This window comes from Melospiza melodia, chromosome 10 (genome assembly GCF_035770615.1).
Source record: "Melospiza melodia melodia isolate bMelMel2 chromosome 10, bMelMel2.pri, whole genome shotgun sequence".
Taxonomy (NCBI): Eukaryota; Metazoa; Chordata; class Aves; order Passeriformes; family Passerellidae; genus Melospiza; species Melospiza melodia.
The window spans coordinates 13,264,750-13,841,465 of record NC_086203.1 but is presented as its reverse complement, the minus strand read 5'-3'; the positions used below and the strand labels follow the sequence as shown (position 1 = coordinate 13,841,465).

The 576,716-nt window shown below is 41.9% G+C and overlaps 2 protein-coding genes and 1 non-coding gene across 16 annotated transcripts; all 3 read left to right on the top strand.

Annotated features, from left to right (window-relative positions):
- Positions 1-32,560: 32,560 nt before the first annotated feature.
- Positions 32,561-128,839, top strand: IARS1 (isoleucyl-tRNA synthetase 1). The gene is made up of 35 exons (XM_063164433.1): positions 32,561-32,631; positions 34,264-34,353; positions 37,026-37,145; positions 37,587-37,743; positions 38,189-38,308; positions 41,034-41,116; positions 48,968-49,085; positions 51,581-51,728; positions 52,884-52,971; positions 56,900-56,960; positions 58,721-58,816; positions 63,377-63,499; positions 64,939-65,030; positions 69,261-69,359; positions 79,476-79,602; positions 84,268-84,341; positions 85,580-85,774; positions 90,181-90,267; positions 90,957-91,040; positions 94,415-94,562; positions 97,386-97,506; positions 101,195-101,286; positions 102,011-102,088; positions 102,466-102,587; positions 105,187-105,289; positions 105,419-105,502; positions 109,373-109,547; positions 111,029-111,132; positions 111,415-111,510; positions 112,306-112,482; positions 115,956-116,067; positions 117,008-117,133; positions 123,181-123,324; positions 124,214-124,366; positions 128,246-128,839. Exons 3-35 carry the CDS (start codon positions 37,027-37,029, stop codon positions 128,326-128,328), a joined length of 3,789 nt encoding a protein of 1,262 aa, XP_063020503.1. The 5' UTR covers positions 32,561-32,631; positions 34,264-34,353; position 37,026; the 3' UTR covers positions 128,329-128,839.
- LOC134422723 (small nucleolar RNA SNORA84) lies at positions 34,892-35,023 on the top strand. The gene has a single exon (XR_010028914.1). It is a non-coding gene; the product is annotated as a small nucleolar RNA SNORA84 (small nucleolar RNA).
- A 17,646-nt stretch (positions 128,840-146,485) lies between the features above and the next one.
- Positions 146,486-554,451, top strand: ATP2B2 (ATPase plasma membrane Ca2+ transporting 2). 14 transcript variants are annotated; one of them, XM_063164426.1, is made up of 25 exons: positions 146,486-146,560; positions 247,309-247,360; positions 283,805-283,904; positions 378,667-379,154; positions 432,576-432,773; positions 455,679-455,936; positions 456,939-457,064; positions 458,363-458,488; positions 461,798-461,893; positions 467,820-467,861; positions 469,448-469,612; positions 471,691-471,905; positions 474,044-474,286; positions 499,602-499,843; positions 500,811-501,045; positions 506,749-506,928; positions 508,299-508,386; positions 514,747-514,853; positions 515,507-515,698; positions 524,154-524,367; positions 527,651-527,862; positions 529,402-529,509; positions 533,144-533,326; positions 539,420-539,591; positions 550,848-554,451. In XM_063164426.1, the coding sequence occupies exons 4-25, from the start codon at positions 378,956-378,958 to the stop codon at positions 550,871-550,873; spliced, it is 3,627 nt and encodes a 1,208-aa protein (XP_063020496.1). In that variant the 5' UTR covers positions 146,486-146,560; positions 247,309-247,360; positions 283,805-283,904; positions 378,667-378,955; the 3' UTR covers positions 550,874-554,451. The 14 variants fall into 14 exon arrangements, with proteins under 14 accessions (XP_063020496.1, XP_063020498.1, XP_063020502.1 ...); XM_063164428.1 differs by lacking the exon at positions 550,848-554,451 and adding an exon at positions 546,182-546,234; XM_063164432.1 differs by lacking the exon at positions 461,798-461,893 and having other exon boundaries at positions 539,420-539,506.
- The last annotated feature ends 22,265 nt before the right edge of the window (positions 554,452-576,716 follow it).

Sequence of the window (576,716 nt, the reverse complement as noted above, 5' to 3'; positions counted from 1 at the left end):
TCTTTGCTGAAGACAGGTGCTGTTTTTAACCAGTGTTTGATTACAGCAGGTCTGTTGATATCCATTTTGTGTAATCTAAAAATAGCTTGTTCAGCTAGGGAGTGAGGACATGCTCCCTACAGGTCCAGGGAGCCTGAGGCTATGGCTTCGCTATGTTCAGAAGGCATTTCTCTGCTTAGCTTTAATCCAGCTGGACTGAGTACAACAGTACCCAAATAGAAACACAGAGTTTGGAGTGGGTTTACAAACTGAGCAAGTGTCCCGGTTTCCCAAGAGGCTTCTAAAGCTTGAAGCAGTCAAATCTGGCCCTAGCCTGGCTGCTATAGCCATTTTACTGTGCCTTTTTGTAGGAATAAAACTTTGTGATGTGACTGAGGAGTGAGAATACTCTTCAAACCAGAACAACAGAATTCAATTTTATTGGCAACCTGTTTGTACATGCTCTTATTTATTGTATACCTCTTGTGTATTGTTGCAATTCCCAAAAAAGGCACATCCTGTAATTTCCATGTGTGATTCCTGTGATAAGGGACTTGTGACATCTTGGCCAGTTAATTTTTGTAATTGCAGAATAAATTTCCTATTCACCACAAATAAATCACGTTCTAGTGCTGGCTATTTAAGTCTGACTTTCTGCTGAACACTTCCACATGCTGGTTTTGAAGATGATACCTAAAGCTGTTAGAGTTGTTTTATTGATGGACCTGAATTAATTCAACATCCTTATTAATTCAATCTTTTTAATTATATGTTGGGAATTTTCTCAGGAGCTTGGCCTGCTATTTCACTTCATTCACTTTGCTACCCCTTTATATGATCATTCACTTTGCTACCCCTTTATATGATCAAAGTGTATTACTGAATCCCATGGGCCCTTCAGGGCTTGCTCCAGCATATCAGTTGTCAGGACATTAAAGCTGGTAATTTTATTAAGTTTCTGGGGTTTGTTCCAAATTCAACATTGCTTTGCATTAGAGTGGGAGCTGAAGAGGTAGGATGTTAGCTTTTCCATTTCATATCTTAAAGCAGCAGGTATTTTTACAGCACTTTTCCCCAGGCTATGGCACACCTTTGATTTCCAATACAAAGAGTTACTCCTGGGACAGGTGAGACTTTTAGACACTCAGGTACAGTTTTGTCTGTGTTGATTTTAATACACAGGTCCCACAAAAGGGAAAACTTTTTCTTATTTAAAAATTGAAAATAGTCCCCTGTAAAGGTATTTTAGTTGTAAAATCAAAGCTTGTTTTCTTTGAGGAGGGGGTTTAATTTACTTTCTGCCTTCAGTTTAGTACCTTTTGAAATTGCCTCACCTTTGTTTCCCTGCTTTCCTTCTTACAGTGATGACGCACTTGAAAGGGATTTTTATCGGACAATACCCCAGCAGGGATTTGAACCATGTTCTGTTGCTTTGGAAACCAGAAGTTACAGAAGACAAGTTTGCTGGGCTTAGCATGAAACGTTTGTGGACTACAATTTTCCACCCACACACAGCTCAATTTGAGGGATTTTTAGGATCTTGGGCAAACCTGTTACTGTTGTTAGCTTGAGTGGGGATGGCCATCAGGGATAGCAGCTGGGGACAGCTTGCCATGCTGTGCTTCAGCCTGCTGTAACAGGGAGCAGGGCTTACTCTGTGGGCAGGAGCAGGCAGAGTGTGTGCAGCAGCAGCTCTCCTGGCCAATTGCAGAGATGCTCGGCGCACTGGAAGCATTTGTGGCACTTCCTCTGCTTTTATTTTTAATATGCTTTTCCCTCCCCACCACATAAGGTGATGTCCTGACGCTTTCACTCTGGTTTGTGCAGTAGAACTTGGTTAAACCAAACATCTTCTGTTCAATCATTTAGCTGTGACCTGTTTATGCCAGGAGAAGGTTCTGTATTTTGTTTTCCTTTGCCTTTCTCAAAAGCTGTGCTGCAGGGTCAGCTGTGCAGTGCAGCTCAGTGAAACGTCTGAATTTCCACGTACACAGTTTTCAAGCAGACTTAGGAGACACTGAAGAAATTTCATTGGCATTTACTGCAGTTTGCCAACATCCATTTTGATTAGTGAGGCTGGAGTAGAGGGGGACAGGAGAGCTGGAGAGCTGCATCAAATGGTGCTGAGCTGTGGCTGCACAATCAGAAGTGGCTAATGCTGGTGTCAGTGTGGATGCTGGGCTGGAGTGAGCATCCTGCCAGGCAGCCTGGCACCCTAAGGAATTGGAAAGAGGTTGAGCAGTGAATGTAATTCACAAAAACTGAGGACCTGAACTCTGGCCCCACCTTCCAGGTATCTAAAACAGCTGCATAATACCACAATGGAAGAAAGGGATCTCTGAATCTCCTCTCTATTACTCTGTGTTTTGGAACAGAGGAAAAGGCAAAAAAATTGTTTAAATTCAATTCTCATTTGCTAAGCAAATGGTTAATTGTTCACCCCTCCTTCCATCTCCAGCCCAGCTCTCAAGTTCATTTGAGAGTGTGGTGGCAGGCAGGCTCTGCTTTGGTGACAAAGTCCAATGTCCAGTACCAGCAGCTGAGTTCCAGGTAAGACACACGTGGTGTCTCTTTCAAGCCAGGTTCTTAAGCTCAGAACCCTTTGTCCTGCTCAGTAACTTGACCTGCTGTGTCTGACAAGTTCCTGAACTTAGCTTTATGGTGTTTCATATCCTGCAGCCTTGTTTGCCTCTGTATTTCAAACATTGCCTTACCCAAAGTCAGAAGCCCTGTTGCTCAGCTGCCAGGCTGTGAGGCAGGTGAGGACACTGACCTGTGGGCACACAACAGGCCATGGCACCCTTGGGGAATGAGGAGTCTCCTTCCCAAAGAATAAGCTCACTGGGAGATTGATTATGTGTGGTGTTTCCAGTGCTTATGTGAAGAAAGGTGGAACCTTTACTTTGTTTAATGGTCAGCGTTACATTTGTCCTTTGGTAACTTTTTTCTTTTTAGAACGGGGAGTATCAGTTGAAAGTTAGTCCTTTGCCCCTTTGATTTTTTAAAAACAAGTGTGCAAATGTTGAACTTATCATTCATTTCTATAAATAGAATATTTGTGGGGGTTTGTTTCACCTGAATGTGAAAAAAACCCACATTGTTTTTGTAAGGCTACGATATTTGTGTTGTCACATCTTGAATCACCAATAATGCCAGATAAAAATAATAAATTTTTCATTGTGCTCAGTGGTAAGACAACTAGTGTGGTCTAATAATGTAAAGTGCTTACCACTAGAACTTCTCTACACATCTTTAAAAAGCCACCCCCGAAAGAACAAAACAAACACCAAGAAACACTAACCCCCAAAGCCATAATGGGCCTAATTTTGGTTTATTTCTGAGTGCACCCTAAGAACACCCCCCACTGCAAGCCACTGAACACTGAGTTCTTTAGCAAGCCAGAGCACTTATTCCCATGCTTAGATATTCCAAAGTATTTGTGTGTGGGAGCTGTGCCCTTGGGTCAGATGCCAACGAACTGCACAGTACCTGAAAACCAAATTCAAGTGTCTGCAACCTTCTCCCTGCTGGAATCTCCCTGGGAAGGAATTTTTGCCGCTTGTGATGCAGTACCTGTTCTACAGTAATTTTCACAAACACGTTCACTCCTACCTGACATGCAGGGTGCAAGATCTTATTTTAGTTCCCCTCTTTGTAGAGAGGGCTGTTAGCTTGGGTTTGCATGTGGCACTTGAAGTAATGGCATAGAAACCATCACAGCTTTTTAAATTCCTTCTCTTATCTTGGCTCTCCTCTGTGCTGTCAATACAGGTAAATGAAGTGCAGTCATGGTGGAGGGAAAGGGCACAGCACGAAGGGAAGCCATTGATTTCAACATCTTCTTCACAGGCTTCTCACATGAAGTTGCTTCCTCTAGGAAATTCTACTCAAAGAGCACATGTGCAGTCTCAGTTTTTTCCTAGCCCAGTTTTAGAAAAAGCTTAAATTTGAAGAAAACCCCCCCCAACATCTACAGCCTTTCCAAGAGAGATGATCTAAGCGATAGCAAAGCTGAATTTGATGTGCTGTCGTTTCCCAAAGGCAGGTGTGAGGTTTGAATTTTTTTTTAGGTTAAAAGCATGTTTTATGCCTTAGATCCACCTAGATTTTTATCTCCTAGACACCTTCTGCACACACTCCTCTTCAATACCTTTGCATCAGCAAAGTGACTGATAAATGATGATCCATTTATGTCTCAGTGCAGGTAATTGTGGATGCTTGGATGCTGCCATGTTCTTTGATTTAACTGGGAACATACCAGGTTCTAAGCATGCATTGTATGTGTTTTGTACTGACAAGAACATTAGGGAGAGAAAAGCATAAAAACAAGAGGTGCAGTCACTGTTTTAAATTCTAAATGAATAAAAAGTTTTGAGGTTAAGTTGGCAGTTAAGTATTTTTTTCTGTTTTCAGGTTACAGCTGTTGGAGTTAGTGGGGGAAAATGTGTTGTCATATGGAATAGCCTCATTTATTTTGACAAAAAGCAGTCTTCATGGTGTGAAGGGAATGGTGGGTAGTGAAAAGAGTTGGATTACTCAACCTGTTGGCACCTACCAAATGTGTCAGCATTTTACACCAAAAGAAAAAAAAATTAGACAATAACTGAGATAAAAGGCTTCTTAGATTCTGTATGGTAACAAATGCATGTCTGTTTATATAACCTTATTTGAATTCTGGGGGATAAAGTATTTTTTAAAAAACGTTTCTTTTATATTGCAGTAGTGCTTTAAACTTAATTTTAAAGACAATCATTTTTATATAGGAAAGGAGATACAATAAAAATAGTTTTTATTGAAGCAATATCTAGAGCTCCTAAATTTGTTAGAAGTGTAATTTAACAACAAATTTCCAACTTCTCAGTCTGGAAAAGACAAACTGTATGACCACAGAGAGTGGAAAGAGCAGCTCCTCTTCCTGACAGGGTGGAATTGCCTGTTCTGTATTTGTGCTCCTAGGCTCCTTTCAATGGTGGGATCTGCTTCAGTCCCATAGAGTAGAGAAAATTACTCATTCTTGAAAACTCCACTATTGGTTTGATAGTCTGTTTTAAAGGTCTGATTTACCTTTTTTTCTTCTGGTAGATCATGAACTGAAACTGTAGCAGAGAGCTTTGAAGGAATTGTTTCCTGTGTCTGATTTCTGAAAGGATGATCTCTGTATTTGCTCAGGTCCTGCTAAACTTCTCTGCTGTGATGAATCTGCACAGGACTCTTTCAAGGCTGGTGTGGAAGCCTTTGCACCCTGGCAGAACCTGCCAGGAGCATTTTATCTATATTGCAGTTGAATTGACAAATACTTTGTTTCTTTTGGTTTTGTTTTTTTTTTTTTTTTAATTTTAGATTTTGCAGCTTTATCATTCTAGAGAACAGTGACATTTTATTTTCTAGATACAAAACTAATTGTGGTAAAGTCACAAATGAAAATCTTTTGTATTGGGACAGAAGCAAAGATAAAGTGGCAAAGTATACTGGTTTTAAAAAGCTTTTCTTTCTGTTCTTGGAAAGCAATTTGACTTCTTTCCATCTCCCCTGAACTTCCTGTTCTTCATAAATAACCTCCCAACAAATAATGCTTGTCCTTATACCCTTTCAAAATCTCTCTCTGCCTATCGTGGGCAGGACGCTGGAATTCTTTTGTTCTGAACTAAGATAAAAGTCTTGGAACATGACAGTGGGAAATAAATTAAGCAATTGTTAGAGGGCTGTTTTGGGGTTTAATAACTACACTGGGCACTGTTACTTTAAGCGTCTGAGCTATAACAAACCAAACAACATTCAAGGGAAGAACTGTCAAATGTGGACACAAGAGTGTCCCGAGGATGAGTGTGAGAGTGGTTAATGTCTGTCTCCCCTGGGCACTTCAGCTGCCCATTGAAATGTGCTTTGTGTTTATTCAGCTGTTGCCATTGGTGATTCTCTTCCTTCACTGAGGATTGGGCATGGAATGCCCCTGGAACAAAGCAGTGCCTTCACCTCCAGGCCTGGCAGGGCTGCGCTTGTCCTGGGCTCTGGCTTCTCCTGCTGTAAACAGAGCACATCAACTCTGTAGCCTTGGCAGCAGGAGAATATTTTAAGAATAACAAATAAAACTGAGGTGTCAGGCTCCTGCAGGCTGTCAGTGGACTTTTGTGCCCAACTGCCCTTCTTGGTTTCCCTTTTTACTTTTTTTTTTTTTTAAGTTCTTCCTAATCTCTGCTGTTAAGGGGGAAAAAAAAGAGAGCTGTGTGAAATACCAAGCTGTGTTTCGTGTCAGGTACATACAGGCAATGTGTGTATTTGTGATTGTAATATGTGTGGAAACCGACCATGGGACAGTTATAAAGATGAATTATAACAATAACTGAGGAAAGTAAAGCATGGAAGAAGGCCTTTGAACTTATCCTTTGTTTGCAATTAACCTTTATAGATCTTAAGTTGATTTAGGAGCATTTGAATTAAAGCTTTAAGGATGTTGCTTTTTGACAGGAACTTTCTGTTTGTAGCTAAGCCTTAAAGAGTTTTGCAATAATAACGTTCTGAAGTATAATTTTAGAATATTACTTATAGTAAGGATCTTTGAAACTATAGCTTTAGAATATATAAAAAGGAAACATGCTTATGTCACGCCTTAACAAAACAGAGAAAAGCAGCTTGAGAAAGGAAGATGAACATCAACTCCAGGATTAAAAGTTTTGCCCAAGGGAAGCTGTTATGAGATTTATAGTCCTTGCAATTAAAAGGTGGACCCACATGTGGAGAGCTGGACCACACCATCTGGGAGATTTCTTCCTTCTTTCAGAAACTAAACCACCACCATCTGCATATACTCCTTTCTGGGATAGATCCTGAGAAAAATTAAATCACAATAGGTATAGAATTGTGACGTAAAAATTGGGAATAGAAACTGCTGATGAGTAAAAATTGGGAGTAGAAACTTCTGAGAAAGCTGATGAGTACCCCTATAAATACCTGTAAGCCTCAGCTATGGGTGTGCAGTTGGAGGGAAAATTTCCCCCACTGTACCCAGTGCTGTATTGCTCATACTTGACCACATTAATTAATAAATTGATTGCTGCTTGAATATTGGCCTAGTCAAGCTTCTCATTTATAACAGCTGTCGTGCTGTGCTGAGGTTAAAGTGACCCAGCTTGGTGACAACAGGGGCACAGCAGAGCCCCTGGCAAGCTCTGCAGATCCCAGCTACCAGAGATGGTCCAGCAGGGAACAAAGGAACAGCAGCACGGCTCTCGGGGTGGAACTGGGCTGATTTTATTTGGTAACTGTGGGATCTCAGCACCTCAGGACGGAGGTGCAGAGTGGCCAAGAACACCCTTGGGGGGCTCGGGAGTCCTGGAATGTTGCCAGAAGTGTCTGGTGGCTGGACTTTGATCCTACACAGGAGATGACACCTGTATGAGGACTGGGAGGATTTCACTGGGGTGAATGGTGAAGGGATAAGTTAATTAGAGTGTGAGACACAGGGTTTAGGATTTCTGTACAGGGGGGGTCTAAAGAAGTAAGATGGAGGAATTGGGGTGTGTCCTGTCCTTCTTCTTCTTCTTCTTGGCCTCCATCTTCTGTGGTGATGGTGGCACTTTGGGATTGGTCTTTACTAGAAGTGCACCGGTTAATAAGGGTAGAAGGTATTGGGGAAAAATGATAAATATTGTACACGTAACTTCGGGTATAAAGATAAGTGACCGCCCCAGGGGCTGGGGAGTGTGCCCATGGCTGACTTGCTGAGCAGACCTCTGTTGGGCCGGGAGAAAATCTTTTAGATAAACAATTAATAAACACTGAGACCGAAACAAGATCTGAAGTCTCTCCTCGTCCTTTGAAGCGCCGGGCTGTCCAAGGCCACCCTGGGCCTTTCCAGGCCACCTAAACAGCCGAGAAACCGAGCAAGTGGCATCCCTGAGCTATCTCCGGACATAAATCAGCCGGGAAGGAACAAGAAATCTACAGGTAACAGCCTCCCCAAGACCAAAATCCCAAGACACCCAAGACCTAGACTCGAGGCTTCCAGAGGTTTTCATAACATGTTTTTGGAGGAAGGGTTTAGGGCAGCAAACCTCCAGGGGTATGGTTGGGGAGGGGTCTGAGGAGGGGTATTTTATGTGGAGGGACACCAGGGAACGGAATAACTTGAGTAAACCAATAAGGTTCTAAGGGATACCAAACTGACAGGGGAATTTCTGGAGAGAGGGCAGGTTCAGGGAAGGATTGACATCTAATGGCAGGAGGAGCAAGGAAGGTTCTGGAGAAAAGGGTAGGGATAGAGGGGATTGACAGCTGGGGAGGGGAGGGGGAACAACCAGGACTGACACTTAACAGAGCTGAATAACAATGAGGGTGCAAGTCTGATTTTAGAACACTGGACACAAAATAGAGAACCTGCCCCACTCCAGGAGGTAGGGGGAGGACAACACAAAGGGATTATAAAATTACAAATAAACACTAGGCATGCTAATAAAACCTAGGGAGAACACACTACAACAGAGAGCTGTTTATCTCAATAGCATTTCCTATTGCTTAATCTAGAAAATAATTAGTAGGATTATCTGACCCATCCTCTGCAATCTGAAGTCCCTGATTTCTATCTTATTCTTCTGCTGGTTATTTAAAAAAAAGAAATATTATCAGAAAGTGAAAATTGTCCTGTAGGAAAAGCAGAGGTGCCAGCCTTGACCCCTTAGAAGATAGTGTCAGTTTTGTAATTTTGTTCATTTATCACAAGTACTGTAACTATTTCATATCAGGCCTCCCCCCATTTAAGTTTTGGTAAGAGTTTATTTTATAAACAGGAGCCTGAATCAATTTACTGCTCATCCTGCCATCCCAGACCAGGGTAACAAGCCACAAATAACAGCTCCAGTGGCTGCCCCAAAAATGTGCCAATACTGGAAACGAGCAGATCTTTTGCATGAGCAGGTTGCCAGCCTTCTTATTGGAGAAGCAATCAGGATCAAGGGGTTGTTCCAGCTGCTTATTTCACAAATAAATGGACAAGATGTTGATCCACTGAACCTTATGACTGCTGGCATTGACATTAAGAGGCATTGACACTCAGAATACACACAGAATATTTACAATATCACCTCTTACAGTGACAGCCACAAACACAGTCCTAGTCCATTTCACAGTCCAACTTCTCTCCTGCAGCATGTGAAAAAGCTTTAAAACGTCCCAGACAGCCTTCAGGGATGCGCTCATTACCCACTTACTCCAGAGCTTCCAAGGATTCTGTGGAATACCAGTTGTTCTGGAGCCCAGCAAACAGCCATCATTGCCCTGCAATCCTTTCTGGAGCCAGGTTTCAGACAGAAAATACAGCAGCTGTTGAAATGCTGACTTTTGTGCTGCTGATAAAAGGGAAGATTGCAAAACTAAACACCTAACAGTTGCTAGTGGCGTCTCATTTCAGCTGAATTATCAGCTAATTATGGAATCTTCATTTTTATCTTTTTTTTGCATTGCCCTCTCTGACTTTTTCCTTTGGCTGCATATAAATGGCAGAAAGTCAGCTGAAGACTTGTTGATGCTGTGATGGTTTGATTCCCTGCCTTCATCTGATTGTCTGGGAGTGGAATCTGATCTGTAGAGTTTGCTTTGCTCTCATATCATCTTCTGTAGTTCTAGGAATATAAAGTTTGGTAATACTTGGATTGCCAGAAATTTTATGGCCTTGAAGTGTTTTAAAATTTAATGTGTAAATGACCTGTTTTAATGGTGATTACTGAAGTATGGGACAATGGAAGTTTGATTAATATGTTGTTATTAGTATGTATTTTAATTAACAAATAGCTGGACAAAATACAAACCAGTCAGTTCTCTCCTTTAGCTCTAGAGAAGATGGTTGGAAGGGACCTCTGGAAGTCATCAAATCCAACCCCCAATATTTTTAAACTCTGTGGAGCACATTCATTCCTGATGGATAATTACAACAAACCTTGAAAAATGAGGGAGAATACATGCTTGCAAACTTGATCAGGTTAGGGTTTTTAAAAAGGTAGTTCATTGTTACTTTTTAATTATTCTTACAGGTTTTAGTTAAAATTCAACTTTTTAAAATTTTTGAGTGCAGAGGTATTTGAACAGATCACATCCACACGAGTGAACGAATGTAGAGCCCCAAAGAAATGCACAAATACAAACACTTTAATCTACTGTAGTTTTTAATTTATGGCCCAGCAGTTTCCAGCAACAGGCTGAGTATTTCCCTTTTGTAACAGCCTTAAATTAACATTTTATGCTTCTTTTCTTTAATAAATACAAATCCAACCCTGAAAATTGGGCTGATGGAGTCAGTGGTTGCTATGGAAATGTTCATTTGGTACATAAAGCTGGAATTGGATGTTTGTTTCCCCCTGACTTGCAGCTTCCCCTAATCCTGTCCCCATTGGGAACAGCTGCCTTTTGCATCCAGAGGGATGATGTGAGTGTCCTGCTGTGGGCACAGTGAGCCAGAGCAGCTTTGTGACTTAAATTGGGGATCTGAGCTAACTTGGTGAGTCTGAGGGATGAGACAGGGCTCTTCTGCTGCCTCTGAGGTGCAGCTGGCAGGGCCTGGGCCAGAGGCCGGTGGCAAGTTCAAGTGGTAAATGTTGTTTTCTAATTCAGCTTCACTCTGTACAAGATTTAGATCCACTTGTTCAGTGTTTTTAGGACAAGGGCTATTCTTACATCTTGTATTACAGCAGATTTATCAGCAGACTATGCTAAAGCTTGTTTTATAGCAGTGCAACTACATTTTACCCATGCTTGTTTTAACCACTGGTTGTCCTCTGTTCTTCAGAGGAGATGGGGCAGGACAGGACATATTTTGGGGTTGGAGAAGAACTGCACTTTTGGGAGCATGCATGTTTTCATTTTGATGATTGGGACAGCAGGAGCTCCAATTCAGGATATATCTGAGTGTTTCCCATGGTTTTATCCCAGCACAAATTGCTGGTCTCTTTCCTGGTCATCAGATGAATGAGTTTTCTTCTTTTTCCTTTAAGGAAGAAGAACTGTACTGAATTGCAGTTTTCAGGTTGAAGTTTTACAGCACAAGGGAAGATCCTTGCCTCTTCTGCCTCAGTAGTGAATGAGGCAAGCCCAGGTACTTATTTATTCACTGACTACATGTCCAGTGCATGTACTGGGGACACATTTTCTAAAATTAGAGATACATCTTTAGAAAAAGAAAATCAGCTGATATAATTAGAAAAACACACCAATGTCTTCTTATATCCACCTTCCTCAGCCCTTCCACTCTTAAAGAAATCAATGTACTTTAGCCTGGAGAAGAGAAGCTTCAGGGTGACTGAACTGTGGCCTTTCAGTACCTGAAGGGAGCCTACAAGAAAGGAGAGACTTTTTACAAGAGCCTAGAGGTACAGAATAGGGGGAAGTGGCTTCAAACTGAGAGAGAGGAGGTTTAGATTAGATATTAGAAAAAAATTCTTCCTTGTGAGGGTGGTGAGGCCCTGACACAGGGTGCCCAGAGAAGCTGGGAGTGGGAGCACTCCATCCCTGGGAGTGTTCAAAGCCAGGCTGGACAGGGCTTGGAGCAACCTGGGATAGTGGAAGGGGTCCCTGCCCATGGCAGGGGGTGGCACTGAGGGTGGCACTGGATGGTATTTAAGGTCCTTCCCAACCCAGCCCCTTCTGTGGTTGTGTATTACTTAAAAGTTAAGTAATAGGTGAGATCAAATCCAATTTGAGCTCATTTTATTTAGATGTACTCCAGTCAGACTGGTGTACAGCATTTATTTAGATGTACACCAGTCAGACTATCTCAGGCACATAGATGAGGCTGCCAGGAAAGGTGCAGATTTTAATACAGCGTACAGGTGTTTGCCATAAGCCTTCTAATTTAAAATTTCCAGCTGAGTTTGAGTTTTGCCATTCCTGCTGAAATGTGTTTGGAGGATTGTGTGCTGATGTGGGTGGAGGGAAGAGGTTCAAGAGGGGGTTTGTGCTCTGGGGGAAGGCTGAAGTTGGCATGTAGGGCACCAGCCTGTGCTCTGCACTGCACTGGAAACCTGCTGTGTTCCAAACATGAGGAACTGGAAGGAAAAATGTGGTTGCAGAAGTTAAAAGGTGTGGAAAGGAACTCTGCAGAGAAGCTCTCTTGGTGTCCTGAATACCAGGGATCAGATTAGGTGTGGGGGAAGGAAGTGTCTACTCCTGGATTTAGGAACCAAGGTTGCATCTTTGTGAAGACAGACCAAAGGACATTCTGAACCATCTGACCCACCACCATATTTTCACTGCCATCTGGTTGTAAGGATCCTGATCCTTCTCCTATCACAGTTTTCTCCTGCTTCAGAACTAGTGAGATAAAAACCCAAGGCTTTCTTTTTGTGATTGTGAGTACAATCTGCTGCATCCCTATTCAATATTTAACATATATTGTTTACTAATGTCAAATCCATGCCAAACCTACTGTGGAGTGGTTATCTTTGTACAACTCCAAATAAGCAGGAATGCCAAGTCATGGGAGGCACTTCATTGCTGAACAATTTAACAGGAGTTTTGTATTAACTGGGATGGGTCTTTTGGAAAGAAGTCAGTGTCATCTTTATCTTGTGAGGCTCTTTGGTTAATTGGCATGATTTTGTATTAATTGCTGTCTTAATTAACACAGCTGGAAGTTCTTGCATTGAATAGAATTGATAACATTGATAATGTTTGAAAAACCTAGAGCTAATCCACACTGAAATAATTTTACAGTCCCAGAGAATGAAAAGTCTAATTCTGTTTTGTAACACTCAATAATCCTGTTTGTAGTCTGAAAAAGTAATGTGTGTCATGTAGCCTTGAAGGCTGGTGCTTACCAGCTGTTGCTCCTTCTGAGTATTAGAATTGGGTTCCAAGTCAGCAGCTCATTAAAATACCCCCAAACCAGCTCTCTCCAAGCTGATGGCTTCCAACTGGAAACTTAAATAAGTCTGTGATAAGGGAGAGCCAATGCAGACATTGTGAGCAGCCTGTCATGTGCCCTGAGCTGTTTGTTTTAGAAGTGCATAATCATGAGAACTGTCAAAATCCACTGGAGTTAAAACACTTGTTCTACTTTTACCTTGCTGAAATGGCAGACCTCCCTGATAAGAACATTTAGATACCAAATCCATGGTTATAACTGAATTGCAGCCACCACCTGGCCCCCTGACATACTCTGTCCAACTCTGGCTGTCCTAAACACATCCCTAAATTTGAGATTGTCATTTCCTAAAAGCTAATTCTGCCTCCTGAAACACTCTGTGTAACTCTGGCTGTCCTAAACACATCCCTAAATATGAGATTGCCATCTCCTAAAAGCTAATTCTGCCTGTAGTGCTGAGTGCTTACCTGCTGGCATGTCCTTCATGCCCTGAAAAGCAATTTTCAGTGTAAATCACTGGCCATAAACCAAAGCAAACAGGCTGCTGTGCACACACTGCAAAGCACAGAAACGCTGACGTGCAATTACTGAGGATGTCCTCCTACGTTATTTGTGATTGTTTAAAAAGGTGCCAGTCTGAAGTAGCTTGAAGTTGGAGGTGGGAAGGGTCTGGGTAGGAAAACTTGGCATGGGAAGTGGCCTGTCAGCACAGGAATGGAACAGTCAGGGAACACTGACATGGGCCACGTGGGCACTTGCAGAGAGTTTGTCCTTTTGCACAATTAAATTATTTTTCCTGTTGGCAAAATTCCATTTTTCTGTGGGTCTCCTTTAGTGGATTTTGGCCCCATTTGCTGAGACAGGACTGACAGTGGCTCCTCCAAAGAATTGGATGAATGAGTCCCCAGTTGGGGACAGAATCCCCTCTCCATCCCCACTGGAATGGGAGCCAGGAAAACAAAATACACCAGGACCTGTTGTTGTCATCCCTAGCTCTGTGTGTGGGTGATGGACAATGTAGCAGAGTGCTGAACTCTTACTCCTTAAGCCTTTTAAGATTTAAGTAGTATCATTTGTACAGTAAAGTTGTAGTAAAGCTCTTTGCCATGTCGCTCTCCAAAGAAATACAATTTTTTATTCACTGGTAGTCTAATATCTTTTACCAGCTCTGAAGAATAGAAAAAAATATTTGGAATATACTTCTAAAAATCATGGGAAACTACAGGGGAAAAAATTAAGAGGTCTAAGGAGCTTTGAGAGGCTTTTCCTTCAGAGAACTCCAGGATTTTCTATATTGGGTGGAGGTTATGCAGCTGTTTTATCCTAATGTTAACATATTAAGTTACAGGAATCTTTCCACTTAATTGAACAAACACAGGAGAGCATTTACGTAACTGAAGATCTGCAACTGCCAGCAGAATTAATTAGGAGAGGAATAATTAGGCAAATAGTAGTGTCCAAATAGAAAAATGTATTGCAATCCCAATAGAAATCTCATTAATGCTGTTGTTTCTGATGAGCTGTGCCTTTTGCAGTGCCACAAAGGGAGGCAAATGTGGAAGGATCTCAGTGGGGTGCCAGCTTGGGTACGAGGCAGAAACAACATCAAGGTTTTAAACTGTCTGGTCTCATTATTGTCACTTAGTCATGGCTGCAGCTCCACTGTCTGCTCAAAAGCCCCCTGTGAGTGAATGAGCCACTTCAGGGTGAAACAGGTACAGAAAAGAACATTTCAGGTTAGTATTTGCTGTGGAATTGTTGCTTCACGCATGAGAAGCAAGCTGTCTCTTATGCTGAGCAGATAATCCAGGAAAAAATGAGACAAGTGGAGCTTGTTTCAAGTACTTCTGCTTGAGTGTTTCAGTTTACTGCTTCAAAGAATGGAAAAGTTAATGAGCACATTATCTTAGACTTTCCACTGTAATGTCACTCATGCAGAGGAATTAAAGAAAGGTTAATTACTGTGATGTCATATTTATAGTGGCTGTTCTAGGAGGCAGGTTCCTGCTCTGCAGTAGCAAGGTCTGTGCCATGATCACTGAGGGAAAATATCTTAGAAATAGTTATCCAGCAGGGAACTTGTGTTTTCCCTATTTCCCCCTTCTTTTGTCACCTGAGAATCTTTTTAGCTCTATTACAAATTAATGCATTGTAATTCTGAGTGCATTTTTCAGACTTGTTTCATAGGTGCGTTGGAATGGACTAAAAAGTGAGAATAGCTTTAATCCAAACCTATTAAAAAAAAAAGCCTTTCACAAATAATCATTCAGAGATCCCAGCTTGGAACAAGTGTTACTTCCTCAGAAATAACCTCTTCCATTCCTTACAGCTGGGGCTGGGGAGGCTAAGGGAGATGTTTAAGGGTCACAAATGCCATGTGAGGCAACACTGGTAACATAAATTGTCACAAAACTCCAGTTTCTAACCTAAGCTGGAATTCTGGCTTTTGTTACTGTGCCAGGGAGCTATAGGTCCCTCCTGAACTGATCTATTAACAGGGTTTTGTTAACATTTTGATCAAACTACTAACAGCTGAGCAAATTAATTTGATTTTTAGTGATGGGTAAATTAATCTACATCAAAATGTTTTAGGCTGGAAAAGTAGTGCTTCTCTTTGTCCCAGTGAAAGTTTGCAGTAACAGTTGTGTACATTTTGTATTTATCTGTTCCCCTTCTCCTGTTAGCTGTAGTTGCTGATGGTTTTCATTAATTTGGTTTCTTATTATGGCAGCAGCTCTGAATAAATATCAGTTAGGCCAGCCTCTTATTTATGTGTGTGTCCTTAGAATGTGACTATAAAATATTCATTAATTCTGGATTCCTGGGGCTGTGTTCAGACATGCACATCTCCTCCTTAGTGAAGAGAGAGAGACACTCAGGGGAGATTTTTATGACTTTTACTGTAGACCCAATGTTTGAACACAGGGTGCAGAGATGGAAACAACTGACTCTCAGTCTCTGAGTACTCCATACTTTGCTGTCCAGTCCAGAACACCTGCAAATATGGGATTCTGATTTTTTACAATACACTGAATTTGATGCCACTTGTTACCTAATCACTTGTAGCATTAATGACAAAGTCTTTCTTATGCTGCTTTCTGAGCACAACCCTTTTGTCCTGCAGCCCTGAATTTCCAATATTTTTAAACTCTCTGGAGCACATTCATTCCTGATGGATAATTACAACAAACCTTGAGAAATGAGGGAGAATATATGCTTGCAAACTTGATCAGGTTAATTCGTTGTTACTTTTGAATTATTCTTACAGGTTTGAGTTAAAATTCAACTTTCTAAAATTGTTGAGTGCAGAGGTGTTGGAACAGATCACGTGCACAGAAGTGAATTTGCAGGAGGGTGAGCAGAGGAGCTGTGCGGGGCAGGAGCAGCAGGCTGGTGCCTCTGGCAGGAGCTGGCAGTGCCCACCCTGGAGCAGGAGTGCCACACGTGCAGCCCTTCCCTGCAGGAACACCCTCACCTGCGTCAGGGACAGGTGTGCAGCAGCTCTGGTGCCTGTAAAAATGCCATACAAATGCCAGCTGCTGTGCAAACACTGCAGCCAGAGAAGGAAGGGCTGCTGCTCTCTGTAAGTGTTCCTGAACAAAACCCTTCTGGGGGACAAGTGGCAGGGGCCAGGACTTCAGAACTGGAGAGATTCCCTGGCATGAGGCATCTCTTCACAGCCAGCACAGCACAACTGGACAATCCTAGAATGGCCTGGGCTGGAGGGGACCTTAAAGCTCATCTCATTCCCACCCTCCTGCCATGGCAGGGACCCCTTCCACCATCCCAGGTGCTCCCAGCCCTGTTCAGCCTGGCCTTGGGCACTGCCAGGGATCCAGGGGCAGCCACAGCAGCTCTGAGCAACCTATGCCAGGGCCTTACTCCCAAACTGGGAGAATTTTTTCCCAATATCTTAACTAAACTTACCTTCTGTCAGTCTGAAACCATTCCCCCTTGCTCTGTCTCTCCAGGCCCCTGTAAAAAGTTTCTTTCCATCTTTCTTGTGGGCTTCTTGTAGGTACTGGAAGGTCAAAATAGACTTTCTGTGCACCTAAGACAGACCTGGATTACTGAACCCTCTAGAGCTATTGGAATCCTGGAAAACTGGAGAAATAGAAAATAAACCTTAAGTCAGAGAAACAAGCAGAAAACTCTTCTTTTTTTGTGCCTTTTTTTTTTTTCTTTCACTAGAAAGGAAATGGTTCCTGAAGCTTTTAAACATTTGCTCTGCCTAAATTTTAACCCTTTTTGTCCATGCCACTTTTTTCTGATACCCAAAAGTATTTTTTCAAAGTAGAATCCAGGCTAATGCAAGGAGAGGAACTGTAGATTATTGAATAATGGGGCAGTCAAAATAATGGCCACAATGTGAGAAATAAACAGGCAATAGAAAGTTAGTGCTGGGGAGCATTTCTCAGTACCTCAGGAAGGTTAAAGAGCTCAGGTCTCAGTAAGTGTGACTTTCCTCTGTTGTGTCTCAGCTGATGAGCATCCTCCTTCTGGCCCTACTGAGTCTGTGTCCTGCCTTCCCTTTTTCACCACTAAATCAGAGGCAAAACATCAGGTTCAGGTTGTTTAGCCATTTGTATTGTAAACCTCTCATGCACTGGCTTTCATGTCCTCACAAAATAACAGAATGGAAAAAAAAGAAAAAGAAACCAAAACCAAAAGAACAACCCAGTGCAGAGGCTAATGACTGAAAAATCAAAAAGAGTAAAAGGAATGAAGATGTGAGAGTGAAAAACACAGAGTTACTGAGGGAGGAGAGGGTGAGGGCAGGAGTTCAAAGGGTAACACTGCTCAGCAGGAACAGGAGTTATTTCTAGAAAAAACACCCTCAAACATTAACAGATCTGGTCACACCGGTGGCAGGAGGTGAAATGGGGTATGGCACTGAGCTCTGCTGCATTCTGTGTGTGAGACAGGAATCCCTATGGATTTCAGTTCCCCTGGAGCAGCCAGAGCAGCCTTTGCTACCCCTGGAGCTGCCCTGCCCCGTGTCGAGGCTCCTGACCCCACATCTGCAGCTGAGCCTCACTGGGGTCACGTCTGCAGGGGTTAAGTGGCTGCACTTGACCTCAGAGGTGTTTTCCAACCTCGGTGGTTCCACAAATCCGCAATGGTCCCTCTGCAAAGGCCCTTTGACACCTGTTGGACTCTTCCAAAACTCGTGCTCCCTCTGTGTCCCACAGAATGCCATCCTGGGAGCTTTGGCAAGGTGGGGGTCTCTGTGCAGGCTCCCCAGCCCCTCCTACAGCACAGACAATCCCCTCACAATTTACACAACTCAAATAAATTAGTGATCGAAGCCTTAATGGCTTGAAAATGTTCCTCTGCCTGGGGCAGTGAGGATTGCTGGGGGGCTCACTGTGTCCCCTGGCCATGGAAATGAAGGGTGCTGGATACTAAAGAGGGGTGCTGGCTCCTAAAGAGGGGTGCTGGCTGTTAAAGTGGGGTGCTGGACCCACCCTGGGGCTGCTGAGGGCACCCTGAGGCAGCCAGGCTCGGGCAGGAAGCTTCACCATAGCCTGGATTTACTGCTCATTCAAAGTCACTGAAAGCCAAGCTCCTCCTTCTGATCAGAAGCCAACTATTTTTTTTTTTTTCCTCTGTGAGCTTAACTGTTTCTTGCTCGTGCTTAGCTAGATTTTAAAGCTGTATTTTAATGAAAGTTAAAGCACTGTGGATATTTTTCCCCTTTTCCCAGCAGGTCTGGAGGATGTGCTCAGCATGGAGGGCACAGAGCTGCAGCTCCTGGGGGAGCAGATCCCCCTTCCCATCCTCAGCTCGGTCTGTGCCATCTCAGTTCAGTGTCCAAAAACTTTCCAAAACAACATCCAGGGCTCAGGGAACACCAGCCCAGCACACAGAAAGCAGGTCAGCTCTCAGGAGCGTGGGCAGGCCCCATGCAAGCCACCTTCTAAAATGAGAGGTTGTGTTTGTGAAAAACGCCAATCACTTGATTTTAAAATTTTAAAAGTTTAATAGTACTAAAATGGTTATAAAACAGTAATACAATTAGAGTAATAATAATTTGGACAATTTGGATTAGGACAATATGAGACAATAGAGACAAAGAGTTACAGACAGTCCGGGTACCTTTTTCTGAGCACGGAAAAGGACACACACGTTAACAGAGGATTAACCCTTAAAAGCGGTAACCTGTTGCATATTCATACACCTCATACATGATGCATAAATTCCATTCAAACACAGGATTCTGTCTGGTCATTGTCAACTTCTTCCTCTGAATCCTAACAGCGCCTTGGAGGCGGGAAGAAGTTTATTTCTTCTGATAATGGGGCAATAATTCTTTTTCTCTGAAAGATTCAGGTGCCCTGTGGCTGCTATCTCGCTGCGAGTCCTTTCTTTAAAAAAAATATCCTACATAGCATTGTTTCTATTTTAACATTTTTTTTATAACCCAAAACTATATTTAACACACTACCTAAGAAAATTAATACATTAATTTTAAAGCATTACTTTCTAACACAACACATATAATATTCAGAGGAATCATAATCAAGGAAGAAACTCATTTGTACAAGGATTTTGGTTTAAAAAAGTTTCTCAGAAAAGCTGAAAGTGCTTAAATGTAAACCTCTAACTTTTTTCCTTTCCTGCTATACTACTGCACAATTCAGCTCTTATTTTTGTTAGTTCTTGTATTTCCTGAATGTGAGAGCAATGCAAAATATGTTGAAGTAGAACATGAGGGCTTGGGAATGTAATGAAAGTATGGATTTATTTCTAAAAAGAGAAAAATAAAGTCTAGCAGAAGTTTTTTTCTAACTTTTTCCCTTTCTTGCTATACTATTGCACAAGTAAACTCTTTGTTAGTTTTCATATTTCTTGAATGCAGGACAATACAAAATATGTTGAAGTAGAACCTGAGGGGTTGGGAATATAATGAAAGTATGGATTTATTTCTAAAAAGAGGAAAAAAGTCTAGCAGAAGTTGGTTGTATATTCTTTGACCAAGCAGAGCTCTGCAGTGGGGTTTGCTCCACAGGCTGTGGCTGACAGACACAGGGACAAGGCCTCGCCCCCTGTCAGAGCCATCCCAAACCCCAGAGGATTTCAGAGGGCTCTGCAGAGCTGCAGGAGCGCAGGGCTCTGTCCTGACAAGTGCAGACACAGCTCCTGCTGCTCTGCCTGGCTCTGGCAGAGCTGAACCAGCTCCAGAGTGCTGCTGTGAGGCTGCCCTGGCACCAGTGCAGACCTGCCTTGCATGAGGTTGTGCTGCAGGACTGCTGAAGCTTTCCTGGCCCAAGGAACTGAGGGAAAATGGGTGATACTGAAGCAGCTTTAGAATAGTTCCATATTTATGGTACTTGTTAAATGTTTCTTGTGTTTCCTCTATGAAATATCAGGTGGCTTAAATCCTAAAACAGCAGAACAGAGTGAAGGCTTAAATTTAGACTAATTCAGAGAAAGCAGTGTACACACAGAGCCCAGGAAGAGAGGTGGGACAGATTGCATTAGGGATGAGCCCCATTTGTGATGACAGATCCATAAACGAATGGGAACGTTTAGCATAACAATGTGCATGTTGGGGGGATGTGAGGGGACAAATGGTAGGAAGCAGATGTGTGCAGACAGCAGCTGGAAGGAGCCCTGCTCTCACCAGTGATGTGTTTCCAGCTTAAACTTGGCTGCCTTGTGATTGTTTTTGGTCCTCACATCCAAGCAGTGGGAAGGGGAAGCTGTTTCTTGTTCTGATGATCAGCCTCTCTCACAGTCCCACTGAGAGAAGGGTTTAGTGTGTAGGAACTGTAAGGAGGACAAGACAAGGAGAGATCTGAAGGAAAGGGGAGAAATGGGGTCTTTAGGAACAGCAGGGAAATGAGAAGGCTGGAGCAGGAGGATGCTACAGCAAATGGAGTAATGTGAACACAAGAAATGATTTCCAGAAATCAGAGAGGTGAGGAATCCCTTCTGATCACTATGAGAAGGCTTGCTTCAGCTTTCTAAGGCTGGATTTGTACCCCTGCAATGGCACACATTTGGGCAGCTATCCCTCAAGAGAGCCCTGAAAATGGGGTAATTTACTTCTAAGCTTCCTCTTCAAGTGTACCCCAAAATATTCAATAATCAAGTGCACCCCCCAATAATCAATGAGTAAAATCAGTACTAAAAGGAAATCTTCTAATTTTGTTAGTGTCCAACTCAGGGGTTTTTTGTAATTAATAGGATTTTGATTGATATGCTGAATTCTGGCCTATAAAGGGATCAGAACACAGCAACACTTGCATTGTGTGAATGGCAAAGGTAGAATAAATATCTGGCTTTACTCTTCCAAGCCTTTTAGGACCAACTTTCCTCATGCAAGTGTTAGCAAAGAAATAATCCATGCATGCTTATGGATTCTTTCATGCTTGCATGACTTTAATGATAATTAAATAGTACGTCTGAGATCCAAAGGCAAACCAGAGTCAAGTGTGCCTGACTCATTTCTCGTCTCTGAACAAAAATGGGAAATATCAAACCTCTGTGTGAGGCTGTATGATGTTCTGGTAGCTTTACCCTGCTCTCTCATGTAAATGTTCTTAGGTGGATATCTGATACTTGCTGGATTTTGTAGTAATTGGTTACAGAAGGGAGAAAAATGTGTTCTCTTGTGCACAGAGAGAATTTCTTGATGATCTGAAATGTGCAACTGAGCTTTTCTTATCTGCAAAATGGATTGAAGCAGTTCTGGAAGTATGATTTGTCTTTTCTCATAACATGTGTCAATGAAATAGTGATGCAGGAAAACTGATGTCAGCAGCATAAAATAATCTCTTTTAATACAACATTTCCTTGGTATTTGTGAGACCCACTCTGAATGTTTCTTTACTCCTGTGTGTGGTGTCCCTGTGCTCATGCAGCTGCTCTGGTACTCAGTGATGGTGTAGATGGATCAGGACTAAGTAATGGACTAATCCACGGAAAAAGCAGGTTTCAGTAGTGATGGCACCTTCCTGTGTGTGCTCTAAAGCTGAGCACTGGAAGTACTTTACCACAAGCTACAGGATAATAACACTTGTGCAGATGTTTTGAAATGTGTATTATTATTTTTCTTTCCTAGCTTTGTCTCTTAGGGATCATGCTGCTGTCTTTTCATCTGTCCCTTATAATAATTTATGGAGCCAAGTGTAGAGATCTCAAAGGTAGGACACATCAGTCATTTTTCTGTACAGGGAAATACACAGCCTGGTGCTGCATTAAAGAATGCAGCATGAGCCCAACCTGTGCATCAAAGGACCCACAAAAGAAAGCCCCAGATTTTCCTCCCAGTTAAAGCTTCTCCTCTGTCAGTTTTCAGACGGTCATCAGAGAGGGATGAACTGGTGATGCAGAAACATTTGTGATAAAAACATTGAAAATAATTCAGTCAACAACCAGGCACGAGCCTGCTGGAAAGCTGCCCCAATCCAGGGCTGGATTTTAGCTGGAACTCTGCTCAGCACTGCATTTCTTCCAGCAGCTGAGCTTGGGGTGATGTGACTCCAGGACTGCAGTGTGACAAGGAATTGTTGCCCTCCCTTCCCCATTCCCCCTCTGGCTTCTCAAATCATAAATGGGTTTTCTCTCTGTACTGGGTATTGATAAGGAGTACCTGAGAGCTGTAATCTGATTTTCCTTCCTGTTTTTTTTTTTTTTTTCAATTTGGAAGCAAGTACTTTTTGCTTGTTTACAAACTGCTGGGTCCAGTTTTATGCTGTTAAATAGAAGATGGTAAATCCAACTGATCACCTACATTCAGTTAACCACAAGAAGTTTTCCACCTGGCAAGCATGCAACATTTGAAATATTCCTTCCTTCCCGATACTGAACAAAAATTCTCTCTATTTAGAATTGCATTTAATTGTATTTTCTTGGATACAATTTTAAAAAACGGAAACATTTATTTATTGTAATTGATCCATAGATCAATTAAAACTAGGTAGGTAAAACTAATTTAACAACCAAGTAACTTTTGGTTGGAATGAGGTGATCTCAGTTATAAAATATGACCTTCCTAGGAGCAAGACATTTTCAGGTACAAGTCACCTGTACTTTTACAAGCCAAAACACAAAGATTGCATTTGTAGATAATGAATGTTTAGATAGCATCAGTGACTCAGAGAGAAACTGATTAGAGAGGCTGCAAGAGGAGATGCAACAATTCTGTGTGGATCCCAGTGTGAGGAAGAGATGATTATTGCAGAAACCTTCAGGTCAGAGAAGAAACAACCTGGAATGCAGGAGAGGTTATAAAACCCTCAGTGAGGTGAGATAAAGACTGGCTGTTCAGCAGATCTAATACAAGAGCTCTGGAGGCATTGCACAAGCCTGATGGAGTCACTGTGTGGGGAAATCCAGGGTGAACTTGGTGTGAAAAACGCCAATCACTTGTTTGTTTGTTTTTTTTTTTTTTTTTTATTTCAAAAGCTTAATAGTAATAAAATGGTTATAAAAATAGTAATACAAATAGATTAATGATAATTTGGACAATTTGGATTAGGACAATATGAGACAACAGAGAGAAAGAGGTACAGACATCCGGGTACCTTTTTCTGGGCAAAATAAGCCCGGAAAAGGACACCTTTTAACAAAGGATTAACCCTTAAAAACAACAGGCTGTTGCATATTCATACACCTCATACATGATGCATAAATTCCATTCAAACACAGGATTTTGTCTGGTCATTGTCAACTTCTTCCTCTGAATCTTAACAGCGCCTTCAAGGCGGGAAGAAGTTCATTTCTTCTGATAATGGAGCAATAAATTCTTTTTCTCTGAAAGATTTAGGTGTCCTGTGGCTGCTATCTCGCTGCGAGTCCTTTCTTTAAAAAAAATATCCTACATAGCATTGTTTCTATTTTAACATTTTTTATAACCCAAAACTATATTTACCACACTACTTAAGAGAATTAATACAGCATAACTTTCTAACACAAAACATATAATACTCACTCTAATATTTGCAAAAATCCAATCATAAAATATGCGTTTTTTCACATTGGGGAGCTTGTTCCCAAAGGATCTCGAAGTCTCCTTGCTTTGAGGGAGTGAGGTGTTAGAGGAAATAGAAATGTGCTGAGGACACATCTGATGGGGAGCATGGTTTGGTTGGTTTTGCTGTGCAGAAAGACTGCTGGGCATTTGACCTGCAGTAAACACAGTGAGACTTCAAGTAGGTGCCACATAGCTGGGGAGTGCTCATCCATCTCCCTGCTGCCCTGACAGATTCCATGGGCCAGGGTGGGCACAGCGGGGTGACAGGGATGGTTTCACTGCGCTGGCAGGGGAACAGCAGAACCTTTCACTGACCTGGGAAATGAGCTCAGCTGACAGCCCTGCTCCATGCAGAGCCGTGCTGAGGATCCTGTGGCAGCAAGCTGTGCAAACACAGGAGGCAGAGGATGTTCTCTGTGGGGCACACCTGGCTGGAGATGGCCCGAGGCGGGGAGCAGGCCTGGGGCTGGAGCAGCACAGTGTGCCTGCAGGATTCCTGCTTTGGGGCTGGTAAGGACAGCAACTGCATGACAGGGTTCACTTGTGGAGGGAAAAGGAGTGGAGCACCATAACTGGGAAATGCTGGCCTGGACAAGTGTCTGTGGTAGCAGCCAGGAGGAAACTCTGCTGTGCCCTGCTCCTGGCAGCAGCAGCAGCACTGCTGCCCTGACTCACTGGTCAGTGTCACAGACATGTTCTATGAAAATCCTTTCCTTGGGGTTTTTTCTCCTGAGAAGCTGGGAGGCCTCAGGAACAAAATCTAAACAATGATTATCTGCTGCTGTGGAATGCAACAGGTGCATCTGTGATTGGTCTCATGTGGCTGTTTCTAATTAATGGCCAATCACAGTCAGCTGGCTTAGACTGGCTTAGAGAGCAGAGCCACAAACCTTTGTTATCATTCTTTCCTTTTCTATTCTTAGCAAGCCTTCTGATGAAATCCTTTCTTCTATTCTTTTAGTATAGTTTTAATATAATATATATCATAATATAATAAATCAGCCTTCTGAAACATGGAGTCAGATCCTCATCTCTTCCCTCATCCTCAGACCCCTGTGAACACCACCACAGGTGAGGGTCTGGCACACTTCTTACCCCTGACTTAACCCTTGCAAGAACCCTGGAAACAACAAAATGAGCCCATTTCCTTGATGGAAAGAAATCCACATTTCCTTGATGTTCTGGGGCCTTGGACACTTAGTGAAGCAAAGATCAGTGGCTCAGTGTCCAGCTGGGTGGGCTCTGGGGATGTTGGTGGGGCAGAGCTCCTGTAGCACTTCCCTCCTTCAGTCTCCTCACCCTGCCTGGAGTGCTCAGGCTCATTTTTTTTTTTTTGGCAGAAGTTGCTGGTTATATTGAAAGGAACTATTCTGGAGCCTGGAATTTTAATTATTTTGAATCAACTTTTGATTAAATTGTTGCTATTAAATAAAGGATTAATCATCTGGAAAAGACCTTTAACTGGCTGGGAATAACAGCCAATTATTATAAATAAATGGGGTGTTTATTTATTTCAATCTGCTACTGTTACACTTTGGGTTTCTTTTCCTGAAGAAACACGGGGAGGAGTGGCACATAAATTAAAATTTTATCCTGAACTCCTTTCCTTATTCTGAATTGCATAAAACATTTGATCTTTCTTCACTATGAAATTTCAGGATAAAGGGATCATTAACATTAAAGATAATATGAAATGCAAAATTGTTTGTTGAAGAGGAGATAGAAGCTTCTTTTCATGTGATACTTTATTTTTCTTGTTTCCAAACTAAAAATGGCCTGTTGTGGCTGGCTGTGATGTAGCAGCACTACAGCCAGGAGGGGTGGTGAGCTGCACCCAGTTTGATTGAAGTTTTTCTTTTTGTTTTTTCTGCATGGTGAAAAAGGGTATCCTCACCCAGCTAAAATAAATTACACTTAATGTGAATTTTATTAGCCATTAATTTTTGCCTTGAAAAGAATACAAGAGCTAAGAAAAAATAACCAGAGACATTTGAATGTAATTGGAACATATAACAGCAAAATGGTCACTGCTTTTACAGCAAACAGTTCAAAAATTATTTTTATTACCCCATGTTGAATTGAACATCCTCAGATCCATGACAAATGCACAGTTGGAAATGAGGGGTGACAGGCTGATCATTTTCTTCCACTCATGGTTACTTTTCCTCCAGGAATGTGGCTGAAAACCTTTCAGAGCTGTGTAGCATTACTGTTCCTCAGCAAAAATCAGCATTTCTGCCGTGCTGGAGGCTTCAAACAGCCCCACAAACTGCTGCTGCACCTGCTCAGCAGTGTGCTGAAATGGCAATAATGAATAATAAATGCTGCTGCCTCCTTCAGAACATTACCAAACCCTTCTTTTCTCCAGGAATGTTTACAAAACCCTAAGTCATTCTGTGCCCAGACTGGCCATAAAAATCCCTTACACAGGTTGCAACAGAACCCTTTGTGTTGGAACAAAGGCTTTAATTTTTCTTCTGTTTGCCTTGGACTTCCCAGTCGTTTGTATTTATTTATAAGTGACTTCCAGCTGGACCCCTAACAAAAATTCACCAAAGTAAAGACTTGATATATAAGGTTCTGGTCATCACATTTGCTTAAATGTGTAAAGCTCACCTGTATGAGAAGTGTGTCTATAACGGGAAAACCTAGGAATTTATAAAAGTTGTTTTTGTAAGGTTTGAGTTGAGCAAGTTTGTTGGCCACTGCGTTGATGGGTGATCTTCTGGACCAACAGCTTTTGGTTTCTTTTCCCAGCCTTGATGTTGAGGAACTTGGTTATATGTTGAATTTCAGCTTTGTTAAGTATTTTCAAATCTAGTAGGAAGGTGTTGTGTCTGCAGCTATTGCAAGGCAGACACTTTCCAAACACTCAGGAAATTCCTAATTCAAGTGAGAAGGGAAGGAAACAGGGGAAAAAAAAGACAATTAAGCCAGATCTGAGTAACACAAGTAACACACCAGGGAAAGGTCTGTAAGAGAATTCCCTTTGGGAGGGGAGCAAGGCTGGGGCCTGGAGGAACTTCCAGGGTTTCAACAGGAATGGATCATTGATGGCAAGTCTCTGTCTGGGGGAGAGAACCTTCCCCAGTGGAAAATCTCTGTAATTCTGTCAGGCTCTGTGTGACCTGTAATTATGGCCCTGTGCTCTTTTATTAATTTACATTCCTACTTTGTTTTGCTTGTGTCCAAGCACATCCATATTATGATGCAAATTCAGCAGCAGCACGAAGGCCAAGCTCCAAGTAAGTGTTCCTAAGGGAGTTTTTGTCATACTTGTTCAAATCACGAGTCAGGAAAAAAAAAAGGAAACATGCATTCAAGCCATTAATTTAACATGTTAGTGCAGATCTGGATTCATGAATAAAATACAAACTTGCTGATGACCAAACCAGTGCAAACTTAGGTTTATTTACCCGTGTGAGAGGTTTATTTCTCCCTGTGCCTCTCCTGGAAGTTCCCATGGAGTGAAATTCCCAGAATAAGCATGGCTGTAATGCAACCCTGCATCAAACAAACTGAAGTTTGTGTGTATAGACCACTTGGCTAATTCCAAAGAAAATAAACACGATGTTGGTCTTAATGTGTTCAGCAGCTTTGTTTCTTAAGAAGAATGAAGAAAATTGTGTCTTTGGACATTTCTTTCCATGGGATTACAACTGAGGTACAGCGAATTTTGAATATTTTGTCTTAAAATAGTTTCTTTTGGAAGGATAACAGTTAACTCCTGTCTATGTAATTGCAAAAAACATCCCACAGAAGCCCAGAATGGTTTGGGTTGGAAGGGTCCCTAAAGATCATCCAGTTCCAACCCCCTGCCATGGGCAGGGACACCTTTATCTGCAAATTCATCTCCCATTTGTCCTCCTGGCACACTCTGATTTCAGCGTGTCTGCAGTGGGGGAAAGCACAGGGTCCTGACAGGGAGCCGAGGGAGGCACCATGAGAAAGGATGGCCCCGCATCTCCCGTTTCAGACCTGTTAAAACAATGTCCCTCTCTTCTCCCCTGGCAACAAGTCCCAGGAACGTTCCAGCTACCTGCTGTAATTTTTAACCGTTTCTAGTGGAATTGATGCCTCCTCTTTCCCTTCTCAGGGAACTGGTCAGTTTAATTTTGATCAGATCTGCTCCCTGCACGGTACTTAAACTTAACCCTGACTGCCTCTGGCTCAGTTGTTTCAGCTGGTGGCCCTTTAAACCTCTTTCCAGACATTTGTTGGTAAAATGTCTGTAGTTGGTAAAACAGAAAGAAACCTGCTGTCAGGAGCACGGGCAGCCATGGAAGCTTCGGCCAAAGTGCCCCCAGCGAGGGAGGGTCAATAAAGACCTGCAGGGCCGGTCAGTGGCTTTGGTGTTTCCCTTCCCGCTGTGCCCGCACCGAGCCGAGCCGGGCCGGGCCGGGCCGGGCAGGGCTGCCGAGTTTCGAGCTGTTGTCTCTCTGTGCTGCCGCTCCCCCCGTGTCCGTGTGTCAAGGGCCGCTTCCTCGGCCGCCCTCCGCGGTCATTAAACGACTTTGCCGCCGTAAACCACAATCGGGGCGAGTGCCAGGGAGGCGTGAAACTTTTCCGCCGTGACTTTGGCCGTCACCGCCCCCGTGCCCGGTCCCTGCCCGTCCCTCCCTCCCTCCCTCCCGGTCTCTGCACTGCCCCCGACGGCGACTCCGGCTGTCCCCGCTCTCCCCCAAAACCCAAAAAGCGCGATCCGCTTTGATGTCGCCTTCAGAAAAGTTCACTTTATTTACAAGGGGGGCTCCCCCCTGTTTACACGCGCCCATTTGTAAAATTAGCCGACCCCCCTGACAAAAACGCAAAGGAATGGCTGAGAAATAAATAAACCTCTCCCCCCCTCCGAGGCGGAAAGGCTCCAAGCCAGCGGGGCTCTGCTCCCCCCAGGCCCGGGGCTCAGGCGATCCTGCTGCAGAACTCGTCGAAGTCCCTCTCCATGAAGAGCTCGCTCTCGATCACATCGTCCTCCGAGGGGAAGTACTGCTGGCTCTCCTCCTGCGGGGAGCCCGCGGCCGCATCGGCCCCGGCCCGGGCGGGCGGGGAGCGGGCGGCGGCTCCGGGCTCCCCCGCGCACTCCATCAGCGCCCCGCGGGCGTTCTCCAGCACCCCCAGGTACGAGTCCATGTCCAGCGGGTCCATCTCGCAGTCCGACCCGCCGCTCTCGGTGCCCACCGAGTCCGAGCGCAGGTGCATGAGCTGGTACTTCTCCCGCATCAGGAACTGGTTGGTGTTGCGGGGCGCCCGCATGCCCGGCGCCCGCCGGCCCAGCACATTGACGGGCCGCAGGGAGAGCAGCACCCGCGGCCGCGCCGGGCGGTGGCAGCGGCGGAAGGCGCGGCAGTGCTGCTGCTGCAGCTGCTGGTAGTGCTGGAAGTGGCTGTGCGTGCGGCTGCCCAGCAGCTTCCGCGCCCCGCCGGGGACCCTGCCGCGCCGCCCGGGCGGCCAACGGGAGCGGCTGCCGCCCCGCCGGGGCTCGCCGCCCTTCAGCGGCGTCGGGGAGGCGCCCCCCGGCACCCCCTCGCCGCGGGCGGGCTCCCAGGGCGGGCACACGATGAACTCCGCGCGTCGCAGCATCGCGGCCCCCCGGCCTCTCACATGCTCCGAGCCGCCGGGACGCCCCCGCCGCGCTGCTCCTGCGCCGTCGCCTCTCCGGCGCGTCCTCAGCTTCTCTCCGGGCTGAGCGGCCGCTTCCCAAGAGCCCTGCGGGGGCCTCTGCGGACGCCTCTACCTTTTCACGATCCGCTCTGTTTTTTTCTTGAGCGGAGCCCGTTGGCAGCGCATAGCCTGGCTGAACGGCTGCGGGCTGCGGGGCAGCTTGACGGGTTCCAAGCCGCCTCTTCGGAGATGGTCTCGCCTACTCCCCGGCCGGGCGCTGCCGGGCTGTCAGCGCTGCGCCGGGCACGGCGGGCCGGGGCAGGGCCCGGGAGCGAAGCGAGCGAGGTGAGGGGAAGGCGCCGAGGCTCGGGGACCGCACAGGGAGCGCGCGCACCGCCCGCCGCCCCGCGCCCACTGCCGACGCGCTCCCGCGCAGCCCATACTTATCACCTCCGGCGCAGTTCAACGGCCGCCGCGCCGCGAGGGGAGCCGGGGCGGCACAGCCGCTCCTCAGCTGGCCTGTCCCCGCCAAACTTGGCTCTCCGCGCCCGGGGAGTGCGAGGGCTCCGCGGCACCGCAGCCCGCACGCTCGTATCTCCCGTGTTATCCCGGGTTATCCCGAGATCTCTTCCCCCTTGGGCGCGCTTTGGCTTGGCCCAGAGCTGCGGGCGCATTTTGTTCATCTCCTATTCACGAAGGCCGTTTACGCTCAGCTCCCCGCGCAAGCACCGTTGCCCGCCCTTCTCTTGCAGCAGCGCTACGCAAACCGCGTACGGCGCCCGGCCCTTGCAGCGGCGCCACGCAAACCTCTACGCAAACCGCGTACGGCGCCTGTACCTAGCACCGGCGCTACGCCAACCGCTACGCAAACAGCGTATGCCGCCCGTGAGGGGCTCTGGGGTGGGGTGGGGGGATGGCGGTGAAATGGCCGCGGGAGCAGCGGGGAGGGAGAAGGGGCAGCCTGAGGCCGGCACCGGGCGCTAGAGAAGCCGCGGCCCTCAATGCCAGTGCCCGCGGCCGCCCTTCCTCTGCAGCTCCAGGCTGCGGCCGGCGCCACCGCCGGGCAGCGGTGACCTTCCCGCGGGTCCCACAAAATGGTGCCCGCGCCTTCCCCCTCAGCCGCTTCACGCCAGGGGGGTCCCCTCCTGAGGCTTCACTTTTTTTTTTTTTTTTCTTTTCTTTTTTCTTCCCTTTAACCTCTCCGGCTGAATCGGTGCTTTTTCATCAGTCTAGAGTGAAAAACAAGAGCAGAGACATTCATTTTTGTAATTTGGGGAATGTCCCAGTTACTTGTGCTGGGCCTTGGTCCCTCTACCACAATTTTCCCCTGATTTTCCAATCTGTTTTGGGTGGCGTTTTTCTGCCCTGCACGTAACTAATCTGACTGTGACTTCCCCTTTCCCCCCCTACCCACTCCCTCCCTATCTGTTCATGGAAAACAAGCCCAGTGTTGCCCAAAGGCTCCCAAGTAAAAGCTGTGCACGAACAAGGGCAGCAACTCCCATGCGGGTAACATTTTATTACACTTTAACAGTGAAGGGCAAAGAAGTACCAAATAAACTGAGGGAGACAAGGTAAAAGTCTGGATTTGAGCTAAACATGTAATGAACCTCGCCCAAACCAAATTGCCCACGTTTGTCTGTTTCACTGCATTACAGTGTGTATTTCTAAGCAGTGTTTGTTTCAAATTCCATTCAGGAATTATATGGTGTTCCATTTAAACTCAGCTGGTGTTATCACCTGTGTGTTTTACAAACTAAAGGCCAAAATAGAAGGGCTTGGCACTGGAGCAAGCAGCAGCTGTCTAAAATGTGCAGCCTCTGAGGATGTTTATAAAGAAATGCCACATCATGGGGTAGAATCCACATCTCCAGTTGTCACAGGCTTTTTCACAGATGTATTAGGCAGCAGTGTGGCTTGAATAAACTTCTGCCACTCCAAACTTCTCTCCTGGATACAGAACATGCCAGAACTCTGTGTTTGTACAGGGGACTCTGCCCTGGCAACCACATGCAGCCAGTCTCTCCTGTCTGGCTGGTCAGCCCAGCTCAGTCTGGCCTCAGTTCCCATTTTCTCTTCTGTTTCTCTCATTTTGGTGCAGATTGAGTCTGCATTTCTTTTAGCTGTTCTAGAAGGATGTAGGAAATTGTGTGTAGAAAGGAGCCTTGTGCTACTTTGTACAGGAGAGAATTCCAGTTAATGTGCCTCCCTTCACATCTGGATTATCTCTAATCCACACACTGACACTGCCCTGCACAGACCACTGAATTCATCCTGCACCCAGTCCTGCAAATCAAAACATAAAGCTTTTAATGAAACCTTTATTGGTACCTACATCTCTATAAGTAAATAAATTTTTAGAGCAATTTGAAATAATTACAGCTGAACTATTTGTGCCATTATTGACCTGGCCTTCATTCCCCAGGCTCTGTTCTGGGCAGGGTTCAGGTGTGCAGGCTGGGAAATCTCCTTCCCTCACCTTCCTGCCTCACTTCTATTTTTCCTTTTCCAGAGCCTTTTCACAGCTGATTTCAGCACTGGAAAAGTGGAGGAAATGTTTTTTTGATGTATCATGAAACGTTTTGTAATTTCTCAGTGGTTGCCAGCCAGCGATAATATTTTTTCAAACCGTTTTCTTTGACGGGAGAACCCATCTACAGGTTTGGTTTTAAAAATTTATTTATTTACTTAGCAGCAAAGGAGGGACTTCTGTTGTAGCTACAGCCTTAAGAATTGATATTTTGAGGTATTTAAGAGAATCCCTTTAACGGAGGTAAGGTCGAGCTCCCAAGAGGGATTCAGTGGAGGCCCTTGGTATCCAGTTACTGGGGGAAGCCCAGCGTTCTGCTCTGGGTGGGTCAGAGCCGGGCGGGGTTCTCAGGACGCCCAGCACAGCTCCTGCCCGGGTTTGGGCTCGGCTGCCCTGCCACGGACCGAGCTCCTTTCACCCCCGTGCCGTGAAGGGAACTGCCGGCCCCGCCCCTGCCCCGCCCGACCCCTTCCCCGAGCCCCGCCCCCTCCCCGCCCCGCCCAATCAGGATTTCCCGAGCTGCCTCGCACCGCCGTGACTCACCGCCCCGAGTGAGCTCGCACCCAATGGGTGGCCGCCTTACAAAGCGCCGTTGTGCGGCCACACAGAGCCGCGCGCCGATTGGCCGTGGCCCTGGCGGCGCTTCCGGCCATGCTGCGCCGGGCGCGATTGCATCATGGCGGGACGGAGGTGAGCGGGGGGGCCCGGCCGGAGCCTCGGCCCCTCACGGCCCGGCCGGGCTGAGCTCCGTGCGGCCGGTCCGACACCCCAGAGCGGGTCGGCTCCAGCGCCGTGCCGGGGAGCGGCTCCTTCAGGGTGTCCCGGGGGGCGGCGGCTCCCGGGTCGGCAGTGCCGGTGCTGTCAGGGCGGGAGCGGCTCCGGCCGGGCTGGCGGCTCCCTGCGGCCTTGGGCGTTGTTAGATCGTGTGTTCTGTGTGTACAGCGTCCCGCTCGTGTGCGTGATTTACTGCCTGGCTGCTGTGCGGATTTATTGCTTTTTCGGCAATTTAGGGATTACTTATAGGAGGTGCTTATTAAGGGGTAGCCTGGTGCCTTATTGCAGGGCTTCCTGCTTAGCAAGGCTTGGGTTCATTAGTTATTTGTATTGCAGGGCTTCATGCTTAGCAAGTCTTGGTTTCCTTAGTTATTTGTACAAAGAACTTACAGTCCCTTACAATGTGTAATACCTTAAGCATTCCCTTCAATATCCTTTTAACTGGGGGGTTGATGAATGCACCCTTTTTATTGCTGCAGCTGCAGTGATTTTGATATCTCCAGCAAACCTTGGCTTCCACACCCTTTCTGAGGCTTTAATTCGGTTTGGTGGTGACACCTTTAGAAAGCAGCTGTCAGGTGATAGAATTAATTTGTCACATGAAAGCAGTGTTCAGTAACTCAGCTGATGCTGGTTTCTGAGTTTTTATTAAAAAGATGTAGTTCAAAGTTATTTCAAGATAACCTAGATTTCCTTTGTTCCCAATGATGTTGCATTTTTAATCAATGTAGCAGGATGACAACAAGCATTTCCTAAGCCAGCACAAGATACAGTGTAAAACTGGGCTCTTGCATAGCATGAAATATTTGTATCTAAGGACAGCATTAATTGATGAGTGTGCTTATTAAATGTTTTAGCAATGTTTTAATTGGCCTCTCAATGTTAAAGGAAATCCTTGCAGGGGGACAGCTGGGCTGGTGTTGCAGTTTTATTCCCTGGATAAGACACAAGGTTTTCAGAAGCAATGTTTGTTCTGTAGCTCAGCGTTCTGTTCCCACCCTTCCTTCCTTTTGTTTTAAACTTTGCTGTTTGCACCCCTTCTTGAAATGGAGAATTTTGATGATCAGGTAAATGGTTTAGACTGATGTTACTCCAGAACAGGACCTGAAAAGATAGAAATGGGTGCTAGATGTGGAAAATATGGAAAATGGAGCATTGTTTAACTTTGGAGAAAGGAAGCTCCTTGTCTTTGGAGGGAGCTTTGGTCTCTTATAGAATAGTTTGTGGGAGAAGGTGACTGGAACAAGAATAAGAGACTGATCATAAACCCCTGGAAATCAGAAACCTTTTGTTCACCTTTAGTTCATCCTGTGTTTTTATATTTATCATTTCTCAGGCTACAAAATGATTAATATAATGAAATCCACTTTGTTTTAATCACATATCTGATGTATGGGAGTACAGCAATATTTCTCAGATGTGGGTTCACTTTATTCATAGTGGTGTTTTAACTGAATTTTTATTGTTTCTTAAAAAATTAATATTAAAAAAAAGTTCATGGGAACTTTTGCTTTTATGGTTTTAATGCATGTTTTTTTTTTCTTGTAGATAAGAAGCCCAGCTTAAGTCTCTGACTGCTGTAGCACAATCTCCAAATTTTGACACCTTTGCTAGTGAATGTTGTTATCCTCTAAAAAAGTGAGTGTACTTAATAAAAAGTTAGTTAATGGTGCATTGTCTTAAACTTTAACAATTCTTGTCTGCTTCATGTGTTTTCTGATCTCTGTAGGTGTGGTGTTGTATGAAAGTGGGTTTTATTAGATGTGTTTATATAATTTTTGTAATATGGTTTGTGATGTTTTTGCTCAGACTGTGTTCAAAGTAATGAAGTTATTCTCCATTATTTTGTGATTGAAAATAACCAGATTGCTTATAACAAGCTTTTTTTTTCTGTGCTGTAGGGGTATTCACACCTCTGTCTATAGAATGATTGTTGTACTTTGGCTTTTTTTCTCAGCTGAGCTTGAGCCATGGCAAGATTTTCAATGTGCTTTTTGCCTTTTAAGTCAGTCTGTTTAAAATTCTGTTTAAAATTCTAAATCTCCATAACATTCTGGTTTGTATCTTGGAAAATATAACGGGGAGTGATGGTTGCACATTAATTCCCAGCAGTATTTCCCCCCCCTGCTTCTGCTGCAGTGAAGTGCTGCTGTTGCTGAGGGTGTGGGTGGTTTGTGCCCTGTGGTTGCTGGACACTGCTGTGCCTGTGCAGTGCTTCAGTTGGAGAATGGGCCCACAGTGACCCTGGGGCAACGCAGGGAGGCTGTGAGCCCTGAGCAGCCTCCTCAGCCCTGCCCCAGGCACACCCCAAACCAGCCTGCCTCTGCTTCCTCGCAGCTGGCCAGGCTCCAGACACTTTGTAGCTACACTGATTTGGGAGTTACACTGATTTATGCTGAGCTGGGGCTGAGCAGAACATGCAGATCCCTGAGCTGAGTTTGTATTTGAGCTCCCCCAGACAAAGGGAGGAATGGTGAATCTGACTCCCATGTCCTCAGAAGGCTCATTTATTGTTCTATGTTACTATATTATATTAAAGAATGCTAAACTATACTAAAGAGTACAGAAAGGATACTTACGGAATGCTAAAAAGATAATAATGAAAACTTGTGACTCTCTCCAGAGCCTTGACACAGCTTGGCCCTGACTGGCCAGAGAGTGAAAACAACTCACATGAAACCAATGAAATAATCACCTGTGGGTAAACAATCTCCAAACACATTCCAGACTAGCAAAACACAGGAGAAGCAAATGAGATAAGAATTGTTTCCCTTTTCTCTGAGGCTTCTCAGCTTCCCAGGAGAAAAATCCTGGGCAAAGGGATTTTTTGAGAAAATGTGACATGGAGCTGAGTAGAACATGCAGATCCTTAAACCTCAGGTCAGCTGGCTTGTGGGAAATAAAAGCTTTAAGGCTGAATTATTTTATCAGTTCCATTGTCTCTGTGATCAAGTCACAGCCTAATCAGTGCTTTGAGGTTCAGAATGGTGAAAACTCCAGGTTGTGTAGAGTAACTCACTGTGCTCAGGCTGGTTATTACCTTTCAAAATACATCCAGGCCATGTCCACATGTTCCTTGTCAGCCTCTGATTTCCCCTCCAAATGCTGTGTTGCCTGTGCTCCAGGTCTTGGGATTCTCAATTATAATAATGTGATAAAGGATAATTTGGGTTTGTTAGTGGAGAGAATGATTTGTCATGAATACAAAAGTGATGGAGTTGGTCTGTAGCACATTTTTTCATAGGGGTTGAAGCCTTGAGCTGGCAGTTTTTGTGATGTTCTGGGTTCTGTTTAAGGAAATGTTTTGGAGCTCCAGCTGTAACTGGAAGAATTCTCGTCATGCATTTGCCTTTGTTGCTGCTTTATGGTTAGTATTTACAAATCTGAGTAAATCCCAAAACTCAGGCCTTGTGCTGTTACTTGTAATTCTCTAATGCTGAGTGAAACTCAAAGCTGTAGTAGCTACTTCTGGTGTAAGTATGCTTAGGAGCAGCAGCACTGAAGTGAGAGGTGGAAGAACCCTTTTATTCTCTAGCATCATCTGCTACAACCTTCATAACCAATTTTCTCCTCTTAGGGAGCTGCTGCCTTAAAACAGAGCTTTGTTTAGTTCTTGCTGTGGCATTTTATTGACATCTGACCCCTTTCTATCTCATAGCAGCTCTGGAACCAGGCAACTGCTGTGTGTTCCTAATAATGTTGAGAATTCCTCTTCCCTGTGTTGCTTGTACACAAGTGGCCTGTACAAGTTTTTATGTACTTCTAAAACTCATGTTCATCTTTGCAGTTTTTCAGCTGTGTTCTCTGCAGTCTGGCTGCTTTTAGGGGCATCTGAGATTGCTGGCACAGCCTGATGGAAGATGCTCCTTTAAACATCTAAACAGTTTGTGAATAGATGAACAAGGAAAAGTTGCTCCTTCTTCAGTAGTTGAAAGTGAAACTCTCTGATACAAACTGGTGCTGAAGGGTCAGTTTGAACTCAGAGGCTTTTCCTGAAGAAAAAACCCTGTAACCAAAACATAATTTACCCTTTGACTGTTTTCTCTGGGAAACAGAAATAAAAACATGATAAAAAAGGGAACAATCCTGGTTGAATGAATGGAGAATCCTTTTCCTGTTCCAAAACTTTGGTGTGAGTCAGTCAAAATTAGGCTTTTTTTAGAATGGAGTGCTTGCTTCCATGCCTGCAATGAATCAGGCTCTTTGGATTGGTGATGTGGGTTTGAAAGATAAAAGTTGTATTTGTGGAGTTATTTTTTCTCACTTCTGTTCAATGTGTCTTTTTCTCTTATCGATCCTTGTTGGGAAAGAATGGTTCAACAAGTCCCAGAAAACATAAACTTTCCAAATGAGGAAGAGAAGATCTTGACACTCTGGAAAAATCTAAATTGTTTCAAGGAATGCCTGAAGCAATCAAAGAACAGACCTAGGTAAGAATTGTTAAAAGCTGCAGCAATTGTGTGTGGCAGTGCAGGGCTGGCTTGGCTGTGGTTACTCTTTGTTTTTCCTTGGTTCTGTAAACAGCAGCTGCTCCCTTTGCCAGCAGCAAGCCTGGCTCTTTCTGCTGTCCCTTTATATTTCACTTGGTGAAGATCAGCAGTGTTCAAACCCTTGTAATGAGCCTGTAATTTCCTGCCTGGTGGGTTGGTAAGAGAAATGGGGAGGGAAGCAAGGAGCTCTTCCCGCTGTGCTGGGTGTGCCGTGGAACAGGCTGGGATGTTCCCTGCAGTGCCACTGCCAGCCCCTGATGATGGAGGAGGAAGGAATGGGCATTTTCCAAGTGCAACACAAGTAGTGCAAGCATGGAGTCACCTGTCACTGACCTGCTGCTCAGTTTTTGCAGTTTTTATGAGGAATGTTTTGTGTTGTAGGTTCAACTTCTACGACGGCCCCCCGTTTGCCACGGGGCTGCCCCACTATGGCCACATTCTTGCAGGAACCATCAAAGACATTGTGACCAGATTTGCTCATCAGAGTGGTTTCCATGTTGAGAGGAGGTTTGGCTGGGATTGCCATGGCTTGCCTGTGGTATGTGTCATGAATTTACTGCAGATACTTCTGTAGGTTCTTCTTTCCCTGTTGTTCCCTGCTTATCACTCATATTTGTTGCTTTTATGCCTGACATTGCTGCTAAAAGAGGAATGGAAGTTCTTTGTCCAGTGTATTTCTCTGGCTTTTGTGTGTGGTGAGTTCAGGAGCTTCCTTCTGGTCATTGCTATGAAGCTGTATTTATTTGGCTCATATTTCAGAAAGTGGTGTTTTGTTTATTTTACTAAAGAAACTAAAGAAACAGTCACACCAGAGTGAGCCTGTGAAATCCCTGCCTAGTTCAGGTGCAGCTCCCATGAAATCCCAAAAGGTTAAAGGAGGCCCCTGAGCCTCATTAGAATGCACAGGACACATAAAGTATCCAGGAGAGTCCTGAAGGCTTTTGCTAACTGGATGTTTTGTTTGGTTGTTTTCCATGTTTCAGGAATATGAGATTGACAAGACTTTGGGCATTAAAGGGCCAGAGGACGTGGCAAAGATGGGCATTGAAGCTTACAACAAAGAGTGCAGAGGGATTGTCATGAGATATGCCAAGGAGTGGGAGGTGAGTGCAGGCTCAGTCCACCTTCTGCTGAGCATTTCTAAATGTGTTTGTGCAGAAGTGTTTCAGGTGGGGGGGAGCTTCATCATTTTCTGTGATTGTGTGCATAAATCTCATGCCTTTAAGCTCCTGTGTTTCTCCCCTGTGATCCTGAAAGGGAACAAAAAGAGGCCCTTTGTGGCTTGGAACAGACACTGCTGTGCTGTCAGGAGAAGGTTACTGGCAGGTTACCTGGAGCTCAAAGTGTCTGATGAGCTACACTGAACAAATAACAGATATGTTGAGCATTGTCTCTTTCTTTGTGTCTTCTCTTGTATAGAAAATTGAAAGATCTGTCTGGTTTTCTAATGGAGCCATTAAAGAAAATTACCATTAACCTCACTGCTTTTCTGCTCCTCCTTCCTCACAGTCTTTTCACTGCCAGAGTGCAGGGCAGCAGCTTGTATTTTTGGAAGAACAGAAATTCTCACATCTGGTTTTGTCACCAGAGGTGTGGGTAAACCCTCAGTCTTCCCAGAGAATATTGGTGTCAGCTTTTCATCCCAGGAATACAGGGAGAGTGTTGGTGTCTGCGAGTTTGAAGAATGGTAGTTCTCTTAAAATTATTTCCAATAAAGCTTCATCTTAACCATATTTTTTTCCCTAGGCAGAACAGTCCTATATTATTTTAATTTTTTCCTCCTGCAAAGGCTCTTCTACTACATCCCACTCCTCTGCATGTTTCTAGTCCTGCTGTATTTCTTTTCATGGAAATAGGAGTTTCTTACTTGAGTATCACTTGCCTCTTGCTCTTGGGAGCATGAAGACACCAGAGGTGCCTTGGGTGGAGTAACTCTGGCTGGATGAAAAGCAGGCATTTTGTTTTTTTCAAATGACACTCTGAAATGTTGTATTTCAAACCCATCGTGGATAATTCTTTGTTGCTTTTAGAAATAAAAACAGCAAGATTCATTCTGGTTTGTTGTGGTGGTTTAACCCCAGCTGGCAGCCAAGTACCAAAGAGTGGAGATAAGAACAGCTTAATTGAAACAAAATAAAATATTAGAATGATGTTAATGATAATAATAATAATAATAATAATAGTAAAAGAGGACAGAGGGAGGAATAAAAGCCAGAAAAACCAAGTGATGGCCAGCCCAGTGATTCACAGCTCCTGGCCAAGTCCCCCCAGTTCTCTGCTGGGCATGATGTCCTGTGCTGTGGAATGTCCCTTTGGCCAGCTGGGATCAGCTGTCCTGGCTTTTCTTTGTCCTGGCTCTTCTCCCACCCAGCTCCTTGTGCAGCTCCTGGCTGGCACAGCCTGGGAAACTGAGAACTCCTTGTTTGGGACAAGCAGGACTCAGCAGCACCTAAGCCAGCAGTGGGTTAACAACATGATTCCCATCCTAAATCCAGAGCACAGCACTGGACAGCTATGAAGAAGAAAGTTAACTCTGTCCCAGCCACACCTGGAACATTTGTGGTTCATTTTTCATACCTTTTAACTTGCTGTGCTTCAGCAGCTGGTGTTTTTGCAGTGCTGGTTAGTGCAAGCACTTGATCTTTTGGGTGGTGAATGGATTTTGTGTTTTGTTTTGTTCACACATAAACTTGTGTGTGTGTGTATTTTAGATGATAAATAAAAATAATGAAATTTGTTTAAACTGAATTTTTTTGGAATAGTGCTGGGAGAGGAATTACCAACATTCCTGTTGGATTGTTTGTTTTCTGCCTGGAGTGGTTAGCAAATATTTGAGCCTTATGAAAAAATAGTAAAGGTTTCTTGGCTGTGTGAGATCTCACAATGCTGTGACCAGACATACTGCTCCAACTCTGAATCCTTGTGCTAATCAATCCTAGGCTGTGGATCTTATAGAGGAATGTCAGAGTGGCTGAAAGGTCAGGATGGAAACTGATCCATGTCAGAGCTCAGGTGTGGTATGAAAATGCAGAGCTGAGGGAGTGAATGTTTTGTGTTCCCTTGGCTGCTCTGACATTCAGTGTGGGCTCTGTTAGCAGTGTCAGGACAGCTGTCCCTGCCTTGGCTCTCTGCAGAGCTGGGGGATTTGGGTGGCTGTGAAATCCCACTTGTCCCAGTGAATCCCACAGCTGGCTCATTCCTCATCAGTGTCTGAGTGTGACCATGGCCTGTCCTGAGCCAGGGGTGGCACCTGTCACTGCTGGGGCTCTGGCAGCCCTCTCGTGGCTCTGGGCAGGCACAGAAGGCAGCTGGCCCTGGAAGGGTTTGAGAACTTGTCATGTATCAATTTCTCTCAGCATTGCTTTGTCTTCAAGTTACATCATGTTTGCATGGAGCTGAAAGCTGAGAGTTCTGGGTTTTCACTGTCTCTGCAACAAGTAGTCTTAAAAATAGAAGTGTGACCACTGTCATGAAGAGCAATTTTCAGGCATTTGAACCTTGGCTGAACCTTGAGGGGATCCACCATTTCTATCTGATGGATGATCCAATGATCTACTGTTCCTGCTGTGTTGAACACGTTTGCCTGTTGTGTGACCTTGGTTCTAAATACCCATGCTCATGGTTTCATTCCTTCCTTACTTCTGCCTGTATGAGTACACTGTTTGGAACTATTATCAGGCTAAAATACTTTGTAGATGTATTTCATTGAGATGGGACAACACTGCACTTAAAATCCAGCTGATTTTTATTTTACAGAATAAATATTTGTAATGTATCCTGCTGATGCATTATTTAAATGCCTTTCAATCTGTTTTTGTGTCTTAACAGTTCAGTGTTACCAGATTAGGACGCTGGATTGACTTTGAAAATGACTATAAAACTCTTTACCCTGAGTTCATGGAGTCTGTGTGGTAAGTGAACACTCACTGCTTTGGGGATTTGAAATGTGAGAAAGGCTTCACTCATTGCAAACATGTATTGGTCCACGTGTCACTGGAACTGCTCAGAAAGTGCCAAATGCAGTTAAAACATCAGGCAGAGGAATTAAAGTGATGTGAAATCTCTTGATGTCCAAGTGATGGAATGAATTTTCCCATTTTTTCCTTCTCCAGGATAGCAGGGCTTTGCAAAATAAAGTGCACCAACACTGCCCTGAAATCTTACTGCTCCATGCCAGCTTCAAAGCACTTCTGAAGATCTATTAATATGGTCCTTGGTTGGTTTAGGAAATTACATTCTAGCTCTGCATTCTTGATGTTCTTCACACTGTCAGCTGTAAATGGCAAACTGTCCAAGCTCAGTTTAGCTCCAAACCTCTCCTTCAAGCCTGATTTTAGAGGCTGTGAATCTGCTGTTATCTTTTTCTTGGCAGCACAGTTTGACAACTGCCTTGGACTCCTGGTGCAGAGCTTAATAAAATTTGGGTGTTTTGGCAATGTGTTCAGGTTGTGTTGGGATTTCAGAAGACAAGAAAACCTTCCAGGTTAAGGATGAGCAGGTTGGTTTAACACAGTGAAGAAATGGCAGCTGTGAATCCTTTGGGTGATAGAATCACAAGGTGAATTCAACATCCATTGAAAAGCAAATTATGTGCATAATGAAGTATTGAATATTTGGTAATGTTAGCATTATTAATCAGCTTTAATTGTGTAGTTTCATAAAGTTCTGCTACTGGATTGACAGAGCTTTTAGATGTCCCTGCAGAGACATCTAAAAGAAGCCACTGCAGAGACTGAAGTGCCAGTGAGATTTCAGTGAGCAGCGGAGAGATGGTGGGAAGGCAGCAGATGTTTAACTCACTCAGCTGAAGAAACCCTGCATAATTATAAAGCCAAAACTGACAAGAAACCTTCATTTTGTAAATTACAGAAATACTTAGTGGCATCTCAAATCCTGTTTAACAGGCAGCTTAAAAACCAAACCTGCCTTGAGCTAGTTGCAGGGTGTCTCTCAGCAGCCCAAGCCTTTTTTTGGTTATTTTTTTATCCCACCGCCTCTTCAAAAGGCAATTTCTGGTCTTTGACCTGTGTTACAGAGATCACCTCCTCTAATGCCTGATTTGATACAAACTCTACATTATATTGGATCTGAAAACTCAGTGAGATTTCAGGAAGCATGTAGGCAGACAGCCTCTTAATTTTGTACTTTTTTTGCTTCCTGATACTGTTAAGTTTCTGTTAAATCCTGTAATGAAACATTTTCTGTTTTTAAAAATTGGGGGGTTTTTTTGGGAAGTCTCCTAGGACTGTCTCAGGGCTGAAGCAGATGATGCTTAAAGAGAGCTCTGTCACTGCACTTAGAGTGATGCTTTTGGCAGGGTAATGCCCAATTTCCTAAAAATTAAATAAATTAAAAGGTGAGCCAGGCAATCATCAGACCCACAAGGTGTTACTGAAGTTACTTTGCATGTCCCTCAGGAGTGTAATTTGAGCTGTAGGTTCTAGAATGCTCCTCTCACAATTGATTCAATTTTTTCTGTGCTCCTTTTGAAATCCCTGAAAGTTTTAAATTTAGTGTCCAGCTATGTACAATGGAGAAACTGCAGCTTAATTTCTGCATTGGCTGCCCTGGAGACCATGTTGGCCTGTCCAGTGGTTTGACCTTGCTGTTGTTCTGTCTGTGGGAGTACAATGATGATTTTAGGTCCAAAAAAAAAATAACCTGGTTATGAAAATGGGAGTGGGCATGGCAGCTGTAAGTTTTGTGGTTAAAATATGGTGAGGAGTTTCTCTTTAGTCATATAATCAGCTCAACCAGTCTGTTTAGGTTGTTTTTTTCTGGTCTGTAGCTTTTCCTGCAGCTCTGGAGTGGCCTCAACTGGAATTTCTTTGTGACATGTGGTGTTTTCTTCCTTGTTTCTGTTGAGTTCAGGGAGAAAATATAATACTGGTAATAAATGTTGTTTTCAGTGGTGGCTGATTTGATCCAAATCCTTTAGATTTGGAGTATTTAGGACTCAGACACCAAATGCATCTGTTGTATGGTATCTCTACAAAACAATAAGCTCAGAATGTTGAAGAGCATTTCTTTATCTTTATAATTGTTCTGGTGGAAATGACTACTTTGTTGGCATTTTGATGCTGTCATATGATGACTGACTAAACTGAATTTTTAGCCTGCTAAATTTTGACTTAAAACAAAACATTCACTGGTAGAATTGTGGTATCCTGGCAGAATTTTTCAGGGGAGGATTGAAGGTTGGTGTCAGTGAGAGGTCATACTGCACTGGTTTTGCATGTTAAGATCCAATCAGCTCTGCACATACTGTATAACTTAAATAGAATTAGAACTTAAAAGCTATGTACAACTTGTCCTGCAGGCAGCTGGATCTCAATTAAGAAGTGCCCTTCACTGGAACAGTGCAGTGAGTGATGTTCTTGAGCTGGCATGGCACAAACATGGAATATCTTCTTGCCTTTTCTTTGTACAGCCACAAGGCACATCCAGTGAAATGGAGAGGAGTTTGGGAGCTTAAACTCTCACTGAGGTGGTCTGAAAGAAACCTTTGGGAGTTGGAATAACTGTAAATGATTGTCCTCAGTGCTGGGTGTGGGTTCACCCCTGGGAAAAGCAGCCCGGGTGGGATGAGGGGATGTTCTGCATCCCCAGGTGATGTCAGGGCTTTTCCTCTCCTCCTGCTCCTCTGAAGGGTGGCTCGAGCAGATTCCTGTCACCATCTAGTGCCCAAACGAGCAACTGCGGGCTGAGCCTGGTAGAGACAGCCCTTGGTGACAGAGCTGTGGGAGGAGCTGCCCCGGAGAGCTGGGCTCACACCCTGAGACAGGCCCAGCACCCAGCACTAAACCAGAATGATCTCAGAGCAACAGATCGCTGAATAGAAATTCTCCCAGTAGATTTCTAGAAATAGATTTCTCCTAATAGAAATCCCTGTTGTGTTCTGTGTATTCCATGACTAATGATTCTCTAGAGATACTGGTGATAAGAAGTGTGGTTTGCCCACTTTTCCATGAGTTACCTGTATTTTTTTCCCCTCATTCTTGTGTTTCTTTTGTGCATTAAATTCTCTAGTCCCCTAGTTGTTACCTTCTCACCATTCCAGTCTTGTTGTATCTCCTTACCTGTATTTTGGAGGAGGAAAACTGCAGCCCTATGGCTGACCTTTGGGATAAGTCTAGCATCAGTTTTAGATATTCAAATTTACTGTTATGCAGGTATTTTGCATTTCTGGCTTCATCCAGAATCTGTCAACAAACACACAGCTCTGAAGGTTACAGCTTGGAGGGTAGACCTGGAACAGGATGATCTCTGTATGCCAGGATTTTAAAGCTTTCAGTGCTAGTTTAACACAGAATTTAACAACTTCTGTACTCAACAATTCCTAGGCCTTGGAACAAAGAAATGCTTTTCCTGCCTTTCTTCAGGAGCTGTCTTTCCAAGCTGCTATTCTAAAGATAGGTTGTGTTTGTTATTGGAATTCATGTTCCACTTAGGCTTATGATTTTTCTGATTCACATCCAGTGTTTTTCGAGTACTTCTTATTTTTTTTTTTTTGTCCCTAAGCATCTGTTTGTGCATGTTGCTTTCATTTTAATTTCCTCTTGTTTTTCAAGTGTTGTCCATGAGTTGTAGGAAAACCTTTTCCTCAGGATTTCTGCTTCCCATGGTGCTGTTAGGATGCAGTGTTTGCTGAATTTAAAATGACAGGCTTCTTACATAGTGTGGTGTTTGTGCCTGGATTTGTTTGGTGGGTCTACAGAGGTTATAAAATTGTGCTTTTATCTTGATGTGAACTGATGTGAGGTCACACAGCAATAATTTTGTCCATTTACCTGAAGTACCATGGATATGTTGAAATCATAGACCTCTGGATCCTGCTGTCCTAATGGCTACAGAACTCTTTACAGAGGAAAAAAGGGGGGAAAGCACTTTATGTGTTTGAAAATAAATCTCAGTTATGAGGTAGTTTTGTGGAAAGATTGGAGTTCTCAAACCCTTAGAAAACCCTCAGATACTGATCATTGCAGACAGAGCCCCTTGATCCCTCAAAGGAATGGCATGAAGGGCTTGGGCAGCTCCAAGATCAAACCTTCTCTTTGATGTGAGCTGGATGGAGGTGTCTGAGAAGAGCAGCTTGCTTTTGGGTATGAGGGATGCTGGATGTGGGATGCCAGGGCTGTTTGCAGTGCTGCATTGACTGATTCAGTATTTTTTAGAAGCAAAACTTCCATTTGCAGGGGTTTGGTTGTATCCATGTGCTGTTTGTGTGCTGTGTGTGTGACTTGGTTGAACAAATTCTGCAGGAAGGTTCTGGATTTTTGGGAGTTCTGGGGAGAGCAAGGCTTTGTTATTGATTGGGCTTGACCCCTATGACACTTCAGGAACAACAAACTCTTATCACTTTGGAAGTTAAACACTCCTTGCACCTTTAGGGACCAGATTCTCTCTGAACAAGAAGCTGAAATATGCATCTTGAATTTCACCTTTTCCCAAACTGCATTTTTCTTCAGTAAAGGTCTGAGTGCTGCTCCCACAGCCAAGAGGATGCAACTAAATTTATTTATGTGTGAGGAGAAATGTAGCAGAATTAGAGGAACAGGATTTAATTTCTCATTTCTGTGAGTAAATGCTTTGTTTGTTACTAGAAAGGAGCTCTGTGGTTTCCTTAGATTATTATTTTTTTTTTCAGAAGGCACTGCATTTTCAATTTTGGCTTACAAACCCGGGTCCCTTTGTTGCAAAGTGTCAACATTTTTCAAACATAAGGGTTAAACCTTATGTGTTTTCACCATGTTTTGTGAGGTAATTGCCTAAAATATTGTGATGATTTTAATCAAAGTATGATCTCTACCTGTCAGTGACTCTTACTGTCAGGACCATCTCATCTTTGGCAGGTGGGCTCTGCTGCAGGGAGCTCTTTGGGAATCAGCTCTGCTGGTCACACACCAGCAGCTTTTTTGTTAAGGAAACCATTTTAGGTGCTTTTTAAGATAACAAAAGAATTTGTGTAGTGGTAATGAGGGCTATAGCATCAAACAGCAGACTTGACTCAACTAGAATTCTGTTTATTCTGCTGGAATGGTTGTATGAGGGGACAGATTGTGACAAACTCCAAAGAGGGCAGGAGGGATGGAGGAGCTCAGGGCAGGGATGAAGCTCAGGGCAGGTGTAGCCATGATACTTTCTGAAAAATCCTTTCCTTAGGATTTTTTCTCCTGAGAAGCTGAGAGGCCTCAGGAACAAAGTGTAAACATTGATTATCTGCTGCTGTGGAATGCAACAGGTGCATCTGGGATTGGTCTCATGTGGTTGTTCCTAATTAATGGCCAGTCACAGCTGGCTCAGTCTCTGTCTGAGACACAAGCTTTTGTTATCATTCTTCTTTTTCTATTCTTAGCCAGCCTTCTTATGAAATCCTTTCTTTTATTCTTCTAGTATAGTTTTAATGTATATCATAAAATAATAAATCAGCTTTCTGAAACATGGAGTCAAATCCTTATCTCTTCCCTCGTCCTCAGACCCCTGTGAACACGGTCACAGGCAGGAATGGAGCTCAGGCAGGGATGGTGGATCTAGGACAGGGCTGTGCTCAGGGCAGGGATTCCCTCAGAGCCCACCCCTGCTCGGAGTGCACAGCTGGAGCCTGGGCTGTGCAGTGGGGTGGGATTGCCACAGGAGGGAGATGCTGGCCTGCACTGGGAGCTTGGCAGCTCCACTAGTGCTCACCTTTCCTGAGCAGCTCCCTGAGTTTACAGTTATATTTACAGCTGAATTAAATATTCAGTGTTTCTCTGGGTAGTTTTTGTGTGCTGTTAGTAGGCAGTGTTCTATAGAAAGGCAAGTGGAGCCTTTTTCTATAGGTGTTTCAGTTACTGTTTTTGAAAGGCAAATAGAACACCTTCAGTAGGAATGCTGTCACTTGTCACAGGCTGCATTAATTATGCTCTGAGGGGGTAAGCATACATTTAAAGTTACTTTGACTCCCACAAAAACTTGTGCAGTTAGCCAGCTCAAATTTATATGCTGAAAGCTGGTGAAACTATATTCAGGGATCATTTTTATAAAAGACTGATCTGGATTTATACAAGTCTAAGTTGATAAATTTAAAATCTCCACCTTAAAATAGTCACTCACTGCCGTGTTTCAGATTTAGGTTGGGGGTCAGGCAGCCACATCTTGCTGTTGGTGACATTTCTTGTTTGAACAAGGTTTCTTTGGAGCTGTGTGTAAGGTAAGGCACCTTTGCAGGAGTGCACAGCTCTGAGAGACTCCTGGCTTTGGCTCCTCTGTGGCAGAACTTGATGCTGCTGAAGGTCTCAGAGGCTTTTTCCATCTCAGACTTTGGATTATATAATTTTTCTGATGTTAATGACCACTCATAGCAGAGTTTTTGACTTCTATTGGAGGCCCATGGATGAATTTGATTGGACTGCACATCTTTTCTGTGTGACATTCTCTATTTTCTCCAGCTGCCTAATCTGCAGTGTAATAATTATTCTGATTAAAGCATCACAGGAATTCCATGTCAGCAAGCCAGGGCATGTCTCTTGGTATTCTTATTTTGGGCCACAGATAAAATCAGTGCAATAGTCTACTTGTGGTTTTTGTTGAAGATGATAATTTCAAGCACAGAAGACAAGACACTGACTGAAACACAGGTCCAGATTCTCAAGCACAAAATGACAGCCTGCAGAAAGAAGTGCTGCTTGCCAGGACTGGGTTGGTTGCTTAGCAATGAGCTATTTATCTGCAAAGGGACCCAGAAAAGGGATCAGGATGGTTTGAAAACATAGTTTGAATAAAGGAGCTTTTAAAGTCAGCAGAGTTTAACAGTTTTGCTGTGAAATTCCAAACGAGGAGGCTCTGCAGCAGCTCTGATTTGTGAGTTGAAGCTGGCAGGATTATTTAAGGCTTGGCCTCTCCTGCCTTACAGCCTGCAGGCTGTGCCACTGAGTGTGCAAGTCAGCAGGATGGGAGAAGCTGATAAATGCTGATGATCCTTGAGGAAACCCTGGGCATTCAGGGTTTCTCCATCACATGGACACCTTGAGTTGTGTGAAGAGTTTCTCTGCCAGCTTCCATTCACCTTGAACACTTTGTCACTCGCAATATTAATATTGCTGTCTTGATTATTTCAAGAAAACATAAGGCTCCAGCTATGCTCCAGGCTGAACTGATGATTTCCTAAGCAGAGTTAGACCTTGGTGTGAGACTGATGTCTTGGTGAGGATCTGAGTTCAAAGTAGAACATTAAATTGCAGCACTGAGTTCATGGTTAACTGTGGTCTCCTGTGGAAATGCTTTCAGATGAGCAGGATTTACTTGGGCTGGGTTGCAGATGACTCTGATTTGTGTCTGTGTCTCTGCTGTAGCACTGGTTGCTGCAGCAGAAAATTAAGATCATGTGAGAGGTGAGCAGCCATGTCACTACAGCTCTTCTATAAGTTATGACTGATTTCAGCCTTGTTCAAATTACAGGTGATCTTTTTATTTAGGAAATCTGAGGAGGGATTTAGATGGAACACAAATCCATATTGCTGGTTAATCCCTGTGCTATGCACCACTGCATGGAATACCAAGCTCTAGTTCCAGCCAAAGCTAAAAATCTGCCAGAAATGCAGTTGTAATCAATTATCTCTCTGCCTTTTGACTTGCAAATATTGTCTTTAGTTTATGGTGGTTTTTTTTTTAAAGTGTCATTCAGAAAGAAACTCCAGCTAGAGCAGGAATTGTAAAATAAATGTTACAGTTTATTTACTAAATGTGAAACACCAAGTCATTTCTTCTTCCTTGTGTACTTCCAGGTGGGTTTTCAAGCAGCTCTATGACAAAGGCCTGGTGTATAGAGGGGTTAAGGTCATGCCTTTTTCTACTGCATGCAACACCCCCCTGTCCAACTTTGAGTCCCATCAGAACTACAAGGTAAGTTGCAATCAGATTTCTCTATTTTCTTCTGTAAAGCTTTTGTTCTTTTCACTTGGTGGTTCCTAAACATGTCATTACACTCCAAATTGGTGGTAAAATCTAGGTAAATTGGTTATTTTTAGTCATATTTTGATGTATTTGATTGGATCACTTGATCTTAGACTTTTTCTTTGGTTACTATACTTACAGATGTTTAAAGTACCCACTTTTTTTGTTGTGGCAAACTCCTCCCTCTCTGTGCTCTCAAGGCTTTATTGTAGTAGTGGATTTTCAGAGCAGAGCTGCATTGTGCCTGTGCACATCTGGAAGGAAGAGGGTCTTTGGCAGGGTTTGAGTCTTCTGTGAGGAGATTTGTAAGGAATGTCAAAGACTCTGTAGCTGTAGGATAATGGTTCTTCTAAAAATCATTAATTTACATTGGGAAACACCAGAAAATGTTCTACCTAATATCATGCAGGGTTTACTGTGGTTTATAAAATGTTCTTTTAAAAATGAGTGACGAGATGAAGCAAGTGCAGCTTCTCACTTGCAACAAACTCATGTTCATGTATGTGAACTTGTGTCCCAATTTTCCAAATTCCACGTTAGTTAGTAGACAGAGGTTTTGTATCCCCTCCAATCCTGACCCAGGCCTCCACATCCTCACCTTGTAAATCGTCCACTTGCATTGTGAGAGCAGAGAGCTAGCACAGATTGTACATCTGGTCTCTATATCTTGCCTAAAAAAGGCCAGTTTTCTGGCCAAAAATAGTGGTTTTAAAACAAATGTTTAAATAGACTTGGAGCACAATGCAGCCCACAGATACCAGAGAGATACCAGAGCTTTCAGTGTTGCTGGAGGGCATTTGTACTGAAGAAAAAATGGTTTGTGATTTATGAAAGAGAGATTTGCAAAGAGATCTTGATATTTGTGACTGACAACTGAAATAATTACTTTTCTTATTGGCTGACATTTCATACAGGCTCAGATAAATGAGATTTCTTTAGGAAAAAGACTTTTTTGAAAGTTTGTATGTGTGTCTATGTTCTCTTTTTCCATAATAAAGCTTGAAGCTCTTTTCTCTACTTGAGTCTTAATGAAATATTTAGATGCTGTTTCTTACTCTAGAACCAGAGGTGTGTGTGGGTGGGATGCTGCTCTGCCACTCTATGCACAAATTACCTTTCTCATCTGCCAGAAGTGCTGTTTGGAAGTTGTGGGTCTGTGAGCTGACAGGATGTGTTGTTGGTGAGCACAGTCATTCCTGGGTGTGAGGCAGCTGTTGCCTTTCTCTCAGTGGGAAGCAGCCTTTGGCTGCTGTTCATTGATCCTCTGAGAGCTGGGACACAGATCAGGAGCACAAGAAGCACCTTCAGAACCAGAGCTGGGTGTCCAAGGCACACCAGAGTTGTCAATGCCAGCAGCTGGTACTGCATTAAACTGAGGAAATGGTGTCTGCAGGTGAAATTCTAACAGCTAAAACCCTACACAATACATTACCTGCCAGCCTGGAGGGTATTTTTATACTTTCCCAGTTGTTTTTATCTCCTTGGTGAGATCAGTGAGGAGCCTGCAGTGCTGCCTCACCAGAACCGAGGGCTCCATCTCTGCCTGGTACTGAGCCTGGGCCATGGCTTATGTAATATTTATGTTTTACTGTTGACTGCACCAGATGTTCACAGCAAATTCCCTCTGGAGCAGCCCTCAGCTCAGACAGAAATAGCTGCCTGTCCCATGATGCCAGTGAGTGTTCCATGATGCTGAATGGGGAGCAGAGCCCTGGCCACAGCACCAATTTAGGGCTGAGGGTCGCTGTGCATGGCACCCTCTGAGCTGCCATGTGGGATTCCAAAGGGAAAATTTCACATTTACAGGCTTAGACTTGTTTTTTTACAAGCAGCTTTTCATCATATGTGAAATGTGAAGTGACTGAATAAGGTTGTAGTTGGCTGAAAGAAAAATTTCTTTTCAGGGGATTTTTAGGATTCATTTGAAGGTGAAGTTTTATAGTGTAGCTGACAAAGGTCTCCTTCCCTGAGGTTTTTTACTCTTAAATATTGACATACCCTTGTTTTTTAAGTACCCCAAATGTTTTTCCCCCCTTGTTAACAACAACTCCTTAATTAGAGATGAATCATTTTATGTGATGGCTGTTCTTCCTAATCCCTGGCTGCAGAAGAAAATGTGGAAAAGGCTTTTTTTAGCAGTATCTTAAGTATTTCTCAGTATCTGAGAAACTGCTCATTTTCCTGACCCTTGAGATTGGTTCTGAACTTTGAAAATGGGGTTATGAGAGGTGCCTATAGGAACTGCACTTGTCTTTCTTTGGTGTTTTGGCAGCAAATCTCCCAAATCTCCCTGCTTAATGGGGGATTTTAACCCTGTGGCCTGGTTGGACTGGCAGGCTGCACTGGTGTAATGAGGAGCTCAGTGATTGCTTTATTCTGACTTTAATGTTCCCACTTCACCTTTTCCATCCCAGATGAACATGGCATGTTAAATTGTGTTTCAGGATGTTCAGGATCCCTCAGTGACTGTGAGCTTCCCTCTGGAGGAAGATCCAAGTGTTTCTCTTGTTGCCTGGACCACAACTCCATGGACCTTGCCCAGCAACCTGGCCCTGTGTGTTAACCCAGAACTGCAGTATGTAAAACTCAAAGGCAAGTGTGGAACACCTCTTCCTTCAGGGCCTGTGGACATGTATTTATGTTTTGTATTTTAGTCTGGTTTATGTGAAATTTACAGAACTTTCTGGGGTTGAACCAGTGATAGTGTGAAGGATGAGATCCACTTTGGATGTGGCTGATGATTTGCAGCTGCTCTGCTCTTGTTATTTACCATGAATTGAGAGGACTCTTCCCTACAAAATACAGATAGATGAAATAAAGAATAATAAATAAAGGTGTGTGTGTTTGTAGTCTTTAATTATACCTTCATCTACAAACACCTCTCCCCTTTTTTTAATAAAGTAAAATAGTGAGTAGGAATTTCCAGTTTCAACATAACCTCGTGAATCTGTTGTGTGTTAAACATGAGGTTGTGCAGGCCTTTGCAGTGAACTCCACCTGTTTGGGTTTTCTTTCTTTGAAGAGAACTAAGTATGTTTCAGTTTTCAAAAGTTTTAACATAAATTTGGTCATCTTAAAAAGAATACTGGGTATTTTCAGAAATAATAACCTCATTTCCCTGAGGCCCTGAGCTGGGTTTGGATGTCTCTGGCTCACTGCTGTGGGACAGTGACCCTAAGTTAGCAGCCTGAATAAAATTTGGCCTTGAAGTTAGGAAATCAGGCTGGTTTGGGATAGAAAATTAGTTTTCTTCATAACATTTCACTCAATTTTGATGTTAACTTTCTTTGTTGGTATATACTTATTTTATAAAGAAATGCAAGCATGTAATTGAAATAGCAAATCTCAGGAAGGCTGCATGAAGTGCAATCATTACCTCACAACTTAATAATATTGATTTAATGCAGTCATTGTCCATTTTCCAGTTTCAGTTACAATTTACTGAAACTTCTCAATTGCTTTTTTATTTGACTCAGCAATAATAGACAAGCTATTTCTGCCTCTGCAACAACAAAACACACTGAAAATCAGTGGCCTGGGTTTTATCCTGTGGTTTCTGTTTAAACTTAGCCTTTGGAAAGTGTTCCTTAACTGGCTGTGTGGAGAAAAAGTAGCTGGAAAGTAGTAAAGGATTATTTGGGCAGTTTTATTGTTACAATATCTTGCATACATTGAAAGGTTTCATAATGGTGCAAATGAAGGATCAAACTGAGATTTGTGAAACTCCTGTTTTATTTTATATTCTAGATAAAGCCACAGGGAAGATTTACATTTTGATGGAGTCCAGGCTGGTGGCACTGTACAAATCTGACAGTGAATATCAGATACTTGACAGGCAAGTACATAAATTATTATACTTGCTAGCTTTCAGTGTTTTTCTAAATGTTGTTAAGAAGATGGATTTCCCTGCATCTGTGTTTATATTTCAAAAATCTATAAAAGGAATTGAAATTTGCTGGAACAAATTGGTCTTGTATGTGAAGCTACAAATAGAAAAAAGTTTCATTGGGTCCCTGTATTGTGGGGAATAAAGGTTCCATAGTCCACCCTTCTCCTTTGTGTTTAGATAAAGGTAAAAGTTTGAGAAAATGCTGGAGGTGTGGTCCAGGTGCCTTCTTCCTTCTTCTACACATGATGTAAAGATTTAAAGGGAAATGGGCAAAGCAATCCCATTGGTTTTAGCAAATAAATATTACTTCTCTAATTAGTGGCAGCCATTGTTTTCTGCAGGGTGCTTGCTCATCTTGATTAGGTGGAAAAAGAGGAATTATTTGAGAAGTCAGGCTGGGCAGGGGGTGGAGATATTAAATTCTGTAGCTCTTTAGACAAAATGTCTGCCTTGGCTTCTCTTAAACATTTTGTATAAACCAGCAGCCTGTTGAAGAGGTCAAATACAACAAATATTTGTTTGTTCACTTTATTCAAAGAAACAAACAAACCAGGAAACCCTATAAAACCCCACATAACCACAATAAAAAAATAAAGACTAGAAATGGTTTTGAGAATAACACCCTTCTTCACTGGCATCAGTTATTTCTATTTTAGTCTTTTTATCAAGCATTTGAAAGCTGTAAATTGAAAAAGTAGAGGATATTTCAGCTAAGCAGTTACATGTAATCATTAAATTAGGGAAATGCAGAGCTGGAATGTTTAAGATGTTTCCTGTTCTGATGGTTCATACTGTGACAGTTGAATAATTTTAGATTTCTGCATTGATTTCTGCCCTTCCCCCCTCTCTGAGAATGCTCTTAATCTGTCACTTGGTCTGTACCAGTTTAAGCTGGTGTTCAGTTTCTGAGGATGATGTTCAGTGCTCTCATTCTTCAGGCTTGGCTGAACTTGTGATCTCTGGAGTTTTTCCCTCCCCTCTGAGTCATCAGTGGAATCACTGAACAGTGTCAGGCTGGTCGTGCCAGGCCCCACTGGGGATTTTCTGTTGGTCTGATACTGAATTAACAGCAACTTTCTCTGGAAGTGCTGGGGTATCCTCCAGTTCCATATCTCTGTGTGTTGGAATGATAAAGTGTCAAAGCTCTCACTAACATTGAGACCTAAATTTGATCTGATTGCTTGCTGTCTAAGCTGGCAATTCTGCCCCAAAAATTTTGGCTTTGTGTGGCTTGTTCTTGACAAATCCACATTTTATATTCTTTAGCACTTCTCTTACTAGAAACTGTCCATCCCTTGAAGTTGAATCAGGTTGTTAGATCTGTCTCAGTGGTTTTTAGGTCCATCAGTGCTTCAGTTCTCTTGGGAAATACAGATACTCTATTCCTTTTTGGTCTTTTGAAACCTGTTCAGAGTGTCTAAAAACTTCTATCAAAACCATTTTATGTTCTTAAGTATTTTCAAATACATTTGCTTTAGGCTTAAAAAAGAAGCAAGGTAGCTCATAGATTAAATTTGTTGATCTGTTGTCTTTTGTTTCCAAACTCTTCTTTTAATGCAATACTGCAAATTTAACTTCAATGTGAATGCAGTCATTCTATATCAGGAGTGCACAGAACATTTTGGCCTTCTTTTGATGTGGTGTCTTCATCAGAAATTGGAAGATCCTGCTCTTTAAGGCAATCATGAACATTTCAGGTGTTGTATTTATGTCCCTAACACCACCACTCACCCCCTCCAATCTCTGATTATTTTTAAATTTATTTTTTTAACCTCTGCCGATCTGTAAGGCTGCTAGCAAATCTCTTTGCAGAACAGTATATTTTAATTCTTTTTGTATTAGTGCTATGGTCTGTTCTCAAGCTGATTTCTTTTCTGGTTTTGGTCATGCTCCAGTTTTTCTGTTATGTAAAAATTAATTTTCCCAGATGTGAGACAGTTAAAAGGTAGCTGGTAGTTGAATGGTTCTGTGAAAGATTTAGATCTACAAGTATCTAAATTCATAGAAATGAAATTTACCACTTCTTCTTTTAACTTTTTTCTTCCTTTAGCTCACTTTTAAATTCTCAAGCAGTCAGGCCCTTGAGGGAGAAATTGATAGAACAAAATCTGTATCAGGATCAGGCTGAGGTCAGGAATGGTCTGATGAAAATGTTCAGTGTCTGAAGTCCCCTGAACTGGCTGCTTTGCCCTCATGAGTGTGTCTGGATGTATAAAGCCAATTTTGGCCATTCAGTGGATTCCTGTTTTATTTAGCAGAGGTGGGATGTGATTGCTGAGCATTTCCCTCCCCTTGTGTTAGATTTCAGTCCTTTGCCATATTAAAAATTTAATTTCTTCACACTGTTTTCCCTGGTTGTCTTTTTCTGGATTCTAAAGAATCCAAACCAGAGATTTCTGATCTCCTGAGAGTGAAGGATTGCTGAAGTGATTTTTAACCAACCTTATTGCTATACCTTAGGTCACAAGAAGGCACCATTGTATAAATTTTCAACCTGAAGTCCAGGACTTTGAGAAACAAAGCACTTCAGATCCCAAAATGAAAATCAGGAATGTGATCCACAACCTTTACCTTTCTCTGACTTGTGTTAAAAAAATATAACTACTTTATTTTTTTTTTAAGCCAATTTTGGTGCTTCACATTCTGTATCTGTGTGGCTGAGCACTGGGATGCTTCTCTCTCATCTGATCCTGATTAAGCACCTCAAACATTCCTAAAGCTGTTTGTAATGTAAAAACATATAAACCATCTGCAAAGCTGAGGCTTAAAATAGAAACCTCCCCTATTCCTAGAGGATATATTGTGTGTGCTGAGCTGGTATGGAGGGGCTTGACAGCTGGCCTGCAAGCAAAGCTGAGTTAATAGTAGAAATTAATAGAAGAATCAACAATTGACGACTTTCAAGTGTATCTATAACAAGGAAGAAGACAAAGCATGGAAACCAATTAGAAAAGATACATGAAAATTTTTGTAAGCTAGACTACTTTCCTTTCCCTGTGTGGGCTTGTTTTCTTGAACTGGGCAGTAAAAGCTGCTGCAGGTCCTCCCTGTGCAGGGAAACAGCTTTGGAAAGTCCCCCACTTTGAAAGAGTCAAGTGTTTTATGGTTTGGCCATTGTTTGGAAGTTGTAGATCAAGGCCAGAGCAGAGAGAGACCACAGCTGGGACACAGTCAGAGAGCCAGCCCATCTCTTAGATTAAGTTATGTTTTAAGTGGATTTTCCTCCTGAAGTTGGACAATTTAAGCACTTCCAGGGGAGTTCTGAGCTGCAAATCCCAACCTAAGCCGTGCCTTTGTCAGCTGCTGTCAGGGGCTGAGGGAGCCAGGCTCCATCTCTGCTCCTGTGCCTTGTTTGGCTCAGCTGCTCCCCAGGCAGCCCCGCCTGTGTGGGGTCATTCCCTGAGATCCCTCTGGAGAGTTTGGATGCCCAGTTTGGAATAAGGAATGAGATACCTGAGCTTCACAGGCTGCAATGCCCTGTGTCACAATCTCCTGTACATAAAACTTCAGGTGTTTTGGTCATTATTTACTGCTCTTGGACATGCTGAACTTTAGGGCTTTGTTGCTATGATTATTGTGTTTGATCCAGAAGATTCTTGCCCAGCTTTACCATAAGGAGCTTGTCATTAATGCTTAATTCCTTTATTAATTTACATTGATTGTTTGATTGAAGCCCATCAGGTACAAGTTGTTGACTGGTAGCAGAGATGCATAAAAGACATTGGTTTTTCTCCAGTTTACCACAGAGGTGGGAAGTAAATTTAAGGAAATTATTTTCTTCTTCTGAAATCAAATTCAAATAAATCAAAGAAGCAAATAGAAAAAACAGTTTTTAAAGTTGTTAATTTATGTTCTTGTAAATCCTTCTCCTCAGGTTTCCTGGTATTGTTCTTAAAGGCAAGAAATACAAACCACTCTTTGAATATTTTATTCAGGTAAGATGAACCAGTTTGGTGTTTGATACAGGATATAAAGACAAAAATAAAACCCATTCTGAGTATTCCTTGTTCATATTATAAAAAGATCTTGGGTTCTAATAAGAAACTCCAGATTGTATTAAATAGTGAAAGTTTGAAAAACAGTGTTGACTTTTTTCTCTAATTTTTTCCTTTAAGTTTTAAATGTACTCAGTGTAAACACTGGTTGATAAATAGAAGTTTGATTTCAGATTGAAGAGAAACTTCAGTACATATTAACCAGTACATATTAACAAATATTCTCTCCTTTTCTCATCTGGTGAGTGTTGTCTTCCTCCTAAGCCCAGCTTTGTCTTCACAAGGGAATGACTTGGATAACAGCCACAGACATGTCATTGTCATTTCCCACTGAAGATTTAAAATCCTTTGCTACAACCCTACTGATGTATCAGATTTATCTGGATGCAGCTTTTCAGCTGCATTAAGTCTGGCATCATAGATGATAAAAGAATATCTAGAAACAGGAGAGTTCCTAGAGAATTTTTCTAATTTTTTAAAAAAACATCTGATTAAAAGGTGATTAAAATCTGATGAAGAGGTGCAGCACTGCTGGCCAGGCAGCTGGGAACTGCTGTGAGGGATTTGGCCATTTGAGACATTTCCTGTTCTGAAAGATGTGCAGGAGTCAGCAAAGGTGGGAAAACCTCTGCAGGGAGCAATCTCTGATCTTTCTAGAGGAAAGTCAAACACAGCTGAATGTGGAATATTGGACTGTGCATCTGAGGGTTGGAATGGATAAATTTTGTGAGTCCTGTTGTACTTGTAAGGAGCAGATGGGGGCATCTACAATTTTTTATTTAGAATGGAGATCTTATCTCAAAATAGCTCCCTTCAGAACAAGCCAAACTTAATATTTTGTAACATATTTGGTTCAGCTGTGACTGCAGTATTTATTTTACTATTTTTGTTTTAGGGAATAGTAAATAACCCTTTATTTTTCATTATCTGTATACTGAACACACTGAAAATTCTCATATCTTTTCTTAGCAATTTTTTTCCTGGATTTTCTCTTCTCTCTGTTTTTAGTTGGTATTTACCATGCTCTTATTCTCTGGAGGAAATAAGGAAAATGTGTGACTATAAAATCAAAATTTTATTTAATTCAGAGGTATAGGGGACATACAAAAATGCAGGGAAACTTTTGTACCTTTCTTGGTTTCCCCACATTCAGGAGTGTATTGATTTGCAGTCTGTTAAGCACAGAACTGTGTGAAGATCTGTGGCTTGAGGAGTAATTGACTTGGAGGCCTTCTGGAGAGGTGTGAGATTTAATCACACTTGACACTCTTTAAATGAAGTACACAGGTGTCTGGGCTATGGGAAGTCATTAAGTCATGGCAGGGATGTCACATTTTACTGTGTCACTGATTTTTGATGCACTTCTTTCCTCTTTTGTGTGGCTTGTGGCTCTGCCAGGTTCTGAGCAACTCTGTTTTGCTCTATGTGTGTTAATGAATATCAAAATAGAAAAATAAAAATATTAAAAATGAATTAATATATAATACATAATATATAATAGATCATATATGATATATGATATGATATATGACATGATATAATAAATAATATATAATACATGACATGATACATGACATGATACATGACATGATACATGACATGATACATGATATATATTATATATCTATAAATTATATTTATAATAAATAATCAATGAGCAAATAGTAAATAATATATAAAATGATATTTTTGTGTTACAGTGCAAAGAAAATGGTGCTTTTACTGTGGTGGTGGATGGTTATGTGAAGGAGGAGGAAGGCACAGGGGTTGTCCATCAGGCTCCCTATTTTGGTGCTGTAAGTATCAAGTACACTGTAGTGTATCTGTGATGTGAATTTTGGCCAGCACACATTGCTTGGTTTTCCAGCTCCTGGGGACTCTCTCAGGGTGAGTGATGTTCAACAATCTTCCCATTTGCTGCTTAAAAGTGTAAGAATATAATGTAGCTTTGTATTCTCATGAACTCTTCCACTTAGTGCCTGTGCTAGGCTGGAGATTTTTGTGTCCCCCTCTGGAGTTTGTGTTGTGTGAGCTGAACTCACCACTGGATCTTTTGGGGGTGTCACTGAGCTCAGCTTTTCTCAGTCTGAAGCTGGAGCTTTGGGAAGGGCTGGTCTGTGGCACTGGTAGTGAAAACTGGCTTTGCTAAGTGATGATTTTGGTTGGGAACAGCAGTTCTGCTCAGTGTTTCAATTTCATTACTCACTGGGCTTTTAGAGAATGAGAAAATGCTTTCACTGCTTTTGTCCTGAGACTATCCCTTGGTGTGAAAGGATTTTGTTGCACTCCATTATTTTTTTTTTCCTGTCTTTATTGTCCCTTCTCTCAGTCTGTTCTTTTTTAAGGCTAAGAGGAATAATTTGTCATGGATTTAATCATTTCAGTTTTTAGACACTTGAATTAAATGCACTGTTTTAGGCTCATTGTCCTTTCTGTGGAGTGTCCTGTCTTCAGCCATTATCCAAAGATGCCCTCAAAAAACTTGCAGTGCCTAGCAATTAGCAATCCCTGGACCACGAGCTCTGTCATAATTTCCAGAGAAACTTGGCATTAGCAACAGGCCTCTTTGTATTCATGTGAAATAGCCCATCCTCTTCCATCCTTTTTGCCCTGCATTTTGCTGAAGGGAACATCCATTGTGGTGGTGTTTCCCTTGTCAGGGTGATGGTTGATATGAAAAGATGTTCCAGCTTAATATAGCTCTGAATAAAGCAAATTAGAGTGGGTTGTGTTAGCAGTTAATGAAGGAATGGTGGTGGCTGGTCAGTGTCCTCAGGAGGGTAAATCCTGTCCCACTTCTCCTCAGACTCTCCCCTGCAGCTGAATCCTGGGTGTTCCAGAGGGTGGGAGTTCATTTAGAGTCAGGAGCTCTTGCTGTGGGAGATGGAGGGGAAGGAGCTCTGGAAGAAGCTTTCCCTGGACAGGAAAGAATCACAAAATCCCTAAGAGTGGATTGTGTATTTGCACAGTCCAGTTAAATTTATTGGAAACAGCTTGTTGGAAACCTTGACTGGCCTCTTAGAGCAAAGATTATCTGCCCTCTTTTATTTGATTTTTTTAATAAGCCCACTGAGTTTTGTAAACACAGAGGAAAAAATATTTTACTCTCTCTCTCCTCTGGGAAATCAGCAATTACTTGTAAAACATTTTTTTTATGAAAAAAACCTGAGAGTAACAGTTAAATGCTTCACAAAGAAAAAAATACATAAAACATTGTGTGAGGAAAAAGTGCACAGACATCACAAACAAAACCTTGCAGTCATAGCTAAGGAGAGGTTTGATAATTTTGGTGCCTGAGTCAATGGGCTGTGCTGCCTTCACAAGGAAAGTGCACAGTGTGTGTTGCACTTAAAGCTGCTGCCTTCTTTTTGGGGTGCATGTAATTCAGTTTTGACAGCCCCTGGATTATTTCTGTTCAGAAAAGCTCCCAGAGGTGCTGGTGTAAGCTCAGGATTTCATTATTACACAGCAGGCTCTGTGCAGAATCCTGCTGGTATTGCTTGTTGGCCTTCAGACAGGCTTAGCTGAAGGAAGGGAGATGGTTCATGGTAGCAGGCAGGGTTCTGTTCCTGCTTAATTGGCTCCTCTGCACCTTCCTGTTGAGGTGAAGGTGAATAAAAAAGGAATAACTGCACCAGGATGGTCAGAGGTGAGGAAACAAAGCACAGTCCTTCACAGCAAGCCTTGAGTCTTGTCTCTGTCCCTTCCCATCAATATAAGTGAGTCCCTTTGATAAATAAATTTGGAAAGACAGGGTTTTATTTACTTATTTATTTAAAATCCTACTTATCCTAAAATCCTACATGATACATGTTCTGTATTGCTGATAGCTCAGCAATGTATCCTTCTCCAAAAAAAATAGAAAGTAAAAATTCACTTCCATTTAGTTCCAGGTGTTGTTTCATTGTCTTGTGTGATGCCTTTGCCAAATGCAAGCTGCCACACCATATCAGAGCACTCTGTTATTTCAGTTCAAAAGACATCAAAATTAAAGCTCACAGAACAAGACAAACCTGTATTAAAAATGCTGTAAACTCATTGTACCTCCAGATTAACATGACACTGAAATTCAGCTGCTCAGGTATTTCATCATATGTAGATGTATGTGCAGTCAACTTAAAAGCTTTAGTAACACTTGAATTTGCATACAAATTTTTAATTTGCAATGCTGCTAGTGCCTGCTCAGGCTGTGACACACAACTTTCATAGATCTGTTACTGATGCACTTTTTTTTCAGTGCCTGACACTTTTGGCAAAAGTGATGTTTGTTTTTGCTAAGAAGTGCTGAAGGTGAACATTTGACTTCGTGTTCCTGTTATTTTGTTAAAATTTCACATAAAAAGCTTTTGATTTCTCACAAATGAGCTGTACTTATTAATTTTGTATATTACAACTTCTGTGTGTTATCTTTTGAGGGATTTTGGGGTGCAGGAGTGACCACTATCTTGGAATAGTGCAGGAGTAACTCCTATCCTGGAAAAACCTGATGTTGATCTTGGCTTTTATGTGAGCAGTAGTGTTGTGTGCCAGAAACTGTCCTCACTGTTGGAGAGGCTCTTCTGGGTCACAAGGGCAGGGGCAATAATTATGGGATGCTTTCTGCAGCTGCTGGACAGGTGTCCTGGTTTAGGGCAAATTTGGGAGAGAATCTCCAAAGGGGGCCCCTCCAGACAGCAAACCCAACTGGTTTGGGAAGGATTCCTCAGAGAGAAGTGGAAAGAACTTGTTTATTTAACAGGCACAGCACCCCCAGCACACTGAATGAACAATACCAGGTGACACCTCTCTGAAAAAGATGACAAATTCAGAAAGTCTCTCTTGGGAGTGGTTGCTCTGTTATCAGTCCCTCTGGTGCTGGGGCAGCTGCTGCAGCCACAAGGTGCAAATTCTCGGTGTTTCCCAGGTTCAGACTGGAGCTGGTTTGAGTAGGTCCAAAAAAGGAAAGGAGAAACAATCCAGGAAGAAATTTGGACTGTCTAGCTAAACTAGCTAATGAGCAGAAGCAAGAGGAAGCAGAAGCAAAGTGAAAAGGAAAGCAAAAAGCAAAAGCAGCACCATGTATTGTGCCGTCTGTATGTCTTTCTGATAAGAAACCAAACCAAAACTTTCACTCTTCAGAGCCAGTCTTGAAGGCAAAGAACATGATATCCAGCATAAACAAAACACAGGAATGAGGATACAAGCATCATAACACCACCCTAGGACAACAGGGCTGGGAGTGCTGAGGCTGCAGGGATTCTGTGTGTAAGGCTTTGGTCCATGAAGCAACCAACTTCCCCATCTGTGGATGGATTTCATCCTTGTAAAACACAGCAGGTCTGGCTTAGGAGAATGGGAGCCTCAGGGGTAGTGGGGAGAGCTGGAGGGGCTGGGTGAGGCCACAAAGGACATGGGAGCCCTGCCCTGGCACCCCAGAGCTGGCTCACCTGGCTTGGTCAGGGCCAGGGAAGGAGAGCTCAGGGAGCTGTGGAGCCCTGCATGTGAAATGTGCATTTACACCCTGTCCTTGGGCAGCCTCAGAGGGTGCTGTAGGTGCAGCTCCTGTGAAACAGCTGCTGTGTATCCTGGGTCAGATACAGATTTACTGTCACTTCAGCCTGGAAGCTAAAATCTAAACTTTTCTATCCCCCTACTGATTTTGTTTTAATCTTTTCTCCGATACCATTGTTGTTCAGTCATGTTCTGGAAAGTCTGAAGCAACCTTTTTTTTTTTTTTTTTTTTTTTTTTTTCCCTTACTGCTACAGGAAATTAAAAATTTAAATGGAGACAGGCCAGGAAAAAAGAACTATGATGTTGTCCATGTGTGGTTCTTGGTCAGTAGCATTGCCTATGGGCCAAAAATGATTGAGAAATACAGGTTTAAAGGCTTTGGCTCGTTAAGACATTCAGAAAATGGGATTGCTTACGTGAAATGCCAGAATTAGATTGATTAAAACAACCTGCTTTCTGAAACATGCCCTGTTGGCTGGAGAGCTGGGCAGATCCAGGCTCAGGATGGAGTGATGGATTCCCTTGCCATGCAAGGGTTGCCTGAAGCTGTTCACTCCATGGGTGTGTGTGTGCTCAGACACATAAAATACATGTGTGTATATGCACTGATGTGCAGAGAAACACATCCACATATCCCCTGTACTAGGGCACAGCCTGAAGAAATCATAATTTTCTGCATGAATAAAACTACAATCCTGTAAAAAAGGACTTTTTCGTAAGCACTTGGGATTAGTGAAGCCTGAGTATTTTGCTATTCTTGTCCAGTCATCACATTTTCTGTTGAATATTTCATTTCTGTTTCGAGGGATGGATATCTTAGCCAGTATTTTGTATTCTTACAGCTTGCTGCTTGTCTCTTTTGCAGGATGATTACAGAGTCTGCATGGATTTTAATATCATTCAGAAGGACTCTGTGCCTGTGTGTCCTGTGGACGCATCAGGCTGCTTCACAGCAGAAGTGACTGACTTTGCTGGGCAGTATGTGAAGGTCAGTGGGCCTGAAATACTTTATTCAAGACATTTTATATATAGTAGGAGATTTCTTTTCTTTCCCTGTGTGGGCTTGTTTTCAATGTGTGACTGGTATCTGGATAAATGAAAATTTGTTTTAACATTTTTTTAATTTGTTAATTAAGCAGCTGAGAAAAAAGTTGAAATGCAAGTGATGATGTGGTGAGAGGGCAGAGGAGGATCCTGTTTGCAGACTCTCACTCACTCTGAGCTTTCTCCTGACACACATGTCATGTCCAGAGTCTCCAGGCACATCTGCAGGGCCTCCCTCACCTCTGGATGACTCTGGATTTCCAGGTGCCATCACTAAGTTTCTCCCAGCCAGTTAATGTAATGTGACTCCCTAGAAAAGAGAAATTCCATCCTTTCCCCACTTGTGGGCTGTGCTGCAGTGGGAATTTACTTGCAGCAGATGCAGGAGAATCCCTGGAAAAGGAAACCCCCAGGAACTCCACATTGCTGCAGATGCAAATCCCGAGCAGGGAGTGCCTCTTAAATTCCATGTCCTGAGAAAACAAATTGCTTTTAGCCCTGCTGCTCCAGTTTGATAGCAAAGCAAGTTCTGGAAACAAACGCCATGCAAGATTTTACAGTCTTTTCCAATTAAGTTGAGGATTCAATCAGTTGTCTTTCCTTCCTGCTTTGTGCATTAAGGCAAATAAGAGGACACTGGAGGCTCCATGTTTAGCTTCTTGCTGGTAAAAATCTGAATGCAAGGCTCTTGGAAAATTATCTTATGATACTGAATTTTTCACTCGTGGATATTTGTATTTTTTTTTCCTTAATGTCATATTGACACTTGTATGTTCAGTAGATTGTCTTGAATTATCAATACATGAAATTGATTGAATTATCAATTATCAAATTTCCAGCTTAGCATGAAATCCCAGTTAGTTAGGGAGGTACTGTGAAATATGCTTCAAATTCTGAAAATCAGTCATTTTAGAGGAATGTGGTATCAGGAAGTTTAAATATTAGGTAAAAAGCACTGTGTGATTTCCTGCCACAAAATTAGAAGACTCAGTCATTAGGATATTAAACAGTGTGGTTTCTGGCTTCTATTGGTGCTTCAGAAAATCTAAATTTTACACACAGTTTTGTGTATATGGAAAGGGAGTTAAGGGTATAAAAAGACTGATGCTTTAATTTATGAATTTTAATGTATTCATATAGCAGAGACACATTGAAGACACTGTAAATAAACAAGGTTTGGAGAGCAAATAACTTTGCAAATTTAGTGTTTTACAGTGCCCCTGCAGGAAATGTATAAACTTGATAGCAACTTTGTGTGTGTGTGTGTGTAAATGCTGGGTTATGCATAGATTTTTTTATAAAAATATATATAATTTGAATATCTGAGACAAACCCTGTGGCAGCTTAGAGCAGTGTGCATTCCAAGGCCAATGTGTGTTTCAGGATGCAGATAAGCACATCATCAAATGGCTGAAGGAGAAGGGCCGGCTCATCCACAGCACCACCTTCCAGCACAGCTACCCCTTCTGCTGGAGGTAAGCTCACCCCTGCACCTGCCTTCAGCACAGCTTCCTAACACACAAATTCTTCAGCTTTCTCCCATATTTTCCCCTCTTTTACTTAATTTTCCTGCCAAAACTAAAAGTAACACAAACCGAGGTTATTAGTTCAGGCGAGCTCCAGTTTTGGTTTAGTCATCAAGAAATTTTTCTTTTTTTTTGCCATAAAACTGATGAATTTAGGTGTAGTGCTGAAATTTAGTTTCTATTCATGGTTTTAAATGTAGTTTGTAGTTTGTGTTGCTCATTTCTTGGGGTAGAACTCCTAACTAACCACCTCTTGTAAAAAAGGTTATTTTTTAAGCAGCTGAGTGATGGGAAAGGATTTTTTTGATACCCTTTGAATTGTATCCAAATAAGCATATCACAGAAGGTCTTTAGATGTTGGTGTTAAAGCTTTGTATGTTTTGAATGAAATGGCTGAAATATAGCTCTTCTGTACCTTGTAGAATGACTTATTTCTTTGAAAGAAGCCCAGTTGCCTAAAATGTGGAAACATCTCCCTAGGTGGAGGTCTCTGGGGGAAGTCTCCATGTGGAATTCTCCATGGGCCTTCAGTATCAGTGAACAAACAAGTTTTGTTTCTGAGGAGTACAGGGCTAGACAGATTTAATCTAGAAATGAAGCTTGTTTTTATTAGTGTCTTCCCTGGTTTGAAATTTCCATGGTTGCTGTTGTAAAAAATCACCAAACCATTTCAAATTAAAAGAAAAAGAACCTTCAGTAACCTTTTAGTAGAGTATTGAATTCTTATTATGAGCAAAGACAGACTTAAATTAAAATATCTAATTTAATTATCTGAAATGGCTTGAAGATTTTAAGTCTTATCTGATGTATACAGCACCTGTACTGAAATAGCTGTGATAAAAGCTCATCTCTCTGTCTGGCTCTGACTCTGCCAGGTGAAGTGTTCTAGCAGGGTACATTTATCTTTAATTTATAGCAAAAATAACCTTTGCTTGCTCTTGAGCAGCAGGATTGGTTTGTTTCTAGCAGCTGCCTGGAGGAAGAAGGGAAATTGCTCTTCAAGTGTTACGTGCTTGATGATTTGGGACAGCTCTTGAAAAATGACAGGCCCAAAATCAAGCAAGGCTTGTGTTTTTCTTGTGCAGCAACTCAAATATCCAGTCATGGCCTTCTGAGAGAAAAGCAGGGATGCAGAAGTGCTGATTCTGTATAAGATCCTTAATCCTGCCACTCTGTTGACATTTTTGTTGATGGATGATAAGTTGCAGGCAGCACCTAGCAGCAAATTATCCGGTGGGAAGAACCGAACAATGGATGCTACTTGAAAAGCTCATTTCACTGCCATCACAAATCAAACCATAATTGGAATATGCTAAAAGTAGAAGAGTAGTTCTTAACTTTGAACATGGTTATAAGTTATATTGATTAATGGAAGAAAACTTTGCAATCAGACTCTTCTTAATGTACTCCTGCTTTTCCCTGAAACCAAGCAGTTGTTGAATCCTTGGGATGTTGAGAAATTTGCCTTCTCTTTTCACATGTCATGAAATCAGGATCCTTCTCTGTTAAGTAACTTTCTGTCAACTAAACTTTATGAAAAACACAACAGCTTGGTAAGGACAGAGTAGATAATTTTCAGTTAGAATTTGTCTTTATTAGAACTGGTGAAAATGGAAGACATTGGTCAGAACTGGAGATCTTGGGAGTCTTGAGATCTTGGGTGTCCCTCACAGCTCCTGCCTGCCATTCCTTTGGGAACAGTGTTGGGAAGCTCCTCCACTGGCAGATGTGGAGCTTTGACTTTTCCAAACCAGTAAGGCAAAGCCAAGAAGCATCTTTATAGCATGGGCTCAATCATTGATCATTTCATTCCTAAATTACAAGAAAATGGAATAGGATCACAATTAATGTGATTTGATTCTTGTGATGTGTTTCTAAAGGATCTGTCTGTAAGGGGAACAAGACTTTGTTCAGTTGGGACAGAGAGGAATGGTAAGGCAGGAACTTTGTGAGCATTAGACTTGGATTTAAGGTCTGTCTGGGTGTTTTTCCCCTTGTGTTGATGGAAAACAAACCCAGCAGTGAGTATTTCTCATTTGATAGCAATGAGTATTTCTCATTTGATTCTACAGTAAAATCCACTTGGACCTGGATTCCTCAACCTCCTCACCAGTCATGAGGGGCATAAACATGGGAGGTGTCACTGCTTGGGCAGATTTTACTGTTTTGTTCTCTGCAGTCTCCTGCTGAGGCACTGCTTGGTAGTACCAGAAGAAAAATATTCAGGGAAACTTTGTCCTCTCCCATTTATTGTTGTTGTAGGAGGAGCAGAGCCCTGGGGGTGCTTGGAGTGGTTATCAGGTGTTATAACCTCTGTATTGGGTGGGAAATGTTCCCCTGCTGGGCCTTTGGTACAGATCTCCCAGCCAGCCCCACCTGCTGCTCTCCTCACCATTGCCCCAACCTTCCTTTTCCAACATGTGAAGATCATGTGAGAAATTTTAAATATAAATTTTTAATATCAATTTTTTGTTCTCCTTGTTTGCACTTACTCAAGACCTTGTGATCATCATTCTTCAGCACATCTGAAACAAGATACTCAGTGAAATCAAAACACCTTGTAGCTTGGGGAATGTTTTCTTTTTTACTGTGTGAGCAGTGAACTCAACTGTTCCCATTTTTTAAATTAAATTAAATTTGTAGCAAACCATCAGTAGGTTTGCCTTTAATAGCTAGGACACAACTACATTATTGTTACTTTGAGCTTTCACCACTTCCTTTAAGGTTATAGGTAGTTTAACACTTAAGCACATGGAAACATACAGCTATAGTTAAAATGGAAAGTCCTTTGAAGTATAGTGTTAAAAGAAACAATGTGTTTTTTATTGTTGGGCTTTGTGCACTGTGAGTTCAGCTTTTAAGGTCTGAACAACCTTTGCTGTGGGTTTTCTTTCTTTTGTGGGTCAGGCAGGTGCGCCTTTAGCAAGTGCTGGCACAGTAGCAGCTTGAATTTACATCATAACCAGCAGTACTTGGTGGATTTCAAATGTGTTATTGCTGTGGGTATAAGTGAAATGAATTAAACTTTGGCTGTTTGTAGTGCTCACTGCACATGGGAGATAACAGGAGTTTCTCAGGTGAACTTTTGTGTATTGCCAAGTTCTGAACCAAAGTGACTCAAACAAAAGTAATATTTTTCAGAAACATTTTGTAGAGTGGAATGATGCTAAAGGAGAATGAGGTTCTTGTCTCAGTGTTGTTTTCTCCTCTGTACCCACAGATCCTATCCTCTAGGGCTCTTCTCCCTCCTCAAAATGGAATAATGGGATGGATGGGAAGGGTTAGAAATGTCTGAGCCCTGCTAGTGACCTGTGCCCACTGCTGGATCCCAGGATCCTTCAGAAGGATGTGCTGCCTGAACAGTTATTCAAGACCTTAAGCAGTTATTGTGGAACTGATAAATCAGAGACTGGGTTGGGACACTGCAGTCAGATGCTTGGAGATACTGATTTTCCCAAGCAATTTAGGAAATTGCTCAATCTGTGCTCTGGCCAATTGTGTTTCCATTTCTAAGCAATCCCAAGTTGTGAAACTGCTCTCCTCCCATAAGAATTTTCTTTTATTGCTTATTGAAGTAAGGAATATGTTAAGATATATTTGAAACTTCTTTTATATGCTTATCTGGATTTCTTGCTTTCCCTCTCCTCCTGGAATAGAACTTTCTTCTGGTTAACCCTAGGTGCTGTTACTTCTTTATGATTTGTGATTATTATTTTAAATGCAAGTAGTAAAAGCACAGCATAATGTTCCCTGACTTTTCAAGCTCATGTACACATAAAAAGTGATGCAGAATGAGCTCATGTGGAAGACTGAAACATGACTCATTTTAATAGTTGCTGAAGTTCATCATGTTGTACTATGTAGGAGCACAAATTTCAAATTCAATATCGTTTGAACATTCTCATGATTGCTCTTGCTATACAAATTCCTTGAATTACTGGGTTTGAAGGCTGTAAAATATTTTTTCAGGACTGGATTTCAAAATAGTAGCTCACATAAGTGTAACAGTTTATGTAATTTAACAAACCAAACAAACCCCAGCCTTTAACTGTGATAATATTTCAGCAGCACCCTGTGAAAAGGAGACTGTCATGTGCAAAAATAAATATTAAAGAGCACTTTATAAATAATGTAGCATTTAAAAATGTGTTTGTTTCTTTTATTCCCTTCCCTGCACAGGTCAGATACCCCGCTGATCTACAAAGCTGTGCCCAGCTGGTTTGTCAGGGTGGAGCACATGGTGGAGAAGCTGCTGGAGAACAATGCCCAGTGCTACTGGTAACGTGTCCTGCAGAAATCTGATTTATTCCTTTCCCTGGAGCTGGGGGTTGTGTGTGCTGGAGCTCTCCAAAGCCATTCCCCTGTTCCCATGCTCACTCTGCTTCATATTTCCACTCCTTTTCAGCCAGTGTTGCTGGGACCAGTTCTAAACAGAGTCTTATCTCAATTCTATCAAGGATTAATATTCCCTAGTCATTTACAGAGAAATACACTACAGGGTCATTAAGAATGCCCTCCAATCATGGTATGCAAACCTAAACAATTCAGCATGAGAGAAACTGCAGAGGAGAATCATCCTGCAGAAGCAGAGATGTGCTTCCCAAAAGGTTCCACCTGAGGCAGTAATAGAGGCAGCTTAGGGCTGTGTATATATTGTTCCAAATTAAACCAATTTTTAGACAAGTTGTGGTTTTTTCATCTAGTTATTACAGATAAGGTTGATTACTTCATCATAGGTGCATTTGAAGAAAAATCCACACCCACTCTCCCCCTAAACAGCCACAAAAAGCTCAACCCAGCTGCCTTAATTGTTGTAGGTAAACTCAGTTACAGTTTTAAAGAAAAAAATTCTATTAATGGCAAAAATGAAATCTTGACATGTATATAGGGAGTGTGAAAAATACTCCCTATATTGTGTGAGATTTGTGTAGAAAACAGCAGATGAGCTTTAGATAAGAACTTAAATGCATTATTAATTACAGTAAAAGGGGACTCTTGGTGCTGGTGGCCTTTTAGGGAGTCAGTGCTGGGTTTGTGGTGTGTTAGTAACAAAAGGACCTTGTCTTCTGCACTTTCAATAGCTGCATTTTTATTTCCCTTCCTGTCATCCATCACTTGTGCCTGGGAGGCTGAGACCTCCCAGTGAGCGAGGAAAACTTGGAGATTCCAACCTCATTCAGTCTTTTCTTCTGAGGGCTGCAGGGAGAGTTGGGATTCCACCCCTCTCCCACCTCCTTTGCCTCTTGGAAAGAAGGTGACTCAACCTTCAGTGAGCAATTACAGCTTGTGCTGCCTTTTTTTTCATGGACAGTAGCTGGCAATTAAATTCTCCATGAGCAGCTTTTGCATAAGTGCTGACGTGGTGCAGGCAGTGTAAATCCTGGGATGTGAGGGAGAAGTCAGTGATCCAGAATGGAGCCTGCCCAAAAATGCTGCAGCACAAGCCCCGTCTGCCTGTGTCAGGAGAGTTTAGAGATTAGGGAGTGCTGTTTTCTGTTTTCCACAGCAGAACATACTGTGATCCTCCTTTGGGGCAAAAATAAGCTGGAGAGGGGGTGAAAGTGTTTGTTCTTAGCTTTAATTAGCTTCCTCAAGATGCTTTCACTGTTGGGATGACAGTAGACCTGCATACTTAATTTTCACATGAACAGAAGAAAAAATGTAATGATCCTGTTAAGAAGGGCTTGAATGGATGGGTTTTGCTTTTCCAGAAGCTGAGCTTCAGGAAGGAGCTGCTGAGTGACCTCCATTCATCCAGGAGACACTAATTAGTGAGAATTACTGCTCAGTTTGAGCCTCATGCACATATTTGGGGTTTCAGTGGTGCTTTTGTAAGTGCTGATAGGGGGGATATCAGTGGAAGCAAATGTTGGAGCTGCTGTTGCAGAGGTTGAGTGAGAAGAGCAGACAATGCCATCATTTGGCAATTTCCAAAATGCCTGGAATTACAGCAGCCATTTGTCCTTTAGGCAGTTCCTGAATCTGAACACAATTCCATCATCGAACATAAAACTGGTTCCTCAGGACTCCTCTTAAAACCATGTGGTCTTAAAGATTTTGGGAAGCTTTTTGTTGGGAATGTAGCTACAAGTAGAGATGTATGATCACAGAATTATTAATAAATAATATGTATTTCCAGTATGTGAATTCACAGTAATTTGAATACTGGGTAATCTGGAAGTTGGCTTTTAAAATCCAGCTTTTGTAAAGAATAAGGGAGTGTTTTTGAGGTTTTCTTCATGTGTTCTCCATTGATGCCAGTTTTGTTTGGGCTTGTAGCTTCTGAAGTTGGCATTGAGACTGCTGGCCTTCTGCAGTATTCATTTATTTAAATTTTGGGAACTCCTTCCTTCCCCAAACCTACTTTTTCTGCTTTTGAAGAGACTTGATCTCTGAAAGTGTCACAGGAATAATATGTAGCTTTTAAAAAATTTATTTTTGGACTCTCTGGGGCTTCAGCATGTCCTGAAAATGAGAAAATTTGGGATAAATGCTTTTCCGACTATATTAACCTTTACAAAATGGGTTTGACTGCATTGCTTTTTTTATTCCTCCAAATGACTGATAGGTATATTGTCCCTTAAGAATAGCTGCCCTCTTGATAGATATCCTTTCTGATGAAATAGATTAAACATACTTGGACAAACTTTGCAACCTGATTGCATTTCTAATTAGTTTTTTAGTGAATTACCCAACTTATAAGGCCACAGTCATTCAAAATTTATTAAAACCAGTAAGTCTATTTTCATTTTTCAAAATGGATTTAACTATCACTTCCAATAATGGCTGCATGAGTAATGTGCCAGCATTTTTGTAAAACCAGAAGCCAAGAAACCCTCTCTGCTCTGTTGCATCCTTATTTCAGTCAGACTGGGAATTAACTTGTGCTGGATGTTGATGAAAATGCACAATTGGAACAGTATTTAGGGGGCTGTGCTTCAGCCTTTAATTGAAGTTCCCTTACTGAATGTTCTTTACTGTGTAACTGAGATCTTATTTAAAGAAAATTTAAATTAAAAAGATTCTCTTCTGTTTGGCATTCAGGCACCCAGTGCTGCTGTATTTGAGATGAAGAGGGGCAGGTTTGGCTGCTGTAAAATCCAGATTTGTCAGATCTTGGCTTTCTATTCTCTTGATAAGGAGAGTTGGATGCAGCACCAAGGTGCTGTCTGGATTTCAGCCTTGAATGTTGTCACCATCATTTTCTCAAATGGTTTGTTGAAAGAGCATTTTTTATGTACCCACAGACTAAACCAGGCCATGTCAGATTATAATTACAATATAGGACTAATTCCTGTCATCAGTGTTCAAAGTTGGTGTAAATTGAAAATTTACAAGTTACTGAAAGCAATAAATCTGTACAACTTCTAATGAGAATTCCAAACTGTTGTAGCTCATCCTTCTGGCAGTGGATGTTTTATTTCCATTCTTGCAGACTGATAGAAAAGATTCTGTTTAAATTTTAGCTTTGAACTCTTTTTTTCTTTCTTTTAAACCTCCCTCACTTAAAAGTTCTCCTTCAGTAACTCCTGAAACATTGACCTGTAGCTGTTGCCAAGTTTCTGATGTTAAAGACATTGTGCAGTTCTGACATTGTTTGCATAAGATGTGCAGCACTTGCAGGAGTGGAAAAATGGGCATCAGTGGAAGGAAAGCAGTGATGGGAGACAGTCAGGGACTTCAAAGCAGCCAAACCTTTTGTTCTGGCATCTTCTCACCACTGAAGAACTCAGGTGCTGTAATAAAGAGCTTGATGTATGGTTGAAGGTATTATTTTCCTGACTTCCATCACTTAAGCTGTTAGTTCTTGCTGGAAATGCCACCCACAGCACATTTCTGTAGTGAAATTAAAATGAGAGTTTTGCACTCACTCCCTGCAGCTCCAGCCCAGGTGTCATCAAGCACATCAAGCTTTGGAGAGGCTTTTCACCCTGGTCATTTTCATCTTTGAGCACAAAACAGTGTCCCAGCTGTGGAAAGGTGAGATGTGATCAGGAATGATGCCTGTTTGTGTCAGAAACCCCGAGGCTGTGCAGAGATGGGCTGTAGAGCCACAATAGAAAGCAAATGTTTATTTTACTGAACTTGTCATTTTTGCTTACGTGGGAATCTGAGTCTGAGGCAGGGCAACAGAATTTTAAGTCATAACAGGATTGTAGAGCAATGGAAGAAAATCAGTGAGTCCTTTTACCTTCTTTTGCTGCTTATTTTTGTTTTATAGAAAGTCTCAGGACATTTTCTTTCTTGGTTTGTTAATATTAATACATTTCATCTGAACAGTTTGAAATGTATGCTGTGTGTAGATTTTTTAATTTCTTTCTTTTCTTTAGTATCACCTTGCAGTTGTAACTCTTCTTTTTGAGTCATCAGTCACACTTTTCTTACTGGGGAATCGTGACTACAAATGAGATCCTTCCTCTAGTAGCAATTGTGATGTGTACAGCAACGTGGAGTCACTAGATGGCAACATTTCCCGAGGAAAAATCCAAATTACTGCCATTGCCTACAGCAGGAGGTGGAAAAAATTGCTGCAGGGTTAGCCTTGTGTTTGTCTAATTTAGAGAGGGTTTTATTACTGTCTGTTATCAGACATGGCTGAGGATTAGAAGTGAATTTGGAGGCTTGTTCACTGGATTTTGATGGCTACTGTTCTGCTGTGCCTCAGTTTTGGTGTTTGCTCTCTGAGGCTCTTGTGCAGGGCTTGCTGCTGATGCCATGAATGCAGAGGCACCTCTCCAGCCCCACTGAGGGGGCACAAGGAAAAGCTGCTGAAATAAACCTCCCAAATGCCAGTTCACAGAGCAACTCCAGCACTATTTCCTTGGGCATCTGATAAATCTGTGACATGAGCAGTGTGTAGAATATCTGCCCCTGTCACAGGAATGCAAATGCATTGATAGATGTGCATTGAGATGGATCCTGGGTGCTGATGCCCTACAAAATACTTTGTGCCAGCAAATGTTAGAACATTCCCAAGGGAACTCCGTGGCTTGTGGCTGCAGGGGTTGTTGATGAGATAAGGGGTGTATCACAGTGAGCCATGCCTGGCTGTGGCAGGGAGGTGCAGCAGGGTGTCAGGGGGGTGTGTGTGTGTGTGTGTGTGCCAGCCTTGGAGGTCACGGCTGCGTCCGGAGCCGTGCCGCTGGCGGGGCTGCAGCAGCACTGCAGGCACACCAAACGTGGGGGTTGCCATGGGAACCAGGAGAAAGGAGCCAAGAGGAACATTGGGAGATGAAAATGATGGAAAGCACAGCTCAGCTAGCCCCTGTGAGCTGCACCGTGAGCAGGGTTTGTGGGCTTGCACCACTGCAGCTCTCCCGGGCTGAGGAGCAGAGCTGCTGCTGCAGTGGAAATTCTGCCTGCCACACACTGACCTTTCCTCCCTCCCCCCATGTTTAATTAGGTCCATGATATAGATTGGTGCTAATTAAAGTGTCAAAAGGCCATGAATAGTTCCTTATTTTATCTCTTTGAATTAAAAACCATTAAAAATCAATTTGAGGGCATGCTGAAGGAGGCTTGTTATTAGAGTAAATTAACATAAAGGAATTTAAGCCTTTGTCTTCTAAGGGTTGGTTAATGTTTAAAAAGAAAGCCAAATTCTACACCTAAAATAAACCCCCCAGTTGGTATGCTAGGAATTTAAATAAATCTGTACATATTTAGTTAGATGACATAGAATAACTACTTCATCACCTTTGAGTTTGCTGATACAACTCAGCTATCTGCTGCTAGAGTAACTTTCTCTTTTCCAGGCTTACAACTGATTCCTGATTTCAGGTGGCACTTAAAAAGTTACCAGCTTGCCAAAGAAGGACAGATCTGGGACCATCCTCTCAGAACCAAAGCTGTATTAGAGTTCTTAATCTGGTATTAGGTCCCCTAATTCCTACTGCTTAAGGTAGTATTTTGTTTATCAACTTTACAGTCTTAACTCCTTTAATTAGCAATTATGAAGTAAATCTTACCCAATACATAAAGGTGCTGTGGTTTTGCAGAGGATATCATGACAAAATGAAGAGTGAGAAAAGGATTAGTTTATCTTTATGTAATATCTGAAACAGCTTTTCATGTTGAGCTGATGCTAAAACACGAGGCTTGTGCAGGGGCAGTGTTTTATTTTGGCAGTGCTGTTTGTGTTTACAGAACAGAGGGATGGTGCTGCTTTCAGGCAGTTCCTGCATCCTGTGGCTGGGGCATGGAGAGGCAGCTCAGAGCACACCTGAACTCTCAGATGGAATAAGGAGCTCAGTTCAGTATTTGCAGTTGTGTTATGAGCACAAGAAATACACCTCAGAATATATCTACAGAAAAGGAGCAGATGTCTTTATCCTTTTAATAAGTTTCCTTCTGGATAATATGATAATTTAGAATATTTTTTATTTGCATCCTGTACATTTTTCCTCTGGAGACAAGAGTCAGAAAGCAAATTTCTGTATTTAATTGATGCTGTTCCTTGCATTTTATTGATGCTGAGAGCCCACTGGCTCAGCCTGTGGTAGCTCACTGTCAGCTGACTCAGTTCTGCTCTGGGATTGAGGGTGGTCAATATTTGCTGTTTTCAAACCCATGCCCACATTGCTTGTGTGACTTGGGTGCTGAGTGGTGCATAGGCTGAGAAGGCAAAGAAGATGGTTCCTGTTGTAATAAGTTAATAAATGCTGTTAAAAGGCTGGGTTTTGCTTTGCTCTTCATGGGTTTTTTTGGCTTGTCAAATGGAATTTTTATTTTAGACACGAAGAAAATGAGTAGCTACCAAGAAAGGATGTGGGAGTTGACTGTGCAGAGGACTTAGCAATGCATGAATTAAGCAAAACCCCACATCTGCTTCAAAAATAGGAACAAACAGTCAAAAATGGACACGGAAATTTGCAGCAAATGAATAATTTTCATTATCTCTAACTTATATGATAGAGTTTTGATGGTGGGAAAGTAAGATAGACATGAGCATTCAAACAGGTTGGAACTGATGTACTTTGATGCAGAATCTTTTTAATGTATGATTTGGCAAAACAGTATTTATTCCTTTGTGTTGTGGAGTTCAGTTCCCTGAACTTTCCAACTGCTGCAGTGTCTGCATGCTGAAGTTTATTTAGTGCCCTGTCCTGGGTGCCAAGAGGAGAAATTGCAATTGTCCCACACTGTTCCACAGCCATGAATCAAGAGCTCCCTGACCTGCTGAGGCAGCAGTCTCCTTAACCTTGCTAAATGTCACAGAAAGAAGTATGAAATCCTATCTGTGTAATTTTGCAGAGAAATTTGAAGGTCAAACAAATTGAAGGTCAGTTGGGGAATAAAAAAAAAAAAAACAAACCAACAACCCAAAAAACCCATTTCTCACAGCTCAGTTTGAGGAGCTGCAGCACTATGGCTTTGGGAGAGATGGGGCTGCTTTGATTTTTCACTTGCAGCCTCATGGAGCAGTTGGGTGCTGGGGTTTGATCCTCTCTGAGGTGTGAAGGTGTCCAGTGCCAGTCCAGGGCTCTGAACAGGCACAACTGGGCACAGCCAAGCTCAGGGGTTACCAGCAGGAACCTGAGATTTGTGTGTCAGCCTGAAGGGGTTTGTGATGGATGTGGGGTTAAACATGAAAAATGAGTGCATTGCTATATGGGAGAGGGCTTTTCATTTATCCTCCAGCTGCTTTGTGTAGATGGAAGAGTGAAAAATGCTCCCTCAACTAATACATGCCTGTGGCAGGATGGTGTCTTTATGAAAATTTAACAGGAGAAATATACCAAGAAAATATCTAAGAGTAGGATGAAAAGAAACTGAAAAACTCTATAAGAACACTAACCTGGAATTGGTTTAAATAAAGATCAGGTGTTTATAACAACATCATTGAGAATACTCTTTTTTCCAGCCTAATATTTAATATTTAAGTATTAGGGAAATATTTCAGTAGAAGGTGCCTCTGATTTTATTTTTTCCCCTGTGATATGTAGGTGTGTGTTAAGCTGAGCTCTCTGGAGCTAAACCTAGTGAGAATAAGTAGAAGAAATGGGCTCCAGACTGGAAGGGCTGTGCCTGGCATGGCTGTTCCTGCTGCAGATCCCTTTTCCAGCCTGATCCCAGCTGGAGGCTGTGCCTGCCCTGGGCAGCACCCACGGGCAGCATCTCTGCACAGGCAAAACCCAGCTGCTCTAAGTAACACTTCCTTTGAGTGATGGGCTCAGAATGGGTTAGGTACAGGCTCTTTCTGTTTGACTTGATGCCTGTGCCACTGTTATTCCTGCCTTGTACCTCTGAAGAGCCACAGATCATTGTTCCAAAATTGGTTGGTAGGAGATGAAGTGGTTTGTGTTTCATGTTCCACTGAAAACTGGCAGCAGGGTCAGACAATTTTACCAGAAGAGGTAAATTATATGCTTTCATAGCTCACAGAGAGAGATCACACCACATACATTTTTGTGGTTAATGTCCACTTTGGGGATAAAATTAATTTTTCAGGCGTGTTTTGAGGAGGCAGAGTTGAAACTCTTAGCATTTTAATGTCATTGGGGGATTGTCTCAGCCTCTAGCTATGTTAAATGGGACTAATGATTTCAGCTAATCAGTGTCTAACAACTTCTGAAAAATGGAAACTAGTTTAGGAGTGATGTAAAGAGAAGTTTTCCACATTAGTGGAACGTTGGGCAAATGCTAATGAACTTTGTACAGTTTCCACTTGTGTTTGGAGAGAGGGTCTCCTAAGGTCAGCACAGAGAGTTAATAGTAATGAGTCCCACGCTGAACCAAATTGGGAAAGCCTGTATACATTCTACATTTCAAAGCAGGGCTGCACATGTCATGTGAAACATGACTCACTGAGTTTGTTTGAAATTGTTTTATATTAGATTTTTGTTGGAGAAGTGTTACAGGAGACAACTCTGCGGCTGAAAGTAACTCCAGAAATAGCAAAGGAAGCTCTGGAACCCCAGGCTGATATTTAGTGAGGCTTTTAAGGGTACTTTTTATCCACTTGAGACAACACTGCCATCAAGGAGTCTTTAGATCTCCACACGGCATCATCATGGGTAAAACTTTTAAAAGAGAGTGGCTTTTATTTTCATCAATAGTTTGCCTTTTTTTTTTTTTTTGTTCACACTTGTTTCATAAATCTCCTGCTACGGGCCAAATCCTACCTCAATGTGTCATATGAATCCATTCTTTCAATTTCCCCTCTAATGGAGCCTTTCATCTTTGTTACTCTTGGGACTGACCTGTGATTAAAAATCTTCTTTAAAAAGAAATACTTGACAAGAGGACCAAGAGCTTCAGAAAGCAAAGGTGGAAGAGACCCTGTGTGCTTTGTAGCTTGGCTGCTCCCCCTTTGGAAACTGTGGCTCTCCTAATCCAGCTCAGACTTTGGGAAGGGCCTTTCTAGTTAGACTGGGAAAACAAACCCAGCAAAACTTGCCTTGGGTTGCTAAAATCTCAGTTCCAGAGCTGCTTTATTGTTGTGAGCTGCTCATTCAAGCTTCTGTGTGTCTGACACTGGCTTAAGGTTGCTCTTTCTGTGAGTTTAATTTCAATTTGGTCTTTTGAAATGCACCTTTAGGCACGAGGGGAGCATATTGTTGACTGTGAAATCCATTGCTTTCCTTCATCTGCATATAATCATTGGGTAAATAGTTAATTGTTTGTTTATATTGTGGGAGAAAATGGTTCTGATCAAGGCACCAGGCCACTTAGCACAACCAGGAACATTGGGTTCTGGCCTTAACCTTTGAGCTCCAAGACACTTTCATACAATGAAAATTTGTCTTTACCATCCCTCAGTGCCCATTAGTGCTCAAAATGAGGTTTTAGCAAGCCTTGATAGGGTTCTGTGGTTGGGGGCGTGTTTTGTTTCTTAATTGGGTAATTCAAAGTGAGATGATAAATAGCTTGGAAAGGATTTTTTGTATGATCTATCAGCCTGATTAATGTTCGTGTACCTGGATGCCCACACATAATCCAAGGTGCCTTTTGATGCTGTTGCTCCAGGCTTTTTAATAATGGGAATTTCATTCAACCTCAAAATCTTTTTTCTATATGTAATTTAAGCAGCAGTGTTGTGATCACCCTTAGCCATAACCCTCCAGTGTTGGACTGTCCTGAGCACTTTGGCTGTGTTTCACCCCTAATGAATCTATTTTATGTTGCCATGTTTTCCTGAGTTACTTTATGGTAAAATGAACCTGGTGTTTGTCACTTCTGCAGCTCACCTGGGGTCAGAAGAAGGCAATGTTGCGTTTTTTGGCAGCACCTCCTCAGGCCTTGCAGCAACCAGAGCTGTAACATGAACGTGCTCCAAGTCAATCAATGCTGAAATGAACTTCTTGGAGGATAAAATAAAATAGAACCAATTCTTACCAGCTTTCTCTGAAGTGGCAGTAGTGATAGATGAACACTGTTGGTTTTTTGGCCCAGGGTTCCAGATTTTGTGCGGGAGAAGCGCTTTGGGAACTGGCTGAAGGACGCTCGCGACTGGGCCATCTCTCGGAACCGCTACTGGGGCACCCCCATCCCCCTGTGGGTCAGCGAGGATTTGGAGGAGGTGAGTGAGGAACATGAAAGCTTCCAGCTGGCAGAAACCCTGCCTGTACTTGTTGTTTGCCTGTTTTGCTCTATCTTTGACTGCTGCAGCCTGAAGTGCTGTTTACATGTTTGAACAGTAAATCTGTATAACCCATTTGTGGGTGTGTAATAGGTGATAGATCTGTGCATATTTATGGGTGCCTTGGTGTGCCTGTACAGGTATTCCCTGCTTTTGCTTGAGAACTGCAAGCAATTTTTCTTGGTTTTTACATTAAAATTGATCTTGTCTTTCCCAGAAGAATTTGCAGTGATGGCAAATCTAAAGGAAATAATAAATGCAGTGAGAAAATGGCAAGGAGGAGTTTTTTTTTTTTTTGGAACTCCTTTAAGTCTGCTTTTGATATTCTGGTGGTTGGTTAGTTCAAGCCAAATGAGTTGCTGAAGGCATAAAAGCCAGTCCACCACAGCAGAACAGCAAAGATACATATTTGTAGTGCCACAAATGTGAATGTAGCAGACTGTAAAAATATGAATCTAGTGGAATGATGAAAATGTATAATGGTAATGCTAGAAATGAGCTTTGTCAAGCTGTAAGGTACCCTGCATTGGTAGCAAGATGGAGAGGGCACAAGTGAACACTTAACAGAATTTTGATGGTTTTAAAATTCTTTCTGAAGGTAGAGTGGGTTTTGGGTTTTTTGTGGGGGTTTTTGTTGGTTTTTTTTGCATTGGGTTAGTTCCACTAGACACACATGAAAAGCCTTCCTCATGCAAGAAGCAGAAAATGGTAATCAGTGTCAGGGTGTGCAGGGAAGGTAAACACTGATGGCACTACCCCAAGCCTTTATTTTTCTCTCTCTCAATTTGAAAAAGTTTTACTCTTCATTTTAGACCTGAAAGACCTCGAGTAGGAAAACATCTGCTAGAGAAGTATTTTATGATCTTCAACTTGCCATTGCTTAGATGTGCACCATAAAGCATTTTTTATTTCCTCTTCACTGGGAATCTTGGTAAGACAGGGAGATACTCCTGCAATTAGGATTTAAGTATCTAAGAAAGCCTTGGCATTTGGATTCTGCTTGTGCTGTGAGTGTGTTTGTAAATTACTGACAAACCCAGTGCTTCTGTCTCTCATATAACAGTTCCAGTTTAGTTTGAGGACTGACAATTTATACACACTTTTTTTCACATTCATCCAACATTGCTCAGTCCCTTGTTCAATATAATAATTTCTTTTAGGTAATAAAAAGGCTTTCAGTGTTGTGGCTGAAAAAAATTGTGTAAAGGTTTCATTACTTCCAGTCCTTGCCTCTAATAATATTTCATTTTCTGTCCAGTCTCCCCATATCTGTATTCCTGTGTGTACTGATTTTTTTGCTTTTCTAGGTTTGATTTGTTAGTTTTTAATAACAAAATGATGTCTAACTTGGAAGATTGACCTTTCCTTTGAAACAAGCTGCAAATATTCCTCAGGGCTCAGTGTTCTGAATAATGATGGAAATACCAACAGGTCTATTATTTCTATCCATAGATGTTACACATTTCTGTTTGCTCCAGAGCCTGAATATTGTGCTTTAATAGCTGAGTACAGTTTCTGAACAGAGCTAAATTTCAAGTTAAGGGTTTTTTGAAAAGTATTTTATCTTTTTGTGTGTGTGAGATATGGCTTGAAAAACAAATAGGGCTGGAACTGATGTGGAACTTAGAGCCTGGGTGACATCTGCTCTCTCAGTAATGATATTCCCTCAGAATTCCTGACTCCAGTGTTACTGCAGCCTGGTGTGGGATTGCACAGCAGCCTCTTCGTGTCTTGCTCTCAGAAGAACACTTTGTTGCATGCAATTATGCTTTGCATATTAAATCCTGGAGAAGTAATAACAATTCCTTATTTAATATACAGTAAGGTGAATTAATTGGTATTAAAGTGAATTTTATTACAGATCAATAACTGGTTTTGCACAGTTTTATTTTAGTTTTCTTTTAGCATAATTATCAGGTAGAGACACATAATGGAAGTTAAATTCTGAAGCTTGTGTTTATTGCCACATTTTTGCAGACAGTTTATCATTTTAAGCTTTCAAATTCCAACCATTTCCCCAGTGGAGGAAAACATCTCATTTGGATTAGATAATAAAATTTTTTAATATAACACCCAAGTTGGTAAAGCAGATATGGGCTCACTTGATAGGCCTTGCATACAAATGATAGTGTTCAGTATTCAGTGATGCTGTGAAGGTTCCCTGATTATTTCCTGGCTTGTCACCCATGGTAACCCTGCCCCGGGCTGGGTGCCCTCAGTCTGGCCCAGCACAAGGAGAGGGCTCTGCCTCTGCTCTCCTGAGGGTGAGGGAACCTCTCCTGGTTGCATTTCTGGGCCACTTCTGGCCCACTGTAGCAGTCATTTCTTCCCCTGTTGAATATTCATGAGATGCTTTCTGGAGATCTCTCTGCCACACCCTGCAGGCTTCTTCCTTTCTGTGGGCACTCCTTCCTCCAGCTGTGGTCCTGGGCACAGCTGAAATGGCAAACCCACATAAACAAACATTTTTATCCAGCAGGGACTGCAGGGCTGTGCTACAGGAGCATTGAGGTCCATGGCTGCTGCTGGATGGATCTGTGCTCCTGTGGACATGGATAATCCTGGATCTGATGTTCATTTTGTTGGCAGGGGTTAACCTTGACCTGTGGGTTCTTGTCAGGTCCCATCTGCTGCAGCCTGAGCTGCTGCTGGACGTGGGGGAGCTGCTTCTGTAGCTGCTGTGAACCATAAAATGGAGGAGGAGCAAATGTCTGGTGGGCAGAGCAGAGGGCCCAGGCTGCTGGGGCAGCCATGGCTCCTGAAGGGATGGATCCAGAGCAGGATCCATCTAATTGAGGAATTTAATTGGAGAGCATCAGCCCGTGTGTGCTCCTTGCAGAAACGAGGGGGTGGGCCTAATGAGGGATGGAATTTGATTAGCATCTCTTTGCTGCTTTCTCCTCTTGCCTTTCAGTGTCTAACGAGCTCCCCTTGGGACACAGGAGCTCCTTCCTTCTGCCTTGGACAGAGGCAGTCTGACTCAGTGGGGGAGATCTGTGTTACTCTGGGGGTTGGTGGATTTTTCATTTCTTCCATGAATGATTTCTGGGTGCAGTTGTGCATCAATATTCAGAATTTTGCTTTGGCATTGAAGAACTTGTTCAAAAAGCACCAAATAATGAGCAGCTTTTCTCCCAGAGCTTAGTGTGAAAGTATTTTCAAATACATAGGTTAGTGAAGGTGAAGTTGTATCCAAGGGCATTTTTTTAGCCATTTCTCTATGAATACCTTTTCTTCCTCCAGCAGTGCTGAACTAAGCACCTGCTGCTGCTCACTTGAGCCTCTGTGTTTACTTGTGGGGCCACATGAATGAAGAACAGATCTGGGTTTAAAATAGTTTGTTGATGAAGATGTATTTTCACCTGGAATCAATCCCCTGGTGTAGTTTGTGTGCATTCTGCAGCCTCTTGTACCTGGCTAGTGGAATCATTGTCCTGCCTCATTTCCTACAGGAAAAAAAAAGATAAGAATGAAAACATCACATTTCCAAAGTACTTTAACAATAGCAAATGGTGATTAGTAATGCAGATCAGCACTTGAATCAGACTGGGAAAATCATGTCTTAAAACCCAAATCAGACTGAGTTTCTGTCTTTTCTGTAATTCATGACAATTTTTTGCAATGAAATACACCAAAACCTTTCAGTTAGTCACAATTTCCATGTGTATACATATGCATATGTTTAAGACTTGCTCACGGAATTGAGCAGTGCTCTGATTTTTTGTATCTTAAGAGCAACTTCCAAAGTTATTTCATGTGGAAAACGTCTGGCCTATTTACAGCTTCTTTATGGTGCTACATTTAACTCCTTCCCTGTCAGATCTGTCAGACCCTGGGGTTTTTCTGTTGCTAGTCTAAATGGAAAAGATGGCATGTGGGACAGCATCTCCAGAATCCAGGCCTGTGCTGCAGCTTGTGGCTCCTGAGTCCTGGCAGATGAGAGAGGCAACAGGGTCTGGGAGGGCTCATTGCAGTAAAACATAAAGTAAAACCTTTGCTTTTCTGCTTTGTCATGCAGTTTTTTAGAATCATTGTTTCATGATGTCAGTGCAAATCTGATGTGGAAATCAGCATTTTTCCTAATAGCATGTTGGTGCACAAGAAAAGTCTTTCTTAGCAACCCCTTTGGTAGCTGTGATGCTTTCTTTGCTTTAAATAAAAAGCCTTTTAACATGTACAGTTTTGTTTGCCTGGAATGGAACCCTTATGGATAGTGAGCTGCTTACTTTAGGGGAGGAACCTGGGGTCTGGAACTCCTGTTTGTGTAAAGTCAGTCATTGAATTTTCAGAGGTTTTTGGTTGTGTTTGGTTTGGAGAAGCCCCCCACATTTTTTGATAACCTGCCAAGATGCTGCTGCTTCCAAGTCTCCAGTTCCTGTGACATGAATTGTATTAAATCAGGGCAGTGGTCTTTAACATCATTTGAGGAAGGAGAGCCTTGTGCAAAATTTGTATTGGTTTTTTTTCAGCTCTGTAAACTGCTACAGGAGATAGTGCAAGTCTCCTGTCTGATATTAAAAAAAAACCAAAAAAGACCCAAAACAACAAAAAACCAAACCTGCTGTGTACAAATAACTGGCTAAATTTCTGTAATTTCTCCTGCAGGTGGTTTGTGTTGGTTCAATGGCAGAACTGGAGGAGCTGACTGGAGTCAAAGTGACAGATCTGCATCGAGAAAGGTGGGTCACAGAGACTCTACTGGGTATTAGAAATAGATAAGCAGACATAAAAAAACCTTGATTTTTTTTTTTTCCCAGAACCCTGGGAAACAGATTTAGGGAATAGACAAGTTGTAACAGGACTTGTGATTAACACATATAAATGTCAGGTTATTTTTTTCTGTTGAAAAACACTTGTTGAACGCTGTTAATGCAAAAAATTACAGAGACTGTTAAAGGAAATACTTTGTCTGATGGTAACAGTACTGGGGGGAAGGGGAACTATGGGGAGAACAGAGGACATCTAAACTACAATAACATAACTATACATCACTAAAGCTTTTCTTAATATTCACACAATATTAATTGTGAGAGCCAGTCATCTCATTATCCATCTATAAGACTAAATCTGCATGAAATTAAACCCTGGTGAAATGAGACACCAAGTGCACTTGTTTGGGTTCAGGGAAATCAAGTCAGCTTAGGACATCATTGCACGTTTTATTCTTCAGAGGATTTGTTCACGTGACCAAGAGCTATTTTCCTTTACTGATTCACTTTAAACTAAATGTTAGATCACTTCTGTTCAATAGACATAGGAACGAATATGTCTGAGGGAGAGTATTATTTAATTCAGATCTTCTTTCTGATGGTGTTGAATTTGCAGGCAACCCTGACATGGCAAGAGATGAGAATCTTGACCCCATGTTTCAGAAGGCTGATTTATTATTTTATGATATATATTATATTGAAAGAAAATGATATATTGAAAGAAAATGATATATTGAAAGAAAATGATATATTGAAAGAAAATGATATATTGAAAGAAAATGATATATTAAAACTATACTAAAGAATAGAAGAAAGGATTTCATCAGAAGGCTAGCAAGGAATGGAAAGGGATGATAATTAAATCTTGTGACTGACCAAAGAGTCTGAGACAGTTGGACTGTGATTGGCCATGAATTAAAAACGACGGCATGAGACCCATCACATATGCACCTGTTGCATTCCACAGCAGCAGATAATTATTGTTTATATTTCATTTCTGAGGCCTTTCAGCTTCTCAGGAGAAAAAAATCCTAACAAAAGGATTTTTCATAAAATACATCCGTGACACGGTAGCAATGACAACCCAGAGATACATAGCACACCCGAAACAAAGATGACTGAGTCTTTCTGTTGTATTTCTGTTAAGGTTGAATAAACCATTTGAGTTTTAAAGGGGGTGTTTGAAGGTGGGTGTGTCCCTTTTGCAGCATCGACGCGCTGCACATCCCGTCGCGCCGCGGGAGGGGCGCGCTGCGCCGCGTGCCCGAGGTGTTTGACTGCTGGTTCGAGAGCGGCAGCATGCCCTACGCGCAGGTGCACTACCCCTTCGAGAGCAGGAGGGAGCTCGAGGACGCCTTCCCCGCCGACTTCATCGCCGAGGGCATCGACCAGACGCGGGGATGGTAATGCCTGCCTTATTAGCTCTGGGGGCCTCGGGACTCTGGCTGGTCACAGTGACCCCAAGAGGTGTTAGAAAGTCTCTTTTCCCAGCCTGGCGGTCAAAGGAGGAGTCGGAGCTCTTCGTTGCTCGGTCTCAAGGTTGTTTATTGTTTCTTATCTATAGAATTCTTTCTCTGACCTGCTGAGGTCTGCTCAGCAAGACAGTCAGAGGCACACTGGCTACCCTCAGGGCAGTGTTATCTTTTTATACTAAAAACGACGTGTACAATATTTACAATAACTTCCCAATACCTATCACCTATTTAGACAGTGAGCTTCTACTCTCAACCAATCTAAAAGTGCCAACATCACAGCAGAAGATGGAGGCCAAGAAGAAGAAGGACTTGACACAGCCAGCTTCTTCCATCTTGCCCCCTGAACCCCCATTCTAAAAACCCCAAAAATCTATTTTTCACCCCATGATAAATTCACTATCATTCTACTTAATCTGTCATGGCTTCAATACTTCCATATCTTTGGGTAATGCTGTACAGATAACTTGACTGTTTCTGTACAGGTAAGTGTATAATTAATTTTTTAAACTAGAACACAAGGTGGCCTAAAACTTGGTGATGAAAAAGTTGTTGTAGAAGTACAATATTAGCAAGAAAACTTCCCAGCTGTTATGGAAGACATCAGTAGGTAATAGGGCACATCTTAGGCCTGGTAAGCAAAAATCTCAGCAGCTGAATGATCACAGAACTTGAGTTATCTACTAGAGACAGAGCTGCAGTTGAGTTGGCTGAAATGGAAGTCAATGTGTTGAGGATTTCAAGCCAATGTATAGCCTGATAACTTTTACTCTAAGATTGAGTTTTGGGTTTATATGAGTGCAGAAAAAAAACTAAATCAAACCTTATGTTGTAAAGATTGTATAGTTTACAAAAAAGTCAAAGCTTTCAGCTGTAAACTACATCTGCTTCTTTCACTCTGGATAAATCCTTTTCAATCATCCATGAAAAATTTTGTCTGATTTTCTGTGGTTAATGTTCTCATACATACTTGTATGCCTGCATACAGCTTTAATTCTAGCATTGCAAAGTGTTTAGTCCATGTCTGAAGTTTGAGGTTGACTGTAAAAATTGACAGATGAAGATGAATTTTTGTGTTTTCTGGATTAGTGAATTTGACTCTGTCCAAGCAGAACTTTTCCATCCAGTAACTTGAGGTATTAGAGCTAAATAAATTCCTCTGCAATACAGTTGGCACTTCCCTTTGCCCACTCCTCTACCCCCCAACAAACCAAGCAACCAAAGCAGGCAGGATGCCAAATACAACTAAATTTCATGACTGTAGTGAAATGTCTTCATTTTTCAACTCCTTTATTGTGATGCAAAAAATGATCTAGTACCTCAGTAAACAATCAAATACTGTTGGGTAGCAAAAGGAGAATAACAAGTTAGTTTTCTCTCTTTATTCTTTTCATCTGGAAAAATTAGAAATAATTTATTTTTTAATGGAGGAACTCAGGATGAAGATATTTGGTGTGAGCCCTCAGACTTGTGTGCCATAATCAGGGTGCAAGAGGAGGCTTTCCCTTTTCAGTCTGGGGCTTTTTGTTCTTAACATCAGTGTAAGAGTTCCTGGGACTCTTAGCCAGAGCCAGGTGTGTTTCACCTGTTTGTGGTGGGAAATCAAAACACCCTCCTCAATTCCTGCTGCTCCCACCTCTCCCAGGTTGTTAATGAGCTGGGGCTTTGCTACCAGCAAGTGTTGGGTGATTTGTAGTAGAGCACTTGTGATTTGTGAGAGACAGGAGGAATTAAGATGTGAGGTCTAAGAACAAGGAGCAGGGGTGAGTTCTGAAGTGCTGGGAGCACAGGATGATGTGATTTGTGTTTGGCACATCCTGTTAGAAGTGTGAAGATTGAGAATGGAGATTGGTTTTGTGTCAGGTCAGAATCTGCAGCTGCTGTGGAGTGAGGACTGGGAGGTGGGGAAAGGCTCAGGAGGTGCAGGTCTGGTGGCTTCTGGTTCGCTCCACAGAAAAGGAGAAAAAAAATCAAAGGAGACAAGGGGAAAATTAATGTGAAGAGGGTGATTGTCCAGGAAAGTGATATTTTTGATGACTTTCTGCATGGATAGAGAACCAGCTGAATTATATTTGTTAAAGCCACGGGACAAAATCTCAGAGTAGTTGGGTTGCAAGACTGGCAGTCCAGGCAGAGTGGTAGGAAAGGCTCTGCCTCTGTACAGGGAAATGTAGCAAAGATTTATGGCTGTGGTCAGAATGTGGTGGCCTATAGGGAGTTCAAATCTGGAGGGTTTGGCATGAACCACAGGATCATGAATTTATCCACAGATGTTCAAGAAAAAAAAGGAGCAAAGTTTCTCTCCCTGTTTTCTCCTCGGTGGAAAGTAGAGCAAAGGAGTGAAATCCTGTCCCTGTTATGGCTTTTTTATTGTTGGTTGAGTGGCAGGTATTTATCTGCAAGGACATACCTAGGAACAATCTGAGATTTGGTGAATGGAAGGTGAAGCAGCAGAGAAATTGAGGAAGTTTTCAAGAAACAAGTGTGTCTGTTGACAACATATTTCAAAAATAGGTGCAGAAAGACACTGCTTTAAAATATTCAGAGTGAATGAGGTGAATTCTAAAAGCACAACCTGAGGAAGAATCTGAAGAGTTCCATCAGAATATGTGGATCACAGGTTTTCAGAGACAGTCTTGTAGCTGTCATCAGCTAAGGCACCTCATGCTGAGGCTCTTTGGGTTTGACAATTTGAACATAAAATTTGTGATGTATCCTTGGATGCATTTTTTCAGTGCCCACAGTCTGCCTGTACAACTTTTCTAACACAGAGAATTAGGAATTCCTGAAGAACATTGAAATCTCTCCTAGTTGGTTCTGCTTTGTGATTTTTACCTGCAAATTCAGGTGCTCTAATAGGAGAATTTGTGACCAGTTTGCAGAAAGTGCTGGGAGTTTGTCAATGAGGAACTTTTTAGTAAGTACAGAGGAAAAACTGCTGTGTTTGTAATGAACTTTCAGCCCTGTAGGCTTGAGGTGTCAGTCACCTGAGTAAATAGTCAGATATTTGTGTTTTGGGTTTTTTTTTTAAAAATCAATACAGAGATTTTGAATGCACATGTTTGTGTGCAGATGGAGGAGTATTGTTTAAAATTAATGAAATTAAAGTGCAGTTTAATAAAGAGAATTTGTATCCTGCAGTCTGAGTTGAGGTGATTTTGAGAGTTTGGGGTCTGGATGAGATAAACATCAGAGTTGTCATGGAAGTCACTTAATAAATGCACACAGCAACCTCTGCAGAGGACCCTCAAGTGTCAGAATAATGCTTTTGCAATTACAGGCTGCTTTTTGATAAAAACAACTTTGGAACATACAGATGGATTTTTTTCCCCCCCATGAAGTGTTTCTCCTCTAAATCTTCATGCAAATACATAGTTCTGAGACATAACCTCCTGTGCCTTATTATAGCTTTTTTATAATCACCTTCTCTTTGAAGGTTGCTAAGCAGTTGTCAGTGTGATGCCTGTTTTGAACCAGGAAAGCTGTGGCCCACCCTCCAGTTACTTTCTTTAAAGTAATTACCAACAGTGCAGTTCCAGCAGCTCACACAGCCCTCCTTTGGTGAAGGCTCTGGCTCCTGAGTGTGAAATTATCACATCATCCTGCACTTCCACTTAATTTCCCAGATATAATCATAGATCAGCCTGTGAACAATAGGTGCCTGTGCTTGCTCCAGCACTGATTTCCAGAGTGTCCAAGTTTATGGAGTGATTGTAAACACATCAAATAGAATGGGGAGGAACCACTGCTGCCCTTTGTTGGGGGAACATTCTCTTATTTCCTAGTGATGGCTGATTAAAGCAGACAGCCACAACCTCCTTCCAATCAAACCTTTGGCAGCATTGGAAGGAGGCTTCTCTCATTTTTGGTAACTTGTTTTTATACTTTTATACTATGTTCCATTGTTCCAGGCTGAAGAACACACAGTTAACACACAAACAAAAATGTGCTGGTCCTGAGTGCTCTGTTTGGTCCTGACAGGTTTGCAGTGAGCAAATGGGAAACTTGTTCAGGGGCAGAATTCCCTTTTTTCTGCTAAAGAGGGAAAATGCTGCAGTTTTCTTCCTCATGCTCTTCCTAATGCTTCCTATTAAAATTTTTCTGCCTTCCTGGACTAGTAGATCCCAGCTGAGCAAACAGCATGATATGCTTCAAATAGGAAGATCTACATTCCATGGCTCCTCTTCTGACTCTTTGCCACATAAATGTTCCCCAGACTTAAAATTTACCTTTGCCAGAAGAAAGCAGCATAATGACATGTTTATTTTATAATTAAGACATGCAGGCTTTGGTTTGGTGTATTTACAAAGTCCCATTTGTGTTGTCTCTTGTTTCAGGTTCTACACTTTGCTGGTGCTGTCCACTGCTCTTTTTGGGAGGCCTCCTTTCAAGAATGTCATTGTCAACGGCCTTGTCCTTGCCAGGTTGGTGTCAATCAGCTGCTTCCTGAGCAGCTTTTTAGTCAAAGAATGTTTCAGATAAGACCTGCAAATTGTAAATGGAATGTGAAATGGGCTTTGGAGCTGTTAAGACTTGCCAGGGTGATATCTGTGCTGTAGGAGATAAGAGGCATCTGAGAGTGAGAGCCTCACACATCCCAGCATCTGCTGCACTGGGCTCTTCCCAGCAGGGCCAGTCCTGCCTGGAGAGAGAAAATGAATAGCAAGAATAGGGAAGAAATTGTACCTGTTATGCAGAGTAAAGGGGATGATAAATGTAGTTTTAGATGTAATTTAAAGTTAATTATATTTGTTTCCCTTTATTTTCCAATGAAAATTTTTAAAAAAATCAGTAGGGTGGAGGGATTGATTCAAAACAAGTGCATCTTTCCTCAGCTTGGGTAGGAAGGACAGATTTCCTGCTTAGATTTGTAACTTGGGAGCCTCCTGGGTGGGCTTTGGTTTTTTCAGTTTTTTTTTTTAGGTTCAACAGTCCTACAGAAAGGATGTGCTAATATATAGATATTTATAATTATGTCTCTGCCACCAGGAATGTACTAGGCCAGAAAAACTGAGCAGGATTTGAAGGTCCTTTTTTCTTTATCCATTAAAATAAGTGTTAAAAGTGTTAAAAAAGTTCTGAGATTTGATGCCTACATTCTGATGTTTTCTAGTGATGGCCAGAAGATGAGCAAAAGGAAGAAGAACTACCCTGATCCAATGCACATTGTGAACAGTTATGGAGCTGATGCACTCAGGTGGGGTTTCTCTGCTGGATGTTCTGTGGGATGTGTTGGCTCCCTGCTCATGGCAGATCCATACCAAGAGGCTGCTTGGGTGGTTTGACAGTTAGCAGCAGGAAGAAAGTTCATTTTAGAAGCTTCTAGACCACTGTGACAGAAGTAGCTGCAGGAGTGGATGACTGCAAAGAACTGGCAATGGATGCAGTGCATGTCTCCCTCCCTAAAGGCCAGGGGATCTGCTTCTTCCAGCACTGATAGTCTGAGCTGAGCCACTGAAAATGGGAATAAAATATTTGATAACAACATTACAAGTCACTGTTAAATCATTGGCTGTGAGGAGGGTCTATGCATGATGCACAAAACATTTGTTTCCTGTTTGCACTATACATTTTCTAGAGAGAAAGTGCTTTGTGCTTGTGGATGTAAGTACATCATTTGCACCTAATAGTAGTGGCACCACAAGAGCAGAAGTGGAGCAGCCTAATGTGTGTGGATAAATTATCCTGGTCAAACAGAGATTAAACACAGTTCACGTGCTCCTGTAATTTTAATGAACCACTTGAAGTGATTACAGAGTCACTTGGTGCACTGACTGCATGCATCAGGTGGTACCTTGAGGTAAAGCTACATAAAAGACATTTTAATAACTGCAGGAATGCACCAGTTGGGCAGTTCTCTGGAGCCCTGTAATTCTTGTGTATACAAGAAACCCTTCAGCTCTCACACATTGTGTTTTACAGCTGCACACAGAACTGATGGGCTGAATGGGAGCTGAGTGTTTGTTTGGGGAAGGTGGTTGTTGCTTCTAGATAATTTAACAGAATCAACGTGAAGTTCTAATTGTTTCAAGCTTTAGCATGTTTACAATGAAGAGTTGAGTGGAATTCTTCCATTTAATCAAGGTTGCTCTTTACAAATCAACAAGGTGTGGTAGCAGGGTAGCACTGAGCTGGTAGCTGCAATAATAAGAGTGAAAAAGGTTGGAGTTACTCATACTGGAGATTTTTAAATCACAAGTGATGTTTCTGTTGAAAAAAAAACCAACCCTGCCTTTTTTATAAACAAACCAAAAAAATCTCAAACACCAGAAGTTACACTTCCATTATTCATGGTTTTTTTTTTGAAATTTCTAAGAAGCTAATTCATTTTTCTGCCAGTGTACTCATTCTTTAATGTCACATTTATTTATACCTACACCCACACAGAGAGTAAAAAAGCATTGCAGCCTGGGCTCATTTCTGGAAGGAGCTCTGCAATTCAGTTCTCTGCCTTTTCTGAGGTGCTTGATGTTCTCTGTTTATAGCAAAAGCTACAACTGAGGTTTTTTCCTTGGCACTGTTTCCCTGCAGAGTTACTTTAGCTTTTGCAGTACACAAATATATATATATATTCTAACTCCAGCTTTGAAGTATTCTCAGCAGTTGCTTGATAAATAGATCAGTGGAAAATATAGATATAAGTTGGTGAAATGAATATGGAATTGAGCAAACAGCAGAAATAACAGCACAGTAAATTTAACAACTCAACTTGAGGCTTCGTGAAATTTGAATCCTGAGTGAAATCTTTTAGAAAGGCCAAACCAGTTACATTTCAACATTGCTGAGACCTGGGCTGGTGACCTGTCCAAGCTGAGCTGTGTCAGAAGGAATTTGCTGGTCCTGGTATTTCCAGCCTTTGCTTTCCTCTGTGCTGGGTGAGGATTGCTGTTAGAAGGGAGCAGTTGCATCCTCCTCTCAACCTGGTCTTCAAATGCAGGAGCAGTAATGCAACAAGCTGCTGGTTTGAGGGGTGAAGAGATAATTCACTTTTTTCTCATGCATTGTCAGCAAACTCAGTAACACTGGCTTGATCTGAGGAAGATTTTTATTTCTGCCCAGTGGGTAACTGAATGGCTGTAACTAAACCGATGGAGCTCTGGTTTTTCTGTGGACCTTATTTCTCTGTCCATACAATAAATGGATCTTTGAATTAGAGTAATTGAGGAAATTGCTCTTCTTGTAACATTTACATATTGTAAGGCAGGGTAGGGCTGCTTTATTAAAACAACAACCCCCCCCAAAAAAAAACCAAAGCTGCATCACCACCAAACTGTAGCACATAAATAATTGTGGTAGAAGGAAGGTGTGGTTTAAGGACAGACCTAAATTCCAGTTTCATTTAAGGACTTACTATTCATTGCCATTAATTGTTCTGTTCTTGTGTAAATTCATAATTTGAATTCAGGTATGAATTCACTTGGGTGATCTTTGGGGTCTGTTCCCACCCAAACCATTCTATGAATGTGTGTTAAAAAATGTAAAAAATGTTGTTGGTTTTTATTTTTCAATATTTTTAATTTTTTTTTTAATCCAGTACTGAAAAAGCCCATTTCTGTGCTGCATTACTGTCTGTTTATTCTGGCAGCTCTATTTTTATCTATTAGTTTTAATGCAAGAATCCCTCTCTCCTGAAGAATTTATGGTCTGGTATTCTTGAATGTGCTGTGTCAAACCCCATTAAGATTTTAAAGCCTCTTAAAGGAAGTGCCTGTAAAGTTATATTAGTTTAGAATCATGATTTTAAAAGTTTAAAAATGTGAGAAAATGGGTCAATAAATTTGGATTGAAAAATGCCATAATCTTTAAAACGAAAAAATGTTTGGTTTGGTTTTCATATTTGGAAAATTAAATGAAGTGTGTCTAAATCAAGTTTGGGTTCAAGTTTTTCTGACACCTGAGTAAGGCTTGGTTTCTCTTTGATTGAACTTGATAGATTCCAGTTTATTTCTGAAGACAGAATGTTTATTTGGGGAAGAAGGTGGGATTTTTTTTTATTTTTTAACTGAGAGGCAGCAAAGAAGCTGAGGGACGTTTCTGTCCCTTGTATCAGTAGTTGGTGTCACCTGGATCCTCTGCTTTGGTCCCTCAGAGCTGCCTTTGGATACAAGATTTGTATTGCAGGAGGTACAGCCTTTGTTCCCTTCTGGGGCTGTCCTTCTTGAAAATGTTGATTTCTGCTCTTTTCCTTGGATCTGCCTGGTTTGTTTTGCTCCTTAGTTCTGCCAAAGTTTTTCATAATTGAGGAGGTGAACAGGATTGAATAGAAAGATACTAGTGGTTAAGGAATTCAAAATATTACCACAACAATCCTAAAGATGAGCCACACAACCTCTGCTTGTTTTACACCGTGATGGCACCTGAGCATGTGTTAGCACAGAGAGTGAAAAAGAAAATTTCAATTCAAATTCTGTGTGCAGCATCTTAGAAAAACTCCTGCAGCAGTTGCTAGTAAATGGTTTTATGTTCAGTTTGTTACATGCCTACAGTACACCCATCTTTGGAGTTTTTCCTGTGAAACCCTATCAGTATTTGCAGGTTTAAGCTTTGAACTATTGTGCTCTTATTTTGCAGGTTGTACCTGATCAATTCTCCCGTGGTAAGAGCAGAAAATCTGAGGTTTAAGGAGGAGGGGGTGAGGGATATCCTGAAGGATGTGTTCCTGCCCTGGTACAACGCCTATCGCTTCCTGGTGCAGAACGTGCAGGTCCTGCAGCACAAGGTACAGGGCAGGGCTCAGGGCAGGGGGCTCTGGAATCACCATGGCAGGGAAATTCCTGGGCTCTGCTCCTTCAGGGTCCAGGGAATTACCATGGCAGGGAAATTGCTGGGCTCTGCTCCTTCAGGGCTCAGGGAATTACCATGGCAGGGAAATTCCTGGGCTCTGCTCCTTCAGGGCTCAGGGAATCACCATGGCAGGGAAATGCACATTGGGAGGGAGGTCTGGGCTCTGGAGGTCATCTGATCTTTACTCCTTGATCTGAGATAGATCAGACTGTTTATTATACTTGCTCCTAATCTGTTATTTGCTCATTGTACCACGCTTTATAAAGTTGTAACCACCTGCATCTTTGTATTATTGACCAAGTTTATTAAATAGAAAGGAGGAGAGGAAAGTGAGGGACTGCCAAGACATGACAGCTCTCATTTCTCAGATCAGAGTGCTGTTGAGTCCCTTTTATTTCACATCTGTGGGATGCTGCTGCTGCATTCAGACTTGTGAAATAGGAATTCCAGACCTGGTGTTTGTGGGGTCAGGGCACACTGAGCAATTACCTGCTGCTCCTCACCCCTGGGAGCACCAGTTAAAGCCACGTGTGCTTCAGGGGATCCTCCTGAGATGTCCCTGCTGAACATGGGTGGGTTTTCCTGGTGGTGCTTCCAGAGCAGCTGCAGGCAGCAGTTCCCACTGATCCTGCCTTAGAGCTGCTGCTTTTTTCTTGCTGTTCCCTGTGTGGTGTGGCCAGCACAGCTCCTGTCCAGCAGCATCTGTCACTTGGGCTGCAGGTTCCTCTGCACTGAGAGCAGTGCTCAGCACCACACACACTGTGCAGAACTGCAAATCAGTCAGCAAAGTTATTTGCAGTAGTGGCTGCTGTGACAGTTTCTTGAGCTAACTCATTTACAGGAACTTTAATTATGAATCTGCATTAAAATGCTTAACTTGGGAATACTCAGTCCTGAATACATTAGCCACAGCAAGGAGATTGTCTTCTGTCATATGACAGTAATTTTTTTAAAAGTTGTATTTAAATGCAACTTAGAAAAAAGATTCAGAAATGGAATGGAAAGAAAGGCAAATCACAAAAGCAATAATGCTTTAGACTTGTAGATTACATTTGAAGTCTGCTAAAAATGCTGGATGAGTGACAGGAGTTTCTACACTTTGAGTGTGAAAGCAAGATTAAAATTTCTTTCTTATAGTAATTTTTCATTAAAATTGAAGAATTGATGTGTATTTTGTACAGTTTCTATTGAAACCAATTTTAATCTTTTAGCTGAAATTAATGATGGCAGGTTTAGTGCAGACTTTTATGGGAGAGTGGGAGCTGAATGAAGAGTCCAAACCTTGCACTTGCTGTGTTAGCCTGGGCACTGTGGAGCTGCCATTTGAATCAATAAAGGCAGCTCAATTCACAAATCAGTACAGTAAACAGCTGACTTAAACTATTGGATTTATCTGTTTCAGCAACCTCTTTGGGGAAGAAAGTTTGCTAACTCCAGATCCTATTATTCAACAAGTCTTATTATCAGGATCCCTAGACAGCATTCATCAGACAAATTTAGATGTTACCCCCAAAATACACCTGTTTATCCTGTGTGACCTTTGAATTGTCTAAAGTGACCTTTATAGCTTTTTGCTGTGATCCCATTAAGTCTTGCAGTCAGCTCAGTTGGGGATGGAAAACCCCAGTGGAAAATCCAGGTACTTGAGGAGATAGGTTTGGTAATTCAGTATTTTCAGGATTTTCTCTTTCTAAATAGTGAAATCCTTCCTATGCACCATATTAGGCAAAAGAATGTGCTATTGGATGTGGTAATGCTTAAATTAGATTTCATTACGTTTAAGCAACTTCATTGTGTTCTGCTTCCTGCAAGAGTGCAAGTAAAATCCCAGTGTCCTGGATCAGGTATAATAATGATTTAATGCTTATTGTGATTCCCCCTTTAATTATAGTTGGTTAATGACTGCTGACCTCACACTGGGATTGTTCCTCTTCTGCATTTCTTTCCTATGAATCTTCTTCTTTGTACTGTGGAAGTGCATCTGTAGGATCTGGGTTTAATAATCCAGACAGATTTTTTCATCTGGACTCTGAGGGAAGGGAAAGTCTGAAGGCTTTTAAAACCAGCTATTAAATACTGTTTGTAAATTAAAAAAAAAAAACAAACAAAAAACCAAAACCTGTTTCCAACCTGTTGTAAGAATGTGGGAAGGAGTCAGACATGGTCTTGCCTGCAAAGCCCTGCAGAACCAGCAAGGTGATGCCATTTCTCAGATGGCTGCAAACATCAGTGCTCTGGAAAGCAGCAGAAATGCCCTGTGTGCATGTTGGATGCTAAAAATTCCACCTGTTTTTTCAGGTTGCTTCATTCATCTGTTTTTCAGTGTGTTGAGATTGTCCCATGTTCTTAAAAAAGTAATGGTCTTGTTTCTAGGCCTGCTCTCCAAACAGAATCCATCTGCACAGTGAATTCCTTAGAAATGCCTCAGACCCTCCTGGATGAAGGAGCTGTGTAAATTCCAGGATCCTGGCCTGTGTTTGGAGCCTGGGAAAGGATTGGTGCTGCTTTTTATCTGCTTTAACAGCCCAAATCACCAGCCTCCTTTGCAGTTAAAGGTGCTGGAGAGGCAGCAGTGAGACACAGGTTTTGCACAGCTCCTTCTCTTACATAGCTGTGTCTGGAATTTAATGTTTGCTGCTGGGAAACCAGTGGAACCCAGGGAAGATGCCAAAGTACTGCTAGCTGACAGGTAATTGGATACAGAGGTTTGATTATATACCCTGATGACTTGGAAATCTGCTTTGTGTTTTGATGATAGGATGAGGGAAGAGAATTCCTTTACAATGAGAACACAGTTAAGGAGAGCAATAACATCATGGATAAATGGATTCTTTCTTTCACCCAGTCCCTCATCCAGTTCTTCAAAGCTGAAATGGCAGGTATGCATTTTTGCTCAGGGGGTCTGGGGGTGTTTTATGTTGGTTTGCAGAACTTTTCTTTCCATACAGAGATTCCCAAATTCTGTGAGAGTCTTTGATAAAAGGAAGGAAATCTTTAACCAGCTGCAATAATCCATGGAATGCTTCTTTCATGGGTGTGAAGTCTGATTTTGCTATGCTTGTTCATGAGATTTCAAAAAATGATGAGGCTTTTTTTGTCACAGCTAATCCTGTGAGCTCAGGGATGGAGCTTGTTGCTGTAACAACGTCTGCAGTGCTTGGAGCAATTAATAATTTTATAATAGTCACTGAAAGACAGCACTGAAAAGGAAGCCAAATAGAATTTGGAGAAGCTGTAAAAAAAGGGATAAAATGGGCAGTGCTGAAGTCAGCTGAATAAAATAATTTTGATGGGTACATGAGCACTGGCAATAAATTTTTCCATGGTGTGGTTCCATGGGGAGGGTTTCTTTGGAATCATGCTGTGGGAATCTGTGCAGCAGAGTGGATGGCATTAGGATAGCTGTAAGAAGATACTGTGCAGGTTTTTTTCCTTTATGATGTTTTTTTCATCATCCCATACCTCTTGATGCTCACATTCCATTGGGACACTTAATTGCAAAGAGGAGATGCTGCAAGAACCCCCTGAAGTAGTTGAGAAACCTGCAGATGGGATTTGAAGAGGTTTTGGTGCATTTGAGGGCACTGGAAGCCCAGCTATTGGAGAGAAGGTGGCTTTGGCCATTGTCACTCCTGTTCATGAATAAACAAATAACCCCCTCAATACCTGTGATCTTAAGTTGCCCCCAGAAGAATTTTTTAGCAGCCTTGGGCTTGGGAAGGAAGGTGTTAAGTGGGATAACAGGCAATAAGGAAATTTCTGATTGGCAGATGTGAGTTCAGCAGGACACAGGACAGTCCTGCACTGCCCTCATCTCTTGTTCCCCCCCTGGCTGGTGTGATGGTCACTGTCACCAAGAGCAGAGCAGTTTATCTGACTGTGACAGGGGAACCAGTTCATTTGGTACCTGCAGAATTCAATGAGCTCATCTAAGAACATTTCATGAAAGGAGGAAGGAATCCTCAAGCTGCCCAGCCTAGCAATATGATAAAAGCTGGCTCTCATTGATGGAAATGTGGCTTCTTTTCCTGCAAGTTGTTGTCCTTGAAATTTGATGGTGGTTTGTGTTGAGCTTCAAGTGTTGCCAAGCAGAAATAAGCAGAGCCTATGCAAGTTTATGTGCTGCTTGTGAACAGGAAAATAACTCTGAGGGACAGCAGAAAATTCATTTGTGAGTTTTTGAAGCTGGGATCTTGGATCAGTGCATAGTTTAAACAGAAATATTTGTAGGAAGGTGAATATGGGGGTAGAAACTTGAATTACCTGCTCTGGATTTCTGAGAGGAAGATGAAGCTGAGAAAAAGAGATGTGTCAGTGGCCATCTTTATAAAATAAGATCCTTCCAAGAGGAGCAGAGTTTCTGCTGGAAAATGGCAATGCCAAGACTTCCAAGGCAGTAGTGTTGGTAGGAAATACTGTTGTCTTGTGTTAGATGAAGATAACATCCTGTGCTCAGCAAATGAGTGGCAGTCTCATGTGGAAGGGATTAATAAACAGAATTTTTCAATTTATTTTTCTGCATAAACTGTGGATTCAGTCAGGCAGATCTTAATGAGATGAAGTGAATTTGTGTACTGTGACATGATACTCTAATCTCTTTTGCAAACCTATTTTGGGATTTATTTTTTTTTTTGGAAAATATTTTCTACTTTGTATCACTTCAAGTAGGAAAAATGTTAGGGAGAGACAAGGAAAGATTACAATGGTGACTGATACTATCAAATGCTCAATAAATGAGATAAATAAAAATATAAATTCCTGTAGCTGGAGGTCATGGGGTGTAAGAACACACAGGTTTGAACCTGGCAGTGCTGAGGAGACCCCAGTGACCAGGGAAATGCTGCAGCTGGGCTCTGCTTCTTCCATTTCATCCAGTGTCTTAGAATGGAGCTGAATTTTACACCCAGCTCCTGCCTCTGGAGAAATGCTTCCATTAAGTCCAACTTGTGGTAATTCTGTCCCAGTTTCTGCTGGCACTTGGAGAGGTGGCAGCGTGGGGTCAGTGTGGGATTGACTCCCCTGCAGGGGCTGAGGGGCAGGGAAGGGGCTCAGTCTGTGCCCCCTCCAGCTCTGGGTGCTTGGGAGAGCCTGGAGAAACTCCAGGCAGGGGGAAAAGCTCTGCTGGTCCTGCCTGGGGAGCTCTGCCTCCCAGGAGTGTGTGCAGCTGGAGGAGAGGAGACCCAGCCCCATTCCCAATATTCCTGGAAAACGGCACAAGTTACATTGTGTTGAAACCTGATGTGTTTCAGGGGTGTTAAAATTCTGTGTTAAAAATTAATAAGGTTTATTAAGCTTTTATTTTCTACTAAAGTACCCAATACAAACACTTATTTTAGTAAAGCATCTTTTCTCCTGATGACTGAAATGAAAAGAAGTCTGTAGTGTCTCAATGTACATCCATGGCTTTTTCCTGACTCACAAAAAAGTAGATTTCACAATTTGGTCACAGCTGTTGAGAACAGAAATACATTTTTCCAGGCTAATACTGTATTTGTTGTTAAAGATACACTGTCCCTGAAGGGTGGGATTTTTGATTGTTTAAAATTTTGTTTATAACAGTCCTCCTAACTAAATAAGGCATAGCTAGAAGAAAGGTTAGGATTTTTTAGAAATACAGATTCCCCCATGAATAATGTCTTCCTCACCATGGTGTGAATCTTCTGGGCATTTCCTTTTTAGGTTTAAATCCCTATTCTTTGCCTTTAAAAACACTTCTGCTCTACAAAACACAGTGAAAAGTGTGGTGGAGCTTTTAAAGCCAAGATCCATTTTACTCAGTAGCTGCTTGATTAATGAAACTGCCTCAGAATGGAACTCCAGAAGCTCTTGGCTTTTAGGGAAGTTAAATAGAAGGTTTTGCTTAGAAAATTGAGTCCTGTGTAAGGTCTGTCCCCCTTATTCCCCAGTTTTCTCAGGAACAGCTGAAATTTGTTTCCCTGTTGCATAGTGATGTTGGGATGACCTTGGTGCTGGCAGATTTCCATGATTTCATTTACACAGAACTTGAAAATACAGCTCTGTTTATCTCTTACCTCATCAGCCTTGCTGCTACTTCACACTTTAGCTTACCCTGTTACTTAAATAATAGTGAAAAGCTGTAATTAATTCAGGGAGACTTGGTTGAAGTAGGTGTCTCATTTTAAATCTGCTGAGCAAAAGGAGGAAGCGTTGGCAGTAATTAAGAAAATTTTATTTTCTGGTTCTGCAATAATTTCTGTTCAACTTGCAGTGCCTTGGCTGTGTTTGCAGCATGTGCAAAGGGAGGATTTGCCCAATCCCCTGCCATTAATAGTCTCTTATCCACTATCCTCTTTACCAGTCAGAAAAAAGCATAAGGCTCCCATAATGTCTGTTTGTGTTGGATGAGGGAAGCAGTTTGGGAGGGGGGAAAGTGTTTATCTTGAGCATGAGAACAATGCTGTGCACATTCAAAATACAGCTGTGAAATGATCAATATTTAGTCACTTTTTGGAGCTTTGTGCTGTGTTTAACCCCAAGACTGTAGAGGATGATGTGGTTTCTAAGTGAGGAGCTTATTTGACCTGCAGGACCCATTTTCCCTTGCAGCTTACAGGCTGTACACGGTGGTGCCCCGGCTGGTGAAGTTTGTGGATGTTCTGACCAACTGGTATGTCAGAATGAACCGCAGGAGGCTCAAGGTAGGGATCAGTGCTGCACTCCTGCCCTGCTGCAGAGTCCTGGCAGCCCCTGGCAATGGCTTTCATGGCAGCTCCACATAAAATCTTGGCTTGAAATGCTGTCACTTTGTGCCTGAGAGTGGCACCAAAATGAACTGTTCTCTCTCCTCTGTGCTTTGTGGGAAGAGCCACCAAAATGCCCAACAATTGTGTTGAACTTGTGTGGTGGTGTTCACAATATGAGGGAAGAGATGAGAATCTTGACTCCATGTTTCAGAAGGCTTGATTTATTATCTTATTATATATATTATATTAAAAGAAAATGATATATTAAAACTATACTAAAGAATAGAGAAAGGATTTCATCAGAAGGCCAGCTAGGAATGGAATGATAATAAAATCTTGTGACTGACCAGAGAGTCTGAGACAGCTGGACTGTGATTGGCCATGAATTAAAAACAACCACATGAGACCAATCACAGATGCACCTGTTGCATTCCACAGCAGCAGATAATCAATGTTTACATTTTGTTCCTGAGGTCTCTCAGCTTCTCAGGAGAAAAAATCCTGGCAAAAGGATTTTTCATAAAATGTGTCTGTGACAGACTTGCTCAGTGGAATGGACCTAAGTTAATACAGTTTGGAAAACAAGTGTATTGTAGTAAGACAGGAAACTTTGGAAACCTATTGAAGTGCATTTCCTGATCCTAAAATGTCTATTTTTCTTGGTGAAATCTTCATTTAGGGCGAGAACGGGACTGAGGACTGCATTATGGCCTTGGAAACTTTGTTTAGTGTCTTATTCTCCATGTGCAGACTCATGGTAAGGGAATTATGCTCCACCCTCAATAACACTTTAAAGCAGTTTATACAAAAGCATCTTTATAGGACAGTTCATTTTCCATCTTACCTTTTCTTTATCTGCCCCATGGTAGTAAAAAGGCCTGTATCACCTTATTGATAAGGACACATCATAATTTCTTCCCTGATGCCCAAAAATAACATTTAAATATCAGGCAGGAGGTAAATAGGTAGTCTGAATTCCATTGTTTATTTCAGTCTGCATTTTGAATAACATCCCAGTTGCAGACACTGTGCAAGCATTGTTTTTGCTGAACTGCCCTTATGTAATTCATGGTATGACTGATTCATAATGTCCAAGCAATAAAGGCAAGCTGGTGATTGAATGCAACATTACAGGCACCATATACTCCATTTATCACTGAGCTGATGTACCAGAATCTGAAAACCCTCATTGATCCAGCCTCGGTCCAGGAGAAGAACACTGAGAGCATTCACTACCTCATGCTCCCCCAAGTCAGGTAAGAGGCAGCTCCTAGGTGGCAAAATTGGGATTTGGTTATTTGGTTGTTTGTTGGGGGATTTTTGTTAATTTTTGGGGTTTGTGGGTTTGTTGTTGGTTGTTTTTTTTTTTTTTAATTTTGATTTCACAGAACAGTGCTTCCTCACTTTTGTGTTTAAAACTGCATGACAAGAAACCCAACTACTTTATTAATGTAAATATTCATTTTTCTCTGAAAAAACTTTGGGGTGCTAGTGAACATGTTCTTTTCTATGAGCACAGAATGTTTATATTTTGATTAAGATCTGATCAATTTTAATCTCTTTGCTGTAGGAGAACATTTTCCTTGCAGTGCTCTTCACACTCCACCCTCAATTTTAGCTGAGAATTTTCCCTCCATATTTAGGCAGTAGATTTGTGTTAGCTTAAAGGACTGGAGATAGGAAGGAAAGCAATTAGGAGGAATGCATGTTCCCAATTCATAATATTTTTTTATGGTGGGCAGATATATCCTTTTTAACTCCTCAAACTGTGTGTTGGCTCAAAGCTGTAGTGCCTCACTATGAAGGGCCCTGAAGGATCAGAGAGATCACTGCTATTGCAGTGGATTTAATTCTTGCAGCCCTGTCTGCTCTGGGTATCTGAAAATAGGAGAAAAACCCTCCCTTCAGCATTGCAGCTCAGTATGAAAACCCTCAAGGACAGGGGACCTGACCTTGGTACTTGACAGTTTAAAAATTTAAGCCTTCTCTAATGGTGAGTCTTTTTATGGCTGCTGCATGCTTTGAGGAGGGTGGATGGTCTTTGTGAGAGCTTTAATAGTGAGAGTTACTTCAACAGGGAGCTGGAGATTGGCATCAGGATGGTGCTGATTTTCTGTTCCCCGGGCAAGTGCTGTGAAGAATGTATAATCAAGGAATGCCACTCTCATCAGGGAGCTGCCAGGATTGGTTAGGGCTCCTGTGGAAGGGAGTCAGGGAAGGATGGGGAGCTGTTTGCAGGGACTCAGTTCAGGCATGGGTGTAGCACGAGCATTTAAAAGTGGCTTAGTCACTCTTCACTGCAGTTAGTGCTGACTTGCTGCTGCAGTGTGCAAATGTGGGATGTGTTTGAGGCTTGCACCACTTTTCTCTGTATTGCATTTTGTTTGGGTTTTTGTCTGTTACTAGTTTGTGGAATTTATTGGATCCCCTGTGTATCAGTTTGAAAAAGCCTTTTCAAATCCAGAATATTATTGGAGTTTCACCTGCAGTTGCAAGGCACATCACTGCATTTACTTGGAAAGTTTTCTGATACAGCACAAGGACAATATTGTCAATTAATAGGAAGAGAGATTTTTGGATGCAGTTACAGAAAATACCACTTTACCAGTATGGGGAGTGCAAATAAAGCTGAAGGACTTGAGCTTGGCCACATTCACAGCTGAACTTGACTCAACACCTGTGTTAAACCCCACTGAGGTCCTGCTTGGTTGCTCAGTGTCTGAGCAGATGGATTGCACTAAATTTTGTGGATTTGCATTCAGTCTTTGAAAAATACTCTCATGTTGTGGCTCTGCAATCCTGTTCAGTGATATTGAAATAGTGTCACATAATCCTGTATGAAGCTTTCTGGGATAAAATATTCCATCTTGTAATTTCCACATTTCCAGCTTGTTGGAGGATCATCCTCAGGGACTGGCTTTTGGAAGAACAAAAGCTTCAAAAGAGGTAGAAGCAACTCAAAGCTTTAATGCTGCAATGGGCGTATTTCAGTTTTGCTTCAGCAGCTCTGTTTTTTCTGGCCAGTCCTTACTGGAGTTGTGGTTTTCATCCCAGTACTTCTGCTCCTTAGATTACAGCAAGTATCTGTGTTCATTTAATTTTATTCATATCTGTCTTTTTAACCAATACCTCTGCTCTTGCTTTGATACCTGAGTGGTTTTAAAGGAGCTGCCCAATTAGTGCATCTGCTCAACAAATCAGGCGAAACACATTTTCAGAACATTTCACTGCTTGTACATTTGAAAGAAGATTTAAATGTCAATTGCCTCAAAAAAAAAAAAAAGGAAAAAAAGGCCAAAAAGTTCAAGCCCAATCCTCTCTCCACCCCACCCCCAAAAAAACCCTAAAAGGCAAAAAAACACCCAACCCTGCCTAGCCTCAACATGGAAGGGTGTTAAAAGAGCTTAGAAAGATGTTAAAACTCTAAGACATCAAGCTCAAATATCTGCAGTTTTTGGAGAAGAGGATAAATTGAGATCCAGTGAATTGTTGTTACAGGGAATTCATTGTGGCTATAAGTACCCTCTTTATAATATCTTTCTGCATCTTCTTATGATATTATTAATGTAAATTGTATTTTTTATTGGCTATTACTAGAACAGGTTGTATGAGTCAATCCTCTGCACCTTGTGAGAGGTGCTAACAAAAGATGTAAAAATAGCTCTGCTATTTGTTTTCAGCAAGTTATTTCCTCCTCATCTTCTCCACAAAGACAGAGGAAAAGCCTGATTGCCCCAACCAGGGCATAATTGAGTCTGTTGCAGGAAATGTCAGAGAAAGGGGTAAAATGTTTTCCATCTGCTCAAAGAGATGTGATGAAAATGCAGCAATTATAATGTTTCCTTTCTAATCTAGGGAGGATCTCATCGACAAAAAAATTGAAAGTGCCGTTTCTTGTTTGCAGTCTGTGATTGAGCTGGGACGAGTGATCAGAGACAGAAAAACCATCCCAGTCAAGGTTAGAGCTCCTCACATCTCCTGTCAAACCTTGGGAATGTGTAACAGCTTTGTAACTTTGGGATGAACCTGGGGAAACTGAATAGTTAAGTTTCTGCTTTTGTTTTTTTTTTTTTGTTTTTTCCCCCAGTACCCTTTGAAAGAAGTGGTAGTTATCCACCAGGATCCAGAGGCTCTGGAGAACATCAGATCTTTAGAGAAGTATGTACTCGAGGTAAGAACATCATGTTTAAGGGGATTGTGTCTGTTGGTTTCCTGAGCAACCTCCCTGTTGATCATATTAACAACTCCCAGGTGAAATGAATTTCCAGGAGAGCTGTAATGAAAGGGGTGGCAGTGGGTCATGTGCCAAAGGCATTCAGTGTTGAGAAATACTTAATCCTACAAACTGACCACTCTGGGCTGAGAGGCTGCTAGAATCTGACCTGTTTGCATTCTTTAAAGCCATGAAATCCATCTTCAAGGGTCAGTGACACAAAATTCTTGTTCTGTTTCCACTGAGCACTGGCACTACAGGATCTGAGGGGTTTTCTCTTGTGCAAATGGTGTGGCCATTTCTGTGCCTTTTCATTATCCTGTGCCTGTTCTTGGCAGCTTAAGGATCCTTTCTTCCCTTCACTGTAACAGCACATCTGCTCATGTGCCTAAAATATGCCCTCCTGTTGTGGTTGAGGTTGCCATTGTCAAGGGCAGCTGCTTTACCTTGACAAAGAGAACAAAAATGTGCATCTTCCCAGAGAGGATCAGCTCACCTCACTTGGCTTGGTGAGGGCAGCCATGTCAGTCAGGGAATTCAGGAGATGAGGGACTCTGAAACTTGTGTTACATACAATTCCAGCAACAGGAGCTTTCCCCAAGCCTAAATACACATCTATGAAAATCTCTGAAAATTCTGCTGGGGGAATGAGCACTGGCTCAGGAAGTCACAGCTCAGTGCACAGGACCTCTACATCAGTGCTGTATGCAGCTTGCTTTTAGTTACTGTGGGAGTTAAATGCCCAAGAATTACTAACTAGAGGAATTTTAAATTAAAAAATAGTAATTGATTTGCAAGGGGCACTATAAAGTTTTTCTGTCATGTGAACTTAATGATTGTTGCTTTTAGACTTGGCAGTTATGATCCCTTGCTTCACAATTGCTGTTATTATTAATTATAATAATTTCAATATCCAAGTCTCTTCAACAGCAGAATTCTGTGAAATTCAGGCTAATGTCTGTCCCATTTTTTGGATCTGAAAAATGGATTTTAAATTCTAGATAATCCAGTTTTAAGGGACATGAGGTTTGCTTCCTCAAATTACTTCCAAAAGAGTGGTTGCTAGAATTTTTGTCAGCTTCTACAGCTAATGAAAGGTAACAAAAGAAGCTAACAATTTTTAAATTATTGCATAATTGGATTGTACATTAGTATGTTTTGATTAGCATTCCTTTCCTCCTGCAGACAAAAGTGTCTCTTCTGGAGAGATGAGTTAAAACAAACTCAGATGCCTTTGTGGAAGCACAAACACAAAGTGCTGTCTATTGTCCTGGTTTTATTATGTGTCTTAAAATTCAACAAGCTGCTGCTGGAGCTTAGAGTGTGTTTTATTGTACTGCATGGCAATCAATCCTGTTGTTTACTGGATGGTGCAGAGCTAAAGAGGTCAGTGATTACAGGCAGGCTGGGCAGCATTGCTTGGGCTGCATTTGCAGCTTTGTTCATCAACCTCCTGCCTATTCAGAGCTTTAGAACCTTCAGTGATTGCCAGGAGTAAATTTGCAGATGCCAGAGGTAATGGGTAAGGAGAATTACACCATTTAATTTCGTGTAGCTGCTGACAAAAGAGTGGGGAAAATATACTTGTCAATTCTTCAGAAATTTCATTCATTGCTTTTGCAGAAAGAGCTGTAGTCTTTGATCTGCAGTGCTCCTCTCTCATCTTCAGAACACAGCAAGTCATTTAAATAAATGGATTTTAATATTAGAACTTGCCAGATTGTAGGGTTGTCATGCAAAAATAGCCAAGCTGATGAAATGAAATAAACCCAGAAGGCTTTTAGCAACTGGACACAGTTGCATTTTATTCATTTCTATTTGAGGCCTTTTACAAGCCTGGGTCAGGACTTTTCTTCCCAGCTGCTTCCAGGGAAAGGTTTTCTCTGTGTAAATTTGACTCTGTGCACAGTCAGAATCTTGTTTCCATCCAGCCTTTGCATTCCCTCCAACCCCCAGCCCTGTGCAGAGCTGCTGTAAAACAGAAAATTGACTTCTCCATCAAACCCAGGGAGTGAGCCTGTGACAGGGCTGAATTATCTGACAGGAGATGTGGCTGGAGGGCCCAGCAGTTTTTCATTTCTTACACTATGACATAATGAGTACTTATTTTCCTTTTTAGGCTGCCTGCTTAGAGAGCCCAGCTGAAGCACAGCATTTCTGATATTTCTGTCTCTGTTCTGAGGACTGGCCGTAGCTGGGGCACATGGCACCAGCTGAAGGCTCTTACATGTTCAGGCATTCCGTGTTCAGCTCTTCAGCTGGTCATGGGAAGGGCTGGTTGCCTCACTATGTCCCCATGAGACTTGAAAGATGTGTTAAGGAGCTAATTTTGAGTAATTAGGAAGATAAAATTAAGAATTATTTTAAGTCAAAGCTCTGAGACTGGTGTAAACAGACCTAAGATACAGATTTGCCTGTTTTTCTAAGACTCATTCTGGGTTTTTAAATGGATAATATGTGGAAAGAATAATTTCCTAATCTAATTAGTACAGAAAACTTGTCCTGATGGAGTTGGCTTCTCTGATTTATCTAATCAGGCCCAAAGTAATTTTTCAATTTGTGCTATTTTTTGGATTATTATTTCTTTTCCCCCACGAGGTTGTCATTTACAACTCGTGGGCTCATTTCCAGCAGCACCCCATTGAAACTGAATTTCTGAAGTGCATAATTTTCATTAGATTTCCTAAAAGATGTATTAAATAAAATTAGATTCAGTTGTGTTCTTGGCTCCTCATGTCAGTAGGACTTCCTAGGGAATTAGGCTGCAGCTCAAAGGTTGTATTTAAACATTATTTCTCAATCCAAATGTTTGGCTACTTGCTAGTCCTGTCATGCTGATGCTGCCATTTACTTCTGCTTCCTAAATGCCTTGCTTGTTTGCCAAGTGCACCTGGGGATGCTGTAGGATGGTGATGGGAGCTCTCACCACCATCCAGTGGGCATTAAACACCAAATGCTCCAAGTGCTGGGCAGCCTGGCAGGCAGGACCTGCTGGATTGCAGTGAAATGTTTGTGCAGGTCTGTGCCTCGTGTTTTCCAACCCCTGCCATATTCTCTCCAAAGAGTTCCAGCCTTGGTCTTTCCTCATGTGAAAACAACTTTGTCCTCTCAATCAGTTGTGTAAAACTTCCCACAGCACCACCATGTTCCCTTCAGATATGGGAACAAAATCTGCATGTGCAGCTCAGAAAAATGGGCATACACCTTCCTGCAGTGTCTGGGGCCCCTCCTAAAGTCCATGCAGGTTTTATAAAGCTGTTTTGGCTGCAGGAGCTTTTCTGAGCAGGATGGTTTTCTGTGCAGTGAGGAGCTGCAATGAACAGGTAAGGAGGAGACAAAATGAGGCCATTTTGTACAACCTCAACCATAAAATGGTTGGTAATGATTTCCTGGCTCTGTGTGTTCTGAAAGGACACAAATTCTGTTCCAGCAGAATTTCCTCTCCTGATCTCTGCCAGGCCACTGCACACAGAGGGAATGGGTTCAGCTCTTGGGCAGCTGTGAGGGGGAAATCAAGAGGGCTGCTGAGTTTCTAAACATAGTAGGGCTGAGATGAGGTGGAAGGCTAGGCCTAGGCTGCTTAGGGCGAAGGCTGGGTAGAAGCTTAGGTGGAGGTAGGACATAAAGAAAGTTAAAGGGGCTGATTAGAGGCAGGAGCTGCCTGTTAATAGCCACACACCCTGGAGGCTGAGGACGGGCTCTGCTGCTGAAGGTGGGCTCAGGGTTGGGTTTGTTTGCTCTCCCAGTTACTCTGTCCATAGAGACAGCCCTGTACAAATGTCTCACGTTGACATCAGGAGCTGATCTGTGTGCTGTGTGCCCCTGCAGGAGCTGAACGTGCGGGCACTGACACTCTCTGCGGACAAGGCCCGGTATGGCGTGCGGCTGAGGGCCGAGCCCGAGCACACCGTGCTGGGCCGCCGCCTCAAGGGCGCCTTCAAGCCCGTCATGGCTGCCATCAAGGAGCTCAGCAGCGAGCAGCTAGAGAGGTTCCAGGAGACAGGTCTGTAGTGGGACAGAGCCCTCAGGGGTGGCAGGGTGTCCTTCTGTGGGCTTGCAGAATCACGAAATAATGAGGTTGGAAGAGACCTCTAAGATCATCGAATCCAGCCTGTGCCCTAACACCTCAGCTATACTGTAGCACCAAGAACCATGTCCAGTCTTTTTTTAAACACATCCAGAGATGGTGATTCTACCACCTCCCTGGGAAGAGCATTCCAGTACTTTGTTATTCTTTTGATGAAAAACTTTTTCTTAATATCCAACCTATACCTTCCCTGACGCAGCTTGAGACTGTGTCCTCTGGTTCTGTCAGACCCCCACCTGTCTGCAACCACCTTTCAGGAAGTTATAGAGAACAATAAGGTCACCTCCGAGCCTCCTTCTCTCCAGGCTGAGCACCCCCAGCTCCTTCAAACATTCCTCCCAGCCCCTCTCCAGCTCATTGTTCCCTCTGGATGTGCTCAGTGTGCCAAGGTCCTTCCCAAACTGAGGGGCCAGAGCTGGGCACAGCACTCAGGGTGTGCCCTCAGCAGTGCCCAGTGCAGGGGCAGAACGACCTCCCTGCTCCTGCTGGCCTCACCATTCCTGATCCAGGCCCGGATGCCCTTGGCTTAAGGGATCTTAAGGCCTGCTTCCCTCTTGTTATCCCTCTTCACCTGTTATGAGGAGGAAATTTGTGTTTATTATTTCCATGTTTTTTTGGTTTTTTTTTTTGCAAAAAAAAAGTTTAGAAATGATTGTGGACACTGATTTTAAACTGTTCTTCTGTGAAGTGTTCCTTCCTTTCAGAGGAGGTTTAGGGTTGATAATAGGAAAAAGTTCTTCCCCAGAGGGTGTCGAGCACTGGGCAGATTCTTCAGAGAATGGTCACAGCCCTGAGGCTGCCAGAGCTCCAGGAGAGTTTGGACAGTGCTGTTTGGTGGGATTTTTGGGGTGTCTGTGCAGGATTTGAACCCAGTGATCCCTCTGGGTCCCTTCCAGCTCAGGATGTTCTCTGATTTTAAGTGCTTCTGTAAAGCCCAGATGAAGCAGAGAACAAGCTTTCTGTGAGACTGAATCAGATTGGAACTGAGTTTTTGTGCAGTAGCTTTTATTCCAAAAGCATTCCTTTGATTCCAGAGTTACAAGTGGGTGTGAATTTTGTAGCTATATCTGTTTAGCAAACTGCTTAAATGGAAGTTTGGAGTTGGTGGGGTATACAGGTTATTTTTAAGTTTTATTCCATTCAGATGGTTCCACACAAACAGTTGCTGAAGTGCCTGTGTTTTAGTGGGCTCTGCTGCCTGGAGAAGTGCTTCTGTGAAAAATGGAAATGTGGGATAATTCACTGCTGCTTACTAGTGCTTAACTGCTGTTTGACTGCATTGCAAATATATACATGGCACATGTTTGAAGGCTGATGCTTGGTTAAAGCTTTCTGAATTTAAAATTGGGGGTTTTGCTTGGATGGTAAGAGCTGCTCTCCATCTGCCAACCCTGCAGGCAGCATTGTTGTGGAAGGACACGAGCTCCATGGGGAGGATCTGCGTCTCATGTATCAGATGACAGAGGGATCTGCCCAGTTCGAGGCACACTCCGATGCTCAGGTATGTTATTGGTTATTTCCTCTCTCTCTTTTTTTGATTGAGGGAAGAGTTCCTCAGGAAGCAGTAGGAAAATGGTGAGGTAAAAGCTGGCTTGGGTTTGTTAGTTCAGGTAGCACAGCACATTCCAGGGGTGTGTGAATCCTGGAGCTGTTCAGCGCTCTCTCCACCATCGTATTTTCCATATGAGGAGCTCTCTAAAGGCATCCTGAGCTCCTGACAATATTACTCCCACCTTGTGTCCAGTTTGTCACCTGTTCATCAATGTTTTGTGCCTTTGCTCAGGTTTTGGTGCTGCTGGATGTGACCCCAGACCAGTCCATGGTGGATGAAGGCGTGGCCCGGGAGGTGATCAACCGCATCCAGAAGCTTCGCAAGAAGGTGAGCACTCAGTGGCGTGGGACAAGGCACTGCCATTCCCTTTCCAGCAGTCTGGGCAGTATGTACAGACTGCATTTTTAATTCAACATGGAGCCCTGTATCATTTACTCCTCCTGTATGGCTTTCTGATTGGATTCCCTTGCAAGAGCTCCAAAGGATGAGTAGAGAAAATTTTCATGGAAAAATTTTCATGTTATTTTGGAAAAGATCAGTGCAGTTAAGGCTGCATAAATCATAGACTCATAGAAAAGTCTGGATTGGAAAGGACCTTTCTTCAGCATAAGACTGAAAAATTACAAATTTTACCAAAATAGATGTCCTTTACATTATGTATATTTGAAAAAAATCTGTGTAGATTTTACATATATATATACATATACATATATATGCACATATACGCACCTATGCAGTATTTTTAAAAATATTATGTCTACACCTATGTAGATTTATATATTTTAATGGTTTCTTACATATATAAAACTTGAGGATTTATTTCTGTATAAAATATAACCAGGAAGGATTGTGGCCATGAAAACTCTCCCATGTGTTACTGCATTTAAATTCAGTTCTGTTCATAATTTATTTTCACTATAATGAATATTAATATACTTAATCTTGCCTAAACTCCCATCTTTTAAGATTCTTTATGTTTTTGTAGAAGGATTGTTTTCTTCCAAGTCTTTTGTGGAAGCTTTTAACAACTGCTTGAAAAATTATTTTTTTTTTAAACTTGACAAGTATTGCTGTCTTGGTGTGTGGTTTTGCTGTCAGTAATGGTGTCTGTGTGTCCTGCAGAGGAACCTGGTGCCCACAGATGAGATCACAGTGTACTACAGGGCCCTGCCAGAGGGGGAATACCTGGACACTGTCATCCAGCAGCACGCTGAGTTCATTTTTGCCACAATAAAGGCAGGCCTGAAGCCTTACCCGGTGCCTACCTCAAGGGAAGTTCTCATCCAGGAAACAACACAAGTAAGGAGGAAAAGCACTGCTTGCATAGTTCATCTTATTTGCTTTTAACCCAACAAGCTGCTCCAATTAAAGCATAATGGTGTCAATATTTGTTTGTGGGATAGAGCAGATATTGTTTTCTATTTATAACTTTTTGTATTAGTCTTTCTTGGTTTATCAAAGAAAGGAGTTGGGTTCTGTATGCGTGGTGATTTTGAGAATGAAGCTGCTTGGATACCAGAGTAAATAACTGAGGCAGTTGTTTGTCTGAACTTAATACACAGTTATTTGTATTTGGATTAGTGTGTTGTTTGAACAGCCAAAATGTTGTTGCTCTGATTTTCTTAGATTAATAGTCTTTTGTCCTAGAACTACTCCTTTGAGGCTGAATTTGGCTTAAGACCAACTTGTTTAATATTTAAGGATGTTTTTTCCTCTGCCCTGTGTTGCTGAAGTTGTCTGTTGTAAAAGTGTAGTTTCATATTTCAAATCAGCAGCAATTTCTGTTGTTTTCTTTGATTGCTGCTTCTGACATACTTGATGATAGTTTTGCCATGGTTTTACTGAAACTTACTCTATTCAAAAGACATTCCTAGCAGAACTGTGAATGAGCTATTCTTCAATATAAATGTCCTGCTGGACTACAAAGATTAATTCACACAAGAGTGTAGGATCCATCAGACTTGAGATTTGATTTACAGGATGACTGGGAAGGCAGGGAATAGCTGAAAGGAAAGAGCACATTTCATCCATCTTAATAGTGTGTGTAAAGGAAATGTTTTATAGTTATTAATGGCACTTCTGAAGTTGTACAGATTTGAAACAAAGCCCTGTTTGGCCTTTTTCAAAACTATCAGTTTCATCTAGTGACAGACAGGGGGTAAACACTAAGTAAATACTGTGGTTGAGAAATCACTGAAAATCTTTAACTTTCTTCTAAGTACTTATTTGATACTTCTGATAGACAGCATCAAATCTGAATTGGACAACATCAAATCTGAATTGGAATGTAAAAGCTGGAAATACAGTGCTGGGAATCACCTGTGTGATTGCCTGCCTCAAATCCCCTGAACCTGAGCTTTAGTGCTGGTCACTGTTGCTTTCCATGAAAACTTTAATGCCTGTGCAAGTATGGCTCCCCCCCACTTATTTTGCTCTTACCTACATCTAATTTAGTATATTTTAGTGAAGAAAACCATTGTGGAAAGATGAGTGTACTGGTTTAGTCATAAACACTGCTCTGTGTGTAGAGATGAAATCCTCCCCTGCCAGCAGGCACCTGACCTGGTTTTTATGGCTAGAACTGATGGCTGTCATCTAAATGTCAGCAAAAACCAGGCAGTCCTTTCAGTTGTGGAGATGAGGAGCTAGTGTGTGACCCTGGGAGAGGTTTGTGGGTCAGGCCACGCATTTGCACAAATGTTGAATTTCAGACAGAGAAAATCTACAGAAATCTTCACTAAATGGCACTGTTCTGGCAGCCAGGTCTGTGGGGTGTTGATAGCTCAGTTCAGAGAAATGCAGTTGTCTCATTGTGGGCATCCAGCTGAGAGGGCCTCCTGCCACCTTGAAACCTTGGAGGGAGAGGGTTTCACACAAAACCATGAGCAGGGAATTGGGCTTGATGTTCTCTCTGGAGGAGAGAAGGCTCCAGGGAGAGCTCAGAGCCCTTCCAGTGCCTAAAGGGGCTCCAGGAGAGCTGGAGAGGGACTGGGGACAAGGGATGGAGGGACAGGACACAGGGAATGGCTCCCACTGCCAGAGGGCAGGGCTGGATGGGATTTTGGGAAGGGATTGTTCCCTGGGAAGGTGAGGAGGTCCTGACACAGGTTCCCAGAGCAGCTGTGGCTGCCCCTGGATCCCTGGCAGTGCCCAAGGCCAGGCTGGATGGGGTTTGGAGCACCCTGGGACAGTGGGAGGTGTCCCTGCCCATGGCAGGAAGAGTGAAATGAGATGGTCACCAAGGTAAAGCACCCTCCAACCAAGCCACCCTAGGATCCTACACAATGCTGCCAGTCCTGAGGGGGTACAGTCTGTGTGTGGGACATGGAGGCACAGAAGAACAGAAGCAATGCACTTGTTCATTATTATTTATTTTAAGGAGTCTCAGTTACAGGATCACAGAATGGGTTGGGTTTGGGAGGGACCTTGGAGATTATGTAGTTCCAGCCCTACCATGGACAGGGACAGTCACCCCAGGGAACTCCTTGTGGAGGAGCTCTGTGCCTGCTGCAGCCTTGGCTGTGCCTCTGAACTGTTTGTCACACACTCAGACTTCAGAGTGGATGTTGCAGAGAGAACCAGATGACTGAGATTGCAGTGCCACTGTCAAGTGCTCCTTGGGAGTTGGTGTTCTGGGCCTGCAGAGATGGATTGCTTAGGGCAGGTGCTTGACTCTGCTCTGCTGCAGCTCCTTTGTCACATCCAGAGCAGTAACATGAGAAAGCCCTTCCTGAGAAAGCCTTCATGGGAGTGTGTAAGTTAAGCCAGCTGTGGCAGGATCATTGCATCAAATTTCTGGAAGTTACTCAGAGGAGTAACAGGAATCTGCTTGCTGTTGAATATATGTGAGAATTGGAACAAAAATGAAATGCACTCTGTTCTTTTTATATTTATTGTGATTACATTAAAGTCATTACTTCTGGGAAATTATCCTGGATCAATTTTTGATACAAGGCTTTAATTCTGAGCTCCTTTCCCAAAGACTTGCTCCAAGCCACAACAACAAAAAAACCAAAGCAGTTTCTCAGAAACTATTGGGGCAGAAAAGTAGGTACTTGAAAAATGAATTTAGAGTTGTTGGTAGAATGGATAAACACAGAATGGCATTTGTTGCTGCATAAGTGTTTTACCCTACTTTGTAATAGGACTAGAGTAAAGAATGACACTTCCAAATTTGTCTGTCACCCTTTGGACTGTGTCTCTTGCCAAAGACCATCTCCAAATTTACAAAACAAAATTACTTAAATGGTCTTTTTGTACCAGTTATTCATGTGAGTGATTTCTGGATCTTTTTTGCAAGATCCATGTTGGATTCAGGTCTGACAGGGTCCCTGGTGCCTCCTGGGGAGACACTCAGAGGCTGGTGGTTCCAAGGCAGTGTGACCCAGGGGGTTCTCAGTGCTCCCCCAGGGAGAGTGGGGGCTTCTCCAGGCAGTGACTGAGAGCAGGGCCCTGGTCAGTAACCTGAATTTCTCTGGAAGAGTGTTCCTCTCAGGCAGAATTGCTTTGGGATTGTATTTTGGGAGGGTGTCCTCAGTGCTCATCACTTGTGAAAATCAGGCTGTTTGTTCCCTGCTTTCCTGACATCTGGTACAGGCAGATTGATGTCTGAAGCACTGTCACTGAAGGCAGATGTAGGAAAAATCCCTGCTTTATGATAAATCACATTTAGTATAAAGCAATGTCTTAGTGTTGTTTATTGAAGGAAAACATTTTGCTGTGTTTGTTTAATAAGCAGTATTGAAATAATGCCAATCTCTGTCTTTCCCCAGCTGAAGGGATCAGAGCTGGAAATCACCCTGGTCAGAGGAGGGGTGTGCCAGCCTGCTGGCCCAGCCTGTGCCTATGTCAACCTCAAAGTTTGTGTCAATGGGACAGAGCAAGGTAGGAATGAACATCCCCAGCTTGCTTTGGCAGGGCTGCTGGGAGGGAGAGTTTGGAAATGGAGTGGTGAAGGCTGGAGCCTGAATTCATTTGAAAGGTGGTGCAGCCTCCCCTCAAATAGGACCTTGAAATAATTCTTGAAAATAAGTTTATTCAAAGCAAAGCCACACCTGTCCATGATTCCTTCTGAGGGAAACTCTTCTGTGTGGGCAGGAGTTGTTATTCCTGAGAGTTTGTGTGTCGGTGTCCTTGTGGGGTCTGCACTCTCTGGGTTTGGGCTGTGCTTGAGAATTTGTAATCCCTGCTGCAGCTCTGTGCAGGAGGTGAGGCCTGGATGTGGAGGAGATTGAAAAGCTCAGATATGAAGTACAGAAATGAAGAGAATACTTAAAGCCAGATAATGGCCTGACTGGTGTGGGCAGTGGACATGGGTGCAGTGATGTTGTTACAAGAGTGAGTTAGATATTAAGAAGGGAGAAAACTAAATGCACTTGGGGAGCTTTTTTCTTGCATGTACTGCCAGTTTATGTATGGAAATAATTGTTCCTTGTTGGACATGGTCACAGAGCTGCTCCCTGAGTGAGAAGGAATCCAGCTGGGAAAGCTGGTGACCATCTCAGAGGGCACAGTCTCAGCTTTTAACCAATATATTACCTATAATATTAAATTATAGGCTGGGTTGTACCTTAGTAACACACAAATGGGACTGCCTTGTTAATAAAGGCAAATAGAACTTCTGCACCATAAATCTGAAGTACACATCAGTTTGTTTCTCTGTTTTCTTTCCCCTTTCCCACTAAAAAAAAATCTGGAAAGATGCAGTGTTGTCAGTTTTAAATTGACTTAGAAACTCACTGGAAGTAATTAGCATCATTAGAAAATCATTAGAACTTGGATATTGCTTCCAAACTCCATTTTAATTTCTTAATTTTGGTTTTAGATGGTGTGTTGCTGCTGGAAAATCCAAAAGGAGATAATACCTTGAACTTCACTGGACTTGTAGATGCTGTCTCCTGCATTTTTGGTCTTAAAAATTCCAAACTGACAGTTTTTAATGGAAACACAGGTAAATGGAGTATGACAAGGAAAATTGAAAGTCTTTCTTGCACCAGCTAGGAGTAATTTACTGTATAATTATTTACTGTGTAATTTATATCTATCTAGCTAGCTATATCAAATTGACAAGAAAATGGGTAAGGAAATATTCCATTTTATAGTCCTTAGCTTATGAGACTGTGTTTATAGTCACATCAACATGTTTCCAAAAGCTGCTGCTAAATGGTGCTCATCTGTTATCTTGCTTCCATTGCAGTTCTCATCAGGACAAAATGTGATTTATTTCAGTGTTTGCACTGGGCCCAGGCTGTGCTGGATCTCCATGGCGAGCTGCCATCAGCCTTTCCATGCTTTCCCTAATGCCTCAGTAGGCAGGGTGAGAACCTAAGCTGAATGCAAACTGTGATCTGTAGAAGAAAAATGTTGCCTTTCCACCCTAGAGAACCTTGAGGAGCTCTACATTTCTTCTTTTTTTTTAGAAAAACCTATTGAATAATCTTTGCAGCTTGAACTTTAAGGCAAAAGAATGTAAAAAACAACCCCAGAAAACTATAACAATGATAATTGGATGGCCACAAAACCTTTTATTAGTGTTTTAATGGGAATATTACTGAGGCACATCTGAGGGGGAGGTGCTTGAGTTGGCTGATTTGAGGTGCCCCCAGGGCTGCTCAGGATCACCAGTTCATGTCCACCAGTGACATCCATAAAGAAATAGTTTGTGTCACTGCTGCCATCTCAGTCCTTAGTTTCCTTCTTGTCCTCTCCTGAGAGTATTTCTAGGAGGATTTTGGGGGTTTCCCATCTGGTGTCATCCATTAACTCCCTGTGATAAATCTTTCAAGTTGTGCTCAGCTCAGCTGAACACAGTCCTCAGTCCTGTCATACAAAAGGATTAATCTTTGCTTTCAGTCAGAGGGGATTTAGGGGAAATCCTTCAGTATCTTCCTCAAGTTCCAGTTGTGTTTTGGAGAAGGAAATGGTTTTCCTTGAAATCCTTTTCCAAGTAGGAGGGATGACAGTGTGGTCTGTGCCTGCAGAGGGGAGTCTGTACCTGTATTGTTCAATGTCATTACAGATAGTAAGAGATGACTTTCAAAAGGCCCAGAAAAGTTGGGAAACTCCCATCTCATTAAGTTTAGAAGTAATTTGACTCCATATTTGGGGTTTTTCTGCCATTTATAGGACAAAAATATGCAGCACAAATCAATTAATGCTGAAATCCCAAAGGGAAGTGGTGGAGAAAGTTGAAACCTTCCCTCTTCTTCTGCTGTAGTAACAAAGGCCCTTTTCTTTTTCCTCCTTTCCTTTTCCTCCTTTCCTTTTCCTCCTTTCCTTTTCCTCCTTTCCTTTTCCTCCTTTCCTTTTCCTCCTTTCCTTTTCCTCCTTTCCTTTTCCTCCTTTCCTTTTCCTCCTTTCCTTTTCCTCCTTTCCTTTTCCTCCTTTCCTTTTCCTCCTTTCCTTTTCCTCCTTTCCTTTTCCTCCTTTCCTTTTCCTCCTTTCCTTTTCCTCCTTTCCTTTTCCTCCTTTCCTTTTCCTCCCTTTCCTTTTCCTCCCTTTCCTTTTCCTCCCTTTCCTTTTCCTCCCTTTCCTTTTCCTCCCTTTCCTTTTCCTCCCTTTCCTTTTCCTCCCTTTCCTTTTCCTCCCTTCCTTTTCCTCCTTTCCTTTTCCTCCTTTCCTTTTCCTCCTTTCCTTTTCCTCCTTTCCTTTTCCTCCTTTCCTTCTCCTCCTTTCCTTTTCCTCCTTTCCTTCTCCTCCTTTCCTTTTCCTCCTTTCCTTTTCCTCCTTTCCTTCTCCTCCTTTCCTTCTCCTCCTTTCCTTCTCCTCCTTTCCTTCTCCTCCTTTCCTTCTCCTCCTTTCCTTCTCCTCCTTTCCTTCTCCTCCTTTCCTTCTCCTCCTTTCCTTCTCCTCCTTTCCTTCTCCTCCTTTCCTTCTCCTCCTTTCCTTCTCCTCCTTTCCTTCTCTTCCTTTCCTTCTCCTCCTTTCCTTCTCCTCCTTTCCTTCTCCTCCTTTCCTTCTCCTCCTTTCCTTCTCCTCCTTTCCTTTTCCTCCTTTCCTTCTCCTTCTTTCCTCGTCACTTTTGCTCCTTAGGAATCATTTCTTGCCATGCTGATTTTCACCTTTCAGTATGTGTCAGTGGTCTGAGCAGAGCAGGGTATTTTCCCTGCCCACTTATTCACCATATGGAAATGCCCTTGGAAAGATCAGATCATCAAATTGGCATTTGTGGCAGTGTGTCACATCTCAAACAAGCATTGGTCAGCAGATGTGGCTCCATGGGGAGTCTCAGCTCAAGGCATGTGCCAGGAAAACATCCTGAAAGGTGTCAGAGGACAGAACAGAATCCCAGTGTTTGCTTTGGATACAATCCATCTGCTCTGGTGTGGGTAACCTCAGGTGAGGTCTCATGGTGACTCCAGGGCTTGGAATCAGCTGCTGTGTCCCAGAGGAATTGCAGAGAAAGGTTGTGCACTCCAGACAAGTAATTTCTCAATTGTTCCCACGTGTGTTAATAAAATTGGGACCCAGCAAAACCAAATTTCTGGCTCCTCATTCCCTTCCTGTGGTTTCTAGGGCTGTCCATTGTACTTGCAGTAATTTATGATCTTGTTCTCTAATTGTAATGAGGGTTTCCTTAGGGTTGTGCTGTGGCACATGACCAGGCAGTTCTTCTCAGATGGGTCCTGTGCCTGCTTTTCAGTGCAGCATTGGAATAATGGGATGAACATTTCCTCCCCAATAGTGTGTCAAGGTATTTTGAGGAACTGCACCCCCCAAACAAGGCTGTGGGACTTGTACTGACCTTCAGAAAATAGAATTTGTCTCTTTCTACATTAAAAAAAATAAAATTCAAAGGGAAGAAGCTGGGCTCAAGTCAGATGCTAAAAAAAGTTGCCTGCAACTTTTTTTTCCTCTAAACTGCTGAAAACTCTCTAAGCTTCTTGTTTGGGAAGCTTGTAGACTTGCACTCAGCTTTCATGCAAGTAGCCCTTAATGAAAAAGATTTATTTAAAACACTTTCAATATGTTTATGGGAAGAAATGCATCTGTAGGTCATGTAGGGCTTAAAAAAAAAAAAAGAGAGGGGCAAAGAAGGTGGGGTAAAAATCCCCTACAAGGTTTTGATCCATGCCTTATTCCATCTTTATAATTTTCAGATGGCTGATTTTTTTAATCTTCAATTTTTAAAAGGCTGTGAGGCTGTAAGGTACTTTAGGGCAGAGCATTAGCACTTAAACCCCACTGCAGGGAGAAGTGACTTTTAAAGTGATTTTGATGAGCACTTGGAATACCTGCTTGCCTTCAAGTCTGTTGATATCCAGGAAGAAATGATCCATTTTTTCTTGCTCTTGTGAGTGGGCTCTGTGAACAGACTCCTCTGTCAGCCTGAGCTCTTCCCTGGCAAATGTCAGTGCTCCTGGAATGCCAAATGCTCATTTGTTAATTGGGCAAACCCCCATCACTGCAGCTCTGCCTCCCTGCCCTGCATGGATCCCCAGGGGTGCTGCCAGCTGGGGAATGGCAAACTGGGAGTTACTGGGGCCAGGTGTTCCCACTCTGTCACCCCCTGTGCTCTCTCTTCTGTGGCCTGAAATGGTGCTGGTTTGGGAAAAACCTGCCCCTGCCTCCCTTCCTTTGGATGGAACCTTGGTAATTCCTCTCCACTTGTTGATTCAGTTGTTTTCTTGCTTTCAAAAGCAAATCCCCTTCCTGTGCTTGAGACAGGCCAGAACAGTGCTTGACTTTTGGTTTCTTTTTTCTTTAAACTGTTAAATTTAAATTTGTATATATTTATATACAAATATATAAAAGTTGATGTTTAAAATACACATTTTAGAATCTTAGGTGCAGCCTGAGGTCTTTTTGCCTCCTTGAGCAATCTTGTAGACACTCCCAGTGCATCTCACTCTGTTCTGTGGCACTTGACAGAATTTTGAGAATTTGTGATTGCTGTTCATCTTTTTGTGGGGTTAGGGGCTTTTTTTGGGAGCTGGGTGGTTGGTTTAGAGGCTTTTTATTTATAAGTTTATAAACCTACAAAAAGTATACATTTATAAATTATTTCCCTTGAGATTTTCAGGTGAACTATATAAAATGAGCTTTGTACAGCTTAGGCTGCCTGACATGTGGATAAGGCTGCTGTGGAATGAAAACCTGTTGGCTGGAGCTGACAGGTGTGCCTGTTCCATATGTACAGGAACACACAGTTCTGACAAGAAATTAAATGCATCAGCTCTCCCTGGGTTTGATGATTTGATTTCTGGAGCTCTTTGCAGCACAGAGTTATGTTATTCCTGTGTATTTTAATATCATGCCCATCAGTGGCTCTGACCTCAAGGCCCAGGCAGTGCTGCAGGATTCATTTTTGTCACAGAAACCTCATCAGCGTCTCCTCCCAGCACTTCCAGGGGTTGCTTCTGATGTCCTTGGAGATGGAGCTGCTGGTTTGGGTCTGGCTTTCCCCCATTCTCTCCATCTGCCTTCCTGGAGTCATGTGCTGGATCATGAGCTGTGCTGGCATTGCACACAGATACTCCTGTAGGGGGCTTTATTCACGAGCCATGACTTGAAATTTTTTGGTTTGTTTTTTCTGGAGTTTAAGATATTTAATATCAATATTTCATTTATTATCAATATAATGATTATTTTATTAATAATATTATATTAATTTAATGCATTTAATATTTGTTTAATAGTATTTATTTAATATATTTAATAAGTATCCTGATGTTGCATAGTAACACATTCCCTGTGCTGCTTTGGCCAGGGAAGTCTGGGTGCAAGCAAAGATCACAGCTTTTCATATAATGAGATAGGAATAGAAAATAAAAAATAAAATTTGTCTTTTTCTACATTAGAAAAAGGTAAAATTCATATCCTGATGTTGCATAGTGACACATTCCCAGTGCTGCTTTGGCCATACAGATACTCCTGTAGGGGGCATTATTCATGAGCCATGACTTGAAATTTTTTGGTTTTTTCTGGAGTTGAATATATTTAATATCAATATATAATTTATTATTAATGTATTAATTATTTTGTTATTAATATGATAATAATTTACTATATTTAATATTTATTATTAATAAATAGCCTGATGTTGCATAGTAACACATTCCCTGTGCTGCTTTGGCCAGGGAAGTCTGGGTGCAAGCAAAGATCACAGCTTTTCATACAACGAGATAGGAATAGAATATAAAAAATAAAATTTGTCTTTTTCTACATTAGAAAAAGGTAAAATTCATATCCTGATGTTGCATAGTGACACATTCCCAGTGCTGCTTTGGCCATACAGATACTCCTGTAGGGGGCATTATTCATGAGCCGTGACTTGAAATTTTTTTGTTTGTTTTTTTATGGAGTTTAATATATTTAATAACAATATATAATTTATTATTAATGTATTAATTAATTTGTTATTAATATTATAATAATTTACTATATTTAATATTTAATATTTATTATTAATAAATAGCCTGATGTTGCATAGTAACGCATTCCCTGTGCTGCTTTGTCCAGGGAGTCTGGTTGCAAGCAAAGATCACAGCTTTTCATATAATGAGATAGGAATAGAAAATAAAAAATAAAATTTGCCCTTTGCTACATTAAAAAAAAGTAAAATTCAAAGGGAGGAAGCTGGGCTCAAGTCAGATGGTAAAAAAATTTTCTGTGATTTTATTTTCCTCTAGACTGCTGAAAACTCTCTTAAGCTTCTTGTTTGGGAAACTTGTAGACTTGCACTCAGTTTTCATACAAGTAGCCCATAATGGCTGCTGAATGGTTGGCTTGGGTGAATAATTTCTTGCTTGTTTGAAGTTAGCTACCTATTTTTATTGCATAAATCACTATATGCATAAGAAATGTTATATAGGAGCTAATTTCCACAGCAAACCAAGCACTCTCTTTGTGTTATTATGAAACCCAAATGTTCCTGCACGAATCCCATTTTTCCAGCAGAGAAGCTCTTTCTGGAGGACAGGATGGTGCAAGAGGAGGCAGTGGGGCAGGAGTGAGAAGCTCCCGGGCTGGCCTGACTGGTGTCCCTTTGTGTTGCAGAGCTGCTGAAGCACACAGACCTGCTGGGGCTCAGTGGGAGGACTCTGCACGTGACAGCAGGGTCAGCTCCTGGCCTGCCCAGCTCCCCCAGTGCCCTGCTCTGCCAGTACATCAACCTGCAGCTCATCAATGCCAAGCCACAAGGTATGGGGGCTGCTGGGCTGCTCCTCACGGCAGCTTCTGCTGCTCAGCTGCAGCTTTCCATTGCTGCATGGAGATTTTGGTTATTTTTTTTTCCTAGTGTGTACTTTCTGATAAAAACAATCTTCCCTCTTCTCCTGAGAGCAAAAGGAGAGCCAGTTTGAGATAAGGGGCAGCAGTTAAACATGAGCCCCTGGGCATTGTTTCCCTGTTTCTGACCATCAGCTCACCTGTGCAGTTTATTGTAAAAGGCTGAGTGTAAAACAGACCAAGTTTGAATGAAGAGTCAGCTCTTCACCAGGACACTGGAAACAGCCTGTGAAGCAGCTCTTAGTGCTATCTAAAAGCCAAGTGAATTGTATTATTCATCTGGTCTGGAGTATAAATATATGTGTGTGTAATTCTGTTTCCCACCTGCTGTTCTGGCACTTTGAGAGCTCACATGGGAGCAGCTGAGTTGTTTCAGTAACTTGCTCTTAGCCTGTGCCCTGGTATGAGCCCTTTCTGACACTACTGAGAGCTTGCAGGAGCCAAAAATGTGGTTTTTTTACAGGGGATTTGATCATCAGTACATGCTTGGTGAGCTTCTGCACGTAGTGGTTTCTATGTCCTGTTGAAATATTTCATGTTTCCCAAACTCTGTGTCATCCTGTTGACCCATGTAAAGAAGTTTTCTTCTGTTGGTCAAGCTGTCAGTCATCACTTACATTTCTGGCTCTGTAATTAATGAACTTAAGAGAATATCTGTAGGTTGGTATTGCTAATTTGTCTCTCAGTACCATGAAGAAATAGAGGTAAAATGGAAGAAGAAATCCTAAATTTCGATTTACTCAGATAAATGAAGTAATTTGATTTCTCACCAATAGTGACTCAGCTGTTTTATCTTGTCCAGAATGCCAGAAAGGAACAGTGGGAACTCTGCTAATGGAAAACCCTGTTGGTCAGAATGGATTAACCTACAAAGCTCTTCTGCATGAGACAGCAAAAGTTTTTGGGCTCAGAAGCAGGAGGCTAAAGCTGTTCCTGGATGAAGCACTAACTCATGGTAAGCACAAACTTTTGGTTTGCCATCTGAGGATCCTTGGAATTTATTGTTGAGGAGCAGCTCATGTAACCTGAGATCCAGTTTAATTACTAAATCCACACTGTTCACACACTGGTTTGTAATTTTGCCCAGTAATTCAATATTAGCATAACAGAATCCTTTAAGCAAACATCCAGATGTAGAAGCTCTAAGCTGTAATGCATTCCCCTCATGAAATGGCCAAGGCAAGGCGTTGTGAAAGTTTTTTCCTCCTGCAGTAAAGGTCAGTCAGCAGTGCCCTGCTGAGTGATGAACAGGGAATCTCCTCGTGGAACTGAGTCTACAGCAGGAATATTTTAAGAATCTGTTCAAACTTTGAGCATTCAGGTTGCTGCATTGTCTTGGAGGATTGGAGTGGGTGGAAAAAAGTGTTGGACCTCTGTTAGAGGAGTGAGGTAGGGCACAGCCATTTGGGATACCTGGGAAGCAGGAAGGTCTGAAATGCTAAAGAGCCCCCCAAACCCACTGACAGATGGGAAACAAAAATCTCTGATTCATGAGGAAGGTGTGACTGAAGCTTCTGTGGTGCTGAAAAATTGGACCAGGGTGATTTGGGGCTTCATTTGACAGAGAGAATGGATTGCAAACTACATGGTAAAAACCCAAACAACTCCAAACAGGGATTCTTGGAGAATTCAGCTGAGTGGAATGATGCTGAGGTTTCTGTCTGCAGTGTGTCACAGTGATGTGATTTACAGGCTGTTTGGGAGGGATCCATGACAGTTAGTGGCTTATCCCTCATTACCTGTCCAGAAGTTGGACATCCTGCTCAAACTGCCCCTTTCAGGGTGGCTGAGCTTCCTCAGGAGGTGCTGTCAGTGGGGAGGGCAGGAGGGGGCAGCTCTGGTGCAGCTGCTGAGAGCTGGGGTCACTCAGCTGCCCATGAGGATTTAGGTGGGATATATTGAAATCTGAGCAAGGAGTGGTCGTGGGAAGGGGGTTTCTTGGTTTGGGTTTTTTTTTTTTAGCTTTTACTTCATATGACCTTAAGTGTATTTATTTAAAAGCCATTTTTGTAATTCAAATGGATCTCAGATGTTGATGAAACTTTCTAGTGATAGTTTAAGCAAATGCCAAAAATAATGTGCTGAGTGGTGTTAACAGAGAACTGGAGCCTGGAGTGTTTCAGCACAAGGGGTAAAAACCAAGAAGATGAACCACACTTGGTTTGCATAAACTGAAAGGTATTTTTGTGTGCAGCCTTGCCCACCTGGGGACTCAGGGATTCAGGCACTCAGAAACAAGGGATGTTAGGCACAGTTCCTCTTTGGTTCAGCCCCAGATGATTCTGTTCAGACACTGAAATAACCACTGTAGGAAACTGCAGAGCTTTGAAAGAGGCAAGGAGCTGACAGGACAGGAAAACGTACAGACTGGCAAAACAGCTTTTAAGGCTCAGTTGAAGTGAGGAATTTTAAAATGCCTTTACCTGAAAGGGAAATGGGTTAAATCACTGTAACATTTGTAGCATGGATTCTCTAGAACTCTTTAAACTTTAGTTAAAGTGTATGAAGTGACAATTCACAGTGATGTGAAAGATCAGATTTGATAACTCCTTCAAGGCCAAAACAACAGATTTGGTCTCTTTTAAAACTCAGAACACAGAGAGCTTGGTCCCAGAGGTTTATTTGTGCAGCTAATGCCTTGTAGCCACACTTCTGCTATCTCAGATTTAATTCTCAGCATTCAGCTCCTTGAATAACATTTTTTAAGTTTAAACACTGGCATAGCTGTGTTTTATCTTCACATCTCTTTGTATGACAAATGAGGGCTGCATATAAAACACTTTGATGCCTCTAGAAAACATTAGGTCAATTAGTGTTTATCTATATTGTTGCAGCTTTGTAATCTCCCATTCATCTTCTGATCAATCTGTTCAAGGTCTTACCTTCAGAACAGCAAAGTTCAGTCTCTTGAGTAGGTTTTGTGTGCTTTATTCTAAAAATAAAAATGTATTTGCTGTTAACAGTTTGAAGTGTTTGATGAAAATAACCCAGGAATTGGAAGGTTGGTGCCTGTTCAATAAAAAGGAAAAACAATCACTTGGTGGAAAATGAGTTATTGGTTTTGAAGAGTTATTTTTATAAATGTTGTCCAGGCAGTTGGGCATCTGCTGTCTATTGCACAGACACTCAGCAGCTTTTCAGAAACAAACGTGCTTTTCACTCCCCTTTGTAATGTTGGAAAACATTCCAAAAAGAAATGTTCAGGTGGTGAGTGTTGCTTATTCCTGAGCTGGAGAGACAGAGGCTCCAGGTACCTGATGGTTCCACACTGGGGATGGTGGGGACACTGCAGGTGCTCCCTGCAGCCCTTCCCTGGAGCCATTGGCACAGAAAGGAAGGTGTCCCTACACTCTGTTGATAAATCAAATTTCCAGTTCTTAAAACTAATTGTTGTGATAAATACTGTAGGAAATAGGTTCATGTAAGTTCCTAATTTTTCAGGATCTTATAAATAAATATGTAATTAGAGACTTGGAGAGCCAAGTTCACAATTGGTTTGGCTGCTTCTGCAGACCAGACTCTTTCACATCCTGGTGGGACACATTCCTGGGAAGGAAGGTTAGTGAGGGAATACAGCCCTGATTGCTGTATTGGATTATAGCTCTGTGGATGCATATTCAGCTGCTTAAAGGGTGGTATTACAATGGAAGAGAACTCCTGAATAGCACTGTGATCCATGAGGACTTCTCAGTTCTCTCATTGACAGATGGCTTTTAAAATCAGTGCAGCTTCTGTGTGTTGAGGCTAAAAATGAAACATTTTTCAAAGCAGGATGGGGCAGGACACTGCAGAAGGGTTCCTCCTGAAAACCCCCAGCCGGTCTGGGTGTTATTAATGTGTCCTTTGTGCTAAGACTGGTGCCAGACCTTTATAATATCTTGTGTTTGCTGGGTTGTCTGCAGGGTTCCGGGGTGAGAGTGACACTGTGACCCCAGTCCTTGTTAATCTGGGTTTCACCAGTGTTCTCTGCTTACACCTGCCAAGTTTCTTATCTCTCTGAGCTTTCTCAGTGCAGAGGCCTCAGGGTGTTTGATACTGGGCTGACTTTTGTTCCAAGGCTGTAGCTCCCAGTATTCCAAACACACTGCTCTCAGTGGGGCAGCTGATGGCTGCTGGAAGCAAAGTCAGCAAGCACCAGGCTGCTTGGGAAAAAAAAATCACATTTCACAAGGTAATGGTGAAAGATTTCCAGCTCCTGCAAGTTTGCAGGTGACTTTCCCTAGACACAAGTGGGATTACTCTGTGTTTGTGTTTCTTGAGTAATTACAACCCCTGAGTCAGCCTGTTGGAAGCGTGCTCTGTCCTTCAGAGGTTTGTTGGGATTTTATCCTGTCCCTGTTCCAAACTCTGGGCATGCAGCTGTGAGAAGACTTAGGGAATTGTCCTGTATGGTCAGAAAGTCTTCAGGCATACTCAACAAGATTCCAGCAGTAGTTCTTCAGCAGGTACTGGTACAATCATTACTTTACATGTAAACTGTGTATGAGGGGCTGTTCATATTGACTTCATATCATGGTGTTAGAGTTTTCTGAATTAGGTGCTGCTCTGTCAGGATGTGAAGGTGAGAGCTGTGGGCTGGTGTAGACTTTCAAAAATTTCTACTTTGGAACATAAAACAGGCTCTCCTGCTCTTGCAGGGACACTGGTGACATGTGGTGACCCTTCCTTTCATGCCCTGGGCTTTAAGAGGAAGGAATTTTGAGCTGAGCAGTTTCTGTCCCAGTCCCACAGCAAAAATGTCTGAATAAAGCAAATTTTTTTTTTTAAAGTTCATAGTTCTCATGGTAAGAAAGAACACTAACTCTGTTGTTTCTCTCTTCTTTCCTTCTTTCAGAGATCACAAAAGATGTTTCTATGAAGAACCTGAACATGAAGACCCTCTATGTTCATGTCATACCCACCACAGCTGAATGTTGAGAATTCCAGATTTATGACCATGTAGACTTTTTTCCACAAAAAATGAAGTCAAACGAAGTTATTATGCTTTTTAGATGAACATCCAAGTTGTGTATGGTACTTTTAACATCTCTAGTGGCACACAGGATGTTTTCTACCAGTGCATGTCTAATATGCTGCTCTTTGGTTTCAAATACGGTGTATTTTCATTTTGTTATCTTAATATGCTGTAAAAGCTGTTCAGAAACCTTAGATATCTATGCAGTAATTTGCCTGAGAGAAATGGGACTTGTACCTCAGTGATGCTGTTCTCTGCCTGTCCTTTGTGCAGAGGGCATCTTTTCTAAACCATGGCTTACCTACAAGGCTCTCTGATGTATTCCCACCCTCCCACAACAGCTTTGTAACTTATTTAAGGGTTATCTGGATTTGTTCATTCATACTCGCTGGGTTTTCATCAAGTGTGTGGCTGTTGATTTCAAATACCCCTTAATTTCAACACTTGGAACAATAAATTTGCTTCATCTCCTGACTTTTGCTCCCCTGACTTCAGAGTATTTTGCTTCCTCAGGATTTCTGAAGAAGAGACATTTTAGAGCTCCCTATGGATCTGGAGCAGCCAGAGCCACCTGAGATGTGACAGTGCTGAGCACCAGTGGCTGTTTGCATTGTGCTGCTGACAGGTTTGGGGGCTTGTTTTGATGCAGAAGCAGTTTCAGACTGAAAACAGTTGGGGTTTTAGTTTTTGTAGCTTGTCAGTGTTTCAATGTTCACTCGTGTACCTGCTGGAAGGAAGGGGAAGGCAGAGCCCCCCTTTGGCAGTGCTGGGGTGTTTCTGCCTGGTTCAGCTGGAGCTTTGAGCACACCTGGGGGTTCTGCACCTCCCTGGGGCAGGCAGAGTGAGCCCTGGCAGTGCTGAGAGCAGCAGCACACACACTGCAAACAGTGGAGCAGCAGCCTGTCAGAGCAGAGGTTTCTGAGCACCTTTTTCCATTACTCTGTGAGTTTCATCTTTACACTAGGAGCAAAACCCAGAGCTGGTTCATGATAACTCTGTGTTAGTTGGAATAACTATAAATAGCTGTTCTGTGTAACTCCTGTGCACTGGTGGACTGGACCAAAATTGTAAAGACTCTTTGAAGTGAACCAACTTCCTGGCATGCAGCTTACACATAATTATTTTATCAGTATTAAAAATGGCTGTGCCCCCTGAATCACTGGCCTGTTCAGGTTCCTGTTCAGGTTAATGAATACTGGACATTGCCCTCTACTTTTACCTGGAAGTCAGCTGCTTTTTAGTGACACAGTGACATGGAAATCCAATTTGTATTGGTTTGTGAGGTTTCTTTGTCACATCAAAGATGTCCAGGTTTCATCTTCTGTAAAAGCAAGATTGCTGTTTCTAAAATAACTTTGCTTTATTCTTGATGGAGAATAAAGGGAGATGGTAAATGATTGCAACCTAACCTCATTCTTAATGACCCAATCTAAGGTCACAACCACTTGCATTTTTAGACATTTATTTGGGATTTAGCATTTTGTCCTGTTTCATCTCACTCTCCTTTATTCACTGCACACACTTCACCATGTCACTCTTCCTTTTTCTCCTTTTTTTTTTTTTTCTGGTGTATGTGTGGTTGGTTTTGTTTGTCTTGTTTTTGTTTGTTTGTTTAACTTGATCTACTTTCTCTCCACATCAGCACAGTCCTTCTGGGTTGTGATGACAGAAACCCAGGTGTGCTCCAGCCTGCTCACATCACAAGGATGGAAATGCCCATGGATGCTCTTTCTGTGTGGTAGGATCAGTAGAAACTAGCAGAAAGGAAAATTCAATATACTTAGGACATGTAATAGAAGAACAAGACCAGAGCTGATCAGAGGACACTGCTGGAAATGCTTCTGGGTCCATTAACTTTACATCAACATTTACATCAGCATAAGTAGCTTATAATAAAAAAAAAAAATTGGAGGTAGAATTAGGGTTTAATTTTCCTTTCAGATGCCCCTGTTAGATGGCTGTGATCTCTTACCTGCACAGCCATGAACATTAGGAACAGGCTGTGACCCATTTGGGTGATCTTGTGCTGTCTCTTACCTTCCTTCTCCACATCCATTTTTAGTATTCCTTTTTTATTCTTCTGGATAATATCTAATCATTGCATGAGAGAATTTATCTCTTGGGATCTTGAAGGGGGGGGAATGTTTTCTAGTAATTTTTTTATTGAGGTTTCTTAATGCACTTCTATAACATTATCTAGGTTGGCCTAATAATAGTCTCTTGGCTTGATGTGATATTCTTGAGGATTTATGTACCTCAATTAGCTTCCCTCTTAAATAGCTTGTTACACAAATGAGGTCCCAGACCACTGCTGCATAGAGGAGCCATGAGCAGGGCACTCCAGAGCTGTGTCACAGCATTTGCTGTCCCTGGAGGAGTTTGGAGCCTTGAATCCTGGTGTTGCTGCCTCTCACCTGGTGGCATTCCAGCTCTCCTCCTGCCTGGAATGTGTGCAGCCTGCAGGAGCTGGGGAGCAGGAGGTACTGACACAACCCAGATCCATTGTTGTATCCAAAAATCCCGGTGCGGCAGCTCTGCAAAATGGGAACAGCCCCAAAAACACGTGCACAGAGTTGTGTCCCTGCCCACTGAATCTCTGGGAGCTGCTTTGAGCTCCAAGGGGTTTGTTCTGCCCCAGTTCCACCAGGCTGGGATTCTGCAGCTGATCCCAATTGGCATCCTTGGCAAGGGCAGGGCCTGGCACTGAGCAAGCCTGAGGGCAGGAAATCCTCAGGCTTGGCTGAGCTGAACCAGCAAATTCTGTGACAGGAGAGCAGCAGCACTGCTCGTGTCAGTGCAGTCCCTGTCACTCCTCAGGAGCCATCACTGAGCGTGGCCAGGCTGGTCCAGCCCAGAGTCACCCCCCTGCCTCCCCAGAGTGGGTGCAGCACTCAGAGCTGCATTTCTGCCCTGCTCAAGGTGGGTGCAGCACTCACAGCTGCATTTCTGCCCTCCCCAGGGTGAGTGCAGCACTCAGAGCTGCATTTCTGCCCTGCTCAAGGTGGGTGCAGCACTCAGAGCTGCATTTCTGCCCTGCTCAAGGTGGGTAGAGCACTCAGAGCTGCATTTCTGCCCTGCTCAAGGTGGATACAGCACTCAGAGCTGCATTTCTGCCCTGTTCAAGGTGGATACAGCACTCAGAGCTGCATTTCTGCCCTGCCCAGGGTGGGTGCAGCACTCAGAGCTGCATTTCTGCCCTGCCCAGGTGACTGTAGGTGTCCTTCTGCAGGTAACTTGCAGAGAGAAGAATGGTTTTAAGGAGAGAAAAGATAAACAGGTTTCTGTTCCTCTCCACTCAATCCTGCAATGAGTTGAGTGGCAGCAGATCAACCTTTCAGCCCTTTTGCAGCTCAGAATCTTTCTGATTTGTGCCAGCAGCAGTGGAGTTCAGTGTCCTCATCATTACTGGTTAAGCACAGAGCAATTATTCAGTCTGTTAAATAATTTCTTGCTCTTTATGTGATTTCTTACAAGCTGGACTCTTAACACTGATTAAACAGATTGAAAATACACTGTCTGCAGCTGCATTACAAAAAGTGGCCTGCAAAAGAGCCTCAGATAATTTCCTTTCACATCTTTTTTCCACAGCACCATCCACACACAGGAGCAGCTTTGCAGGGGGAACACAACTTTGCTGAGTTAATTTTGCTCTTGCTGTGCTGTGAGTGGTGGGCAGCTGGGGTTGGAGGGAGGGACTGTCATCAATTATCTAATGTTTTCCCCAGTTAAAATGTTTATGTAACAAATATAATTATAGCTTTTATGTAATTGAAGGGGGAAAAATGTTCCTATTTCAGTATGTCTGGATATTTCAGTTAATTTCCAGTCTGTGTCTGTACAAAGTTCTAATTAGGGGGTCACAAAACTCCTCAGAAGACTTCTGAAGTTCCTTGTAGATGGAATAAAAACTGTTCCTAAAGATATTTAATTTTCAAGACTTCGTTGGGAATTCTGTAAACACTGTCCTAATTCTGCAATTTGTTCTAGTTGTCTTTAGTGCTCAAACCAGTGAAAACAGCTGAAACCTTGCAGACAAGCAAAATGTAGCCTGGCAATTAATATTTGCTGTGTTTGATCAGGTGTGACAGCTGGGCAGCTGTGCAGGGGGTGCTGCCATGGGATATCCTTTGTGCTCTGCCTGAAGGGGACAAACATCCTTCTGTTTGCAAGGCAGCAGCTTTGCAGAGGTGAAGACTATCAAAATATAGACCTAGGACTTGTGTTCTGTGATTAATGTGCTGGCAACCCCCAAAATCATGGGATCTTTGGGACTGCATTGCTTCTGGCTGTGTGTGCCAGGCAGGGAAGTGGGAGGAGATGAGGCAACGTGGAAAAATTGAGATCTTAGACTGCAAATCTTGCTGGTGATACAATCTAAACAAGGATGAAGGATCTTGAATATTCCTGAAGGCAGTGTTTGTGAGATGAAAAAGAGAAGTTGCTCACTGTGTCAGCTGAATGAGCCAAAAGCCAAGCTCAGGCTCTTGGAAAGCAAGAGCTTTACAGCAAAGGGAGCTGCCACGGATTAGTAATTAAACAAGGACCAGTAATTCCATCTTCTTGCCAAAGAACACAAGTACCAAAAAAAAGCAAGTGCTGTGCTGCATAAACAGGATTGTCTGCGAGATGGTGAAGTAATCTTTCCACTCAGTTGCTGATAAGGCTCCTCCTGCAGCCCTGTGTCCAATTTTGGGAGCCCTGCCATGAGGAGGATGTTGACAATTTGGAGGGAGGCCCGTGAGGAGAATCAGGAATAAGGTCTGGCAAAGATGGCTTGGGAAGGATTGCAAGAGTTGGCATGTTGATTCTGCAGCAGGGAAGTCTGAGGGTGAGATGGGAGGAGTCTTCCAGTAAATAAATACTAATTGCAAAGAGAATAGTAATGAACAAGTTTTCAAGAGGCTTGCAGTGAAATGGGATGGGAATTTAGGCCACACATGAGGGGAAGCTGCCTAAGAATTAATCCTAGGATGGGTGGCCTGAGAAAATGACAGGGTTTTTCTGACTCACTTTTAAAATTTATTTTGTCACTTAAGGAAATGATAGATTTGCAAAAAAAAAATCCTGACAAATTTCAGCCTGATATTAGTCTCACCCATAAAAATTAGTGAGTACAAGGAAAGAATCTGGTTGTTAGTTCTAAATGTGGTTTTGTTTTGATATCTACAATAATGTGTTGATCACATTGATATCTGAACTCCTCTGTGCACCCTGTGGCATCCTCATCACCCTACTGGATGTACAAGCCAGATGCAAAAATGGATTTTGCTGGCAATATTTGGGTACCTTCAAGATTCTGCCATTCACTTGGTGTTAAACACCATGCAACTTAGACCAGCTCTGTAAGAGGAGTCAAAGTAACAGAAATAAAGCACAGAAAGGGGATTAAAACCCCAGAACAGCACAGATTATATTTATTTCTGTGTGTGATGACTGCTTGCCCCAAAGGGGACAAACCCAAATATTCACCTTATGCTGCAAATCCCTGGATGATCCTGTTAGTTTGTGGACTTGGCAGGAGCTTACTCCTGATCTTAATTCTGCAAATTAATTAGAAAAGTGTCCCAGGTTCCCCTTTTTTAATGGTCTTTGTAAAAAATGCCTTTCCCTGCTGCTTTGCCCTCGTCTCAGGGACATAAACTCACAGTTCAATACTAACAGAGGAGATGAGCTGGTAAACAGCCACAGGTGTTTCTATTTCCACCACCTAAAATTAAATTAAGGAGTAATTGAGTATCTCTTTGAGGAAGAAAGTCCCAAAGCAGCTGTGTAGTGTGTGTGCCACAGCCATGGCTGTAAGCACTGGTGCCATGGTACCAGCACATCCCTATTGACTTGCTCCAGCTCTATTGATGGGCAGCACTTGGATTCTTTTCTCACCTCTCTCTGCTGCTCCAATGCCTGAATTTTACAATGCAGAGTTCTGAATCTCAGTTCTACAGAATGCCTTGAACCTCTTCCCCTCCATGGCTCTGCAAACCTGTGCCTTTGCTTTGATGCCTTTTTGGGACGACCTAAATTCAGAGGCCAGCCAGAATGAAGGGAATAAAAAGCAGTTCTGTTTATTGAAGGGCCTGCAGGTACACTTAGGGCAGATGAAGCCCCCCAGGGGCTACACCCAAAAATGGACAATGTTTCACAGGTTTTTATACTTTTATAAGTTTGGTCCATTTGCACATTGGTGGTTAATCTGCCAATTCCAGCTGCAGGTAATGAAGTCATTGAGCCCAAGTTTGCTCCCCCCAAGTCCCTTTTCTTCCCATCTCTGGCCCTGAGGCAGTGAGGTGTCCTTGATTGCCAGGCCTGGAGAGGAATTGTTGTGTCTGCCCAAAATGGGAAAGCTGCAGCTGGCACTGGGTGTGGGGTTTGGAGTTACACACTAAAGAACTGCAGGAGTGCAAATAAATGAAAAATAGACAAGCTAAAATGCTAAAGCATCAGCTTTTAGCACTTGTGTATATTAGCCAAAAACACTGGCTATTTCAGGCTGTACATATTCCAAAGAGATGCCTTCCTTCCCCTGAGGAAAACAGCAAAGAACCAGGAACATCCATCATTTTAAAAATGGAAAAACCTACAAAGAGATACTGCAAATAGAGACTTAATGGTCTGTTTCCAAATCCCATTTTGCTGTCAGTACCATCACACAGAAGACACAAACGGGGAAGAGCAAGAGCGGTCTCAGAAAACAGAGCTGCACAAAATTCTCAAATATTTTGTTTGACTTGGATTATTGTGTGAAACTCTGCTTTCAGCTGCTCTCTTGGTGGATGCACAGGCGTGTCTTGGGTAGATGTGATAGATGTGCTAACCTGGGGCTGCACAGCACAGCCCTGAGCATCCCACAGCGTTGTTTCCCTGCTCCCTGTTTCTCTGGCTGCACCTGGGAATGTTCTTTGAGCTGCTTCTGGCACACTGGATTTTCATTCCTGCCTTTCCATTCCAATTTCTTGTGTGTGGACTCCAGGGATGCTCACTCAAAGCTTCATTTGCCAAGCAGGACTTGTCTGTGCTGACGCAGAGAGGCACAAACGTTGCCACTTGTTTTTTTTTCTCCCCACCATCAGTGACACACTTGAACTTCTTAAGGCTGGTACTTATTTTCCTTTGCTGTTTTCCAGAAAGGCATGCTGCAGCTGAGAGTTCAATAATGTGCATTTAGATTTTTAAACATTGAAGTGTCTCCTTGAAGACCAGGCTCTTGGTTTGTCCCAAGGCAATTTCCACTCTCAGATTTCTTTTGTGATGTGCAGAGAAAAAGTTGATAAACTCATTAATTACATCATAAACAGTGAACTCATTGAGGGGGAAAAAATCCAAACCCAGGATTTCTCTTTAAATACACTGATTATTTTGTAGGTTTGCATTTTTAGAAGTGAACACAAGAGCTTGAAGCCTGTGAGACTTGTCCTGTTTTTCCTTAGCTCAGTAGCAGAGTGCAGGCTCTGGCTGCTGGATCCTCCCAGAGCTGCCATTCAGAGCCTGGATCCAAATTAATCTTTGTTAGATGATGTAAAAACAGCAACAGAGAAACTGACCCAGGAGTCAGTGGCAGCAGGTTAATTCTTGAATAATTTCCATCACAATAGGAGAGGGAAGGGAAAAGGAGTGAAGTGGTGGCAAAGTGAGAGATTTTCATGCAAGTGTATATAATAAAGAGAAAGGGAAGATAAGGGCACCAAACACAGAGTGCATGGAGTCTCTTCCTTGCAAGGTTGTCTCCTTAAGCTCCTTTTTTTAAGGTATTAAGAGTTGCAAGAGGCCAAAGTAATTTATATGGGGCAATAATATCAAACAGGTTTTATACACCTTTGTAATAACATGCCTAAAGTATTGCCAGTTTAAAGCCTTTTCTTACATGGAATAATCACTTTGAAAAAATGTATTATTCCCCAGCAGTAAAAGCATGGAAAAGCTGCAATGTGTTATATTAATTCAGACATGACAAGAATAGAGAGCATGATACAAAGAAGTGCATTTGGAGGAATAATTTTTTATAACTGTTGGTCAGACCTACATAAGTTAACCAGGAGTTTACCCTTTGGGAATCAGGAGCTCTGTAATAATGCAACACAACACAGTAATGTGAACAAACAAAGAGACTGTACAGGTGAGGAGACATTAAGTCAAGGAAAATTAATAGTTCCACAAATTAAAAATATTTTAAAATTAAGGATTAAAGGTGAAGGACTTGAGAGCTGTGGTTACTGGTACATGTGTACTTGTCTGAGTGTCATGGATGGTTTTCTGTTCCATAGTCTGTTTTCCCCAATATAAGAATGGTATTAAAAATCACTTCCCACAGCTTACCTGTAATTACCATTTTGGGAGAAAACCATCTAACATCCTTCATCTTATCGTTTTTTGCATCAATTTGTAAGGAAAACTTAAACCTGACCTGCTTCTGTCAGCTGAGGGTGAACCATTGTCCAGGAGTTCTTAGCAGAACTCAGTTACTGAAGTAACTTTTAAATATTTCATCAAATATTTTGTATTAAATATATTATATTAAAATTTAAAATGTTATTAAATTTTATATTATTTTATATTAATTATTCTATATTGAATATTAAATATTCATAACAATATATTTATTTTCTTTTATTAGTTTATACTTTTTAATATTTTATTTAACTTTTTTTCAGGTATTGCTAAAGGAGAATGTGATTTTTTTAAACTCCTTAAACTATTATCTCTTTCACAAATGGATGAACAGAAACAACTCTTACCATGGTGCTCCTTGTGGGCATGGAGAGTTGGTTCATGCTGTGTCAGATCATGCACTGTCACGTTCTCCATTGCTACACAAGGACAGGGAATGAAGAATGAATAAAACATTCTCTGTGTGGTGCTGGGATGGGCATTTATTCTGTCCTTGGTATCTTTTTTCACTTACTTTTTGCTTTGCCCTGTTAAAATGAGATGTAACCAATGGTGGAAAGGCAAAGTGAGCTGGAGAAGCCTCAGGTTTGTGTGCAAACCATCAACCTGAAAAGGGTCAGAGGGTTGGGGTTTTCCTTCCCCTTTTTCACCTCCTTCTGTCCTGTCCCTGCCCTTTGCTCAGCTATAAAATGCTGCAATATTTCACAATCATTATGCCAAAAATTGCTATCTGGAAACCTTTGTTTGTCTTTGCTCTTCCCTGTGCAGACCAGGATTTATTGTTGGCTGAGCATCTGAACACAGGAGCCCCACTTTGCCATGAGCAAGGAGAGATTACTTGTCTTTGCACACTTCAAACTTGAGTCATGTCCTATAAATACACTGCTCATAACAAGGATTTAGGCATGAAACAGTCTGTACTAGTGCTTTAAGAAGCAATTTTGTGTTTTTCATACACTTGAAATCCATGCCAGGCTAATCTTGGAGTGCCTGTTCCAGCTTAGCAAGGTCACATCAGTGCTTTGTGCAATCACACATGTGAGTTGTATGTAACTTTTTATTAACTCCTCAGTGTGCTAAAAACCATGAATAATTCATTTCCCTGCTGTTTTTATCTAACCCTATGATAAATGAACAGGAGAGGGGGGAAAAGATGAGAGACTGGTGAAGCTTTGTCATGTATGCCTGGCACTGAGGAACAACCAGCCCTGCCAGCTCACAGATCCCAGTAAGTTACATAATTAAAGGAATATTAATCTGTACTAAGCACATCTACCTCAACACCCCCTTAGAACTGCAATAATTACTGCTTTAGCAGAGACTCTGATTAATATATGTCAGTGCAGCCCATTAAAAGTAAGTAACGTGTATGTAGTCTGAGAGAATTTCTAAGGAGTAGATGAAGATTTTCTGGGTTTTTTTTGCATTGGTTTGGGGTTTTTTCCTTTTTCGTTTTTAAATTTTTCCTTTTTTTTTCATTTTCTTTGTTGGTTGTGGGGGGTTTTTTAGTTTTTTTTGGGTTTTTTTTGTCTTTGGGGGTTTTTTTGCTGGGCTATGGAAGGTGGCTGTTTTCTGATGTAGGTTTACTCCTGTGAAATAAAGCAACCTTTTAAAAAATATTGTATCTTCATACCCAGGTTTGCTTTCTTTGATCTGAAATAACTGAGTATACCCTTAAGTCTGTCCTCTGTGCATAAAAGCAGGTTGCAGGAAGGGTGTAACCTCTGGGCAGGTGCTGCTCTGCCCTCTGTGAGTTGATTTGCTGCCTCATCTAAACCTTGAACATTTGCCTCAGTGCAGAAATTCCTGGATTTTCCCTACTGAAGCTCCCCTAACGCTGACTCAAACGTGTATTTTCAATTTTGCCAGTTGTTGGAGACTAAATACAGACACAACTAATGAGCATTGGTTTAACCAAGAAATAAACCAGAGACAGGAGAGAACTGAAAGAGGAAACAGAGATAACTTAATTTGCAGGACCAAGGCCTGGCTGCCTCCTTCCTGTGGGAACAGCACAGTCCATCTTTGGGACCTCCCTCTGTGCAAAGAGCTCAGAAAGGAAAAAGGCTGGAGAAACCAGAGCTGCTGGGGGGAAAGTGATGGTGCTTATCCAGCCTGTTCATTCCAGGCAAAAACAAACGATGGAGCTGCAAAGGGGAGGATTTCTGAAGGGATTTCTGAAAGAGCCAGGGAGTTTTCAGCCTGAGCAGTCACCCCAGAGCTGTTCTGGTCAGTGCTCACACCCACCAGGAGCTTTCCAAGGGTTGTCCCAGCTTTTGTTTTCCAGCACATCCCAGCTCAGTCCTCTGCTGAGCTCCAAGATTCCTGAGCAGAACTGGGACACTGCCTGTGAGCAGGAACGTTTGTCCTTCCACATTCAGGAGAGATGGGACATCAAGTTTATTTCTTTAATTTTAAATTCTCCTACTCAATCAAAAATGGTTTATTTTGGTAGAGAGTTTTAAATGGTAATATGATACATAAAAGTGATGTTTGCCTCATTAGGAAGTGTTTGTGAGTGAGGACAGGGTGTGCATCAGCCTGGGAGTGAGAGCAGCCCAGCAGGACAAGACCATTTGCACTGAAGCCTGAACCATTCCTAGATATATATAAAATAAATAAATGAACAAATAAATAGATAAATAAATATTAGATACTAATATATATTCTATATTATATATTATTATACTATATGAATATACATTATATATTATATGATCTATTAAATAGATATTATCTACAATAAACATAAACATATAAATATAAATACATACATTTACACATATATAAAATATAAATTTATACATATACATACATATACATACATATATACATATACACATACATACATATATATATATATATAGATTATATATACATATATATACACATATATAATCCCATTGTAAGAGAATAACACTTCTCCCAAGAACTTGTTTGTGCTGGGATTTCACTTACATATAGCAAAAAGTTTAAACCATTTCTAAGAGGTAATTAAATCTTAAAATTTCAGGGACTGGGGGAACATTTTTGTACAATGCACTGGCATTTTGTGTCAAGCACTATTCCCAAGGTAATTTTGATCCAACTGTCAATGGGAAACACTAAAGATAAGGGAGGATTTTCAAGACCAATAACTGCAGAAATTCAGACCACTCCAGAAAAGCATTTTAAAATAAAATTGATCCCAGTGTTTATCCATGGTTAATTAAAAGTTGTGTAGAAAGTTATACTGAGAGAAAAACTGTCAGTGTATTGCTGTTGACAAAGTTCAGGTTTAAAGCTTTAAATGACAATTTTAATATCTACAGGAATAAGAAAGAATCAGAATTTATTGGCTGAGAAAAAAAAAAGCAAGTAGTTTTTAACTGGGAGTAGTTTTTTGTCTAAAAGCTCTAGATCAATATAAATCAATATGTTGCTGAAATGCTATAATTCAGAAGGTTGAATGAAAAATAAGGGAAGGTTTGTAATTCCTCCATCTGTAATGTAATCCACATGCACACTTTTGCCTTTCTGCTGTTTGCACTCATCACTGTAATTTATGCCCAGGATCATTAGACAGATATATGGATTTAATTATAAAACAATATCAGAGGTTAATTCTTAATTAATCCTTAAGTGCATAATTTAAGTGTGTAGGCACCTTAAATTCTCTCTGCAGATAATGGAGAGGTGGAAGGGGGGAGACTGAAGGAGATCTGGAATTGCCAGCTGGGTGTGCTTATTTCTGTTTTCATTGTTTTAGGTCTGTGAGCATACATAAATATCAACAATATAAATACAAATAATATGAATATAAGCATAAATATAAATATAAACAATATAAATATAAATGTATCCCACTCTTTGCAGAACTGAAGGCTGCAGGTGAGGCCACACAAATGCAGATCTGTCCCTGCTGAGCCATGCAAGGCCTCTGTGCTGCTGTTTAAGGTGAGTTAAACCTCACCAGCCCCTGGGACAGCTCAGCCCACCAGGGCTTGGGTAATTCTGGGGTTGATTTGGGAGTGCTGGGTGATTGTAGGGTTAATTTGGGGATGTTTTGTACCTGAGTCTGACCTGTTCATCTCACCTCAGGGCTGGCTTGCAGTGGCTGTGAGGAGATCCAAGGTGATTTTTTGTAAAATGCAGTGAGAAATAAGCCCTGGGCTCATTAGCAGGAGGTTTGGCCAGAAGCTGGAGAAGTGAAAAAGCAGATTTCACTGGTGATAAATTGCAGAGCAGCCTAACAGCATTGTTAACTTCCTTCTGCAGCGCCATGGCTCTCCTGAGTGCATCCAAGGGCTTCCTGACGGTTTTTCCTGGTATCTATGGCTTGAAGGAATCACTAAAAATATATGCTGACAGATCTGCCTTGCCCTGGTGCTGGTGTTAATTAAGACTTGAAGTATGAAAGGTAAGGGGGCTTCCTAAAAAAAGAGCAGGATTGTAATTTACAGCCTTCAGTCCAAAGGAGATGCTGTAAAATGTTGTAATTCTCCAAGCCAGTGAATTATTCTTCCTCAAACAGCAGCAAGTGAAATCTGGCATTTATGAAATTAATCTGAGACCACATCTAGGTTGGTTTGCCTTGCTAAATTCACTTTATTTGCAATATAAATTTTATGCTATTGATAAATATTTTAGGTATTTTTGTGTAGTATTTTTTTCTGGGAACTTCTGCTGCTACCATTGGTGATGAAAAGTATTTAAATCAATTATTCTGCTCCCCCTTAGGAAGCTGCTGTAGACAGCAAGGACTGACTTGTAAATTTATAGGAATGTTGAGACAAATTTGCCGATACTCAGCAGGTTTTCCAGCACTGACCTTTAGTTGCTGCTTTGTTTTCACTGCTTTGTTTTTTTTAAATTTGATTTTTCTCTTGCTTCTGAAATGCCCTATGCCCCATGTCCAAGGATTTAATGCTCTGCCACTTCCAGGATCCTTGGTACTTGCACTAATTTTGCAAACTGGTGCCTATTTCAGTCAATCAGGATTTTTCTTGGAAAAGAAAATAAAAAATTTTTTGATAGAAAAATCAAAAAGAGAGGGACATGTTTGAGATTATTTGTGATTATTATGCAATTTGAAGTTGTCTTTTCTGTTCTTAACTGTAAAATAACAGTACTGTGACTTAACATTTGGTAATTCACCATCTTTTGCCTCTCAGAGTGTTGTCAGAGTTTTTAATCCAACACTTGAGCATTTTCCCTTGTGTACTTCAATGTTAATAAAGAAATAAAACAAAATATCTAAGTTGTTCTCAAAGCAATGTCATCCTTACTAAAGCTTTTGCTTTTGCCAGCTGCTTTCTCACAATAATCTGTGGGATGAGTGGTATATAAAATTTGGGATTTTTTTACAGCAGTCTTGCTGCATCACTTAAGAGGATTGTCCAGGTGTGTGGCAAAAAGGTTTGGATATTGCAAAAAGCTCTTTTGCACAATTTACCCTCTGTATGTAAAAGAACTGTGTGACTGCTAAGGAGTGCAGGGGTCAAAAATGTTATCCTGCCCCCTTTTATATACATATAATTAGCAGATTATGACAAACCAAGTCAGATTGTGCATCTGGCAAAACTAACTTGTGGCCCTTTCAGAAAAGATATAATTGTAATATCATGTTGTCACTATCCACCATATTCTTCTGACTTTTATGTTGTGGTGGCTTCAGGTTGACTGGTCAGGGTTTTTAATTTAATTAAAAAAAATTTAGAGTAAAGGTGTTGTGGACACCTTCATCCATTGAGTTCTAAATGAGGGAGATTTTAAATTTAATTTTAATTTTTTTTTTTTTTTTTTAGAATAAAGGTGTTGTGGACACCTCCATCCATTGAGTTCTAAATGTGGGAGAAAATGGCCTTTTATGCTGTTCCTGCTTTTGGTTGCAAGATCATCAACTTTAGGTCATGTTTAACAAATTACAGCTGGAGAATTGCTTCTGCCAGGGAAGCACCAGATTTGTTTTGATATTTGTTAGCATTGATAGAGAAATCCATTGGTAACTTTTAGTCAGTTTTATTTCTGTCAGGGTCAGCAGTACCAGCAGCCTGGGAGCTCTGTGTGCGACCTGAGGAATTGCTGAGCATCAGGTGGAAGTTGAAATGTCTCTGCTTTTTGTGGGGCTGGACCTGGGCCACAGCAAGGTCATTTCATGTCAGTGCAAACAAAATGTGCCCTTTGCAATTGACCCTTTTTGCTTTGATACTGAATTAGAACAGCAAAAGGATGGATCCAGAATATCCCAGTATACCTAATAATCCTCTGGTCAGTCTGCATTTTTTCCAAACAAAGCAGAGGGCATGTTTTTGTTATCTTCTCCTGTTGAAACATTAAATGCAAAAATCAGTTTCCTCACGCTGGTTGCTACAAGACATCATGGCAGTATCACAGAGTGTTTCACTGACACAGCCTTTGTCTGGCATTACTTTTGCTCTTAAAGCCAGCAGATATTTAGGGCTGCTTGGCTTTTCACTGGCAGGCTGGTGTGAGGGTGTGAAATTACTGCAGGAGATCTCACTGGCGATTCACAGGGATACATTTTCTACTCTATCAGATGCTGGACTCGTGCCACACTTTGGTGGCATTTGATACCATGGGAGTTTTTCCTCAATAGAAGCCATGGCTGGGCCTGAACATTCTGCAAATGAAATGCCCCAATTTGTTGGAAAAGCTCCAATGAAATGTCCCAATTTGTTGGAAAAGCCCCAGTTTGGTGGCTGGGAGTGCAGTGTGGGCGCCCCAAATGTCCTCCCTGCTGCTCGTGTTTCACTCAGGGCTGGGTCACCACTCCTGGAGGCAGCACCTCTGTGGCTGAAGGGTGAGCACAGCTGTCAGGGCTGCACTTTGCTCTCTTGATGCACAAATTGCTGTTTTTGGCAGATTCAGAGTTCTTCCCTTTCATTCTCAGTGCTGCCTCTTGGCACCAGCAGCAGTTCAAAGATAAACTGTGCGTGCAGGAGGGCTCATAGGATAGAAGATGCTCTGTTTATATGTGGTATCCAGACATCACAGTTGTGTCCTTTCACACACACATATAGTTGCAGAAATTTCCCAAAGGAGGCTGAAATACCAATAGCTGCTCCATTCTCACATAATACAGCCAAAATCCAAGCTCAACTGGCACCCATTGTCACTTCCTTTCTGAAATTTCCTTGAAAATCCTCTCCTGTTTTGTTGGTGTGGAAATTAAGCTGCAGGTTGTGAAAATGATGTGAAGCTAAAACCTGAGAAGGATAAGTCACTGTTGGGTTATTCAGACTTGAGGCAAGCACAGTGCCAGAGTTTAGTGATTGCATGATCTCTGCTCATTTTCATTCTTTTGGTGAAGGAGTTGCCCCCCGCTATGCACACATTACCCCTTTAACCAGGAAAATGAGAAGAATTTAAAGGAATCTCTAAGCATCACCTTAGGTGAGAGGAGGTGCAAGGAATTTAGGGAAAAACACAACACAAACAGCCCTAATCTCTAAAATATAATAAGAAGCGTTACATTTAGTCATTAGTTGATGTTGTTACTGTTAACATCACACTTTAAGTGTTTTTAAAACCTGTATGCAAGAGGTTGAGTTCCTAGAAATGCTGTAGTAACAGGAAAGATGTGCTGAGGCCCCTGTCATGTTTATAAAACACATGGGGACAGCTTCTAAAGCTGGCAGAAATGTAGAAAATTCTACTTCACTGTCTGCATGGGGAGAGATTTCCATAGGCAGGAGATGTTGAAATGAAGAAATCTGCTCTGTCATTCATTGCTTATCAGAAGTGATAAACAGCCAGACACTTCTGCTATTTCACCATGATTGACAAAATCAGTTGTGGGGGCTAAAAACATCTCAAGATGGAGAGCAAGCAAGGAAAGCAATCATTTGTTTGTGCTGCTGGTGCTATTAATTCCAGCTGCAGTAGCTGACCTTCTGAGGATGCTCTGATGTGAGAATCACATGATGGAGACTGTCCTTCTGTGGGAGATTTCAGCCCTGAGCTCTGCTCTGGGAGCCTGTGGGTTTAACAGGTGGAGCTGGGTGTGGAATTCAGGATTTCTGTGAAAACAGTCTGGGGGATGTCATGTTTTTGTACAGCACAGAATTGCCAGTGAAATGCATTTGCAGGCAGCTAGTAAGGATGCACATCTAATGCTTTTCAAATGGCACTCCAATCATCTGCTTTAAATGATTAATAAGCACGAGCTGAAAATAGCACTGCATTTACCTAATGTTTGCATGATTATTTTTGTAAACTTTTCATTCAGGCTTTCTCTGCCATCTTTCTAAGCATTGTCAAAACAAAAAACTGCTGCTTGATTAGTTTTTCTCAGTTGGTTTGATCTTCCTCATGACCCAGGGAAATGTAGCAGGGGAAAGCTCCCTCCCTTGTTCACTCTCACTCGACAGTAGGCATGTGGTTTAAGATCAGATGAGAAAACCAATCTAGATATTTGCAGAATACTTACAGGTTTCTGATTTTCTTCCAAAGCTGGGAACTGAACTTGGTGAGACCTACAAGTCTGGATTTTGTTAACAAGCTTGTCTGAAAGCTCTACAAATATACTGTAACATCTTCTCCTGGCTTTCAATAAGTTAGAAAGAGTTTTAAAAGATGTGGAGGGATTTGTACTTTCATGTTGCCTGTCCTACTTTTCCCTTTAGTCCTTGCTGAGATAAGGTTAAAACTGGAATTTAAATGGTGTTAAGGAAGAAGCCAAGATAGTAATCAGAATATAATTAACAGTGTATCATTTGTCAAACAACCAGGGCTGGGCAGCGCTGCTATTCACCAATAGAAAGTGGTGGAATACTTCCAGTTTTCCAAGTAAAATGCTGGTGTTGTTCACTGTAGCAGTCTGCAGGTGCTGTGTGATGTGTGTGCATCCCTCCCACCACACAACTCCCATCCCACCTACCAAATACACATTTCTGCTCTTCAAATCCCCTCTGTCTCCGTTCAGCTTTGGGGACATTTGGTAACTGGTTTTAACTCTCAAGGTGAAAAGATTATGTGGCACAAGAGAACTGTTATGAAATCTAACTTAAGCCCATGTGTAAAACCAGAACGTGTTGGTTAAATACCCGGCATTAACTCCTCTGGCAGCATTTCAAAGATGCCATCCTCTTTGCAAACAGAACCAGTATCTTCAAATCTAAGTCACGGGGTGGGGTTTTATTACTAATTTTCTAAATCTGGAGGGCTGATGCTCAGTCTGTGCAACGCACATCACCCGTACATCACAATCCCATTTTTTGTACTTCCCCAGGTGCTGCGTCCCAGGGCGGCACTCTCCATCTCTCAGAATCCGCGCCAGGCTTTCCCCTTGAGATTTTTACAGAATTCTGTCAGAAAACCGCCGCGTGTTGAGCAAAAATAAAAGCGAGAGGAAGGCGCTGGTGTCAAACGCTCGGTGCTGAACAGACGCGGGGCGCCCCAGAGCCGCGCTCACCTGCGCGCATCCCCCGAGCCCGCGCACCTGCGGAGCCCTGCGGGAGCCCTGCGGGAGCCCTGCGGAGCCCTGCGGAGCCCTGCGGAGCCCTGCGGGAGCCCTGCGGAGCGGAGCGGGGCGCGGCGCAGCCTCTCCCCGCTGAGGGGAGCCCCAGCCCCGCCGGGGGAGGCTCGGCTCGGCTCGGCTCCGGCACCTCGCGGGGTGGGGAGAGCGGCGCTGCCCGCCCCCCCCGGGGCTTCCCCGCTAAGTGTGACGGAGCCGCCGCCTCCCGGCGCAGCGCAGCGGCCCCGGCGCAGGAGGAGGCGCCGTGCGCGGCCCGAGTCCCCGGGCGCTGCCGCCGGTGAGGGGACAGCGCCGGCCCCGCGCTCCCGGCGGCTCCGCTCCGCTCGCCGGCCCAGGTAGGAGCGGCGGCGGCGCCCCCGGGGCCGCCCCGAGCCGCGGTGACCTTGAGGGGGCGGCGGGAGCGGAGCCGGGGCCGAGCCCATCCCGGCACAGCGGGGCCGGGGTAGCGGGATGCGGCCGCAGGATGCGCTCGGGCGGGGATGGAGGCGGCTCCGCGGGGCGGGCAGCGGCTGCGGGAAACCTCTGCTCTCCGTCCGGCCCGAGCCCGGAGGGCTCTCGGGGACGGGAATGGGAGCGGGTCGGGAGGCGGCGGTGGCCGCGCTGTGCCCCGGCCGGGGGCTGGGAGGCGGCCGCGGAGCCCCACGCTGCCCCCGCCGCTGCTCACAGAAATATGAATTGGAGAGAGTCATAACGAGGTGTTTGCCCGCAGCCCCGCTGCCCGGCGGGCTGATGGAAGGAGAAACCCTCCCGGGAGCGCCCGGCTCCTGCCGTGCCGCTGAGCTCCGCTGCGGCCGCGCTGGGGCTTTTTGGGTTTGTCTTCTTCTTTTCCACGGGGGGATTGAAATGTTTCACAAGCAGTAGTTTCCAAAGCCTGGCAGTACTCCAGCGGAGCGTCTGGAGCGGCCGAAAGCCCGAGGAGAAGGCGGCGGGAGGGAACTTTGCCCGGCCAGGTGCCCGGGATGCGGGCTGGGGTGGCCGCTGCAGCCCCGGCCGCCTCCACCTGGGCATGGATGCCGTCAGGATGTGCTTTCTAACCCCACTCGACAGAATCGGCTCCTCTGCTGAAATCCTGGTGCGGAGACTGTGCTGGAAACGTGAAATGAGGGGCACTGTCTCCGTTCTGTACCTTTGAAAGGCCTCCTGTATTGTAGGCAGAGAAAATCTCTTGTTTGCTGAATTAAACTGTCCCAAAGTTTATTACTTTCTGTGTATTTCTTGCTGACTCTTTTCGCTGGTAGGTTTTTTTTTTTTTTTTTCCATCTTACTGTTCAGTTTTATCACATTACACCAACCCGATTCTGTGCTAATACTTTCTTTACTTTCTCTTTAATTCAAGCGTATTTTGTAGTAAAGTGCTATTTGAGAAGCATGGGTACCAAGATAAGGTGCTGGGAAGATAGGCAAGCTGAAAGCAACGAAGAGTAGGGCTTGACTGCTCCCAAAATAAGCTAAAATGTAAGTTTTTAACCCGTGTGAAAGTTGATAGTGCTGTAACTCAACTCCCCAAGAGTAAAAGGGAATCTTTTAAGGAATTCTGAGTGTGGCTGTAGATACTGTGAGCCCTGGTTATGTAAGCAGTGCTTTGAGTGGCTCTGCACACACACACGCTGTCATGTTCTCAGCAGCACTTTGCTTCTGACCCTGTCCCCTCACCTACATGGGACTGATTTTCATGTGCTGACTCAAGCAGCATTCAGCATTTTCATGACTTTTCTGTGGAGAAGAAGTGGTTTGTCTGTGGTATCTCGCTAAGAAAGCAGCTCAGCATTCTCTGCAGTGACTTCATGGTCTGACGTTAAGCTCAGTTTTCAAAGTGAGCATTGCTCTTCCTAAAGCAAAATAATATGAATTAAATGCTCAGTTTAGTGTCAATATTAACATAGTCACTTTAACGCTTTGTGGAATGAATGCAGGATATTCTGTTACCTTGAATTCCTATTTGATACCATCACCAGCACTGTTCTTTGCCCGCATGCTGTAAATCCAGGACCACAACCCCTTGATTATCCAGGCTGTTGGGTGTGACATTGATCCAAATGTCTGGCACGTCCCTCTGTCCTGTAGGCACACAGTTTGGGGTGGTTGGAAGTGGGGCTGTGCCCCATCCTCATCCCCAATGGGCACAGCTGTGGCAGTGACCCATCCTCATCCCCAATGGGTGCAGCTGTGGCTGTGCCCCATCCTCATCCCCAATGAGCACAGCTGTGGCTGTGCCCCATCCTCATCCCCAATGAGCACAGCTGTGGCTGTGACCATCCTCATCCCCAATGGGTGCAGCTGTAACTGTGACCCATCCTCATCCCCAATGGGCACAGCTGTGGCTGTGCCCCATCCTCACCCCCAATGGCTGCAGCTGTGGCTGTGACCCATCCTCATCCCCAATGGGTGCAGCTGTGGCTGTGACCATCCTCATCCCCAGTGAGCACAGCTGTGGCTGTGCCCCGTCCTCACCCCCAATGGGCACAGCTGTGGCAGTGACCCCTCCTCACCCCCAATGAGCACAGCTGTGGCTGTGACCCATCCTCATCCCCAATGGGCACAGCTGTGGCTGTGCCCCATCCTCACCCCCAATGGGCACAGCTGTGGCTGTGCCCCATCCTCACCCCCAATGGGCACAGCTGTGGCTGTGCCCCGTCCTCATCCCCAATGGGCATAGCTGTGGCTGTGCCCCATCCTCACCCCCAATGGGTGCAGCTGTGGCTGTGACCCATCCTCATCCCCAATGGGCACAGCTGTGGCTGTGACCCATTCTCATCCCCAATGAGCACAGCAGTAACTGTGACCCATCCTCATCCCCAATGGCTGCAGCTGTGGCTGTGCCCCATCCTCACCCCCAATGGGCACAGCTGTGGCTGTGACCCATCCTCACCCCCAATGGGCACAGCTGTGGCTGTGCCCCATCCTCACCCCCAATGGGTGCAGCTGTGGCTGTGACCCATCCTCATCCCCAATGGCTGCAGCTGTGGCTGTGCCCCATCCTCATCCCCAATGGGCACAGCTGTGGCTGTGACCATCCTCATCCCCAGTGGCTGCAGCTGTGGCTGTGACCATCCTCATCCCCAATGGGTGCAGCTGTGGCTGTGCCCCATCCTCACCCCCAATGGGCACAGCTGTGGCTGTGACCCATTCTCACCCCCAATGGGTGCAGCTGTGAGCAGCAGGTGAGCAGCATTGAAGGTAACGAGGCAGGGGCACTGACCAACCAGGGAAGGGAGCAGAGGGCACACAGGTGCAATGCATTAACAGGAGGGGATAAAAGGCTGGGCTGAGAACAAGAAGGGCAGTTACTTGCAGCCTTCTGAAGTGGAATGATGTTACTGTGTGTGGGCAGACCCCTGAAGCCTTCTGAAGTGGTGACTGTTTGGGTTGAAACTTTCTGAGTTTTTTTGGAGGTACTCTTTGTATTGTGGCCATCTCTGCTGCAACATTATCCCACCCTTATTCTTTAACCATTCAATTGCCTGCTTTCTGATCACGCTAAGTATATTTTTAATGTTTTTGCCAAGCTCCATAGGGAGATAATGGTGATATTTATATGGTGTCCTGTGGTGCTGTGACCTCCATGGGTTTGGTCTGGAGGAGTGCAGGGAGGAGGCTGAATGGAGACCTATCGTAGCCAGTGGGTTGGGGTTGGTTTGGCTTCCCCAAAGAGGTGTTGGGTGTTACTGGAGATGCCTCAGGTCTCCCTTCCTGGCCTTTGTCACTGTTTCAGAGGGCTCTGAGTCTCCTCTATGTCCCATGTCACATACCAGGCACCTCTGACAGTGTTTGCTGCCTTTTTGGAGCTGCCTGAGTCAAACCTGGTGCATTTGTCTGGCTCCTTATCCTTGGTTATCCAACAATAAAGCACCTTAGGTCATTCACCACAAAAACCTTGTGATGTGCCTGGGAAGTTGGGCTGTTTGTCTGAATATTGATAACCCTCAAAGTGCTTGGAGTTTATCTGCATCAACAAAACCTGTGTATTCTGGTTATTGTAGGCAGTTTAAAGGGGAGCACATGAATTTAAAAAGGACTTTCTGATACTCAAAACCCTCTAAAACTTGGATTGTAACTTAAGGATAGGTTCAGGACTGCAGCTGGGGAAAAGTCATCTGCAGTGACCAGAGGAAAAAGCAGAGTAATTGTACAAGAGAGAAGTGATTGTTTTAGTGGCAGTCTGATGGGAGATGATAGCAAAGGAGATAATTGGGAACAGAGTGGATGTTTACATTTAAACAAAATTGTGTGTCTGCTGAAATCTTTTGAAACAAATGTCTGAACAAAGCTCAAACTTCTGGTGATGCTTATCCTTGGAATGTGTGTGTCAGGCATAAGAATTCAGTTTCCAAACAGCTTTACATTTAATGTACACTGTGCAGGAAATGGTTGCAATTTGCAAAGTTCACGGTGGAACTTAAGCTGTCCTTGGAAAGAAAAAGTTTGTAAAAAGTAAGTTAAATAAAAATTTTATGAATAGAAGTGGCAAATGCAAGAGGACAAGTAGCTTTACTTATCTGAGACAAAAAATATAAGATACTTGAGAAAGGAAAAGTGAGAATGAACAAGAAAGATGTGTGTGTCACAGGATGGCAGAGGTGACAGCAATGAGTGTCACAATTGCTAAGATCCAGCTTGGTCTCAGTATACTCGTGCTACAAAATTTTTGGTTAAATCAGAATGACTTATCTCTGAAAAAAATGTTTATAAATGGACTTATTTAGCAGTGAAATATTTCAGACTTCCATTTTATGGGTGTGACCAATTTTTCACATCTATGTTATCTGAGGCAGCATTTCCTAAGGGGTGTGTGACTCCCATATTGCTGATGGCCCCAGATCCAGCAGCATGGGCTTGTATCCAAGGGTCATCATGTAAAAGGCTGTTTTTTCACCTCTTTTGGAAGTTATGCTCAGAATCCTTGACTATTTTGTAACATCCAAATAAAACAACTGGTGTGCTGCAGGGGCGCCCTCCACACACTGGAATGTAAACCAAAAAAGCTTTAAATATTTCTGGGAGGCAGAGGTTGCTACAGCTTTAATTAGTGCAATAGGAAGTGTGTTTGGAGAGTTCATTGAACACCTTTAGCTGTGCAGAAAAGGCATTTCTGAAGAGCCTGCTCAGGTTAATGCCCTCTGTGCCTCCAGAGCAATTCTCCTGTGGATGCTCATTTATCTGCTCCCAGCCTTTCTCTCCCCTGACCCAAAGCCTTGCACTGCTGGGTTTTACAGTCCCTCCATCACTGCTGCTCCCATTCACACCCCCAGAACTGCTCAGCTCCTGAGGCTGCCCCATTTGGGGTGCCAGAGGCTTGGGAAGGCAAGGTTGGGGTGCCATGAGGGAGCAGCAGCAGTGGGGCTGTGTGTGGGGCTGCCCAGTTGCCATAATACAGGGACCTGTGTTTGCACAGTGAGTTTATTCCCTGGGTGGTGGAATGCCTTTAAAAAGTCTCAGCAGGGAGGGTGTTCAGAGCCAGACCTGCCTGATTTCATTGGTGCTCCGAGGTGTTTCTGCTGTGGGATTGTGTAAACACAGAAACTGGCACAGGGGCTTGCATGTTCATCAAGGAGTGATGCTAATTGTTGAAGGGATGGGGTTTGGAGCTGCAAGGCTGAATCACTTTTCCCCCTCACACTCCAGCAGAGTGACCTTGGATGCACATTTCAAGTTTTGAAAACCTTGTGTGTGTTGTGAAGCCAAAATAATGCAGCTGTCTCTGTTCAGAGTTTCTATTTCAAAGATTGAGAAATCATTAATTCCACAGTGTTTGGGGAATTGCCTTGAGCCTGACTTATTTATTAAAAAGGCTCAAATAGCTTGTATTGAACTTATGAAAATTATACCTCCTCTAAAATCATCCATCAGGGATGAAGATTGCTCCAAGACACTGCAGCTGCTGCTGCCCACTCCAGCTGCATCTCCTCATGGGATGCTTTAGGATTCAGGAGTTTACTGGTGAACAGGATTTCTCCTGATGCTTTATCAGTGATCCTCATGCCCAGCACACTCCTTTTGTTATCTCATGATGAGCAGGAGATTCCAAACCCCTGGATAGCTTTCCTGTGCAGAAAGAGTCACCTTGAAAGCATTTGCTGATCCTGTGGATTCTGTCCTGCTTATTGAACAGCCATTCTTCATTAGGGACAGTAATTCCCACTGATGGGAAATCTTCCATCCTGGAAGGTGTGATTGCATTCAGAACAGCTGAAAATACAGACAAAACATGGCAATATTTTAGATGATCCTGCATTCCATTTTTTGTGACTCAGGTAATTTGTTGACATTTTAAAGTTTTTTTGTACTGCTGTTGTTATTTAAAGAGGTTAATACTGTGTAAGAGGATTGAAATAATAGGAATTGTGTTTTCAGGGAATGTTCTCTGTAACCCATACTGGAAACTCCCAATAGCTTGATGATGGGTTCCTAGAAATTATCCCAATAGGCATTTCAGAATATTTTTAAGAAGAAGTATGAATGAGGAGATTTATGATAATCAAGATATGCTATCATCAGTTTTTTTTTGCAATTGCTGAAGCTTAAAGTAATTAGCAGAAAAATTAAGAATTACATTTTTTGTCATCTGATGAAAAGGATATGTGCATTTTTAGGTGCTGGCCTGCAGTTACAGGAAAAGCACAATGGAAGTTTTGAGAAGAAATTTCATTATTTAAAACAAAGTGATGGCATTATTAAGTGTATTTACAACTGCATTGAATTTGTGGCCTTAGGTTCAAATGCAGTGTTAATGCTTTACTTTAGTCTACAAAATCTTCATGCTCACCAGCATTTTTCCTCATGTGTGAAGTATTTTACAAGCCTTAAATCAGGTCATGTGAAGAAAAAATAGAAGACTGGCCTGAGTTTTAGCCTATAAACAGTAGAAAATAATTACACGAAGACGAAATGTTAAAATTCTACCTGGAAAAGATCTATTCCACATCATTGGGTTTTTCTTAATTACAGGAGGTGTCCAAAAGCCCTGACAAGAACTAGGCCCATTTTTTAGTTAAGCTTGAAAATGTCACAAGAATCAATCTGGAAGATGTAGAACGATTCTTCTAGAAAGGTTAAATACTCTGAAAAATTAATGTGTTATCTACAGCGGCCCTGGTGGTTCTGTGTCAAGTGCTAAAGGATTGGAGAGCAGCAGGAACAGGGAAATGCCATTATGGGCTGTGAAGGTTGGTGTTAATGGGTGTGTTCCCTGCAAAGACACACCATTACACTGCTTTTTGTGTCACCCAGTGCTGCTCCCCTCATATTTCCCCTTGGCACTGCTGACATTTATTGCTCCCCAGCTACATAGGATGACAAGACAGAGTTGCATTTACTGTGAATTTTCTTGTGATTTTTTTTTTTTACCACTCATGTTCTGCAAGTTTCTGGACAGTGGAGAAGAATGGAAAGGTTACTGTGTGAGTGGCAGCCCTGTTAGACATCCTGGCACAAAATATGGCATTTTTAAAAACACCATTATACTGTTTTTTACTTATAGTCACCTGTGGCTTTTAGAACCCTTCCAACAGAACTCAGCTGATTTCTGTTTAGTGTTTTTCTTGATGTTAAGATTTGCACTTGTTCGGCTTGCACTTCACTTTTCAACAAGTCCATCAATGCTTCAAGTTTGAATTCATTCTAGTTTGAATTTTGATCTTGTTTTCTTGTGGTTGGAGATGATATGAACCCTACCCGTTTCCTTCACAAAAATTTTTCTCTCCTAGCATTTTTTAATGTATGCACTGAGTTGTGAGATGAATTCCATTGGCAGTGAGTTTTAGCAATCACTTTTAATTTGGGTGGTTGTTTGGTTTTTGATTTTTTTTTTTAAGAAACCACACCCACTAAACTGCAATTTCCTATCAGTCCTTGCATCCCATGAAAATACCATGTTGGCCAGTTACAGAAAGCCTTACTGCAGCCAGTCTGGTACTGGGGTTTCCCTCTGTAGTAGCCCAGTCACCTTATCAAAAAGGAAATGTCATTGCTTTGATGTTCTGATTATTTTCAGGCACTTAATCCTTGAGGTACCTCCGTGGTGATTTAACTTGTTCCAATTTCCTCTGTGGTGTAAAAGGGAGGTGGTTGAGTTTGCAGTTTCTTCAGTTTAGCTTTGCTGCTCCTTTTGGAGCTGCACACTTGGAGTTTTTGCCTCTGCACTGTCCTTTGGGAGCTCTGCCCTCCCCCTGTGCATTATTGAATATAATAGCTAATGTTTGGGGATGGCTTTGGGTAATTCCTTAAGTACTCTGGGGTGAACTTCATCATTCTCTAGCAGACTGAGTGTGTCTGGCTGCTTTTGATACTTTTTAGCCTATTCTTTCTTCAGGCCTCTGGTCCTGTCTTCCCCGTGAAAATCACTTTAGAAACATTTTTGCTTTTCATTATCCTTTAGAAGGAAACATAAAAGAATATGAAGGAAGTACTGAATGCTTCAGCTTTCTCTTTGCCATCTGTTATTTTCTCTCCTTTCCCATTAAATACTAGAGCCTCTGCTTATTCTTTTCTCCCACTTACTTCTGTTGTATTTATAGATCCTTTTCCTATTGCCTTTTATGTCCCTCATTAGTTGTTGATCCTTTTGTGTGTTGGCTCATCTGGATCAGAACTGAGCAGTTTGTGCCATTCTAATTCTTTGTTGAATGTTCTTGTTTCACCTTTTGTACAATCTCTTCTGCAAGTCAAAGCCTTTGAAGGTTCTGGGTGTAACAGCCTCTCCCAGTGTTTCCTATATTCCCCCTGCACTATTTTATACACTTTTCATTGGTCATTGTCAGTTTGCCTGAATTCCTTGATCCTCCCTTTAAGAGATGTCACAAATCGTTTGACTGAGTTTGCTGAAGTTGCTGCCCTGAATTCCACTTCTTTCTTGTGCTTCCTTTCAGTGTGTCACTGGTCAGTTCTCTTTGCTTGTGATGATGCTCACTTGAAATGTATTGCTGCCCTTAAGATCCCAGCCAATGCTTTCCCTTAAATCAGAATAAAATGCAGCTGCAGCCTTAGCAGTGCTTCCATGCTCAGCCCTTTATCTTGTTAGCACAGCTCCAGCTTGGTGATATCCTGAGTTTCCTCCTCAAGAAAAGACTGAAAAAATGCAGGTGTGTGAGGGCTGTGGCGTGGGACGGGAGTACAAACTGTGTGTGTTACCTGCTTTGTTAGGGGACATTTTGTGTCTCTGTACTCTTTACTTGTCCTTGTGGGCTGTTGTTTCAGATTTAACATTCAGCTGTTACAGAGTGCACATAACCTGCCTGCTTCAAGGGTTAATTAATCACTACTTGTAAAGCTGCTGGGAATTTTGGATAGAAAATGCTGCTGTAAGCACAAAGCTCTGGTCGTACGTGTAAGATATTTGTAGTGTTATATGTAGTATAATAAGAGCATTAAAGCCATTTACTTATGTATAAGTGAAGTGTGATGTGTTCTACACATACACAACCAAGTCTATTCTGTACATCAAAATATCGGGTTTTTTGCTGCTGTTCTTGAGGACACCTTTCTGAGAACCTTTGCATTTCAAGTAGGAGAACCTGCCTAGAACCAAATGCCCTGTAGCTAAAATTTCGTCCAGTCCTAGGGAGAGAATGTCTAGACTTAGTACCAAGGGCTGTGTTCTTGTAAAGTAACATTTATGGCCTGATTGTCAAATAAGTTATTGATAATGCAGTGGGAAGGCTTAATACATTAAGGGCAGGATTTTTAAAAAGACGAGAAATGGAAGCCAAATGGAATTTTAAGTCTTGTTGGCTTGTCGATGGGATTTGTGCATCCCTCGGTTGGATGTTTTTGAAAATAACGCTGCAAATTGGTGACTAATAGAGATCTTTCCATGATAATGGCTTACAAGTTACCATTAATAATTCAGCTGGAGGTTATTGCAGTTGGGCTCAGTACCTCCTGAAAGTGGTGAAAAGCTTCTCTCTGTGATTTTAGTGGCTTTGGGTTATTGGGCACTCTGATGAAATAATGTGCTTTTGAGGGATGATTTTGCCCCTTTCAATGCATCTTGGCAGTCAGAACGGAAAGTCACGAATTACAGGAGAAATGGATGCTGGAGCCTCCTTTAGTGCTGTTCACATGCCAATATTTTCAGGGATGTGTAAGATCCTGTCCCCCTGAGCTCGGGAGGAATCAGGCAGAGCGAGTTTCTCAGTGGAAGATTTCCACAGGCAGAGCTTGACAGTGGATTTCCTTGGGAAGTGGCTGTTCCTGCTGTGCAGCACAAGTTCTGCATCCCACAGCTCTGTAATCTCTGCTCTCCCTGTAATCTCAACCCTCCCTGCATCCCCCTCCTCTTCCTGCATCCATCCCTTCCCGTCCCATCCTCGCAGCCCCAATCCCATCTCCCTGCATTCCCACATTCCCCCCATTCCATCTTGTCCCATCTCCCTGCATTCCCCCATCCCATCTCGTCCCATTCCCTCATTGCCCGCATTCCCCCCATCCCATTCCCTCATTCCCCGCATTTCCCCTATCCCGTCCCATCTCCCCGCATTCCCGCATTCCCCATCCCATTCCCGCAGCCCCTCCCCGGCACAGCCGCAGCCGCCGCTGGCTCGCACCGCTCCCTCTCCATCCTTCCCCGTCTGCCTCTCCTCTGTCCCTCCGTTCTCCACACCATCGGCACGGATCCTTTCCCTGTTATCCATTTCCATTCCTCACCCTCCGTTCCCGGCTGCACTAACCCAGGGCTGCCGGCTGACCCCGCCGCTGTTCTCCAGCCGGGTTTTCAGGGATCCCAGGAGCACAGCTTTGGGTTATCTGTGTGTAAATACTGAGAACCTGTGTGTGTTTTTATGGGGAACACAAGATCTGTAAAACAACAACATAGATATATACAAAATTTTATATAAACACTATATATATAGTGTTTTTATAAAAGCAGATGGAGTATTGTGAGATTTCTGAGATGTGGATTTTTTTGTCTTTATACCGGTATCTGTGAAAAGACATAAATTAATCAAAACGAGGATTGGTGTGAACACGTTCATTAACACTGAAAGATGAGCTGATAGGTCCGGATGCCTCTGCAGTGGAGAGATTTATTTTTCCAAGTGGAAGCACAGAGGTGCTGGTGTTGCACTGGAGTCATTGGGAAGTGTTTCGGTGTTTTCACTCGGTGCTGCTCGCAGTCTGCCTCTGCAGCAGCACGGGCTGCTCAGCACTGATGGCTTCTCAAGCTCAGTGAAATCCTGCCTCAGACCTGACTCTGCCCGAATTTCTCTGTGGAACAGAGGATTGCACAGCAAAGGACACTTGGGGAAATTGGAATGAACATTTCTGGGTGCACACATCAGTGTTTGGTTCCTCTGTGGGTGCTTCAGTGCTGGGGTGGGTGGGATTTTTCATCCTGTTATTCCATACAACTTCTGGCTTCATGACTTTACTACCATTCAGCCTAACTTTGTTTTCTTTTTTTGCATATTTCTGTGTAAATATGATGGAAAAAAATATGTAATTGTGGAGGAGCTTCTAATACCCATTCTGATTTGAAACCTGTGACTTTTGGAAGGAGATTGCAGCCCTAAAAGGTTTGCTGTGTGTGAGGGGAGGGCATAGAGTAGGAAAAGCCATAGGATGGCTTTAAGTGTGGAACAATAAAACCGGACCAAAAAGCTCGCTATAAATAGCAGCCTGGTCCCAGCTCAGTGAAGTACTTAAGCACATGCCTAAATCCCTCCTTGTTCAACAAAGCACTTACATGTGCACTTGAGTTCTGCTGGGATCGAGCAGTGGACATCAGGCCTGAGCGCTGGGTGGGATTTGGGGCTGTGGGGGCACACAGACCCAGAGAAGGGTGGCTTTTTATAGGGCATTTCTGACCCCAGAGAAGGATGCTTTCCCCCACAGCCCCTGGTGTGCTGGGAGCCTTTGTGGGTCAGTGCTTTATAGGGAATTCCTGATGCTGTATACCGACCAGTTAACTTGGAGAATGAAAGTGTTGCAGAGCAATTGTGTTCTGATATTCCGACAATTGTGTTCTTGTGTTGTTTGCCAGTTGATCAGAGTTAATGACAACTGCTGCTTTTGTGATAGTAGGACCTGTATGATCCACTGAAGTGAATTTCCATTTTCTTTGCACAACTGATGCAGTGAGGATTTTCCTCCTGACATCAGAGGCAGCTGCACTCAGGAGCTCAGAATTGGGTTTCTCCATCCAGGTATCCCAGTTAGCACTCACAAGGAGTCTTCAGGTACATCTAAAAACCATTTGGATCTCAGTTTTAAAGTTACCTTCACAAGATCTCTTACAAAGGCCTAATTTCACAAAACATACCATCTCTTTTCTTATAAGGAAATCCACTTTACCATTTCAGTATTGCCCACTATTCTACAGGGATCCTGACTATTGACAGCTATTTTTAGTCATCTTATCTCTGGAAACGCTCCACAAAAATTCCACAGTGGTTGTTGTGGCTGGCTGGATCCATCAAAAAGTGAGAATTAAAAACTGTATCTCAATCATGTGAAAATAATGAAAATACAATATATCCTGTTTTTTTAACAGCATGGACATTTACAGCGAAACAGACAATTTTTTTTTCATTTGTAGGAATAAGAAGGTTCTAAAACTTAGATTTCCACTGAGATGGAAGCTTCAGTGTGTCAGTCCCTCATCAGGGATTCTGAGGTGCAGATTGGCTTTTGAGAAAAAACCTGCCCTGAGTCCCTGCTCTGACTGACAGTGCAGCTTTCACATCTCAGATCACTCCAAGTTAATCAGCCCAAGATTCCCCAAATGCATTTCAGAATATTGGTTATCTTTCACCTTCACAGCTGGGATAATTCTTAAAAATTTTCTTTCCAGTGGAAATCTGGTTGAACTAATGAGTGGTTGGACTTTTGATAAAGCAAAGGTTTGACTAAAAAATGTTTTGATAAAATAGAGCTACCATAATGATTTAGTGGAGATATATATATATATATATATATATATATATATATATATATATATATATACATATACATATATATATATATATATATATACACACACACATATCTGTCAAATGGACCTGGAAGACCACTTTCAAAAATATTCTTTGAAGAATTGTGGCTGTTTAAAAAGAAGTCTGTAGAGCCCAAGTCATATCTGGTGCTGATTGTCAGTCACAGTGCTGGGGCTTTGTTTGCTTCACTGTTTCTCTGTTGAGCAAATCTGTGTACCTGTTTTGTGGGGGTTCTCTAAATCTCCACCAGGAAAAGCACACTGTAAGAATGGTTAATTCAAATGTTATATGTTTGAGCTGATTAAAGAAATTCTAATCTGGATCCTTATGTAGGAAGTTATAAAAGGCTTTCATAATTTAAACCAGATCAAGTCTATAAAGTCATAATAAGCTCATGTAAATCTCCCCAGTGTAATAGTTGAAAATTTTTCAATTCTATAATTAAAAACACCCCTCTGTAAATATTTGAGTGAAAGTCCCTGGTTGCTTTGCGTTCTGTTTGATTAGGGCAGGTTGAGGAAGGGCCATTTTGGGCTGGTACAAATCCCATCAGTGCCAGGATGGGCTCTGGCTCCACGGGCTGCCCTTGGCACTTTGAGTTACACAAAATGGGCTTTATCCCTGTGAGCTTCAAACTGGGTGAGTGGCACTCTCTGTACCAGGGATGAAAATGTCTGTTAGAAACGGGATCAAAACACCCAAATCAGGCTGCAGAATGACACACAACTTCTGTTAAAATTAATGCAGTTTCACTATGGGATGTAATTAAGCAGGTTGGTGGACAAGAAACTAATGAGCTGATCTTGGTGAAATATGCAGAGAGAGTAACTTCCAGTAGGTTATTGCCAGGGAAATGACAGATTAGAATGGAAATAAACTGATGAAGTGTTTGATGGTCTGATGTTGAAATGTGCATGCAATGAAGCAAAGGAGTTCTGCAAAGTATAATTCTGTCAGGCTTCCTCTTCGCTGAAAAGAACTGCAGCATTTTTAATTAAATGTTCTGGAGCTGTTTTGTTAAAGCTTCATGGCAAATAAATTCTTTCATTGTTTGGTCAATGGTGGTGCCAGAGGCCTTCAAGTCTTGCCTCCAGGAGAAGGGAAAATATTTTAAGCTATATATAAAGTACCATTACTAATTTTCAATACAAAAAAAGTTCATAATTTTTATCAAGAAAAATTATCCAAGAAATGGAATTGCCTTCTGTTCCTTTTAAGGAAAAAACCCATTTTTCAAAGACAATTTTTTATGTTTTAGGTAGTATTGTGAACAAAGCTGAACAGAATGGTCATGCAAATTTGGTTAACAAAAATATTTAATAAAGGAAAAAGCACTGGGGAAACATGATCAGTCATTAATTCCTTTGCAGTGCCTTATGTGCATTTTTTTTCTGCAGAAAGCTTTCAGCTGACTTTAACCTAAGCAAGGCTTCATCACCTGGATCCATCCTCCAGCTCCTGGGGAAATTGAAATCCAATTGCATTGTGCAGCAGATTGGGGTGGGTCCAGTGATCAGCTTGCAGGGCAGTGCTGAGCTGGGGCTTGGCTCTGAGTGCTCCCCTGCCCCAAATCCAGGGCTGTGGCTTCTCCCTCCACCCTTCCCTTCTGTCCCAGACAAACCTACAAGGGAACCTGGAAATGCACACCCAGGGCTGAGCATGGCAACAGCAGGCAAAGAGTTCTGAGAGAGGAAGATGGATCTGTCAGCTCGGAGCAATTTATGTGCTCGTTCCCAATTCCTCCTGAGCGTGGAAGGCAGGTTTCCTCTGGCCACACTCACAGCTCCTGTGTGCCTGTGCCGTGCTGTGGGGTTTAGGATGGATGGCAGCTGTTTGTACTCATTTTCTCATCCTCATCCAGCAGCTTTGTAGATGTTGAAGGTGCAGTGACGGTGCTCAAAATAGCTTTGGTCTGAGAAACTCAGTGTATTAACAAGTTGGTTTTTTTCTCTCTCTCATTAATATATTTTTTTTCCTGTTCTGTTATCCAAGATGCTCTTTTAGCACCACCAGGGATGGTAGGAATTGAAGTTCTTCACAGATTAGTCCAGCTGTGGAAATCTTTGCTGGATTCATAGAAATAACACAACACTGTTGTTGTTAAATAACATGCCCATATAAATAACATATAACATGCCCATATAAATAACATTTGTTATAAATAACTATTGATATAAAACATTCATATATCTAAATAACTATTCATATAAATAACATTTGTCATAAATAACTATTCATATAAAACATTCATATATCTAAATAGCTATTCATATAAATAACATTTGTTATAATGATCTCATACAAATATTCATATAAATAAGGTCAAAACATATATTTAAATACATTATACATTAAATATATGCTTCCTAAGATGCTTATTAATATGCACAATAATGTCTTGGCTTTCTGAGGGCAGATAGGTTTTTGTGTGTGTTGAAGCAGGAACTACAAGGAAGTTCTGTGAAGCACTTCCTATCTATAAATATTTGTGAAACCCTGTCCAGCTATAAATAGGAAGGCAGGCTGGAGATGTGATCTTAGGAGACACCAGATTCAGTGGGGATGGTGCTGGGGCTCTGGAGCCAATGAGGCACCAAAGAGATGCTTTTTATAGATGGGTATTTGGCCCTGATGACACACACAGATTACTAAATTGATTAATTTTCTGTTTCTGGCACAAGATTTTTCTCTGCATCATCTCCATCATACGTGATGTTTTCCTGTAAGTTGTAGTTCCTGGAATCAGATGATACTGCAAAAACACATTTTTATTTTTTTGACTTTGACTTTCCTTTTAAAAAAATCCTTTGTAATTGTGTAGAAAAATGTTTTGAAATGCCTCAGATGTTGACTTAAAAAGAAGCAAACCATAATTTTTTCCTCCTTCTTCCTCATTTTTATAAGGAATGACCAGATTAGGAAATTTTTAAAATTTCTTGGTAATAATGTCTTTACAAGTTAATTCTGGGGCTGCTTTGGAAGTCAGTTCTCTGCTACAGTAGTCAGCATTAATACAGATGCATGAAATTCCTAGAGTGTATCATTGCCCTTTTAGTGTTCAATTGAGAGTGAAAAATAGCATTTAAACTCACTGGGGCAGGAAGTGCAGGAAGGTGGAGTATCCAGTTGCCAGCAGGTTTGCAGACACAGAATCTGTGTCAAATAATACACTTGACAAAAGTAGCTGAAAATGAAAAATCTGCGCATGGAGTTGAATCCTTGGTGTGCTCTGTGGTGCTGTTGTACTAGAGCAGATTACAGAAATCAAGTAGGAGCATTCAGAATTTTCCTGTATTTAAAAAGAAAAAAGAGAGCTCTTTTCTATAGAAATTAAATCCCAAGTTCTGTTAGATAATCTCAAACTTAGTATTGAAGCCCCATGAATAAACCATTCTTATCAGCTGTGTTACAGGGAATTTCAGTGGGATTATGGCGAGCAGAAACTGGGGCTGGAATAAATCATCCAAACAGTAACTCTTAAACTTTCAGAGGATTCACCTTTTAAAAATAACATTTTCTATATGCAAAATGCCTTTTAGGGAGCAATAAGGTTATAAATTAGATAGATACTATAGGGACTCTGTTCTGGGCAGCCTGGAGGGTGGCAGATCCCAGCTGAGCTGGTTTTCCAGCACAGCCTGGATGATTTCTGTGTGGGTTTGTGCCACAAACACCACAAGGATCCCTGCAGAGGATCAGTGCATGGGGGTCTTTGCACTGGGAGAAGTTTCAGCTCTGATGTGTGAGGTGGATGAAGGAATAAAAATTGAATTGTGCTCCTTCAGAGGAGTGTGCAGGGAAATCCTCGAGCCTGCAGTTCCTCCCAGGTGAGGGATGAGTATCCCTCAGCATCCAGCTTCACTGCCCCTGACCTGCAGCACTGGAAACTGGGAAAAAAAATCAGGATTTGGAAAGCTGGGATTGAACAGGAGCTGAGTATTTACCTGAGGCAGCCAGGGCAAGTGAGGGAGATGCCCTGACCAAGAGAAAATTGGTGATGTAAGATGGGTGGAAAATGTTCTTTGTTTTTGTTGTTTATTTTTTTAAATCTCAGCTCAGATAGAAGATAGCCCAATTACTCCAATAACTGGATGAAAAGAAAAATAAGGTCAGATGTTGAGAATTGTTTGAAAATGTCTCTATTGAATTGTTGACATGAGTGAATTCTGAGGAGAGTAAGAGGAAGAGGCCGCTGATGAGGCAAAGCCTTCTCTGGCCATCATGCCTAAAACTCCACAAAAATCCCTCACAGAAGCAAAGGGGAGTGGCAGAGGTTTATCTGCAGCTATTTTTGGGCTGGGTTTTCTTTTTCCTGTGTAATTGAAGATGGGCAACTGCTTCAGAGACCTTTGTGGGAGAATGACAAACAGAGCTGAAATGTGTGCATTGCAGTTTCTCTCCTGTCTGTGTGTCCAGACCTACTCCAGGTATGGTTTTTCCATTTCTTCAGTGCTCTGGGGACTGCAGGCAAAATGCAGATAAAGGCACATTCCTGAGTGCCTTTGAACTGGATGGGCATGCTTGATGTCTCCTCACTGTTCATGTGCTTTGGTGTTTCTCATAAATCAGTGCTTTTCATCAGAAAAGCAGAAGTGTTTTTCTAATCTGGTAGTTTATAAAGTCATCAGAAGGTCTGCAGCATCAATTAGCAATCTACTGCCATGTTCTTGCATTGGATAAATGAAAAGTAATAGGAATAAATGTTATCTTTGACAAATAATTAGTATATAAAGTATAAAATGGACAAAATATTTACCTGAAAATAAGCACTGTTACCAAGAACATCAATATTGTCAGGCAGAGACATTAGTAGTGTGTGTCAAAATAACATCTTAATTACAAATGGCTTTTAGGGAACTTCAGTGTGTTGTTCTCCTTTTGCCCACCCTCCTGATGATGAGATCTTCTGTAGTTCCCACAAAAAAGCAGAGAAGAAAACAATTATTCAACAGCAGTAGGGTGGGAACATGGCAATCAGGGCTGAATGCAATTCCAAGCTATTGAATATATAACCAGAATTTTCATACATCTTATCTCTAATGGTGACCTGATCTGAGTCTGTATGATGGACAGCCTGTTTCTCCCTCCTTAACAGTTCTTGCAAAAATAAACTCCTTTCAATTTCTGCTGTTTAGAGTGCATTAAGTACCTTTACTTTTCAGTGTAGTTCCTCTTTATGTAGCTGTTTTGCAAGATGAGCTATAAACATTTATAAAATGTAATTATAGAGACGTTTAATTGCTGTATAAATAAATGGGTTTGAAGACAGACACAAGAATTCTCCATGGAGTCACTTATGGTGTGCGTTGACTCTCAAATTGATTTTTCTGGGTAGGAGCAACTGGCTCAGAAGTGCAACCAGTCCCAGCACAGCAAAGCTTTAGGGGTTGCTGTAAATCTGTCAGTGCCCTTTAGCAAAGTTTGTAACCTGACTTTGGTTTAGTGCTGCTCCAGTCCCGTTGTTGACCCCACGGCAATAATTCAAAATGTTTCACGGCATCGCGGGCAAATTTAGAAATGCCAAATTTTCAAGGAAATGATGGGAATGAGAAGAGTTATGGCTTGTATGAGCAGAGGGGATAAACCTCTATGGAAGTGTTCAAATGACCCAAAGGCCTTATGAATTACAGCTGCCAAGGCAGGACTGTGCTGTTTGAAGAGTTACCAAGTATTAATTGCAAACTTCTCAACCGTGAAAGATTTAGGAGAGCCTAGAACCTGGTGCATTGGGTCTTGCTCTTAGCTGATTTTCCCTGTCTGTTTGATCTGGTTTTCAGAGCTCTTTGATTTGGCCAAGATAAGTGTGTGTGCACAGAAAGACAAAATCATTTAATTACCATTCAGGGTGAGTGGTGCATGTGTACATGCACATAAACACACACATGCTGTCCTCAGTATCCTCTAATTACTACCCAGAGCAAATAATCTTCCTGTTTTCTGTGCCCTGGGGCACAAAAGGAATGTTTTCTTCTTTTGGTTTGTTTTGGGGGCAGTAGGCTAAGTGTTTTTCTGGAAGATGTAATTTCATGTCTGAGCACAGAAACATAGTGGAAGTGACTGTGGAAATTAGCAATACATTACACTTTCTTGGCATTTGAATATTTTGTTTTGCATGAGATTGATTTGTGTGTCTCCCTTGCATCCTGCTAAATGCTTGGCATTTATATATACAGCACCATGATTAAAAATGTTATCTTGCCTAGACACTATAGAAATATTGTGCATATTTATTGTTTGCATGTGGGTATGCAGACTTTTGTATATGTGTATCTAGATTTCTGTTTTTCTTATCTGTTTTGGGTTTTCACATTTTTGGTTTTCACATTTTTGTTTCAAGGCTATTAACAGAAAGACTAAATATAATAATCTCTTATGAAATGCCAAGTTTGGCCCTTTCAGTGGGTAAAGGGACCTTGGCCAGTTTACCAGTAAATAGATGTTTAAAGCAGAGAACTAAAAATAAGATTAGAAAGTGATCACTAATGGGCATCCTGTAGGCTGAGCAAGAGACTACAGAGACAAAAATAATATTTCTGTGGTGCCTGAGTACCACTGCAATAAAAATGAGTAATGACTGAGCTGCTGTCTCATCCTTGGAGGGGCCCTTCCCCTGCTGGGCTGGGGGCTCTTTGTGGGACTCCTGCCCTCTGGGGACTGCCCCTGCTCTGGGTAAGCAGGAGGCTGCAGGCTCTGCAACCTTTTAGCCTTGCTGAAATATTAATTCTCTTCAGCATTCCAGACTATGCACAAAGGAACCAAAGTACAAATGCTAATTGACGGGGAAGGAGGAGGCTGTGAGAGAAGAGCTCAGAACTTTCTACACCATGCAAACCTACAGCAGTGTTGGTTATTTTCTTGTCCCTTCTTTAGCTGTTTCCTTGGCCCTTTTTTTTTCCTCTGGATTCCTCACTAAGAGCTCAGAGACTGGAACCTTTATATTTTGCCCTTTCACTACTATAACTATTTAAGAATGGCTGTTCTTAATAATGGAAGTCCTTTGCCTTAGTAATCCCTGCTGAAGCTTTGGGTTTGAGAAGGTGAATGCTCCCGAGTCCTGGAATTTGGTTTGTCCTGGAATTTGGTTTGTCCTGGAATTTGGTTTGTCCTGGAATTTGGTTTGTCCTGGAATTTGGGTTTTTCCTGCCAGCACAGGTCCCAGCTACTGACCATGCTCCTGTGCTCTCTATGGGCCCCTGCAGGATGTCAGTGGATGATTTTACCCAGCTGTGAGGAGCAGACTTGCACTCCACACTGGACTGAAATCCCTGTGAATTATCCCTCAGATAAAGTTGGTAAATTTGTCTGCTTTCATATTCGTAGTGATTGAAACAAAAATTTTGAAAGAAACAAAACCAGAATTGAACTGAAATGACAATTAAAGGGTTGTTGGCAAAAAACTGCATAAGGATTTGCTTTTCAGCTTAAAATATTTACCAGCTCAATTAAAATGAAATGTTTTCCAGGCTTCCTTGATTTTAGGTGAATTTTGAAATGAAAACACGGTAAAAGATTTTAACATGAAATATTAAATTGTCAAAAAAGAAGCATTTTGCTTGGATTTCAAAGTGAGATCTTTTACATTCTGCAACTTTTGCTCTCACATTTTTTCCAGCTTAGCCTCTTGCTCAAATACAACTTAAAGGGGAAATTGGTTCTAGCCATGACCTCTCTCCCCTGCTCTCCCCAAGACAACCCTGTTTTTTCCTGCTGGCTGTGTTATCACTGATCCCCCTGACTTGTGCACAACGTTCCTGTGCTAAGTGGATGCCATCTGTGGAGTGACTTGCTCTCTGCTGAGGTTTTCAGTCGGCTGCAGCTGGACTTCTCAAGACAGCTCAGCCCATTTGCTTCCAGCAGGCTGCTTGATAAGTGATATGGACAGCCCCTGCCCTAAGTAGTGAAAGAAGGAAAATCGAAGATGTCTGTATCTGCTTGTTCATATTCTAATTCTCTAAATGGATTAAAAGTCTAAAGGGTGTATTATTTTTAGGTTCATCAAGAAAAGCACACATCCATAATTCAGATTACAGCAGACCTGTGCTCTGTGGCAGGGGCTTTCATCTGAAATAAGTGCAGCTATTTCTTCATGCAGGACATTTCCCACCAGCTGGTTATTGCAGTAGCTGTATGTGCTGTTTATGATGTGTATAGGAAAGGCAACATATGTGCTTTTATCTGATAAATAGTCTAAAAGCTTTGTTTGTTTGTTTGCTTTACAGTAGTTAGAAATTCTGCTGTTGCAGACTTGGATTAAAATTGCTTAATTTTGGAAGAAATACTTAATGAAAAGTGGCTGGAATTAAATTTCAGGTGGTAGAGGATGGGGAGAGGTGCATGTACAGAGCTTCAGGCTCCTCTTGTGCACCAGTGACCACAGTGCTTGGTGGCATTTCTGTCATTTGCTCTGGAGACTTCTATGTTAATGCTCATCTGTTAATTTTAATCATCATTCCTGGTTTTAAATGCAAAATCTTCCTGCTTTGATCTCCAGGCTCTCCCACAGCCCTGCCTAGCATTGCTCTTGAGCAGGCTTTTCACAGGCCAGATACGATTTGTCAAAAAATCAAGAGAAAATGTCTGCCCACAAGTTTCTCGTTTGCATATTCATCTGGGCATATTCCTGGCTCAGCCTGGGCTTCTCGTTCTTTTCCTTTCATTAAAATCTTCTGCTGTGCAATGAGCTCATCACAGCACTTCTCCTCTCCCTGTTCCTTCTGGGGAAGAATTGCCTGTGTAAATCACTGAAATGGCATCACTGATTGCCACAGTCTTGTAATGTAGCTGCAACTCTAAGAATGATTCATCCTTGGATCTGCTCAAGGTCTCCAAATATGAAAGAAAGGAGAAATAGTTTGAATTATATAGAGAAAGTTCTGCTGGGAATTCTCCACACCCCTTGGAGCCCCCTGACTAACTCCTGCAGGTGACCAATATTGTCTATCAGGGTTCTTTTACCCAGCCTTCCAATTAACTTTGCCTCCCAGTGATACATGGGAGAAATGAGACCAGAGTTTTGCTGGTACCTGCAGACTCTGCAGGTATGTTTTACACCGAGATCCAAAAGAAAAAGGATTTTTATTTTTTCATATTTGAACTATCACAAGAAAGGCAAAGGATAAATTACTTTTCTAGAAGACTGAATTAGAATTTACTTCAGGAAATATTTCCCAGACACCTCTAGGCCTGACAGAGAGGAGGAATGACTGCCAGCTCTATCAGATAACCCAGAAAATGCCATGGCAAAATGCTGCTGCCATTGCCTCTGTGTTGGAAGGCAATTGCAGAGAATGGAGCGACAGGATTGTAAGGGAAGTGTAGAGGAGTTGTGTAATCTCCCCAAACCCCACAGTCAAACAGGGGAAGCCGTCAGAAAAAATCCCTGGCATGAGTGTGTGGTGGGCAGTGAGAGCTTGCTCTGGAAAATACTCATACACTTCTTTTCCATGAGAATTGGAAATAACCCTCCTCTAATGTGCCACCCTGCTGGAAGTGCCTCAACACACAACACCTACAGAGGCAGATTTAAAGACCTAAAATTCTCAAAAGAGCTTTAACCAATGTCCTTTACTTATTCTGCAGAAGTTCTTGAAAAATGTAAATGCATTTCCTCATATTCCTCTGCCTGCAAACTGAAAAGAATCCAAAATTTCACTGCCAATATAGGAGAGAGGGGAGAACTGGATCTGAGGCAAAAAAAAAAAAAATGTTTTGGTGAAATAGGATTAGTTCTTAAATCTCAAAAAAGCTTGTGGAGTCATGCAAAACAGAAAAGAGAGGTTTAGCCTGCATAGAAACAGAATCACATGAGTGCAATATCATTCCGACTTTCACTCATGTGACGTTTGGTTGTTGTTGGAGACAAATCTTGGAGAAAAGAAGTACAGTAGTTTTTATAGATAAGGAGCTCAATTTCCTTAGGTTCTTGCGGAACATGAAATACAATTATTGCAAGAGGGCTGGAGTGGGAATATGGAAAATACTCTCCTAATTTGGCTGCACGTGTGTTTTCTTTGAACAGTGAGTTGTTCTTTTCTTGTTTAGGGGGATGTGTGTTGATTTGTGAGCTCTAACACCAGGTGCAGCGTGTGCCACTGCTGCAGCTCCATCAGGGAGTGACAAAGCACAGGGAAAATGAGGAGCTGCCATAGTGAAGATGAGTTTGAAAAGTCTGATCCTGGGGAGAGTGGCTGGAGAGAATGAGATTGATTTGTTTGTATATGGGAGCTGCACAGCCCCTTCTGTCATTTCCTTGCAGACTCTTTGAATAATTGTCCCCATCCAGGAGCGTGTGGAGGGCTGGATCCATGGCCAGCAGCACCTGCAGAGTGCTCAGTGTTTGCTGGGCTGAGCACAAGAAGGAATGAAGGATACAGAGCATTTCCTGGGGCTCAGCTCCTCTCACTGCTCTGTTCTCCAAAGGAGTGCTCTGTGCCTTTGGGCTCAGGAGTGGTTTGTGTTAACAGGCTGCTCGTTGGTTTTTCTTGGTGTTTTTATAAACCTGGGGCTTGCCTGGCATAAAGTTTACTGCTTCAGCTTATTCAAAGGAGGCATAAACCCCCCCACATTCTGCTTCCTCAGGCTGCTCGGTGTGGGTCGTCAGTCCTGCTGGAGCTGGTCTAGATAATGCAGTCAGGGATAGCAGAAGTCAAGTGGCAAATTTCTCATGGAAAGGTTTTTTCTCATGGAAAGGTAATTGTCCCAGTGCTGCCTGCAGTGCCTGAGTGCTGAGCCCTGTGGCAGCTGTTGAAGGCACTCAGGTTTTGCACAGGGTCAGAGCTCGGGTGGGTTTGGGGTCAGTGGTACAGGTGCCACTACAGCCCTTCTGTTCCCTTCTCTGCACTTGGATTCTCTCCAGCACAACCTGTGTAGGGTTTGTGTGCTGATTCCTTCCCCTCCTCAGAACCTTTATGAGGAGAAATGAATGGATGGCAGCACTCTGAGGCCTTCCAGGTGTTGTGGTTGAAAATGTTCTGCAGGGCACACTCACCGGCTCCTCAGTGTCCTGTCTCTGTAATTGAGAGAGCTGAGCTGTTCTGCTGTGTTTGTGGTCCTGGCTCACACTGGGAGTGACCAAAGAACATTCTGGTCAAACATGTCTCAGATTGGGCTCAGAAGAAACAGGAGAAAATGCAGGACTCTCAGTCCCATAAGGCAAATTCTGTTTTAACCCCTGGATGAAAATGGTGATCCCAGCACTGAATTCTTCCCTCAGAGCCTGGCATCCAAGCAGGGACACAAGCCATAACCATTCCTTACAGCTTGTACCTGGCCTTTTGGGCCACTTCCAATGTGACAAAAGTCCACATTACAAAAAAACACTCCCTGGGTGCCTTTTCCTTCCCCAAATTCAATTTTCACTTGCACTACCAAGGATTCAACTTGGAAACATTTTTAATGGGAAAGAAATAATACTCTGATGGCAATGTGATTTTTTTTTTCCTAGTGCGTTTTACCACAGTCTCCTAAACTCTGTGGAACTCTTTGCACAGCTTCTTGTTGTTTTCTAGTCATTCATAATCTGAATAATCTGTTGTTTTGCCTTGTCTCTGGTGCTAAGGCAACACCACAGCAGATGGAAGGTGATGTCTTCTGAAATCTACTCTCAGAGACAGTGAAAGTTAATGTTCCTCTTGAGTTCTTCTCCTATCATTACCTGATAGCTGCTATTTTGCTGATGCAATATTTTTTCTATAGGAAAATGTCTATTTTTCTACAATTTTAGTCTATAGGAGATTTTTTTTTTCACCAGAAACGAAATACAAATAAAAAAGTGGATTGAGGCAGTATGGTTAAAAGGGGAAAAAATGTTTTCTCTGGTTAATAATTCTTACAGAAAAGTAAGTTCAGCTTGAAAGAATCACTGCTGGGATGCTAAATGAGTGTTTTATTTAAATGAAGTAATGCCACCAGCTATAAATCTCTTGGTGGCTCTGCCTTGAACATTTTTCTCTTTGGGTAGATATGACTGATTTCCAGAGGCAGGAAAGGTTTATTTGCATTGATCCCACAGTGCTGACCTCAGTGCCATCAGCTGTGAGTTTAATCACATCCATTCAGATGGATTTCACACAACCAACGGGAAACTTTTTCAAACCCTACAAATACCGAAGCTTTCCTTACTCTTCCTACAAAGAACAAATAGGGCTGCAGTGTTTTTTATAAGGGTGACAGCTAGAAGTCCCAGTTGAAATGTTTTTTATTTTGTAGTGGAGAAGTGATGCTGAACTGGAGGGAGACACAGGTTGGGGTGTTTGAGGGCTCAGACCTGAGAGCCCTCACTGCCCTGGCGGGAGGGCAGAGCCAAATTAGATTTAATTTGTCTCTCATGGGCCATGCTCTGCTCTCAGCTGACCCTAGTGTTTGAAAACTGAGGATGCTAAAGAAAAGGAGCAGTAATTAAGATCCTGTGAATGAACAGGTTTTCTGTGCAGCAGATTGAAGGTGAAACCTGGCCAGCAATGTGGGCAGAGGGGAGAGAGCTGAGGGTAAAGCAGCCATGCAGCGCCATGTGCTTCTCTGGAAATGCTCCCTGGGATGTTCAGAGAGCAAACAGGGCATGGGCAGAGAGCAGCAGCATTTCCAGCCCCACACAGGTGTCAGCCAGGGCACTAAAGCACAGAGTGCCTGTGCCTGGGGAGGATTTGCCTTTAATCCCTAGAACAGGAATTTGAGTCATCATGGTGAGCAGAAACCAGCCTGGTGAGCTGCTGGGGTCTATCAGAGGGGTAATTGCTCAGAACATGGAAAAATAACATTTGAAATACCAGGGCAAAGCCACGGAGGCAGTGTTTGGCAGGCCATGTGTTTATGCACTGATACATGAGCAAGCACTTGCTGCCAGTGCTCATATCTGGCTTCTGAGGCAAGGAACTGCCATGAAAAATCAAAACACTCCAAAATTCTTCAAATCTAGGTGGTAAAAGACTTTATTTCACTGAGTGATCTAGAATAGGGAAGCAGGCTTGTTGCTTTCACTCATTAGTGATTTAAGTCAATCAGAGCTGAGTTGATTTGGCTCAGAATTTCACCCAGGCCGCTTTTCCCTCTCCCGCTGGTTCCCTTGCCCCTGTTCGTGGTGCTCTGAGTGGAGAGAAAAGGCTTTGGCACCCAGCAGGGGCAGAACAGTCCCTATGCTGAGTTCCAGCAGAGTCATTCACAGCCTGCACAATTTGCACCCAATTTTGGTGGCCATTTCAAAAGAATTGGCAAAACTTGGAGCTGCTTGGGTGCAAGCTGAAGAAGATGTAAGTAGGACGTGCAGAAGATGCCGTCTTTTCCCAAGGGATGGGAGATGACCAGGATGTGTTAAAATTCCTGAAACTCACTTTTTAAATTCTCATTTTGGCCCAGCCCGTGCTGTTCCTGTCTGGCTCTCTGCTCCCAGGATGTTTTATGGGGCTGCCATTGTTTTCCTGGGCAGCTTAGGTTGTAATTTCAGGCTGTTCCCACAGTATATTCAATATGTTTCCAGCCAGTGGATTTCAGTTAAGGAGATCAGTTGCTCTTATAGAATGCTACTGGACAACATTAATACTTGAGAATTATTGTGTAAAATAAGGTTTAGGCTCCCTGGGTTGAGGGTGGTAAGCTGTAAAGTTTTTCTTGAGTGCCTAATTTTCTTGTTTGCTCCAGATGGATGGTTTCAATTGATTTCAGGCAAAGGTATTTCTACTGGCCATACATAATGCAGGAGCCTTGCTTGAAAAAAAGTAAATATTTTTTACTTTGCATGGTTATGGATGCCTCAAACCCCTCTAAGCAAGGACTGCTGCAGGTATTTTCATGGAATTTTAGTTATGTGAAATAATTTAAATGGATACTGTAGGTGACCAAAGCGATGGGTTGTTATTTTATGCTGTCTTTTACTGCATCATTGTAAATCAGTTTAACCAAATATTTGCTTGAAAACCCTAAAATAGCACATTTTATTTCACTTTTGATGTAAATGGGCATAATTTCATTTGACTTTATAGCATGTCCTGTTGTCCTAAAGTTAGCCCACATTTCACAAGGGCAAATCCAAGCTGCCTGTTGGTGTAATTTCTGAAAGAATGAATACTTCAGGAGTGTTCCTTGGAACACAGAAATACAAAGCAAAGCCTTTTTCTGTCTTGACTCCTTTCTGCTCCTCTTCTGCTCCTTTTCCCCCTGTGTGGGATTTCAGGTGCTGCCCTACAGACCTCCTCTGGTCTGGCTGTGGGAATATTGGGTTGGAAAAAGCTGGGATTGCACTGCTCTTACATCAAGATATGAACATCACAAATATCTCACTTTAACACCTCAGCTTCCCACAAAATACCCTTAAAACCTTGTCAAGAATTGAATTCTCTGCCCAAACATCTGAGTGCCAGTTCCAGCAGCCTTTTCTGGGCGTCTCTGGCTGCAGGAGCTGCTGCGTCTGAGAGGTCCCAGTGAGTCCTGGAATCTCAGATCTCGTGGGCAAAGCTTCCCCTGCCAGGCTGGCAGCACCTCCTGGTTTTGTTCTGCTCCCAAAACTCTCAAAATGACCTTTTCTGTGCACTCTGCTGGACGTGTGAGAAACCTGAGAGCAGTGGATTATGGTAACTGCAATGGCTGGAGGTTCAAGAACGGCAAAGTCTGTCAGGAGAAGGATTGAATTTTATGAAAGCAGTTGGTATCACTGGAACTTGTAAATTTTAAAGTGTTGTGTGTGAGTGGGAAGGCAGAACTAAATAGAGCATAGAGCTGGCCTTAAAAAAACCCCAAAAACCAACAAAAAAACCAGAGCAGAATTTAACTCTCAGGAGTATAGTCTGTGAAACACTTCATGCTGAGAATATTTTTTTTCCTCATAGAAGCAGACTAGAGCAAGAAAGATTAAAAACCTCATTTCTGTAGCTTTGAAAGATCTTTAAATGCTTCTTCTTGACTTTTACCTACAATCTGTTTTTTAAAATTTCTATTATGGACCAAATATTTTTAGTTATAGTGCAGTTTGTCTTCTCTTAGAATAAAACCCCAAAAAGTGGCACTTAAAAAGGACCAAAGTACCATTTGTATGAGCTTCCAGTTCTTTGGTGCCGGCCTTATACACATGACTAGTCAGAATCTTTGTTGCATTTTGCTCAGCAGTGATAAGGTACCAACTTTGCCAACTTTGTGTAATTTGAGACTTCCCCGCCAGTGTTCCTCCTAACCTGGGAAATTCTAATTCAAAGCACTGAATTTGCTGCTTTTCCAGTGTTTTTATGATGCTCAAAAGGTACAGGATGAGCAGGAGAGGGTGGCCAGGAGTTCACACCAAACACTCCTTAGGATATAAATGACACTTAGCTCTTTCTGTGAAGAGTTAATGGGATTTTATTGTTATATTTGTACATCAGTTATTTTATCAACCATCGCTGCCTGGCTCTCTGTGCGCATGAACCAAAAGGTGTTTGAAGAGGTAAAATTTGTCTTGAAGCACCAGTGACTGTTTATAAGTAATCAAAGCCCCTCTTTGCTGAGCTGGGAGGTTGATTTCTATTTCTGTGCAGTTGTTGGTACAGAAGAGTCACCTGTGGTGTGAGAAAGCACAACCACCTGCTATCAAGGCATGCACCGCAGAGGTTTTTTTTTACACTCACATGCACAGAGCTATGCCACCAAACTTGTTTTTGTATTTGAGGCTGTCAGATCCCCTGGACATTGCCCTTCTTAGGCAGAGCCTGTGCCCAGCTGTCACCCCTGGGGCTGGCTCTGCTCCATGGCTTTGGCCTGTCCTGCCCCAGCCAGCACCCAGAAATCCCTGGATGTGTGTCTGGACCAGCGTAAGCTCGCTCTGCTCGTGCTGACGTAGGATGCAAAGGCTGTGGCACCAGGAGCCAGCTGAGATTATCAGATCTGTGCTGAACTCTGCAGCTCTGATTCGTGCTGCAGCACAGGCAGTCTCAACACTTGATTACAAATTGTTGTTTAGAGATGCTCAAAGTTATTTGAAAAATTCTTCCTTTACAAGAAAAAAAAAACCCTATCCTGAATGAGAGACTGGTGCCACCCCACGCAGTGCTGACTTTGGCTCAGTCCATCAGCACTGTCTGGTTTGTTTCCATGCTGGTGTTTGCTCAGAGACCAGAGACATCCTCTTTCTGCAGTGGGAAACTAATACAGAAACTTGGGCTGCTTTCTATTTTTTTTTTTTTTTTTTGAGGATTCAAGAAACTGAATGTCTTGTCCAAACAGATGCTCCAAATCCCTGTTAATGATTTAATGATACTCCAGTCTTGGTGTTTCTGTGCTCACCATCAGTGGCCAATGAGTTTGTGTGCACTGGGTGATCACACTTTTGGTTGTTGGTGCATGTTTGTCATTCCTTTAACCTCGGGTTAAAGAAACAGGTTAGGAACAGGTTTTGTCCCTGAGCTTGATGGCCAGGTTTTCTGAGCTGCTAAACTCTATTTCTTCGGCCAGGCAGCCTCCTTATGTATATCTTCTGTGTGTGTGAGTGCCAATAAATGTCTCACTCCCCTTTCTCCATTTAATGGCATTTTTCTCAAGCAAGTCCTTGTGTTGTGATAGGGCACTCACAAGGGAGGCACAGAACACTTCCCTCGTCCTTTGCCTTATCTTCAGTTCTGAATTACCTTTCATTGAAAACTGTATTCAAACTTCAGCTATTGAGTTGACATCTATTTAAGACAGAAGGAATATGTCTTTTGAGCTATTATTGTTAAAAAGGAGGTTTTAAGATCCAGGACAAAAGACTGGATGTTAAACCTCCCTCTCTTGCAGAGAATTCATTCAGCAGCTGATAATGCGATCTGTTCAGGATAAATGAAGATAAGACATCCAGGCTCTGTCAGCAGCCTGTCCCCTGTACTATTTGCTGTGGAGATGTATTTTTCTGTTTTAAATGCTGCTGGGGCTCGCAGCGTTTATTGGATGCTGCTCCTCTGAGGGCTGCAGCAGCTGTGGCTTTACTGCTCACTGTGCTGGAGCTCAGACAGTGTCTGAGATACCGACAGCGGGGTAAATCCCAGCTCTGCTGCTCCTGGGGCGCTGCTGGGTTCGGGGCGGTGCGGGGGAGCCCATGGATGGATGGATGGATGGATGGATGGATGGATGGATGGATGGATGAGCTCCTTTCCGTCCCCTCCCGGGGGTGCCCCGGAGCCCGCGGGGTTCGCTGGGGCTGCACCGCCCGCGGCCGCCAGGGGGCGCCGGGCGGGCAGAGCAGCCCCGGGGCTGTCCCGATCCCGGTCCCGATCCCGCTCCTGACCCCGGTCCCGGCCCCTTTGGGCTCTGCCCCATCCTCCGGGTACCGCGGGCGCCTCTGCGTCCTCCCGGTGCTGCGGGGCCCTTCCAGTGCCGGCGTTATCACCCGCGCACAGCCGCATTCTCTGCGATTCCCGCTCCGTTATCTCTCCGTTCCCCATTCCGCTCCCTGCGTTTCCCGCTCCGTTCCCCGCTCCGTTCTCTCTTTCTGCGTTTCTCGCTCCGTTCTCTCTCCATTTCCCACTCCGTTCTCTCTTTCTCTCTCTCTCTCTGTTTCCCGCTCCATTCCCTCCGTCTCCCCGTTTCCCACTCCCGTTTTCCCACTCTGTTCTCTCTCTCGCCCTCTGTTTCCCACTCCGTTCTCTCCCTCTCTCTCCATTCCCCACTCCGTTCTCCCTCTGTTTCCCACTCCCGTTTCCCTCTCTGTTCTCTCTCTCTCTCTCTCCCCGTTTCCCATTCCCGTTTTCTTGCTCTGTTTGCCCCTCTCTGTTTCCCTCTCCGTTCTCTCTCTCTCTGTTTCCCTCTCCGTTCTCTCTCTCTCTGTTTCCCTCTCCGTTCTCTCTCTCTCTGTTTCCCTCTCCGTTCTCTCTCTCTCTGTTTCCCTCTCCGTTCTCTCTCTCTGTTTCCCTCTCCGTTCTCTCTCTCTCTGTTTTCCTCTCCGTTCTCTTTCTCTCCGTTCTCTCTCTCTCTCTCTCTCTCTCTCCAGTTCCTTTTCTGTTCTCTCTCCCTTTCCCGCTCCATTCTCTCTCCCTCTCCGTTTCCCACTCCCGTTTTCCCACTCTGTTTCCTCTCTCCCCCTTTCCCACTGGCTGCAGTCTCTGACCCTCCGTGTTTTGGGGTTCCCCCTCAGCCCAAGCGATCCCCGAGCTCGGGTGGCAGAGCTGTGACCCCAAGCCCGGGGGTTTGTGTGCCCGGAGGAAGGGAACATTTCCAAGGAATCCAGAATTAAAGGAGACGTTTCAAGGTCCCTCCTGCTCTGTTCATAAATCTTTCTGGTACCACCTTTACAGAGGTTTGCATTGGTAACCTCCCAGGTTCCCAGACACCTGCTTTTCCTGGTGTATAATAAAGCCCTTAGTGCTGAGCAAAGAGCTTCTGCCTCTTTTTGTAGAATGCAAGCCCCAGAATTCTGTCCCAATGTTGTGTTGAAAGCCCAAATTTGCTCTGCCCAGCATTGACATTTATTTAATGCCATATGGAAGGAAGAATTGGGGCCTTTCTGATTGTTTCATGGTCTCCTTGAAGTGATTCAAGTGACTGAGTAAATGCAGAACGTTTCTATAATCTATTTTCTACCATAAAACTACAAATGAAAACGGCTGATCATATTAAATCCAATTACAACTTAATAGCTTTATATGGAGTCTTTGCATTTCTTAAAAAAATTCCACGTTCAGGACATGTCCTGGTAGGAGTTTATGGCAGTGTAACACCTGTGTTCTTTGTAATATTCTTGTTATCAAACTTTAAGCCAATCTTTGTAATGTATTTTTTCCCAAATGTTATCAGAGTCCATCACTGCATTAATAATTCTGAACTAAAATGGGTGAAAAACAACCACAAACAATTTTAAATTTTTAAAATCTGAAATAACCATTATTCATCATAAAACTGTAGTTCTGAAATGAAGCATCCCATTGGGATAAAACAGTGAGTGTGTTCCTTGTGGTGAGGGAGAAGAGGATGGGTTTGCTCTCAGCTTGCTCTGTTTCCGTACCCACTGCTGCTGGCCCGGCTGGAAACATCAGGCTCCTGAATGTGAAATGAGTAACAGAGGGTGTGTAACGTTCTGCTACACAGAATTGCTGCCATCCTCTGCAGGTGACCTGATTGTCTATTGATGAGCGCAGACATTTTTTGATAATTGAGGCACCTTCCTGCTCTATCCAGCATTATGGTGTTAACAAACAGGTGGGTGGCCAGAAATAAGTGGAATTACCTTTTTTTTTTTTTTTTAAGTTGTAGCCAGAGCTAAAGAAAGAGTTTTAACTTTTGGACAGATATTGTCCAAGATCTGCCAAGTTTATCCAAGGTTTTTGAGAGCTCTGCTCAGAGCAGTTTTTAGAGGGGATTGTTCAAAAATTTCTCTGGCTGTGGGAAGCATCTGTGACTGGACATCCAAAAGCCAGCCATGGATCCCAGCCTGGTTCAGAATTAAAATGTGGCTGTTCCTTCCAGTTTAGCTGGGATGCATCTGCTCAGCATGCTTAAATTGCTGCCTCATTATGTGACAATTAATAGTTTTGTTGATGTTTATGTACATATGGTAATATTTTCCTCAGCATTGTCACCCCCCTCTGCATGTCGATGAAATGAGATTTCACCCCATTTAGCATTTTTAATGTGGCAGAAACAGAGCTGTTTGTTTAAGTTTAGGCACATTCTGTTTGCATCAGTACAGCTCCTGGTTCCACCAAAGGCTCTATCAGTAAAAATGAGAAGGGAAGCTGCCTCCAAAAAATGGGAGTTACATAACAGGTAGAAATCCTCTTTGGCTATAAAATATTTATTCAGTATTATGTAAGAAAATGGAAAAGCTTGGAGGTGGAGAAAAAAGAGGAAAAAAAAAATCTAATATAAGATTTGAGTGGGAAACTGAAGCAGATAAAATCTGAGAAAGTGAGCCTGGTGATGGTGGAAAACAGAATCTATTTAAGGTTTCCTTCATGACTTCACCATTAATTCCCAAAGTTTCCAGGCTGAGGAGAGAAAAGAAGTGTACAGGGTCTGATCTTTGTGGTGCAGAGCTCTCACGTATTCTCAGACTCCAGGCAGAGGAAGAAATATCTTTTATTTTCTCCATCAAGCTTTGGTCACAGGGTGTGAGGATCCAGTGAAGCTTTTTCCAGGGAGGTGTGGCTGAAATCTCCTGCACCCCCTCCTGCCAGGGGATGCTGGAATCCTGCAGGGTCCTTCTGCCACGCCAAGGAGCTCTACAGGAAAGCACAATGTGTGATGTGAACGCTTTTAAAGCAGTTTTGCAGGCTGTGGCTGGAGTTGTGCTGCTTTCTGCTCCCTGAGCCTGGGCAGAGCTTTCCCTGCTGGATGTCCCTGGATGTCTTGGAAGCAGCTCCTGAGTTTGTTTTCTCTCCAGGCAGAGGATTTGTACCTAGCTCTGTCTCTCAGTTCTTTTTATTAAATTTTTGTTTTAAAATGAGAAGTTAATCTTATTTATCCCCAGTTTTAAAGGCTTGAGGCTTTTATGTTCCCTTTTAATTTAAATCTATTGTGTAGAGGTAGGAAATGTCGCTGTAGGACACAAAACAACGCGATGTGGAATCGCTGCTCTTTCCAAGGTAAAAAAGGGACCTTTATTTTTCTGACTCCAACACTTACAGATTTCCAAAAGTGACAGTGCATTGGAGGGCGACAGTGCCACCTCTCCAATGACACTGGACAAGCCAACAGTCCATCAAATTTCTCCTCCTCCATAAAATAATGCAAAACAATAAGTTATTTACATAAAGTGTGTGAGAAAGTTCATTACAAGAATGTAAACATCAGAAGGCTTAGAAAATCTTAAAAAATCAGGGTGACAGGAGAAACCTTTACTTGTTTTATTAATATTTCTCTTTAATGGTTGCATTTCCTCCTGCAAGAATTGCAGTGGAAAGCATGGGTGATATATGTACTGTTAACTTAGTAAATGATTGATTTTAAATATTTGGCCAGAAAAGTAGGGATGAATTGAAGTGGATGATATTCCTTGGTTCCAATTAATGTAGGAGCAAAGGATTCTCACTGGGGAAAGGCTTTGATTCCCTTATCTTGCTGTCAAAGCACATGATGAGGAAAATGAAATTAACTTGTCAGAAGCAAAGTTTGGTGAGAACTCATCTGCGTGCAGAATAATTCCTGTAAGCATGACATCTTAATTTCAAGATGTTTCTGACACTGCACAGAGAATTTGTCATGCAAATGAGACCCTCATTAGGAAGTAATATTTTTAGAATACTTTAAGCAAGTAGAAGTGTGCTCTTCTAAGGGCTCTCTGAACATACATAGAACAAACCTTTAGAAAGGAGGGTCAGACTGGACACGGCTGTGTTCATTATCCCAGATGATCTCCTTAGGAAATCTGAATCTGGAGTTCTGGAAATGGGAACAGAAATGGGATAGAAAGGGTAGATAGAAACCCTAATAATGAAGGAAATAAGAGCTGCAGGCAGGTGTTTGTGTGTGTCTGTGAGGCCCATGTGTCCCTGAGTGCTGCTGCAGAGTCTCACACTGGTTAATGTACTTTATTTTACATGATCCACCTCTCACAAAATGTTCTGCTTTAAAGGCCTAGGCTTGAATGTCCAAGTTTTAGCCTACCAGTGTAAGCTGAGAGGTTGCTTTGCTGCAGGGCACCACTGGATTTCCTGCCCATTCATTTCATCCAAGAAGAAATGGGTCTGTTCCTCCTTTTTTGGAGCCTGAAGGCTTGGCTGGACTGAGAGAGGCTTTGCATTCACCTCAGTTGTGTTTCTGCTTGCCTTGTTTTGTAACACAGGTACTTCTACAGGTGATTTCCAGCCCATTGCAGAGCTGAGGAAGCTTTCTGTGTGTCAGCAGGAGAGGCCAGACTTTGCTGATGGCAGAAAATCCATGTGCAGTCCCCTGGGGTGTGAGCAGCGCAGAGCAGGAGGTGATAAGAGGTTTTGCTCAGTGAACTGTCCTGAACCAGCTGCAAGAACCAGAGAAATCCTCTGCCTTGTGTGGCATTCCAGCAGTGTGAAGGGCAGAACTGACAAAGGTGTATGGGAAAATGGTGATGGAAATGAGGAACTCAGCTCACTGCATGGTGGGAGTGACAAAGAGGAAATTAATTAGTGCTCACATCTCAGCATTTGCTACTCTGGCTCCCTTGTTGATAAGACCAGATAGTTATTGTTAAGGAGGAGCAGTTTGTGTGAATTTCTTAGGCTGTAAATAGGAGCAACTGATGAAAATGAATGTTCAGTTTGGTGTCAGTCTCCTGTGGGACTGATAGAGTATCAGGAGCTGGGATAATCTCTGCTATCTGTCAGCCTGAATATTGAAGTAACAAAGTGTGTGAGCCCTTCAGCTCTGTGTGCTTAGGAAATGTTTAATTGATTAATGTGGATGCTTCTCCTCAATGAAGTGATCAGAACTTTTCTCAGGTGGGTTTGGCTTCTCCTGGAGAGCATTACAGACAAAGTCTGGAATGTTCTGGTCCTGGCCAGAGTGCCAGTGACCATGTATGGAACCAACTCCACTGTGCATTCATATCTCTGTTGAGATGCAGTGCTCTTATTTCCTTCTAATATAGATCCTGGAATTACTTTGGTGAGGCTCTGTGTGCAGGGAGGGAAGTAGAAAGGGATCATCATCAGTTCTCTGCTCCTTTCCCTCCATCACCTGGGATCTGGTGATGGAGGGAAAGGAGCAGAGAACTGCATGGAACACACCCTGCTCTGTCCACAGAGGAGATTTCCCCTGGTGGGGTTTTGGTTTTGTTCAGGGAAATGGAGTTTATCTGTGTGCTTTAAATTACTTTTCTTTTCTGTTTTTATTTTTCTTTTCTTCTGTGCTTTTCTTTTAAGGAAATTCATCATTAAAAATGAAACGAGCAAAACATTAAAACAGAGTCAACCTCCCTCAACCCCAGATAACAACCACCCCAAAAAAACCCCTAAATCAAACAAAAACCCCCAACCAGCCAAAAAAAACCCCCAAAACAAAAATGCCCCCCAAACCCCCAACAACAACAGAAAACCCCAAATAACTGATTCAGTGAAAAACCCCAGTGCTCCCTGAATCTGGGTAACTGCAGGCACAATAAAATAATAGTGAGTTTAGATAGTGGCAAATAAAAATGGAAATTTTGTCATTATGACAGCAGTTCCTAGAGAGCTTTTGTGAATTGAAAGTGCCTATAATATATCTGTATTTGAGAATCTACAGGTAAACAGCATATATATATAAATAGAATAGTGATATACACTCAATCAAATCAAAGCATTATCATTTTATTATAAAAGGTATACTTTATTATAAAAAGTAAGAAAATGTGTATATTTTTGTATTTTTATATATTTTATATTTTTATATATTAAATATATTCTATATTTTATACATAAAATAAATTTTATATTTTTTAAATTTAATGTTTTTTAGATTTTATATTTTTTATATTTTATATTTTATATGTTATATTATTTTATATTTTATTATAAAAGGTAAGGAAATGGGAACAGAAATGGGATAGAAAGGGTAAATAGAAACCATAATAATGAAGGAAATCAGAGCTGCAGGCAGGTGTTTGTGTGTGTCTGTGGGAATCTGAGCCCACATTTCCCTGAGTGCTGCTGCAGTCTCACACTGGTTAATGAATGTACTTTACCAGAAGATTTATTGACTTTTGGGGGCCAGCCCTGTGTCTCTGAGGCTGTGAAGGACGAGGTGCAGAGCAGCTGGGACCATGGGTGCTGCATTCCAGGCTGCATTCCAGCTGGCAGGCACCTGGCACCCACACTTCACCTGCCTGCAGTGTTGACAAAGATAATTGCAGCGTTTCTGGAGAGAGAAAAAAATCCAGCCTGATGGCAGTGAGCTCCAGGGGGATTCCTTCCTGAGGCACTGAGGGCAGGGGGTGCCTGGGGCAGAGCTGTGTGACAGCTTGGCATTGTCACCCAGGGCTGCTCAGCTCCTGCAGCAGCAGGAACAGAGTGGGTGATTGAAGGTGCTGCAGAGAACAGAGTGATTCTGCTTGGCAAAAATGCAAAGGGTTCCTCACTCCCCTGCTCGTGGTGTGGGACATCAGGGGCCAGCAGAGCAGGTGCTGATGTCTCCTCTTGTAGCATTCACATTCTCTAGAAAATCCCCTTGCCCAGGGTTTTTCTCCTGGGAAGCTGAGAAGCCTCAGAGAAAAGGGAAACAATTCTTATCTCATTTGCTTCTCCTGTGTTGTGCTCATGTGGAATGTGTTTGGAAATTGTTTACCCACAGGTGATTGTTCCATTGCATTCTGCTGTGAGTTGTTTTCACTCTTTGGCCAGTCAGGGCCAAGCTGTGTCAGGACTCTGGAGAGAGTCAGGAGTTTTCATTATTATCTTTTAGCATTCTGTAAGTATCCTTGCTGTATTTTTTAGTATAGCTTAGTGTAGTATTCTTTAATATAACATAGTATCATAAAATAATAAATTAGCCTTCTGAGAACATGGAGTCAGATTCATCATTCCTTCCTTCATTGGGGCACTCCACAAATACAATAACCTGTGCTGTTTTAAATGAATGTTTTGGGGCTCTGGTCGCAGCCTGGCAGACTGTGCAGGGGCTGGCACAAAGCTGCCCCCAGAAGTGATGAGCCTGTGGCTGGGATGCCTTGGGGAATATGGCACGCTGTGGATTTACTGCTGACATTCAGGTCCTGATTGATTTCCTGAAAGGATTGACCCCCAGAGCACACATTTATCACAGGGAAATTTAAAAATGAGCATGATTCTTCAGTAAGGTGCTATTTCTTTGAGGGCAATCCAAAGTTCTGAGGTGCAGATAGCTCGGGTCTGGTGGCATTTCTGTGGAGTGTCTGGAGTGACAAGCTGTGGCTGTGGTGACAACACAGAGTTGTCCCTGCAGTTCTGGCATGGGCAGAGCAGCAGGGTGAATGCCTGGGCACAGCCTGAGCTCAGCCAGGATCATTTCCTCAGGGTCAGAGGCTGTCCTGGGCTCAGGTTCTATTCTGTGGGGTTTTGTTTGTCCTGTTGTACTTTGTTGATGCAGTGCTCAGAACAAACAATGTTTTAAACTCTGGAGCACAAGGGACAGAGGGTGAATTTTGCCATGCAAGCACCAAAGAGAGAAATAAGTACAGAAAGAAGGCATCCTCTTGCCATCAGTGTTTTATTTTTTAGGGGTAAGAAGTGCTGCTAGATATAATTAATTCACTAGTATGTACAGCAGACTTTGATATATGGGGTATTTAAGTAAAGTTTAGTGATTGCTTTTATTAGTCTAATAAAGTGTTTTTATAGATTTTTTTCCTTGTCAAATATAATCATTCAAATAATATCCTAATCATGCAGTGATTACCCATGATCACAGACTCTAGTCTGTAGACATTAGAGATGCTCCTGCTTTTGGTAAACTCTGGGTTACCAATAATTAGTCCTGGGTGTTCCAGCAATTACAATTGCCTTTGTGCTCTCTGAGTGGCAGAAAGTACAAACCATTCTGAACAGGGACACTCAGGTGTATTTGATGAGAATTTAAACTTTCCCATAGCTGTTCATTCTTTGAATTCCCATACCCAAACTAATCTGGGAGGCTGTATTTTTTTTATGTTTCAGGACAGATTTCCCACGACCCTGACTATAAATAAAACACGATTATTATTTCTGGAGGCTGATTCTTTCTCTGAGCAGTTTTCAAGGATGCTTTTTAAAAGTTAAGACAAACAAACAAAAAATAATTTAACACTTTTTTTTTCTGTTATCACCCATCCATTGTCTTTCTGTGAATTGAATCTTAACCCTCCAACTGAGGCTGTGCCAACACAACAAAGTGGTTTGCTTTTGGTTGCTTGCTCTTTGGAAAAATTGATGGTAAATATGAGGAAGGTTAAGACTTGCAAAGTCAGAAATGAAGATGCATGCAACCATTTTGCATTCAACTTCCAAGTTTGGCTGCGTGCTTTATACATAAAGTTTGCAATTCCCATTTATCAGCAAAAAAATCTGAACTGTGGCCTGTGTGTTCATGGCTGGCCACTGCTAAGCTGGCCACAGTTACATTTGGACAAGGTTAAATGCAGGTAAAATGATGACATATGCTTTATGTCATCCACCCTTGATGAATTTTCAGGGAAAAGGTTAGATTCTGATTTCCAGCAAGATACTGGAAAAAAGAGCTTCCTGGACTTGCTCAGAAATGATTTATACTTATGGTGTTGGTCTGTAGATAAAACCTACAAGACAGATCTGCAGGAGATGTATTTTTGTCCCTGCTAGCTGTCAGGAGAATGAAAAGATTTTGTACTCTGAATTTACTGACTCCTTAATGGAAAAAAGTAATAATACAGCATGATTAGAATATTGCATAGGCTCGTGAGTAATATGAATTCTTTAATGAAAGTTTAAAATTGGAGAATGCTAACTGCAGCAGTATTACTGATGCTGTGATCCCCTTGAGCAAAGGACTTGGCTCTATTTTTTATTGCTGTAAAAAGGTAAATAAGGCAACCAAGTGGGGAGATAGTACAGTTTGCAAAAGCTGGTGGTCTCGCTTGGAAGCTGCTCCAGGTGACCCTGCCTTGGCAGGAGGGCTGGACTAGATCCTCTCCAGAGGTCCCTGACTGCTCTGGGGTTCTCTGAAAGCTTTGAGCTGAAGATATTAAAGGAAAAAGTTTGAAATCCTCCAAGAAAGAGTCATTGGTATGGGTTAAGGTAAACAAGACCTGAATCCTGCTGGAAGGGAACAGGAGTGGCACATGCACTTGGGAGAAGAGTTCCAAACTAGTACAGAATATTCTGTTGCAGTTTGGGAATGGGGCTTGTGCTACCTGAACAGTTATTTCTGTAAGCAAAGCAAATCACAGCTGGGCTTTATTCATGTCCTTGGTGCCTTCCAGGCTGGGCCATGTCATTAAAATTCCCCTCTGTTAATGATGGAGATGGTGGTACCATGGGCTGGGGCAGATGAAGTGACCACAGGGTCCTTGGCATCCTGCCCTGGTGTGATGGGTTGGCCCCAGCTAAGGGCTGAGAACAGGTGGGGAAGGGACATTCCCTCCTCTCCTGGGCTTTGCCATTTCTTGTGAGCTCCACCTGCTGAAGTTTCAGAGAGGAAATTCTTTTCAAATGTGCCTCTCTCCACGGATTTTGTGCTGCTAGGTGGTCACCAGATAGATTTTCAACTCCACATTTGAAGGAATAATTGTAACAATTTTCTTTATTAAACATATTTTTCCCACCCTGAATGAGTCCAACAGTATCTCAAAAGCTTTTTTGTGTTCTTATGTTTCCCTGTAACAATCCTGTGCTTGGACTTAAGCTAGAACTGCTCTGTTGATTAAAACTGTGTGACAAACAAATCACTTTCTTCTCTCCCGTTTTCCTGAGCACCTTGAAGCTTGTGTCCAAAGCCAGAGGGAAGGGGCACCTCCTCCCTTGTCCCACGGGGTTGGAGGAGATGGTTCTCACGCCAGTGGGCGTGAAAATGTGGAATGCACCTCAATCTGAGGTCAGAGCTCATCCTGCTGACAAGGGCAGGGTCTGTGGGTGGCTGGCAGAGCTCCTGGCACTGGGAGCCCCAACACAATAATGCAGGAGGAATCAGGAGAGATGAAAAGTTTTCTCTCTAAAAAGGCAGGAAGGGCTGTAAAAAGAGAAACAAGCAAAATAAAGCAAACCTGGGAGTAGTGAGTGGATATAAAGCAGGGCAAAAGGAAAAATTCAATTTCCTGGTGTAGACACATTATGATTCCTATGTGCAGGTAAAGCACAAAAGGAAAGAATTTAGAAATCTCTATTTATTGTCGTTTCTATACTTTAGATACATTTCTACTATTTAATTCCATGGTTTCTGCTGCCCACTTTAATAAGGTTTTCTGTGTTTGATTGCAGATGTTTGTATTTCAAGGTCAGAAAGTTTGAGGTGCTTCAGCTTTATAGGTTCTAGAGGAAAATAACTCACAGCAAAACTGTACATGACCTCAGAGGCAAACACAAAATAAAATAATCCCTGAGATCTGCAGACTTAATTTAGAATGCAGAACATTTCCCAAGCAGCAGTTTACTGTTTTGCTGGAATGATGGAGCATATTGTTAATGTCTTGAAATTTTTAAGAGCATTTAAAGATTTATTTTTGTAACCATTATTTGCTTGGTTATTCTGAGATTGGATTGAGTTTGTTTTATGGCTGTAATGTTGGTTTTTTAAAATTCCCTATCAGGTCACAGGTATTTGATAGACATCTCATTAGGCTTGCTTTTGATTTTTTTTGCTATTTTTTAATAGTATTTTCTGTGATAACCATTTGCAGCAAAGGTAACAACTAATTCTGGAAGTAGTGTTATGTCATCTCTTTCCTGCAGTGTTTATGGTTTTGTTTTCTTTTTTCTTTCGTTGTTACCTTTTCTCCAGAAGAAAATTATTCAAAGTTTAATTCTAAACCACAATTTTCTCATAAAAATACACATCCTACTAAATGGGAAGTTATATAGGATTTATGCAAACTCTGTAAGTGGTGTTGCGTCACAATTTTTTGATTTATTTTTTTTTCTGAAGAGGTTTTTCCATTAATAAAAAGTTATTGTTTTTTTCTCACTTTATTTTTCTGATTTTCAAGTTGATTCTCATGTTTTACAAATATGTTCATTTGGAAAAGCTAGTAGTTATTAAAACCTCATAAGAGAAGCTGATTTTGGCAGTTAAGTTGCTTTTTTTAGCCATTTGTTTTCTAACATTTCCTTTTCCTTTGCCTTGGGCTACAGAATTAATTTTGTTATGTTGGGGTGAGGAGTCATTTGCTTAGGCTGTTGTTCTATCAGGAGAGGTTATGAAGCCATGAAAGACAGTTAATTTGGAAAGGAAAATAAAAAACTGTGCTGCATGTGGGAGCACCTGCCTTGTAAAGGGTTGTGTCTATAAAATGGGATTAAACACTGGCAGTCTGAGACGAGTTTAATGGAAAAAAGCACCCCAAGCCATGCTTGGGGAAGGGAGTGGGGAGAGCAGTGGCATTATTTAGTGACATTGGGATGTGGGGACACTGAGCTGTGTCTGTGTGGGAGGCTTAGGGTGTCTGTCCCCCGCAGGATGTGCACAATGGGGCTGCTCTGCTCTGTCCAGGTTCTGGGATCACAGCCCTTGTCCTGCTTGGCCTCAGTGTCACAGGGTTGATCTGGCTGGAAGGGACCTTAAACCCCATCCCAAGCCACCCCTGCCCTGGACAGAGACATTTCCCACTGTCCCAGGCTGCTCCAGGCCCCAGTGTCCAGCCTGGCCTTGGGCACTGCCAGGGATTCTCTGGGCACCTGTGCCAGGGCCTGCCCACCCTCCAGGGAACAATTCCTGCCCAATATCCCATCCAGCCCTGCCCTCTGGCACTGGAAGCCATTCCCTGTGTCCTGCCCCTCCAGGCCTTGTCCCCAGTCCCTCTCCAGCTCTCCTGGAGCCCCTTCAGGCCCAGGTGGGGCTAGCAGTCCTTGAATAGTTTGGATTGAAAGGGAATCTTCATCTCATTGCACCCCTGCCATGGCAGGGACACCTTCAACTGTCCCAGGCTGCTCCAAGCCCTGTCCAACCTGGCCTTGGGCACCACCAGGAATCCAGGGGCAGCCATAGCTGCTCTGGGCACCCTGTGCCAGGGCCTCAGCACCTTTCTACCATGAATTCCTTCCCAATGTCCCATCCATCCCTGCCCTCTGGCAGTGGGAGCCATTCCCTGTGCCCTGTCCCTTCATCTCTTGTCCCCTGTCCCTCAGGCCCTGGAGGGGCTCTGAGCTCTCCCTGAAGCCTTCTCCCCTCCAGGTGAGCACCCCCAGCTCTCCCAGCCTGTGACCATCCATCACAAAGTCCTTGATTTCAGTTTTAGTGCCAGGAGTGGCTGAGACAAACAAATGTCTTTGAGGGAAGGCTGTCCCTGTGGACAGACAGAGCTCCAGCTGGTTCTGCAGCAGGAGCTGGTGCCAGCAGGCTCTGCATGAAGAGTTCTGCTGCTGTGCTGCAGGATGGCAGCTCTGGTGCTGGAGTTGTAGGTCACCAATGGACATTTCCATCAGTTCTTTTGTAATACCCACTTATTGAGGCTTTGGATTTTATCCACCCTCTTTTCCAAATTATTATTTTTTCCAAATTTCTTCATAATGTTTTTCTTTTTCTGTTTAATCTTGGTGTTCAAAATTAGATATTTTTCAGTCATCATTAAAACTTCTGCCTCCATGAAATTTTAACAGATGTGACACTTGAGAGGCTCTGTGGTGGGCAGCGATCATTTGTCAGGCAATGCTTTTTAGGACCTGCATTATTATTCAGTGATTAAAAATTCACAGCAGTGAAAGGATACCTTTGTAAATATTTTATTCTTTCTTTATTTGTTGTTATTTTGTTTTTTTTTTTATCCCTACAAGAGTTTTTAAGATGGTAATACCTGCTATGAAAGGCTGCTAGAACTGTGGGATGATTTTCTGTGGACAATTCTGGTGCTGAGGTAGGCAGTGGGAAATGAAAATTTAAGGGAAGGGCTCAGCATGTTGAATTGCTTCACAGACTGCACCTGGCCATGTTCTTTTGAGAATGAGCAAAGAAATACTCGTAGTAATGTGCATATTTTTCTTGTGGTGCTTGGTTGAGATGCTGAGAAAGCTTTGACATTGAGTGGAGTTAGAAACTGCTGGAAGAAAATGCATATTAACATAAAATATAATAGATGCTGCTAACTCATTTTGGAGAGGTAATTGGCTGCAGCCTGTGCATTGTTTAACTAATTTCCACTTCTTTATTGCTTCTCTTTCTATCATGGAATAATGAATATTCTTGGGGTTTTGGACATTTGAATAGAAATGTTCACCTTTTCCTTATGTTCTCCTGCCAAGTTTTAAGTCTTTTGTGTGTATTGTTAAAAAGGTGTTTTGGCACAGACTCTTTTGGGAGGGCCAATCTGTGTGCCTGTACTTTTGTGTTTGGTAACTGTTTAGCCAGAGCGTTGTCAATGGGATGAAAATGCCAAAGTCAGCTGTGGTGGGAACTCCTCAGGTTCCAAACCAGCAGGCAGTAAATTTCCAGCTGCTTTACACGTGGAGGGTTCTGTCACTGGAGAAGCTGGATCACCTTTCTTGTTTAGAGTTTTGCTATTTCTGGCTGTAACATCAGCATTTTGTTTTGACCAGCTCTCAGTAATCATTATTGGACTACAAAGCTCAAAATATTTTATTTTCTGACCTCATGTCTTAGAGTTTGACTGAGTCACCTGCTTGTACTATTTCATGTAGGAAAAACCCCCATTTCTTCAAAATCCCTTGTAGAAAGGAATGTCATGTATAGAAAATCTCTACAAGTGTGCATGAAGTATGACAAGGCAATTGTTTAAAATCTTTCTTTGTAAAGATCACTTGTAAAAAAAAATTGAGACTAGAAAAGATTTCTTATGAATGGAGAAGACTAAAGAGGAGTGGACCTGTGTGTTGGATCAATAGATGTGCCATCTCATCCCTTGTCAAAATCTACTTACTCTTTTTGTAAAGCACAGTGGAAGTTAAAAAATGAATGTGGGTGAATAATGTTCTGTCAGATGTCTCTAACAAATGGGATTTCCAACAGCGGAGTGGAATCAGGACTGGTGAGATGGGACAGAGCTCATAGTCAGGGAACTAGATACAGGAATTCCGGCAACACTTTAAAGATGAGCTTTCAGCTTATTTATTTCCTGTTCCCCTAGGAAAATAAAGACTCTCCTGCAGCAGTGGAGCAGTGCATGATTGAATTGAATTGGCATCTTCCCAGAGCAGAGAACTTGTTGTATTGACAGTGTATATATTTCAGCTGAACAATTTTAGTTAAGCAGTTTCCTTCCTGGAAATGTCAAGTTTCAGTAGTAGTACATTTTGGGGATGGTAACTGATATTTAAGATAATTATGCTGCATGGATGCTTCTTTATTTTTCCTCAGTGAGCACACATAAATCCTTGAAGGAGAATTAGAGAGAGACACTTTGGATTAGGAGAGGTTTAGCTGTGTTTTACTGAGTATTGTATTTGAACTCCTCTCTGGCCTCAAGTGTGAGAATGGCAGATGGACATGGGGAAGGTTTGTTATGCTGGGGGTTGTGTTTTTATTTTAGGAAGCAACGTTCTGGTTGTAGAGCAGGGGAGAAGCACTGCAGGTGAATGGTTGGCAAAGCTCTGTCTGCAATTTCCACTTCCACATCTTCCCTGGGCTCTGGGTCCATCTCTCAGTGCTCCAGGGTCACATAATTGTCACCTGCCCATTTCTGGAATGAGCATTAACACACCAAACATTGTTTAAAATGTGCTCACTTCAGTTGCCTGAAGATTCTGAGTGGCAAGAGATCATCAGGATCCCTTTGATGCTGTTCAAAGCTCTCCCTTTTCCCTTGGATCAGAGTGGTGCAAACCCAAGTGTTTGCTTTTCCCTTGCAGTTTAGGATCTTTGATATTCTGGCTTTCCTGCTCAGATGGAATAGCAAGGCTCTATTTCAAGGGCACTGCGGGGAACGTGTGATACTCACTGAGCTCTTCTTGAGCAAGGAGCAGAATTATTTTAGAAAGCTGTTGAGGCAAACTGGTAGGATTAAACTGGCACACACCATATAAAGGAAAGCTGGTCAATCAAGAGAGAAAACACCTTTAAAATGGATTTTTTTTGTTGTTATTTAGATGTAATGCCCTAGTCAAAGACTATTTTTTCCTCTTGCATTGTTGAATAAATGAGTGGCAGCAGAATGCAAAATACAATTGACACGTTTATAATGTTCTTGTGAATTTTGGCCTGGTACTTCCCTCCCTGTTAATCCCTCAAAGACTTCTAATAAACAAATTTAATGGTACCAGTTGTGCAGTATTTTTTAAATTGAGAAGTTCTTTTTCCTGCTTTTGTTGGATCTGTCTCAGCCAGAAAAGCAAATGCCTGCTGTTTTATGGGATTGTTGTTTTAAACTGTGTGTGCTGACAGAATAAATATTCAGGAGACAACATCATTTTGTGTGTGTCTATATATATAGGCAAGTTTTTTGGGGTTTCTTTTTGTTGGTTTTTCCTTTTGAGCTGATTTCTTGCTGGAGGAATAGTGGTGGTGGCTGCTGTGGGCTGGGGAGGTGTCTGCAGTGAGGGCTCCTGCTCGACCTCTGTTCTGTGAATGCAGAAATCAATGTTTGCTCTGACAATGCATTTGTGTCTCTGTGAAACAGGTCCTGAATCGTCCTCATTGTGCTGCTGCTCCTCTGAACCCATTCATGTTTCAAACAATAAAAAAAGGCATTGTGAGAGCCAAACACTTTTATGCCAACGTAACAATATTTGAAGAAGATAATCAAAGCTGTTTGTTCTGCTTTGCTGCTTTTGCTTTGTCTGCAATTCAGGTCTTCATTATGAAGCAAGATGGTGTCTGAAACATTGTCTGTGAAAGAGGTTAAAAAAAACCCCAAACCAAAATAGATCTGGGGCTAAAGCACCAAGAGAATGGGTATTGGCTTTCTGGAACATTCCTGGCTGTGAATTATGGGTGTTCATGGCCTGGTGTGTGCCAGGCTCCTCCAGGTGTGGCTTTGGAAAGAAACATTCTGAAACCTTGTCATGGGAATTTGCCTTTATATATATGGACACAAATAAATAGATAAAAATTTGTTTTATTTGGAGTTACACTTAATAGAAAACCATAGAGGTTTTTATCTTTCTTATGATAGGGCTTTCATATAAAATAATGATACTTCTGCTCTGTTGTAGAGGCAGAATTGTTATTTAAGCAGTGCTGTAACAATGATTGGTGGAAGCTTCAGCAGAGCAGAACCCTGGAATTGTTTAAATGTAGAGTAGAAGAAACAATGAAATACCAAGAGAGAGCCTTTGCCAACAGTACAGGAATCATTGTTTTGTTTTTATTTTTTCCCCCCTTTGTTTCATGGTTTTTTTTTTTTTTTTTTTTTTTTTTGCTGTTGTTGGTCCTTCAGCCTTTTGCTGAGCTGTCAGAATAATAGGTCATATGGTAATTGGAAATATTAATAGAGAATAGCCAGAGCATTTGCATGCAGCAGGCAGCAAGGAAGAGCTGCATATAGCACAGGCTTCTGCATCCTGACTTGGAAGTTGTCTTCATTTCTGATGGGCCATGGAGAGATGTATATATAGAGAGAGGTGGGCTGCTCTGCTGAGCTTTTCTCAGCCTTAACATGGTAATTTTCCCAGGAAATTTAATGCAGTAGGAGAGCTTTCCAAATAAGTACCTGTAGCCACTGACACTCTGAATAAACTTGTACCGAAATAGATTTGGCTTTTTTTTAATTTGACTTGAGAGATGTGTCTTACTGGCTGTGTGGAATTGGGAATTATTTTGTGGGGAGGAAAAGTAACCACAAAAACCCCTAAATCAAACCACCACTCAAAACCTGCCCGTGGATCCCAAAGCTTTGCAATTCCTGAACCTGTGTTTGGAAGAAATAATTATGATAACAATATCAGATTTGTAAATGTTTTTTTTTTATTTTGAAGTCAACTGCTTAATTATTCCTGGAAATTAAAAAGTAGGCACTAAAAATAGATATTTATGGAAGTGCTGAAGTCATGCTTAGCAATAGATTGTCTCATAATAATTAAATGCTTTGCTGGATTAGAGCCAAACTGTTTGGCTCTAATGTCTATGAGTATTTTGTGCTCATTTGTATTTTGTGTATTTTTTGCCCCCAATCTGCTGATGCTCAATCTTTGGGGATTTTGTGGTAGATCACAGGAGCTCTCTGGCAAGCTGGCCAAATAGTTTGTGATGTGTTAGTAAATGGCAGATAATATTTGTGCTGGTGACACCTGTTCCATTAATGGCTGATCTCCAATGCTCTTGGAAAGGTGGAGTATCCCTAAGTGTGGCTGAATTTGGTTCTTCCCATGGGTTCATGTTCACGTGGGAATGGCTGAAGGCCACAGAGTAATTTCACTTAACAGACTCAGAATATTGGAAAAGTAAGGGGGGAAAAAAAGAGAACATTTTAAGACTCTCATAGGAATTTCTTTGATCCAAACTAGTAGTGTTTTAGTGAAATAAAACTGGAGATTAGGGATGGGAAGTGATTTCTTTATTTGCTTTATTTTCTGTAGTATCAAGATGAGGAATGAGACAGCAGAAAAGCATTGGAGATTCAAAGAGAGGGGTTGATGGTTCTGGAATATCTGCTGGACATCAACCAAAGGCCATACACAGTTATTTCCAAATGTGGTAGTAAATTCCAACAAAGTTTATTTCCAATAGCCAGCAATTAATTATTTCAGTTTTCACAAAACTGTCAGCCTAAGTATATTGTTTAAAATGTGACATGAAATGTCTGTTAAAAAGCCTGGGATGGCAGGAAGACAGGGAAAAAAGAATAAAAATTAAAGGGGGGAGTGGTAATGATTTTGTTACTCTGAGAATGACTTTGCATTTTGCCATTAATTTTCCTGTGTAATTTAAGTGCTCTAAATCCAATATCAAATACTCAATTTTTGTGCTTTCATTACAACTGAAATGTATCAAACAATTTTTAGTTTGATGTGGAATTTTTGCCAGGTGAGAGCTCCACATCAGTTGTTTAGTGTGCTGAGAGAGTTTCCTTTGTCATGATGTGTATATTAAATCTTGCCCCAAAAGCCTAGAGGACGTGCTGGGATGTTCCTGCTGCCCTCTGCACTTCTCCTGCCCAGGGATCTCCTGCAGCCACTGAACTCCAGGGTTCTGTGCCCTCTCCTGCTCCTGTTTTGGATGTGTGTGCATTTCCTGGCTATGGAAAACGAGGATGGGATGTGGGAGCTGCAGCTCCTGTGGGTGTTCCAGGGAATGCAGCAAGTGGGACCTGAGCACAGCTGGGTCAATGGAATATCTACCCAGCTTAGGAGGAGATGAATGGTTGTTTGAGCTGAACTTTGTCCCTGCCCTTCCAAGTTTCATAAAGCACTTAATGATGACTGAGCTGCCCATTAAATCCAGATGATTTCGGTCCTGGGAAGGGAATGGTTTCCAATGAGTTTTTCGGCTGCTTTCAGCCCAGAAGGTAAAATGGTGCTGGGGGTGTAATAATAACATTTTTCCAGATTTCATGCAATGCACCTTCATGTTTATTCAGTGACCAATGTCTAGTTGGTGCTCTGGAGCAGCAGCTGCTCTGATGGACACTTGGTGCTTCCTTGGCTTTGGGTGTGCAGGTGTGTGACAGGGACAGGCTGCAGTGCCCAGGGTGTGCAGGTGTGTGACAGGGACAGGCTGCAGTGCCCAGGGTCTGCAGGTGTGTGACAGGGACAGGCTGCAGTGCCCAGGGTGTGCAGGTGTGTGACAGGGACAGGCTGCAGTGCCCAGGGTGTGCAGGTGTGTGACAGGGACAGGCTGCATTGTTCAGGATGTTCCCACCTGTACAAGCCCCTTTATTTTAACCCAACCCCTTTATTTCAACCCTGCAACTTTATTTTCCCCTTGTCCCTGTGGGCAGCTGGAGTCTCTGCAGCTGTGCCCCAGCAGTGCTGTCACTGAGACAATTCCATGTGGGAAAGGGTAGGAAGGACCAGAGCAGGGACATAAACCCTGGTGTGCTTGGGGAATATAAATCATATCCACTATTGCACACTGCTTGGTGTAATCACTCTGCTGACAGCAGGAATTTTATCAGGGCGGTTTGACAATCCTGTCCAGAACTCATCCTTATGTAGGTCAGAAATCAATTTTCTCTCTAGCCCCAAATGAACCAATTTATTCATGTCGAGATCTTGACTTGAAATTTTATTTTACTTAGAATATTTTCCTCATGTTCTAATTACTTCTAAAAAGGAAGAAAAGTAGGTGTAATTTGGAATTTAATTGCTGAAACATTCACTGGAAAGTCAGGGAGCTTTGAGCATGTAGTTATGATGTACTGCAAGAATAAATGTTAAACCAAACTTTGATTTTTAGCTGCCTGCTGCTAAATAATTTATCTGCTCCTGAAAGAGTTGGAGACAATAGGTTTAATGAAGTGATCAACTGCACCTTAAGAAAATGAAGAGATTTTCCTCACATGCTTCTGACATAAGGCTGAGAAGCAAAATGTTTAGTATCAAATGGGGGTCAGAGATAAGGGAGATGACAAGGATAGATTTTGTATTTTGGATTGATTAAGAATGTGTCGCTGAGCACTTGTTTGCTTTCTGCTTGTTTTCCTGCAGAATTCACCCTGTGATAGAGACTAAGCACCAGAGAACAACCCCTCTTCCCATTTTGTTTTCTTTCCAAAAATTTTATGGAACTTTCAGCCATTGCTGGTTCTCATAACTGTGTGAGGTGAGGACTTGACCTTTCCTGAGTAAACTCTTGTTTACATCAGGCAGATCATGTGTCTGTTTTCTTTTCCACATTAGTCTAAGTCACCATATTTCTGACAAACCAGTAGGACTAGATTTTTTTTTTTAGGAGCTTTTCATTTGTTTGTGCTGATTTGAAATAATTTGAGTTAATCAGTACCATGTGATTGACAGCGGGAATCCAGATTATTTCTGGTGATATATGAAATACTGTCACACTCTACTCCCCCCCAGCTCACAAGGGAAAGCTAGATGGTAATTTGGAAAGGAGATCAGAAGTGTTTTACTTCCTGTGAAAATCTAGGCTCCTTATGGTGGTGTTTGTTCAGCCACTTGTAGCTCTCCTGGTTGGCTTCCAGGCCACTTGTACAGGGATTTTTAATAAGCTCAGTTCTATCCTCCTCCAAGTAAGGAGGTCTCTGCATTCCTGGAGAATCTGATTCCTTTCAAGGTATTTTAATTTTTTTCTTAAAATGACTTTGGGAAAGCTGTGAGTTCCTGTGTGTTCTCAGAGGTTTTCAACTCATGCTATTTTGAGCAATGCCATGTGATTATCTAAGAATGTATTAAAAACCCCACCACCTTCTTTCATGTTCCTCTTTTTCTGCCAGATTATCACAAACATGAAGGGTGAATTTTGAGCTCATTTTGGGCTGATGGAATTATTTTATTTAATCCTAAATAATGAAAATTTTTTTTGGGAAAAAAAATAGTCGCTGTTAGTTTGTTCCAGAAAATGAAGACAATGTCAATCTTGAAATTGAAGACCAGGTCAAACCATTGGAAGAATTGCTGAGAATGAGGTTTCTGAAATGATCATTCCTAGAGGTTTGTGCAGATTTTGGGGCTCTAGAAGAGGTTGGCAGGTTGGAGCTCTCAGTCACACTGCTCCCTGCCTGCAGGGATGAATTAACTTGCATCTCTTGTGCACTGAAAAAGAGGTTTGTGTTTCAAGAACTACTCAGCTGTGCAGTAGACAATGAACCGAGCTATTGTAAAATAAATAACTGAAACCCAAACCCATTTAATTCTGATGAACCTGCAGTTTGTGTTGTCAGGCAATGATTGCACTCCTATTGTAACTGCACAGAATTGTGGAGGGCTTTGGTTTGGAAGGGACCAGAAAAGATCATCTGGTTCCAACCCCCTGCCACAGGCAGGAACACCTTCCAGTAATACATGAATAAAAAATAAAAAAGGTCCTTCAAGAGCTTTCAAGAGCTGCATTTGCCATAAAGGAACAAGGAGTCTGTTTAGTGCTCCTGGATTAATTCTGAGGTTTTGCTTGTTGTAATAACAATAGGGACACCCCCCTTTCATTCTGGTTCAGAAAAGAAAGAATATTTCTGTTGGCAGCGTTTCAGCATTTCAGATACCTGGAGCTGAGTTAGTTTGAGCAGCAAGGGCTGATAACAGCTCTGAAGGTGTGCCAGGAAAAGATCTCCAACACCTCTCCCCCCTCTTCCTCCTGCTGTTCCAGCACTATCTCTGTGCTAGATAAAGGCCTTCCCCCACAGACTGATTATCTTTGTCCCTGGGGAGAAGCAGCCAAATCCATTAATTATTCCCATTTCCTTTGCCAGGGAAAGCAAGTGCAGTAGTCAGAAAAGCCATCTATTTTGAACTTTATTTTAAATAAATTCATCTATCTTATTATTTTAAGAGGTTATTTACTTAATGTTCTGTTTATTTCTGACTGACCTCTGCACTGTTTAGCTTCTTTAAAAACATTCATCAGAATATGCACAGCACAACTAAATGGATTTAATTCTTCCTTACCCTCCACTTGTGCTCCCAGACCTGTGTTTGACATTAATGAACATTGCTGGGATCATGCAGCCACACTGGTAGGGATTTACAGAGACAATTATTAGGTGATCAGGCAATCTTTTCACTTTTTTTTCCTCTTTATTTCTGAAATGGGAAATATTCATCAAGGTCAAGCGTTACATAGAGAGGATTGTGGTTGGTTGCTTTGTTTTATTGTTTAAATACGGAAGAAATAAACAAAGATGCATTTTTCTTTAAGGCTTTTAGATGTCTTATGATATTTTCCTCAGAAAAACCTGTTCCTTTACTCCAGCATTTTGACAGCTTGAATCTTCCTGGTATGCCTGAGCCCTTGGTGGATGCAAGTGAAGAATGCAGAACATGATAACTTGCCATAGCTGAGTCTGAGATGTGAGGCAAGATTTGTGTTTATTCCTGTTGAGATGGAGAAATGTGGCTGGAGCTGTTGTAATATGGTAATGCTGCCCTTTCACTGACCATTGGATCAAACTCCTTTTCATGATCCAAATCAAAGCAAGCCTTGCAGTGACAGAATCTGCTGCTTTAGCTGAGAACCTTTATCCTGCTGCCAACACTGCAGTTGAGGTGGAGGAGGTTGCAGGGCTGTGCAGTTGATATATCTATCCAGAGCTATTTTTTTCAGTAGGAAAAAATAACTCTTTTTTTCTGATGTATTTTTTCCCCCTTTAACAGATATGCTTGATTTATTCTGTCATAATTAAACTTATCTTTGGGTGGACCATGTTAAGCCCAAAGATTGTACTCTGAGGCTTGACAGATGGCTGTGTGCAAGCAGAGCCTGTATGCTGCAGTAAGTTTGGAGGAGAAGAATTTGTATTGCTTGCATTTCTTCTTGTTTTATTCACTTAATTTAATGGTGCTTTTAATGCTTAGTTCAAAATAAGGCAAGAATTGGGTTTGTTCAGCCTGAAGAGGAGAAGTTTAGGGGTGACTGAATTGTGGCCTGATGGAGCCAACAAGAAAGACAGGCGTTTTATAAGAGTCTGGAGTGACAGGACAGGGAAAATGGCTTCACAGTGGCAGGGAATAAGTTAAGAGTGGATATTGGGAATAAATCCTTCCCAATGAGGGTGCCCAGAGAAGCTGTGAGTGCCCTTGGATCCCTGGCAGTGCCCAAGGCCAGGCTGAACAGGGCTGGGAGCACCCTGGGATAGTGAAAGGGGTCCCTGCCCATGGCAGGGGATGGAATAAGCTGATTTTTAAGGATGGAATAAGCTGATTTTTAAGGTCTTTTCCAGCCAAAACCATCCCATGATTTGTGATAAAATCAGTTTGGCCAACAGAAATTGCCCAGTGAGAGTCTCTGTTTCTTGCTCAGTGTTAAGGGTTGCTGGATTCTCCCTCATGAGACTCCATCCATTTCTGTCCCTTCTCCTGTGGTAGATACTTCAAAGAGCCAGCAGCTGCTAACCCTCCACAAACCCCAGGGAAAGCTGAATATTCAACCCTAAATGGAGCTCCCAGAGACAAGGTCAGTGACCAGTGATGGCACTGCCACTTTCCATCCCACCTGGGAGTGGTGGCAAAGCTACCAAGAAGGTCAGGCTTGAGCAGAAGCACCTGTAGGGCATTTCCTTGGTGTCCTGCAGCGTTTCTCTCTGACTCTGCATCATTGAGTTTTAGGGATGCTAAAATGCCTGAGAAACAGGACAGTGCCAACCCTGCAGGTTTAGCGGAGTGATCAACTGCACCCTAAGAAAATGAAGAGATTTTCCTCACATGCTTCTGAAATAAGGCTGAGAAGCAAAATGGAATTTAGAATGGAATGGGGGTCAGAGATAAGGAAGATCACAAGGATGATTTGCCAAGGTGTGCTGGAAGTTTACCTCCCAACCACAGGTTGCATAGTTATAAAAATTTGCATTAATTCTGCATCCTTTAAAAAAAATATTGCAGTTCTGTGGTGGCTTTCACACCTTGGCATGCAAACTACACCTGGAAATTACTAAAATCTGCTTTTATTGCCATTGCAGAGAAAAGTGTCCTGAAATTAAGATTAATTTAGCCTTACAGTGCACAGCCTGGCCAGGGTGAGCAGCTCCCAGTGCTGCTGGGTGGGATTTTGGTGTTTCCTGAAGGTTGCTGTGACTGAACATTGCTTTTCTTGCTGTCCTGCCTCCCTTGATGGGAAATCCTGATGCTGTGTCCCTTGGTGGCAGTGGAGGGGACGTTGTGCTGCCTCCTGTGCTCAGCTCTGCTCCCCCTGCCCACACAGCCATTCATTTTAATTAACAGGCAGCCACTCTCTGCCTGCCTGCTGCAGGATTTGTACAAACGACTGACTTTAATTTGACCTCCTGGAGTGTGAAGGGATTTCTGCCTTCAGTGGAAGGTTCTGAGTTGCTGTGCGTCCTGGAGTGTGCAGGGGATGGGGGCTGATGAGCCATGGCCACTGGAGAAACCCCTGTTTGAGCTGGGTGTGATGGGGCTCAGCTTCTTCTCCATCACAGGGTAACATGACAGTAATGGCAGATTTATTGTGGTTATAAGGAGCTATCTGGCACGAGGGCAGCCATTTATTACACCTATTTTAATTCTGAGCCTGAGCTTTCGATGTCATTTTAGCAGAGTAGTCTCCTACTCAGATCCTGAGGATGTGCTCTTGGGAGACTTGGAGAGCATCAATTTTAAATCTTTCTCAGCTCCTGCTTCCATCGTGCCACCCCCACGGGGCTGTTTTCCTGGCTGACCCCATGTAAAGTGTCCTTAGGGGTGGGAGAGAAGGGCTGAAGGGCAGTGCCAGCTCTGCCAAGGCCAGAGGAGGAACTTCAGTGCAGCTGGGACACTGCAGACAATTCCTGCAGGCATTTCCCCTCTGCTGCTCTCCCTGAGCTGGGATAACAGAGAACTTTGTTTGTTAAAGATCTCAGAGTGATTCAGTGAGCCAGGGCATTTCTGCTGAAGGAGCAGAGGTCACAAAGAGTCCCAGCTCCTGAATTACACATGGATGTGCTCAGGAGCACATGGAGGTGAGAACAGATTTGTCACTGGTGGTTGCTAAAATTTAATTTTAAATTGAAATTTAGACCATAATTCCCTTTTTCTAGTATAACTCATAAAGCTTGGAAAATGAGAGCTAAAGCTGCATCCCTGCGTGAGCAGCCAGCATCTTGTGTTTAATAATGATTCTGTTGGCATGTTGGGATGGTCCTGCCTGTGTCACAGGGAAGGCTGAAATTCCAAGCTGATTTCCATTTTAAAGGGAGAGATTGAGGGCATGGAAACCAAGCAGAGCTCTTGGGAGCTTGCTGAAGGCAAAAATTGAAAAGCTGATTCCAGAATGAGTAAGAAGTTGTGACCTCAGTCACTTAGACACCAACCTGGTAGAAAAACCACAGAAGCAATAATTTTTTCCTCATAGACAAGACACTTATAAGGCCAAAGGAGATATATTTTATTTTCTTACTAGCTATAAAGGTCTGGTAACATTTTTTATTTATTTTCTTAAAAAAAAAAATTATTTCCTTTCCAAGTTTGATGAGTGAGGGGGAAAAATTGAAATTTTTGGTAAATAGTGGGTCTTGCTGCTCTGGGGACTGTACAGATATGGCATTAAATCCAGCCCTGTGCCATCCCTCCTGATTTCTCAAAACACAGAGTAAGTTCACTAACATGAAGACCCTGATGGTTTTTAATTGGCTTAATTGGTATTGAATGCTGTCTCCTGATTTCCTGTGGGATTGGGATTTGGGGAGCTGGAAGGGAACCTGTGGTTTCACACAGTGCCTGTGGTACAGAGGGCAGTGCTCAGAGTTCACTGGGGAGGGTGTACATGGAGAATATTGCTGAAATACCTCCAATCTGAAAATATTTTTCAAGTATAATTTGAATCTTTAATTTTAAAGCAGTCAGAAATAGATCCAGTGTGTTCTTCCAAATCCTCCTGATACTCTTTAGTTTAATCAGGTAGAACTTTTTTGTCTTTTAGGGATATTCAGTGTCCTGGGCTGCTTTGTTTGAATTTTTAAATTGTTTTTTTTTAAATCTAACCACTCTTGGAGTGCTTCAGATTCAATGAGAAATAATGTTTAGAATAATGTTTAGTACAGAGGAATGTGACTTTTGTGAACATTTGGATTTTCCCCTGGGTTTGTGCCTTGCACCTGAAATCTGATTGGTCACCTCCAGTCTGCAGAATTTGCCTTGCTGAGAATTCATCAGTTTATCTTCCTTGACTGCTTAAGAATCAGTTGCATAAATATTTTTTTTTATTAATTAAGAGCATCTAAACCAAATAGCTGCAAAACATGCTCCATCAGATAAACTTAATTTCACCAATCTGTTCTTAAATGATTGTAAAATAGTATTTTTAAATTTTTTTTCTGTCTGGTTTTGCCCCACATTCTTACATTGTAAGATATTTTAAAGACCTGGCATATTTCCCAGGTATTTTTATTTAAAACTCAATAAAGGAGGTTTAAATTCCTCTCCACAGAACGTTATAATTCTGTGTTACAATTCAGATGAGGTTTTTTTTTGGATATGGAGGATGCTGCAACCTCCTCTTCAGCAATATGGAAGGAAGTTTTCCTCCTTTCACAGATGAAAATGCATTTTCTGTGCTGGCTTCACTTAGGTCTGAAGTGTTAATTGGAGGCTCTAATTTGATGTACATATTTCTGATAGGCATTTAGGGACCCTGGTGTGGTGAATACTAAACAGGAAGCAGGGGATGATGTGAAGGATCTTGATGCTTTTCTCTGTCCCATTTTTCCCCCCATTGTCTTTTGGAAATTATTTCTCATTCCACAGAGCATCAGTGGCTTGCCATTATTCCATAATTCTTGGAAGGAGCCTGTTGTTTCTGGGGGAATATTCCCTTGGATTTGACAGAATGAGCAGTGACAGGGTTACAGGTGCTGCTGGTGATTCCCTTCTGTGAACAATGGGGAGTGATGCCTCTGACTGGAGAGGTGCTGACAAGCACATAATTGTGTCTTTGCTTGTATTTCCAATTACACTGAAGGAAAAAAGAGCCTTTTCACCCAGACTGTGCTCTAGGATCCATTTCTTTAATGTCTCTTAGTTCAATAATTCTGTAAAATTCAGCTTGTGACGTGAGAGTTTCCCACCATTTTAGTGGGATCAAAATGGTGCCGAAGAGAATGTGTCTGGAATTCTGTGTGGTTCATCAAAATCAGCTATTTTGAGAGGAAATTTTTCCTGAACTTCTGAAAAATCTCCCACCATTTAATGAACTTTAATTCTTGGCACTGTGTTTTGGTAAGATTTCCATAGCACTGTCTTATCTTTTGTGCATTAACAAATTCCCTTAAGAAAAGGTGAGAAAAGTGCCTGTAATCTTCTTTACCCTTCCCAAAAGTGTGTTTAGTACTGAATCCATGTGGGATTTCATAACCTCAGCTCAAGCACTGGTATCACTGTCTGTGGATGTTATAGCTGCTCTTACCCCACAATCAAGAGACAACAGAGGAAACTTCTGTACTTTGAGTTCTGCTTGGCTCAATTATTTTCAAGCACTGAATTAATGTGAAGGCACCTCGTGCTCCTTCCCCCTCTTGCATTTCCCATCACAAGCTCAAGTCACTGCATGCAGGGACAAACAGACTGTGGGATTTGAAAATTCTTGGAATTAGGGGCTGTTGAACTGAAATAGTTCAGGGTAAAAGGCCAGAAATATTTTATCGGGAAAATCATGAATGTAGAATTTTTTGCCAGCCTTCTGGCAAGGACTAGGGTTACAGGATTTAAATTATGGCAACCATTTCTGCCTACAGTAATTTAAACAGTGATTTTCCTCCCTTCATTATCAATGAAATTAGAGGGGCTTTGCTGCATTTGGTTCAGATACTCTTCTGTTTCACAGGCTGTCATTTCAAATTGTCAAATATTTACTTGCCTCGTGCTTGGCAGTGGTGCCAGGCTGTGTGTGCAATTTGTGCTTGTGTAGGTTTGCACCTGATGCCTTGATGCTGTCAGGATGTGTGTAATGTGATCCCTGGCTTCCCCTGCTCCTGCCTCACCCTCTCCCTGCTCCTCATCTGCTGTCACTCCCTTGGCTCCGCTGGCAGCTGCAGGAGCACTGGGAATTAATCCCAAATACCCTGGGATGGATGTCTGCGCTCTCTGCATGCTCCACCTGAGGAAAACTGTAGTCCAGCCTGAACCTGGCCAGTTCAGGAGGAAAAAAAAAAACCCATTTGTTTTGTAAGAAAAGAAGAATTTTTAGCTTTTTCTTCATCAGGTTTTAATGGTCTTTTTGCTAACAATATTCAGATTTATCTTTGAGTTTTGCCACATTATGGTGAAGTGAAATGTGCTCTGTGAAGTCAGTTTGCTATTAAATGAACAACTTGGACTGCCTAGCTTGGTTTCTCCTGGACATCTCTGGCTGGATTTATGGTAACAGGATTTGGTTGGTTTTCAAGTCCTTATATATGGCAAAATTAGATTTTGAGTGTTCCCTTTTTTTTGGGATCTGTAGCTTCAAATCTCTCCCTGATGCTCAGCTATTAAATGATTGAGGGTGTAAATATTGGGATTCCTGTCCTTGGGCACCAAATCCTTTGTTCAGGCACTAAAAGGCAAGCCCATTTTTCTTGTTTTCTGTATCTCATTCCATTGATCTCTTTATTTGCATAAAATGGGGGAAATTGTGGCTTGCAATGTCTGTGTATTTGTATTTGAACAACAATAGAACATACATGGAGGTGTAAAGGACTTTCTGACCTAAACAAATGTAATGATTCACAGTTTGACACAGCACTGGCTCTCTTTGGAGACACTTCTCTCCCTGCCAGTTTATTACTTTTGGTTGTCCATTTAAATCACTTGCAATAATCATCAGAAGGTTTATAATTTATTTTTGAGGCAGCTGAGGGTGCCTTTTGACTGAGTTTTCTGTGTCTATGCTTATTTCAATGCGCTTCTGAAATGTTAGAAGTGTTTTGAGTGTGTCAGGGTTAAACTCAAGTGAAGTTTACACCTGGCAGGGCTGTGCACAAACTGCTCATAGCATCAGGCCAGGATCCCTCCTCAACTCTCTCCTGCCTTTTTTTTTCTGCTCCAGCTCAGATTTGGTAAGAGCAGTGTTTTCAGTGTTTTTCTATTCATTGCAAGACATTAAGAGGATCAGTAGACCCATAATCTCCAGATCTTCACCAAAGATGACCATGAGGTTTTGCTGTCAGACTGGGTGTTCTCAATGATTTTCTTCATTGATTTTGATCTTCTGCATTGATTTTTGTCCCGTGTTTCTGTGTCTTGAGCCATTTCTCTCATGTGCTTCCTCATTTCCAGTGGATTTCTGTTCAAGAGGAATGCCCGTTTGTTGAGGCTCCCATTGAAACCATAAGATCTATTTTCTGTTTGCTCAGTGTTTCCCTTTTGCAGTTTATCTCAGGATTCAGGAGCCTTATCCTGTGAGTTATAAACTTCTCACCAAACTGATAATCACACACACAGCCTTGCAGACAACCTGGGGGTGTTCTGGCTGCTCAACCCTCGAGGCCAGGAGGAAGAATTTGGGATCCATTTTCTGTCCCCACTGAGGTTATTGAGTAATGCAGGGGTGGGAGGATGGATTTGTATTTCCAACCCTTGCAGCTGCATTCACTGTGAGGTTCCAACCCAGTGAAGTTCAAAAGGAAACAGCATTATCATAGCTCCTGCTGGGAAGCTGTAGGGGAAGATCATAAAGTATTATAGTTTGTAGTCAATCATGTATTTGATGGTTTTTATCCTGAAAATCTGTTTAGAGGCATTTCTCTTTTCTCCTCTTGTTTCTGACAGTCTGGAAGAGAGAGTCCTAAAATATTTTATGTGCTTCTGGGGATTTCATGCAGCTGGAAATAAAGATTGATGGAAAGGAGCAGAGCTGTGAGCAGCACAATTTCACTGTGCCTGCCCCATGTCCTCAGGCTCGCTGAGCTGATCCCTCTCCCTGATGATGCTTTGGGTTTCTATTTTCAGCCTTTGCAGCGTCACAGGGTGGAACTGAGGCTTTTCCCACTGAGGTTTCACTTCTGACCCTGGATACAATCCAGTGCTGGCACAGGACACCCCTCTGTCACCTGTGCAGGGGACACGGGAGCTCCTGAGCTGCCACCACACCTGCACATCACTGACTGCTCTGTTTGCAAAAACCTCTTCAGGAGGTACAAACCCAGAACTCCTGAGGGCTTCCACAGCAGCACCCTTACCAATATATGGCATTTTTAAACTCCAAATTCCAGAATATGAAGCTTAAGCAAATGGATTTTTCTCTGTGAGGCTCCTGCCAGTTATTGGTTAAAACCAGCTCCTGTATCCACCCAGAAGGGACCAGAAAAGGCACATAGAACATGAATTAATCCATGGATTATTCCTTTATGTACTCTAGATAAATACTCTTTTTTAAAACCATTTTACATTGGGAGGAATTTAATGTAATTCAAATTATATATATTATAATCTAACTTGCTAATAAATAATGACTTTCTTTCTCCATAGAAATCCAGCTGCACAGACTAAAGCGCTCTAAGAGATTTATAATGCTTTTGAAAAGAGATTTTCTTGTCTGACTAAATGCTAAGTGTTAGTCTGATTCCGAATTTGAAGCTGTCCTCTTAAAAAGTCTGCTGAGGTTGGACATCACTTTTTGCTGTGCAGGGAATGCATTATGAGTGCATAGAAGTTGGAATGAGTTCTGGAACAAATGAAAAAAAGTGCTGGCAAGGGGGGGGGGGTTTAAAATTATTATTATGTTTTTAATTGCACATTTTAAAGAGCCTGTTTTTACAGTGAGGTGGTATATTCAGTGCAGATAAACTGAAGAGAGTTACTGAGCTCAGTTTCATCCCTTAGCAAAGAAGCCAGCAAAAAATAACTGAGTGGATATTCAAACCATCTAAAGACAGGGTACCAAACTTGGCATAAAGAACAAATACTATTTATTTCAATAAATTTCCCAAAACTGGGTGTACCCTGGTATTTAAAATATTGAACAGCAGGGAAGAGGCACTTGAGTTTCAATCCTTTGGAACCAAATTAATGTTGTAGTGGAAAGGAGAGAGGAGCTGACACTGCACTGCCAGTGCTAGAGCAGTTTGCCTTGGATTGATAATTTAAAAATAATGATCTGGATTGTCTGTTTTTTGTGAAAACATGAATTTTCAGCTCCGTGCACAGCAACAGTTCTGCTGGTTCTGGTTTTGCTGAGGATGAGACTCCAGCCTTCCTTCACCGGGGAGGATCCGAGAGGCTTCAGATGAAGTTAAATTGTCAGGATTTAAAACTATTCTGTAGCATTTATGAAAAATGATTTGTAACTGAAGTACAAGTGATAAAGGGCTCCAGGCTGTAAATTCAGAAGTCAGATGCAAAAGGCAGGCAGGAAAGAGACATCCCTGATTTTTATCTCTGATAAGAAATTGTTTGAAGTGCCAAACATTGCTCAAATAGCTGCAGCTCCATCCCACTGCTGGGAAAGTTCAGAGCCTGCTCTCTCCCTGAGAGCTCCACTCAGAGCTGCTTTTCTAAATGAATTAACTGGGTTGCAATGGTGCTCTTGCCTGGAATTTCTGTCCGTTGGGCAGTTTGTCTGAGCAAAGAAAAAGTTCAGTGGTATGAAAAATCTGTAATTACCATCTGCATTATTTTAAGGTTTTGTCTGTCTTTTGTGTACTTTTTTTTCAACAGAGTAGTGATATGAGCAGGTAAAAACAGATTATGAATTGTTCTGACCCATCACTCTGAATAATTACAAACCTTCCTGAACTTTGACAGTATTAACTTTAGTAATTTCGATACATAGGTCCTTGAATTTTCAGCTTGTAAGAATTTCAGGAAAAATAAATTCTCTCTTGCTCTTGGCCATGAGTAACTTGTGTTAATCATGAAATTTCTGTCTTGGCTTCGTAAATTCAAGATACTTTTAGAGATACCTGAGAAAGGGTGTTTTTTTTCACACTGGTGGCTGGGGACCATTTGCATTAGGACCTGATGGGAGATTACTGTAAAATACTCAAGAAAATAAATCAGATATTTCTAGAAACTCTGTGTGTATTAGCTTGTCAAAAGGAGAAACTGAAATCTCATTCAGGCAATGTAGTGTAAATAGCTGCAGACAATGTTAGCCAAAAGGCAAAATTAACATATTAGAGGCACTTAACTGACAGTGTGTGTTGTTCTGAGTTATAGTGATCTGCTTCAAAATTAGGTTCAACAGTTTTGGTTCCCTACAAGCTGTTAATTAACTTGAGAAAACTGTGCTCCAATTAAAAAGGCTGGAGAGGGTAATTGGGATTTTTTTCCATGGGCACTGTCTGGTCAAAGCAGAGTGATTGCTGTTTTTAGTCCCACGGAGAAGGAGGTGGTGAGTGTAAGAAAGGAGCAGATGATTTGGACAAAGCTGAAGCAGGGAATATCTATTTCCTTAACCAATCCAAAAAAGATAATCTAGAATCAGATGCTTGATGCAATTTCAAAATAGCACTGCATGCCTGAAGGTAAGAACATGCTAGAAAATATTTGGGTGATTTAGAAGAATTCCACTTGGTCAGGCACAGTGAGAACACGTTCTGTGCTATTTAAGGAATTCTTGAAAGCAATGTATGATTTAGTGCCTTTTGACACAGAGGATTTGTTAGGAGGAAGCATTCCCAGAGAGCTGGATGCTGTGGGTGGGTGGGAAGCAATATTACTTTGCTTTGTAGGAGGGTAAAGAGGGCCTGACTGGGTATTGGGAAAGATTCAGAATAGGTTTTTAACAGATTTCATTAAAGAGTGGTCAGGTTTTACTGAGAACCCACCTCCTGTATGGCCCTGCAAGGGATACCAAAAGAGGGGAGACACAAAAATGTGGCTTCAGGAGGGCATTTGACAAGGTCTGTTGGGATATTTGCAGAAGAAAAATCTGATTTAGGCGAAATGACTGCGAAACAATTAGGCCAGTTCAGAAGAATATTCAGAGTTCTCAGTTATTCATTCATTCCTTCTTTGGAATGGGTCACTCAAGAATAACATCAGATTCTGATTCTTATGTGTCATTTTTTTATTAACAGGTTGGCTCTAGAATACAAAAACGTGTGCAAAGTTTAGTGTTTTCAGGATAAATGCATTTCAAAAACATTTTGCAGGGCAGTAGTGAAATTAAAACTGATATTTACAAAAAGGTGTGGAATTAAAACCATTGAAGAATAAATTAAAAAGGGAAATGTAGTATTAACTATTACAAGCAAAAATCTAAAATAAGAGACAATTTAGTAGGTGGGAAGGAATTGGGGGTTAGAGCAGGGTGTAGGATTATATCAGACTTTGAACATGACAGGATTGTGTTTTACAGATTTTTTTAATCTGGGATGTTTGGGGTTACCTTTGTAATGTGCACCAGCTCTGAGCTCACCCTCAGAGCTCATGGAGACCCACTTAGCTTCTAATTTGAGCACTTAAAAAAATGTCAAAGGGAAGTTAAAGCAAAGGAGAAGCTGTGATGAGTAGGGTAGATAAGGGAAAAATAAAATCTTTTGAGAAAGTGCTCTGGGAGGAAGAAAACCCTGAGAGAATTGGAAAGCCATCAGCTTGGAACATGATGCTTTAAAGAAAGGATTGTGAAAAGAGGATGGGGATCAGTTGTTCCCTGTGCTCCCAGAAGCAAAGCAGCAAAAGCCATCCCCAGTAAAGGGGGATTTCAGTGGGATGATGCTGGGGGAGAGGTGAGAGTGGAGCTGCACTGGGACATCTGGGCTGGGACCAGGACACAGCTCCAGGGAGCTCCCAACCCTGGGAAAGGACTCAGGGTCCTCCCAGCCTGGCTTTTCCAGGTGAGCAAATGTGATGGTGTTTGCAGGAGTCTTAGCATGAGGGAAGAGGTGAGGATCTGACTCCATGTTTCAGAAGGCTGATTTATTATTTTATGATATATATTATATTAAAACTGTACTAAAAGAATAGGAGAAAGGATTTTATCAGAAGGCTGGCTAAGAATAGAAAAGAATGATAACAAAGGCTTGTGACTGACCGAGACAGTGCGGACAGCTGACTGTGATTGGCCATTAATTAGAAACAACCACATGAGACCAATCACAGATGAACCTGCTGCATTCCACAGCAGCAAATAGGCATTGTTTACATTTTGTTCCTGAGGCTTCTCAGGAGAAAGAAAAAAATCTTAAGGAAAAGATTTTTCAGAAAACGTGTCTGTGACAAGCAAACCTCACCTGGCACGTCCTGCATTGCCCCTTTGGCTGCCATCATTTTGGGGTGGGCTTTGAGGAAAGGAAGGGAATAGGAAAGGAACTTTCCCTGAGGTGGGAGCCCTCTGTCCCCTCTGTCTCTTTTGTTCTGGTGCACAAAACAGGTCCCCACAGATCTGGGCACCCTGATCCTGCCTGTACAGGCTCTGCATGGGCACAGTGGGAAAGCCTCAGGCATGCTCTGGATTTTGCCCAGATCTAGAATGTTCTCTGCAGATTTGAGAAGTGCTGTTGCGTCCAACAGTTGTGTTATTTCACTTTCAAAACCCAAGATCAGCCAACATGATGAGACGGCAGATCCACGTGAAGTTTCTGTGAGTCTGTTCACACTGCTGCTGCTCTGAAAGGTCAGAGGGTTGAGTGCTGATATTGCCTCAGATTTATGTGGATTGTCTCCAGATATTGGAGCAACCAAAGGTGGCTCTGACACTTTGCTCAGATCCTCAGAGCTTGGGAGTTAAGCACTAAATAACACTCAGACCCCCTCTGTCATCTGAGAGCTTAGCAGCTTCACATGACTCCTCACCCATCTGCCTCACCTGCACATTTTGAAGCTGAATTGTTTGAAGCTGTCAGGAGATAACGAATTTATGATCTCTGCTGGGGGAAGGGGAGGAATATAATTATGTACCACTTAACAGAAAGGAGCAGCGTTATACAGCATCAAAGCAAGCTGCAATGCCTTTCGGTGATGAAAATTAGTCTGAGTAATAAAAAAAAGGTTGTGTACTTAAAAAAAGGAGCAAGCTGAGGAATTATTTTTAATGTAAGTCTTTTCAAATGAGTTCTGTTAACAGCTTATAACAAATTCACAATCTTGCTTGGACTCGCCACGTTCCATTTGCTGCTCTCCCTCATGCAAAGCAGCCAAGCCAGGTTTTTCTGCAGCATTTTTCAGAAAGCCACACAGTTCTCGTGATCTGAGCATTTTTTTTTATTTAAATCATTCAGGAATGTTTAATCTAAATAAATATGCCATTCTTTCCATTAGCCTACACTCATATATTTGTATGATCTGTGTTTAAGCAGCTGCTTAAATGGCTGCTTGCTGCTATATACTAATAATGTCAAACAAAAATTAATTAGACAGCTTAACGACTCAAAGTAAACTATTTATTTCAAGTTACCCTTATGTTTACTACTTTCACATTTAAAATCTCTCATGTGACTGTGACTTGGCCTTTTGCCTTTGCATGTTGTGCTTTAGGACCAAGTGAAAAATCTGTTTTCAGGGATCTTGTTAAATTAAGCGTAATCCTGCTCGCGTGCTGCATCTGAAGGAAAGGGACTCGTGGAGAAAGAGAGGAACAGGGAGGAGGAGAGAGCAAACAAGTGCCCAATATCTGGAGTTATTCCTGGAAACAAGTACCCAATATTTGGAGTTGTTCCTGGAAATAAATGCCCGATATTTGGAGTTATTCCTGGGGATTTTGGTTTGGGACAGTGACAAAGGCTTTGATCGGCAAAATGTTAACAAATAGAAAATTCTTATTTTGTGCTCAGCAAGTTCTCTTAAAGACAAACTTAGGAATGTGAAGAAAACATATCAGCTCTGTGGAAATGTGCCCTTGGTGTTAAGAGGATGGACACAGATTGGTTGTAGTTCCCTCAAGTATCTCTGCATTCCTGAGAAGGAGCAGCACCCTGAGAGCTGCCTGGTGTCCTTTGGCTCCCCAAGCTTTTGTAAAACCTGCAATAGTTCCCAGCAGGTTCTTGTACAAACCCTGCAGACAATGGATGCTCGAGTGCCGTGCTTGATCCTCACCCCTGGAGAATGGCAAGCAGTGAGAAGACCAATGCTTGAGACGTGGAGGACTCAGTTTCAGCTCTATTTATGTTTTTTACAGGGTTCAATGCTAAGGGTTGAGAGTTCGACGTTAAATAAAATCTGCTACTTTCCCTTTGCAGTGGTTAAAAATATAAATGAAAAATGCATTTCTGTGAGTGGATTGCCTTTGTCCTTTGGAATTCTCTGAGGCAGCAGTCTTGAACTGTTTTATGTTTATAGGGGTTTTTTTCCCATTTGGAATTTTCAGACTTTCCAAATGAATGCTTTCCCTCCAGTTTTTTGAGGAGGCTCAGGAAATATTCAGCATTTAGTGTCTGGCAAGGGTGGAGGGTAAAAGTTTGGGGAAAAAACCCCGACCAATGAACTAAATGAAGAAAAATTAAAAATAAAATCAGTGTTCTGGGTTTGCTGTGGACACAAGTAGGAACTGCCAGCAATCTCAGAGCTATTTAAATGTACAAAATATCAACAAGTATCAGAAAGGAATAAATCCTTTCCATATATTTGATGTACATCAGTCCTGTGAGGCAGAAATGTTTTCATGAATTCTGGGAGGAGGCATTTTTCCCAGTAATAATAAAAGTGTGTGTGGGATTTTTCAGGCTAAATTACATTTTGGGGTAGGTTCACCATATAAGTCACCACCTGTTCCTGTTAGTGTCCCATTCCTCCTAAAGACATTGTCAGAAATAAATTGCCAAGAGTGCTGATGGAAGAGGGCAATAAAAATAATTGATAAACAGTGATAGACCACTCAGTAAGCAAATTTATAGCTGTTTTTAAGTGTTTATCTGTAATTTTATATAAATAATATCCAGTGCTCTTTATCATCTGCGTTTTCTGAGGGAAGAGGGAAGCTTTTCCATGGTGCCTCTGGAGGAAGGCAGAATCTCCTTGCTTTACACAACCTTTCATTTCTCTGTGCGGAAAGATCAGGGATCTGCTGCTCAGCTAAAGGACATAGAAATTTTATGATTCCTTTGGTTTTCACCTCACTGGGATGTCACTGTAAGAACCACAGAAATTATCTATTCTGTTAAAATATTTCTGATATGTGTGTGGGGACTGTATTTACTCTTAGATAATGATGATAATATTTCTTAACTGTAATTATTATTGAAAAAATTTAGTATTGCAAAAAGCCCAGGGCTGGATGTGTGTGGTCAGCATTATTGAAAATGAATCTTCTCAAGCATTTGCTGTCTCATAACATTTCTCATTTGAGCTTGTCCTAATTGGTCTGCAAATCACATAAACTTAGACTCCCTGTTTTGGTTAAAACTAATAATAACAGAAACAGCTATTCTGGGTATTCCTTTTCAAAATTCTCTGATCTTTTGGGGAATATTGAAAGACCAGGACTAATTTTGGTGTGACTTTCCTAAATAGAACAGAAAATTAAAAAAAAAAAAGATTTTTTTGGGAATGGTTTAATAAAATCTGCAGGTGAATGGCTATTGCAGCTTTAATTTTCAACTCATCCTTTCTGAGACAAAGCTTTTACTTTCTTTCCTGAAGCTTTGGTTATCATTGTTTGTGGGTGCTTGTGTAGGTATGGTCTAAATATTTTGTATGTGTATATACACATAGATTATTTTCCCTTTATTCACAGCAAATTGTTTATGGCTGTTCTTAAATTCTCTTTGTTTGGAGATGCTCCTCTTTTCCCACAATTCCCAAAATCTCTTTTCAAAGAAGTCAATATTGGCCTCAAAAATTTTTTTATACTTTTTCTGTTCCAGTGTCGGAGACCTATAAACATCAGACACCAAACCCCATAAAATTGCAAAAGTGCCTTCTTATCTGCAGATAAAATTTTGCCTACAAATAAAATGTAAAGTTGAAAGAAAATTTCCCAACAGGGCTTTTTAAATAATTTCTTTTAGACATTTTGCAATGTATTTGTTGGTTAAGTAAAAATTAATCTCAACTTTCAGGTTACACAGCTTTCGTTTAAGCCAGACTCTGTACCATTCAAAACAAAGATTTTGCAGTTGTCTGAATTAAAAAACAAAACAAAACAAAACCCCAACAGCTTAGGCTGCAATATAGGTGATATTTCCTCAAGACTTGAAACGTGGAGGACTCAATTTCAGCTCTATTTATGTTTTTTATTGTTTTCTTGCATCCTTGTTTTCTTTACATCTTTTTATTGTTTCCTTGTAAGTTCCTACTTGAGCATATTTTTTTTTCCTTACTAGAACATAAAGGACACAAATGTAGTAGTCTTATTTGTTGGATGTGGGGTGAAAATGTACGTTTAATTACAAGTGTGCTTGGAGGGTGCTGTTGTCTCAGACTTGCAAGTTTTAATGTGCATTACTGTCAGGAATGGGGCAGGTTTTCACTTTGGGTAACTGAGGAGGGTTTGATTGTGGTGTTGTTCCCAAACTGTGCATTTGGAGAATTGAACTCTACTGAATTTGTAGAGTTCAGTTAGAAATTGGTATTTAGACGTGGTTGATTTTGTTCTGGTCAATGTGCTGTAGGAGCCACAGAGGCAGCAGAAATTGTTGCTTTTTCTGCATTTCCCCACACACCCCCAGGTACATTTTGCACATTAACCTCGTTCCTTGGCTCTCTGCAGGAGATGGAAACAGTCTGTCCCAGCCTGAATAATTCTGTAAATCTACAGGGCACTTCTGTGAGGTCAGAGAAACCTGGCCTGACTGGGAGCACTCAGAAGTCATTAATAACATTTTTTCACTTCCAGTGAACGTGTGAAAGAGAAAGGAGAAAGGTTTGTGGATAAAATCTGAACTCGTATCAGCTTTGCTCAACAGGCTGAGAGATTGAGTCAAGCCTGGAAGCTTGAGTGTTCCCTCACACTTTATTTTACTTTTTCTGGTCTCTTGGCCTGTGAATTGAGATCAAGAATCCAAAGAAAAAACACCACAGACGGGCCTAAAGGGGCAGGCAGAGATTTGTGCCAACCTTGCTGTGAAAGCCGTGATGTCAGTATTGTGCCTATGGATGAGGCCCAGCAGAATTATTTTACCGTTTGCAGAATTTACAAATAAAACAAATGCCCTCCTCTAGCTTGGGTAATGATAGGAAAGCAGCTCCAGCTCTGCTCTACAGCATTAAATAGTGGCCTTGCATAAAGTACTGATAGTGATGTTCTTTCTGAGCACAGATTTGGAGTTCTGGGGTAGAATCCTTGGATCAGGAGGGGTTTCCTTCCTGCTGGGCAGCCTTGAAGGCCGTATAGTGCTGCCTGTATTTTCACTGCTTACTCCTTCCATCTTTTTGTGCTCTTTAGGGCAGAAATCTTTTCCTTATAAGCAACATTTTGAAGCACCAGCGAGGGTTATGGCCTCATCTTCTCAAATGCTATTTTTGTGTATGATCCCACTGATGAGTATTATGTTCAGTATTGCTTAAAATTAGTCTTAATGAAGTACCCTTTCTGTTGTATTTACTATGGAGTCCCTCAAATTTAACCTGTAGGACTTGACAAAGGTAAGCATAGTTGTTGCTACTGCTGATTTGTGTATTTTTTCATTATTATCTTGCAAAACCATGATTGTGTAAAGAACATATAGTTATTTTTTCAATGATGGCAGTGGGACTGCGATGTGAAATTACTTTCTTGAGTAGCTCTGAAAGTCACTTTTGGATTAAATTGATTTCTTGCTCACGGTGGTGTTACCGAGTTCAACCCCCACTGTCCACGGAAGGGTTTATTTGAAGGAATTGTGCTTGCCTGCCTTTGGTTGTGTCAGCATTTCCAGGGGAAGGTGATGCTGCACTGAAACCCTGAGACAGTTGGAGCTGTGCTGAGACACAGCACTGAAGGGTTTCCAGAAGGTGAAACTTTGCTTTGTTTCATTAACACAGGGGACAAGAGCAGGAAATCACAAAGAGGTAAGGAGAGCTAGAAGTCAAAGAGAGAGAAGTTTGTGTTGTTGTAATTCTAGTAATGTTAATTAATGCAGTTGAAATATTTTACAGGTAGAATTTCAGTTTTATATTTAAAAAAAGATGGTGAACAACATCATGGAAAAGAGGGGAGAATGATAATTATGTTGTTGTTATCCTTGGAAGGCAGAAAGCACATATCAGAAGGAAATACTAATTGTCTTTATTCAGTGGTGGAATAGGAAAATGGTTCATGCCAAGTGAACCAAGTGAGAAGTGGAATTGCAGCAGAAATCATCCTGCAGAGAGGGACAGGGTTTGTGCTGTGCCTGTGCCCTGTCTCAGCCACAGCTGCAATCTCAGGGAATTTCTGATCTGATTCCCACCAGGGTGGGAAAGTCATGGGCACAGTGAGGAGAAAGGTTTTGCTTTCTTGATTTGAGTGTTGTTCCAAGGCTTAATCACAGATGAATTCTCTGTTCCTATGATGGAATATTCCTCAGGAGTTTTGCAGTGAGTGTGGATTAATGAGAGCACCACAGCTAGGCAAAGGGTGTGCCCCCAGGAGGAAGGGGGGAAGTGATACTTGCATATGTTGTGAAAAACATATGCAACTAAATTTAGCTCATGCTAGCAGATTCTACTTATTTTGAAGATTGTGGGATACTTCCAACCTTGGATGAAAAAGGGCATGGGAAGATTTTTTTTTTTAAATTTCTATTTGGGCTCTTGCATCTCTTTCTCCTTTTTCCCTCCCCCAAGATAAAAAAGCCTCTGCAGAGAAGACAAATTATTTCTCTGCCTACACTTGTGTCTTAGTGGTCTGATTTTAGCACTATGTCGTCATGCTGCAAGATTAATTGGCATATGCTGGTTTTTGTTTCTAGCCTTCTCCAGTTTTGTACAGTAGCTAATGCTTCTCCCACAAATCTTAGATTTAACTGTGAAGGCTTAGCTTATTGTCCAAAACAATTTCTTCCCTGTTCTTTTGAAATGCAGGAACATTAGACACTGTTGTTTGTTGTGGGTGATATATATTTTGTGTATTTGATATTAATACTGCTGAATAAAACCAGCACTGGTTGGCTTAAATCACTGAATGGCTTGAAAGCACTTTAAGCATTGGATGGCTTAAAATTTGTCTGCTATTAACCCTTTGTAGGGGGTGTGCTGGGCTGAGAGTGCTCTGAGTGCAGGTCACAGAAATATGGTGTCAAATTGACTTCTTCAGTTCTCTTTTCATAAATTCTATTTTCGTCCCTGTCTCTTATTGGGGAATATTGTGAACCTTGTGTTAGTTGAACGCTAACATTGGAAATACCAAGAACCTTGCTTTGATCTGGTTGGAAAAACATTGATTGCTTTTCCCTCTGAGGGGAGAAAAATCCCTACTGATATTGTAATTGCATGTCTCATCAGCAGCTGAAAGGAAAGATACTTGTACCCTATATTCCAAAGTATATAATTTCTTCTCACTAAAGATATTTCCTCTCCCTGCACATCATGCTTTGCATGTGATGTGCTGCTGCCTTTCTGTCTCAAGCTAAACAAATACTAGTTAGTTGAAACTGATTTTAAGGATTCCAATTGTTTATAATCTTCTTATGGAGTCAGTGACCATAATATATTCAAATTCAGGGGTTGTACCTGGGATTTTCAAGCAGTGAAACAAGGTTGTTTACTTGCTGCTCTGAAACTTTAGGAGACATTTCAGAGAATTCCCTTTAACACTGCACTTCATAAAGCTGTTGGTATTTCTTCCTTGACAGCAGGTACCCTTAAGTGTTGAATCCAAAGATTTTTGGCATCCAGAGGCAAAAGGATTTATAAGACAAGCCTGGGAAGGTCAGTTCTGAACGCTGAGTTGCTGTTTTCAGAGGTGACTGTCTCAGCTGCTTTTAAAGCTTGTCCTTTGTCTTTGGAGGACCTCATTTTACAGCAGAGCTGCTGAAGGTTGAGTCAAGTTTGTTCAGAGCTGTTTCCCCTGGAAACATGTTGGCAGGCATGATTTTGCAGTGCTTGTGTTAATCCTGTGCATTCCTGGCCCTGGCACATTCTCTGAGCTTTTCCTCCACGCCGCACTTTGAGCGTTTAAAGTGTGCGAAGCCAAAGGCGTTAAAAAGATGATCCAAAAAATGAGCTTTTTTTTTTTTTTTTCCTTTTTCTGCATTGTAGGTATAAACATCAAAAGTCTCCAAAAGGGGCCATTACATAATATGGAAGTGTAGTTTTTGAAGTAGCTTCAGAATCAGCCTGAAATGTGAAAAATGTGACACAACTCTTTTCAGCAGCACTGGATTCTAGAAGTGTTTGGGGCAGTTCATGCCAACAGTCCGGGTACATAAAATGGGTGCGCAGAAAATTTTGATAATTTGACTGCTTCTTTTAGGTAAAAGATCTGTTCATAACCACCCATTTTGCATAAAGGCAAGCTTCTGGAAAAATTCAAAAACTTCCAAAAGAATGGTTATTCAGTAGATCTGGGGAGATGAAGATGACACTTGTGTTTCAAAACCCACACAAAAAGCAATGGCTTCAGGCAGACCTGAGAGTAGGAGGCATTCAAATGGTTCTGACTTCTGGCAATGTAAAAATGAGTAGAATATGTTTGTTGAGGGTCTAATTATTGCTTTTAAAACAAGAGAATTGTATCTAGGATCTGACTTAGAAGAAGGCCTGGATTTCATTGAGGGTAGGCCTGGTCCACAATGGAATTTGTGGATTTGTCTCCAGCTCAATCCATCCCTTTCAGGAAGCTGGACCACGTACCTCAATAAATTAGAGAAAATTTCCTGCGGTGGAATTCTGCAGAAAACTGAAACTAATTCCTTAGGGAATTCTCCAGCACAGAGCTGGATCCCTTGGGAGACCCTGGGGTGGAAATGTGTTAGCACTCTGTTGTATTTTGTGCTATTTGCGCCAGTATTTATGGGACTCCCATAATATTGTGACATCTTGTCTCAATAACTCTGAGAAATAGGGACTCAGTCCTGTCTACAAAGACAAAATGAGTCACTCAATGACTGAAAAACTGGGACATCTCATGGAGCAGGGCAGAGTCATTCCCTGGGCCAGGGGTGCTGCAGCACTGGGGGGACACAGCTCCATGAGCAGCACAACACAGCCCAGCTGCATTCACAGCCCTATTTCTGCTGTGTGTTAGCCCATAATCTTGTTTTCTTTCCAATAAAAAAAAAGTTAAATAAAATTATTATTGTATTGTTTAAAAGTCTGAGTTGCTGAAAGGAAATATTCCAAACAGTGTTCTCTTCCTGAGACAGAATCTGCAATTTTACCATTGGGATGAAGTGAGCAGAGAGGGAGTGGCTGTCCCTAACTCATCTAAAATGTCACTGAAGGTGGTTGGTTTTGATTATTTATTTCTCTTAATTAGCAACATTTTATTAAATGAATAAAAGTAAAAATAGCTCTATTGTTACTCCCTACATGGAAAAACATCCTGATTGAGCACCACCCCCTTCTTCATTTCTTCCTTATGGCAGTGCTGGCTTTGGAAAGCAGGGCCAGGAAGGAAGCAGGGAGCCCAGCTTGGTGGGGAATGAGCACTCACAATAGAATCTGTGTGAATTCCAGTTGCTAATGTCACCCAGTGTCCCCCCCAGATCCTGCAGTCCAGAATGAAACCCTCACGTCTTCCCTGCTTGCAGCTGGTGCTCAAAAGTCAAAACATTCTCCAGAGGATGTTTTGTTACAGAAAATGTGGGTTTCTGCTCATGAAAAATTGACTTCTTTGAGTTTCTGACAGAAATTTCCATTTTTTAAAAGCTGTTTTCCTTGGTGTTTCAGACCACCTTAGTTTGGGAAGAAGGAGAAGTTGAGAGGTCTTTTGAGGATAGGATCCCCTTTGTTGCAGAAGTTGTGTGATGGAGCATCAGGGAGGAGCTGCTGGTTTGTGAGCAGAATCTTGAGCAGGGATTGGAGCAGGAATTGAGCTCTTCAGCACAATCCTGAGCCACTGGTTCTGTTCTTTTAGTCTCAGACACTTCCAAAGAACTGCAGTTAGATCCAAATGCACTGTCCTGTTCCAAGGTAGGACCCAAATGCTCTGTCCAGTGTCCCCAGTTGGATTTGGCACCTAGAGATCCCAGACATCACACTGATGCATTTTTGATTATTACTGTTATAGGCAAGTTTGTTTTACTCTATCTGTACATGAATTAGAATGAAAATAGACTCAGTATCTGAAAATCTCTGTAAAACCCTATTTTCTGTATGGGTAGATTTTCCTGAAAGGAAGCATCATTATTAATTTAAAACCAAAGGAATAGACTAAAAAATTACATTATGGAGTGTCAGGGATGGCAACATTAGTTTTCTTCTGTGTTAGTGCAGATAAGAAAATGCCGTTATATTTCTGTTTTATTGTTGCTTTCAGTTGTCTTATTGGAATGTCAATATTACGTATAAGGTGAAAGCATAAATGCTACTCCAAATATTAAATGCTTTAATAAATCATATTTGCTTCAAGTGGGAGATCCATTTAACTCCTGCAAAGAGAGAAGGGATCTTTTTGTTTTGAAATGTGCTGCAGTTTTGTGCATCAGCTGTAGCCTCCAAGTGAGGTTAGCAGTCCTTGAATAGTTTGGATTGAAAGGGAACCTAAAGCTCATCTCATTGCACCCCTGCCATGGGCAGGGACCCCTTCCACTGTCCCAGGTGTTCCCAGCCCTGTCCAGCCTGGCCTTGGGCACTGCCAGGGATGCAGGGGCAGCCACAGCTGCTCTGGGCACCTGTGCCAGGGCCTGCCCACCTTCATACCAGGAATTCCTGCCAATATCCCATCCAGCCCTGCCCTCTGGCAGTGGGAGCCATTCCCTGTTTCCTGTCCCTCCATCCCTTGTCCCTAGTCCGTCTGCAGCTCTCCTGGAGCCCCTTCAGGCCCTGGAAGGGGCTCTGAGCTCTCCCTGGAGCCTTCTCCTCTCTGAGCATCTCTGTGGCTCTTCCATGGCCCCACTCCCAGAGCTCCAAGCCCTGTTTTTGTTTGGAGCCCCAGAGTTGGACACAGGGCTCCAGCTGGGGTCTCACTGACACCAATTACCCTGAGAGGAACTAATTACTCCCATACTTCATGCTTGCCAGAATCAAGACTAATCTTTTCAAATCCTTGTTCCACCAAACTGTGGCTGTGTCATAATGGTTTATATTCCACTTGACATCCCTGCCCTAATGGGAAAGCTGTTAGAGACTGAGAAAATATGTTGGGATGGGGGGGGATGAAGTTTTTCTTCCAATAATTACTCAGTGTGTTTCCCTGTGCTCCTGGTTGGGTGGTGCATGGGAGGAGGCTGGGGAGAGACCACGTTCAGTATCAGCTTGGAGGAGCTTCTGTGAAGCTTGATTTGTGTAAAATGCACAGCCCTCCTTCTCCTCTCTCCTTCTCCTCTCTCCTTCTCCTCTCTCCTTCTTCTTTCTCCTCCTTCTCCTTCCTTTCCTTCTCTTGGCAAATAATCAGTCTTTGGGGAGTGAGTGAGTAGCTGAGCTGTTTCCATGCAGGTACAGCCATACCTGCATTGATTCCTCCTGCAAAAACCTAATCAATGGTGTTAGTGAAAGGAATTAGTTTGTTTCTGAAATGGCTTCAGCAGCAAGGAGTAATTATTGGAAGTTGCAGTAACACTTTCTCTAGCAGGGTCTGGGGAGGGTGTCTGAGTTTGTAATTTTCATCTTAGATTAATTGTAGCTTGATGTGGCTCTGTTGTGTGGGTGTTGTGCAGCATCAAAGCCAGGGAACCAGGGCTTGTGTGCTGGGGTGCCAGCAGGTCAGTGACAGCACACCTCTCTTCATCTTTAACCACCAGGTAGCCAAGAAAGAGAATCTAATGTTTCTGTGCACAACAGTGTCACCTTGTCAAGAGCATTAAGTTGCAATGCTGCCAGGCATTTGCGAAGTTTTTATGTGTTGACAGAACTTTGTCTGCTCTGGGCTCCAGCACCCACCTTGCAGGGAGCTTCATCTGGCAGCTTTGGGCTGGGCACACAAAATGCACAGCACCTGACCTGTGAGCATCACTGAAAAATTGTGTTGGCTCCAGGTCATGTAAGAGTTCTGCAATAGCTGCAGAGGAAGAATCCAGCTGGCCAGAATTGCACAACAAATTCATTCTTTTAATGGCTTTTCGTTTGGTGGCAGGAATGGCGGGGACTTGTGACAAAACACTTTTGGCTGAAAAGTTCCAATTCATTGTAGTCCCAAGTGTTTGTGGAAATGCGTCCTTTTGGAAGCGTAATGAAGGAGACCTTTGGGAGCTGCTGGTTTCCTGCTGGCCCAGCCTGGCTTGGCAGGGGCACACGGAGCCTCCGTGGCCCTGCTGGGGTCCCAGTCTGGGCTGGAGGTGTCAGGACAGGGCTCCTGGTTCCCAGCAGCACCTCCCAAACCTGAGCCTCCTCTGCTGTCACCCTGCCTTTCTTGGTCCTTTTGGAGAGCCACGAGTGTGCAGAAGCCCCTGGTGACTCTTAGAAACCAAGCCTTGATTGTCATAGATTTCAAAAACTATTTTGATTTCCTCTCCTTTGGGAAGTTTTGCAATATCAGTCTTCTGTTTTTCAGAATTTCTTGTAACAAAATTTTTGTTCCTTCTTTTGCAAATCCTGTCAATAAATGGGGGGAGGAGTGACAACACTTGTGCTATCAGGGCTGACTTAGCTGAGTTATGTCAATTTTTTGTCTCTAATCATATTATTCAGCCACATGCAGTGACACAAGGCAGTGGGCAGGCGACAGCTCCATCCTTGGCCCTGAATCACAATAATTTCACCTTATTCCTTGCAGAGTGTGTGACTGAAGTGCTTAAAAGTAGCATGGTTCCCAGTTATTCAGAATTCATTATTTGAAGGTTGAACTCCATGAAAAGGTTCTAAAGCCAGAATCACATGGACTGGAGTTATGTCCCTTGCCAATGACATTTAACCACACAGAAATTTTGTTCAGAGAACCCAAACCCATTCCTATTTGTGCAGAAACACCCTTTTATCCGGGAGTGATGTGTTTCTGGAAATTTTGGGTAAGTTTTCTAAACACTCACCTGCTCAGGGTGTCCAGCACCTTCTGCTGTTTTAACTTGATTTTGCACCAGGCTCAATGTAACAAAGTGAGCGTTTCTGCTCTGAATATTTGATGTTGTCACTGGAAAAGTCCCAGCTGGAAGGTGCTCCTTTAGTGGCTTTTGTTTGGAATTTTTTTTTTAATAAAGAGACAGACAAGGGTGAATGTGACCTGCTTTGTGTAAAGCAAGGAGCTGAGAGGTTTTGGGAAAACTTTTATGGTTATATGAATAATTTTTTCTAAAAGTTTCTAAACTTTCCAGGGCTTTAGGCATTAGGAGTTCCAAGGGGGTTTTATCACTTGAAGTAGTATTTTTACCAGGTGTAGAGGTTCATTTATGTGAAAATATTGTACAGCCTTGTTTCTTTCAGGTTTTTGCATATGGAACAGGAACATGTCACAATGCAGGTAGCAAATACAGGTGCCTGACTGTAGAACTCAGATAATGAACATTTATCTTGAGTGTGGTTATTGTTGATATTGTTGAACAGAAATTGCAAGGCATCCCAAGATAAGTAAAGAGAGTTTAATATTTAGGATTTAATTGCTTTCTCTAAATTCTGTCATGTTGTCAGCCTGTTACTTTCCCTCATTATTACACATCCCAGCAGTTATAATTGTTTGTGACTGCTTCTTTCAATGTTTTGCTAGATTTCTTTTTTCAGTTTTATTTTGGCAAATTAGACTTTACCAGCTTCTTCACAGGGATCATGGAAGTGCTTCAATATTAGACTTGGTTATGCATTTTGAAAAATAGGGGAGTCTGATGGAGGAAAAATTAATGTGAGTGTCCTGAACATACTTCAGTGGTGCTTGATTAGGAAATACCTTTCCTGGTGAATCACCTTTTTGTTGCTTTTGTTTGGGTTCATTTTTTTCATTGCTCTTGTTTAAAAGCCTTGGTGACTTCAGTTAAGTCAGCCTGAGAACAGTTTAAAATCTATTTCCATCAGTTTTCATTTCCACCTTTAAAACTGAAATGTGTTGTGCATCTGTACTGGAGATGTAACACTGAGGTTTTAACCCAGGGAAAAAACCAGCAGAGATGATAAATCTTTGAAGAGCTCTCATAAAACAGGTGTTTTCTACAGGACCTCTCTCTCAGAACTGCTTTTACCTCTCTGGTGTAGAGCACTTCTGTATTAGCAGGCAGGTTTGAAATTTCACAGATATCTGTAGCTTCCAAATGTCTTATAAGAAAAGCAATAATTATTATTATTATTATAAGAGGAAACATGAAGGGCTTTCCTTTGAAGTGTGTAACACTTTCTATATGATCTGATAGCCCACATCAGCGGAATGCTTGTACTGCTTTAGAAAATGTCTTTGTTGAGGCAGCTCTTTGGAGTTTAATAATACTTCAAGGTGGATCCATCTGTCAGCCCCAGCCCTCGTGCCCTGTTATTTCACAGACAGCTCAAGGAGCCTTGAGGTAAAGTCAGAGCATTGAATGCTGTTGGCTTTTTAAAGAGCTTTCCTTTCCTTTAGAACTATTTAATTTATTTAATTTTTTTGCTGTACTATTTGCAGACCATATTGACCTAAACCCCAAACCAAACAAAAGCAAACCAAACAAGGAAAGCCTGTTGCTTTTTCTGGCAAAATAACCTTCAGCAGAAGTTCAAGCTGGAATTTGTTGTTGGTGCTGAAGAGGGTGGATGCAGCTCTGTTCTTCTGAGAAGCCTTCTGTCAGATACTTAAGGATGAAAGCAAAAAAATCCAATTTTGTTCCCAATGCAGTTTTGTGCTGTCCTCCACCACTTTTTCTGTGGCATCACTGAACATTTGCAGCCGTGTGCAGAAATTGAAGGCAACCCCTGGGTGGTTCTCCAGGTTGTCCCAGGTCTGGCTCATGCTCCACCACTTCCCTGCAGCTCCAGCAGCTCCAGCCTTGGCTCCAGCTCTTTAGGAAGAAGGATGGGTTGTGTGTGATAGCCCAACTTTTTACCTTGCCTCATTGAAACCAAAAAATTAGCGGGGTCAGAAGGGCCTGTCTGTCATCTGCTGCTCCATACAGGGGTTGTCGTCATGGCAAAATTCAAACTGAAAATTTCTTGGCCAGCCCAGCAGCTCGGTGCCTGTGCACAGCTGGGGTGGTTATTGCTGTATGTTGACAGCAGTTTAGTGGCTGATTTTTTGGCTGCTGAGAGATTTGGCTGATGTTGCTGTGCCGTTCCATTCTGCTTTGGAAGTCAATTATCCAAAGTGTCACACAGCTGGAGAGGGGCTGGGGGCTGGAGCCAGAGCTGCCTGGACTCATTTAGCTCAGGTGAACCTGAAACCCCCTGGCTGGGAGCAGCCAGGGAACACCAGCTCTATTCTGTGTGGGGGTGCAGTGATTCAGCAATCCCTGTCAGAGACAGAGCAAAGGCTTTTCCCAGGCCCTGGAACAATGATGCAAGGCTGTAAGTTCACCTCCCCCTGCCCCTTTGCTGTGTCTGTCCTGCTCAGGAGGTCCCTTTGCCAAAGGCATTCAGTTCCTGGCATTCCTTCTCTCAGGAGCTGTCCTGATGGTCCATGTGAGTGACAGAGGTCTCATGTTTCATGGGCACATCTGGAAGCCCAACTGATGCAAAAGCAAATCTGAACCAGAGTGAAATCCACACAAATACCTCCAACAGTGTCTCTCCACTCCTGCTGTTATATCAGTGCACCGTTGCCTCAGAACACATTTTTATTTAGCTTACAACTAAGTTTAATATTTTCCCTCAGAGAGCAGGGGATTGGTTGTTCCGTGTGAGTAATCCCACAGCATTGCCATTTCATTTTCCTAGCAGTTGTGTAACAGCCAAGGTATTGTGACATTTTTAATCAACCAGAATTCAGATCTGCTTTAAGGCACTGGGCTCTTTTTTCTCCCCCTGAGAAAAGTGAGGTGCTTTTTTTCTTCACTACATTTCCCCTGATTTTTGGAGAAAGAGCTCTCATTTTTCCAGCAGAAAGCACTGTTTGAAAAACACAAAACAGGTTACAGCAATGAGTTATCCTCTTATTCATGGATGAGAAACTGTTCTCCCCCAGATTGTGCTTTTTGATGGAGATATCTAAGCTTTGTGGTGTTCAGCACAGCACATCTTCATCCAACAAATGAGGTATCTCCTCCTGCTGTCAAATTGTTTTGGCTGATCAAACTTGCCTGGGCCTTGGAGCTGTGTGACAGAAGCTGCAGTGAGAGGGATGCTCCTCATGGAGTTTGCTGCCAAACTTGGAAGAGAAAGGATTCTGGCAGGATAATTGGACCATGAAGTTCAGGAATGATGGTGCTGGAGAAAACAGAAGGGGAATTTTCAAAAATTTCATTTTGGCCTTTATCACCAGAAAAGTGTGAAGGAGAAAAAATTTGCTTTCCACCCACCAAGTGTGGCATCCTGGCAGCAGAGAGTTTGTCAGCAAGGCAGGGAGATGTTCATGCAATCCTGCTGAACAGTGAGCTTGGCATGGCAAGAAATGCCAAAAACGTGACACTTGTGGCACAGCTTTGTGGAGCCAGTCAGGGTGGTGGTGATGAAGTCATCCCAAGCAGATGTTTCTCTCTGTATGCCTGCATTTTTGGTTTTAAAATCAACCCATTCCTGAAAGTTAGAGGTACATAGCTCCTTGTATTTACAAGGAGCTATCTCATTAGTAATTTAAAAACAAACTTTTAAACCAGATTTTTTGGTGTTCCATTATGGTTTTTTCAATGGCAGTATGATGGGTTAATCAATTTATGTGTTCTAGAAAGGGTTTCTAGTTTGAGTCACTAAAAGTAGTTTGTTTTAGTTTTAATTTTAAAATTCTTTCAGTGCCATTAAAGGGTTTAAGGCAAAAACATGAATTTTCCCCTCATTCATATATTTCTTGAGTTCAATTATGTTCTCTCATCATAGATTTTGTTCTGCTCAGGTCTGGTTGGACACTGGAAAATACCAGTAATTGGATAATAAAGCCACTTGCAGTGCCTTCAGCTGAATTCTCAACAGAATAAGAAGTTTATGATCTGAATCTCCTATTTCTCTCATAGAAACTGTTCAACTATTCAGTCCTTTCCTTTCTCCATTGCACCAGCCCCTTTCTTTCTCCTTTCTTTCTCCTTTCTTTCTCCTTTCCTTCTCCTTTCCTTCTCCTTTCCTTCTCCTTTCCTTCTCCTTTCCTTCTCCTTTCCTTCTCCTTTCCTTCTCCTTTCCTTCTCCCTCTTTTCTTCCCTTTCTCCTTTCTCTTTTCTTTCTTCTCCTTTCCTCTCTTTTCTTTCTTCTTCTCCTCCTTTCTTTCCTCCCCTTCTCAGTAGGATTTTGCCAGAGAGGCATCAGAGCTGCAGCAGATTGATCTTGGTGGGGTTGAAGTTGCAGGTCAAATGAATGAATCAGACACCTAAACCCAGGAATGTGCTCCAGGATGATGCCTAGAGAATATTTATATCTGCATTTATCACAGCTACTTGTGCAAGTGTTGGTCAATAACACACAGATTTCAGCTCGATTTATCTCAGGTTTGATGCCAAACCAGCAAAGAAAAATGTTCTTGCTCCTCTCCCCTTTCTTCCTCTTTTCCGTTCATTGAAAATGTTGGCCACAATGAAGATGTCACCCCACAGGCTGTACCTGCAGCACAGTGCTCTGCAGCAACAGCAGCTCTCTATTATTAGACAGTAATTCAAGTGAAGATATAACTGTGGGTCATTTCCATACATTAGATATATTTAAAAGCATACTTATTTAATTTGCATAATTAATACTTATACAAAATTCTCCTTTTCTGAGCTCAAGTGTGTTGAATGTTAATGGAGCTGCATTTGCAGGGTCCTGAGGGAGATGAGAACTGGGGCCTGCTTTGATTTGTTGTGGAGCAAAAAACCCTTCAGCAAAAGCCTTTGACTTCCTGTGTGTCACTGCTGAAGCCCTGCAGGAAAAATTCACTTTTTCTAAGGCAGCAACAGCTTTATTTCTAGAGCTGTCCTGTTGGGATGTTTGTGAAGTCAGAACAGGGCCTGGGTTCTGCATATTTTTAAATGCGATAGAGGAAAGTTTAATTGATACTTTACTAAAGTCTTAGCTGCTAAAACCCTTCCCAAAAATGATGCTAGTCTAAAACACTTCCTAAATTATCCCCAGGCTTTGACAAATACTTAAATTTTCCTTGTTTTAAGACCTAAGGTGGGAAACTGGAAGTTAGTTTTGAAATTGTTGTTGTATAATATACTCCTAATGAGACAGGGGCTTGTTTTTTATTTTAAAAGGTGATCGTGGTGCTTAAAATAAATAGTTTTTTTTTTCTTCATTAGATGACAGAAAGTCTCCCCGCAAGATATTTTTGGTATAATCTCTTAAGTAATTGATGTGTCCTCAATTAGTGTGTAAGCCAACAAGTTACCATCCCAGCAGAATTTTAAAATGATGTTAAATGGCATTAGACCAAAATATTTACCCTCTTTCCTCAGGAATCTTTTATAAATAAATAATGAACAGTGCAAGTACTGAATGTCACTGGTGGGCAAAGCAGTAAATTTCACTTTGCCTATAAATGTTGTTTTGTGACCTGCAGATGCCCATCAGAGATCTCTTAGGTAAAAAAAAAGCTCCTTAGTGAGACATGGAAGAATGTAAAGTAGAGGGAAGTAGAATAACCAGTTTTGGTTTTTATTTGTAAAATAGAGGTACAACCGTCCATCAGGTGGATGGCATGAAAACATCATTGCAGGAGTTCTCTGCACTGTCTGTCCTGTATCAGCATTGCTTCAGTAAGAACAATGCCATTTATCTTCCAGATAAATGGAAGTAAAAAAAAACACTGAACAAAGCTATGGGAGCTGCAATAGCAGGGGCTGAAGGCAATAGTTGAGGCCTTGCTTATTTTATCTGATAAATTAGTCTGGGGAATGTTCCCTTGGGTGTGGAAGGTTTTACAAACCCTTAGAAAAGGAAATACCCCTTCCTAGGAAGTTCCTAAGATGTGAGAAGGGACTCCAGGTGCAGACACTTGTGTGTTTTCCTGGTGGATCTTGTCTCTTGAAGTACCCTGATTTGTGTCCATAGGGAATCTGTCCTTAAACCAGGACCTGGGCTGGTGTTGGGGAGCAGAAATGAGGGAATGAAGAAAGGAGGTAAAACCTGGTGCAGGTTTTGTGCCTTGCCCAGTGGGATTTCAGTTCCCTTTTGGATCCAACCTCCAGCATTTTCCTTTTCACAGCTTTAGTGACTTTTCCCTTGAGACTGAGGATTGGGAGGAGAAGGGTTAACTTGCTGAGGGTATTGCAGACACAAACCCTGAGTGTGGGTGGTATTATGAGAGAAAGGTTGAGCTGTGATGAATTAGGTGATTCCCTCTCACCCGAGAAGAGGAATGAATTCTTAATATCAGAGTACTGGAAGGCAACCTTATTTACCAGGCAAGGGGAAAACAGGCTCCCAAAAGGCCCTGTCAGACCCCCTGGCTTGTCACAGTGTTTTCTGGAGGTGGGAAGCAGGTGAGAGTCTGATTGAGAAGGTTTTCATGAACTTAACCACAGCTGAGAAACTTAAATCACGGCATTCCGTCTTCCTCGTGGCTCTGGCTCTCAGCTTACTTTTAAAGACAAATCATTATTGATCCAGCAGAATCCTTCTCGGGCATTATTTCATGTCCCCCTCATCAGGAACCCCTCACAGGGAGATTGTTCTGCATTGATTTATGAACCATTGCAGATCACAGGAGCCTGCACGTGTCTCCTGCTCCTTTAGCAGTGGAGAAGGTGGCTGGAGGTGGAGCTGGTTGTGGGATAAATCCCTAAATGATGTGTTTCTCTTTAGGAAAGTGGGCTGCAGGGAAAAGTTGCTTCTTTTGTAAATTATGATGTACTGTTATTGGAATGAGCCCTAGGGAGTAATACAGGTGTGGTAGAAGTGCTGGAGGGGACAGGACAGAACAAGCTTTGAAAAGCTGACTGGGAGCCTTGCTTTTGTATTATTTGGTGTGACAAGCAAACCTTTTCTTTGGCCATTTCTTAGGAAGAAATGAGTCTCAGAAGAATGGCAAGTAAAAGTCAGGAAAAATCTTTTGCAGCTCTCTTTTTGCTCTCTATTTCAGCCCTTCAAAACTTCAAGTTTATTTTTATCCCTATCTGGGACTCCCTATGCAAAGCTGGTGACTTCTGCCTACTGGGGCCTTGCTCTTGTATTCCTTCTTTTGAAAGCTCTGTAGCCCCTGTAGAAAATGCATCTTTTTTGTCTTCTGCATGGTTTGTACATTTTTAGGCGCTGACACAGTATAATTAAAATTGAAGAAGGTAGGGAAGGCATTTAGAAACAGTAATTACTGGTATGTCAGTAACAAAATTAGTGGGAAGCGAGTGTGAAAAGATAAATCATCCTTCTGTGAGCAGCTTTGGTGGATGCTTGTGCCTAGGGGCTGAAAATGTGTTTGAGCTGCAGGACACAGATGTACCTGTAGCTGCCACTAGTGCTGAAAAGTCTCTAAATCTCAGTGAGGGAGTGAACTGACCTTTCCCCAGCATATTAAATACTCATAAATTAATTGATCATACATTGATATGCTGGTGCTTATCATGCAAGCCCAGTGTGGGTGGCTGCATCACAAGAGGTGTGGGCCATGAAAGCATCTGTGGAGGTTTGCTCTGGGCTCTCCCAGCACCAGAACCCTTCAGCTCCACTGAATATGGATGAGCCTCCCTTGCTCGTTAGCCTTAAGCCTGCAGGGCTGTTTGCACAGTTTTGGCAGAACTTGGTTTTCCAGGATCAAAGAAACCTGAGCCAAAGCTTAGCTCTGCTCTGGCTGCTGGTTCTGCAGCGCTGCAAAGGAAAACAAATAATACTCAGTTTGCTTTCAGGCTCTGTAAACCTGCCTGTTGGAGCTGAGCTTCAAAATCAGTTTAGAGTCAAGTACTGTAGGAAAATACGTGAAGGTTTTTCTGCCTTTCGTTGTTTGTTATTTTTTTAAAGGAAGATGTTGAACATTGTCTACTTGGTTTTCTTTCTTTCTTTTTTTTTTGCTTTTTGTTTTGTTTGAATGGAGCTGCTTGGATCTCTGTCAGTTGTATTAAGATAAACACACAGGTAGTTACTGTGCCCTGATCATTCAGCTTTGGCCATCAAATCTTCACAACTCAAAACCTGCTGTTTTTATTTCAAAAAAGCTTCCAACTAGTGTTAGTAAACTACGTGTTTAAATGTACATTCAGGTTTAAAAAAGCTTTATAAAAACCTAAAATGCTCTGCAAAAGCTATGTGCTTTGAATTTTGAAGTCAATCCCAGTCTTGAGTGCCCCAATGTTCCCACTGCAGAGTGAGTGGAGTCTGTGTGCCTCAGGAGAAGCTCTCCAGGCAGGTGGAGCAGATTCTGAGAAACAAGAGCTGCAAACAAGGTCCAGTGCAAATTCTGAGTGTGTGAAATCAGATTGTGCACCAAGAGCCTTCAAACCCTGAGAAATATCTGATCAGCATAACAAAATCTTGGGAGCTGCAGCTCATTTTGCCTCTTTCTGCTGTTGGAACCAGAGCTGACATGAACTTTGTTTGCACTGAATGATCCAAAGGGAAATATTGGATTCTGACCCTGCAATGAGTTTTGCATGGGCTCATTACCATTGAGACAGATGGGATACATTAGAGTTTCCATTTCTTGTTTCAATGAAGTAATAAATGGTAGCTTTTTTAATAGTTTATGTTCATGAAGTACTATGATTTTTATTGCACTTCTGTGAGATTTGCAAGCTGCCATTGAAATAAAAAAAAAGCAAGTGACTGTAAAGCTGAAAGAAGATTTTAACAATATTCATCCCAGATTATCTAAGATAATGTTTAATTTTGCCATTTCCCTTTCCCTGTTCAGCAGCTTTTCCCAGGAGCTCGTGCTGCTCCTTTGTCTTTGGGCTGTGTGCAAACCACCCAGGCTTTGTGTGTTCCTGTGTGTGCAGGGCAGTGATCCATGCAAATGTTGGCATTCCTAAAGGAATTCTGAGATTTCAGGTGCTCTCCTCTTTCCTTTGTCTTCTTCACTGCCTACCAAACTCCCTTGTGCAGCAGTGGGTGGCCAGGTGAGTCACCTGCTGATGCTGTGGCAGCGATGCTGCTGGCAGGGCTGTGTGTGTCTGATTGCTCCATTGTGGTGCTGAGCACTCCTGAGCAGAGCCTGCATCTCATCCAGACCTCCCCACGGGCACATCAGCCCTCCTTTGTTCCCTGGCTCTGATTTAAACCTCTCTGCTGTGCACTAAAGGTGCAGCAGGAACAATAACTCGAGCGAATCAGCTCGTAAAGCTGAAGAGTATTGATCTGTGTCCTGTAGAATTAGAAATTACTGGCGTGGAGAGCAGTTTGCTGCTCTGAGAACCCCTGCTTTGTCTTTGTGTGTGCAGTGTTAAAGCCTTCCCATGATAAATGACAGTTTGGTTCCACAGCTCCCTGCCAGGAGCTCACAGCCAGGTGGGGTTGGTCTCTGCTCCCAGATAACATGGGATAGAACAAGGGGAATGGCCTCAGGTTGCACCAGGGCAGGTTTCTGTTGGATATTGGGGAAGATTTCTTCACTGAAAGAGCAGTCAGGCACTGGAACAGGCTGCCCAGGGCTGTGGCTGGATCATCCATCATTCCTTCAAGCCCTGTGGATGTGGCACTTGGGGACACGGCTCGGTGGTGGACGTGGCAGCGCTGCATTAACAGCTGGATCCAATGACCTTGGGAGGGTTTTCCAACTATTCTGTGAGTCCTGTTGGTTTCTTGTCCCTAATCTCCATGTCTGAAAAGCTAGACTGTTCATTTCTACACTCTCAGTGAACAGTTCCTGTCACAAATTTCAGGTGTTGAGGAAGCTGTGCTGCCACTAGAGCGAGAAATTTTGTGTCCCTTGTGTTCCACTGGGGGTGAAAACCTGGGGGCTGGGTTTGGTTATATTACATTTACATAGATTCTAAAAACACAGCATATTGCAATGAATGATAAAAAGCATCTTCAGATGCTGCAGAACAGTTTATTTTGATTATAAACTTGCTCTCTGAGAAGGCAACATTTATTATTACATCACACAAATTAGGTATGTGGACTGTAAGGAAGCAGATTTCATTAAAATAAAAAGGAAAAAAAAAAAAAAAAGAGGAATCCTTTTTCCACTTCCAAGGGAAAATGTCTGCTTCATACAGAGTATTCCTCTGCAACAGGATCCTGCTTATAGGATACTACAATAAAATCCACATTTTCCATTTGGCAGCAACGAGTATGGGTCACTCTGGAAATCCCTGAAAGCTTTTTATTTTGCTAGTTTAAGGGGAATGAAAGCAAGTAAATGAAAAGGTGAAGAGCAAGCCTGCTGTAAAGCTTGTAACTGATTTGAAATGGTCATTTTGAGACAGTTGAAAATGGACTTACTTAAAACCCCCAAACAATCACCACCTCCCCTGCTCATTCAAAAATTGGCCATTTTGTCCATTTATGAGTGAAGCTCAGTCTCGAGCAGTGAGAGTGGAGTGTAGCAAGACAAAATGTCCACTCTTAGGCTAAACATGTAAGTACCTAAAATGGGGAGTGGAGAAATTTTAAATGAAGTTAATGCATCCTTGCTTTGAAATGTGGGGCATGCTGTTGTGTGTGACTCTGGTGGGAAATTTGATATATACCTTTGGCCTGTGGAAATAGGACTGGTGAAGAAATATGTCTCTGTGTCAGAATACCTGGGTCCTTGTTAACCCTTTTACACCTTAAATTCATGTTGGAGATTTATCTGGAGCCAAGGGCCATGTGTCCTCAGTGGGAAATAACCAAACTGTCTGACAGAAATGTTTGGAGTCCAATGGTTGAATGGGCTATCATTAGCTTGGTCCCCTATGGATGGAAAACTTTATGGCCTTTTATATGCTGGAAATAAATCCAGCCTGTTCCATAAGTGTATATTTAGTGTGCCACTATAAATGTATCAAATAGTAAATATAATGTGCTATTCACATGAGAAATATTTGGGGGAATATGTTCTTTGGAGCCCTTGGCACTTAACACAGTATAGGAAGTTCTGTTTGGGAGTGAGATTTACTGCTAAGGGAACAAGTAATTATGAAAGTCTGCTAAGATTGAAAACATTACAAATTTTGTTGCTTTTTGCCACGGCAATTTGTACTTATGGTTTTCCCTTAAACAACTTGAGCAGTCTTGTGCTTTTCTGTTGGTGGCTCGGTTTTTCTTTTAAAGTTGTACCCCAAACCAAACAGAGAAGCTGCCAGGAGACCCAACTGGGCTCTTCCAGTGCCTGAAGGAGCCCACGAGGAAGATGGAGAGGGACTTTTCACAAGGGTTGGAGGGACAGGACACAGGGAATGGCTCCCACTGCCAGAGGGCAGGGATGGATGGGAGATTGGGCAGGAATTGTTCCCTGTGAGGGTGGACAGGCCCTGGCACAGGGTGCCCTGGATCCCTGGCAGTGCCCAAGGCCAGGCTGGACAGGACTTGGAGCAACCTGAAGTCGTGGAAGATGTCCCTGCCCATGGCAGGGGGTGGGACTTGTTGGAACTTGGTGATTTTTAAGGTCCTTTCCAACCCAACCCTTTCTGTGATTCCATCCTGATGCTCATCTGACCTTTCTGAGGACAGACCATGGCTAGTGAGTGCTGCTCTGGCCTGGTTGGGCGAGCAGAGCCCACTGTCAGAGACATCTTTTATGAAAAATCCTTTCTTTAGGATTTTTCCTTCCTGAGAAGCTGGGAGGCCTCAGGAACAAAATGTAAACAATGGTTATCTGCTGCTGTGGAATGCAACAGGTGCATCTGTGATTGGCCCATGTTGGATGTTTGTAATTAATGGCCAATCACAGCTGGCTCGGACAGAGAGCCTGAGCCACAAACCTTTGTTATCATTCTTTCCTATGCTCTTCTTGGCTAGCCTTCTGATGAAATCCTTTCTTCTATTCTTTTAGTATAGTTTTAATATAATATGTATCATACAATAATAAACCAAGCCTTCTGAAACATGGAGTCAGATCCTTATCTCTTCCCTCATCCTTGGACCCCTGTGAACACAGTCACAACCCACCAACAGCATCCTGCTCTTTCATTTTGTGAGACTGCTCCCAGTCAAGGGTGATGCACAGAGATATTTCCCAGCTCCCAGATGGAGATGAGAGCTGAGTTAGAGAGGAGTAAATGACTTTTGGTGGAAGGGAAGAAGGGCTGTGCTTGCTTTTCAGCCACAGCTTGCAGTGGTGTCACAGCTGCCTGGAAAAGCAGCTCTTTGGGGGCTCTTTGCAGCCCTGTTAGAGGCTGCAGAAATGGCTTTTCTGGGAGTGCTGCAGGTGTCTGAGGAGTCATCTTCAGTTCAGGCAGTAAATCAAAACCAAACCTTGCTTGTGCTGCACATTGCAGGGATTAGAGGTACCTGGGAGGGAGTGGGGCATTTCCCAGGGCTCGTTAACTGCAGGAACGGTGACAGCAGTGGGGAAATTGTTGTCTGGGGGGATCCATGTGGGGAAACCTGGGATAATAATGATGCCATTACTTATAAATAACAGGTAAAGCCCACTCATACTGACACAAGCAGCATCTGCAGGGGTGTAGGCTGAGTTTTGGTGGCAGCTCTTGATTCCAGTTTATTTCACTTGCTGCAAGCCTGATGCATTTCTACCTTTGCCTGCAGTTGCTGAAAAATAGTTCGGATGCTTTGCCAGCCTGTATTTGTTGTCTCATTTCTCCATGTTGTGAAGACTAATAATGAAGTTTTATCTTGGTTTGCAGCTTCTTTAATTTGGTATGTGGGTGCTTGTTGTGTCAAGTTAAATATTTGCCATCAAGAGGAATTTGCAGTAATCCTAAAGCATTTTCATCATTTAATCATCACTGCTAAATTTCTCTGAGCACCCTGTGCAAGCCTTTCTAGAGTCTGTGAATGCTGAAGCCTCTGAGGATGTGGATGTTGATGGTCTCAAATGAGGGCCAAAAATCCCTCAAAAATGTAATATGCCACTTTTACAATTCTTTATATCACATCTCACAATGTGATATATCTGCATTTATTCTGTGAATGACACATTTTACCAAAAAAGGTTATTCAAGGCCTCCAAATCACTTTATGAGTAGCATTTTTGCATGTATTTGCATTTAATATCTCTAATCTCTGGTACAACAGAAATCATGTTACATTTGCTGTAGTTGATAGCAGGGGTTTTATTCCCTTGGATCTCTCTTTCATTTTTCTCTTGTCAACATGCATACTTTATCAGAACAAGAAGACAAATATATTACAGAGTTGGATCATTTTAAACAGGATCATTTTATGCTTGTATTTCCTCAAGCACTTGTTCATGTGGTTGGAAATTATCTTGAACAATGGTTTATGCTGCTGTGTGCCCTAGAGTTTTCTCTGCACAGAAAGGAATTCACTAAACCTCAAAATCTCTAATCCATAGCAAGGAATTCTAGTCTTGTTTCCTCTGCATAGAAAGTCAGTAAAACCAAGAGTTTCTAATCCATAATAAGGGAACTTTTTTTTCACAACCAAGACATTTTACAGAGGTAAAAAAACCCTTGTCAGAGGAAATTTGAGCTGAAATATCTTTTGATGGTTGTGAAAATAGTGGTGACTGATTATGAAAGTCTGCTAAGATTGAAAATATTGCAAATTTTTGTGGATTTTTGCCATGGCAATTTGTACTTTTGGTTTTCTCTTAAATAACTTGAGCAGTTCTGAGCTTTTCTGTTTGTCATTTTGGGTTTTTTTTGTGTGCATGTGTGGTTTTTTCCCCTAATCTATAATAAGGGAATTTTCTTTTAAACTGAGACATTTTACAGATGTAAAACCCCCTTGTCAGAGGAAATTTAAGCTGAAATATATCCTAATGTCTGTGAAAATAGTGGTGCCTGTTGGGTATCTTGAGATAAGGTGATTTTTGGGAAAATCTAAGATAGTGTAATCATCTTTTGCACTACTACATTAAGGAATAAAGTTGTTTTTTTCCATCTTCCTCTCTTTTTCAGTATAGTGTGAAAAACATCAATCACTTGGTTTTAAAATTTTAAAAGCTTAATAGTTATAAAATGGTTATAAAAATAGCAATATAATTAGAGTAATAAAAATTTAGACAATTAGGATTTAGGACAATATGAGACAATAGAAACAAAGAGTTATGGACAGTCCAGGTACCTCTTTCTGGGCAAAATAAGCTCAAAAAGGACACACGTTAACAGAGGATTAACCCTTTGAAACAATAACTTGTTGCATGTTCATACACCTCATACATGATGCATAAATTCCATTCAAACACAGGATTCTGTCTGGTCAGTGCCAGCTTCTTCCTCTTAATCCTAACCAGCTTCTTCAGGGCTGAGCAAGGCAGGAAGAAGTTCATTTCTTCTGATGATGGAGCAATAAATTCTCTTTCTCTGAAAGATTTAGGTGTCCTGTGCCTGCTATCTCACTGCAAGTCCTCTTTTTAAAAAAAGTATCTTTCATAGCATCGTTTCTATTTTAACCTTATAATATAACCTAAATCTATTTTTAACACGCTACTTAAGAAAATTTATACAGCATTACTTTCTAACACAACACATATAATCATTTTAATATTTGCGAAAAGCCAATCATAAAATACACATTTTTTACATCTAGCAAACCCCCAGCAGAGGGGAAGCAGCACAGTTGTCCTACTTTTGGCTGCTGGGACACGTTGGGAACACCTCCAGAGAGCAGGATGTGTTTTGGGGGCAGCCAGGGAGGAGCTGGAGTGGGATGGAAGGAGCTGGAGCCACCCTGCTCCTGCATCCTGGGCTCAGGGGCAGCTCCAGGGGTGACAGAACCCAGGACATCTCTCTGATTCTGTCCTGACCCCTGTGCCTTTGATTTTGACCCATAGAAAAAATTACCAACCTCATATGAAGAATTAGAAGCCACAAAGTTTTAAGTAGAATGATAGATAGTTTTTCACAAGGTGAAAAGTAGAATTTTAGAGTTTTTAGAACAGGAACTCGGAGGCCCAAGTGGAAGAATCTGGGTGTGCCTTGTCCTTCTGTCTCCTTCTTCCTGGCCTCCATCTTCTAGGTGATGGTGACACTTTTAGATTAGTTTAGAGAAGAAACACAGTCTAACATAAGTGATAGGTATTGGGAAGTTATTGTAGATAGTTTACACATTGTTTTTAGTATAAAAAAACAACACCGCCCTGAGGGTGGTCACTGTTCCACAGCCTGACCTGAACAGACCTCAGCAGGTCAAAAAAAAGAATGTTATAGATAACAGAAATTAGACAACCTTGAAAACCAAACCAGAAGAATCCTTACTCCTTCTTCAGCTGCTGAGCTGAGAAAAGAAACTCTCTGGCACATCTTGGGGTCATCCTGATCACAAAGAGACAGGGGCAGTGCCACCAGAGATGTCACTTGGGCCTGGGCCTGGCCAGGAGAGCCCGGCTCAGCCAGGCAGAGCTTTTCTGGAGCTGTGTGTGGGTGGCTCCTGCTGGAGCCTGCAGAGCTGTCAGTGCTGCCTTTTGTGACAATGGGGTGGGGGAAAGCTGTGCAGGAGAAGGCTCAGGAGCTAAGGAATGGTTTAAAATATTTAGTTTAAAATACTTCTCCTTCACACTGTGCTGAAAGAGCCCTGCTCTGCCTTTGGACAGGTTCTGATCACCTGCTCTGTAAATTCCCTGCTGTGCTCCAGGGAATTCTTTTAGGACCATCTTGCAGGAGATAGTTTGACACAACTCAAAATCCCAGTAACAAACCAATATTTTTTCCAAACAGCCTTTATAAGCCTTTTTTCATAGGCCCATCCACTGGAGGTCAGAGTAATAGTTTAGGAATGGAGTCACCTGTCAATCCCCTGGAAGTTTTTTCACTGGCATCTCATTATATTTGAATTTATTGAATTTGAAAAAATGTCCTAATTGCTTTTGGATCAAAAGAATTCACCTTGAACCACTTCTGGATGTGCCATGGAAATAATTTCAGTATGTTATTTAATCAGAGAAAATTTAAATTGACCTTTTTTTTTTTTTAACTGGCAAGGTACCTTGCAATAGTTCAGGTTGTAACGTGTGTAATTGATAACAATTTGTAATGAGTAATTAATGTGTGTGCTTACTAGAAGTGATGGGCAAACCAGTCATGACAACTACCTTGAAGTTAGTTTGGGAAAATGTTGGAAATCATCTTTGCATAAGTCACCTTGCCTGGCAGTGCTGTCACTGTACTTTGCTGGTGCTTTGGAAGACCTCAATAGGGAAAATGAATGAATTTGCAGATAAAGCTTTGTCAGAAAAGCAGTTTAACCACAGCTGTGTGACCAGGGAGGTGTTAAACCCTCTGTCAGATCCAGGATGTTTGGATGCACTTGTACCCACCCCTGAAGGAAGGGATATGGATAAAATAAAAAGCAGAAGTGTTAAAGCTTTGTGGGAAATGCTGGGAATGCTGCTCATTCTCTGAATTCCCAGCGAGGTGCTCATGGTGGGGATCTGGCAAACTGCTGCAATCTGTGTTTTTATGGCTCTTTTCCTGTGAGAGGTGTTTAGCTGAGCTGCAGGTCAGCCCTGGGCAGGCCTTGCCCGTGGATGTGCCCTTTCCAATGCAGGATGCACACTCTGCTGCCCAGCAAAACGAGATGGGAGCACACCCAGAGCCCTTTTCTTGCTGGGCTTGGCTCAGAGCAAACACACATCTGTCTCTGGTGCTTCAGGGAGATTTCCTCTTGAATGAAGTTATTTTCCTGTGTGCATCACCTGAGAGTGAAGGAGCAGAAAGAGGCACAGAAAGGAAAATTCCTGTTGTTGTTTAACATGTGGAAAAGCAGCAGCAGAAGCCCAAGTCCCTGCTGGCACAGTGGATGGCTGTGTGAGCTGAAACCTCTCTCTCTCTGCATTTCTGAGAAGGTTCACAGCCTCACTGCACACTCTGGGCTTAATTTAAGGCTGATTCATCTTTCTCTGCAAGCTTTTGAGATGTGGCCAAGTTCAGCACCTAAGCTCACACTGAACTGTGGTGTTAAAGTCAGTGCAGTCCTTTTCACAAGAGGAATGCTGCAGGAATTTTCCTTCCTGTGCGCACGGCAGCATTCCTTTGTTGCAGTGTCATAAATGTATTTACAGTGAACTGTAGCTAACCCAAATTTTCAATACACAATTTGGTTTTTCCTTGGGAGGGGACATGAGTGATGTATTGCTCAGCAAATCTGAAGTAATGTACTTTGATCAGCATCATTCAGGGAGGGTAGCTTCTTTCTCCCTCATTAATTCTCTCTTAAATGTACATTTTAATGAAAAACCTTGAGAAATGCTTTTGGCGCTTTTTTTTTTTTTTTTTATTTTGCCTTCAGTGGGTCATTTATATTCTGCACAGACTAGAATAGTGCTGTGGGGGGAGCACTTAAATAGAAAGAAGATATTTGTCATCTGTCACACTCTGAAATTAAACTTTTGATATCGAGTTATTGCCTTAGAAATAACTTCAAAAAAATTTACATGCAGAGAAAAGTACATGGTGGGGGAAGCTGTTGAACCAGTTATTGCATAACACTGTGTTAAATCCTCTGTCACCGAGCAGCCTTTAAAAATATTTCTTCATGAATAAATGAAAAAAAATACATTCATACAATACACATTTCTATGACCACTTATGTGGATTTTTTTTTAAAACAAAATCACAGAGAGGAGGCTGAGATTTCCAGAGCTGCTGCAGAGATTTCTAATTAGAAATTGATATCAAGTTTTGTTCGGTGCTTTGAAAAGTCTTGTAGTGCATTTGCATATATTAGGGAGAGAATGGGGCCATGTTCATTAGAAAGTTGAGGAATTAAAGCTCAGCAGTACCAGTGGCAAGTGGTGGCAGAAATATTTGCTATTTCATAATGGCTACAGTGGAATGAGTGTTTGGGCTCTGGCGTGATTGTTCTGCTCTTTGGGAAGATGTTGAAGGGTTATAAATGAGTTGAAACAGCTTCTGCACAGGGCTGGGATAATGGAACTGTTCCTGGCTGCTGAGTTTAAGGCCACTGAGGGAGAATGATGGACTCCTCCTTCCCAGAGCCGGTTTCATTCCAAAATGCTGCCTAAAAGCAGATACCTGTTGGTGCCTCTGCTCACTAAACCTGTCATTCACTGGTGCAAGTGAGCAACTTGTATTTTGGGCTAAATCAAGTTCTTTGCCTTGTGGGTTTGCTCATCCCCCAGGAGGAGCCCCTGCCTTGGAGGCTCTGCTGTTCCTAAAGCAGGCACACAAATCCCATTTCCAGGGGCTCTGCAGGGACAGCAGTGAGGGATCACTGCTGGGAATGCCTGAAAGGCAGCATGGTGTCAGCTCTTGACTCCTGCTCTCAGATCTAGGAAAAGATGTGGTTTTCCCAAATAACCCCCCTGTTTTTTCAAGCATGATTTATGTTTTCTCAGATTTTATAAGATGATTTGGTTTTGAATCAGTTTTTATGGGGTGTTTATTGCACAGCCTTAAACTGTCCAAAAGTGTTATTGGATCCCGGAGCTGATCTCTGGGAGAAAAGATTCACATATATTGAATACAGCTGTAAAGCTCTGTAACATCACAGACTTATTATCTGAGGATTCTTCTGGCCCAGATAATCTCCTAGAATCAGAAAGCCAAATTATTAAAGGAATTGGCAATAACTGCAGTTTCTGAAGAGCTGGTAAAAACAAACCGTGAAGGAGTTTGCAGATAAGCTGGCTCATAATTGTATCACGGTCTTTGATAGTCAAGTTCTGCTACAAATCCAGCCCCATTTGTTAGAAATAAAGAGAATATTTAGAAAATTTATGTCTAATATGACTGAGGGAAAGCTATTACTGTGCCTTTTGAGCCACTGCATTTTCTTATAACCAAAACAATTTCAGAAGAACAAAAGTCCCATCTCCTGGGATATGAGCAGTGTGCAGGCAAACGAAGGCTGGACATCACCCAGAGTCCTTTGAAATAGCTTTGATTCCAGCACTTAAAATCTTAAATCCCTGTTTCATTATTTATTTTGAAGCTGAATACCTCTAGGGAACAAAATGTTTATTGCCTGATAGACCCTTACATGGTGTTTTATTTTTTCCTGTTTTAAAACTATAATAGTTGGCCTTAGGATAAAATAGATGCACCAGCACATCTTAAGCCATTAACCACACCAAAGACAGTGCAGATCAACATCTAAATCACACTGTACCTAAAGAAATTTGAACTAAATTTGTCTGGATTTATTATGTGATTTTGGTAGAGTTGCTTGTTAATGTATTTTATGTTCAATTAACATACACAATAGTCATTGTATGAAATACTTGGGGACTGAAGTTTCTTAAGTGGTGATTACCTTTTTTTATCATCCAAACTCCACACCTCTAAAATAAAAACAAGGTAAAGAAATACAAAAAGAGGGGAAACCCCACCCAACAGAAAACCCCAAGCCAAAACCCAATCCTAAAATTTTTTTGCCCTTTCCACCATCAGAGTAACACTTTCATTGCCCAAAGCTCCCCAGAGAAAGTCCCCAGCACACTGGGGTGTGTCAGTCAGGACTGCTGTGTGACAGAGGCACTGCTGGGACATGGCACAGAACATTTTTATCTGCAGCTCTGCTGGTCCCTCGTTCCCACCAGCCCAGGCCATTGGTGGAGGGAGGGCATCACTCACCTCAGTGTGCAAACAGAACACATGGGATGGTTTGAAATAAGCATCCAGAACTTCCATCACCAAGCAGAAAAGCTGTGTCGTCTGTTTGGTGCCTACAACCCTTTTCTAGCTCCAAGAGTGACTCAAGGTGCCTGGGATGCCACTTTTACTTTAATGTCAGTAAGTTTGATTAAAGGTTTGCATGTTCCAAAATCTGAGTGCTGTGGGGAAAAGTTTCCAGCTCCCATTTCCAGTGAGGACTTGACTGAGGGTCAGAAGAACCCTTCAAAAGAACATCTTTTGGTAGAACAAAGGAAGCCATCCCTTGCTGATTGTCAGCTCTCCCCCTGATGAGAGCTGACAGAGGATGTGGCACAGCCCCTGAGAGGCTTTGTGCCTTTCTGCCTGACAAGAAGAGCTGCCATGGTGGCTGTCAGGTTTGTTTTGTTGTGCTGTAACTACAGATTCTGAGATCCTGGGGAACTATAGGGAGAATGGGATGCATTTCACACTGGGAGCTGAACTCGGAATAATGCTGCCCTTGTGAAAGATGGGAGCATTTGAAGGTGTGGCAGAGGTGTGTGCCACTATTGCAGGGCGGTTTAGGGGAAGACAAAGCCCTCAAAGTGACCATTTAATTTAAAAGCAGTGATTTGTCCTCCTTCCATGCATCCTTTGTGATGCATTTGCCAAGATCACTGTGGTTTCTCTCCTGTTGTCCTGTCTCTGGCATTCAACCCTTGTGACTTCATTTCTCCACCAGCTTGACTTGAAACTGGGCAGTTCATGCTGGGCTTTTTGCTGATTCCACACTCATTCCATCTTCAAACATGAGTGAACTTTGTCCTGGGAAGCCAGGGCCAGGTGGAGCAGGGCTTTGAGGTCTCTTGCACTGCACAGGATGGAAGCAGGGCCAGCAGGACACTTTTCCTCCTGGAGATGTCCTAACACAGCTGACTTTTATTTATCCCTACTTCACCCAAAGGTCTGCCAGCTTTTATATTAACAAAAGTGCTATGCTTGATTCAAAATCTCCATCCATGCTCATTTTAATAAATTCAATTTGTTTTGTTTATCTTAAGAAATGGTACTGTACAGCAGCAGCACTTGAGGACATTTAGAAAATATAAAGAAATTCAGTGGTGATGCAGTGAACATGTTTCTGGAATTTGTTGTAAATTGAAAAACCCAGCAAACTAACCAAGCTACAGTTTTAATTTTGGCTTTGTTCAGTGTTATGCCAAATACATTATGCTCACTAAAATTTAACAAAATCATACAGATCTTACGGTGATCATTCTCAATATTTATATAAATGTTGTGTTGGTGAATGACACATGTTTTCCAGCTGTACCTCATCAATTTGTGAATCAGGATAAGAATCTCTCATTCCAGCCTTTGCAAATCCCATCTTAGGTATCTTTTGTGAGCAGAATAATTTGGGTTGGAAGGGACCTTTAAGACCATCCATTTCCAGCCCCCTTCCATGGGCAGGGACACCTTCTTTGTCCACTGGCTGAAAAGGTGCAAATCAAATAAAGGAAATAATGGAAAATCTTAACTATCCAACTGCAAGGGTGCACATACTGAGTAGTGGAAAATCCTGCAAGTGGAAAAGCTCTTTTTAGGTGTTGGAATAATTGTACGTTGCTCGAAACACGCCTAGAACAGTTTAAACAGTTATTAAAGAGTGTTGCCAGATTTTATCACTGCAGTCATGCATATAGATCAGTGATCCCTGAGCAGCACTGTGAAATGTGTGAATGAGGTGCACTTGCTAAAAATAACCCTACTGAGTGCTGCTCCTAATTGCCACAGAATCCTGGGGAAACGATCCCATTTCAGCAGCACAAAATTGACTTTAAATGTTTGACTGCGGCATGACATGTGGGTTCTCAAAGATGATATTTGCTAGACCTTGGTCATCAGCAGTTAAAAATGAAGCAAACGGTCACCATCAGATTCTGCTTGGAGCTGTTGTAGTTCTGTTCTTGTGTCACTTTGGGTTCTGGTTGTGTGGAAACACCTGGCAGGGCTGCAGCTCTGGGCTGGGAAAGGCTGGAACTGCTCTGCCTTACCTTGTAAAGAAAAGTGTTTGTCCAGTAGCCCCAAATATAAAGAAAAGTATCTGTGAATTTGTTTTTAAAGTAAATAAGAAGTTCTCAGGATGTTTGGCAGCAGCTGAGCATCCCAGAGCTGACTGACAGACAGAGAATGATCCTTTTGTTTCCCTCCCCTTTTAGAAGTTTCTTTTAATGCTTAATCAAGCTTCCCCCATGCCCTTGTACCCCAAAGAGAATCTATTTTCCTTTTCATAGGAAATGGGTTTGTTGATGAAGAACCCACAATTGCTACCTATGTGACTCTTCCAGATTTCTGGCTATTGGAGAAATAGGAACTCGTCTAATTTGTTATAATTTTGTCACATATTTTTGTTATTATTCCATCTTCGCTTTGGGAAGGTGAAACCTTTCCCTCATCAAAACCAATCTTAAAAATCACTAAGATTCTTTTCTTTCTAGCAAATTCTTTGATTATCCATTTCTTTATGGTTATTCATATTTTTAGGCAGCTGCAGCAAATGACAGATTTGCAGGCACACTGAATTTCTGCTCCAGCAAGGGTTTAAGCTATTTAGGGAAATGAATGAAGCACAAAGGTTTTTATTTAACTATAAATTTTGTAGGACTTTAATTTTTTTTCATGAGTGACTGGCTTTCTTACATCAAACTCCTTCACAGGGAATTTTACAGCAATAGGCAATACCTTTGACAACTATAATTTTCTAAAACTCTGGGAAAGCCAGATGAAAGAATAAATAAATATTGATCTGGCTGGGGTTTAAGTAATCCCTGATTAAAGTAAAAATGCATTTTAAAAGTAGCATTGATTACTCCTGGACTCTGGTTTTGTTATCCTTCCCAGGCTGAAAATGTTGAGTCTTTACAGAGTCAGAGAAATATATTGAGAATACCAATGAGACATTTATTTTATTTTATCACCCCAGTGTTTGTGCACTTTTTATGTTATCCTCTGAATTTATACACAAAATCAATCTCACAGAAGTGGGACAACTTTACTGCTGAGGCAAAGGGGAGCAGGAGGTTTAAGGACACACCAGTTTTTACAGCTTAGGCCTCCAAGGGTGAGTGTTGGTACTGGATTTAGCCAGGACAGAGCCGACTGTTCCCATCTCTGCCTGCATCCAATCCTGCTGGGAGTCCCCTTTTCATTCATTTAATCAACTTTGTACCGTTTCCATCCCCTCTGGCAGAGAAGTTCTGACTTGCTGTACTCCAAAGCCTTTGGGTATTTGGGTATTTCCCCCTGCTGTGTCTCCTTGTTTGCTGTTTGATTCCTGGAGTCACCTGCTGATTTTTGGGACTGGTATCCAGTAGGGGGATTGCATTCTCAGCTCCTGGACAAGATGGACTTGCTGTTTGCTCAGCTCCAGCGTTGTGTGTGCAATTCAGAGTGAGAGAGCTCTGGTTTTTAGCTGTTTTCATGTGTTCCCACAATGGGGAATCTCTGGGATAAATGTGCTAAAGAGATGTTGGTAGCCCAGGTGGTGGAACAAGATGTTTGGCTTGGAACTCCTGCAAGCACTTCTGTCAGCTTGGGATGGCAGAGAGGTATTTTTATCGCTTGTAGTGCTTACACGGCACTTCAATCAAGTGGGTTAGGCTTGGTTTGGTTTTGTTCTGGCCAGATTTCAATTTAATTCATGATGTATCACCTCCCTAAGTCAGCTTTGGCTCCCAGATAAGTCGTGTTGTCCTTTTAATTTCTGGCCGAGCATTTGCGCAGCAGAACCCAGAGACTGGGAATTCCTTTCTGGCTCTTAATAACACGAGGTCCACTCTGTTTGTGCATCCCTCTGATGCTCTGAAGTGCTTTGAGGCATTGGGAGAGAAACTGCTGTTGAATCCCTGTGTCCTGGAGCTCTGTAGGGCTGGCACTGCTGTGTTCCTGCATCAATCTGCTGGTTTGGGAGGGAGACATTCCCCAGGCAGCGCGAGGGGCTCTGCTGAACTCATTGCTTGGCAAGTTGTGTCTTGACAAATGTGCTGCACACAGGATTCTGTCTCTGCTGACGTGAAATCACCCCCAGAAGGGCTTGAAATAGAATCTTTGTTGAAAATTTCGTCCTGGCATTAGATTTGTGACACCTGCGAGTTTGTCCTGATGTAATTCTTGGAAGAGATGTTTGTTTTCATCTCCAACAGGAAGAGAGGAAAACTTTCATGTGCCCTGATTCATGCTTGTATTTATTCAGTAAACATTTTCCCCTCAAGATATTTGATTCTGAGAAAAATTGAGGTTATCAGTTTTGTTGAATGCTTGTAGACCTGAATGCTACTACAAAATAATTGTAAGTGCTAACAAGTATGGTGGCTTTTGTGTGCATTGTTAGTTAGAATTTTCTGGAATTAAGCAATACTAAATGCTTCAATTCTATTGGAAGGTGTGTAATATTTAATTTTTTTTAAGGTGTGTTATACTTGATTTTTTTAAGAGTCACTTTTAAATTTTCTGTTATGGAATAACACAAGAGAGATGAGCTTAATTTTATTAATTGTGCAATAAATGCATTTGGATTTAAATGGAGCTGCTTTTCAATGATTGAACTGCCTTTCTCTTTGATTTCGCATTCATTATAATTATTATTTAAATTTCCCAAACATAAACGGGTTTTTTTCTTTGTTTTTAACAGGTCTTGCATGCTGTGACACAAAGATCTCCTCGCCTGGTGCACTATGTTCATGGTGAGCCTGATCTCCTCCTGTTGTCCATGTTGCCATTCCAGAGATTATTATATCAAAGGGGTATCATGTTATTTTAGCAACCAATCATTTGAAATCATCATAAACACATGGGAATGAGTTTAGTCTTTGTTTTTTGCTGAATTAGTGACAAATCTCCAGTTTTCTACAACATCCGGTGCAAAATGAGTTTTAAGAACCTGCGAAGGATCTGATAATGGCCTCAAAGTTCCAGTGGTCTTGGTCAAAATTGCAGATAAGGCAGGATGGGGCCAGTTTTGTAGTTTCAAGCAATCAGTGACATCAGGATTCCTGCCAGGAATCAGAATTCCTGCAGATTTCCTGTCCATGAGGAGATCTGCAAACAGCAATACAACAGGCCCAGCCTGGGTCCAGTGAATCCCATTTTGTCCTGGTTCCAAACCCCCAGGCTCTTTAGCTATGCTAAGGAATTCTCTGTGGCTGCCAACTTTTTGGCACTTCTTAAAATAACTCAGTTAAATATATTTCATAAACTCATTTTGTATAGGCAAAAGAAGCCCCTGTGCTGCTCCTCAGCAGCACATGTTCCTTCTCCTTCCCTTCTCCTCCAAATATTAGCAAACTGCCCCTTTTATAATGATATGAAAATAAACCAGCTTTTGGGATTAGGCCTCACATTTATCAAAAGGTTTCCTACTGTGTTCTGCTTTCTTTTTTTTGGTCTTTTTTTTAGGGGTTAAGTAACAAACACCTTCTGCTGTGTTTCTGGGTTTACTGATACATATTTTTAAATTATTTTCCCTCATGGTTTTAACTGGAAATAAGTTGTCTTCATGTGGCTCCAGTGTTCTTTTCTTCCTTTTTTTTCTCCATTTAATTTTTTTTTTATTTCCTAAGTTCTCCCTTACATATGCCTCAGGATGTTTGAGCTGCTTGGTGACCTCCACCTCTGAGAGCAGAAGTTAATAAACAGCTTTCCCTTGCTGATGGGATTGGGGATGGCAGAGGAGTGGCCAAGGCTTTAAGGGACACGGATTTTTAGGATTTTTAATCCTCTTCCCCAGTTCACCTCAGCTGAGTCCTCCACTGGGATCTGCCTCATGGAGATGTTGGGGTAATCAGTGGCCACGTTCAGCTGAGATTCCTGGTGTTTCTGGGAGCCATCATTGTGCTGTGGCATCCTGGGACATCCATTGGGGTGTCAGGAACCATCCTCAGCTCCCAGAGGAATCCTTTCCCCTGGTGAGGGGCTCTGGGCAGCTTTGGGGTCATGGCAGGGACAAGCCCTTGCTCTGTTGCACATCACTAATGTGGGAAATTTAGGTGTTTTGAATAGCTGGCTAATGTGATTAAGTAGAAGTTGTTTATTGTTTACATTATGCACATATTTATAGATACTAAGTACTAAGTACACACTTTCTGATTACTGCTTTTGTCTTTTTTACTCATTTTCTGCCTGTATTTCTCAGAGTAATGATTGGTTACAGTCCAGGTGTTTCACAGTCCTCTGTTATCTAGTTCTTGTGGTCTTGGCGTTCAGTTTCTCAGCCTCTTCTTCCTTAATTTAGTACAGAAATTTAGTACAATTTATGTTCTAATAGCCTTGATGAATTCTTGAGGCTTTGATAACAAACTTAGAGGCAGGCTGGCTGGTGCACACTGTGGCCTAACCCTTGCAAATACATTGCAACTCATCACATTTAATTACTCAGAGCTCTGCAAAGGGAGATGATGCAAGAACAAAAGCTTAACATCTGTCAGGGCTTTTAATGCCAACATTTTTTTTTTCTTTTTGGTGTAGTTTTCTACATTTTTCTGACATTCTAGCAGCTTTTCCATGTAATTCATGACTTTTCCCCCACATTGTGCTGTCCATGGTGATCTTTGGAGCAGTTCTGCAGGTGCTTGCTGGAGGTTTGGAAAGGCTCTGAGGATCCAGAACTGACTCTGAATTTAATTAATCTGGGTGCCCCAGAGAGACAGTTAATGGCTCCATCAATAACTTCCTCATACTCTCATGTTTAAAATATTGGACCAGTATTTTGAGGTAGGTTAGGAGTGTCCTTCATTTTGGGGTCCCCTGCAAGCCCTGCAGATGTTCTCTGAAGCACAATTTCCTCATTTTCCTTGCCACAGTTACTGCAGAAGGCCCCAAGTTTGGCATTGCTTGGCTAAAATATTTTTTACAACAAATACAATAAACCATTGGCATCTCAAGGGCTTACAGTTAAATTTTACTAATGCAAATTGCTTTTGAGTCAGGCAAGTCTAACAGTGTTATTATTTGTCTTTTAAAAATACATTTTATCAAGGCTAGCACAAACCCCCACATGAATTGAACTGTAACTTTTTCTGATTTTGATGAAAAAAAAAACATTTTATGATGTTCAATCTTTCTGTAATGATGTTGAGAGGGAGAAAATTATGATTAAAACAGAGTATTAAAAATTCTGCCCACAAAATAATTTGTGAAAAGGAATTGCAAATCCAGTGGCAAGAAATCTTTATAGCCAGATAAAACTGCTTGGGGCTTCCTTTTGTTTCTAATTTATATTCACAATAATGAATGAGGATAAAGTAGCAATCAGAGACATCAATTAAAACTATCAATACAATTGGTTTTAAATCAGTTACCAGTCCATGCTTTTGGAAATACTGCAGCCCAAGTTTTGTGATTGGATTCTATTGGCAGAGTTCTGTCCTGTGTGAAGAACTGGTGCAAATAGAAATGGCTTTTCAGGGAATCAAGGGAAAGCCACACATCTACACCATAAACACACAGTTAATCTTTTATTATCTGACTTGTATTCACTCTAGGTGATGCTGAATTTTTCAAAATAGTTTTATCAGCTCAAGTTGGCACTTTCCTTGTGCAGTCCCTGGTTTCTTTGGGGATCCCATGGCACCCTGAATTTGAGCTGGCATTGTCATTCCCCTCCTGGTGTGAGGCTGATCTGATCAATGTGGGCACTGTGATGACTTTGTCATCTTTTGTCTGCTGTAAATTGTTATCAGATTTTTCTTGTAAAATGCAGTTTATATTGCTGAATACAGAGGGAATAAAGCATTGCTGAGGCAGAGTGGTTCCTCTACTGCACATTCCCCTTGCTGTGCCCTTTCCTTGGCTTCTTGTGGCAGGATGGGGCTCAGAACTGACCTTTAGAGAAATACTGAGTATAAATAGGAGCTTTTGAACTTCTGCAGAGATGGGCTTTGGATTGCAGGTGTTCATAATTAGATTAATTTGCAGAGTAGATCAAGCCAATGAAGGAGGCATGGAAAACTGATGGAGGGCTTATCAAATTAGCTAAGTAGAGCAATTAATCAGACAGACCTTAACTGTTTGGTTTCTATTTTTTGGTTATCAGCTGGAGCACTTTGCTTTCAGCTTGCATTAAAGAAGACACTGAGCGCAAGGCTGTGCTTGGGGAGACCCTTCCCTCCTTGTGTCCCTGTCACCCCTGTGTGTAAGGTGGCACCATCAGGGATCCATTGGCATTCCCAAGGCACAGAGCAGCCTCCTGTCAACCAAATAATTTTTTTAAAAGTGTTCAACATTCTCTGTGAAAATACCAACAAAAAAGCACCAACAGTGGGCATGAGATTTTATCTAACCAGTAACTTGTCAGTGAAAGGGATCAATAGGCAGCTCCTCGGGAACTTCTGGCTCCAGTATGGTAACAATTATCTTAAAGGTATTTAAAAGCACCTTAGAATGATGATTCTAACAAGTCGTTTTTATTCTAATTGAGTTTACCCAGTTGGGGGAGCATTATGCATATTGACACTTTTTTTTTGTTCTTCTGACTCCATTTGTAAATTATTTGGTATTTTTAGATGGACTTTTCCTGCCTTTCACTGCAGGAATAAAAAGACGTTTCCATAAGATTATCCCAAGAGTACTTTTCCTCATTCATTTCATAATAAACCTCTCTGGTAGCTGTCAGATTTGGCCCTGAGAAATTTCCCTGAGGCCCCAGAGTGCTGATATGGAATAGGGGGCAGAGATCTCTCTCCAGACATGACCCTCCCACTTCCCTTTTCCTTCTATTCAAGAGGTCAAATAATTTCTTTTCCCACATCCACAATGAGTCCTAAAGCACGTCAGAAAATGGGGAAGAATGGAAATTAGCACTTCTTCTTCCAAAGCTGAAGAAAGATGATCTGATGAGAACAAGACCTTCCTTCAGATCTCCCTAAATGCTCAACTGCCTCTTGTGTAGAGGTTAAATATAAGTCTAAGATCATTCCTTGTGCCTTCATTTAAAAAATACCCAATGAACATTCTGGCACATCAGCTTTGGGCGTTTATATTTAGGAATCTTATCGCAACTTAAAATGCTGCTGTAAAACTGGTTTCTGCTCTCTGTAAGTCCTCAGCCATTTTATCTTAAATATCCAGAAATGAAAATCTTAACCAGGGTTATCAACTTGGGTCAAGCTTTGAAATCCCTTTTAAACATTTTGAGTGATATTTTTCATGCCCTTAACACTGAATACTTCAAACCCCAAAATGTCTTGTGCTTAAGAGTTCTTTTGAAAACTGCAGAATCCTTGAACAGCTGAAGATTAAGAGGAGTTTTTTTGGTGACTATTTCAGGATTTTTTTTATAGATTGATAATCATGTTTGCCTTAGGAAGATAAAGGATAGATCTAAAGGCTGATGCCTGAGATGTGTAAGCTGAATTTTCTTTTATATCTCTGGAAAAGTAGTCTCTGATTTTTCTGATGAATTTCTGTCTCTTGCCTTGATTTTTGAATCACTGAAAATAAGATACAGCTTCTGTTTTAACCAATATGGGAAACTGCTAAAAAGCCTGTAAATAGGAGTAATTAACACCCACCTCCAACGTTTCCTTTTCCTGCTAATTTAAATACAGGATTTCTAGGTCTAAAAGCATGTGAAGATAGTTCAGACAACATATATGTGGTTTCAACGTGCTTGAATCCAGTCAGTTCTTCCTTGGGAAGGCTGCAGGGCAGTGCTAAACGTGACCTAAATTACTCTGGTAGTGATATAAACCCAGGAACAATCTCATGTGTTTATTTGGAGCCTGTGAGCAGCACAGATACCTGGATGTGACTGATAAATGGATCAATAGAGAGGGAGGAAGGATGGATGGGCTGTAAAGCTGAGCATTGCTCCTCAAGAGCTTGTTCTTGTTCAAAACCCTGAAGTGCAAACTCGAGGAGGGTATTTTGCTTTGTGGAGGCTTGAATTAGTCGGTTCTTTTATCAGTCTGTCAAACATTATCTGACTGTTTCTCTCCTAAAATACAGTCTTTGTGGGAAAATGTTTCTTGTGGCGCTGGTATCAAGGTTTAAACCCACTAATAAGAGATGATCTTAGTTAATCAACCATAAAGGCTGGTGTGCTGTAAGCTCTGTTGGTGCATTCACAGTCTGGGGGGGCTCAGTTCACTGCCCCACTCTGAAAAAGCAGCAGCAGCAGCAGCATTTCCCACTGTGAGCGTGGAGCAGCTCCCACAGCCCTGGGGCTGCTCACATCAGCAGCCCTGACAGCACAGCCAAACACCTGGTGGGGAATGTCCCTGAGAAATGAAGACACGAGCTCAGAGATGTCTGTTACGTGTTTGTGATGGTTTCACTCCTGGTGGCATCAGCACTTGCAGCTCTGATCCACGGGAGCACCAAGCCCGGAGCTGCGCTGGGTGGGATCAGAGCAGGAGCAGCTCCCAGCAGGATTTTGGAGGGAGCAGAGCTCTCTGATGGAGCTGGGCTGTGCTGGTGCCTCTTGCATGTCAGAGGGGCTCTGTCCGCTCAGAAAGCTCCAATTATCTCCTCCTCAGAGTTCCTCCCTGTGGGGGAATCACAGGCGTCTCCTGCCTGTGATCCAGCACAAGGCTGCTTTGGACAACAGGCAGCTCTCAGCACGGCTGAGTGCTCTGGAACTATTGGATTTCTCCAGTTCTTCCCCCTGGACATGTGAGGCAGCTCCCTGACTGCTATTCCACAGGGTACTGTAGCTTTCTCTTTGATGCAGAAGGAGCCTGGTCATGAATTTGAAACTACTTTTGCCCTTTGATTTTTTTTTTTCCCAATAATGTAATAAAATGTTTAAAATATCAGCTTGAAGAAAAGACTTGAGAGCCATAGGAATAGGGAGAGAAATCATTTTATGCAATAATAATTACATTTATGGTGTTCTTTTCATTTCATTGACTCTCTGTCTATGTTCCACTGGTGGCAATGTTCTTCTACCACTCCAAGCAGTAAAGCTGGAATAGGGGTGGTACATTAATGGCATTCAGGAGTTATAATCCCTCTGTCTCATTTCCCACAGCACATAAGCCATTATTTGCAATTTTGTTTAATGCTTGTAATGTAAGTTTGGTGTAACTGTTTATTATCCCATGGTCTTGTACTTCTAGACTTGTTTTCACAATATTTGTGCATCAGACAAAGGATGTATTTTGCTCAGGATGCTTAATCAAGGTCATAGTTCTTTTTGGTTTGGTAGCTGGGTTTTTTTCTTCTCCATTGTTTTTCTTTGAGAACCTTGATGTGCTGTCATCAGTAAAAAGAAGTTGGAATAAAATCCCCTGTTTTAATGTTCTGAGTGAGGTTCATGGTATGAATATATCTATTATAAGTTTTTTTCAAACTTACTGTTTTCTATCAAGTAAGAATGGTTTTACATTTGCCTAAACACTGCATCAGTATTTCCAGCAAAATAATTCTTTTCGTCAAATTTCCTATTTAATAAAATACAGCCTCTTTGAACTCCACAGACCTCACCATCTGTTACTCAATTTTCACTCCATAAAATTTTGCTGACATCTGTTTAATCAAATATATTTTTATAGTAATGGAGAAATTTAGTTCAAACTTGGAATTATCCTGTTTCTATATGCCAAACAGAAAATATGAAAATAATGAACAGGAACTTATGGGAGAGGAGAGGGAAACATTAAAGTGGAGTCTGCAACTACTTAGGGCACCTTTCAGACCTGGAAGTGATGGTCCTGAGGGCCTCCTCAGGCTGTGGAGCTCGGTGTTCCCTTTCTCCAGGCTTCCCTCATCTCCTGCTTTCTCCAGCATTCCCTCATCTCCTGCTCTCTCCAGCATTCCCTCATCTCCTGCTCTCTCCAGCATTCCCTCAGCTCCTGCTCTCTCCAACATTCCCTCAGCTCCTGCTCTCTCCAGGGTTCCCTCAGCTCCTGCTCTCTCCAGCATTCCCTCAGCTCCTGCTCTCTCCAACATTCCCTCAGCTCCTGCTCTCTCCAACATTCCCTCAGCTCCTGCTTTCTCCAGCATTCCCTCAGCTCCTGCTCTCTCCAATGTTCCCTCAGCTCCTGCTTTCTTCAGGGTTCCCTCAGCTCCTGCTCTCTCCAGCATTCCCTCAGCTCCTGCTCTCTCCAAGACTCCCTCAGGTCCTGCTCTCTCCAGGGTTCCCTCAGCTCCTGCTCTCTCCAACATTCCCTCAGCTCCTGCTTTCTCCAGGGTTCCCTCAGCTCCTGCTCCCTCCAGGGTTCCCTCAGCTCCTGCTCTCTCCAGCTTGGCCAAACCTGCCTGTTCCCCATGGCGGAGTTTGAGAGCAGCTGCTGGGCTTGGGTTTGGAAAGCCAGGCCTAACCAGGCCAGGTTTTCTCAGCCTGCCTTCATTCCGTGCCCGTCCTTGTGCTCCTGTCCTTTTCCCTGCATGCCAGGGAGCTCCCTCACTCCTCCAGGAGCTGTGGGAGCTCCTCTCCTGGGCAGGAAGGGCACCCCTGTAGGGAATTGGGGCAGTCACATGGGGAGGGGAGGCAAAGCTCCTCTTGGATCCATCCCCCTGGGTTCTCCAGGGGTTGTGCTCTCTGGATAAATTGTTTTCCCATTAAATATTGTCATGCTGGGGTTTGTGGGCGCTGCCACCAGCTCTGGAAGGGATGTGGTGGTTGTTGTTAGTGAGCCCTTCCTTTCAGGTTGGGTTTCCAAAGCAAATGAGGCATCTGCAGTTCCTGGCTGTCGATCTGTTGGTTTGGTTTTCTGTCAGGTTTGATTAGGAGATTTCCATCAGGATTGTGCTTTGACAGATCCTTCCCATCTCCCATATGGCATTCAAAATGAACATCTGTTTAAAACAATAATTTGTAACGTTTGATAAGCAAATAGCAGTCTTTGTTCCTGTTGGTTATCACCACTTTTTGTCAATTCTCTTGGTTTGTTAAGGTACAATATGTTGTACCACGTATTCTGGATTTTGGAGAAGTTGCTGTTGTGGCTTTTCTCTTGTTTATTTTTTCTGTTGCTATTGGGGTTGGTGTTTAGACAACTTCCAGAATGATTGAGCTGTTTACTGCAGATTCATATTGTTTTGCTGGGAAACCAAATTGATATTTACAACTGAGTAATAAATTTAGAATATTGGTTTTTAATTGAATCTGCAGAAGAATATGCTGATTAACTTGAATTTAATGATGAAGAGCAATGCTCTTTGAATTTTTCATGGAAATCCCATTATCTGCACATGTAGTATTTATTAAATTGAAATTATCTCATATTTTAAAATAGTATTTTGTTCTCTTTCACAAAGAAGAAAGTCAAATTGTTGTTGTTGATTTTACTGATTAGGTGGACAAAATCAATTGAGATGAAACATGAGTATAATTTTGTAATACTTAGAGCCCTTCCTTAATTCATTATCCTCCAAGACACTATTTATCTACCTTGAAGTTTTCTTTATTCAGGGTCATTTATTAAGGTATGCTTGAAAGAAAAAACATCTGGAAGCATTCTTTGGTTTGTTTAAAATTTTCATTTTATTTGGAAGGAAAACTTCTCAGCTGGTCTTTCCAAAGCCTTGAGAGCAAAGTGAAAGCAAAGCTGAGATGCCAATGTTTATTTCTTTGTGGTTTTCTGACAGCAGATTACAAGGGGGGAGTTTGTTTTCTGGCCATTTTGCAGATTGTTTATGGTAATGAACATGCTGTATAAGTTTAAACTCAAATTATAAGCAGAAGAGGTTTTGGCTGGATGTTAAAATTTAAACACGCTCTTTGTTTTGTGGCCGATAAAATTAGATTGCCTTCGTATTTGCTTATAATGAGATCAGCAGGCTAAAGAAAAGCAGCCTCTCTCTCAGCATGATCTATGCATGCTGCTCCTTCAGAAAGTATCAGCAGAGGGAACTGGATTGTTTTGGGTGCTGGTGTTGCTGTGAGGGTTTGGGAGGAAATGCAGACCCTGCAGTGCTGCAGTGCTTTTCAGCCTCAGATGAGTGTCTGAGTGTGGGATCACCTGGCAGCCCCACCCAGGCTCTGCTGTACGTCAGGAACACATTTTTTAAAAATTCCTTTTCCTCGCAACTCCATCTTCTGCTGATATTTAGAACCAAACAAATTAAACTGAACCACAACAGGAATATCTGTTGGGCATCAGCTACAAACTCAGGCTTCCCACTGACAAAGAAGCAGAGGAATAGCATTTCCTGGGGTCTCACTCCTGTCCCCAGCACAGGCACTTGGGAGGGTCCTGAAATGTCTCCCCAGTGTCAGAATTAGTGGGTGCAGGAGTGATTCCTGAGGTGCAGCTGATCCCTCTCCCCTGAGCAGATTCCTGCTGCTGCTGGAGTCACCGAGGCAGAGCTGGGATGTGCTGCATTGCAGGTGCAGGAATTCGGGTCTGCTCTGCTCTAAGCTCACCCCAATTCTCCCCTTGTTCTGCTCCACTCCACTTGCTCTACCCTCATTCCAGTTCTTCTGTTTTGCTTAAGATCACAAAGATATTTTGGCGTTAGATGTAACATGCTGATAACCTTATACCTGGGGCAGGAGAAAATGGAGGAAGAGTCACAAGGAAAAGCAGTTGATTTGGGGATGGGTTTTTGGTGTGTGGGTTTTTTTTTTTTTTGTTTTTTTTTTTTTTTTTTTTCAGATTGACAATAAAAGAAGCTGTCCAGTAGAACATTTTAGATAGTCAAGAAGTGCAGCAATCCATAGGTAGGAGAAATCCAAGCAGGACGAGGAGCCCCTGGCACCATCCCTTGTCTGGGTGACATGCAGTGGGACCAGATGTTTAATCAGCGTTCCATGGTGAAGCTCTTCAAGGTTATTTTAAGACAAGGCTGCTGGTACAGAGGACTTTTTGATGTGGTTTGAGGTGGTGATACATGGAATGTCACCAATTCTTGCATTTCCAAAATGCCAGCTGAGCAGCATAAGCAGATAAGGGAAAGCAGGATATTTCAATAATAAACAGTTAGATTTATTTTAGGATAGTTTGAGGGAGATGGCAAACAAGCAGAAGGAACACCATGATCCAGCAATCCTGAGTGTAAAAACTTTTAGCTCAGAAAGATAAATTCCCATTTCCTTAGGAATACAGGCTATCACAATGAGAGGATAAGATATATGATGAATTAAAGCCTAATTAGAAATTAGAAATAAAGTGGGGGAATTAAATGGCCTATTACTAATGCTGCAAAAGTGCTTTTAGGATGCCCTGGGGATCAAGGCTTTAATGATGATTTGTTAGTGAATTGCTGAATTTAAGAAAAAACTTCAAGTTGCACTGGGAATCTCTTCCTGCCACTGCAGAATTTTCCCTAGAATAGTGCATTTTCAAGGTTTTATTTTTTTTTAGATATTCAAAACAGACATTTTAATAACTGCTTTTGTAATTTAACTCATTGTTCCTGCTTTTGGTCTTTGCCTATTTTTAAACATGCCCTCTGCATTTTGTATTCATGTAACCCATTTGTTTATTAAAGACTATTTTCCCTGATTTTTCCTTAATTAAGAGTCTGTTATTAGACTTGGGGAGCTTGGGGTTAAAAATGTGTTACCATCTGCTTCCCATGGCATCCATGCAGTGAGGGGAATGTAGTCAGTGCCACAGAGTGATGTGAGAAGTAAATTGCTGAGAGGAATTGTTTCCTGGGTGCTGCTGCCACTACAATTTCATTTTATTTTGCTTGTTGCTTTGCCATGACATCAACAATCTCATTCTGGGCCTTGGTGGTGATTTGGCTTGAACTTCATTAGGCAGAGGGAAATGCACTGATGGAGACATTCCACCTTGCTGAAGTGGTGAAATGCTGACCCTGCACTGCACAGATGTTTCTGCGACACAGCTGGGCCCAAAGGTGGCAGCCTGTGACTTCCTTAGGAGGCTCTTGGAATTGGTTTTTTTTTTTTTTTGGAGGAAAGCAATGGTAATACAGTGCCAAAATTGTTGGCTGAGAGAAATCTGTTTTCTTCTCCACCCCCCAAGTTTAAAAACAAAGCCAGGGTCTGGATTTCCACACTCCATGTTTTGCCAGGTTCTGGAAGTGTCTTCAGATGGTGCCTCCAACATAAAAACTGTTGGAGAGAGTCCAGGGTGTTGATAAGGGTGTGGAGGCACCTCCCCTAAGGAGGCAGGCTGGGAGAGCTGGGGCTGCTCACCCCGGAGAGGAGAAGCTCGTGCGGACACCGCCCGGCACTTTCTGAAGGAGCTACAGGGAACCGGAGAGGGGCTCTTTGTCAGGAACTGGAGTGACAGCACAGGGAGGAATGGGTACAGACTGAAAGAGGGGAGATTTAGGTTGGATATCAGGATGAAACTCTTCCCTGTGAGGCCCTGGCACAGGAGCCCAGAGCAGCTGTGGCTGCCCCTGGATCCCTGGCAGTGCCCAAGGCCAGGCTGGATGAGGCTTGGAGCAACCTGGGACAGTGGAAATGTCCCTGCCATGGCAGGGGTGGCACTGGATGGCTTTAAGATCCCTTCCAACCCATGATTCCTACAGCAAGAGGAGCTCTGAGTGTGGTTGTTTCCTCCTGATTCTCTGTTTGCTGTCAGAGGTCCATGCTCAGGTGCTGGTGGGGTGAGCTCCATCCGGTGGTAATGCAATCTCCCCATGGAATAAATCAGGCACGGCTCTCTTGTGATGCACTGACTTTGGAGTATTGAAGAATTTGGAGAAGAAAATTGCTTATCTGTAGGAGGAAAATAGCATTTAGTACTGGTTTTACTCACGTTAGCAAATTTCACCTCAAAATGGCGCATTTGTCCTGGTGCATTGGCTTTGTTGGGCTGTTTGAAGAACCGAATTAAAATCTAGGCAGCAAAAACGTGGAGAGAGAATAAGGAAGATAAAAGAAGATAAAAACATTTTAAAAATACTGTATTTGGATCTAATTTGTTCTATTTCTAAAATATGAAAGTTTGCAACATGATCTCACATATTTTTTTGTTTAATTTTCCACCCCAACTTTGGCCGCAACTTTTTGTCAGATTGACACAAATCACAGGATAGTTTAAAATACAATAATTATTTTCAGATGAGTTAAATTTCTTGGAAAGATATTGCCAATTTTTATGTTTCATGGCTGATTTCAAAACTTTGTGTTAAAAGTGAAGTTTAAAATACATGCAAAAAATATTGTGTCCTTTTTCTTTCTAAAGTTAATCCAAGGTAAAATTAATGGAAGGTATTCACTTTACACTTAGGTGTGGAAGAGAATGGGAACAGTTTTATTTTTTTCTATAAGTAGTAACTTCATGGGATTATAATGTCATATTTCTTGATAATACATAAGTGCTTTTACTCCTACATGTACTTTCACACAATGTAAATTTAGTGAGTCACAGTCAAAGTACAAAGGCACTGGGAGTTTGAAAGATTATTTTGCTTTATGCAGCAGAAACCATTATTTGGTATCAAGCCTCCAAACTTTTAAATCATCAAAGTTACAAAAGTCTTGCAGTAATTATAGTAAATACTGTGAATAAGCTACTCAGTTGATACCTAAATTTAGTTTATGCAGAGAATTAATAGACATTTTTGTTTTACATTTGTAGAATAATTTTAATTAGAAGCAATTAAGTAAAATTACATCACTCCAAAGCAAATTGCTGCTTTCCAAATTTCTTTAAATCTCCTTATATTCCATTAGTATGTGAAAGCTTACAGTAATTAAAGTTTGACTTGTTTATATTCTATAAGAAGAGCTAGAGAGGAGTTCAGGGAACCTTTCCATGCAGAAGGGTTTTACCAGATTGCAGAGTGCTCTGATTCCTCTTTTTTGGAGCGTTTTTGCTCCAAAGCATTTGGTATATCTCCACTCTTGGAGCTAGGAGAGAGAATTAAATGGACAACTGATGAAGCTCTTCCTCCAAATCTCTAATTATGCTTCTGGTGGTGGCATTGTCTCCATGTTTTATGTGCCTGATATTTCAGCTGGAGCAAATATGTGAACCCAAAAAAGGCTCCTCGAAATGTCTGCACAGGAAAGGTTCCTGCTGAAATTTTTACGGCGTGGTTATAGCACTGCCTAGGTTATGTCCCACGTTAAATTCCTCCCTTTTCCATTACCATTTTAGCAGCTTGCTTTTGCCATAAATACTTGTAGGAAGAGCCCAGGGATGAAGCAGTCCCTCTAAAGCCTCTTCCTGTGCCTTGTGACTCAGATCCTTAACGGGATGTCAGGATTTTGTCCGCGCACACGGACAGTGAACATAAAACAGGAGGTGGGATACTTGGAATTCACTTTTATGGCCTGAACCAGGGGAAAGAAATGAACTGGTTCTCCAAAAGCTGTGGAGAGGAGCAGGCAGCTCCTGCTGCCAGCAGTAATTACAGCTCAGCCAGGCCCTTGCCAGTCACCCGGGGAAGGGAGCTGGCCCAAATGCGTTGGCCACCACTCTGAGGAGTGCAAGAAAATGCTGTTTTGGCACCTCCTAAACTGCATTTCCCTCTCCCTGAGGGGGGACTGGCAAACCAGCTTGTACATAGCAGGCCTTGAGATGAGCAACAGCATTTAATGCATGCTTCAACTCCTTTTTTAGATAAGATTTCAAGATTTTAGAGACAAAAATTAGGTTTTCACATGAGGAAGTACAGTAAATATTTTTGCCCCTGATGAGGGGAGAGAATGATGCATCTGACTCCATCGTATCAGAAGGCTAATTGATTACTTTATTATACTATATTATTCTATAATATATTACATTGTATTACATTACATCTAAACCGAATCTCAACTGCGCAGAATCTCGTGGCTGTCACCCAACAGTCCCAACACACACACCTGGCCCTGATGGACCAAAGAAACAAAACCCCATCCCTTAGGGTAAACAATCTCCACATTGCATTCTACTTTGGCACAAACACAGGCACAGCAAATGAGATAAGAATTGTTTTTCCTTTCTCTGAGGTTCAGAGAATGTAAAACCCAGAAATATATGCTTGGGAAGAATTGTGCCTTGCTTTTCTCTGTGAAGAGAAATGTGGCGACAAGGAAGTTTGGTGTTTCTAATGGAATTATTACTGCCTTCCTGTCTTCTCCATCCTGAGGCAGCAGACAGAATCAAATATATGTTCTTTTCAAAATACTCTCTGCAGATGTCTGCATGGACCAGTAATGGTGTTAAGATCCAAGTGCTTGGAGATCCAGCATGGAAAATGAATATTGCAAGTGTGATTGTAAATATCCTTAAGTTGCCTTTAAAATTATATTTTCAAAATCATTATTATGGTTTTTAAATTAAATTTTTATATGTGGCTTAATATTTTTTTTTCTTCTTTGCGATTCTTGAATCACATTTGATTCTTGAATATCCAAAGGCAAGAAGAAAAAGGAGAAACAAAAGTAAGAAGAAAAAAAATTAAGAAGGAACAAGTTGGCAGCTTTTTTATTGTACAGAATAAGGAACTTTGAGATATATTTTGAGAGAATTTAGATTTTTTTTTTCATGCCTCCTTTTGCATTCCTATAGTGGGTCATGGTACTCTTCTTGGAGCTGATCTATGTGATATTTTTAAAATTAGTGGCAGTAAATTGTCAGCTGTCAAGTTATCTTTAGTCTGTGACAGCTTTGGAAATGTGGTCCTGAGACCACCTTAGTTTTCAGACAGGATGACCTGGGAGGAGAATGTGTAAAATAATAGTAAATTAACTTAAAAGGGCTTCCTTTAACTTCTATGTCTTCCTGAATTTTCCTTGGCTACCCCATTCCAGACCTAACTCATATATATATATTCTTATATACATATTTTTTTATATTTATCCCCCTTGTTTTGCCATGTAATATGCTGCAACCAACACAAAGGAATTTTGAATTATGAAAGCTGATGATGTCTTCTGGTATGATCATCATCTCTCTATTTAAAGAGAATTTTCTGACTAGCTGAAAACATGGCATTTAGTTCTTGCTATGTTCAGGCTGTGACAGGTCCAACAGCTATTTTATTATAGTTTGGTTTTGAGGCTGGAAATTAAAATAAGTTAAATCCAGGTATGATAGCTGCTAGTAAATCTATTAAAATATCTTTAAGGCAGGAGGCAGACATATGTTAAAGTGCTATGGACAATGCAGGTATTTCTCCAGAGTAGAAATGGGGAAAAAAATGACTGTTTATGCATCATGTCCTAAAGAAAATCCATTTTCCATTACAAGCTTTGACTTTAGAAGAGCCAAGTGGGGATGATGTTGCTACAGGGATTCCAGTGTGGAAGTTTGCTGTGGTTCCTCTTGAGTCTGTCCTGAAATGGGTGAAATGGGCACCCACCATCCTGACAGAACAGCAAATTTCCCAGTCCAGGAGCAGCAGCCAAACCTGTTGGATATTTTTATGGTTTGTCCCCCAATCCCCATAACTGGGCATACAAGTTCAGTAGTGGAAAAAGCCTTTTTATTGTATAGCCATATTGAATATTCTCATTTATTTAAGGGAACGGAGGTGTTAGGAATTTGCATGTGCCTCTGGTGATGCAAGGTCACTACATTACAGACAAAAATGCTTCTCACCAGAACTCCAAACAGCACTTCCCAATATCCTGGTGTTTCTCCCTCTTGGGAATGGCTTGTGCCATGCTGCAGAGGAGCAGCAGTTCCATATATCTGCCCTCTCTATCAAGCACATGAAAAAGGAGGTTTATTATTGGGACTGTAAATTTAAAAATCTTTCTAATGTGGTTGTGGATGTCCTTTGTGTCATGTATTTCATGTACCTGAGTGCACGTTGATATTGTAGTGAAATCTGTTATATTTCAGACTGTTAGAGAATTGAATGCTTATTTTAGTCACTTGACAGCAGTATTTTTTCACCTACTAGCAGCCAAAAAGTCTATTGCTCAGGATTTATTATCTGAATATTATTTGTCTGTTTTTTAGTAATAGAATGTTTTCCATGGAAACTTAGACTTTCTTTCATAGCTTAAGGATTAGAACCAAAAAATACTATTTCAAATTGATGACTTTTATTCTTATTACCTTTCTTCTTGTCAGGTTAAATGTGTTATGTATGAAATACAAGTAAAATTGAAAATGCCCAGATATGTTTTATTCCATATTGCTTTCTGTTGCATTTGGTGCATGTTACATAAGAGGACATTAGGCAGACTGTCTATATTCACTTTCAAAGTGTGAAGAAAATGATGGTTAAACATCTCTGCAAATGAAAATTTCAGCAGCTTTTATGTACTGGAATTTAATGCCAACCTAATTACCTCTGTTTTGCTAACATATAAACTAAGCACTGGAACATAAGGTATGGCAGACTAGCTAACAAGAGTTTTTTTTTTTTTTTTTTTGTTTTCAATATTTAAATCGTCTTTTCATAGTTTTGATAAAATTTCCTCAAGATTTATGTGAAATTATCTTGGGTTGGTGGTGTTGGTAACTCAGGTTAGTTTTATCTTCCAACTCCCACCTGAACAGAGTTCAATTTTCACTTAATCAGAAATGAAATAACATCTGCATATCAAGCATCCTTCTTTGGCCAAATGAAACCACTTCAGGCTTTTCTCACTTAATTTTTTTTCTCACAAGGATCCTCTGGACTAAAGGCTCCCTAACTTATTTCATAGCCAAGGTTACCCTTGAAAGTTCTCCCTGTATTACTTTGTCTTAGAAAATTTCAGCCAGGAAATGAACGTTCAAGGAAAATTCATTTCAGAACGATGGAGGGCAAATCTGTAAATAACCATAGACTTTATAAATCAAGGCATGTATCAGGCTGGTCAGAAAGATTTAGGGAAATGACAGAAACTGGTTTAAATTTTCTTTATGATGACACTACAGAACAGTCTATAAGAATGGTACAAAATTGAACTCCAACAAAATAGAAGCTCACAAAACCACATTGTAGACTAGTCTGCATTATTTTATATCTGTAATTATTGGTAGCCTAATCTGTTAGACTGCTTGTAGATAAATAGCTCTCTCTGATTTGTTCAGTCAGTGCTTGTCTCAATTGATGGTCTAATGGCATTCCAAGGTAAAATGGTGCTTGCTGCCCATGGCAGGGAACTTGCTGTGCTGCAGTTTCTTCTATGGTCACAGCCAAAAAAACCCCAAAGAAATACCCTCCTATAATCACTCAGCATTTAGAGAGGCTGCTCTGCTTCCATTTTCCATATTTATCCAAATCCATGTAGATTTTTCAAGTCTACAGAGGCTACAGTTATCTTCCCAAAAGGGAGAAGATGCACTTAATTAGTTGATGATATTTTGATGTCTCTCATAAACCATTCTGGTTCACTTCTGGTTTTGTGTGTAACTGGGTGTGTGTGGCTCTACATTCGTATTCTGTTTTTCTGTTAAACACCTGGGATCTGCTCAGAAATAACAGAGGGATTGATACTTTTACCAAACCTTTATCTTTCATTATTTTAGGGTTTATACGTGTGTATAGATTTCCTGGGAATTTCAGCCTTCTTAGAGCTTGATTATAATCTTCACACTCCTGTGTAAGAATCACTCATGCAATTCCATGCCTGCCCTGTCAAAGGCAAACCTTGGAAACATTCTCACCCTGATTCTGGTGACCTCTTTTCTCTTAGGGAAGACAGAAATGGAAGCTTTTCCCTTGAAGAGCTATACACACAATAATTTTTTTAAATCCCTGCATTCTCTCAGCTAGCTTTGGAAATTGGAACTAAAGAGAAATCACAGAATGGTTTGGGTTGGAAGGACCTTACAGATCATCTCATTCTACATGCTACCATGGGCAGGGACACCTTCCACTGTCCCAGGCTGCTCCAAGTTCCAATGTCCAACCTGGCCTTGGGCACTGCCAGGATCCAGGGGCAGCCACAGCTGCTCTGGCACCCATGCCAGGGCCTGCCCATCCTTACAGGGGAGAAATCTAAAAAAAATCTAAAATCAGTATTGTGCAAATGCTGTTCCTTCTGCCCCAACCTGCTGAGGGTTTGGGCAAGATTCACGTTCCTCTGTGAATGTTAGCACTGGAGCAAACCAGCCCTTTCCCTACTCAACTTAATTGATAAATCACTGGCAGGAAAATGAAATAACGACTCCCAAATTCCTTGCTTTAGGTTCCAATCTGAATTTAAAGTTGTGTGTAGATAATGTGGTGTTAATGCTTCTGGTGCCGTGGTCTCCAAAAAGTGTATGCATTTTTATGTATTTCCCTCTCCCACAAACATGCATGTGTTTGTGCATGCATGTTTGCCACACAAAAGGCAAACATGCACACACAAACACATGCAAATGTAAGTGGAATGTGTGCTGGCATCTAGAAAATGATGACAAATGATGCTAAGAATTGTTAGCACTTTGTCCTTTCCAGCACTAGGTAAGCTTGCTGAATTAGTAGAAGATCTTTCTCCCCTTGAGTATTAAGGTATCACAATCTAAAGGGGCTTAGTTCAGCTTAATTTGTTGTAGGGATGGTGTTTGAGCTTTTTTTCCTTTTTAATACCACTACTGATGAATGTTCTCACAATTCCATAGTGGTGGAGAGGAAGAAAACGTTAAGTGATTTAAGACCAGTGACATTTTTACTGTATCATCACAATTTCAGGAAATCTGTAGGTCTCAATGGCAAATTATAAACTCCCATCTGCCTCGGAGAGTTATTTTAGTGTACATCCCAGCATTTCACTGCACAATATTTCAATGTGAATCCAGGATTTGCCCTGCTGCTGGATCATTGCAGAGGGTTTTGCCATCTCTGAGTTAGGGAAATCCTGACTGCTTGGTGAAGAAATTAATCCAGATAGGAATTCAGGATTAAGGATGAGCTGAAAAGTTCTAAGTCTTACAGAAAAAATGAATTTCCAATTTATAGAGTATGAGGAAGCTTTTTGATCATATAACTCCTTATGTTAGACTTCTGAAGGAGCTTTTTTTCTCCTACTGCTCTCATGTGAGCACTGATGGGTGATTTAGGAAAAGGAGCAAGGATATCAGAAGAGGCTGGAGGAGCTGGGCTGGGCATTCAGAACATGGGCAGCACCAGGCAAAGTCTGTGATCCTTTGTCTTCAACACTTCCCCCTTCTCTGGTTTCTGAAGAGAAGGACAGTTGCTGATTTTTTAAATTTTTTTTTTAAAGAATCTCCTGCTGAGATAATTTTTTCCCTCCCCTTGGTGCTAGGCATAAACTATGCCTCTTTCTATCTTCAGCTTCCCATCTGTTAGCAGAAAGTGATGAGTCTGAGGAAAACTGCTCAGGAAAGTAGGGTAGCTTCCCCCACGAGGAGGTGCTGGGAAGGCTTGACAGGTTCATTGTGGCCATTTGCCTTCTTTGTCCTCATTGCTAATAAACCAGCAAACGGCTCAGTTTTAACTCCTGCAAAGTGTTTGTCTTTTAATTCCCTTTTCCTGGGCTTAAAATAAATCGACTTTGTTGGGTTTTCTGTTGCATATGTATGATTTCTTGCTGAGTTTCCAAAGAGGAAAGAGTCTCATGAAGAGAAGTGTTGAGAAGGTGATTCATCCCCAAAACCCAGATTCCTTCTCCTGACTTGGAGTGGGGGTAGGAGAGGGGAAAATGCAAACCTGAGGAGCTGAAGTGACCGAGGAGGGGCTGCCAAGATTTGGCAGCAGCTCCCCTCGGAAATATTCAGACCAAATCTCTTGGTGCGTCTCTGCATTCATCCCTTTTTTTCTCCCCCCACAGTTCAATATTTCCTGAGTCCTTGGGCCAGGGTCAGTGTTTGGCAGGTAGGGACAGAGAACAGGGAGCTCCTGCCAGCAGGGAGAGCGGATGACCAGGCTGAGGGGAAAGCAAGCCCTAAGAAAAAAGGCTGATGATCCCTGCTGAATACCAAGGAGCTGCTGGGGAATGAGATCTCCTGGGATGTCACTAACTGGGGAAGGAAGCTCCATTTTCATCTTGCATACAGTCAGACGGCAGAGAAGCCAGCGAGGCTTCATTAGCTCAGCCACTCACAAAGGGGGTTCCTTGATTTCTGCCCCTCTCTGTTGTGCAACCATTCTCCATCCGTGGTCCCTTCTCAGTGCCTTCTCATCACTGGCGCTCCTGAATGCCTGAACTTTTAACTTAGCTTGCTTTAATTTCTTTGGCCTCTTGCTGCTGTGGCAGCAGAGTGCAGAGCTGTGTGTCCTCAGCAGCAAGAGCCACGCAAGGTCTGGAGCTTCCCTAATAATCAGGAAATCTTGACAATATTGGAAATCAGAATTTTACTTCTTTTTTGCATTGAAAGCTTGGACTTTGTCTTGTGTTCTCCTATATTTTTTCTTATTCCAGATCTGTTATCTTATCCATGGGTTCTGGAGTACACGTTGGCCTTTAATTGCAAAAGCTTGTTCTTTGTACAAATTTGGATTCCTTTAATAATCCTAATAATTCTTTTGTCTATCAGGAAACAACTTTTCTTCTTCTGTAGTTTCCCCTTCATGTTTTCTGTTAATAATGAGAAAAGGAAGCCTTGTTATTTTTAATTTTTTAACACAAACATCTTATAATTCTTTTGACAAACCTGATTTGATTTTGTTTTGTATTTAAAATTGTTTAACCCCAAGACATGGCTTAATAAAAAAAAAAAACCAACCAAAAAAGCCCTCAGGCTTTTGTTTATGGATTAATTATTTTTAATTAATTAAAGAAACAGAAAGTCATGTTTTTATACTCACGTTTCTGACACACTGGCAGCAGCAGCCATGAATTATCCATGTTTGGTATGTTCTTTCCTTGTTCTTGTACATAGACCATTATTTTCCCAGTGATGGGATGACATCGCCTGAATTTCTCTCATATCCATTAAACAAACACCCAGTTTCCTACTTATTGGTATCTTTTGGCATCCAAAATATTTTTCCAAATTGCATCACATCATGGAGTTTGGAGGTTTGCTCATGTGGGGGAGATATCTGTTGCTTGACAAGTTGTTTGTCTTCATGTTCCATCCCCAATTTTCTAAACTGTCCTGATGTTTTGCTTTCCATATTCTGGTTTATTGTTTTGTCATGGTGCTTTGAACATGGAAACAGTTGCCTGAAATATTTCAGAGTTTTCTGTTCGACCCTTTTAGGGCATATAATCCTTCCTGGTATCTGATCTTGCTTGAATTTTAATTCTGTTCAGCAGTTCACTCACAACTGTTCAGACATTGCAAGGATTTTAAAGAAGCTTTAGACATTTTGTAAAGACCTCTCTCTTGATTAACTTTCATGTACATTTAGCACTTGTAAAATACATCAAGTTTAGGGGGGTTTTGCAGTAGGGACCCCACACTGTGACAAGTAATGGAATTCAGCTACATCAGATGCTGATACCTGGTGTTCAGAATAAGAAATACAGGGATTTTTTGAAGTGGTAATCAGTGCTTATTTGGACCTAAATACCCCCAGTTTCCAGTATTGGGTTCCTAAGGACTCCTGAAGGCCACGAGTGCTTGAATTCCTAAATGAAAACGTGATTGAGCTTCTCCTGGCTGCATTTACAGGAATATCCTCCAGCTCAGTTTCGCCTCTGCACTAATCCTCTGGTCCTTGTTATCTGCTTTGATAATTTAAAACTCTGATGTGCTGGGTTTTTCAGCTCTGTAAATGCTGTTCCTGCTCACCAGGACACCTCTTAGCAGGACATCAGCTGCTCTGGCAGGAGCTACCCAAGGCTTTACCCTTTTTTAATGCCAGGCTGTGTCTGGGCTCCAGCAGGTTTGTGAGAACCCTGGCACCATTTCCACTCTCCAGCAGGTTTGTGAGAAGAACCCTGGCACCATTTCCACTCAGGGCCCTGAATACAGCCCTGGGGAAAGGCTTGGGTTGGGTTGGGTGCTCTGGAGACAAATCCCTGGCTCTGCCCTGGGCTCCACCTGCACTGGCACACAGCTCACACCTTGCTGTCAGCCGCAAACCTGCTTCACACCACTTCTGCACTTGCTTCACTTGTTTTTTTCTTTGTGGTTTATTTCTCATCTTATGCCCAGTGCTGGAGAGTACAAAAGATTTGGTTTTATCAGGCATCAGGACTTAAGACTTAATCCAGTTTCAGGTCTTTAAATATATTTCAATGTTTTGTTTAAAACAGTCTTCTGGAAATGGAATATCCACCTACCATACAGGCTTGGGGTCATGTAAGGTTCCTACTGGGTTTTGTTGTGTTTTTCATAATTTTGCTGCAACTTTGTCACCTATGTCCCAAAGCCAACTCACAGCAACCCTGCATTCCACTTACATAAACATCATTTTTATATTTAATGAAACTTGACTTCCTGCCCAGAAATAAATCTTTGATGCACTCTGACCTGCCTGCATTTCTATTACCTGTGTCTGTAAAATCATTGTTTAATAGTAGGAAATAAAAAAGAAAATCCTTGTTGAGAATTTTTGCTCAGTGAGCAGGGAAATCACTTTTGACAGCTAGAATATGCATTGGACCTTGAGGCAAGCAAACGAACAAACAAAAAAAAAAAGATGAATCTATACAGAAGAGCTTTTCCTTTTTTCCCAGTTCTCTAAGGGAGGTTGATGGGGGAAAGTGCAGATGAAAAATACAATTAGATGGCAAGATGCTTTATGTGGCCTAAAGCACATGTAAGATTTACTCATAAGAAATAGTCAATTTAATTATGTTTATGGAAAGCCAGGCATGGGAGAGATAATGAATCCATACAGTGGCCAAAAGAAATTTCTGTCTAATCCCGAGTGGTAATTGGTTTCCTTTTCCTAAATGGTTACTATTTTATTTTGTAACTTTCTCTTCTTCACAAGCTCCAGAATTAGGCGGCCTGCGGGCTCCAAATCCCATTTTCAGTGCTTGTTTTTGTCCCTTTGTTCCTTCCCTTCCTCCTGTCCCCTTGTGCTCAGCTCAGTCCTGGCCAGGTAGTCTGGCCAAAATAGCTGCAGCCATCTGGAGCAGCCACTGGGAACCTCTCTGTGACTTCCTCTCCTTGCAAATGTCAGCTTCAATCTCCTCTCCTTTGCTCGCTGCTCCTTAATTTTCTTTTCATTTTGCCATTCATTATTCAGCAAGGTGACTGTGCTGTTTGATTGTGGGCATGTAGAGTGTGCATGAAAAATGCTGTGCAGGAGAGAGCTCTGCTTGCCCCCTTATCCTGATCCACATCAGGCTCTGCTTGCCACTGATATGTCATCTCTGCTGTGAGAACCATCATGATCCACTGCAATTATATTCAGATTCAGTGTGAGAGCAGAGCTGTCTGAATTTTCTTTTGAAAGATGCAAAGAAAATAAAATTCAGACAAGCCATTATTTTTCAATTAAGATAATTTTTTCGTAGCATTCGCAATGCATTTTTTGTGTTTTCGGATGTTTGGTAAGTTGCTTTATTTACTGATAAACAAACCAAGCTTTGCTTTCTTTCCATGATGGTTATTCCTGCCACTCTCAATTAGATGGGAATGTTTTGTCAATTTTGTTCTGGTTTTAAATAAGCTATTCTTCTATTTGTACAATTGTTTTAAATCATTCTCTAGAACCTTGATAAGGGAAAATTAGGAGCTCAAAAAAAATAAAAAAAACCTTGCATTAAGTGAGTTTAACAGTGATTTTAAGACAATCTTGTGAATAAAATGGTGAATGTCTCAGGTTGTTCTCCAGGTCAGTGTTGGGGTTAGGACAGAGCATGAGGACTCCAGTGTTTGGTTACTTTAATGCTCTAAAGAGCAAAGTGATTTTTATTACTAGACCTGTTTTCCTGAGTATTTGCATGGTCTTTAAGTTGAAAATTATTAATGCATCCTATGTACTTTAAAAATTCCCGTTTTGTTGAAAATTGAGGAGGAATGTGATTGCCTCCTCGTCTTCCTTCTAGGTCTTTGTCCTGACCTTTTGAGTTCTCTGCATTTCGCAACACTCACACAATCCATCCAATGCCTCAGACTGTAGCTGGAGCTGTCATTTTCCAAGAGGAATTTTCAAGGTGTAATGCACATCCATCATTTACAAAGGGTTATTTCCATTACAGCTTTCACTCTTATTTGAAATCTGTCTTCTCTGGGTCCAAGCTTTGAGAGCAGACTGGAGTTAGGGACAATAAATGGTGATGAGAGAGGGTTTCTCCTGAACAGAATTTTCCTTCTTAGGGCAAATCTTGGCATTGAGATGTTCCTGCTCAGGAGGGGAGTTTATAGAATCAATACATAGAATATATAGAATGCTAGAATGGGGCAGGGACACCTTCCACTGTCCCAGGGTGCTCCCAGCCCTGTCCAACCTGGCCTTGGACTTTTCAGGGATCCAGGGGCAGCCACAGCCCTCTGGGCACCCTGAGCCAGGGCCTGCCCACCCTCACAGGGACAAAATTCCATTTAATTTCAGTTTTTCCTTCTTTCCAAATAGCTGCTTGGTGTCTGGGTACCTTCACTAGAGCAGAATTTCTTCATGACCTTCCTGCCTTTCCTTCCCAGCTATAAAACCTTTGCAGAGAAACGTAGGCCTGACACTTCCAGCCAAAACTTCCTCTGTAAAAAACATGGGATTGCTTCAAGAATTGCTTCAAGAGCAAATCCTGGAGCTGCTGTTGGAGCTGCCTGTGAGGGACTCAATAACCCCCTGATGTGTGACTGATGCAGACATCTTTTATGAAAAATCTTTTCTTTAGGATTTAGAGCTGGCTCTCTCTCTCTGTCCGAGCCACAGACCTTTGTTTTCATTCTTTCCTTTCTGTTCGTAGCTTAGCTAGCCTTCTGAGATGAAACTTTTCCTTCTATTCTTTTTTAGTATAGTTTTAGTGTAATGTACATCATAAAATAATAAATCAAGCCTTCTGAACATGGAGTCAGCATTCTCGTCTCTTCCCTCACCTGAAAACCCCTGTGACCGCCGTCACACTCCCCCTGCTCTCCAGCCACGCTGGGCTGATAACCACAGGAATTCCTGTGCCCAGACAGAGCTGCAGCTTCTTCCCAGCAGGCTGCAAGGGACAGGGAAAAGCCACAGCCTGCTTCTCACTGGTTTTGCTGTGCCAAGCTGGATATTCCATGTGCCAGCTGGGGATAAATTAACCATGATGGTCTGGGGACCTTCCTGTCTGCTCCCTGCAGGTAGACCACAGCTCTGTGTCCTGCCTGGGGGAGCTGACACACCTCCCACTGCTGCTCTCAGGGTGCCTTTTTGTACCTTGCATGTACCTTTTAAATGTCTTTTCCTCCTGGAACAAGGTCAGGAGGGTTATTTTTTCATATGCCCCATTATTAGATTTCTTCACCTCATTTACAGCAAACCCTTGAGGAGTTAAGCAGATAAGGAAATCCTGCAGGATATGGAAGATTTTTTTTTTTTAAATTTTAGGTGCTAATTTTAAAGGAACAGACATTTGGGCAGGTATTATAACTTGTACAGAGACTCTTTCAAGTACAAGAAATCTGGAACTGCCACTGTTACAGAGGCAAATAAAATCTGGGGTTTTTTTCCTAAGCCAGGTTGAATTAATTGGAAAGAAATGAACCCATTATTTCTGACTGATTCAGATGGGCTTAGGAAGGAGATTTTGAAGGTTGGTAATTCTGAGAGAGGAATAGGATGGCATTTTGCATGAAATATCTAAATGATTATCAGTGATTGCAATATCCAAGTCAGGCTGATGAGCTCTGTGCAAGGCCATCATTTAGCAATCTGCAGCAGCTCACTGAGCAGTTGGTGCTTTATTGGTGGCTTTGGGTAATTGTGTGAGGGAAAGAAGGGTTGGAGAGCACACAGAAATGGCTGCAAAGAGGGAGGAGACAATGAAAACTGCCTTGGTCTCAAGGAAGCTTTGCAGAGAACCTTTTAAACCCATCTATCACAGTTATTCACGCACTGCTGGTGCTGCAGTGTCCACGATGTGCTGCTTTAGACACCCACGGTGGCAAAGGCTGGAAAAGCACCACAACCAGGGTGACTCTGGGCTGACTCTCTGAAAATGGGTGAGCTCTCAGCTCTCTGGGAGGATGCTGCTGCTCAGGGCTGGGAGAGTGCCCTGCTTTGCCAGGGAAATGGTGTCAAACCCTTCCTGCAATCTGTGGTATTTTCTGGGACCCCAGGATGAAGGAGGAATTGATGAATCTGACTCCATGTTCTTAGAAGGCTAATTTATTATTATATTATATTATAATTTATTATTTTATGGTATTATATTAAAAGAATGCTATACTAAAACTATGTTAAAGAATAGAGAAAGGATACAGACAGAAGGCTACAAAGAATAATGATGAAAAGTCATGACTCCTTCCAGACTCCTGACACAGCTGGCTGTGATTGGTCATTAAGTCAAAACAATTCACATGAAACCAATCAAACAATGACCAGTTGGATAAACAATCTCCAAACCACATTCCAGAGAAACAAAACACAGGAGAAGCAAAACGAGATAATTATTGTTTTTCCTTTTTTTCTGAGGTTTCTCAGCTTCCCAGGAGAATAATCCTGGGCAAGGGGATTTTTCAGAATATGTGAGAGTGACAACAATCCACAGTGCAAATCAACTCATGTGGGGCTCCCTCCTCCAAGTGGCCTTTTCAGTTCACTTGACTGGAGTTGGAGGGAGATGAGTTTTAAACTCTGTGCCTGCTTCTTCTTACATATATGGAGAGTCTGTCCTCTTTCTTTAGCTGCTCTGGATGCTATTGAGGGATTTATCTTATCTATTTTTATTCTTATGTATTTGCTAGATAAGAAGCAACAAGCGCTGCATCTGATATTTTCAAATCAGAGAGCAAAGAGTAAATATTTAATGTGATAAACAAGTATAAATACTGAATATAATGGGTTTGGATTTTTCCTTATGATGTTTTGGCTGCAGTTACTCAGATGCCCTCCTGCAAGGCTTCAATATGGATGGTGCTGCAGGATGGTGCTGCTCCTTCCCAGCATAATAATCCATATTTAATGTGTCACTGCTGAAATGATAATGTACACATATAGCTGCTGACAAATGTACCCCTTTTGTTTCCCAGAGTAACAAGTTGTCACACTGGTTTCATATTTATCCTCTCAGTCTCTGAAAATAATGAAAAATACTCTTGCAATCTCATTTACCCCTGGTAGAAGACAATTCTGAGAGCACCTGTCTTTCTCCCATCCCTGAACACCTGCTGGGAGGGTTTGTGCATCAGCTTTTCCTCCTGGAGAGTTTTCTCTCTTTGACTTTTTCTCAGCATCCCCAAAGAGAGTGTCACTCTGCCCTGAGCAGCGTGGGTGTGCCATTGTGCTTCCTCCAATCCACAGCCCCAAGAACGTTCCTGCCACCCAGCCACTGCCTCATTTTCCCACCTGCTCTCCCCTTAATTGCCATAAACTGCAGAATTACACTGCTACAAGGCTGGGTTAGCCCCTCAGGGCAGGGCTTTAAACACCAGCATGTACACATGGTTCTGGGCTTTACCCGTCCAAGCAGGGAGGTGCCTTTAAAACCCCTGAGCTTCCCTGGCTTGGGAGGACATGAAAGCTCATCCAGTGCCATGCCATCCATGGGCAGGGACAACTTCCACCATCCCAGGTGGCTCCAAGCCCCATCCAGCCTGGCCTTGGACACTTCCAGGGATCATGGAGCAGCCTCAACCTGTGCCAGGGGCTCCCCACCCAACCAGCCCTGCTGTGGGAGTTTTGTTCCTCCATCAGAAGTAACTCCAAACTTTCCCAGGATGGGGACACTCATACCTGTGTTGGTCTCTCCTTTGGTGCATGAGAAGTGTTAAACTCACAGAGTTTGGGTGGTTCCCCTGGGTGAGTCTCTCCTGTTAATGCTCACACACAGAAATTCCTGCATTATTACGTTTTTAGCATTATCACGTATCGGTTCCGCTTCGGTCCTGCTGAGCCTGAAAGCTAATCCAGATCCCAAAAGCAAGTCAATGCCAATAAAAAAAAAAAAAAAATTGACATTTACAACAGAATCTTCTATACAAATTGTTTATTTCATCCAAGCATGGAGCTGGATTAAAAACTGCTTAAAAATCCTGTTGCAGCTGGCTACTCAAATGATGCTTTGGTAAGGCTGACAAGGACTTGGGTGCTCAAACAATGCCTGGGGACAGGTGGCCCCTGCAGCTTGATGGGCTTCTTAAAATCACTTAAAACTGAAAGTTTGCAGAAAGAATTTAAGATTAACTGCACTGGCAGCAATTAATGGAACTGTCTTAAACATCTTTGTGTGAGGTAGAGGCTGAATCCCAATCTCCCTCCTCCTTCCTTGGGCTTTTGGCATCAGAGCTCAGAAACAATGCTCTGTTTCTTTTGTCTTGATCATTTTTCTCTCAAATAGTTTTCCTCCAGGACTTTACTTCCATTATTTCCATATCCATTCGAAATTTATGCCTTCCAGCTGAAATTTTTACAGTGCCTAAATCAAAATGGCCCCATTATAAACTTATAGCCAGTTTGGTAATGTAACAACTTAATATTGTTATATAAACATGTTTCCTGCAAGAAAATTTGTTTTGAGTGAAACCATATGCACATGTTAATGGGAAATATTTTTCACACTTCTGCTTTTTTGCCATTCTTTGTATTTGTCTAAATACTTATTAATAGCATCCTTCTGAAACTTCTCTGATGAGACCATACAGCAGATTATTTTGAAGCTGTAACTGGAGTACAATTTTAAATGTCTTGGATGTGATTCCAAACAGAGCTGTACAAGAGTAAAATAACATGCAGTCCTTGATTGATTATATAGCTGTAATTATACTTAGGGACTGATATTATATAAACCACTGGAGCAAAGCTCCCTCCATACATAAACCTTCATTTGCTGGTTTATGTGTAAATCAATCCATAAGGGCTTCTCACTGTGGAGCTTCTGCTGGGGAGCTTGATGGAGTGATTTTTATTTGAGTTCACATTGTGCTCTTTGGAGAGGTTGCAGCTCTCATTTGGACTCCTTCCCACCTTTTTCCTACAGTGAAGCAGTTGCAATACTTTAGGGGAGGTTGAAGTTGTGAATTTTGACAGGTTTGAGGTAACCTCCATTACTTTCCAACACGACACTGCATTTTGTTTATCCTGTAAATCATGTCTCCGAGGAAGATCTGCTTGGCAAGCAATGCTTCCTGGAGCTTGGTGTCTCACACCTTGGTTTCCTGGGAAATTTAGTTCAGATGATTGTTTAGCTGTCAGCATTGGCTGTCCACTTGATTTTAAAAATATTGCTTCACCCTCAAGAGGTTTCTGACCAACCTACAGGCAGTGGATTGTGGGTTAGGGATGGTTGGGGTCGAGAGGGACCTTAAGATCATCTCACTCCACTATCCACCATCCCAGGGTGCTCCAAACCCCATCCAGCCTGGGCTTGGGCACTGCCAGGGATCCAGGAGCAGCCACAGCTGCTCTGGGCACCTGTGCCAGGGCCTCAACACCCTCACAGCCAGTAATTCCTTCCCAATATCCAATTTACCTTTGCCTCTGTTGGTTTGCAGCCCTCCCCTCTTGTTCCCTGTCCCTCTTCAACTCTCCTGGGCCCCTTTAGTCCCTGGAAGTGGCTCTGAGCTCTCCCTGGAGCCTTCTCCAGGCTGTCTCCATAGAAGAGGTGACAAATATTTGACTGGTCTTTGCTCTGTGTGGTTGTGTGAAAATGAGAGGGATGTTGTCCCGTGTCAGGCCATGTTTCGTGTCACATTTTATCCCAGCCTCACTTCTGAGGGGAGGCGATCAGCTCAGAGCTCCCCTATTTGAGCAGTAAATGTAGTAAATTTGTTTTTTCAGGTGTTTATTGTGTTGTGGGGACTTGTGTTGAAACTCATCTCCTGCCATAATGTCCACCCACAGCTGGAAAGGCCTTTTCACTCTTCTCCATGGCTGCCTCTCCTCACTTCACTGGAAGAACTTTGCCCTTCCCTTGGCTCTGCTGCTTTTCCCTTTTCCATGTCAAATTCCCTGGAGAATGTGCAATGTTCTTCCCTCTCTGCAGGGAGAAATGAGCTCTGGTTCCCCAGATATTTTCACAGATTTTTCTGAAAAGCAAAGGCCTTCTGTATTATCTCATAGTGCCTTAGTTTTCATGTGACTCCCTTTGTGGGTGACAGTTTGAAAAGCCTACAAATTTTTATTGGATTTTAATAGAAGCAAATATATGGATTTTCCCTCATCACATGTAGCAGGTTTTGAGCCATGACTTCCCTTTACCAGAAAGAAAAAGTTTCTCCTTTTTTTATGAATAAAATATATTTATCTAAATATATATTATAGAATACATTATTTATTATATATATATTATATAATTTAAAATAAATATATTGTAAAATATATTTATTATAAATATTCTAAATATTTATTATAAATATATTAAAATATACTATACAATATATTATTTGTTATCTAAATATGTATTATATAATATATAAATACAAATAAAATATCAAAACATATAAAATGATAGAGAAAATATGTATTTATAGACATAACATTTATATATTTGTATTTATTCCTATCTGTTTTAAATAATGATTATATTATCACTAGGTGCAATGATTTCTTTTTATTTTCCTGGTATAGGTGCTGGGATTGCTCATCTGTATGAGCAATATATAGAATATATTACTATATAATATAGTATATAATACTTCTATATCTGCTATAACTTAAAAGAAAAGAAAATAATGACCCTCCCACCTCTCTCTGCTGCTCCAGTTGTCTGCACTGAATAAATATCCCCTGTCTCCTGTTCAGTGTCAGCTGCTGCCTCTGTACAGCAGCTTCTTCTACACCAAGTTTGCTCCTTGCATTTTACACGCAAACTGATTTTCATAAAGTCATTACTGAAACCCTAAATGTGGCCTCAGGCTGTAAAACATCCTGAGTTTTGCTGGGTTTAATCTTTTGGATTTTATACTTTTGATACCTAACAGGTTTATTTTTCCCAAGTCCTCCTCCTCCTCCTGTATTTCTTTTTAATCCTGCTTTTCCATGCAACACTCCTTTGCATTTTTTCCCTCAAGTTTCTGCCCAGATGGAGAGTTTTATATGTTCTCAGCAGTCAGGTTTTGTTGTGCAGGGTTTTTAGCAGCAAGGTCAGTCCGCAGGAAGTTCTGTTATTCCTAATGAAGGATAGGTGGCACTCTTGTTATTTTTGTTTGGCTCCTGAAATAAATCAGGTGTATGTACTCTCTCAGATTTCTTTTTATAGAGTAAGTGCTTTAGAGAGTGATCTTGAACATGAAGAGGATTTGATTTTATTATTTTTTTTAAATGTGAACATGTACTTCAGTTGCCTGAGTCCGTGGCTGGATCACAGTACTCTCTAGGAAGGGAAAGTGTTATTTTCATGAAGACCTTAAGGAAGAATGCTCACCTATATGGCACTGCCTCATTTTACTTATAAAATTTTGGATTGTTTTTTCTATTTTCTTACTATTTATTAAGGCAATGAAGAAAGCCAGCAAAGCCTTTAATGTAATTTAAACTCCAGTTAATAATACCTTTATACTTTGTATTTTCTTGTTAGTTTGGGATTTGAAGCAGAGGCTTAAGTTGGCATGGTAATCCTGGCAGTGCACGTTAACAAGTCCCAAACAGTGCAGAGAGCCTTTATTCCTTAAAGCAGGGGAGTAAATCTGCCTTGCCCTAATTCTATCAATTCATTGTAAAATTGGAGAACTTTGTGAGTTTGTTTTCTCTCAGGCTCCGGAAATGTGAAGCACAGCACAGCCCATGATGGTGAGGTTTGATGTGTGTGGGGTGTTCTGGAGCTTTACAGGAAGTTTGGGATTCTGGGATATTTTCCCTCCTCAGATTCTGTGGAGGGGTTCCAACCTTGATGCTCTCTTGCTGCAAATCAGCTCCATGTCCTTGCTCCCCCATCCTTGGCCTCCTCTGGATGAGGCCAAATGCTCCGCTGACCTCAGCCCTGCTCCTCTGGATCCTCCTGTCAGTCCATGATTTCTGCTCCTGCTCTCCCCAGAAAGAGAAGATCTCTTGCCCCAAGGCGGAAAGGATGAGAAAAGTTTCCATCCTGCCTCTGTCCAAGAGTGTGAATCTCTCCCACGTGAACATCCAGATGCTCAGGATTTTGTGTTCTGGCCATGGGAACATCTCTGTGATGGGCTCATGGCCTTCTCCATGGCCTTCTCCGTGGCCTTCTCCATGGCCTTCTCCATGGCCTTCTCCGTGGCCTTCTCCGTGGCCTTCTCCATGGCCTTCTCCGTGGCCTTCTCCGTGGCCTTCTCCATGGCCTTCCCCATGGCCCCGGACTTTTCACAGAATCACAGAATTTCTAGGTTGGAAGAGACCTTTGAGATCATCGAGTCCAACCCATGTTCTAACACCTCAACTAGATCATGGCACCAAGAGCCACATCCAGTCTTTTTCTTTTCCAGGGAATTTCCCATCTGAAGCCCTCAAAGCAAAGCCCATTCCCAAGCTCTGAATGTCCTGTAAAGCTGCTTTGGTCGTGTGGTTTATATAGAAAGTTAAATAGGAAATGTGGAAGGAAAAGGAGATGTTGATTCCAGAAAAAAACCTCAAAACACTTGTGTAGATTTCATTGGACATTTCACAGGAGGTGCTACTCTCTAAGCATGGCATAATGTGCTTTGTGGCTTTTAATATTTTTTTTTCCAAGCTTAAATTTTAGTAAATTACAGTTTAGATTTCTGGACTTTATGCTGGGGTTCTATGAACTTAGATGAAAGCAAATCTCTCTTGAAAGAATTTCCAATCTAATTTAGTTTTTAGGTATCTTCACATTAAAATATTTAGTTAGTATATGCTCACTAGGGAAAGAGTGCTTGATTTTAATTTTCATGATGATTGGATTATGGAACTAAAAGTTGATTGAAGAAGTTATTTTGTTTTATTGGTTGAGGGAACATAACTCGGCAGTTTATTTTGCAGTTTATATTTTTGGTGCCATCTCACGTAACACAGGCTTGTGTATTACTCATCCTTCCCTTCTCCTGCAAAGCCTTTTGGATTTTTTATTTCTCTTTTTAATTTCAATACCCTGGAGTGTTTGAATTGAAGAGTCTCAAATAAAAATCTATTTTGGGGCAGGAAGTTTTCTTGATGTTTTGGATAACATTTACTTCTACTTTCTAATGCCAAATCATCTTTCAGGCTGATGCCATTAAGGCAGAGAATTTTGTGGTTTGTATAATAATACAAGTCCCAAATGGTGGCAGTTATTGAAGTTAACACTTTTTGCCCAACTGTGGGAGTACCAGCATCTTTGAAAGATTCCAATTTTGGTTCTTATTTATGCTTGACATTTAATGTGCTTGACATTCTGATTATTTTACACCTACCTAATTTCTTCTAGCTCCAGGGATAATGACAATATTTTAAGCATCTGTGAAGTGTAGCTGTGTGTTATGGAGCAGGTGCAAGGCTACAAATGGAAGGAAAAAGTCCCTAAACTATTTCTGGAATCATTGTTTCTTTTGTGTTGCATATCTCAGGGTCAGGTAGAGTTTCTCACCAGCTTGGTGTGGTTACCAGTATTAGCTTTACTAATATTTCATATCCTGTTATTTAGCCATATGCCTATCTGTGTGTGTATAGATATAAATAAATCAAATAATGTGGACTGGGTGCTCACATGGTGTCCTTTGTGATCTAGGGGCAAGGAATTAGAGAGAGAGTTCTCCAAGTTGTTACTGGAGATTTATATTTTCCCTAAATTTTGAATTAAAAGAACATATTATAAATTTCAGCCCTTTAAACTGAGCTCATGTGTCCGTGGCACACCTTTAGTGTAGAGCTTAGAACTGTGTCTTGGTTTATAGATAATTGGGATATAACCAGATAAATGAAAATATATGGCAAAAAAATTACCCAAATGAATGTAAGTACACTCTGTGTAAAGTCCTTCCTCTCCCTTTGCTAAGTAATTTTATTCATCTTTTTGAGTCATATTCCCATTTATTATGTGGTTCCCTGCAGTCATGTCAGGTTTTAGGCTCTTTTGAAAAGGTTAAATTGGTTATCAGGGAAAGAGGATGAAAAGAGTGGGAAACCCAAGTCCTTTACAGGAGTGCAGCTGGTGGCCACAAATTCCTTTTTCATGTACTGGGAATCTCCTGTTGCATTTGGCTGTTGACTACATTAGGAGTGACAGAGAAACCTTAAAATAGTTTATTTTACAGACCATGTGGGTACATGTTAAATACCTGCCCAAAACCATCACCATGGCCCAGCCAGGGGTCCTTGGAGCAGCCCTGACTGAATGGGTTTTAGGAACAATTAAAAAAATTCCTTTATTTTGCAATCTTGCCACCTGGTGGTATAGCCTGATAATAAATATTAGGTTAGAAACCTGTTCCAAAAGTCATCTTTTCTTTGGTAGACAGGGTGTTGAGACTGGGATTTCAGACTGGGTCCTACACAGGGTCCTGTTTGTAACAGGCAGGTTCAGGGTGTTCCTCCTCCACTGTGTGGGGCAGTGCAAGGCTGTGCATCCCTTGGCATTCAATAGCACAGAGGCTGCCTTGTCTTGGATGGGACCTTAAAGCTCATCCCATTCCATCCCTGCCATGGCAGGGACATTTTCCACCATCCCAGGTGCTCCCAGCCCTGTCCTGCCTGGCCTTGGGCACTGCCAGGGATGCAGGGGCAGCCACAGCAGCTCTGTGCACCCTGTGCCAGGGCCTGCCCACCCTCACTGGGAAGGATTTTTTCCCTAATGTCCCATCTAACCATAACGTCTGACAATGTAAAGCTATTCCCTATGTTCTGTCACTTGTAAATCATCTATCTCCATCTTTCCTGCAGCCCCTCCAGGCCCTGCAAGGCCACAATTCCATCACCCCAAAGCTTCTCCTGTGCAGGTGAACAATGCCAGCTGTGCCAGCCTTTGCTCCCAGCAGAGCTGCTCCATCCTCTGCCCATCCTGGGGCCTCCTCTGCTGCCTCCAGGTCCCTCCTGTGCTGGCCCAGGGCTGGGGCAGCTCTGCAGAATCCCCCCTGCCCTGCTCAGCCCAGGGCAGGGGATTTGGGGTCCCAGACATGGCTGGGGCATGTCCAGCCTCTCAGAAGCACTCTCACCTCTGAGTGCTTCTCCCCTGGGCTGCTCCATCTTTCCATGCCCCAAAATCAGCTCCCTGATTTCCACAGCCATGAGGGGAGAGGAAGCCTGGGGATGTTTTGTGGTCCTGGAACTCTGTTGTGCATTAACATTCACAATACATTTGAAATGTGGTTTATAAGGGAATGGTGTCCATGTCCTGCAAGTCCCAGGTAAATTGCACAAACTGAACTGAGCTAAATTAGAGTGAGAATATTTAAAGGATGTTGCTATGCCTCAAACAAATGCCATCAATATGGAACTGAAATGTGTTTGGATAGTTGGAATGTTCATTTGGGCAGGAGGTGGAGGCTGAATAAAGCCCATGACGTGCCAAACCTGGCAGAGCTGACACAGTGGCAGGACCATGGGGGAAGTCACTCCTTTATGCTAATCCAAGCTGAAGCAGATGTGATCCTACTGGTGTCTGCAGGGAAATCCTCATTTATAATGAAAGATGTTTTCACATGGTGTTCAAAGGGCCTTAAACAATCCAGTTTTTGCAAGCTGAACCCACACATGATTTACTGAGGGGTGTGATGAATTGGTCATTAGCTGGAGCTCACAAGGCAGAAGTGGATGTTTGCTCTCCCAGGAGGGTCCCCTCCAGCTCTGCCAGATGCTGTGGTTTGACACCAGAGGAACCCAATGTAATTCTGTGCTTGGGTCAGACATGGCATCCTGCTGGAGCACAGCAATCCCTTTCAGTATCAAAACATGAAAAATGGATTTATTTCTGTCTGTCCTTATAGTGTAAGGATGTGTTCCCTCATCCTGTCCAAGGAGGGCCCCTCCTTGCCCCTCATTCCCTGCACCTTCTTGAGCAGGGAGACTTTCATAGTCTCCTTATGAAAGCAGCCAGAATGTCACTTATTCACCATGACATCTCTGAGATGACCCTAAGACCTCTCAATTATTCCCTTCCAAGTTCTTATGTCATGCAAGGGAAAGCAGGGGAATGTCTCCCCTCTGCTCCTGCCCTCTCTGCTGGCCTTTCCCTCACACATGGAGTTTTAAGCCTCCAAAAACATTAAAAATCTCATTTATTTACAAATATGAGAGGCCAGAGTGCTACAGCTCTGATAAATGGGTAAACCAGATATCATTGGGACTGTGTTTTCAAGTTTTTAATTCACATCTTTGGTCACAGAGTTGGAACTTTTTAATCACTTGATTTTACTGCAAGATGTCCCTAACTATTTATGACACTGGATGTTTGCTCTTGGATCTGTTTCTCCTGTGGGGCATCCTTTAGATCAATCCTTGTTTGTTCTATTAATTTGCTTAATTCTCTGGGGTTTGTCAAGTCTAATTATCTTCTTTCTTTCTTCCAGTTTTGAAATCAAGATTGATTAGCCAACAGGAGAAGACCCAGCTGGTTATGTGACTCAGAACCCTGTTCATGAGGCACTTGCTTGTTTTTACAAGACAACTGTAAGTTGCTTCTTTTTCTTTTCCTCTATCAAATTAAAAAATCAACTCTTGTAACCTCATAGAAATTCTGGAACATTCTTGAGGAATTCATTTTGATTGGTAAAATCTTGAATTTTGGCTTGGTGATGCCAGGCAAGGACTGGACGTGCTCTATTCACTTTACCAGAGCTTTTTTTCTCACATAGTGATGGTTTTACATTTTTGAATTGTTTAAGGAGAGATTCCCTTGGTTGGGAAGATCAATCTGCTGTCTCTGTACGTTGTGCTATGTGACATGTGGGATCAGGGAATGTGACAAACCTGTTTGGAGGGCTCTGCTGTGGGTTGTGTGAGGAGATGCTGAATCCCAGCGTGGCAGTGGTGCAGGAGGAGTTGGCTCCTCTGTAAACAGAATTCTGCATTCTCCCAGGCCACCAGACCCTGGAGATTTGGACTAAAAAATCATTCCTCTGTACTTGATGTAGACAGGTGTTTTCCCACAATTATAAATTTTTTAAAATTTTTTTATTCATAAAGCAAACCCTCAATTTTACTCAAACTGGAATTTCTCAGGTAAAGTATCAGTTATAGTCTGGAATGCAGAAATGAAAGTTCCAGCAGTAACAGTGCATGGCTTAATTATTTTTTTTAATCTATACCATTAGCCATGTTTTATAAGCTCACCTTAATCAAATTATTAGAGCCAGGTGGAGTACTGATACATTTGTCACTGTGTTTGGTGGGGTGTGGATCTAATTTACCATTTTTCACTTGTGTGAAAATGCTCTGCCTTAGCAGTGATGAGACTTTAATTTCTGTAACCAGGTGGTGGGGGGTTCAATTATTGAATTTTGAAGCCATACATTTACAGGATGTTCTGCTTAGATGAGCAGGACTCCAGCCAGTGCTATTAGGTGTGGGGCAGCACCACATTATCTCCAGCTTTTCTTTAGTTATAACTGCACTGAAAGCCAGGCAGGCTGGGTTGGCTGAACTTCATAATCTTGTTAAAATGGCTTTGCCCAACTGCCACTGAATGTATAAAAATTCCACTGTTTTGTACAAGCTGGTATTTATTCTGAATTTTCTCTTGAATAGCAAGTGATTCTAGTGACTTGCAAGTGCATGAACAATCTGCATTTTCATTTGTTACCTTTCTTGTTGCTGAAGGTTCATTAACCAAGGAGGAAAAATGAGGTATAATGGTCAAACTGTTAGAGAAAAAAAGGGAAAATAGCACTCACCAGCAAGTGAGTTTTGGGCTTATGAAATAGTAGAACCAATAAAGAAAAATTAGTAAGTATTAACAGTGAAATGGAATTTTGTAGAGTGAAGTATAAGCTTAGTATTCATTTTTATGATTGCAAGGAGATGTCTGAGCAAATTTGCTTTATGACAACAATAAATATATTCCAAAAATATTGAGATTATTAGCAAGTTATCAGGGAAGAGAGAATCAGACTCTTTTTTCAGCAAGTAAATATGGAGAACAGAGAGATAACAATTGCACCCTGTTGCTTTGGGTGTCTGCTCACAGAACTCTCCCTCTCCTATGATGTGTGTGGAACAGACTTAAAGCTCAATAGGAGAAGCACAAAGAAATGAATAACTCAGATTAAAAGGCTTTGCTGGTTTTCTGTGGGTAATGAAGGAAACTCTCCATAGATTAGAGCTCTAAGTTCTGGGTAGCTGCTCTGCAGAATACTGCACAAACTTGTTTTAGATTAATTTTTCTATATTGTATATTGAAAAACCTGTTAGGAAGTTGATAAAAAAAATATATTATACAAAGTGGCACTTGCACAGATTCAATGCATTCAAAATATTATGTAATGTAAATGTGGAGAGAAATTTCACAAAGGTTTGCTCTCTTTTTCCACTGCTGATTTCCAGATGGATTTCCACTCAGGTGATGAGTGTACCTATAGTTCTCACCTCCATGTAAATGTTTGATAGTCTCTTCTAGCTAAAACCAACCCAACTTCTATCAAAATGTTCTAATGGGTGCCTGTATTTTTTTATTATAGAGCAGAATGAAAACATGGTCATAATGACTGTGTGGGCAACTGTGCCATCAAATATTGCAGCGTGCTCAGCATCACTTCTCCCTGACAGCAGCAGTTTGTCACTGGTGCTTTAATGAAGGTTTTAATAGGTGCCACAAGCTGTGCAGACCAAATATTGTGCTTGTCTTTCAAAGCAATACGGATCTGAGTTTCATTTCCCTCCCAAACTCTTAAAACAAGTAGTCTATAATCTATTTGTCAGACATTTAAATGTCTGTTAGAGACTGAAAAGCAAAGACAGACTTACTAGAGAGGAAACTTTCTTAGTCATTCAGCTATTAAAAAAGAAAAGCCTCCCAAGGTTTTTGTCCCTTTTTTTTTTTTTTTTTTTTTTTTTTTTGCAGAGAAATAAGCAGACTTTGAAATACTGTAATTTTCTCTATTTCTCAGTATAATAGTTTCAATTCCTGTTGTGGAAGGCAAGCTGCCAGGCACAACCACACAGTTCAGTGAGCTTGTGGAGATAAAAAAAATTGTAACTCCCCCCCAAAACAAACCTTCCTAGAGCCTTCAGTCTCTCCCATCCCATTCCAGGGTAAAAGGGGCTGAATCCCTGGATTGCTCAGTTTAACTTCCCTCCCAGCCAGAGCTGAGGCTGCACACATGGAAGGGGTTTCTGTTTGCACTGATGAACACGGAGCACCTGCTGTGGTCAGACCTTGGCAGGAGCTGCAGACAAGAGCCAGGAGGTCCCAGTGCTCTGGGAATGCTCTGGGAACGTGTCTGCTGAGCCCAGGAGCCCACAAGGATTTGCTCTTCTCCAAGGCAGCTGCAGGTGTTGTCCTCTCCTAAAGACGTTCCCATCCTTCCTGGATTTGTTTTGTCATCCCTGTGATTTATTTGAGTTATTAAGGAGATGCTTTGGGCTGTGCTGTTATTTCTGTGCTGCTCAGCACTGAAATGCCAGCTGGAGCTGGGGATGGAAAGCTGAAGGAGTGGTTTTATCTTGTGTAGCTGCACCTGCTTTCCCCTCCTGGCCTGTAATTGCAGGGCACTGGGAAGGCGCTGAGACTTTTCCAGTAGTGAGGACACCTTTGGCAAACAGCTTTTGTCACTTCTACACCTCCACTGGGGGCAAACAGTGAAGCATGGGGCTCCCCCCACTGCAATTCCCAGCACAAATTACCCAGCAGCTCATCCCAAACAATGAGAGATGTCAGCGAAGCCTGGTTTGCGAGTGGGATGTCAGAGACAGCACCATCCATCCTTCCACCCATCCCTCCATCCCTCATCCATGGATTCCACCCATCCATCCAATCCATCCATCCATCCATCCATCCATCCATCCATCCATCCATCCATCCATCCATCCATCCATCTATCCATCCATCCTTCCATCCATCCATCCATCCATCCATCCACCCATCCATCCATCCATCCATCCATCCATCCATCCATCCATCCATCCATCCATCCATCCAATCCATCCATCCTTCCTTCCATCCAATCCATCCACCCATCCACCCATCCATCCAATCCATCCATCCATCCTTCCATCCAATCCATCCATCCATCCTTCCATCCATCCAATCCATCCATCCATCCATCCATCCATCCATCCATCCATCCATCCATCCAATCCATCCATCCATCCTTCCATCCTTCCATCCATCCATCCAATCCATCCATCCATCCATCCATCCTTCCTTCCATCCAATCCATCCACCCATCCACCCATCCATCCAATCCATCCATCCATCCTTCCATCCAATCCATCCATCCATCCCATCCATCCTTCCATCCATCCATCCAATCCATCCATCCATCCATCCATCCATCCATCCATCCATCCATCCATCCACCCATCCATCCAATCCATCCATCCATCCAATCCATCCATCCTTCCTTCCATCCAATCCATCCACCCATCCACCCATCCATCCAATCCATCCATCCTTCCATCCATCCATCCATCCATCCATCCATCCATCCATCCATCCATCCATCCATCCATCCATCCACCCACCCATCCATCCCATCCATCCATCCAATCCATCCATCCACCCATCCATCCAATCCATCATTCCATCCATCCCTCCATCCCTCATCCATGGATTCCACCCATCCAGCCATCCACCCACCCATCCATCCATCCATCCATCCATGCACCCATCCAGTCCCTGCATTTCAAGGGGAAGAAGAGCCTGTTCCTTTTTCTGGCACTTGTGAATGTGATCATGCTCCTTCAGAGGGCTTGTGCAGAAGCAGAGCAGATCTGTGCCTACAAAAACCTGCACATTCATCTTCTCTGTGCACAAATAAATTAAATATATAAATATCTGTGAATGAATCTGAGCTCTTCCCTAGAGCTACCTGTACATTCATTTTCTCTGTGCACAACTAAATTAAATATATAAATATCTGTGAATGAATCTGAACTCTTCCTCCTTTGAAGAGCAAACTTCCTTTAATTAGTCTTTCCCTACTGTCTGATGTTAGTGACATTTATAATCATACAATTACTGCTTCATTTCAATTTTATGTTATTTTCAGAGGTCAGGAAGGGTGATATTCCAACATAACCATACTCAGTGAGAGGGTAACAGCTGAGAGGAGTTCTTGCACGGGGTTCTCATCAGTAGATCTTGAAGTGCGTTAGAAAAATATGGATTTTTATCCCTGTTTTAAAGGTGATGGGAACTGTGGCCCTCTGAGGCTGCCCAGCATGGCTGTGCAAACCTCTCCATGTGTTTTAGTGCCTCAACATCCCATCAGACTCCTGAGCAATATGTTAAAATACAATGTGGAAACACAAGAGCAAAAAAAAAAAAATTAATGGAATCTTAATGGAATAAAATTAGGATTTAAAAGAAAAAAACCTGAAAAAATTGAACATATTCCTTCTGAATTCTGTATTCTGATTTGGTTCAAATCATGTCTTGGACAGATTAACATGAAGTTATTACATAATGTCAGTTAATTTTCTAATTAATGAGTGTTACCCTGGGATTTGAGTAATTCTCACCTATTTTGGTGTGACCTGAGTGTTAAAAATGGCAAAGAGCCTCAGTGTCAGGGGCTGCTTTTCCTTTCCCTCTCTGGCAGAGGGAACAGAGTGTTTGTGCTCCCCAGGATTCCAAGGAACTGAGCAACTTTGGGGAGGAAAAGTCAGGCGAGACTTCAGTGCCTGTTCAAGGGACAGGAGGAAATGTATTTGATTTATATCAGTTTATAAATGCCAGCCTGGCCCTGCTTTGAGTTCTGTGTGGCTCTGGGAGCCAGGCAGAATAATTCCTGCCATGTCTAGCAAGTAAAGTTTCCATAGAATTTTCTTGCACAGTAGGACATGATTGAAAGATTTTATTTTTTAAATCACATTTTCATACTCTCTTACTAATTACTGTGTCATTATTATTTTTTTTCTTTGTTACTACTTTTGAAACACCTTTCTGATTTTAAAAATCTTTGGAAATGTTGAATGTAACTTAAAAGATAAGAGCTCAAAAGATAAGAGCTCACAGTAATGGCGGTACTTTTATAGTATTCATTTTATTATAATTTTTTATATATATATATATATATATATATATATATATATATATATATTAGTTTTGCATGTTGAGGATATTTATTTTTCCTGCTTTTTTAGTGGCTTTGCTTCACTCTCACCAGAAGAGCTGCTTTGAGGATTGTCAGGAAGCGTTAATTGTATGTTCTGAGTGTTTCTTTTTGAAAAAAGGCATTTTCAGGATTTCTGCACTGGCCACCTCTATAGGCACAATGGGAGCTCCTTGTAGGAGCTCTTGGACACATTTCCCTCTCTGAGGAAAGACAAAGTGCTCCAGGGAGCAGCTGCAGAGGAGAAATTCCTCCTGACTTGGGAGCAACCCTTGGTGATATCAATAAATTGCTTGTGATCAATAAGGAACTGCTGCCTACAAAGGGAAATTCCTGTGTGCTGTTTGTGCTGTAGGGTTTTCCTTGGCAGGCTCTTTGATGGTGCAGGGTTTGTAGATGTGTTCCTGGATTTTTACTGGCTTCTGGCTCTTCCCGGAGCCCACATTTCTGCTGGTTTCTCCTAATGCAGAGCATAGAAATGGGAGTTTTCTTAATGTGACACACACAGAGGGCTGAGCACAATTCAAATGCTAATATGTAGAAATCAAATCTCACAAAGGAGTGTGTTAACATTTGTCTTTATTCACACTCTATTTCAAAGGATGTGTGCCAAGCCTTCCCTGACACTCAGAGCATTTTACACTGTACAAGTTCACCCCTGAAAGGCAGAGAGAAGCATTTCCTTTTTGCATAGTTTAAGTCTTTTGATCCCAAGGAAAAGTGAATTTTTCCTCACGTGACCCCACCTGAGCCTGCTTTGCTGATTCCTCCACTTTCTCTTGCATTTCAGTGTTAAATTTCCCTTTTTAAGGGAGAAACTGAGCTGCATATATCCAACAGAGTCTGGATAAGGGATTTTTTTCCCCCCTTAGCTGATTCTATTGCTTTCCTGGGTGCTGGGAAGTCTCTCCTTGACTTTGGTGTTCTTTCCTCTCTTTTCCAGTTTTCCCTGCCAGTAAATCAGTCCGAGCTCCTCTCAGACAAAACACAAGTTCCTTTTTTCACCTGGTCCTTATTGGAAGGTGCATTGAGCTCAGAGATGCTGCCCATCTCTGTGTTTTGCCTGCTCTTGGTTGTGGCTGCTGGAATTCCCTTGAATTCAGGAGTTGTGCTCTCTCACAGCAGCCCAGTGGGTGAATTCCCTGTTTGCTGAGCCAGTCATTTCCCATTGCAATCCATTTTTCCCCTGGAGAATTGATCCGAGCCAGGGATACGAATGCCTATCCTGAATGGGTATTTGCTTCTGCCCAGCTTTTGCAGGGTTCTGTGATGCACTGCCCTTCCTGCAGGGCTTTTCCTGAGCTGGAAATTCCTTCAAATGCAGCTGGAGAGGAGTTTGTGACTGCTCCAGGATGGGACACCTTGGCCAGCTTCAGTTTTGGCCTTGACTTCAGGGTCCTACTTTGTCCCTTACTTGTCCCTGTCCTATTCCACAGCACAGGCATAGATTAATACAATGTGAAAACGCCAAGAAAAAAAAAAAAAAATGGAATCTTAATGGAAAAAAATTAGGAGTTAAAAAACCAAACCTTGAATTCTTTGGCTTCTCCATGCTTTGCACCATTTGGATGGATTGAGCAGCTTGTTCCTGAATCTCGTTTGAGATTTCCCCATAATCTCTCCCTGCAGATGTTGGTGCTTCAGTGCTCAGTGAAGTGATGCTTTGCTTTTTATGTTCTCAAGCAACACATGGTCTGCAGCCAGCTCCTGAAACTCACAAAGTATTTAAGAATGTGTTTAAATGCAAGGTCTTACAGAAAATGCAAATTTATTACTTGTCTCTTGATTCTCACCATAGATTTCTGGAGAGTGCTCTGAGGCTTTTTTTTATTGGTGCTATCACTACTTTGCCTTCTTGCTTATGCTGATTGTCTTTCTTTGCCAGAGCCCCTTAGCACTTGTTATCAGTAGCTACAATTTCCTGCCACCTGTGGTGGAATATATTTCTTCATTATGAGCTTTTTGCTGCTTCCTCAAGTTTTGTCTTTGATTAGCTGCTATGGAACTTTTACACATCATCATCACTTGTCCTGCAAAATTTGATTTTCTGATAAATATGAAAATTGCTGCTTCCAGCTTCTGTTGGCCCAGATCATTTAGTGCCAGTTCTGGAGCCAGCACTGACCTGAGCTGATGCTAAATCCAGTGTGAGAGAATGTGGTGGAAGGCTGGGTTTTGTAGGGTTTATTTGGGATTTTTGGTCGTGATTTTCCCCCCTTTCCTTAAAGTGAAAGAACGCTGGAAATTCCTAGTCTGGGATCAGTGACTTACCTGAGCTGGGCTGGAATTTAGCAGAGATCACAACTTTATAGTTGGAATGCGGTGAAAATTTTCTTAATCTTATTTGCAGCAACTTTACACCTCTGTTTTAGAATCTGTTATAATTTCAAGTATCTCTTTGTAAATGACAATGTTTAGCAGAGGTTTGCCACTTGCTGTAAAATCTTCTGGGAATGATGTGCTGTGAATCTTTCTGCCCAAAACCAAAAAGAAGAGAGCATAAATGACGTGAGCTCCTGGCTTTATAAATGCCAACATGGATCTTGTTTTTATCCATTAAATGGTTTTTTATGGATTCAGTTTTTTAAAAAAACACACTTTTAATTGCAGGAACAGCTGTCCAGCTTCTCCTCTGTAGCAGGTAGCTTCTTCTCTCCACCAGCATCATCTGGGATGAGGATAAAAACTGAGCTTATCAGAGTGTGATAAAAGGAGCATGTGTGTGTATGAAGGCAAATGTAAATTTCCAGCATCAAAAGGAGAACTTGGCAAGTGCAGATGTGTGGCTTAAACACAGTAGGAGGAGAGGGAAGGGAGGGTTTTGTTCCTTTGTGCTGAGCTCTGCTGGAGCAGCTGGGTGAGCGCTGCAGCGGCGCTGAGGCGGCGCCGGCGGTGAAGCTGCTGCTCTGTCTGGGATGCAATGATCCAGCAGATTCTGCCCTGGGGGACTGCTGAGGGAAAAGGAGAAGAATCATCCCCTCTAATCTTTATTGGCATTTTTATCTTTGCACTTTCTAACCTTACTGAGCCGCTGGATGTGAATTCCAGCTTGGAGGGAGATGAGTCTGTGTTAGTCTGTAGGAATTTGTGTTAGACTGGAGAGCCCTAAAAGCCTGGCCATGAAGTGACCCCTGGCACTGCTGGAAAAGCTGTAAGGATGACCCAAATGGGTGTCATCCTTCTCCCAAGTGCCTCTGCCACCCTCTGGGCTGCTCTGGCTGATGGCCTTTGAGCTTCTTTGATTGGTTCCTTTGGGTTTTTGTTTCATTGGTTGGTTTGGGGTTTTTTCCCCCAAACCTCACTGCTGAGGAATCTTGCCTTTCCCTATCATCCCACGGGTCCCCGGAGTGCCCAGTCCTCCCCTGTGAACCTCTCTGTCAGTGGTGCTGGAGAAACAGCACCAAAATGGGAATTTAACCAGTGCCCATACCAATTGAACTCTTCATTTTGGCCTGCAAGCATTTCTCCCTTCAGTGCGATTCCTGGGGAAATGACATGGCCATGGAGCATGGGAGACTCAGGGAGCTGCTGAATCCTCATTTCCTCACAAGCCTTTCAAAATTCTTCCGAAATCCCATCAAGTAGCATCCTTGAAAATTAGCAATGTGTAGTTTGAGGAGAGCTAGCGGCAGGTTCTTTCTTTATGGCGAGAGTTTAACAAGGAAACTTCTTTTTCCATGTCCAGTTTCAGACTTTCTGGATTAGAAGTGGCATTTGAACCAGAGCTTGGAACCACTAAGAGTGGGTCCTTTGTAGGGATGATTCAGGGAATTGTGGAGAGAAGCTGGTTGGTGGATTTTGCAGGGTGGTGGGGTTGCTTTGTGTGAACAGATTAGAGCAGGTCATGATTTTTGGGAAATCTGGTGAATAGGCAGCCAGTGAGGTCCTGTCAAACAAAGAGTGAGTGCTCCAGCTCAACAGCTCATGGCAGGGTCCTCTGATGGAAAGGAAAGGAAATTTCAAGGGAAGGAAAAGGAAAAACCAACCTGAGGCAATCAAATTACAGCCCCAGCCCAACTGTTGTAGCGTTTCAGACTAAAGGATGGCAAATTGAGATTGCAAAGGCTAAAGGAGGAAACTGCAAGAGCTCAAAAATGAGGTTATTAAGGATCAGAGAATTTCTATCTTGTCTTCATGGAGTTTAAATTAATTTTGGTAAGATACAGATGGGTAAAGAGCAAAAATTGAAAAAAAAGGAGAACCTGAAAAAAAAAAGTTACTGTAATCAGTATCTGAAAGAAAAATGGCAGAAACAGAAACCCCTCCAAATCACGATTACACTTTGAATATTGAGGATACAGAAAGGGCTGTAATGCACTGGATTTTTTTGCAGCTGAGTGTGTGTGAATACACAGGGGGTTGGTGTGCCTGCTCATACATGCACTGCTGGAGCTCAGCAGCAGCCCCAAGGTACAGCAAGATTTAAACCTGTGAAAAGCTTCACTTGTTTCCCATCTGGAGGCTCATTTGAATCCTTGGATTTTGCTGCAGAAGCCTTGACCTTTGTAATGGTGTTATTTATTTTTCCATCTATTTTGTACATGACGAGACTTTTGTTATTTCTGTGGTCAAATTTGAGTAAAACAGCTAATTTTCATACTACAAATTTAAAAAGCACGTAATTTAGATTTTTATTTTTCATTTTGCTTGCAAAATGCCTGTTTTGCTCACAAAGCACTCTCTCATTATACGACATTTTAAGTTTTTGTGATGGTGGCTCAGTCTTTGTCTGTAAGGAGCTGGAAACTGGTTTGAATGATTCATTTTGAGCAGCTATTTTGGGGGTACTCACATCATCTTGGATGCAGCTCCACATGAAATGGATGGGAAAATGGGAGTTGATCTCCCTCCTCCACCTGGCAATTTAAATGAAAATCCATAACACTTGAGCAGGAGACTGTCCCCGGGATCTTTTTGGGAAGAACAGGCTTTAAAAATACAGCAGGGAAAAAAAACCAAGGCAGGATCCCAGGGATGGTGGGAAATGGAGGAAATCCTGTGGGCAGTATCCAAAGTCACACTTGGCTTCAAGTCACAGATGTTTGCAGAGAAAATCAGCCAGAGCAGCTCCAGTGAAATTAAAACTGCAGCCAGGCAGGAGACAGGCCCTGCTTGTGCTCTCACACATCGAGGCAGAAGGATCTGCTCCCAAAAGGGGTTTGGGGCTGTTTGTCACTGCTTGGGAAGGATGGAGGAGGGAGGGAGAAGACAGCTGTGCCATTAGAGCTCTAAAAGATAACCAGAGAAGGTCACTTCCCAAAGAGAGGAGTCAGATGTTTTATAAAGTGGGATTTTAAAAAAAAGATTTCAAAATTTTGCACTGAGTAACAGTCGTGTCATTTTCGTGGCAGTGGCTCCTGGCTTGAAGTGGCTGCCAGTCTGTTCTGTAGCCTGTGAAATTCAGCATTATGAGCAAATGAAATACTGTGACAGTATTTTTTTTTATGACTATTTCTGAAGCACAGAAACAAAATGCACTTTTGCTCATATACAATCAAAATGCAGTAGTGTATTGAGAAGGTTTATTGCAGTTTTGAATGAGCAGTGAATTTAGTGAAACTTTGTTACACTGAGCTTGGTTCCTTGTGGATTAATGAGAAATAATCCATATTCCTCAATGCAGGAAGAAATCATGTATAAAAAAATACAATATTAATCATATTTTTCATGCAAGCTATGAATAATATAGTTTAAGGGTTTTGTTTCATCTCTGTGCAGTGTTTTTTGGGTTTTGTTTTTGTTTGTTTTTTTTTTTTTCTTTGTTTATAGACTGGAGCTGTAATTTAACCCAGGCAAAAGTCCTGCAATATTACACATGCCCAGTTTGACCAGTCAGTGATGAATATTCACTGGTTTTGTGAGCAGATGGGATTCCAAGTGTGTGCAGAAATCCTGTCAGAAGTATTTCCTTCTGTACTTCTCATGTTCCAGTTCTTTTCACAGCTCTCCTTCCACTTGGGACATGTTTGGTGTGGGAAATCTGTGTTCTGACAAAATATTGAGAGGTGAACAAAGGGAGAGTGGCAGAAGTTTGTCTTCTCCACACTCTGAGAATGCCTGACACGTTCTGGGTGTGCTCCTGTGCTCTGGGTGGGGATTCCTACCTGGACAAAAGGAAATCTGAACTCAGAATTTTGGATTCAGGTTTGCTGGGTGGAAAGCAGGGTCTGAGCAACTTTGTGCTCAGCTTTACCACCAAGAAATGAGTTACTCCCACCTAAATCCTGCATTGCTGTAAAAGAAAGGTTTTATCCTCATAAAGCTTTAATAAAGCCAAGGAATTCTTGCCAGTAATTTTACAATATCAGTCCCATGGAGCTCTAAGGCAATGCAATCCACAGTATTTATAGAACTTCATTAAACATCACACCTGTTAATTATCCTTCAAATTGAGGACAGGGAACCAAAGCAACTCAGAATGAAGAAAAAATGACTCTGCCATGAGACCTTAATGATTCTTTCCATCCAAAAGTACATTCCCTGGGATTATTCTGCTTATTTTCTACCTCTGATTGTTTGGTAAATGAATTTATAAGGTGGTGCAGTACATTAGACTAGAAATTGTTTGGTGCTGGAGTCCTCTGGTTGTGTGAGTTTTGATAGACAAGACATTATTCACCATAATATCATTTCTATATCTGGAGTAACTCTGCCATCCAGGATGTAATAGCTCCTTCTAACAGATCACTAAAATTTCATCTTTGTGATTTTTTACCTTTTTCCAAAGTAGTCCTGTCACTCATATTCTGAAATAGAAGGAAATTTTCCTAGAAGCAACTCTTTGTGGAGAGCTCCTATTGCAAAATGCCCGATATCTTTACTGCAACTGATTTGAAAGTGCAAAAGGTCAAAAATGTCCTAATGTGGTTTGGCAATCCACCTGTCAGCACAGCACATTTCAGAAGGGCTCTTGGGGCTTTGTAGAAATTGCATTTTTCATTTTGATTTTAATTTTATACCTGGAAAGGATTAGGGGGAGGATTCAGCTGATGGCCGAGTGCTGAAACAGAAAATATTTTTAGAATGGAAAATGCATATTGGAAAAGATTTGGACTCAGAGGGATGGGGTATGAGGAAATATTTATAAACTTTAATTATGAGCAATAATTAGTGAGTGATGTAGGAAAAACATTTTTCGTGAATTTTTTCCATCTACAATGCCAGATCCCCATGTTTATTTGCTCCTGGTTAGTGCAATATTATTCCTGACCTTGTTCCCTGCTGAAGAGAGATCTCACAGCAGAGTATCCTCCAACCCAAAATATCATTTCCTAGAGAGCAATATTGAGTCATTGATTTAGTTACTCACTCTGCCTTTCCATCACCCATCATTTTGCCAGAGCTGCTCCCTGGTGATGGTGACCTTGCAAGATGACAGATTAATTTCAGTGTCTGGGAATTTGTGCAGGCTGCTCCTTCACAATATGTGTGTACAAAATACAATATTCTTTAATTCATTAAAGCAGTTTAACTCTGTCCAACCCAAGAAATAGAAGCTTTAGGAACTCATCCTTTTTTTTTTTTTTCTGCTCTCTGCTTTTAAGTCCCTCCTGCCACCTGAAAATCCTTTGCCTCCGGTCTGTTCAGCGGCACAATGGAGCAGCATTCACAGAATTCCTACAGTGCCTGGATGCAAGATCCACACAAAATGTGTCACAAATCTCACAGTGAATGGGTCTGTGGGGTCCAAATGTCAAATTGTTGATGTCACCTGTGGGGAGGAGCTGCCCAGAGTAACTGGCATCATTCCAGAGCAGTGGGACTGGGTTCTCCAGGCACCTCTGGGACAGGCACTTCTATCTTGCTCTGTATCTATTACTGTATTCTAAAACCTTAAATTCTAAGTTTTCCACCCTGTGACATCACATATTTCTAATCAACTCCACACCCACAATCCCAGTGCTATCATTCAATTTTGGAAGCTTCTCCACAGCCTCAGGTCAATGCAGTGTTCTCTTGGGTGTCAGGGTCTGTCAGCACAGAAAGTCTGAATTCCTCAGCATCCAGAATTCCAACAAGGACCTTCAGCAGCTGCTCTTAGAAAAGCAGGCACAACACCTTCAGTGCTCCTGGCTCCTCCCCAGAATCTCTGTGACAGCTTCACTGCTCTGATTTTAATCAAAATGGCTTCCGGGAAACTGCTTCGCTGCCACTGATCAATGTGGAGATTTTAAAATGGGATTTTTAGACTGGAATTTAGGGAAATTTGTAAACATTTTCACAGCCTTGATGAAAACCACTCTGGAGTTTGCAGCCAACCTGTTTTCCTTTGGGTTTGTTTGTTTGTTTTTAACTGATCCATATGGTTGCTGTGAATACATGGTCCATAAGATGCAGAGAAGAACATATTAATAACTGGGAGCACATGAAGGAATAACTTTGCAGTTGTGACTGTGCCCATGCATGTTCTGTTTGCTGTTGTGGGAAATATTAGTGAAAAGCTGTGAGAAGTAACTGCAAAAAGCAGCTGTAACTTCTGAGGGGTACAGAGAATTCTCTTTCACAGTGCACACTGTGGAATTTCCTGGGCAGAGGGGTTTATGTTTGGTTTTGCACAGTGAATATGCACTCTAGATATAGATGTTCTCCACTGGGACACTTCAGTTGAGTTTAACAGCTTGAAATCAGAGCCACTTTGTGGTCAATGAGGAATCATCATCCTTGGCACAATTCCCTCTTGTGGAAGAGATCATTGACCTCTGTGAGGTTTGGTGGGACTGGGACACATGGTTGTGTCAGCACAGCTTCAGCTGATGCAAAATTGGGGTTTGGCCCTTTTGGTTTCACCTCCATGGGCCCAGTCCTGCCCTGCTCTGCTCCTGCACTCACCTGGAGCTGATCCAGGTCCTGCTGGAGCTTTGAGGAGCCCATGGTGGGAACAGCCCATCCAACACCTAAAGCTCTGGAGCTGAAGGGAAAGCACCTAGAGAAGAGTTTGATTCTTTAAAAGCTAGGATGGAACTGGTTCTGTTAGAACTCCTCAATGTGTGCTCCATCCTTCCCAGGCACAGCAGACATTCCATAGGACCAGAGGTCATTCTAGCATTGGAATTAATGCCCAATGAATGTTCTGTGGTTAATGCACTTCCAGCTACATTTGCATTAAAAGGAAAAGCTTTAGCTCTTCATAATGTCTCTCATCCTCTTTTAATATTTTTATTTTTTTTTAAGAGGAGTCATTATTACAGAAAGCAAAATCAAAACTTGTGCGTCTTTGTGAACTTAAAGTTGCATTTGAGCTGTTGCACCAGTTGGCTTCCAGTTGGGATTTTCTTGTTCCTGGAGCTGATGGAATCCCAGCACACTTTCCTTGGGCGGTGACAATGGCCCAATGGAGGGAGTAGCAATTGAAATTAAGATCCATGAAGGAATATTTGTTGGCAAAAGCAGAAATCCCATTCCCTTCTCCTTGAGCATCACTTTCCTGCAGTTAACCCTGCAAAGAGCTAGCTTGGGAAGGAAAAAAAGCAGAAACGAAGAAAAAGCTGAGCTTCAGGAAGGCAGAAATGAAATTTCTGTAAACCCAGCTCTCTGAAATGAAGTCTCTGAGGGGAAAACAAACTCCAGTGGTCCCACACAGGGAGCAGGGAGAGGAGGAGGATGAGGATTTGCCACAGCTCTTGGATCTGCTTGGATGTGTTCCATTCTTCCTCCAAGAGATGCTCACCTTCCAAAATGAAATATTGCATGGTTTGCATTGTCAAAGAGCATTGCAAACAACCTGTAGAATCTGTATTCAAGCAGAAGGAAAAATTCACAGTTGTTCTATCGTGAGATTGTTCTGGATATGGGAGCAGCGTGGCTCTCACAGAAACATTAATTTGGACCCAGAGGTTCATTTATCACCTCTGGGTGAGAAATCTGTGTGGTCAGAGACTCCAGGGAAGGAGCAAACTCTGAGCTCCACAGGGCAGAGCTGTGCAGAGGTTAACTTTGAGATTCTGGCCGAGCCTCATCAATGTGATAATTAATTACCTTCGGCACCTTTGTGTGTAGCCCTAATTCATCTCGCAAAGATAAAGTAATAATTTAACACTCAACCTCATTCTCCATGTTCCAAATAACACAATTGTACAATAAAAACTTGGAGCAGGGAATGGAGGCCAGTGTCTGGGGCAAAAGCAGTATTTGGACAGGAAAATATGCAGGAGTAGGTGGAAATTTTTGCCTCAAAACAAGCCTTGCATGGGGATTTTTAGTGGTAAACTGAGATTTGCTGTGGCGAGACGTGTCCAATTCTCCAGCAAACATTTGTGGATTTCCAAAGAGGCCATGGTTCAGGCAGTATCTCCGGGCCTTTGGTGGCATTTTATGGCAGGCTCTATAAAGTTACATGTGCCTGGTTAATTTTTAGTTTTGTTCTGTGGCTCAGACACACTTTGTGCAAATATGCTTTGATAGAGGCTAATATCCCCAAACCCCAACCTGAGGCAGTATTTAGTGTTTTTGAAATAGGAGTGGCACAGGTTAGTCCAGATAAAGAGGGGAATATTTAAGAATTCCCAAGGTGAAGGGGTCTGGAATTGCTACCTGGCACCTGAAGAGGAGATCTAAGTGTAGTCGATAGCTGTGTTGATGATTTCTCCATTAACTCCTGTGTGTGTGAGTTCTCTTTACAGCTGAATAATTGTTTATATGTAAATAAAGCTATTGCATCTTTCTTTCCCTCTGTAAGGACAGTTGTAGCTTAATTGCCAGAGAGAGATGTGTGGGGAGCTGGGGAATGTTCACCTTGTGATTAATTTTAAATTTGCTTCCTATTTATTTGCTACTTGCTACACTTAATTTAGTTGGGCTTCTCGTCTTCTTCTTTCTCTTCTCTTCTCTTCTCTTCTCTTCTCTTCTCTTCTCTTCTCTTCTCTTCTCTTCTCTTCTCTTCTCTTCTCTTCTCTTCTCTTCTCTTCTCTTCTCTTCTCTTCTCTTCTCTTCTCTTCTCTTCTCTTCTCTTCTCTTCTCTTCTCTTCTCTCTTCCATTCTTTTCTTTTCCATTTTTTCCTTCTGGCTTTAATCTAATAGGTGGTATTTTCATTTTTTTCTGGAGTATTAATTAAGGTGAACTGTACCTTCTTTTCCAGGCATCCAAGAGAGCTGTGATACCACTATCACCTCTTGTGCATTTTGGAACAACTGTAGAATTGCTTTAGAGTTAATCGTGTTGGGTTTTTTTTTACAGTGTGAGAGAAGAGAAATCATGAATTAATCTCTTCAGAGGACCTTGGCTCCTCTCACAGCAAAGTTTCCCTCCTGTAAATGCTGGGTATTATGTCAGCTCCCTAGAAATGCTCATTATCACCTACACACTGGGTGTCAAGTGCTGCTTTCTAAAGAGATTAAGTACCTTTTCCTCCTCCTCCTCCTCCTCCTCCTCCTCCCTCATGCTTGCTCAGCTAAGGAGAAGAAAATCCAAATTACGGCAGCCATCCAGGATGGGAGCTGGAAAATAATGCCCTGATTTGGTTGGTGTTTCAAGGAGAGAAATGAGATCCAGGATGTGATTCCTCCTCAGCAGAGCCTTGGTGCTGACCTAATTCCACCTGACGTCAGGAGCTCTGGCAGCTTTGGGTAGGGCTAAACAATGGGTAGGGATGAGCTTTGGGTAGGGCTGAGGTTTAGGTAGAGCTGAGACAAGTGCAGGTTAAGCATGAGAGAAAAAAGGAGGAAAAATTCAATTTTCTTGTTCCACAGTTGATATTCCCTTGGACACTCCCTGTGCTTGCAGTGAGGATACCCAGAATGAGAAAGAAACTGGAAAAAAGTGAATAAAACCATTCCAAGCAGAACACACCTGTAACAGTAATGCCTGCTTTTGTAGAACAGGAAGAATAGCAGCGTTCTTTGATTTCAACTCTGTTTACAGAGGTGAAAGAGAGACAATAGAGTGAACTTTTGGGAAATAGGACATGCTGCCACATTGGGAAAGTGCAGGGAGCAGGAGGAGGAGGAGCATTTTCTTTCCAATCTCTTATTTTTTCTAAGCATTCAGCCTGGATCTTCCTGCTGGAGTCTGCACTGACACAGCTCTGAAAGCTTTCACCTTGTTTCTGCTTCCTGCTTAGAATCACAGGATCATTAAGGTTGGAAAAGAGCTCCAAGATCACGGAGTCCAAACCTTGAGCATCCCCTTGTCAGCCAGACCATGGCCTGAGTTCCGTGTCCAGCTGCTTCTTGGACACTTTAGCATTCCTTAATCCTTTGTCTGGGATTGAGATTCTCTGCTTTTGTCTGTTTCTGCTTTAAGCAGGCTCTTGCAGCCAGGATTGTGAGATGTTATGTTTGGATAATTCATCCTAATAAATTAAAGGCTGTGTTCCTTAGCCTGCAAATTCAAATTCTGTGGAGAAATACAGTGACACCAGCAGTCTGGGCAACGGCATTTCAGCCTTTTCCACGGAGTTTCCATGTCAGAATGTTTAATAGATTTGTCCCGCTCACTTTTTATGGAGGATTTCATGTTTTTGGAGCAGAGGTTTTCCAGCTGTGGCAGTGCTAGTGTGAGTTGGTGCCTGGTGGCTCTGCCTGCTTTGATGCTGTTCCTCAGCAGGATCCCTGTTTTCCCCCTTTATCCTGCTGGACCTTGCTGGTAGGGGGGCCACAAGTTCTTGACCATGGGCAGCTCCTCCAGCTGGGCCAGGGAGCCCTTGGGCAGGGATGCAGGAGTTGCTCTGGGATTTGGGATTTGTGGAGCAAACAGTGAAAGGTTCTGGAGGTGCAGAGGGAGAGGTCGTTCTATCAGTATTCATGGATAAGGAAAGGAAGTTTGGAAGTTCTTCCTGCAGAAAGCAGGGCTGGCAGCATTGCTGCTGTTTTTCAGATTTCAAGCAGATTTCAAACGGATTTCAAACATTTCAACATGGATAAAACAAACTCTTCAGAGTGTGCTCATTACTAGGAGCTCAGAGAAGACAGAAAGAAGCACTATTAGCAAAAACACCCTAAATACTGGAGGGGTTTGTGGCATTCAGAAGGTCTTTTCCAACCTAAATCATTCTGTGTGGGGGGCTTTGAGGAGCCGCTCCAGGTGTGAATACAGAAGTTTTGCATCCACATGTCACAAAAATGATATGTGTGTTCTGAAGACTGTCGAGTTTTTGTTGTTTGGTTTGGGTTTTTTAGAAGATATCCCAGTTAAAAGCTGAGGAAGGAGGAATTCAGTCTTATATCTGAAGAGATCTGGAAGTACAATTAAATTAACAGGTGTAATTTTAATGCAAGGAGGAAAGAATATGAGGCGTGGAAAGTAAGCCAGAAAAACAGGAGCTGGTTCCCCAGAAGAGCTGGGGTTGGGATTTCTTCAGAGCTGTCTTGTGTTGACTTTTATGCTTGATAAATCAGTGTTCTGAGATTTGACCAGAATATATGTAGGTTAAAAACTGGGAGAAAGGTCCCCTGAACATTTTTGAAGATCTTAAGTCCATGAAAATAAGAGAAAGTATTCAAGATTTTTAAGAACTCACAGGAAAAAGTCCGTAGTCCTCCTCAGCTCTGTGTTATGTTCAGTAAAACATGGAATATTGAATTTACTCCTCTGAATTTCTGCTGCAATGTAATAGAGTGCAATAAATTCCCCAGCGATCTGGCTACTTAGTATTTACTTTGTGTTTGCCCAGTAGATTTTATCTGCCCGTGGAAGGCCCTCAATACTGAGAGTTTATCAGAGTATTTAGCAATCTTCTGTTTGTCCTCACTGCACATTTGGGAGGTGATCTATCCTGGATATATTTAGGAAGCGGACACGGTGAAATTAAATCACTTGGTCAAGGTTACGGGGAGAATTTGAGATGGATGTTGAAATTAAGCCTGGATCTTCCTAGCCCTGAGCTAATCCTCTTGCAGCATGGTCACCCTCTATTTGAAATCTCTTCTGTCATCACAGCTTGTTTGTGGGTTTGGCTGAGTTTGCTGCAGCCACAGAGTGTCTGTGGAACCCAAGTGGGGGGACCCTGCAGAACCAGCAGCCCCTGTCCCCCCATCCCAGCTGCTGGGCAGAGGGGAGAACCCCTCCTCCTGGAGGAATTCCCAGTTGTTCTGCAAGCTGAGAGCTCAGGAGAGCCTCAGTTAATGGCTCAGTTGGGTGAGAGGAAGCACTACATTCCAGGTGGCATTCCCAGAAAATATCTTGGAGCAGCAGGAGTGGAGCTGAGCTGGGAATTTGGAGGTGCTGGCCCAGACCTTGGTGCCAGGCACTGCTACCAGAGGGGAGGAGAAGCCTGTGGAGGTCTCAAATTTGGCTTTTGAATGTCTAAAATTTGGCTTTTGAGTGTCACATATTTGGTTTTTGAATGTGTGCCTTGAGAACTGATCACAGAACTGGGGCAGCGTGGAGCTCAGCACAGGGAAATCGCTCAGCTCCTCACTCCAGGATTTTCCAGGATGATATAACTGAGCATAAGCTGTGCTAGCTCTCATTCTCTTCCAGCTAAATATACATCTCTGGAGTCTGGTGGGGCTTGAGCTGATTGTGTGGTGATGGAGAGACAAGGCTTTATGTAAGGCATGTGTAGGAGATCTGAGAGAGATCTCCACAGGGATCACATTGGAGCCTGTAAATGTGGGATCAGTTATTTACAGCTGAAGTTTGGGGTGAGAGAGGAAGGGATAAAGGATCTGGATCTCACTGTTACAGCATCTCCAGGGCAGTGCTCAGTATCACACCATTTGCTCAGTATAAACTAAAATTGATGCCTGATTTCATTGGGTGCCATATTTATAAAAGATGGGCTATTGGTTTGAAAATTAAATTTCTAAGGTTGCTTTCAATCTTGAGGTTTCAAGCTCTTAAAAAAAACCCTAAAATTCCAGAGTTCTTTAAGGTTATCACTAAATCTTTGTAATACTGTATTACTTTAGCTTAACTGGATGCTGGTTTTGCTGTCCAACAACAAAATTTTTAGTTGCTCTCATTGGATGCACAAGTCAGAAATGGTGTTTTAAAATAATTACTTGGATTGGTTCTGTGAGGGATAGAATAATGTGCCAGAATAATGTTTATTGCCTTGCACTGGTTAAACATTCCCTTCCTAGAGATTGAAATCCCTGCCTTGCTGCTCTCGTGCTGATTCTGCAAACACACCCAGAGTCTTTCACTGCTGGAACACCAGTGCAATCACTTTCCCTATTCATGGTGCCCAAATAAACCATGTGTTTAGGTTTTCTCATAAACCAGGAGAAAAGAAGCCAGATTTTCTTACAAGTGAGGTAATCTTGCTCTTTACAGACAGTGATTTCAGCATTTATTATTGTTTTTGCCTTCCAGGAAACACAGGATCCAAAACTTGTATAAATTAAATATCCTGGTGTAGACTCTCAAATGCTGTCATATTTGATTTGTATAATTCATGCTTTTCCATTGGGTTCTGTATTGAAGAATTTTAGGTGGTCCTTCATAAAACCTGGCCATCCTTCCTTCCAGGGCATGCACTGAGTTTCTCTCCTCAGCTGGTTTAGAAGTACCTCTTTTTACACCCATCAAAATTTTATCCCCTAAGAGAAATTAACTTCTTCTTTTCTTAATAATGTGATTGACTTAATTTCTGTGCGATTATATTTAACTTAGTTGAGGCTGAGAGGAAGCAAATGATGTAAAATAAAGTTCTGTTTCATCAGGTTTTTTTTGTCATCCTGCAGGGAGGAAGAAGAGGCATCCCAAAGATGCTTTCCCAACTATTTTTGAGGATAGACAAAGAAAATGGTTCTTTTTAATTCCCCTGCTAACAAACTATAGGGTTTTTTTGTTGGAATGAAGCTCTCCTGGGCTCTGGGGAGGGCTCTGCTGGTGTAAGTGGCACAACTTCAGGTGACATCAGTGAGGGGTTGGCCAAAGATGTGCTGTGGGATTGCTGTTTTGGGATTTTGTATGAACTTGTTTAGCTGTGAAAGGGTCTTTGTGTCAACCAAGGGATACCTTTTTCTCTTGGGACCAACTTCTTTGGACACCTGGAGGGCTCTGTACCTCTGTTAATTAATGTATTAATTGCCAGTTGAGCTGTGGCTGTGTCCAGTCCCTGTGAGTGTTTTCCCAGCCAGGCCAGGGGATGCACACTCAGTTTCCTTCCCAGTGAGTGAAGTTCCCTCTGGGAGCTGAGGGTGCTGTCCCTGGCCCTGCTGAGAGCCCTGGGTGGGATCAGGAGCCTGGGGAGGAACATCTGGGCAGCTCTGGCACAGCTCCACGGTCCCCAGGCAGCACCAGCAGGGGACACCTCGGGTGGCACCTGGGCTGTGCCAGTGCTGGGGGCACCAGGGCATCATTCCTGAAGGGGGAGCCCAGGATTTCTGTAAAGTGGGAAATCAAAGGCTGTCAGCTTCTCTGAAATGTTTCCTTGAGAAACCATTGCATTTTTAAAGGATACTTGAGCTTGGCCTTCAGATGTTTCGTTAGAGAATTAATTACTTGAAGATCAGTGCTAGCAGACATCATCTCAGCAGCTTCAGGAAGCTTCTCTGTGAGTCTTCTTTCCCAGTCACAGAAATTACCAAAAATCCCATTATTTTAAAAGCAGGAAACGTAGAATTCCGAATGATATTTCATTATATATTTTATTATTTTATCTCTTCCACATATTATGATCTTCCATTGTTGCTCCTGAGCTGGAATTAATGAAATGGCAAGAGGGAAAAAAACCTCAGTGGGATTTAATTTTGCAGATAATGTGCTGAGGGTTCTCATCACTACTTTATCTAAATATAACAGTGTGAGCATCTCTGCTGCTGGTGAATTAGAGGATGTTTGGAAGCTGCAGCAGCTCCTGGGAAACCCAATTTTCCTCTCCGCAAATCGAAGTTAGGAGTATTAAATATAATTAATATGGAATATCTGTGTTTAACTGTTTTATGGTATGTGAGCACGGAACATTTAGATGTCTTTAGTGAACTAAGCCGAGGACACGATGCAGGGCTGCACAATTTATTTTTATCCTCAAGGTCAAGAAACATCTCTGAGCACTGACATCAGTGTTCAAGAAATATGGTTCCCTTCAAGGTTAGGAATTTCCCTGTATATATTACATATGTACACAAGTATATGCATTACTGATTATCTTTTTCCTTGGGCTTTTGAAAATAAAAGCTGTATAATTTTATATACAGCTGGAATGTCTGATTTAGAGAGCAAAACTCCAAGATATGTAACAGAGCTATGAAGTTGATCTTTGTAGGACAGTGCTGTGTTAGAGAAAAAAAGGCTATTTGTATAAAGAAATTAAGGAATCCTTCCAAATATGGGAATTCCAAGAAGAAATGTGGATTGAAGTAGAATTTGTGCTTATCTGATGGTGCTGGACACTTTCAAAATTACTGTGCTGTAATGGCAGATGAATTCTTAATGGTATTAAATTATCAGCCCATGCATAAACCACCTTGTAACACTTTAAAGAGGAGGAAAAAAAAGATGCTGTCCTGGCTTTTTACTGGTTTACAAGTGCTTCAAACTCTCCCTCTTATCTTCCCTTTTTTGGAGTGATTTAAGTGAGCTTTGCAGATTTATTTTCTCAACCTCCCAGCAAGGCTTTTGTATTTATTCACCAGTAAATTACTTTTTCCCCCCCCTTAATTATTTTCACCCATTAATTCTGTTTATGGAGATCAGGATGTGTGTGGTTGGTAAGGTGAGGAGGAGGAGGGGTGGTTTCTGCCTGCCTCCAACAGGAGGAGGCTGTTGGGATTTTATCACCATAATCTGCTGGTTTATTACCGGACATTAAGACATCCAAAAGATTTATTTGGAGCAAAAACCTTGCTAAGAGATAATGTCTGTGAGTTAGCCCTGGGAAAGGGAGATGATGATGATGTTGGTCATCCAGATGGAGAAGTTCTGGATGAGACCTTGAGTTCTGGGCTCTGGAATTTGCCTGCTGGTCCTGGAGCACTTCCTGGTGGTCCCTGTGGAGGGGAATTTGACTGGGCTTGGGATGGGAGCTGACAAATGACCCCCAGTGAAATAAATAACCAGACTTCTATTTCCTCTGCACAATGCTGCATCCTGTTCTCAGCGCCTAAAACCAATCGTTGCTGGTGCAGAAAAGAACAATTCTGGCTCTGAAGAAAGGGAGGTGAAAATGCAGTCAATAAATCACTCAGGATGTAATTAGGAGATCATTCAAACCTCCCAGGCTGTGCTCTCTGCTAGGTTAAACCTGGCTGTGACCCAACCATGGCCAGGAGTTGGGTTCAGTGCACCTTGAGGGTCCCTCTCAGGATATTCTGGGATTCTACAAAGTCTACAATGACTGGTTCTGGTTCCTTCTGCTTGGTCTTTTGTTTCTTGCATTTCCTGGCTCCTTTATGGGGGGTAGGAGAGGTATTACTGTGCCTTGTTTGCCCCTAAATCCTTTCTTGACTCCTTTCTGACCAAACTAAATGAGTTTTGTGGGGGGTTCTTTTGTGTTGTTTTGGTGTGGTTTTCTGATTCTGTTTGTTTGGGTTTTTTCCTTTTTTTTAAACGCTTCCTGAAGGAATGGAATCTTTCCTCTCAGTGAGGAATCTGTGTTGTTGCAGAAGGATAATTTTAAAATAATGGAGAGTTTGAAGGGTTATTTAGCTAAGGGAAATACCATAAAATGAGCCAATTTCGTTGGGATGGTTGATTATTCTAGACTAAATATTGGTGGGATTTTTTTCTCCAATAACATTTTTGTTCACATGTTCACTATTCTGTGCTGGACAGACTCTTGCACTCTACAATAATGTTTTGGCAAGCCCTAAGCTCAGTTGCTTCAAAAAGTTCTGATATTTTGGCAAAATTTTCATAACTATTGCTTCATAGTGCTGCATCTGGGGTTAAGGAACAGCTCATGGATCTTCAGGACATGGCTCAATCTGGAAGCCAAGCCTGACACCCACCTAATTTTCATTTAGAGTGTATTTTTATTTCCTATACCGACTATATTTATTGCAATAACATTTGGGTCTTGTATTTAGTTTAATATTGAATAATATGAATAAGTATTTTTGTGCAAATTATACCTTACACCTCTGAGTAAGTTTTCTATAGCAATAATTCTTGAAGCTTTCTTATTGTAAAGCTCATTCTTTGCTGAAGACTTTGAACATTTATTTCAAATCTAGATGTAGTTGTGAATACAAATTCTGAGTCTTTACAAAAGAATATTTATACCGAAAAGCTACAAACATCCATTGTGATAATTTCAGATCAGGTTTGACTCTATGCTTGCTTGAAGCCTTGCATTGGCTTTTGTGAGAGTTTTTCCCAGCTGTTGCAGTGGCATGGAAAGAACTGACTTACTGAAGCTCACACATTTTTTGTTTGTTTTGGCTGGAGTGGAGAGCCATTCTGTCAAACGCTGCCATGCAGGGAAGGGGCAGCACTTTGGTGTGAAACACTTTGGGCTGTACCAGAACGTTCCAGCCAGCACCAGTGAACCCTCCCAAGGCCCTGGGACCAGGCTGGGTTCCCACAGCCACTGGGGTGGCACTGCCAGCCTCGGTGACATCAGCAGCACAGAGTGAAAACAAAGCTTTGGCTAGGCTGGACGGTGTGGCACAGGGAAGGACATTGGGGGTTCTCAGTGATTTCTGTGATGGGTGGGCGGGTGGGTGAGCTCCAGCTCCTCCTTCACCCAGAGGAGCACCAAGATCTGCATGGCTTTGGGGCCTGCAGTGAGGAGAGGCCCTGGTGCTGGGCTCTGGGGACACCCTCTGGAGGAGATGGCTCTAGAGTGGCCCTGAGACTCCCAGATGGGGCCTGGACATCCTCTGAAAGAGGTGGCCCTGACATTCCCAGGATGGGGCCTGGACACCCTCTGGAAGAGGTGGCCCTGACATTCCCAGGATGGGCTGTGTGGATGGACACCTTCTGGAGGAGATGGCTCTGGGATGGCCCTGAGATTTCCAGGATGAGGCCCTGGGCTCTGGGGACACCCTCATGGCTCTGGGATGGCCCTGAGAGTCCCAGGATGGGCTCTGGGCTGTGGGGACATCCTTTGGAGGAGATGGCTCTGGGATGGCCCTGAGACTACCAGGATGGATTCTGGGCTGTGGGGACCTCCTTTGGAGGAGGTGGCTCTGGGATGGCCCTGAGACTCCCAGGATGGACTCTGGGCTGTGGGGACATCCTTTGGAGGAGGTGGCTCTGGACTCTGAGTTCACCCTCTGGAGGAGGTGGCTCTGGGGTGGCCCTGACATTCCCAGGATGGGGCTGTGGGAAGACCCTCTGGAAGTGGCCTTGGGGTGGCCCTGACATTCCCAGGATGGGGCTCTGGGCTGTGGGGACACCCTCTGGAGGAGGTGGCTCTGGGGTGGCCCTGACATTCCCAGGAGTGGCTCTGGCCCCCTGTGGGTGCCTGTGTGTGCACGTTCCTCAGGCAGGATGATCAGCAGGGCACAGATACCCAGGGCTTAGCAAAGCTTAATGGGTCAGATTGCTTTGCCCACTAAGCTAAACATAGCCTTTTATCTCATTAGATTGGGAAAACCCTTTCCTCAACCAGGAGGCAATCCCTGCAGGTGATTAATTGCTAGGAAATGTGGATGGGAGTTGGATTGTTTGCTGAGATATCAAAAGTCCTTTTTTTTCATGGTTTGTTCAAATTCTGTTCTCCTGTTCGAGTTGTTGAGAGTGATTGAACCTTGTCCCACCATTCTTTCCCTTTGTGTTAATAATTTGCCTTTATTAGAGTAATAAATAAGGCTGGTCCAGGCTCCCATTCTGAGCCATTTGACAAAAATGCCACAATGGGAGCTACTGTGTCAGTTAATGAGGTTTCCTGTCAGGAGATCCAGGTATGTAGGAAAAGTTCATATATTGAAGAATGAAAGCTTTAAATTTTCAAAGGAACATGCATTTCCTTAATAATATTAATAACAGCCCATATTTGTCATGGAATTCTCTGCTGTAATTTCTTACTCTCTAATCTGGAGTATGGCTGGGGAGGGTTGAGCAGTTTCAGTAGAACAATGGTGGGTTTCTTCTCCAAGGTGCAGTGCAGGGTCATGGTGTGACCTGGCTGTGTGAAGGGGGCACTTGAGGGTCACATCTATAGCACACTCATGCACAATTTCATGGCAAAGGGTGCTCCTGCAAACCCATCTGCTGGGGATATTCTTTCCAAATGCAAGAGAATTTCCTGTACAGAAATTTAGCAAATAAGAAGGAAAAACAACTTTTAGAACATTGTGGTGGTATTTAACATCAGTGATATCAGAAGAAGGTACTGAACCAAAATTCTGATTTCAAACTCTGTTTTTTCTGGGAGAATAGTTTTGATGCAAGAGAGGGATGAGTCCATGTAAGCCATCTACTTGTGCACTTTCACCCCTATTTCCAAACATTCTTCGGAGTCAGGTTGTCTGAAATCTGCAGTTTGATATGAGCTGGTGTGACCCCTATAAATTGTACAATCCTATAATTTGAGTTTAATTGACTTTGGATTACATTTCTAATCTCCATCAGGACCAGTGATAGGAAACTGCAGGGGGAGAGTAAAATTTCCTTCCAGAACCCAAGGAAGGGAATTCCTGTGGTGGAAACCACAAAGGGCTGGAATCTCCCTGCCAGTATCACTGAATTACGTTAAGTAAACAGATTAATGCTGGAAGGCAGCTGGCACAAGTTCTGTTTTGGGAACTGGCATTTTATGGGGTTTAAATGCCCACAGAATGAAGGAGAGATTCCTTTGCTGCCTATCCACAGTCCCAGAAGCTGTGGCACCCTCACAAGGTGGCTCACCAAGCTCTTGCCAGACCACTCTATTGGTTGGTCTAAGATTTGTTCTGAGTGTTGACAAATGTGCATGTGAGAGGGCAGATTCTGTCTGTAAGCAGAAAGAGGGTTGAGTGCTGGTATAAGACAGGTTTTGTATTCTTAGGCCTGTCCTAGGCTGTTGAGAAGCTGATTTGAGCAGTGGGTTCAGGTTTAGCTGTGTCAGATGCTGCAGGTCCTCACTCTGGCCAGGGCAGATCCCTTTGGAGGAGGCTGCTAAGATGTTTCTCTGTCGTTGCTGTGCTTGGGCTGTGGCAGTGAGCCAGGTTTACTTAAGCTTTACTGGGAAGCTCAGGCTAATTAATGCTTCTTCCTCGATTTTTGGGGTTTTTTTTGTTGTTGTTGCAAGAGCCTAAAGATTTCCCTTCCTGCTTGGGTGATCCTGGGAGCCTGGTGTTGTTTTCTGAGCTTGAAACCTGTGACAAGGAGGGGACAGCAATGGCAGCCCAGCCTTGCAGGCACCTGCTTTTTGTGGGCATGGCTTTTGGATGGTGAAAGAAGAAAAATGGGGATATTTGTAGATATCAGCTGGTGGAGATTGAAGGTGAGGGGGGAACTGCAGTTCTGGCTGGCTGGTAGTTTTCCTTTCAGATATTGAGAAAGTTGGGCTGCTGGTCAAGGAAGTGAGCTGCAATAATTTATCAGCCAGAGCAAGTGGCAATTTGTACAGGAAAATAAATGTGGCAGATAAAATAAAGAGTTCAAGGCAACAGCGAGCTTCTGAAGTTTAAATCTCACAGCGAATGGCTGGGCTTGGGTGGGAGCTCTGGGGCTCTCCCAACCCAAACCCTGTGCCTGGATTAGCTCCAGAACCTCCCCCAACACAGCCAGGTGTGCCCAACACCTTCCCCCAAGGGCAGGGAAGGGTTAACCAAGCAACCAGCTCCAGAGAGCTGTAATTTAAACTCGGGAATACACTGACTTTATAGTTAGGGAAATTGAAGCACAGTGGGATCAAGTGACCTACTAACATCTCCCAGTCAGGAAACAGCAGGGCAAGTCCTTGAATGTGACTGTTCTGAGGTCCCTCTCCTGCACTCCTTTTATTAGGTCGTGTTGCTTCCCAGGATAACAACATGTTTGCACAGTTTGGGAGCACAAGCTGTTTCCTTGCAGAAATATTACTGCTCTGTGTTCCCAAACTGGAGAGACACCGAATCTGAAAACAGATTTAATTCTTGTTTTGAAAAAATGTAGCAAATGAGGTTTAAAAATATGAGAGGCTGCCAGTCTGCTGTTCTAGTTTAAGTATCTGGGTTGTGATTAAGAAAATATTAGAAATCTGCTCCTGCTTTTCAGTGCTGTTCCTCTGACTGGACAACCTCACTGGAAAGGAGGTCTTGGTCCCCAAGATCCTGAAAGAGGAATTAAAATTATGTTCCTGTGTTTCCTGTCATAAATTATCTCATAAAGACCTTGAAATGCGCTTGTGATGTCTATCACCAGCACATAGAGAATGAAAATTTTCTCCAAAGAGATTAGGTAGGCTCTTTTGCCTCTGAATATAAATTGTCAGTTGAAGTTTTACTGGGGAAAAAATTTTTTCAAGTTGCAGCTCAAGCTCAACAGCTAAAGTCTCATTCCTTCTATACCCCGTAAGGGTTGTTGTGTTTTTTAAACTTACTCCCAAAGAGCATCTTTCTATTTTCCATTCCATTTTTCTGCTCCATTTCCGCTCCTTGCCCCCAAGTTAAGGTGGTAAATTGTTTTTCTGTCAGAGCTAAATAACATGCTGCTGGATGCTTTAATAGGCATGAAGATGTGCTGACAAACCCTCATTTGGGATGGTGTCTTGCTTTGCAGGGCTTTGCTATTAAATTTGATGATGAAATATCTCAAAAAAGCATCAGCCAATGTTGCAGCCATTTTGAGCTGCATGTGCTGGAAGCCAGGCTGGAAAATGTTAATATTTTCATATTGTGTCCAGAAAGTAATAATAATAAACCCCCCAACCCTTTAAAATCCGAGCTCAGAGTGTTCCTAGAGGTGCTGTTTACTGGCTGACCCATTTCAGGGGGGGAATTGCTGTTTTTAGACCTGGTTGGAGGGTAGCAGGTATGCCCTGTAACTGAGGGCAGGGAGCAGGTGTCAGCCTGGAACCAGAGAACTCCTGGCCCTGTCTCAGCAGTGCTGGGGCTCAGCTTTGGGCCATTTCTGAAGAGTTTTCACTTGGGAGCTTGAAATGAGGGCAAACATGAGGTTGTCTCTTTATTCCGAGCTCCTTGATGCAAACTCCAGCGTGTGCCTGGATCCAAGGCTGGGGAGCTCAGCTCACACTGCAGGATTTGCATCCTCCAGGATGGAGATCAGCATTAAAGCTTGGCCTTGGCTGCAGGATGGCAGAGTTGTGATGGAGGTAGCACCAACACAGCCCTGTGAGCAGGCTCCAAACAAACCTCCCCAAATCTTCCATCTCCTCACGTGCTCTGGGGCTTTGGAGGCCTGCGGTGAGTGAGCACTGGGAATGTCCATGTGCAAAGTTCCTTGGATTTGCTAGATAATGAAATGTTCAAACTAAGGTTTTCTTTCCCTTTTGAACACCTTTTTTTGAGTAATTTTTCTCCTCCTCTTATTCCCTTGCCTATTCTGTTAATTAAAAATAAGAATAGAGTTTTTTCTGATATAGACCTCATGGTCCTGCCTGTGGCCTGAAGTTCCTGTAGTATGACACAGGCTGCTTTGGGAGCAGCCCTCCTTGAACTGGCAACAGCCAAATGTGTGGAACAAGCTTTTTATGCTGTGCTGAATTTCTTTAAGCCAGTCCTCTCTTCCTTCAGGAAAGACAGAGTAAGAAAAAAGTCTTCTTTAATATATTTTGGTATTGTGTCAATCAACCTTCTATTGCTTTTCAAATTATCTTCAAAATTTCTATCAAAAAAAAAAAAAATAAAAAAGAATGTCAGTAGCCAGATAATTGCAGATGTCTTAGTATCTTCCTGCTTTCCTGACAGAGCAGTAGAGGTCACCAACATTTATAGGTCTGGGACCTCAGCACAAGACATTTAACTGGAGCACTGCTTTGTTCAGAGCTGGGATTCAGTTTGAGCTGCACTGCAAACTCCTCACAGCTGCAGTTTGTACTGAAAACTTGTTCTGAAAAGGGGACACGTCTCTCTGCTTAATATAACCCAAAGTCACTGCATCTGGTGTCCTGGCATGCATGTAATTGCCTGTAGCTTCCTAATGATAAAGGCAGTCTCACATGAGAAAATTCTGCATTGATCCTAGCCCTGATTTACATTTTACTTCGTTAAGAAAAAATTGATCAGCATAGATAAAACTCCTGATCAATGATCCCAGCACTTTTTTTTTTTTTTTTTTTTTTAATAGCTTCCATTTTGGTGCAGTGCAGACTTTTGGTTTAACTGGCTGAATTGATATTCTGAGCAGCGAGTAAGGCAGGATGACAGAGCATCAGCACAGCTACTCCTATTATTGCTCAGGGAGGTGCTCCTGCCCACCCTGGCCAAGGCACAGGCTTGAGCTGTCCTAGGATGCTACAGAACACATCCCAACTTTTATCTGTGCTGTTTTACACATTCTTCACAAAAAAAAAAAAGGGGGGAAAAAAAAAAGAAAAAAAGAATAAAAAAAAGAGAGAGGTATTTTCTTGCATTCAGTCTCTCTCAGGATTGAATGGTTTGAGGTAGGGAATTGGAAGTTGTAGTTTGGACATGGTACATGTACTGATCACAATTTCCTTTGAAAAAAATAAACTATTACACAGAAAATGTTCTGCTTTTCAAAGGACTGATGTCTCTGTCTTATTTTTGGTGTTTGGGTTTGTTTAGCACTGCCTTAACACGGTATCCCATTGGAAAAGCCTTTTACATTTCAAAATCCTCTATGTGCTAATAATTCAAAATAGCAGACACATAATAACAACTCAGAATGGACGGTGAGAAGCTGTAGATAAAACGCAGTAATTCCCCAAAGTGCAGGGCTGTGAGGAAGAGGAAGAGAAGGGCAGAGAGCTGCTCTGGCATGTGTGTGTGGTTTTGCAGCACATGCTGATGTGACCAGATCAGATTAAACGGGGATATTTCACTGTTCCTTCTGTCCGGGTTTGGATTTCTGGCAGGCACGGCAGGGACACAAACACAACACAAACCCCACAGCGCTGCAAGTCTGCCCTTTTTTTTTTTTTTCCTTTTTTTTTTTTTTTTTCCTTTTTTTTTCCTATTTTCCTTAGAATCCCCATTGTTCTTACATAAACAGAAAGAGCAGGGGAGGAGGAGGGCGAGCGAGGAGCCGGATCTTTGCAGAGGGTGATTACGAAGTAATTTGCAGCTCGGCCACGCCGCCGTGCCGGGCTGTCATCGGCGGGCACAGCCCGAGCCTGGCCGGGCACTGCGGGCTCAGCCCCGCCGCATCCTGCGCCTGCTCGGGGGGCGCCGGGGATGCGCTCCACAGCCCTCCATCCCCCCCCTCTCCTCCTCCAGCGACACTGATAGGACTTGACAGCCCTTGTCCTTGAAGGTTTCTCCCGTTTCTGAGTAAGTGGCATATTCCTGGTCGCTTGCTATCTTCCGTTTTTGTCATTATCCCAGGGGGAAGCATTAAAAAAAAAAAAAAAAAAAAAAAAATCGCAAACAACAAACATGGTGGTTCAGTCCATATTATTATTATTATTTTTTTTATTATTATTATTTTCTAAATGATGATTCTGTGTGTTTCGGCCGGTCCCGCGCGCGGCCGCGGTGGCGGTGCGGCGGCGGCGGTGTCCCCGCGGAGCGGCGCGGCGCGGCGCGGTGCGGGGATGCTGCCGCGGGCGCTGCCTCCCCTCGGCGCTGGTGGTACGGTCTGCAGAGCGGCTCCGCGGCCGCTGCGCGCCTGCCCGCGCCCATGCCGAGCCCCGAGCCCTCCGCCCGCTAGCCGCCAGCAGGCTGCCGCCGCTGCGCCGGGGAGAGCATGTCTTAGCCGAGTAAGTAGCGACATCCACAGCACGGGAGCAATAGCGATGGTGGTGGTGGTGATGATGATGATGATAATAATAATAAAAAAATATATATATATTTCCCCCTTTCCGTTCCTGAGCTCGTTTATTTGGCGTTTTGCTGCCGGGGAAAGGCGCGAGCTGATGGGAAGATGGTGTGGGGAATGAGGCTGAGTGATGCATTAGGTTTTGGTTCGTGCCCTGGGAGTCTCTGCAAAGGTAATGCTGCGACTCGTGCAGATTATTCTGTAAGGTCAAAGAGAAACTGCATAGCTAAAAGGCTCTCTTGCATCAGAAAGCGTTTGCTGGGCTTCGGTAGGTTGAGAATTCAGCATGATCTTGTTGTTTTTGAAACGTATGGGCTTGATTTTGATTAAATCAGTTCTTTAGTGATGAGGAAAACACGTGGATGGGATTTTGCTTTTATCATTGCTGGTAAGAATCGGATGTGCCCTTTTTTTTTTTTTCTTTCAGAAGCTCACATTTCACTAAAATGTGAGCAGTACACTTTGACTGTTGTATTTTTCTAACTTTAATGTTCTCTTGTGATAGGCAAAGCTATTTCATGTTAGAAAAATCTGTAATCTTCAGCTGGGTTCCTTTATAGAGCTGTTTATAGTTTTTAGTGCGTTTGTTTGAGAGTAAAGGGCAAGCAGGTTAAAACCCCCAAGCATTGCCTTTGTATTGAGATGGACTAGAAAATAATGGGGAAGAAAGTGGGAATTTTCTGTAATTCCTTCTTACCATGCATGGTGCTTCCTGTGGGAAGATGGGGAAAGGCTTTCCTGAGGTGTATGGTATATTAATTAAGACTTCTGACAGATAGACTTTCATTATTTATTTAATTTTTTTATCTACTTAATCAAAAGAAGAATCAGGTTTAAACCCACCACGAACGCTGCATGGAAAAAAGCTTTTTTGGCCGTTGGCGAGGCACCCAAGGCTTTAAGAGAAGCCCTGAGATTCCGGGAGTCATTTCCGATTATGTAAAGGGAAATTCTGTGCGTTCGATCCGCGCCTGCGGCGCTGGCAGCTCCTGCGCTCCGCCGGCAGCCGGGCTCTGCCCCAGCCTCCCCAGTCCCCACTTCGGGCTCGTCCTATCCCAGCCGGGGCACTTCCCTGAGCATCCCCAGGGCTGCCGGGGCCATGGCTGTGGGCAGCCCCGGGGCTCCCAGGCAGCCACCAGCGGATGCTTAGCCCGCTGCTCCTGCTCCTTCTGCAAGGTGAGTGCTGGAGGGGCTCCAAGGGAAGGGCTCTGATTCAGGAGAAACCTTGCACATCCCTGCTCCTCGGGGTTTCTGGGCTTTGAGCCCCTGGTTGCTCTCTGTTGTGGGGCTGGGGAAGGATTGCAGGGATGTGACACGAGTTGAGGTGCCTGGAGGAGAGCTGGCACGTCCAGCATTGGAAAACTGCGCTTTTATCGGGATCTGAGGCTGATGTTAGATGTCCGAGGTATGAAATTGGTAACGGGGGTGTTTTGTTAGTATTTGCTTAGAGAAGGGATTACAGATCGTCCACATGTTTTTTTCTTACTGCTGAGATGCATTCCTGATTAGCATTTAATTTGTGAGAGGTCATCCATATGCATGACTGGCTCTTGTACCTTGCTCTGGAATAACTGTTTGACTCAGGTATCCAGCAGGTCTTTGATCACAGACAGCTTCTACTTTGTTCGTGCTCCTCTCATTTTAATCCAAATTGCTACCTGTGAAGAGGTGGTTCACATTTTCCCTGTAGTGCTGGTAAAATGAGCAAGTTTGTGAATAAGGCAATAAAATAAGGCTCGTAGCTAAGTTGTGTAGAGCAATGCAGCATGAAGGTTTTTCCCTTTTATTTATTTATTTTTCTCTGCCTGCCCCCCTTTTCATCCTTTTTGTGTGCCTGTCTTCATTTCTATAGAGAATTGATTTTGGCCCGCATCAATGCTAAATATACATTCATTTTCATGGAAAAGGTCAATTTTCTTCTCTGCTGCAAACCAAACCGGCGTGATATCCCTCATGCTTTCTGCATATATAAAAAGGTTGCATGCATGTATACTGGAACAGCTTGGAAGAGTTTCATGCTTCCCAGCAGGATTCCAGGTTGCAGAGGACATGGTAATGATGAACTAGGTATCATACTGTTCTTCTAAGAGCTGCCGTGAAGTCACTTTTGTGAGTGCTTTTTTCCTTTTAAATTTCATACCATGTATCCAGGAAACAGCTTGGAAAGATTTTCTTTTCCCCTTTCGTCTTCCCCCAGCATTTAAAATGTACAGCTTATCTTTCCCAGTGCTGTTGGATTAGGGATGCAACATTTTTTGGATCCTACTCAATATATATTTATAAATCTTCCTGTCTGAATACAGCAACTGTGAGCTTACATCCTGCTAGCATATGAAAATGTTAAAAGTGTTCTTGCTTTTTTAAATCTTTTTTTTCATTTTCATCCTGGAGTTCACATTGTCAAATGCCAGTTGTGTAGGTAGTAATTCCTTGTTACATTTTGGAATAAATGTAGAAGTCTTGACCTTGTAACTCCCTCTCCCACTCACCAAGAGCCCATTGCACTGCAGCAGGACTCCAGCAGTGGGGGTTCTCCAAAGGGACCCCACCTCCCTTGAGAAATGGAAATACTTTTACAGCTTGCACCTAAAATCATCTTCTGAAGGGAAGAAAGCGGTTCATTTGATTAACCTGACTGGGAAACCTAGTGGAGAACAAGCTGCCTTTTTGCCAGCTTTTTTTTTTTTTTCCATTCTGTTTTCAAGGAGACACAATGAAGGATGTGAAATTTAGCAAGTACCGCTCTGATTAATTCTGTCCAGATTATTATACATGATTTGATCAAATGTGAGCGTCTCCCCCGCACCACGAATAAAACCACACATTTCTGATTAATTTTAGATTACTTAATTTTAACCCCTTTTTCAACTGGCAATATTAAGTTATTTTTCATTCACTTAAAAAGGGGTTAAAAAAAAGAGGTTGAAAAAGGGGTTAAAAAGGGGGTTAAAGAAACCCAACAGCTAAGGATCGGAGAGGTGTTTTTGTTTGATGTAGCTATTAAAACATGATGCTAAAGCTCCAGCCAGCCCCTCTGTGGGATCATTCCTGTGCTGAGGCAGGCAGGGAGCGATGACTCCGCTCTGAATGGAGCCTCAGCAGCATCCCTCCGTGTGTGTGTGTGCCGGGATCGCTCCGGCAGAGCTCCGTCCCTCCGTGTGTGCCGGGATCGCTCCGGCAGAGCAGCATCCTTCTGTGTGTGTGTCTGTGTGCCGGGATCGCTCCGGCAGAGCTCCATCCCTCCGTGTGTGCCGGGATCGCTCAGCAGAGCATCATCCTTCTGTGTGTGTGTGTGTGTGCCGGGATCGCTCCGGCAGAGCTCCATCCCTCCGTGTGTGCCGGGATCGCTCCGCAGCCCCTGCGGTCCGGGCAGGCTCAGCCCCGCCGCCCTGGAGCGATCCCAGCAGGGATGCTCGGATGCTCGCCGGGATCCAGCCCTCCCTCCCCGGCGCTCCGAGGTAACCGAGCCTTAGTGGAGCAGTTGCATAAGAGAAGAGTCTTTCTCTCTAGGTAGGTTGTGCTCCGCACGCTGGATGGTTTTTGGTGTGCCAACAGAAATAAATAAAGGGCATTGAGGAGGTTATGTAAATGTATAGGCTTGAATTTCACCTGTGAAACAACAGAGAAGACAAGTAGCATTTTATTGTGATCTTCATTGGGAAGTTCGGTGCCCTTTTGTAGGAAATGTAACCATGCAGTACAATTTTAAGAGCTCTAGGATTTTTGGTTCAAGTTTTAGGTTAAAAAGCATGGTTTTACTGTTGTATTTTTGATAAATAACCTTGGCTTTTGCGTTAAACCTGGAGATTTGCAGTTGAAGAACCAACATATAAGAGAAGGTTTGGGAATGAGGCGTATTTTAATAAATTTAAGAGGCTGTCAGCTCTGTGAAAGGCAGGACGTGTTCCCTCTGAATGCTGCAGATGGGTGAAGCATGGGGCTTCAGAAGGGATGTGGAATTCCTGCTTAGGTACCAGAGTTGGCAGAGTTGGGAAATGGTAACCAAGTTGCAAAATACTTCCTTTCTACCATGCCGCGTATGAGCAAGTTCATCCTGCTGGTAACTTGTTTTCCCTCGTTTTTAAAATATTCATGGCACAGTTAGAGCGTCTGAGGGCTGTGCACCAGGCTCTCAGAGAATCCTAGAAACAGTTAATGGGAAAAGCTAGAAGAAGCCCAGCAGTAAAACTGGAATTGCTATGGCAGAGTTTGTGCATTTTTTACCTTTAGTCTCCTTTGCCCACACGGTGAAGGTGAAATGGCTGCAGAAAGCTGATTTCAGAGGCACAGAGTGGTTGAGCTTGGCAAGCAGAGACGGTCCAACCCAACCCCTCCTGCCCCAGGTGGAGTCTCCTATAGCAGGGCAATGTCCAGTCAGGGTTTCAGGATCCCCGAGGATGGAGACTTCCCAACTTCTCTGTGCCAGTGTTTGGCTACCCTCACAGCTTTTTAACCTTTAAATGGAATTTTCTACCTTTGCTCTCCTGGCCTTTTAGAGACCATTGAGAGGAGTCTGGCTCCATCTTCCTCACTTTCTCCCATCAGCTGTTCATTGATAAGGTTCCCCCCGAGCCTTCTGCTCTCTGGGCTGAGCATTCCCAGTTTTCTGACCCTCCTACCTGCGTGTCAGGTGCTCCAGTCCTTTCCTCCCCTCTGCAGGCCTTTGGAGGGCTCTCTCCAGGGAATCCAGCCCAGGTGGGAGCACTGGGATGCCCCAGGATGCTGGTGGGAAGGGAGGCAGCCCTGTGCTGTGAGGACACTCTGCTGGCTCCTGCTCAGCCTCGGGTCCAACAGGAACCCCAAGGCCTTTCTTCAGAGCTGCTTGCCAGCCAGCTGGCCCCCAGCCTGCCCTGCCTCAGGGGCACAACCTTGCCTTTCCCTTTGTTGGCCGTGCTGGGATTCCTCTTGGCCTCTGAGAGGCAGCTCATCCATCTGGTGGCACGGCCACCCCTCCCCATTTGCCCACTCTGTGCCCTTGAGTAGGGTGCTCTGTTCCTCCATCCATGCCATTAATAAAACACTTGGCTATTGCATCAAAAGAAATCCCTTGGAAGGAGAGGATTAGAGCTGGAACTGCAGTTTCAAGATTTAGGCCAGAATTGAAGTGCTGTGTTATTAAAAAATGCCAAAAAATTGGTCAATATCCTGAATACGTTTATGGTTGAGAGCGTGGAATTTGCAGTATTGGATGCCCAATGCATTGCATCAGCATCCCAGGGTTTGAGGATGAAACAGGAAAATCAGTGATTCAGATTTACTAAGAGCTTATTTTATATATTAAAGAATGAAGACTCACAGCTGATGAAGTAATTTCAATTGATAATTTCATTCGCTGCATTTCAATTAAAGTGAGTTAAAAATAAAACCATATGAAATGAATTAAAAATAAAATGAGATTTAGTCCAATCTGATTTGGATCTTGCTGAAAAATCTGTCGCACAGAATGAGGAAACAGGATAGGGAAGATGCTTATCTGTGGGATGTTGGGCAAAGAGCTATTTCTGTAGTCCTGGCCTGTCCAGTTCACTGACCTTCCAGCTCCTGACCTCTGGAAATTAGCTGGGCATTTGGAGAAAATGACACTCCTCATACACATGCTCCAGCTGAGGAGATTTTTACTTAGACAAGAACTGTCTTAGTCTGATAAGTTATCTTCTGTGCTCTGGTTTGGATTGTGTTCCACAGCATAAATCTGTGCAGACTTTGGGCTGCTGTTTAGGGTGAGATGCAGCATTTTAAACAGGATTTGGGATTTGGGATCCCTCCTTCTTCATCCCCCAGCTAAAGTCTCATATGACAATTCCCACCAGCTGTCCCAGGTGAGGCAGGGAATGACAGCCCATGCTGGGATTGGGTGATAGAGTTTGTCCAAGATCCAACAAGTTTTGGGCTTTTACCCTGCTTGATCTCGCACTCAGGCTGTCCTAGTCATTTATATCCATGCATCTCAGTATTCCAGGATCTCCCCTTACTTGTCTTTCCAAACTCCCCTTGGTCTTCTGTCCAATCTCCACTTTTTTATCCTGGATACCCTTGTTTTCTCAGAGATCACTGTTTGTTCAGCCTCAACTTCCTTCTGGAGCTCAAGGGCCCTCAGTTTACTCAGTGCCTTTGGGGGTGCTGTCTCATCCCTCAGCACTAATTCCATGCGCCACTGTTTTTAGTCCAGGTATCCTCACAACCTGCAGCCAGCACAGTGGGGCTGGAACCAGCAAGGAGCAGGTTCCTGCAGGAGGGTGGAACAGTCTGGGACCCCTTCACAGCCTCACACACGTCCTGGGGTCTGCTGCACTCTGCTCTGAAGCCATCTGTCACCTGGGACTGGAGTGGGGGTCTCAGAGTCTCTGTGGTCAAGATGACCCCAAGGCTTTAGAAAAAAATCTCTTTTTCCCAGTCCTGGGATTGAAGGAAGAGTCAGGATTCTTTGGCTGGGGTTTTCAAGATTGTTTATTTTCTGTTACTTATAGAATTCTTTCTCTGACCTGCTGAGGTCTGTCCAGCAGGTTGGATTGTGGCACACTGCCTGCCCCAGACGTGGTGTTAGTTTTTTATACTAAGAACTACATTTAAATTATTTACAATAATTTCCCAATACCTATCACCTATGTTAGACAGCGAGTTTCTACTCTAAACCAATCCAAAAATGCCACCATCACCTAGAAGATGGAGGCCAAGAAGAAGAAAGAAGAAGGACAAGGCACACCCAGTGCCTTGTGCAGTTAGGAGGATGCTTAGGGTCAGTGACAGGGCCATCGTGAATAGGATTATGTTTATTAATCTTCTCTGGGTCTAAACCAGATTCTAAGGATTGGAAGTCGATTGTAATTAATATACTAGAAGAGTAAGATCCTCATCAGTAGATAGAAATGTAGAGGAATAATCATACGACATCTACGAAGTGTCGGTATCAGGTGGCTGCTTCAATCCTTCCATCTTTGCTTCTGAACCTCCATTCTAAAAACCCAAAATTCTGCTTTTCTGTCTTGTGACAAATTAACTATCATTCTACTTAAACTCTCATGGCTTCTAAATACTCACATAAAGTTGGTAATTGTTTCCATGGGCTTGATTTAAGGCACAGGTGGTTTTGACTCTGTGCCAAGGTCTCGAGTCACCTAGAACAGTCAGAGGGATGTCTTGGGCTCTGACATGAGGGGACCTCCATCCCCATTCCCCTGGCTGCCTCAGCATCCCGAGCACACTCCTGCCATCCACACTCTTTATTTAGTCACCTTCCTGTGCCTCAGTAGGCCTTGAGGGAAGAGGGACACTTCCTGAGGGGTGGTGGCTCTTTTTGACACGTGCACTGTTTGTCTTAGGGCTGGATGAACTCATTGCAATGGTTGTGCTCAGCATCTCACTAACCTTGGCCCCCCCTGGGTGCTGATGGAGCACAATAAAATGCTCTGCCACCGATCTGACTTGTCTTTCACAGTGGCACACCTCGTGTCACGCAGGTCATTAGAAGGGAACAGCGTTCCCAATAAACCCTTCCAGTCTCCTTGGGAAAAGTGCAGTCCCAACTGTCAGGAGGCAGCATTGATCTGTGTCCTCTGGAAGTCAGCTGGAGAAGAAGCTGTTGTCCTGGCTGAGGACAGCTGCTCAATTTGCACTGCAGGCTTCCCATGTCCCTTCCCTCTGCTTGCATTGTAATGAACATTTCGCACGTTGTTCTAAAAATACCTCCAAATGATGTTTGATATTAAGGGACCAGCGAAATGCAATTACAATGAAATGATGATTTCATGGTGTTTTTCACGATGAGATTGTCATCCTCCTTCCCCCCAGTGCTTGAAGCAATACCTATTTATGAGTAGTTGAGCTAACCTGGGAAATTCCAAGAAGAATTGCAGACAGCTCCTGAGATGCAATGCAAATTGTTGCAGTACCCATGGAGGACATTTGCATGATGGTAGGACTGGTTGTCTCTGTGATGCTGTCGTGGTGATTGTTATGCAGAGAACTGCAGGATAAAATGGTACTGCTAAATCAGCAGTGCTGAATAAGATGGCTGAAAATGCCAGGAAAACAAACTGTGGGAGCAGGAGGATTACAGGAGGGATGAGATGCCCAAATCCCAATGCAGGACAGCTCCCAGCTTTCTTGGGGACAAGCTTTGGGCTCTGCAGGTAATTTCCATGGCTCTTCCTGAGCGTTTGGTGCCTCCCTAATGCCCACCCTGCATCCCTCTGCAGCAGGCAGGACAGAGCTCCTGCCATGGAGGGGAAAGGCTCAGGGGTGCCCAAAAGGATGTGGAAGGGCTGCCCTGATATTTCTGCAGCATCCAGAGCTCCCCTTCAGGGCACAGAGGTTTGGAGGTGATGCTTTATCCTGAGTGTTTGTGGGGAGCTGTTACCCCCAGGGCACTGTGTGTGTGAGTTTGCCCCACTGTTTGCAGAATCTTTGGTTTATTTGGTTTTAAATCTTGTTTTGGTTCATCTTAAATAGGACCTGGGTACCTCTGTCTGTCCTGTGTGATGCCTGAATATTACAGAATGTGGAGGGGTTGAGTTTATTTCCATGCTTGGGCTGAACTCAAGCATGGAAATAAATCTTTTCTTCTTGGGAAGACAGAAAAGGAGAATATGATTTTTTTTTTTCAGGAATATGTGAACAACAAGAGGTGACATGGACAGGGACCTGTCTGAAATGAACTGGTTTGGATATGCAGGTGGGCTCTGGCTCTTCCCCAAGCTGGGGAAGCCTGGGTGGGCCAGCTGCTGCCTGTGGCTGGCAACAGACTTGACCTTGGAGAAGGGAGAATGTGTTGAGAGAGACAAACTGTGCTCAGACTGTTAAAAAAAAAATAAAAAATAAGGGACTCTCTGCTGCAAAGCTTGAATTGCTGCCTATTGCTTGGGTTATCTTCTTATAAATCTTAATATGGCTGTTCAATTGAAGCAAGTACAGCTAGGATGCCATTCCCTACCTTGGGATGGATCCTCCCCTCCAGCAATGTTTTCAAAATAATGAAAAAAAAGAAGCAGCAATCTGAGGAAGGCACATATAAAATCTGCAATGCAGAAATAGGATTATATATTTATCTGAGTTCTCATGTAGACAGATGATTAATACAGCACCAGCTACAGGGTTTATAGCTTGGTATATCATTAAGGTTCCCTGTAACTCTAATGTGAAAAGATAATAAATTAAACGTCCTCGTCCCTGCCCTTGTCCTCCTTTTTCTAGTTTAGAAACACACTTGGAAGTTTTAATCTGAAAACACAATTCTGGTACCAGAACTGAGGATGGGAAGGAATGAAAGGGAGACATCTGAAGTGTTTTTTTTTTTTCTTGAACCTTTTTAAGACTTAAAATTGAGTGCATGAGGTCTTAACATACAAGTCTCATTTACATATCTGCTTTAGGATTAGGATGAGATGTTGAAAAATATTGCAGGAAAGTATTTTTGGGGTGTTTTTTTTGTTAGAAAACTAACGTACAATTTCTTAATTGGGTCCAGCTTCCTTCTAAGGAAATCTTGTTCCCCTCCTTTACCTTATCTGGAACAGATGAAACCTGCAGATAAAGGACATGTTAAAGTTTTTAGGATCAATCAGGTAAGCAGCAGTGCTTTCTGAGCTTTAATTGCCAAACCCTGAGAGAAAAATAATTGCAATATTTAAATTATACCTGAATTAGGATGCTGTGAAAGAACAAATATTAAATTAAGTAGAAACATCCAAGCATATTCCTTTTAAAGAAGGCACTTTATAGTGGGAGACAGTGCTGGTGAGCTCAGTGCTGTTGTGGGCATTGGGAATCAGAGAGGATTAGGCTCTGGGATCCTCTGGAAAGCCTCTGTGCTGGATTTATCCCATCAGAGAGCTGGCCCTGCTGCCTCTGGGCAGAGCATGACCCGGGGCAGTGGCAGTGGCAGCAAATCAGAGAGGGCTGGAAGGGCTCCCACTGACCCTGCAGAGGGCAAAGGCTCCTCAAGCAGGGCACACTCGCAGGGAGGCTTGGGCAGAGTCCTGGGGAAGGGATAAATCCCTGCCCATGGAGCAGAAAATCAGTGTCTGTGTGGATGTACACATGTGCACGTATGCATCTCTCAAAGCACCCAAGCAGAGAGCAGGGGCTCTAAAATCCTTCTTGCTCTTTGGTTTGCTGTGGAGTTTAATTCCATTCAAAGTTAATCTTGCAGTGGTTCACTTGAAAACAATACCAATTTTGTGCTGCCTCCCACACACCAGATCCACTCCCTTCCTCAGTAATTCTTGTTTGACCTCACAGCTGGTTCTCCACAAACTTTCCTCCCAGCTGCCAGATATTTCTATTCAGGAGTTACCCTCAGGAGCAGCAGCACATTTCCATCTTGGTCTGGCTTTTGTGCTTCTTCTGTAGTGAACACAGAGCCTCAAAGCTCGAGGCCTTACTTAATTCAAAATTTTCTATGGATTTGACTTTCTCTCCCCTGACTCTGCTTTTTTACAGCCCCCAAGTTCCACCACAGCAGTAAGAAAACAAGTACAGGAATGCTTGTGATTACTTGAGATAAAAATTTCTCCTTGGGAGCTGTGGAGTTCATTCCTGCAGAGGACTGAACAGACCAGGGAATGAACCAAATGCTCCATTAAATCACAGAGCACCAAACATCTGTGGAGATGGCCATAAGGGCTCCATGAAGATGCTTTTAGTTCGGGAAGGAAGAGGGAGGAGATCCTACTCTTTTTTACCTCTTTGTGGGGAGAGCAAAGCAAATACGAGCATAGAAATAGGGAATCCCCTCAAACCTGTTATTATTATTATTTATTATTCCCTCAAACCATATTATTAAATGGCTTAAACTGAAGATCCATCCACGGGAAAGGCAGGAGGTGGGATATTCCATATGCGCCCATAAGAAATAGCCTTGTAAGGAAAAGGTATGTAGGCCAGAGACAGTGGTTTGGAGGGTTTTTAATCCACTTGGAGGATGGAAAAAAATCTCACAATTAAGGTATTTCTGAGGATCTCTGTTATCAGTGGCAAATCCTTTTGTCTGCAAACAGGTCTTGACCCTGGGTTGTTTCTGTGGGAGTTTCTGGGTGCAGTTGTAGGAGCCAGAGATGGAAGAAGGGTTTATGGCCTGTGCAGATACCCCAGCACTGCCAGGCTCTTACCCAAGGAGTGCAGTGAACACACCACAGCTGGTGACAGGCAAATCCACAGAATTCACAGAATCACCAGGCTGGAAGAGGCCTTCAAAATCGAGTCCAACCCAGCCCCAGCACCTCAACCAAACCCTGGCACCCAGTGCCACATCCAGGCTTTGTTAAACACACCCAGGGATGGTGAATCCAACACCTCCTTGGGCAGCCATTCCAGAACTTTATCATTATTTCTGTGAAAAACCACTCCAAACCTGATGTCCCATGGGAAAATCTCTTTGGTGCCTTCTCAGAACGCTTCCAGAGTGGCAGAGCTGCTGTCAATCTGTCCAATGCATGCAATCCCCAAGTCCCCAGAGCTTTGGGCAGCTTTTCCTCCCTGGGGCCTCCCCATCACAGCCCAGCAAAGCAGATTGTTAGCATTCATCTCTCTTCCATGGCTCCCCAGATGAGGGAGGGGATTTGCTGTGTGCCTTTGCGGGACATTTTGAGATGAGGTTTGAGAATTCAGGTGGTGCTGGTTGAGCCTGTGCTTGTGTTTCTCCACAGCCAGTGACTCCCTGGAAATCTTTTGTCTGGGATTTTTGCCTGACTGTGTGGAGCAGCCTCTCTCTCCCTGCTTTTCAGACTGATGGATATATTGGTTGTTGCTTGTGGATCTTCTTCGGCATCATCTGCTTTCATTAGCATTTTTGAACAAAGGAATGAATCAGAATAAATCACAACTAATAGAAATATAGGAACAGATTATCATTTTGCAAAGCTGAATTCTCTCAAAGGAGATTACGTATTTAAATTGAACAAATACAACTTCATAAATAAACTAAATTAAACATCATCTAATTTTACTTTTGAAGCCAAGCAATTTTAATCCATACTCAGCTTCTTGTATAAATATTTCCCAACTCCATTTTTATTCTTTGAAGCATTCTTATTCATATTTAAAAACCAAAAATGTGCCAAATTGAACCACAGTTGTGTATACTGAATAAATGTAAAAGCTTGGGTATATTACATAATAATCTGGGAGTTGGCAGGAGGGAGGGATTGCATTTGTGAGTGTCCAAGTAGTGTAAAAATGCTTTTGCAGAACCCAATATTTGTCTCTAAAGCTCTCTGACTGATGGCGTGCCTGAAAAATCCTTTCCATAAATCCCTTTTGCATCATTCAAAAGGAAGCAATAGATGATTAGAAATCTATAAATTTCCCCAGGGATAATTGATGCAGAAACTGTGGTGCTTCAAGAGTTGCCCAGCTGGTCTGGATTGTGAGCAAATTCCAGTTGGAATTCCTGATGGAAGGGCTGGTTTACTGCAGAACTGATTCCTGGAACTGGGAGAATTTCAATCCCCCCAAATATGTCACTGTGAGATTGGAAATGCGCTTCATCAATCATCTTATTAGGCAGGAAGAGCCTTTTGTTAAAGAAAAAAAATTGGTGATAAGGTTAAAGAATTCTTGTTAAATGTTTCATAGGATATTTCAAAGCTGAAATATAATTTCAGTCCACCCTGTGTTCTGTCTACAAACCGCAATCAAAAGCCATTTTCCAGAAATTGCTTAAATGCAGTTCATTCTGCATGTTCATTCAATCACTACGTGCAGTTTGCAGAACTGAACTGTCCAATGACTTCAGAGGGCTGAAAATTCTTAACAGGGCTTTCCAAAAATACTTAATTTCTAAGTAAATCAGATGTAAAGTTTCCAAGAACCTGGTTTTCATCTAATATTTTGAAAATAGGACAAAACAAGAGAAGTGACATAAATCTGCATAATTTTTCTGGTTTTAATATTGAGTCATTTATTTATGAAATTTTATATAAAGGTCAAAAAAATCTTTCAGGTAAGATTTATTTTCATAATAAAATCATTAAAATGGTTAGTTTGGGTAAAAATTCTACTTTTCCTACCACAGTTAGATTTTTCTGGGAATAGTTGAACACAGATTTTCCCAGTGGTTGATGTGAGCATGTGCTGTGTGTAGCAGCAATGGAGTAGAGCTTTGGGATTGTGGATAATTGGGAGGATTGGAATGGCTGGGTTTGCTCTTCAGAATGCAAAGCAGCCAGGAATGAGGTGAGGAAATTTAGGCTGCTGCTGTTTTTTCCATCTTTCATCACAAATAAAAACTCCTGGCTGGGAATTTTGTCACGTAGCAAATGACAAAAATGCTCCTGTTGGTTCTAAGTGCAGGCAGGTCCTGCTGAAATCCAAGGAAATTCCATTTCCCTGGTAAAAGGTGCAGTCCTGGATAGAGGGAGGTTCCTGAGCAGTGCTGCTCCACATTTTCAGGATGTCCTGAGTGAGTTTGCAGGGATGCTGAGATGAGAGGAGGGATAATTTTAATAAAAGAATGCAGCAAGGAGTGGTTCAAGAGCTGCACAAAGACATTTTGCAAGTGAAATGTTCCAACAGTCCTGCATCTTGGAAATATCACAAATAATCAAGTACTTGTCCCCAGGTTATGTGCTGGTGACAAATTATGTGCTCCTCAGGCTGGGGCCAGTGGGAGAGGTCAGCTGCAATGGGAAATGTGTAAAGAACATTAAATGAGAAGGATTTTCTGCAAATAGCACTTACTAGATTTTGATAATTCTTACAAAGCAAAAATTTGGCATAAAAAGTTTGGTAATTTTTGGTAGTGCCTCTCCTGGCAGAGAAAGAAATGTGAAAGCATAATTTAATGTAAATTGTCAAAACAATATTTTGACTCTTCTCCTGTGGGCTGCAATTGTTCCCTTGCCACCAAAGTCCTGCATCCCAGTCTTTATGAACACACCTGTTGTTCTGGACATGATTAGATCCTATCCATCAACTGTTAGGTGCAAGAACAGATTTTTTGCACATTCAGACCTTCTAAACATTGCTTACAAATAAAAAAGGTTGATAAATTCCTGTATTTCTTTGATAGACAAAATATAGTCTGACCTTTAGTGATTTAGTCACCATTCTACATATAAAATATATTTATATCATTTAAAAATGATTCTTCTCAATATAATTTAAAAATAATATTAAGAAGAATAATTTTTAAATTATATAAATATATTTAAATATATAATTTTAAAAATTATTCTTCTCAAAAATGATATAAATATATTTAAATATATCTTCTCAATATCATTTAAAAATGATTCTTTTCAAACAGCTGTTTTCTACAGCATGACAAGGATTTGATATTTGAATAATTCAGGCATGGAAAGTGTGGTGCTGCCTAGGATTCAGACTGACATCTTGGTCTAGAACATTAAATACTGTCTTATGCACAAAATGTTAATTATTTTATTGAAATCTGTATGCATGAATCATTCCCTGACACAAGGTAATGTACTTGCAACTCAAAATAACCTCATTTGAGCAAATGTTTCTAATCAAGGGGAAGTGGCCTGGCATGATGCTGCAGAATGGTTGGCCAGAGTTGTGCAAGGAATATTTTTACCTGTGTTTTTTGGGGGCTTGGGGAGGTTCCTGCAGGAATTCTGACAAAGCCACTGGTGAGGGTGGCGCTGCCTGGTGCCTTTACTGGGATCAGGGGGGTAAAAGGCAGCAGGAGGAATGTTAGGATCAGTGTCAGGCTGGGATTGTGGCTGTGCTGGGAGCTCTGTGCCTGTCACTCCTGTGCTGTCACTGAAACCTGGCATCAGCAGGCTGTTCTGGAGGGAAATATTCAGAGTAGACCTTGTGGAATATTCCTTGCTTGCTGTCCAGGGGGATGCTGAGGGCTCTGCAGAGCGATGGGGACAGCTGGGTGAGGGACAATAAGGCCAAGTGTGGGGTCCTGCCATGGGGCCACAGCAATCCCTGAAGCTCCAGGCTGGGCATGAACAGCTGGAAAGGTGGGAAAGACCCTGGGGGTGCTGGACATGAGTCCAGGGGTGCCCAGATGTGCAGGAGGCCAAGGGCACCTGTGCTGGGTCAGGCATGGAGAGGCCACAGGAGCAGGGCAGGGATTGTCCCCAGAGCTGGCCCTGCTGAGGCACCACCCCAAACCCTGGGGTCACTTTGGGGCCCCTCACAAGAGGGAGTTGGAGGGGCTGGAGGGGTCCAGGGCAGGGAATGGAGCTGGGAAGGGGCTGAGGGAGCTGGGAAGGGGCTGAGCCTGGAGAAAAGGAGGCTCAGGGGGGCCCTTGTGGCTCTGCACAGCTCCTGACAGGAAGGGACAGCCAGGGTCGGGCTCTGCATACCCAGGAACAGGGACAGGAGGAGGTTTAGGCTCCTCCAGGCTGGGCCAGGGGAGGTTTAGATTGGGGAATTGGAAAAAAAAAGTCACTAAAAGAGTGGTCAGGCCTTGGGACAGCTGCCCAGGGAAATGGTGGGGTCACCATTCCTGGTCACTTTCACAGAGCATCTAGTTGTGGCACTTGGGGACATGTTTGGGTGGTGACAACTCTTGGATTCAGTGCTCTCCCAGGGCTTTTCCAACCTAAACAGTTCTATCCTGTTCTGGAGAAAATGTTCCCAAAGCTGAGCAAAAGTGGAAATCCTAATGATAAGCTGAGTCAGAATATTTTTCTTAAGTGATTCCATTAACCCTGTGGCCTCCCCAAAAGCTTCATTCATTCTGAGACATCTTACCTCAGCTTTTGAGCAGTCATTTGTGCTATAAAGGAATAGATATCATTGGCAGCACTTGGCAGTGCCCTACATTGTAATTAGGATCATGACCAGTAAATTAATCAGAGGTTAAAGAAAGAACACCCAAACCTGAATTTATTAGAATTGCTTATTTTATATGAATTTTTAATTAGGTCTATCTAAAGCATTTCACCCTTTTATTTTCATGTACCATTTACTAACTGTTTGTTATGCCATGTTTTTTTTTTCAATCTATTTGGTTTCCAGAGTTTTAACCTAAATTATTTTTATTTAACCTCAATTATCTTTGTAGTGCAGCTACACTAGATGAGGCATTGGACATAGATGTGTACAAAAATAGCCAAAATAATTCTGAGTGGCAGATTTGCAGGTTATTCATTAAAAAAAAATCTTTGTTAAAGAAACTGGATGATGGAGAGAGAGGGAAATAACTCTGTGTTTTAGGTTTATCTCTAAACTAAAGAGAACCAGCACAGCTGGAGTTCATTGCATGTGCTTCATAAAAACCTTTTGTCATGTCCTCCACTGTTCATGGACCTTATTTGCAGCTTTTCTATGGTAATGATAAAAATTTGTGCAGTGCCTTGGTTTGGAGTGACTGTGCCTGTTTGATTATTGTTATTGAGGATTGTTTTTGAATATTGTCATTAAATATTGATATTGAATGTTGCTATTGAATATTGTTACCAAATATTGTTATTGAACATTGTTATTGAGTATTGCTATTGAATATTATTGAATATTTTTATTGAGTATTGTTATTGAATATTGTTATTGAATATTAAGTATTGATATTGAATATTGTTAGGAGCCCTGGTACTCTGCTGGTTTTGAAGAGTTTGTGTGTGACATGCAGAGCCTGTACATGAAATAAATCCTGCCTGTAAATGGGTGTCAGGGAATAGGAAAGGGCTGGATCTTGTGGGGCCAAGCCCCCAGCAAAGATGGGATCAAACACAGAACTACCAGACTCATTCCAAGAGGGAATGAAGTGCTTGTTGCCTGGGGAATGAATGGAGGTGCACTGGGAATTCTTAGGAATTTCTGTTCTATTGAAAACCTTTTTCAGGTGCTGAAGGACTCCTTATGCTCACTTTTCCCTTTAAAGCAGTTGATTGAAACTTTATTTTTTGGGTAAAGTCGAACAGTGAGAAATAATCTGGATATGATCTTGAGGTATCACTTCTCTGCATATGAAGATCTTCCAAAGCTCCACACAGAATCTGAAATCCACCCAAGTATTTTCATGTGTTTGCTCTTGGCTTTAACCCTTTTCTGAATATTTGGATATATATTATATTTCTACTAAAGACAAAAAATAATGCTAATTTTTTTTAAAACATACATGAGCTGGCTATCAGATACCTTTTTAAAGTTATTTCTTTTCAAAAATATTTTCTGGACAAAAAAAATATCACTACCACATGAATTTCAGCTATGGAAAAAAACCTGTGGAAAACCAACTAGGCAAATAATAATGGACTTTTGGACCATTCTCCATTTCATTTCATGCAAATTCAGACTAAAGCCTTTAAGTATATAGTTTATTACAGAAGTAGCAAGTGAATATTTTTCTTTTCTTTGATCTTGATTTTATTTATGTTCTGCTTCTGGTAACTCAGTACTTAGGAGCTCAAGCAAAGTGGTAATACACATTCTTCCAATGTCACATTTCGTCTCATATTTTACTTTTCTCTTTATTTTCCGTCCAAAAAAGGCTCTTTCTCATGCTTATGAAGATTCAACTAGAAATTGAATTTTAAAATATGGGACAGTTGTCAAAATCTAAGTTAATCCAAGTTTTGTATGGCCAGTAAACAACAGAGAAAAGGGAAAACCCAGAATGTATGTTGGACATAGAACTGGGAATCCTATAAAGCTAATTTTAATATATTTTTAAGAACTATATATTTATTTATGCAGATATTTTTGAAAATGAGAAGCATGGACAAGTGTAGCCAACACCTTAGATAGTTTGAGCGCAGGTAATTTATAACAGAATATTGAATAACGGTGCTCGGCCAACTTTGAGCACGGAGTTTTGCACTCTTAACATCCCCAAAACATTTCTTGACAGTGCGTGTATTCACATTTATATTTATAAATATTTCTAAAAGCTTTGGGGTCTTTTTAAGGAATGCTTTCTGAATTACCTGACCAGCCTTGAGGTGTGTTTTATTGGAAGCTGATTCAAACATTAACCAGCTAAAATAGAATGAATTATTAAGCAAAACTTGTTTAGCAAAGCGTTGGGAACCCACCAGGCACCATTGTTATGCCATTTTTTTTTTTTTTAATAGACAGGAATGAGGTTGTGAACAGCAGAATTTGTCCCAGATTGGCTTCAGAAGTTATTTTAGGGCCTGGGGAGGAGCTCCAGGTCCAGGTGTGGTTTTGTGTCTCCCTCTGGGTGCAGCAAGGCTCTGCTTGGGCAGGGGGGGCTTTCGACGTGGCTTGGAAAGATTTTTGTGATGCAAACCTTTGAGAGACCCCCCCAGGCAAGGAAAATATAGTGATAAATTGTCAGGCAGTTATTTGGAGTCTAAAAGGCTGAAAAAACAGCTTTGAGAGAAGAGAGGGATTTTCATAAAGAAGGAGACTTTAAAATGTCTTGGTGGTTTCTTCTCTCAGTTCCTACTTGGTGACAGCTGCTGCTCAGCAATTTTCTTCCTTTGTTTAGGCTTGATGAGCAGCGATGGGGATTTTGGGGTTGTTTTGTTTTTGTTTTTTTAAAAATAATTTTATTTATTCCTTTTGAGCATGAGCTGAAAACACTTGGTGCTTCTGAATGCCATGAAAGGTGATGGGGGAAGGAGCAGGTGATGCAGAGGGTTTGGTTGGGGTTCTGATATTGTATTATTTTTTATTGTATTATTTTTCATTACCTCATATCAGGAATATTCTAAGTGAAGGAAAGGCTAATTAGACAAATCTATCATTCATTAGGGATGGGTAAACCAGTCTGGAAAAATCTAAACAAGATAACAGAGTGCTCCAAATTGCAGCTAAGCAGAGTCTTGTCCATTGAAACCGAAGTTAAGGAGCTGTTTGGCTTAAATTGACTTGCTGAAGCTCCATCCAGGGTTTTTCTGTTGCCAATCACATTATTGTCTTTCAACTCATGAGAGGAGCATTCAGAACATTTCAATAGCAGTTCTGTTTCTTTTGTGTTTTTATCTGTGGTTGATTCTCAGCGTGCTGGTTTGACAGAGCTGTTATTTCACATAAACATGTGGCTAAACAAGATGTTCTACAAGCAAAGCAGCTTCTGAAATTGCTTGGAAGAAGCTCTGAGAGACTTTTCCATCAGTACCCGTGCTAATGGCTTGTGTTCCTTCTCATCAGACCCAGAGAGGGATTCAAATGTTCAGGACAGTTGTCAGACCTTGTGAGTTCTCTCCACTTCATGAAAATAGTTGTAACATGAAGATGAATTTGGGATTTGTCAGGGGAGGTGGGGATGGGCAGAGTTAGAAATTCTTCCTGTCCTGGGGAGAGCAGGCTGGACTGCAAGGGAAAGGCCTTTGGATCAAGTGATGGAGAAGGAAACTTGCTTTGTGGGCATAATTCTGAATTTTGCCAGTGTGTTGATAATCAATACATCTTCTACAGTGAAATGTCAGCCCTGTGTCACAGGAAATCTCCTGGAGTTCTTACAGACAGCCTGTGCTTGGCAGTGTTAAATGCAGAAGTGTGCAGTGCTTTCAGATCCATCATGGACATCAGAGTTCACTGGTTCAAAATGAAACATCCCAAATGATGCTACTTATGCTGGGCCCCAAATAATTTGATTTAACTGTGCATTACTTCAGTTTTTATAGAGCCAGCAAATAAAATAATCACTTCTGAGACATTTTTGCAGCAGATGACCAAAATGTTTTATTGCTCAATACCAATCACTGGATTAGGAAAATGGATTACAACTGTGAGTAATGAGTTCCTAAAGCCCCTGAATGATATGATTTCTGTAAATATCTGCTTGATTTCATTAACCTTGAGCATGCAGAGAAATAACTGACTGCAAGATTCCCCTGTAACCTCCTGTTTTGTACTGAATTTACTCTATTTATTGATATTCAGGGGAGATCTAATGGGAGCCACTCCAATGAATGGACTGGGTTTGGATAACTGGCCATGGTGCAGTTCTGCTCAGCCCTGAGCTTGTAAAACAATAGCATGGAAAATGGAAAGAGTTTGTGTTTAGGGAGCCTTACTTAATATTTAATACAATCCTTAAATGATGTTTTCTGCCAACGATAGCTTTTTAATGTTTTGCCTGTAGGGATCTCTCACTCAGGGGAAGCTGAGCTATGAAATCAGGGTACAGCTGCCATGGTGAAATGTTTGAATTCAGTCTCAGTGTAGTCACAGGAGTATTTTATCCTTTTCCTGGGCACCTGTGGAGAGTTCACTGCTGGACTAGGACAGAAACATGGACTCACTTTTTTCTGCCTAAAATAGCAAATACACCAGCAATAAACTGTGAGTGAGGTGTAGTCCTCTTCTCCTCTGCCTGCCCTAAAGGTTTGAGATGTTTTTCTCAGATTTGAGTGCTAAATTATAATTTCAGTTATAAACTGGGAGACCACTCCTGTAGGCATAAAATCTCTATTTTAAATCACTTGATGAAAAATATCCTGTCTGCAAGTGGGAAAGAAAAGCCTTAAGAATAATAGGACTGGTAATTAAGCCTGTTAACAGTGCCAGTTTGGGGGAATTGTTTTGAGGGGTAAATGATCTGCAGGACCATCTGCATTGGTGTGGAACTGCAATACTCTTCACTCACCTTTCTGCTGTGGGGTATTTGCCTTTCAAAATACCTTTGCTGAATACAGCACTGAAAATAGGCCTTTAGGGGCTGGTAACTGTGTGATTACCTCACAAAACTGCTCATGGAAAAAGCTGCCATGGGTACCCTGCCTTTGGACCAGCCTGCTGCTGCTGTGCTCAGTGTAAGGTCAGGGGAAGGGCAGCCGTGGGCAGCGAGGTTTGGACTGAACACTCTGATTTTCTGTGCATTTAGCATCTTCCCTGATGCTGTATATGGGAGGATGCAGCTCTGTTTAGCAGGAAAATGCCCTAAAGTCCTTGTGCCAGCATGCTGGAACTTGCTGTGTCCACCAAGGATGTCCCACCTGCAGGTGCAGCAGTTCCAGGGAAAATGGAATTTTCACCAGGAGGGACAGGGGCAAACCCTGTCAGCTCAGCTCCCGCAGCCTCTTCTGAGCAGTGATCCTGTGCAGAATGTACAAAAAACTCCTCCTCAGGTCGTTCAGAGCAGGAATGGGCAGCAGCATAAGGGGTGCAGGAGATGGATGGGCTTGAGGGACCTAAATTCCACTCCCAGCATATGGAATGAAGGAATTCCTGTGGAGATCAGCGCTGCAGACACAGCTGCTCCTTCTCCACCTTGCTGTCTCATCCCTGGGCTCCTGCCTCTTGCAGCAGCTGTGCTGAAGCCTTCAAATGGTCCCACTTCTGCTTCAGGGTTTACCAAACTTTTCTCTTTAGAGAACTTGTCCTATGAGCAAAATCCCTGACTCCTGAGGTTTGCTTTTGGCCTGGATTGATCCCGAATCTTTGTGGTCCTGCCAGTCAGATCCTTGTGCAGCTGAGGGGGAAACACAGGGAAGGAGTGTTTGAAAATTTCCCAGCTTTGTGTGAGAAACGGTTGTGAAAAACTCCAATCACTTGTTTTTGGAATTTTAAAAGTTTAATAGTAATAAAATGGTTATGAAAATAGTAACATAATTAGAGTAATAAGAATTTGGACAATTTGGATTAGGACAATATGAGACAATAGAAACAAAAAGTTGCAGACATCTGGGTACCTTTTTCTGGGTAAAATGAGTCTGAAAAAGGACCCGTGTTAACAGAGGATTAACCCTTAATAACCTGTTGCATGTTCATACATCTCATACATGATGCATGAATTCCATTCAGACACAGGATTCTGTCTGGTCAGTGTCAGCTTCTCCCTCTTCATCCCAACAGAGTCTTCAGAGCTGAGCAAGGCAGGAAGAATTTAGTTTCTTCTGATAATGGGCAATAAATTATTTTTCTCTGAAAGATTCAGGTGTGGTTGCTATCTCGCTGCGAGTCCTTTCTTTAAAAAAAGTATCCTACATAGCATAGTCTCTATTTTAACCTTATGTTATAACCTAAAACTATATTTAACACACTACTTAAGAAAATTAATACAGCATAACTTTCTAACATAACACACAAAATAATTTTAATATTTGTGAAAAGCCAGTCAAAAAATACACATTTTTCACATGATGTTGGAGTTCTGGATGCTGAGAATTTCAGACTTTCTGTGCTGACAGACTCTGACCCCCAGGAGAACACTGCATTTGACCTGAGGCTGTAGCAAAAACTTCCCAAATGGATTGATAACACTGAGATTATGGGTGTGTAGTTGATTAGAAGTGTGTGATGTCACAGAGTAGAAACGTGGAATTAGTTAGGGGTTTTAGAAAAACCAACGAAACCTGGCTGGAGGGAGACAGGCTCTTTGTGATGTCCTGTTTTGTGTAACAGCTGTGCTAAAATCAGCACAGGGTGGGGAACGGAGGTGCTGCACCTGCCTGTTGATCCCCTTGGGAATATTCTTCCATTCGTGCCCTTTCTCCATGGTTCCATTTTGTGGTGTGTGTTTGAAAGCTTGCAGCTAACTCCTGACAAGACAATGTATTATTTTTCTGTCTAGCTTGCTGAATTCCCTTCCCAACTTCTTTCCTGAGCTTCTCCCTCAAGCCAGACCTTGCTGCTTCCAAATTTCAGCCCAGATTGCCTGGCGGTAATGGAATTAATAATAGCATTTAAAAACTTTTAGGATTGGTTGTCCGATATTTTATTAAAGAGACTAAAAACACACAGTGAACTCCCTGCAGATTTTATGTAGAGAGGGGAGCTAAAGAGATCTGATTTTATTGGACTTCCACCAGACTGGGTTTAAATTCTGTCCTTTTCTGATTGCAAACAAAGGTCAAAGTGGCAGCAGGAGAGATAGTGGAAAAAATAAAGCTGTGACCTGTCTGCCCATCCAAAGCTGCTGGATTTCAGCTGTTTAGAGACCAATATTTCTAAAGCATTCAGCAACAGAATTGTTTGTCAGATCACTGTGATTGCATTTGGAATCACTGACCTTTCCCTCCTAAACACTCTCTGTTGCCTTTGCAGGCTTATTGGTGGAATATTTCAGCAAAGACTGGTGTAATTTATGAGGGTTGATACAGGTTTCAGTCTTCAGGTCTGTTTTCACCTTAGGGATTTCTGTTCTTTTCTTAAACAATTTCTCAAGATTCCCAAGTGAGGATTTCCTTGGAGGAGCAGCAGCCATGGCACCATTGTGTACTGTGGTTACTTTTCTGCACCTGTGGATGGATAATGCCAGGTTTAAGGAGGTGGTTCAACACTTGGGCTTTACTTCTTTTGGCTTCTAACTGTAACACTCTGGGTTTAGCCATGATTTCAACTTCAAATTTTCCAAAATACATTTTAATTTTATTTGGTTGCTTTGTTCAGCTTTTCCTTTTTCTTTTCCTCTTCTCTGCGTGGAAATGTCATCACAGAGTTCATGCAGGAGATGGAATCATGGAATGGTTTGGATTGGGAGAGACCTTAAGGCTCATCCTGTTCTACCCCCAGCCATGGCAGGGACACCTTCCACCGTCCCAGGTGCCCCAAGCCCTGTCCAGCCTGGCCTTGGGCACTGCCAGGGATGCAGGGGCAGCCACAGCTCTCTGGGCACCTGTGCCAGGGCCTGCCCACCCTCACAGGGAAAAATTTCTTCTCAATATTCAATAAAACATTCCCTTGTTCAGTTTGGAAACATTGCCCTTGTCTTGTTACTACAGGACTTGGTAAAAGTCCCTCTCTTTTAAACCAAATTTTGATATTGAGAAGCCCCAGCTTCTCAATATAAAAGCTGGGCCTTTATATTGAGAAGGCCCAGCTCCAGCTGGGCCTTCCTGGACTACTGAAAATAAAATCAAGCTGCTGTTGTGATGTGTAGCAGTATTGCTCACAGGGAAAAGCCCCAAACACCCTGAATTTAAGAGATGGATCCAGCAGAGCAGGGGAGTGCAGGGGTCAGAGTGGTTTTTCACCCCTCAGTGAGCCCCGTGTGGATGCTGCAAGTACCCAAAGGCTGTGTGAGAGACAAGTGCAGTAAATCTATTTGCTTGTTCCTTCAGTAAATCCACCTCTCTGAGCAGTGGCTACAATTCCTTGAAGTGTCTGTGGCTACAATTTCCCTGGGATAACAAACAACTGTGCCTGAATGGCTTTTCCAGCCAGAGACAAGATCCATTATTGTGCCTTCATTTTCATATTAGCCAGGCCCTTTGAGAGGAGGATCAAAGCTCAATGCTATGCTTAAATCACAGAAATAGATATAAAATCCATGGTTTATATTCCTGCAAGAATGGTGAACACCTGGAAGGTGAATCCCTACATTTAGGAAGTTTTAAATCAATTTCTTGAAACAAAACTGAAGAAGGAGGAGCGGCTCTGGGGCTGGCAGAGCTGCTGGCCCAGCCCTATTACATAAAGCAGGTCTAAGCTGCTGGGGATGCTTAGTACAGCCTAAACGGGATCATCAGGATGCAGTAAACAGATTACAGCAGTGTTTGTTGGGAATTCCTTCTGATGTGGGGACTGCAGGGACCATTAACGGAGGGGAAATGAAGAGGTGCTGTGCGCTGAGCAGTTCTGAGTTAACGGAGCAATAAGTGCAGAGATTCCTCTGAGGAGGAGAAGGAGAAGCCAGCCTGGCTGAAGGAGGATGGAGATAAACACGCGGAGCCTTTGGAAGGTGTGTTTGGAGCACCGGGGATTAGGGGGACTCGGCAGTTCCTTTGAGCTTGCCATTGATATTGTAATGAGCTTGGAATAGCTGAGCCCAGCTCCTCGGTGCCCCCGGGGTCACTGCCCGGCAGGGACACGGCTCCAGGTGACACCTGGGAATCTGTCAGCTCATCCCGACTCACTGCGGGACCAGGAGCAGGAGGGATTGCAGCATCCCCATCCTCCAGAAGCTCCCCATGGCTCGGGTTGAGTGGAAGGAGGACGAGGAGGAGCAGGAGGGATTGCAGCATCTCCATCCTCCAGAAGTTCCCCATGGCTCTGGAGATATGGATTGGGTTAGGTGGAAGGAGGAGGAGGAGGAGGGATTGCAGCACTTCCATCCTCCAGATGCTCTCCGTGGCTCTGGAGATGTGGCTGGTATTGGGTGGAAGGAGGAGGAGGAAGGATTGCAGCATCTCCATCCTTCAGAAGCTGCCCGTGGCTCTGGAGGCATGGCTGGGGTTAGTTACATGGAAGGAGGAGGAGGAGGAAGAGCAGGAAGGCTTCCTGCACCTTCATCCTCCAGAAGCTCCCTGTGGCTTTGGAGATGTGGCTCAGGTTAGACAGGAGGAGGAGGAAGAGCAGGAGGGATTGCAGCACCTCCATCCTCCAGAAGCTCCCCATGGCTTTGGAGATATGGGTTGGGTTAGGTGGAAGGAGGAGGAGGAGGAGGAGGGATTGCAGCATCTCCGTCTTCCAGAAGCTCCCCATGGCTTTGGAGATGTGGCTGGGGTTAGGTGGAAGGAGGAGGAGGAAGAGCAGGAGGGATTGCAGGACTTCCATCCTCCAGAAGCCCCTGATGGCTCTGGAGATGTGGCTGGGATTAGGTGGAAGGAGGAGGAGGAAGGAGAGCAGGAGGGATTGCAGCACCTCCACCCTCCAGAAGCCCCTGATGGCTCTGGAGATGTGACTGGGATTAGATGGAAGGAAGAGGAGGAGGAAGAGCAGGAGGGATTGCAGCACCTCCACCCTCCAGAAGCCCCTGATGGCTCTGGAGATGTGACTGGGATTAGATGGAAGGAAAAGGAGGAGGAAGAGCAGGAGGGATTGCAGCACCTCCACCCTCCAGAAGTTCCCCATGGCTCTGGAGATATGGGTTGGGTTAGGTGGAAGGAGGAGGAGGAGGAGGAGGAGGGATTGCAGCACTTCCACCCTCCAGAAGTTCCCCATGGCTCTGGAGATGTGGCTGGGGTTAGGAGGAGGAGGAGGAGGGATTGCAGCACTTCCATCCTCCAGAAGCTCCCCGTGGCTCTGGAGGTGTGGCTGGGGTTGGGTGGAAGGGGCACAGCTGGCAGCAGGGGCAGAGGTGTGAGGAGCAGGGACATCACCCCCTGTGTCACCCTGTGTGTCGCAGGGCAGCAGCAGGGACAGCTTCTGCTTCAGCCTTTGCAGCATCTCCTTCCCCAGCAGGCAGGAGCAAATTGCTGGTCCAGAGCCCAAGTAAGAAACTGAGAATCCTCCTATGGCCAGACCCAGAAATTTGCCCCATGACCAACGAAACCAAATCTCAATCACGTCTTGGGATATTTTTTTGCATTGTTTCAGTGAAGATTATTTCAAACCCAAGAGTTGGAAAAGTTAACTTTTTCTGTCCTGGGGTAACCATCGGAGATCTCAGCGCATTTTAAATCTGTTTCTCTGTTCTAAAATTTACTTTCAATGGAGCAAAATCCATCCTGATCCTTGGAATTGTGCAGAGGGTTCTTTGGGGCCATCCTAAGAGAATTTTGAACTTCCTCTGTGGAAGTGACACAGACCTGGATGGATTGGCCTGAACTTCTCATGTTGAGCTTGTGATTCTAACAGAAAAATGTATTTAGAAATAGATTTTCTTGTTCTGCACCATTCTCCTAATTTATGTCCTTTTTTTGTGCATAAGGTTAAATAGAAAAAACCATTAATACAGTTCACTGACACTTGCAGAAGTTTTCCTTATCAAAGTCACCCACAATACTTTATTTATAAAGTTTAAGATATTTACAAATGTTTTATGTTTAAGCTTTCTTGGTACTATTGAAGCTTCTACTTTTCAGTATGACTTTCCATTGTCCAAGCTAAATGTGGCACTTAAATTTTTGTGATGTCTTAAGCTGTTCTAAAAATAATTTTCACAAAAGTATAAAATGCTGCATGAAAAGTGAAGGCAGTTTTTGATGATTGCTAGCTTGTATTTTTGTAATGTTTTAATGCTTTCTAAGTATCAACATTTTTCTCGTTCTACTGGAAACAGATTATTTTGAGATTTTCAAGATTATTTTAAAATCACAGTGGTCAGCATTTTATTTCCTAATTCTAGATTTTTAATTTTTTTTTGCTCAGATGCTCAGGCAACCAATACAAACACGGATTAAATTTAATCTGGGGGGATAAAGAGAAGCAAAATAAACTGCATTATTATTATTAACATATTGAATTTTTAATATGGAATGATTGGTTTCATACTAATCTCGAATCTCAACAACAAATGGCTGTCTTGAGAATTTCTGAATTCCACCTGGTGAAGTGAAAATGAACTCATTTGTTCAGAATGCAACTACTGAAAGCTTATTACATGCCCTGCTTGTTTCTGAGCCCCAGCTGGGTGGGAATTGCTGCCAGCAGGGGCTGGGGGGGTTTTACAGAGATTTTTCATCTTCAGGCAGAGTCAGTCTGAATGGGCAGTGACTTTGCACCTTTCCATCCTTAAGGGAGGTAATGCTTTAATTCTGTGTTTATATATATTTATATTTACACTTTCTGCTCTTCTGGACCAATAAAATTCCAATTTTCAAGCTGCTCAGTGGCTCCCATCTTCCAGCTGAATGGTTGGATGCAGGATAAGACCCTGGCAGGGAATGGGAAATGCATCTCTCCTCCCCCTGATTTGCATTAATGTGTCACTGGGGCAGAATTGCATCCCGCAATCCATTCCCTGGCTCTCAGCTCACTTCTCGTTTACAAGGAATGGCTGGCAAAGTGGCTCTGGAGAAATGTTCTGCAATTTCAGCAGTTGTGGCAGGGGGATGAGGCAGTGCCTGGATGCCTGTTTGCCTGTGTGAAACGTTCCTCAGTTTAGGAAGCAATGCCTGTTTCACCGTGTGCTTTTATAGCCCAAGAGCTTTAGGTGAGGGCAAATTGTTTGTTCTTTTGTGTTCCTGCATCATCTCCTGAAAAACCTTTGTGTTTCTGTGGGTTTTTGTGGACTGAAAGGAGGATTCTGCAGGTCCCATTTCATTTTAGAAAGTGCTTTGCCCTGATGGGGGTCATGCTTTTATTCCTTCTGCAGGAATTCAGGGAAGCACCCTGTGAAGGCAGAGGGATCTTTGGGATCTCTGCAGCTCTTGGTGCTCTGAGGAACAAAAAGAGAGAAATTTTTATTGTGATGACTTTTGTTTATTGATTTTAGTGACTTTCAGAGAAGCACAAGGATTTATTAACCAGCAGTCACCCTCAATCTGTAAATATAAAGGTCCATCACAGGGACACAGGTGTTGGTTTTACCTGATCTGGTGACTGAGGGCTAAACTTTCCTGCAGAGACTGGGGAGAGCTGGGGCTGTGCTGCCCTTGCTAAAGGCTGAGCAGCATTCGGCTCCAGGAGCAATCAAATATAAATATTTAAAACCATTGCAGGGAAACACACCTTCCTAGAAATTACCTGTGCTGAGGGCTGTGATCACCAGCGCTAGAACCGGCTGAAAATTCTCTTTTGCTGGATGGTTCATTAAAAATTTGCCTTTGTTTTTTAATTCCGTGTGCGTGGGCAACGAGGCTGGAGAGGGGCTGGGAACACAAACCCTGTGAGGAACCCCTGAGGGAGCTGGGGGTGCTGAGCCTGGAGAGAAGGAGACTCAGGGGTGATCTCATTGCTCTCTGCAGCTCCTGAAAGGTGCCTGTGCTCAGCTGGGGCTGGGCTCTTTCTCCAGCAGCACTGACACAACCAGAGCACACAGCCTCAAGCTGTGCCAAGGGAAATTCAGATTGGATATCAGGAAAAAGTTTTTTACAGAAATGATGATAAAGTTCTGGAATGGCTTCCCAGAGAGGTGGTGCAGTCCCCATCCCCGGGTGTGTTTAACAAAGCCTGGATGTGGCACTGGGTGCCAGGGTTCAGTTGAGGGGTTGAGGATGGGTTGGACTCGATGATCTTGAAGGTCTCTTCCAACCTGGTCATTCTGTGAATTCTGTGGGGTTTTAAAAATGTTTATTAAGAAGAGCAGGATTTCTATCATATAATAGAGCTGGCCTTCATCCCCAAAGCAGATGCTGAAGGATGCAGGATCTTTTCCACATTGACTTAGCTGGATAATTGGACAAGTCAGAGCTGCTGTTGAGGTTTCTTGGGAGAGGATTTTTTGCCAGTCCATGCTCCAGAGCTTCTGGGCTTTGGGAGCTGTGTGGCTGCTGTGTCTGTGGGAGCTCCAAGAGGGGCCTGAGAGCTTCCAGGACCTGCAGCTGCTCTGGAAGTGCAGCCTCACTCCTGCCCCTGCTCTGGAAATGCAGGATGGGGGCTGCCAGGTGTCTGCTTGGCTCTGATCATTCCAATTACTCTGATTTTTCTGTGCTCAGCCCTTGCCAGCCCTGCTCGTGTTTGGATTATGGAGCCTCACTCTGCATTTCCTGCTGTAGAAATCCTTATGGATATATGGAATATATATATATATACATATATATACACACATATCCTTATGGATATATGGGATATATATATATATATATTATATCCTTATGGATATATGGAATATATACATACACTTATGAATATATGGAATATATATATATATATATATATATATATATATATCCTTATGGATATGTGGAATATATACATATCCTTTTGGATATATGGAAAAAAAATATATATATCCTTATGGATACATGGAATATGTACATATCCTTATGGATATATGGAATATATATATATTTCCTTATAGATATATGGAATATATACATATACTTATGAATATATGAAATATATATATATATCCTTATGGATATGTGGAATATATGCATATCCTTTTGGATATATGGAAAAAATAATATATATATCCTTATGGATACATGAAATATGTACATATCCTTATGGATATGTGGAATATATACATATCCTTTTGGATATATGGAAAAAAAAATATATCTCCTTATGGATATATGGAATATCCTGAGCTGGAAGGGACCCACAGGGATCACTGAGCCCAGGACATCCCAATAATTCCACCCTGTGCCTCAGAGCATTGTCCATGTGGTGCTGGATCTACAGCTGGGATCGGGGTATGGCAGCTCTGACAGGAAAATGATGGGAAATAACCACTTAATTCTGTCTGGGCAAGGTTTGTTATCTGGGATTAGTCAGTGAAATGGGATGAGGATATTTTTAAAGCCATGTTTATGTTTGGGTCAAACATTTGGGACGTGCTTATTATAGTTTGTATATTTTCATTGTCATAATTATGGAAAAAGCGTGGTGGGGGATGGATTGGGACTGTGAGAACAGGCCCAAAAGTGCACAAATGCAATCTTTAAATCCTGTTCTCTTGCTGTAGGAGATACAACACAGCATGGGATTAAACTATAGTTTTACTGAGGTTGAAAGGGGTATTGCAGTTTGGGCTTCTGCTGTTCTACCTACTTTAAAAAGCAGATTAATTGCTTTAAAAGACTGGTTCTTCTGAAAAGTAACATTATTTTTCCAGAGCCTTAGAAAGTAGCAAACATCTACTTTTAAAAATTTCTACTCAATCAAGATTTCTGTTCTTACATTGCAGAAAGGTTGGTCATGGCAGATGCATTTGGATGAATTTAGATTAATAACATTGCTTGAGGGAATGTTTGATGGGACACAAACCAAACAGTGGTATGGACATTGGACAAGTAAAAGAAATGGATAAAAAGATTGATAAATTGTAACAAGAGAATGTTGGGTCAATTTTTGGGTTCTGGTTGACAACTCTTTAGACGTCAGTGGAGCAAAATCGTTTTGCTTTGCTTATTCACCTCGGTTTATGGCAAAAACCCCCAAACTTCTCTCCCTGCCCTGTGTTCCTGTAACACATCCCAGAATGGTTTGGGCTGGAAGGGACCTTAAAGCTCCTCCAGTGCCACACCCTGCTGTGGGGATTCAGAGTCACCATCCATTATGAGAAATATGCCCAACCTGCATTAAAAATGTGCAGTTCTAACATCTGTACGTGCGCACGAGTTGCATTGCAGTGATGGTCAGCACTTTGGGACGGGTTTGTGCAATTATCTCTGAAATCTGGAGACGCCAGGGCTGCCTCGCGTGCCTCGCTTCCCTGTGGGGGGAGTAACGTGGCACCTTCATGAAATATTAGTGCCCAGTGTCTGAAAAATGTGCTGGGTACTGCAGCAGCAGCACAAAAATCTCTGCTCTCGGGGCTGGTTTTACCCTGCTGGGGGTGAGGCTGAGTCTGCTGCACACACCTGGGTTTTGTTCAGGGGTGTCACTGTGGTGTTTTATAAAAAATCCCTTTGCCAGGATTTTTCTCCTGAGAAGCTGAGAAACCTCAGAAAAGAAATGTAAATGACAATTGTCTGATTGCTTTGGGATGTGGTCCGAAAATTGTTTACCAACAGGTCCATCCATGTGAATTGTTTTAACTTAATGACCAATCAAAGCCAGCTGTGTTGGACTCGCTGAGTCTGTCACAAGTTTTCATTATCATTTTCTCTTCTGGCCTTCTGATGTATTATTTTCTCTATTTCTTTAGTATAGCTTTAAACTATTTATAATATATAACTATACTAGTATATTATTTATAGTATATATAGTATATATTTGTGCTATTTATAGTATAAATATATATTTATAGTATATATATTTATACTATAAATAATATATATTTAATAATATAACATTAAATACATAAATAAATAATATATACTTGTAATGGTATAATATTTATACTATTTATAGTATATATAGTATATATACTATATATTTATAGCAAATATAATATAATATAATATAATATAATATAATATAATATAATATAATATAATATAATATAATATAATATAATATAATATAATATAATATAATATAATATAAGCCTTCTGAAGAGCATAGAGTCAGATTCTCATCTCTTCCCTCATCCTGGGGACCTCCAAACAGGGGAGCTGGTGGAATGCTGGGCTCCAGCAGACTCTGGGTTTTTGGGGGATCAGGGTTCAGTTATGGGGTCCCTACTTTGCAGCTTTGGTCAGAATTCAGAGCTCTCACTCCTTCACAGATTTTACACCTGTGGTGTAAAAGGTCTACACCACCTTTTGTCAGAATTCATATCTCTTGCACCTTTTCCAGCTCTGCTTACACAGAGTTGCTCCAAAGATTCAAAGATCTGATGTAAAGGTCACCCCTGAAACTGTAATGGATAGGATTGTATTGATTGGATCAGGCACATTTTTTTTTTTTAATTTTATTTTAATTTCAGGTTTTTGGTAGACAGTTTTTGTTTAAAAATGGTAGTTTCTTTTAAATGAGCTGTTGTATTCTTGAATTTGAAATGACATTGCTAAATTAATGGAAAAGCAGGTAAAGTTTAAAATTATTTAACTAAATTAATCTAGTTTTTATATTACCCTTCACCATTTTTATTACTATTTTTCACAGTATTTTGTTACTTAATATGTTCTTCATCCCCACACATAAATTCCATCATCTCCAGTCCTCCTTTCTCATTCCTTGAAATTCCTCTCTCTCCTTTAGCCTTGTGCCTATGCTTTAGGCACAATAAAATGATTCAATACAGATTTCTTATCTCTTATCTTACATATAACTCTTAAAAAATTTAAAATGTGGTTTTACTGTTAGAGATTTCCTAAAAGCTACCTGGTTAAGAAGCAATACTTTTTCTGTTTGCAGATTCATCTAGGCCAGAAAGTTACAATTATGTACAGGAAAATGTGTAAAAAAGACAATTATATAATATAATGTGAAGATAATATTCATTTACCCTGAACTTCATGCAAATTTTAGAGCAGTGGCAAAAGTGACTTTCCCAAAATAATATCTTGAATGTCCTTTTCCTGTGCTGTGAACCCAACTTCTCTCCTTTGGCTTCTGTAATTTTTAAACACTCCCCACCCCAATCACCTTTTTTTTTTTTTTTTATTTTTCCCTCCTCTGTAAATTTAGATAAAACAACTTCAGAGTTATTCAGAATGGAAAGTATCACAAAGGCAAGGGAAATAAATTCCTTTAATTCTTTAATTTAGCCCGCTGCTCTCAGGCTGGGAGCGGCTGCCGGTGAACACTTACCTTGTGGAAAATGGGGGGAAAAAATAAATTTATTTGTATAAAGATACAGAGCCTGCTTTGAAGCGATTTTCCCCTTCACAACAAATTATAAGATTTTTAATTTGCTGTGCCTTTCCCTGCCAGCTGCAGGCACTGGAGATTCCCGGGGTGGGGTTTGTGCCGTGCCAGGTGTGCCCTGCGCTCCCGCAGGTCACGGTGCCACCGGGGCTCTGAGAGCTGTGCCAGCCCTGCCCCGGGCACTGCTTGCCCTGGGCACAAAGTGTGCAGAGCCCTGGCAGCTCCCCTGGGGCTCAGCTGGGGCGGCAGAGCCTGGGCTGGGCTGCAGGGATGGAAATGCGGGTTTGTTTCTGGAGAAATCGGTGTAAAGCACCGGCAGGGCTCCAGGGAAAGGTGAGCTGAAGGTGTTTCATTGTGCCACAGCAAACTCCAATCTGAAACCCAGCAGCTCAGCAGTTCCAGAGCTTTCTCAGACTCTTATTTGGACCTGGAATATGTATAAAAATTATTTAAAGTACATAACCAATAGATCTTTATCATCTTTATCACTTCCACTCAAGAAATGAATCCTCTCACCAACAGCAATTGCTTCTCAGGGCTTAAGAATAATATTTTGTTAGGTTGCACACGCTGCTTTCCTGTTCAGGTGTAATTTGGTTTTATCTTGAGACATTTGCATGCCACGAATGTCCTTTTCTAACAGCTTAGTGCTGTATTTTGTATTTCTGCATATTTTTAAATTTCTAAATTACCTAGGTTTTAACCACTTATTTTAATAGTTGGGGGAAATCATCTTGAGTGTTTTTGGCGTCTCTTTTTACAGTCCCAAAATTTAAAGACCTGGGACTGTTGGTTTCTTCACATGGAGGGTCAGGATATGTGAAATAATCTTTTAAAATTCTGTCCAGTCAAAAAGGCATTAACTCACAGGATTTGATTTTCTCAGGTAAGTCTGACCATATTTATTTTTAAATATCACAGTAAAATCCTTCTAGACTTTATTAAAAGTCCTTATACTTTTATAGGAGAAAATGTTACTCTTTACAGAAACAAAAGTCTGTAATTTAAAGCAATCAGAAGTTAATTTCCATAGTATGACAGCGATAAACCTAATTTGCACCATTAAAATATAACAATGTAAATATAATAATGTAAAATATAATATAATTTTTCCTGAGAAAACGAGACAATAGTTAAAAAAGCTGCACTAAAGTTTCTTACTTTCGGGTATTTTATCATTATTTTCCTTTTCTAATAACAATTCTGTCTTTTATTGATGGGAGAAAATGTTTACCTGTGAGAAAGTGCCTGAGGATAGTAATAATAATAATAATAATAATAATAATAATAATAATAATAATAATAATAATAATAATAGTAGTAGTAGTAGTAGTAGTAGTAGTAGTAGTAGGAACTTGATGTGTGTGTATATCTCTTCCATAAAAATATTGGTTTGTTTTTAATGTGGATCGTCCCACTCATCCCACTTATTTTTGTGTGGACATTTAAAAAATTTGGAGGTAGTAGGAGCTTTCTTTTCCTTTTCTCTATTTCTTGATTTCCTCTGAAACTGAGAATAGTACTTCAATATATTTGTGATGATTACAGAAAAAAAAAACTTGTTAGAGTTCAATTTGGGCAAGCTGTTCAAAAGCAGAGGGCCAGGCTTACCCCTGGTGTCCAACCCTGGGCAGAAAAGCTGAAAATTGCAGCCGTGGCTTTGCTGCCTCCCCTCTTTTGGGATATTTTAGTGGTTGAGGGCTCAGAGAGGGAGGCTGGGATTCAGTTTCATCCTCTGCTTGAATCCACCCCCTCTCATTTCCCCAAATATTCCCGTACCACATAACGAGCCAGGCGCTCTGGGTTGGTGTGAAGGCTTTCCTTTCAGCACTTCAATAAATAACTAAAAAGGTAAAAGGTGGTGGCTGGAACTGACTGAGTGGTGTTGAACAGTCCTTATCGAAGCCTGGAGTGCTGCAGATGCTCTTTTTAGCCCTTCCCGATGGTTTGGGCTGTGTGGAGCTGTCCCGGGGTGCGCTCCCAGCCCAGGGGTGGGCACGCTGCGTTCGGGAACTGGGGACACACAAACCGACTGCTCACAGGAATCCACCTTCCTGCAAGCTGCTGAACTCTGCCAGGGCCCCTCGGCGCTCCGGGGAAGCCGTGGGATTGTAATTTTGCTGTTCGGGATGTGGCAGGGAGGGAAAGCATCGCCTCCTCCGCGGAGCGCTCCCCGCTCCTGCCTCGCTTCCCTGCGCCGCCGGCGGGGAAGGAAACAGCGATCGCGGCGATCCCGGCATCGCAGGGGGTGGGGAGAAGCAGGAAAGGTGTGTCCCTGCCGCCACACCCCGGGCTGAGCTGGGGAACGCCTCTCTCATCGCATGGCCAGCGCCGCTTCGGGAGCGGGGCTCACCTGCGCCGCTCATCCCTGCCCGGCCAGCCCTGCGGGGCTGCAGCGCCCCAGGTACGGCACGGGGATGCTCTGCACGGCTCCTCTGCTGCCCTGCAGGCTTATTCTGGGTTTGGGCTCTGCTTCTGGCTTCTGCTTCTGGGTTCTGGTTTTGGGTTTCAGGTACGGCACGGGGATGCTCTGCACGGCTCCTCTGCTGCCCTGCACGGTTATTCTGGGTTTGGGCTCTGCTTCTGGCTTCTGCTTCTGGGTTCTGCTTCTGGGTTCTGCTTTTGGGTTCTGCTTTTGGGTTTCGGGTATGGCACGGGGATGCTCTGCACGGCACCTTCGGGCTCTGCTACCTGCCCTGCAGCGCTGTTCTGGGCTGGATTGAGGGGTTTGGGCTCTGCTTTTGGGTTCTGCTTCTGGGTTCTGGTTTTGGGTTTCAGCTATGGCACAGGGACGCTCTGCATGGCAAGGTTATTCTGGGCTGCCTGGACCAGCCCAGAATAATCAGCTCGGTTTTGGGTTCTGCTTCTGGGTTCCAGGTATGGCACAGGGATGCTCTGCACGGCTCCTCTGCTGCCCTGCAGGGTTATTCTGGGCTGCCTGGAGGGTTTTGGGCTCTGCTTTTGGGTTCTGGTTTTGGGTTCTGCTTTTGGGTTTCGGGTATGGCACAGGGATGCTCTGCACAGCAGCTCTGGGCTTTGCTGCCCAGCAGGGTTATTCTGAGCTGGCTGGATGGTTTTGTGTCCTGGTTTTGGGTTCTGGTTTTGGGTTTCAGCTATGGCACAGGGACGCTCTGCATGGCAAGGTTATTCTGGGCTGCCTGGACCAGCCCAGAATAATCAGCTCGGTTTTGGATTCTGCTTCTGGGTTCCAGGTATGGCACAGGGATGCTCTGCACGGCAGCTCCAGGTTTTGCTGCCCAGCAGGGTTGTTCTGGTTCTGGCTGGATGGTTTTGGGCTCTGGTTTTGGGTTCCAGGTGCAGCGCAGGGATGCTCTGCATGGCAGCTCCGGGCTTTGCTGCCCAGCTGAGTTATTTTGGGCTGCCTGGAGGGTTTTAGGGTCTGTTTTTGGGTTCCAGGTGTGGCAGAAGGATGGCACAGCAGCTCTGAGCTTTGCTGCCCAGCAGGGTTATTCTGGGGCTTCCTGGACCCAGAATAATCAGCCCAGTTTTGGGTTCTGGTTTTGGGTTCCAGGCACTCCCAAGCTGTGTGTGCCCTGAGTGGGAAGGCGTGAGGCACAAAATGTGGCTTGGTGACAGAGGCAGAATGTCCATTATTAGTTTGCACAGCCAGAAGGCAAATGGTAATTGCTTCCAAAATGTCCCCTGCATTTGGCTTTTGGGAAGGATGGGAGTAGAAATGATTCATTAGAATGGAGCCTTGTGAAAGAAAAACGTAACTATGCTGAATTTATTGCCTGGAGATGATGCTGTACCTGAAATATTCATCAGCTGTTTATTTTCTCTTTAACAATTGTCACTGCAGCCCAGTACAAATGCAGTGTTTTGGGATGACTTTCATAGATAGCAGTAAATGGCTGATAGTGCAAGGAAATGTTTGGCAAGAAAATAAGCAGCTTACTGATGAACTTTAAATAATAATAATAATAATGCTTATGTTTCATGTAGATTTCTGTGTTGAAAATGTACATCTTGTCTTTTTAAACCTGATCTTTTAAAAATCCATTCAGCACCAGCTTTTGCCTTGTCAGAATTTCACATGCATTCCTGTTTCATTCTTTTCTTGCTTTTAGACTTTTTAATAGCTGTGAATTTTATTTAACTTGGGCTCAGGCACCAATAAGAACAATATTCAGGTATTTACTTTGGAGGTTAGAACATTCCTGAACTAACTAAAGCTGTTAAATGAGTAGAATTAGATGAAATATTTTAGTAAAACATAGAATGCATCACTACTCCTGCTTGTTATTGGAAGCAGGGATAGAGGAAAATAGGTGACAATATTAATTTTTATAAAATGCAGCAGCATTTTTCAAGCTGCCATGCTTAATGTAGTCTAATTTTGCTTATCCTTGATTTTTGCATAGATTCACAGTGAATTTTTAGCTGAAATTCAAATGGTACTGAATGTCTGGATAGGGTGATATATTTGGAGTTGCAAATGCTTCTATGAATTTTATCACTTCTCTGGGAGGAATTAGCTGAAAAAGGATTCTTAAAAAGACTTTAAGGGTTCAAGTTGGATGTGAAATATTGGCAGCCAATCTGCCATTCATCAGTTTACCTGAGCTTTTTCCATCCCCTCCAGAGAGACAATTCATACTTTAAAAAACCTTTCTGTGTGGGCAATTCTGTGAAACTGAATTCTGCCTGAAAATACCCCGAGTTGGTAAAGCATGGTTATGTAACCAGTATTGCATAATAATGCATTTAATGATATTCTAATAGGAGTTTACTTTTATCACTGTTTCTTTGGGAGAAAAGGTTGCAGGGCTGTGACTAATTACCCTCCTTCTTTAAGGTCATCAGCTGTCCTCGTTTTCAAGGACATCCCTTGCTAACAGGGACAACCCTGGGATGTTGGAGGCTTTATTGAAAATGGGGCAATGTTCTAATTTCAGAGCAATCCCATGTCAGGCAGACATCTGAGCAGCTCCAGAGCTCACGTGGCTGCGAGGGCAGCACCAGCCCCAGCTCCTGCCCTGGCACACAGAGCTGTGCCAAACAGAGGTGCAGCAGCTGTCCCAGACACGCACCAACCTCAGATGTAAAAAAAAAAAGTAAAAAATTGGGTTTTCTGTTCAGACACATGTTCACTCTTTCCCTTCTGTCATCCCCCAGCCCATGGGAACGGGTCAGCAAATTTGGGTTCGTTGCCCCATTCCACTTGAATGGAAAGACCAGGCAGCAAATGCTGGAGCATTGGGAGGGATTTTCACAGAGGCTGAAGCTAAATTTAAAGGAGGAACAGCTCTCTGCACTCTCTGTTCTCAGGCAGTTGTCAAAAGAGAAAAGTAGGTTTTGGAAGCGTTCAGATTTGTTTGACGACTTTGTTATCTCCGTGCTTGAACTCAGACTGTTTTATGTGTGCTTTTTTAAAAGAAGGAAGTCCTGGGATTATGTAAGGGGTTAGCCAAGTACAGCACAGAGAGGGATGCAGCAGGGATTGAAGCCTGGTTTGAAATGTGTGTGAGGACATGCATGGATCTCTGAAGGTTTCTGCTGAGGAGGAGATCACTGAGAGCTCAGTTCTGCCCTCTGGAACAGGAATGGCTGGGAGGCCCTTCCTGCATTTCACTGAGCTTCCCTCTGCTTGAGGAGACCTTGTGGAATGGTGTCTTTTATTGGAATGAAAGCTTTTGAGTATTTTTAGCATGGAGACCTTAATAAACTAGAGGATTTTAATGGGAAATTGTTAAAATGTAAAGTGCTTCAGTTTTCTCCATATTTTAGGGAGTGATGGCTACAAAGCCTTCATGGCATCTGGGACTTGTGCATGTTGGGTTCCAGGGCAGTGATGGAGATGGAAAAGGCCCAGTGGGGTATTTAAATCCCCAATCCTCCCATGGGGCTGTAACCCAACTTGTGAGCTCAGCAGCAAAGTGCATGCATTTTTCATCTATGATGCTGTGCCAGGACACACATGGGAGTCTTTCCTTTCTGGAGTTTGGGGCTTTAAATGTACCACAAACACATACACACACACACACACACACAGCTTGTCTTTGTGTTATAGTGACAACAGGTTTTGTAAATAAGCAATTCGAGTTACTGCAGCTGCATTTTGTAACAATATCCATACTTGGTGTCAATTTATCAGGAGCTGAATGAGCTTAAAAGAATGTAGTTTTTTATTTACAGCACTTACCTGGGTAAGTGACAGGTCTAGTGTCCCATTACTTCCCCTTCTGTCATTTTGCAGGATAGAATTTCATGCATCTGCCAGCTCAGATTCTCCTTCGCTGGAAAGATTTCACGTACTCCCACTTCTCATAATTAGAATAACAGTGCCAAATTTTCTCAAGGTTAAGAAAACTACTGGAACCATAAAATAGAACATGAAGGAGCTGTAATTGCCTGGTTTTTAAAGTGAAATCCTAAAGAATGAGCACAGTTTTTGTGGGGATCAAGGGCAGTGTAATTTCTTAGCAGTTGCTGATCACTGAGGGCCCAGGTTTCAGCTGAGGTGAAGGAATGACTTTGCTCAAGTGTTGGACCTGATGCATGCCAGGAAAAGCATCTCTGCAACAATTTGTAAGCTATTTAACACTGTAAAAATCAGCTGGGAAGTGTTTGCATTTTCCTCAGTAATTAAATAGGGGTCACTTCAGTGATAATGCATTGCGTGCACCGAGTCCTACAGCTCTCCTTGCTGCTAATGGGATTTGCAAGTGTTGCAAAATCCACATTCATCCAGCAAAAAATGTGCTTCAGAAAGCTGTACAGCCTTTATTTCTGACACTTGGGATGACTTCAAGTTGCCCAAGTTGGCTTTGCCTTTAGAAGAGCCCTGCTCTGAGCTTCCCTGCCCTCACTTCTTGTGAGCACCCAGGCTGGGTTTGGCCAGCAAGGTGTCAGTGCACAGCACAGCCAGGGTGCTCTGTTCCTGGGGAGCGTGGCTATATAATGTAATATAATACATCTAGGGAGCAGAAATGAGGGTGTTTGTTTCTAACCCATGAGAAATGTGTGCTGCAGAGCACTGCTGGCAGCTTTCCTTCCACCCGAATCCCAGGGTGAAGGCCTGTATCCATCCCACTCCTCCCCTGCCTTCTCCCTCGGGTTGCAGATACTTGGCAAAGCCTTAAATGCATCTCTTGCTCTTTAGCCACTTTGCTGACTCCTCCTTTCTCAGTTTTCCTGCTTGCCTGCCCCTCCTGACACAGCAGTGCCTCCACTGGGGCCCTGGGCAGAGCTCCCCTCTCCACAGAGCTCATCCAGCCTGCTGGGGCTGCTCCGTCCCCGCTGCCCTGAGCCCCAGGGGATGCTGGAAGATGCTTCAGAGCTCAACTCAAATCCTCTCCCACGCCAGCAGGTGCCACCACGTGTTACCTGTGCTGCCACCTGCCTCCCTGTTGCTTTTTCTGGGTGTGTGCTGGTTTGATTTTGGTTAAAGATCACAGCCACCGCCTCCATGCACAGGTTCTCTCTTTACTGACACTGTGGCCCCACTGAAATGCTGATTATTTTAGTCCTTTGTTTTCCCACCACTGTACAGGATCCCTGCCCACCTCCCAGTGCACTTTTCCCCCAGCAGAGCCCCTCTGGATAAGTTTTGGCCTTTAGGAAATTGGTTGAGTTGTTAATTTCTGAATTCTGCTCTGATTTGTGTTTGTTTCTCAGCATATGCCTTTACCAAAGCCTCGCTCTTCAAATTGTGTTTATGAAACAAAGGCAGAAGTGATTAATAATCTGCCACTGTCTTGCTCTGATCCTAAATAGTCCTGTTCAGTTTTAGGTATTGCATTATTTTTTACAATGTAAAACTTCCAATAGAGCAGCATTTAATATTGCTCTAAGTATTTTTGGGAATTATGTAACCTGCTAAAGCAGGCAAACAATTTTTCCTCCCGATAATCAGAATTAATTCTTTTTAGCAAGGCTATCTTGATAGGGCTGTGAATGGAGATTTGTAAATGTATCAAACTCCTTTGCTGATTTTTAAAGTCCCTTAATTCCAATACTTTGTGGATTGAAGGAAAACAAGTTTTAAAACAATCTCTTTTTGTGACTAATCCTATATATAAGAAATGTATTTAATCTGCATTTTCAACTTTTGACCTTGAGGTTCAAACATGTTGAGAAAATTCACTCTAGGATTAATGTTTTGATTAAATGGATGGCCTTCACTGTATGGAAACTTTTTTTCCCCTCCTCCAGTACCGGTTGTGAAGACTTATTCTTGATTCTGAAAATTAAATTCTTTTCCCAGGGACTTGGCAAATTTCATCCCAACTCTTCCTTTGCTCTCAGCAGCTCTGGGTGAGTGGAGGTGTTGTGAGCTCAGGGAAAGCACTCTGGAATGGCAGGTGCACATTAACTGCTTTATCTGAGATACCTGAGCCAAGATTTGGGCATTGAACTCTTCAATAATTGTCAAAAATTGCCCTCTCCACTCCTTTTAACTTCCTTGCTCTGTGCTATTGCTTCTGGAGAGTTGTGCCCAGTCTGCCCAGTACAGGAGAGGTTCTGGTGACTGTGGGAGTCCAGAGCAGGGCACCAAGGTGGGAGCACGGGGCACACAGGGAGAGCCTTGGCAATGTCAGTGTTCCTCACTCAGGAGAAGGGCTGGATGTGCTTCTATTCCTTTCTTCACTTACCCCAGTGGAGGTCATAAAAGAAGGAAAATCCAGACTCGTCCCCGAGGTGCACAGCAAAAGGATTTGAGGTAAAAGCTGTAATTCCAGTGAGGGGAATTCTGGTCAAACATAAATAGCTTTCTCACCAGGAGGGTGTTCCAACATGGGAGCAGTGGCCCAGACAGGGGTGGGAATCTCCATCCTTGGGGAGGCTCGAGCTCAGCTGGGCATGACCCTGAGCAAGCTGTTCCACATTTGAAGCTGGCACTGAGCTGGGCTAGATGACCTTCAAAGCTCCTTTCCAATCTAAATCATCCTATGGTTTTCTTGGGAACACTGGGACAAAAACCAACCCCCAAGCCAAAAGGGAGCTGTTTGGTTTGAAGTTGGTTTTCCAAGCAGGAATGCAGGGAAGCCTGAGCCTGTGCTTTTGTGAGTCGTGGACAACTTTTAGTGTGATGGGACCTCTGTGGGTGCTGTCCTGTGGACTCACTGAGTCCTCTGGCAGTCCTGGAGCTCTGATTTACAATGGCAGCTCAGGTTTAGCTGTTATTATGGGCTGTTACTGGCCACTCTCTATGAGACTTTTACATCTTTCCATGATAGATTTGTGATTTTCTGCTGCTTTAATTGATCCCAGCAAGCAGTATTCATACAGGTAAGACCAAAGTGCTGAACCAGGAGGAGTGAAAGCAGCACAGTCTTGTCCTGTGCTGGGAATTCAGAAAACATTACTGAAATTCTTCCATCTCAGACATTTTTATGCAGTTGCTTTCAACAGTGATAAATGACCTGCCCCAAATTTCTAGATGACTTTTCCATTTATGGTGTGAAATTATATAAAAGTCAGGGTAATAAGGAAAAAATGTTAACTTAATCTTGACTGCTTGAGTCCATGCAGGGAGGTTTGACACTTGTTGCTGTGGTGTTATTACAGTGGTTGCTAATTAATGTCTCTTGTTAAAGCACCTTTCCTGTGAGTGTCACCTTCGTTTGGGTGAGTTCTTCCTGCACCATAAAATAGTAAATAATGCATCTGATAATCATCTTGATAAAGGACTGTGTCTGAGGGGGAGATGTGAGTAAAGAGGAAAATGAGTTATGATTAAAACATGCTCAATTAACACAAGGCGTCACTTCTGAAATGTAGGGTGGGCTCGATGAGGTTACAGAGATGAAAACTGGTTGGAAACTTCTACCCCCACTCTGTTTTAAAGGAAAATTGCTAGAGGAAAGTGTCACCATCATTCTGTGGCCTTAGAGATGTCCCTTTATCCCTGAGAGGGCTTGAGGGACAGGATGGGCAGGGAGGGGAGAGGCAGATCAGGGAGAGCAGAAGATGATCAGGGAGGGTAGAAGCAGATCAGGGAGGGCAGAAGCAGATCAGGAAAGACAAAGGCAGATCAGGGAGGGCAGAAGCAGATCAGGGAGAGCAGAAGCAGATCAGGGAGAGCACAAGATGATCAGGGAGAGCACAAGATGATCAGGGAGAGCAGAAGCAGATCAGGAAGGATAGAAGCAGATGAGCCAGCCCAAGTTGGGGTGGCTGCAGTGTCACCCCAAAAGATCTGACAGTCAGGAGGGTTCTGCCCCCATCTTGGGATACAGGGGGGAAAGAATGGAAAGAAATCATTGTGTATAAAGGCAGAGTGAGATAGTCCTGTGGACAGAGGGTTTCCAACAATTATAGGATATAGTTATTAAAGGGGATTCTAGCTGGATAAAGGCTGAAATATTTGAATTGCATTTACAACAGTATCTGTCTTCCCTTCCTGCTAAGTATCTGTGCTGAACTCTGTTGGGGTTGCTCTTGCTCTGATCAGACGTTTTCCAATAAGGCACAGAATCACAGGATCATTTAGGTTGGAAAAGTCCTCTGAGATCATCAAGCCCCAGCTATCACTGATCACCACCCTATCAACCAAGCGGCACCTAGTGCCACATCCAGGCTTTCCTTAAACATCTCCAGGGATGGCGACTCCACCACCTCCCTGGGCAGCCCCTTCCAATATCTAATCACCCTTTCTGTGAAGAAATTCCTTCTGAAGTCCTTCAGTGCTGCTCCTTTTCCTGCCACTGTGGTGTTTGCTGAGATACCTTTTGCAACAGTCTGTAAAAGCTGAAAAGCCTAAACCACTGCGGTTCCTGCTAGTTAAATGCCCTCATTTTGAATTTTGAGTTTCATTTGAAGGGTTTTTGTAGTGCTCCTTTTCAGTATTTTATTCTGATAGTGGATTTGCTGCTGGCTAAGTTGGACTGAACTTCCTAGGCCTAATGTGTCAGATAATTAGTTACAGAATCTTGTTTCCAAGGGATGTTTTCTTGATAAGAAGTTGCTGGTTAATGCAATGTTAAACAAAGTGTCTTGGAAGGTTCATTTTGGGAGGGAATTCTTAACAATTGCACTCAGGTCCCTGTAAGGGGGAGGCACAGCTCCAAGGCTATAATCCAAAAGGTCTAAATCCAAATGTATGCAACTGAAATAAGAATCTGAGGATAAGACACAGACCAGTTATGCTGAGTGAATTATTTAGGAAGGGATGGGAAATGAAAAGATGCTGGAGATAAGAGGTAGGAGTGGAGTTTGCAATGTCACCATCAGCAGGCACTGGGTGCATTAGAGGCAGATCAATGGTGGGGAGCAGCCCTGGCTCTGTGCAGCTCTCGTGTCTGACTGGATTCAGGCTGAGCCTTTGGCCTCAAAGTGCTCCTGCTGGGGCTGGAAGCTTTCCAGAGCCTTCTGATTGTTCCTGCCCTGTGTGTGCTGAGTGTGAACCTGCACTGGGGCTCCTGATGTTTTCTCCCAGAGAAATCTCCTGCCTGGCTGAGACACAGCCAGAGCCGAGCTGCTGTGAGCTGCAGTGCTGCTCAAACCCAAAATGTGAATGTAGGGCACAGCAAAGTCATCTGGCTCTGAAGCCTGGTGTAAAAATACATCATCTTATCCTCTGCTGGAGAAGCAGAGGTCCTTCTCTCTTAAAGGAGAATTTATCAAAATGAACTATATTGGGTTAAATCCATTTTCTTTGAAGTTGATGGTAAAGCTTTGACTGATGTAAATGGGAGTAGAATTAGGCCAGCACTGATCACTTAGGGGAAATCAAAATCTAGGCTAGAGAAAAGGCAAAGATCAGCTCTGCACTGATACAGAAATAGTTCCTGTGTGCTGTGCCACTGGTGGCTCCTGCGTGGAGTTGGAGGGCTCATTTCTAGGGCAAATGTCACTGAAATCACTGCACCAGGTCAGTGGTGACACAAAGTCAGTGACGACACCAGGTCGGTGGTGACACCAGGTCGGTGGTGGCACCAAGTCAGTGGTGGCACCAAGTCATTGTTTCCCAGCTGTGGGATGCTGGTGTGTGTGGTGCAGCTCCAGCTGCACACAGCATTTCTCCCTGGGGACATTCTGCTCCCAGCCACAGCCACAGCTCTGGTGCCAGGCCTTGAGGAACCCTCTGCCACCACGAGAACCTCACTCTTTGTGTGACTTCCCTCACAACTTGTGAGTCAGGACAAGCCCTTCCAACTTTGGGATTTGTAGTGCTGAGGTACCGAAGAGTTTAAGTGCAAAGGCTCCTAAAGGCTTCAGCAAATGGATTTAGCACCAGCATTTCCCTTTTTCCTGTGCCATCTGTGCCAGCAGTGTTGGTCCCTGCAGGAGGATGCCACCTGCAAGCTGCCTGTCTGTTTTGCCCTGTGCTGGAAATAGCACTGCCAGCACAAAGAAATGTGTGGTTTTTAGTCGGTCTGATGGTGCTGAGGACTTTTCAGCCACTGATTTGCTTCTTTTGTTGTGTTTGGACAGGGAGGGCAGAAGCAGATCTGTTGTGGAAGAGCAGAGAGGGATGTCTCCCTGGAGTCAATGAGAACAGGCTGTTTATGAGGCTCTCTGGATCTGTGTGCTGGGCTGTCACCCTGCTGCATGAAATGTCTAACACAATAGCAACAGAGCTGTGCTCACAATGTGACTCTGGGGAGAAAACTCTGTCACAAGGAATGACAAACCCACCAGTGCTCCTTCTGCAATTAAAATGGCAACTTATCTCTGTGTGATCCGTGTTCCTTCCTCTCCAGCTGGTGAGCTGCTCCCAAAAGGAAAGGCTCCCATCTCTGGGTCCCCTGTGCATCCCTGGTTTGGTGTCTTTACACTGATGCAGCCCTGGGGAGGTTTTAATCAGAAGGGAATAAGTGCTTTGCCATTCCAGCACGGCTCCCTGGCTGCTCTGAGCTGCAGCTCAATTATATTAATCTGACTGTTCCCTGTTTAAGCATATCCTACATCTTGACTGACAGTGGGGTAAACAGATTCAGCAAATAAACTCTGCTGCCTGTGGCAGATCAGGTCAAGCAGAGCAGCAGCTGAACAGGAGCAAACACACACACGGAGCTTTGTCTGTGTCACTGCCTCCTGACTGGGGTGGAAGTGCACAGCCTGAGCACACACAGGGCCACAGGAGTGCTCCCATGGTGCCTTAGCATTTATGCTTTTCTATTTTTTCCATTTATTTGCACTCCTGCAGTTCTTTGGTGTGTAACTCCAAACCCCACACCCAGCGCCAGCTGCAGCTTTCCCATTTTGGGCACACACAACAATTCCTCTCCAGGCCTGGCAATCAAGGACACCTCACTGCCTCAGGGCCCAGAGATGGGAACAAAAGGGACTTGGGGGGAGCAAACTTGGGCTCAATGACTTCATTGCCTGCAGCTGGGATTGGCAGATTAACCCCCAGTATGCAAATGGACCAAACTTATAAAAATAAAGACTCATTATCCATTTTGGGTGTAGCCCAAAATGTACCTGCAGGCCCTTCAATAAACAGAACTGCTTTTTATTCCCTTAATTATGACTGGCCTCTAGTTTTAGGTAGTCCAAAAAGGCATCAGCCCCTCCAAATGAGGTGTACATGCTCTTGGCAGTCTCAGGGTGACACTGGACAATGCAGCTCCCAGGAAGAGTTAAAGAGGTTTAGATGGCAGCTCTGTGTTTTTCCTATTTGTCTGTTTTCCTCAAGGTCACTGGAGTTGCTGTTACAGGGATGGGAAGGGTCTGTTCCACTCCTCTATTTCCACAAATAATTTTTGACAGTGGGAATGTAAGTCTTTTTTAAAATGGCTGCGTTAGAACTTGGGAAGTTTTGTTCTTGCAAGAAGTGACAAAAAGCAAGATAAACATAAGGTGATTAAGGAACACATCTGAGGAAGTGTTTTCTGTTCATTTTCAAAGAAGGCAAAACAATAATCACAGGAGCATATGTGAACGAAAGTTGTCTTGATTTAAAATGCTAAAAAACCTGCATTGATTTACATGGGGAGCACCAGATTGAGATGGGCTGAAGCAAGAGATGGGATCTTGTTTTTTTAATCCCCAACCTGGCAGAGCTGCTCACTGCCATCAGGAGTGGGCTGGATCTGCATTTTGTGATAGCATGTGGGTTAGGTGCATGCAAATCAGAGACGTGGGCTCTGCTTTGATCAGTTTTGCTTAATTTTCTGAGATAAGCTTGTATTTTTATTTTTTGGGGGTTGCAGTTAAGCATGTAAAGGATTGACAATTCCCTTTTATTCTGGAGATTGTTGTGGGGGGGCTCTCTCTGTAAGATTTCTGATTATAACAGATTGGGAGATTGCTGAATGCTATTAGAGGCATGGTAATTTCAATTCTCTGATGTCTGAATTATTTCAGATGGGTTCACAAAACATGACAAATAAACCCAAAGCTGTTGCAGGAGGTGTGAGTTTGCTTCTCTAGGAAATATGTAGGAGTTGATGGGTGTGAAAACCTTGGAAACAGCTGGATTTTGTCTTTTGTTTACTTGCACATTTCAGGTGTTATGTCAATGCAGAGGGTTTGATTCAAACAGATTAATCATGGAAATCCCAGTGTTTAAAACTTGTTTTAAAACTTGGTACACCTTGAATACAGCAAGACACTGATATGACCAATAATATTTCAGGTTAATAATATTGTGGTTAATAACTTTAGTTGTTTTAGGCATGTTCAGCACTAGCCTGGACCTTTGGAGAATTTGGTAATTCCTCACTATCATTTCAACCTGTAGAGAGAGAGATTTAATTTTATTGGTCCATTGGATGCCTCCACACTTCTAATGCCAGAATTAATTTCTTTGGGAATCCTTCAGTGTGAAATATTTGTGGGCCTGGTGTCAGAGGAAAGGATGTGACTTTCCAGCACATCTGGGATGGCCATTGGTGATGGGTGACATGAATTCCAGTGATCCAAATCATTTGGGTTTAGAAGTGGGAATCAAAGAAATTGCCAACTGAAACCTTTATAGGTATTTATGTGTTGTCCCTGAAAGGGTTTTGAGCCCAACAAATGAATAAAGCAATGTCTCCTGGTACCAGATGGAGCCTAATAAATGGGAATAGTCAGCTTATCTTGGTGTTTTGGGGGGTATTTCTCCCAAGCATCTCAAGATACCTCAGCCAGAAATTCCCTTTTAGGCATTTATTGATACTCTGATAGGAAAAGAACACAGGATAGGATTTCATTTTCAAATAATCACTTTATATTCAACAGCCAGAACGTTCTGTGTTGGATCACTTTTTGGGAGGTAAAAGCAACAGATAGAAATTTCTTTTTCAGAAACTTTATTTAGATTAAAAAAGGGTGAAAAAACCATGCTAAAATATGCTAAATTACTTCTGATCTCAGTATCCCTGGAGTAGCTCTTCTTACAAGAACAGTTGTTGCTTTTAGTTTTTTAATTTTTGGATCTGCTTGGAATTTGAAGTCACAGGTGTCATTCCTGGTGAATGCATAATTAACAGCACTTAAACTAATTGAAACAGAATGTTCTAATCTGGAATTGTTAATGGTGCCTGCTGGCTGAGGTGTTTGGGAGGAAGTCACTGCAGACTCACTCCATCCCCACTTCCAGACCCAGGCCTGCTCTCTTGAAAAGTAGTTGAGAAGCTTGCTGAAGGTTTTAGAATTTGGATGTTTCCTGTAGTCTTCTGACACGGAAAAAAATCTGTGGGAACATGGGAAATTTGGATTTGATCCCTATTGGTTCTGTTTAATTTGAGAATTGACAGAAACCTCAGCTGTCTAGACAATATTCTAATAAATTAATCTGCAGAATTATTTTCACAGTTTCTTTTGCTCACCATTAATTTTGTGGTGGTTTTGAGTAACTTCTTACTTTACCTTCCCAAAGCAACTCATTATTTATCTTGTAGGATATGTGCAGGATCAACAAATGATCCATTGCGGCTTAATTGCAATGTGGTCATCCAGTACTCAGAACACTTAACCATTGAAATATGTACATGAAGAAATGCAGATTGTCCCCATGCCACCACCATTCAAATGGGATCAATTAATTACCAATTTTTTTGCAACAAATCTCTGTAAAGAAAAAAAAAATCAACAAACAAGCCCAACAACAACAATGAACAAAAACCCTTGAAGAAAAAAAATAAAAAACATTTAAAAAAAGAAAAGAAAATTCCAGATTTTAATTTGAGTTGGCACCTGGTATGTAGTTTGTGAGTAAATGGCGGTCGTGTTCCAAAATGGGAGATTTCATTCTGTCAGCCCCTCACAAAAATACCTTTTCAACTCAATTGTCTCTGCTTATCCCCATCACCGTGCTGAGGAGATGAGGAGGGAGCTGTTCCCAAAACAGACAAGTAATTTGCTGGAAACAGATTTTAGGTCAACACATTTGATTACGAGGAGAAATCAAGCTGAGCTCGTGCACTTTGTGCAACACAGGTCTATGTTCTCCGCAAGAGCCATGGTTAAAATCAGCAAACAATCATGCTCTGTAGCAGCTGAGACATCCAGATGGTCTCAGTTTATCCCTCATTAAAACACACTTCAGTGTTCCAATCTTTAGATAAAGATAGGCCTCAGTGGCTGTGGCAGGGCCCATATCCTAAAGAGAGGACACAAGCATGGAGGCACTGACAGAGAATACATCCCACAGCAGCCCAGGGCCTGGGCTGTGTCCCAGGGTCATGGAATCAGCAAATCCAGAGTGATGTGGGTGGAAAGGGACATTAAAGAGCATCTCAATCCACTCCTGCCATGGCAGGGACACCTTCCACTGTCCCAGGGTGCTCCAAACCCCAATGTCCTGTGCTGGTGTTCACAGGGGTCTGAGGATGAGGGAAGAGATGAGGATCTGACTCCATGTTTCAGAGGGCTGATTTATTATTTTATGATATATATTACATTAAAAATATACTAAAAGAATAGAAGAAAGGATTTCATCAGAAGGCTGGCTAAGAATAGAAAAAACAAGAAGAATGAATAACAAAAGCTTGTGTCTCGGACAGAGAGTCCGAGCCAGCTGACTGTGATTGGCCATTAATTAGAAACAACTGCATGAGACCAATCACAGATCCACCTGTTGCATCCTACAGCAACAGATAAACATTGTTTACATTTTGTTCTTGAGGCTTCTCAGCTTCTCAAGATAAAAAAATCTTAAAGAAAAGATTTTTCAGTAAATATCATAGCTACAATGTCCAGCCTGGCCTTGGGCAGTGCCAGGGATCCAGGGGCAGCCACAGCTGCTCTGGGCACCTGTGCCAGGGCCTGCCCACCCTCACAGGGGAAAATTCCTTCCTAAATCCAATCCAAATCTGCCTTTCTCCAGCTTAAGGCCATTTCCCCTTGTCCTGTCCCTCCATGCCTTGTCCCCCGTCCTCTCCAGCTCTCCTGGAGCCTCTTTAGGCACTGGAAGGGCTCTGAGCTCTCCCTGGAGCCTTCTCTGGGCTTTTCTGCAGCCCTGTGGTTCTGATGGAAGCCTTGGAGCTGACCTTGCTGGTGTCACTCCTTGTGAGTGCCAGCAGCCCTGCAGCAGGATGCTGAAAGGGACTGTGCAACCCTCTGCTTTAATTCTGCTCCTACAGACCCAGAGAGGGTTGGAACAGCTTTGTACCTTCCCTTCTGCCCTTGCTGGGAGGAGGCAGCTGAGGAAGAGCAGCTGGAAGCGTCTGATCCCTGTGTCAGATGGTCACAGAGGGCCACGAGCCTCATCTCCAGCTTCCCATCTTTCTTCATTTGCCGGGCAATTAATGAGGACCCCAATTGTGCTGAAATTTGAGAAGCTGCTGAAGAGCTTTGCTGGGCAGGACTCTGTGCATCCTGCAGCTAATTATGTCATTCATTAATCTGTTATCTCTTGACGAGGGTCACTGAGAAGGATGCAGAACCTACCTGGCAATTAAAATATTTATTCCTTTCATATATTGGTAATTCTTCATTTCTGTGCTGCAGCCATGTGAAATCCTTACAGGGAGATATATTAAGGGATTCTTAGAGAAAATTCCTGTTTCTTCCCTGTTCTCCTGGGTTTTTTCCCATATATGCAGATAACTAATGTAGCTTAAGAGATGCAGAGTAGGAAGATTAATCTCTCTTCCCCCTTGCAGCTCCTAAAGAAAGTTACAGCTTTATAGCTTCAAAAGAGAACATTTTATTTTTAAGTTGCTATTAATAGCACAGAAAATTAAAAGCTCATCATGGTTAGGATGAGATCCCGATTGAACTTGACAGGGAAGAAGATATTTAATAAAAGTACCAGGCATGATGATGGCTTTAAAATAAATCTGTGTGTTAATAGCTAAATTATGAGGCGATAATCTGCTGCTCTGCCTAAAAATGTGTTTGTAGGAGGATTTTTGGGACGACCCCGTAGCTAATGCATGGTTGTTGGTATGTCCTGTCCTACAGCTTGTATTTTTTGGCTAATTGTATGATTTTAAGGTTGGGCAGCAGCATTCTACATAGCTTTGATGGCTTTTTATCCATCAATTGATGTCTGCTGCTGTTTTATCAGCTTATTTTTCTGAGCCACCAGCTAGGATAATGTGCTTGAGGGAAAATTATACCCTACATCAGTGGTTTGGTTACAGCATGTTGTACATTATTGGTAATTTGAATGCACCCAGATAAAAATAGAAAGGTTAAGTCGCTTTCCAAATGTTGCTTCTGTGAAGCAGAAAGAGAGTAATGTCTGTACTCATGTACGTTTTTGAGGGAAGAATGGGTCTTTTTATTTTATTTTCCCTCTGCTAAAATTGATGCTTTCCCTCAAGCTGAACGCAGAGAACACTTGGCTTTGGAAATTTGTCTTCCCAAACTCTATTTTATTTTATTATTATTTTTATTTTATTTTATTTTATTTTATTTTATTTTATTTTATTTTATTTTATTTTATTTTATTTTATTCTTCCTGTTGGATGTTTAGGTTTAACGAGCCAGCTTTTAGCATTAATGTGCCATTTTGCCTGCATGTGCCTGTCCCCAAAGTGCCTTCCCGTGGGCCAGGTGGTGTGAGCTGGTGCCAGGGAGAGGAGCTGGAGTCCCACGGTGCCCAGTGCCCTCTGCAAGTGTCCCTGGCAGCTCCTGGGCAGGGCCCTCTCCCTCCTTCCTTCTGCTTGGGGGCTCTCAGATGTTCCTCATCCCCCTCGGATGCTGCTGGCATTTTGGTCAGGTATTTATGCAGGGCCTGGCTGTGATTCCTGTCAAATTGCACTTATTCATTTCTGGTCCAAAATGATTTCGTGACTGTCCGTGGATGACAATAACCTGGGCAAAAAAAAAAAAAAAAAGGTATTTTGATAGGTCTGCCTGATAGCCATCTCCTTGGAATCCTTTGTGCATGTCCTATTTAAAAGCTCTGCAGAACATCACTGTGTGTCTTTCAGCTAATGCCCACTGAGATTTAAAACCTCCTTTTTGGCTGCTCTCTTTCTCAGGAATGACCTTGGCTGCCAGTTCCCATTGTACACCCGAGTCCTGCAGGGATGGATTTTTTTCCCCCTCTCCTCCTTTCACACAGATTTTTGTGGTGCAGATTCACCTCCCCAACAGCTCTGCTCCTCTTGCCTCACAGGGCACCATCTTCTGAATCACAGGGGAGAAAATGTGTTTATGTTTGATTTTCTTAGCAGTTAAAAATGCAAAGGGGGCTGTTGGGTTCCATCCTATCTGAGTGCTTCCCTTTCTTCTCCCCTGATTAAAGGGAATCAGAATCACCTGTGGTTTTCCTGGCAGGTGAGAGGAATCAGCCAGCTGGGGAGGGCTGGGGCCTCTTGGCTTTCATTTCAGCCGGGGACAGACGGGCTGGATGTTCTCTCCCTTCCACCCTCTGCAAAACTGCAAAGGAATTCTGCCCAAATCATCACTTCAGCTGCAATTCATTGTTCTGGCTTTTTGTTACCTGCGAGCTCGTGGCTGAGGATGTGGAGCTGGAGTTCAAAGCTGGCCAGGTTTGGATCTCTCTTTAGTGGCAAAGATGGGTTGGTTTATAAGAAAAATTTCTAAAACTGTGACAGTAAAAAAAAACTTAGATTTTTTTTTTTTTTTTTTAGCAAAAAAATAACAGAATATGCTTGAAGCAAATTCATCTTTTGAAGGGAAAAAGCTTTTTTCAGATGCAGCAAAGCTAAAAAGTTATTTTTCTTTACTTCTGGTCCTTGCATAATGATGGTCTGAGAGTTCAGTAGCACGAAGGAGCTTGAAGAGATGCCAACTTTTAAAGGAGCTGAACTCTGCTCTGTGTACTGCTGGTGGTAAACTACTGGCAGTTTATTTTTAGCAGTTTATAACCTATTAAATCTTGATTTTAAATTTGTTATACTTTCACCTGCTGCTTTTTTAATGCTGATAAATAGGTGAGGTGGGATAGGAATGCTCTGTAGTGTGCAGGCACACAGCAGGACAGGCTGGGATTATGCCCTTGGTTAACTAAAACGATCTCCTGCCATCAAATGTGCAGGTGGCAGCAAAAATATTTCTGAGATGGTCCCTGTTAGTTATAATTTGGTCTCTCTATTCTCATTTTAGAGAACTGCATCTCATCCCAAGAATAAAATAGCTTACCCTTATGTAAGAATTTTTTTTAATTATTTTTTTAAGAAAAATATACAAAAGTTCTTTTCACTGTTAACAAAAAGAAAATGTAGATATATGTTCACAAAAGGAGATTATAGGTTGCAGTTTACTTTTTCAGCCTTTATGGGAATGGTGCAAGGGAAAAATGTGCCTCTTCCAATTCGACTTGTATGTATATATATATATAGGAGGCAAAATATATATTTCTCTTCAGCCATTAAATATTTTTGGGTTTTTTTAACAACCAAATGATTTACTTTTATATTTTGTTTCCTTCCTCTTTTCTTCTTCTGCCCGCACTTATTTTGCATGGAAGCTCCATTTTCTGGATCTCATTAACAACCAATGGTGTTGCACTAAAAGCTTCAGTATTTGGCTTCGTTTAATTAATATTATGATAAAATTCCTCAGATAGTGAAACCAAGGTGGCAGAAAAGAGGTCTGCAAATTAAGACTGGAGTAGATTTAGTTTGTTTAGGGAGGGTGGTTTTATCCTTCTTCTTTTTTGTTTTTTTATTTTTTTTTTTTCCCCCTGGACCAGCTGTTTCTCATGATCTGCTTGATGCTCAGCATTTCAGCTGCTGAGCAATCACACACCTGAAAAACAAGAGTAACTCCTGGAAAATTGGATTTTTCTGCTGTCAGTCTTGAAGGATCTCGTAGATAGAAGACTTTGTATGTATAACTCTGAAATTATTGCATTTTTGGCTAAACACAGCAATCTGATTCCATATCTGTGTGATTTGGTCTCCTGTCTTTTGGCTAAAGGTCTGTTAGATCTGCTTAGATTTTCTTGACTTTTATAGACAGCAGCAGTCAGGCAGTCCTTTCCCTGCTAATGGCTGGGTGATTTATGCGATGGATGCTGACAGAAGGACAGAGAGAACAGCAGAACAAGGCCAGGGTTTGCTTTTCCTTTTTTTTTTTTTTTTTTTTTTCCCTTTCTTTTCCTTTTTTTTTTTTTTTTTCTTTTCCCTTAATGGTCTCCCTTGGGTTGTTATGTAGAAATTGAAGTTTCTTTCTCAGGGATATGAGTGTCAACACTGATCGTGCTACAATAGCACGGATGTTAAAAGTGGAAAGGTGCTTTAACCTCCAGAGCTCAGATCATGACACAACAAAATTATTTTCTCTACAGCTGGCCAGTTATGGATTTCCCCAGGTTTTTATTCTCTCTGTTATCCCATAGATCCATATTTATGGAAAACATGATACCTATCAACGTTTTAGTGAAAGCAATCCATCAAAATTCTATTTCACATTAATGAGTGCACTTCTGCTGCACTTCCTCATCCTTGTGCTCCTAAGAAGGCAGGAAAATGCTTCAATTTATCTCTAGTTTATTTAAAAAGTAATCAAGTCCAGGCCTCCTTTAAGTCTTTGAGTTTGCTGTTATGACAAAATCCTGTCCAGGACTGGAAATATTTCAAGTCCCATTTCACAGCTCTCAAACCAGTCATGGGCTGATGCAGCCTTCAAGGCAGAGCTGGGAGCACAGAGGAATAATGAAATGAAATTGCAGTTTATTGATTAAAAGCCTGATAGGTGCTTCAGATATAGGTGAGATTATCTTCATTAATCTCAGTTTTTAGGACGGAAAGTGCTGTAAAATATTGTTAGAAAATCTGAGGGAAAAAAAGTGAAAAGAGGTCAAGATGGATGTGACCAATCAGGAGAAATGGCAATTTCTACCAAAGTATTAAATATTTGGGTTAGTTTCAAGGTGTGAAGATTAGAGAGGCCATTTAATTTTTTTATAATGAAATAATTAGTAACAGACTAAAAAAAGTAATAATTAGGACCCAAACTCAGAGACTGAACAAAAGCAAAAAAATTTTAGGTGGGATGGAGCAGGAAAAGGTTAGAATGGAATTTTAGGTTGGAAGGAGCTGGAAAATCTATTTATTTTAAGATGTTCTGGAGAGTTTTATGATAAAATGAGCTATAATTGGGTATTTTAGGCACACAGACTCTGGAACTCCCTGAAATTGTGTGCACAGAAGTGATAATCAGCTAAAGGTCACATGGTAACTCAAATTCTAGACTTAAGAAATCTGGTACTCTGTGAAACACACAGATGAAGGACAGATGTAGAATGCCTTATCTTTTTAGTGTTCATGTGCCAATAATTTGCTTTTAGTGAAGCAGAGTAAAGATCTGAATTTTAGCCTGCTGAGTTTGGGCTCCTCTTTTATGGATTTTTTTTTATCCTTGTTCCTTGGGTCTGAAACTGTAACGAATGGACAGAACTATAGTTTTGGGGTAGAAAAGAAAGGCACCTCAGCCCAAGGAAGAAATTTTGAATATTTTCTCTGATGATGGTGAGGAGCTGCTCTCCAACATCCCTCTGTGATGTAGCATCACTGTAGTACATCTTTTAGGTGTTTCTGCTACAAAAAAGGAATCAGTGCTGGGAAATGTTCCTTACCTGATCACCTACTGCTTTTAGAGAATTTAATTTAGATTTTTTTTTCCACATCTGCTTTATTTAATGCTGTCTGAAGTCCAAATATCCTTTTTTTACCGGCTGTGTTTTTGATTAAACTGATAACGCAGTTTGGAAGTTGACGCTCCTTGCAACAACTGTGCTGCGTAAAATCAATTCTACATGGAAACATGTAGAATGAAAATTTTCTAAAGTTTATAGAGGTGTAGAATGGGTCTTTTCAGGGCCAGAAACACAACCCCAAAGTGTGGGGATATGGGGTGTGCAGGAAGGCAGTGAATGAAAGAAACCCCAAACCTTTTGCAGTGGGGAATTGGAGCCTCAAGAGAATAAATGGCTGGTGGAAAATAACCTTTCATTTGTGCACTGGAAGCAAAACATCATAAAATCATGTTAGCACCGGCAGAGCATGAGAGAGAGTTTTGAAAACTGATGGTTGGGACAGCCTTTAGTGGGAAAATCTCATTTTCAGGGCAGATCCCACCTCTGCAGGCAGAGAGGGAGGCTCTGGCACCAGGGGAGGAAGGATTTCATCTGCAGGAGCTGCTGCAGTCCCCCAGAAGTCACTGATGGAGTCATTTTGTTATTTAATGGGCCCGAATTGATTCCCTTAAAGCAGTTTTGTTGCTGTCAGGAGTTCATTTGGCTTTGCTGGAGCCATTTCCACGAGGAGCAGAGGAAAGGCTTGGGATCAGATGTGGCTGAATAGCTGTGCACTGCAGCAGGGGCTGCAGGGACTTTAATTCACAGACCTCATTTTAGCTCCCCTCATTACAACATGGAAAAGAGAGAAATCAGCCCATTTGTGCAAGATTCTGTTTGGTAGAAATCCTAGGTAAATATGCTTATTTTAGAGCTGAAATTAATGATAGTTTGTGTCTCTTTAATAAAAATTTCTCTTGTGACAAGGCTTTTGTTGCCTTGAAATATTCAACAGGTATACAGGAGGCATGGAATCCTTTTCATTTATCCTACCTGATAATGAAACTGGTACTGACTGGAGGCTCAGGTTCATGCTGAAAGGCTGGAACAGCTGTTAAGGGATTGTAACAGGCAGTTGCCTGTGATTTTTCTTTTTTTTAATGCTTTCATTTTGCAATATTTTTAAAATAATACTTTAACTTAATTGTCTTAATGTCATCCCATTATCAGGGGAAATACATTTCTCTCTGAAAACAACAAGTGAATGAATGTCTCATCTGTGAGTGCTCATCATGAATGGATGAGCACAGAATCACAGACTGGTTTGGGTTGGAAATGACCCTCATGACCATTTTGTTCCAGCTCCTTCCATGGGCAGGGACACCTTCCACTATCCCAGGGGGCTCCAAGCCCTGTCCAACCTGTTCTTGGGCACTTCCAGGGATCCAGGGGCAGCCACAGCTTCCTTATAGATGGAGAGATTAACTTAAATCAACTTGAAATTCACGAGGAAATGGAGGCATGAAGTCAGGAATATTTTCGGAGAACTCTTCAGTGACAAAGTTCAGTTTCTCTTTCTTTATCTGCTCTTGGCTTCCTGGCATTAAACAAAAATTTCACACTTTGTGAGGTGCCAACCAGCTTTTATTCAGATGGTGTTTTTCCTTAGCTCCTTCTGCATCTTGTGCATTGCTGATAATTGAACTTCAAAGTCAGCATGGTTGACTTTTTTTTAAGAGAGTGTGAGTTTAGGCATTGCTGGGTACATTTAATCAGCTTTTTTGGCTGCTGGATAGAGAATCCTTTCCTCATTCTGCTCCATGAAGATTGTGTTCCCAAATGGACGGGCATTTTGGATTTGCCGCGCAAAGATGCCACAGCTGGGCCACACCTGATTTATTTCACATATCTGCAGGCCTCCACAGAGCAGGTTTTGGCTTTCCTTCTCAACTCTTTTCCCCTTGCAGAGGTCAGCTGTAAGGTTTGCATCCTCTGCTGCTCCCAGGAACTGTAGTCTCAAAATATCTCAGATGATTTTGCTCAGATTCAAGGGAAAATTCCCTTAAATCTGCTTCCAGTCCTGCTTTATTAAGGTTTTGGTTATGAATTAAACCCACTGAAGCCCACCATGGATAGAGCAGTGAAAGCAGCACCCAGAGCATGAAATCCAGCTCACTTTGTTTATTGGGTCATTAGCATGTTAGATAATTTTGATGGAAAAATGTGGCAGGATCAGTGAATACAGAAGAATCTGATTATGCACCCACTAAAATGTGTATTTCAGCCCTTACTCAGGGGCTGTCTATAGGGTTCAGCTGGAATTTTATCTCCTGCCAAATAAAGTCCAAGTGGGGCAGAAATGCTCCCCATGGAGGGGTGGGAACTGCTAATTCCCTGAGTTTAATTCAGTTTAATTCCTGGAGCAGCAGCTGTGTGTGCCACCTTCCAGCTGCACGAGGAGTGAGAGGGAATCACCATTTCACCTGTAATTCAAACAGCTCCTCACAGCAAACTCTGAAATCAGGCTTGCCAGAATTTTAGAGAAAACAGAAAAATTAAAAATATAACCTTTTTTTTGACTCATGATGAATCCATTATTTGTCCAGACCTTTAGGACGGTGAAATGCAACCCTTGGGATTCTGTTCTGGTGAAATCTGGTTCATTAAGTTGCTGCTAACTTTCCTGCCAGTAGAAGCCTGAATGAAATCAGATGTCAGAATACTTGGGGATGATATCTACATTCTAACACACTGTGAAAATATTTACAAGCTTCCAAGATGAGACTTTTCCTGATTAGGGAAATCAAAGAATAGTTTTCCCAGCAGGCCTGCAGTTAGCTCATCCAAATTGCTTCTGTTTTAATTGGCATGCATTTCCTCTAAGCAGCTAGGAGATTAAAAATATTTGACTTGGGCTCTACAGGACTGGAAGCCTCTTCCCCCAGACACAGCAACTCTGGAAAAAAAATTAAAAAAAAAAACAAACCCAACTAAACAGCCAGCTCAAGTTTATTTGCATTTGTACAATAAAAATGCATCTCTGACAAGATTCCAGACCAAGAACCAGACTGATATTCTGACTTTTAAATGAGGAAAACAAGGATGGTGTCTTTTTTTTTTTTTTTTTTTTTTTTTTTTGCTCAGGTGTTCTGTGCGTGAAGTCTTTTATTACCTGAGTTGTATCTAAGCGGGCTGGGATTTTATCTCTGCTCCACAGCAATCTGTTGTTTACAAACTGCACTTTGGGACTTCTTTTACTCAGTTTTCTAGTTTCAGAAGCATTGGGAAGAATAAGTAAAGCCAAATAACCTTCATTAAAAGTGACTGCTTTAGTCTGGGAAAACCAGCTACTATTGTGTGTGAAATTAATTTACTGGAGTTTTTATTTCTCTTTTGTTGAACGTGTCTGAGGAGGGACATTTTCCCTAGAAGTTCTTCTCACAGGGAATGATGACACCAAATCTGGAGAGGATTTGGAGGAGGTTCCTTGTTCTAGGATTGTGTGGAAAGCAAACCCTGTGCTCTCAGGGCTTGGGGATGGTGCCTCTTTATGCTCCAGGAAGGTTTTGGTTATGGATTAAACCCCACTGAAGCCCACCATGGATAGAGCAGTGAAAGCAGCGCCCAGAGCATGACATCCAGCTCACTTTATTCATTGGGTCATTAGCATGTCAGATAATTTTGATGGAAAAATGTGCCAGTATCACCTCCTTGAATCAGAATTTCTCGGTAGTTCACTTAGAACACCTTGAAAATATCAATATTGTGAGGTTTTTGTAAAATAGTTCCCTCTTTCACCTCCACCCAGAAAAACCAGCAAACAAAAAACTCCCCACCCAGCGTAATAATGGGATTTCTTGTGGATGAGACTCCTCATTTCCCCATTTGTGGTAACTGGACGTATTTTGGAGATGCAAAGCCCCATGATGGGAATATTGCCACGTGCCAGCTACAATTTTTCTATTCCTCAGCTTTTGTTGAAGAAATATTCAATATTCACCATTAAGAGGGATGAGGTGGTGGTGTGTCAGTCCTGCCAGCCCGGTGAGGAGCCTGGGCTTTGGCTAAGAGAGATTTTGGATGGGATGGAGCCTGAGGATCCTGTTCCAGGGGATTGGGGAGCTGCATGAGCAGGGAATAATGTCAGTCACGCTCCGGGCCTGCTGTGTTTCTCCATCTGCCCCTCAGAACCACGAGGTGGTGTTTCCCTGATGGCACAGCATTAGGTGAGTCATGAGCAGCACAGACGGCCAGAGATTTGGTTTTGGAGCTCTGAAGGAAGTGTAAACTTCATATTTGTTGTTTATTGGTTAATATTTAATTGGAGGCGAAATTAAAAATTAAGCAGGCAAATGAGTCATGCTGAAAAGCAGCAGCACTGTCTTGTCAGCGCTGTGGCTGACAAATGACAATGAATTTCTAAGAATGGAAGAAAAGAAATTAATTTATAGCACAGGGAGCCTAAAGAGATGCTTTGATTGAGAGGAGTGGACACATCCCACAGAATGATCATGGAGAAAATGTCTTTGATGCTGTGTTTAGTAACCTTTGCATCAGAAATGAAATTGGTAGATGGTTCTTCTCAGAAAACATTCAAAATTGTCTTTTCTCTGTGGTGTTATGGAACAGTTTAAGAACAATTTTATTATTCTGGAGCAACATTTGAATTTTTTTTTACTAAGCAATGTTTTTTTTTCCATCTTCTTTTCTCTTAAAATCATGGCTGCTTGAGATGCCCAGCTTTCAAAACCCTGAACTGCACTTAAGAACTGATTTTATTTATTTTGTTTTTTTTTTAACCACTGGAAGTAAAGAGCAGCCTGTTATTTCAGCTATCTGTTATCATCACTGTAGCCTTTCTGACAATCAGATCTCAATCTGCATTTTGCTGTGGCTGGCAGCAGGCTGAGCCTGGGATGCTGCTGGTAGGGAGGAGGAGCCCTGTGCTGCCTCCTGGGATGAAGCCTGTTTCACTGGGCATCTGTGACATTTCTGGCCTGCAATTTTTTCCCCAAATAATGCTGCAGGCTGATGCTATTTCTGTTCAGAATTCTGATCCATCCTGTTTACAAAAAGACAAAGCAGTAGTGTGAGTAAGGCCTTTTCTTCCTGCTGGTTATAGGGGTGTACCTGGGGATGGCTTGAGGCTGAGCAGTGCCCAGGATGCAGCCATGGAGAGCAGAGTGTGGTTCACCATCTCCTGCTTGGCAAATAAAAACCCTTTTTAATTGCTACTTCAAATTTCTCTTTGTTGTTTCAGCACAAAAAACATTTTGTGCCAAAATTCTTATCTCGTGAATGTGGAAAGCAATACATGAAGTTGAGGATGGCAGAAGTTCTTAGCACTAGAAGATACATCAGTAAATAGGATGGGTGGAGGAAATGTGTAGCAGTTGGCTGGTATTTGAATTTTGGGCTGTGATATCATAGTGAAACTTGAAATTCCTTTTTGTTTTTTTTTTTTGTTTAACTTTTTCCTCCACAGAAATCAAAGGAATGTTGAGGTTTGCACCTGTAAAGGAGAGGGCTGGTAGAGGTTCAGTTTTGTTAATTGAGCAAGGTAACTCCAAATTAGTGCTCACACAGGCCTGATCTTTGTCACTGCAGAGCAATGGCAACATCTTTAGAGAGTGGAAATAGCAAACCCTACATGTTACATCAGCTGTAGCTGGGTGGGAGATTAAAATTATTGCACAAATATAAACCCGGGACTTGAAAGGCACTGGGCTCCTCTTGATGTGCTTTATCTGGGCATTTATATATAATTTCCACTGGGCAATGCTGTGCCTAGAAAGTTCAATGTGTGACCTTTGCCTGTGACAGGTTGGTCAGTTATTAGGCTGCTGGGGTGCCCTTTGAAAGATCTTTTTTATTATGAAAACGATTCTGAGACCTCTAGATTAGACAGTGCACTCGCACTAACCCGCTTGAGGCAAAAAAGAAACCTTTAATCTCTGTTAAAACTCTGCGTGCCAAATATAATAGCTGGTTTCAGCAGTATTTAAACCAACTTCATTAGAATATGGGAAGGGGAAACAGGTTTTAAAGGCTGGCTTTAGCAAGTAATCAACTGTCTCCCAGATGGTCCAAACGGGACTTGTTCAACACTGCACATAAAAAAGAAAATAAAACAAAGGGAAAAAGAAGGAAAAAGAGAGAGCCCAGCAGCATCCTGTGTGTGTGTGGTGACTGGGCTCAGGGGAAAGGGCTCCTCATACAGAGCTCTGCCTCTTCCAACCCAGCCATCCCATTGCATCCACGCTGTGCTCGCTTGCACAGAAGGCAAGGCTGTAAGATGTAATGTATTTAAATATATTCTGCATTTCTGAAGGTGGCTCTGTAGTTTTCCCCCAAGTTTCACCGCTTTTGTGCTAAAAGCCAGTTTTAACCCATAATGAAAATTGTTTTAACCCATAATGAAAATTGGTGGGGTTTAACCCGTTGTTAAGCTCAGAGCCTTATCAGGGAGCCTTTGTTGTGCTCAGGGGACAGCTCAGGGTGGCTGTATGGAGCGGAGCACGTACTGGGGGTGCATCCTGCACGCCGGGCTAATCGCTCACTAATTAATATTCATGACTCATCTCATTTAGCGGCTGCTCTTTGGACTGCAGCAGCGCTGCTATTGGTGCTCTAGCTCTGGAGAGCTTTATCTAAGGCAGGGCCAGTGTTGTCCTGGGTGGATGCTGCCCACCTGCAGCTCCTCTGGGATGCCGCCACCTGTCTGACACCCTCCCTCTTGTAATGAGCCCTTTCTGCTTCTTCCCAAAGGTCCAGAGGAAGAAATGACCATGTAGATTCTACAGCTTGGGTGCAGCATAATGGGAAATGGTGAATGGAGTGGAGCTGGTCTGCAGCCTTGAGAGCAGCCGTTCTGTGACCTCCAGCCTGTCAGGGACACCCTCCACGCCAGGGGCATCCTCCACGTCGCTCGCCGGACACACGCGGGATTCTTTTTAATTTCTCCGATTTGGAATTCGAGGTTCCCGTCCTCCAGTTTTTAAAACAGTTTTAAGATTGTATCCAACTACAACGAGTGGAGCAATATAAACCAGCCACGATGGGTGACATGACAAATAGCGATTTTTATTCCAAGAACCAAAGAAATGAGGCCAACCATGCAGGAGAGTTTGGGTGCACGCTGCAGGAACTGCGCTCCCTCATGGAACTCCGAGGGACAGAAGCAGTAGTAAAAATTAAAGAGACTTATGGGGAAACAGAGGGGCTCTGCAGACATCTGAAGACATCACCAACAGAAGGTAAGCACTTCTCATTTCAGTTGAATTAGGGGAATTTGCATAAATGCTCTCCAGACAGTGAAAAAAGAGGTTTTGATTCCTGCCTGAACAGAATTCTCATGATGCTGCCATTATTCCCGACAATAAACAAGAGCCTTCTAAGAAAGAAGGCAAACCAGTCCAGCTATAGCTAAAGCTGGCATGAGGGTGAAAAGAGTGCTTCTTGTTTTAACAGCTAAATGCATTAATTTTTCCTTAAAATGACACACAAAAATCCGCACAGGTTTCAGGCATTGCAAAGAGACTTGAATCTCTCTGCTCCTGGGGGTAAGAAGGTGCAAAGTAGTTGCTTCAAAACAGCTTCTAAGTATTTGGACATCTTGAGAGTATGAAATGACCTTCTGAGATGCACATTATGTTACTGTGTAGACCAATGTAGTTTTTTATATTTATATATAGGTTACTAATCTTCACTTATTATATTACCATAGATAATTTTGCTGAAATCATCAATCTGTGATTGTATCGATGTTTTTAGTAGTTGCACTTCTGTTGTGTGTTACATTAAGCTCCATGCTTTCTTATGTTTAATACTATCAATCATAACCTTTCAGTATCTATTTTCTTAAGTCTTTTTAGACTTCTACTTGATCATTTATTAGTCTGGTTTTCAATGCTCAAACTGAATAGCTCCCCATAAAGCATTGACAATGGTGTAATGTTTCCCTCTCCTCATACAATTTTCTTTCTCTTTAAGTGCAAGTGAAATTCTGTTTTATTCTAAGAATTCTATTTTTGTCACTGTATTTTCATCTCCAAGGAGTATTAACGCTTTTGGAAATTACACAGTCTTTCAGTCTATAATGTTTCTGCAGTCTTGTAAAGTAGCCAAGATGTTCATTTCAAGTTCTTTTCTTTTTCATGAAGATAGAAGTCTTGGCTTTGTTCCATTCTCTTCTTTCTAAAATTAATCATTTAGTTACCTCCAGTGTTTAAATGCCTCAAAGTCTGGGATTATTGGTGTGATCATAAACATGTCAGTTGTAGTGTGATACCATAAATTACCCCAGCTGAGGGGTCCCAAAGGAGCAGCTATCAATGTCTCAGCCTCAAGAGTTCCACATTTGCAGAAAGTCAGAGCTGAGGTCTCCGTCTCAGCCGAGCTCGTGGCAGTGACTTCAGTCAAGTTTTGCCAACTCATTCTAGCGGTTACCTGGTCAATGTGAACTTCAAAGGAGATGTTAATTGCATTATGTGTTCAGTTTATGACATCAGGGAAACTCAATTCCTCATGTTGGAACAGAGTGTATGGATCCAGCAGCGTGGCACACTGACTCCAGCAGTAATCTATATCTGATACTGCAGATAAGGTAACTTTCCTCCAAGCATTACGTGCACTTCATCACTTGTGCATTAGGGAAAAACCTTTCCAGCTTCAAATGGCAATCAGCATAGCCTTGGAATCATGAAGGCTCTGCTGGGTTTTAATTTTCAAGTAGATCACATAATAGGAATTCCCAGTCACATGAAGCTTACATCTTATTTTTAATTGTTTTCTTTGGAAAAATTCTCTGAAATATATCTTGTCAAACTCTGGAAACTTTCACTGGAGAGAAACTATCCATCACAGAGAAACTTAAAAGGCTTATGGCAAATATAAACTTATATTTAGTTCTAAGTCCCAAGCCATTGTTTTTCTTGATTCCAAGCTCAGTGAAGAGGATATTCTTGGAGACATGACTATTCTTAGAGGAAAAAAAAAAAAAATTCTTACATGGAAATGGAATCCTAACATCAAGCAGACATGATTGGAAAATTAATTGTAGACATGCTCAGCTTTATCGTATCTGCAGCAAACTGTGGATTCCTCATGGAATACCTTTGTGAAAAACCACAATTTGCTACAGTGCCTGAAAATCACTTTTCCAACCAGGCATCATTTTTGGTGAAGCACAGTTCCCTGAACAACTTTGTTGTTCATACTTTGGTGTGCTGCACATCTCACAAGCTTTTATTGGAAATACAAAATAAGAATTACTGCAGGGCACTTCTCTGAAAAAACCAAATGGCTGAGCAGGAGTCCTGAGTGACTGTGAAACAGTAAAAGGACCTGACTGTAGAACTTGGTTCTTCCTTGCCTTGTAAGATCTTCCAGAATTTAGCTGGATAAAGTCCTTGTAATATTGTGGGATAAGGGCTGAAACAGATACCAGAGCAGAGGAAAAAAATATTTCCTGGCAGCAGGGACATGATAATTTGGTAGAATGTCTCCTAAACTGAATTTACTGGTTTATTTAGAAAGCAAGAAGTAGTAATGAGCTCAGAGCTGACTCAATTCATTTCCCATGTTAATATTTGATGTCTCACCTATGGATTGGCAGGATCAATCACACTTGCAAGTGCTTTCTCAGACTGTTTTAAAGGCCCTGAACTTCTCAAGTTAAGGCATCATATTTGTAACTCAGATGCCATTGACTCTGCTGTGAGGCTCATTTCCCAGTGAACCCCTATCTGAATTCAGCATGGAGCTGGGGAAGTCTGCTAAATGTTGAGTAGAATAATATTTTTGCATGCTGAGTGAATTAATAATATTATTATGGGTTATGAGACTTCAATCTCTCCTTTAAATTTTCTTTGATTGCTCCTTTAGCTATAGATGCAGTAGAGATCCCAGCTCTCAGTTATGCCTGAGGGATTTCCTGCCCTAAAGTGATTATATTATAATGAAAAGCTCCCATTTAAGTGCTCATGAAAAGAACCTCCCAAAAATCTATGGAAATAATTTACATAGAAAAAAATACACACACGTGTCGACTTGAATTTGCTTTAAAAATATTTATGTTCAGATTAGTTTCACTTTCATTATCCCAGAAATACCACATATAGGCAGTGTCTAGCTCTGTCACTCTGCAAAACAATGCTGAATCCCCCCTTGGGCAGAGCTGTGCTGACAGTTGTAGAATTTTCCATGCAATTGGAGTCTCTGAGGCCCACTGGAGCATCAGTGATACCTTATAAAGGACAGCTGGTAAAATGGGATGAGTTAGTTGGATGAATACCAAATGAGACTGGAATCCACTCTCTCCAATACTTAACTATATTTACCCACAATTTTATATAGTACCCACCAATTTACAACAAATTTTTCATATACTTTCTCTTATAAAAATGTTTATTTCTTATAGGAGTATATCAGTGAATTAAATTCCCTGATTTCTTGCTAAAAATACTTGGATGCTGCCATTTCCAGTGCATGTAAAAAGTGAAGAATTCACTATGTGTAGGATGATGAATACCCTGAGCGGGAAGGGATCCACAAGGATCATTGATCCCATCCCTGGCCCTGCACAGACACCCCAACAATCCCACCCGGTGCATCCCTGAGAGTGTTGTCCAAATGCTCCTGGAGGTCTGGCACCTTGGGGCTGTGCCCCAGTACAGTAGAGTGAAGCTTTTAAAATTTTGATATGAAGGAAGAACCTTTCCATGGAGATATCTGTGCAACCACCCCCCAAACAGGCACTCCATGAGGTGTTACATGTTAGTGATGAGGTTACAGCAGGACAGAAGAAGATTTCTGTTGGTACTTTGTTCTAGAAATGGTCTGGTGGAGTCCACTGGGGGGGAGAACATTTCAGCTTCATTTTGTGGGGTTTTTTTCTGGCTGTAGGTCTCAGGATACCATGAAAAGGTTTTATGCAAAGTCACAATATCAATTAACAGTTGACTGATAATATTTCTACTGTAGAAGTTGACTTTTTAATCATCACAACTGCCCTTAGTTGTGCTACCAGAGAAGTTCTCTCTTTTCAAATGTGTGTGGGGATACAGACTGAGAATCAACTGGGGAGGTGTGTTTATTTTTCATTATTGCAATCTAAAAAGCCTTTCACAATTTTAACAATGAGGTAGAAGATGAAGAAAGATTGAATGTAACAAAATTTACCAGCTGCTTTTAATACTCGTTAGTTTTGGTTCTTCACACTTGCTTCTATGAAAATGCACCTTTAATAACTTAATAGTCTGTTTGGGAGCTGCTCTTGCTGGTTCACACTGAACTGCAGTCAGGTGCACTACTGTGTTCAATCAACTACAGAGATGCAAACAATTTGGAAAGGAAATTGAGAAAGGAATGAAAAATACTTGATTCAGACAAATATAAGTTTAAAATAGAAATATAGAATAATTATTCGACGACTGTTAGAGACTGAGCTTTATTTTAACACACTGTCAAAACAGACTATGAATGTAAAGAAATTGGTGATAGCATAATTTTCATTGTTAAAAGAATACACTTGGTCATGTATAAACCATTAAATATTATCCATAAATTCAAGATCTTCTTACATTATTTTACATTTAGGTAAGGATGGATAATATTTGATTGATTTTATAATCTCTTTAAAAGGAACATTGCCAGATGTCTGAAAGTAAATTTGAGGAATTTCTTTGTGATGTTGAGCTGAAATACTTTGGAAACCTTCAAAGCAGCACCTTAAGAGCCCTGTAGCAGCAGACCCGCTCATCCTCTCTCCGGATCACCACACTGCCTAATTCCTCATCCTTATTTGTGCTATCAAAACATCTCTTGTAGCTCAGGCCCATTTGCCAACCCCCCAGGCAGCAGCCAAGCTCCAAGTCCTCATCCAGCCCTTATCTGTACACGTTCTCCCCACATGGAAGGTTTGGTTTGAACAATGAAATCAGCCCTGGCCATGAAAAAATCCCCTCAGCACTGGCAGGGCCGAGGCCTTGCCAGGCCTTTTCCTACCTCCCATGGAAAAACCCCATGGAGGAACTTTAAACTCATATTTCACCTGGCTGTTCAAGCAGTGCCAGGTGTGGCTGAGCTAGAGAGAGGTTGGGTAGCTTGGCATTTTCCTGTGGTTCCATCAGTGGGCACTGGCTGCCCCCAAGGACCTGTGCTTGGCCAAGGGGCTGAATTCTGTCCATGAGGGGCTGGATTGTGTCCATGAGGGGCTGGCAAGGAAGGAAGAGGGTCCTGGATGCTCCTTCACTTGGAAGTTGCAGTTGCAGAACCCCTCATGTGCATATCCCAACTGGGTTTGTTCTCCCTTGGGAAGAGAAGACCCTGAGGAGAGGCCATTGCAGTCCCTCAGTATTTGCAGGAGGCCTGTAATAAAGTTAGGGAAAAATGTTTTAGCAGGACTTGTTGTGATAGGAGGCGAGGTAATGGATTTAAAGTGAAGGAAGGTTGATATAGATTGGATATAAGGAGGGAATTTCATACAATGAGGGTGGTGAAACACTGGATCAGGCTGCCCACAGAGGTGGGGAATGCTCACCCCTGGAAATGTTTAACTCCAGGTTGGATGGGACTCTGAGCAACCTGATCTAGCTGTAGATGTCCCTGCTCTCTGCAGAGGTTGGACTGGGTAGGATTTAAAGGTCCTTTCCCACCCAAATAATTCCATGATTCTCTGCCTTTATTGCCTTTATCTCTGTGGGAGCCGGAGGCGTCCCTGGCTGTGGGAAGAGTGGGCAGCACAGAGTGTGCACAGGGGCTTCCCTTCTGCAGCCTCCCCTGTGGCACCCAGGCACTCCTGCTGTCCCTTCTCTGCACAGGGACAAGCTCTGGCTCCTGTTGGTGGCCTTTGCCGCTGTGCCGTGCGGGAAGCTCTGGGCCTGTCCCAGGAGCGCCATTGCCACGGGGCGCCTGGTGGGCTGGGAGAGGCTGGAGCAGGGATGGCTGTGTGTGAATAACTCGTGGCAGCTTTGCTTTGGCACACTTTGGGGCTGTCTCAGTCCTGCTCAGCAGGCCTGGCCCAGCTGCAAGGCTTGGCCTCAGGGAGGTTGAATTTGGCTCCTGGGTCCCCATGTGTCTGTGGGGCAGTGCCAGGCAGATGTGCTGCCCCAGGGGTTCCTGAGCTGCCCTCCCTGGGCCCACTGGGCTTGGCAGGAATGGCTCTGTACCTCTTGACACTCCTGCTGCAGGCAGCATGTTATATTTCCATAAAATCACATCTCCATGTTTCGTGATTTGGAAGGGGTGCGTGGAGCTTTCTTGGCAATGGTGTTTCTTTTCCTTATCTAATATTTCCATTGTTTGTATAATGGAACAGCAAACATTCTTCCAAAGGTTACCCAAACATAAAAATCTCAAATGAATGGCTCAGATTTTTCTCTGTGATAAGTCCAATTTCATTGCTCATTTTGTTTCTGGGTTCTTGCATGTCGTGCCACTTGCTGATTTTCTTTGGCTTTGTTCAGTTACTTGTGGAGAACTAGAGACATATTGCATGATGCATTTTCTCCATAAAGCTTAAAAAAAAAGAGATACCTGGCCCTTTGAGGATCTTAAATGGCTTGCAAAAAGATTTTCTCTGGGTTACAGGCAGTGCTTTAAAGTAAGGCCAGGAAGGGCAGAAAGTGAGTGAGTGTCTTCTGCTTTTTCTGAGGCAGCATCAGAGATTTTCTGGGGTCAGTGCTGATTTATTTATGTGATTACTCAGGACATCATCTTCCTCTCAACGATTATCTTACCTCAGCAGGTGCAATGCTTAGAAAGGAGGCTCTTTTCATGCAAGCTGAAATCCCTTTTCCCTGTAAGACATTAAATACATGCAGGCAGGGTGTACTGACCACAGACATACATTTTGCTCTTGTACCTCAGATTTAAATAACAGGGTAATAAATGGACGTGAAATTTTTTTTGTACTCATTCTGCACAGGACTAGTGTTTGTTCAGTGTAGTTACCTCATTTACAACTACAATGTGTCGTAAGTCAAAGGAAAACCTGGCCCAGCAACTTTCTGTTATTCTTTCCTTCTTTGCAAAGAGCTTATCACAGGTCAACGTTCTCCATAACGTGTTGTGCCCCGAGTTTCTCCTTGATCTGAATGCTGTGATGCAATACAAGGAGGCAAACCCTTTTTGCTGAATTAAAAAGAAACGGAAAGTGTTGCCATTTTATGGGGCAGTTGATAAACCTGTAATCTCATTCGTAGGAGTAGTGGTTTGAGTTTGTTGGCATAATCAGCTCATTCATTATGTGAGAAAAGGATGAGGCCAGGCCTGCAACGTAATGGACAGACTGTAATGAGGGGAGAAATGATTTTTGTGATCCATGGAGGCCACGTCAGCTGGCCCAGTGGCAAACTGGGATTGCGTTGGTGCTGCTCCCTTGGAAAGTGGCAATTAGGCCTTTGCTTGGAGGATCAAACAGGGATTGTTCTGGGCTGTGGGGTCAGAGTGGCTCCTGTGCTGGGTCAATGATGGACCTGAAGGGGAGAGGTGGCTGCAGCCTTTCCTTGGTGTGTCCCTGTGCTGGGCAGCTGCTGGGAGGGTGACAGGACTGCAGAGGAAAACATCCTTGGGGAATGCCTCCCTCCTGTTGTACTGCAGGGCTCAGAAATCCATAAATATCTATAGACTGCCAGCTTTGAGTGAGAGCTGATTTATCTTCATTTTGTTCTTGTTTTGAGAAGGCTGCAGGAAGAAAGCAAAGTCCATTACACCAAATGAATAATCCAATCGATGGAGCCAGTGTGCCCTTGATGGAATTAAGCTTTGCCTTTGCAGTGTATCAGAGACAGAGAAGGGTTTTTGCCTGATTTTGTCGGTGCTGTGGCTTTGTCCTGGTGGTACTGGCCCTGCTGCAAGAGCACAGCTCTTAATTCATTGTCTCAGCTGGCACTTACAGGGGTGCAAAAACCTGCTTCCTTCAAAGTGTCACCTTAAAATGTAGAGATAAAACAATTGAATCTCTGTTAGGTGTTCTCAGACATTTTGCCAAGTGTCACTGCTAGCAGTGATGCTGCTTCCAGCTGAACCATGGAAATTGGGAAATTCTGCTGCTAAAGTCTTTGTAAGGATCATCACTGGATTTGATAGGTGATGAAAATGCCATTCCTCACAATAATGAAATGCTGAATTTTGGTTTTCTTTTATTCAGCAATGCATTTCTGTGTTTTCATGAAAGTGAATTGTGCTATATTTTTTTTTGATAAAATGAGGCAGTGGCTTCACTGAGTGTAAGCTCAGCAGCCCTGCAAGAAGAATTAGTATGATGAAATGTTCATTTTTCTTTTGAAGATAGCTAATATCAACAGACCTGGGGTAAGAACAGTGTTAGGTGCAGTAATGATTTCCTGCCTCCTGTCCCTTTTGCAATTACTACTCACCCTTCAAATCTAGACTGTTCAAATTTACTGTTTCCATTTGTTTTCCAAGAAGTCAGAGGTTGGTGTTTGGCATGTCTGTTATTTATAAAGGTGAATGGAAAATAAAGCCAAATATGTATTTTTGGCAGTCAGCTCAATGTGCTTCCAAGACAAACATATCTGCACTCCCTCAGTGCTGACTTCCTTTAATGTGGTACACTCATAGTTTCTGACTTGCCTTCGAAGTATCTCTAGAAATTATTTCTCCTCTAGCTCCAGGAGGTTTTTTTCTCACATCTGTGTAGGTGTTCTGGAAACTCTGCTTGAGATCCTGCAAGGTGTAAGGAGAAAGCAGCCTCCCCAACATCCTGAAAAGCTGCTGATTACCTCAGACATAAAGAACCTGTTTTCACAGGTAATAGATGACATTCTCTGGCACAGCTTTCAGCAGGGTATAGTAACTTCCTTTTTAACTTTTAAAGAAGGAAGAAACCCTTTCTGAATGCTCATTATAAATCCCATTCCTTGTCCTTGGCTTGGAGCTGGTAAAACAATGCATTTCAATGTCCCATCCTAATTGCCAGTCCAGAACTTGGCAAAGCAGCCACGGATTCTATTAAATGCAGAGCATTTCAGTTGTGTAATAGAAATAGCTGGGTGTATGGAGCTGCTATTTCTGTAACAATAGCATTTACTAGCCCTTGTTTCCTCTTTGCTTTCAAATGAAATTCTTCAGGGACTGCAGATACTCTTTTCCTGTGCGGATTGTGAGCTGAGTCAGTTCTGCTAAGACTCACAAACCTGAGCTTCCACAGGCTGTGCTGCTCCTTTGATTATTCCTTTTGCATTTTGTGTCAATCTCTCCTCCCCAGCACTTTCCACAGTCTCTTTCACTGTGAGGGCAACTTAGGTAGGTACAGTCCTCTGAGGTACAAAAAGTCTGAAAAAATGAGTATTGGGAAGGAAAACTGATCAAATTTATGGGGTAGTTCAGAAGCTGTCATGATTCTTTTCCTCTGGAAAAGAGGGAATAGCCCACTTGTAAAAGGTGAGCTTACCCTAGAAGGTAGTACAGAATAAAAGAGGAGAATTTTCTTGGAGCATCCAGGGAACTGCAGCAGGATTTCACTTTGCCTCCATGACTGAGGCTGCAGCTCCTTGGATGCTAAAAGCTGAGTGCTGCTTGTTCAGGACTGTGGCAGCATTAATGTGGAAAAAAAAAAATATGGGAATGCTGTGGAACTGCAGGGCAGCTGTGCAGTTATAATCTTAGCATTAGTCTGGGCACCAAAGTTAATTCTTTCCCTAAACAATACAGCAAATCCACTTGGATTTTTTGCATTTTTCCTGGCAGTCTCCAGTGTTTGCCTCAGTTTGGAAGCTTGGGTGGCACCGGGGGTTTCCTTGGGTTTGCCTCACTCCAGTCATGTGCTGGCCCCCTCCCTTTCCCTGGCACAGGAGCTCAGTTTTAGGGGAATGCTCATTCTTTTCTGAGCCATTCCATTTTATCTTTTCTAGTTCGCTTTTCTTTGCTTTTTAATTCCACCCTGAAATTGTTTTACTTTCATTAAAAATCCTACAGCAATAGGAATTGCTGCATTACATCAGCATTCTGCTTTGCCAGTGGGGTCGTGGCTGTTCCATGGTTTTTTGTGGACAGCAGAGGTCATCCAGCTTGGCATCTGCAGCCAAAATCTCTGTTACAGGTGACTCTTAGCCTCCAGAAACCCTGGAGAAAATCCCTCCTTGTTTGTGGTAATGAATAATAAGAGTGAAGACGTTGGCCCGGTCAGAACCTGTGATTTTCACTCCTCAAATTGTTGAGTTTTTACTGAGAGGAAAACCTCAAGATGCTTTAAACCCCCCTGCTGTTTGCTGCAGAAATATGGTGCAAACTTGGAACATTCTGGAAGCATCCAGGTGTGCACCCCTGCTTGGCTTTGCGCAGCTCTCCCTGGGCTGCTCCTTTGTTCCATTGTTTTCTCAAGCCAGTGAGTTTTTGGGTGTGTGGGGCACTGCAGGGACAGTGTGACAGAGCTCACCCTGCCCCCCTGGCTCTGGAACTGGTGCCCAATGGAGTGTTCAGAACAATTCCCTTTCCAGACTGCAGGCACAATCATCTGGGGAGATCATTGGAGCAGGCTGTCGGTGTCACAGGCGCATCCAACAGGAGCCATGATGGGACCAAAATCCTCCCAAAATGGGCAAAAATAACCCTCTCTAACACTGTCTTTTTAGTGTTAGCAAGGCATTACTTCATTCTTGGCCCAGAGGTGAGTGGCTGACAAATTTCCAGCCTCCACAGCAATGCTGGTACAAAACCTTTTCACTTATTTATGCATTTTTAGCAAAGAAATTGATATTCATTGGTTCCAAGTGACATGATTCTTTCTATTAATATTCTGTCCTCTATTGGTTATTGATCTTTTCCTCTTCATGCTAATTTGGTCCCTATTCTTTAGTCCTTTTATCACCTTTTTCTCCAGCTTTGCAGGCCTTAATCTCCCCTGTATCTTTGGTTACTCCAACAAGAGTCTGTGAAGAAACTTAACTAATGCTGGCTAAAGGTGGGCACCACCTACAATTAATTAAAACAACTAGTTAAAAATTAGTTAGTGTCACATAATTTCCAACAATTCAGTGCTACATGAGGCTGTTACATGAGAGTTGTAGTTGGCCCTAGCATGATAAATCTGCTTATTTTTGCTGCCTTGTCCATCAGATGATTCCAAGCTCCAGGTGTTGAAGGACTCTACCAATGAATTTTTAAAATTTACAGATAGCTAAGGAAAAAGTGTTGCAGGGTTTTTTCCCAAGGAAGTCTCAGTGGTTGTGTTACACCTCCTGCTGCTTTACTGTGCTTGTGAACGTGAAACCTCATGTGCTGCAACGCCTGAGGTAAATCCCAGAACCCTCAGAAGTGAGTTTTAAAGGAATGATCATTCTTTTCTCTCTTTTCCACCTAAGCCCACGGTGCATGCTGAGGGATGTGCACAACTGCTTGTGTTAGCACAGAAATGGAGCTGTTTTAGCTGCTGAGAAAGTGCCACAGGTCAGTGGCATTTCCTTCCATGAGCTGGTTTGGTTGTGTTCAATGCCACAGCACAGCTGAGCTAATTTCCTTCAATAAGAAATATCAGATGGCAGAAGCCATGAAGCTCAAATTGTCTTATTCACTGTTTTGAAGTGAGCAGAGGACAAATACACCCAGCTTGTTAAATTGTGTGTGCACACTGCTCTAAAATACCATCCTGGGCAAGCTGAGAGTGAGCTGGGCTCACCTTTGGGCTGGATAATAAATGGTTGGGCTGGTTAAATAAATGGCTTTGAGGAAACAGATTTTGTGCCTTCAGCTCTGAACAGTGGGCATGGTAAGAGATCTACAGAGTTTGAAAAGACTTGAAAATAACTTTTAGTGTTTGCAATAGATGAGGACTCTTAAGGTAAAATCAGTAGTTTTTTTCACCAAACCTAGATGTTATTTTTAATTCCTGATGTTAATCCTATTTAACAAGGCTATCAGCGTTGGCATGTTTTGCCATGAAGTGCTGGCGGTTCTTTTTGCTGCCCCACTTTTCCCAAAGTATTGATGCTGACACGAATGTCTCTGCAGCTCACAGCTTCAAACTGCAGAGAAAAATCGGGTGGGACTGGCTGTGGGGTGACAACCCACAGTGTGCCCTGCGTGGGGAGAGCTCTGTGTCTGCTCCTCTCTCTGCTCTCTCCTGCCAATGTCCCCAAGCTCTGCAGCTGCTGAGGGACACCTCACCTCCTGTGTGGGTGGGAGATGTCCCTTGGGGACATCCAGCCCTGCTCTGGGTGCAGGGGGGCCCTGCTGCCATCCTTCCCTGCAGAGCCCACTGCTGCTCCTGCAGGCCTCCGGCGTCTCTTCTGTGCAGCCACGCTCACGTTGGAACAGCAAACTCCATTTTACATGAGGGATTTGGAATCCGTGCCCCAAACCTGGGACCCACTTTGGAATCCCCCTGGATTTCTCATTATTTATCACCATTTCTCATTATTTATCACCATTTCTCATTATTTATCACCGTTTCATGGTGGTTTAGGGAGACTTTCCTCGTCTCTTGCCTTTATTTTCAGCCTCTTAACTTGCATTGTTGCTTGAAAGTCCTGAATTTTATTTGGAGGGCTTCTTCAGTCTTGCTTAAATTTTCCTTAAAAGATTCAGTCATATGAGAAATTTTTGCCAACTTCATTTAAATTTGGGGGGTGGAAGGAGGGGAATAGGCTTAAGCCTGTTTTAATTTTGAAATATTTTGCAAAAGTTCATTCCGTTATTAAAAATTGATAACGCATCTGCCTGGGACTGCCCAGGAATGCTGTAACTTTGGTGAATTGCAAGGACTGGTAGTGGCTGACAGGAACAACAAAAAATATTAAGCTATGTAATGCCCAGGAGGTATTTATTCATCTTGCAAATTATCCATGTTTTCTTGTGGTATTGAACAATTGCAGGTGCTGGTGTGAGTGGTCAGCAATGATAGAAATGTTTCCCTGATAAATTTAAGTAATCTAGCTGCCCAACTATGAATATCTGTATTTTCCACATTTAAAATTCAGTGTATTGTTCCCTCTTGTGGACTCTTCCATGTCTGAATTTATGCTTATAGACAACCTTAAAAAACAAATATTGAAATTCTGTTCTGTTGTGATTTCAGACCAAACCATTCTTGCTTCAATTTTATTTACTTTCTTCCATTGCCCATTGATTACAATTTCTTTGCAGATACACTTTTCCTTTATTGTTCATTTGCTTTATGATCTCTATTTGTTTGGTGCTTTGGGTTTTTTTTTTAATTTTTATTTTTCTGCTTCCTAATGGTGTTAAATATCTCTGATTTTGAAATGGTAGTGAAATCACCCTTGTGGCCTCAGGTAGCTCCACTTTCTCTAACCATCCCAAGCCTTTGGAGGTGACCCTGTGCTATCAAGTATTGATCAGGTCATGCTGAGCATCTCTCCTGTTTGAACTTGGCCTTTTTGGCAGAATTCATCTCCTTTATTTGCTCTGGCCTGTTTTTCCTCTTTGAACTGGGCCCTTTTGGGAGCGCTGTCTCTCCCTTATCTCTGAGGTTGTTCTGCAGGATGGTGGCATCAGTCAAATGTCCCTTTGTGCAACTGGGAGATTGTGGCTACATTAATTCTTGGCAGCAGATTCGTTGCTGACTGTTAAAGACAAATAGTTCAAGATGACTTGAAATAAATCTACTTGAGATATTAAATACAGTTGATGATTACAAGCCAGGTGCATTGAGCGAGGAACTAGATGGTCTTCTGTAAATGGATGGACCAGTTTCCAGTTGAAACTGTTTTAAGGCCAGCAGTGATCTTCAAACTGGGCTTGTGGCTTTAAAAAGAAAAAAAAACCCAACCAAATCTACCCCAAACCCAAATTGCACAGTGATTTTCATACCATTTAAAATGAGATCAGGTTTTGTTTCTGAATCTTTGAAAAAAAAATTTAGGTTGCTCTTTGCTGGAAAGGCTGTCAAGACAAGTATTTATATAAGAAATTAATTTTGAAAACTTCTGCCTGTTTTCACTGGGTGAGATAATTAAATCTAAAAGTTACTGGCTGAAACTCAGTATTTTAAATGACAGGGAAGATTGGCTACTTGTGTTTGTGTTTCCAGACTTGCAAGAATTGGGTTTTGTTTCATTCTGTCCCCTGACTTAACCCTTATTTTATTCACATCAAAGATGAAATTTCTATTTCTTCCTTAAGCAAGATAAATTGAGTTTTTTCCTTTTGGGCATATCAAAAGAGTTTTCAATACTTTCTAGAAAAGATATTATTAATTTAACATTTAGGGTTTATGACAAAGCCTTTTTAAGTGATAAACTTTTATAATATTGTTAGAATTAATGGATTTTGGTGCTTTGACTCTTTGGTGAACTGCAATAATCTATCCAGTCTAAGAAATCAAGATGTAATAATTAAAATAAAAAAATTAGTTGTTAAAATACTTTCATATCATGATAATTGGTTTTCATAGGAAAAGATTGGGTGTGATAAGGTATAATATTAGCAGATACTGTTCTGTTTAAATTATCTTTATTTAAATTCAGCTGTTCCTTACTTAAGACTTGTTGAAAAGCGCTCAAGGTAATTTTGGTTTGAGAACTGGGAGGAACTCTGGCACGGCAATTTATAGAACCTTAATTAATTGTGCTGAGTTGAGTGTGTAAAGCCAAGGAAGCCAGGGACATTCTCCCATTCTCTTTTTACAAATCCAAGTTTACAGCGATGCTCCTGCTTTCCCCACACCACAAAAGACTGATTGCACCTAATCCTCAAAAACAGATAAAGAGAGATGAAAAAAATATCAATTTAAAATAGCAAAAAATGTTTTAAAACCCCACAGCCTGGAGGTGTTATAAGGGCTGGGGAGGCAGCAAAGGAAGTGTTAGGAAGTGAAAGTGAAATGTGAGGATAATCCCTGGGTTCAGGCACGTTTCTAATCAGCAGGAGCTGAGGGAGGGTTACTGGAGGTGTTGGCAGAGTCAGGAGCAGATAAGGGCATGGCAGTGGAGTGGGAGGCTCAGGACAGAGTTTCCTCATGGCGAGCCAGGGCCTGGTTTACTCAGTAACCAACAGCTCGTTAACGGGAGCTGGCAAGTGGCGCTAATTAACGAGCAAAGCCCTGTCTCTTCAGAGGTGAGCACCTGACGTTGTGCTCAGTATTGTGGGAGAGTAAGGTGAGCTGGCAGGAAAAATTAATTAATGCACCCATCCCGTTAATTAATGCACCCACCTTAGCAAAGGTGCGGTTGTACAGCTCGTGCTGTGTGGTGGTGTTCACAGGGGTCCCAGGACGAGGGAAAAGTTAAGATTCTTAACTCCATGTTTCGGGAGGCTGATTTATTATTTTACCATTTATATTATATTATATTATATTAAAAAAGAATTATATATTAAAACTATACTAAAAGAATAGAATAAAGGATTTCATCAGAAGGCTTGTAAGGAAAGGAATGGAATGATAATAAAATCTTGTGGCTGCTCACAGCCTCGACACAGGTGGCTGTCGTTGGTCATCAAGTAAAAACAATTTCACATGCTGGGTAAACAATTCTCCAGATCACATTCCAAAGCAGCAAAACAGGGAGAAGCTGAAGCTTCTCAGGAGAAAAGATCCTGGCCAAAGGATTTTTCATGAAATATGTCTGTGACAGTGCTGCACTGGGAGATTTTAGGAAATGGAATGGCCAAGTTCACCTGGTGCCAGTTTAGGTTCCTGTTTGGCTGTGTTTTATGGGGTAAAAGCAGCCCAGATTATGCAGATAAACCCCATCACTTGTGTGGTCTTCTCTACTACAGGTGGAATTCACAGAGGAAAACTTGTTGGGGCTTGGGTTGATTTGGGATTTTTGTGTTTATTTTGGGGTTTTTCAGTGTAATGTTTAAGGCACAATTGCATTCCCAGGTACAGCCAGCTAAAGATCCAGGTCTGCCTGTGGGTTTGTAAGCACGGCCAGCTTTGGGACAGCAGCCTCCTGAAGAGTGAGCAGATCTCAACCCAGTAATCACTGCTCTAAACTGGCAGCATATTGCCCAGTTTTTATTAAAATTAACTCCTCTGTACCACGGGGCTGGGCCCAAGGTGCCAGTGGCTCCCTAGGGATGAGAGAGTTTCCTTTTCCAGGAGGGTTAATTGTTAAGTTAGGGAGCCAAGGAGGCCTGGTCCTTTATGAACAGCTCTGTTTATATTGCTTGAACTTACCAAAGAGTTCATTAACTTGAATCTACTTTTGAGCTGGAAATCTGTTGGATTTCCAGCTGGAGTCTGCTGCTCGTACTCATCCGTTTGGGAGGTGTGCTTGGAGTTTCCCCCTAATCCTTTTGAAATATGGAAGTTTCAGTCTGCAGAAATACTCAAAGATTTCACCTTTCCCTAAATCTGAAGCAGCAACTGATAAACAACACCTTGACATCACCAGCCGACAACTTTATTTCACTTCTAATAAAACAATTCTAAACAAATATTTATTTGCCTAAATAAAGCCTAAATAGGAGTGGTAAGGCAGCAGGCTTAGAGGAAAATTGGTAGGTGTGGTTTAATTGGATCAGAAATTGTCTGGCAGGGGTAAAAAGCCCTTCCTCAGTGTCACATTGACTTAATTTTGCATGTTCTACTCCCTGCAATTTAATGTGCTGCCAAACAGCCTTGAAAATTCTCTCTTGCTTCCAGTGTGACTTCTGATGTCCCAAAATAGAAGCATATTTTTTTCTTCAATCCAGGTGTTTATGTTTAGATGGAGTGAAAATTTAATCTTTCCCTCAGAATATCTTCTGTAAACACTTACAGTGCTGTTAATGTTGTATATATGATGTTTTTTTATAGTATCTAATTCTGAGAAGGAACACTTTAAAGTGAATTTGATTGCAGTTACTCATCTCTTTCCACCCATTCTCTGGCAAAAATCCACCCAGAATCTGCAGTAGCGATAATACTTTTAAAAAAGGAAATTATTGAAGTACTTAAGGACTTCTGGGATCCAAAATTTAAAAGAGATCTTATTAAAATATATATAAAAATATGGGGTGATCAATCAATCAATCAATGAACCATGTTACCGTTTCCAACTGACTAAAAACCTGGAAGATATATATTTTTATTTTTTTCGAAGCTTGCAGAAGGAGAAGGAAGGCAGGACATAGTTCATAGGATACAGTGGATTCCCAAACTATTTTCTTTAGTGGAAAACCATGAACCACAGCTTTTCTGAGGAACTTGGGCTATTTAGAAGACTGTGCGAACAAAATTAGCCTTATTTGGGGAATACCACATTTGAAGGAATTGCCTACAAAATTTCAGGTGTACAGAGAAAGGCAGAGATGGATTTAATTTTGAATCTTATCTGGTTCAGTTTTAATAATGAACTTAGTTTTGAACAGTGCAGAGATTGTTTCTGCCAAAACAGAGACAGCAATGTGCATTTCAAATGCTGGAAGTATTGCCCTGATTTTATAAAGTAGCACTTGGTCCTAATTTAACTGCTTGTACTTCAGAAGCTTGAGCTGCTCTACACAGGAGGGAAGATATTTTTCACTGTTGTGTTTTTCACTCTGACACACAGCAGCTTCCTTGAGCACGGCTCTGAATGAGCTTTTCTGTCATGGAAATATTGGAGGTGATCCTGCAATTGGGAAAAAAAATTAAAAAAAGCTGAAGGGAATTAGAGCAAGAGTTAGAGATTTTATAACAGACCACAAAACAAGTCCTGGACCAGCTGTAAAGTGTAGGAGAGTTAAACTGACATCTGGGGTTTAAAATATGTAAACCTGCATCAAGCACCAGGTGCAAACATGGATTTCCATGGTAAGGAGGAGTTCTGGGTGTGGGCTGTGAATCAGATCACATCTGAGGGGCCTTGAGGCTCCTGAGCCATGGGTTCCTGCAGTGAATTTCCAAGCTGGTGTAATAACTCAGCAATCTCCTGCTCTGAGCAGGACCCAGCACAGGGAGGGTTTGAATACCTGTGAGGGGGTATTCAGTACCCTGCATCACTGAATAACCAAATTCTGGCTGTCTGGGGCTGTTTTAATTTCCAGGTGAGCTTTATTGCCCTGTAAATGGAAGCCAGACTCATTTATAAAATGCACAGCAGCCCTCGTGTGAGTGCTGTGCTTTCAGCTGCAGAGCAGGCTGGATCTTTGGGGTGATCCCAGTTCCCAAACTGGGGTGAGCCCAGCTCAGGCACCTCTGGCCTGGCTGGGGAGGAGCAGACATGGATCAGTGCATGGCTGCTCCTGCCTGTCCCACAAAGAAAAGGGACTTTTCTGCCATTTACAGACGAGATTTTCCTCACATGGGGTCAACAGGGATGGGGCAGTTGTGGTGCTGAGGGTCTGGAAAAATCCACTACACATCCAGGAATAGGTTTTTAGAGTCACCCCAGCTGTGTAGGACTGGTTTTGATGCTTTCTATCTGAAAAGACTTCAAAGGAAAAATGGTCAAATTACACATCTGCATGACCAGAAGATGTGTATGGCATCGCTTTCCAAGATGTTGTCATTTTTACTTTGTGGTTTTGTAGGGAATAAGAAAAGTGCTGGAAAATGTTGAAGTTTTCCAGCTTTCATAGATGCTAGCTGTTACAACAGACAAACTCAGCAGTGTGGTGATTGGAAATTACTCCCAAGAGACTTTCCTGGAAGAAGAATCTTGTATTTTGACTGTTTTGTTCACATCATATTGGAAATGATGTTTTTCATCTGTTGTTTCAAAACTCCAAGCAGCTTTGCTTCCCTCTTTATTCCAAGTAACTGATTAGTTGCTGGAATTTTAAATTACATTTTTTATGAAGAGAGTTTCAGATCTTCATGTTTGAATGTCCTGCTTTTCTCTGTACAAGCTGCCTCTGCTCAGCCAAAATTGCCCCTGATGTGGTGCCCTCAGCCTCTGTCAGTTTTCTTGCACAAAGACTGTGCCAAGTTGTGGTTTTCCCTGTAAATGTTCTGTGAGCTGGAACCTGGGATGGTGAATTATAGATAAGAGCACCTGAGAGCGCTGAGGTGTCTGTTCCCAGAATTTTCTGATGAAAAAGTTGCTTGAAGAAAATGGTGCCTTTAATAATTTAGGAGGCTGGGGTTGGGCATGAGGTGTCCTTGGTGTGCAGAACATCAATGTCATTGCTGGATGGCAGGGCATGTCCTGGACATCTTCCCCCTGAACCCACCTGAGGAAAAGCTGCAGGAATCTCCTGGAAGAAGGCAAAACTGGTTTTTTTGGTGAAGTTTTTTCAGAATATCCACAGATTGCAGCTGGTTACTGCCTGAAACTGGGAATCCAGTGTGTGGTACCACAGGGATTGCTCTGGAACAAGGGATCTCATGTGGGAACAGCAAAGGGTTGTCTCTCCAGGTTGTCTACAGCTGCTTTGTTTGAGCTTTTTGCTGGTTTTTAATCAGGTTATATTCCTCCATTAATATTTGATTTGGGGACATCAGCATTTTCAGTAACTTATGTGAAAAAATTTATGTTTGTGTCTTAAACTCGGATTGTGGGTGGTTTTGGAAGGAAAGTAGAAATGCCACATTTTCCCTTGAACTAATGGAGCCATTTATCTGTTAGGACAGGAGACATAAATGTTGCCTTCTTTCACACAAACATGCCTCAACGTGTTGCTCAGTGAAAAAGAGAACCATAGATTTACATTTTACTACAAAATATGGAATTACTTTCAAGAACTCCCCTTGGCAGCATTGAAAATGAGTGAGGAATAGAATCCTTGTGTATTATTATTAATTATTATTATTAGCCATGATATGTACAGGAAAAGTGAATTTTTTCCATAACATATTCAGCATCATCACAGTTACCAACAAATTAAGACAGGATCAGATGGCAGTTCCTGTTCTGGCACTTGATTTTGCTTTACAGTTTTAACTCTGTAGACATGTGTAAGATGCAATTCTGATGAACCCTGTAATAATATTCTGCTTTTATTCTGTGATATATTCCCCAAATCCTCATTGTTTATAGGCAAGAGGCAAAGCAAATGCCAACAATGTGGTAAAAAGGTGAAGAAAGTTAAAGACTGTGTCAGTACATGGGTATTTATCTTTTGTAGACTTCATAATAAAAAAGATTATTTGTTCAATTAATTTCCAAGAACAACTTGCTATTATTCTAGTAATTCTTAGCTTCACACTGTGTGCAAAAATCTTGCTGAGAGCTTTTTATGTGGAAAAACAATTGCTCTTTGTGTATTAGAATCCATGTTGCATTTGACATAACAATGTTATCTTTATTAAATTTCCTTGTTATACCTTTTGATTTATAGCCCTCCTTAAATCCTCATTTTAAAGCAACCTCTGATGGGGGTACTTTTAGTGCCCCCATGCTGATACTAAAATGTGGGCTAAAATAATAGAGAATTCCAGTTGTAATCCTGAATCATGGAACTGGAAACTCTGAGAGATCAGTACAGAGCAGGCAGCACAATATTTCCTGAGGGGATCCTTTTTGTGGAATTGCAATATTCCAGGACGTGGTAATTTTTATTCCTTTCAGTGTTTTTGCTCAGGTGTTAAAGGACACTTTTAGGACAAATAGTGAGTGTCTGGGGCCTGGTTGTGTTGGGGTCAGGTCCTGCTCTTCACATTTGGGCACTGTGAGGGATTTGTGCCTGATCCAGCACAAACCTGAGGCTCCTTCCCAGGCTGGGAGAATCCTCAAGGAATCTGAAATATCTGCACATTCACCTCAGAGTGCCTTGCCCAGCCATGCTATAAATACCTGAACTAGGCCAGGGAAGGCAGCTCAGGTGTCCTGTGCTGGAGCACTCCTGGATAAATATTGATAAATAAATAAATAGTGCTCCAAGGCATTTGACAGGGGAAGCAAAGGCACCAGCTGAGCCTCTGCATGAAGGAAACAGGGAATTATCTGTTTGCTACTGAAGTTTTCATCCAAACCAACTTTATATCCAGGCCTAAGTGTAACAGGAGAGTTTAGCTTTGAATGCTGAATGAGCAAAAGAAAAGCAGAGCTCTCAAAAGGAAGCTGAAGTGCAGGTGAGCATGGAAAAGTCTTGCCCATGGCAGAAAACAGCAGTGGGAGAGGCTCCAGCAGGTTGGACGTGGCTTGAGGAGGTATTTCCTAATGGAGCTTTTATGGATACTCATAAGGGAAGATGTGGTAGAACTGGGCCTCAAAGAAGAGCTGTTTGTTGAGGACAATTAAATATGCAAAATGGTGAAGGAGATGGATTTTCACCCCACAGAATTCATTGTTACACAGGGAAAGAGCAGTTATGTCCAAGGCCAGCCATTATTTTATACTGGACTCCTCCAGTGTTCACAGCATTCTAGGTGTGTTCTGCAACAGCTGAGGGGTGAAGAGAAAAATTTTATTTCAATGTCTCTAAAGCTTTCCAACATAGGAGGAAATATTAGAAATTTCTTCAAGCAGAGCTGAGGTTCTTTTAAATCTGTGCAGAGGCTGAGGGAGAGGGAAGTGATCGTGTTTGTCTCCTTGGGTAAATGCCGTGCTGAAATGTGGGATTGAATATGTGCAAAGCTCTCCTGGCTGCTTCTCTGCAGGGCTCTGATAAGCAGAGCTCCTCAGCTCCTCGCTCTCCCTCCTTCCATCTCTCTCAATTAGGATTTTTTGGACAGGAGACCAAACCAATTCTGCAGGTCTTTCCACAGAAACATCCATACATTTGAGTTCAAATATCCCGATGCCACCTCTGTGGTGAGTTACAAAACCAAAGCACAGGCCCAGGGAGTGATAAATAAGATCTGACTCACAAAATCCAAGCTGTTGGTGCATCTCTTGTCCCGGGTGCATTTTGCTTTTCCATCCTGAAGCCATCAAGCAGCTGCCTGGAGAAACAACCTGAATGTCATCTTGACTCTTTACCAGTTTTATTCTAACCTGGAACAAGAGGACAACAAAGGAAAAACGCGTGCCTGGGGACAAAACTTGCCTGTTGTCATGAGTTAACAGTTAACTGGTGAGGGAACATTGGAATACTTAGAAATCCAGCTATATTTAGAGTTTATTCAGTGCAGTGGCAAGGTCAGAGCCTCGTTCCCTGTTGTGAGTGCAGGATGCAGAAGGATGGGGGTGTTCCAGCCATAATTCACAGCTGAACACGTCCAGGGGCCTCCAGAGCCTGACTGCCAGTGAGGGAAGGTTGGCCTAGGAAATCCAGCTGCTTTTAGGAATAGAAAGGAGGTGCTGCGTGTGTGCAGGAGTCTGGAGTTATCTCCAAGGTCTCTTGGGAAACACTTGTGTGGTGGTTCTAAACAATCTAACTCCACAGATCCTGCTTGAAGCACAAAAGGAACCCCCAAAAAACCAACAAGGCCAAACCCCAGGAAGGTGCTGCTAGGCAGCAGTGTAAGAAAGATATTTGTGCCTGGAAGTGTTGGGGTTGATCACAGGCATGCTTTGCTCTGAGTCCTACTTAATTTTATCTTAGGATTTGATTCATGCAGAACACAAAGAAAGGCAGCATGTTAGGGGTTAATCAGAGTAAGTGGCAATTGCTGGAAAAACAACCATTTTGTAGGTATGTCTGTTCTGGATGGACTGGTCTGAAAAGCAGTGCAGGACATTGTGTATCCATATGGAAATTGCTCTGGAGAGTTTGGGGTGATGTCTGCAGCTTAACCTCAAGCCTGGTGCTTTTATTCTGCTTTTCAGAACAGCAGCTCCACAATTTGATGTGCAATTAAAAAATTCATGCTAGAGTGAAATGTGGTCATTCGCACTTACATTTGGATATTCTTTAGCACTTATTGTATTCGTGTGGGTGAATAATCAATGTGGAACAGAATGCTCTGGCTCTTAACTGGTTCCCAACCTTCTGTCAGGGAGCAAAGTGCTGATTGCACACAGAGCAGGTGTGGAGCAGGTTTTTTGGGATTACCTGTAGGTATGATGGGGTTGCTGTGCAAATGAACCCTCTGAATAGTTCCTATTTCGCAGTTCCAAAGATTTTTCTGGAACTTCTACACATTTCCTAGTGATAAAAAGAAATGCATAACTCCTGTGCCCTGTTGGGTGACACTTTGCTCTATTTCCTTAACATTTCCATTCTATTGTGTGCTGCAACTGCTCCTTGATTCACTTGCTCCTTTGGCCATCTCTAATGAAAGCAAAAGATTTTAAAATTTATTTGTCTTTATATCATTCCTAACAGTTAGGCTGCTACAAGTGATGTAGTGAATAAAAGAATTTCTTTAATAAAATTCCATCTTTGGAACATGTTGGTGAATACAGACATAAAACTCTGAGCTGACCCACTATTTCCTAAAATATAATGCTGCTACTAAGAATATTCTTACACATCTCAGAAGTAATTTGTGCATTTGTGATAAATAACTTTCTAGTTGGTTAGATGAGAGAACTTTTAAGGTAACAAGTTAAAAAAGGAAATAACCTAGATATGACTTCTCAGCCCAGCAGCTGCTTTAACGAAATAATGATTATTATAGACTTGGGGAGCTGTGCCTGGGGAATGGCACTGCTTTGTCAAAACAGAGTACCTTGAGGGGAAAAGACACATCCATTTTCTCCAGACTGGTCTTTTAATGGAAGGAAAGAATAGGCAGCTGCTGTGGGCAGGGATGGACTGAGAATGTCTTTTTCAGGGATCATACACGGAGGTACTGCTGGGATATTGAAAAGCATCTGATTATATAATCATCAAGTTGAATGAAAAAGAATGTTGCATAATTTTTAGCCTGCTTTGACTTCTGCTTTGGTAAAATATACTGAAGTTCTGAGCATATTCACCAGTGTTGAGGCAGGAGCCCAGGTACCTGTCTGGTTTTGGAAATGTCAATATGGTCTGGTAGGTATTTGTAGTGCTGAGTTTATAAAAGTGGGTTTCATCTCATAGTGCACGACAGGACAATCTTTACATGGAAAATCTTTTCTCCTGAGATTTCATAAGTTTGATACTATAGAGGTTACACAGTTTTAGTGAAAATTGATTCAAAATCTCCTTTATAAAAAGCTGACGCAAGCAAAACATAGTTGAGAGCAGCATTTTCACCTGGTGAAAGGCAGGGGGACACACTGGCTTTTGTCAAACACTCCCACATGTCTTTGTGCTGAAGGCAGCATGGCCTTTGTGGGACAGAACCATGACAGATTTTCAAAACAATGAAAATCTGTCCTTGGGAATGTTTCCCAGACCTCTGGAATCTCTCAGGTACAGCCCATCCCTCTGCAGTGCCTTGGACACACTGGATGTGTCTCACCTTGGGAGACCCTCAGAAAGGTTTTGAGCACTTTTGTCATTTAGAGCATTTCCAGGAGATGTGTGTGTGCTCAAATAGCTCAGCTGGAGTTGGATCATCCACAGGGAGAGTTAAACAGGCTGTTAAGTAAAAAGAAGGTTGTGTGTTAACTGGCTCTGCTCTGGAAAAGAATTAATTACTGCCTGAGCAATGGTTCATCTGTGGAGGTTTTGTTTGAGCCTCCTGTGCTCTGTGATATGAGCAGGGACACAAAATCAAGTCTCTATTCATCCTCCTTTGTTCTGTGCTGATGTGCTCAGTGCACAGGGAGTTTGGCTTTTATGCTGTGGCTCCAACAAATGAAGACTCCAAAGCCTTCCTGTCAGGTTGTTGCAAGTGTGTGCACATGTAAAGCTGGGAATGGCAGAAGTTAGGAAAAAAAAAGAATCTGCATTTATTGCCTGAGAGCTGAAACAATGGAAATGAAGCTGCACATTCCAGTTTTTCAAAGGTGGTGGAAAGGATTCAGAATTTGACAGGTCCCAGTAGTCTTTGATGAGCATTCTGTTCTTGATCCACTGGGATTATTCTCCTTCCATCTTCCTCAAAGCTGTACACAAAATGTGCTGCCCAAAAACATCCTTAAGAAAATTTAAATTCGTGATCACTTGGTAAATAGTTTGTTCTTTGGTGATATGTCAGAAATTTGACATTGCATTGAAAGCTCCTGATTTAATTCTGTCAGCCTGACTTAATTTTCTGTTCTATATTTGCAATTAGTGGTAAAGGTTACACCTAAGGAGATGCTCTGGATTCCTGAAATCACATCAGTGACGAGTTATTTAATCAGCAGCACTATTTAAAGGTGCTTGAAAATAACATTGTGCCACTATGGCTGTGAGAGAGTTTGTATGAGGTGTTGAAGGCACGTGCAATGGCATGGGAATAAAGAAAAGCTGTAAGGCTGAAACAGGCAGTGAGATGCTAAAAATGTAGGGTGGGAATCAAAGAAAATCACTTAGTGGTTGCTGTCTTTTCTTGAGGCAGAAACAGAGGACTTTTGGTCAGCAAAAGGAAAATGGAGAAGTTTCTTGTTGGTAGCTCAGAGCTCCATCATCTTTCCCAGCAGTCTGTAGCCACGAGACAATAAAAATATCTTTATTTTCCACTAGTGCTGTTCTCTGCCTGCAGAGCAGAGGAAGATAAGGAATTCTGATGGTGTTTATAAAGCTGCCTGGTGCTTGTGAGGAATCCTAATGGCTTCTCTGCAAGGTCAAGCAAGGAGGCAGCCTTCTCATCCACCTTCCAGGAGCAATCAAAACCCTGGCCCACATGCTTTAAAGAGCAGTTGATAACTTATTATGTATTCAACTTCCATGTGGTTCTTCCCATATTTGTTGTTTGTCTGTCTCCTGACCTTATTTGTGGGATAAAGGTGGCAGTGAACATGGAAATTATCGTAAATACTGTGTGTGCTTGAATGGGGAGAGCAAATGAATGGCACTAGATAGCAATGTTTATTGTGTCAAGTCTTTGGGATGTCATTTATGTGTAACTGCTCCTAATTAGTGCCATTCAAACCAACTCAAACGACTCCAGAGCAGATGCCAGTTGTTGCAAGGGATGAGCCTGGATAGCTGTCATTTTGTACAGTCAACTGGCACTTAGAGCTCTGACACATCACAGAGGGGGAAAGGTTTTGGTCCTGGTGCTCACTTAGAAATGCTCTAATTGGGAGCATTTCCCTTAATGAACTCTGATTGGATTGCTGCTGCTTCTTGGGTGAGGGCAGCCCTTGCCTTAGGCCTCAGTTCTTCCTCCTGAGCAGCAGGAGCTTCCAGGTCCTCCTGAAAGTCATCCCTGGAAAATGGGCACTGCCATCCAGTCCTTCCTTCATGGCAGCCCTGGAAAATAGGCACCCTCTTTCAGTTTCTCCTTCATGTTATTTCTGGAAAATGGACATCATCTTCTAGTTCTTCCTCTTTAGCGTTATCCCTGGAAAATGGGCACCATCTTCCACTTCCTCCTCTGTGTTATCTCTGGAAAAGGGGCACCATCCTCCATCTCATCCTCCTCCATATTATCCCTGGAAAATGGCATCACCTTCCAGTTCCTCCTCTGTGTCAGTCCTGGAAAATGGGTGCCATCTTCCAGTTCCTCCTCCATGTTATGCCTGGAAAATGGGCACCCTTTTCCAGTTCCTCCTCTATATCAATCCTGGAAAATGGGCACCATCTTCCAGTTCTTCCTCCATGTTATCCCTAGAAAATGGGCACCATCTTCCAGTTCCTCTTTCATGGCATCCCTGGAAAATTGCACCACCTTACAGTTCCTCCTCCATGTTATTCCTGGAATATGGGCTCCATCTTCCAGTTTCTCCTCTGTGTCATCCCTGGAAAAGGGGCACCATCTTCCATCTCATCCTCCTCCATATTGTCCCTGGAAAATGGTATCACCTTCCAATTCCTCCTCTGTGTCAATCCTGGGAAATGGGAACCCTCTTCCAGTTTCTCTTTAGTGTTATCCCTGGAAAATGGGTGCTGTGCTTCATCCTGGTTAGGAACAGACTAGAGATACATCCAACACATCAGATACTCATCCAAGAGAAAAGGATACCATACTTGAAGTTTGGAGATTTACTCTTTCCTGGAGGAAATGTGCTGAAAAATAACCTAAATTAGTGACCACCTCAGCCAAAACTCTGGTGATAAATAATTTAAGTGGAATCATTCAGGGATAATTTTGCTTTTGATTCGAATGCCATTTATAAACATGATCAAAGAGCAAATATAGCTTTGTGTCAATTGACATCCAAATAGCAGTGATGCTCCCCCCCACCCTCTAAAATTGCCTTTTATTTAATTAAGGCTCTCCAGGAGGCTGCCACTCTTCAGTGGCTGAAGCAGCAGCTGTAGTGCAGAGATGAACCTCAGGAAAGCTGAGCATCTCTGGCACTGCTGCGAGTCTTGGCAGAACAATGGGAAAGATCCTCTTGGTATTGCGAAGAAAACAACCTCCTGGCTTTTATAGCAATTTTCTTAGTCATTACCATAATACTCTGCACTGGGGGTTTTGATTTTAAAACCAGTAATTTTGGATGTTTCCCTAATGTAATTTAACGTGTTTTTTTTTCAGAGGTATTTAAAGCCTCGCTCAGGCTGCCTTTGCCAAGATAACGGTGAGAAAGCCTAAATAAGATTGAAACTTGGTGTTTGCACTGCTGTTGAGTGGAGCTCACAAAGTGTGGGGCCAGAGGAGGTGCAGGTGCCAGGCTGTGATCCCAGGGCCAGAGGGATGAACCTCCCTGTCCGAGCTCTCCTCTCTGCTGCTCGTTCTGGGAGGTGCAGGGCGGTAATTGCTGTGTGCCCTCCTGACCCAGCTCAGGCTGAGTTCTGATTCGTTTTTCTGGCTCATGTTGTGGGAAGGGCTCTTGAAAACCAAGTCGAGGTGAAAGCACTAATAGCACTTAGTACAGATGTCTCCAGGAGAAGAGGTGAACTGTTATCACTTCAGAAAATATTCAGGGGACTTTGAGGCCTCTGCCTCGTGTCGAGGGAGTTCCCTTGGTTCCGTGGAGCTGTGCCAGTTCTCACAAATGTTTCCCAATAGTTCCAGCCTGATCCAAAGCTTGCTTCACTCCACCCTCAGGCCCTTCTTGAGTTTCTCTTGGCCATGCTGAAAATAGATTTCTCTTTGGGACGCTCGTGTGAACCAGGGGTTGGTGGAAAGAGAAGAGAATAAATTAAACAAGAATCATGCTTTGCCTTTAGTGCGCAGGGCTGAGTTGTAGCCCTGAATTGTGGAGATGGAAAGCTCCAAGAAAACCATTAATTGGAGAAGAGGTGTGTAAGAAAGGGTGATGCTAAGGGGCACCAAGGATGGCACAGAGTACCCCAGGATGCTGGGAATCCCATTTGTGATGGAATTTGTCTCATTAGCACAGGGAAGGACTCTGGGATTACCTTGGGTGAACTTTTAGAGCTGAAGGAGTTTGGGGACCATCTCCTGAGCAGCTGGGGTTTGCACTGCTCATCTCCAGACATGATTTTTGTGCCATTTTGGGTCCTTCCTATATCTATTTCTTAATTAGTGTTTAGCAATTACTTCCTTGAGTTCTGCTCCGCTGCACAAAATAATTTAAATATTAATATGTGCCCCTGTGTAGAGCACAGTAATTATAAAATTTAGGTGAATGATTGTTTTTTCAATAGGAAAAAATTGCAGTGGATGAAATTTTCTCTGAGTCGTTCATTCAAAAATATCTCGCTTAGGTTAAGTGCAGACAACAAAGACATTTTGTGGTAACTAAATGAACTTTGTGTTAAATTTAGGTATGAGGGCTGTGTCTCCTGCTTGTACAAGCACTTTGAATGCTGCTGGGAAGCTTCAGGAATAATTATTTCCACAGCTTAGCAGAGCACTTTGCATCCTCAGCGCTCAGGTCAGGGCTCACATGAGAGGGGTCCCATGTGACAGCCCAGCTCCGAGGTGGTTAAACAGAATTCTGTGCATTTTGAAGCACAACTCTGGGCAAGAGTTCATCACTTATAAAACTCAAGTGCAATATGATTTTCCCAAGAGGCTCTAAATCCTCACACTTCAGACAATAGGCCTATTTCTCCTTAACGAGGAAAAATTCACTCTTGGCTTAACTCCCCTGAAGTTAATTTCTCTGACAATAAATTTGGCCCAATATGTCAATACAAACTTAACTCACTTGTGTTCATAGAGATTAACTCAACAGCATCTTATGTATGCCCAGAATAATTAGTTTACTGTCTCTTGAGGTTTGTTTAATTAATTTAAAATGCTTTCCATTTAGAAGATACTTGCTGCAGAAACAGGTCTGTTGTAGATAAGAGAAACTGTAACTACTGACTCAGTCTTGCGCCTTACTTGTTGGACAGAGTGTACTTGGGAGCAGGGAAATTAATTTCCTTTTGTTCAAGCTGCTCTCCCTGAGCCTTTTTTGCAGAATTCCAGCAACCTGGAAGGGCTTTCTGCCTTAAAATAATATTCAAATATATGGGTATTTACATTTTAATAGTCCTGTGCTTCCTCTGATCAGCTAAGAACCATTGCAATACTTTTTAAAATTTGTTACAGCTTCAGAGAAGATAACTTATTTATAGGAAAGTCTTTCAGATCTGCAGTCAGACGCTGAATTTTTAAAGGCAGGGTATGTGTCAGAAACTAAATAATTAAGATACATGCCTTCTCAGCATTTTATTTCAAATATTAAATATTACATAAGAGATTTTTTTCCCCTGTGGAAATCAAGCCTTTAAAGAGGTGCAGTCTCAGCCAGAAAATCACTGTATTGTACAGTTAAATTGATACATCCTGAATCCTGCAAGTAATTCTAGAAAAGTTGTTAAAATATTTCAGCATTCTGAGTACTGGTTCCAGTTGTCCCTGATTAGGAATGTGATGATAAGTTGTGGTTTTGACATCAGCTCACTCTTGCAGGGATCATTTGGATCAAGGGGGAATTTTAAAGCTCCAGGGGAATTTTAAAGCAAAATTTGGTGTTGGGAGCAACACAGGTAGAGGCCAGGCAGGGGCTTTCCATCCTCAGCTCACGTAAAACCTGGGCAAGGTGATTTCCCTGCACTGCCACCATGGGAAACACAATTCCAGATGAAACGCAGCCAGCCAATTCCTTCTGTTGTAAACCACTGTCCTCCGCTGGAAGGAATTAAAACTGCACGAGTTCTCCTCAAGATCTCTTCTGCAAACTGCGAATCCTTCACTTGGAGTGTTGCTGGCAGAGCAGCCCTCTCCATCCTTGCATCTTCCATAAATTCCTTAACATGGAATCACGTGTGGAAACCACCTGATCATTTGAATACTCACGTGTAGTTTCCTCAGATTTTGCTGGAATTTGAATGGATGCACCAAACACCTCTGAAATGGTGGCCCAGGAAATGGCTGTGCTGAAGTTTTCTTCTCCAGCAAAACCTGGGCAATTCAAGGCAGCAGCAGAAATTTCCAGAGCTCAGGTTCCAGCCGTGTCTCTGTTTACCATCCCCGTGGTGCAGGGTAACGTTATCCGGCCCTGCGGGCTCATGGAGACACTGCCAGCCCTCACTGCCCCTGTCTGCTGCCTCCCACCACCACAACTCAGAGTTTGTTCCCTGATGGCCTCTCTCCCTGCAGGAGAAGTCTTGGAAATCTCTGGTTTCCATGAGATAAATCTTGAGGGTGTTGGTTGTTGAGGTTGGAGCTGGTGACGTTCTCCTCCAGCAGTGACCTGCTTTAACTTCCACAGCCTTTGCTATCTCCAGAGGGTGGAAAACCAAGGCATCAGGTTCAGCTGAGGAATTACTTTCACCCTAAGTTGTTCCTATCCTTTTGCATCCTTTCCAAACGGGTGTGGGGGTGTTTGAAGGGGGTGGGTGTTTGGCTCCCAGTTGGAGCCACTTCCCTGCTTCCCCATCTCAGCTCAAGGTGTGGAATCAAACAGAATGGAGCTCTCAGACTTGCCCACATCTTGGCATTCTTCACATTTCCCATCAGCAGCACCTCTAACATGGAAATCCAGTCTGGCTTTCAGTATCAAAGTATTTTATGCACCCATATAAATGTATGTTATTTCCAGTAGAGCAAACACTGCCCTGTCAGTGCTGTAGGTGATACCCCCCAATGGTTTGGGGTTTTCTCCCCAGTTTATGTTTGTAGGAATATAAACAGATGTGTGCAGAAGGGTCATGTTTGCATCATTGGAGAACTTCTGTCTGGTTTTGGGATGGTTTTGGCTTTGGAAGTTTGTGTTTATGTGCATATGTGCAGTGTGATTTACCTCTCCTGGCAGTCCTGAGAGCAGGGAGTGCTGGCGATGAGCTCTCTCTCATCATTTGTGAGTTATTTGTCACTAATTATAACCAGAGCAGTTGAAATGATTGGTTGGGAGAGTACCAAGATCAGTGCTGAGCAATCCCAGAGGGGTGACCACAGTGACCCAGAGCATGGACACTCTGCTGTCCTTGGCTCTGGCCATTCCTCCTGCCACCCTTTTAAAGCCATCCATCATCATTCCCTTCTCTTGGGGATCAATTTTCTGTGCAGAGGAGGTGCCTGGAGGATGAGACAGATCTGTAGGAGGAGGAATGTGTTTTTCACTGAGTTTTCAGCACCGTTGGGATTATGAAACATCAAAGGGAGCTCGCATGAGCCAAGACAATGTGTCAATAACAGCCTCTGCCTGCTCTGCTGGGGCTGCAGCAGCTCTGGAGAGTATTGCTGTCACTCTGGGAAGCAGGTGTAACTTACCTGCTTCTGCATTCAGGGATCATCTTCCACCCTTCCATCAGCTCTGGGGGTTGAATGAAGGGGATGAATATACAGGAATATCCTTAATAACGATAAAAGCCTTTAAAGTGCAAGTGCTGGAGGGTGTGCTGGAAATGAGGAGGGAGCTCAGGCATCTCCAGGGATGCTGGTTCAACCCCAGGAGATCTGCCAGGGTTTTTCTCCCCTTTTTTGGGTGCTGTGAAGGGTGCCTGCCTCTGCTCCAACACATTCCCCTCTTCCCTGTGTGCCCTGAGCATCTCTGGGGGAATCTCTGGCTTTGCACCTCCACTGGTTCCTCTTCATATGCACTTCTTCCTCCCATGATCAAGTAATCATCCTTAGCTTGGAAATCAAAGTGTCTAAATCAGCTGCTCATGTCTTGTGTTTTTAATGGAAAAGTTGAATTCAAATTGGCTGATAAAACACCTAGTAAAAATAACATCTGTATGAGAACTTAAACCTGTTAAAGGGTATTTCTTTTCCATTATAAATAAGGTGGGTTTATTCCTTCATTTGCATTTCCTTTCTTTCTCCTTTCACCACTCCTGTCTGCCCCAAGGAACCCAAATGATTCAGTGCAGGAGTCTTTAATTTTTGCTGTTTTGATACAACCTGGATTTCTGGGAGATTTTGTGGCAGTGACACTGGGTGTAACATATTCTGGGAAATCTGACCCCCAGTTTAAAGAGTTCTCTGACATTTATCACTGTTCAAGCACTAGAGAATTTGGCTTTCCTTTCTTCCAGGTTTGATTGCCACAGTTAGTGCTGGGAAGGCAAAGAAAAGTCAATATCAGTCGGAGTTCTGACAAAAATATCTCAAATCCCTTCTGTTGGCTGGAAAAAATGAGCTGGAACAAATGAAGCTCCCCAAACATTCGGTGGCTCTCATTGTCATTTTTGATTTGTTGTGGTTTTAAGGCCCCTTGCCCATGGATTTAAGTGGCAGGAGTGAGTGAGTTGTTCTCTGTACCCCAGGATTGCAGTGTTGGTGTGTTGGTTGTGCCTCTGTGCAGACTCACAGCTGCAGAACTCAGCACCCTCCTTTCTGGGCTCTACAAGATTTTACTGTTATATTCAGCTTATAACATCCTAGGAAATGACATTTTTTCCCTGGCACTACAACTTTTACAAGCCCATGTGAGAGAAGTTACAACATCTTAGAGAAATCTTCCCAGGCATTGGGACCAAAACTGAGTGGTAAGAAAGATCAGAAGTGAACTTTACACCACAACTCTTTTAACTTTTAAGTACTTCTCAGGGTTTTTTGTTAGAAACCATTTTATTATTTTAATTTTTTCAGCCAATTTTTGCAGGCAGTGCAATTAGAATAGATGAATAATTTACTTGTCAGTTGCAGCTTTTTGCCTTGCCTACAAAAATATTTTAATCCAACCATGTAATTGCCTTTATTTAGAAAAGAGTGAATGGTCATTATTTAGAAATCAGCTTAGTCATGCAGGACAATTTGGTAACTAGTAAGTGCAACTTGTGTTTTCCAAAGTTGTTTTTATTGGAATCTGTAAGGTTATAATTGAAGCAGCACTGAGAATTCCTGGCTGCAGAGCAGACCATACTTGAAGCTCAATTGAAGTTAACTTCGAGATCATATTTGAAGTTAAATTGCTGTGTTAGAAATTGAGAATTGAAACACTAGGACTTAATAGTTACCTAAAAAGAAAGATAATTATGGAATTCCAGAGTGGATTGGGTTGGGAGGGACCTCAAAGTCTGTCCAGCGCCACCCCCATCCATGGTAGGGACAATTTCCATTATCCCAGGTTGTTCCAAGCTCTGTCCAGCCTGGCCTTGGGCACTGCCAGGGATCCAGGGGCAGCCACAGCTGCTCTGTGCTGTGCCAGGGCCTGCCCACCCTGCCAGGGAAGAATTTCCTCCCAGTTTCCCATCTAAACCCACTCTCAGCGTGAAGCCATTCCCCTTTGCGCTGTGATTTGTTAAAACTCCCTCTCCATCCTTCCTGTGTCCCTTCAGGCAGGAACAGGACATTTGAAAACAGCTGAGGGGGTAAAACCCAAACAATTGGGGAGCATCAGTGAGAGGAGCCTGTTTGCTTTCCTGTGCCTGAGATCAGGTTGTGACTTCTGTGTGTGAGAGTAGGAAATCTAAATCTAAAGCGTCCCCATGGTATTTTCTGGTGGTTTTTTCTATATTGCAAGCTGCCAAGAATGCTTGAGATGGCTGCATTTTGTTAGTTTGCTGATGATAAAAGAAAATTATTGTCAGACCAGGTTATTTGTGTTTTTTTCAAGGAAAAAAAATAATGTTGCTTTTGCAACGTTTTGTTTCTTGCCATAAAAGTGATTGTGAGCTGTGCCCAAGAGCAATCAGTGAAACATTGGAGTCATTAGAAATCTTCATTATCACTGCAATAAGATTTACAACAAGAATGAAATGAATACAAGCCCCCTACAACATTTAAAATCCTCCCACAATTGCTTAAATCCCTGTTTCCATGCCTGTTGTTTTCTCAGCTTCAGGTCCACAAGTCAGTGGTTATTTATTTTCTGACACTATTTAGAGATAATTCTTTTGCACTTATTCCTGGAGGTCTGAAGTTTTTTTCCAGATCTGGAGATTTATGGCATGAGGAGATCTAAAATAAAGGACCTTTAATGTGATCTTTCAAGTGTGTGTAATTTTAGAAGTGACTGGAAGTTGGAATACATTTAATTTTCTGAAATCCTTCCCGTCCACAACAGAAGTGACAAACTGGATCCAGCATGGCCATGAAAACAGTGCCTTTACTCATCCCTGATTTTGTGTTGCATGCTGGAAAGGAGAATTTTCCAAACCCCACTCCTTGCGTGTGCCTGTTCATTTGGAATAGCCTGCTTTGGATTTCTCCACGAAATTCCTGTGCTGACAGGGAGCCAGGGAATCTCAGGGCTCAGGAAAAGCTGATTTCAACCAGTGTGAGCCCCACAGGGCAGCTCCACTCTCTGCAGATGGGTTTCCATCACTCTGGTCCTTTGTTGCAAAGAGATCATATTGAAAAAAAGAAGGGAAAAAAAGAAGTTAAATGCACTCATGTGGGTTCTACCTTTTGAGCCTGCACCAGAGCTTTGTGTTTCATGTTTCTCATCAGTGCTCACATTCCCAGCTCTCCCCTTCCCTGTGGTATTCCTGACATGGTTCCTCCATCTGTGGATATTATTTGTGTGTACATTCTCTCTGCCTCTGTTTACATAAAGGCACAATTATGTGACAGATATGTGCGAGCTGAGCAAGAGCAAACACTCCTGATCCGTGGTGTGACATTTATTGCACAAGCCATGTGTAATCCATGCTGGATCAGCTTCTCCTCTTTTCTCCAGGAATAAAACTTCCTGGGATTAATGAGAAGCCAAACACTGGCAATACCTGGGCATGCAAGGGTCAAGAAGGATTCTGCTGTTAATGGCTTGAGCATTATGTTATGCAAACACTGGAGCTGTAAAAGCCCAGGGTGTGCTGTGAGGATAAACAATCCTTGCTACGAGGATAAACACAACCTTTTGACCATCACTGGCTTTTGTACAGGCCATTAACATGTGAACCTCTGCCTGCCACTGCATTGCTGGAGAAAAATCCTTTGGGTTTGGGGGATTTTTACAGCCCTGCTCCTTCATTAGGTGGGCGCTTGTGCACTCTTTGCGACAGCACTTGTGCCTTTTTTTTTATATTTAATTTTTTTTTTGTTATTTTTTTTAAGACTTTGGATGCTCCAAGTTGGGGCTGTTGTCACCCTCTCCACTGTCAGCACAGCTGGTTGTGTCACTCTGCTGGGAAATACATCTGGAATCCTGCCTGGCTGCCTTGGGACTGGCCACGGGGTGTTTCACACTTGGCTTCGGTGCCACCACTGCATGGGAATTCCAGGGAAAATTAATGAGCTCAGAGATCCATAATTAGTTGTATAGAGCATGGGATATGCCAAGTTGAGATGTAAATGGCTTCATTTTTCCATATGTTTGTGTTTTTCTGGTCTTCAATCAGAATTCAAATCCCCACTGTGCCAGAGAGTGCAGTAATGTCTCACCACAATTTGTAAGCACTGAGTGGGCACAGGAGAGGGGGAGAATATGGAAAGCTCAGCTGATATCCCACAGATCACAGATTATTCCTATTTATTGGGAAACAAGCAGCCTAATGACCACACATGGTCTTCAGGTAAATAAATATGTTCCAGAAAGCATCCTGTGTTATCCTTCCTGGAATCGCAGCTTTTTGGGCAGCTTGCTTCATCCATCCAAAGGCAATTTCCAGACAGAATTCTGCTGTTAACAAAAATCCTCACGCTCTGTTGCAGCACCAGAACACTTGGGGCTCTATTTTATGCCATTAGGAAAATTATACCTGGAAGTTTCCAGAAATACATGTAGTATGAAAAGAGTTTTGTTCTGAAGGGCAAACATCCAGTGATGTGGGCTTTGAAAATCAAACTTGGCTGCAAAGAGCTTCATTACCTGCCCCTTTGCCATTTCTTGTTTTCTTCCAATACTTCTATGATTCAAACCCTTCCTGCTGGGCACTTTTCCCCCCTTTAAGTGGTTCCTTGCAAGGCCCAAGCTTGGCTGTGCCATTTTATTTCCTGAATGAAGCTGTGAACCCAGAAAGTGCCTTTGGAGCCAGGGAAATTGAGCAGTAGCTGCCTCTTTTTATATTTTTTTTTGTGTTTAACAGCAAGAGCGCTGATCTGGGTGCTCAGTGTCCCCTCTCCTGCCCCAGCAAGGTCCCTGCTGTCCCTCTCTCATGGAAATGTCCCTCCCTGATGAGCTCCCTGGCGCTGGGCTGGGTTTTGTGCTGTAGCAGTGACTCATGGCTGCAGAAAGCCTTTTCAAGGGCAAGCCAAGGGTGTTGGAGGCAGCAGCTTGATAAAGCCAGCATCCAGGGCTTTCCAGCCCCAAGGAACATGGCTTGAAGGAGCTGAGGCCTTGGGAGGGCAGCTACTCACCCAAAATCAGCAGAAGGCAGATTTTTGGATGAGGTTCTGTGTGGAAATGCTGTGTTTGGGTGCTGTGGTGTTGCAGCAAGCAGGGTTACATAAAGCACAGCAGCTGCAGCCTGCATTGAGGGGCAAGGGGACAGCGTGGCCCAGCCAGAGCAGAGTGCCAGAGCCCAGAGAGATGTTCTAAAGGAATACTATAAGGAATTCCCAAGGGGGGCATGGAATCCTTAAGGATTTTTGTTAACAGTAGAATTCTGTCTGGAAATTGCCTTTGGATGGATGAAAAAAGCTGCCCAAAAAAGGCATGGAGCTTAATGGCTGGCATTGCTTGTTTTCAGTGTGTAAGGAGATTTTCAACAGGGTTTACAAGCGGGCAATTGCATCTGGTAGCTGTGGAGTGGTAGCCCTGGGGAGTGCAGAGTGTGGTGGCTCTTTTGGGGAGGAAAGGGTCACCTCTGGAGCCAGAGCTGCTGCTGGACAGCATCCCTGGGCTCTGAACCCTCTGCAGCAAAACTGCTGCTGCCCTCAGAGGTGGATCAGACTCTGAATTAGGTGTTGATAAAGTAATCTCGTCCTGGAGGCGTCTGCATCCTCACAGCAGCTGGAAATCCCTGCTGGCAGCAGGTGTTGTTGCTTTCCTGCATGGTGGAGCTGGGTGCCAGCTCTGGGTGCCAGCCTGTGGGGCAGGGACAGGGCCCTGCTGAGGCTTGGGGGGCTGGGGCTGCACCCCAGGTCCTGTGGCTTTGCCATCCTTCCTCCCATGGCTAGGCTGGGGAGGTTTGGTGAGTTCTGTGCATGGGGAAATCAGAGGAATCAAGTGCCCAGTGCTGTAAGAGGCGGAGCAAAGCCCTTTCTGGTGAGGGAACCAAGGCACCCAACAACTTTCCAAGCATCATTTGTGCAGGTGTTTGCTCTCTGTTGGTTCTGGTTAGATGCTGACTGTATTAGTGGCTATATTTGGTTATAGAACATCGTTATTAATTAATTAACTTTGTGTTCAGGAGAGAACAGTGTATTAGGTGGACTGGACTGATGGCTTGGCATCAGTTAATGAATCACCTGTGGCCTTCAAGCAGTGGCAGAGGATGCCATGTTTTGTAGATTTAATGTTCTGGCACTGCAGAGCATTAAAACATTCACACCACTGTGAAACATTCCCTGGTTCTGTCAGGGCACAGCAGCACTGTGAAACATTCCCTGTTTTTTTTTTCCCCATCATTTTGCACATGATGGTCTCGTGTGCATCATCCCCACTGCATGTAAATAAATAAGAGTGTGGAGGATATTTATCTCCAGGCAAAGAACCTCTGCTTTCATAGCATCACTCTATCACAGCTGAACAAACTGGATGGATTTGAGATCATTTTCAAGATCCAGCACTTTTCATCTCAGGTCACTGTGATCAAATTCCCCCTGACTCAGGATTACCTTCTCCTGGCAAATCAGTCCGGTGCAGAAGCAGGGGGAAAGGTGAGGGGATCAGACATAATTGGTCCCCTTGTTGAATGAATTGCTCAGATATCACCATCTGAATGAAACTGTAATCCCTTCTCACTTTTACCAGCCAGGTCTAACAGGTCAGAGTTTGGTAGGTCAGTGAGAAGGAGCTTGAATTACCCACCAAGGCTGGATCAGGCACTGAGGGCTGGCAGGCAGTGAACTTCATATGCACTAAGCTTAATTGCAAATAAAGTCTGTGCTGCAGACAAAGCTCAGGAAGCTAAAAGATTAATGCTGTTACAGTCTTTTTATGTTCTGCAAGCCTGTTTCCACAATTCCAGAAATTGTTCATTTTCCTAATGAGGGGCACAGAAATGGAAACTTATTGGCACTTGCTATTAATAGGCTCACGTAATTACTTCTGAATTTTTCTGTTGTCTGCTGGTTTTCCTAATCATTAAATGAATAGAAGATTTTTTTTTTAAATTCTCAAAGTCTTGCAATATGAGGAATATTTTGTTTCCTTGAGAGGACTTTTCTTCTTCATTGAAGGAATGAGCCTGCAGAGTGTGTGATGCTCATGGCTGTCTTTACAGACACTCCTGACAGGGTATGGATATTGCTGCATGCTGATCTCCCAACATTTTGCTTATTTTGTGCTTCTGCTTCTTGATTAAAAGGGGAAAACAAGCAAAAAACCCTCCCAAAGAGGTGTGTGAGGTTAAATCAGAGCTGTGCCTCAGAGGACAGAGTGCAGGGATTAAGAAGAGGGTGAGCAGTGGGAGCTCAGAGAGAAGGAGGAAGAGCTGTCTGCTATTTATCAGATTCTCTGAGATAAAATGAAGGGGAAATTGAGGAACATGGAAAAGGAAGGGAGGGAAGATCTCTTCAGGTGGTGTTTAGCAAGAGCAGTGGGCACTGAAGGTGCATGGGGAAGCAGAGAAAAACATAAATTTGTTCAACAAAAGGGATATTGGAATTAGGCAGGACACACACAGACACACAAAGTCTGCCTTGGAGCACCCTGAGTATTTCAGCATTCAGCTCCTCTCTGCTCATCATTTACATAACCTGGAGAAAACAGATGCATGCTCAAGATGTCTGCTGAAAGCAATGACTTCATCCTCAGCCCTGTTGGTTCTCTGCACTTTCTGCCTTCTCCAGGATGATTTCAGAGCAGAGCAGCATTTTCAGTGCCATTTGAACACTGCTAACAGCCTCTGAGTGCTGCTGAAGCAGCCACGGAAATCCTGATTTTCTTGCCTCCTGGTTGGTGCTGGTTTGGTGTGTGTGGTGCTGAAGGGATGTGCTAATGAAGCTTCCTCCTCTCCTGCAATGCCAATCTCTAGGCCCAGGCCCTTCATTAATGAGTAATGATGGAACAGAGGAGGCACTTGGGTCATTTTATCCTCCAAGAGCAGCGAGCAGTCCTGAAGAGAATGCTGCAATGCAGCTATAAGCAAAACTGTACAGATGACAAAGTGCCTTTGAATCACAGGCTGTGTTTCTGGAACATTTTGGGTTTTAGGATGATTGCCAGTTTCCCAAAGCATTTTTTTCTTAGGCACAGAATCTTTTTTTTTTTTTTCTGCTATTTCAGAAAGACTTATTCCAATGCCTTTTATTCTACCAACTTGGAAACCTGAGCTTCAATAAAAATAGAAAGTGTCTGATCCTGCTGTGTTCAGCAGCCATTGAAAAGGACTTGGGGAGACTTCTGTTTCATAATATTTGTACAGCAGTTGGCTCGTAGTAATTTGCATAAGATTTTGGACTGTGATTTTGGACTGACTTTCCCCAAAACATTTTGTGAGAGGCAGGAACTGCACAAGAAAAAAATAACCTGACAAGTCAAGGAACAGAGCAGAGCAAAACCTACTCTCACTGAAAATCAAAAATAGAATTTCCAATTAAGTTACTAATGAGACAAGCGAACAATTCTGTGCTAAGTTCAGAAAATGTTTTAAGTGTTCCTTTCCTTGGGGTGAGCATAACTGGGATAACTTCATTTTTCCATCTCTTTTGGTGTAAAGAATGTAATTAATTCCTTAAGTGGTTGTTATCTAAATCTGTGCCTCTGTGTTACATGATAAAAGTACTTAAGTGCTTAAAATTCTGCTCCCTTTTGCTATAATAAGAATTTTGGGTTTAGTTGCCTTTTTTTTTTTAATCACTTTTTGCTTCTTAGTCTTTTTTGTTTCTTTTTACTTGCAGGACTTTGTTTCTAATTTAACAGCATAAATTATTGCGTTATTTCAACAAAATAAATTATATTGGTTCAAACATAAATTATTGTGTGGATCTGCCCCCAAATTCCATCCTGTGGGATGAGGAGGGGCCTGGATCCAGCAGCACCTTGGAGATGCTCAGGTCAAAGTGGGCTCAGGCTGAGGGATTCCAGGCCATGAATGGATTCAATGACTTCTCATTGGAGACCTCCTTTCCACTAAAAACCTGAACTTCCCAATGTACAATGAAGGTTCATTAACAACTGTTGGGGTTAATTGGTGGGCATTAAGAAAATGCAATATTTGTTTACTCAGTGAAGCTGCCAAAGGATGGTTGTTGATGAGAACTTGGTGCTTCTACTACGACACAAAATAATACTTTGTTTTCTGCTGATGTGTCTCACACAAATTTGTAAATATTTGCTCATCCTCTGCCTTTCCTGCAGACTTAAATACAGACTTAGAGGAAGAAGAGAAGTGGAAGAAGTATAATGAAGGTTTATTATTAATTAATAACTGTTGGGGTTATTTGGCCTGCATTAAGAAAATGCAACATTTGTTTATTCAGTAAACCTGTCCAAGGTTGGCTCTTAAGAGGAATTTGGTGCTCCTACTATGATAAAATACAACAGTTTAATTTCTGCTGATGTGTCTCACACAAATTCATGAACATTTGCAATGTGAGCAGACTTCTGCCAGAGCTTTGCTCAGAACTGCATCCTCTAATCCTCAATGTGCACTGGGCAAAGGACATACAGAATGTTCAACTTCTCAAACCACAGAGCAGAAAATTAAAATGGAGGCAAAAGTCATTCACAATGGAAAGAACACAAACCACATAGATATTGTGACCAAAAAAGTGAAGAGATTTGAACAGAGACACTTCAACGCCTTTTGTCACCCCAAATGGAATTCCATGGTGGCTGAGTGATTCTCAGGGGCTTTTTGGGTTGCTGGAACTCCATCTTTTGTACCTCAAAAGTGTTTCCCAATTTTTATTTTTTTTTTTGTCATGGCTGTGATTGAGGAGGACTTGAAGTGGGCTCAGTTTGGTGGCCATAAAAAACCCATGGAGCCCTTGGCTGACTTTGTAATTTAATTTAATCTTTGATTTGCCCTGGAACACAACCTGGAGAAGTTCAGTGGTGATTAGTGCATTCAGATTCTGTTAATTGTGTGGAGGGCTAATCAAGGTGATTGACAATTTGTGCTTCATGGAAGAGACAATCTATTCTTCTGGGCTTTTTGTGTGCTAAATTGGGAGATGTCTGTGGGTGTTGTGCTCCTGGTGGAGCTCTGCTGCGCGGGGGTATAGGAATTAAAATAATGCTCTATCCCTCAGCACATCTTGGGATTGCTTTGGTCAATTGCTTTGGTTTTCTCATCACTCAAAATTAAAGCAGGAGTGGAGAAAACATTGTCACTTTTCCTGCTATTTGTATTAGCTTTAAATGAGGCTGAGAGCTCTTTGGTATAATAAAATTCTATTGTTTCCAGTGGGGCCATCTTCCCAAGTAGAACACTGCTGCTCCTGGTGAATCCCCTGCTCTGGGACTCCTGAACACCTTTTGTGTCTGAATGAACTCATTACCACAGGACATGAAGGCTCTGCTTGCATCTTTTCTCCATTTAATCTGCAAAATGGGGCGAGAGGGAGCTTGTTTGCCTTGCTGAAATATCAGTGCCCAGTGACTCCCAGCTTGGAGTGCACATCTGTGCTCAGTTTTGGGCTGGTGGCTGGAGCAGAGCTCATGTTGGCATCCTTGCATGGAATTTTACAGCCTCTTCCACTTCTCTAAATCTGTATTTAACTCTGCAGGAAAGGCAGAGGGTGATCTGAAGGATGTGCAAATATTTACAAATTTGTGTGAGACACATCAGCAGAAAACAAAGCATTATTTTGTGTTGTAGTAGAAGCACCAAGGTCTCATCAACAACCATCCTTGGGCAGCTTCACTGAGTAAACAAATATTCTTAATGCCCACCAATTAACCCCAACAGTTGTTAATTAACCTTCATTGGGAAGTTCAGGTTTTTAGTTGAAAGGAGGTCTCCAGTGAGAAGCCTCCATTTTGATTTTCTGCACTTTGGTTTAAGAAGTTGAACATCCTGTGTGTCCTTTGGCCAGTGCACATTGATCAAAGCTCTGGCAGAAGTCTGCTCACATTGCAAATGTTCATGAATTTGTGTGAGACACATCAGCAGAAATCAAACTATTGTATTTTATCATAGTAGGAGCACCAAATTCCTCTTAAGAGACAACCTTGGACAGGTTTACTGAATAAACAAATGTTGCATTTTCTTAATGCAGGCCAAATAACCCCAACAGTTATTAATTAATTAACTAACCTTCATTGTACATTGGGAAGTTCAGGTTTTTAGTAGAAAGGAGGTCTCCAGGGAGAAGTCATTGAATCCATTCATGGCCTGGAAGCTTTTCCTTGCCCAGCAATTCCCTGTTTATGTTGTGCCACCCATTTCATTTCATTTGACTTCAGCCCATTCCCTCATTGCTGTGCTTCATCCTGGGAGGGGCCTCTGAATGCAGAGCAGGAACTGCCCAGAAGGGGTTAATCCATGGTGGGTGCTGGGGAACAGCTATCCCAGAATAAATAACAGCTATCCAGAATAAATAAATAAAAATTCACCTGAGAACAGGTGAATCCCTCAGCCTGAGTTTGCTGAGCTCGCTTTGACCTGAGCATCTCCAAGGTGCTGCTGGAGCCAGGTCCCTCCTGGGGCCATTAAAAAACCCATGGAGCCTTTGGCTGACTTTTTAATTTAATTTAATCTTTGATTTGCCCTGGAACACCACCTGGAGAAGGTCAATGGTGGTTAGTGCCACCATGCCCCAGGGTGGAATTTGGGAGCAGACACACACAAGGTGCCAGGAGAGGATGGGCTGGGTGGGAAATGATGAGTGCAGAGTCACAGAGGGAGCAGTGGCAGTGCTGTGAGGGCTGCCAGGTGCTCCTGGGTTGTGGGATTTCTCCCTTTGGATGCTCCCAAATCACCTCCCAGGCTGGGCAGTGTGTTCAGAGGGAAATCACTGTCACTGCAGGGTCAGAGCAATGCTGAGTGTTGCTCGCAGGTGACATCATGATCACAGCACTGTGCTTCCTTCAGCCTTCCCACTCATTTTTAGCTGCCCTGGATGCACAGCAGGGATGCTCAGCCCTGCAGAGCTGGAGAGGCCAGCACTGTGTGGGTGACACGGTGACATTGCTCACAGGAGCACTGGGTGACACTGACAGGGACATTAGGAGCTGCCAAGTGGAGATAACACCTCAGGAAAATGCAGTTTGCTTTATTTGTTGTTTTATCTAAGCCAGCTGGGAAAGAGCCATGCCAAAGAAGCAGCCTGGGCAAAGTGGATTTTGAGATTTCATTTCAACTTCCTTACTGACCTCACCAAGATGTGTCCCATCAGAATATAAATTTATTTTTGTGTTTTTATGTTAAAGATGAAAGCACCCTGTGAGGAATCAGCTACCTACCCTGCACATGCCTGGCCTCACTGTTGTTGTTGTCAGATCTGTTGTTATGCTATGTCACTTTTAACCTTTTCAATAGATTCCATCAAATAAATTGAGCTCCAGACCCTCAGAACTGCTGATGCCACAGAAACTGTGGTGATTGCAGTGAGAAATAATAATAGGAAAGATTCTTAATGGAAGAGCAGAGATTCTTTCCCCTTTCTGGAAAAGAGACTCTCAGGATACTGCATAAGAGCCTCGTGCTGGATTTAAAAGTCTGTCTGATGTGTCTTGCAGAATGTTTCCCTCACTCAGGCCATGCTTTCCCAGGCTCATGTCTTTGATTCCTTTATTCCTTTGCTGTTTTCTGGCTGCCAGGAGTGTCACCCTTTGTGGGCACACAAAATCTTGAGAAGTCTTCAGCAATTTAGGCCAAATTACCCTGACAGCACCTTCTGGTGTGAGAGGGCAGGTGAGGGTCTCCATGGAACCCTCAGCTGTACTGTAGGTAGGACCTTCATGGCACATAGCATGTGTAGATTCTTGTCTGTGCAGGATGCCAGCCTCAAAAAGGTGTTTTAAATAAAGTTTAACTATGTATTGATGGCATTTTTCATCCCCTGGGTATTTGTTTTTAGTCCAGGTTTCTTTTGGAAAGTAGGAAATGCTCTTGGGCCAAAATTCGCCTGGAGTCAAATAGTTCCAATTTCTAGAGGCATCTCTAAAATTAAGAGAGAAATTTGTTCTGTAATGTTAGGTACTTTCCACTCAGGATTAAATGTACACCCCAGTATTTTACAATTTGCCCAGGGCATGGAGACCCTTTTGATGTCCTCCTAGGTGAGGAGGTGTGATATTTTTGGGGTCCTCTGTGGCAGGAAGGAAATGAATCTGACTCCATGTTCTTAGAAAGCTGATTTAATATTTTATGATATGAGATATATGAGATATGGTATGATATGATATGATATCATAGGATATGATATGATATGATAGAATACTATAGTAAACTATACTAAAGAATAGAGAAAGGGTACTTACAGAAGGTTTAACAAAATATCAATGAAAAACCTGTGACTCTCCAGAGTCCAACACAGCTGATGGTGATTGGTCATTAAGTAAAAACAATTCACATGACACCAATAAATAATGACCAGTTGGTAAGCAATCTCCAAACCGCATTCCAAAGCAGCAAAACACAGGAGAAGCAAATCAGATAATTACTGTTTTCATTTTCCTCTGAGGCTTCTCAGCTTCCCAGGAGGAGGAATCTCGGCAAAGGGATTTTTTCCAGAAAATATGATGGTGACAAGGAGGATCTGAAGGAGGTGGGATGGGGGACAGGCAGAGACATTCATTCTGTGATTGTTTTCTTGACAATCACCTTGGATCTGTTAAACTTCCATGGGTGCTCCTTGCCATGACCTGATTTATGTGTTAATGCTTTCCAAGCCTGACCTACAGAACAACAAGAACAACAATTTAAGTCAAGTCAACCCAGGGATGTTGATTTAACTTAAATATCAAGAGCAAGAAAAGTATTTCACATTATCTGGAATAATTATATCGCTATAATTCAGTACTGTGAATGATACTGTGAAATAGTATTGAAAATGCTCCACATTTTTGATTCTATTTCCTGTATACTCTCAGTCAACGTCATTTTAGTGGTGCCACATCTGTGTTTCAGTAGAAAGTCAGGATTTTGTGGGTGATATAAAATGTGCAGAGGCCATTTGTATGGTCCACTTCAAATCTTAATGTTCCTCCTTCCGTGGGAGGAAAATCTTGGCTTGGTTTTAATAACTAAAAAATATATATTTAAAGAATGATTCTCAAGGCTTTGAGTACCTGGAAAGTGAGACTGGGGGAAAGAAAACCTTACATTCCCTCATTTTCTCCCTATCTCTTCCCTAAAAGCCCCAACACCGTGCAGAAGCTGAGGGTCTGTGGTGCTGAACAAACCTGGAGGATCCAGTGCCTGTGGGTATCCCAGTGCACTGGGATTGTTTGGTTTGGCTGCCAAACCCTTCCACAACCTTCAGTTTCTTTGTGTCTCAGTGCTCGGTGAAGATCTGTGCTGCTACTGCTCTGGTATTTAAGTATGTAACACAAAAATGGATTTTTATTGGCTTTTTATTATTTAGTTGGGATGAGGGGTATTAATTCTAGGTTATTAGTATTTATTCTAGATTATGAGTATTTCTTACAATCCTTGCCCTGAATCTAGTGGCTTTATTGTACTTGATAATATATCATGATAAAGCAAAAGAAAAATGTTTCCAGGAGCCTGAGGTACCGAGGTAAGGGATGTGTGGATGGTTTCATGATGACCAGGCTGGGTAAGAGGTGAAGGAATGATTTCTGCTGGGATAATTCTCTTCCCTCTCAGCAGCCGCACTCCCAATGACAGCAGAACATTAAAAAAAAAAAAAAAAAAAAATCCTGATTCCGCTTTCTTCATCCCAGACCTTGAGCTCTCACTGAATGCTTTATCAGCCTTTGCAGAAAGCTTCTTGCTCTCTGTTTGGGCCAGAAAACCATGAGTCATCTGCTACAGTGCATGTCTTGCCTTTAATATTTGATGTCTCATCTGTTGCCCCAGCCCTGGCTCATGTTCCTGTGCTGCACAGAAGTCCAGTCATTAGATTATTATGAAATCATGGCATGTCTTTCACATGAGTGGCTTTTTTGGGGCTGTTTTCAGCCACTCTCAAGAACCATTTCTGGTGCTGCTGTTATTACTCATCTTATGTAAACTGTTTGTTCCTGCTCAATGGCTTCATTTCAGGGCAATTCGACTTTAAAAAGGAATTAAAAGATGATGGAAGAAATAAAACCCTGAATGGCTGATGGGGAATTAGAGATGTCATGGAGCATTCAGTGCTTCTGGGCAGTAACAAACCTTGCCTGGTGTAAATGTAAATCAGCAATCCCAGATGATGTGGATTCACTGCCCTGAACTGCCCCCAACCTGTCTGGGGCAGGAACCTCAGCCCTTCCCTGCCTCATCCAATTGAGATAAAGTTTTCTGGAATTTCTGCAGATTGAGGGATGGGAATTCATGGCACAAGTGCAAGTTGTTCTGTACCTGTTCCTAACAGCTGTACCTGTCTTAACATTTGCATTAGACAATCAGTCTGTAAGAACTGTTAAACTCTTCAGTTCCTTTATTTTTGAAAGGTCACGGAATTAGAGAGGAATTTGCATACTTTGTGTGGCTCAGGTGATAGCTGGGGTTGCACCCTGTCAGAGGGAAGGTTTCTAGGAGGTTTTTGGGGTCTGGTTGTTGAATTTGGGGTGCTGAGGGGTGGCAGGGCTCAGAGGGCAGCACAGGGTGCCCGGGCCACTCGTTGCTGTCAGATGTGAAGAGGGAGGATGGTTAATGAGGAAGTGGAGAGGGAGGTAACTAATTTTCTGTTTCTGTGCCCTCTTTTCTCCATGCTGGCTGTCTGGATGTGGCTGTAAAGAATTTGAGTCCAGGAGGGTCTAGGCCCTGCAAAGTTCTGCCCACAGGAATAATCCCATAAAGCTTACAGGACACGTGCTTAGATAACTGTAATGCCAAAGGCTTTTAATTTTTGGATGTATTTCTTAACCTTTATAAAGAAAAAGTATTCAAGTGATATTAATGAAAAAGAGTAATGAGATTCATTATACTTAGAGACAGCTTTGTAGTCCTGAGATTAGAAGGAAATTATTATTTGTTGAGGTTCATTCAGTAGTGAAATTCCAATTCACCTTGCTGGAATTAGATGATGCTCTCATTAAACTCTCTCCTTCTGATGGACAGCATTCTCTCAATTGACTTTATTTTAATATGACCTGAACAGAATTTCAATGTACTGCATGGAAAATCTTGGTAAAACTGGGAGGCACCCATTCCAGGGGTGAATATTTCCACTTTGTGTTTCCCATCTTTGGGGTAGTTTTCACTTGGAAACCAATCCTATTGTGTCAGTTTGATGCAAGCTGTGGTTTTGTGGTTTTCCAGGAGTTTGTTTTCCTTGGATAAATGAGGGTCATGAACAATTCCTGACCTGTTTTCCTTGGATAAACAAGGAAATTCATGAAGAATTCCTGAATGGTGTTGGGGCTTTTAGGAAGGGATAGACAGAAAATGAGAGAATGTAATGTTTTCTTTCCCCCAGTCCCACTTTCCAGTGGGAAATAAGGGAGGCTGATGCTGGATTACATCACAGTGATGACATCTTTACACCTTAGGGACAAACCAGACCTTCCTGAGCATTTGATCCAAACCAGAACAGTTTACTGGGAGTGTCCCCCTGCCTTCCCCAGCTAGGTTGGGGCAGTTTCCTAAGGCAGACCTCAGGAACTGAATCTGTTGGTTCCAAGCTCTTCATTTGAATTGAAAATGTGACATTTCCAGCTCCTTCAGTCACTGGTACAGAGATGAAGCTGCTTAGATTGCTGCTGAGGAGATGGAAGGAAAAAAGCCAAGCTATTTCTTGCTTGTTGGAGAGGGAAAAGCAGATCGAAACTGCTGGCAAAGACAGAGAGTCAAATCCCACTAAAAATATTTAGTCAGGGACTTGAATTGTCCTTGTTAGCCCAGCTGATATTTCTAATTAATGTTCATCAGGAAGATGTGAGAGACTGCAAGAGCTCTGTGGGCCTGGGGCAGGGTTTCCTGAATTGTTGTGGGGCAGCAGGAATGGCAGGGAGCTCCATGGGAAATACATGCAATGGTGAAACCAGGCTAGGAAAATGAAATAACTGTCCGGGGGACTCTTGGGGTGTTTTTCAATTTCTGTGATGGTGGGAGGGCTCATTGTGGGAAAAAGAGTTTGAGGCTGAGGGGATTTTGGCTTCAGAGAGAAAACCATGGGTTCTCACAGGAAGAACTCAGGTGTGTCATACCTAATTTTTAATTATCTCTAATCAAAATAGTTGCCTTTCCTCTCTCCCTTCATTTCCACAACGTCCCTGGAAGCCTTTCCCTTCCATGCTGAACAAATCTCACATTTCATTTTTAAAATACCATTATTTACAGGTTTTGCTATTTGAATTTTCTTATTTTATTTTCTGGCTGCATCAGAAAAAGCACAGAAGGAATTTAATAAGCAATGACTGCTTTATTTGTTCAATTAATGCAAATGTAAATTCTTCATTCTTCAGCTCCTAATTTGAGCCAATTTCAAACATTCTCTTAAAAGTTTTATGGTGTTTTTTTTTTTTCATTGTTGTGTTAGATGTGCTGTGCTTTTGCTATTTTTGCAGCATCAGAATCATTCTGTGTTTGTCATGCTCCATTTGGTTGCAGTGGAGATGACTGTCAGAGAAATACAATTTTCCAGGCATTAATTGAAAAAATGGCTTTATATTCAACGTGCAGGAACTGGCAGATGTAGATAAGGAACAGAGAAAATTCATTACGTGGCATTTCTCCAGTTCTGCGTTCTTTTTCTCCCTCCAAAAAGGCAACAATGCCAGATTAAATCATAAATGAATTTAATATACTGCACGACATTGTAGGAAAAGTTTTCTATGCAATCACTTTCGTACTCCCACAAATTTTAGTGAAAACTTTTGGAAAATGAACCCTTAAGAAATTACTCAAGTGCTGGAAGCATCAGTAAATTTTCACAGTGCTTCCTGAACCTGTGTGCAATATTTGTATGTAAATTTAACCCGAATCTGCACATCTGTTCTAAACACCCAGGTCAAGCAAAGTTGTACTGCACAGCTTTGACCTAGAAAAGCACTTAAATAAAATATTCATGCTCGTGTGGAGAAATGAACCTAAACCCAGGCAGTCTGTGCCTTTTATTGCCACGCTGAACACAAGATGGGAGGCTGCTGCTTGTGCTGGGGATATGTGAAATCTGAAGTCCTGCTGAGCTCCTATTTCCATTCATGTTTTTTAGTCCCCATTGGTTCCTCTCCACATCCTTGGATGTTTCATATCCTCACACAGAAACGATGTTTTAAATTGCCTTCATCTGCAAGGCTCTTTCATTGTTGTCGCGGGGCTCCAGGGAGGAATAAAACAATGATATTCAGGAGATGGAGTGGGTGTGTTTAACATGATAAAAACCCAACATGCCTGGGGCAGCAGGAGAGGCGTCCCCAGGATCAGGTGCTGCTGGGGGCAGGTGTGCTATGCTGTCCTGGCTGTGCTCAATCTGGGCACCACCAGCCCCCTCCAGCCTGGCCAAGGCCAGAACCCCCCAGGAATAATCAAAATAACCTTTCAGAGCAGAGCAGCTGACTTGGGAGAGATAAAGAGGATGCTTCTTGTACCTTCCTGTGCATTCTGAGGATTTATGGGACTTTGGCAGAGCAAGCCTCTTGCCTCAGCCCCTTTCCCCACATCTTTGTCATTTCCATGCACTTTTCTGGCCCTATGCAACTCTTAAAATCCAATTTTATCACTTTCCCCGTTGTCTCCTCCTTCTCCTTCTCCTCCTTCTCCTCCTTCTCCTCCTTCTCCTCCTTCTCCTCCTTCTCCTCCTTCTCCTTCTCCTTCTCCTTCTCCTTCTCCTTCTCCTTCTCCTTCTCCTTCTCCTTCTCCTTCTCCTTCTCCTTCTCCTTCTCCTTCTCCTTCTCCTTCTCCTTCTCCTTCTCCTTCTTTCTCTCTCTCATTAGAAGAGTTTGTTCATTTCTGGCATTCAGTGGGAGCTAAAACAAATTTTTGCTGGGCAGGATTCTGAGTGATGGCTGGGTCACAAGATGAGGGAAACCTTTTGGTTTGAACTGAACACTGGATGTCATTTTCCAGGATTTCTAAACGATTTACAAGGAAATAAATTTCATTATTAATGATGAATATACTCTGGTTTTTAGATGAGACTGAGTGGGTGAGTAATTTCACCAGGACTTAGAGAAAAGAATAAAATCATCTGTATAATTTACCCTTGTTTGTGGTACTTAAGGAAAATATTAACAAAAATGGAGGAGTCTGAATGACTGATGTCTGAATTCCAGCTTTATGTGGACTTTGATCAGGAAAATAAGGATGGCCATGGATGCTTTAGACAGTCTGTTCCTCAGCCTTATGGTGTCTAAATGGGCAAATTTTATCTTAGAGGAAAAACAGCTCTTGGAGTTGCAGTCTCTCCTTGGCTTTGGAGGCTCCTCAGGTGTATTTTACACGAATCAGACACCCAGGACAGGAGCTGTCCTATGTGTGCCCTCCTGGGCATCACTTCAAACTCAGGAATCCAGCACATCCTGGTAACTGTGATTGGGATTATTGAAATCCCTGCAGCTTTTCCCTGTGCTGTCCCAGCCATCCCTGCCATGATGGAGCTGCCCCACCACTGAGCACCAATGTTCTGTGGTGGAAAAGGGCATTGTTCACATATCTGCTCCTTCCTTTCTTTGAGTTTTTCCTTCAAGAGTTTTGTGTTGCTGCCTGAAGCTGCATCAGATCAAAATTCCTGCCCCAAATCCCTGTCAGTGGTGCCCATGGAATTTCTCCCTCACACAGTTGAGTTTTGGGGGTGTGATGCAAATTGTGGGTGCCTTTGGTACAAGCCCCATGAGGAGGAGCTGGAAAGGGGCTCAGCCTGGATCAAAGGGAGGATTTCTGGCTCTGCACAACTCCTGACAGGAGGGGACAGGCAGAGGGTGTTGGGCTCTGCCCCCAGGGAACAAGGCCCACAAGGGGAAATGGCCTTGAGGTGTTCCAGGGGAGGTTTAGATTGAACATTAGGAGAAATTTCTCCATGGAAGGGCTGTCAAGCACTGGAAGAGGCTCTCCAGGGGGGTGGTGGAGTCACCACCCCTGGAAGCATTTAGAAACAAGCATTTAGAATCCCTGCCAGTGGTGCCCATGGAATTTCCCCTTCACAAGTGAGGTTGAATTGGTTGAGTTTTGGGAGTGTGATGCAAATTATGTGTGCCTTTGGTACAAGCCCCATGAGGAGGAGCTGGAAAGGGGCTTAGGCTGGAGAAAAGGAGGCTCAGGGAGGATTTCTGGCTCTGCACAACTCCTGACAGGAGGGGACAGCTGGGGATGTTGGGCTCTGCTCCAGGGAACAAGGTCCACAAGAGAAAATGGCCTCAAAATGTTCCCGGGGAGGTTTAGATGGAATATTAGGAGAAATTTATCCATGGAAGGGCTGTCAAGCACTGGAAGAGGCTCTCCAGGGGGGTGGTGGGGTCACCGTCCCTGGAAGCACTCAGAAACATGCAGATGTGGGGCCTGGGGACGTGGTGGACTTGACAGCATTGGCTTCAAAGTTGTATTCAATGATCTTGGAGATCTTTTCCAATCATAGTGATCCCATGAGTCTCTGATTTTTAGAGTAAATCCTTCCTTTTGGCAGCCCTCTGGTGTTGCTCAGAGTGCCCTGTTTGGTGCGTGCTGGGGTGGGCCCTGTGAGGGCCTCATCCCTCACCCGCCTTGCCCAAATTTCTGTGGGCTCACAAAAAGGCAGCAGCTCCTGTGGCACAGGGGAAAAGATTTTCCCAGCCTTGGGAGCTTCCTTGGGAGCTCTGAGAGGAGTTTGGATGCTGGTGGCTGGAACCTGTCCCATGTCACTGAGCACGGGCCCTGCAAATTAACCGGGGTGAGGTAATAATAACCCTGATCCACAGGAGGGGCTCGTGTTTCTCTGCAGCTGAGGGGGAAATGAAACTTTGATGAGTTAACCAAGAGCCAGAAGGCTCCCAGCAGCTGTAAGGAGACACCTGAAGGGAAAGGTGAGTCAGGATGTGCCTGCAGTGAGGCAGGGATAGATCCAGACAGGGGAGCATCGCTTTCGTCTTGAGGAAATGGAGGAACCACCCCAGAGGGACTGGGGGAACCAGGCACAGAGTGGGGACTCTTGGCATTCCCTCACTGCTTAGAGAGGATATTTGCAGGGTTTCCCATCCCTGAGGTATCCCACAGGCTTTGGGGAAGACAGGGATTTGCCCTGAACCTCCTGAGCTCAGGAATGCTCATGGCGTGGGGTTGGTGGTTTCCTCCCTCACAGCCACCTTCTGTTCCTCATCTTTGGTGTTTTCCTGGTGTCATGTAAGAATGGATAGCGATATATAGCCATAAATAATCCTAAATAACCATAAATATGCTGCTGATCATGTTCAAAACCTAAAGTTCTGTAAATGTTCCAGCTGGGTTGGTCTCTTCTCTAAGTAAGACAAGAGGAAATTGCTCCAGGTGCACCAGGGGAGATGTAAATTGAATATTAGGAAACATTTCTCCATTGGAAGGGGTGACCAGCATTGGAACAGGCTGTTCCAATGTTCCAGTCCTCAGGGGATTTAAGGGATGTGTATATGTGGGATTGGGAGTGCTGGGGGAGCAGCTGGACTTGATGATCCCAAAGGCCTTTTCCAATCCAACCAATGATATCAGGAATTGTTTGACAGAAACATTGAACAATTCTTGCAGTTTTTTATGCTGCTCAGGGAGATATTTGGGCTCAGTTATTTTACCTTAATGCTTGCAAATTTTGTGGTTTTTTATTTGGTTTTGGTTTTTTTTTTTTTTTTTTTGTTTTGCTTTTCTGGAAAGGCACCAGACATGCATCCTTTAATATAATTAAAAAAGAGGGTAAAAAAGCACCCCAGTGGATTGTTCAGCACAACCACCCATTGTTATCCTGTGTCCTTAAATTGAAATGCTCTTAAATTGAAGCATCATGTAAAATACATGGAGCCATGTTGTTTCCTTTTGCCCTTCTGTGCATATTTAACTTGTCACTTTGCCTTTTTCCTGTGACAAAAATGTGATGCAGCTCATTCCAGGGATGTGCTGAAGTCCATTTGCAGCCAGAGGTTGCTTTGAAGTAGCACAACAGAAGCTTTATTGATTTATCCTTTGCATTCAGAACAAAGATTTGTGTGATCTGCTACAGGTATTACCAAAAGTTTCCATCAGCTATTCCAGCTTCATCCCAAAAATAATTTATTTGTGTTTAGGATCTATTTTCAGAAGTCATTGCTTGTACATATGTATATACATAGGTCTTATTAGTACAAACCTTTAATTCAAAGGCCTTTTAATGATGAAACCTGGCAGGAATTAGTACTAAATGGAGCTCATGAGAATTCTGTTCAGAATATCAGGACAAATCCTCTCATGAAGGCACAATTGAAGCATAATTTTTACATTTGTCTATATGCCATAGGTGCCACAGCTTGGAATTTTTCTTTAAGAAGTAATTTATAGGGATGTATTTTCTATTTCATGGCAATTTGACCTGATTTGATTTTATTTTATTTTCTTTACAGGATTAGCTGGAACTGCTGCAGACCTAGAAAAAAGAAAGCTTATTTTTGGAAAAAATTTTATACCTCCAAAGAAGCCAAAAACATTCATACAGCTAGTTTGGGAAGCGTTGCAGGACGTGACTCTTATCATCTTGGAAATTGCAGCCATCATATCTTTGGGGCTTTCCTTTTATCAGCCACCTGGAGAAGGGAATGAAGGTAAAAACTTTTCACAAAAGTCATCTCAGTTTAAGCAAAGCATGTCCTAAATCTCAAATCAATTCCATCCCCAGCCTCCAGAAGGTCACTAACAGGAAACTTCCACGTGGTTTGCTCCTGATCCCATTACATCTGCTCCTGACATATTTTTCTTTTCATCTTGACGTTTCTTTATGCAAATCCTGAACCTCTTGACGTGAGTTAAAGGAAAATCATAACTTTTCTTGTGAAACTGGAGGGGTTTTGATACAGTTTGCACCTTTGAGCCTGCATTTGGAGGGTGCTTGATTCATCCTTTGTGGTTGTTTATCACGTATTATGGATGAGGAATATGTAATTGCTTATGTAACTGCTGGATCCCATGGCAGGAGCACAGATCTCCAGTTTACACCAGATGAAGGCTTGAACTCAGTGAGATTCACACATCTCAGTATTTTTAGTGGTGCAGCTCAGGCTCATGAGCCTGGCTCCAAAGGGAATATTGGAGCAAAGTCCTGTTCCTGATAAATATTCCCCATATTCTGCAGAGCCTTTCTGGCTGCAGGAAGTTTTACCACCCTGCCTGCCCCCCTTCCTTTTTTCCCATTTCCCCCCCCACCCTCTTTGGAAAGCACTCTTGAATTCACATGCTTAAAATATTTGTTCCTCTCCATAAATGCAAGATTTCCATTTCTGGCAGCTGATCCAGATTTTTTTTCCTCCCCCCCCCCTCTCTCCTGCTCCCTCCCAGACTTCTAAAGCTGGATCAAACATGCTGTGTGAAATGACGTGAGCAGCTTGGCAAATGTAGGAAGAATGTCTTCCTCTAAATATAGCCCTGAAATGCTTTTTACATTTGCTGCAGTTTCCTTTGGCTGCTTTTCCTTGCAGCCCCTTCCTCCTTGCCTTGCCATTCAGCAGCACAATCAGCACGTAGCCCTGCACAGCTCCTGCCTCCTGCCCGGGCTGCTTTCATCCTTTGGAAATCATTGGGAGCCTTTCATTGCTCCCTCACTGCATTTTGAATGCTTGGCTATTGATTCAGCAGGTGCTCGATTTAGGCATGAAAAGATAAAGGAGTCATTGCTTTATTTTTTTTTTAACTGAAGAAAATGTTATGTATTGGAATTACCTCATCTAACTAGTGGGATACCTTGGGGACATTATAAACCATGAGAGATCCTTGACAAAATTAAGATTTAGCTCAGACTAAATGTGCGGATTGCCCTATTTTATTTTATTTTGTTTTATCTTGCAGGAAAAGAATTTTGAAATCATAATTTCTCCAGGTTTTAGGGGAGCTGTGTCATCAGGCAAGGGGAGGCTTGTTCCTTTCTTTTTCAAATTGTTATTCTTCTTATTTTGATCGTGCATTTAAAATGTTTCTTTTCCCATGGGAAGACAGGAGCCAGCTGAGATTGTGAGGGAGTCTGGAAAGCTCAGCAGCACAGCCTGGGAAAATGTGGTTGTGTTTTCCCACAGCACAGCATTCTATTCAATAGTCACTGCTTTCCCTGCTTTAAATTGTTTTCCTGAAAGCTTTTGCCCTGGTTTACACAAGAAGAAAAATCAAATTAGTGAACATGTTGTAATCCAATTTGTGGACCACATTGTGAAGGTCTTCCACACTTTTTTTTTTGAAATCTTTCTTTGGACAGTTGTATAAATAATTCCCTTTAATTTTAAAATTAGTATATCATAAATTACTGCCAAGGGTACCTTTAATTGATTGGTAGATGACTTTTTGAAGAATCCCAGTCTCTGGAAAATGGACATGTTGACCTTGATTTTACCTTGGTGAGCTTGGGAATATTTCCGCTTGTAATTGATTTTAATGGGTTTGACTTCAGTAGTTTCCTTTCCTCGTTCTCCCCAGAACGAAAATTTCATTGAAATATGCACTTATTGGCAACTTTTATGTTGGTTTTTTTCCCTTGAAAATAATATATTTATTTCTGAAAGTACAGCCAGGAGTTAGAAAGGAGAGCTGGCACATGTTGTTCTTTATTCTTGATCTTGCCCCCTCTTTAAAATTCTAATTTTTAAATTTTGTTTTTCCAAATGAAATGCATTTTCATTTTGAAAATGAGCTAAGAGGAGTTTTCTTTCCACACTAATTTATTCAACCACCACTGCCAATATTCTGAGCTCATTAACTTCTTGCTTGGAGTAACTTGAAAAGTTGTCACCCCCCAGAAGTGACAGTCTTGTAATATAGAAACAAGAAACTTTAGAACACAATGTCAGGGAAACACCACTTGTAAATTGAGCATTTATATACCTTTATTTAATATACCTATATCTGCCTCTCCCACATCCAGACTTTATTTAATATACCTATATCTGCCTCTCCCACATCCAGAATTTATATCTACCCATGGCATTACTTGTTAGTATAATAAGTTGAACTCATCTAATTTAAAAAATAGTATAACTCTTTCTTTTCTTGACTCTTGAAACCCACTTGTAACTTTTGATGCTGTAGCAGCATTAGCATTTAACTGCTGTCTGCAGTTGAAGTGCAAAATATATTTCTCCTGAGGCTTTTGAAGGAGAAAAGCAGGATAAAATCCACACTTCCAACAAATATTAGAGTGCTCAGGAGCCTTGTTGTAAGGATGTGAGTGTTCATATCTTCATTTCAGATCTGGTGAGTCTTGGAGAACATGATTTCCATGTCTGGTGCAATCAGGGAATCTGATCTAGAGGAATCTCTGGATAAAAATGCAGTTTTATTGCTTCTCCAGAAACCACCCCAGCTCTTTCTTTCCATATTCCTTAGCAAGGAGTGCAGCTTTCAGGAATGTTGCTCTCAGGAGTGGTTTTGATGACGTGCTTTGCATTCCCTTTCACCATCTGACAGGCCATGGGAAGCAGTTGAGAACTTCTGCATAAATCATTGTCGGCCCCGTGGCAATTACTGCTCTCATTACTGAGCCACACGAAATCAGTTTGCTGCCCTTTCTAAAAAGTGCAAAACTGAGGCTGGATTTCAGCAAATGCATCTTGAGAGAAAATTCCCAGCACAGGTGTGGCCTCCAGTGCAGTGAGGATCACTCAGGGGCAGGGTAAGAATATTTGTTCCTCAGGAAAATCCCTTCTGTGGTTTGTGGATTTCAGTGTTCCCTGGCCATGCAGAGCAGGGGGTCTGTGATAGCTCAGAGCATTTGATGAAAGTGTGAAATAATTTAATTCACATTATTTTTTTTTTTTGTAAGGTAGATTAGAGGTAGTCCAGGACTAAAATTGAAAAGGGGCAGGGTAAGAATATTTTGTTCCTCAGGAAAATCCCTTCTGTGCCCGTGGTTTATGGATTTCAGCGTTCCCTGGCCATGCTCTGTGGTAGCTCAGAGCATTTGTTGAAAGTGTGAAATAATTTAATTCACATTATTTTTTTTTGTAATGTAGATTAGAGGTCCAGGACTAAAATGGAAATGTTTGTATATCAGTATATGGTGAAATGATTTTTATGCAGTTTGTAAAGAAATGCTCTTCCCTGTTTTTAAAGACGGTGTATGAGTAGAAAGAGAGCAAGCAATGGACTCAAACCATCACATTGCTTGAGGAAACAGGACATCCTTTAGGAAAGAGTGCTTGGACTCAGAAACTCAGCCAGGGAATGGGAAATGGCTTCTCTTGGCCATTCCCAAACCTGTCATATTGTGTCTGTAGAAATGCAAGAATCTCCTTTTCCACCTGGCATTTTGTTATTTTTGGTGGGGTTTTGTTCTTTTGTTTGTTTGTGGGTTTTTAGGGTGTTTTTTTTTTTGTTTGTTTGTTTGGCTGGTTTGCTTTGGTATTTCCCCACTGTTTCCCCTCAGAGCTCTGCTGGAGCAGCCCCTCCTGGCAGAAATGCCCTGGTGGCATTTGCAGCTCTGTCCCTTTCTGGGGCTGATTTCCCCAGTCCCCCAGCAGGATTCTGCTGCTTTGGTCCAAACATTCCCAGATCCTTCTGCAAACACCTTCAGCAGCAATTTCTGAGTCCTTGTTTCCATCTCCAGCCCCTGCATCACATGTGGATCTTACTGCAAAAACTGCTGATGCCAAGCCCTGCCAATCATCTGCTGTTTACAGGAGTGTAACAAACATTTTAACTCTTCTTCCTTGAGCTCCCTTTCCTTCTGTGGGTTGCAAAGGGGGGAGGAAGCAGCCTGAGGTAAGATGTTTTAACATCCCAGTGTTTAGCAGGGAGCCCCAGGCAGGATATCTATTTTCCAGTGTACAGCTTTTAGCAGCTTAAAGGTGGAATAAAAAAGGAAAAGTCTTTTTGGTTCAGGCAGCTTCTGTTAAAATTCCCAAGGCAAAGGTCTGGATTGAAAACAAAGTGAAATGATCAGTTGCATTGCTCAGTGCTGCTCAGCAGGGCTTTGGCTGGGTTACCCTTCCCCTTTACTCATACAACAAGTTGGAAAAACACAGGAACAGGACATGGTCCCCTGAAATTTGGGCCTCCCAAGCCACTTGCTTTGAGATGTTGGTGGTTTTATGCTGCTGCTGCCCAGGGCTGGAGCTGGGGTTTCTGCTGGCCTTCCATGACATAAAAGATATTTGATTTCATATTTTATAAACAAAAGAGACTTTGTTTCATGGGGTTCACCACTCAGGGGTTTTCTTATCGTTTTTCTAATGTGCCACATTGCTCAGTGGGGACTCAAACTGGAGATTTGAACCAGAAAGGACTTCCAGAATCTGGAGGGAAGGTGAGGATGCTGCCTTACCCTGATCCTGTGCTGAGCCTCCCTGTGGAGGCAGCACTTGCTCAGACTTGTGGCACAACTGTTGTGGGAATGTCAAATCCCTGCTCGTGTGGGATGGACAGCAGGACACAAACAGCCAGGGAGAGGCAGGAGCCAACCTGGCAGCAGTGCCTGAGGCACCAGGCAGCAGGAAAAGCTCTCCCTGCAGAAGCCAAGGGGCGTTCAGATTAAAAAACTCTGTAAAAATCAGTCAGAGGGGGAGAAAAAACCCAAAGCCAAACAAAGAACTTCCCCATCCCCTTGTCCAGGTCTTTGCTGTGCTGTTCTCATCTTCTCCCAGGCTCCTGCCTGTGGAGCACAGCCCAAGATGTGTCTTTTGGCATTTCATCTCTTTAGCCGCTCTGGAAATAAGTCACAGTGAGGAAGATTTGACCAGCTGTTAGTTTGGGTATCTCTGGGAGAAAGTGAAAAAAAGTAAAAAGTTTTATTGATATTAGAAAGAATACCTATAAAAGAGAATATCTAGATATGAAAAAATACAGAGCAGTTGGCAGCAAGCTTATTTTTCTTAGTTAGGAGTGAAAATGTCGAATGTAACATCAAGTAGCTTGAATTTCTGTGCAGTTTGTGCTGATGTACATTAAAAAAACTATTCCCATAAATTTGGACAGTCTAATTCTCCTCCATGTAAATTCCTTTCCTTGGAGTTCTGCTGGAGCAGAACAGCTACACTAGTGTGTGTGCAAGGCTCAGGTACAACATTCTAAAGATGGGATGTCTGTCCCAGTCCCCCAGAACTCACTCTGGGTATTCAAAAACAAATTACAACCCATTGGAATAATGTGAAATTGAGCCATTGCTCCCTCAAAACACTTCAAAATGTTGTTTTTGTGCTGTGTCATTTTGTGGTTCCAACTCTCACCTTTCTTTGGGCCACTTCGTGGTTTCCTGCTTTAGGCTGCTAAAGAGAATTTCAGGATTTTAGGGGAGGTGAAACAGATGGGAGAATCCCCTTTCTGTGTTGCCATGTGTGTCAGGACTGCTTGACCAGAGATTGGGTAAAATTCTTCTCTTTTTGCCCCAGTTTTTAAACTGTGATTTTCATCCCTTCAGTTTCTTTGCCAATAGTTGTGGCAGAACTGCACTCATTTGAGTAATTTCAGGTAGGTGATATTTGGAATTTCAACAATTTTCTTCCCACTCTCCCAGCAACATTTTTCTTTCTCACACTCACTGCCCCAGATCACAAAACTCCTTCTACTCCCTTTCCGAGAAGCGCCGTGTCTCAGGAAATGGGTCTAGTGGATATTTTTTTTTTTTTTTCCTGGGGATTCTAAAAACCTTTCCATCTCTGTGATGAAATCATCTTGTTCTTAGATTGTATAAACACGGCAGATGCCTGGTGGGGAAGGCTGGAAATGGAGCCGCGCTTGGCTCGCAGCCGCGCGCAGGTGTGGGCGGGCAGGAGGCCACCCTTGGACGCACCAGGCGCGGCAGCACCGGCCCTGCAGGGGCTCTGCCACCTCATCTGCTCTGGGAAATGGCACTGGGAGCTGCGAAAGCCTCTGGGGAGAGCCTTCAGCTCCTGCCAAGGGCGGCCACCTCGGGGCTGCTGGGCAGCTCTCCCAGTTACGAAGCCAAGATCAAGACGAAAAACTGACTCCACAATTTGTGTGTGAGCACTTTAACCAATGTCTCCCAGTAACATTTTTTGGGACACTGGGAATCTGTCACCTCTTCAAGTTCTCTCCATTGAACAAAAGATATTGGAGAAAACATGAAGCCTTTTCAGTAGAAAGTGAGCCAAAATTCATTTGTTTTAACGCTTTGCAGTGCTTTGAAGCGTAAATGACACCCCATTTCATGGCCTGTGTCGGTACAAAGCCCCTGCAAGTACTGAAAATATTCCCAAAACTTTGCTGCAGATGCTGAGAACAACAAGTGGTGAACATCTTCCAGCTTCTGCTGTGTTTGTCTCAGGAGGCCGCCCTTGGATGCATCAGACATGGCAGCACCAGCCCTGCAGGGGCTCTGCCACCCCATCTGCTCTGGGAAATGGCACTGGGAGCTGTGAAAGCCCCTGGGAAATGGCGCTGGGAGCTGTGAAAGCCTCTGGGAAATGGCGCTGGGAGCTGTGAAAGCCCCTGGGGAGAGCGTTCATCTCCTCTCAAGGGTGGCCACCTCGGGGCTGTTGGGTTTGGCGTTGTCGCTGCCGAGCGTTTCTGTCGTTTTAGGCGTTGAAATGAACGCGGCTCGTTGGAGTTGGTTGGAACAAGGAATTCTCCTGTGCCCCCTGGATTAAATGGCCCAGGGGAATAAACAGTTGGTTTGAGAAAGGGGAAGCACTGATTGCTGAGGAACTCGAAGCAAATTTAATTAAACTGAATTAAAAGTAACCTGAGATAAATAGCCACATGAAGGTCTGGTGCCATCCTCTGAGGAATTCGGTTCATTTGCTTCCTAGTGAGGCACAATTGGATTGAAACTCAATGTTTTAATGCAGCATTTATCAATTTTTTTTACCTTGTCTTCACCTTTTCAGCCCAGCCTCCATTTCCCTTAGCATATCAGTTCAGGAGGGCTATTGAATGTCAAGTGAAGCACATTCATTTTTTAAATCCTTCGCCAGACCTTTCCATCCTGAGGGTCTTGCAGGGCCCATCCAAGATTGCAGGACATTTTCCACAGGAAAACATTGCATGCATCTCCCTGTCTCTAAAAATCTGCCACCCTGAGGTTCATTAATATGCAGTTAATCAATTTGATTAATGAGTGAAAAAACTAAGAAATGTCAGATATGAGTCAGCTGAACCAAAGTTAATTCTCCAGTCTTTTGTGGCAGCTTTACATCTTAATTTTTTTTTTTATGTGATAATGTAGATTGCATTAAAAATGCACAAACGTAGGCAGCGCAAAAATCTATTTTGTGAGGCCAATGTTAAAGGTGTTTTGCAACCCTCCTAAAATCATAGCAGCACACAGAAATAAACAACTGTAAGTCTTTTGCCAGCTCTCCCAGTTATAAACCCAAGATCAAGATGAAAATCTGACTCCCCAGTTTGTGTGTGAGCACTTTAACCAATGTCTCCCAGTAACATTTTTTGGGACACTGTAAATCTGTCCTGTCTACAAGTCCTCTCCATTAAACAAAAAATATTGGAGAAAATATGAAGAAAACGAGCCAAAATTAGTTTGTTTTAACACTTTGCAGTGCTTTGAAGCCTAAATGACACCCCATTTCATGGCCTGTGTCGGTACAAAGCCCCTACAAGAACTGAAAATATTCCCAAAACTTTGCTGCAGATGCTGAAAACAACAAGTGGTGAACATCTTCCAGCTTCTGCTGTGTTTGTTTCATTCTGTAAGTGTGCACAGAGACTGTTACATAATGTTCTCTAGGCACTGAGCAATCAGAGATCAATGGGAAATCATGGATATCGGGGGTATAAGGGCCACAGAGCCTTAAAAGCTGATGTGTCCTAATAGGAATCCTTCACCATCTTTGCTGCTAAACAGATTCCACTGATCCAGTCTTATTGTGCTGCCCAGGGAGGAGCATTCTCAAGAGAAGCTGAGCTATTAGAAAATAGCATTTTTTCATATAAAATAGATTAATCTCAAAAGCAGAGTTGATTGTCAGAGTGAGCAAACCAGCTTTTAAGGAGTGTTGCTGCACACACTCAAAATTCTTTTCTCATTCACCATAAAAATTAAACTGTGAGATCCCCCTAGGATTTTTTAAACCAGTCTAAGGAGTCTGTGAGCAGGAAGGGGACGAAGCAGTTGGCAGCCTGGAAAACAGGAGAAACAGAAGTATTTGCCCTCTTAAAAACAGCTTGTTCTGCCAAAACCCCCATTTAACCTCCTTCCTCCCAAAGCAGGGATGAGGTGAAGCAGCATATGGCTTCTAGAGACACTACCACAGTCTGTTTGGCTAAGGAAATTTAGTGCTTGTGAGAATTTGCTTTTTTAATTCTTGTTCTAAGTATTAGTTCAATGCCAGGTCTAAGCAGCCACGAGCAGAGAGCAGGACAGCTTGGTGTGTGTGTGCACTGTGTGTCCCAACCCTCATTGTCACCAGTACAAGGCTGAGCTCATGGGGAGGAGGTTGTGCCCCTTTGGGTGGTCATTCCCTGGAGACACTGCTGAATTTCTGAAACATCTTTGCTTTGGTGTTAGTCTCCAAAGAAGGGACAGGTTTAGGTTGGGGGCTCCTCCATGGATGAATGGGTGAGAGTCCTTTGTGCTATGGGATCATGGGGAGTCTCCTCATGGAGAGGGGCCAGGCCGGACTCAGGCTGAGCCTTTCCTGGGCTTTGGGATGATGCTCCTGGAGAGAGCCCCAGGGCCAAGCAGCCACCCTGGTTCCTCCCAGCTGGGTGGTGCTGGGAGAGGGCAAATTTGAGGTTCTGGCTGGTTTTGTGGGTTTGGGGGCTGTTTGAGGGTGCTGAACAAGGGGGTGCAGGGCTCACCTGGCCATGGTCCTGAGCCCAGGAAGGTCAGGAAGGCAGAACAGCCAGGCTGGGCTTCCCCAGAGCTCCCCAAGGTTCCCTAAATTGAGAATGATGCCAGGAGGAATGCTGGGTGGGTAAATCAGAGAGCTCTCCAGCCTGGCCTGGCTAATCCCAGCCTGGCTACACCAGCCTAAGGCCAGGGAGGCAGGAGATGATGAGCAAACCCACCTGAAGGGGTGCTGGAGGGGATTTAGTCCGTCCCACACTCAAAAGCTTCAGCCCTCCCTGACAAACACTTACTACTTCAACCCTCTCTGACAGACATTTATCAGAGTTATCTCTAAAAGATTCCAGTGATGGAAATTCTCTGAATTCCCAATATAATCTGAGTGTCCCTGTACACAGACATTAATTCCTGTAAGAATTACCTGGTTACATCTTGTAAGAATTTAAACTCAGCGCTGAGTTTTTGTTTTACGAGGATGTAAGGACCAATTTGTGGTGTTTTATTTCCAGCCATATTTTGTGTGCTTGAAGACAGCCTGATTATAAATACCGGGGAAGAGCTGTTTGTGAAGACTTCCCCATCTTTTTCTTTGGGGATTTGAAATTCGAGCAGTGTGGCAGTAGTAGAGAAAATGCAAATATTGCAGTGAAGCTGACAAAGGGAGCTAAAATATTACCTTAAAGATATTTACCTGCTTTTTAAAAAAAATAAATAAAAATTCCTTCAAATCAATGTGAAACCAAAAGCTCTGAAAACCTCTTTATTGCCAAAAGTTAATAGCTTATGGAATTAAATTAACAGTATAAAATACAGGAATATGGAATGTTTTCTTATGTCATCATGATTTAAAAATAATTTTTAATTTGGCAGCTTTAAGATACCAATTAGTATTCAAATTTGCAAAATCTTTATGATGTGACTTTTTAAAGATGAAGTATTTCTGGATCTGCTTCTAGGATTATTTTACAGTTGGAGTTGAGACAAACTGTGCTGCATCCCAAAATCTGCCTGTGCTAACAGTTCCTCCCTGTTGGTGGGTTTGAATTAGAATGAAAAATTATTACCTGGAAAAAAAATATTTAAGCACAGAAACAAACCAGAAATACCTTTTTGAACAGGAAGGCACTTTGCATATGTGCATATTTTCATGGATATATATAAACACACACATCTCTCTCCTATTAGAAAAGTAGCATTTAAACAAGAATTTTGATTTATTTTTTGCACAAGCTCTGCCTTTTCGCTCCTCTTGTTTCAGTTCAGTGTGGATAATTAATATGCAGAAAATATAGAATGCTAATTTCCTGCAGCTTTGGATAGATCCAGGTGAACATTTCAGTTTAGAATTTGTCTCAGAAATCCCATCTCCTGTCTGTCCCAGTGGGGCTCACACTGAAGGGGGTTTTGGATGTGAATTCAGGGGGGATTTCTTCCCATCCTTTGGGGTGAAAATAAACTGAGCCCCACAGTTCAGGACACGTTTCCTGCACTGTAAAACTGCTTTTATAGGGCCATGCTAATATTGGGAGAACTTTTTGATGCCTGCTGCTGTCAGACATTCTGACAGAATTTTAATCGTTTACTGAGCTCATTCCTCACCTCCTAAAGCTTTCCAGCACGAAGGAATGGAGATGAGAAATGGTTTTTGCTGAAGTCTGAATAAACACTGCAGGTTATGAGGGGGTTTTGTGGCTCAGCTCTACAAATCTTCCCCTCTTCCTTTGGCCAGGTTTTCTCCTTATCCTGAGCGAGGCAGGGACAGCATCAGGAGAGGCCCAGGTGCTCCAGGACTGGCTCCAAGGGCAATCTGGAATTTTCTGGGGTTGCAGGGTTTTTCTGTTTAAGCTCCTCAATTGCAAATTCTCCTTATCAGTGCCTTACCAGCCCTGAACCTCTGAAAACTCTGAATTACTCTTTGGGGACCTGTTAAATCAGTCACCTTTCCTCAGTAACCTCTCTCTGCAGGGTGGAAAAAGCTGGCAAATTCTCTCTAAATTGTCTGGGTGTGTGAAGCGTTTCAGACCTTGGAAAAGGTTTTTGCTAGCACGGAACACAGCCAGAGCAACTGCAATCATCTACAGAAATGTTTGTGTGAGTGTGGTCAGGCATCCCCACTCCATCCCCTGCTCCTCTTGGGGTTTTAGAAGCTCCAGTGACATTGAAATAGAGATTTTTGGAGTTCACTTATGTTAGCAATATGAATTAAGCAGTTAAAGTTTAGCCTGTAGAACTATGTGTTGAATGTTAACCTATTTATTTAAGAAATCTCTGCCATGGTACAAAGGGCATAGGAAAATGCGAATTTCTGAAGTTTCTTGCATGAAGAACAATACCAAAGAAGACCAAGAGATACAAAAAGCTCAGATTAGTTTATTTATTGTGCGTATTGCTTCAAAACATCTGTCAAGATTTCCAGGCAAAGCCAACCTTTTTTCAATTTTGTTTTGGCAGGTAGATTTTTTGGTATTATTTCTGTTAAATCCTCCCTGTTAAAACGCCTTGTTTTAAAGCATCAAAAACCCCCCAAAAAGGAGAATATTTTTGGAAGCAAACACATTTCATTTCTATCAGAACCCAGGCAGAGAGGGATGGAACAGCACAAGCACCCATCACTGAGGCAGATGCCACCCCAAAACCCTTTTTGCAGTGATTTGCTCTTTTCATCCCCGTGCTTCAGACAGAAAGGGAAGAGGCTCTGTGGATGGGCACAGGACAGACATCTCTCATTTCTGCTCCTGCATTTCTCAGCTATTTGTTGCTCTCTGTCAATGTGAAACGTTCTGCAGGGCTCTATTTAAAGCTGAGTGCCCCGATGAGAGCTGCTTTTCGGGAAACATTTCTTTGTTTGCCCGGGTTTCTGTGTTTCCTGGGGCTCTCAGTGATCGGAGTGGGAGCTGAGGAAGTGCTCAGAGCCTCCTCTCCCTCCAGCTGCATTTCACAAGTGCTGGAAGTGATGCCTTTTTGGGCTACCTAAAATCAGAGGCCAGACAGAATTAAGGGAATAAAAAGCAGTTCTATTTATTGAAGGGCCTGCAGGTACACTTAGGGCAGACAAAACCCCCTCATGGCCTACACCCAAAATAAATGACAGATCAGAAGTTTCATATTTTTATAAGTTTGGTCCATTTGCACATTGGGGGTTATTCTGCCAATCCCAGCTGCAGGTAATGAAGTCATTGAGCCCAAGTTTGCTCCCCCCAAGTCCCTTTTGTTCCCATCTCTGGGCCCTGAGGCACTGAGGTGTCCTTGATTGCCAGGCCTGGAGAGGAATTGTTGTGTGCGCCCAAAATGGGAAAGCTGCAGCTGGCACTGGGTGTGGGGTTCAGAGTTACACTAAAATTTTTTTTACTAAAATTTTTTTAAATAAATGAAAGATATAAAATCTAAAATCCCAGGGCACCACAAGTCATCAGGGATTGCTCCATGAGAAATGGGAACTTTCTTCCTGTTTTTAGAACCCAGCTGCACCTTTACCTCTGACATGGCTGCAGCTCCAAATTTAGCAGATTATCCTGATATTACATATATTTTTTCCTTCATCCATTCGTGTTCAAAAAGACAATTTTATCCCAGGACCTGCAGCGTTCCCTTTGCCATTTTTTATTTTTTTCTAATAGCAAGGTTGGAATTCTAAATCAAACTTAATTAAACTTTTCCAAGTGAGTAAATGCCAGCATATGGACAGCCACTTCCCTGCTAATATCAAGCTAACAGAAATTCTAATTTCTAATTGGTTTTATTCCTAATGATTTGTTTGCATTGGCACAATAGCCCATTCTAAATGTGGTCTTGCAACATGTGATCGTGAAAAAAAAAAAAGGATTTATTTCCCTCCTTCTTTTACTCTCAATTAACCCATGACATTTATTAGTGTTCCATCCAAAGCCCCGGGATCACAGTTCCCCATGTTGCTAATTCAATTTACTCCATACATCCTTCTAACAGAGTTTGTGTTTTACATTGATATTTTCTTTTCATAGTTATGACATTTAAACAACTTAATCTGAAGGGGATCCCTTGTTTGTGCTGTGTGTTCTTCATTGCTGTAAATTGGTTTTTGATGGAGTCTGAATTTAAAACACTTTCCTGGTAGAGTTCCTGGGGATATCAAGGCTGGCTGCTGAACCAGATTTCTCAATGTATTTTTATTCTGAGCTGAAGCTGTCCAGCTTTTTTCCATGAAAAACCCTGAGAAAAAAGGGTTTTTTCTAAACTGAGCAAAACTATTTAAGGTTAAGACCATGTGCACCTGTTCTGCATTCTTGGAACAGTGACTTAAATGTGGGGAATTTTGTAGCTCTATTTTTATATATCCTGCATGAATACAAAGAAAGCTTCAACTTGCACCAGAATTTTCCTTGTGGACATTAATATTTGTGCTGAAATGAAGAGAAATGTCAGAAGCACTTGTTACTGACAAATTTATTTTTGTATTTGATTTAGTCTTTTTTTTACTGTTTCTACAGAGAGAGTTAAATAATATTAAGTATATTTCTTTATGGAATAGTTGTAGTTCATACTAGGAGCTCTTTCTTTTTGGGAGAAGGTCACTGTAGCAATTTTCCCAGCACAGCCTTCCTTGCACTGTGGAATACATTGTGCTGTAATTTTGGCCCACAGCCTCTCAATTAATCCCTTAAATAATTATTACTTGCAGAATTTTAAAGAGGAATGATTTTTTAATTTAATTATTTTGTCTTTTTTGAATAGAAAGTATTTTTTGTTTGTTTAGCAGTGCCTGTGAGGCTGTTTATAATTGTTTGTTCTTACAGAAGTAAAATTCTTGTGAAAGACTTTTTCTGCAAGTTCGTACAGGGCTGCAGAAATTTAAGTGAATGCAATGGCTCTTTTCTAGGTGTTTTGATGAAGATATTTTCCACTGGTCATTTTAGAATACACCTGTCTTGATTTTTGCCATATTCTAAAATGCTTGCAAGGAGCTGCTTGTAGACTGAGAGTGCATGAAATTTTATTAGTAGAAACTGTCTTTTCTGAAGCCTCCCATTATAAAATCCTTGATTCTTAATTTCCTGCTTTCCTGGCTGGATATCCAGCCAGTCTGTCTGTCTTTTTGATTTTCTCTTTCCTCTACTTTGAACCCATCACCTTTGGAATGAGAGAGCAAAGGAGGTCCTGCTCATCCAGCGCTGCCTGGGGTTTTTTGAGTCAATTGATATTTGTATTGCAATGTGGAGTTTTAAAATTTTCATTTATTTTAAATTGGTTTTCATTTAGTTTCATTTTTCATTTATTTCCATTTATTTTATATTGGTTTTTATTTATTGCAATCTGTGGGGTTCCCCACACCAGATCAGCTTTGGGAGCCAATTCCTGACAGAAGTTTAGTCTCAAGCTGGTGTCAGTAACAAGACATTGAGGACTTGTAGAGTGCAAAATGTGCCCTTTTTTGTCGTGTGGGACCTGCAGATGAAATAATTATTTCCTAGTGCAAAGTGTCCTACATCTGCTTTGTACAAATCTGTGTTGGGCTGCAAATTCTGAGGTCCCCCAGCTGCCTTCCCTTCATGAGAGATGTGCAGATCTCTGACAAAACTCTTGGATCTTGCTCATCACACATGGCCAGGGTGCCAGGCACGACTCAGCTCTCTGCTGGGGAAGAGGCAATGAGATTTAGCACTTTGGGACAGCATAAAAAGTCTTCTCACATATTTCCCAGGAAGAGATCCTCCAGAAATATTAATTCTGCAAGTAGGACCCGGCTAGGACGTGCCCTTGCAAGTCAAGTGGTTGAATAACTGCACTTGAATCCTTGTTAATAAACACAGAGCAACTTTTCAAGGTCTGATTCCTGCAATTGGAGCCCATGTTTTACCTTTAGAATATGAGGTTTTATTTACCTGACATGCCTAGCTTGGAGCAATATAAGTGAAGCTACAACAACCCAACATCAAGCTTTGTCTCTTGCAATCCCTTAGAATAGGACTTGTGATGAAAATTCCTTTTTTTTTTTTTTTTTTCCCTTGCATTTCTCTCTTTTTTCTCTGGCAAAAAAAAGGAAACAAAATTGAATATAAACACTGTAGAAGACCATTGCTTGGTCTTTTGGTGGAGTCAGGACCCATCCCTTTGCCTGATCTCTCCAAAATGAATTTCCTTGGAGATGCCTGGCAAAAGAATCCTGCTTGACACACCCCAGCTCCTGAAATGGAGGGAATATTTCAATGAACTGTGCTCATGAATTTGTGATCAGGCTGAAGAACGTGTGAAAATACATATATATATATACAGGTAGAGAGAGAGATAAATAGATATATGTGTATCTATATATATCTATAACTCTAACTATATAATATTCTTATATTTATATTTTATAGGTATATTTTTATTTATATTTAAGGTATATTTATATTTGTATTTATATCTATATCTATATTTGTATGTATATTTATATCTATATCTGTCTATGTGTATGTCATCCATATATCTATATGTATTTCTATATCTTTATTGTGTATATCTATATCTATATCTATATATCTACATCTTTATATCTATATCATCTATATCTATCTAATTCTATATTTATATCTATATCTACCTCATCTATATTTATCTATATCTTATCTATATCCATATCTATATCATCTATATAATCTATATATCATCTATATCTTTATCTATATAATCTAGATATATTTCTATTTCTATATCTTTATATCTATATCATCTACATCTATCTATCTCTCTATCTATATCATCTATATCTATATCTATATCTATATCTATATCTATATCTATCTATATCTATCTATAATCAATATAATCTATATCTATATCCATCTATGCTTACAGGACCCCCAGATTAGTTTCCTTGCATATAGATGCCAAAAAAGTGTAAATATTTAATAGGAAGCTCTGGAGCTGGCAGTTACATAACAAACCCACAGGGACAGCAGCTCTTTGCTTCCCCCTCCCTGCCCCCCTGGAGCCCTTACATAACAAACTGGTGGATCACAAAGCCAGGAATTCTCATATTGGCTTCAAATACGTGCCCAAACGTAGCTTTTAATGAGTGAACAAACCCCCTGAATGCTGATGTTTGTGGGGTAATTTTGTCACCCTCATAAATCCCTTCTGTGGGTTTGGAGAACACTGATCCTGCAGGTTGCTTGTGTTAGGAAAATTAACCCACAAACACCTGAGGTTTATGTCCAAAAGGAGACAGAGGAGTCCTTTTACTTTATTTGAATAAAGGGAGAGGCCATGGGGCATTCCTCTGGAACCTCTCAAATTTTTGGAGGGCACAGCTTCCTTTTTATCCCAATTTCCCAGTCACATTTCCCTTCTCTCTTTCCCTATTTCTGAGGTACTTGAGAGCTCCAGACTTCCCAGAACACCTGATTCCAAAGATTCCCCTCTAATGTATAACCCTCCCTTTCCCCCTAATGTATAACTCAATCCTTTTTATCCCAATTTCCCAGCCACATTTCCTTTCTGTTTCCCCATTTCTGAGGTACTTGAGAGCTTCAGACTTCCCAAAACACCTGATACCAAACATTTCCTTCTAATGCACAACCCTCCCTTTTTATTGTTAATTCTTACAAAATTTAGGGGTTTTTCTTCCCTATTGTTTCTTCCATCTTTCAATGTCTAATTTAATTTATCAGCAAACCTACAGTTTATTTGTAAAAACAAATATCTTTTTCCATTCATCAAACAAGGAATCCTCCCCCTTGTTTCTTTTCTGTCTCAGTGCTGGTTTTATCTACCAGCTTGTTTGGAAAGACAAATCCACCATTCCTCTCACTTGGAAATGTTGGTCAGGCTGCCTGAAGCCTTGGGGGGAGTGAGGGAAAGGCAGAAATGGGTGAAATTGCAGAGATTTCTGCCCCTGTGCCTGGGCTGTGACTCGGAGCCAGCCCGGTGCTGCTCTGCCCTCGTGGGGAGTGATTCAACATCTGCTGATGCATCGTCATGCCGAGGAGGATTTGGGGCAGGAGCGGTGGTGCCAATCGCTCCTGGGACTCCTTGTGGAGCAAAAGGCAAGATACCAGGAGGGAGCTGCAGAAATGAACGCTGCAGTGTTTGTTACAGCTCGAGAAGCCTTGTTAAGGAGGGGAATTTATGGGTTTTATCACGTAATTTTTGGGTTATTGTTCCTTTCCTTACACAGCTAAATACATTTGGAAAGTTAGAATCATCAGTGGTGCTGTTGGGAAGCAGAGCTGATGACAGAGCTGTAACTTTGAGCTGCTCAATTTGCTTTAATAACATCAGTGCTGGAGATGCAGCGAGGGAAAAAATGTCTTTAGAGAGAAAGAGATTCAATAAAAAGTTTTTATCGGGGAGCTGTTGTCTTTCTGGTGACAAAACCAGTTTGACTGACTAAAAAAATTACCTCTGGGGGTGTGAGGAGATTTTCCTAGGGAATTTAAATGCCACAAGGTATTCTCAGCTTAAAAATAGCAGTGTGTAGGTTGAAATGAGTAGCTGAGAGGTATGTGCTGTAGGTTGGGATTTAGGAATACAGATGTTCCCAGATTTTTAAAAATGTACTTTTTTTGATTTAAAAATTACTGTGCTGCAGCTCAGGATTGTATAGTTTGTAATTATAATCATTATGTTATTCAAAGCAGCTTAAAGAATCTCCTGATAGCTGTTGGAAATTTTAAGCAGATATTTCTTTTTAGCTGCGCTGAGCCCGTGTGCCTCCTCCTGTATGTGCCCAGATTTGGGTGATATCAGGAGAAATATACATTGAAATGGTGTAAAAGCACTCCAGATCCAACAGGACATGAGCCTGCCAAGCTGTCAGGTGATGCTGTCTGGCTTTTTGTGGACTTCTATTCATTCCCTTTCCTGCTTGCTAGCTTTCACTAAGTTGAAATTATTAATAACAGCCACCAGATATTACCTCATGCTGCCTCTTGCTCACTGTTCCTGAAGTGCTTTAACCTGTTCTTGTGCCTCCTCCTCTCCTTCTTCCCCTTTTCACTGCAAGCACATTCAAATTTTTTCTAACTTTCCCTTTAATAACCTATGCCTCTCTTCCCTTTTTTATTTTCAATTTTTTTCTTTCTAAACCCTTCCATATAATTAAATTCTATTCATGCAGAGGAGGTTTCTCAGGCCAGTTTTGAATTTTCTTGAGACGAAGTGCAGCCCAGGTGAGTATCTGGGTGTTTGCTCAGCCCGCCAGGCTCCTGGCTGGTTTGGAGCCCTCCATTCCCTGCAGAGATGGAAATCCAGCTGCTGCCACCTCAGCTGGGCTGACAATGGAAATTCTGGGCAGGTTTGGAGCCCTCCATTCCCTGCAGAGATGGAAATCCAGCTGCTGCCGCCTCAGCTGGGCTGAGAATGGAAATTCTGGGCAGGTTTGGAGCCCAGCAGTCCCTGCAGAGATGGAAATCCAGCTGCTGCCACCTCAGCTGGGCTGACAATGGAAATTCTGGGCAGGTTTGGAGCCCTCCATTCCCTGCAGAGATGGAAATCCAGCTGCTGCTGCCTCAGCTGGGCTGAGAATGGAAATTCAGGGCAGGTTTGGAGCCCTCCAATCCTTGCAGAGATGGAAATCCAGCTGCTGCCAGCTCAGCTGGGCTCCCTGCCTGTGATGGGTTCCCTATTCTTCCTTTTCTATTCTTTCTCTTCCATTCTTTCTCTTCCCTATTCTTTCCTTTCCTTTGGATTTTTCCTTCCTTTCATCTCCCCCCCGTAGAACACTTTTCCATCAGCTTTGCTGATCTATTTCTGGCCCACTTTTAAGCTTTTTAAAGTTCTGTTCTCCTTCCCCAAAGTTCTGGAAACGTCCTTTCAGATGTTTTATGGGCACAAGGGTCTCCTTGGTCCCTTTTTGTGTTTCTGAGCCTTTTTTGAGGCTGTGCTGCCAGGTTCTCCCTCTCCTGGGGAGCTCCAGCTCACCTGGGCGCTCCTTTTGGGATAAATTGATTCATTTTAGGGCTCCATCAGCTTTTTTTTTTGTGCCAAAGGAGTCCCAGCCCTTTGCAGCCTTGACTTGTTGGTTTTCAGCATCTCAGTTTTAAGCCCTGCACATTTTCTGTGACTTTGGCCAAGGCACATTCAAAATTGTGGGAAAAAAGAGCTCCATGTTTTAAACTTTTTTACCTCCCTGCATTTGGGGTTTCTGACAGATAGAGCTTCTGTTAAAGGGAATTTAAGATGAGAACATCACAATTTGCTGTCTTGGAATGAAACCCTGCCACAAATCACATCTGCATGTTAACAACTCTCTTGTGCTGCTTTTCACTCTGTGCATTTCAATAAAAGCTCAGGCAGATTTTTGGGTAGCATTGAGAGCCACATGCTCTCTGTGAAAGCAGAACACCAATCTTATACCTCCACATGAATTTTTCAAGTTTATATGAACATTTTAAATAAATTAGGTGCTTTAAATTCAATTTTGCTACTTAGGTGTAATAGTATGATGTATTTTATTAATATTTCATATTTTCTCCTTATCTGTAAGGTCAGTGCTGGGTCACTTTACACTGCTATAGGGACAGATAATCTAAATATAGAGTTAAGATGTTTGTGTCTTTTCCCCCTATAAATACATAAAGTTTCTTTCTGTAAATCCATTTAAGTGTATCTATAATTTCTAGAAAACCATAACAGCAGAAAAAAACCCTAAAAACCCAATTGTTTTCCTGTAAATCTATAAGAAAACATTAGACAGACTCAAACCAATGGAGATGCAGGTTTCCTTTATTTATTTTTTTTCCCCTATCAAAAGGACACCTCTAAAACAGTTTGGAAGCAAGAACTCCACATAATTCAAGTAAATGTTCCCTGACAGGTGGATCATGTTGTAAAGGGCAGAGGATGGATTTTAAATTCTTGCTTTTCATATTTTTTTAAAAAAATCTGCTCAAATTTTGCTCTTGTAAGAAGCAGACAGTTTTTTTGCTAGAGTTTATTCCTAAAAAAGAACATTTTGCATTAATTTATGTAGCACTTTTATCCCCTCTCCTTTCTGTGGAGTGTAAAATGCAAAAACAAAATTTGGGGAAATTCTCTTGGTCTGATCGACTTCTCGCCTGGGCTCTGGGGTTTGAGAGAGGCCACATTGAATGTCAACAATTAACGACTCAAAAATCAACTCAGAATTTCCTCCATCCTCTCAAAGGTTTTAATGAGGTCTGGCAATAAATTCCTCTACTCCTAAAATTTCCTCCTCCCCTCAACCACCTCTGCTCCACCCGAATTTATCATTGTCAGCTGAAAGGAACAGAAAAGAAACTTAAATGCATTTAAAATTTTGTTGTTTTCATTGGGTTGTGGATGATTGTCTCATGATTTTAAGTCATAAACATAATTTTTTATTCAGTGTGGAAGCTTGTCAGATTTAGGGACGCTTTCCAAGAACTTGATCTGAGTTCAATCTGTTTCCTTCAGATTTTCTTCCATTGTTACAAACAATTTTTTTCAGCTGGAATAAAAACAAAATTTTCAGCTGAAAAATGAAGTCTTTTGTTTGGTTGTGCTTAATCTACAAGGTATCTACAGGTAATTCCTTTTATGTTAATGATAATATTTTGTATTATTTGCATGCTCCATGATACCATTTATGTCAACATGGAGATCAAACTCAAAATTAACCTCACTGCTCAAGTAAAGGAATATATTTATTTTTTACCTGATTTTTCTTAATCAAGGTGGGTTTTTTTTTGATTTTTTTTTTTTTTTTTACATTGAAGGGTCTTGGAAATATTACTCTGCAGCAGACCTTTGTAATTTTGTACAAGCTGGGCTAAATTTCAACCATCCGAAAAGGAAATAAAATCAGTGTTTGACTGTGGCTAGACCAGGCCATGTTTCTTTTGTGAGAAATAGAAGAGGAGGTTTGCTGTTAAAAAACCAGAATATTCATCATATTTAATTCTAAGTCATATCTAATGAAAAAAAAAGAAGAGTGAATTCTGGTGTTATATCTGCTGAAACAGAGTTACTTGCACTAATTTAAAACAATCAAGACAAAAGTGAATCTGCTGATTTGGAAAAGGAATCTAAAAATCCAACAGAGCCCAATTGAGATTATTAAGGTTAAACAAAGCAAAATTCATAATTCCTTCCCAAAACCCCCATTGTGCTGCAGGAGGAAGTTGCAGGGTTGGTTTCTGAGTTGCATTTTAGGCTGGTAATGAGCAGCTGAAGGTACTGGACTTAAAAAAGTTGTTTAATTTCTTCCTTGAGTGCTGTAAAAGTGGTTTTGGTGAGGTTCTTGTGCTGCAGGTTTGGGTGTGCCAGCAGTGGAAGGACATCCCTGCCCTTGGGAGCAGCCTTTGCCTTGCCATTAGAAACTCAGTGTAAACTACAGAGAACTTGGCTAAAAACTCCCTTTGTTTTCATTTTCTTCCTCTCTTAGTGGCTGTTCAGGCTCATCTTTTTTCCTTTGACTTTTGGTAGTTTTGTTATTGTTCACATGCAAGAGTAATTACTCAGCTGGTTAATGGATTATGATGCTCCAGTTTGTAATTTAAATACAGGAATCAACCTGGCTGTTAATTGTCTCTAGTGAGAGGTGATGAATAAACCAAATTAAACTTCAGTCAGAGGTGGGAGCGGAGTTGCTGAACCCCCTGGTACCTGGGTGAGGTGGAGAAGTGATGTCAAATCCCTGCCTGGTCCCATTCTTCATGGAAAATGGGAACAATTCTTCCCAGATCCCCCAGGAGAGGAGGCTCTGCTGGCCAGGCTGAGTTCTCCTGTCTCCCACCAGCTGGAATTTCTCTGGATTGTGGCTCTGGAAGGTGCCCTTGGCTGCCCAGTATTTCTCCCAGTAAGAAGGAGAGCTATGTCACTTTCCTTTGGTGAATATTATCCATTTAAATTTTAATTGAAATAAATAATTAGCAGATGTATATAAAGTGATTCAGAATTAACAGTTCAGAACAGAGTGGTTCTCTTAATGCTGTTGTGCTTTTGGCAGCAATAATGGACTTGCAGTTCTAGAAGCATCCCAGTGCATTTCTCTGTAGGGAAGACTGATGAATTAATATCAGGGAATTGTTTTTACTCAGTGTTCCTTAATATATTCATTATCAAATTGAAATGCTCATAAACTCAGTTGACCCCAGTATTTTTTTAAGGAGTGCTCCCTTGAAGTGTGTTTAGTTCAGAACATTCAGAAATTGTGTTGAAAATTGTTTAAAAAATTTGTGTTAAAATTGTTTAATTTAATCTGGCAGGGTGTTAATATGAATTTAATGCCATTGCTTTGCATTATTTAATGTCATTTATTGTTTTAGTCCTTCCTGTCACCTTTAGTATTATTCAGTATTATTCATATTCTTCAGTATTACTCTTATTCTTCAGTATTATTCATATTCTTCAATATTATTAATATTCTTCAGTATTCTTATTCTGAAGTATTATTCTTATTCAGTATTATTCTTATTCTTCAGTATTATTCTTATTCTTCAGTATTATTTTTCAGTATTATTCATATTCTTCAGTATTAGTCTTATTCTTACCCTGCAGGTTTTGGTGGCTCAGGTGAAGCTCTGAGTCCTCTATCTAAAACAGAATTGGTGCTTTCTCTCTCCATTTGGGTTCACCAAGGATGGGTCGCTCAGAAGAAAAATTAAAAGGACAAAGATTTCCGTTGATTTATTTACTTTCCCTTTTTCACAGATCTCTTTATTTGTCCTTTTCCTCCATTCTGCCACGTTTCATCAGCAGGCAGCGCTTGCAGAAGCAGCTCCATCCCCTCACCTTGTCACATCACAGCAAATTTCATTCCTTGTGGTGCGCCCGACCTTCCCTAAAGCGATCCTTACCATCCCCGCAGGGTGTGGTACTGCGACAGGAGGGGCTGAGGATGAGGGGGAGGCCGAAGCCGGCTGGATTGAGGGTGCTGCCATCCTCCTGTCCGTCATCTGCGTGGTCCTGGTCACTGCCTTCAACGACTGGAGCAAGGAGAAGCAGTTCCGGGGGCTGCAGAGCCGCATCGAGCAGGAGCAGAAGTTCACCGTGGTGCGAGGGGGACAGGTCATCCAGATCCCCGTGGCAGAGATCGTGGTCGGGGACATTGCACAAGTCAAATATGGTGAGTGCACGGCCTTTGGAGCCTTGGCTTGCTGCTCTGCTGGCCCTTCTGGACTCACTTCCCTGGCAGGGTTATAGGACAGAAAATCAGAGTTGGCCATGCTGAGGTGACACCTGAGCTGTCAGGGCAAAAGGAGAACATGAAGACCTGCTGTAAAGTTGCGCTAGGAAATCGATTCAATTGATGGGAATTTCTTTCACTGGCAAGGACTGGTCAGATTTCCAGTTCCTTCCAGTTTTCTGTGTTTGTTCTTCCAGTTTTCTGTATTTGTCCTTCCGGTTTTCTCTATTTATTCATACAAAGGTAATTATCACAGAGGATTACATTATTCAGATTAATTTATTTTTATTTCTGTCCAGTTAGGGGCAAGAGGAAGTGTTTTTAAATGTTGTGTAGAAGGGAATTGGGCCTCTGTGATCCCCTCATGAGTTGCTTCAGATCCAGATTGACCCCCCCAAATGAGGTGCCTGATAATTCCATGCCATAGGGAAAGCCCTGTGCTCCAGTGGAGTGAGAGACTCCTGCAGGAACTCCTGCACACTCTGTGTGCTCTGGAAGAATTTGTTAATTCCAGCAATATCCCCCTTCCATCAGCCATCACATTTCTCCTGGAGTTACCTAAGGGCTCCCTGAGAGGGAAGGGGAAAGGGCAGCTCAGCTATTCATTAGTTGCTGTTAATTCCTATGAACTCTGATGGAGAAACCTTCAGGTGATGTGAGGAGCACTTCCCTGGCAAACCCCCATGATGGAGATGTCCATTGTGAGGCAAATGTGATAAATTTGAATTTTGGGATAGCATGAAGCAGAACATTTTTCCAATAAAAGCCTTTCCTGGCTGGACTGCATTACTGTGGCTCATGTGGACACAATCAGGAGTAATTCCTTCCTTTCTTCTTTCATTTCACCTTTTCGTGCAATTAATTGTGATTTTATAACAAAACCATAGTGTGATTATAAAAACAATCTCATGGAGGTTTTCCATTGCCCTGTTCTGACCACAGGTGACCTTCTACCTGCTGATGGGATATTTATTCAAGGCAATGACCTGAAAATCGATGAGAGCTCCTTGACTGGAGAGTCCGACCAGGTCCGCAAATCCGTGGACAAAGACCCAATGCTGCTGTCAGGTAAGATCTGCCCCACTGTGGAAACCCAGGGCACCACTGGGAATATTTCTCTGTCTGCTCTGGGGTGCCCTGACCCCCAGGGAAGCTCTGACTTTGACCCTCATCCATGGAGAAAGTTTCCCAGACTTCAAGATAAACCAGAATCCACAAAAGTGTGAAATAGATTATAGAGAGTAGTGCAGTTGTATCACTTGGTGAGAAATTCAGTTTTGGGATTTTTAGTGTGTTGTGGATGGAAGCAAGATGGAGGGCACAGGGTGTCATCCTGGGTTTCTTCTCCATGCCTCTTCTTCCTCCTTCTTCATGGGTTTGGGTGGCATTTTGTAATTGGGCAGAAAAGTCCACATTGCAGCTCTTTGGGATCAGTTATTGGGTTAAAAGGGAAAATAATCCAGGTGTCAGTTCTTAATTGGATAGTTTAGTCTTAAAAGACCTTGGAACAAGAGCTTGTTGGCCATTTTGTGCCTTCTAATGAAAAGCTGCTGAACTCACAGCAGTGAGACTGTTTTACTGATAAGAAATAATAAACACCTGAGTCTGAACATGAAACTACTAATCAAATGCCTTCAATCCAGACCCAGAGAAACCCACAACTGGGCCCCCCACACCCCATCCCATCCCCTCTGCCTGCTCTGCCCTCTCCAGGTGTGCAGAGCTCAGCCTGAGCTGTGCTGGGTGCCTCTTTGCCTGCCAGATCTGCTCTGGGAGCCCAGGAGCCAAGGGCACTTTTTGGAGGATATTTTTATCCACCTTTGTCATCCAATTCAGGAGAAGATTCCCTCAGAACAAAACACAGGGATACAAATAGCAAGTTCTTAATTAAAAGGTATTTGGAAATAGTGACACATCTTAAAGGAGGCTCTGATAAATTTCTGAGGGAGGTTGCAGCGCTTTTCCTTTCCAACTGAACCAACCAAATCTCTGCTGGCTTTTAAAGATATTTTCTGATTTTAGGTTTGAATGAAATTTATTTTGGGGTAGTTTTCTTAACCTAATTTGTGTATTTGTGATGCTTTGCTGAAACTGTTTTCTTGCAGAAGATAAACTTGGTTGGTGACAATTTTTCTTTTTAAAAAAAGAGTCTGATGGTGATGGATGTGCAGCCTGAGGTTTGTGCTTAAGCATTAATTCTTGGTTGAGAATAATGCACAACAGGGTTTATTTTGGTTATGTGGTAATATACCCCTAAATATAGGTTTATAAAGTGTAGCAAATCTCTCTCAATCCTTTCAGAAAAGCCTTGCATAATTTTTTACATTTATTTTTAGCTCTTTGTAACCTGTCTTGCCTCTTTTCAGGCACCCATGTCATGGAAGGCTCTGGGCGGATGCTGGTGACTGCTGTGGGGGTGAATTCTCAGACTGGCATCATCTTCACTCTGCTGGGAGCTGGGGGAGAAGAGGAGGAGAAGAAAGACAAGAAAGGTAAATTTCCCATCACCAGGATGCTCCAGAGAAAGCTCCTGGGCTTTGTGCAGCCAGAGCTCTCCTCCGCTCTTGACAAATACATGGGATTTTTCAAACTGCCTTTTTTTGTTTTTATGACACATTTTTATCATCACATGTCACACAGAAAAACAGCAGAAGCTGTTAACCAATAAATCCATTGGATAACAAGATGTTTTTCCAGTGTGAAACTGCAGGCTCCCAGTCCATACTGAATTGCAAGGGGATTCCTGGGCATGCTCCAGTTGCTGTGGCTTCTCTACATGAATCCATGCTCACCTACAGTGTGCTAAGATTTTGTGCTTTTCTATCAATTCAATATTTTTTCCCCAGGAAAAAAACCCCTTTGGCCATGGAAATAGCATCTGTCTTGGAGCTTCAGGATTAAAATAAAGATAAGCTGTGGCTCTTTGCTAGCCTGGTTGTTTAATGTCAGTGGCTGACTTGAGAGGCATTTTAATTTCTTCAGGTGTAAAGGTCGAGCTAAGAATAGTAAAAGCCAAGAATGTAGCAGTAAATATTAGCAGACAGTTTTACTTTCATGTCCTGCATCAGTTAATGAAATCAAGAAGCCTCTTTGGGCTTTTCACCTTATTACAGTGTGATGTCATAAGCATTTGCTAATTTATGGGCTGCACACTAAGCAGAAACGTGATTTAATGTCTGTCCTTGCCAGTTTTTCTTTGTGCAGTCTTGTAAATTGTTCTGCTTCCACAATTTCATTCCAAGTCTGTCCTAAGAATAGTTGTCTTTCAGACATGATTAAGGGCCAATTAATACAGGTTTTTCAGACATTTCTGCTCTTTCTAGTGGTCGCTATTAATTAAATAAAAAAGCAGTTAAAGCTTTACTGAACATTTTATTTGCTATCTCTCAGGCAATATGATTCCACCTTTTTTTTTTTTTTTGTTTCCATCATTTTATATGAAACTGCAGATAGGAAGGCCGAATTCAAATGGTTTTCAGGACTACAATTTCCATTTCTGAGCATGTTCAGTGTCTCCCTTTGACTCTTTGCTGCTTAGAGGAAATCCCTTTTTACTAAATGAAATGTTTACCATTTCATTTCTGCACAGAAATACAAAATAGCTGCCAGGCATGATGGGGGGGTGGGGGGTGCTCCAGGAGAATTAAAAGGAGAAAAGACTGAAACTTCACAAAGGAAAACTCTTTTATGCCAGACCAGTTTGGAGCAGCACCTTGGAGTTTGCTCTTGCTCTGTTGTTCAGATCTGGGGGAGAGGAGGAGCAGCTTCAGCCCTGTGGGATTGAGAGCTCCCTGTGCTGGGTTTAACTGGGCTGGGCTCCCTGGGCTCTGCTCAGGACACTGCTGGTTATTTCAGGTTTCACAGGGAAGAGCCTGGAAAGGCAGGAAAAGAGAAATCAGGGAGTTTTCCCCACATTGTGGCTGTAACTTACTCAGAGACAGAGATTCTTACAGAAGTGTGTTAGGATTTGGATGCAGACACAGAATTTAATTGAACATGGCTCTGTATAAACACCTAAAATATAAATAATCCATAATATAGAGAATTCCTCCACATTTTCTGATGAAACTTTGTGCTCGTGCCTGGGCAGAGCTGGTGGCAGATGGAGGCACCAGCTCAAATGAAAACCTCTGGAACATAAACCTGCAGTTCTCAGAAACCCTGCCCCTTTCAGTCTGTGTGGGTGTGTGCTTTTATTGTTCATTAACACTTTAAAAATCACCATGCAGGTGTGAAACAGGAGGAGGAACAGCAGCTTCCAGGTAGAGTAAGAATTGTACCCCATCCAATGATGCAAATCAGGGGGGAACTGCTGATTGAAATAATCATCTTCGAATCAGTCAAGTTGAAATTAAAAAAAAATGATTTCAAATCAACAAGATTGCTGGTGCCAAATCTTTTGGTGAGCAGGCATTGTTGGCGTTGCAAATCTTCCCGTTCAGCTGGAATAATCAGCTGTTCTCCAGAAGCAAATTGCAAAGTATTTCATGTGGAATACTTGATTTGCTGTTAGCAGCTCACGCTGTGCTGGTTGGGGTGGGGATCCGAACGGAATAAAGAGCGAGCACGAGTCACCAAAACAGTTTAAGTCGTTGCCACCACAGTAATCAAATTTGCAATTGAAATTTTCCTCCATGCAGTAGCACAGGGTGTGTTTTTAAATCCTGGGAGCTGTTTATTTTCTTCTCCCAATTTACCATTTGTAAATAAAATCAGCCCATTCTTCTGCAGTACCAGCCCAGTACAGCATGAAATAATCCCTGTGGGGCAAGGACTGGAGCAGTTTGAAGTCTCAGTCAGGATCCATGGGAGGACTTGGTTCTGTTGTGAGCAATTAACCACCAGAAACAAAACAAAATAAATTTTAGCTATTATTTGCAGAGACTATTTTATTGAACTTCACTATAAAAAACATAGTAAAATGATAAAACCATCTTCAAGCTTTTCAATTTCCTGTTAGGAAAGATTTCTTGTCCAGTTTTTTCTAATATGTGGATAATGACTGAAAAGAAGAAGAGGTTTTCTTTTCTGATTCTTCTTTCATGTCATCACAAACCAGGAAATGTCTCATGTCCGTTATCTGGATTTAAAATAACCCCTTATTCTTCTCAAGGCTATATTTGCCTTTTCCACATAAAATATAAGAAAATTCCATGTTTCTACTCAGATCAATAATCATTTTACCTGGGTGATGACAGGACATGGATTGAGCCATGTTAGACTGGGATGCATCAGTGATGATAAATCATAATGGGCAAAATTATTTAAAACATAAAATATTTACCCTTGTCCTATGTAGAAGTATGAATAGATGTAGATATAATACATTTTAAAATGCAAATTTTAAAGCTACACATGCATTGTGTAAATTAACTCCAAAGGAAACATTTCAACCACCTTAAAAATGCATAAATTATATTAAAGTACAGAAAAATAACACATAAAAGGACTAAAGCAATGTACACAGAACTGTGTACAGCCAGTTCTCACCAGCTCCTTTAACTTTGCTAAATGTGTTTCATATTTTTCTTTAGTTATTATTATTGTTATTATTATTGTTGTTGTTATTATTTGAGTTTTCAGCTTACTTTGTGACACCATCCCAATGCTACATTGCTTTGGAAATTTGTGTTAATTAATTTCAAACTCTTTGATTTTGAGAGCAAACAAAGCCACGAAGGCTTTTTGCTCTGTCACGTGCATTCGTTTGCGTTGCTGTTATTATTTATTTATTATTTGCTGTTTTGTTGTTGTGCTTTTTTGTTTATTTATTTATTTTTTTTTTATCCATTATTGCTCAGTAGATTCTTCCCATCCCTCCTCCCACCCTCCTCCAGCCACAGATGGTGCAGCAGGTGCAAATGCCACTGATAATGCAAATGCCAGCTTAGTCAATGGTACGTCACAACCCCCGGCTTGTCTGATTTGATGGATTTCTCTCCTGACTGTGTCAAATTCCCTCTCCCCTCGCTGACCTGCACAGATGTTGTGTTTGTGTGACTGCACTCTGAGAGATCCTGCTCCCCACGCTCTGCAGGAGCTTGGCACAGGGGCCACAGGGATGCTGCAGCTTCATCCCCCCAGAATTCAGCCTGGCAGAGGCAGAGTTTGGAATCGTGATTTATTTGCCATTTATTTGCAGTTAAAAGAAGCAGTTATGTCAGGACAGTTTCAAAACTTTCAGGCAGATTCACCTGATGTCTTATTATAAAGTTTCATTATTCAACATAGATCTGGAGGAGAGCACCATGAGAAAGGGATTCTCTCTGCTTCTCCTCCTTTTCACTCATAATTCTCACACAGTTCTGAGAGAAGGCTGGGATCAGGGATCTGTCTCTATTTCAACCAACACCGTGTTAGGAACAACTTTTGCTGTTTTCAGGAGGGACTGAGAAGTTTTGTGGATATTTGTGTGAGCCCTCAGTGACTTTCTCCTGAGCCTGCCTGTGTAAACTAAACCCAAAGCAAACCATTCCTGCAGCCAGTTTTGACTGTGTCCCAGGACAGATTCCTGACCCTGCTTGTTAGCCCGCAGATATTTCAGTGGCTCTCCTAACAGTGAAATTCCAGTGTTAAATTGGATTGAATGGGTAAATATTAGTGTAGGCATCAGCTGTATTTTGCTGCTAATCAGATGCATGAGCCTTTATTTGCCAAGCAGCCTTTCCTTCTTGTGCAGAGCCAAAAATACTGAGTAAAGTCATTCTACTTTTCATCACATCGGTGAAAAGTTTTTTTCCATGCAGGTTGCATTTCACGTGTGGAATGAGAGTTTCTGACAGCAATATCATGTGCTAAACAAGGAACAGGATTTACTGCTGTAGGATCTTATTTAAAACAGTGACACAGGAAATCTTTAAGCCTATTATCAAATAATTTAAAAGAAACATATAACCAGATTTAAAACCCATTCTGGAAAACTAGGATTTACAATCGCTACATCTCCTTGCATGGCAGGGACCTCCATCACCCTGGTTCCAGATTCCCTAGAGGGCAAGGACCAGAGAATGAATTGTGTTTTATTCTCCATTGCTGTGAGGGTGCTGAGGTCCTGACACAGAGCAGCTGTGGCTGCCCCTGGATCCCTGGAATGTCCAAGGCCAGGTTGGACACTGGGGCTTGGAGCACCCTGGGACAGTGGGAGGTGTCCCTGCCATGGCAGGGGTGGCACTGGGAGAGCTTTAAGGTTCCAACCCAAACCATCCTGTGATGGTTCTGTGATAATTCCACTTTGGTGAGTGTAAAATCCCTGCCAGCTGCACAGGAGGGATGGGAGCAGAGTTCAGCCCCTCTTTGCTGGTGCCCTGCAGGTGCAGAACGAGCCCTGGGCTCTGCTCAGAGCTGGGGCTGCCTGGTAAATCCCTGTTGAGTTTGGGCTTAATGCTGAGCTAAATGAGGAAATTGAGTTCCAGGGGATATTAGATCAGTGTCGGAATTAGGGATGTGATTTTCCATCATCCTCTCTCCAGTCAGGAACAACAGTTACTGCCCATGTTTATCCTGGAGCTGAGGGATACAAGCTCAGGCCTTTGCAGTGTGGAGTGAATTTTTTTGTGCAGTCAAGGATGTTTTGGATTTTAGTTCCTCTGAGATGGGGCAGGTCAATAATTCTGCTGGTCTTTGATCAACAAGGGCAGGAGATGCTTTCCACAGTTGAACTGCTCAGAGAACACAGGCAGGCAAACATAGATCTGAGGGCTTTGGAATTATCTGGGAAATGGGCAATGCCAGATTTCTGGTAATTTCTCAGTAGTTTCTCAATTTTAGCACTGCTGATGAGTGCTATACTGAAATGAAATACTGCATATATATGAAATACTGCTGTCCTGAAGTGAAATTGTGAAAATGTAGTTATGGTTTGGAAGGGAGAAAGGAGAGAGGATAAGTTACAAAGCAAGGACCCCAAATTCATCTGCATATTCCTTTGGTCTGGATGAAATGCACAATAGCTGCATTTTTAAATGAATATTTTTGTATTAATTTAAAAATAAATAAAAAAATAAAAATATTTAAATGAATATTTTTTTTAAAGTCCAAAAATTATTCCTGAGGTATGACTGGAAACAAGAATTTTACCTACAGTCTTTGTGTAGAAAATATCTTAAAATAAGAATTAATAATTATATACTTGAATAAGTAGCAAGCTCAGGAAATGCTGTTGCTTGAAAAATTAACCAATTATATTTCAGATAAAATATTTTCATTCTTAATTATCAATAAACAATTGACACAAAAGAGTTTGTTGTCAGCCTATGACCCTGTAGTGATAAAATCATTTACTTTGTGACCCAGCCTGTGTATTATATGCTGTACTAAAGGAACTCTTATAAATTTTTATTAATGTTGAATTTTAGTAGTTGAGATCAAAATAGAGAATTGTTGCTGATCTCATTATCAGAACTATGGACAATATGTTCAGTTTTTGAAAGGTTGCAAGTTAAGGCCATAAACAGAGCAGAAATTTTTGCAGAAATGTAGTAATTCAGGAAAAATAATCTCATTCCAAAGTATTATATTTAGTAAAGGTAACTTGGAAAAATGAAAATCAGGGAAGCAGCAATCACTGTTTACAGCTTGTTTACCCCAAATTTGATTTCCTTCTAGTAACTCAAATTACCCCAAATTTGATTTCCTTTCAGTAGAGCACTGCCACCTTCCTAAATCAGGATTTCCAGGGTGGGTTGTTGGGGTTTTTTGGCATTTGTGAGCTAGAGAATTTTCTACTTAAATGTGTGTTTAAAAAATATAGAAAAGGCATAGAAATGGCTGACCAGACTCAGAGAAATCTCTGCTGGAATATTTCACATCTACAGCTAATTCCAGTGCAGGTACTGAGCTACTTCTGCTCCTGCAAAGCAATTTGCAGTTTGAACTCTTTTAAAAATATTATTTTTCTATTTTAAATACATTTTTAAATTTATGTTTTAATCCATTTCTGAATTGTAAGTGAAGTTATTTATTGAATGCATAGAAGGATTATGCATTCATAAAACTTCCTGTTTAACACAGTGGTTTCCTCTCAGCACTTGCAACATAATTCCATTATTTTCTTTGGTTGATTCCAAACACTTCTTCCAATTATAAATATTTCCAAATGAGGGAAATAATTTCCAAAATAGTGATAGGACTTTGTTATTCTGTGTCATTGGCTCTTCCTCAAGGCCTGCAGCAGATAAAGGGGAGGCTTTTCTTGGGAATTTTGTTTGGTGAAGTCCATGAGTTTTATAGTAAGAATTTGGTCAGTAAAGGTGCCACGAGTCCTTTCCAAAATACAAGAATTGTAGTGAGGCAAAAGCATGTGAAAAAATACTTATATTTAAATTCAGAACTTTCAAATCAGCTTCAGAATGCAGATGTTAGAAATGCTATTCTAAACTTTCTGATTTTTTATCCTTGCTTTGAAAAATGATAAAAAACTCAGATGGATTTCTCCAGCCCAAACAACATTTATTTATCATTCCAAACAGAAAAGAAGAAAATATTTTCAGAATTATGTAAAAAATATTGTATTTTTAAAGAATTAATTATCATGATGCTATCAAAATATCAATAAATACTCGTCCTTTTGACAATTCTAAATGATGGACCCAGGAGAGAAGGATGGGGGAGTATTTGTGCCTGGAAGGAGGAAGGATCTCTCAGCAGTGGTGATTCTATCACCTTTCTTTCTGCCTTCATTTCCTTGTTCATATTTTATACCAAAGTGCAGCCTTAAAATTATTTGGCACAGGAGGATATAAAGAGTTTACAGCTTCCTTTCCTTTATCTTGATTACCCAAATTAACTTCTCTTTGTTGTTCTGTCTAAATAACTGAACTGTAACTACCTCTGATGACTTCCCCCACTCAATAACATGAATGCAGTAGATTAAGAATATTAAGAATGTATTTTTAAAATACCTGAGTTTAAAATGTCGTTAATGATTGTTTATTTTGTGTACTGCTATTTTCAGGTAGCCAGTCAATTGTTGGTGTAAATTTTTATGATAATTATGCTATCAAATAGCAAATATACGGTCCTAAAAGTACATATTTTAATTAAGAAAAAAAATCTCTGTGATTTGTCTGCCAGTTGAGACAGTTACATTTGAGTTTTGCTGGTGATTTTTATCATTTTGAAGGTTGACTATTGTTCCATTTTTTTTGCCACTCTGAGGTTTGGAATTGCACTCTGCAAAAAGGATCTCCAGAGCAGGAAATGGAGCAGACTGCCTGCTCTAAATTAATGCCTTCCAATTCTTAGGGATGGCTTTATGCTCCAGCCAGAAATCCAAATCTCCAGAGATATTTTGTGTCTTCCAGTAACTTTATTAAAAGCCCTTCTAAGAAAAACAGCCACCAGGCAGGTACTGAGTCCAACTGTGCCCCCAGGCCAAGGTTTTATAGGGAATTTCACTGTGGAAAGGAGCTTGGTTTGCTCAGGTTCATGGATTCCTCCCTTGTGCAAAGTGTAAAGCTCTGGAAGGTGGATTCTGAATTTTTAAAAGTCCTGTTATTGCCAGGGTAGGAATAGAATTAGAAATACAGACATGCAGTTGATGGTCAGTGGTTCATTGCAGTAATTCACCTGAGCTCTGAGATGATTTTAGGATATGAAAGCCTTTCCCTGGCTCTGCTTCTGGGCTTTGGAATTTCCCAGTGTGGCACTGGGGCCTATATTTGACAAATATAACACTAATTTTGTCACTTTTGCTCTCCCACTTAATGCAAAGAAAACGTGCAAGAGATGCATCTTAGCTTTTCCATTCTGTTATGATTTATTCACAGCAGAGTGAGAAAATTAATCCACATGGCAGTCAGAAGAACAAGATGTACCTGCTGGCACATTTTTTAATAAATCCTGATGGTACATTTCTTATTAGAATGTGTCAACAATCCTGTAATGGTATTTTAACTGAATTTTCCTTAGCATCATTTTTTATTGTGCATTTTACATAACTACCAAAAGACATTGTCATCCATTCTGAGATAATGTTTGTTGTAACCTTTTCCATAAATTTATATAGTTACTGTGCAAGTTTTGTAAGAAATCCCACCAATAAAATTTTAATTAATTTGAAAATATTTAGCTGTAATTCTGAATACCAAAGTTTTGTATCTGATTTGTGCATTTTTGCCATTTTTATCTCATGCACACTTTCAAATGACATTTCCACTTGAAAAAGGCACAAAGGAATAAGGACTTTGCTGTGGTAAAACTGTTGGTGGATAAAATGTCAAGCTGGAAATTAAAGAGGCACATGGTAAATCTATGTTCAGGATAAATCTGAATTTAGGTCACCTGGCACTTGTATTTCCAGGAGAAATTTGCTAATTAGTACAACCAAGTGAGGAAGACGTAATTTTAAAATCCTATCTGATTTACATTTTTTATTTATTAATTTAGATTTATTAACGCCATTGTTTCTATTTTTGTCAATTTAGTAACATGATTAATTTAATTCTGGAATACATTAGGAAAGCCAAACTCTATGTGTGTGCCAGAATTTTTAAGTCCCAGCCCTCTGAAACATCAGCTCAGGAATATTATTCCAATTCCTCTTTCCACCAGAACCACTTTATTAGTTTTCCCCTCTGAATTGATGCGGATTTTTCAAAAATACGTGGTGATGTTCAGCATTTGAGGTGTTCCAGCCCTGAGCTTGGCTGGAGCTCCTTGGCCCCTCTGTGAGTGCAGATGTGAGGGCAGGGGATGGTGCCCAGGTGCCCGTGGTGTGCTCATGGTTTTTTTTGTCTCCCATTTTTATAAATCCCCATTTTCGTGTTCTGTCTCGGCTGAAGGTTGTTTACTGTCTGTTGTCTGTTGGAATTTTTCATCGTTTAGGCAAGATGCAGGATGGGAATATGGAGAACAACCAGAACAAAGGTAATCTTCTTTGCTATTCAGGAGGTTGTGGATTGTATTGTTAGCATGTAGTTCAACCCTGTCCCAAAGTACAGTGAGAACCTGTGGTCTGTGCCTGTGTGTGAAACTGGCCCTAATTGTTCAGAATGTCCAAAAAAACCCCAAACAGCCAACCCCAGCCCCAGAGATTGTAACTCCCACAAGCTGCAGAGGTTTAGGAGAGGAGCATTTTAAAGGGACCATTTATAGATGTTGCTTTCATCTCACAAAGCTCATTTGGATTAATTGTTCCTGTGCAAGTTGTGTATCCTGTGTGTTGTTAGTGATTTTCCAGCCCAGTTTTTTTATGTCTCATCATCTCTGGTGTCTGATGGCATTGTCTGGACATCTCTTCATTTGCAGGGGAAAGGCAAAGCAATAAAAAAAGGAAACCTTAAAGCCAAGGTGTTATCTAGCAGTGTAAAAGCCTTTTATGAGGGTAAACAACGGAAAGATTGAGAGTCCTAGGTGTTTCTTATTTAATATACAATGTCAGGAAGAAATTGGAATCAATATTTTGCTTTCTCTGAAGCAAAGTTATGGTTCCCTTTTTATTATAAGACACAGCTATCAAGAGCTCTTTGGGTTATACCAAATTAAACGACAATTTTCTCTTCTCAGATAATACTGAACATTGCAAAGGTGATGGCTCAGAAACTGGATAGAGAAACTCAGTGGTTCATGGTACAAAAGTACCAAATAAAATGCTATTAAATAATAAGCATTCAGGCTAGGTAGATAAATTAGATTTCCAGGTCAAATAAGCACGGTCTTGTACAATCTCTTCATGAAAGCAAAGCAGTTTCATCTCATCCTATTTTATTTATTGTGCTCGGTACAAACCAGACACATGCACATATATCCACTGCAATGTCATTGCTTTTCAGAAACAGGTAAAAATAAAGCTTCCTTTTGCTGGCATTCTGTCAGGAAAGGAGGGATCAGCCCTGAAACTGTGTGTGGGTTTTGTGGGGGAATGGTGATGCCACCACCACCACCAGACCCGAGGGCTGAGCACCTTGATCACAGAATGCTGAGGAAACTTTATAACTGAGGGATTTTCTGGAAGGGTGGATGGCAGAGGGTGGTCCCCTGGTCACTGAGGTGCCCCTGCAGCCCAGAGAGGTGACACAGGAGTGACCCGTGCAACCTCAAAATATTTGCATTGGAAATGTGCATTGCATTCTAAGAGGCACCCCAAAATCCCAGAGGAATGGGGAGCTCTGCTGTTGCAGGGAATGCTGCAGTGCTGGTGCTGTCACCTGCCAAGTCACCTGCAAGACATTCAGTGACATATATGTGTATGGCCCAGAGCATCGTGGGTGGGGGCCCAAATGAGGGATAAACCCCAATCAGCGCTTTCCAGCCCAAATGGCCACGTGTCCTGAGGGATGTGCTGGCACAGCTGTGTCCTGCAGAGCCCCGCTGGCTCTCCAAGGGAGCCGAGGGTGTCCCTGGCACAGACTGTCCCAGGCAGCCCCTGTGGTGCTGGCTGGTTCAGAGAGGATGAACACGGAGGAAAGGAAGGGATGAAGCTCTGGAGTAACAGTTTTGTTCTGCATTACCAGCCAAGCAGCAGGACGGGGCTGCTGCCATGGAGATGCAGCCGCTGAAGAGCGCAGAAGGGGGAGAGGGAGACGACAAGGACAAGAAGAAATCCAACATGCACAAGAAAGAAAAATCCGTCCTGCAGGGAAAGCTGACCAAGCTGGCAGTGCAGATTGGCAAAGCAGGTATGGCTGGGTGACACCAAAGCCCTCTGGGGCGCAGGAGGCGAAGAGCTGCAAAGCAAATGGTTCTGAAAAGGGACAGGCCCTGTTTTTACTGCAAGATTTGGAAATGGGTCATCACAAAGCTGTTCTAAGGAGAATATGTGGTGCTGGAGGTCTTTTATTCTCCTAAAAATCAGCTTTGACTGTCAAGGAGCTTTGGGCAACTTGGATTGTAATGAATATTCGAATCAAAATGAAATGCAGCTTTTCTCAGAGTTAATATTCCCAAGTGCAGTAATTACGTATTTAATTTCCTCTCCCCTCAGAACTTGGGAGTGCACAGTTTCAGAATCTCTAATACCATCTCAAAATATCACTCACACAGTATTTCCCTCTCATGGATTCTGAAATCATTCTGTTCTCCCCAAATATGCACATTCCTGCCTTCTCCCCAAGCATGACACATCTCTGGGGTCCTGTATCCAGAACCATCTGGCCCCTGGGGTTGGAAGCAGCACTTCTCCAACATGTGGGCAGAGAGTGGAAACCTTCCATAAGGGCCTAAAGTTCCTTAAATTTGCTTTTCTCGTGGTAATAAAGAGATTTTGATCTTCTAAAAGGGATTTTGATCTCAGCTCCTTGGTGGAGGCCCTCCCAGATCCATTTACTCCTGCTCCATCTCCCTCAGCCTTCTCCCCCAGTTTGGATTTTCCCCTTCCCATCCCCCTGTGAGCTCATCACAGGAGTTGATCTCATAACCCCTCGATGCCAATTCCCTTTGCCTGAGCAGAATGTGACCAAATCCAGGATTATCATCCCTGATATCCAATTTCATGCCTTGCCCCAGTTCATATTCCTCCAGCTCCTCTCCTTTGTTCCCCCTGATGATTAATTCCTTGGATTAAATACCTTTCTGCACTGCCTTGACTTCTGCTCTGTCACCTGAACATCACTCTTGAAGTAATTGTGTAGGGGTTTCTGACCAGAATGTGGCAAGCAACAGGAATTAAATTAATTATCATTGCCTCATTTGGTTTTTCTTTGGTGTTGAGCAGCCTATGGGGATGTCTTGTGTTGTCAGGAGTATTTGCCTGTGCAATATTTTAATAGATTTTCCTTTATCCTCTGGCACAGAGCGATCTTCCTGACTCATCTGTTTCCTGTCAAACTTAACATCCTTCAACTTTACCAATTTTTCAAAAACTGCGGTTAAGACATGAAGTTCACAGCATTCTCCTTCTACTCTATGATCTCATTAGGGAGAAATTAATTTATTCCAAAATGCAGGCTTAATTCCTTCACACAAACCTGCCAAACAGGGCTGTCAGAGCAAGGCAAAGCTGAGGCTATAGTGGAAATTTTAATTTGTATACTCAAACCCAGGGACAAAACTGTGGAGCAGGAGTGCTATCCCAGCCGTTGGGAGAGTTGATGGAATGCTTGGAACATTTTGTCAATTCTGTGAAATATTTATTGGTGGCTCTGTCTCTTTGGAACCTCTGCTCATGAAAATACACACTCTGCAGATGTTCCCTTGAAAAGGGACACCTTGGAAACACCAGTATTAGTTACATTGTAAAGAAACCCAGTGAAAAACTGTCCTGTGGATAATTCTGCATTATTGCATCTTCATATTCACCCAGCCTCATCTGTAGGACTTTTCTACAGTATTTTATACAGCAACATGGGAGGCTCCTTTGCTCAAGCCTCTAAAGATGTACTTACTTAGAAGAAAGGTGTTTAAATATGGATAGACAAGTAATTTGTAAAAGGTGGGGGTTAAAAGGACAGCTAAATGTTGTACCAGGCAAAGTAATGTGCTAAATTGAATAAGCTTAACTTAAGTGACAGAAGAACTCCTGCACTGCCTGGGAAGTTGTAAAGGCAGCAGTAAGTGCTTGAAAATGAATTCCTAGAATTCCTTGTGCACTGTAAATATATTATGGCAATGTTTTTTCTTCATTGTATGGTTTATTGTTATTGGTACTGGTGAAAAATGTCACAAAGAAAGAAAGAATTTCCTATCAAATCCCAATTTCTAATTGATTGTGTTCTCAGTGCTGTTTGGGTTTATGGTAACTTGTGATTTCTCCTCCCAGGTCTGGTGATGTCTGCCATCACTGTCATCATCTTGGTACTGTATTTTGCCATTGACACCTTTGTGGTCAACAAGAAGCAGTGGTTGCCTGAGTGCACTCCTGTCTACGTTCAGTATTTTGTTAAATTCTTCATTATTGGTGTTACTGTGCTCGTGGTTGCTGTTCCTGAGGGACTCCCACTTGCTGTCACTATTTCTCTGGCTTATTCTGTAAAGGTAAGAGACATTCAAAATAATCCAGGGAGAACAGTGCTGTTTGCTTGAGTTCACCACTGAGTTGGTCCTCAGGTTTTATCAGATGGGATGAAAAATGGTCTGAAAATTATGTGCTCAAAATGTTCATGAAATTGCTTTAAAGAACACTTATATTGAAAGTATTTCTAACAAAAACGCCAATACATCTTTCAGCACATTTCCTTAAAACTGCACAGTGCAGGAATATCAAGCAGTAGAAATACCTACTTAATTTGCAAGGAACCAGGAATTTATTGAGCAGAATGTACTCTGAAAATAGTCCAGTCTTTTGATATAGAATAATTTTGTATTCAAATTTTCTTGTGCAACTGTACAAAGTTTTGACAAGGATTTGAAGTCTTCAGGAACACTTCTCAGAGAAACTGGAGCTTCTCAAAGAAATTAAGAGTTTCACTGTAGCTTTCATGTACTTTTCTTAAATGCAGTTGCAGTTCTTTGAAGTCAATGTAAATGGTTGTATTAGGAAATTAAAGAGGATTAACATTCTGGACTTCAGGATTACTTGAGCAATTTAATTAGATGATTTAAACATTCTGGGAATCTTAGATGAAGATGGTGTAAAATTGATTTCCATTTACCATGTAGACAAGTTCACTTAGGAAGTTTAGGAAGGAATCTCTTAGCATCTGTGCAGCCAAATATCACAATTATTTAAAAAAGGAGCAAGGCTCGAATATGGGGTTTTGCTAATGAAGAATGTAGCTGCTTTGAAAACGTATTCTCATTTTCCTGATGTCCTTCCTCTGCCATCCTTTTTCTCTTACTTTCTCTTGTGCTTTTCCCCCAAAACGTGTGGTGCTTCTGTGTGCTGCCAGATAGCATCCTGGCATTCCAAGCAGTGTAAAGAAAAAAATCCAAAATATTTGCTATAACAATAATGTTTAAAATCCCTGGTTCCTTTAGCTCATCTTTGCTGTTCCAGCTATTCCTTAAAATGCAAACCTACTGCAAGAAAATTATGCAACACTTTTAAAAGTTTATCAAAGGCAAAATTACCTCAGGGATAGGCACAGCTTTGCTGTCTGTAGCTGGGATTTGAGGTTATTGGCCCTCACCAAAGCTCTGATTTAGGCGACGTCATGTTCTCACCAGCAGGACTAACCATGGGCTGATTTCCTTTTAATGGCTAAAAACCTCAAAAGCTGGCATTGAAGGGTTTCTTACTTGGCTTTTGGTGGGTTTTCCCCTCAGAAAATGATGAGGGATAACAACCTGTTTCAGCTATTCCTTAAAATTCAAACCTACTGCAGGAAAATGATGCATTTCTTTTAGGTTATCAAAGGCAAAATTACCTCAGGGAAAGGCAAAGTTACCTCAGGGATAGGCACAGCTTTGCTGTCTATAACTGGGATTTGGGGTTATTGGCCCTCACCAAAGCTCTGATTTAGGCGACGTCATGTTCTCACCAGCAGGACTAACCATGGGCTGATTTCCTTTTAATGGCTAAAAACCTCAAAACCCAGCATCGAAGCGTTTCTTACTTGGGTTTTTGATGGGTTTTCCCCTCAGAAACTGATGAGGGATAAGAACCTGTTTCAGCTGTTCCTTAGAATGCAAACCTACTGCAGGGAAATGATGCAACTCTTTTAGGTTATCAAAGGCAAAATTACCTCAGGGACAGGCACAGCTTGGTTTTCTGAAAGTGGGATTTGGAGTTATTGGCCCTCACCAAAGCTCTGATTTAGGGGACATCATATTCTCACCAGCAGGAGTAACCATGGGCTGCTTTCCTTTTAATGGCTAAAAACCTCAAAACCCCAGCATCGAAGGGTTTCTTACTTGGGTTTTTGATGGATTTTCCCCTCAGAAAATGATGAGGGATAACAACCTGTTTCAGCTGTTCCTTAGAATGCAAACCTACTGCAGGAAAACGATGCAATTCTTTTAGGTTATCAAAGGCAAAATTACCTCAGGGATAGGCACAGCTTGGTTGTCTGCAAGTGGGATTTGGGGTTATTGACCCTCACCAAAACTCTGCTTTAGGGAACGTTCTCACCAGCAATACAAACTGTGGGCTGTGTTGCTTTTTACGACTAAAATCCTGTCAAAGCCGACATCGAAGGGTTCCTTACTTGCCTTTTGGTGGGTTTTCCCCTCAGAAAATGATGAGGGACAACAACCTGGTGCGGCACCTGGACGCCTGCGAGACCATGGGCAACGCCACGGCCATCTGCTCGGACAAGACGGGCACGCTGACCACCAACCGCATGACCGTGGTGCAGGCCTACGTGGGCGACGTCCACTACAAGGAGATCCCCGACCCCGACTCCATCCCTGCCAAAACCATGGAGCTGCTGGTCAATGCAATCGCTATCAACAGTGCTTACACTACCAAAATTCTGGTGAGTAGGTGCTTGGGATTTTTGGGCTGGTTAAGTGAGGCCTAGCAGTGATGCCTTGTGAGGGCTGAGCTAGAACAGAGGCTGGGCAGAGTTAAAGAATAAAGCAGGGATTTATTAAAATGATCTCCTCAATGGATGCACCTTGGGCAGCACAGGAGCCCAGCCAGGGCTGCACCCAAGATGAACCAAAATGGTCCCAAAATGGTCAACTGGTCACAGGTTCTCTCACTTTCTTTAATTTTGGTCTATTAGCTTATTGGAATTAATTGTCCAATTACAGCTTTAGGTTATGAATCTCATCCTTCTTGTTTTTCTCTCTTCATGCCATGTTGTTTGTTCTCTTGGGCTGAGGTTTGGATAATTTGTCCTTGGTCCCAGCTAGAGAAGGAATTGTTTTGTCTCCCTACTCTGTGAAGAAAGTTTACTATTCTCTTATATAAAGCCCAGACCTGTGAATTTTTTGTTTGTATTTTCTACTTTTATTAAGGTTGGGATTGAAGGCACTTGAGAAAGTATTTTATGTTTGGACATAGGTGTTCATTATTTATCAGTGAAACAGTCTTACAGCTATGAGTTTGGTAGCTTTTTATTAGAAAGGCACAAAATGCCTTACTAATTACTTAACTATATTTTGTTACAAGGTCTTTTAAGACTAAACAGTCTAATTAAGAAATGACACTTAGATTACTTTCTTTTTTAACCTAATAACTGATCTTTTGAAGCTTGCAATGCAGACTTTTATGTTTTATTATAAAATACTACTTAAACTCATCAAGAAGAAGGAAGTGAAGAGTAACTTGCTTCTACTCTAAATCTTTTATCTTGCTTCATATTTATTTTTATATTCTAAAAGGAGGGTTTAAGTTTGCTACTTTGTGATATTACACGCTTTTAACTAACTACACACTTGTAATCTTAGTGCTATTAATTAATTTTGGAAGTCTTTCCTACAGCTTCAGGTTAAATGTAGTGTTTTCTTGTGTCTGTACCTTTCAGCACAGAAAGTTTAAAATTTTCAGCATCTAGGATTCTAACCCAGATCCACAAATGAAAGCAGCACAGAATCTGAAAAATATAAAAGCTAAAACCTCAGGTATCGGCAGAAAGAGGTGTAATTTTTTTTTAAAGTGTTAATTCCCTAATGTGTTATTGTAAATGATGAAGCATTAAATACTGTTGAGGTCTTCAAAATGAGAACAGGTGCTCTAAAAACTGTATATTTTATTGTTTTTTTCAAGGACAGGGATTTATTTAAGAGTGCAAGACCATGAGAAATTAAAAAAAAACTCCTGCTGTCATTAGATTGGGGTAGCTCAGTTTTGGTGCAGATAAACTTGGGAACACAAATATGTTGGTAACACATCTGGTCTTCACTGAGTCTTCATGTGTGCAAAATGATTTTTATGTGTCTAAGAAATTTCAATTAATGCTCAGAAAGCACAAATTGGATTGGTAAATCAGTGAGATCAATGACCTTTATCCATTCTGGTTTCAGGTGAGTTACATCCTAAGGTATTTTATTCACTCTGTGCAGGAGGCCAGAGTGGAACATATCCTGTTTGCTTGTGGCCTTGGCTTCTTTTGTACAGAACTAATTAAGAGACTGAATTTTTTTGCAATTCCAATAGATTTGTTCTTTGAAAGGTCAAGCTGAATGTTAACGTTGCTGAACAAATAGATTTTTTTCTTTCTGGTTTATGAATACAAGTATTGTCCTTTTCATAGGTCTGTGCTGAGCTGCAGAATAAAGTCAGGCATGTAGTTGATGTTTGTTTTATAAGTGTTCTCTTAAAATGCAATCAGAGAAAACAAACCCTGTGTGATAACTCAGAGTGGATATTTGATGGCAGCAGCTCCTTAAATTTCATTTGTTCATTTCCAAACCAGCAAGAACAGTTTGTTTTTCCTGGGTAATTCCTGCTCTCACAAATCAATGTAATATTTGATTGCTGGGGAGAGGAAAAAGCACCTTGGTTATTTAAATGTTGTTACAGCCTCAGTCAGCTCAGGTGCTTCCTCCTGGAGAAAGAGAATAAAACACCCTGAAGAGGCAGGATCAGGACATGGCAAGGGGTTTGACTTTGGGAGAACATTCCCAGTGTCAGCAGAATTTTCCTCATTCCCAGGGAGCAGCAGGGCAGGCAGGGGGTTGGTTTTTCAGTCAGGTGTGACTGGCAGAGGCTTATACAGAGTTTTATATTTTGCTGTTCATTCTGAGATCAAAGCTAGTACCAAAGTGTTTCTGCTCACCTTCCACACCAGTTCACCCCTCTGAATCCAGAGGAAATCATCAGACCTTCCACATCTGCAGCATTAAGTTTATTAATCTGTCTTTTTCTTGTGGTTTATTGAAACATTTCTGGTCAATACTAGTTCTAAAATGGTCTCAATATAATTATTTTTTATTCTGACTTGGCTTCATTGTTCCTTGTTGGAATTAGTTCTATGTTCTTATTTAAAAGAGTCAATGTTTCAGCATTTCAGTGCTTTTTAAAATTTGCAGAGACTGATTCTAAGTTGATAAAGGGGTGAAATCCTCTGGATGCAGATCAGTGACTGCTTGAATCTATCTGTTTAAAATTAATGGAGATCTTTTAGATCTTATGAGCTAAAGCTTTGCAACATGGACTCCACGAGAACACAGCTCCAATCTCATGGGATTTCATTTTATTCACAGTTTATAACAAGCTGACCTTTAAGATGCAGGACATTGTTCCATAGCCCATTTTGCATCCCAAATAAATACAGTAAAAAGCACCTGAGGGAGTTGTTTCCAGGATAAATAGACAGAATTCTTTTCCTTCCTGCTAGTACAGAATGCGCGCTCGCGCGCTCGTTCTTGCAGCTTGTTTAATCAAATTGTGAATTTCAGCTGAAACCCAAAGGGCATTGGAAGGGTTCTGTCGCCAAGAGTGAGTTTTGCATATTCTATTTTTAGCTCTCCAGCTACATGTGTGCTGCAAATTGCTCTTTGTGTGAACTTCTGTTCACAAGGATCACATATGGGACCATAAAATTAGTCAAGATGCTCTGCTGAATGAGAAATATTCCCTCTTGCATTGTCTTTTGATTAAGGGGCAACTGAACCATTGATAAAAATATAAAAAGGGAATAATATCAGTGCTTGGCATAAAAGATTTGAATTTCCCTGAGAAATTAAACACAATTTATTCCAACTGAACAATAGCATCATTAAATATAGCTCTTTTTACTGCTTTCCAAGATTAAGTTGCTGGGTGAGCTGATTTTGCATCCCTTTAGCTTCAGAGCAACTTCTCTGCTGTTGGTGGGAGAGGATAGGAGAAAGGAAAGAAGGAAATTTCAGGAGAAGAAATTTCAGGAAAGAGGGGAAAGGAAAGGAAATTTCAGGAAAGGAAATTTCAGGAAAGGAAATTTCAGGAAATTTCAGGAAATTTCAGGAAATTTCAGGAAATTTCAGGAAATTTCAGGAAAAGAAAGGAAAGGAAAGGAAAGGAAAGGAAAGGAAAGGAAAGGAAAGGAAAGGAAAGGAAAGGAAAGGAAAGGAAAGGAAAGGAAAGGAAAGGAAAGGAAAGGAAAGGAAAGGAAAGGAAAGGAAAGGAAAGGAAAGGAAAGGAAAGGAAAGGAAAGATTAGATTGTGAATTGGCAGCAGAAGAGTTTGCAGGAGTTCTCCACATTGTGCTCCTCTATTTACAGTGTGGTTTTCCCTGTTTTTCTGCACCATGTGTGCTCCACAATCCCAAGCTCTGTCCACAGAGAGCTTTGCAGTGCTGGTGTTGGTAGAGAAGGGCTTGAGGGAGTTTTGGTGACAATTCAGCAGTGACCATCCTTCAGCATGTTTGTGCGAAGCTGTTCTCCAGCAAACCTCGGTGTTCAATATTCCTGTTTCCACCTGGAAATCAAATCAGGCTTTGTGCATTCCTGCCTGAGAGCTGTGGTGGGGACTGCAAAGACTCTGAGAGCAAAATCTGCATTTTGGGAATCCTTTGATTGCTCTTGGAGCAGGAGAACATTGATCTTGGACGCCAAGGAGCAGTGATGAACCAAAACCACTGATTCCAACTTTCCTGTGCAGCTCTCGCTTTCATAATTCCAGTTTTAATTAGAGAGGAATTTCTTCTTTTAATTTCCTGGCTGGGTGTGATGTGCCTGATTAAGAAGACACCACAATTAGGGTTTAGCTGAGGGATTTTCAGCACCAGTGGAAAAGTCCCAGCTGGAGCTGTTACTGTGAGGATCTGACACCGACTTTTCATTTGCTGCTTGATGGGTGTGAGGGATAAAAGGCTCCTTTTGCCTGTGCTGGGTGAATATTTGAATTTTTAGTGCTGTTCTGGCTGTGATTCGGTGCATTTGCACAGAGTGGGGCAGGATGTGGTGGCAAACCTTGAACCAAAGGAAGGAACGTCACAGGAAAGTACAAACATTCACTCCCTTCCATATTCACTCCCTTTTCCCAGAGGAAGTAAAATAAAAATAGTTTGGTCTATATGTTAGTAAATATTCATCAATTTATGAATGTGAGCTGGGAAAGCTTTTGGGACAAAAATGCTGCTGTTGGATAAAACCTAAAGGAGAAAATGAAATAAAACACAAAGAATACAGGCAATTTTATTGCAGCTGAAAGGCAGAGCAGGTAGATGATAATATATTGGACACCCATAATATATAAAAGCCGTAAGAAGCAATGACATCCTACAAAGGTGAAATGTTGAAAGGAGAAAAAACCAAAATTTTAGCACAATCTGGCTGCTTTGCTAGGATTGATGGAAATCTGTTGCTGGTATTGGGAACATGGATAGCCAGGTGAAAGTTCTTTTTATTTGGGAGAATATATTTGCATCCCAAGCAAGAACAGCTCTCTGATTGTTGGGAGACACAATGTTCCTGTCAGGAACGGCCTTTGAGAAGGTGTGCAAAGTGCAAAATATGCCTCTTTCTTTGAGATTTATTTATTTTTTTATTCAAAGACTGAATTTTATTCATCAAGTACTTGGATAATCTTGACTTTATAAAGATAATGTATTTATTTTGTTATTCGAAGACTGAATTTTATTCATTAAGTACTTGGATAATCTTGACTTTATAAAGATCATTTATTCATTTTTTAATTCAAAGACTGAATTTTATTCATCAAATACTTGAATAATTTGAATTTAAAAAAATTTTAATCAGATAAAAAATAGTCCCAATAATAATTATATATATATATATATGTGTGTGTATATATGTATATGTATGTGTATATATATGTGTATATATACATATATGTATATGTATGTATGTGGTATGTATGTGTGTATATATATATGTATATGTATGTATGTATATATATATATGTGTATGTATATATGTATGTATATATATATATGTATATATGTGTATATATATATATATATATATAATTCTTGGCATTTCCTTTTACCATTCATAATTTCAATATAGTAAGGTCTTCTAAAAAAAAAACCAACTTTAAACATTTTTGGGAATATAGATATTTGGAAGTTTCCTAGCAATAATTTCAAAACTTGAGCTGTAGCAGGTATATTTAAGGATTTTTCCATACATTTCCCCATGTTCTGTGTAAAGTTTTTCATGATGGGAAGGAGGATTGAAATGTCACTTTTTAAACAATGGTTGCTTGTGGCTTATCTGACACAGAATAGACTTTACATTTATCTATCTATCTATCTATCTATCTATCTATCTATCTATCTATCTATCTATCTTTATATGTATGTGTATATGTATATATATTTTTTTTTTTATGTGTCTCTGTACTTATTTACAGTTTGGCTTTGCAAATAGAAAGGAAGATGTAGACCCTGAGTGTCTAGGAAAGGTTTTTTTAATTTCATATTTAAAAAAGCTCAGTCCCCAACAGGTCTCACCTATCAAGAGAAAATGAGGGAATTTCTGGGCCCTGAGGCTACAGCAGCAGAGCTGTCTGCCAGGGGCTCTCTGCTAAATGAAATTGCTGTTCTATGTCACTAGAATTCCCTTTTTTATTCCAAGGAGAACCATAAAGAAACAGCTTTTGACCTCCAAACTGCCTTTTTGAGTTATTTTGGCATATGGAATTGCAAAGATATTTTTACTCACAGGGTTTGCTTAAAACCTGTTCTCAAGCTCTTTGTTTCTTGTGCTAAAGAGCAGATGATTTTCCCATTTATTTTTGCTGCAGGTGAAGATTCAAGCCATCTCTTATTTTATCCAGCTCAATTTCCTTATTTCTACTAAAAATGATAAATACTTAAAATAAAATAAATATTACAAATAAATAAAAAATACTTTAATAAATCAAAATAAATCCTTGAAAAAAACTCTAGACACAAAATATGAGGACAGAAATGGCTACAAAAGTGGTAAAAAAAATAAATTAGTAAGGATAGATTGAGGAAAGATTTAATTTATGATAATTTCAATGACAACAGAGTCTCTGGCATGGCCTAAATGTTGTTTTTTTCCTTCTGCCACTGACATCAAAGCACAAGTGGCATCTCCAGCTGTTGACTGGAAGTGTTTGGAAAAGATCAATCATTTATTTTATTTATCAGGGGGTCAAGTGGCCAGTCCAGGCTGAGCTGCCTGGGCCAGAGCTGTGGGGGCAGAAGAGAGGATGGGAAAAGGAAAAACAGAGTTGTAGGGTGGGTAAATTGAGGGGGAAAAGGAAAAACTGGGAAGGAAAAAGGGGAGGGAAGGGAAAAGGAGAGGAAAAGAGAAAGGAAAAAGGGAAGGAAGAAAGGAAGGGAAGGGGGAAGGGAAGGAAAAGAAAAGAAAAAAGAAAAGGGGAAAAGAAAAGGAAAAAGAAAAGGGGAAAGGAAATTTCAAGGAAAGGAAATTTCAAGGAAAGGAAAGGAAATTTCAAGGAAATGGAAAGGAAATTTTAGGAAAGGAAATTTCAGGGAAGGAAAGGAAATAGGAAATTTCAGGAAATTTCAAGAAAGGAAAGAAAAGGGAGAAAGGAAATTGTGAATTGGCAGCAGAAGGGTTTGCAGGAGTTCTTTCCATTGTGCTCCTCTATTTACAGGGTGCTTTTCCCTGTTTTTCTGCCGTGTGTGTGCTCCACAATCCCAAGCTCTGTCCAGAGGGAGCTCTGCAGTGCTGGTGTTGGTAGAGAAGGGCTTGAGGGAATTTTGGTGACAATTCAGCAGTGACCATCCTTCAGCATGCTTGTTTATCTCTGCTTCCTTTCCTCAGGCAATGCTCAAAAGCAAATTCTCCCTTCAGACACTCCGTCACGATTTCATAATTTGTGTTTAAAGCTGGTGAGGAGGAGAAGTGCTATTGGACAGGTATTTTATGGAAGGAGAGGTCTGTCCAAGGTTTTATCCTCACAGGAAATCAGTAAACAGTAAGAAATATTAATGTTTTCATCTTAGCCATGTAATGACATTGGAGCAGCACATTGGTGCCACTGTTTTGGATGAGGGAGGAGAAACGGGCTGGAATCACCTTCCTGGACTGTGGAATACATCTGGAGTCCTAAAATCCTCTCCTTCCTGAAAATGGCTCAGAAAAACGTACTGGGAGGAACTGGTGGAGAAATTCAAGATCCTGGTTTCATTCCCTGTCTGAGAAACACCAAGGGAATTTCGGGCAACTCATAAAACTCATAAAAAAACCAGGTTTTATAGTTGGGATCCTGCAGCCTTAGGGGTACAATAAATGACTAAATGTGGGATATCAGGAGAAACACAGAGGAAAATCTGCTTAGCAGAAAATCAGATTCACTTATGGGGATAACCTCCAGCTCTTCCCAAAAGTGAAGGCTTTAAAAATCACTGTTTCCTGCAAGATGCTCCACAGTGTTTTCATTTGGATTTTTAAATATTGCTTCTTGTTGTCTGAGTTTTCCTTTTCCTTTTCCTTTTCCTTTTCCTTTTCCTTTTCCTTTTCCTTTTCCTTTTCCTTTTCCTTTTCCTTTTCCTTTTCCTTTTTCCTTTTCCTTTTCCTTTTCCTTTTCCTTTCCCTTTCCCTTTCCCTTTCCCTTTCCCTTTCCCTTTCCCTTTCCCTTTCCCTTTTCTTTTTCCTTTTCCTTTTCCTTTTCCTTTTCCTTTTCCTTTTCCTTTTCCTTTTCCTTTTCCTTTTCCTTTTCCTTTTCCTTTTCCTTTTTCCTTTTCCTTTTCCTTTTCCTTTTCCTTTTCCTTTTCCTTTTCCTTTTCCTTTCCTTTCCCTTTCCCTTTCCCTTTTCCTTTTCCTAACAAAATATGTTGGTACAATGAATGATTTGACTGTGTTGAGCTTCTTTTCCTGCCTCTGAAACCCTGTGTGATTTTCAGGGTGGCTTTGGATCAGGAAAGGCATCCCAAGAATCAAAGAGCTTCTGGATAGTGCTGCAAGTAATTAATTGGCTGCTTTCAGCACATTAGTTTGGGCTGGAAATTTGTGAAAATTTTCTTTTTGAAGAGCTCAGGTGACAGAGTTCAAATATTGTCTGTTAATACAATATTTTTATTGTATTAGCAGATACAATAAAAAATATTGTATCTGTTATACAATATAACAGATTGTATAACAGATACAATATTTTGTTTATTCCAGGTAAATGGTGCATTTGAGCCATTCAAAATGAAAAATTTGGTTGATTTGGTTGAAAATGGATTGAACTGAATATTAAAAATCTATATATTCTGTAAGAAGTTTGATTTCCTAGGCAAAACAATTCCTATTTTAGGTAAATTTCTATCTTAATCTGATTTTTTTTTGTATTTGTTCCCAGTGTTACACAACTGTGTAAGGAGTTGTAAATTATGGATGGGAACAGACAATGCAGGCCAGAGAATCTTTCTAAATATAAGCAAGAACAATCATCACCCAAAAAAATCCCCCCAACATATTGAAAACTTTTCCTAAAGCCCTTGCTAAGCATTTTCTCAGGATAAATTAGGCAGGGAAAAAAAAAAAACAACCCCTCAACCTATAGTGTCCATCTTATTTACTGTGTAAATAATAATTATTAGGGATAATGGATGATGCAGTTAATTGTGGTGGTAATTAGCAGCAAAGTAATGATCTTCACACATCACTTGCCATTGGAGTTGTGTGGAATGGGAGGCACAAAACCAGCTTTTCTCCCTAAATTAGCAGCTGACTTCATAATTGAAATCATTGTGTTTAGGCAGGGCTGGGCTGTGGGAGGCCTGGACAGCTCCTTATCCACCCCTGAATTTTCCTTTTCCTTTTCCTTTTCCTTTTCCTTTTCCTTTTCCTTTTCCTTTTCCTTTTCCTTTTCCTTTTCCTTTTCCTTTTCCTTTCCTTTTCCTTTTCCTTTTCCTTTTCCTTTTCCTTTTCCTTTTCCTTTTCCTTTTCCTTTTCCTTTTCCTTTTTTCCCTTTCCCTTTCCCTTTCCCTTTTCCTTTCCCTTTCCCTTTCCCTTTTCCTTTCCCTTTTCCTTTCCTTTCCCTTTCCCTTTCCCTTTCCCTTTCCCTTTCCCTTTCCCTTTCCCTTTCCCTTTCCCTTTCCCTTTCCCTTTCCCTTTCCCTTTCCCTTTCCCTTTCCCTTTCCCTTACAAACACGTTGGGACAGTGAATGATTTGGCTGTGTTGGGCTGGCAGGGGCAGGAGGGTTTGGATTGACAAAAAAAGCTGGGCTTGAATGGAATCTCCTTTTCTTGTGAGCTGGGAGGGGTGGGATGGGGTCAGCTGCCAAGAAAGAGGGGAATTTGGGGGAAGAAGAGGAGAATTTGGGGCAGAATAGCGAGATTTGGGAGAAGAAGAGGGAGATTTGGGGGCAGAAGAGGGGGATTTTGGAGAAAAAGAGGGGATTTGGGAGCAGAAGAGGAGAATTTGGGAGGCAGGGATGGGGGATTTGGGGAGAAAAAGAGGGGATTTGGGGGCAGAAGAGGGGGGATTTGGGGCAGAAAAGGGGCATTTGGGAGAAGGGGAGGTGATTTTGGGAGCAGAAGAGGGGATTTGGGGCAGAAAAGGGGCATTTGGGAGAAGAAGAGGGAGATTTGGGGCAGAAGAGGGGGATTTTGGAGAAAAAGAGGGGATTTGGGAGCAGAAGAGGAGAATTTGGGAGCAGAAGAGGGAGAATTTGGGCAGAAGAGGGATTTGGGGAGAAAAAGCGGATTTGGGGGCAGAAGGTGATTTTGGGAGAAAAAAGCAGATTTGGGGGCAGAAGAGGGACATTTGGGAGCAGAGATGGGATTTGGGGCAGAACAGGGGTATTTGGGAGCAGAAGAGAGGATTTGGGAGAAAAAGAGGGGATTTGGGAACAGAAGAGGAGAATTTGGGAGCAGAAGAGGGGGATTGGGGAGCAGGGATGGGGGATTTGGGAGAGGAGGTGATTTTGGGAGCAGAAGAGGAGGATCTGGGAGAAGAAGAGGGGGATTTGGGAGCAGAAGAGGGCATTTGTGAGAAAAAAAGGTATTGGGGGCAGAAGAGGAGGATCTGGGAGCAGAAGAGGGGATTTGGGGCAGAAGATTTCATCACCTTTATTTCCTCAAGTGACAGAGCCCATGGTAACAAACACCTCCTTCATCCTGGCCTCCGTTGCCTTCCAGTTTGGTCATTGCAGATTCCATCAGTTCCTGATGGATCAATATTCCCTGCAAGCTTTTTAAGCAGTCTAAAATCACTTGGAAGCTCTTTATTTATTATAATATAATTTTATACATTTGGTTTTTTCCCTCCTTCTTGCTGGTATGCAAATGAATAAATCAGATTTTGAACTTGCTATGACGCAACAAATGTTATCCAAAATAGAATTTTATTTTATGTAATTTATCTTATATTCTTATTCTGCACAAATCTTGTCTTGCCACGAGAAAATTCACCTGTGGGGATAACCTCCGAAAGTGCAGCCTTTAAAAATCAGTGTTTGCACAGTATTTTCATAGGGGTTTATAAATATTGCTTCTTGGCTGAGCGTTTTAGGACTCCTTTTTTCTTTTTTTTTCCCACAAAAATGATGCACAGTGAATGACTGGAGTGTGTTGGGCTCCTTTCCACCCTGCTGAGGTGAGGCCATCACACCTTGGAGCTGCTGGATGTGCTGGTGGGGGTGTGCTGGTAGCACTTTTCAGGGAATATTCTCAGTGAACGTTTTCCTGCTGGGACCTTTTGTTTTCACGTGAGTTGGTGTAAACCAATTACTTCAGGCACGTTTTGGTTTAATGGGAGTTTTCTTCGTGCTCTCAGTCGTAGGGACAGGAAGATAATCCCTTCCAATGTGATGATTGAACCCCAATTTCACAGAAAATGGGGGTGCTTTGATGAGGTACACAAACAGGCTGATTGGAAATCAATGTGGTGGGTGAATCACCTCCTAATGAAATAGGAAATTAATTCCTTTTCACGTTTATGTTGTGTAAATATATAGTTTATATACAATGCAGGTTTAGTTTTTACTCTCAGAGCTCCAATGTGGTTTATTCCTCTGGGAGAAAAATCAAGAATCACCAAAACTGCAAATGGTACAAGATCTGAAGTGCAATGGATCAGGAATAAAGTCTGACAGGAAATGTGTTGATTTCAGGGAAATAAATGCAGAGTTATTTGCAGACTTGAACAAATCTCTAAACGGACTTTCATTGATGTTCTTTGTGACTGACCTTGCACTTCACAAGATCTATTAATTTGCTTTTAATGTAAGCAAAATTATATTCTTTTTGAGTCACAGATAGCTTAGAAAATTGGTATTAAATGTATGATAAGTAAAATCAATGCTTCAATTTCCAGTTCCTGCTTTCTCCTGCAGGTACAGCCCGTTTTTCTGTCAAGCTTGCAGTTTTCTCTTCTTGTGTGTGAAGCTTTTGGCTCCTTTGGGACACAACCAATTTTATGTCTGGGTTATTTGTGGGTGTGGGAAGGTGTCCAAAAATCCTGGGCATTTCTGCTTTTAGGACAGCAAAAGCTCTAGGATGGGTGGAAACTTGGAGAATTGTTCCCAGGGATCCAGGAGGGGCTCTGGCTTCCCAAAGGCATGTGGCTGTGATGGATCCACATTCCCAGGGCCATGGGGACTGACAGGGAGCAGGCAGGATGTGTGTCCCACAAAATCCTTTTCCCAGCTGGAGCCTTGCAGAGGAAAGAGGAAGTTTTCAAATTTTATAAGGATTATTTTAACTTAGCCACCTAGTCCCTTAGCGTCACTGAAAAAATGACAGAGCTGCTGTGCAGACACCTTGCATGGAAAAGAATCTTCTAGAAATTATAAAAAAAATTATAAAAATTAAGATAAAGGGAATAAGCACTGTGAGCCTGCCTTAAATAAATTGAATGGGATAAATTGAAGAAATCTGTGAGCCTGCCGTAATAAATTGAAGAAATGGAATGGGGTAAGTGGAATAAATGGAAGAAATGGAATGGGGTAAATGGAATAAATCTTAAAAAATGGAATGGGGTAAATGGAATAAATCTTAAAAAATGGAAGAAATGGAGTGGGGTAAATGGAATAAACCTGTGAGCCTGCCTTACCTGTGCAGGTGCAAACACACAGAGCAGCAGAGTGGGCCTGGCTCCTGGTGAGTCCTTGTGGGGACATTGGGACACCTTTTCCTTGGGAAATTCTAGATGAGAGTTGTTAGGCAGAGGATGTGGCTCATTGGCCATAGCACCAAGGAAAGCTTTGAGCATGTTAAACAGCTCCACTGCAGATTTTTTTATTTTATGCCACTGTTATTTTTCTGTCTTTTCCATTTATTCCATCCCCCTCCATTTCCCCTCACTCCAAAGGCTGGCAGTGCTCAGTGCTGGTGTGATAGGGGCTGTGCATTTGGAAGAGGTGAGAAATGAGATTTTTTTTCTGGGAGAATTTTTTCTCTAAAAGAAGGACAGGATGTTCCAGCTCTCCATCACTGCTGTCCCGTTTCCTCCTGAATGAATAATCAGGCACAAATTGGCTGCAGCCTCCGTCTGCTGCTCTGCCCAGCCAAGGCATCACTCCTGCTGTCCTGACAAGGAGAGGGCCTGGCCACAGGACTGAATTTACAATGCATCCCAAACATTATCCCACCAATCATGCAAAAAAAAAAAATCCCTCTGAGAAAATATATTAGCCAAGCATGGCTCTGACAGATTATCTCCACTCGAGCTCATCCATTTGCCTCCCAAACCCCAAATGGAACAGACCCAAACCAATTTAAAAATAGTCGCAGCTGATACGTGCTGCTAAAGAGGAGCACATTTTGTATCAGCAGTGAAATTTCTGCTCTTGGTTGTTTTGGACTCCTTTGGAGATGGGTGCTTGAAGAGCCCTTCTCCTTACTCTGGAAATGAGTACTATTAACAGAGATCTGTAATTATGATGGGCTATAATCAGGAGCTTCAATCAAGTGAAAAAACTTCCTTTTCCATGTGGCTACATTTGCTTTGCACTCACTAAATTTAGCTCCTTCCACTGTACTAATTGTTTGTAGCTGTGGTGCCACCAGAAAGGCAGCAAGGATTAAGATTAATCTTTGCTTTGGTTTGGTCTTTCTAGAAATTTATTTCCCCATCTGGTTCTATTTAATAGAAAGACAGACAATCCCCAGAGTATTGATAAGTTTTCTGCGTGTGAAAACTGGATGGACAGATCAGCCACCTGTAAATTCTCTTTCTTTTATGGAAATTCAGGTTTTTGATTCCTGTAAAATCTCTTTCATTTACGGAGATTCAGGTCTTTGATTCCTGTAAATTCTCTTTCATTTATGGAAATTCAGGTTTTTGCTGCACATCTTTAAAGGTCAGATATTTTCTGTTATTTAATGCATGATTAAATGCTTGTACATTATGGTTATTATCACAGTTCATGTTTTTCAGATGGTGGGACTGGGTTTTGGTGGATTTTTGATGAAATTCCTGTACATTATGATTATTGTCACAGTTCATATTTTTCAGATGGCGGATTTTTGTGCAAGGGGATGTTTGGTTGATTGGTTTTTCCACTCCTAATTAGCTAAAAGAAGTATAGAGGAGGCAATACAAATAGAAATGAGAGTGGGTAGATACCATGGAATAGGTGATGGGTTTTACACTTTGTGGTTGAAATTCATGCAGGATTGCCAGGCAAAAACAGGCACGAGAGGCAACTCAGGCTACCAGTGGAGGTGTTTTTAAAAAATGTGATTAATTTTGATTCCAAGAGTAAAATAGTTGACAAAAGGTGATGAGATTTGAGCATCACATGGTCAGAATTATTGAATATTACTATTGGCTTGGTGGGAGAAAGGATTGAGATGTGAGGGAAAAATCTGTTGATAAATGATTTAAATGTGTAGTAGAGTGGCTCCAAGGACATTTTCCAAATGTACAGATGCTGCTTAGACTGAAGAAAATGTAACTCTGCTTCCTTAAACCTAAAAGGTGAGGTTTCAGCCCTAAAGCAGTTGCTTGAAGGCTTTTACTGTTGGTCAACTTCATGCAAATCCCAGTGTTGGGTCTAATTTGGAAATATGCTTTTGGAACTGGGGACATTGCCTTGGAACTGGAGTTTTCCTACATAATCCAGGCAGTTTCTGTCCTGTTTGCTCTGCCTGCAGCTCTCACAGAGCCAGCCCAGGTCCAACAGGCAGTAAAACCTGAGTTTAACAGATCCAACCTGAGTTTAACAGATCCAACCTGAGTTTAACAGATCTAACACGGGGATTTACCCAACAGATCTAACTAGACCCAACAGGCAGTAAAACCTGAGTTTAACAGATCCAACCTGAGTTGAACAGATCCAACCTGAGTTGAACAGATCTAACACTGGGATTTACCCGACAGATCTAACCAGGTCCAACAGGCAGTAAAACCTGAGTTTAACAGATCCAACCTGAGTTGAACAGATCTAACACTGGGATTTACCCAACAGATCTAACCAGGCCCAACAGGCAGTAAAACCTGAGTTTAACAGATCCAACCCAAGGCAGCAGCTCTTGGGTGCCATTAATTACAGCCCTGCCATTAAGTGCAATTTCTCCTTTGAAGTGAAAAATGCTCAGCTTGGTTGTTGCTCGTGACAGTTTGGGGAGTGTTTGCCAAACTATTGAAGAATTCATTAGAGATTTATAAAATCTCTTAATCTGCTCCTATTTTTGCCAGTTTGGTTTAGAAATTGTCCCTTTGTCACTGTGGTCTGAGTTCTGCTGATTTTGGTAACAGGAGAAATGCTGAGGCTTTCTTTACACCAAACTCAAACAGAATCCTTGTATTTAGACTGTATTTAAAGTCAATTATTTGTTGATTAAAGTAAGTTATTAACAATTGCTGTGCCTAATTACTTTGATTATATAGGTTACTTGTCAACAGTTCTTGTTGCTCTTAAAGCTGGGATGGTGCCAGGATAAATCCAACCATTGCCAGTTCCCTGGGGCTGCACAAAAGGACAGGAGTGCAGGTTTTTAGTGGCCTTGTCTGGAAAGAGAATAGGGAATGTTCCAAATTTAGAGCTAAATTGTCATGAAATGGCACATTTTAAGGGACTGTAGAAATGGGTTTGATCAATAACAATAGGAAGATCCCTAAATAACACAGATGAATAATATCTTATAGTGCAAAAAATATGCCAAGACTCCTCTGAGGGAAATGTGGAGAAAAATCTGTGCCAGTAAAGTTCAGTTGAATTTCATCTGGAAACAGCAAGGCTGGAGGATCCTAATCATAATTAAGAATTGATCAGTAGTGTCATAACAAGGCAGAGTTCCTTCTTTGCATTGTGGTGTGGTGCATTAATGTACCCCTGGTTAAACCCAGCCACGAATTATTGTCATTTGGAATGGAGAGATTTTTCATAATTAGTTTTGGTTTTTAAATTAAAAGACTCCCAGCCTTCTGTTTTAATTATTTTTGTCTAGAAAATAATTTGACAATTTATTACAAAAGGAAAAAGTTCAAATGAGAGAACCAGAAAGGATTAGGAGATGGAGAGGAATAATTCATATCTTTATGTTATGGATTCACTGCTGAACTGTGATCCATAAAAATGTACCATCTCTGTCAGTGTTTGCTTCCTTACAATAGGTATTGTAAAATTACATGTGCAGGACCTTATAAATAGATATTCTTAATTTTTAAACATTATCACTTGTTTTGTTTATAGTTTGAAATCAAAAAACCTTGCTCTGGTCCAAATTAAATTAATTGCATCAATAAATGCGGTTAAATTAAGCTTTGTTAACTACTTCTGCTAGAGCTATCCCTCTATTTATCTGGTTGTGAAACTGAAAGAAATAGTAATTTTTGTTTGAATTAGTGATGAGGGTGGTCAAACATTGCCACAGGTTGCTCGCAGAAGTTGTGGAGTCTCCTTCTCTGCAGATATTCACAATCCCACTGGACACAGCCCAGAGCAACTCTCTAATTTTTTCAAAAATTGTGTATAAACCTGACATGTCCATCTTAAACCAGTGAGAAGAATTAAAAATTTTCATGTTTGTGGAAGTATTTTTTTGCCCTTTTTTTTTAAAGTGAAACAAAGGCAGATGGATCCTTAAATTAAAAGGACAATTAATGATTTGCTATTAAAAACTCTGTGAATGTACAAATAGGTGAGCTTCAAGAGAGGGGGAGTGGGGACTGTTGACACCAGCCTCTCAGTCTGTTCTTCATGCCTGATTTCCCTTTCTTGCAGAGCCACTCGTGGGGAATTCATGGGCTGCATCCTTTTTTCCCTGTCCCTGTTCCGTGAGCTGAAGAGCACGAGTCCATATTCACTGAGCCACATCAGCGCTGCTCCTCAGCTTGCTGCTGGAATGTCACCCTGATCCATTGCATAATTCCAGCTGGCCCCCCTCTCAGGGGAGCATTGCTTGCTGGGGTTGCAGGCAAGATGCTGAAATGCTCCGTTTTTATATCAATTTATAGCTGACCAAACTTGGCCCCACCTCGAGCAGCAGCAGGGGAATGATGTGGTGCAAAACGTTCCCTTGGTCTGGGCATCGTTTTCAGATAATAGGGAAAACCATTTCTGATAATAGGGAAAAACATTCAAATTATCCCCCCAAAAATGAAATAATTACCCTGCATCCCAGCTAATCTGAGGGAGGAAGCCTTTGAATATCCTCCAACTGTGGGAGAGCTGATGGTGTGACGGAGTTGTACCATCAGTTGTACCTGGATAATTCCATCACACATGAACCTGTTCTTAAACTGATACAGAACGAGACAAAAATTCCTGCTACCCTTTTCCTAGGCAGTTTGGGCAGATCTGATATTGAAATAGGTTAGATAACCATGAGGGATATTAAACCTGAGGGAATTCAGGAGCCTCACCAGCCACTAGTGTTGGTTTTCCTAGAGATGGGGCAACCGAGAGGCATTTTAAAAGATTTTATTCCATTATCAGTCTCGATAAAGAGTGAGACACAAACTCAATGCCATTCTATCAGAACCAACCCATTTCTTGGTTACAATCCCTTAGAAATGTTTTTCCCTATTAGCTTTTGCCAAACAATGCTGATTGTTTATACAATCTTTGTTTCCTATAGCCAAGCACCCATATTTTTTCTCATGTGATGCTGCTACAATGCATCTTTCGATGCATGCATATTTCATAAACTCACTTCTATTTTTATAGTTTTATATTAATAATCAAAAATTCTTTTAGTGGTTTCCCCATACTATAAGTTTTACACCACAAAAAACCAAAGAATCACAATCTTCCCTTCACAAATATAACAGTAATCATAAATTCACTTTACAAACACAATATAATTCCTCCAATTCCTATAAAACACCCATAAGTACTACTAAATTCCAATCACTCAACCAAAACACATAAAAAATTATAAAACCATCTACACCAATATCCAACATACCTGTAATATTAATATTATAATTATATCTATATATAATTACACCTATATGTATTAATACCTATAATGTTAACTATTTTACAACAATATATTTAACTAGAAATCAATTATAACCATTCAGTACTAATACATTCCACCCAAAAAACATCAAATACTAAACCAAAACTCTCATACTAGAGTAACCTCTTAATGTAGAACTCTGTTAACATGAAATAATCTTGTTTACATTTTTGATTCCAGTCTTTAGATTTTGCATCCCCTGGGGATGTTTCATTGTGCTTTCATTTTAGTTTGTCTAGGTGTGGGATGAGCTGGCAATTCCTTCCCTGCCAGCCAGGGTTTGGAATAAATTCCCTTGGTTTTGAGAGGTTTTAGTGGTGGCTGCAGGTGCCTAAAGGAAATAGTGAGAACTCGAGGTGATTTGTTTGGTGCCATTTTCCCAAGAGATGGAGCTGCTGTGGATCTTGGGGTTTTGTGGGTGATGGGAAGCAGAAGGAATTAGCTTCTAAATCCCAGTTTTTGTGTTTTCAGACGAGAAATATGGGGAACACCACCAATAAAGGGCAGCTCGGGTGAAATTTTAGCCATTTATTTATTTAGGTGATTATTTATAATTTACCTCTCTGCTTCTGCTTTGGTTCAGTCCTGTGTGATACCTGGGAATTCTGCTGATGAGCTGGATTACTGATACAATCACTAAAACCCAATTTTTTCTCTCGATCCTCTTCCTCCCTCCAATTTTGAGTTCAAACTTTCACATGTTACGACAACCCCGTGCCCTCCTGTCTGCTTCAGAGATGTTTAAATGTTTAAATCATGCAGGAAATATATCAGGAGAAAAGGGAGAGAACTGGCAATCCAGTGGGAATTAGCAAAAACCACTTTTCCCTCTCCCATCACCTTCTGTTTGATTCTTTCTCTGAAAATTCCTGGCACTGTGAGAGGTGAATGTTGTCTTTTTTTTTCCTCTTCTCTGTCAGAAGCTCTTTACAATCAAGGGCCTGGTTAAGCCTGTAATGATTTTATTTCAGAGAAGCTGTATTAACACTGCTAAAAACATTTAATATTTTTCTGTCTCCTGTGCTAGCACTGTGTAACACCATTATGTACCACATGTAACAAATCCAAGAATATTTGGAAAATATATCCAATCTCAGGTACCAGGGCATGTAAAGCATCTGCTAAAGGCTTTCCAAACGTTTTTTTGTTTTCTGGTTTTGAGCTTATTTCCAAATGTATGAGACATAGGGCTTTGAAATTCTGGATGTGCAGTCATTGGACCCAAAAATGGTGCAAACTTGTCAAAGTCAGGGATTCAGAAGCTCATTCTCCTTAAGGGTTGTGGACCTCGAGGTCTTGGGAATTGAAGTGAAGGGAGAGATCTGTATCTGCTCAGTGTAAAAATATGTTTAATTTTTTGAAGGTTAAAAGGAGATCAATTTACTTTCTGATGAACAGGTGATATAAGTGAACATGAATATAAGTGAACATAAATATAAGTGAATATGAATATAAATGAATATAAATATAGGTGAATATGAATATAAATGAATATAAATATAAGTGAATATAAATATAAGTTAATGACAACACTGATGTGAAGCTACTCAGCACTGTGCAAAAGAACAGGAAAAAACCACCAAAGCTTCAAAGTTTGAAGCGTTGGGCTTTAAATGCAGTGAGGGAGCTCAGGGCAGTGTGGAAGTCCTGCAGTCCCTGGTGCCAGGGAGGTTACACAACCAGCCCCAAGTTCAGAACTGCTCTTCTCCAATCCCTGCTGCTGACCCCAATTCAAGCTGACTTTTGAATTTATTTCAACTGAATTTCAGCAGTGCTGGTTGTGAGCTGGGGAGCAGCTGTGTGGTACCACAAATCATCCTGCTCTGTGTAAAAAAACAGGCACCTTGTTCACCATGAGCATGGAAACCTCACAGAAACTTCCAAACTGTGCAGGGACAAATTGTCACCAATGATATCATTCCAGGTCTGCCCTCGAAGTTGCAAGGATCCCAGTCTATACAGATAGAAAAGCTGATTTTTATTCCTACATAGAGACCTTGTGGAAATAAATTCACAGCATTTTAAGGGTGCACAGCTGTGTCTGTGTTCACAGGGCCCGAGGAACAGGGAAGAGATGAGGATCTGACTCCATGTTTCAGAAGGCTGATTTATTATTTTATGATATATAGTATATTAAAACTATACTAAAAGAATAGAAGAAAGGATTTCATCAGAAGGCTGGCTAAGAATAGAAAAGGAATGGAATGATAGCAAAGGTTTGTCTCAGAGAGAGTCTGAGCCAGCTCACTGTGATTGGCTGTTAATTAGAAGCAACCACATGAGACCAATCCCAGATGCACCTGTTGCATTCCACAGCAGCAGATAATCATTGTTTGCATTTTGTTCCTGAGGCTTCTCAGCTTCTCAGGAGAAAAAATCCTAAGGAAAGGATTTTTCATAAAATGTGTCTGTGACACACAGCTGCTGCCAGGTGTTTGCAGGGAATCTGTTCTTATCCCACTCCAGGGGTTGATGGATTTCTGATTTTCCTTCCCATATCATCTCAGGGGGAAGGGGTAGTGAGCAACAGGCTCCTTTTGTGGTTTCCAGCTGGGGTTAAACCATTGCTCTGGCTCCAGAATCCCAGAGAAATTCTAAACACAAATTCCAAACCAGCTGAGGGCTGGTATTTCACTGCCTTCCTCTTGCCAACAGAGCTTCTGGAACCGTTTCCCATTTTGTAATGGGAAAATTTATTTAGTCAAGCAAAGTTTTCAATTCTTAACCTTGGCTAAAAAAAGACTCACCTCTTTCATTTTGCAGCTTTTCTCTAAGAAAAACAGGCAAAATCTCTGTTGTTTGAGCTTGAAGTCAGTGGAAGAAAGCTATATCTGCAAAAAGCTGGAACTTTTGGTTGTAAATTTGGATGTTTTAATCTTGCTTTAGATGTCTTACATTAAAATATTGATTAAAATTATGTAGCAAGGGAATCTCTCTGATAGGAGCACAGTTCTTTAGTAGTTCTTTTTGCAGTATTAGGAATTCAAAAATAAAAATATCACGTGGTTTGAACAGCATTCAACCTTGTTGGTTGTTTTAAATTTTACATATTAAATTTTTAATTATACAGAGAAAAATTCCTGTGCATCCTGGTCCATTTTGTCTTTTGTTTGAGTAAGTAGAGTATGAAGTGGAAATCTTTTGCAATTTAATTTTAAAAAGTTTTTGGTTTCCTCTGTTTTCCTGTTGAGATGTTGGGCTGAAATAGAACACTCAATAGTGATATGTTATTCTAGCAAGGCTCATTTTCAATGTTAACAAATTAGAATATTTATTGTCATTGTTATTCTAAAGGAGTAGTTCAACCTGTAGAACACAGGAGAGTTTCCTACAACAAATTAAGGCTTCAGATAATATGGAAAGTCCTGACATTTTTATGTAGAAGGACTTCTTGGGTCTTCTTGCAGAAAAAAAAAAGGGAGATTTAGCAAAGAGTAGGACAAAAATGGGAATTATTTCCTAATCTAATTTTACAAGTTGAATCACCTCTTTAAGTTATGCCCAGAATGTTATCTTTCTTCTTAAAACCTTTTATTAGTCAATTATTTCCCAGTGCAACAATTCTGAAAATTCCCTTTGTAATCCAAACTCAGTACCAGGTCAATACTGGCTTTGGATTGGTATTTTTAAGCCTCGGTAATGCAGCTGTAGTTTGACCTAGAAACCTATTTTGATCTGCTGGGTGTAACCAGGGCTTTTAAAACATCTGTCTGGGGGTTCTTCTGCATGTGAGAAGCTGCTTGCAATCGAAATGTTGTGGGGAAATAATCCAAAGGCTTGGGAGAGATGTTTGAAAAAAATTTTGCAAGGGTCATGACTGGGGGAGGATCCTGGCTCGGTCCCTTGCAAGCAGGTGATGGAACAGATTGCAGGTGACCTGTGGGGAGCAGAAGGTCCTTGCTGGAGCTCCCTGTGGTAAATCTCAGCTCAAAGCCTTTCCCTCTTCCCGCTTCCAAGGGTTATGGTGCCTTTGTGGGACTGCCTAAAACCAGAGGCCAGACAGAATTAAGGGAATAAAAAGCAGTTCTGTTTATTGAAGGGCCTGCAGGTACATTTAGGGCAGATGGAACCCTCAGGGGCTACACCCAAAAATGGACCATGTTTCACGGGTTTTTATACTTTTATAAGTTCGGTCCATTTTGCATATTGGGGGTTCTGCTTGGGGTTTTGCACTTGTCATCCCTGAATTTCCAGCAAGCCCATTACTCTGTCTCTAATTAAACTCAAATGATGAATATTTGTCAGGCTTTTGAGATATTTGTTGTGAAACCAGCTGCACCTGTTCATAAATGGGGGAGTAGCACTGCCAGGAATGTAGCAGTGTAAATAATGATGGCAGTGGTTGTTCAGAGCTCCCATTCTGCTAAAATCAATATTAAATTGAGGAATATTAGAGTGATGCTGTGTCAGGGCTATCTAAATCAGAGGCCAGACAGAATTAAGGGAATAAAAAGCAGTTCTGTTACTTGGAGAGCCTGCAGGTACATTTAGGGCAGGGGCTACACCCAAAATGGACCAGGGGTCAGGGGTTTTTATACTTTTATAAGTTTGGTCCATTTATTGGGGGTTAATCTGCCAATTCCAGCTGCAGGTAATGAAGTCATTGAGCCCAAGTTTGCTCCCCCCAAGTCCCTTTTGTTCCCATCTCTGGGCCCTGAGGCAGTGAGGTGTCCTTGATTGCCAGGCCTGGAGAGGAATTGTTGTGTGTGCCCAAAATGGGAAAGCTGCAGCTGGCACTGGGTGTGGGGTTTGGAGTTACACACCAAAGAACTGCAGGAGTGCAAATAAATGAAAAACAGACAAGCTAAAATGCTAAGGTATCAGTTCCATGCTCTGAGGGGTCACTGAAGCTGCTCCCAGTGAACCCTTGCAGAGCAACCCCATCGGGCTGTCCTCGTTTTCCAGGTGCCGTGAACCGCAGAAATCAGCGAGAAATAAATTTAGCTCCAGCCCAGCAGGAAGTTTCAGAGGCAGCGGCTTCTGCAAAGGGATTGTCAAGAACAATCTGCAAGGAGGCTGCTCCTGGCATATAGATTTTGAGCTGGAACAGTGCAGGGAAGGAAGTGCTCCGTGCCAGCTCTCAGCACCATATGCTTGCCCCTAATGTAATGCACAAAGAATATGGAGACAGCAGCTGCTCTGCAGGGAGGTGGCCACTTGTTAGGTTTTGAAACCCTTCTGAAGTGTCTGTTCCTTTTCTTTTCATGGGGATTTTTTTTCTCCCCCTTGCTTACGTATTTGCATTCAAAAGATGTTCCCTGAAAGGAATCTATTTTTAGGCTGTGGTAAGAACAGGGGATTGTGATCTACTTTTTGTTGAAATAAAGGTGATTTTGGAAGGACTCTGATAGTTTTTTGTTTTGAGAAATGTGAGCAGGTTTTTCTTTTCTTGATTTCCATTGGCATCAGGGCATGATGAAATCATATCTATAAATTAATTCTTGTCTAGAATTGTCTGGCTTTGACGGAAAACTTTGTTTTTCTTTGGGTTCCAGGAGTGTTCCAGTGGCCTGACCACATTCACATTTAATTCAATGACAATTTTCATTGAGTTCAGTGGCAGAGAGAAGCATAAATGAGGATTTAGATCTAAAATGAGAGGAGTTGGATTTAATGTGCCCAGAGGAATGGATCTTCCCTGGTACCCATCACTACCCAGGCACTGAATTTGGTTCCTCTGTTGCTTTGAGAAACCTGAATTTCCTGGCAGATTTCAGGAACTCTGTGCCTGCAATGCCAGGAACACAAAACTTATTTAAGTAAACAAAACTGGATTTTAAAAGGTATTTTTTGACTCCACTGAATTCCAGATACACCTCACTACGAGCACTTTCATTTTGAATTAGGGATTCTTAAATGAATTTGAGAATCCAGTGGGAAGTTACATCACAGTATAATGAGGTTACAGCAGGACAAGTTGTTATAGCAGGTAATACAATTAATGTATCTCACTGGCATTTTTGCAGAATGTCAGTGTTTTACAGTGACCCTGGAGTGATGTTAAAATGTCACAGCAGCACCAGACTGACCCATATTAGTCAGTAAAAATGATGGTTCACATAAAAGAAAGATGTTACAGTCCTTTTTGGAAGGATAAATCTCTTTCAGACAGAGAGTTTTGGGTTATTCTGTGTTGTTCTTTGTAGCTGCTTCTCTCTGAAAAAAAAAAAAAAAGACATTCATCTACCTGTCACCAGGTATCAGTCTTCCTGCTAATAGGGACATGATTCTTTTGGAAAAATTAATGTTTATTTGTTTACTGCAGTTCTAGGCCAGTCTGTGATCTATCTGACTTCCATTTTTTTTAAACTAGCTGCAATTGGTGGTTTTCTGGGATAATTAATTATTAATCCTCATTTAAAAGGCTCCCTTTTTGTGGCCATACTTGTTGCATGAATTCACATCCAGTAGGGTGGTTGATTTGCAGCTTTAATAATTTCCTTTGTGTGCCTTTATCCCAGTGATGGACAATGTAGGAAGTTCTATCCATTAGGAATCCCATTGCTGAAGAAAACTGGATTTTAAAATGAAATTAAACATGGATTCTGAATACAGTCCTGCAGTCCTATTTTGCAAAATGTGAGGTAAATGTTAAACTCACATTGAAAATTATGACTTAGAGTCTTGGCTTGAGCCAAATCAAAATCTGTTTTCAGTGCAAATAAAAGCTGTGAGATGATTTCCTGTTTTTATTCCCATAAGGGCAGTGTAGCCATGGCTTAAGGAACACTTTTTAGTTCTACTGAGCATAAAAAACTGCAAGTTATCATTAGTATATAGTTCACACATTGGCCACTGGAAGTCTGGGGTCCTGGCACAGAAACATTTTGTTTGGGGTGTACAACACTCCCAAGAAAGTTTGTAAATTAACTGTTTATTTCTGTTTTGAAAGGGAATTTAAAGTTCTCCTTGTCCTTCCTTCTCTCCTTCAGAAGGACTAAAAATTGGTAGAAGTTGCACAGTGTTCAACCTACTCCATTTTCTGTAACATACATAGAATTTATTTGTCTGAAGCAACAGACTAAAGTAATTCTAGAAACAAGTACATTTAGATACAGGACTATTATTTCATAGATTTTTTTTTTTCAATGAGATTTGTTGTTATGGTTGGAAGGAGATTTATTTTTATATAAAAATGCCTGGCAGGAAAAAAAAGAAAAAGATAGAGCTTTCTTTAACTCACTTTTAAAGCTGTGAAAATCAGCAAATTCTAAGCAAGAGAGAAAAGGAAATCCTCTGTTCGTGACAAGTGAGAATTGCTTGGTTTTCAGCCTAAGGAAAGTGACTTCCTTTTTAATGGATTGCCCAACCATCACAAGCTGCCAATGGCTAATTTAAGAAAAAAGAAATGCAAGAGACCAAATGTGGCAAATATTGTCTAGAGAAATGTTTCTCCTCGTGAGGAGATGCTTCAGGTCTGTTGGAGCTCCATGGAATTTTTACCTTGATTTTAAGAACTGGAAGACTCGTGGCTGCACAGCTCAGATGTTAAACTTAAGAATTGCGAGAGAAATGAGAGAAATTAATCTCCAATTTCTTTTCTCCTCTCTCCAGCCACCAGAAAAAGAGGGCGGGCTGCCTCGCCAGGTGGGCAACAAGACAGAGTGTGGGCTCCTGGGCTTTGTGCTGGATCTGAAGCAGGACTACGAGCCCGTGCGCAGCCTCATCCCCGAGGAGAAGCTCTACAAGGTTTACACCTTCAACTCCGTGAGGAAGTCCATGAGCACGGTCATCAAAATGCCCGACGGCAGCTTCCGCATGTACAGCAAGGGAGCCTCCGAGATTGTTCTCAAGAAGTGAGTGAAAGCCTCATTTTTTCCAAAATTCAAAGCATCCTGACACTAAAATGTGGAATTTCTGGTGTTTGGAGTTTGCTGCCTGCACCAGAAATGTGACACACCTTAGCAACTACTATTGTTTTTTAATTTTTTAAAGTGTTTCTGGGAAATTGGTGTGTTTTTCTTACCAAAGAACTGGGTCTGCCTTTGGTAATTTATAAATGGATTCTTTATGTTCAACCCATTTGGAAAATAAGCACTTTTCAATTTCACACTAAGCTGCCAGCTCATTGATTATTGAGAAAATAATGCATGAAGGTCTCTTGGTGTCTGTGTAATAAATTACAAATTCTCTCTGATATTTCAGTAGTGAATCTTCTAGAAATTTACATTAGAAACTTAAAACCTGACATCAGAAGAGGAAAGTATTGACTGAAATGAGCTTATACAGGAAATACTTTGGCAGTCATGCACAAAGTCATGCACACTTGATGCCTTTTTGGAGCTGCCGAAAAACAGACGCCAGACAGAATTAAGGGAATAAAAGCATATTTATTCCCTTAAAAGATAAATAAAAGAATATTTATTGAAGGGCCTTCAGGTACATTTAGGGCCGATGAAGCCCCCCAGGGCCTACACCCAAAATGGACAATGGCTCACAGGTTTTTATACTTTTGTAAGTTTGGTCCATTTGCACATTGGGGGTTAATCTGCCAATCCCAGCTCCAGGTAATGAAGTCATCGACCCCAAAAGTCCCTTTTGTTCCCATCTCTGGGCCCTGAGGCAGTGAGGTGTCCTTGATTGCCAGGCCTGGAGAGGAATTGTTGTGTGTACTCCAAATGGGAAAGCTGCAGCTGGCGCTGGGCGTGGGGTTTGGAGTTACACACTAAAGAACTGCAGGAGTACAAATAGATGAAAAACATACAAACTAAAATCCCAAGGCATCACACTGAGTTTTTATTCTCTTTTCCCTGCCCAAACCAGGTGTTCCAGGATCCTCAACGCCGCCGGGGAACCGCGCATCTTCAGGCCCCGCGACAGGGACGAGATGGTGAAGAAGGTGATTGAGCCCATGGCCTGTGATGGGCTGAGAACCATCTGTGTGGCCTTCAGAGACTTCCCCAGCAGCCCTGAGCCTGACTGGGACAACGAGAACGACATCTTATCCGACCTGACTTGCATCTGTGTCGTTGGCATTGAAGACCCAGTAAGGCCAGAGGTACGTCCAATTTTTATCTTTTGTAAAACTGGACATAACCTGAATGGTTTCTTACAGGTTTTATCTCTTTTTTAAATTAGCTCTTTCAAAGAAGCTGAAAATTAGCTTTAGAAATGGGTTTTACTTGATAAAAAGCCAAATAATTAAGGTGATAAAATTCAACTCTATTTAAATAAAGGAATACAGGGCTTTCTGCAGTGCCAGACTGAAATGATCAGCAGAGGTTTTGTAATGCTCCCACATGTTAAAGAATTTTCCTTTAAGCAGTGTAGTGATGTACAACTCTGAAAGAAGGGAAGACAAGTGCAGTGATTAAAATTGTCATGATTATAATGACAGTTTCCAGAGAAACTGGAGTTTTTGCCATTTATTGTAATAGTTGTCACTTTACTTAAGATTGTACCTGGTGACTACTCAGGAAAACTTGTTTTTAATGTTGTATTTGAAGAAGGAAAGGCTGCAGTTGTCATGGATATCACATTTACAAGGCTTGTACAAATATATATACAACTTCAGAGTAAATCAGTAGTAAGTGTGCACATGGGAAACACACCCCTGCTTCTACACTTGTAAATTACATAAAGGGTTGAGTTAGAGAATTCTGATCTCTCTATTTGGTGCTTGATAATTAATGGAGAATTATTAATTCCATGCTAGGGTTTGAAAATGGTGACAGTAACTTTGGAACTGCACAACACAACCCCAGGTACCAACTGCACGACTGTGCCTTGCCTCAGAATGGATTTTATTGGGTTTTTCTCCTCAATATGAAGGTTAAAATAAAAAGTAAATCTTGTGTAGGTGACAACTGGATGATAAACTCCTTATCTCCACAAAGAGCAGATAAACAGCATCCACTTTATCTGTCATCAGATGGTCTCCTGCTGCTAATCCATCTGTCCCCATGGCTGACATTGCAAGGCTTTCAAAATGTTGGAAAATGTCCTTTAGAAGTTCTGTCTGCAGTGCTCCTTTAATGCTCCAGCTCACATAGACAGATATTTTTCAGAAAATATTTTGCAGAAAATATAGATATTTTCAGAAATATTTTGTCAGTGGCCACTGGAACTGTGAATCAATCCTCTCCCCCTCCTAAATTAAATCATGATCCACGTTAGAAAACAGCTTTAAGTCAGGTTCCGTGTGGTGTGACAGACTGAGGGATTGGGGAGCAGTGGGATTTGCAGTTATTATGGAAAATAGCTGCAAACTCTCCTTTCATGTGGTTGTTAGGAGGGTGTTTTGTAAGAGAGCTGCTCTTATCTTGCAGGGAATAATTTTTTGGGAGCTTGAGGTAAAAGTGAATAATTCTGCTAAAAATAGAAGGCAAATCTGACTTCTATGTAAAGAATCAAAGAGATGAAGGCAGGAAAACATCTTATTTCTAAACAAACACTTGAATATTGTATTGAATTTCTTGTAGGTTAGCACCAGAACATGCAGGAACATTTCTATTTTAGTGCAAGTCACACAATAAAATATTTGCAATTTCAGGATTTTAGCAAATTTTGGACATTTGGGACTTGGGTTTTTGGTTTTTTTCCACCTTGTTTCTTTTGACTGCTTCAGAGTGGCAATAACATCATGAAAATATTTAAACCAATATTTAAATTATTATTACTACTCTGCACATTATATACTTTAGGGGAAATAAATGAACCAATAAACCCTGAACCAGGAGAAAAACATAAAGTTCAGAAAACTCTGTAAGTTTGGAATATCTGACTTGGTTGGAATATTGTAATGTGCATGTGTGAAATCCCCATTGCTGATGCAAATAGCAAGATGTTGAGCAGTTATAGGGAATATTTTGCCAGAATGAAATCTGCTCATTAAATTGACTCCCCACTGGAGCTTATGGATTTTCAAAGTGCTTTCTGCAGGGGGAAAAAAAGAACACAAAAATAAGAATTCTTACTAAAAGTGCTGTTTTATCAGTATTCTCAATATTCACTGGTGTCATGATTTATTTGGATGGAGGTGATAATTCAGGTAATTCTGATAAAATTGTCCCAGTCCTGGCAGCCTTTACCTTCCCTTCAGTTACATTCCTGTGTTTCCTGGGGAAGAATCAGGATTCTCCTTTTCCCTGTGGTGCTGCGGATCCTGTGGGACATGGCTCCTGTGCCTCCAGGAATGATCCCATGTGGGAACACCAGCTGTTTTGGAGAAATCCTCCCTCCCTCCTGCTTCCAGGGATATTCTTGGGATACTCAGGGAGCTTTCTGGCACTCACATCTCCCTCATACACTAAAAAACCCAGTTTGAACTAGTTATTTATCACTGATGTCCAGCAAGCGTTGAGTTTTCTCTGGAATGCCCACCATGGACACCCGTGGCCTTTCCATATTCCCAGGTTAATTCAGACAGCAGCAGCTACTGGATTTAGCAAGCACTGAACTACTTGCTTGATATTTATATTTTGTGGGTGTGTTTTTTTATTTTTCTTTGATAAATACACAGGAAGAGAACAAACAGAGTGATGCCCTTCTCCTGCAGATATTCTCTGTTGATCCTGACACTCTTTTTGGCTTGATTTTAATGAGCCTGAACTGGCTCACACTGATCTGCCAGAAAACGCCTCCAGTCTGTTATTTCTGGGAGATGAACGTAAATCCCTTCCAAATATCTCCTATTTATTTGTCACCTGATTGGGAAAGATTTTCCTGCGTTGGATACTTGGTGCATGCGTGCTTGCATTGGAAATTTTGCTTTGCAGAGGGAAAATAAACCCCAAAAAATTGTGAAATGTGTACTTAAGCTCTGCAAAACTGATGGAAAATATCTGCTTCCTCTGCCCACTCAGTCTGCCAACACTCTTTCTCCCTTACAGCAATAAAAAAAATATGAACAATATTTTAACTGTAATTACTGTACACACTATTAAATCAGATACCACCCACCAGCTGTCCAGAAAATGACAGGAGAGGGAAACAGGATGATTTCTCCAGTTAGATGTGAGTTTGAGATGTGTTTGCAAGTGGGGCTGTCCTCCCCTGACCTTGTTCAATGGGACTGACCTTTCATGGGAATATCCTTTTTTTGCTGCTTGCACTGTAATTTATTTTTCTCCTTCACAGTCCATCCATTGAGCTGGTTTTCCGGATTTCTATCTAAATCTGTCCTGTCCTATGCATGAGGGTCACCACAGCTCCAAGTGGGTACCAAAAGCATTTCCAATTGACAAATGGGATTTAGGCAGGATTATGAATGTGGAAACAGGGGAGATCAGGGGTCATTTGCTTCAGGAACAGACTGGACCTGATCATTCATTCCCCTACAGAAACCTATTTCACATCACTACAAGGCTTCAGGTGGAAATGATTTTTCCAGGGTGTACAATTTGTGGGGAAAATATTCCCAGTTAGAGGTGAGGAAATAAGAAGATAAAGATCTGTCGCTGAATTCTGCCCTTGGTTTTGTGATCTGTATTGCCAGAGCCCTGCAAACAACATGTCTTGTGGACACACTCAGGGTGGAGGGATTTTCCTGGGAATCCTGGGAAAACGCTGCTCTGGTCATCACTGAAGTGTTGGTTTAGGGAGGCATTTTGGAAAACGGGAACTCCCCAAAATGCCTTTAATAAATATTCCCAAACCTGGTGTGAAATTATTCCCAGGTTGGGAGAACCATTACCTGTAGTGTGGTGGAGGAGTTTAGGGTTTTCAGTGCCTTCCTGGCCCCAGGAAACCCCTTTGAGCCCAAGGTTTGCCACACTGGTTCAGAGCAAGGATTGTCATAAATGATTTACATATACACACTCAGTGGTGTATGTGTAAAGTATTTGTAATAGATATATAATAATATAATATATACTATATTATATAATAAAACACATACTCACTGGTGTCCCCTACTTGTTGCTACAGAGGAAATGAAAATATCTAGAAATGCATAAAATTAGCAGTGTAATGTTGGAGATGGTTTTTCCTTTTCTCAGCATTTTCTGCACTAATGGATGAGATGAATCCACTCAAACTGGCATTGAGTTGCACAACACATGTATAGCTGTGCTGGAGGTTGTGCACTGAATATAGACAGTAATATCTATTTTGATACCTTTTCCTAAATAGCTGTGTGGTTTTAAAACATTTTTTAATAATTGTGCATTGCCATCTTCTGAGTAGGGCAGTTCACTTCCCCGTAGCTATGTGAAAGGCTTCAGCCTTCATGATGAATCCTGGGGGGCTCTAGACTCTTGTAGGTAAAAATGAAATTTAGAGAAGTGATGCTGTGCTGAAGAGTGACATCCAGGCGGTTCTGGACATGTTAAACACATTCCTTATTCTCCCACTTTAAATCATATTGCTGTTTTTCTCTTGAAGAAATAATGCTTTCATAAGAATAATGCAAAATAATGCAAAAGTCTGACGAGACTGAATTAATTGGTTAGTGATATTTACTTAGAAATTATAATTAATTAGGATGTAGTTTAAGGGAACATAATTTTTTTTCCCTATCTGAAACTGAGCTAAAAACATGGAACCTTTCTATAGCCTTCATTTACTGAAGTACTGTATTAAACCAGCTTTATTTAACTATTAGGAATCAATCTTTTCTTTTAACTCCTGATTTTATTTTTTTAAAATAAGATGTATATGTTGCCAAGTCAAAATGGAGCTCCCACATTAATCTCACAGTCTCTGTTATACCCTGACTATTTCTCTCTCCCTGATACATTTCCTGTGCAGCAGAAGTTTATCTCATGCATGAAAAGGCATTTGTAAAATAAGCTTCACTTTAATGATTTTGAAATATGTAAAATGTTAATTTTAAACTCCTGTATTTAGGAATTCCACCTGTTGATAAGCATGAATTAAGTGGTGCTAAATCACAAACACTTTTAAAATCTTGTTGAAAGGACGGTTTGGATCAGAAGTAAAGTAATTTTCTGTATAGAATGTTTATATTGTCCATATTTGCACGTGTTGAGTAGTTATGTTCAGCTTGCTAAAGGTCAAAAAAGCTGCAGAGCACTCATTTTTGTTCAAGCCAGGAGAAAGTTGAAGGAACTGATCTAAAAGATATTTTTTACTTCTTGATACAAGATTTACTTTGCTTGTGGAGTGACCACAACTCCAGAACAGTCAAGTAACAATAAAACACATCTGATTCCTCTTCCTGCTTCAGGCATTCCTTAATTTTTCTGGATGGGAACACCTGCCTTGTATTTTATCTCTGATGCAGGAGTTTTCTTTGCCCTTGCCTTGTTTCTGTGATTCCTTGGAGGTGCCCCCAGAGCAGAGGCCAGGCAGGTTCAGAGAATAAAGAGGGGATTTATGAAAGCCTTCGGCAGGAACAGCTTGGGCAGCCACAGCCTCCAGAGGCTGCACCCAAGGTGGGCCATGGGCACGAGTTTGTCACACAATTATCAGTTTGGGCATTCACACATCAGGGGTTTATGCTCCAATTCCAGCTGCAGATAATGAAGTCATTCACCCCCAGTTTGCTCCCCCTAACTCACTTTTGGTTGTACTTTTTGGGGCCTGAGGCAGTGAGGTGTCCTTGAGTTCCAGGCCCAGAGAGGAATTGTTGTATATCTTATAATGTGCACAATTTATAAGCATGGCAGCACCTGTGTGTAATCAATAATTTTATCTGACCAAAATGTGAAGACAGTTAACTAGCACTCTATGTGGAGTTTAGAGTTACAGTACAGGATTTGAAAAATACAAAAGCTAAAGCCCTGAGGGGTCTCTGCAGGTGCCAGAAGCCATCCGGAAGTGCCAGCGAGCCGGGATCACCGTGCGCATGGTCACTGGGGACAACATCAACACTGCGCGTGCCATCGCCATCAAATGCGGCATCATCCACCCCGGAGAGGACTTCCTCTGCCTCGAGGGCAAGGAGTTCAACAGGAGGATCCGAAATGAGAAGGGAGAGGTAAACAAAACCTGGTGAAAACACCAAAATATTCTCCTGCGCTGGTGTGCGCCTTGTAAAGACCACTTGGAAACATTCCTGCTTTCTTCTCCCGCTAAATATTTGTAATTCAAAACAGTGGTGAAATTCCAGTGTTTGCTCTTCCAGTATCCGTTTAGTACAGGCCTAATTCTGCAGGTTTTAGAACCACTGCACTGCTCCACAAGAAATCAAAACGAAGTCCATTAAGGCAGGAGTTTAAGGCAAGGAGGAGAAAGAATCTTGCAGGTTTATGGCAAGGAGGAGGAGGAACTCAACAGCAATTTTGCTCCTAAAATGCCATCTCTACTGAGAACCAGCTCCTCTCAGTTTTTTAATTTATTCCACTTTCTCTAATGTACTCACAGCAATGATTTGCATTAAAAAATTCCATCCTTTGGAAGGTTTTTAACTCCTCATCAAAGATGGAGCTTGTGATCGTTTTCACAGCGGTTCTTGGATGACGGAAGAGATGAAGGATCTGACTCCATGTTTCAGAAGGCTTGATTTATTATTTTATGATATATATTAAATTAAAACTATACTAAAAGAATAGAAGAAAAGGATTTCATCAGAAGGCTGGCTAAGAATAGAAAGGAAAGAATGATAAGAAAGGTTTGTGGCTCGGGCTCTGTGTCTAAGCTAGCTGGGCTGTGATTGGCCATTAATTACAAACAACCACATGAGACCAATCACAGATCTACTTGTTGCATTCCACAGCAGCAGATAATCAATGTTTACATTTTGTTCCTGAGGCCTCTAGCTTCTCAGGAGGAAAAATCTTAAAGAAAAAATTTTTCATGAAAAGATGTCTGCGACAGGAGCTCACACACAGTTCCAAAAACTAAAAATCTATGCTGGCTCTCGAGTCCATCTTAAACGAGTGGACACAGTCATGTGCTCCCTACATGGATGGGTGGAATCCTGGGAATGTTGGTAAATGCAACAAGCTTGGCTTTGCTCCTGTTGCTACACAAGAAAACTTGCCATTATTGGTGCTAAATGAAGGATTTGGGTTCTCCTGTGGAGTAGAACAACAAACTTGGGAACAGGTTTGATCAGCTTTGAGAAACTCCAGTATCCTTTATCTAGAGTGATGATTCTGGGTGGAATTACCCATAAAGATGATAGGAAAGGCTGGTTAGATATTGTGGAAAAATATACCTGTGTTGGCCAGCAGTTGAGCCCTGTTAGTACTGGCCTTGTCTTCACTTGCAGCATGGAATTTTTCTGGAGAAAAGCTACAGGTTTGAGCAATGATGGGAATTTTCTGACACTATGACATAAAGTCTCCTTATCACAGGCTGGAGGTTTTACTGTTTGGTTTCTTTTTTTGTCTTTTCCCCCTGCAGATCGAGCAGGAGCGGATTGACAAAATCTGGCCAAAGCTCCGGGTGCTTGCTCGCTCTTCCCCCACGGACAAACACACTTTGGTGAAAGGTGGGTGCAAACTGCTTGTGGGGGGCTGGAAATCAATGAGAAAGGTGTTAAATGACATAATCTGCTTTGATTTCACTGTTACAAATCCAGCTGAGTTATCATCTTTAACTGCACATCCCTACACCACACAAGGAAGTTTTCTTGCGCTCTTGTGTTTGTGTTCTACCTCAGCCTTGACATGGAAAATAATAGGAAACTCCTTGGCAGGAATAATAGAAATAGCTACAAGATGCCTGGCAAGTGCATTTAGGCAATCTCATATTTGCCTTGTGACTTTTAATTGGAATGAGACTCGAGCTGGGAGGGAAAATGTGCATTTGGAGGTCAGAAAGAAAATATTGCTGGGAAACAAGATATAAACAAGAAGGGATGTAGATTTTTTTTTTGTCTTTGCCTGCACTGCTTTATGAGGGAAGCAAAAGCAATCTCATTCAGAGTGAATCCAGTCACTCCATGCATCTCTTCTCCCAGAATTGTCCTAAAGAGTATTCCAAGAGGAAAAAACCTATTCTTGTCACAGCAGCAAGGGATGGTGAGACTGGGAGCTGCCCAGTGGAGATGGGGATTTTCAGCCAATTCCATTTTTCCTATGAGCTAATTAACTGTTTGATTTGCATTGGCTCCCTTTAGATTCCTGTATTTTTAGAGTCTGCCCTGTAGGAAGTGCCCCATACAAACTCCATTCTCTCCCCACACTGTCTGCCGATGGAATGCTGCCATTAAAGATGGTTTGGTTTGCAGTTTCCTTCTTTCTTTTGAGGACTTGACATCTTATTCAGTTGACTTGGAGGCTCACACTTCATGGCTGGTGAAATCAGGCAGTTTCTGGGCAGGAATAACATCATTTTTGGCCATGCTCAGGTAGAAACCCTGTCAGCAGGTTGCTGTTTCCTGATGAAGAAAGAGCTGGATTATTTTGCTAAGGCCCTGGAAAGTCTGGAGAGCCCCTTTTAGCAATTCTTGGAGCAGCTAAGTTCAGGCTAAGATCCACCTGATCACACACCTGTTTTCAGCTGTTGACTGCTCCAATATTAATCCACATTTAGGTAGGAAATCCTTTAGGTTTTGTTTCTGTGATTCCATACATGACTGATTGCAAAGGCATTTGAGCTTCATGCAAATTTTTAAAATGCCTAAACGACTTCTAGAGCAGAAGTCCCATTGTGAATTTGAAGATTGGATCAGTTGGGTTCTTTGGGCTTGAGACAAGGTGCAAATGGATGGTGCTGGATGGGGCACTGGATGGGGCAGATGGAGACAGAATGTACCATCTCCATCCCCCCCTTTTATATGTATATTTTATAATGTACACAATTTATTAGTATGGCAGTACCTATGTGTAATTAACAAATAATACACATTCCTTGGGGAGGTGTGCTCCAAAATGGTTTTCCAGTAGGGGTTAGTTCAGGATTGGAAAGGTTTGGAGGGCATTTTTATCTCCATGGGTCAGTGTTAGACCTGCCCAAGGTCAGCTGAATTCTCCTGAGCAGAGCATCTTAAACCCTGTGCTCCAGGATCCTGTTCTCAGAGAACAGCCCTTGTTCATCCCAGCAGCTGATTTGTTGCAGAAACACAACAATTTGTGTTTCATTAAGTGGATTAACCAAGTCCCTCAGGAGTGCTCGTCTGAATCATTCAGGATTTTCCCTCAAGAGGAGCAGGAAACCTTTGCCAGGGAAATTGAAATCAATAGAGAGCTGCAGAAAAAAGGAACAGCAAATTGTTGATGGTTTGTAGCATAAGCACTTGGACTGCCCAAAAGATATTTACTCCTACTGAATGCCACGTGCAAGTACCACAATTAATGTTTCAAAGATGTGACAAGGTCGAGAGAGTAATTAAGTGTCTTAACAAAGTTCAAGAATGAGTCTGTGGAAATCATGATGGAATTTTTTGGCTGGTAATACTCCAAGGGCCATTAAAAGTTACAAGAAACTATTTAAATGTTCACTAGTTTTGGGCCTCTTATTAAAATGTTATGTTTTTTCTCAGACACTTGAGGGATCGAGAGGATTTTCTCCCCTTTGATGTACTCTGTCTGCTCTAGGCTAAAAACACACATCAGAAAATAAACTTTTTTTATATTTAATTTTTAATGACATACAGCTGCTGGAGGGAATCTTTTTTCCCCTTAACATAGCACAATCCCACCCAGCAAAGGATCATTTTTATTTTTCACTTTTGTTTTCAGTGCTGCTCAGGGACCAGAGAAAGGCATGGTTCAGCATTTCAGCCTGGGCAGACACTTGCAGTCAAACATTTATGGCTTTGAAGTAGAGGTAGATTGGAAAAACACCCATCAGAATGGTTTATCCTCACAAAGCCCTTCAGTGAAACCAAAATCTCAGTCCCACTGAAATACAATTTGGGATGGGTTTTAAGACACCTTTTCATATTTTAAAAATTTCATGTTTCATATTATTATTTGTCAAATTAAAAATTCCATATTTTTAACTCTATTTCCAAATATAACAAGTAAAATTACATATCGTTTATACTGATGTAAGGTTACAGTGCTATTGCTGAAATATTTCAAAATTGTCAGTTTATCTTTTGAAAACACTGCAGGAAACAATTGTTTAACACTGATGGGAAATATCATCAGAAGAAAAGATCAAAGAAATAGTCAGTTAACCAATTAAACAAGTGGTACCTTCCAAAGTATTTAAATTAGACTGGAATTTTTTTTTTTTTTTTGTGATATTAAAAACAGCTATTCTCATGCAGGGCTAATTTTTTATCAAACAGAAAGGGAACTTTAAGAAAAAAAGATTTTTAGTAATTACCCTTAATTACTCAAATATTTAAACTATAATTTCATGGCATGGTAGTATGTTCATAACCTCATTAATGTGGAAAGCTGTGAGATGGGTACAATAATCAAAATAAAGAAAATGGTATTAATTGATATCCTGAACTTTGTGGAGGAATTTTCAGTTAATTCCCAATGCTGTCTGTAATGTCATATAGAATATTTTTATATAAAAACCTTTAAACTTCTATCCAGGCAGGTACCCAAGCATGTAACTGAAATAGATTTGAGCTTTCTCCTTCAGACAGATTTTGCAAATTCTTGTTACGTTAACAGGGAGCTTCCAGAAGTTTGAAAATATTAAAAACTAACCTGAAGAGGACGTGTTTATGAAAATACATGGCTGTACCTCTGTTTAGCTTGTCAAAGAAACGCAAATCTGTGTGATCCTGAGGGAGGATCAGCTTTCCTGCCTTTCTAACCCTGAACTGGGCTTCAGCTCTGAAATCCTCAGCTGCAGCTGAATTTTCCTGCCTGTTTTAAGCAGTTGAGACAGAAAGAAATCTCTAAAACAGGATTTTTTTTTTCTCCCAGGAGATGTAACTCTAAGGGTGACGAGCAAGGATTGTTTAAATAGAGCAGCACTTGTCCTGTGACAAAGGGAGAGCCTGTCTGTGATGGGTCTGAGCTGAGCCATGGGTGCAGAAGAGACATTGTTCTTTGAAATTCCCTGAGTTATTATCCTGAGTGGATTTGATTTAATGCTTGCTTAGTGTTAGATGGGAGGAAGGTGGGAGATGTAGGATATATTTCAGTTTTGTATCTTGTATTTTGTGCTTTTTACGGCAGGCTTAGGCATTTAGATCCCTTCTTGACAGCTCTGCATGATTGTTTTAAATCTGATCTTTGCCCTCATCTGACACAAGCTGCTTGCTCGGAGAAACTTGTGTCTTATGCAAGCCACAGGACAAATTCCTGTCCAAATTTCCTGCCCAAATTCCTGCCACATCAGCGGGATCCCTGTGTGGAGCACACTGTCATGTTCTGCTCGAGGTGTGCTCCTGGGGCTGTTGAATGAAATTCTTTCTGACAGGAGAAAGTCATGGCCAAACAGCTCAACAGAGGGAAGAGGCCAGTGAAAGAGCAAAGGCTGTTTTGGCAGGAAGCTTTGCTGAGAGTGGAAGAATTCCCTGTGAAAACCTGCTTTTATTAAAATTCTGTATGTAAGCATTCAGCTGGAGTAAAGCTGTATAGTTGGAAAAAATTTCCTGGTTGTTAGACATGATTGATTATTACTGGAGCTTCTTTTCAGCCACTTGGACTGAGTGCAAAGGCCAGGGAATGTTCTCTTTACTGGCAGCCTGTCAGCTCATGCCCTCAGTCACATTTTTCCCTGATCACATCAGAGATTAATCCCCACAGCTCAGAGGGAGAGCCCTTCCTGGGCATCCTTCTTCTCTTTGCTCTCCTCACACTGTGAATTTTATCTGTGCACATTTCTCAGTACTGAAGAGAATTCTTCAGGTGAAACCTTATCACAGCCATTGACAGAATATTAAAACCAAAACTTAATGTGTTTGGAGGGAGGCATGTGCTGGGAAGAAGGCAAACATTCAGCAATGGGAGGAGGAAGAGATTAAAAAGAGGAGGCAGAAGTCAGGGAGTGTTGGCAGAGCTGTGATAAATCCTCTGAATCCCAAATAATCGTGGCTGCTCCATTTTAGAAATTTGTCTGATGTACAGATGGTTGTTTTGCAAAGTCCTTCTCTCCTCCATGGGTAGCACTGAAATCCATCCCCAGAATTCCACATCTTTCCTGTGGGCACTGTGGGGAAGGTCTGGGGCTCAGGTGCTGATGGCACCTGAGACCTTTTCACGTCTGGATTTCCATGGCTGCATTCAGCTCTGTGCTCTGGGCTCATCCTGGCTGCACAGTTTGGATTTTGGGATAAAAATGTCTCCTAAACCTTGTGAATGAGTTGGCAGCACCCAGGAGTTGGCTGATGGAGGGCAGTTGGTGGCACAGTCATCAGCACAGTCACTATTTATATCCATTTATCTCTATTAGGAGATCATTTGTTTGAGCCTCTTCAACTTGATTTGGGTTGTGCTCCCACTTGGAGCCCAGTTGTGAGCAGATACTATCGACCTCTTTGGAGCAGTTAATACCTTAATGAGCCAGAGATTTTAATGACTTTTTTTTTTTTTTCAGAAGCTTAAACTATTAATTTAACATCAAAGGATGTGTTAATAACAAGACAAAGTAAATGCTTTTAACAGTAGTGACAGATGATGTTCCTGTTTATTTAGTAATACCAAAGGCAAATCACCCCAACAAACTGAAGGCTCTAATTGTGAGATCTTATCAGAGTAATTGCCATTTTTCTGAAATCATACTACCAGTGGAAAGTGAATAGGGCTTTTTTTTCTCATTTTCATAACTCTGAAAAATACAGGGCACTAACTGCTTGCACAGAGCACTGCAATCTTCTGGTGCCTGATAAGCCTGAACCTTGCCAAGAGGCAGCTATTGCTCTGTAATCTGCAATTTCCTATTTCTCCTTGGTTATCTGATAGGGAAGGGAATTTTTTTTCAGAGCAGAGTGAAAGCTTTTCACACTGGGTAGGTTTGGATAATTGTTTTTGAAGGTAATGACTTTGTGCAAAATGTGTTAGCAAAAGGAATTCTGTCATTTTCCTCCCCTGAGTTATCAATATGGAAAGGTGTTCTTGTATCCTACACAACAATCTTGTGTTCTGGACTTGTGCTCAAATGGACCCTGACATGGAAATAGAAACAAGAATCGTGAATTATCTTCTTCCTATAAAAACCTGGGCTGCTTCTGTAACCTCTGAAAAATTCTTCATTATTTTCCTGACTTTCATGATCTGCATAAGTGGAAAATAATTCCCTGCAGCCTTGTTGTGTGAAAAACTTGATTCACCAAGTGAAAAGTGGTTTTTATTTCTCTCAAATGAACTCAAAATGAAAGTAAAAATTATTTTACTCTATCTATTTATTAAAATGCTTGGTTCCACAATTTAAAGAATTAGTTGTATCTCCTTAATCATTGTTTGGCAAAATTGAACATGGCTGCTAAAATTCTCCAGCTACATAAAATTCATCAATGGCTTTTGTTATCTCTAGGTTAAGAAGACCTCTTAGTAGAGCTGATATTACAGCTGGGTCCCAGTTTAGGAGAGCCCTAAACATGAACTTAAGGTTTTGGCAAATCCTTTCCATCGATGTTTGATCAGTGCTGGGCTGTGACACAAAACTTTAAATAGCAGGAATCTGCCAGAAGGACATAATGAGCTGCTCTCATTGCCTTTGAAGCCTGAGCAGGTTGTGTTGATGTGTTGATGATACAGGATCAGAACTTTCCATGTAAATCCTAATGGGGATGTTTAGTAGTGGATGGTGGTGATGCTACAGCTTTCATCATTATTTTCCTTAAAGATCTGCTTTTTTAATCTCTGTAAAACTGTGTGGTGTTATCCAATCTGTATTATACAGACCCTGCATTTTTACAGGGATGTTTTATCTTGCTAATTATTGCCCATAAATGTCTGTAAACACACGCCCATACATACATTTTTTGCAGGTATTATTGACAGCACACAGGTGGAACAGAGGCAGGTGGTAGCTGTGACTGGGGATGGAACCAACGATGGACCAGCACTTAAAAAAGCTGATGTTGGCTTTGCAATGGTATAATCTTGATGTTTGTGCCATTATGAATTTGCTGTAAGGGCTTTTCCATTAATTGAATGTGAAGTTGCTTAGTTATAAGCACTATAAGTTATATAAGCTGCAAGTAATAACTTGTCAGTGAAGGAATATATTGGTGGGAATGAGTTATGTTGACTCAGAATCCTTTAATTCACTTGGATTCACTGGCATTGTTTTGATACTTCTTCAGGATTTTGTCTAATTAATTATTGGCTTTATGCAGAATCCTGTGCCCATACAGAAAAAAGAACTTTTTCTTCACAATACTGGAGCTCTCTTTTGCTGTGGTAAAATCCACCATAATTGGAAAGGTGTCCTCCATGTGTACTCTGACTGTGTATAAAGACACATAATTCTCATTTTTGTTACCAATTCTGTTCATGGATAACAAAAAACCATCATCAATGACAAAAATACCTCAGATAATCAGCAGTCTTTAAGCTGATAAAACACTCAGAGCCATCACCACATGAATTCTCTGCTCTCTGTCAATTCCCTTTTTGCGGCCTAACTCAACACATCAAAACCAGGCCGAATTAACGAAATTCCAGGAAATATAAAAACCTGTGGGCTTTGACTATGGAGATTTGTGCTGTCCAGCAGGGAATCTCATTCCCAACCCCTCTCCCCAGGGCATCGCAGGCACGGACGTGGCCAAGGAGGCCTCAGACATCATCCTGACAGACGACAACTTCAGCAGCATCGTCAAGGCCGTCATGTGGGGCCGCAACGTCTACGACAGCATCTCCAAGTTCCTGCAGTTCCAGCTCACCGTCAACATCGTGGCCGTCATCGTGGCCTTCACTGGAGCCTGCATCACCCAGGTGAGCAAATCCTGCTGGGATCCTGCTGAAATCTTGCTGAAATCCTGCTGCGATCCCGTCGCAATCCCACCGCGATCCGCGCTTCCAGTGGATGGGGCCTTGCATTTGATTCCTGCTTGGTACACAGCACTTGATGCCTTTTCCTTGGTGCTAAAATTAAGAGCTAGGCATGGTTAAGGGTTAAAGGGGTTTTATCTTGGCATTTAGTAAGGATTTTTGTGATATAACACTTCACTAAGGTGGAGCATGCTGAAATGCGTACGCACATGTGCGATTTTATACACCTTGTATATATAACAAAAATGCCCCAATGAGATGTTTGAATGAATAGTGTGATATCTTTTTATCTTGAAGTATTTTTCCCTGAATGAGCTTAATCTTAGTTTACGGGATGTATTTGAGAAGAGACCTTGGTTTCTCAAGATAGCGTAGGGCTTTCTGGCCTCTATCTGTGAGGCCTGTAGGATGTTTGGCTTTCTGGCCCAATAGAATACCAGGACTATGCTAAGTTATCAGACTGGAGGAATTACAGGTACTATGAGGATGCCTTTTCCTTGGTCCTAAAATGAAGAACTAGGCATGGTTAAGAGTTAAAGGGTTTTTACCTTGGTATTTAATAAGCATTTTTGTGGTGTAACACCTCATCATGGTGGGGGACACTGAAATGGGTGCACACGATAGATTGTGTGTGCAATTTTATAGACCTTGCAAATTAGCATATCTAACAAAGAGATGAGATGTTTGAATAAATAGTGTGGTATCTTTTTATCTTGAAGTATTTTTCCCTGAATGAGCTTAATCTTAGTTTACAGGATGTATTTGAGAGGAGACCTTGGTTTCTCAAGATAGCGTAGGGCTTTCTGGCCTCTGTCTGTGAGGCCTGTAGGATGTTTGGCTTTCTGGCATAATAGAATATCAGGACTATGCTAAGTTATCAGACTTGAGGAATTATAAGTATGCATGCTAAGGGCACTGAGAATACATAAAAGATATAAAAAAGAAAAGACAATAAATTGTTGTGGCATCAAAACCTTTGGAAATTCTCCTGAGCATTCCAAGAATCAGGCTGCTGAGGGTTAAAGAGCTGCTGACGTCAGGCTGGATTAATTCCTTTTTTTTCCCAAAGGAACTCACTTTTAGGAGCTTTTGTGCCTCCCTCAATGTTGCCATCCCTGAGCCTGTGGTCGTCAAACTGAAAACACCATGGTTTGGGAAAGGAGCAGGTTATATGAATGTTTTTCTCTCGGAATACCTCACCAATGAATACATATTTTTAAATGCATTGTGGAATGAGGTTATTTTCAAGACAGCAGTGCTGACCCATGGAAGTAACCTCAATCTTTTTGACTGATAAAATTATTTTGTTGCTTTCAGGCAGTTATTTTTAATTCCAGATGCAGATGACAAACCAATTAAATGACACATAGAGTTGGACTTAGACCTCTCTTTCTTGCACTCCATTAATCCTTCATTGCAATCCTGGTGCAAATGCAACTTATCCAGGTCATTTGCAAGAAGCATATCTCAAAGCAAGCATCTTTTTTTCTCAAATTGTAAGTTTTTGGGCAAAAGGAAAAAATTGCACTTTTTTTTTCCCTCTAGAGAGTAAACAGGATATATGCAGCACAGTGTAAGGTTTCTGTTTAAATGAGAAAATAACAAAATGTGGTTTTTAGTGCTATCAGTCCCTAAAATAATGTATATTTTAGATGCTGCAGACAGGTGCTGTCACAAAGTGCCTCCCTGGATTGGGATGCACTGTGAGAAAGCTGATGCTTCCCTCCTGGTGCATCACCCAGATGCCCATACCTGTTTCAGCAGGTACATTTCAGCCCAGGCACACCTGAGCAAAGCAATGAATAAATCATCATCTCTGCTCCAGGCTAAACTTACATTGGAATCATGGAATTGATCCTTGCAACCAGAAACCCAGGTACCTTAACAAACCCATGAGGTCAAACTTCTCCTGTGCCCTGGCTGACATTCAGAGGCCTTGGAGGTCCCTTCTTGTCACCACTGAGCCTCTGCTGAGGGACAAAATTTGTGGTGTTGCAGCAAAGTAGGATGCATTTCCCTTTGGAAATATTTCCCAGCATGTTGAGGAAATGCCCAGCTGTGAAATGATTGTGGCTGGTAACACAGGAATGAGGACGGAAAATCTGGGAGGTTTTTACACGTGGTACAAACCCAGCCAGAACAAGGTGCTGACAGCAGCACCATCGCTGGAACTGATTTTATTGACAATCAGTGTCTGACTAGAAACATCTGTTTAAGGTGAAATTTCTTGATCAACGCTCAGCAATTCTTCAATTTTTTGTGGAAGCACAAAGGCAAACTCATTCTATTTGTTAACCAAATAATTTTTTATCCCTGAGGAGGTTAAACGTTGCTAGATCAGTGCAAGGACCATTTTAAACCAACTTAAGTGGATGTGAAGTGCATGATCAGTACAAGCATAACCCCCTTTTTAATTTCTGGAGCTTTCTTCATCCTTTGAATCATTCCTTTGGCTTCTAGAAGGATTTGTATCAGGCCCAGTGCATTTCTCTTGCCCCTGAGGTCTGTGAGACCATCCCTGGGCGTGTTGTCCCTGCTCACAGCTTTTAGTGGACACCTGGAACTCCTGGGTTGCTTTGCAGACTCTCGTGCAATTCCTTAATTTGGCAGTAAAGGTGCAAACCCAAGGGAAAGGTGTGGGGGAAGCTGAGGTGGAGATGGAAGCAGAAAGGCAGCAGGTCTGTCCTTTGCCACTGTTTACACTCAGTGTGAATAATCTCCAGCTGCTCCCGGTTCTGTCTCATTCAAGAAGGATTTTGCCTCACAAATGCACATTATTGTGTTCGGCTTTGACTCCAGCCAGCCAAAGGACATTCTGTTTGGCTTGAAAGCTTTGCTAAAAATTGCACTTGGGAACATGCTGTACCCTCTGGTTGCTATGAAAATAGCTCCAGCACAAAGTGCAGGACTCTCCCAAAAAAATCCTGCTACAACAGTCTAGGAGCACACATGTACATCCAAGTCTGCAGAACTGTGCACAGGTCTGAATGAAAGATTTTGACTGAAATGTTTCAATCCTTAACAAAAAAGCAAGCAAACAAACAGAGCTTAAATCTGTCTTTTCCAAAAGGCAGCACAACTTCCTGTGGCCTTCAAAATGAACACAAAGAAAATCTTCACTGGACTGAGTTTTCCTTTGATTTAGGTGGTCAGTTTGTCTTTCTCTGACACACAGAATATAATTTCAGTCCATCATTAGGATTCAGGTTAATGAACATTACACAGGCTGTTCTTTTGGTGACATTTCATATCTAGAATGAGAAAAATTCTCTGTAGGTAATAACATTTATTCTGTTCTTCCTCATGCCACCTCTCAAGCAATCTGTTCTGCAGTTTGGGACCAGCACACTCACCTACTCTTTTTGGTTTGTGCCTAAAGGAAGTACAGAGATAATAAAATCTTTGCTTGGACTAATCTTTTTTTAATACTTGGCTTGTGCTTTGCAGCATAATGGGCTTAATTTTATTCAGTCTTGATCCTGCACTTGCTCTGATGTACATGTAAATATGAGGATGTGGTCATCTCCCTGCAGAACTCCAAGTGAAAGCACTGCAATTCTGCATTAATGAATTAATTAATGGCTGTGTGAGTGTGGTGGGAGTGCAGCCAGCCCTCCAAGGGGTACCCAGAGAGTGCATTGCCCACGCAGGAGATGATTTGTTTGGTCCAGGGCACCTTGGGAAGCCCGTGGAGAGGCTTAAGAAAAACATTAGGCAGAACCTGGGACCATTAGTGGCCATTTTAATAATCTGCTGCTTTTTTCCTCAAGTAGATTAATGAAATGAAGGTCCTTGCCAATTCCACTTCAGGGAACTGCTGTTTAGTTCAATACTGTTAATTTTAAGCAAGTATAATTTTATTTTTCACTACCCAATGCCTGCTTCACGAAGATGCTGCTGTTAGAGAATATCTGCCATACCTGAGATTTCTCTTTCGTTCTGGTTTGCTGTTCCAGTGGATAGTGATGTGTACAAAATGTCTTTGTACTGCTCCAGCGCCAGATAAAGCTTATGCAGGACAAACAGTGGGCTGTCAAAGAATTCATTACGCACAGGACCAATGCAAATGGTAGTTTCTCTTGTCTCCCCTGGCTCCCAGCATGAAGTCATGTTAAGGTGACAGCAACCATATTCTGAGCAGCATAAGAATTACAGATCCAGTGTCACCTGCTGACAAGCCTAGCACAGCTGCTGCCACAACCACCCCTCCAAGAGATCTCACTTACATGGGGCCCTGTTTCAGTTTACAGCAGCTCAATCTGTAAGCCACAAGATCTGAATTTTCAGCTAATAATGAACTTCTGTGTTGTGAGGCTGTAATTATGTAAGGGGCTCTGAGATCTGGGTCACCCAGGAAAGCAGAGCTTGGAGAAGTCCCTGGTGGGAAGGTGACTCAGGAGCCTCTGTCTGTGGTGCAGGGGTGGTTTTAGCTCTGTCTGTGTGTGCACAGACCCCAGAGGAGTTCACACCTCGGCTTGCTCCCTGAGAGGTTTGTGTGGCTCCTTCACCTTATTTTTAATTAATCCAACTCAGTTCCCTCTTGCTGCCTTCCCTGTGGTGCCCATTGCACACTTTTAGTGTGGTCAGGGTGTGGTGGTCTTGACCAATTTGTGCAGAATTGTTCTTTCTCTTCTGCAGCCACTGCCTCAGCTCAAACCCATTGTTTGTTTTTCCAGCGGATTTATGAGCTACAAACTTTTATATTCTGACTTCATTCTCTGAATAACAGTTTTGCAGAGCCCCTGATTGATGCAGTGAGGGTGGTTCTTTGGAGCTCTGCCTACGATTCTTGTGAGATTTGTGCTTGCAGTGAGTCACTGCTCCACATCTCTGGGTGTCCTGTAGGGCCCTGGATGGGCTCACCCCTCTCCCTGTCCCCAAAAACCACACAGCACCCAGAGGATATCAGCTCATTACATTTGGAGCTGTCCACAGTGATCTGGCGATGAACAAAATGAAGATTTTAAAATGCAGCTCAGTCAAATGGAAACATTTTTTTTTACTGGAGCCGTGAAACAAGAGGGTTTATCTCCGTGCCAGGTTCGGTCTGTGGCTCCAACTGTTGAGGCAATTGTAACTCTTCAAAAGACTTGCACTGAAAAAAGGGAAGACAAAGGCTGTGTTTTAACATTTTACATTCAAATTATTATTCTTGCACTTTGAGAGAGACTTGGTGTTTTAGCAGACATTAGGAGCTGAAAACAGTGACTCCATAGGACATTATGTTTGGAAAATTAAATGTTAATTAAAAGGCACTGTAGCAATGAACTGCTGCATGAATCACTGATTGTTTTTACAGATCTTGTTCAAAAAAATGAGGATGATCTATACTTACATGCAAAAGGGAGTAATTTATGTGGTTATAATGTTTTACTGCAGAACTGTACTTGGCAAATTCTAAAATAATAGCACAGGCAAACTTGAAAAAGCTGTAATGTAAAATCAAAGTCTGTACTGTTTAGCTTTATTTTGGCAAGGCATGGGGATGGAATTGAGGATGCCACTTCCATACAATTAGCAGACAGTGTGATCTTGCTGCACAGGGACTTTTTTTGCATTAATGTATAGAAAGGTAACCCAGAAATTCTCATTTTTCTGAATACCTGCATGTGTTCTGTGGCAAACAGGAGTAAAAAGGTAAGGGTGAAAATACCTTTTTGTTCCCTTGCAGCTTGTCATCTAAATCAAAAGTAACAAGCTCTAAAATTTGTGAGGCTCTGCATGTCACAAAAGATTTGTAGTTTATTTCCAGCCTTTGGCAATTTGTACTTTTAAGTGTTTCCAAGATGAAGTGTAACATCACTTGATTTAAGGGACATTTTCCTTTTACCTCTAGGCCAAGGCTAACCTATTCCAAGGTCAAGTGAAAGGAATTTGATAAGTGGTGATTTTGGGTGGTTCACATCCCCAAAGTTTTCAGAGAGGGAATGAAGAATTATTGGTTGGTCAGTTAGTGGCTAAAACACAAAGAAAAGAAGGTTGATTTGCATCCCACTTGCATAAGTGACTAAAATCTGCAGTGGAAGCCTAAGCTCCTTAGCTGATATGTATTTCCCTCAGTTTCCACCAACTAATCAGAAATCAGATAGAGTTACAGTGGAAATTTCATTCCACTGCCTGCCCAGACTAATGTGTATTTAATGTTTTGGCTTCAGCCTGGAATGAGCTCTCACACTCCACTGAGCAGTGTAGCACTGCCAATAATAGATAATTATTAGGGGCACCACAGCCACCCAAGGTGATTGGCAGTGTGAAATGGTGAGAACATGTTGTTGCCAAAACTGATGACTGCCAATTACAGTTGTGTGATTTAGAGACTGAAATACCCTGCTTTTCCTCTTCTGCTGGGAATATGGCAGGCTCTGATAGACACCTGAATCTCTGACTCCATCTATTAAATCTAACAGGGAAATTTGGTTTTATTGACAGAGAATTCAGTGTGTGAAGTGGAAATTGAGTTTTTGTAACAGATCAAAGCAGAGGAGCTTGCTCAAACTTATTAATGAGACAGGCAAAAACATGATAAGGAAAATTCTTCAGCAGAAAAGATGTTTTCCTTTTTACCTGTGTCCCTTCGAGGGTCTGTGAGCCCCAGCCACAAACTGCTTTTTACTGCAAGTGCTCTCTTTGTTGGAGCCATTAGTGTTAATAAAATTGAATGAAGCCTCACTTTGGGATGAAGTTTGTCCTGATCACCTTTAGTTTTTTAGCCACCTCTAAAGACAAAGACATTTCCTGTTTCTGCAGCTGCATTTCAAATGAGTGAGCTGAGCTCTCCAGATAAGCTCAGTTAATGCAACCCATAACCAAGAGGTCAAGAATCTATTAATGCTAATTGTCCTCCTTGCTGTCATGAGCCCAACCTGTAAGACTGAGAAAAGGGTGGTTGCTTTTCTCCATCCCTTTTCTCCATCCCTATTATTTTGGGAATAACCCAAAAAATTGGTTTTTGTTTTTTTTCTAAATGAATGAAATGCATCAAAATCTGTGTAAATGTGTTAAAAATGTGTTTTTAAGGGCAAATAATATTTTATCTCAAGGGATAGCTGGAATCTAAACCAGATGCTCAAGAGACCAAAGCACTTACCCTTATTTTCTATCAGTCCTTGGGATACTGAATGCATGTTCTTTTATGGTATTTCATTAAAAATGAACATTTAACCCTTTGAAGAAACGGGCAGAGTTCTCAGGGAGTTTTGTTGGCTTTGCTCTTGTTTGTATCCTGTCCTCTACATTGTTTTGGTTTCATTGCTGCAGCACCATGGTAATGAAGTACATAAAAATAGTGCTGCCTCTCCCAGCTTTCACACAGCAGAGTAACTCAATTTCATGATGAAATTTGTCATGTTGATGCCTTATTACTTTGGTGATTCTTTTTTCCCTCATAAAAATTGTCTGTTTGGAACAGGAAGCAGACCTTGCTAATGCTGCCTGTTTTATACAGTCTAAAGGCACAGGAGTTTGGTTATTTTTTTGGTTTTCCTCCCCTGGCTCCTTGAAACCTTTCTGTCTCCTCACAGCTGCCCCAGAGAGTTACACATCATGACTTCATTAAAGATTGTCCAGCATTCTCCTGAGATCTGTGTTACTTTGCTTTATTTCGTTAATTTTGGGGTTTTTAAACATGACCTACAGTCCTCTGTATTATGACCACAGACTTTATGGGATTGTGTGAGGAAAGAGCTCCTTCTAGTGACTGGAGAGCTGCTTCCAAAACCACAGCCTGCATCAAATACCAGTATTTGGAGTTTTTCATCCCATTTCTATAGTGCCAAATAGGCTTTCCTTTTAGTAAAAAAGAATGGGTTGTCTTGCTTTTGCACATTTGATATAGTTTAATAAGTTTCAGATTTTTTTAAATCACAATATCAGGCTTTTTTTAAAATTATGTCACTACTTTTAATGCTCTTATTTAAGTGTAATGTATCACAATGTCACCTTGTTCCATAAATTTTTAATAATTTCAAGCTGTCTCTGAAAAAACGAAAGACAGGTAGGTTTTAGTATAAAGGAAATGTTACTTTTTAATCTGTTTAATAATATAATGATTCTTCCACGAGAGAAACTTGGAGTCTCTAGTTATATCTAATTTCAGCTGAAAATTCAAGCACGATGCATGAAGGAAAGGAGAGCATTGCAATAGGTGTTAGAAGGAGTTACTGTCATGCTTGGTATGAGTTTTGTGGTTGCAAATGGTGCTGATGAAATGCCTTCAGGGAGATAATTTCTCCCTTCTGCTCGGGTGCTCCTGGTCCTGCAAAAGGAAATACAAAAGGAGAAGGGTCCCAGCAACAGAAGAAGGCTCCTCAGTGCAGGGATTTCTGAGCCCCATGAGAAAAATGAACCCCCAGCCAGGCTTTTCCTGGGAAATACAAACATTTTTGATTTTTCCCCTCAGGACTCTCCCCTGAAGGCCGTGCAGATGCTGTGGGTGAACCTGATCATGGACACGTTTGCCTCTCTGGCGCTGGCCACGGAGCCGCCGACCGAGGCGCTGCTGCTGCGCAAACCCTACGGCCGCAACAAGCCGCTCATCTCCCGCACCATGATGAAAAACATCCTGGGCCACGCCGTCTACCAGCTCACCCTCATCTTCACCCTGCTCTTTGTCGGTGAGGAGCTCGCCCACGCTCGGTGCTCAGCTCACGAGCGGCTGGGTTGGATGGCTGAAGTGTCAAAATGCTTTAAATGTAATGAATTTATGTGCGCTTATTGCCTGCCTTCGTGATCCTTAAACTTCATTTTGGATATCAGGAAAAAGTTCTTCACAGAAAGAGCGATAAAGTACTGGAATGGCTTGCCCAGGGAGGTGGTGGAGTCACCATCCCTGGATGTGTTTAAAAAAGCCTGGATGTGGCACTGGTTGCCATGGTTTAATTGAGGTGTTAGGCCCTGTTCCATGGTTGCCATAGTTTATTTGAGGTTTTAGGGCCTGCTCCATGTGTGCCATGGTTTAACTGAGGTGTTAGGGCCTGCTACATGGGTGCCATGGTTTATTTGAGTTATTAGGGCCTGTTCCATGTGTGCCATGGTATAATTGAGGTGTTAGTGCCTGTTCCATGGGTGCCATGGTTTAGCTGAGGTATTAGGGCCTGTTCCATGTGTGCCATGGTTTAATTGAGGTGTTAGGACCTGTTCCTTGTGTGCCATGGTTTATTTGAGGTATTAGGGCCTGTTCCATGTGTGCCATGGTTTAATTGAGGTGTTAGGGCCTGTTCCATGGGTGTCATGGTTTATTTGAGGTTTTAGGGCCTGCTCCATGTGTGCCATGGTTTAGCTGAGGTTTTAGGGCCTGTTCCATGGGTGCCATGGTTTAGCTGAGGTATTAGGGCCTGTTCCATGTGTGCCATGGTTTAATTGAGGTTTTAGGACCTGTTCATGTGTGCCATGGTTTATTTGAGGTATTAGGGCCTGTTCCATGTGTGCCATGGTTTAATTGAGGTGTTAGGGCCTGTTCCATGGGTGTCATGGTTTATTTGAGGTTTTAGGGCCTGCTCCATGTGTGCCATGGTTTAGCTGAGGTGTTAGGGCCTGTTCCATGTGTGCCATGGTTTAGCTGAGGTATTAGGGCCTGTTCCATGTGTGCCATGGTTTATTTGAGGTGTTAGGGCCTGTTCCATGGGTGCCAGGGTTTATTTGAGGTGTTAGGGCCTGTTCCATGGGTGCCAGGGTTTATTTGAGGTGTTAGGGCCTGTTCCATGGGTGCCATGGTTTAGCTGAGGTGTTAGGGTGCCATGGTTTAGTTGAGGTGTTGAGGCTGGTTTGGACTCCACGATCTTGAAGTTCTCTTCCAACCCAGTCACTCTGTGATTCTATGAATCCTGGTTGATGGGATGGGAAGCACACAAGGTGTCATGTTGTAGTCACTTTCCATATATTGTTACCTTGGGAATGACCTCAGTGAGATTTTTTCCCCTCATAAAATACAGGTTTGGGCTTTGACAGAAGTTTATATCCAAATACAGCATAGAAGGTTATGCTGTAATAGGAGTGTCCACCCTGCTGCTTCTATACTGAAATTTCATTGTAAGGCTTGTCGTGGTGAGTAAGGATGTAAAAACAAATTTTAAAAAACCCCTAAAACAAACCACAATGAAAATCAAGATCCATTTTACCAAGAGCAAAATGTTGTCCACAGTCCAGAAATAATGTTGATCTTAAGTGGTATGGAAAGTAAGTAATCAGTGTTAAGTGATACAAATAATACTGTGCTTTGACATTTAATTTCTGGAATGGATATTAAAAGGGGGCGAAAAGTCTAATTTATTGGATTACTGGATTCTTCTTCAGGCCTTGCTGGCAATGGATGCTTTTTATAGGTTGTATTTTGGAGAGGGCAGGGAAGGAGGAGAAATGTTTCTTGCTGCAGGGAATAGTAGGAGCTAATAATAGATTCTGTTGCTCCACAATAATAACTGAACCCTCTCAAAGGACAGATGATTTTTTCAGTTGGGTATTGTCTTCTTGTCACTTTGTAGTTGCTGTTAAATCACGTGTGTTGTCTTTCAGGCTTTTTTTTTTTCCTTATACACAGACTTCCAGAAGAGCTGCAAATGTAAATTTATGATTTTTTTTGGAGGTTTTTGAGCTCCATTGTGAAAGCTTTGTCCACTTCATGGCCATCTGGCAGCTTATTTAGGATGCTTAGAGGAGGCAATGGTCTGTTCAGAATGGAATTAGACCAAAAGAATAGCCAGGTTTCTGAAGTGAGGTGATCTCTAACATTGTTAGATTTACAGTGAATTTTGAGAATATCTGCATTAGATAATTGGAATTTCAGGTTCTCTAAAACAGGTGAAGAAACTCTTGGTAATTCATGTGATATGCATCCTGGAACAAGAACTGCTGTGAACTTTATGGGGAGTTAGAATGGCTTTTTGATGAATTTTATGGTTTAAAATATTTTATACTGAGCCAGATGAAAAGCAAATCAGGCTTTCCTCCCCTATTCTAATTGCTCCTGTGTATCTTTGGAAAACTCCTGCGTACTTTGAAGGACACATCCCAGACAATTTTCTGATAAGCCTTGGAAATAATCTTTTCCTTTCTAAACTCCACAAGACTCAGCTTTGCAGTGACATGATGTGCAAAACTCAGTGCCTCCATAATTAAATTTCAAATTAATGAGAATTATTTCTATTTTGGTCAAATAATAATTCCTTTCTTTTGTAGGAGGTTCCTTCAGAGACCAGTACATCAAATTTTTATCTTTTTTATTTTTAGAAATACACTGTGTTTGAACATACAAAACATAAATGTCTTTGAGACATCAGAAATGCAGAATTCCCTGTCTGGTCCTGTCAGGCTGTGGCATTAAAAAAAAAAATCTTTATTTTTTCAAAGCTCACCACATTTTTAGTTACTCATCATGGGTTGTGTCTTGCTTTTTGTTTGGTCAGATCTATGAGTGAAAGCCAAATTACCAAACTAAACAGCAGTGCCTGCTGCTGATCAACCCCAAATCTCTTTAAAATCTGTGTATTTTGTGACTGATATCCTTCAATGCTTGGGAGTAGTTATTGGACTAGTAAATGGGTAAAACCTGATGAAGAGGGGTGGCTTCTAACCGCTGTAGAAAATTCAAACACTCTGGCAATGACATTAAGATTTTGTTACACATGAAAGAATTGAGTGCTTAGAGTAATTCCTACTTGGAAAGGTAAGAGTGGGACTGACAGCGTTGTGTAGGTGTTAGATAGCAGTTAGGTATTGTTAGGTAAAAGTCAGCATTTGAACAGCTTCTTGCTCAGTTGAGATGTGATTTGCTCATTGGTGCAAGAAAAGTTTTATCTAGAAAAAGCAGAGCAGAGAAGGCAACAGGCTGAAGATTACAAGTGGAATATAAATTGGTTTGATTCATTCTAGAGGAAACTTTTCTTTCTGTCTTACACCTAGGTGAGAAAATGTTTAAGATTGACAGTGGGAGGAACGCCCCTCTTCACTCTCCTCCTTCTGAGCACTACACCATCATCTTCAACACCTTTGTCATGATGCAGCTCTTCAACGAGATCAACGCCCGCAAGATCCACGGCGAGAGGAACGTCTTCGACGGCATCTTCAGAAACCCCATCTTTTGCACTATTGTCCTGGGCACCTTTGCTATTCAGGTAAAGCTCTGGGCAAGAATCACTTGCTGTTCATCTCAAATCGTCACAAATCCACTCAAAAAAATCGAACACAAAGTTGTTGGGGATTTTTTTCTCCGTGTTTTCTTTTTTTTCTTTAATTTTCAATCTAAGTGCTGCAGGAGGCCCATTTAAGAGTAAACCACCTGGTTTTGTGTATTTTCTCAATCAATGCAAGTGTTAGTAATGGAAAATGTTATGTAGCCATGCTAATAAAACAGAAATTTTGATCCTTACAACTGGGTTAATTCTTAAATTAATCTTAGCATGTACAATAATAACAGCCATCATTGATACTGTAACTGTTTTTTAAAGAAGAAATTGTTTAATACCATTCCAACAAAGCATTTTACAATTATTTATTACTCCTTGAAAAGACAAATTACCTTCAAACAGCGGATGCTGAACTGTTCTTCTGTTCAATGTCACTGCCCAATGCTGCTCAATATTCCCAGCAACGATGCCCCTGGACTGTGATTCCTAATGTTCCTCCTGACTTTGCTGTCCCATCACAAGTGAACATGATCACAGTAATACACATTTCCCCAAAATTTTTCTTGATTAAGAATTCCTCCTTCTGCTCCTGCATCCATTCTTTTTCTGGCATCCATCCTGTACTTGATACAATTTTATATTATAATTTGGAAATCTATTTTTATCTTGTTGATATTGCTCAGCTCTGCAGTGGCAGCTCAGCATTGCCACCTTTCTCCTGGGAGGAGGAAGGAGGAGGAAAGAGCAGTTTGAGCTTGAACTACAGTGATTTAAAAAGGGAAACTCCTCCATAAACTGAATATTGGAGGAAGAGCAGCAGTGATAGGAGCAGAACTTCACAGTGATTGTCTTTAACATCTAATTCAAAATCATGATCACTTGGACAATTTAAACTTGGGCAATTTAAATCTCTGGATGTGATTTCAGGTCCCCAGTTTTGCAGCAGCAATATTAACAAGAAATATCAGTAATATCTGATTTTCAGTTAGCAAAACCTTTTCAGTCTGCTCAGACTCTGTGTGTAGCCATCTTGCTGAAGGTGTGGGGTTTTCCCACCCCTTTCCTCCAAAAGATCTAGAATTTTCTGTATCCTCTGTCTCTCCTTGATGCACATCTGTAAATACACAATAAAATGTTACTCAGAGGGAAAAGCCTCTGTTGCAATGGACATTCCAAAATGAACTGGATCAGAGTCAATAAATCCAAAAAATCAGGAGCTGGGAGAGCACATGGGGAGTGTCCTGTTCTCTTTTTCTCTTTTTTCCTGACCATTCATATCTGACCACTGTAAAATATGAGGCTGAGGAAATTCACCCTGAACTGCTATTTCTTTCTCTCACTTTTAATTGGGGATGCAGAGGTTTGTGGGGTTTAATGGGGTTTCTTTAGGACCAAAAATTATGCAGCTTTTTTCTTTTTTCTTTTTTTTTTTTTTTTTTTTTTTTTGGTCTGGTTGTGTTTGCTTTCGGTTTTTTGCCTTTTTTCCCTGGAAAATTGACCCCTTTTCCCTTGTGCTTCTCTTTGTAGATAGTGATTGTCCAGTTTGGAGGAAAACCCTTCAGCTGTTCTCCCCTGCAGCTGGACCAGTGGATGTGGTGTGTATTTATTGGATTAGGAGAGCTGGTGTGGGGTCAGGTAAGCATTCAGGAAGCTGCACATTCAAAGTTGTGATATTGCTGATATTCCTGTGATTTCCTCGCTCAGTGCAGCCCTCACTGAAACCCAAGGTGCTTTCTGAGAGCTTCAAGGAGATATTTATTAGAGAGGATAATTTATCCCTCTGTTCTTTTGGGGGTTTTTGTTAATTTTCAAATCTTTCCTTTCTAGCAGGGTGTGCTGTCACCAGGGCCATCTTCAATTAGGCTTTTTTGTGAAGGATGTTGAGTCACAACTTCAGCCTTTTAGTCACAAAAAAAAAAAAAAAATGGCAGCAAAGGCAAATGTACTGTGACCTCTCCTGGAACAGAATTCCTCCTGTAGGATGTGGCAAAGTTTTGGAGCTGAAATGAAGTTCCAGTTCTAGGTCAAGCAACTCATCCCCTTGCTGAAATTGTCATTCTGGCTATGGTCATAGGAAAAATTCCAGTGCCTTCAAAATATTTCTGCTCTGATTCTCCATCCACCTAATTCTGTGTGAACGATGGAAGAGGGAGTGCAAAAAAAATATTTTTTTTTGCCTTTAATACTTATAGAAAATGGCAATTAAATTAATATGTCTTTTTCAATTTCTGCCATATCCTCTGTCATTATTGTCTAATATAGAATTATATATTGATGAAGAAACAAATATCAATGAGATGATATTAAACAAATTGTGATTAACACTCTGGAAGTGATAATACAGGAACAATCAGTATTGTTAACATTCTACATTGTTCTTTTATGTACAAACACAGGTTGCAAAGTTCATAATAACAATATTTTTTCACCTCTGAATGCACTAATTATATTTAAGTTGTTGCCACCTGGTGCAGTAAAGAGAAATGTGAAGTTACATTTTTTTTCTCTCTCAGATGTAAAGAGATTTGTAGATCCACAGTTTGCCTCTATGAAGAGTCAAGAAATTGCTCGCTGCAATTGAATTCTGCTGTAGTTCTACTGGAATTGTAGTGAATAAATGCTTGCTTGCAATTCTGATTATTTGTTCTCTTCTGGGAAAAAAAACCCCCAACTTTTTTTGGCAGTTTGGCCTCAGTTTTCTTAGAAATAAGCTCAGAATCAGAACAGCTTGTAGTGCCTATCTGGCTGAAATTAGATGATTCTGCTGTAATTATTACTTGCGGTCAGGATTTGACTTAAGGCCTTGCAGGAGGAAGACCTAAAATCAGTTTGATAATCTCAAAAAGGAAGGATTTATTGGGTGTTTTTTTCCTTACTGCTTGGAAAATATACTAATTTTTGGAGAAAGGGGAAGTCAAACAGGGAGAGGGACAAAAATCCAAACTGCTTCATTCAGCCGTGGCAATTTCCCACAGCCTTTGATCAAATTTTTTGGCTTCTAAATGTTGTTATCCATGGTTATTACATAACCACCAAGAACTAATACTAATATCAGCATCTTTTTTTCACTTTACTTGCCCCAGGTTTCCCAGGTTTATTGTGAGACCTTAGACATTAAATTAAATCTGGTATTGGAACACCTCCGCAGTTTTATTGCTGTGAAGACAGCAAATACAGAGGGAAAAAATATCTGTCTTGTGGTCAATATTTAGTGAAAGAAAAGAAAATAGGAGGCTAAAACCAATCAATTATGTCCATATTTACATGATTTACAGTCTGTGGCAAGGCCTTTTTCATGGAGCTCTTCAGTGAGAGAGAATTCTTTTCCTTTAGTAGTGATGCTTCTCTTCTGTCTCAGCCTTTTCTTTGCTGCTCTGACTCATTCAGCACAAAACAAATTTGTTATTTTTTTTTAATCCGTGTGCTGAACCCGCTGTTCTGGTGAGCCATGAAAGGCAATCAAGATTTCAGAGTTTGGGTGTCAAAGCAGGCACTTCTGAAAGGAATTTAAGGAGAAGTTTTCAGCAAGTCAGTTTGAGGGACGGTTTTCTAGCAGCTCCCATCCCTTCTGAAAACCAAGACTTTCTAAAGTATTTCATATCCCATCCCAGAATTATTGATCACTTATTAAAACTGTGATCATTTTTCTGGGAATATTATTTAGTTCTTTAATCTGCATCTGTTGAGTCTGTGTCCTGAACTGGGTGGGTGTTGGCAGATACAGAAAATAAATAAATAATAAAAAAGCCATGTAAACACCTTAAGGAAAGAATTAAAGCAGAGTCTCATCATTGGCTGAGGTGCTGCAAGAGAGGAACATTCTGTCACACACAGTTCTCACCCAGACGAGCTATTTTTATGAATATTGGTTTAAAAATCCTTTATCACCATCACTTTCATCAGATCCCAGAGTTTGCAGTAGTTTCTCTCTGTAGAGTGCTGGCATTGTAGTTTGAAAGCTGGGAGGCTGAAGGACTTTCAGTAAGTATTTAATTGATGAGCATTTCCCCCTTTTTTTCTCTCCTGTTTTGTCTTTGCTTGTGCCACACCATTAATTATCCAGGTTTGCATCTTGTTTTTCAACTCCCCTTTAAAAAGGTTTTATAGTAGTGTAGAAACTGGGTTTGATTTGGTTATTTTTTTTTTTAAATCTGTCTTTAAAACATTATAATAAAATTTGCCTTGTGGATTGTGAAGCTCAAGGAGACCCTCAGCAAACCCAGAGGTTTGCTTTCACCCTGAAAATACCCAGAACATTTCCATGTGTCTTCACTACATCCATTCCAGTTCTCCAAAGCCCTCCTCACCAATTTTCTGGCAGCTGTCTTGGTTCTCTCTTCATTTTTCATACATCTGAGCTTCACAGTTGTGGTTGCTCGCTGCTGAAATGAAGACAAAAAAGAGAATTGCAGCAGTTTTTTTGCTAAGTGGGTTTAAAAATTTCTTTGCAGGAGATTTGATTTAAGCATTCAGTGTGTTCCAGGTAATGTCTTGTTTAAATTGCCATGATTTGCTCCTGGTTTTATGCAAGGAATCAGAACAAAGAGAAAATGACTGCCCAACAGGGTAACAGTGAAATGGATTTAAAATAATTGTCCAGCTACAGTTTCTGCAATTTTTAAAGATTATTCACCTGCATTAGTTACTTCCAAGGACCACTTGGGTGGGCAAGCAGAATGAGGAGAGGGGTTAAGTTAATCAGAATTTATTGGTGGTAAGGACACAGAGTGAGAGACAGCCTGTGAGAAATCCATCAACCAGATTCACACCTTTCAGAAATCTCAATTTTGATAAATGCCAGGAAAGCATTCCAGCTGCTGGAACAAAGGGAAGCTGAATCCATGAACCAAGGGATGGTGAGAAGATTTATCAGCAGGAGATGCAATGAATTTTCACCTCCCATTACCATACAAATTCCCAGACTCTAATTGCACAGCTATCAATTTGCTTAAGTTTTTTTACACTGAAATATATCCATCTTGTTTTATTTTCAATTTCTTTTATTGATAAGACTTTTCCCAGCCTTGGGAAACCTGCTCCACACTGTGGTTTAGTGGTGCAAGTCATGCTAATTGTTTACAAAGTAAATTAAATATTTTTGGGACTAAAATGGAGTTGTCCAACTACAAAGTGCTGTTAGGACCAGGCTTAGCTCACCTTTCTAGACCTTACTAAAATATGATTACTCTAATTACTCTGTAATTAGCAAATTGTTATACTGTTGCTCTTGCATGAGGCTTATGTTTTCAGTACTTTTTTATAATTTTAGGTCATTGCAACCATCCCAACAAGTAGGCTAAAGTTTTTAAAGGAGGCAGGGAGGCTGACTGAGAAGGAGGAGGTCCCTGAGGAAGAGCTCAACGAAGATGTTGAAGAAATAGATCATGCAGAGAGAGAACTCCGACGTGGACAAATCCTCTGGTTCCGAGGGCTCAACAGAATCCAAACCCAGGTATGCTAAAAATGAATGCCCACAAGGTCTAGAAACAGCCAAAGAAATGATTAATGTGGGATCAAGGCAAAATAACATTAAAAGGAAAGCCACAGAGTGTTTGTGTGTGTGGAGGATGGCACTGGTTAATTGCTCTCGAAGGAAAAACATGAAAAACAAAATAAGGGAACAGAGCAAAGGGGATGTGTGCAGCAGAAGAGATAAACTGCAAAGATATAAAGGGATAAAATGCAAAACCAGGGATCTGTGATTTGGGAATACCGTGACTGGATGTTCTTTTTCTCCCAGAGTGATGACAGCTCATGAAATTGTGCTGCTTGGCCAACATCAGCTCTCAGAATGTTATGAAAGCTTTCTAAAATGTATTGCTTGATTTGCTCCAAAAAAAAAAACAAACCATTGTTACTGCCATTGCTGCACTAACAGAATAATTGAAATTGAGTTTGAAGTATGATGCACAATTTGATTAAAAATATAAATCTGTTCAGTTCTGGCACTGCCACGCATCGATCACAATTAAAAGGGATTGATTTTATTTCCCATTAGGTAATGAAAAATGTGGTTCTGGATTTTAGTAGGAATTAAGCAGCCATTAAATATTGAGGTGTAAGAGTTGGTTATTTGGAATGATTCCTGAGAAATATCTTCCCCTAACTTTTGCCAAACTCAAAAATCCACGGAATTTTTTAATATACCAGACCTTTGCAGTGAATCCTGGTGCTAAATATAGTGCAGGTTAAGGAGCTGTGAAATTTGTCCTGGAGTGCTGAAGAAAATCATGTGAAGTATTTTGCCTTTTCCATTGCAGTGAAGTGTTTCATTGCACTCAGGTGTGTTCTGCTTGATCTTTCTAAGATCAAGTATTTCTGGCAGCTTGCAGCAGAGAACAGCTATCACCACATCAGATGTGCGTGTTTTACATGAGCCTGACAAGAAAAAGAGGTGAATAATTAAGAAAATGATCTTTTTTTTTCTTGAAAGAATCTTCTAAAGAACATTTTTGTCTCAGAAGATTTGGGGTTTTTGTCTTCATCCGAAATAAACAGCACATTCTGCTTTTTCACATCTACAAATTGATACTTTTTTTTTGGGAGGGGGGAAGATGCAGCCATGAATTTAGAAAAAATGATGGAAAGAAGCCAAATTAGAGCAGTGGGGTCTCTTGGCTGCATCTGCAGAGCATAAAATGTAGAGAGATTAAAAGCTGGGGGAGTTCCCAGGGTTCTGTGCTAAGTGATTAAATATGGATCTTCAGCTTTGAGCTTGCGTGTCTTAACTCCATTGAGTCAAGAGCGCTCATCACTAGAGAAAATTCAAATTTCAGTTGTGACAAAAAGTGCCCAGGTGCAGGTGATCTTCAGGGCAAGATGACCTCTAAATGTGCATTCTTTTCTCCCTGGTGGCTGTAGGAGGAGTGTTGCCTGTTGGCACTTCTGTCAGGATGTCTTTCTGGTTGGGGTGAGTGTAAACAACTTTGAGCAACACAAAGCAAATGACATCCTTCCAGTTCTCTTTCTAGTCTGAGAGGTAGTTTTTAGTTCTGCATCTCTTTGTCCACTTAATTCCCAGAGAAATGATTGTTTTCCGCTACTTAAAGCCAAATGAACATTAATTATGTCACTTTGCTAACATCCATCTTGGTTTCCTTTCTGCTCTTAGTTGTAGAAGCACCTCTAGTAGGATGTCTCCCTCATCTCTGCCAAGAGACCTCTGTGATTTTTCTTCTCATTTTATTTACTCAATGACTTTGATTGTTTTGCATCCATTTCACATTTGTGGGATAAAAAAAAAAAAAAAAAAAAAGAAAATGGGCCAACAGATTCCAAAGCAGTGCCCAGGTGTGCAGTGGAGAGTGATGGACTACAGTAAAATTTGATCCTTGCTGTGTGTGGGGCCCATCCAGGTGGATTCATTCCCTTATAACACATTTCTCAGGAGGCCAACAAAAGAAGATATCCTGGAAAGGTTTGGGATGCCTTTAGCATCCCTGGGAGGATTTACAGGAATCCTCTGCTGTCTAATGCACTCCTGGAGATGGGAAGAAGAAGGTAGAGCATCCCCTCATTTTATATCTCTGGGGATGGCAGATTAGGATGGCACTCTGATTGGTCATTCAATCCTAACAACACCAGTTTCCACACTTGTGCTGTAAATTTGGATTATTTGTCCTTATTTTCTCTTCAGTCACTCTTGGACAGGTGGCCCCAGCTCCCAGCAGAGCCTTCACTGCTGAAGCAAAGAACCCACAACAGGCTGGGTGTTGTTTTCAGACAACCAACTCTTCTTCCTTGGAGTGCTCCCTTTGAAACCCATCCAAACTGAAAAGAGATGTTGCGGTGTTAAAGAGATTTTTCATCTACATCCTCTCTCAAACAGAAGGTTCAACCCAAGGCACCAGAGGAGGGATTTCCACTGGGAATTTTCTGTTTCTGTGAAGACATGCATCTTTGAAAGAAAGGTGTATGAAAAATGCACATAACTAGGCCAGGGACTGGCTATCAACTTCTGATGCTCTTTTTGACCTCCTTTTGTTCATTTAAATGTTTTGTTGTCTTATAAATATCCAATAAGGAATCTCTGATAAATATCCAATAGGGCATCTCTGAAGGGATGTGTGCTCCCCTTCTCTGAATGGAAGAGTTTCCTTCCTGGAAAGCTCTCTCAGAGGGCCACTGGGTGGTGAAGCTTCACAAATGTTTTATCTTAGAGATGCAAGTTCGAGGAGGATCTAAAATTGCATAAAGATGGGACTTTCCAACAGTTTTCTGCAATTTTCCCCAAGTTTTTTTGGCCTTTCTCAGAAATTCTTTGTTCTGAAGGAAGACAAAAATGATCACACCCTCTTGGCAGGTCTAACAGCCTTCGGGAAGTTCACTGAGTTCACCTTCAGGCCAGACCTGATAATCTGAGTAAAAAAACAGAGAAAAAAATGCATCTCACCTCTTTTGATTGTGTATTGAAAGATTCTCCACTTCCCTCACATCTGAGAGTGGAAACATTCTGAAGTGGAGGTTCAAAAACTTCTTATGTTTGTCAGAATTTTACACCCCCAGCCTGATTCTTTCCTCTTCTGCTTCATTCATCCTGAAATTGTTTGCTTTATCTGTCCCAGATGGGAAACAAATGCCTGGAATGTTCTGAGAATAAAAGGAAAATCTAAAAAAATACAGGTGGCAGGGTAACTGCTGCTTAAAGATTGTTCCTTTTCAGATGCTAAAAACCACACAGAGGTGTTGGACTGCATTTTTCACCCTTCATTTTTCATGTAGAAAACATGAAAACTTTTCTTTTGAACCAATTCAGACCTTACAGCAGTAAAAGTCACTCCTGGCAAGAGGTTATGAATTTGCATAAAAAGCCAGCACCTCATTTTATGGTTTCCATGTAGCTTTTAATATAGAAAACTTCATAGTAGCCCCATTTACCCATCTAACTGGAATGAAAACTGTTGTATTTCTTACAGAAAGGTGGCTTTTCTTTTTTCCCTTTTTAATTTTTTTTTTTTAATTTTTAAATTAATATCCTGCTTGGAGATTAGGGGAATGATACCTGGATCCTACTCACATAAATGACAACAGAAATGCTTCTGCAAATCTGTTCTGTGTTAAAAATCAGGAAGAAGTACCTGTTCTGCCAGGACTATTCTGCTACGATCAGATTTTTTTTTTGATTGCTAATCACTGATGTTTTTATTTGCTGTGCACACCTAAAACATTGGATCTTCTAGAGTATAAAACATAGATAAAAATGAGACAGCTGTGAAAAATGTCAACCTTATGGATAAGCTTCAAATGTAGGACAGTATTTTTTCTCTACCTGAAGGCCTATAATCAAAACATGATTGCATCTCATACTGCGTTGGAAATTTTTTAAACTTATGAATTTTTATTTCCTTTCTCCTCTTGAGCAGCTTGAATTGTTCTAAATAAATGCATTCCTTTGTCATGAAAAGGTTCCATCTTAATTCAAAATGCACTATTTATTTCCATGAGCTCTTTTCTTCTTTGTTATTTTCTGCTTGGAGAAGATAAACTTTTGGGCCAAGTTCTTCTCTTCTTCCTTGGCTTCAGGCAGAGCACAGCCCCGTATGTTCAGCTTTTAGGATTCTGGGGAGGTTGTCATCCTCCCACCAGGAATTATATCCATGAACAGCTGGAGTTCATTTCTTCAGGAGAAAAGCAAATTACATGGCTGTAATTCTTCTTCTCTGAAGAAACCATTAAATACAGATCTTCCCTCATCTTTTCACTCTTGCACCAAAGGCTCTCAATTTCTCAGGAAGGCTTTTGCACATCTCAGGGTTTAGCACAGAAATATTCATTTCATGCCCTCAGTGAGAGTCTTTAGAGTCTTTTTTGAATGGTCTCTCTTGAAGAGTGCTCTGTCACGTGGGTTAGACCCTGAGAAGCCAAGATCTGTATTTAATTCCACTTTTGTAGAGCATTCCAGGTGAGTATTTACTGTGCCACATCACCAGTGGTTTGAGCCATGTGGTGTTTCCATGAGCCTGAGCTGAGGATCCCCTCGTGCCCTGCCCCACGTGCAAACTCACCTCACATTTTATTTGCTGTGATTTACCTCGGATTCACTGTGAGATTTGCACTGGACATGTAATTCTGCTGCTAAAACCAAAGCTCTCCAACCTTGTGGGGACTGCTGAACACTGCCCAGCCCTGGGTGTGCACAGAGAAATGGCACCAGGGCTCAGACAGAACAAACCTGGGCTTTGTGGAGGAAAATTCGCTGTGATAATTGCACAAAAGTAACATGGCATCCCTTTTCCAGCTGGCTGTGGTAGATTATTCCCATAAAAACACACAGGAAAATAAATGATGATTGCCAAAGACAAGATTAAGGGAGCGAAAACATCCATATTATTAAAGATACAAATTGGTATATTCTAATTGTGACCACAGCAGAAAATCATAAATTCATTCTAGTGGTTCCCTCATGGAAAATTTAGGAGGGTTTTCACCAAGATGTGTGCTGTTTAAATTGATAAAAATGCCACCAATTTACCTCTTTCTAGGCTGGGAATCTCCAGAAATGTGGGTGGCATGGTCTGGTACCAGTGGGTTACTTCAAACAAGTGGTTGGTTGAATTCCTCCCGTGGATATTCCACTGCTTTGTCTGTTGTGGTTGCACTGATGCAACACAGGGGACATTTTGGGGTGCAGGGATTTTTGGGATTTACTCCTGGCTTTCCCTCTGTACCCAGAGCCTGCTTTTTATGGGTTTATACTGGTGCCAAAGGATGCCTTGAAATCCTCAGCTCTGTTTTTAACTCCTCCTCTGTGGTGGGGAGGAAAAGGAAGGTGCTCAGGATGGGTCTGTCAAACAGGGAATACAGCAGGAATATAAGGAAAATAAGCGGAAAATTGTCATGTTATTTGCTGCAATAGTCAATCCAGTTCCACATCATTTTCTAGGTGCTTTTAAGTGCTCTTAAAAGTATAAAGATAAAATATTAACACTTTTAAATCTCCAGTTACAAAACCCCAACGTTCTTTATCACAATGCTAAATTTTTACAAATTTTCATTACAGAAAAAATCAGATAAAATAGTCGAAGAATTATTTTATCAAACTAGTGCACTGACAGCCCTGGGTTTGTAGACAAAATAGAGTCATATATTGAATTTTAAAGTTTTTCTGTTTTGCTTGAGTGTCATCCCCAACCCCATCCCCCAAATTCCAACTGAATGACTGAATTTTTCTCCCCCTGGAGAGACATAACAGCATAATTTGAATCTCAGTAGAAAAAAAAACAGTGGAGATTAGTTACATCAAGTCTTCCAGCTGATTTTATTTACCTCTAAATAAAACGGTTTCGACTTTAAGAAAAACCCTGGTATTTCAAATCTTCTACTTGTTTAAAGTGATGCAGCTCCACTGCCTCCTACAGAGCTGCCTCATTTTATCCAGACAGAAAATTTGAATCATTTCTAAAAACCCTGCAAAGGGGGCACCTGGATTCCAGCTGGAGTAGAAGCGCGCGCACGGTTGATTTGTTGTTTTTCATGATTATTCCTGTCACTTATGCAACTGTGTCCATACTTTAAGCAACTTGTCTCGTTCTTTCCTCCGTTACAGATCGAAGTAGTCAATACTTTCAAGAGTGGCACTTCCTTTCAGGGGGCTCTCAGGAGACAGTCCTCCGTCACAAGCCAGACCCAGGATGTAACCAATATTTCTAGCCCTAGTCACGTATCGTTATCCAATGCTCTTTCCTCTCCTACCAGCACCTCTGCTGCTGCGGCTGGGCGTGAGTGTGAATTCTTACTGCACCCGACCCTCAGAGATGCCAACTTAGCCAGAGTCGCCTCAGACTCAGCTCCTGTGCCCCTCCCCAGGCTCTGCTCCCACCTCACTCTGCTCCAAACCCCGTGACATGGTTGCTTTGTGTACAGTAGATGCTCACCAAGAGTTGTGCTCTCCTTGTCTCTTTGCTAACTCACAGCAGGGACAGGAATTTTAGGGTTATTTTTTATGGTGAGGAGATTTTAATTTTATTTGAGGGCTCCCTGTCAGGTTTTATTTTCTACTGTTTCAAAAATACAGACTTTTAATGATTCTAAAGCTTTTCAGATATCAGAGCATTCTGTGACCCTGTTCACAGGGGTCTGAGGATGAGGAAAGGGACGAGGATCTGACTCCATGTTTCACAAGGCTTGATTTATTATTTTATGATATGTATTATATTAAAACTATAGTAAAAGAATAGAAGAAAGGATTTAATCAGAAAGCTAGCTAAGAATAGAAAAAGAAAGAATGATAACAAAAGTTTGTGGCTCAGACTCTCTGTTCAAGCCAGCTGGGCTGTGGTTGGCCATTAATTCAAAATAACCACATGAGACCAATCACAGATGCACCTGTTGCATTCCACAGCAGCAGACAATCATTGTTTACATTTTGTTCCTGAGGCTTCTCAGCTTCTCGGGAGGAAAAATCCTGAAGAAAAGATTTTTCATAAAAGATGTCTGTGACACCATTCCAGCAGGAAGACTCTCTGTAACTAGGCCAGGAAAGACATGGAAATGAAGGAACAAGAAAGAGGAAATCTAGTTTATGATCCCAGGCTTAAACTTCACATGAAAGATGAAAGACTTCTTTAAGTTTGTTCTCTCTATCTTAGATATATTTTAGATATATTGGATATATAGATATAGTTTTAGATATATTCGATACATAGATATAGTTTTAGATATATTATTTTACTTTACATTTCTTCTCTCTATCCTAGTTAGATTTAGATTTACTATCTCTGTCTTATTTAGATTTAGATTTTACTTTACATTTCTTCTCTCTATCCTAGTTAGATTTACATTTACTATCTCTGTCTTATTTAGATTTAGATTTATTCTATCTTATTTAGATTCATTATCTCTATTTTATTTAGATGTAGATATTTTATTTCTAAATTCACTGGCAGGAAAGCATTGAAGCAGGAGGGACCTAGACAAGTTAAAGGACAGTGTTGAAACAACAAATTGGTGTGGTAACAAATATTTTAGAAGAAACAGATTTCTGAATCCTAATATCCTGACACAGTTTGGTTTAAGATGCAAAATATCTACTGAAGTAGTCTTGAAGTGAATGAAAAATCTTTGAGGCAGCTGATAAGGAAGGGCTTCAGTAACAGAAAAATTCCAGTTGCTCAGAAAGAGCTAACTCTGTTTCTAGATTTTTATTTATTTAGGACTGTGAGCAGCTCTTTTATGACAGCATTAAAAGAATATTTAAATGTGTAGAACTCAGTTTACAAGCCTGTCACACACTTCAGAAGATAATTGGGTATATTCCTTATGCAGGTTTTAGTAGTTGGCCAAGCAGAGAAGAAACTGCTCTTATCTGTCTGGCCAACAGAGAAAGGGAAAGCAGACAGAGAAAAGGCAGACAAGAGAAAGGGGTAAAATTCCAGAACTCCTGCAGGAAAAAGGAAGTTTGACCTTTCCATCCTGTTTGAGTGCAAACGCCCTCAGTATGTGCACACCAAACATTCAGACATGACTTTTATAGCAGCAATTAAAATCTTATCGAACAATCACAAATAGTCTCAGAAGTATTTGTCCATCAGACATGTCTCTGAAGGGTATTTTTGCTTTTTTCATGTCTGGTTGATTGGTTGGTTGGTTTTTAAAGTGTTTTCAAGTAAGAGCAGAGCAGAAGTTTTGTTGGATTTAAAGGGGAAACTTCATTTTTGCTGAAGCTATTTAGGTTCCAACTTTGGCAGTTGCTTCTTGGAGATTTTTCTATATTTTCCTGTTTTTGTCTTGGGAAGTTTGGCCTGAGAAGTTTCACCCCAACAGCCCCAACTATTCCAGGGCAGGATGAGGATGAGGATGAGGATGAGGATGAGGATCAGGATCAGGATCAGGATCAGGATCAGGGGAATTGAAGCCATGGAGGTTCCTGAGCCCAGGTTCCCTCATTCCCACACTGAGCAGGGCACAAACCCCCAAAATCCCAAAGCAGCTTTTCATCCAGGGAATGATTGCCTGGGATAGAATTTCTCCATTTCAGCAGGAAACTGGGAGCAGCTCATTGTGCTGTGCTAAATGTTCCCTTCACATGCTGCAGCCAGCACTCTGGGAGGAAAGATCTAATAAAATTTAAATAGACAATTTATCTTCCCTCTCTACTCTCCACTGCAGCAAAGCAAGAATTGAGTGTTATTGTGTCTTAACAAGGGCCTCACTCGTTTATGGGCTGAAGTTAATTAATAGGAGAGAGCAGAATCTGCTCCAGCCTTTGTCACCTTTCATTTGGAGAAATAAAACAGGTGTCCAGAGCTCCTCGTGGTTACTGCCACGTTTCTTCACTTAAATAAAAGCCAATGATTGATTTGTTAAACTTCCCAGAGATAAGGATCTCTGTGGCAAAGGGCAATCAGAGATTGGGATTTTAAAGTGCTTATTCTGGACTGTTGGTGTTTTGCTACCACAGCAGAATGTCTGCTGGTATTAAATCAGAAATTGTAACACTTAGGGACAGTTTGGATTTATTCATACAAAGACAAATTTATGAATGGCAGTGAAAAAAACCCATCAAGAAAAACCCCAATGGTTTTTATTTTTAAGTGGGGTATTTACAGTGGGTTGCTCAAATTCAAGAACTGTGGAAAACTTTTCCTAATACAAATTTCACAGAAAGGGGGGGATGGTTTTGTGAATTGGCATTATTTGAGGAAATCCCAGTTGCAAAATGTTCACCTAGGGCTGCTCTCCAGCTCTGTGTGTGGGCACACAGGACTGGCTGCTTTCCCCAGAACAGCTCAAACCCCATTTCCTTCTTCCTATAGGGTGGAAGGGAATAATGGAATAATTGTGCTTCTGATTTTGAAGCCTTTCCCAGTCTTCAGGACTGTTATAAATATATGCAAATATCTTATAGGGAGTACCAAGGGAAAGCCTTGAGAGTATAGGAGGGAAACAGGGTTTAGTTGTTGAAACTTGCTCAGGATATTGCAACAACTGGGACATTTCAGGTGGCATTTTGGGACCCCAAAGTGGAGAGGGTCTGATGTCAATAAATGCTTAATTTAAAAAATAGGAATTACATGATGCTCTATTGGTATGTCAGTCTAATTTAACTGAGCATTTATGAAACTCTTTGCTAATTTTGTTACTAACTTTTAATATAAAGTTCATTGTGTAACCTTGCCAATCTGTGAGCTGTCTCCTGCAGGTTTATAGTAAAATTTTGGAATTTTTTTAATGAAAAGTTTTTCTGGTATTTTTGGGCAAATTCATGTTTGATTCAAAGCTTAGTGCTTGCTAAAGAGAAATCTGCCTGTGGAATGCATCCACCTCTAGAGTGGTTTGTGAAACAGGTCAGCAAGTTATTACATGTAATTAGCAGCTATTTACAAATATGGCCCATTCAGAGTTGTGAAATCCCTTAATTAAAAGCAGTTTATACTAGAATATTTAATACAATATTAAAGTTTCCCTAGTGAGCCATCAGGGTGTTATTTGTAATAACAAATTACAAATTTTTGTACATCACCATTAATGGATGACAGTGAGGTCTGTGAGTCTCTTATCTTGTTTGAAAGACATTGCAGCTTTAAATAGAGGAAAAATTCCTGCAAATGAAAACCTGGCATTTTGTTTATTCTGTTAAAATGATGGAATTCATTTAAATGCACACTAAATATGTGCATCTGTTTAATATGCAAACCTTTAAGCTACTGAAAATGAAAACCTGGGGATGTTAAGGAAGGTGGTCTCAGATCTTCTCAGAGAAGATCACAAATTTCCATCATTTGAAAGCTGTGCTACTGCAGAGTTAAGGGTGGGTTCAGGTACAACCTTGGTGGATTTGTGTTTTATATACATTTCTTTCTGTGTTTTATTTGGGGGAAAAAACCCCAGAACCTTGGGGAAGTGAAGCATCTTTTGTTTTTCTTTTGAAGCTCAAAATTAGTAACACCAAAAATTATCTTGTGCTTAAAACTGAGTATGTGATTAAAGTCTTTACCACTAGATTTTTTAGTTAGGTAGAGGATGAGAATATCTAACTGTACACAAAGTAAACAAGTCTTTATCCTACTCTGTGTATTCCTGGTTTCAGATGTTCATGGTAGCAATAGGTAACCCCTCTACAAGAACACAGTTGCAGATTTCCCAAGACAGACACACATTTAATATTCCTTTGTACTTGCTCTTCCCAAGTGGAATCAGTCAGGAACTGCAGGTCCCTGAAACAAATCTCTCCTTTCTTTCAGAAAATATTCTGATTTTTAAGTTTAGGAAGCATTGGAGAAACAACAAACAAACCAAACCAAAACCCCAGCAAAAGAGACCTCCCAGAGTTCCTTTTTCTTGGTTCTGATGAGAACTGTCTTGTCAGAGGTTTTTAGAAGTGAATATTTAAATCAATCACTTGAAACTTCTTACTACATGAACCCCAGCAGCAGTGGCCTCAAATGTAGGGTGAGACAGGAGAAAACACAGAGTCATGACTCCAAATTTTATAGCAGCACTGAAAACCTCACCAATCAACCACAAAATCCTCTCAGAGGTGTTTGTATACAAATCCCAGAAGGTTTTTCTGTCTGGTTGTTTGGTTGGTTTTTAAGAAGTGTCTTGGTGCAGGAGCAGAGCACAGCACCCTTAAGACTGAATTTGGGCTCTGCCTCCTTTGAAGGGGCCACAGCCTCCAGAATTGGGGCTTCACTTGCTGGGCAAGAACCTTTCCCATTCCCCTTTAATCAAAGAATGGTTCTGAGATGTGCCAGGAACGTGTCCTGTGTAGAACACTCAGCATTTGCTGGGGGGGCACGAGGGCAGGAACTGTCGTGGACAGGAAATAATTCAGAATTCAGAGTTAAAACTTGAGGTAAAGTTCTTGTTTGGATGGAATTTTTTCATGAGGAAAAAATAGGAACTAATTTCATTTAAAGAAATCATCTATTTTAATAAATATTGAGGCAAAGATGGAGGTGTCACCCAGGGCTTTGCTGAGGCCAGGAGCATCTGCAAATTGTGTCACACCCAGGTGAGGCACTCAGCAAGCTCAGCTCCATTGGCTCTCACAGCCCATATCCCAAGAGAGCATCTTAAAGAGTCCATCTAACTGTTTGCAAGCTGTTGTGTATGAAGGGCTTTTATATTTCACACATATTTAATTTTCTGTGAAGGAAAATAATTCAGAATTCAGAGTTAAAACTTGTTTGGATGGAATTATTTCATGAAGAAAAATGGGAACTCATTTCTTTTAAAGAAATCATCTATATTAATAAATGTTGAGGCAAAGATTGCTGCTCCAGTATCAATTTACATTCAGATCACAGACCAAGCCCAGTGGGCAATTTCTGTACAGGAAGGTTTAACCATCACAGGAGGAAATGGAACATGCAGAACTTCAATCAAACCCACAGCTAAAATTATGTTTCTAAAAGCTGCACCATTGAACCAGAGACTGGGGTTCCATACTAAAGTCTAGGACTTCCCACTGGCTGTGACCAAGGTTTGACAAAACCCTCCTGGGATATGCAAAAAATCAAAATCAACTCCTGGATCTCCTCCCTGAAGGATAATTAGAGCCTAAATATAAACCCAAGCCCTCAAGTGGAGATGTGCCATGGCAGGAAGGGTTAGATCCTAATGCACAAACAGTTTCTTTTAAAGGCTTGTGTGAGTTATTTAAATCTGATACAAAAATGATCAAGTCCATAATTTTGCAGCAATCCTACTGTGGAAAGTGGAAGCCCTGCACAGGGCTCTGCTTTTGCTCTAAAATACAGTGGAATTCAGCAATTTTGGAAATGAGAACCAGGCCTATGTGGGTGCTCTGCTTTCATTGCTGCCCGTGGTTTGAATTTTGAGCAGCACTTGCAGGATTTGCTGCATCTTTATGTGGGAAAAGAGTAGCACAGATAATGTTATGCATCTGTTTCACTCGTTAAAGCAGAAAACTAGAATTTCTAAGTTTTATACATGTTTTTTTAACTTTATATTTGAATTTGCTCAACTTCTGCATCCTATTCCCCAGAACATATGAGGCACAACATTTACAGGTGACCCCAATTCAAGCAGCATCTCCTCATCTGATTTTACTCACCTAAAACTGGGAGAATTCCAAAAGAAATCCCAATATACTGAAGATGTTTTCTCTTTCAAAGCTTTCCATATGCAATAGTCCTTGACCAAACTCCTTTACCTTTGTACAGTTTAGTCTTTACCTAGAATAGTCTCAGTTACACCTAAGAGTTGGCATCTCTTTGCAAAATTGACCTCTTGTTTACAATTTTATACTAATCACCTTACTGACCTTTCAGTATTGAATTTATTTGCTGTTGCAGTGCCCTACTCTCTACTGTCTGAATATTAAATGTGTTTGTTTTCCCAGAGGGCTAGAGAACATTGGACAAAAGGGTTCAGCAGGAGAGAGTGAAATAAAAAGAGGTTGTGAGTCTTTAACCTTGAGCCTGAAATGAATGTGAACCAAACTCCAGATACTTGGCTTAGATGAAGCCAGGTAAACATTCGAGTATAAGCCCACACACAACCAACCAGAACACAGCTCTTGGTGCTCACCAGGCTTTGCAGATTTTGCCTAGATGGTTGTATTTAGGACTGACATTCTGAATATCACCTTTTTCTTCTGATGGGGAAAAAAAAATTGTAGTATCTAAAATTCTATTTCTTTTTTTTTTTATTGTTTTTGTTTTTTATTTTTTTCTTGCCTGATGCAGTATAATAAATCTGACTTTCAAGGTGGGATGAAGCTGAAGAGTTTTTTTCTGTTACAGCTCCAGAGAAGAAAGAAGTGGAAACTTATAGCAATGTCAAAAATGTCCTGAAGTGTTGTCCCCGCAGTCTTTTGTTAAAAGCAGTTCATTTTTTTCTGTTGTCTCCATTACTGTGAGAAAAGGGAGCTGTATCTCACTGTTTGTCTTCCTTTGGCATTGTCAGTCTCATAAAGAAACACCATTACATGAACTCTACATAGTTCATACTAAACCAACACTTCCCAGGTTCTATCCATCATGGATGTCCCTGCTTTTCCATGCTTTTACAGCCATAACAACATCCCAAGTTCATCTGCTTTATTTTATCGTCAAAAAAAAAACCAAAACTGGCTGGGCTTTGTTTCAGCAGAGCCCCCAAACATTTTTACACCAGATATTACCTCAAATCTTGAATTTAAGCATGTACAAATGAATTTTTTGCTGTTGGGCCATGTAACTCTGGGTAAATAATATTTTTAAATCTGGGAGTTGGATCAGCTATAATAGATAGATAGATAGATAGATAGATAGATAGATAGATAGATAGATAGATAGATAGATAGATAGATAGATAGATAGATAGATAGATGAAATATTGTAGTACTATGGTAGAGAAATTAAAATTCCCCCTTTATATGCAACAAACCCTCTGCCTTTGTTTCCACTAAGTTTTGTCCCTGCAAGCAATAATTTAATCCATTGGGGGACAGGCTTTGAAGGAGATTTTGAATTTTATTGCAATGCAGAAATTCTGTGACTGAGGTAGATTAAATATTGTAGTACTATGGTAGAGAAATTAAAATGCCACTTTTATATGCAACAAACCCTCTGCCTTTGTTTCCACTAAGTTTTGTCCCTGAAAGCAATAATTTGATCCGCTGGGGGACAGGCTTTGAAGGAGATTTTGAATTTTATTGCAATGCAGATATTCTGTCACTGAATGATGTGTGACATTAAAAAAAAAAGTTTTCTTCTGGATGCCAAGCTCAGTATGCAAGATTTTAAGTTGAGGAGGGAGTTTCTTCTAAAATGAAAAATCAATGGAAAACTAATATACATCTCTGTAGAGAGATTTTAAGTGAAGTTATGGGCTTCTACAGCTCCCTTGTGAAGAAAATTCTTTGGAAATCTGACTTGATTTATTGTTACCTTGAGGGACTTGCCCAGTTTGGCCCTTCCATTCCCATTGCCTTCAGAAGGTGAATTACCTCAGGTGTCAGCAGAGCTGAAGCAGGTCTGAGCAAGTATTTCCAGTACAAACCAGTGTGAAAAAGCAGAAGCCATTCTAGAAACATCTCAATGTTCTTACAAGACCCAAACACTCCAGGCCAAAAATTTTGGCACATACCTTCACCCAAAGTGAGAGGCTGATGTTCTATCTTCAGACCACGGCTCAAAGTCATTATTGCTCCCCTGCAATGGCTCATTAATTAATTAATTGCAGAGTCACTGCAGAGCCCCAAATCCAGGTCATGGCAGTTTGCAGAGCTGCCTGTCAAACACAGCTGGAATCTGCAGTTTGCCCTGCACTGAATAGGGGCTGGGAATTAAATCCAAAAGAGATGCCAAATGTTGGTATTAAAGCAATACAGATGCTTTCCCTACTATGGGACCTGGAGCTCACAAATTGACATCAGTTCCTGCCCTGCTAAATCTTGCAGACTTAAATACAGTTTGTGTGATGAAGAAAAACTTTCCTTTCTTTGGATTCTGCTGGATCTGTTCAGGATAATATCAAACCCTTTTATTTAAGTAAAAATTTACCTTCACCATAAAGATCCAGCTGGCAAATAGAACCTAAGTTTGTGCCATAAGGAGTGGCTGTTCCCAAGATAATAGAATTACCTTGTTAATTGATAAGCCCTAGCATCCAGCTGCAGCTGAAGAGGTGACTGGTATTTGTGTTTAGAAAGCAGAAAGAATGGGGAGGTTTGCAGAAATATCACCTCATCAGTCCATACTGTAAAGTACCCACGGTACAAAAAGTTTCCTGATTTAAACTAGGGCAATATGGGAATGTGGTTTTAAGGCTGCCTCGACAGCCATACCATTTTTTAATCACTTAGACTAATTACTCTGAACTTGAAAAGACAAATGAGAAGGGTACAGGTAGTGAAGGGATTTGTCACCTTTTCTGGCTTTAGCAAGGCAGAGGAATCCCTTACCCCACTCTGTTGATCTACAGAGCCCTCACACGGCTCAGATTCAGCTCTCACAAACCCCGGGTTTTTAATTCCAGGAGCTCTCTTAGGTACACTGTGTGATTGCAGAGGGTGAAATTTATTTGTTGATATTTTTTTGTGCAAGACAATCTTCCCTCTTGCACCTCTGCCAACCTCACATGTTCTCCCACCCCAAGGTCTGGCTGAGCCATCCTGTGCCACTCAAATCTCTTACCTGGAGCATAAACAGTCACCTGAACTACTTTTTGTACTGTGCCCTGCTGTTACCAAATGTACCTGTGGAGGGAAGGGAGAGCATTTGGGCTGACCCAATGATCTGAACATGACAGGACTTCAGCTGTTAAGATTTTAAAAGATGGCAAATATCCAAATTTAGAGAGCATAAACAAGGACCGAGATCAAAGAGAAAAAACACCAAAACCAAACCAAGTCAGCCTCCTCCTCAAATGTTCTGAAATTCTCTACAGCTTGGCCAGCTCCAAGCATGGGATCAGCTGGACCCACAGCTGGACCCGTGGCCCTGTGCCATTACTGAAGTGCAGTGTGCCAAGGCAAAGAGGAATTAAAGCTTTCCAAAGCAGTGGTGTATCAGGCCAACCAACAATGTGCAGCATATTTACATGTAAAAAGATCCACATGCCAACCACCAAACCATTTCAAACGTGTGTGGAGAAGCTTTCACAGTACCTGCTTGCACCTTTTCTGCCTCTGCCTGTGTTTTAGTCTCCCCCCTGAGAAATGCTCAAGGTTTGCTCATGGACTACATGGAAGTAGAGGGATAGAACTCATACTTAGTCATGAAACATTTGCCAACAGATCACGTTTTGCCATTCTGTTTTTTCCTCTCTGCCCCTCCACCCCCTTCCAAAGAGTTCTGTTTTTTTCAGCAGTAACCCAGCACAACCCTTCACTTCTTTTGAGAACTGGTAGGTCCCTGGGACTAGAGAGCATCCCTCCCTTTGCCCACCCACAGAGGACGTAGCATCCCCACTCTTGCTCTACTCCTCCCATTTCCTACTGGGAAAACGGTGGGCACCATCCCTGAGAATCGCTGGGCTGAGTCTTGAGTTGATTTTCACCTCTGTTCTTCCTGCCAGGTGCTTTCTGGCATTAGGTGGCCCCTGGCCCAGGTCACTGACCTGCTTTAAAGACTGCATAAATGGCATAAATCATGTGGCTTTCAGCATTTAACTGCACGACTGAGACACCAAATCCAAACAGCTCGCTGTTAACAATGGGACTCAATTCAACCCAACAACCAACCCATCATTTTATTACATGTTCTTCTATTTATTAACAAGCTGAATGGCTAGAACAGTGGGTCTATACTCGAGTGTTTACCTCACATCTGCATGAAGGACAAATAAAAGTTGGTTCAACGATACTATGTTCACATTATCCAGGCTTCCAAGTGTAGTTGTTGTGTGCAAGTTATCTCTGTTCATGTGGTAACTGTGATTTTTATTTTTTTTCCCCCCCTGTGGTAGCATGATTGCGCTTAGTACTTTGTCTGCTTGGCTTTTTGTGCTCTTGGCTGCATCCATTTAGATTTTGCTTTAAAACATTGATATTCTAGTTTTTACACTTGGCTCCTGTGTGTGTCTCATACGTACCCATCCAACCGTGTCCGTGTTCCGTGCTTTTCTGTTTGTGAAGTGTGATATGTTATGTGTAATGGTTTTTTTAACAACAATACAAAAGAGACTTTTTAATTTAAAAAAAGCCTTTCTACTTACTCACTGCAAAAACACAAAAAAAAAAAATCTATCAACATGCATGGTTTGACATTTGCATTACAATTAACATGGCTTGTCTTTTACTAGGGATGTACCACACGAGTGGACCTTGGCTTTCTTTAACCACTCCTCCCCATCAGTTCTTTGATGGCTTTAAACCTTGGTTTATTTTAATATTGCAGTTGGTACAGACATTCAAAATGCACATAACTGAGCCACTCGTTTATGCATATAACATCCAGAGACTTTGGACTCCAGCTGCCTGCACTGCCCTAACCATGTGCTACATTTTTCACCAAGTGTTCTCTGCCCTGCTGTGCCCTGGGGAGGTGCCCTCTGACAGCCCTTTCCTTTTCTCCCCCCAGATCCGCGTCGTGAAGGCATTCCGTAGCTCTCTCTATGAAGGTTTAGAAAAACCAGAATCTAGAACCTCTATTCACAACTTTATGACTCATCCTGAATTTAGGATAGAAGATTCCCAGCCCCACATCCCACTCATTGATGACACAGACCTAGAAGAAGACCCTGCTCTCAAGAAAAACTCGAGTCCACCGTCCTCGCTGAACAAGAACAACAGTGCTATCGACAGTGGAATCAATCTTACAACTGATACAAGTAAATCAGCTACCTCTTCTAGTCCAGGAAGCCCAATACATAGCCTGGAGACATCACTTTAGCTGAAAAGGTCACTGCAAAAAGGAAAACAAACAAAAAAAAAGAAATATTAAAGAGTTAAAGTAAAATAAAATAAGAAACCCCACAGCAACCGAGATATATAAATATATATATTAAAAACATTGCTGGCTGAAAAGCTGTTTGAACTCTTATTCACTCTGAGACAAGTGAATGAATTGTTGATCACAATGGTTTTGGGGAAAGAATGAATGGCTGATTTACATACCCCCCCGTTCCCTTTCAGAAAAACAAAAACAAAAAAAAATCCTCCTGCATGAATGTACTGTACACTGCTGGCCCTTCTTTCTCTCTTTTTGTTTGTTTTTATTTCCTTTTTGGTTCTTTTTTTTTGTTGTTTTTTTCCTCCTTAAGCAGGAACTGCAGAGGACTTCTTTCTGAGGCTATTTATCCAATTCACTGGTCTGTGAGTTTTTGAAATGCTTGTGTGGCATGGACTCAATTGTATAGATTAATTTAAATAACTTTTTTGAAGTTGCAAAGCTTAACTTGCACAGTAGATTTGCACCAGTTGGACAGAGGAACTTAAACATTTATGAGACTATATATAGAGATATATACATATAAGTATATAGATAATTAATTATATATATGTATATATCTATCTATATATATATAGTTATATATATATAAAGTTTCTTTGTTGGCATGTTGCCTTGTTTCTGCTCAAATTGCTCTGACTATTTTAACTTATTTATGTCCTAAAAAAGAATGTAATTTGTTTACAAACCTGTAGATAATATCCTTAACTATTTGTAGGGTTAAGAAAGCACTTCCTGCCGAAGTAGTATAAAAATGGCTCAGCTCAGCTCATTGAAAATGTCTGTACTCTCGCACCCTGGATATTTTATTACAACCGTGCTCTGATTTCTGCCTGATTTCCTTTTTGGGTTTTTATTTTATGGTCTTTTTTTTTTTTTTTTTTTTGTTAATAATGTAGATACTGCTAGTAAATAACAAAAGAAGCCAAAATATAACACATTGGATGTAGCATTGTGATCCTATATACAGGGAGGTAAACCAGGCTTCCTTTGTTTCAAATAAAAATCAAAATGATCAGGTTCTCTCCTTTTTTTTTTTCCTTCCTTCCCTCTGATGATCTGCTTGAACTCCTTTTGGTGCAACATAACAATAATGGAGGCTATTTCATTCTTCAGACATACAGCAATGGCTTCGGAAACTATTTTTAGAGAGACATTAAATGAGTTTATAATTTAAAATAAGTTATATTTGGTTTGTCTATATGGAGATAAAAGAAATGTTCAAATCTTGTGATATACTGTGTTAATCCTTTTCAATTAGTACTTTAGGCATTTATTTCCTTATTATTTGCAAAGTATGGGCTGTTGGCATTTTGGATTAAAATCACTGTAGGTTGTTGCATTGATTTCTTTTTAAAAGAAAAATATAATTTCTGCACTATTAGGACTGAACAAATCTTTATTAATTGTGTATTGAGATGTGCTTTGTGTGATTTTTTTTAAATCAAGCTTGTGTTCCTGCAGTAACACAGTAATAACATTATTTTACCTTCAGCTTTCTCCCAAGAAAGCTGCTTTGAAAACCTGCAGTATGGAAGGCGAAAAACATTTTTCAAGATGGTAACAGCCCTAGAAAAGTAAAAAATTATGAGCTTATACAATTGCTATGTCAACCACTTGAATGCTAAGCACTTTGTGGATCACAGATTTTTCATAACTAATTTTTGTATTTAATATAAAGTTTGCTTGGAGACTTTTCAGCATATGATTTTTTCCATAACTGTACAGTGCAAAAAGACATTTGGAATTCCACAATCGATTATGCCAGGCGTTGTTGGAACAAAAACACCCTCCAACCAACCATCTCCATCCGTTGAGCTGTTAAGGTGTTTTTTTCTGGTTGGCTCCATAACAGTGGTGCATCTCTGCAGTCCCAGCAGCAGCTTTTAACCAAGCCAGAACTCTCCAAACCAAGCTTAGACTCATGGCCAAACTGCAGACTGATGTTTTCAGGGTGCATCAGGACCCTCAGCCAGGTAAAGCTCTGGGCAGCTTCCCTTGCCAGCTGCGGGACTCGGGGCTGGGAGCTCTGCTGGCTGTGCCCGGTGCCCAGCCCCAGGGGCAGGCAGGGTGCCCGGGCAGTGGTGGCACCTGCAGCAGCCCCAGGGGCAGGCAGGGTGCCCGGGCAGCGGCGGCACCTGCAGCAGCCCCAGGGGCAGGCAGGGTGCCCGGGCAGCGGTGGCACCTGCAGCAGCCCCAGCCGTGCCCCAGCCCAGGCAGGAAGGTGCTCTGTCGTGGGGACTCCACCACCCATGGGCTCCCTGGGGCCAGAAGACAAAAGTGGTATCTGTATTTACAGGGAAGCCTCTAGCTGTGGACTTGAACATCTACAGAAGCTATTAATACTGGAACAGTTTCTTTTCAGCATCTTGACACACTGACTGTTTGCCTTTTTGTTTCCCAACACTCTTCATGTTTTTTCTCGGTTCCGTTTTTGTTTTTGTTTTTTTTTTTTTTTTAATTATTTTGGAATTTTTTCCTGTAGGAGTACCCCTCCCTAAGGTACCATTCGCAGACTTGAAAACTGTTATAAGAAAATGAACACTGCATTCTGTGTATATATAGTAAAACATATATAAACTGAGATGCATAGAAAACTTGGGCTTTTGTGAGCAGAGACTGTGCTTTATGTATATGATAAATGATAGACTTTTTTTTTTTTTTTTAAAGCAGAATAGCTATGACCTTTCAACTACAAGTCGTGCATCACAATTCCTTTCTTTTATTGCTTGACCTCTCTGTGATGGGAACAATGGATCAAAAACCAAAATGATCAGTTTGTTAAAATTCCCTGCAATATATAAATGCTCGCTCTCTACGTACTGTACTTAGCAGCATGAGATTTGTGGACAACAATACAGTGGTACATTGGCAATCCATCCCACTAGGGGTTATTAATATATGTTCATTCATCTGTTTTTATGAATTTTTTTATCTAGACAATAATTGTAAATAAAGAACTTACTCTGTCTGTTCATTTAATACTATGCAAAAGGTTATGCTTTCTATTGTTATTCTTATTCCTACAGTGTGATGCTGGAATGTTTGTGGTTTCAAAAAAAAAAACAAACAAAAAAGACAAAAGTAAGTAAAATATGTGATGTAAATTATTTTATAGTTTGAAACAAAATGATAAAGATTTACTCTTGCTGCTTTCTGTCTAATAGATCTCTCTCGGCAGGAGCACAAGTGGAAAATTTAAAGAAATAAATTCACAAAGCAGCATGAACAATAATGGTCTGAATGTAACAGCTTTCTTTATTCTCACCTGAACTCCCGAGGTGCAGCTCTGGATTCCGGCTGGGATGTTTGGATGGATGCAAATCCGGACTGGCAGAGAGGACCCTGCTCCCCAGGCACACTTTGCTCTCCTTGCCCAGGGGCTGAGCAGCCCCCAGGGTTTCATTCCTGCCTGGGCTGGGCAGCCTGGAGGTGGGAATGGTGCTGGGAGAGCTGCAGGGAGTGCTCAGGAGAGCCAAACCATGAAGTGAATTTGCTTAGGGAACAAAAATCTTAATCCTGGCCCTGAGAACAGCAGCTCTCTGAGGCTGTCAGTGATGTCTTTTCCTGGCATTCATGACAGCTCTGCATTTACACTAATTGTTTTTCAGCTCTTTCTGCCTCTGTCAGAGTGAGAAAAATGAATTTTTAGAATTGGGGAGTGCATCAGGACTCTCAGCCAGGAGAATCAGAATTGGGGAGTTCAGTGCAGGACTCATCCTGCCACTGAAGATCTAGGGAAAAAGGAGGGAATTCTCATTCCAGGGCTCAAGCCCTGAGCCCAAAGTTCCTTCCCCAGCTTAGATTGATGCAGTTGTGCTCATAAAATATTGCTGCTGTAGGAGTTAGCCAGGCAGGCCAGTATGAGGTGAGTGGCTGTCAGATCATTTGAAATGGCTGCAGGGAGTGCTCAGGAAAGCCAAATCATGAATGAATTTGCTTAGGGAACAACAATCCTAATCTTGGCCCTAAGAACAAAACCTCTCTAAGTTAAGCTTTCCCTGTCATTCATGATAGCTCTGCACTTAGCCTGATTTTTTTTTTCAGCTCTTTCTCCCTCTGTCAGAGTGAGAAAAATGAACTTTGAATTTTTAGAACTGGGGAGTGCATCAGGACTCTCAGCCAGGAGAATCAGAATTGGGGAATTCAGTCCAGGACTCATCCTGACACTGAAGACCTAGGGAGAAAGAGGGAATTCTCATCCCAGTGCTCGGGCCCTGAGCCCAAAGTTCCTTCCCTTTTTTTTTCCAGCTTAGATTGATGCAGTTGTGCTCATAAACTATTGTTGCTATAGGAGTTAGCCAGGCAGGCCAGGTATGAGGTGAGTGGCTGTCAGATCATTTCATTTGTAAAGGTAAAATGCTTCAGATTACAGATTTTCCTGTCTTCTCACCTAGATTTCAAGCATTTATTCACCAATTCTCTGTCAGAAGTTATACTTGATAGAGGCCAAAATGAAATAGCGCTACACTGTGAGGAAAGTTACCAACAAATAAAAATGTACTCAGCACAGTGAATTCAACAAATCCCCAGGAGAAAACAACTATTCAGACAGCAGATTTCTTGGACTAATGCAGCTTTACAGCTACTTTGGAATGGAAGTGTTTTCTGCTTTGATTTTGGGAGCTCAGGGCAGGTAATAATCAGAAAATATTTTACTTTAATTCCCTGTCAGTCATTTCCCTCCTCCTTAGACACGTAAGTTTATTTGCAGTGTTAGCCTGAGTGCTTTGGGCAGGACTCTCCATCTCTGCAGAGAAGCTCCTGTGAGGAGGTGCTGGGAGGAAAAAGCTCTGGAGCTGTTGTCCAGTGTGATTTGGGCACTCTGGGAATGCTGCAGCCCCAGAGGTGTGCTTTAGGAGCTTCACCTCTGCAGGAGAGTTTGTGAAATATGGGATGGATGTGAGCTGTAGGTGCAAATTGGGAGGAAAAGCAGGAATGAAATTCCCCACAACGCTGAATTCCTGCTCTGTGCAGCAAACTGAGGCTGCAGAAAGGCACAAGTTGGAGGCTATTCATCCATGAGAGAGGACCAGGGCTGATACTCTAAATCAAAATAGCCATGCTGGAAGTTTTCAGCTGTTTTATGCCAAGACCACGAGGGTAAACGTTGTGACCAGGTGGTGATTTGCTGAGGTGCTGCACTGATAAGGAAGAGGGAAATGGTGAATAAATAGCAGAGAAAGGAGAGGGAAAAGGGGAAAATGAGGGAGAAAGAGGAAGAAAATGAAGGTGCATCTGTAATTTGGAAGAAAATGCAGGTGCACCTATAATATAAATATTATACTATAATATTTACAATTATAAATATTATAATAGAAGAGAGGAGGAGGAAGAAAATGCAGGTGCATAAATAAATATATATATCTACTGAAATGAAATGGAGTACTGCTGGTTACTGGCTTGATCTGGCACTGAGTGCCAACCCAAGGGAATTCCCTGTCTGAAACCCCTTCCCAAAGAGCAGCAGGGAGCAGGTGACCCTGGGTGTCTGCTGCTGCCCTGTGGCACCAGGAGGGCTGGCACCACCTGGGGAGCCAATGTGGGCACGGGGGGAGCTCCAGGGCTCTGCTCTTCCCCCTTCCTCTTGGCATTCCAGCACTTCTAGAGGGGCTTTTGAGCAACCACTGAAGGTAAGCACTGGGTATTTGCCATTTGTGCTTGTATTCCTGCAGCTGTGTGAGACATTGGCAGAATGGAACGTCATAATAATAAAAATATAACAATAACAATAGCAGTAATAATAATAACAATAACAGTAATAATAATAATAATAATAGTAATAATAATAATAATAATAATAGTAATAATGTTGTGTTCCTGGCTCAGATCCAAATAAGGTCCATGTGTACATCACCCTGGGCTGTGAACTTCAAAATCCATATTTCCGATTTTATGAAATCCATGCAGGGAATGCTCAGGTTTGATCACCAGCACTCTGCTGTAGGAGGTGCTGGGAAAAATAGGGAAGTGTTTGATTCTGTTTTTCTTTCTACAAGCAGCTTTTAACAGACACATTATGATCTATCCTGATGGGAACTGAAGAGAAGGATGGTTAAACAACTCATTTATTAAACAGGGCAGGCTGTTGACAAACACAAACCCAAGGAAATATTTACAATAACATTTTCTCCCAAATGCTCAGACGAAATGATTTTCTGTCTATCAGGGAGCCCATCTTTGCCTGGTAATAAGTGAAGTGTTAAATCCCAAGTAAGGGAATGTACTTCACTCATTCCTCTGATGGGTTTGGTTGATTTTCCAGCAAATTCCAAAGCACCTCCCTCTACCCCTTGTGTGTGGGCATTTAAGAATCTCTAGGAGTTGAGCTGGTGTAAAATCAGTGTTGTTGGTGCACAGCAAACAGCTTTACAAGATTATGAAAATCAGCAAAAGAAGTTATGCAGCTTTCAGGAACATTTTCACGGAGCATTTATGACACCTGCTCAATCCATGCCAACCTGCCCTTTATCTAAATTCTGATCTGCCCTTTATCCCAGAATCCCAGAGCAGCCAGGGCTGGAAGGGACCTCTGGAGATCACCCCCACCCAGGCAGGATCACCTGGAGCAGGTGACACAGGAACACCCCCAGGTGGCTCTGGAATGTCTCTGAGAAGGTGACACATGGATTTATAAACCCTCCTAGTGCTTTCATCAGGGAGATATTTAAAATTATTCCAGCTTCGAGTTTCAAAAGAGGCATTTAAAATAATTACCTAAAATTATTGAAGAAAATTTAATGAGGATGATGGGATAATAAGTCACAGGAATGAGTTACTCACACTCTCTCACCATAGCACATCAAATGGGAAAGCTCTCTCATGCTTCTTCGCATAGGGAGAGTTAATTACAATTTTTATTTGATAAAATAATTGGATGGAATTATTCTCTAGAAGACAAAGATTCCAGGAGTTCTAGGAGATGTCTCTGTGCACATAAATGGTGCTCTGTGGTAAGGAAGGGAACCAAACAGAAACCTTCAAATCAAATGAATCTGCTGAGTGCCCAGCACTGCTGCAGGGCCCTGTGCCAGCCCTGCTGCTCCCCAAAATCACTAAATGGGGAGAGAACTGCAGTTCCTGCCCTGGGACAGGCTGCTTTCCCTCTTGTTTGTTTTTTTGGGATGTTTCTGGGCATTTCAGCAGCTTTCTCTCCAGTTCCAGGCCTGGTCTCACTGCATGGTTTGCTGGGGAGTGGTGCCTGCTCAGGGAATGAAGCCATAATGCATTCAGGGTAAAATGGCTGTTCTACCAACCTACAAAAAAACAAAAAAGGGAATTAAAGAGCTCCCCAGCAGAGCAAACATCTGCAGGGAGGAGGGATTCCTGCCAGGCAGGGGCTCACCTGTGCCAAACCCATCACATTTCCTGGGAAGGGAGAAGGAGATCTGGCTGCTCCTTGGGAAGCTGGTCCTAGTGCCATAGGGAATTTTTTGAGGTTTTATTCTACTAGCAAGGAATAAAGTCCCTTCCAGCTGGTTTGATTATCCTGCTGTCTGTGCTTGGCAGGCATTTGGAAGGTTTCAGTGTTTCTCTATTACATTTTCTGTGCTGTTTTCTGCAAGCCTGAGGTGATAAAAGTGGCCATAGTGAAATATTCCCTCTGAATTCTTTCCTTGTATTAAACTCCACAGTCTCCTGTACCCCACAACTCCTGGATAGAAATTGTATTTTCACTGGATGAGAAAACCCAGTTTGGCTGAGCAGGCTGCAGGGATGATCCAATTGCCTTTCTTTTCATTTTCATGCAGCAGGACAGAAGCACTCCCCAATAATGCCAAAGCATTTTGTCTCCTCAGCGTTCCTGCCAGGACATTTTGTTCATGAAAATTTGGAGGCTGATCTATGATCAGAGCATCCTCATGCTAATGGTGAGCCTGGTGGAAATTTGCCATCCCTCCAAAGAGCAGACAGTGCAAATAATGGCTGGGACAGCCCTGAATCATACCAGAGGAAAGCTTTGCTACCTGTAGTCAAGAATTAATTGAATTTCTCCATCAATGCAGAACCTCTGCAGTCTCACCACACTGAAGGGTTTGGTTGTGTCATTGAATCCTGAAATGGGACAAAGCTCAAAGCTGTGGTCACAATTTGAGTTCATGTTACATTTTACAAATCATGGATTTATTAAAGAAAAAAATCAAAAAACATTCTTTAGGTTTCCCAGCAATCTGAGATTGCTATCTGAGTAGGGAAAACAGGCAGGTACTTAAACATCCTCAATGATCTCTCCTTGTGAATTAGTTCCACAGAATATCATTCCATAAATGCTGTCAAAGTAGAAAAAATCTGGCTGGTATAAAAAAAATTAATTACTGGTCATTGAATTGTCCTGGGCTCAGAAAATGCCTATTTTTGATGTCAAGACTTTGCAGACAATATTGGAAGGGAAAAGAGAAAAATCCTGCCCTTTTCAATAGTAGTTTTAAAAACTACTGATTTTTTTCCTCAGGCTGCAACTAAATGGTGTCAGAATGGCAGAAAAGTCCAAATACTGAAACATTGATCAAGTAATTTCAACACAGGAAAAAAATCCATTCTTTAGAGAAGGTGACACCATTTCAAAAGTTTTCAAGGTTTGAGCAGCTGAAGCTCAACTCCAGGCTAAGCCAAAAAGCAGAACAAGTGTTTGAAATCTTGTGCTGAGGGAAGTGCTGGGCAGATAAAGGGAACAGCAGGTGCCAAAAGGGAATCTTTTGGCAGAAATTCTAGAAATTCTAATGTATGTAAGCAATTAAATCTTGAGCTCAGAGCTGCAGCACCTCTGCTGCTCACTGTGACAGGTCTGTCTCATTTGCATCTCCAAGGAGCAGCAAACCCAAATTAAAGGCACTAAAGGTCAGAGAGGCTGCAGCAGGTGAGGGAAGCTCTGGGACAAACTGCAGAGCTCAGCCTGCAGCGCTGGCAAGGAAAAGGAAGGAGCTGAGCAGGGGTGAAGGGAGGGAATATTTCATTTCTTGGGGAGCTCAGGGGAATCTTTCCCTTCTGTTCAGCTGTTGTGTCCTGCAGGGTGTTGCTAATGGAGTTTGGGGGGGATAGTGAGGGCTGTGTGCTGCATTCCCCGCCCACCCTGCTGGGAGTTGTAATCTGGCACATCCTTGCTATTTTTAGTTTTCTTTTTTGCCTTTATTCTGCTCTTTGCCGTTAGAGACTTTGGTAAGATTTTGGTTTTTATGGGGCAGAATAGCACAGCGAAGCCCCAGTGAGGAAATCCTGCTTTTCTTCTCTCATCCCAAAATCATGATTACTTTTGATGGCAATGAGAGATGTTTGCAACCTGGCAGTCTGGATCATCAAACATTATTTCAATTCTCTGGAATATTATTCCAGTTATTGGTGCTGGGTTTTGCTTCTAATCAGTTCTAACCATTTTTTTTCTGGTTTGAAACTGCACTAGAGACCTAGAATTGGAATAATTTCCATAAACCATGAAAAATTCCAGTCTTCCAAAGTTAATGCATTGTTCTGCAGCTTTTGATAACTCAGTTAATCTTTGCTTCACATTTCAGCTGGCAGAGCACAGGTATCTTTGATTTCAGGAGTTCCCCCAAGTTTTCCTCTTTACCATCCCTAATTTCCCATCAGTGGCCATGGGTGTTGTGTAACAGAAAACCAGGCCAGGGAAAGCTGCACAGGAACTGTGGGTTTGCACTTTAATTCTTTAATTTTTTGGTGGTTTAGGATCTCTCCACTGATGGGAAGCCATGGTCAGTGATTAAAAACAATTCTGAGGCACAGATTAACATTAATGATTTATTTCTGACTAAACAGGGAGGCAGAATTCAGATAGGAATTACCCACAGTGGAAATCAATATCAGATTTGAAAGATTCTGCTGCTATATCTTAAAATTTCCTCAAAAAACCTGATCTCATCAGACTCTTATTGCTCATTCTTGTGCTTAATCTGTCACTGGCAATGCAAGCAGTATTTTTATTTAGGATTGATGTTAAATATTTTCAAATCTGTTCATGCAGAGAAAGGATATGAATGTGTTGGTTTAGATTTAAGAGAGGTTTGGGGGCTTCGGTTTTTTAGAACCTCCTCATAGTGGGTTTCTCATTACAGTGATACTTCTTTAATTATAGTCCCTTGTTTTATTATATCTTGGAGTAATTTATGTGTTAGGCTTCAATGTGTTCCTCAGATTATAATACTGAAAGAAAGCAAGTATAAAAATAATTTTTGTGCGCTTCTTGTGGCATTAAAGATTGAGATGATGCCATAGAAATGCAACAAATTGTGGGCACGAGGTTTGTATGTTCTGGATTCAGCCCCAGGGAAATGCCAGGCCCAGGTTTCTGAATGCAAACCAGCTGATTTCCAGCCAGAGCACACAGATGTGCTGTTTGATATGGAAAACTGAATAAAAAATAAACAGCAATGGCACATGTCAGAAAGGATGGTGATCTGTTCTTGTCCTGCCAATCTCTGAGGAACCCTCAGGGGCTCTGGATTGGAAAATCTGATCTTGTACAGGCGCAGTGTGCCACAGAGACAGCTTGTAAAGCTGTCGGCTCTGAGGCATGGCCACTAACCCCAGTGCAAAATCTTAACAGAGAAACATTTGCTGCAGAGGGATGGCAGGAGGGCAGAGTTTGAATTAAAGCAGCATCCCTCACACACAGCATTTGGATTGCTGTAATTCCTGATGTCCCAGAGAGGCTGGGCTTGGGTCTGAGAGCCACAGGAAGGAACATTCTGCGGCAGAGCCACAGTGAGGGGATTTTAACCCTCAGAAGCTGCTTTTGTTTGAGTCCTGCCCAGGCCAGGCTGAGTGCTGCAGGCTCTGTGTGTGATGAACACTGGGGTGGTTCCCCAGACTCCCCTCATGCTGCAGCCCCTGGCAGTGCCACCACTGAGGGGACAGGGCATTTGTCACCCTGCCAGTGGCCCAGGCTGGGAGAAAATCTCCTTCACATGGAGCTGAGACATGCCAGGTTGGAAGAATGTGTCAGTAACAACAACAGAGGGCAAAAGTGTGAAGTCAGTGGGGATCCTGATCACTTTTTTGCCTTCCTAAAAACAGAGGCCAGACAGAATTAAGGGAATAAAAAGCAGTTCTATTTATTGAAGAGCCTGCAGGTACATTTAGGGCAGACAAAACCCCCTCACGGCCTACACCCAAAAATGGATGATGGCCCACAGGTTTTTATACTTTTATAAGTTTGGTCCATTTGCACATTGGGGTTAATCTGCCAATCCCAGCTGCAGGTAATGAAGTCATTGAGCCCAAGTTTGCTCCCCCCAAGTCCCTTTTGTTCCCATCTCTGGGCCCTGAGGCAGTGAGGTTTCCTTGATTGCCAGGCCTGGAGAGGAATTGTTGTGTGCGCCCAAAATGGGAAAGCTGCAGCTGGCACTGGGTGTGGGGTTTGGAGTTACACACTAAAGAACTCCAGGAGTACAAATATATATTTTAAAAAAGCTAAAATGCTAAAGCATCACTCAATTCCCCACCACTCCTGCCCATACTGCACAGCTCTGTCACCAAAGTGCCACCCCTGTGTGTCCCTGTGAGGGGTTAATGAGGACCCTGACAGCCCATTCCTGCTCCTTCCCCCACAGCAGCACTCCTGTGAGGAGGAGAAATGCACAAATTATCTCAAGCTCATCTTCAAATGGAATTTTTATATCTATAGAATAGCAATGCTGTTCATTCAGCCATCCTGGATGCCCTCAGCAGAGATTAAAATGCAGCTCTGAAAGACCTGTGACATTAGAACTGAATCTCATTAGGGCCATTTTGTGCAGTCCACAGCACCAAAAGAGCAGATTATCACTTGAAACACTCTCCTCAAGCTTCAATAATGCCCAGAAAACTGCTGGGCTTTGAAGCAGTCTCTTCCATGTGAAGTTATTCTGATCAAAAGGAAAAGCTGCTTCTAAGACTTGCTTTTGCTTTCTGATCAGTTTTCCCTCTTTTCTTTTCATTTTACTTTTTTTTTTTTTTGTTGGGGTTTTTAACTGATGTGGGCAGAATTTTGATTTTGGTTTATCAAAGTAGGACAAGCAAAAATCATATCAGTAGATTATGATCTTATTCATGGACCAAACCATGCTCAATAGCAATGCACAGGGTGATCCAAATTCTTTGATTTTGTTTCTTTTTTGGGGTTCTTCTTTTCCACTTGCGGCTTCAATGTGGCTGCAGAAAAGGTTGATGATAGTCTAATGACTAATATAATTTTAAATCTATAAGAAATCATGCTTAAAACTTTTCCACACAAGGCTGAATTAAATAATTCAGGTTAAGGATAGTAAACGTGAAAAAGTTCATCCAATATTTTTTTCTTTTCCCACTGAGCTGAAAGAGGAGGCTTTTCCAGACCCAGCAGCTCCTGTGTGGAATTCCCAGCATTGTGTAGGATCTGCTGGAAGCACAGATGAGCATCCCACACATCACAAATCCCACTCCAGAGAGGGAATTCTGTCACCTCCCTGCTGATCTCACAGGCCAAAGGACACAAGAACACTCAGAGCTTAATAGGGAGGGTGGACCCAGGGGTTTGGGGAGCTGAAAATGGAGAATTCTTTATGGGATTGCAGAGTGTGCAGGAATTCAAACTGGAAGTTAGGTTTTATAATCAGAGCTCTGTGCCCCAGGTAGAAGAACTCAATTCTTCACATATTTGATAAATGCAGGGCTAAACTCAGACTGGGAGCTCTTCTGAGCCCTTTTCAAGCAGGGGAGCAGCACCTCCCAGCAGGTCTGAATGAATTTCTAATCATTTCAACAGATTAAATCCCTTCTGATCTTTTAACTGTATTTTCTTATCACAGTTTTAAATGCAGACTTTCAAATCTAGCTACAATTTACGCAGATAAAACCAGCTTTGCCATGATTTCACACCTTGGAGGAGGCAATCAGGCTGCTCTGTTTGCTGAAACCTTTGTGGCAAGGGAACAGAGGGACACTGCAGCATCCTGGCAGTGAAAAACTCACTGGGGCACTCATGTCTCAACAGTGACACAGTCCATGAAGGAATTGAGGGAAATTAACAGGTTAGTGTTAAATTCAAGTGAGGTAAAACCAAAATTGTCAGGTTGGTTTGCACTATGTAATAAATGAAAGGAAAATTGTCTAGGGAAATAACTAGAGATTCCTTTTGAACAGAAATTATTGGGAAAGGACATTTCTGCTGTCAAAGTGATCTCTTGGGATGGAGATTCCAGGGGAAGCTCAGAAGGGGCTGAAATTTGAGATGTCTCAGGTGAGAATTACCCAGCAAAACCTCCAGGGTTCTGCAGAGGGATGGATGGATGGATGGATTAAGAATTGTGAGCCCAAACTGCACCAGTGGCTGTGGCAAAGGTTGGAACTGTGAAAGGACACCAAAGGAGGACTTCTCCCAGAAGCACAATGAGATTTGTTCATGCTGTGGGTTTCAGTATGAGCAGAGCAGCCAAGGACATAAATCTGCTTTAGGATGGTCTCTGAATCCAGCCAGACTCACTCCAGCTCTGAGGGAAACCCTGCTGCAAACTGGGATGAGAAATTCCAGTGTAAACACTGCTAAAACAGCTTCACTCACAGTTTAAATCAAGAGAAAAGCAGGTTCTAATTATGTACAGGTTATCCAAAAATGCTTGAACAAATTATGAAATCCATTACTCATTGCTGCAATAGATGGGGCCTGCACATTGTAACAGCCTCAAACTCTTTTCTACCTAAATCCTACAGGTGAGTACCTGCAAATGTACTCATCTAATCTAATCTAATCTAATCTAATCTAATCTAATCTAATAGAGATTATCCAAAAATGCTTGAACTAATTATGAAAGCCCTCACTCATTGCTGCAATAGATGAGGCCTGCACATTGCAACAGCCTCAAACTCTTTTTTGCCCTAAATCCTACACCTGCAAATGGAGCTGCAGCTGAAGAACAGCAAAGGATGCTCTCAAAGCATGGAAGTGCAATTCAGAGGGGTGGTTTCTGTCAGGCTGAGCCCCTCACTAGCACAAAGTGTCAAAGTGGGATTGTTTTTCCCAGCTGGGTGCATGCTGGAAAATGTCCACAGGAATTGGTGTATTTGCATTATTAAAAGTTATGGCTGCACCCACCCCTGACTCCTGCAAAGGGATTTTTCCTTGCATAAATTCACAAGTTGATGACTTTGGATTGCTGAGGGTAGAACTGGTGAAGCTGTGCTGAAATCTGTGCAATTCTGAGCTACATTCCCCTCAAGATGTATGAGCTGAAATCAGCTGTCCCCAAAGCTGTGTGAGGCCAGCCATGAGCTGCAGGCATGAAGGAGAATCCATGGGAACGGGGAGGTTTGGTGTTATCTGCACCATAAACTGCAGCTCCACGTGGGTAGGTGAGCCAGGAGCAGGGATGGGGCAAGAGGAGGGGAGGGTGGAACCAGGAAACCAAAGTGAGCCAGGACACCAAAGTGAGCTGCGGCCAGCAGCAGAGAGGTCAAGGTGAAGGACTGGGAGCATTCCCTGCTGTTTGCTCCCCAGCACCCCCAGGAAAAGCTGATGGCAGATAAACAGTGGTGCCTTGAGGGCCTCTGGAGCTCAGCTGGGCCTCTCTGGGAGTGCCAGGTCCGAGGGATTGCCAGATGCCTCACTGTCCCATCTGGGTCACCAAAATGATACCTCGAGGAGCTGGAACAGAGGCTGGATGGGGTTAAGGGGAATAAAGTGGATATTTAAGAGGCTTCAAAGTGAATAAAGTGGATATTTATTGAGGTGCCTTCAAAGGCCACACCCTGGCAGTACCAGAGCCACAGCCATGGCTCTGCCCAGATGGCTCCAAGATGGAAGCAAAAGAGACCTTGTTGACAAAATCTCACATTTTTTTCAGTTCTGCTCCATTTGCACCTTGCAGTTCATTGTCCCATTCCAACTTTAGCCCATCCAGTCCCACCCTGCTTGTTTTTCTCTCTCCAGCCCACGGTGTTTGTGCTCCTGGGCTGAGATTGGGATCATTTGTCCTTGGTGCCCAGCTGGAGCAGGAATTGTTTTGTCTCCCTGCTCTGTGCACAGAGCTCAGCATCCCCTCACGTGAACCCAGACCCACACACTAAAGCAGCACAGAATGTGAAAAATATAAAAGCTAAAATATGAGGCATCAAGAGGACACTGACAAAGAAATTCCATCAGTCATTTTTCCCTTTCTATCCCATGGCCAAACTCATCTGTCCTTGTTAAAGGCACTTCCAGTGAGATCATTCCCTTGTTTCAGGGATTTCTGGCAGGTTTAAGTTGAGAACAGCAGCTCAGACATTCACCACTCCACATTACATACTCCAAAAACCTGAGAAGCTGCACACGTGCCTGTCAGGATTTTAATCAGGAGCTGAGATCAGTTTCTCCCCGAATTATCCCACGAGCTGACTTGCAATTGATATTTCAGTGCTCGGATTAGCCACCAAGTGTCACCCTAGACCATCACACAGCCTAATGAGAGGCACTCAACCAAATCCCAGCCTGGGAATAGGCTGGGAAAAGCTTTCTGCTTCTAAATAAATTATCAAGCTTCCCAAGCGAATCTATTTCACCCAATAACACCTCTGAAGGCAGCCGTGCTGCCCATGTGTTGCTGGAATTTTGGGCACCTCATTATTGGTGCTAATTGCCATCAGCACAGGGCTCTGTGCTCTCCTGTCTGCCTGGCAGCTTGGCCTCTGCACTCTGCAGGTGTCCAGAGAACATTCTAGGTCTGCTCTCGGTGATTCCTGGGGATTTCCTGTCAAAAGCAGAATTTTCCCAAACTTTAAAAATGTAATTTAGGGTTTGAAGGCATAACATAGGGCTCAGAAAAAGCACAGCCCTTCAGCTTGACTCCAATAAATGACTCCAGTGATGCTTCATAAGTGGTCCCAAAGCAAAACCTCCTGTCTGAATCCCTTCTAATTCATTTCTGAAATTATTTGGAATTAAAATTGATTTATATTCCTGGGCTTTCCCCGTAGAGCTTTCATTTCAAATGAAGCTGGTGGTGTCCAGATTTAGATCTACAGATTAAATTAAATTAAATTTAGATTAAGATCTAGATTTAGACATGAAAATCTTGAAAGAGTGATCATTTTTAAGTCTGCAAAATCAGGCTTTTTGAGCTTTGAAAGGTACAAGTAGAATAGAAAATATATTAAAAGAAGTTTAAAATGTTTGCAAAGAGGAAAATATTGTAAGGAAGACCAAAAGTAAATTATTTTCTAATGTATTTATGTTCAAGAAAATAGCATTGAACACACAGAAAAAATGAATTAGCAGCTTTCAGGCAAGACCAATGCCCCAAAAATGTGGATTTTTAAAGGGAAAATTGCTGTGCAGCACTCTTTTCTTGCCAGTTTTGTCCCTAATCTGTGCTTTAAAATTAACCCAGGTTCAGCTCTTCTATTCTGTAGATCAAGGCTTTGTCAGGAAAACACTCAACAGGAGAATATTTTTAACAGAGATTTCTTTTTAAAACCAAAGTAAAATTAATTTTCCAACTATGATATTGTAAACTTGGACTAATTGTTGTCTTCAGTACTGAAAAAGGAACTAATCAGTATTTAATGAGTTCAATCAGAGCTAAGATCACATGCTCTATTTTAAAATTTTGATTTTTGCAACAGTTCTTTGTTTGTTGGTTAATAAGGGACATCTTTGATTGCAGTACTCAGGATAGTGTTTAATTCCTTCTAAATTTAAGTACAACTGGATGTCAGAAAGTGGAAGCCAAAACAAAATATATGTCCCAGGAGGAAGGGAGTTTTAATTTCTCAAGTTTTCTCTTTACATCATGCATGAGACCTTCTAAAGAGAATATTATTTTTCAAAATATTACACTATGCATGGACAAATAAATTTCAATTTCCCCCTCCAAATAAATTTTGAGCAGAAAAACTTTATCTTAAACCCCCTGAGGTTTCCTGTGGTGGTTTTAACTTGCAAGTATCAGTTTCTGAATTTGTAAGCAGAAAATGAAGCTGGAAAAGAATTTCAAACTTTGAAGACTTCTGCTTTTCATGCTGCTGCTTAAAAAACTTCTTTCAATTAAATTTTTATTTGTGTGATATAAATGCAAATAGTAATTTTAATTCTATTTTAATAGAGAATTGCTTAGGAAGGAATTCAGAGTAAAAACTCACCAACTCTACCCTTTCTAACAGAGTCATCAATGAAGAGTGTGGGACTCACCATGCCTTGGGTTTGGCCTTCAAATGTCCTCAATTTCTGTAAAAAACTACCAAAATTCCACCTGTTTGCTTTCAAATCTGGAGTCTGATCAATCTTTGATGGTTTCAACTTGAAAAAAGTGCTCTTAATTTTAATTTCCATTCATGAGGAAAATTCCAAGTATTTTGCAGCTAAATTGAATTCAGGGAGTCCTCACTGCTAAAGCTCTTTTTTTTTATGGATCACTTCCAACCTCCAGTAAAACCAGTTGTTTGAAGCTGGAGTAATATTTTTGTCTGGAAACCTCCACAGAGGTACTTTCCAAAAGGAATATAAAGGATATCTATTCCTTTTGAGGAATATGTGAATATTTCTGTGCTTTTGAACAGAACACTTTTTGGGGAAAGGTTTTATAACTCACCACTGAGGCAGTAAATAGGAAATGGCCTTGTGCAAGGATTCTTTTCTCAGGATACAAAGATTTAAGTAAATTGCCTTTTTCAGTGCTGATTCTCTTTACTCAGCACAAATTAAGTGTGTTTAGATTAAATTTACCTGCTGAAGGCCCTTTCTTTTGCTAAAGGCTCTTATTTTTGAGGCTCACTTCCTGACCTCCAGTAAAACCAGTTGATTGAAGCTGGAGTGAAAACCAGTTGATTCTTGTCTGAAAGCCTCCACAGAGCTATGTTCCAAAAGGAATATAAAGGATATCCATTTCTTTTGAGGAATATGTGAATATTTCTGTGCTTTGGAACAGAACACTTCTCTGGGAAAGGTTTTATAACTCATCACTAAGGCAGTAAATAGGAAATGGCCTTGTGCAAGGATTCTTTTCTCAGGATACAAAGATTTAAGTAAATTGCCTTTTTCAGTGCTGATTCTCTCTAATCAGCACAAATTAAGTGTGTTTAGATTAATTTACCTGCTGGAGGCTCTTTTTTTGCTAAAGGTTCTTATTTTTGAGCTTTACTTCCAACCTCCAGTAAAACCAGTTGCTTGAAGCTGGAGTAATATTTTTGTCTGGAAACCTCCACAGAGCTATTTTCCAAAAGGAATATTAAGGATATCTATTCCTTTTGAGGAATATGTGAATATTTCTGTGCTTTTCAACAGAACACTATGAACAGAGGTTTTTCTGGGGAAGGTTTTGTAACTCAGCACAAAGACAGTAAATAAGCAATAATCCTTGTGCAAGGATTCTTTTCTCAGGATAGAAAGATTTAAGAAAATTACCTTTCTCAATGCTGATTCTCTTTACTCAGCACAAATTAAGTGTGCTTAGATTAAATTGCCTGCTTAAGGCCCTTTTTTTGCTAAGGCTCTTATTTTTGAGGCTCACCCCTGACCTCCAGTAAAACCAGTTGATGGAAGCTGGAGTAATAATTTTGTCTGGAAACCTCCACAGAGCTGTTTCCCTTCTGTGAATATTTCTGTGCTCTTGAATAGAACACAATAAAAAAAGAGGTTTTACTGGGCAAGATTTTGTAACTTATCACAAGGGCTGTGAAACAGGCAATGGCCTTGCACAGGGATTCTTTGCTCAGGACAGAAGGATTTGAGTAAGTTGCTTTTTTCAATGCTGATTTTCTTTACTCAGCACGACAAATTAAGTGTGTTTAGATTAAATTACCTGCTTCAATCCCATCACTGAAATGTCCCTTCCTAAATCACAGATCCAATTCTCTCTTTCCCTGCCTGTTGATAGGGGACAGTTCATATTGGCCATGTTATCAAATTTCCCACTGGAGATAAGGCAGAAAGTACTTGCAGCCCAATTTCATCTCCAAAAAACCTGGAAATTCTCTTTTAGGCCTGGCAGGTGTCAACAGACCCCTACAAACTCTGCAGTGTTTTGCTTGATTTTTAACATGGCAGAGGAAATTATGTTATTTTCATTTAATATCCAAACAGAACCAGCTCAGCCTCATAAAATCTCTGTGGTTTTTGGAAAAATTCCTGCCTGCTTGGCCCCTTTCTTGGTGCTTTGGTGATCTCCTGAGTATTTGTTTTCATTAAAAAGAATTAATGTCTGCATACCTCTTACAAACACTCCTAATAATAGACATTAGAAATTACCTGAATTTGTATCATTTTGGATTTATAGATTTAATAAGGGGTTATTTGCACTTCCTATTTCTGTTTCATTGGATTTCTTCACTTTAATTAGAACTTAATTTGATACTCTGTGGGGGATTTAATAATGTCATTTTTTTGTACTAGTGTTGTTCACACAAAGAAACGAAGAAATGAAAACTTGCAGGCCATAACTTAGAATGTGGATTCAAGTTGGAAATCTGACTAACTGCTGCAACTCTCCAGTCATATTGAACAAGTTTTGATGCCACAAAAACTGTCCTGGGTGATAAAGTCCAGGCCTCTAACAAGAAGGGAAAGAGAATCCTTCAGGAATCCCTTATCATTGTACTGAAGGGTTTTCTGTAGCTCCTGTAAATCTATAAATCAATTTTTTCCCTATTTTGCCAATCCACTGATAGGCAGAAGCATCACTTCTCTCAGGTGTGCCACACGTTCAGATTTGTTCCCATTTTCCCCCATTTCCTCCTTGTTTTCCTCAGTAATTTCCAGGTGCTCCAGACATGATCACTGCTCTGTCAATCTCTTTTTTTTTAAATGACAAATCAGCCATAATTCAAATTATGCCTCCAAAGCATCAAAGTAAAAGCCCCAGCAAGGGATCACAATTGTGTAACATCTTCATTCCCTTGTCAACTGTGGCAATCCCATCCCAAATATAATTAAATTAATTTGCCTGTGCTGTTTATTTCCTGCAGTTCATTTCAGTGTGGATTTGGATAATCTCCTCTACTCGTGGGAGGAATTACATATTTGTAAATAGAAATCAACACCAATCAAGTGCAGCAAATTATTTCAGATTGATGTCTTCAAAAAATTCTCAGAGGGGGAAGGAAAAAAAAATCCCCAAACCTTCCTGCAGATCATGATAGGAGAGGATGTGCTCAGCATCAGAGTTGTTTCCTTGGAAACAAGGAGCCACATGATGCCCAGAGCTGGAGGAGCATGCTCAGGGCAGGAATAAATCAGATTTTGCTCCTTTTGTTCTGAAACCCAGCCCAGGTTTGCTGCTGGGAAAGCTTTGCCTCGTGTGTGAGTCCAGGTGATGGGCAGAGGGAGGTGAGGCCTCAGGTTTTGGTTATTATATTTTTTTTCAGGTTCTGTGCTGCTTTAGTGTGTGGGTCTGGGTTCACATTCAGGGATGGTGAGCTCTGTGCACAGAGCAGGGAGACAAAACAATTCCTGCTCCAGCTGGGCACCAAGGACAAATGATCAAAACCTCAGCCCAGGAGCACAAACACCGTGGGCTGGAGAGAGAAAAACAAGCAGGGTGGGACTGCCTGGGCTAAGGCTGGAATGGGACAATGAACTGCAAGGTGCAAATGGAGCAGAACTGATCCCAGTGACAGAGCCCATGACTGCTCGTGCATTTTGGGACCATTTTGGTTCATCTTGGGTTCATTTTGGGACCATCTTGGTTCCTCTTGTGATGCAGACATCTTTTATGGAAAATCCTTTCCTTAGGATTTTTCCTCCTGAGAAGCTGGGAGGCCTCAGGAACAAAATGTAAACAATGATTACCTGCTGCTGTGGAATGCAACAGGTGCATCTGGGATTGGTCTCATGTGGTTGTTTGTAATTAATGGCCAATCACAGTCAGCTGGCTGGGACAGAGAGTCTGAGACAGAAGCCTTTGTTATCATTCTTTCTGATTCTATTCTTAGCTAGCCTTCTGATGAAACCTTTTCTTCTATTCTTTTAGTATAGTTTTCATGTAATATATATCACAAAATAATAAATCAAACCTTCTGAAACATGGAGTCAGATCCTTATCCCTTCCCTCATCCAAAACCCCTGTGAACACCAGCACAATCTTGGGTCCATTTTGGGGCCATTTTGGTTCATCTTGGGTGCAGCCCTGGCTGGGCTCTTGTGCTGCCCAAGGTGCATCCACTGAGGAGATCCTTTGAATAAATCCCTGCTTTATTCTGTAGCTCTGCCCAGCCTCTGTTCTAGGGCAGCCTTCTCACCTGCAATCTTGATCAACATGAGGTGAAACAATTCCCATTTGTCCTGTGTGAAAACTCTGCCCTCCTCCTTGCAGAGTTTCAAAGGAAATATCAGCAAAATGAATTTCAGTTCCCACTCTGAAGGGGAAAATGACCCAAATGACAGATCACAGCAGCAAGCTCTTATCTGCCAAAACAGATAAACTCAATTTTTCTCCCCCATTTCAGCTCTGCTCGTGAGCTGCTGCTTTTCCTTGTTTACAACCTTGCATTGGGACAGTATTTGAGATGAAATCAGAAAAAAAACCCCAACATTGATGAGGAAAAATTCCCGAAATGAATCACTCTGTCCTTACAGGATTTTCAAGTGTGTTTTCAGAAGTGAAGTGGCCGCTTTAAGATGGAGAAAGAGCCTGATCTGTGCGGTGCAGCTCTGGTGGTTGGCATTTGTAGCTCACCGTGTGTCTTGAATGCAAAATGAGCCATTCACAGACACCCACAGGCTGCTGGGGCTGCAGCCTGAATTTATTCAGGCCCATACTCAATCTGATTCCCCTGAAGAATAAGACCTCTGTTGGAGCTCTCTTGAATCACACTTGTTTTTCATTGCTGACTAGAGGTGGATGGGCTTTTAAAAATAGCCCAAACAGGGACTGTAAATAATATAAAAATAAAGATATGTTTTTATGCCAATAACACACAGGTTACAAAAGTACATTAAAAAAAATTAAAAAACAACATAAGATTGAGGTCAGGGTTTCTTTGCCCTTAGTTCATGGCGGCGTTGCTGTTGTTGCTACTCTTTTCTAACTCTTAAAATTGCCATTTCATCTGCTTGGATTATAATAAAGAAATTAAGAAGGAACTCCTGAAACAGCTTTGTTTTACTTGACAGATAATTCCTGTTGTTCTTCAATTTTTTTCCTTGGGCCTTAAAATATTTGCTCTCCAGCTGGATGCAAAAAGAGCAGTTTTATAGATTAAATATACACCAGAATTAAAGTATTTGAGGGAAATTCTGAGTGTTTTTCTTTCTATTCCCAATAACTAATAGAGGCAATGGGAATATTTGCAAGAAAATAAGATTTATTCTTTTTCCAGACTTAAAATTCCTAATAAATTTCATCTAAAACATCAAGCTGTACAAATCCACCCCTAAACAAAATCCTAGAATTCCTGACAGAGAGGAGTAAAGATAATAATCATAAATGTGGGTGCTGCAACTCCAGCACCACAGGATCCTATTGCTGGAATTCCCACTTTTCTTTTTCCTGGGTGCTGGAATTCCCATTTTTTCTGGTCATGGAGAAGCTCTAAACTCTCTGCTGGAGTTCTCTCCCATTTTATAAACATTTATCTCTGTCTTGGGCACAGCAAATGCACAAAGTCCTTGCAGCATTTCTGGCTGCACTCGCTCCTGGGAGGGGAAATTTGTGATTTCTGGCCCTAAATGCAGCAGTGTCTGTTTGTACAAAGTGCAGTTCTGTGAATTTGTGACTTCTTGCATGATTTTATCTCCCTAGGTAGGGGAGTTTGCAACTCTCCTTGGCAAATTCTGTAAATACTGAGAAATGAGCCCATAATTCCCTTTGTGCCCTTATTTAAAGCATTTTATTGACATGAACTATCTATGGGCAAACGCAATATTTTTAATTTTTTCTTTTTTTCCTACGAGGAACCAAATGGTTTTGTTTTGTTTGGTTTCTGTCCATTTCCAGATTTTAAAAAATAATAATTACTGCTCTAGCATTACAAACTCATAACTTTAGAAGCGATTATAGATTCTGGTTAAAAAATTTCTGCCTGTGATGGCTCAAAACACTTCCCAACCATATTTATGGATTTGCTCCATGCAGTTTGTAGTGGCCTTCTGTGAATTTATGCATTGATTGTCAGAAGGGCACAGCTGCTGTGTTTAAATAGAAATCCTGATCTGTAAGAACCCTGTTTCAATTCAACAAAAAGAAAAGGGACATTTTTAGTGGTTCCCTCGGTTTCTCAAACTCCCAAAGCTCCATTTCTAAACTTAAAGGTCGCCAAATATTTCAGGGGGCTGATAACAACAATGCTGATAATGAATTAGCAATTTGTGGTGCCAAAAGTTCAGGGTCTGCCTCTGCAGCTGATTTGCAGCTTCATTTCTTCTCTCTCTTTTTAATGACTTGCTCTGCAGTTAATTACATCGTTCTGTTCTGTCTGCACTGACATCGGTAATTTTACAAAACTGCTCTCAATTTGAACTTGTCATCAGCACTGGAAACTGAAATTGCACGTGTTGGAGGGCTGTGGTCTCCCCTGCATCAAACAGAGAGCAAAGGGAAATGGAAGGGATTGTTGAGAATGAGAAGCACAACAATTGAGTTAATGGAACGGTCACTGCCTGCTCTCAGGGAGTTTTAGAGATATCTGCGCTTCATTCCAGCCTTGTCTCAGTCTAAGAGAATTTAGCCAGTTGAATAATCAAATGTTTTCAGTTTTCAAATAACAATTTGGCCTTTTTGGGGCTTTTTAAGTCCAGCTTTCAAGAAGAGTATTCAGCAATTAGAGCTAAGTGACTTGTTTTATCTCAATCCTACCCAAAGCACCTGGGTTTGCACTAAATAACACTAGAATTAGGACTTGCATTTGTAAAGCAAATTTAATATATTTTAAAGTAAAGTGTGATTTGTGCAAGTCATTTGTGCAATATAATTTTTCCTCTAAGTTATTCCAACCTCCTGATGCTGTGAAGAAAATCTTTCCCAATTTCTGATGGGTTTTACACCTGTGCACAAGGAATATCCAAAGAAGCTTCATTGCCTTTTCAGAGTGAAGGAGAGAGCAGCTTTTCCTTGTAAACCATCTTGGAATAGAGTAACAAAAAACAAGGAAAAGCCAGGTTATTCTGTGATCTTGTGAAAAGCAGACACAAGAGACAGAACCAATGGTGCTGTGACAAAAATTAACTTTGTGGCTCTACTAGAGGAACAGAGCCCCCAAATATTTGTGTTATCCAGCTGAAAGCCTCATGTGCACAATGAGGTAACAGAGATTCCTTTAAGGATGAAATTTTATTTTATTGAAGTATTATCCCAACCAAAACCCATCAATCCTTCTATGGTATAGGAACTTTTGGAACCCCTTTTACACCTCTTTGTGTCCACTTTACAAAAACCAATTATTTTAGAATAATTTAATTTTTTCTTTTCATTTATTGGCCTGCTCAGTCACCTCAAAGTTCTGCAGAGTGCAATACAGGGCCCATGCTTGGGACCTTCTCTGCAAATGTACAAATCTGCCTCGATTTTTAAATATCTTTTTAAGATATTTAGATATCTTAAAGACATTTAAGATCTTAAAAAAGTTTCCTTTTCCTCATCACATATCTTACAAAAATATTGGGAAAACGTTTCTCTATTTTACTCAATGATTATTCTACTGAATGCTCAGACTAGAGTTAATAATTTAGAATTAGGACTAGCAAAAAATAAGCTTAACAAGTCAGGTCATCATATATTGAAATAAATTATGTATTTACTTGAAAAAATATCACCCCTCCCCCAAAATATGGTTTAAAAATATTTAAAAAATTATTTCCTATCTGCTTCACACAGAGGTTTAATCTTTCTCTCCTCCTTGGTTTTTAGGGGGTGGTCAGGTTTTCTCTGCATTCAGAAATATTATACTGGAACTTCCTCCTGAGGAAAATAAATTTATTGTTAATCAAAATCTAAATTTGGGGCTGCCAAAATCCTGCAGTCAAATAAAAGCACAACTTTCCAGTCACATTTTACCTCACCTGGGACAAATTCCTAAAGTTCTACCTCTCTTACACCTGCATTTCTTAATTGGAATAGATAATAATCGTATAGAATTGGAATAATAAATAATAATCTTAATTAGATTTTTTTCTGAAAGCTGGTCTAGAACTCAAATAATTACCAGGAAAAACAAATGTATGACTGTGCTACCCACTAAGGTTGTCAAAAAAGATTATCCTAATCTGGCCAAAAAAAAATTAATTATTTTAACACTCCACTATATAAATAGAGCATTCAAATAACAAACTTGAGGGAGGAATGTTTTCACTCTTGGAAACCTTCCAGGAATATTTTTGGGAGGAATTATAATTTATTTCTGGCGGATGCCTTGTTGCTGCTGACGCGGCTGACTGAGGTGCTGTGCAGATGGTGGAGGCTCAGCCTTCCCTCAGAGCAGGGAATTTCCCTGCCACGACCTTCACTTAATTCATTTTTCAAGTCTAGTAAAAGAATGTGTAAATCTGAGTTATCACCAGCCCGTCCAAATGGCTAAAATTGCATTTTTGTGCTGTTCCCGTGGCTGGCACTGCTCTAATTCAGCACA

What these genes read in the sequence shown, in the direction of transcription:
- ATP2B2 (XM_063164418.1), top strand. Translation starts at nt 378,956, where the DNA reads ATGGGTGACATGACAAATAGCGATTTTTATTCCAAGAACCAAAGAAAT. An exon ending in AAATGCCAGCTTAGTCAATG is followed by an intron (nt 461,894 to 467,819) that starts GTACGTCACAAC and finishes TTCATCGTTTAG; the next exon opens with GCAAGATGCAGGATGGGAAT. An exon ending in CTGATGTTGGCTTTGCAATG is followed by an intron (nt 514,854 to 515,506) that starts GTATAATCTTGA and finishes CCCTCTCCCCAG; the next exon opens with GGCATCGCAGGCACGGACGT.
- IARS1 (XM_063164433.1), top strand. Translation starts at nt 37,027, where the DNA reads ATGGTTCAACAAGTCCCAGAAAACATAAACTTTCCAAATGAGGAAGAG. An exon ending in AGCTACCCCTTCTGCTGGAG is followed by an intron (nt 65,031 to 69,260) that starts GTAAGCTCACCC and finishes TTCCCTGCACAG; the next exon opens with GTCAGATACCCCGCTGATCT. An exon ending in TATGGAGCTGATGCACTCAG is followed by an intron (nt 91,041 to 94,414) that starts GTGGGGTTTCTC and finishes CTTATTTTGCAG; the next exon opens with GTTGTACCTGATCAATTCTC.